The sequence below is a fragment of the Helicoverpa zea genome, chromosome 28 (genome assembly GCF_022581195.2).
Source record: "Helicoverpa zea isolate HzStark_Cry1AcR chromosome 28, ilHelZeax1.1, whole genome shotgun sequence".
NCBI lineage: Eukaryota > Metazoa > Arthropoda > Insecta > Lepidoptera > Noctuidae > Helicoverpa > Helicoverpa zea.
Window position 1 is genome coordinate 163,780 of NC_061479.1, and position 576,716 is coordinate 740,495.

General features: G+C 38.3%; 17 protein-coding genes, 3 long non-coding RNA genes and 1 pseudogene across 30 annotated transcripts; 11 read left to right on the forward strand and 10 right to left on the reverse strand.

Annotated features, from left to right (window-relative positions):
* Nucleotides 1-4,081: 4,081 nt before the first annotated feature.
* Nucleotides 4,082-5,755, forward strand: LOC124643671. The gene has a single exon (XM_047182703.1). The coding sequence runs from the start codon at nucleotides 4,459-4,461 to the stop codon at nucleotides 5,575-5,577; it is 1,119 nt and encodes a 372-aa protein (XP_047038659.1). The 5' UTR covers nucleotides 4,082-4,458; the 3' UTR covers nucleotides 5,578-5,755.
* A 194-nt stretch (nucleotides 5,756-5,949) lies between these two features.
* On the forward strand, nucleotides 5,950-8,458 carry LOC124643629. The gene is made up of 3 exons (XM_047182644.1): nucleotides 5,950-7,527; nucleotides 7,972-8,239; nucleotides 8,382-8,458. The coding sequence occupies exons 1-3, from the start codon at nucleotides 5,950-5,952 to the stop codon at nucleotides 8,456-8,458; spliced, it is 1,923 nt and encodes a 640-aa protein (XP_047038600.1).
* A 9,192-nt stretch (nucleotides 8,459-17,650) lies between these two features.
* On the reverse strand, nucleotides 17,651-37,061 carry LOC124643667. Its single transcript, XM_047182699.1, has 4 exons — nucleotides 36,829-37,061; nucleotides 26,608-26,737; nucleotides 22,071-25,847; nucleotides 17,651-21,844 (listed from the first exon to the last, which is right to left on the reverse strand). Exons 2-4 carry the CDS (start codon nucleotides 26,722-26,724, stop codon nucleotides 20,969-20,971), a joined length of 4,770 nt encoding a protein of 1,589 aa, XP_047038655.1. The 5' UTR covers nucleotides 26,725-26,737; nucleotides 36,829-37,061; the 3' UTR covers nucleotides 17,651-20,968.
* A 16,649-nt stretch (nucleotides 37,062-53,710) lies between these two features.
* Nucleotides 53,711-78,413, reverse strand: LOC124643673 (SID1 transmembrane family member 1-like). 2 transcript variants are annotated; one of them, XM_047182705.1, is made up of 20 exons: nucleotides 78,221-78,413; nucleotides 76,782-76,851; nucleotides 74,389-74,491; nucleotides 74,000-74,101; nucleotides 73,585-73,697; nucleotides 72,953-73,059; nucleotides 72,620-72,707; nucleotides 72,176-72,259; nucleotides 71,576-71,697; nucleotides 70,770-70,897; nucleotides 69,828-69,953; nucleotides 68,831-68,915; nucleotides 66,392-66,467; nucleotides 65,768-65,944; nucleotides 64,951-65,068; nucleotides 64,198-64,320; nucleotides 62,959-63,075; nucleotides 57,569-57,701; nucleotides 56,837-57,041; nucleotides 53,711-56,318 (listed from the first exon to the last, which is right to left on the reverse strand). In XM_047182705.1, the coding sequence occupies exons 1-20, from the start codon at nucleotides 78,316-78,318 to the stop codon at nucleotides 56,142-56,144; spliced, it is 2,352 nt and encodes a 783-aa protein (XP_047038661.1). In that variant the 5' UTR covers nucleotides 78,319-78,413; the 3' UTR covers nucleotides 53,711-56,141. The 2 variants fall into 2 exon arrangements, with proteins under 2 accessions (XP_047038661.1, XP_047038662.1); XM_047182706.1 differs by lacking the exons at nucleotides 53,711-56,318; nucleotides 56,837-57,041 and having other exon boundaries at nucleotides 57,599-60,965.
* Nucleotides 78,414-79,355: 942 nt separating this feature from the next.
* On the forward strand, nucleotides 79,356-158,270 carry LOC124643630 (protein son of sevenless). The gene is made up of 35 exons (XM_047182645.1): nucleotides 79,356-79,705; nucleotides 89,976-90,095; nucleotides 90,672-90,809; nucleotides 92,149-92,325; nucleotides 93,428-93,631; nucleotides 94,087-94,216; nucleotides 94,903-95,006; nucleotides 97,046-97,213; nucleotides 97,790-97,828; nucleotides 98,330-98,368; nucleotides 98,820-98,884; nucleotides 102,174-102,304; nucleotides 104,394-104,494; nucleotides 105,001-105,109; nucleotides 106,525-106,666; nucleotides 107,215-107,362; nucleotides 125,776-125,956; nucleotides 127,271-127,382; nucleotides 127,809-127,965; nucleotides 128,587-128,793; nucleotides 130,963-131,058; nucleotides 131,817-131,999; nucleotides 132,426-132,588; nucleotides 133,391-133,512; nucleotides 138,213-138,329; nucleotides 138,822-138,915; nucleotides 139,675-139,752; nucleotides 140,421-140,559; nucleotides 144,722-144,781; nucleotides 145,293-145,410; nucleotides 145,918-146,002; nucleotides 150,361-150,442; nucleotides 155,201-155,272; nucleotides 155,605-155,678; nucleotides 158,257-158,270. The coding sequence occupies exons 1-35, from the start codon at nucleotides 79,610-79,612 to the stop codon at nucleotides 158,268-158,270; spliced, it is 4,065 nt and encodes a 1,354-aa protein (XP_047038601.1). The 5' UTR covers nucleotides 79,356-79,609.
* LOC124643658 lies at nucleotides 85,492-87,844 on the reverse strand. Its single transcript, XM_047182676.1, has 2 exons — nucleotides 85,973-87,844; nucleotides 85,492-85,875 (listed from the first exon to the last, which is right to left on the reverse strand). The coding sequence occupies exon 1, from the start codon at nucleotides 87,841-87,843 to the stop codon at nucleotides 86,116-86,118; it is 1,728 nt and encodes a 575-aa protein (XP_047038632.1). The 5' UTR covers nucleotide 87,844; the 3' UTR covers nucleotides 85,492-85,875; nucleotides 85,973-86,115.
* Nucleotides 158,271-158,278: 8 nt separating the features above from the next.
* On the forward strand, nucleotides 158,279-164,666 carry LOC124643745. Its single transcript, XR_006985980.1, has 2 exons — nucleotides 158,279-158,432; nucleotides 159,181-164,666. It is a non-coding gene; the product is annotated as an uncharacterized LOC124643745 (long non-coding RNA).
* Nucleotides 164,667-168,524: 3,858 nt separating this feature from the next.
* LOC124643862 lies at nucleotides 168,525-179,970 on the forward strand. Its single transcript, XM_047182984.1, has 7 exons — nucleotides 168,525-168,687; nucleotides 170,883-171,005; nucleotides 171,419-171,598; nucleotides 172,009-172,200; nucleotides 175,896-175,988; nucleotides 179,110-179,231; nucleotides 179,627-179,970. Exons 1-7 carry the CDS (start codon nucleotides 168,609-168,611, stop codon nucleotides 179,741-179,743), a joined length of 906 nt encoding a protein of 301 aa, XP_047038940.1. The 5' UTR covers nucleotides 168,525-168,608; the 3' UTR covers nucleotides 179,744-179,970.
* Nucleotides 179,971-180,933: 963 nt separating this feature from the next.
* Nucleotides 180,934-192,808, reverse strand: LOC124643753 (ribosomal RNA processing protein 1 homolog). Its single transcript, XM_047182818.1, has 12 exons — nucleotides 192,514-192,808; nucleotides 188,115-188,194; nucleotides 187,462-187,611; nucleotides 186,842-186,944; nucleotides 186,555-186,646; nucleotides 185,859-186,038; nucleotides 184,894-185,003; nucleotides 184,298-184,450; nucleotides 183,559-183,713; nucleotides 183,109-183,215; nucleotides 181,679-182,704; nucleotides 180,934-181,449 (listed from the first exon to the last, which is right to left on the reverse strand). Exons 1-11 carry the CDS (start codon nucleotides 192,713-192,715, stop codon nucleotides 181,943-181,945), a joined length of 2,094 nt encoding a protein of 697 aa, XP_047038774.1. The 5' UTR covers nucleotides 192,716-192,808; the 3' UTR covers nucleotides 180,934-181,449; nucleotides 181,679-181,942.
* Nucleotides 192,809-197,471: 4,663 nt separating this feature from the next.
* On the reverse strand, nucleotides 197,472-218,995 carry LOC124643729 (WASH complex subunit 2). The gene is made up of 13 exons (XM_047182785.1): nucleotides 218,853-218,995; nucleotides 216,791-216,907; nucleotides 215,666-215,763; nucleotides 213,474-213,558; nucleotides 210,931-211,070; nucleotides 208,108-208,196; nucleotides 207,444-207,580; nucleotides 203,920-204,033; nucleotides 203,283-203,364; nucleotides 202,506-202,696; nucleotides 201,869-202,015; nucleotides 198,173-201,626; nucleotides 197,472-197,721 (listed from the first exon to the last, which is right to left on the reverse strand). The coding sequence occupies exons 2-13, from the start codon at nucleotides 216,887-216,889 to the stop codon at nucleotides 197,618-197,620; spliced, it is 4,740 nt and encodes a 1,579-aa protein (XP_047038741.1). The 5' UTR covers nucleotides 216,890-216,907; nucleotides 218,853-218,995; the 3' UTR covers nucleotides 197,472-197,617.
* Nucleotides 218,996-231,169: 12,174 nt separating this feature from the next.
* On the forward strand, nucleotides 231,170-440,964 carry LOC124643609 (fasciclin-3). Of its 5 annotated transcripts, none has more exons than XM_047182613.1 (14): nucleotides 231,170-231,406; nucleotides 288,646-288,851; nucleotides 422,453-422,549; nucleotides 423,069-423,150; nucleotides 424,336-424,459; nucleotides 424,988-425,110; nucleotides 425,940-426,131; nucleotides 426,847-427,031; nucleotides 427,221-427,362; nucleotides 429,197-429,310; nucleotides 435,043-435,079; nucleotides 435,739-435,789; nucleotides 436,900-437,038; nucleotides 437,753-440,964. In XM_047182613.1, the coding sequence occupies exons 2-14, from the start codon at nucleotides 288,800-288,802 to the stop codon at nucleotides 437,897-437,899; spliced, it is 1,485 nt and encodes a 494-aa protein (XP_047038569.1). In that variant the 5' UTR covers nucleotides 231,170-231,406; nucleotides 288,646-288,799; the 3' UTR covers nucleotides 437,900-440,964. The 5 variants fall into 5 exon arrangements, with proteins under 5 accessions (XP_047038569.1, XP_047038570.1, XP_047038571.1 ...); XM_047182614.1 differs by having other exon boundaries at nucleotides 436,903-437,038; XM_047182615.1 differs by lacking the exon at nucleotides 435,739-435,789.
* LOC124643611 (general transcription factor II-I repeat domain-containing protein 2B-like) lies at nucleotides 406,693-407,925 on the forward strand. 2 transcript variants are annotated; one of them, XM_047182619.1, is made up of 2 exons: nucleotides 406,693-407,586; nucleotides 407,839-407,925. In XM_047182619.1, exons 1-2 carry the CDS (start codon nucleotides 406,797-406,799, stop codon nucleotides 407,892-407,894), a joined length of 846 nt encoding a protein of 281 aa, XP_047038575.1. In that variant the 5' UTR covers nucleotides 406,693-406,796; the 3' UTR covers nucleotides 407,895-407,925. The 2 variants fall into 2 exon arrangements, with proteins under 2 accessions (XP_047038575.1, XP_047038576.1); XM_047182620.1 differs by lacking the exon at nucleotides 407,839-407,925 and having other exon boundaries at nucleotides 406,693-407,323; nucleotides 407,404-407,819.
* Nucleotides 431,088-431,498, reverse strand: LOC124643612. The gene is made up of 2 exons (XR_006985958.1): nucleotides 431,369-431,498; nucleotides 431,088-431,258 (listed from the first exon to the last, which is right to left on the reverse strand). It is a non-coding gene; the product is annotated as an uncharacterized LOC124643612 (long non-coding RNA).
* A 1,961-nt stretch (nucleotides 440,965-442,925) lies between the features above and the next one.
* Nucleotides 442,926-450,609, forward strand: LOC124643768 (transmembrane protein 183). Of its 3 annotated transcripts, none has more exons than XM_047182847.1 (4): nucleotides 442,926-443,177; nucleotides 444,441-444,529; nucleotides 445,148-445,812; nucleotides 446,623-450,609. In XM_047182847.1, exons 3-4 carry the CDS (start codon nucleotides 445,207-445,209, stop codon nucleotides 446,911-446,913), a joined length of 897 nt encoding a protein of 298 aa, XP_047038803.1. In that variant the 5' UTR covers nucleotides 442,926-443,177; nucleotides 444,441-444,529; nucleotides 445,148-445,206; the 3' UTR covers nucleotides 446,914-450,609. The 3 variants fall into 3 exon arrangements, with proteins under 3 accessions (XP_047038803.1, XP_047038802.1, XP_047038801.1); XM_047182846.1 differs by lacking the exon at nucleotides 444,441-444,529 and having other exon boundaries at nucleotides 446,623-446,758; nucleotides 447,334-450,609; XM_047182845.1 differs by lacking the exon at nucleotides 444,441-444,529.
* Nucleotides 450,610-457,258: 6,649 nt separating this feature from the next.
* LOC124643794 lies at nucleotides 457,259-457,924 on the reverse strand. The gene is made up of 3 exons (XR_006985983.1): nucleotides 457,674-457,924; nucleotides 457,405-457,467; nucleotides 457,259-457,318 (listed from the first exon to the last, which is right to left on the reverse strand). It is a non-coding gene; the product is annotated as an uncharacterized LOC124643794 (long non-coding RNA).
* Nucleotides 457,925-458,365: 441 nt separating this feature from the next.
* LOC124643726 (zinc finger protein 501-like) lies at nucleotides 458,366-485,522 on the reverse strand. 3 transcript variants are annotated; one of them, XR_006985979.1, is made up of 7 exons: nucleotides 485,228-485,517; nucleotides 470,587-470,764; nucleotides 467,257-467,368; nucleotides 466,659-466,746; nucleotides 466,024-466,201; nucleotides 463,065-463,210; nucleotides 460,227-460,789 (listed from the first exon to the last, which is right to left on the reverse strand). XR_006985979.1 is itself a non-coding variant. In XM_047182781.1 (6 exons), the coding sequence occupies exons 1-5, from the start codon at nucleotides 485,377-485,379 to the stop codon at nucleotides 466,027-466,029; spliced, it is 705 nt and encodes a 234-aa protein (XP_047038737.1). In that variant the 5' UTR covers nucleotides 485,380-485,522; the 3' UTR covers nucleotides 462,114-463,210; nucleotides 466,024-466,026. The 3 variants fall into 3 exon arrangements, 2 of the variants coding, with proteins under 2 accessions (XP_047038736.1, XP_047038737.1); XM_047182781.1 differs by lacking the exon at nucleotides 460,227-460,789 and having other exon boundaries at nucleotides 462,114-463,210; nucleotides 485,228-485,522; XM_047182780.1 differs by lacking the exons at nucleotides 463,065-463,210; nucleotides 466,024-466,201; nucleotides 466,659-466,746; nucleotides 467,257-467,368 and adding an exon at nucleotides 458,366-460,174 and having other exon boundaries at nucleotides 460,711-460,789; nucleotides 485,228-485,520.
* LOC124643727 (tetraspanin-9-like) lies at nucleotides 477,188-482,828 on the forward strand. The gene is made up of 5 exons (XM_047182782.1): nucleotides 477,188-477,327; nucleotides 478,265-478,453; nucleotides 480,754-480,912; nucleotides 481,592-481,813; nucleotides 482,726-482,828. The coding sequence occupies exons 1-5, from the start codon at nucleotides 477,265-477,267 to the stop codon at nucleotides 482,789-482,791; spliced, it is 699 nt and encodes a 232-aa protein (XP_047038738.1). The 5' UTR covers nucleotides 477,188-477,264; the 3' UTR covers nucleotides 482,792-482,828.
* Nucleotides 485,523-490,041: 4,519 nt separating the features above from the next.
* LOC124643847 lies at nucleotides 490,042-492,430 on the reverse strand. The gene is made up of 2 exons (XM_047182956.1): nucleotides 492,240-492,430; nucleotides 490,042-491,475 (listed from the first exon to the last, which is right to left on the reverse strand). Exons 1-2 carry the CDS (start codon nucleotides 492,300-492,302, stop codon nucleotides 490,657-490,659), a joined length of 882 nt encoding a protein of 293 aa, XP_047038912.1. The 5' UTR covers nucleotides 492,303-492,430; the 3' UTR covers nucleotides 490,042-490,656.
* A 9,860-nt stretch (nucleotides 492,431-502,290) lies between these two features.
* Nucleotides 502,291-506,216, reverse strand: LOC124643849 (gastrula zinc finger protein XlCGF57.1-like). The gene is made up of 6 exons (XM_047182958.1): nucleotides 505,885-506,216; nucleotides 505,469-505,613; nucleotides 505,098-505,142; nucleotides 504,807-504,863; nucleotides 504,374-504,523; nucleotides 502,291-504,074 (listed from the first exon to the last, which is right to left on the reverse strand). Exons 1-6 carry the CDS (start codon nucleotides 506,020-506,022, stop codon nucleotides 502,852-502,854), a joined length of 1,758 nt encoding a protein of 585 aa, XP_047038914.1. The 5' UTR covers nucleotides 506,023-506,216; the 3' UTR covers nucleotides 502,291-502,851.
* Nucleotides 506,217-506,527: 311 nt separating this feature from the next.
* On the forward strand, nucleotides 506,528-522,451 carry LOC124643809 (codanin-1). Its single transcript, XM_047182909.1, has 15 exons — nucleotides 506,528-506,698; nucleotides 506,774-506,862; nucleotides 507,952-509,177; nucleotides 509,663-509,894; nucleotides 510,558-510,717; nucleotides 512,423-512,520; nucleotides 512,871-512,986; nucleotides 513,869-514,080; nucleotides 514,604-515,116; nucleotides 515,954-516,133; nucleotides 517,731-517,947; nucleotides 518,376-518,539; nucleotides 520,397-520,556; nucleotides 521,257-521,774; nucleotides 522,214-522,451. The coding sequence occupies exons 1-15, from the start codon at nucleotides 506,612-506,614 to the stop codon at nucleotides 522,352-522,354; spliced, it is 4,113 nt and encodes a 1,370-aa protein (XP_047038865.1). The 5' UTR covers nucleotides 506,528-506,611; the 3' UTR covers nucleotides 522,355-522,451.
* Nucleotides 522,452-526,688: 4,237 nt separating this feature from the next.
* On the forward strand, nucleotides 526,689-532,070 carry LOC124643828 (annotated as a pseudogene).
* Nucleotides 532,071-576,716: the final 44,646 nt, after the last annotated feature.

Below are 576,716 nucleotides of genomic sequence, written 5' to 3' on the forward strand. Positions count from 1 at the left end.
TTGATTTGCGTGCTTGATGGAGGCACTGTGTAGAATCACGATATGTGTTGAGATGTTGATGTGTGATTAATGATGGTAGTTTTTTTTTTTTTTTAATTAATGAAATCGTAGATGATGAAAGCTAGGTTCACAGGGTTGACATGTGTGTATGCTTGTGTGTTGCGCTTCAATCACAGGGTTGATTGACTGTTACGTTGGAAGTCACAGAGATGACTGCCGTTGAACACTTGTCACAAGGATGGCTGAAGTGTGTACCTTATGTTTGGTCACAGGGATGACTTGGTTTCTGTTTATCAATTAAAACCTCAAATTAGAATATTTCAGTTTTGCGTCATTTGATTGAATTGTGCATCAGACTATAGATTTTGGTAAGGTGTTACATTCACCTACTCTGTAATTTCGTTGTGTTAAGCTGTACCTATGATGGGTATCGGGGTGACTTGGAAGAGACCCGTTGGCCTGTGTGACGGCATCGGGGTGACCAGGAAGAGACCTGTGTGAATCTGTGGTACAGTTGGTGTCATGTCACTGTGGTTGTGGTTGTGGTCCCTAGGAGGCCAGGATGGGCTGAGAGCTCGGCTAAGGGACACGACGGTTATGTGAAGCCTATCAAGTAGAAGGCGTAGATGTGAATGACAACCGTAGCTGTAATGATTTTGTAATTTACAAGTTGAGTCTGACTAGCAATTCGATCTTTCTTTGATTTCGTGCTTAGCATTTAATGTATCTAGTTTCTTCATTTGAATAGTGATTGCTATTCTTTAAATCTGTAACATGTGTGTAGGTCTTACTATCTTACATAACGAGAAGGTTTGTTGCTGACCCATATGTTGTCAATATTTATCGGTTGCCTAAGCACTTTTTATTTCTAGCTTTACAGATATAATCTAAGGTGAACCGAGCCTGGAGAACAGGACGAGGTCTACTAGTCAAGCGGCGGGCGAGGTGCGCTGCAGTTGCTGTTTGGAGCGTCATCCTCCCCCGGATTTGTCGTGGAGGCCGTATGAGTTGCGACAGGCCAGGACATCGCATGTCATCACACAAGGTGAAAGCATTCTATTTCATTGAAAATGTTTAAATTGACCAGACAAACTTCACGATAACCAATTAAATGTTGTAACTTTGAATTATTGAGCTGGTCCATAGTCGTGACTGATTTTGAGGAATAATTTGTGACTTGTATTCTGTCACTTGTGTTTTAGATTATTAATTATCAATGCTTTCTTATTATTCTTTATTGTACACAAAATAAAATTTGATTCTAATTAAAAATCAATTCGCACTTGATAGGCCGGAAAATCAAAGTATCACTGATGAAATTGAGATGGAACGAAGTAGTTATGATATTGAGGAGTGTTTGAGTTTGCATGATGATCGGACCGTACCAGAGGCTGTCGTGTAGCCGTAGCTCAGTAGAAATCGGCGTCTGCTCAGTGAGTAGTCCGTGAGTACGCGGTAAGCAGTCAGCTCTGGCGGAGGTCGGGTTTCAGTGGAAACCAATGAGTCCAGGGTAGACTCGGCGTTCCTATGTGAGGTTCGCAGTAAAGAGTAAAGAGTAACTGGAGGTTACTGGGCTAAGTGTAGCCATGGTCACATGTAGAGCTTAAATGTTTTGTTTTAATTTATCAGTTTAGAGTTTATTGTCTCTTGTAAGAGGCAGTGATCGGTTTTACTTTGAGTTTCCTAATTTTGATTCTGAATTATTGTAATGAAACGATTATTTTCTTTCTTTTCATTGATCATTTCCCAATTAAATGTAGAGTTTGATTTGTTGCTTGTGAGAGTTTAGTACTCGGTTGCTCTGGGTATAGCTTTTGAGAACTAGTTGTCACCTAGATTTTTTTGTTAAAGACCTAATTGAGGCCATTTGAAGTTTGTTTCATTTCCTTGAGAGAAGTAAGAGCGTAAAACAAAGATCGAGAGTTACTGTTGTGGTCAGGAGTGGCCGAGGCTGTACTGTGCATACTGTGTTGTGTTTGTGTTGTTGCAGATTAACCCACGAGGACGTGGGTCTACGCAGGATGGCCGTGTCGGAGACTGTCAATAGTACGGACACTAAACGTCACGCAAGCGCGCCCTCTGGTGGCGTTTCCGGTGAAACAACATTTTGGCGCGCTTGGCAGAGTGGTGGCGGTCAGCGTGGCGTCCGCGGAGCTCAGTCTTGGTTCAGTCTTGATCGAGTCTTGGTCGAGGCTTCGTCGAGTCTTCGTGGAGTTGTCGCGTTACTGCCTTTCGTTACGTGTAGTGTACCTAGTGTTATTGCCTAGCGTTGTAGTACCTAAACTAATTGTAGTGTCTTATAATTTTTGTATTGTAATGGTTCTTCTAACCTAACAGACAGACATGTGTTGCTGGGGAGTTTGTTCCGCCACTTCTTCTCCCCAAGCCAAAACACATAGGAAGTGGCGAAGGGCGGGCGTTTTGGGGTCTGTCTTTTGTTCTGACTAATTTGAATAAACGTTTGAGTTTTTAGTTTGTTTGAGTTTTGAGTTTCTTTGAGTTATCTCTTTGCTTGATTACCCTAACTGATGTCGGACGATAGTGCCATCCTGATGACGCCTCCGACAAATATATGTTCAGTGATATATTGTCGAATATTCGTGCTTTCATAATTAAAATAAATAGCATCAGTCCGCTAGTGCAGCGATTGTAGGTTATGCTATAACAAAACTATAATAATAAGGTAATAGAACTATTTCACGATGAGTAAAAAATCAATTGCTTTACTATTCCATCGACATAATTATGGAGCATAGCCAGTGTTGGGCAAAATGAAATCTAACTACTGATTACTAACTACAACTACATATTACATTAAATAATCGTAAAAAGTAGTTAAAAAATTTGATTACTAACTACAAATTGTAGTTGCAATCACGATTACGAGATTACTTTTTATAACTACCTACACATTTTAAATAATCAATCGCGCGTTCATGTACTGACTTGTCGTTTGCTAGTTAAGTACAGTTACCGGCACGGAAGTCGAGCCCTGACTTTCACCTGCGCAGAAGTGATTTATTGGGTCCCTTTGGTGGTATGAAGGGAGCGCGGGGGCGGCGGTAAAGCGGTGATTGGCCCGCAGCGCATCGCGTCATAGCCGTCACTCGGGATTGGTTCTTAGCTGCGGTTGACGTACGTCAGGACGACGAAACACTTCGGGCCAATTTAATTGACACCAATTTTTATAAAATATATTTTTCTTTTTTATAAAAACGAGGTAAAAAATGTTAATAAGAAAAGTACCAAGGTACGAAGTAGTTTTTTCTTGTCAAACCAGAAAATTTAACCTATATTTTAAATTAGAAACACTTTTGATTATCTAATTCCATCCCAATTTCCATTTCTCAATTAAATCAATCAATATATTTTTTTCTTTAAATCACTGAGCCAGTATGAAATTACTTAGGGAACTTAGGAAAAAATAAATAAATATATTTAAAAAAAAAAATTGACATAATTGTATTTATGCGTACAAATAAATGTAACTTGATCAGTTCAATTATGATTTCCATTAACCTCCTTCTCTACATCCATACAAAATATCTATCAAACAAATAAAATGAAAATTTTCTTTTGAAAAATGCAACCATTCCATCAGTATTTTCTTATGACGTTGTCACGTTCAACTATCGTCAGTAAACCGACTTTACAGACAACCAATTTTTTTTACATATTAAATGATCTTGATTCATATCTTATTTCCAAAAAATAAACCAGTCTAATAAATTTTATTTGACCTAAAATGCAAAGCCATTTTGACACCATGACACCACATACCAAAGTGGAGTGGAGGAACAAGGAAACATTTTTGAAAATAGAGCGAAAACTGGTTGAGAAAAAAAAACGAAAAAACTGGCCAAGTGCGAGTAGGAATCGCACGAAGGGTTCCGTACCTGGTACCATTATTTAGTAAATGAGCTAAAAATCACGTTTGTTGTATGGGAGCGGAGCCCCCAAAATATTATTCTATAGGTACTAGTTATCAGTATTTGTTGTTATAGCGGCAACAGAAATACATCATCTGTGAAAATTTCAAGTCTCTAACTATCACGGTTCATGAGATAACACTGACAGTTGTGACGTCTATCGGTGTAGATCTGTGTCCATACTTTTAATTCTTAAAAAATAATAAACACTTGTTTCGGCTCAGTGACTTTATTTATAGTGAACACAGTGAAACATACAGTGACATATATTAAAGTGGTTAATAAAAACAGTGCTTAAGGTTCTAAACTATACAAAACAATACTTACAGTGACTTTGCGTAATTGAGTTCTACCCTCTATTTTTAATAAGTGTCGGATATTCTCGTCTCTCTCGATTTGACAGACCGACGGCATAGACAGAGGGCTGATATTCTCGTTATCTGTCAACGATCGACATCGAGTTAACAGCGCCATCTAGCGTGTGAACGGCGAATCACCTCAGACGCAAGTTACCTATTTGCCTACCATCATGCCTGGTGTCAATTGCCACGGTTGCGGTCGCTTTATGGTACCGGCAGAGGGCGCTAAATGTGGTAAATGCAAAATGGCGTACCACAGAGGGTGCGTAGGAGTTGTAGCAAAAGGCGTTGTCCCTGCAGGCTGGCGCTGCCCAGAGTGTAAGAAGAACCTGTTAAGGGACAATAGGGCGGATACTCCAGTCAGAGGTCTTGCGGAAAGCCCTCCCTGTTCTAGCACCAGCCCTGTAGAACATACAAGCGTGGTGCCGAGTTCACCCAACACCAGGACTGTTAGTTGTTCCAGCCCTTTACCTGAGACCGTCGGGCAACAATCTGCGAGTCTATCGTCTGTTCCTCCTGCGCCGCAAGCTGGCTCCGACTTGACTCTAGTGGAGGAGTTGAGGGCGATGCGTGCTGACCTTCTGGAGTTCCGCAGCAAGATGCTGGAGGAGATGATGGATCTTAAATTATCCATGCAGAGCTGCAATACCCGTATTGACGGCCTGGAGGCCAGAATTAATGCACTGGAACAGCGGCGGGAGACCTCCCCTTCCACACATTCATCCGTGGAGGGGATTGTGGAAGAATTAAGGAGGGAACTGAACGACAGGGATCAAGACCTTCTCAGTAATGACATCGAAATCTCAAATATTCCCGAGAGCACAGCTGACAACCCGGTTCACATTGCCAAGGTAATAGGCCTCAAGTTGGGGGTCACGCTGGAGGAACGTGACATCGTCAGTGCGGAGCGGGTGGGCGGTAGGCAGCTCAACGCCACAAGCTCTGCCGGTCCGGCGGTGCCGCGGCCGCGCGCCATAGTGGTACGCCTGGCGCGGCGCGATGTGCGCGACCAGCTGCTGGCGAGTGCGCGCGTGCGCCGGGGCGCGACGACTGCTGACCTGGACATGTCTGGCCCGCCGCAGCGTTTCTTCCTTAACGAGCGCCTCACTAAAACTAATCGCCGGTTGTTTCGGAAGGCGCGAGACGCTGCTAGCCTCTTCAGCTGGAGGTTTGTTTGGACGAAGCGAGGTCGCATACTGGCTAGGAAGGGCCCGGGTGACTCCACCCAAAGAATCCGCACCGACGAGGACATTGCTGCGATTATTGGATCTGTCAATGAAACAACTTGATTACTGTCTGTTTTTATTATTTTTGTCATTGTGTGTGTCTAGCATTCATGAGTGGGGGAATATGCGTCACACTCTTTTCTATCAGGGGGTTATCATATTTTGCTTATATGGTGAGTCAAAATTGTTTCAAATCTATATAACTATATTATATAAACACGTTAAATCTTACACTAACATTTCACAAAAATTATTATTATATACATTATATATAGAAGCTATACACATTATATATCAAAGCTATATACACAAACAATATCTACAAAAACTATATATATTTTATACAATAGCTATATACATTATACACAAAAAACTATATACAGTACAAACAAAATCTATATACATAATTAAATTTACAGTACATAACAAATGCAAATGACTCCAGCTAAATACATCAAGTTTGGTTTGTTAAACGCAGGTTCACTGGGGACTAATCAAGATCAATTTCTGATAGCCATGGGCAACTATTCCGTGGATATAATGGCTATCAACGAAACTTGGTTGCGCAAGGGTGAGGATGGCCGCGCGCCTAGTGTGCCTGGGTATAGACTTAAACACATACCGCGTCCCACGACTGTCCGTGGTGGGCGAGGCGGAGGGGTCGCATTTTACCTTAAAAATGGAATCACTGCGCGCATCAGACCTCATCCTGAGCACAGCAATGTGGAACAGCTCTGGCTGAACCTCAATGTCAATAAAAAAAAACTACTTATTGGCACTGCTTATCGTCCACCATGGCTAGAGTTACATACTTTTCTGGACGCCTTGACTGACAGCATTAGTGGGTTGGCACCTTATGATCATCTGATTCTGTTGGGAGACTTTAACGTTAATATGTTAGATGTTGATAGCACAAAAACGAAAGAACTTACGGAGTTTCTCAATCACTTGAATATTCAACAGCTAGTGCAAACACCCACACACTATGTGGGAGACAGTAGTTCGCTAATTGATGTTGTCTGCACAGATGCTCCTACTCGTAACGTCATTGTGAATCATATTAGTGAGCTTGGCCATCACTCGTTTATCACATGCGAGACAATTTTTAAAAAGCCTACGTTCAAACCCAGGTCGGTTGTATTTCGTCCGCTCAAAAACATACTGGAGGACTACTTCATAATGGATTTGGGGAATATACCATGGTCATCGGTTGGTGACATGAGTAATGTTAATGATATGGTGCAAACATTTAACTTCTTTTTGAATCAGCTTTTTGATCTCCATGCTCCTCTCAAAAGCATGACCTTTAAAACCCGTCCCACTCCGTGGATAACTGATAATGTTAGGCTAATATCGAAGATGAGAGATGAGGCAAGGGCACGGTTTCGCAAAACTAAGTTACCAGGACATAAGCAATATTATCTTCAACTCAAGCATCAAGCTATTACGGCCCTGGCTAGCGAGAAGAAATCATATTTCACAAAGAGCATCAATGACCATATTAAGGACCCTAAACTGTTATGGCGCAACCTAAAGTCTGATGTGCTGCCAGATCACACGCAAAGATTACTACCAGGACATTTCAACAACCCTGATGAAATTAATGCTGCGTTCCTGGATGTGCCGGGCAACTGTCATCTAAATGTGTCACAGCAGTCCTACTTTGAGACGCATAGCTTTGGTGATGCCACATTCAGTCTTACAACGACCAACGCCGAGGCTGTTCTTAAGATAATTAAGAGCCTGGGATCTAATGCACAAGGTATCGACTGTATCAGCCTTGATATGATATCCCTTGCTTTGCCTAATGCCTTGCAAGCCATTACTGATATAATTAACTGCTCTATTACCACGAGTACATTCCCTGAACTATGGCGATGCGCTATCGTCCGACCTATATCCAAAAATAATAATCCAGTCAGTACAAAGGACTTGAGACCTATCAGTATTCTGCCTTGCCTCTCCAAGATTCTAGAACGGGTAGTCTACTCCCAAGTAGTAAATTTTCTGGAGGTAAATAAAATTCTTCCAGATCTGCAATCAGGGTTTAGACAGGGTAGGGGTACTGCAACGGCTTTGGCTGATGTTGTAGGGAATATTCTTGAAGCGCGCGATAGGGGGGAGGGTACAATCCTGGCATTGCTAGATTTTTCCCGCGCTTTTGACGCAATCAACACCACTCTATTGTTGTCCAAATTGGCTTTCTACGGCTTTGACCCTGATGCAGTTGAGTGGTTTAGAAGCTACCTTTCCGATCGATCTCAGTTAGTGGAATTGCACACAGAAGATGGGTCAAGGGTGTCATCCGCCCCCCTCCGCGTGTCGAGGGGCGTTCCTCAAGGCTCGATTTTGGGGCCCCTGTTGTACATACTGTACAGTGCAGATATCACAAAGTCATTCATTCACTGTAATTACCATATGTACGCCGATGATATACAATTGTACATCTCTTTCAAGGCTGATGAAACATCTGTGGCTGTGCAGAAAATCAACGAAGATTTGCAGAGAGTGGTTGAATGGTCTGAAGTGAACTCTCTGGTACTTAACCCCCTTAAATCGAAGTTTATAGTTCTGGGTTCTAGGAACCAAGTGCGTACAATCTTGACCACTAATCCTGCGTTGACAGTCATGGGCGAGAGCATTGAGAGAGTTGAGCTAGTATGCAATCTGGGTTTAACTATGGATCCCGAATTAAGGTTTGAGGCCCATATCAATAATGTTCTGCGTAACTGTTTTTATAGACTGAAGGTTCTGTATGGAATACGAAAGTACCTGTCCATCCCATTGCGCAAACAACTCGTTGACAGTCTTATTCTATCTAGGCTAAACTATTGTGATATAGTGTATGGACCATGCCTTCTTTCTAGGACAGAACACGTTATACAGCGTATTCAAAATGCCTGTGTTCGGTTCTGCACAAACATTCCTCGAAGAAGCCACGTGACTCCGTACATAAATAATCTGGATATATTAAAGATGGCAGCCAGGAGGAGGCTGCACTTGGCCAATTTGCTTTTTGGAGTTATTGATTCAAAAAAACCAGAATACCTATATAGCAAGTTGACCTGGAAACCCATCCGTTCAGATCATGGTCTCCGGTCCGTGGTATGCCCTCTGGTGGTACCAATGCATCGTACCATAGCATTCCGAGGTTGTTTCAAGTTTGCAGCCACACGCTGTTGGAATGATATCCCTCCACCATTGCGACGCCTGAAATCAAAGTTACCATTCAAATACCTACTTAAAAAACATTTATTAAGGGAACAAACTGGCTGATACGCATGGTAACTGTTTGTATTGTCACTTACCTACGGGGTCATGGCGTACATGCGCTGGTGTAGGGATTTCCTGAGGCGTGGGATGCATTGGAGGCACACTTGTAGCAGAAGCGTGGCTCCTGATCGTTGAGCAATCTTGGAGGAGGGGCTGTGTCGGCTCATATTGCTCCAAATATCCTTCATCTGTGTTCTTTGTTATGTCCTCATATATTTTTATGTACCCGTGATATCAATTCATTACGATTTTAATGTTAATTCTAAATTTAATTAAATCATTATTATTCCTTACTTTTTATATTCCCTAATTTAACTAAAATGTTGTTTTTTAATTAAAGTTGAATGCTGCTTACTACGTACTATTCGCAATCCACGTGTAACTTCTACTCACCCACCGTCATGACAAAGCATATTTTATAACACCTCGCACGATCCCAAACTGGGATAAGATAAAACTTAGTCACTCGTTGCTCAAGATACTTATCTCGTATGATACATACACACTATACAATATTTTGTAAAGCATATTACCCTCTTATAATAAAGTACGAAAGCGTCGGTCGCCATTAAAAATACATTTTTATTTTCAGTAGCTGAAATAGTTTTTGACAGATGTTTAAGTTACAGCACTGACCTCTATGGTTTACAGGCATAGATAATTAATGGCGCGACCACATGTATTTTGATCATATGGAGTAAACTAATTATATTCTATTATATTCTTCAAAGAAACACTATTTATTTAATATATATTTAAACACAATTTATTTAACACATATTCGCATAATCACCCGTTGGACGCCATAACGTTAGTTTCGGCTGTCGCTGAAAATCAGCGCTGGGACTTTGTCTCGCACGGGGTCGCAGCATCATGCTGAGCGAGGGCCGTATTGCGTGGTTGTGACGCATACTACCCCCTCATGTTTGTTTTCTTTCTATTTTAGCCCTTTTTTGTTTTATTTATTATATTGATTGTTTATGTAGGTACTTATGTATGCGTCCTCAATTACGTAATTAAATGTATTTTCTTTCTTTCTTCTTTCTTTCTTTCTTCTAGATACAGCCTGGTGACAGATGGACGGACAGACGGACAGAGGAGCGAAAACAATAAGGTCCCGTTTTACCCTTTGGGTACGGAACCCTGAAAACTAAATAGGTACTAATCTAAACAAATTGCGAGTTTCATAAAGTCGCTTTTGTTTAATAGATTCATAGGTCACACGTGCGCCGATCACGTGAATTATAACTCGTTATTATAATATGATTTGTATTATAATCGCGAAAATCAAACTATTGTATAGATAGTTCAACTCAGATTTGCGCGCGGCCCTATGTGTGCGTCGGCTTGTAAATATACAACTTTCGTTCGTGTGACAGTGACGTCGTCCAAGCAGACGTGTTCTTATCGCTTTTTGTTATGGGTACAGTCGTTTACAAAAATGTCTAGTTCTTCACGGAGAAAATGTTTAAGGAGTCAGGTAACGTTTCAAAAAATGAAACAACATTCAAAGCTTTTTATTATTACATTTTACAGTTTTTCATTATTTTCTCATACGTTTTTTCAAATTGACATTGACAGTATCTAAGAAATAAATGAGGTGAAATATCTAAGATGAATTAAATACTCCTTACATATTTTCTAGCTCGGGGTATGAGGACAATAAATAAAAGTGTGGACTAAAAATGCAAAATACATAATAGGTATGATTTTTCAAGTAGCGATTCAGAATCATTAGGTATAAATAAATAAACATTAAATTACGTAATAACTGTTTTTCTTTAAACCGCCGTAACGTACCCCTAAATAACTGTATTTGTATCCGACTGTACCTCTTCTCATGCACACAAAGTCACTGTATATGTAGAGGAACTGCAGCATATTTGGAATACTGCAGGTAACTTGGAATACTTCGATATCTAAATATATATAAACGCCATCTGAGTTTTTATGCCGTAAACATAACGTCAAACGATACACAAAGCCATACAGCATTAAAAACAGGACGCCATCTTGACATTTTGGCAACCAGCCCCCCGCGAACGAGACAACTGATTTGAAAACTTTTTCGGTAAGAATGCAATCAGTGGTATCATTTGCTGTTATACTCTAAATCTTTATTGTAATTATTTTCATTGCGGAGTGACCTTGTTAGTTTAAGATATTACTATGATTTTGTGAATTTTTCTTAGGATTAAAAATTTGACATGCAATTTTAAGTTAGGTTGGTGTGTTGTTAATTTGGAATACCGTGTTTTTTTTGCTTTTCAGTTTTTTTGGGAGTCGGTTTTATTTTTTTGTAAGTTTCTTTTTTTGTAAAGAGCCTATGACTTTAAAAATATTAGAATTCTATTAGTTTCTAAGAAAAAGTGTTAGCAATTTTCAAAGAAAAAAAATGAATATAATTTGGAATACCATATTCCAAATTATCTGCACCCTAAGTCAAATCAAGTTTTTGGAGTATTTTTGGTTTGATAGGCATTTTGATAATATATCTGATATTTTTTATATTTGATTGTTCTCATTATTAAAGTTTAATATTTTGACAATAATTTAATGTATTTTTTATTGAGCTATCCCGTTTCGCCTTCAATTTATTTTCAAAAAACAAACTGGTATTCCAAATATGCTTCACTTCCTCTACAAGGGTTACCCACACATAAGGCCGCGCGCAAGACTGAGTTGAACTTACTATAAACAATAATTGTTTTGTTTTTTTGAGAATAGTGTCTATGGAGTTTCTTGTCCATCGATATATATGTACTACGTACTATAATAGATAGAACGTTCCGAACAAAAAGCTTACCACACTGAACTGCACTGCAGACTATGCAGTGCCCAAAATGGCAAATCAGAGCGATTTTGACACCTGCGTCAGATGGATGTCTATGAAACTACAATTATAAAATAGAAAATACATATCAAGGTATAAACTTACACATATAAACTATTCGAGAGTCAAGTTAGTAAAATTACACGCTGTTCATGCTATTACAACGCTTGTATATCATACTTTTCATTTACAATTCAATTTTACAAATATGCATTAATTTGTTCCCGCCCGCCATCATGAATTATGGATTAAGAAAATCGTGCAGAAACAGATGTGCCATAAAACTAGCAGTAGGTAAAATATCAATGAAAACAGACTTCACTTTGTCATGGTATGTTCTTACTTTCAAGAAAAAATAATTAAATTCGCGAAAATTTGTGATAGCCCTCTTAAGAAAAAAAACATCGTAATTAATATTAAAAACCCTAAAAATAAGTTCCTGGTTTTAATATATTACATGATTTTGCATTCAATTAGATATAAATAAACTTTTTGATATATTACATGATTTTGAATTCACTTAGATATAAACTTTTTGAGTAATGAAAAATGTAGGCAAAATACGAGCGACACTTCTGCAATTAACATCAATGAGGATGACTACATGTCACAATACGTCAACGAAATGTCAACAGACGACATAGCGGGTAAATTATTTGTATGGATGTTCTTGTCTATCGCTAGAATATATGTCAATGTTCTTGTCGGCTCCACTCCATGAGACCAACTTTTTGGAACCACGCATCTAGTTTGACGTTTTGAAAAAGCTTTCATAGGCCTATTAGAAATAAAAAAAAATACTTTTATGTCTAGGTCCCGGCTTTTCGTTGAATTCGGATGATCATCATCTCACGAACCTTTTCCCAACTATGTTGGGGTCGGAACCCGAATGATCACCATCAAAACCAAAATAGCGAATTTCAAAAGAGCGGACGTCATTCTAAATATTTGTCATGCACGTGATCTTGGGAGGCACTATACTTATGGCGATTCAAAAATGAAACAAAAAAGTTTTAATGGCGCGTTTAGAAATATAATAAAACAAGAAATCAAAAAAAATTGAGAGCGTGGGTATTAGGTAGCTGGTAGATCATTAACATATTTGGTATTATTATTTTTTTGAAAATTTTCCTGCTTCATTTGTATTGCTTGCAAGCCAAGCCAACTAAGAGATTTGTTCATAGAATTAAATACCTAATATTACTATTAGTTAATTTCTAAAGTCAAAAATTACCCTAGATAGATCACTTTTATCCGGGTGCCGTGAAATGCAGTCGCAAAGCGGGCAAACGCGCACGAATTCGCTACTTCTATGTATCTGAATATTATACGTATCTACTTTCTTAGACAAAGGCCCGCAAAAGAGACGCAATTTTGCACGTTGTTAGCGTTTTTCAGTTGTTTTATGAATCATCTTATCGGCCAAGCCCTTTCCCAACAATGCTAGGGTCTACTACAGTTGTTTAATGAATCTTGCATAGAACGCAAATAACGCTCCCTGTGGTGTCAGCAATCCTTCATTCGGAGGACGTTCAGGACAATAGTTGCTTAGAGTCAACTAGAGCCTAAACAGATTCCCAAAGCCTGTCGAGGCATCGGGATTATTCGAAAGTTACCGCGGCCCTGGTACATAAAGGGCTGAAGAAGGAATATGATGGGTTTTAGTCAGTAAGAGTCTGACACTCCCTCACGCTACACCCACAGTGGGAGGAGTCATTTGATGATTTCCCATCAATAAAAAAGCCTAACCATTGACACGTCATGAATCACAACGGGAGCAATCGATTGATGACTTCATCATCTGCCGAGCCTTTTCGTCGGCTTCCAGTATAACCGGATGCAGCTGAGTACCAGTGTGCCACAAGGAGCTATTGCATATCTGGCCTCCCCAACCCTGTTACCCGGGCAACCCGATACCCCTTGGTTGGACTGGCGTCAGACTTACAGGCTTCTGACTACCCGTAACGTCTGCCAAGGATGTTCAATGACAGCCAGGACCCCACATAGGCAAACAAGGTTGATAACTTACCACCCCCCAAAAAATACTTCCTGATGAGTATCTACTTACAATATAAGGTATTTAAGGTACTATTCTGAACATTTGTCATAGTTATTATTGTTTATATGAATAGCCGGCTTAGGCTTATTTACTCAATCAATTTTCACACTAGCAGCCTTGTCAGGTGCTAAGCAAAATCATATTTGTACTAATAAAGACATGCGTACTATGTATTACGACTACTTGTAATCATTTGCCTAGTCTTTTCCTATATTTGTTAGGGTATGATGATCTTGCATTGACTGTATGCGGCTACTTACGCTAGAGCTAGGCCTGAAATGTCTTGGACCAGCTGTGTAGTACACAATTCTGTTCCAAAACAAGTACTGCACATACTACCTAACTTCAGACAGTAAGATAGGCAGTCGCTCCTTGTAAAGCACTGGTACTCAGCTGAATCCGGTTAGACTGGAAGCCGACCCCAACATAGTTAGGAAAAAGGCTCGGAAGATGATGATGATACTAACTTCAGGCAGTCTTTAACCCATTTTCCAAAAAAGAGGTTCTCAATTCTAATCCTTGTATTTTTTAGGTTTGTTCGCGCTGAACTCCGTTGATATGAAAAATCATTTTTTAACCCCCGACGCAAAAACGACGGGGTGTTATAAGTTTGACGTGTCTGTGTGTGTGTATGTGGCATCGTAGCTCCCAAACGGATGATCCGATTGTAATGCAGTTTTTTTTGTTTGAAAGGAATGTCATTCGGGAGTGTTCTTAGCTATGTTTGGTGGAAATCGGTTCAGGTCTTCAAGGTCATCAGCTCGTTTGTTAGGTGTGATAGGAATGTTACACGCTCAGTTTACTTGCAAGCATATGTGAGATCAGAAATTTGAAACACTAATGTCTTCTGGAACCACTGAGCTGGTCTGCTGTTAGGACACGAAGATAGGAGACGTAACCCTGAACTGCGTAAGACGTAAACCCATCGAGTTTGGGCTCGTTGAATTTGTCTTGACTAGTTCTCTTCATGTTTCTAATTGACTAGAACCTGATGCTGGAAATAGGGTGTGGCGGATGAAACCCTGGAATGCCGGAATGAAACGGATAAACCGATTTATATCGCTCACCTAGCAGTATAATGGCACATTTACAAAAAAAGCGAAACTGGGTTTTTACGGCCTAAGTGTTTAAAAGTGTATAATTTATAAAGTGGTAAAACGGTACGGCATTAGTTGTTAAAACTATAAAATCTAAGATAAAATATAAAATGAAATCATAACCTCGTTTCAAACGTTTGCAAAATCTTTGACCCTCATTTCTGTAAAATAAGAAAAAAGTAGATGTGTCATTATACTGCTAGGTGAGCGATATGTATTTTTGCTGAAAGTCTAAAATGACCAAAGGTTAATCTTTATTGTTTCTCAATCTGTGCAATTCTCCCAGAGCCAGTTTGTCATGAGGATTGTTAAACAGCTTCCTTTGGCCGAGATCGCATATAACGACCACATCTTTAAATAAAAGAAATTAAATGAAAGAAGGAAAAATTAAGGAGCTCCTTCAAAAAGCATGAAATAAAATTAAATTATAAATTTAAAAAAACCCCCGACCCAAAAAAAAGCACGCAATTATTATGACAAAAGGTTAAAAACGCTAAACCCTATAAAAAGCAAAAAATAACTTTTAACACTACGTAAGTACCAACTAAAGCATGTCAGACTAAACTAAATTTTGACGTGTCGGGAGTCCGCTTTTTACCTTTAAAAATACTACATTAATCAAATAATACCTACTTAATTCATACATTCAACATTCGTATAAAAAACACGTATCTAAACAAAATTATATAAAAAGTTATAAGAAGTATATATAATGTAGTAGTATATAATTACTTCTAACGTTAAGCTAATAAATTAGAGCGGTCCCCCGACACGTCAAAATTTAGTTTAGTCTGACATGCTTTAGTTGGTACTTACGTAGTGTTAAAAGTTATTTTTTGCTTTTTATAGGGTTTAGCGTTTTTAACCTTTTGTCATAATAATTGCGTGCTTTTTTTGGGTCGGGGTTTTTTTTTTAATTTATAATTTATACACTTCCCAAATGATCCTATTGTTATTCAGTCTAGGATCTGATGATGGAAACTGAGAAGTTTTTATCCACTTCCCAAATGATTCTATTGTCACTCAGTCTAAGATCTAATGATGGAAACCTTGAGGAATCGAGGGCAACTCTCGCAAATTGCAGGCAAGCATCAGGTAAAAACTTGAAATTCAGATGTCTGACAATAAACATGACCACTCATGTTTGGGCTTATTTTCCTCGGGAAGAGTGGATCTTTCAACAGTGAAAGAATTTTTCAAATCAGTTCAGTAGTTTCGGAGCCTTTAGGGTACAAACTATCCTCTTTATTATACACCTACGTAAGTACAACGATCTTCTAGAACCGACTTCTAGATGTGAACATAGTTATTTTGCTTATCAATGTTTAGAAGCCGGTTTTATTTTTTTACTATTCATAATAATTATTGAATTAATTGGCCGCCATTTGCATTCAAAGGTCATACATAAAAAGCAGATGCAATTATTGATCACGTTTTATTAATTTATAATCACTCATTCTATATAATTGATATTTTAAATACGAAAGTTTCTACCGATGTATGTACCTTTGTTTGTTAGTTTTTCCAGCTTAAACTGCTGGGTGGATTGTAATGAGATTTAGCAGTAATAATAGCGTGAAAACCGGTCGGCTTCCAGTCCTTACCATGGAGCGACTGCCTATCTGACCTCCTCAACGCAGTTACGTGAGCAACCCGATGACTCTTAGTAAGCCTCTCAGTTTCCGGCTTCTGACTACCCGTAACGACTACCAATGATGTTCAAATGACAGCCGGGACCTACAGCTAAACATACCTTTAGAAACTCGGAAAATTATTATTCTTTCAATAAAATATGCATCATTAAATAAATTCCAAGGAAAATTTGCTGAACCATATTTTTCCTGTTATTTTTCTCAAAAAATATTATTTTATTATTTTTTCGAAAATACTGGTATTGATAACTGGATGGTAATGTCTAAAAGAATTAAATATCTGCGTAGTAGTTTAAAAAAACTCGAGGTCATGTTGATACTTAGATATTTAAACTAACCGGATACGTCATTGCCGTGTTTTCCTCCTCCAAAAGATAGTCAGCTTCAAAAGTGGCTAACATAATAATTTATTGTACCAACCCACTACGCAAATCGTTCTCATGTGGGTATTTAAATATTATAATATTGTATTTTCTCTGTGACTGTAAATGTTTTGAGAAAATATCTAAAACCAAACTGCTAAACAACGCGTCACGTTTTTAAGGTCTTCATATCCTTTTTTCAACTATGTTGGGTTCGGCTTCCAGTCTAAAAGGTTGCATCTCTGAGAATCAGTGTGCGAATGCCTATCTGACCTCCAGTTACCCGGGCAACCCAATACCCCTTGATAAGACGGGTATCAAACTTACTGGCTTCTGACTGCCCGTAACGACTGCCAAGGATGTTCAATGACAGCCGGGACTTATAGTTTAACGTGTCCTCCGAAACACAATCATAGCTACTTTCGAATGGCGGTTCCGGTTGGTTGAATACTCCAAGTTTTGAAAACAACACGTAATGCTAGTGACGTTGAAATATCGCAAATAGGTACTTTTTCCTTTAAAATAAATACTTCAGTAACTGAAGTACTTGTGACGTTATACAACTTTTTACCTATAGTAGTCAATAGTAACTAATATTATAAAGAGGAAAACTGTTTGTAATGGATAAACTCAAAAACTCCTAGCAGGTTTTAAAAATTCTTAAAAATTCTCTTCAAAGTTAACTTTGTATTATTTTTTAGACTGTGAAGTATAAACCTTAATTTGCATGATTATATAACGGTGCATTAAAATAGGTGTTGCGCGCCTGTCCTTAAATATTAACAAATTACTAATTCCAATACAGTCATCCAAAATTTGATAAAAATCTTAAAGAAACGAAAAAAAAAAAAAAAATAAAATAATTTTGTACTACAATGTATATTTCACTGCATTAAATGAAATAAAAAAATACACATACACACATAGTATAATATACATTAATATTTATTTATTTTTAAATGCCGTCTAAAATCCTCTTAGCCTATTTTTACAAAGAAAAAGAAAATAAATAAAAATAAAAAATCTATCTACTTACAGAGAATAAATTATTACTCCTATATTTCTGTTTGTTATCTAATAAAATATTTAATTAATTAAATCTATAAAATATACAACAAATCTGCTTCATTAAGAAAAAATTGTGCGATCCAAGAAAAAGACTAAAAATTATTCTACACACATTTTATTTTATTGATGCTGGCAACATTGTTCATGTTTTTTTGGCAAAACACTTTTTGTCACTGGCAACTTTTCTATTTAAAGCGAACAATAATAGGTCTTCAACTTGTAAAGTATCCGGAAAAGCATTAATTCGTATTTTTTACAGATTCATTTTATATACCTTTTATTTATTCTATTCCACTTTTATAATAAAACATTTCACAATATTGAAAAAATCCTACTTAGTACATTAGTTGCCGTGCAAAAAAAAAATCAACATTACAAAAGCAATGTTGCCAGCTTTCATAGTAATTATTACTTATTCGTCTTTCACACGGGATGACTAACACAAAAACTTAACACTAGGGAAAAACGGGCAATTGTCGGACATCAGAAGACTATCAAATATTAAAAAAAGAAATATTTTGACAAGGAATTCAAAATTTATTAAAAAGTAAGTATTAAGTATTTTTTTAATAAATTTTGAATAAGTCTGTTTTATAATTCAGTTAAAAGTTCTTCTTTAAATCTGACTAAAGCTTTTATGAACTGAATTAACACACTCAGAAATATATTTATTTTAGAAATATATAATTTATTTCATCTCCCTAGGCCTTTCCCAACTATGTTGGGGTTGGCTTCCAGTCTAACCGTATACAGCTGAGTACCAGTGCTTTACAAGGAGCGATTGCCTATCTGACCTCCTCAACCCAGTTACCCCGGCAACCCGATACCCTTTGGTTACACTGGCGTCAGACTTACTGGCTTCTGACTACCCGTAACGACTGCCGTAAACGTTCAATGACAGCCAGATTTAAAAAGTATATTCAAGATATAAAAATGTTTTAAGTTGTCATAATGGCCGACAATCGTCCGTTAGTAAATCTGTCTATTCACAATGTTCTATATATAACACGGTGCGCGAAAACAAATATATTTATTTATATAAAGCTTTAGCTATTTAATAGATCACTTGTGCCTTCGCCTGGCTTTGCTGTAGTTTTGCGGTGATTTCACGATATTTTGTTTAGTAATAATAATGGAATACTTTTCCCGTGTACAGTGACCAAAATAAATATAAATTAGGGACCCTTTATCAAAATAAAAGTATTAAAAGCAATGTCATGATGTTATAGAATTTTTTTTAAATAGTTTGTATTGGCTCAATAGTTTGAAAAATAGAGATAATTTGCAAATATTTTACAGCAACCAAATATCTATCTATCAACAGGCGTTTTTACATTAGTTTTCAAACTCAATCATAACTTAGTAAAAGTCTTTTTGACCGACTCCCCGAAAAGGAAGAGGTTCAGCAGTCACATTTCTTGTATTTTTTAGAAACAATTATAAAATTGGTGTAGTATTGGTATTTTGAATGCAATCTCTTCAACTACTATTGTTGGTTTAGACCATGGAGTAAGGAAAGATGAGCGGCGATGCCATAATGCAGGTAGGTCAGGCGCCTTCTTCTAGCTCAAATACGCGCGGTTGGCATGACAAAAACGATCAGTTACGAGTGAACTAACTCGACATTCAGATTCTTTGAGATATCTGTAAAGGATTTTTGGTCCAAAAAAGGTGTGTAAGGGAGAAGACAGTAACGTTCCTCGTCCCCCGAACACCCGCATGTTGTCGCGCTACTTTCTTAGGAGATTTTCCTTTATGGCATCCCCGCTAGTCATTTTGTTCTCCGTGGTTTAGACAGAGAGATTTTTAGCAAAGGTGTTTAATTGACATAGTGACGTGGGCTTTTATCGCAGAAAATGCTCGGTTCCTGTGCAGGACACAGGAGCGAAGCCGCAGACAAAAGCTAGTTTGCCACTGCATAACAGGTAGTTACATCAAAATATAATGTTATTACTTATTTCATCATCTCCCGAGCCTTTTCTCCAACTATGTTTTGGTCGGCTTCCAGTCTAACCGCATGCAGCTGAGTACCAGCGTGCCACAAGGAGCGACTGCCTATCTGACCTTCTCAACTCAGTTACCCGATATTTTTGACAGTTTAGTCTAGGCTAGGCAGATTATAGTTTTTAGTAAAGTAAAAATATGTGTCAGTATTGTAAAACACATAAAAAAAATAAGTTCTTAAATTAATTTGTCTCTTTTCTCATAAAGATATGAATATTTTGTATATTGATGCAACTACCCATTAAAGAATTGATATTAATTTTAAACACTGTAGTAAAAAGGTTTTACTAGTGCTAAAATTAATTTGAAGAGTTTTTTTTGTTCACTGGTAACATCGGAAACTCTGGAATTATTGTATAGTAAAAGATCAACTTTAATTGCGTTGCTAGAAGGTCCATTTTCTAATGACAGAAAATCTATAGTAATATTATAAAGCTGTGTTTGTTTGATTGAAAGTGCTAATTTCAGGAACTACTGGACCAATTTAAATCAATCTGGCAGAAACTATTTTGATACATCACAAGACTATTTCTAGTTTTAATTAAAATAGAGTCTTGTGTTAATAATGTTAAGTGTCATAATTAGAAGATCATGTTTTTATATTGATTTAAAACAGCTTGGTTGCTTCGTTTTAGTACTTATTAGCATATTGACCATACTAGATACTATTTCCGTGTTTTTATAAATATTTATAGCATTTAATTTATTTGTTGTTACAATGTTACCGATTTTCCATTGTCTTATGTAAATATTGTTTGTACATATCCTGGTATATTTATTGTTTAATATATTAAACATTGAGCGCATTTTTATTGAGCGCATTTTTATTTTGAACCTTATTCTAACAGCCGTAGAGTTTAAAATCAATTGTTTGTCTCTGTAAGTTACATATTCTTACATTGAAATACAATATTTATTTAGGAAACATATATGTAACATTTTTTTTAATTTGTTTTCTTTTGTATTTGACAAATATTCAATTGCATCTTTAATATTTTTTTCTCTTTTATTATAAATTGCAAGTCCTTTTTTGAAGAGAAAATTCAATCATTATTATCACCGCAAAACCACAACAAAACCAGGCCTTAATAAGAACCCTAACACAGCTATAACGGCAAACAGGCCTGCTCGTACAGACACAACACCTTGTGAATCAGTTCGTACTGCTCCGAGTTCTGCACCATCCCGCCTCGGTTCAACCTCATATTACACACTATACCCAGCACATCCACCTTGTGCTCTATAGTAAGTTGCTTGATACCATTCAGGATAGCCAGCAAACACCCCGTCCGGCCAATACCAGCCGAGCAGTGAACTATAGTTGGCGGACTAGCCGTCTCCCTACTAAAATCAAAAGGTGTAGACACATTTACCGTAATCTCACAAGGCGCTGGCTGGTCCAACGGAGGAAACACAAACTTCGAGTCCTGCTTCGGAGTGTCACACTTACACAAGTCATCGTTATAATCTGTTGCACCACTGAAATCGTACACATTGTCTTTTAGAACGTCCAAACTTAGATTTAGTAGTGCGTTCACATCCTTAGGACACTTGTGATCGGCCCAATTATGGAACCAGTAGTGGTACACGGTCACTTCACTGTCACTATCACACTTGTTGTACACAACGGTCAAGTTCCGGATAGTGTACCCGGGTTTCCGGATCATTCCGCTGTTCTTCACCACAAATACATCCATCTCATCGTCCGGATTATCCGGATTGGGGATTATGAATTCCTCGTTTAATTCCAGAGGGAAGTATTTTTCACATTTCTGCCTGTTGTTTTCTATGAAGTTGGTTAGCATGACCACTTTCTGAATAGGTGGGGCGTCTGACCCGTCTGAGGGTGGGTCTGACGGCTGGTCTGAAAGGCGGGCGCTGTGCTCCAGGGTGTTCTGGTAGACCATCAGCCAGAAGTCGTGGATGGTGTTCTGTAGGGGTCCCTGGGTGGCTATGTATGTGTTTTTGGTGTACTCATGCCCCTGAAATGTGGTGAAGTACATTTATTAGACAAAGTTTCATATTTTTTTGAAGAGTTTTTATTTTACAGTTTAAGTTGTGCAACCTAGGATTTAAATATAGACTTAAATGCAAAAGTAATAATATTAGAGAGATATTTATCAGGCTAGAAAACATATCAAAGTCATGAACTACGGTCATGAATGGTTGAACCAGATCTAAAAAAAACATAATTAAAGGAAAGCTCACCTTAATATAATTGGCATTGATATACCCTTCAGTAGACCCAGGGTCAGCTCTTAAAATAAACCTGGAGTGTTCATTCGGCAGGATGGTCTTATACCTATTCTTGGGATGAGACCCGGACACTATGGGCTTCTCCTGGAAGTTCGTGGGCATATCCCAGAACTCTTGGTGAAGGTTCCTCAACAACATCTTCTGGTACTCGGAGCAGGGTTGAGAGGGAACTGGATCTGGGATCACCATTTGAGGGTTGTCTTTAGCAATGTCTTCGACACGGCCTGAGCAGCAGTGCTGGCCTTCACCCAGGCTATGGCACTTGACTTTCGAGTACCCATTTTGGAATACATCGTTCAAATCTCGTAGATTCTGTCTCGATAGCACACTTGACGCGTTTTGCAAATGTTGCATATTCGCTAAATACAGTCGGAAATCTTCGGAAGTACTCTGAGGGCTCAGAGGTTTCGTGGTAATATTTCTCGTGAACCCTTGCTGGAAATTCGGATCGTCCTGTCTCCCAAAAGCGTAAATAATCTCGTTTTCCTGATCCCCACATACATACGTTAAGTTCTGCGGGTATTCTTGCTCTGTAGCGTAAGAAGTAGACCAGAGGTTGTCGTGTGACCCGAAACCTACGCCTTTATCAGTAGACCGTAGTCTCGTGCGGTTTTTATAAGACTTTGGTATCAAATTCTCTGTGCTTAAAGACTTTCTATGCTTGTCCCTGTGTGGCAAGTCTTTTAGGTTCGTATCTATAAGTGTTTCATCAATTTCCAAGTCTCTGGGCTCCTCTCGAGGTTGTATGTTTAGAGTTAGGGAAGTATTTGAGCTCCTTCTTTCTAAAATACCCTTCCGCGGTTCCGTAGGGGGATTGTCAATGCTAATATTACTGTTATACCTGCTTAAATTACATGTGGAGCCATTCAAATTATAGTTTGATACGCTCAAACCTCTGTTGACTGAAAGCTGTGGATTCGATTGGTTAATATTCAAAGTTAGGGAGGTATTAGAACTTCTGCGTTCGAGCAAACCTTTTTTCTGTCCCGGTTTAGCATCTTTATTCAGAGAACTATTGCTAGAATGCCGACTCAAGTTGTTCGACGACAGGATATTCAAAGTCAGACTGTTGTTAGACCCTCGGCGTTGCAGAAGGCAGTTTTTGGACAGTTCTCCGGAAACATTACCGCTTGAAGAGCAAGTGACGCGCGTGGTTGGCGTTAAGTGTTCGGCGTTTGCAAGAGATGTGTTAGAATCCCGCCTGTCTATCGAGAATTTCTTCTGCCTACTGTCAGAATTTAGGCTGAAGTTCGATATGCTAGTTCTGACTGTAGTAAGGTTATGACAGGACGCCCCAGCACTGTTTAAAGAACAGTTAGAGCTCTGTAGACTATGGGTGCTAAGCATTAGACTTTGATTAGAATTCCTTCTGTGAAGCTTTTTGGTAATTTTCTCGTCTTCCGCACTTGGTTCAAAATCGTCAGAAGGCACACCTTCCGGGAGTGTCTTTAAATTAGTGCTGGAAACGCTTAGATTCTGTTTGTAGTTCAACAAGTTTGACCCTAAGGTCTGACCCGTGTCGACATGGTACGTCCTATTGTCAGCACCAGATATGTTAATTTCTGGCGTGTTCTCAAAGTCTGCCATGTTTTCATCGAATGAGCCCATGGTGCGAGACCCCATGCGAGAGGTCCCGGGCTGGTATAACATGAGGGCTGCATGGTTCTCTCGGAGGTATATACCACTGTCTTGGCCCTTCATGTATAAGCGACGTTGTTCAGCATTCGATTGCAAGGAATTGTAGCCTAACTTCGCACCAGCAAAGTCATGTTTGACATTCTTCTGCGCTAATATTCTCTTCAGTTGTCTCTTAGGTGTGTTTGGCATAGACACGGAATTCTGCGGGATTTCTAACGTCTTTTTCTGTGGTAACGACAAGTTCACTGTTTCTGAAGAATCTAGAGAAGTCGCTTTGACTTTCAAAGTCGGTGTCTTAACTTTCTTTTCCTCAGCATCCGTGTATAATTTCTCGAATTCCAAAAGTTCTTTTTCTAAATCGCTGTCTCTTTTAGTGAGATCTATTCGTAAGTTTCGAAGATTCTTTCCTTTTTTCTTTGTTTGCGCTTCGGCGGCTATTGTGGCGCCCTCTTCTGACGTCACTGTTATTTCAAACTCTTTAGGGGAGAACCGTGGCATGTCTAAGAACGACTGTGTATCTGAGCTTTGCCGAAGACTTTTCTTATGTTTGACATCGGGGGATTTCGGTTCCTCCGTCTCAGTACTTTTATCTTTCGTCTCCTCTTCGAATTTGAACATCGGTCTATCAGTCGTCGGTGTCTTCTGCGTGTATCTCTCCATGCTCTCACAAGATGTACTGGTCTCCTGATTCTTGTAAGCCTCATTCATTTGATCCTTCATTTGTTTAGCTATTGGCAGTCCTAAGTTCTGTTCTATAATCTTGGCGTTGTCAGAGTCTAACGATATTGACTTTAGCCTCTGTCGCCTCGCGTGGGCCGTGTTGGAAGGACTCGGCGCTACCTCTGCCTCTTCTATTACTTTAGGTTCAATTTCTAAAGTATCCATCTTGAGGCAACAGTCAGTCACATCTTCACCTAGCTTAGTTTCAGAGTCTTTATTATCTTCCACTTTACTAATATTAAGTTCTATTGTTTTATAGTTAGTTTCACAGCTATGATGGCGTCTGTATTTCCTAACTTCTTTATCAGCTGGAGGAGTGAATCTTTCCTTTTCAATGGAATTCCTTCCACCATATTTTCTGGGTCTTGCACTAACTCTGTCGTCCTCTAAGCAAGACTGTTCGAAGGTGAAGTAGTTCTCTTTGTTGTAGCTGTGAACTTTGGGACTGGGTCTGTTCAGTACTCTTGGTGAGCAAGGCTTCTCCGCCACTCCGTTCCTGTTGAGATGATCTCCCAATGCTCTCGGTGACTGCGGCACCTCGGCATCGCGAGGAGTTTCAGGGAAGAACTTTGGAGAACGTACTGTATCATAATATACTGACTTTGGTGAAGGTTCCGCGAAGAACATGGGAGATACTGTTTCAGGGGGTGTAAAGAATCTCGGAGAAACCATGGTTTCGGCTAATAGTTTTGGAGAGAAGTCGAATTTCGGAGCTGAAGACTTCTCCTTCGCGGAACTGCACTCTACAACTCTCGGAGAGTTCTGCATTTCTAATCTCTCTTGCTGACCCTCTAAATGTGGGCCCTCATTGACACTGCACATGTTTAGCCTAGTGCTGACTGATCGGAACCTCCTCAAGTTGCTGGGAGACGCCTCCTCTCCCTCCGGGGACCTCTCACTCATGTTCTCGTTCAATTTCTCGACGGCTTCCGAATCAAAACCGAATACCTCTTTATCTTTATCCGACGACTTGGCGCTCAGTAGGAACGGGGACTTGTCGTCTTTCTCCAACGAGGGCGATCTCGTCGCGCTGTACTTCTTAGCGCGAGACTCCTGCGACAGATCCGCTCCTAAATCAGCGGCGATCTGCGCGAGGGGGCGGGGGATCGTAGTGTACTTGTAGTCTATTCGTTTGTGCATCCACTGTTCGGGGAGGGGGAGTTTGGGGATGTACTCTGGGTTCGGGGCGGGGCTGGGCGCGTTGTTGACGATGATGATCTGCGGGGGCGGGTCTGGCACGTCGTCGGCGGGGCGGGGCGGCGCCTGCGACAGCGCGGCGCGCGCGCGGCGCGGCACGCCCAGCGCTCGCCCGCACAGCGACACGCGCCGCGGCACCACCAGCCGCGGCACCGGCGCACGGACTATGTGCACCTGGAATTGTTAACATGTAACTTAGCATTATGTTCCTTTATCGAAAAAGGTGTTAAAATAAAATAATCAGTATGGTAAAGGTGACCCAATGTCAATGGATCTTTCAAGGTTAGGTGATCTTCAACCTTTAGCAGTTATCAAAGCACGTAAAGCTATTGATCAGCCAGTCACTATCGACTATACGATCGTTTCAAATTCCGAATTTGGAAGTCCGAATTTGGATGCAAGGCAACATTTAAGTAGGGGCTGCCATCCATCCGGGTTTTCCCGGATTTGTCCCCGTTTGGAGCCCTTCCGGGCGGGGTTTGAAGAAGTGGAAATATACGGGGAAAACCCGGACACTCAAGGTAAAGAAGCACCTATATTTCGGCCAAATGAAAAAATTATATGAAAATTGGGTCTAGTTTTTTTTACATATTATTTACGAAAAAATGCGATTTACGCCAAATGGGAATGAATCTTTATCCGGCTTCGCGAAATTCGAGATGGCAACCCTACCTACAACAGACACACTTTGGGAATTGTACTGCAACGAAGGCACAAGATTGGATTCTTCTCATCTTTGAGATTTGAATAGACCAGTTGACTCACATGACACCAGTCTAACCAAGGGGTATTATTGATTTGTCCGGGTAACTGGGTTGAGGAGGTCAGATAGGGCAGTCGCTCCTTGTGAAGCACTGGTACTTAGCTGCACCCGGTTAGACTGGAAGCCGACACCAACATAGTTGGGAAGGCTCGGAGGATGATGATGACTCACGTGGTGTTCCGTGGGCTGAGGCTTGCGGGTGCGGCGGCAGCGCGCGGCGAGCAGCAGCAACAGCAACGCGGCCGCCGCCAGCGCGCCGCACCACCACCCCGCCGCAGCGCCCCACATGTCCCCCTCACATCTACCACGAGAAAACACCACCAATGTCAACCAAGTACTCATCCGACCCTCTATATGCCCGCTATGCCCATAGGTCTTATCCTATGTGAGTAGAATAGAGCTGAGGGCATAGCGGATTTCAAGTCAAAGTCTAATCGTTCATTTCAGTAGGCCTTTAAAATGACTTATGAAAGTCAAACGAAGTCAAAAGGACTCACTTGTGGAGAAGAACGGACAAGAAACTATAATTTAAGACAGCTTAAAAAATAGGTGTGGTGCTGGATTTCATGTGACTTCAGCGTATAATAGTGACTATTTTCATGACAAAATCTTCGAAAAGCATCAAAAGGTAGTGTAGTGTAAATTTAACTTAGGTAATATTTAGGAATATACCAGTTGCAATTGAAACATTCAGTATTTTCCTTTTGGAAGTCCAGTTAAATATCACAACCTTTAAGAATTGAGCAGAGAGATAAAAATATGATGATGATGATGATGTCCTCCTAGCCGATTATCGGCTACGGCGGCTGTTCTCATGTAAGGAGATTAGCCAACTACGCAGGTCATATTATAGTGCACGAGCATTTGCGCAGACACAGGTGCACTCACTATTCCTTAACTCTCATAGCCCGATGGGACGGTAATCCGACACGACCGGAGAGAGATCAGGCGCAGGACCGACATTTACGTGCTCTCCGATGCACGGGTGTATCAATCACCAGCTTCCAGGCTCCGGGCTGCTTTGTGAAAGTCTTCTAAAACCCACAAGGCGATTTCGGCCCGACTCGGGAATCGAACCCGAGACCTCGTGCTTAGCAGCCGCACTTGCGACAGCTAGACCAACGAGGCAGTTATAAAAATATAAGTTATAAAAATATCAGAAGAGTATGAGAAATTTTAAAAGTGGTAGGTAATCTAAAAGCTGTATGGAAACCGACTGGATTCATCCGAGTTGAGAGGAAGGTGGATAAACGTAGATAGATATAAAGGAGACGACAGAAGAAACGAAGGATGGATTGCGTGAAAGACGGCCACGGCTGGAAAAAATATCACTTGTGAGATGACGTCAGACAGAGAAATTGGAGATTTAAGACGAGAACCAGTAAAATCGCGGGATAAAGATAAAGCTAGTAAATAATAATGAATTGGATTCCACATTGGTACGGCACACGGACGTGCATCAAAGTCCGCAATATTTGAAACACTATAAATAAATTGTAAACAAGACAGTGCATCAATCAGTACGTCAAGGTGTACTCTTAGAGAAGCACTGCCAATTGGGGAGGTAACACGCGCAGAGGAAACTATGACAAAGTAAAACACGTTTATCAAAAACATCGTGAAAGGGAAGGTCGAAGGGAAGGTCGAAGGGAAGGTCGAAACAGGGTAAGGGGTCGTTCAAGGTATAACTACACGAAGCAAATTAAAGAAAAGGTGAAGGTTGTGACATACAAGGAAGTTCAGGAGTTAGATAGGCGTAAATGGAAGGAGCTGCACCTACAAGAGCTGGGCTCTTAAATTAAGAAGAAAATCTAATAGGGTGTTCAAGAGTGTCTGCTTGTAAGGACGCTAGTACTCAGCTGCATCTGGTTAGACTGCCGACTCAAACATGATTGGGAAAAGGCTAAGCAGATTATGATGTTCCAAGAAAAGGATGATGGGCTATTTTGTATGAACCCTGGCCTGATAACCAATAAAGTTCTAATGTATATTAGATTATTGCTTATACCCTACAGTTACTGAAATAAAATAGTTCTTGTCAAGATTCGACCGGAAATAAGTGCAGGCGGGCACAAAAGATTTATACTTTTTGCACCATTTTTTTTGGTTAAAATAAAATCCATAGTAGAAAAATTCATTGTATGATGTATTTTCGTCAACTTATCACTTATTTAAATAAGCCTAGGGTAGACTATCAATTAAAATCGGTCTTAACTAGGCATAATTGTTTTAATAGCAAAACAAAACATAAAAACTTTTACTTCTACCACCGTATATTATTTCCATTATTGGAGATAGCATTTCCTCGTTCTGCGGCACCAGAATAGTCGGCCCTGGGTTGTCGAATTATTAGAAAAGTAGCGACCCACCCCAGCTTCGCACGGGAAAACAGTATTTACTCACTCTTTAACGGATGTTATTACACATACAAACGAGGAAGTCTTCAATCACTCTATCTTTGAATAGAATAATATATTAAAAAACCGCATCAAGATCCGTTGCGTAGTTTGGAAGAGTTAAGCTTTCAAAGGGGCATATGGATATAAGGACTGAAAAAAAGACTTTGTCTTATACTATGTAGTGATACACAAATAGTTGATAACCAAACGGGTGGTCAAGTCCGCAAGGATACATGAGGGGTTTAATCAGTAGAATAAAGTTATTTAAGTTGTTTGTCAGCTTTCACAGAGTTCTCATCATATGGCACATCAGGCTTGTTAGCCAGGACAGTCGAAAGTCATTGGTGATGATAGATTGATGCCAGCACACCTCTAATTCGACATTATATTTCAAAGCAATATGTATTATTCTGGCCATTAGGCGATTCCTGTGCAAGTACTCACGACAAGTATTTGCATTAAATGGGCTACGAACTTGATTGAACTGATTTGAAAAATCTTTCAGTGGTGGAAAAGCTACGTTATTTATAATAAGAAGATAGGTTTTCCTTATATACCATACCTACATGCCAAAGTAGTTTAATTCCATAGGCAGTCGTAGGCTTACAGGACTGATATCTTTTTTTCCCCAGTGGTTAACAACGTTCCAACCATAACAAAAATTGAAGTTTAGGGTATAAGCTATCATTTGATGTGCAAATGGATATTATTGGCTATGCCGGTTAAACTCACTGGAACAGCGGAATAGTTAAACCTAACATTGTGAATACTAACTGTTTTTTTTTATATGGACACCTGCACCTTCTGTGACACGTCCTGACTGATATTGACAATAATAATGCACTTAAACATCCCTCCCATATGCAATGAAGTCAATGAAGTGGTTCAGGTCCATGGGCTATCCTATGCTTTCAGGTGTTATATCTTCGTTCTCCGGTGGTTTACAAGGTTTTGCCCATAACAAAAAATGAACCTTAGGGTATAAGCTATCATTTGATATGCGAATGGTTTTTATTGGATATACCGGCCAATTTTACCCATCATCCTTTGTCGAAATAAAATGTTGAAAGGGAATAGAAGAAGAAACAAATGTCTCACTCAAAATCCGTCAATCCACCTGTACCTGTCTATACAGGGCTGTCCGTGGCCAATTTAGGACGAACAAAATACAAGAAGGGTTTTCAAAAAGTCTTCAGGGAAACCCTGGTACAGTCAATATTGTCAAGAAATTACGATTGCATTTATACTTAGTTTTGTAGTTCTTATTTTTACTTTAGTTTTGTTTAGGTTCTAGAAGAAATTCTCTCATGAATGAGACAGTCATGAAAACTAGATTATTTATTGAAAATAGCGTAGCTGTATAAAAACAGCAATGATCAGGTAAACAAACAGATGATGTCAATAATATTGAATTTATCAATGACGGCATGATATGGCAGTTCTTAATCTTACAGATAATTAGGGGCAGCGCGTCTGACGTCATGGTGGCATCGGCTGCTACTGTATGTGAACTCGCAGCAGTGGCGAGGCGTCCTTATAAGCCGATTCCCATCGGCTTCCCTTTCGAATTTCAAGAAAGAAGCATAGGTATAAGTTATAATATAGGTATAGGTATAATTAATATAATCATTTAAACCACACAATATAAATATGTAGGTATAACAAAACGCCTACCACCGTAAAAAAATTGTCTATAAATTACTTGAAACATTTTGCTCCTACTAAATAAGCCGCGGCTTCCTCCTCCATACAAAACTACGCTTGCGTGACGTCATCCACGCCGCGCCGCGCGATGTTCGCAAAATAAGGGCGAGCGGTAAGCCGGCTCACGGAGCGGGTTCCACCAATCAAAACTCGCGAGTGAACGAGAAAGAACGCGTCAAGAGTAGAGTAGCTATACCTGTCTACCCGCGAGTGACAGCGCTTTCTCAAATATGTAAACAAACAAATCAGACAAATTCACTCTCATTGTTCTTATTTTGTTTTAGATAATACCATTAACAATTTGTTCTTTGTATTACTTAATTGAATTTATTAGTGTGTGTATCATTTGGAAATAACATAGTTCGTGTGTGTGTTTTAGTTACATTATGTCAACATAGATGGCGTTGTGCATTTTTATGCAAATCCTGAATCGCGGTGTTAAGATTCTCCGCGATTTAATGACCCTAGTTGGGAATTTATTTATTTTTATGAATTCACCAAGTATATAATTTTGATAATTTTGATTAAATAGTTGGCAGTATCATTATTACTCCCTACTAATTCCCGCGATCGCACTGTGTGACCTGGTACTCAGTACAAGTACAGTACTACAGTGTGTGTACCTAGTGAAAATAGAGATATCTACTATCTACGTTGAAATGATGTATTTTGATACGTAGACCGTAGACAGTTGGCATCAGGTTTCTTTTTAATGTACCTATAGCATTTATCGCATTAGACTGTTTTCCGATCCGACAGATTGTTTACTTTAGGAAGGAACTTATTTTTCAAGGTTAAGTTAGAATAAAAACGTGTTATAAAACTCGGGCACGCCGCTCGGGTGAATTACCTACCAATATTACGTCTATATTAAAATTACTAACGTCCTGACGGATAAATACCTACGATAAATATCAATGGCTAACAGGCCGTTGTAAATTAAATACTTAAAATGTATTGTTTCTAGTGCCAAGTTTTCTCAGATTCTAGTACCTAGTTAATATACCTAACTAAAGATAATAAAGTTTTATAGATATTAATAATCTGCCGAATTCCTCGAGAAAACATGTTCAAACTATCAGTCTCTCAGTCAGTGCTAAAAGGTGGACTGAGAAATTACCTCCATTACCTCTCCCCCCCATCCCTGAGTACTCCCCCCCCCCCAGTTTTTTTTTGCTGCGGCTTCCCTATTTCATTAAACCACCCTTCGCCACTGACTCGCAGTTCGATTCCCGATACAAGAAAAACCCACGATATAGAAGAAGTTTCCCGTGTGGACAAAGGTAAAAACCGGTCAAGTTCGAGTCCGCCCAAAATATTTATTTTATTTTAGTTTTCGTTATTTGTTGTTTTAGCGGCAATAATAATACATCATCTGCAAAAATGTCAAGTTTAACTATCACAGATGATGAGACACAGGCTACTGAGACGGACAAACAAACGGATAGCAAAGTCTTTATAAAAGTGTCAATTTTTAGCCTTTGGATATGGAACCCAAAAAATACGACACATTAATAGGACCCAACTCTTAAAACCTATCTGCACCTATCTTAACGTTTCAAAAACGCTTTTAAGACCTATTTTAAGATTAAAAAATAAAAAATATTTTGTATTGAAAATAATCTATAACTTACACACAGCAAGGCTTCATAAGTTCCAAGGTCAAGTCCATTTTCAAAATCAATTTTCTTTACGTAGTTACGAATATATGTAGACATGTTTCGTTCACAGTAGTAATATCAATGAGTGTGATAGTAAGATACACTACAATATAAAGAGTAGCGTGAGTGACTGAATGACACATTCTGCTGACTCAGTCAACCCCTTCAGGGGTAAGTTGGGTGAATCATGAACTAATTGCAAAATATGAATCCCTTATTGTTGTCCCCTATCGGAGCAACAATTGTTTATAATGGGTTCCCAAAACTGTTTAGCGAATTACTTGGGTTTTTCCACGTAGTGAGTATAATTATCGGCACGGATATTGAGCTCTCGGCGGAAGAGTGGGGATCGCTTTGCGCACTGTAAACTTAAGGAAATACACCAATAAATCACTTCTGCGCAGGTGCAATAGGTCACAATATCAAGGCTCAATATCCTTGCCGATGATTATACCTAAGAACCTAAACAACTATTGTAAACAATTGTTTTTTTTTTTTTGTAAAGAGTGTTTACGGAGTTTCATGCCGTTTCTTCTCCATGAGACCCAATCTTTGGAACCGTGAAACTAGCTAGACGTTACGAAATACCTGTTATAGGCCTATTTCAAATTTAATAAAAATACTTTGAACTGACAAATGCCGCAGTATGAAATTGACGTAGGAATACAAGCGGTCGATTTTTTCCGTACGCGTGACGCGCGACAGAACTCGCTCGTGTGAAAGCCCTCTTAAAAGCCAGTTACGATTGCTGAGATGTTTTTAGTCGATTTTAAACAGATTCCTAAACAAATGTTGATTATTAGTTCTATTGGTTGCATCTTTAGTTTAAAAAAAACTGAAATGTGCTTATATCGTGTGTGTGACGCTAATCGCTATCTGTTTGTTTGTGTGCGTGTACAAACTTCGAAGCTTTCGAAGTCACTAAGGTTTTGAAATAATTTTACATACATAGAAAAGTTTACATCTAAAATTAAATTCATAAGGTGTATTTACTCATTATTGATTAATTAAAATATATGTACTACATAGGTATAGCCGATGTTGCTAATTTTGTCCCTTTCAATGAAAAGGGGTCATATAAAGGGGTGACTATCTGCTATTTTGGGACCAGACTGCATGTGAGTCTATTAAAAGCTTTTAATCAATATTCTAGTGATAGGTGTCTACTATGCAAAACATTTTGAAAAAAGATTTTTTTAAATCGGTTGGTAAACCACGAAGATATGCGCGAACAAACATTAAAAAAAATAATCCTAATTGAAAACTTCCTCCTTTTTGGGAAGTCGGTTAAAAATGGTGCTTAAGCCAATATAGTGAAGATTTTTAAGGGGAAATAATAGTCCATAACCTACCTTAAAAATTGAAGCATATCTTTATAGTAGCGTCTCATTCGCGTCCCATTGAAATGTTTAATTAATTAATTTTTAATTGAGGTTTTTAATCCGCGCACCCGGATAAAAATCACCCTATAGCCTTACCCAATAAATTGGCTATCTAACACTGAAAGAATTTTCAAAACTGTCCTAAAAACTTTCCGGAATCTTAATGCTTTATAATATTAGTATAATTAACTAATGACTGTGAACCAAAATGGTCAATATTTACAATATAGTAAGCAATTATCTTAATGTGTTTTATGCAAACAATATTACAAAACTGCTGACACAAAGAGCTTGCAATCAGTCAATACTTCTGAGGACTGACTGATTTCAGGGCATTGTGAAATTAGCCTACTAATATTGTAAACATGAGAGTTTGTATGTATGGATCTTGTTTCCTCATTCACACAAAAACGATTGCATGGATTTAGATGAATTTTGGCAGTAATATATCTATTGTATTATTATTTAAGAGGTTGTTTTGTACTCTAAAGGCCTAAATTAAAGACCTTCTATTTCACCACCACCCTAAGTTAGACTGGTAGAGAAAGCCTAAGGCGTTAAGTCCGCCGTTGTATAATGTGCAAAAAGTACTTTCAATAAATAAATAAATAAATAAATTCAATCTTCGAAAACTACACTTTTCCAGAGTAACATCCTACTTATATTATAAATGTGAAAGTTTGTGAGAATGTATGGATGTATGTTTGTTATTCAATCACGCAAAAACGGCTGGACCGATTTTATTGGAATTTGGTATGTAGATAGGTGCTACCCTGGATTAACACATAGGCTACTTTTTATGAACATACTACGCGGGCGAAGCCGCTGGCGGAAGCTAGTAGGCTATATTTTATCCCGGTACGGGCAGTAGTTCCCAGGGGAAGCGGGTGAAACCATGGGAAATTGGCCAATAGCTTATATGAAAATAACATTTGAGTTAGTATTTATACATGTACTGGAAGTAGTTCCCTCGAAGAAGTGAAACCATAGGCAGAAGCTAGTATCTATACGTTGTACGTTATTGAAATATACTGATTATACCATGAGTGTAAATTTTTTCTGCAATAATAAATGTGTGATGACTCGGCAGTTTGTTTTATATTATATGTGAATAGTTTATTTTTGGATGAACTTCAGCTAACCTATGTCTTATCCTCCGAGGCTTTTTCCCAAACTATGTTGGGGTCGGCTTCCAGTCTAACCGGATGTAGCTGTTACTAGTGCTATTCAGCTAACCTATGTGAGGTAGAGATTATTCAGTAGTAGCATAAAGTTAGAAAAAATATGCTTGTCTTGTTGCACTAACTGATAGGTAAAATGAAAACTTTTAGTAGCGTGGGCGAGAGAGTTTCACCAATTTAAGTATCTAATCTACACTTGACTATTACTTAATTTGGATGTAAATACTACATACTGAATAAGCATACAAGATTGAAATAATAGTATAAAATAAAGTAACATAACACAACATATAATTAGATATCATTTTAAGGATTACTTATCCAACAACTGTGTACAGTCAACTTCAGGTCAGTGGTAACAGTTTTATAGGAAAATCGTACTTATTACTATCGAGTTAAAGTGCATGACAGTTACCACTGATGTGCAGTCTATCATACAATATTTGTCAGTCTAGCGAAAATTAAAAAAAAATGTTAACCAAAGACATTTAAACTAAAAATACAAGAATGCTAACATCCCTTCTAGTGAAAGACTGTCAGAGATGACTCAGAGATTCCTGGGAATATTTTTCCGAGGTTTACTACTATCGTCACTGGAGGAAAATCATTGTGGGAAAACTGTGATGTTGCTCATAATATAATGACATTACACATTTGTGAAAATTGCAATGCAATTTCATGGAATTTTGCAATTTTTTTTCTTCTCAGTGTTGTTTTGCGGAGTTGTGTGTTGTCTGCGTTATTTCTATAAAATGTGGTGAAAAATAATGCTAATGAATTTCAAAGTTGTCAGAGTCTTAAGATATTCTTAACTGTCTACTATGCATGCAAGCATGTATGTTGTTTTTTTTTGTTTTTAGAATAACCGAATTTGATGGTACAATGTGGAATAAAATTACCAAAAAATTGTCAACAGCTTTTTTATAGACACTTGTAAAACATCAAAGTTGCCAACATTCAACAACTTAAAAATATAACTCAACAAGTAATATTTTATTACCTTCTAGCTACTTAAACCTTACTTCTGAATAAAATGACAAACAACACGGTTTCGCTATTCTCAAGCATTTGCATAGTTAAGCAACAGGTGAATTTCATAAACCACTTTTATAAGGACACAATAAAAAAGTTGTGATTAAGAATTTTATGTTTAGAAGTTGTAACAAATGGTTACTTATTAGTGAGCCTGTTTTTTTAGCCGACTGCGACAGGGGGTGAGTAGTTTTGCAAGTGTATATGTTTTTTCTTTAACACGCTCGAGAGATCAAATCGCTTGTTAAGTTGCAATTTAGCTTGAAATATTGTTATGTTTGACTTAGCTGTGAGAAAGATAGAGTTTACAAAATAATGCGTATATTTATATGTAGTAAGTACAGACTTATCTCATCGAATGCATTTATGCAATATTGAACTCATGAACTTAGTGAATAAAGTTAAAAAGAACAACTACTAGTGTTGTTATAGTAGTTTTTGAGCATAGATTAGGTATTAAAATAGTTTTACTGCAGTTTTATTCTAGCAAGAATTAGTCTCGCTATTTATAATGATTATTGCGAAATGCTGCAGTATTTGGCATCTGATACAAATAAACTACCCTTTCATAGTACAGATTGCTCAGATAACAACTATCAATATTATTATCAACATAAATTAAACCCTTTTACGTATATTAAAAGCTCTAAACAGCTCGTCGATGACACCGACACTCGTACACATACAAAATATAATCACATTTCTATTTATGGTTCTGACAACTATAATACGACCGAAAAAAACTATGAACATACGAGTGTATAATATTTTATCGCTGTTTTTGCATTCTGACCTCGTTGTATACGTACTATCAAGGCTGGGGCACAGTTCTGACCACGAAACACTTCGTTTCCGGACATCAAAACCTTCAAAATATACATCAGAAAATATTTCAAGCAACGATTTAATGACTCGAGTTTTACTGGAACTTTACGTAGCAATGACTGCAGGGTGACGACTAATGACGTGTAGTAATGCCTATTTGCACGTAATAATAGCATTTTAGTGCTAAACACCACATAAAAATACTTACTGTGCATCTATTTAGCAGGTAGAAACTACACACTAAAATCCGTCACCATAAGATTTTAATCCGAAAATTCACTGTTGAACACTATAATATATGCACTGAAACACGTCACTAACACTGAAATGCACTATTTTCACTATTTTGATGGTATTTTATACGATTTTACTATAATCTCTCGCCCTAAGAGTTTTGACATTACGTGAATCGGCCATTTTTCTTTCTGGGGACAACAAAAGCGGGGAGTGTTGCCAGCATATAAAGTAAAATCTTCCTTCACCTAATTAGTCATCAGATAAAGACTTGTTATTTATACATACTTTGTCATTAACTCCAATGACCATGAATTTTTGCTCTGAAATGATCACGAAATGACTCAAAATATTGCGAACAAAGACGTCATTTTTTCCAGTGCACAACCATCTTTGTAATGACTTAAAACTCCTTTCTGCGTAACCTCTGCACTTTTTCAGTATATAATTTGGGTACACGGAAGTTTACCACATAATCAAGCAACAAGATTGAATATTTTCACGTTGGACTATTGTCATGGAGCGTATTCTGGATTTCCATTCAGCGAGTGTATTGCACATGCGCGTGGAGCGACCCGGCCGCGATTTAGGCCACTGGGGCATCGACTGTCCCTACGAACGCTCCTAGGTCACAACACACAACGCACGCAACTTATCTACTATCTAGGTCGCGGGGGCTCTGAACTAAATTTGGTGAAACACATTAAAATCGTATTTGGTATCAAAGATGAACGTCACAGTCGAGTACTGCGAACATTGAGTAATTATTGTGGGCTTTATTCGTAACTTAGCAACGTGTTAGTCATGTCTACACTTGCAATAATTTATTTAGCGTCGTCTCGCCCCCATGATGCGACTGAGCGACATGTCACAAGGCTGTGGGTGTTGGACACCCACCACACACCTCTGCTTCCCGGGATCATTGACATCATGACTCAATAAGTGTTACGTAGATAATTAAATGTATTTACTTACTGAAACAATTTCTACTAAAGCGTAGTCGTTTCAAGGGCGGATTGTAACACGAGGTCGTAGGTTCATTTTAATTCATTATTCAGTACCTGACTTTTTGAGACCTGTGATTTGGAATTGACTCATGGACATTCATGTTTGGATACTTAGGTTATCAACGCATTAACCTATGCCAAGTAGTGGATCAAATTATCCGTCAAAAGCAACGGCGGATCCAGGGGGTAGGTCACAAGGTCATGACCCCCCCCTGGGCCAGGTTCAGGACCTAAGAGGACTAATAATTGAAATGGTTAAACACGATGTTTTTGTTATAAGTATAAGATAATTTTTATTCCGAGTGAATAGGTAGAGTATTTTTGCTGAAGAATTCGTGCTCGTTACTAAGAATCCGCTGTCCGGGTTGTCTACATTACATGCTGTATCTCATGCAGGGCCGTCTTAACCTATGGTGCAGGGTGACCGAATAACCCGGGCGCCTCGGTCTCAGGGGCGCCGCGGGACGCCCCACCACCAGGAAATTTCGAAGAAATTACACCCGTTCGATAAGGAAGTTCCACAGCTCGCTACGCTCGCGAGTAAATGACTGTCTGTGCTGTATTTCTGATTGTTTATTATTTTTATTGACGCACCGAATCAACGAACACAAATGGCACTCGCTCTAATCACGGTTCCTTTTTATTTGTACGTAATTCCCAGTCTGATTTGTGAGTCTTCAAACAAATAATCTAAAAAAGTTCGCGCTCGCTGCGCTCGCGGCTACTTGTTGCTTTACAATGTACTTAATCAGGTGCTTTTGTGTCGTAGGCTCAAAAAATTTCGCGCTCGCTTCGCTCGCGCAATATGAAGTTATCAAGGCAGGATACATATAATTACCTTGCCTTGATAACTTCATAAGACAAATATAGCAAAAAAAAATATTAATGGAGTCCTCAAAAACAAAACAGTTTGCGCTTCCGACTGCTTGTTACTTTACAGCGGTTTTTAAAACATATAAACTTTTTGTGTCCCAAAATTAAAAAATTTGCGCGCTCGCTTCGCTCGCGCTAATTTTTACAATTACGTTGTCCTATCTCGAATTTCATAACTTAAATCTGGCCAACAGTTTGAGCCTACAATGATTTGGGAACATTTTAACCTACCAAAAAAGTGACTTTCGTTCGAACGTTCTTATTTATATTCCTTGTAAAGTACTTCGATCAATATGTACTACTCATAATCTTTCAATAGATACATAGATGGCGCTTGGGTGATGATTGCACCCAGGCGCTACATGAGCTAGAGACGGCCCTAATCTCATGAACCCTTACCAATAGTAAGACAATTGAAGTTTTCACAGAAAATGTTTTACTGTTGCTGCAATAAAAAACGTACGCGCCCTTTTCTGCGTACACAATACTTTTCAAACGTTAAGTCTTCAACCTGAAAAAAATCTCGCGCTTGCTATGATCGCGCTTTCTTGTATTTGTGCTGTATATTTGTTATACAGCAAGAAAGCATTTTCATTTACTTTTAGTCCTCGAACTGAATAAAAATTTTCGCGCACGCTTTTTTCAATTTCGCATCTGTGATTATGTCCAAGAAATCGCGTTCGCTCAGCTCGGACCATTTTCTAGATAAAAAAACTTTTTTTAAACTTAGTCCTCGACCTGAACACAAAATTTTCGCGCTCGCTTCGCTCGCGCTTTTTTGTTTGGCACCTGTGTGTAGTGTATAAATATGTACGAGAAATTGCGCTCACTCTGCTCGGGCCATTTTCTACATGAAAACACTTTTCTTAACATTCGTAAAAATTTCGAGCTCGCTCCGTACGTATTTACTGTATTTATACTACTACTTTTAATATTAAAAGAAGTATACGCTACAATATAATATTTTTTGTGACTTGACCATGACTGGGTGACCCCCCCCTGGCGCCGAAGCTGGATCCGCCCTTGGTCAAAAGACTTAAGTATAATCATGATGAATTCAGATGAGACTTTTACCAACTTCTTAAACCTCATTTGCGTTAATTTGTACAGCTGTCTGGCTGTCGTCAAATAACTGCCGTTCTCAATCCGAATGGACTCCCGCAAAACCACAGGAGTTAAAAGTTATTTTGCAGCAGGCCCTTTACAAGAAATAATCTATTTTAATCCCTAGTAATATTATAAATGCGAAAGTAACTCTGTCTGTCTGTCTGTCTGTCTGTCTGTTACACTTTCACGGCTAAACCACTGAACTGATTTTAATAAAATTTGGTTCAGAGATAGAGTTTACCTAGAGAAAGAACATAGGATAGTTTTTATTCTTGGAAACGCGATATAACTGAACTCTACGCGGGTGAAGCCGCGGGTGGAAGCTAGTGTAAACATAAATTCCTAACATCCTATCAATACTAGGCAAATGATGATCGCCCTTTACCTAGGCTTAAGACAGATATGTATTTGGTATTTGTCATTATGGAGGTACTAATCGGACCACATACTATTACAAAATATACACGTAAGTAATTGTTATTCTCACCGATAGAAACTAATTCAGTTACATTACCTATTACTACGTATTCTTTTGTTTGCATGAAAAATATATACGACACAATTACAGCAAAAGAATGTGCCGTCACGAACCCTTACTTTGACCTTGGCAGTGGCTATCCAACACAATACCTACGGGGTAATCCCACTAGAAGCCGCGGGCGGAGAGTGGGTGTCACTATTTACTCACGTTTTCCATTTAAAAACAAGTTTAAACTCCCACAGATTAATTTTTGCTTACCTGTGATGAGTAGTGGGATACAACTTCCTTACAAATTAAAATATTTTCGAAATCTATTATGAATTTATGACGTGCCTTTCAGTTTGGTTCACGGTTAAGCAGATGATCCGGTGTTGATGAAATTGTAACTGGATGGATGGATAAAAAAATATAATAGGTAATCATCCGCCTAGTCTTTTCCCAACTATTTTGGGTACAGCGAATCGGATTCAGCGAAGCTCGAAACGACTACCTATTTCACTTTCTCATCCCAGTTAGGACCTCGATGAAGCTGGTTATTGACTTCTGACTCCGCCAAATAAACATGCCTTCCAAAAACATAGGAGCTCTTTCATTCAGGGGTCGACCACACCAAGCGTTGTTTAACCACAGATTACTATAATAGTTACCCCAGGGGCCCGATTCTCCTAAGTTAATAATGTCAAAATCGAATAGAAATCGGATCGCAATATGATCGCAATAGCAGTTTTAACCATATCGGGCATTCTGCTACTAATAAAAGACCAATCGTATTCGATTGACATTTGATTGGTGTGCGATTGGTCTGCTATTTTGGTAATTTTGGTCTATACGGTAGTTTGCTGTACAATCATTTTGCAATCGTAAATCATTTGCAGACAAAATGATTCATTATTGAATGACAGAAAAGAGTAAAAACGTTTATTTCAAAGAAAAAATAGCGGAATGCCACATACGCTTCAATCGTAATCGAGTCGGAATCGGATCTCAGTCGAATCGAGTCGAACTAGAATCGTATGTTGTTTAAGTAAAATTAGGAGAATCGGGCCCCAGCTGTCATTCGAAAGATACAAAAAATATAGGTACCAATCAAATTTTTCGAGTTGTTGAGTTCCTTTACAACACATACAATTAAACCGCAAAATTCGACTCTCGATATTTAAGTAGAAATAAACAAGTATTTACCTAGATATCTAATTAGGTGATTTACTTAAGCATCCATTGACACGATTTCACAATCCATATCAACGGATTGATTGCCTATGAATAATAGCTATGTGCCTCCAAATACTAGATAAGTAGATAAAAAGAATATAGCTAGTACCTAATTATAATGAGTTAAAGATAGCTAATTTTGAGACAAGAATGTCATCATGTAGGATGATAGTTCAGCGTTTAAAACAGGCCAATTAGTGCAGGGTGGAGCTATGCAAAGTGACCTACAAATATATAAATAACTTAGGTCACCGGTCTGCCCCACTTTGTCATGAATAAACGGACTGCAAGCGATCCATACCGAGCCTTTTATATCCATCTCTGTTTTATACAGCCTTCACAATCTAACAATATGCTTACACCTACTGATTAGGCTAAAAATATCTACTTTAGGGAGAATACATGTGTATTCTCCCAAGTATAACTTACGGTTGTGAGACTTGGGCTCTGACTGAAAGCCACAGGAACAAACTTGCCAAGTGCCAGAGAGCTATGGAACGGAGTATTCTAGGGATCAAATTAAAAGACAAAGTTAGAACCATAGATATCAGACTCAAAACCAAACTTACAGACATCCTCTTACGCATCGATCAATTAAAATGGAGATGGACCGGACATATGATCCGATGCAAGAAGGAAAAATGGAGTAAACAGGTAACAGTCTGGTACCCAAGAGACGGGCTTAGGAAGCGAGGTCGCCAAGTGAGAAGATGGGAGGATGAGCTAAGAACGACCCTGGGTCCTCTTTGGATGAGAGTGGCGGAGGATAGAAAACAGTGGAAGGAGTTGGAGGAGGCCTATGTCGAAAGGCACACCGAGCGAAGAGACATACTGTAAATGTTATGAGTGTTGCATGAATAGTTTTAAGTAGAAAGTATTGTATCTTAGTTCGGAATAAAGGGCTTATTATCTTATCTACTTTAGATTTTCAAAATTCTAAACTACTTCAAAAAAAGTTGACTTACCATTGAAAGTGGGTATTTTTTTGCATAGATACTTAGCTAAGTAAAAATCCAAAAATCAGTTTTTTTTCTTTTTAGTAGGTTTTAATTGATTTTTAGCGGGAAAATAATTATATGAATCAAAACAAAGAAATACTTCATTGATTTTGTTTTTGCTAGTCGCCTCTTATGCCCGCCTTTACACTCGTAAGTTTAACTCACGTAGGTAGGTACCTTAATAATAACTTATTGTTCGGGATACCCAGAACGTTAAACCTTTTTTAATGTAAAACACTAAAACCTGTAATGTAGGAACCTCTTTGTGTCTGTATTTTGTTTTATCTTTTTTTTAATTTTCGCTGTCAAAAATAAGCCTTGCGGAATACAACACTTTTATAAATTTTCACGAAGCATTTTTTATTGATTTAATATACAGTCCTATTCATTGGTCCTTCGAGCCGGATAAAATAAGAAGAACTATAAAATAAGAACTAATTACGGCCTACGTGGAAACCTATATAATTTGGAGGAACTGGACGCGGATATGCATACAGTGGTGTTCATTGATAACATTGATAATCTTATTCATTGTAGGCAAAGGTACCCAGTGCTCTAAATATAGGTAAGGTAATAGGTATTTCAGCTAAGTGAAAATTGTTAAGGTTAGTACTACCTATTTATTTATTTAGGCTGTTGTAACCAGATAAATAATTTATCTGCAGTTAACTAGCTTCAGTGCTAAACTAAGCAGAAACTAGGTGTGTTATATACATAGTGATTATTGTAATACATCTTTAAGGGTTATTTTAGGTTTTCTGTTAAGTTTTCACTAATGTAAGTTAGTATCAGGCAGTCTATTAGGTAGGTACTCTTATTTGTATACTTTAACTTGTTGTATTCCCTTATTATTATTTGCAAGTCTTATTTCTAAGTTTGTGAGACATTAAGAATTGGTATTAACTTATTTAACATTACAGTGTAATTAATACCGGTCTCCAAAATGACCGACAAGGAGTCAGTCAGAAAACGCGCGAGTTGCAAGGGTCGGTTGACAGCATTTACCAACTATGTCAACGAGTTGGATGAGTCATTGGATGCGTCACAGGTGTGCGAATTGCAACTACGTTTGGGTAAGATGGAAAGTTTATTTTCACAATTTGACGAGGTTCAGTCAAAATTAGAGTGTTTAGCTGATGATGTTAATAGTCAACTACCGGAGCGTAACGAGTTTGAATCTAAGTATTATAAGATCTTTGCAAAGGCTCAAGACTTACTTACACGTAACTTGAAACCAACTAAGAATGAACCTTTGGAAAGTGATTATAGTTCAGCACAAACGCGTAATCGCAGGCTTGTTAAATTACCTACCATACAACTGCCTAAGTTTAGTGGTTCCTATGAGAAATGGTTGGAATTCCATGACACGTTCTCTAGTAGTGTTGCCCAAATGCAAGAACAAGACGAGACTTAGCCAGTCTTGGTCTTGGTCTTGCGCCAATACACCTGGTCTTGGTCTTGGTCTTGGTCTTGCGCTCCCAGTCTTGGTCTTGGTCTTGGTCTTGCAGCAAGAGTCTTGCAAGTCTTGCAAATACCTATTAGTCTATTACTATTTATTAAAGTTTACTTTAAATCTTAGAAAAACGTATTAGAATTGGAACATTGTGAGCTTGAATTAACATAGCCATAGTAAAGATCAAGCAGATTATTAAATAACTGAAGATTTGATAAGAAATTCGAAAAATCAACTGACCTACATGTCGTTTTCCATGGAAGTAACTGTTTCTTAATAAACATTTATGATTTATAAGCTTACATTTGCTAAAACATGTAAAAAAACAAATTAATTACAATAACTTGACTGTAAGTATTTTAAAGAACAATACTTATCTGTCTAGAAAGAGATTGAACCCTCGACTTATAAGAAATTTAATAAAAGAGTTTTACGATTTATCATTTATTTTTTACATATAAGTGAATGTTTTGGAGTACATCTATACTAATATTATAAAGCTGAAGAGTTCGTTTGTATGTTTGATGACAGAAGTTTTAAAATAAATAAATAAGTCCTGAACGTCACATACCTCCAAAGTTACTATTCCTCGTGGACGAAGTCGCGGGCACAGCTAGGAAATACTTACTCTCATCATCTCTCTCATAGATATTCGGGCTGGTAAGTAATACAAAACTCTTATCGCAGGCTTTTTATTTTATTAGTAGGTAAGTACCTACGCGTTTTATATTATTTTATTAGTTTTGTAGAATTAATTCCAATTAAGAAAAAAAAGAAAACACTTAATTCCAATTCTTCCTTCATACTTTTACGGGCTTAGGACCGTCAGAAACATTTTTCGTAATAAAACCGAAACAAAGTGATGTAAGTTGACAATGACGTATTATCAGGCCTCTGTCACTCTCTGTACTTGCGCGCGATAAATGCCTACCGCTCGCTGGGTTACCGGCAGCCCCACGCGGCTCAGGGCGCACAACAGTCACACGCGCCGCGCGCAACACAATATTTTTATTTCGTGCGGGTTGATCACTCCTCGGTTGCGTAACATTATTAGATTGTTAGGCGCAGCGTACAATCTTCTTGCTACCCTTAAATTGTCACCAGCTATTGCGTACACGCGTACCATTTGTAGGTACTCGATATTCGAGTAGCGACGGTTCCTATCACTCATCATGCAAGACGTTTTAAAACCTATTTTTAAGTAAAAGGCGGCATTTATCAAAGTCCACGTGGACTCTTTGAAAAGTGCCGTCGTCGTCTTTGGCGGTGCCGTCGTGCCGCTCGTGGAATGAATCTCATTGGATGACAGTCCACGTGGACTGTGCTAGATTGGCTTACGATATTTTGTCTCGTAAAAAATGGAGATGGAACGATCACTCGACTCGAGCGCTGGGAAGGTACCTACTTTCTACCGTTTGATACGTACATTATTAACAGAATGTTTCTTATTTCTAATGTATTAATTATTTTTCTTTGCACCTATTATCTTAATTAATGCTGTAAAAATAATAATCGTGCCTAGTGGTATTTTATGTCGGATACATTGAGTGGACCACCTTTGTAAGACGACTAAAAAGTCGCGGTGTATTTAAAAGTGGCTACAATATTTATTAAACGGGTGATATTTGAACACTTTTGCTATTTTTTCTTGTAAAAACTTAAGAAATATAATGACTAAATGTACAATAATAGTACCTAAGTAATTAGTTTAAAACCATATAAGTAATCAATATTATAATATATACTTACTAGAATGAATTAATATGACATCTACTACCTATCCTTACCATTTTATCCTAATCATAATACTACTTGCTTGATCAGTATAATGTATTCATTTTCATTCTAAGCACTCTGAAACTTATTTATTCTTTGGAACACCTGTATGTACTCTACTAGGAAATTATTTTGCATGAGTATACGTATTACGTACGCCCTATGGCGGCAATCAAATAGTGTCAAATGTTATGATTTCGGCGTGGCGGCAACGATTGTTGTAGATTTCAAAAAAAGCCGCCGGCGCGTGTATCATAACCATGTACTTCCGAAAAGCGGCAAATTTCTTTGAGAAGTAAGTACAAAACCTTTGATGCCGCATTATCAAAGTGCCGATGGTTAAAACATAACTAGGCATGCACTCAGTTTGATTTTAATAGATATTTTTTTATTCGCTATGTTTATGGTATTAGTGGTAATGCGCATAGGTCCAGTTTTTCATATTCTTTGATACAGTTTTTAGCGTCTCATAGAATTCCTAAGCGTACCTACCTATACACCGAACTGTTACACCTAACTACTCAGTGAAATAGCGCTAAGTCCTAGCTGCAAGACGCAAGAGTCTTGCAGGCTAAGTCTTGTTCTTGCTCAAGTCTTGCACGGTCAGTCTTGGTCTTGGTCTTGCTAAAAATACGCGGTCTTGTTCTTGGTCTTGGTCTTGCAAAAACGCAAGAACAAGACCAAGACTGCAAGACCAAGACTGAATTTGGGCAACACTATTCTCTAGCTTGATACATTGTAATGATGATATTGATGACGTCAACAAGTTTCATTATCTTAAAGCGTGTCTCGAGGGATCAGCTGCTGTTGTGATCCAATCCATTGAGTTTTCCGCCAACAACTATTCTGTGGCGTGGAAGATATTATGCGATCGCTATGACAACAAGCGGGTTTTAATAAACAACCATGTTGCAGCATTATTCAACCTCGAGACTGTTAAAAAAGAGTCTTCCGTAGCTTTAAAACGTGTCATTGATTATGTGAATAAGAATTTGCGTTCATTGGAATCGTTAGGAGAGCCAACAGATCATTGGGACACACTGTTGATTCACATGGTATCAACCAAATTGGATTCTAAAACCTTTCGAGAATGGGAAGAATTTAAAGGTAGGTTTGTTAAGGACAAGTCAGTTACTTTGAACATATTTTTTGACTTCTTGCGAAGCCGGTCAGATTTGTTAGAGACTATTGAAATGTCACAGATTAGTGCTAATAAGTCATCTCTTACTAACATTAAACATAAAAGCATGGTGTCTGTAACCAGTGCGCCAGATAAGCAGTCTAATTCATTAAATCATTGCCCGAAGTGTAGCGGTGAACATAATCTTAATAACTGTTCACAATTTTTAGATCTTAGTAATGAACAGAGGTTGAAGTTACTACCACAATACAAGATATGTTTTAACTGTTTCCGTTCGGGTCATTATGCAAATCGGTGCAAAGCAAGAGGCTGCAAAGTGTGTAAGCGCAAGCACAACACTCTTGTTCATATTACTGATGGTAATGCTAACCCGTCAATTGAACCATCAACCTCTATCGGTAACGGCAATAACAGCAGTGAAGTTGCGAAGCCATTGCCCAATAACAACGTAACATTGTCGGCACAAGTCACGGCGGATGTACGAAATAAAGGAGAAGTTCTTTTGGCCACTTCTTTGTTAAAACTTTATGATAGCAGTAACCGCGAACATCTTGGTCGTGCTGTTCTTGACAGTGGTAGTACGTGCTGCCTTATCACAGAGAAATTCTGTAATTCATTAAGTTTGCCGACTATTAAGGTAAGCGAGACATTAATTGGCATTAATAATTCCAACTCACTAATAAGTAAAATGTGTTGCGTTCCGATAAAATCATTGAATGAAAACTTTTCTGTAAATATTAATTGTTACATCTTACCTTCTATCACTGAAGAAGTGCCTTGTCGTCAACTTAATCTTAATGACATAAATATTCCGAGTGATTTATGTCTAGCTGATCCTCATTTCTATGCACCATCCTCCGTGGACTTAATTATAGGTGCAGATGTTTTCTGGGACATCTTGGGTACAGAAAAGATAAACCTCGGTATAGGTAAACCGGTACTATTTGAGACTAGACTAGGTTGGATAGTTTCAGGCCCTATGGTTAATAGTGGTCAAGTGTCGCGTTCACCCTCATTAATTTGTAATTTTACGAATATTCATCATTCTGAAGCTAATGTTTTACAGAATGACTCAAGTACCGATGACATCCAAAACCGTTTAATGCGTTTTAGGCAGCTTGAGGAAGTTAGCCATCAGTCATCAGTACATTCTCTAGAAGAAAAAATGTGTGAAGAGCACCTTATTAGAAACACTACGTGTCTGAAAGATGGCCATTTTTGTGTTAGATTAACGTTAAAACAATCACATTATAACTTAGGTCACTCTGAACATAAATCTAAGCTGTGTTTGCTTTCATTAGAGCGTAGCGTTCAGAGTCAGACATCATTTAGCATTCGTTATTGTGATTTTATGAAAGAGTATTTAGAGTTTAACCATATGTCTTTATGTGCACCTGATTCACAGAAGGTTGCATATTTAATAGCTCATCATGGCCTTGTCTGTGAAAGTACTTTAACTACTGAAGGAACCGTTGAGCTGAATTCAACTGAAATACCATTACATAGATGGAAATCAAATATTCCTCAAGTATTACCCGATCATATAGGCCATTCTTCATTTAGTTTGAATATTGGTTCAATAGAACCTTGTAAAATGTTAGGTTTGAGCTGGCTTACTGAGACTGACGTCTTAGTATTTTCATTGAATCCCGATATTAATAAAGTCATGACAAAGCGTGGGACATTTTTTACAATTGCTCAAATTTTTGATTCTCTGGGTCTATTAGCTCCTTGCATTATTGTCATAAAAACCCTCATGCAAAAGCTTTGGGTATTTAAATTGGGATGGGACGATGAGCTGCCGTCTGAAATATCCAGAATTTGGTCCAAGATCTTACGCGACTTACCATTATTAAATGCATTGAGAGTTCCACGGATCGTACTATGTGACTTTTGGACTGACTCAACGATTGTTTTAGGTTGGATTAAAATGTTGCCAATAAAGTTACAACCTTTTGTACGTAACCGTGTCGCTGAGATATTGGACAAATCTGCGGTTTGTTCTTGGAGGCATGTTCCCACAGACTTAAATCCAGCTGACCATATTATATCATGTGGAACAGATGTAACTTCTTTACAATCCTTAGATTCATGGTGGTCAAGCCCTGAATTTTTACGATATGATGTCTCTAAATGGCCTGATGATCCAACAGTTGCAACGAAAAAACTTCCCGAAATTGGGTCCGAAGTTTCTCTACTCGTTACAAATAAAAATTCTCGACCATTTTTTATAGACTTTGATAGATTTTCAAACTTCACTACACTCAAACGATCGGTTGCATACGTATTGAGATTTATAAGTCGTTGTAAAAAAGAGGAGTTATCTAAACATCTATTTCTTACCACTCATGAGTTAAAACAGGCTCTACGTGTTATTATACGAATTTCACAAAAGGAATCATTCCCCGAATACGCACTGTTTTTGAATAAAAAGGAACTACCCAAAAAGAGTCCCTTAAATAAGTTTAATGTGTTTATAGACGACCAAAATTTAATTCGTGTTGGAGGTCGTCTTGATAATTCTCACTTTGCTTTCGATAAAAAGCATCCATTATTATTACAGTCCACTCATGTCGTTACACGATTATTATTTGAATTTATGCACAAAAAACTTATGCATGCTGGACCGCAGCTCTTACTCGCGTCCATAAGAGAGAATTTCTGGCCAATTGGTGGTAGACGATTAGCTAAATCAATTTATAAGAAATGTATAGCTTGCTGTCGTGCAAAGGGACAGGTAATTGCTCCTCTGATGGGTAACTTGCCACAAAAGCGCTTGATTCCGGGAGGTTACCCCTTTGAAACAGTAGGCGTAGATTATGCTGGACCTATTATGTCAGCCACTAGGCAGGGACGTGGATGTCGTCTTACGAAAGTGTACATTGTTCTTTTCGTGTGCTTTACGACTAAGGCTATACACATAGAGTTGGCAGGTGATTTAACAAGCAGCAATTTTTTATCAGCTTTGCGTAGGTTTGTTTCGCGAAGGGGAAAACCTAAACATATATACTCTGATAATGGGACCTCGTTTGTTGGTGCTTATCATGAACGTGGTAAGTTTTTAAAGGGTAGTTGCGATTCGTTATCCGGTGAGTTATCAAATGAAGACATTAACTTTCATTTTATCCCTCCTTATTCTCAGCACTTTGGAGGTCTTTGGGAGGCCGGTATAAAATCTGTTAAGTATCATTTAAAAAGAGTACTGGGCAATTGTAATCTAACATATGAGGAGTTGAACACTGTATTAGTCCAGATCGAAGCTATACTAAACTCTCGCCCACTCACACCACTCTCTTCGAACCCTAACGACTTGTCGCCGCTTACGCCTGGACATTTTTTAATTGGACGACCGCTGACATCACTTCCATCTTCAAACCTCGAGGACCGATCGTTGACTCAGTTACCCCGATATCAGCGTATAGAGCAACTTCGTCAGCACTTCTGGTCACGATGGTGTAAGGAATATGTGTCGGAGCTCCAGCAACGAACGAAATGGCGATCCTGCACAAAGCCATTAGATAAAGGCACTCTTGTGCTCATTAAGGAGGACAGGGTACCTCCTTTAAAGTGGCGCCTGGGCCGAGTCACAGAGGTGTTCCCTGGACATGATGGCATCAGTCGTGTCGCGGACATCATGATTTCAAGCGGTGATGTGGTTCGTCGGGCTTTCAGCAAGATATGCCCCTTACCTATAGCTCACTCGGAAGATTCTGGTTGAGAGTCGAGCTCTCAACGCCCGGGGGGATGTTCGGGATACCCAGAACGTTAAACCTTTTTTAATGTAAAACACTAAAACCTGTAATGTAGGAACCTCTTTGTGTCTGTATTTTGTTTTATCTTTTTTTAAATTTTCGCTGTCAAAAATAAGCCTTGCGGAATACAACACTTTTATAAATTTTCACGAAGCATTTTTTATTGATTTAATATACAGTCCTATTCACTTATGAATTTGCAAATGTAAGGTCCTATGCCTATATGGTATACTTTGGTAAACCCCTTCTTTAAGCCGTTTATGGCACTTTATGGTAATATCTTAGTGTGGGTCCACACTGCGAGCCTAGCGCGGTTGCGACGACGGGCGCGAAGTATCAAACATATGAAACTCGCCTTTGCGTCCATATTGAAGTGACTAAGGCGGAAGCCTAGTGCGATGGGACTGAGCGAGTCAGCGCGCGTAAGTTTCAAACGCTTCTATCTTCGCGATCTGGCCACACTACGGGCCTAGTCATCGAGCGACCCAATGCGCGGGCGGCGGGGGTAACAAACCAGTTCGATCTTGTCGTTCGGCGTATGTGCGTTTATATTCGTTTGTCTAAAAAATGGCGGTAAATACTGAATCGTTCATAAGTGCAATTCAATCTAAACCACCGATCTGGCAAAGCAAACATCCACACCACAATAATCGCACAATAACAAGACAGTTATGGAGTGAAATAAAAGAACAACTTCCTGGAAGTGAAGGTGTTGCACTCCTGATGTATAGATAGTTCAACTCAGATTTGCGCGCGGCCCTATGTGTGCGTCGGCTTGTAAATATACAACTTTCATTCGTGTGACAGTGACGTCGTCCGAGCATGACGTGTTCTTATCGCTTTTTGTTATGGGTACAGTCGTTTACGAAAATGTCTAGTTCTTCACGGAGAAAATGTTTAAGGAGTCAGGTAGCGTTTCAAAAAATGAAACAACATTCAAAGCTTTTTATTATTACATTTTACAGTTTTTCATTATTTTCTCATAAGTTTTTTCAAATTGACGTTGACAGTATCTAAGAAATAAATGAGGTGAAATATCTAAGATGAATTAAATACTCCTTACATATTTTCTAGATCTCGGGGTACGCGGACAATAAATAAAAGTGTGGACTAAGAATGTAAAAAGACGTATAATATAATCTAGTATAATAATGTAAACAAAATGTGTGGGGAATTTTAAAAAATAATATTGCTTCGCATAATGTCGACCAAAATAAGACGGAAATAATGAAACTCATAAATGAACGTTTAAGTCATGTTGATGAAGGGATGTTGGGTAATACTTGTCGACATGTACAAAAGAAAAAAGAAAAATACTATAGACATTTTGACATGGAGTCAAAATTTATAATTTACCTCGGTGAGAGTAGCGAATCCGAAAATTCATCATTTGATTTTTCAAGTAGCGATTCAGAATCATTATAAATAAATAAACATTAAATTACGTAATAACTGTTTTTCTTTAAACAGCCGTAACCCCTAAATAACTGTATTTGTACCCGACTGTACCTCTTGTCACGCACACAAAGTCACTGTGTATGTACAAGGGTTACCCACACATAAGGCCGCGCGCAAAACTGAGTTGAACTTACTATACGTCAAACCGCTACAAGCGCTCGCGCCTTCACTGTGGCCACCCGACGCCGCCCCGCTCGCCGCGCCCGCCTAGGCTCCAGTCGCCGCGCTTGCAGTGTGCACCCACACTTAAGAGTTAGAACCAACTTCTTACAACTTAGAGTTAGAACCAACTTCTTACAACTTAGAATTTACTTACGTTACGAATTTTTTACTGAACCGACTTTTTACTGAACATTTTTTTGTGGGTTCGAGTTAAGATGCAGTTTACAAACAAATAGGTAAGTAAACAATACCGTCTTTAGTGTTTGTTGTCGTAGGTTAAACTTTCCTACAAAAATAAGTAAGTCGTAACTTGTACATACCTAAACAATGTGCATCGAACCCACCGGCGTCCACGGCTTCTACGCGTTCCATTCTTTGGCCGAAGCTTTCTTCTTTCTGCTGGGTTCCTAAACGCCATAGCGTGATGATATTCAATTTCTCTCCACATTTTTGTCTGTTTCCCAAAAGATACGATCCATTTTGATTCCAACTTTCTAATCAGTCATTACTTTTGCGTCCCAGCGTTTTGTTATGTTTTAAAGCAAACACAATATTGTCTATAATGTCAGTTTTTATCCGTGTTTATCTGATGATGACGTAATGGTGACGTTATTTCGTACTATCATTTACCTGCTAGTCACAGGGGTAAGCAGTAGTCACTTATTTCACCACATCAGTAAATTCGCAATGAATAATCATATTTTTATTTAGCGTTCTCCACAATGGAATTTCAACTTTAAGACTCTAGTTATAAGGCATAAAATGTTTTGTTTTATTTATCTGTTTATAACAATGATCGTTTCGATTTGTTTAATGATAATATTGTTTCCCAAATACGTAGTGTTTTGTCGTCTAATGCTTACTTCCAGTCTAGATACAAATGGAACTCAAATTATCGATGTACGATAATATTACATGTTATCTAGTAGGTACCTATAGGCACACGTGGAGTTAAGATAAACGAGTGCACTACACTGCGGACATACCTACAAAATACGGGTGTACCTAATACAGAACCTCCTGTTGTTAACGTCGCTCGGACAAAAAATACTTCTATTAAGACTCAAGGAAGCATCGGAAATGAATTGAAATTACCGTTTTTTGACGTGGGAAAATCTTCATGGAAACTAGTACAGTCGGCTAGTAGGTATAGTTTTCGCCTAATTTGCAATCTTTGTTTTCGCACATACCCTACGTCATGCATGTTAAATCTATACCTCTCGCGCACCTCTCCCAACCCTCACACCTATAAATGGTTTCTCACGACTCACGCTATATTCCATGACGAAAAAAAGTTTGGCGAGGACTATTCTCTGCCTAGAAAAATGCTCGTACCTACTCAGGAAGGTAGGTACTTTGGTATATTCCACGAAAACCCGTGATAGAGGTACCTATTATACAAGGTATTGCAGGACGTTTTGAAATAAAAAAATACACATAATAAATGTTTTTATTACCTAAATAAAATATTCATACGCACATTACTGCAGGTCTTGAGAAATCTTATCAACTATAAGAAGTTTAAACGAAAGATATACATAATATACATACATAAGAAACTTTAAATATAACTTGAAAGTATTACGCGGTTTTTTTTAAACAACCAATAGAATTTCTCCCGTGCTGAAATGTCGGTCCTGCTTGTGATCTCTCTCCGGTGGTGTCGGATTGTCGTCGCATCGCGCTATGAGAGTGAAGGAATAGTGAGTGCACCTGTGTCCAAGCAAATGCTCGTGCACTATAACATCGTCACGTCCTGCGCAGCTGGCTGATCTCCTTATAAGAGAACAGCCGCCGTGGCCGATGATCGGGCTAGGAGGACATCAGAATTTCTCCACTCAGGGTTACTACTGAGAGGGCGGAGACGGCGGTTGAATAACGAAACTCTATTAGTTGTTTAAAAATTATATAGGTAAAATTTCAGAGTTAATTTTAGAGAGATAAAACTTCCTATATTGATATTTATAAGTTAAAAAGGCTTTTTACCTACTTAACGATTAATTCATAGATTTCAATTGTAGTATCTCAGCAATTTATTGCGGGTTGCTATAACCGATGGGTCGATGATGACGGATAGGTTATAAGAATCCACCGTTAGTAGAGAAGATGAAATAACTTGTAAATCACAGCCTCTTACTTATTCCACAAACATTCAATTTGCAAAAGCTTAAAAATACACTCGGTTGCAAAAAAAATACCATTTAAGTAGTTTTTTTTTTGCAATTTAGCGTATTTTTCTTTATTTACATCAATTCTTAATAACTAAGTTTAAAACATAAATTTAAATTATAATACTAGAATTGTCTTTGAACAAGCTATACATATTATTTTATATACTTTATGCGCCTTTTCAAATATCATAAGCTTCTATTCGGCCCATGCAGTTTCACACTAAAATACTATTTTTTACAAGTGCATCAGAATAGCTGTCACTTTTCCTATTATCCCTCGAAATACATAACATAGAGTTGCTACCTAATTGCTACCAGCTGTCATTAGTTGCTACCAATCACTTCCAGCAGTTTCTTCTCACTGGATAAAGTGACAGAGATCATGGTATTAGTATCGCTGTGATCTTAAGCTTAGCTTTAGCACTTTCAAAACCATGAAGATAGTAATTGGTAGCAACTAGTGGCAGCTAGTAGTAACTAGGTAGCAACTCGTATTTCGACGAATATTATAGGAGTGATGATCACACCTTTTTACCACTCTAGTAAGCTAATAACTAACGATATTCATCCCTTTTACTTTTGGCTGTAAATCAGTCAATATATTCGACATTTCCCAAATATTAAAATACTGTTTCATACATACGCATCTTTTAACATTAGACAACATAAAAACCTATTTCATAAGTTTTTGACTCTTCATATACATTACAAATTGGTACAAAAACGTTAAAACTACAGGTAACTTATTATCTAATAGCGATATTTTTTGTTCATAGTCTTGTCATTATGAAAAGTCATTTCTTGATATTGTTTGTCTACTTTGTTATGAATTGTAGAGACCCTTTTTAACCGACTTCCCTAAAAGGAAGAGGTTCTCAATTCGTCGGGATCTTTTTTTTATTATTATTTATGTTCTCAGATTCACCCGATCGGCCTAGAAGTTACTATTTGCAGATTCAAAAGCCGATTTATGAATTTATGAAACACTTTAGATTGAGGTGAAAATGCGATTCTTTATATCTTCGTTTATCTTTAGTTAAGTCATTTAACGGATCGGTAAGACTGCAAGACCCCCAATACAATAAGAAAACGGTTCGGCAGATAAGGATCATTTTGAATCATGAATTCTCTAGTTTAGACAAGCTTATTTTATCATCGACGGAGCCTTTCCCCAACTATGTTGGGGTCGCCTAGCTGTCTTACTGGGGCCCCAGTCTGCTAAGTTAATAATGTGAAAAAGGAATAACAATTGAATCGCAATAGCAGTTTTAACCTTAGCGGGCATTCTGCTACTAGTAGAAGACCAATCGTATTCCAATGACATTCGATTGGTTTGTCATTGGTCTTCCATTTGGTTTACAGGGTAGTCTGCTTTACAATCATGTTGCAATCGTAAATCATTTGCAGACAATATGATTCATGATTAAATCACAGAAACGGATAAAAACGGATTTATTTAAAAGAAAAAATAGCGGAATGCCACATACGCGTCAATCGTAATTGAGTCCTGATTGGATCTCAGTCGGATGTCACTGTAGTAAAATTAGCAGAATCGCGCCCCTGGATGCAATTGCGTGGGCCAACATGGAGCAACTGCCTGACTTTCTCAACATTACATACACGGTCGAATTGAGAACCTGCATTTCGGAAAGCCGCTTAAAACAGTGAAAGGTGTCTTGTTTTCCCTAAAGAGTCCCTAAAATGTGTGCAGCTGTTCCCTGGGCGTGGCCGCCACGTGGTCGTCAACGGTGAGCAGCATGTTGAAGGAGAGGAACATGGCGGCCGCCGACGCCAGGTGCCACGCGTCGTGCGAGTCGAACAGCTGCAGCACGGAACACTGCGCGTTGTGCGAGCGGGACATGGCCGCCGGCAGCTAACGAGGGGGTGTAAACGATGGTTGAGTAACTAGATGTTCCCTGTATGTCGCTAAACAGTACCTAAAAACACCCTAAACTCCCCTAAAACTCCCCCTAAAAGTCACTAAAGTCCCCTGAAAGTCACTTAACTCCCTAAAACACCCCTAAAATGTCGCCAAAAACACGCCTAAACTCCCCCTAGAAAGTCCCTTAACCCCGCCTAAAAAGGCCCTAAACTCCCCCCAAAAGTCCCTAAACTCCCCCTAACAAAACCCTAAACACCCCCTGAAAAGTCTGTAAGCTCCCCCTCAAAAGTTCTCTAAATTCCCCCTAAAAAGTCCCTAAGTTCCCCTTAAAAGTTACTAAACTTTCCTTAAGTGTCCCTAAACCTTAAGACACAAAAATCCAAAACCCACAAAGCTATTTCGGCCCGAACCGGAAATCGAACCGTAGACCTCGTGCTCACTTCGCCTCGCTTGTGACCACTAGACCAACGAGGCAGTCAAAAAAGGGTAACATTGGTTCCATTACTCACCGACCACTTAGTCTTGGAGTCCAGGAACAGACTGAGCGCGAGGAACCAGGCGACGTGCGCCAGGCCGCAGTAGAACCAGGTGGGGGGGGCGATGGGCTCGCGGTGAAGCAGCTTCATGATGAAGTAGAACAGGGTGTACAGGATCGCGTTGCCGAGGAGGATGGCCAGGAGTTGGCGGGCGAAGTCCTTGTTGTGGATTATCGCGCTGAAATGTGGAGTTTAAATCGTAAGTCATGATCTCCCGAGCCTTTTCCCAACTATGTTGGCGTTGGCTTCCAGTCTAGCAATAATCTGTTCAGTTTTGTAATCTTTTAAATATTAATTAACATATTTTATTATCATTGCTATCTAATATACAAATTAATGTCACTTTTCGGTCGAGCAATTCTTCATTTTTATATATTTTTTTAAACAAAATGGTGGATTTTATATGTAGCACGAACTGCAGGCCATTAGTGTAACTGTAGAATATTTTTCTCAAACACATAGATTGCTATGACAATTCGTAAGGATGCGTCTATACGGTGCGCATGTGCAGGTTACATGCATTTTAAGGTCCAGTGACTCGCGCATATTCACTTGCCCCAGCTACATGCACCCTTAGAAAAGTTGTATTGGTATTTGCCTGACTTGGAAACGACATTTTTATAATCATCGCTAATAAAAATATGAAACAGCCTTTAAAAGAAACAGTTCATGAGTTCATAACATACAAACCGTTAGTACACATACCTATAAATAGCGAAGGCCCAGTTAGCAACATTAGCGGCCGCCAGCAGCGCGGCGCGGGCGCGGTGCGCGGGCGCCAGGGCTCGCCATCCCTGCAGCCGCACTGCCCACACGCCGCGACCTAGCGCCGACCACTCTGTGCACGATATGTATTGTATATAGCGAAGGCCCAGTTAGCGACATTAGCGGCCGCCAGCAGCGCGGCGCGGGCGCCAGGGCTCGCCATCCCTGCAGCCGCACTGCCCACACGCCGCGACCTAGCGCCGACCACTCTGTGCACGATATGTATTGTATATAGCGAAGGCCCAGTTAGCGACATTAGCGGCCGCCAGCAGCGCGGCGCGGGCGCCAGGGCTCGCCATCCCTGCAGCCGCACTGCCCACACGCCGCGACCTAGCGCCGACCACTCTGTGCACGATATGTATTGTATATAGCGAAGGCCCAGTTAGCGACATTAGCGGCCGCCAGCAGCGCGGCGCGGGCGCCAGGGCTCGCCATCCCTGCAGCCGCACTGCCCACACGCCGCGACCTAGCGCCGACCACTCTGTGCACGATATGTATTGTATATAGCGAAGGCCCAGTTAGCGACATTAGCGGCCGCCAGCAGCGCGGCGCGGGCGCCAGGGCTCGCCATCCCTGCAGCCGCACTGCCCACACGCCGCGACCTAGCGCCGACCACTCTGTGCACGATATGTATTGTATATAGCGAAGGCCCAGTTAGCGACATTAGCGGCCGCCAGCAGCGCGGCGCGGGCGCCAGGGCTCGCCATCCCTGCAGCCGCACTGCCCACACGCCGCGACCTAGCGCCGACCACTCTGTGCACGATATGTATTGTATATAGCGAAGGCCCAGTTAGCGACATTAGCGGCCGCCAGCAGCGCGGCGCGGGCGCCAGGGCTCGCCATCCCTGCAGCCGCACTGCCCACACGCCGCGACCTAGCGCCGACCACTCTGTGCACGATATGTATTGTATATAGCGAAGGCCCAGTTAGCGACATTAGCGGCCGCCAGCAGCGCGGCGCGGGCGCCAGGGCTCGCCATCCCTGCAGCCGCACTGCCCACACGCCGCGACCTAGCGCCGACCACTCTGTGCACGATATGTATTGTATATAGCGAAGGCCCAGTTAGCGACATTAGCGGCCGCCAGCAGCGCGGCGCGGGCGCCAGGGCTCGCCATCCCTGCAGCCGCACTGCCCACACGCCGCGACCTAGCGCCGACCACTCTGTGCACGATATGTATTGTATATAGCGAAGGCCCAGTTAGCGACATTAGCGGCCGCCAGCAGCGCGGCGCGGGCGCCAGGGCTCGCCATCCCTGCAGCCGCACTGCCCACACGCCGCGACCTAGCGCCGACCACTCTGTGCACGATATGTATTGTATATAGCGAAGGCCCAGTTAGCGACATTAGCGGCCGCCAGCAGCGCGGCGCGGGCGCCAGGGCTCGCCATCCCTGCAGCCGCACTGCCCACACGCCGCGACCTAGCGCCGACCACTCTGTGCACGATATGTATTGTATATAGCGAAGGCCCAGTTAGCGACATTAGCGGCCGCCAGCAGCGCGGCGCGGGCGCCAGGGCTCGCCATCCCTGCAGCCGCACTGCCCACACGCCGCGACCTAGCGCCGACCACTCTGTGCACGATATGTATTGTATATAGCGAAGGCCCAGTTAGCGACATTAGCGGCCGCCAGCAGCGCGGCGCGGGCGCCAGGGCTCGCCATCCCTGCAGCCGCACTGCCCACACGCCGCGACCTAGCGCCGACCACTCTGTGCACGATATGTATTGTATATAGCGAAGGCCCAGTTAGCGACATTAGCGGCCGCCAGCAGCGCGGCGCGGGCGCCAGGGCTCGCCATCCCTGCAGCCGCACTGCCCACACGCCGCGACCTAGCGCCGACCACTCTGTGCACGATATGTATTGTATATAGCGAAGGCCCAGTTAGCGACATTAGCGGCCGCCAGCAGCGCGGCGCGGGCGCCAGGGCTCGCCATCCCTGCAGCCGCACTGCCCACACGCCGCGACCTAGCGCCGACCACTCTGTGCACGATATGTATTGTATATAGCGAAGGCCCAGTTAGCGACATTAGCGGCCGCCAGCAGCGCGGCGCGGGCGCCAGGGCTCGCCATCCCTGCAGCCGCACTGCCCACACGCCGCGACCTAGCGCCGACCACTCTGTGCACGATATGTATTGTATATAGCGAAGGCCCAGTTAGCGACATTAGCGGCCGCCAGCAGCGCGGCGCGGGCGCCAGGGCTCGCCATCCCTGCAGCCGCACTGCCCACACGCCGCGACCTAGCGCCGACCACTCTGTGCACGATATGTATTGTATATAGCGAAGGCCCAGTTAGCGACATTAGCGGCCGCCAGCAGCGCGGCGCGGGCGCCAGGGCTCGCCATCCCTGCAGCCGCACTGCCCACACGCCGCGACCTAGCGCCGACCACTCTGTGCACGATATGTATTGTATATAGCGAAGGCCCAGTTAGCGACATTAGCGGCCGCCAGCAGCGCGGCGCGGGCGCCAGGGCTCGCCATCCCTGCAGCCGCACTGCCCACACGCCGCGACCTAGCGCCGACCACTCTGTGCACGATATGTATTGTATATAGCGAAGGCCCAGTTAGCGACATTAGCGGCCGCCAGCAGCGCGGCGCGGGCGCCAGGGCTCGCCATCCCTGCAGCCGCACTGCCCACACGCCGCGACCTAGCGCCGACCACTCTGTGCACGATATGTATTGTATATAGCGAAGGCCCAGTTAGCGACATTAGCGGCCGCCAGCAGCGCGGCGCGGGCGCCAGGGCTCGCCATCCCTGCAGCCGCACTGCCCACACGCCGCGACCTAGCGCCGACCACTCTGTGCACGATATGTATTGTATATAGCGAAGGCCCAGTTAGCGACATTAGCGGCCGCCAGCAGCGCGGCGCGGGCGCCAGGGCTCGCCATCCCTGCAGCCGCACTGCCCACACGCCGCGACCTAGCGCCGACCACTCTGTGCACGATATGTATTGTATATAGCGAAGGCCCAGTTAGCGACATTAGCGGCCGCCAGCAGCGCGGCGCGGGCGCCAGGGCTCGCCATCCCTGCAGCCGCACTGCCCACACGCCGCGACCTAGCGCCGACCACTCTGTGCACGATATGTATTGTATATAGCGAAGGCCCAGTTAGCGACATTAGCGGCCGCCAGCAGCGCGGCGCGGGCGCCAGGGCTCGCCATCCCTGCAGCCGCACTGCCCACACGCCGCGACCTAGCGCCGACCACTCTGTGCACGATATGTATTGTATATAGCGAAGGCCCAGTTAGCGACATTAGCGGCCGCCAGCAGCGCGGCGCGGGCGCCAGGGCTCGCCATCCCTGCAGCCGCACTGCCCACACGCCGCGACCTAGCGCCGACCACTCTGTGCACGACATGTAGCTATGTATTATATACATGTCGGATAGGCGGCGAAACATCAAGGATGGCACTATCGTCCGACATCAGTTAGGGTAATCAAGCAAAGAGATAACTCAAAGAAACTCAAAACTCAAACAAACTCAAAACTCAAACGTTTATTCAAATTAGTCAGAACAAAAGACAACCCCCAAAACGCCCGCCCTTCGCCACTTCCTATGCTTCCTATGTATTTTGGCTGGGGAGAAGAAGTGGCGGAACAAACTCCCCAGCAACACATGTCTGTCTGTTAGGTTAGAAGAACCATTACAAAACAAAAATCACAAGACACTTTACAATAAGTTTAGGTTAACAACGCTAGGCAATAGGTACACTACACGTAACGAAAGGCAGTAACGAAGCCTCGACCAAGACTGAGCTCCGCCGACGCCACGCTGACCACCACGACTCTGCCAAGCGCGCCAAAATGTTGTTTCACCGGAAACGCCACCAGAGGGTGCGCTTGCGTGACGTTTAGTGTCCGTACTATACTTCGGCCGTTCAGAGAATGCGTTCCTGACACCTATCAGTTAGTCACGACTAGTGATGGGCACAACATAACACTGAGTTCGTTACCGTTCCTTCAAAATGAACCGCCGCATTATTTTAAGATTATTTTCGTTTTAAATTGGCGGAATCATTTGTTTTATATTTTAGTTATTTAAGTGGAAACCAAAAAAAGGTAATATTCATATAATAAAATTGTTTTATTTATTCTTTGTTACAAGTACATTGAATTGAATGTGCGAACAGAATATTAATCAGACTCCGATTTGCTTGAGGAGGTGGTGTCTTCATCATCATCTTCGCCTACATGTATAATTATATTATTATCAATAACAGAATCAATCCTGATATCTCGGTCTAACAAAAGCCGGGTAATCAAATAAAAACAGATCGAAAACACTTGAAAAACGTGGTCTATGCGCACGAAACGACAACGGACGACTGTTTTAGCGTCACAAAATGGCGGCCCATAACGCCATTTGGGGTTACCATTTTTAATCTAAGTATAAAAATGCGGTTTGGTCATAGTTTTATTTTTATATTTCATAAACGTTATAATTAAGTCTTATAGTCCATTATTTTCCAATTCTTAAAAAGAAAATCAAAACGTATTATTTTATATTATAACTGTATAAGAACAGATTACGATACTTGCCTGTTATTTTTAGCACAGCACTACAAAATATAAACCGCTGACATAACCTTGTAATAGCGCAGTATAGATTTAGAAAAATATTGTTTACCAAGTTATTTGACACTCAGTTTGGCACAAAATTATAACATTCATTGATTATTGATATAATAATGTTGTTTTAATGCTCCTCAATTGTTAAAACGGTAAACAACCAGCAAAAATATTTTTATCGTAACTGCAACGCCATTGCAAAGTTACGTCGTCAGTTCAATCGCGACGTGTCAGGAACGCATTCTCTGAATGGCCGAACTATAATGACAGTCTCCGACATACAGATAATACTGTCCGACAAGGTGAGGTGTTGTTGGGTGTCGATGTCTGACCCTATTGGTAATAATAAATATAAAGAAATCTGAAATCAATTATTTAAATTAGAATATTAATAAATTTCCTGTCTCATGAGTCATATGTGATACGCATCGATTTGTTTACTACGGTGTCTGTATCGTGGACAGTGAAATAGTTAGTGAAATATTCACAGTTAGGGAGACTATGGCATCGAACACTTCAGTCATACAAAAAAGTTAAGCCATAAATTTCGGTTTCAATCCATGGCCATGGATTGAAAGCTATATGATGAAGCTATTATGTGAAAACACCTAAAAAGTATATAAATTAGAGTTATTTGTAAAAAATATATAAGTTAGAGTTGATTTAAAAACTGAATACAAAAAACCTATAGTTTTACTTTACTCCCTTATTTATTGACACCGAAAATCATTAACTGTTAAAAGCATATAAATAAAATATAATTACATACCTAAATTAAACTTGCCCGCGTAGTATATCTTGAGCGTGAGTATGAGACAGGTCGCGATGTGCAGTATCGTGAACAGCACCGAGAACGCCACGCTCGGGAACAGGATGCCGAACAGACCTGCGGAACATAACAACATAATAGGTAAAATAAAGCAAAATGGGTGAAATTAAGTCAATATTTTAAGACTAAGGGTCCGTTCGGATAGACCGAGTCGGAGAGCATTGGCTCGCATTTTTCTTTTCACACAAACCGGAGCCGATCGGCTGCGCGAGCATTAAAGAGCATGCAAACTGAGCCAAACGTCAAGAAAAAATACACGATCGGAGCCGGTCGGCTCCTCCTATTATTTCACACCGAGCGCATTCGAGCATTCTCAATGACAAAAGCAGTGCGCATGCAAAAATAAACCTTACTTCAAATACTAAGTACTCAATTTTCAACGTGTTAAGAATTTGCTCTGCTCTCCGACCCGGTCTATCTGAACGGACCCTATCTTTCATCTGCGGCCCATGGGAACCACCCGTCATCATCATCATCATCCTCCAGCCCTTATCCCAATTTTATTTGAAGTCGCCGCAGCATATTTTCTCTATGCATACTTTTATTTATTTATTTATTTAAACATACACACTATCATTACAGCTTAACATAAGCAATACGACAGTGGTGTCCACAGTTAGGAATTATCTATACAATAACTATATGTACATGTACATACAAAATGAAATTTTTTAACTTAAATCTAACTCTTCTATCTGCCGTCATCTCACAAGTAACATTCTTACCATATCTACTTTTACACAATCCGTCCATATCGTTTCTTTGGTCTTCTTCTTGGAAACCACTCCGTTCACCCAGATAAAAGGAAAAAGGTGAGGCCTACGTACAAAATACAGTTTTAAAACGAGCCGAATTTGTTTTATGCATTGTTTTATGCACTTTCGTGAAATCCATGATATAACCACTGATAGATTACGTAGCATTTTATTAATTCGCTAGAAATACGTATAATTAGTAAAGATTCAGTCGTTTTATTGAAAACCCCTTCGTAAGAAATAACTATGATTATCATCGCAAAAAATCGATAAAAACTCTCATCATCTGCCTAGCCTTTTCCCAACTACATAAGGGGAGCCCTTATGTCTAACCTGATGCAGCTGGGTATTAGTGTTTTACAAGCGAAATGCCTATCTGACCTCCTCAACCCAGTTACCCGGGCAACCCGAAACTGTGACTCACCTAAAGTCATAATAACAGCAAGCACGATGAATGTCGTGTGTGCACTCGGTATGATGTCAGAATGTCGGTTCTGATACAACTTGATCATCACCAGCACCGCGATCACGTACATGAACGACGAGTCTGCAAATACATTCAATTGTTGAATGAACTAATGAACATTGAACGATAATTGTAACTATTGTAAGATTCATGAATGATAAAATATAACTTACAGCAGTTTATAGGAGAACACGTAAGGGAGTACATTGGAGTATTCATAAGGAGTACAAGGAAAGTACATAACGAAGTACCTACATAAAGAGAGTACATAAGGAAAGTACATAAGGAGAGTACATAACGGAGTACATTGAGGCAGTTCATAACGCAGTGCATAAAGGGAGTACTTAACGGAGTTCTTTAAGGATGTACATAAGGACAGTACATAACGGCGTACATAAGGTGAGTTCATAACGGAGTACATAATGGCGTATTTGAAGGAAGTACATAAGGCAGTATGTAAGAGGGTACAAAGGGAGTTCATAGAGGATTACATTAAAAGTAAGAATGACGAATGACTTATGTACTCACTCTCTACATAGAGGGAGAAAAAATTTAGTACTCAAAAAGCAGTAAGTGTGACGTCACAAATAAATTAGGATTCTGAGCATGACCAGGATGTTCACTACGGTAGATCCACCTCTTCATCCCAACTACTAGTTTGGAATCTCTACTCGTCAGGTTAACATCCTCATGATGATGTAGAAGACATACCGAACTGGAAGTTCATCTTGTTGGGACAGAGGTGGTAGCATGCAGACAGCACGCCTTCCATCACCAACGCCAGCCCCATGGAGTACAGCAGCCCGTAGTGCTGCGGGATGCCTAGGTCCTAGAACAGAGGAGTTACAGTCATTTGTCTAGCCTTTTCTAATCTTGGGCTTGGTTTTGAGCGTTTAGTTTAGTTTATTCTTTACTAGCTTCTGCCCGCGGTTTCACCCACGTCCCGTATGGTGACAAAAACTATCCTATGTCCTGCCCCTGGGTCTAAACTACCTCCCCGCCAATTTTCAGCAAAATCGGTTTAGCCGTTCTTGAGTTATAAGTGGAGTAAGTAACACGACTTTCTTTTATATATATATAATACCTCTAGATTACACACATAAACACATTTTGACACACATATAACAGAGAGATTATGCACAACGGCGAGCTTAACCCAACTTTGGGATCTCTTACAGCCAACCTTAGAGTGAAAGAGTGAGTGTTCTGAGTGGGTGTATGAGTATGTAAGTGAGTTGTTGTTGGGAGAGTAAATAGTGTTGGGCAGTGTGTGTGAATGAGCGGGTGGGTGAGTAGTGTAGTGCTTGTGCGTGAATTAGTGAGTGTGTAAGTGGGTTATATGAGTATGTGAGCATATTGAGTATAGTGAGTATGTGAGCGGGTATTTGAGTGGGTGTGTATATAAGTGGGTCAGCGTATGTAATGTGTAGATGATTGCGACTGTGTCCAGCCGAGCAGCACGTAGGCCACGTTGGAGTACACAGAGTGGGTGAGTGAGTGAGTGAGTGAGTGGGTGAGTTAGTATCACCTGCGGTCTGCCGCTTGTGGTGCGCTGGCGGCGCCGCACCTGCGCCATGAACACGAGGCCGAGCAGCACGTAGGCCACGTTGGAGTACACGTGGTTGAAGTCCGACAGGAAGCCCAGTGGGTGGGCGCAGAGGAAATTGTAGTAGCACAGGTCCTGGTTGCCTGTCTGGTATACCATCTGAAGAGGATACGAGTTTGAGAAATCAGCAATAACATAGCTAGGTATAGACGGAGTGGACGAAAAGGAAACCCCGTTCAGCCAGGTCTAATTGAGACGTGGCGGAATGTGTCGAAATGTATACAATGTTATCTAACGCTCGGTTTCGCAAACGGATGCTAGTTTATCGACACAAGTCTCAGAGTAAACCTCAAACCAATTTGATCATCGATTGTCTTGATTCACTCATAGAGAGAGCATGTTTTTACTCGCTCTTTACAACTCTGCGATTTCAGTGACTAGGTACAGTGAACCAATTTCAGTTTTTCTGTTTTGAAACATACTAAATTAGAATTGTGTAACATCAACAGCTGATCAAATGTAACATAAACAATACTTTTAAAAAAGATATTGGGTGTTATGTAGAATCATAATAAAATCGATGAAGCATGATGAAGCATGACTCACCCTCTGATATGTGAAGAGTAGTTGTACGACCGGCAGCGAGTACACAACTGCTACGGTCAGGGCTCCCCAGAAGTATCTGATTGTAACACAATATTATTTTAACCTAAAAACTTAGATTACTGGAAAAAATGTGAGTATGTGTAAAAAGTGAGTTTTATACGCAGTCAAAATCAAAGTCAGAGCAGTGGCGTCGCGTGGGGGGGGGCGAGGGGGGGCAAATTCCCCGGGCGGCAGCTTTTAGGGTGCGGCAAAATTTACCCGATTAAAAAAAATAATTGTTCCCAACTAGTATCTGCGCCGCTACATAAAACTGTCTAACAATAACAAAACATTAAACAAGAAAGTTGAAACTTTTTAAACTTAAAATTAATTATTGTTAAAAGGTACTTAAAACACACGTGACACTACATCTTACGTAATTTTGGTTTTGAGTCTTAAATAAAAAATAATTACAATTTCGCGCTCGCGTCGCTCGCGTATACAGAAACGGTATGCGCTTAATTTTGCATTTGTCAACAAACAAAAAGTTAAGTACGTTTGGGCTAAATTTTACGTAATTTTTGTTTTAAGTCCGATAAAAATTTCGCGCTCGCTTCGCTCGCGTATTCAAAAACGATATGCCCTTATTTTTGCATCTGTCAACAAACAAAAAGTTAAGTACGTTTGGGCTACATTTTACGTAATATTTGATTTAAGTCCGATAAAAATTTCGCGCTCGCTTCGCTCGCGCATTTGGAATCTACATAGGTAAGTTTTTCTTTATTTGCATTTGCTTACCTACACAACTGCCGACATGCGTTTAGTAGAGTGCTAATAGGGTATTTTAGTCTAGATGAGAAAAAAATTAAAAGTGTATTACAATGATTGTTTAGAGGAAAAGCAATCGGGAAATGTTAGTTTCACTTCGTAAGGTACATAAATATATTTTTTATTGCAGTTTAAAGTTTTTAGGTTTTTTTATCTGTCTTTGAACACTACGAAATGTCGCCGCCATGCTAATGACGTCATTACGGTAGTAAACAAAAGTGTATAACCTCTAAATATTATCCACATTTCCCAAAGTATTGATTCTTGAAGTAGTTAACCTATCATTAAAGAGTATATTTCATTAGATAGGTAATGTTAATACAGTTACTTACATCAAAGTGATCTTCACAAAAGTATAAACGAGATTTATCTGATAACAGTCCGGGATCACGTCTCGCAACTTTTAACCAAGTGTTTCTCATATTTATATCCACTGGTACTTGAATCCATAATTTGTCTGGTGTTTTTACACTAGTGTTCTCACATTCAGAAACAACACACCAACGATACGGAGCATAATTACTCATTATTAAAATTTTCAATACATATCAAAATATGTATTACTGACAGCTGTAGTTTGTTTACTAACGTAATGACGTCATGACCAAAAAACAATCATGGCGTCCGTTGTGTGCCGCGTTTTCGCGAAATACGCGCGAAATTTGAAATTATGATAAAACAATTAATTTATATTCGTACATAACGTGAGAAAAAAAAATATTTTTATTTTTTTAGAGATATATTAAGACTAAAGAATTTATTTAAGATATATTTCAAAAATGCATGTAATACCCTATTTAGGTAAACCGATGAGGTGGTCCCCGGCAAGACAAACTTTAGTTAAAGTGGTTCCTCATGACTAAAAGGTTAAGAACCACTGGTTTAGATAAACTTGAATGCTATAAGCAATACCTACCTAGATACAAGCCAAATTTCACGCTTAAATTAAATTTATTTGTTAAACAGTTTAAAGTAGCCCCGCTTTTTTAATTATTTCAATTTCATATATACTCATAGGTACCTACTTCGCTAGCCTGCGTACCTTAAAAAAAATTTAAAACCTTCAAGAAATCAAGTAACAAAGATATAAAAGAAAAGTCTACTTGAGAACCTCCCCCTTCTGCCGGGGCTGCGGGTTGTTCGAAAGAGTTACCGCGGCTCTGGAACATAAAAGGCCTTCGACGGAACACGACGGTGTTTAGTCAGTAAGAGTCCGACACTCCCTCACCGTTGCTAACCCACAGCGGGAAGGGTCATTTGATGATTTTTAACGTCGTTACAAAAAAAAACCCTTTTCTTGAAGTCGGTTAAAAATGACAAACGGCCAGTAACGCTTGTTCAAAAAAAATACACGGGAAGGGGCGGCAAAATCGACAACTGCCCCGGGCGGCAGATACCCACGCTACGCCACTGAGTCAGAGTATTTATTAGTGTGCTTTTTGGAAATTTCAAATTGAGAACCTTTTTCTTTTTGGTAAGTTGGTCAAAACACAAATTGCACTTGATTCAATCAGTCATTTACGCGAAGTAACGAGCAAGAGGGTTTATCTACATGTAATGACGAGGAAAATAGAAACTTCTTTATAAAATATGGATCCTAGAAAAAGTGAAACTGCTGGAGTAGGCTGTTACCTGTCTGATCTCCTGGCGAAGGTCTCCGGAGGAGCTCGGGTCAGCTTATGTACGGTGAGGGGGTGTGAGCGGGACCACTGTTCCTCTGCAATATACGTTATATATACATACATAGCTGGTCCATAAGGGGAAGTATGTAGGGGGAGTACATAAGGGAGTGTGTAGGGGGAGTACATAAGAGTGTAGGGGGAGTACATAAGAGTGTAGGGTGAGTACATAAGGGAGTGTGTAGGGTAGTACATAAGGGAGTGTGTAGGGTAGTACATAATGGAGTGTGTAGGGTGAGTACATAAGGGAGTGTCTAGGTTGAGTACATAAGGGAGTGTGTAGGGTGAGTACATAAGGGAGTGTGTAGGGTAGTACATAAGGGAGTGTGTAGGGTAGTACATAAGGGAGTGTGTAGGGTGAGTACATAAGGGAGTGTCTAGGTTGAGTACATAAGGGAGTGTGTAGGGTGAGTACATAAGGGAGTGTGTAGGGTAGTACATAAGGGAGTGTGTAGGGTGAGTACATAAGGGAGTGTGTAGGGTGAGTACATAAGGGAGTGTGTAGGGTAGTACATAAGGGAGTGTGTAGGGTGAGTACATAAGGGAGTGTGTAGGGTAGTACATAAGGGAGTGTGTAGGGTAGTACATAAGGGAGTGTGTAGGGTGAGTACATAAGGGAGTGTCTAGGTTGAGTACATAAGGGAGTGTGTAGGGTGAGTACATAAGGGAGTGTGTAGGGTAGTACATAAGGGAGTGTGTAGGGTGAGTACATAAGGGAGTGTGTAGGTTGAGTACATAAGGGAGTGTGTAGGGTGAGTACATAAGGGAGTGTGTAGGGTAGTACATAAGGGAGTGTGTAGGTTGAGTACATAAGGGAGTGTGAAGGGGGAGTACATAAGGGAGTGTGAAGGGGGAGTACATAAGGGAAGTTTTTATTTTAAATCGGCTTTTTAAACATTTTTCCTTCTCTTAAAGCAGTGTAAATAAAGCTATAGATATATTATTCCTACCTTCCGGCTCATCATCGTCATCCCGCAGTAGCGGCGCCTCCCCCTCCCCCTCCCCGGCGGTGGCCGCGCTCGCGCTTGACGTGGACGCCTGCACTATGGGCTCCGACTCTATGATCGTTACTGTTTCTGTACAACATAAGGTTAAGTCAACATTTGATGGTCTGAAGTTACCCTAAGCCTGCCCGATAATCGGTGACCGATTCTTTGTAGGAGAAAAATATAAAAATAAGCTAACCTAATATAATGCTACGAGTCAATGACAAACCCAGTGACCCAAGCGAAGCATTTTTAAATGATTACTTGCTGGTGGACTTCCTGGTTTCTAAGGGCAGTTCATTCCATAGAAAAATAGCTTGAATGCGAAAAGAAGAGTGGACAGTGTCAGAATTATGAGAGGGACAAACAAGAACATTGTGAGAAAAGCGGAGATTTTTGGAATGACCGGAGCAACGGTATTGAAAATGAGAAATCAGATACGGGGGGGAGTGGGAGAGTTAAGGAAAGAGTAAAGAGTCGTCAAGGCACGCAGCGATCTCCTAAAGTCTAAGTTTGTATGTACTTTCTAAGTATATCTTGGACACCAATGACGGTGTTTCGGATGGCACGTAAAACTGTAGGTCCCGGTTGTCATTGAACATCTTTAGCAGTCTTTACGGGTAGTCAGAAGCCAGTAAGTTTAACACCAGTCTTACCTAGGTCTATTGGCTTGCCTGGGTAACTGCGTTGAGGATGCTATATAGGCAATCACTCCATGTGGCACAGTGCTACTCAGCTGCATCTGGTTAGACTGGAAACCGACCCCAACATAGTTGGGAAAAAGCTCGGGAGATGATAATGATCGACGACCTCGATGGCGCAATGGTCATCATGCCGGACTGTCGATCCTGCGGTCTCGGGTTCGATTCCCGGTATAATGAGTAAGGGAAGGTCAGCTATACTGACCGGAACAGCGACAGGAGCAGGCGACGGTGGCCAGCGTGACGAGCAGAGCGACTGCGGCCACCAGCGCCAGCGTCACCAGAGCACCCACCACGTACTCGCGGTACGAGATCGTCGCTATCACGCGGAACCTGGGACATTACATGGTATATTTGTCACCGGAAAATAACAAGATCCGTAAGTTTATCAATTTACTAAGAAGTTTATAAACTTTCGTAAGATTCTGAACGGGAGATAAATTGTAATATTTTACGTCCACATTTTCGTAAATTTATCAATTTCCGACGTCATACGGTAAATTTATAATCTAACGAATATCTATTCTAAAGATTTTATATGGATCTTTGAAATACGTAAAATAACACACTGCTCTCTGATTGGTCAATGTTCATAGTGGCAATGCTTAGGAAGGAGAAGTGACACGTGACAGCCAACCAATCAGATCGCGCGTAGCGTTTGGTTACTGCTTACTTATTATTTTACGAGTGAGTTCAGTAAGTTTATCAATTTACGAAAATGTGGACGTAAAATATTGCAATTTATCTCCCGTTTAGAATCTTACGAAAGTTTATAAACTTCCTAGTAAATTGATAAACTTACGGATCTTGTTATTTTCCATTATTTATTAGCGAAGTCAAGTCGTTTTTGGATGTAAAAAAAAATAATTTAAAAAGTCGGTTTACGGACGTGACAACGTCAAACAACGCCAAACAATACATGAATTCAAAAAAAGAAAAAATTGAGAAAGTGTGAACAGTGACAAGACACGTGACAAGTCCAGCGACCCAATGACAAGTCTGGCTACTGACCTGAAGCTCTTCATCCGGTTGTCTCGCCAGTATGATGCAGGGGAGTCGCTGGCGCCCGTGCACTCCTCATCGTTCTCCTTCACTATGAACACTATGTAGAAACCCGTAGGGAACATCGATTGCTGGAACAAAATGTCATGATTTATAACTGAGTAGCTTCTAATTTGGATGGCATTATACAATAATTTAGAGGAGCTCTTAGATATGTAGTCAAAAGTTAAGCTGTTTCTTGGATCCATAATATTTACTAGAAAGAACTAAGCGGGTTGGAATGGGTTTTAGGGGGTGCAGGCCAATGTCATAATTGACTGTAAAAAGAATTAGTCAGGGTTTAAAACCGCTTTTGAAGTCATTTCAGTAGGTCGGCCAAAGATGGTGGTTAGCCGTCTATCTGATAATAAATTCCACCGGCTTTCGGAAGGCGCGTTCATATATTTGTTAGTATTCATCTCCCGAGCCTTTCCCCAACCACGTTGGTGTCGGGAAAGTCTAAACAAGTCATTGGTCAAGGGAAAAGAAGCTCCACTTCTTTTCCACTTTTGGTGTTGTGTACAGTATATAAGTCAAGATTTGGCAGTGGGTGTATGAATGTAAACTCACGGTGAGCGTGATGCCTCCCTTGCTCATCATGGTGAGATGGTAGCCCTTGTACAGCGCCTCCTTCTCGCTGTCGAACACCGGACACTGGAAAACACATTACTCATTTACTATTCTGATAACATTGAAAAAACATAATACTTCTTGGCAGTCGGGTTAAAAACAGTCTTGAATTCTTGCTAATATTATTAATAGAAAAGAACCTCTGTCTGTCTACCGTGCTTTCACCCAATAAATCTTTTGAAACGAACCTAAGATGTTCCAGCGTACTTTTTATCCGGTCGGAGATCTTTGTTAATTTATCCGAGCGTATTCGGAAGATATTACTCTCTCCCACTTCAGTTCTGCATTTAGGCACAATTATAAAGTACATATACTTAGTTAAATGTTTCCTTACGCATGATTACTGAAATAAAAAATGCCCCAAAATGAGTATGTTTGTCTTACAGAGTTGTTTTGTATGGAGACAGTAGCACATATGTCGTCATCCGAATCTATGATAAGAATCACGCTTTTAGGAATTGTGTAGTTGAACCTGCAACCAAAAACGTACGATAATTAAAAAATTAAGCAGCCTATACTGAAAGATTTTTCGAGAAAAGATCCGTAAACAAAAGAAACAAATTCTTTAGCTACTTATATAATGTTGGAATGAAAACAAACCCAAAAAAAGCGAATCAGGCTTATAAATATTTGAAAAAGTGGCAGAACAAATTCCACAGTAACTGTAATATGGTGATGTTGATATCAATGTAAATGGTGATGATGATGATGACATACCTGGAGCCCATCTCAACAGGTCCAGTCGCGGTGATGTTCCACGGATGCTGGTCGAACGAGAAGAAGAAGTACTTCGGAGTGCTCGGCGTCGCGTTTAGTTGGAGCTCCTGAAATGTTACAATTTAAGACTAAATCTGAACAATTTGACATTTATTGTATTATCTTAACCAGAGTGTTAGAGTTTGTATGACTTTATGGTTGGCAAATACATTTCGGAAATTCTAACAACAGTACTTACGGTGGAATAATGAAACGCTACACAATTACAGCTTTAAAGTAAGAAGACGAAACGCTACAAAATAAGTAAGGTGAGCAAACCAGAACAAACGCATACAACAAAAATGCAAAAGTGAACCCAAAGCAAATAGCAATAAGGACCATATTCCCTTGTTCATAATTTACAATAGTTCTATAACTGTCAACTGTACCTTACTACATTCTCCACAACATAAAAATTTAAACCAAAACCACACAGCAATAAGGATCACATTCCCTTATTCACAAGTTACAATACTTCCGAAGCTATATACCTTACTACACTACCCACTACATGTAAATTTGAACCAAAAACACACAGTAACAAGGATCATATTCCCTCATCTACACATAACACAACAGTTTTGAAGTCGTACCTTGTTAACATCAACATAGAAGTCGGTGACTCTCTTGAGTTTGATGTCCACGGACACGTTCTTGGGATTGGAAGTCGTGATCTGTATTGTGGGACGGTTCTCCGTTTTTATGTCTGCAACAGAGGATCTTGACTTATTTTTAAGTTTGAAATGTTTACATACCATTGTAAGCCGTACAGCCATAGCGTAAGATCCAGACAAATAAAACAAGAACAATCAATAGAATTTCATTATTGTCATCTTTTATCCGAACTCAAAACTTGGTTCTTTAAAAAAACGCTCTGCTCTGGTGGGCTCTCCTCTGAAGTTTAATCCAACTAAGCAAATGCTTATTTTTTATTACATTGATTTTGGAATGCCTATCGTCGGTTAACGTTAGAAGAATTTGATAAGGAAAGAAAGCTAGAATACAGACCTGGTCCAGCATCATGAGGGCACAGCGTCCGCGCCATGTCGGAGAACAGTAACGCGCCACCCGCAGTCTGCACCAGCAGTGGTAGTTCCCAAGACGATATACCTACATATTTCAGAAATAATATAGTAAAAAAAAGTTTCCCTAAAGACCATTTTAAAGTATGGGGAAATAACTACAAAAATGCTTTAGATTAAGATAATCATTTTTATCAATCTGTCTCAAGCTTTGATTGACTTAACTAGCACTATGCTGTAGTTTAAATGTCGGAACATATTGACAACGTAAGATTCACGTTTTAAAAGTTATATCAGAAAATTTTTTCATAGTTTTTGATGATTAAAATGTGTTTTATTATATCTATAGATTTCAGTATTATGTTACTTCCTTACCCTTCTGCTGCGTGGCGGTCACGAAGATAGGGTTGTCAGTGCTAAGAGATTCATTCGTCGACACATGGACGCGGGTAGGGTAGCCGTGCCATAACTCTGAATCCTGAAACAACCAGTTGTTCCTGAGATTAGTGTGTTCAAGAAAATAAAGTCTTTAGCTTTATTAAGTACTAGCTGTTTTACCGCGGTTTCACCCTGGTCGTGAGGGAACGGGATTTCTGTCCATAAAGGGATAAAGTATTAGCCTATATATTCGGGAATAGAGAGCTTTCCAACAAAGAAAGGATTTACAAATCGATTCAGTAGTAGTAAGAAACAAAAATATGTTTCCTCTTTATAATATTAATAAAGATAGAAGTATAAATAGATATTATTTTTTGTTCGCTTTTATAATAGATTTTATAAAAGCGAACAAAAAGGGCACTAATACTCTCCCGTCCAGTATGTCATTTGAAGGTTGTTGCTATAAAACAAATGATGAAATTAGTGATGCTTTCGCTGCGTACTTTCAGTCCAATTTCCTTCCTACTTCAACCCAAAATTCTGCTCCCCACAGTTCCTTTTCTCCTACCGACTCAGCACTAAACATAGGCGAGATTGAAATAAATTCTGACCATCTGCTTACTCTTTTAGAATCTTTGGATCTCACTAAAGGCGCGGGTCCCGACAACATACCACCGCTATTTATTGTCAAGTGTGCCAAAGGTTTAGTTAAGCCTCTAAAGATTATTTTCACGCGTTCTGTTACGGAGGGAATTTTTCCCAGTATATGGAAGTACTCCTACATTACACCGGTTCACAAAAGTGGAATTAAGAGTGCCATCGATAATTATAGACCCATTTCCAAATTATGCCTGTTTGGTAAAATTCTTGAACGAATCATCTACAAGCAAGTTTATAGCACTTTTTCTTCGACATTTATTCCCCAACAACACGGCTTTCTTAAAAATCGCTCGACTAGTACTAACCTTCTGTCCTTTGTCGACTTCGTTACTACAAGTATGGACGATGGGGGGCAGGTGGATTGTATTTTTACCGATTATAGTAAATGTTTCGATCGTATTGACCATACTATCCTTTTGCAAAAAATTTTTCATGCAGGCATTCATGGTAACTTATACCGGTGGATAACATCCTACATAAAGAATCGTTCCCAAGCTGTTGTAGTCAATGGAGTTGTGTCTAAGCGGTATGTAGTCCCCTCAGGAGTTCCCCAGGGATCACTTCTTGGGCCCTTATTATTTAATATCTTCATAAACGACATCCATACGTGCTTTCGAAATTCATTATTTCTACTTTACGCAGACGATATGAAGATCTTTAAATGCATAAACAACCTCGGAGACTGCTATTGCTTGCAGCAAGATCTCGATAGGCTTGAAAATTATTGTCGGTCCAATAATTTAGAACTCAACGTGTCAAAATGTTACTCAATGACATTTACTCGCAAGCCCAACTTCATATCCTACACATATACGCTAAAGAACGACCAGCTAAAGCGAGTAGATTCCATACGGGATTTAGGTGTGATACATGATTCCAAACTTACCTATGAGAAGCACGTAGATCATATAGTAAGTAAAGCTAACAAAGCCATGGGATTCTTAAAAAGGTCTTGTTCCCAGTTTACGGATCTCAAAATAATTAAAATCTTATACTGTTCCTTCGTTCGTAGTTCACTTGAGTACTGTTCGCAGGTCTGGAATCCTATGTATGACATCTATATCTCAAGACTGGAATCTGTTCAGCGAAACTTTACGCGATTCCTGCAGTATAAGTGTAAAACACGCGATCATAATTATGAATTGAGATGCAAAAGATACCATCTACTTCCACTCAAGGCGAGAAGGAATATATCGGATATCTCTTTTCTCGTTAAGTTAACACAATCCTATATCGATGCCCCGCAACTTCTTTCCAAGATTAACTTACGCGTTCCCACTAGATCTTCTAGAACACCCTTCCTTCTTCTTAACGTTCCCCGTTGTTATACTAATTACAGACAGAATTCGTTCTTTATAAGATGCGCAAAGTTCTACAACAGTCTGGTCGACTTTTCTGAACTTGACTTATTCGTTACTAAACCACATGTATTGAATAGATTACTGACTAAACATTGGTTCGATAGCTGTTCTATCTAGTACCAACACTTATTATTGTTACAGTGTAGTAATGTAGTTTTGTCTAAGTTAAGTTTTTTCCTTTTTTTTTTTACATTATTCCTAATTTTGTTTCCTTTTCTCTCTCAAGCATGCTCTTCATAAAAACCTAAATGCGAAAACATGTTATTGGTTAATAGATGCATAATTAGTTATTTTTGTTACCTAGTTGTTAATACTGTATGTTTTCCGATTACAATAAAATAAAATAAAATAAAATAAAATATGTCTTACCTCGTAGAAATCCAAGAACTGTTCTGTAGTATCATTGACAAATACTGTAACTCTTGTGTCATACTTGTATCTGAAAAATTCATTACAATACAGTTTTAGTGATAACAGTTCAGCACTCGGTAACATAACAGTAGAGCTCATGGTTAAGTCAAAGCCGCACAACAGCTCCCTAGATGGGTGACCATCTAGTCATAACAAGTTCTTCTGTGTTTCGGTAAGCATGATAAACTGTATGTTCCGGCTGTCATTTAAACATCTTCCAGTTCCAGCCAGACAGTCTGAAAACCAGTCCTAGCAAGGGGCAATGGGTTGCCCGGGTGACTGGGTTGAGAAGGTCAAATAGGCAGTCACTCCTTGTAAAACTGTACTCGTACTCAGTTGCATCCGTTTAGACTGGAAGTCAACCTCAGCATATTTGAAAAAGTATATTTAATTAAAAATCTTTAATCACTTAGTACACTATTAAGACTACAATAAACATAACTTTGTTTCGCCGTATGATTCATACTTAATAATAAAAATGTGAAGAACATTAAGATAACAGCTATCTTTGTTGTCTGGTGGTCATTCCCTATATTCTAACTATATTTTTATTTGCTCACTACAGATAGAATTTAGACATTAGCTTTAGCCTGGGCGCATACATTCGGTTTCCTAATCAGGAATTCAGATTCCGAAACTGAAATGCTCTTTTTTCATACAAAATGTTTACAAGAGCGCACACGTTCTTACTTTTTCGTTTCGAATCTTCTCTGTGCGTTCAGATAGTCAGAACCGGAACGTGTGCACTAGTTTAAAGGAATCCCGATCAAGAAACTGAATCCAGAAACCGAATGTGTGCATCCAGGTTTCTACAAGTAATGTGATATTCCTATCTCTAGTTAACCATTCAACAGATAGAATATTGGAAGGGGGGTAAAACAATCTATACTAATATTATAAATAGGAAAACTTTGTTTGTTTGTTTGGTTGTAATGAATAGGCTCAAAAACAACTGGACAGTTTTTAAAAACCATAGTTTAATTTGTATTGCTGTAAAAAGTCCTATCAAGATTGTTTGCTTATAGACCTTTAATACTTCACAAAAGATCTACTCAAATGAAGTATAAGAAACTATTATTTCAAAACAACTTTTGGGCATACATACAAAAAAGAACAAAGACAGCAATAAAAGAAGCATTTTATATTATCGCACTGAGTAACTGGGGGAACTCCCGAAATATCGAGATAAAAAGATAATAGAATGCTATTCTTACTATGTAGGAACTTATGTGCAAAAAAATAACAATAAAACAACGTAATGGAATATGTATGATCTATCTATTGCCGGTAGGTACCTACTACACGATAGAAAACCTTATGAAATAGTATTTCCAATACCTTTTATTCTATTTTTAAAACGTAAACACTACATAATATTCTAGTTAGAATCTACTCACGTGTTATAGATGAAGATTCTATTAGAAATTCCGCTTTTATTCTTAGTAGCACCAACCACTGTTATTAAGAACAGAGCACTGAATATTATTCTAAACATTTTAATTAATTATGTTTTAGTTTTTACGTAAATAACTACACATTTCAGCAACATCAACAGACTGTGTTGTGTTGGTGTTGTGAACAGTTGTATGAAGTTGGAAGTTTTTTATGAGTCGCGATCAGTCTGTGCTGTATATTTATAACAAATTATAAAGATGTATAAAATAAATCGACAAAACTTCATACAAATGAGAGGATTATTAATTTTAAATTAAAATAGGCATTCTAATTGAAAAAAATCATGAAATACAAAAAAATAATTGTTTTTTACAAAATATATATTGTTTTTGAAATTCGTGCCACTAAAAAACCTTTTTACGTCAAAGGTTAAACGTCAATCAATAAGACATATGGTGACTAAAGACAATTAAACATACGTTTAGAAATATATCGTAACTCAAACTAAAAAAAAAATTTTTTCTCATTTATCGGGATAAAGGTTCTTAGCATATTATGTATTTTTCTTTATGTACCTTACGGTATAGCAACGTATAATTACGATCGATGGTAAAAGCTAACAGTTTCACAGTATTTATACAATATTGTTACGCTATTGCTTGAGTGATGATCGAAATGAAATATCATGGTATGATATTAACCTTTGATCATGTCCATCCACTTTTAGGAGGTTGTGACTGGACAGAAACAAAACAAGAAATTGTATCTCAGCTTCGACTTCAAGACATCCTAAGCCTGTAACTTTATTTAACTTATCCATATGCCGGCTTAAACATAAGCATACGAAGTAATATAACAGTTACAAAAAATATATTTTCCCTCACAAAAATACATATTATCGTCTTTATTTGCGCACCTGCTGCTTGTCAACAAACTTGATCGAGAAATTATTCAACGCAGACAGGGTCCGTGAAATTCTTTTAAAAAAAGGAACTTCTAACATTTCTTTCATCAATTTTCATTTTTCCAGTTCCCACGCCTACAGCGATCAATTTCTGCTTTGGTAAAATCGGAATAATTGTCTATGGATTGCTGTCGAACAATGAGAATGGACCAATGATAAATCTGTGATGATAAATAAATTGAAAATGGCGTCGTTTAGCCGACCAAATGAATCAAAGAATATATTTTTCAATTAATTCAATTTAACAATTCTATATTTTACAAGAAAACATTTAATAATCAAACAATTTTATTGATTTGCGTGTGTTTTACGATTATTAAACGCGTGTGGAAGCTAAGTTGAAGTGAAACCAGAAATGGTGCTATATGTTTTGTCAGAGTGATAACATTAATGTTTACATGAGTTCGGCGCGGGATATATTGGTAAAATGTTACCGACCGTGGAGGAGACGCGAGGGTACGACTTCCAAGACCCTGACAATGTGGAAAAGTGGCGCGGTGTGTTCATAAATCCCCTTCGAAAGGTAAGCGCGACAATGTTTGGTAACATGCCCTATTGTTTGCCAATTATCGACGAACCTCTTGAATAAGCTCCTATTAGGCTGTATTAGAGTGTTAAAATATCTTAGAAGTTCGTTCTATAGGATATTGGAGCATAATATTTGGTCCAGATGTTGATAAACCAGTGTTTTGAGGTAGCATTCACGGTAGCAGTTTTCAAGGTTTCTGATAGCTTATCAGACGGAATCAGTTGTAATGCTGATCGTAAAAGATCGCAGTCTCATCGTAACATCGATTAAACGCGCGGGATTGCACGTAAATACCTGAAATAGTAAATATTTGTAGAAAAAAATATATTCTTGATGTTAACTTTTGCACTTTAGTGTTTAGTAATAATAATTTCAAAAGAAATTGTAATTAGAAATTATTTTAACTATGTATTAAAATTGAAATACAATAATTTTTGTTGTTATTTCTGTGTATATTTTAATTTTTGTCATAATTTTAAATATAAATTACTGAAGGCTACCTATATTCTATTCTATAAAAATCATTACATAGAATAAATGTCTACAATTATAGCAATTCGCTGTTTGTCTAGAGCTAAGGTTTAAAATCAACACCTAAGCTAGATTTCTACTAAACTATCACAATTATCTCATCATCTGCCTAGCCTCGTCTCAACTATGTTGGGGTCAACTTCCAGTCTAACCGGATACCGCTGAGTGGCAGTGTGCATCAAGGAGCAACTGCCTATCTGACCTCCTCAACCCAGTTACCCAGGCAACCCCCAATACCCCTCGGTATGACTCGGTTGTCACACACATCCATCCTTACCATAACTATTTGCTAAGATATAAGAAAACACCAATCTTAATTATAGCAATACCTCTAGAGTAAGTCAATACTTATCATAAGAAACAGGTGTTTAAAATGCTTTTTTTACACCAAAGTTAAACTTAGGGCAGCTTTAAATCCTCAGGAAAAGCTCAAACTCAAAAAGTTTTATTCTAATTGGGCTGATAAATCAGCAATTTAATCAAAAGACAGCACCTAAAGCAACTGCCCTTCACCACATCATGACATTTCACTAGAACGTCCAGGATTTATTAAAATTGTTAGGAGGTACACTGTGATCGTTAAAATGAAAACAATTTTACTAATAATTTTACTATTCTACAAAGCCTACTAATATCTTAAATGCAAAAGTTTGTATCTACAGATGTTTGTTCCTCTTTCATGCAAAAATTACATGATGGATTTTGATGAAACTTTACAGCAATATAGCTTTTACATCAGAATAACAATTACGCCACTTTTGGTGGGTTAAGCGATAGAAACCCCTGAAGAAGTATATACATAAGATTTTTTGTTTGTTTATACCGTAAAGGCTCAGAAATTACAGACCTGATTTGATAAATTCTTTCATAGTTGGAAAGCTTTACTCTTCCCGAGTAACATAGGCTATATTTTATCCTGGTACCGGCATTAGTTCCCTAGGAGGTCACGGGTAAAACTGCCTGAAAACAGCTAGAAAAATGACAGGCAAATATAACAATAGTAAAATTAGTGGTACATTAGTCATGTTTGTAACATGATTGAATTAAATTGGGGTGATCACATCTAGCTGTACTAGGCTAGCTAATAATTAACCTCCAGTTCCAGTTTCTGTCTAAATTCCTATATATTAGGAGTAGGCATCAAATCAAATGCACTGAAATCAAGTGAATTATTAAAAACAGATTAAATGATAATTACACCATTCTATGATAGTAGTAAGTGTATGAAAACAATAATAAAGATCTGCACTTCTTTTTCAAAAGATTAGAAATTCAAATAGCTTTCTGACCCGGTATGGGCCTGTGCAGTGATTCAATGTTAAGTTTTATACTGTTCTCACTAATTAAGTACAACAGGCACAACACATTTAACTCTTGAAATAAAAATATCTACTTACAGCAATTGTAAGAGTTAAAGTTTATCTATACTAATATTATAAAGAGGAAAACTTTGTTTGTTTGGTTGTAATGGATAAACTCAAAAACGACTGGACCAATTTTAAATATTCTTTCACCATTAGAAAGCTATATTATCTGCGAGTAACATAGGCTATATTAAATCCTGGTGTGGGCAGTAGTTCCCACGGGACGCGGGTGAAACCGCGGGAAAACAGCTAGTGTATAATATTAGTAGGACAGCTATGTAATCCAATGTCTACTGTACTTCCTTATACCATGATATCTCTGTCCAGTATAAATATAATAATGGCATTCTAGTTGTATATGTACTGCCGAAGCAAGTGTGGTCTAGTGGGTAGAGAACCAACCTCTCGAGTATGAGGGTGTGGTGTGGGTTTGCCAGGTCAGGCAAGTACCAATGCAAATTTTCTAAGTGTGTATGTACTTTCTAAGTATATCTTGGACACCAATGGCTGATAAAAAGGTCAAGGAAAACATCTTGAGGAAACCTGGACTATAGTCTGAAATCACCAACCCGCATTGAGCAAGAGCGGTGATTAATGCTCAATCCTTCTCCTTGTGAGAGGAGGCCTGTGCCCAGCAGTGGGACGATAAAAAGGCTGTTACAAAATGATAAACTCCATTCTATGATAGTCTTCTTCAAAATATTACCCACATAACATCTCTTGCGGGTCGTCTTAGCTCGGCCGCCTATGCTATTAGAAAGATGAGGCAGCTAGCGGACGTAGAAACAGCTAGACTGGTATATTTTAGTTACTTCCACAGCATCATAGATTAGATTAGATTAGATTACTCGGGCTGGTTTCCGCAACTCCACGACAAAGCGCGTATTTTGCGTGTGAGGGTGATAATGGGTGTTTATTCACTCGATCCACCCCAACTCCTCGAGAAAAGCCAGCAGAGGTTTAATTCTGCTGACTATCTCTTGGATAGTACCTGGGTTACCGAAGTACTTAGCCCTGTATATGGCGGTTTCAGGGCAGTCTAGTAGCACGTGTGCCGCTGTTTCTTCTTCCCCCATGCAGGCTCTGCATAAGGGACTGTCTGTAACTCCTATAACATAGAGGTGTTTATTGAAGGAGCCGTGTCCAGTTAGAACTGCCGTAAACTTACGTAAATTCTGCTTTGATAGGCCCATCAGCTGTTTAGTGAGGCGATCGTTGATGGTCGGGAGGGCCATCTTCGCCTGCCTGCACGCGCTGTGGTTAGTCCAGAGGTGGTTGTGTTTGTGCCTAGTACGCTGTCTTACCAGTGTTCGTAGGTGGCCGAAGGGGAGTGGCAGTATGGGTTCTGGTCCTACTGCTGTTTGGTCTGATCCCCTTCTCGCCAGCTCATCCGCTGCATCGTTGCCTCGGGAGCCACTGTGTCCTTTTATCCATTGAATGGTTATGTTATTTAAACTGCCTACCTTGTTTAACCGTTGGTGGCACTCGTGTATAAGGCCGGAGTTTGCGCAGTGTTTGCTTAGGGCCTGTATTACTGCCATGCTATCTGAGAGTATTCGGATAGAGTGACCGGTTACTTCCCGCTTTATGACTGCTTCGGCCGCTAGGGAGATGCCTATACATTCAGCTTGGAATACTGTATTATGTACTCCTAGGGGTGTGAATATGTGTATGTTTAGGTCTTCTGAGAAGATGCCTGAACCTGTGCCGGTGCTTGTTTTGGATCCGTCGGTGAAAATTCTTAGTTCTTTGGGATTATGTCCCTCGTAACGATGATCCTCAAAAAGTTGGATCCTGTATTTCTTATCGAATATAAAGACTTTGGGTATGCGGTCGTTTATAGCCTGCATAATGGGAAAGTCTGCATAAAGATTGTTTAGTATAGTTGTGTGTTTTGTAGGCAACTTGCTCCAGAGATTAAGGGTTTTGAGTCTTAGAGCCGTCATTGCTGCTTCTTGCTGTGCAAAGAGGTTCAGCGGCGGCAGACCTAGCATGGCTTCCAACGCTGCCGTTGGTGTTGTCCTCATGCCACCTGTGGCTGCCATGCAGGCTTGTCTTTGGACTCGCGCCAGTTTATTTGCGACTGTAGTTTGGTCAGTTTTGGGCCACCAGACTAAGGCGCCGTAAGTGATCATGGGGCGGATCACTGTTTTGTATAGCCATAGTATTATCTTAGGGGATAAGCCCCATTTCTTCCCTATCATTTTCTTACATTGCCAAAAGGTAATGCTGGCTCTGTTTACTTTATTGTCTATATGATTACTCCATTTCAGCTTACTGTCCAGAGTGACGCCAAGGTATTTGACTTCGTTGGATAGTTTGAGTTCTGTATTGAAGAGTTTAGGTAGTTTGTACGGTCCCAACGTTCGTTTGTTTGTGAACATGACTAACTCAGTCTTGGTGGGGTTTACTGAAAGGTCAAATTCCCTGCACCACTGTTCTACGATTCGTAGGGCCTGTTGAGTAAGGTTGCAGATAGTGTCAGTTACCTTGCCTGAGATGAGGATGGCAAGGTCATCCGCATAACCTATTGTGTAGTCGTGGTTTGCGTTTAGTTTTGTGATGAGATCATTAATCACTAGATTCCACAGGAGCGGGGACAGTACCCCTCCCTGTGGACATCCTCTGGCTATTAGTGCTGATTTGTCATCATCTTCAAAGCGTACCACGCGTTTGCTGAGCATGTTTGTGATCCAATCAGTTAGCATCGGGTTAACTCTGTGTCTGAGTAAGCTCGTTGTTATGCTAACGAAGTTTGTTTTATCAAAGGCTCCCTCAATGTCTATAAAGGTGCCAAGGCAGATGCCTTTTTGTTCTATTGCCTCCTCTATCCGGCTTACTACCAGATGAAGCGCTGATTCTGTTGATTTCCCCGAGCTATATGCGTGCTGATTCGGATGCAGGGGGTTGTTTCTTAGCGCACCGTCCCTCAGCTCTCGCTCACATAACCTTTCCAGGGTTTTTAGAGCAAAGGATGTCAGGCTGATTGGTCTGTAAGATTTTGCGCTTGTGTAGTCTCCTTTACCTGGCTTTGGGATAAAGACTACTTTGACCTCCCTCCATTTTTTGGGGACATATCGAAAAGCCAGGCATGCTCTCATTAGTCTTAATAGTCTATATGAGATGTATGGTCCTCCCCATTGCAGGAGCGCTGGGAAGATTCCGTCCGGACCTGCTGCTTTGTATGGGTGGAAGCTTTGAATTGCCCAATGGAGTTTTTCCATTGTGACGATTTTTTGTGCGTATGACCAATCTTCTTCAGTTGGTGTTTGTGTTACCTCATGCCATTCTACATTTTGCGTGAAAACGCATCCTGGGAAGTGGGTCTCAATTAGGACGCGCTTCGTTTCTTCCGGCGATGTGGTATGTGTGTTGTCTGGTTTTCGGAGAGTGCCCAGACCAGGTGTGTTTTGTTGTGCTAGGATTTTCCTTACCCTGTTTGCTTGAAGACAGGACTCGATGTTACCACAGAACTTGCGCCATCCCCTGGTACTTCGGAATCTGATGCATTTCTTGTACCTTGATTTGGCCGCCTTATAGTCGTCCCAATCCTCGTCGGCACATGTATTCATTGCTCTGTTTAGAGTTTTTCTCACTTGTTTACGCCTGCGTTCTAGTTCCGCACCCCACCATGGTTGTTTCCCTGGTGTTTTCTGGTATGCAGTTTCGGGGCAGGCTGTTTGATAGCTGTCTATCATTGACTGTGTGAGGTAGCTTACCTGTTCGTCAATTTGTTCTGTGTCCACGTAATTTGTAGGGTCCCCGAGTTGCGCAAGTTTGGTGCTGAGCGTACGGGTGTACGTCGCGCGGTCCGTATTGCGTGGGTTCCGTTTCGGTGGTGTTTCTTGTATACAGACCTGTAGGTCAAAGCGGATCCATCTGTGGTCTGAGCAAGATGCCTCCTTAGAGACATGCCATCCTGTGATTAGCTCCGCTACGCTCTCTGATGCGAGAGTCAGGTCTATAATTGTTTGACTTCGTCTAGTGACGAAAGTTGGTTCTGATCCAGTGTTTATTAGTGATAGGTTGGTTGTGAATAAGTAATCAAATAAGGTCTTACCCCTATCGTTGTGTGTATCCATTCCCCACAAAGGGTGGTGTGCGTTGGAGTCAGTACCGATAATCACTTCCTTCCCTTCTCTCTCGCAGTGATTCACCAGGCGGGCGAGGTCGTAGGGAGGAGGCTCCTCTGCTTCGGGCATGTATACCGAGGCGAGGGTGATCTCCATGTTTAAAGCAGGTTGCTGTATTGAGATGGCAGATTGGTCTCTGCAACAGAAATCTGATAAAAACTGTGTTTTTATGTTTTTTGTTGTATAGATGCACGCCCTGGGATGGTCGTGATGTATGTCTACGTGAATCTTACCTCCAAGATTGGAGAGTCCTCTGATTTGGCCGGCCCTGACCCACGGCTCCTGGATTAGGGCAATGGCCGTGTGTTGAACCTCCAACCATTTGCGCAGCTGAGCCGTCGCGGTTTGGCTGTGGTGGAGGTTTGCTTGGAGGATTTTAATTGTCGACGAAGAAGGGGACGCCATCGCAGATTGCGCCCTCCTCGTCTCCTCCAAGCTGTAGCCCGGCCAGCAGGTCCCCGGACTCGACTTCGTCCCCCTCCAGGTCTGAACCCGTCAGAAGGGCTTCTTCCGGGTCGTCGTCCTGTGAGGGGACGGTTGCGGGTACGGGCACCGCAGGGCCCTCGGTGGGGCCAGCGCCCTCGCTGGTCGTGGTACTTGTGCCAGGCTGTTTCTGGATGGTGAAAGTGGCGGGGTCCCATCCCGGCGGAGTATCGGCAAACTTGCCGTTGTGACCCTGGAATTTCACGTACACCGCACCCAGCCCGAAGGCGAGGCGGCGCCCGGACTTCATCAGGGTCGCGATTTGTTCCTCCGGGATTCCCACCACCACAAAGCTGGCGCCTTGCTGCTTCTCCTGTCTTTGGAGCACCCACCTGTCGACCGCGATCTGCGGGTTCTGGTATGCCAGAATCCGCCCGATGTCTCGCGAGTCGGTGATGGCCCCCTGTTCATTAGGGATCAGGATGCCACACCTGATCCTTCGTGTAATTTCCGACTGGCTCTTGATGATCAGCTGGTGGCCGGTTGAAAGGGCCAAGTCGGCGATGGTTTTTTGAAGCCATGTCAAAGTGTGGTCGTTGGAGCACCACAGCTTCAGGACGCCTTCTGTGTAAACCGGCTTACCACTAAAAGCTGGCCCCGGTTGTTTGTTGTTCGGGGACCATGCCTCCTTTAGGATGGTCTTCTGTATCCCCGTCAGTATCGTGTCCGCTACGTCCTTTGTTAGGATCCCGGTGTGGCCGCATGTAACTGCGATGCACAGGGACTCCTTGGTTGCTTGAGCGTAGCTTACCCGAGGAGTGGCCCGCTTGGACGGGTCCAGGCACTGTCGTTTGCGCTTCCCACGGGGCGAAAGTGTCTCGTTCAGAGCGCGTTTGGCAGCTGTCTGTACCTCACCTGCAGGGCTTATTGTTTCGTCCCCTTCCTTCACCGGCCTGCCGGCCCCCGCGCCCGGCGGACGACCACTCGGTCCAGGTCGGCTTTCGCCTGCCTGGGCCTGTGTACGCCCACCGGCACAGAAGCATGGCTGGCCGGAGGTTGGGGCAGCGGGTAGAGCTGGTGTGTCGGGCGCGGCGTTCGCGTTCATGCGCGCTCGCCTGCGCTGGCGTGGGTTGATCTTCCTCTTCTTGGAGCTCACGCCATGTTGGTTTTGGTTAGGGCGTTGGGGTTGTGGAGTTTGTTTCCCCTTGCCCTTGCGTTTTTGCACCTGCCATGCGGAGGAGAAGTAGTCCTCAGTCCGGGTTACCGTATCCGCGTTGACGGAGGCAGATGGCCCGGAGGTGCCGGCATGTGGAGCAATTTGCTCGGTGTGCTGTGTTATGTGAGGACCGCCGAGGGGGTGAGCCGCCGACGGAACCGTCACGGGGGTGCTTGGGTCGGTACTGGTTTTACCCGTACCTATAACCCTCGCCCTGTTTGTGGAGTCGGTACCAGCTTTACCTGGTCCCTTCCTCCTGCTTTGACGTTTGGTCTTCGGCACGGTTCTCGCCATGCCTGGACCTTTGTCGCATTTGCCCACGGGGGCAGAATGCGCGGTGTTCGCGCAGGTCGTAGGAGTGTCGTCGGCTTTCGCTGACTCCACCCTTACGCCGGTAAAATTTATTTTATTGTTATCCATATTTTTGATTATTTTAGTTTCATCTACCGAGCTCCCACCCTCCATGGAGCCCGCAACTGGGAGCGCCCTACTGAAGGTAGGCACGCTAGGACTACCCGGTAGATATAGGAACGCGAGGCTGGCTTACAGTGCGACATCGGGCACTCGATCAGGCTGGAGTCTGGAGCAGAAAGTCCCGACTTCCAACCTTCACTTGCACCGTCAGCATGACCTTCACCACCGCTACGGCCGCCCAAGGACGGCTTTCGCGGACCCCACGTCCCTCGCCTGTGGCCCTCTGACGGGACACGATTGGCCATTTCCCTAACCCATGGCTCTAAGGTAGGGCAACCGTTTCGCGTGAAATCCAGACCAAAGGGGGCGTGTTGCCGCACGGACGCATTACCGCCAGCGCCGCTTGGCTCAACCCCCCAGGATTCCTTCATCCCCACTTACGGCGCTCGACTGCGCAGGTCCTAGCGCAGGTGACTGTTTACTCCTACCCGCCATCATCAGAGAATAAGTGATGGACGGGCCCGCAACCACTTAGTCACAAGGATCACGGTAAGGAGTGGAGTTGGATTGTGGAGGGGTTGGGGGAAAAACTGGGAAAGGGTTAGGAGTTTGACTGGGGTTGGAAGTGACTGTATGTGCGAGGGATGGGTATGTGCGCTGTGCACACGACAGGACTTTGAAGGGGTGGGATGGGGGAGAAGCAGCTCTTAGCATAGGCAGGAGGGCGAGACCGAAGTCTTCCCTGCGACCTAAGGTCCCGGGTGACGCCGGTGTTACAGGCTCGAACTGTACCACGCACTTGGAGGCGGCTGGGGAGAACGTCACCCACCACAGCATCATGTCGTACGGCATTCTGCTGTGGGGACGAGCTGCTGACATTGAATGCATATTTATCTTACAAAAGCGAGCTGTCAGAGCTATGTACAACTTACGTGGTCATGAATCTCTTAGGGAACTGTTTAAAAACATTAATATTATGGCCGTGCCTTGCCAATTTATATATGAAAATATCATGTATGTTAGGAAAAACCTACATTTGTTTGATAAAATATGTGATAGACATAATTATAACACTCGAAATAAAAATAAAATAGCCATCCCGCAGTTTAGACTATCTAAAGTACATACATCTTTCATGGGATATTGTGTCAAATGTTATAATAAAATACCAGACAACATTCTGGAACTAAATGACATGCGGTTTAAAACTCATATAAAAGCCACACTTTGTAAAAACGCTTATTATAAATTAGAAGATTATATTCAAGATAAAAATGCTTGGAAACATGCTGGTCCTGCTCCATAGGACGCACTGACAGTATCAAATTATTGCGAATTTAAAATTACACCCGCTAGTAAGATTGTGTTATTCTTTTGATTGTTTGTTTGTAACTTTGTACAAAAATATAAACTGATTTGTAAATGTGAACACCATGTAGCATTTTAACCTTTTTTTATTATTATTTATTCTCATATTCTTTGTCTATTGTGATTCTACATGATCTTCGCATGTTATTATAGTATGTATCAATACATACAAACTGTAATACCTATTATTTTTAAAAAGAGTAACCATGGAGTTTCTTGCCCGTTCTTCTCCATAGGAAGCTACTTTTGGAATGGGCAACTAGAATCAACTTTATTTATATTTTTTGACGTTCATAAGTGCTTGTGAAAGCCTAAGTGAAATAAATGATTTGACTTTGACTTTGACTTTGACTTTATTATAAATTCATATAGTTTAAGACCAGGTATACACCTGTGCAGTGATTCAATGTTCTCGCTAATTACAACAGGCACAACACATTTCACTCCTGAAATATGCATGATGAATATAAACATCTGCATATGCAACAATGCTGTAAAAGTTATGCTTGGAGAGGACAGTGATATAATCTGATGTCTACTATACTTCCCCATACCATGATATCCCAGTTTAAATCTACCACTCATTTTATAATGGCATCCTAGTTGATTACCGGCTACAGTGGCTGTTCTCATACAATAAGTTCAGCTGACATGACATACCTATAGTGCATAGGCATTTGCTTGGACACAGGTACACTCACTATTCCTTCACTCTCATAGCGCGATGCGACGACAATCCAACACCGCATGGGAGACTACTTCTTCCTTAGATGTCCACAGACTTCTTGTTTGTTAAATATACCTTTCATCCACAGGTGTTAGACCACGAGCACCCGACGCTGTCGGCCGAGGAGAGCGCGCTGCAGTACGTGGAGTCGCTCTGTCTGCGGCTCCTGGCTCTACTATGTGCCGCGCCGTCGCCGCTCACCGTGCAGGTAACATACCTTACATCCACGAGTGCCTACCATGTATGCGTCGCATGTAGAGGACGCTCAGCTCTGGTCAACGTCATCCTCATCGGCCGAAGGTGCAGTGTGCTGTGCCAAGGTCGGTCGATGAGGATGACGTTGACCAGGGATGAGCTTCCCAGCCGCCACGGAAACTAGCCTCTATTTCCTCTATAGACAGCATTGCCGTAGACTCACTGCGAATTCTGCGGCAGTTAACTGGCAAAACCACTCATTCCGAACTCCGGAGGGGAGTGACACATTCTCTGCACCGCCATTTACATGCGACAGGGGAAGTACTAGCAAGTCAATCCTGTATCGTATAAGCAGTTCTATCCACGACCTAAGGGTACATATGAAAACGGACACCTAATTCCATTTTATTGTAGGAAATTGTCTACCCCTTGCCATTGGGTATGCTTTACTCTCTGTTCTTCATACCCCTAAGTCCTTTAAAGAGTGATTCCCATGACCATGAAAATGAAGTATTATGCCGGATGTGCGGTCCAGCGTAATACTTAACCTTTCTATTAAGCAGTTCTGATATATTTTCTCACTTTGCAGGATGTGGAAGAGCGCGTCAGTCGGACATTCGCGTCCCCCATCGACATGTGGTGCATCACGGAGGCGCGAGACCTCGTCACCATCAAGCGCCGCAAGCCCATGATACCGCACGATAAGCTTCACCACCTGCTGCAGAAGGTATTCACACACACACACACGTGGTGCATCACATATACAGTGCCACTAAACACGCATACAGACACACACGTCACTACAGTCAATCCTTACTAATATTATAAATCGGAAAGTGAGTTTGTTTGTTTGTTCCGCTTTCACGCCGTAACTACTGAACCGATTGCTTTGAAATTTTGCAGACGTAAAGTTAGAAGTCCGGATTAAATAATAGGGTACTTTTTATCCCGAAAAAAATAGATATTCCCGAGGGAAAACAAAAATATTGTTTGCTTGATGGATGGATTGTAGATGGCGCTGTGTGTCGTTTAAAACAAGGTAATATATTGCAAACGAATATAAACATGTAAATTTACAAGCTAAATGATACGATAATGAATCCCCGAAAATGAGGAATTCCCGAGGGATGATGTACAATTTGTTTAATCGTCTAAACTGTTTTTTTTTACATCTACTTATATATTGCAAACGAATATGAACATATAAATTTAGAAGCTAAATGATACGATAATGAATCCTCGAAAATGAGGAATTCCCGAGGGATGACGTACAATTTGTTTTATCGTCTTAACTGTTTTTTTTACATCTACTTATCCTGAAATAACTCTAATTCAACGAATTACTAATTGGTATAAGTATTAGTTAAGTTATTTAGTTCTTGAGGTATGCGATAGATGGCGCTGGGTGTTTTTAAAACGTGGTAACGATGTGTTTTTAAAATACGTAAGAAGTGGAATGATAGCTTTTTAAAACGTGGTGACGTTGTTTTTTTTAAGATACGTAAGAATTGCAATGATATCTCGCGCTTTAACCTGTAGCTCATCGTATCCAGCGTTACATCGCGCTTCTTAGATTTTTCCGTGGGAATGAGAAGTTTTCTTATAGTTGTGATTTATACCGCAATATAACCGAATTCCACGCGGGTGAAGCCGCGGGCGGAAAGCTAGTATTGACTAAAACCAATCATCCTTCTTAAGCCCTTTATGTACCAGGGCCGCGGGAACTTATGCGAACAATCCTGCAGCCACATGGAGCCACCTTAAGATATACTAAAGCAAAGTTTTGTCCTATGGAGAACAAAATGACTAACGGAGGTGCCATAACGGAAAATCTCCTAAGCACCTAAATGCGGGTGTCCGGGGGACGAGGAACGTTACTGTTTTCGCCTATTATACGCCTTCTTTGGACGCGACCATTTTTTTATGTCACATCCCGTTAGTTCTTAGTTTAAAACTGATCGTTTTGGTCATTTAAACCGTGCTTATTTGACCTAGTAAGACCTCAATTACCTGCATTACGGCATCTCCGCTCATCTTTGTCCTCACTCGAGCTATGTTTGTTCCAGGAGGTGCTTCTGTACAAGATAGACGTGACCGTCTCCCAGTTCATAGCGGGAGTCCTCGAGTTCATGAGCGCCGACATCCTCCGCCTCGCCGGCAACTACGTGAAGAAGATCTCGCAGAAGTCGGGCTACGATACCATCACGTGCAGCGACATCAAGACTGCCATGTGTGCTGATAAAGTGAGTGCTCATACCATCTGCCTAGCCTCTTCCTATGGAGTCGGCTTCCGGTATCAGTGACCAGTGTATCAATGTAGCAATCCCCTCTTGATAAGAGTCTCTCACTTTGGCTGTCTGATTGTCTGGTTTTTGACTACCTGTAGCAACCGCTTAAGAGGTTTAAATGACAGTCGGGACCCACGAGTTTAACGTGCCTTCTCAAACACGGATTTACCACTTCTTCGTAACAAAATGGTCACCCATCCACGGATCGACCTCGAAAAGCGTTGCATAACTTAATGATTGTTTTCCTAATAGAAAGCTACGTATTTAACTAGGGCATATATTTTATCCTGTTACGCGATATGGGTGAAACTGTCCAAAATAGCTTTCTTGTTATGAATCGATAATTAAGTGCGAAATTTTATTTGTTATTCTTTTGCGGCCGGTCCCAATATTCTATCTTACTGTTGATATACTTACTAGAGATAGAGTTATGAAATTAGCCTCATACAAGTAATGTTACTTTCAAATGACTACCTCTAGTAAGGAAAAGAATACATAGAGAATTTGCAATGGCCTTTAGTGTACGGCTACTCCGATTGAATTTTTTGGTATGTTAGAGGTATGGGAATTTCATGGAAAACGGTAAACCGCTCATATTATTCTAGTAAGGTATATTGTGAATATACGGAAAATATCACAATATTAATTTTGCAGACAGATGTGTGTTGCTGTGCAGTTAGTTGCGTCCAATTCTGTCTAGTAATAACTGGTAACGTACGAAAGTGGAAATGAGTAGGCGTGTGTCTTTTGTAAAATATAATGTTGTTAAAATGGGTATTTAATGTTAGGGTTCCTAACGGAAACAAATGGGACCCTATTCTTACTAAGACTTCGCTGTCTATCTGCCATCAAGCAATTTTCACAGATGCGTTTCTGTTGTCGCGAAAACAAAAAGTATTGAAATCTAGAATAAATAAAGGAAATATTTTAGGGAGCCCTCATATGATCGTCTTATCCTCGTTTTATAAATACTGTTACCAAAACCCGTCTCTTCCTGTCTCTTCTCAGTAAATTTTATTTATCTCAACTTATTAAAACTCCATATCTCCCTTCTCAGGTACTGATGGACATATTCTACCAAGAGTCGTCTCTAGTGGAAGCGGAAGGTAGCGCGGAGAAGCGAGGCCGCCGAGGGTCGCTCTCCTACTCCGAGCTGGTGAGAGATCTCCTGACTGATGAGAAGAACTTCCTCAGGGATCTGAACCTCATCATCAGGGTGTTCAAGGAGGAGCTTGAGAAGATACTCGATAAGGATAGTAGGGTGAGTTGGTACAGGGGGTCGGTTGAAACAGTGGGTTGGTTGAAACATTGTAATGCAAGGGTTTACTTATTGAGCATCACGTATCTATTAAGGAGAATGGAAAGGCAAAATCAATAAACATTATTTATTTACAGTGCGCGGACTTTGCAAATCAGAAGTTAGCCATTCGTCTCGTTACGAATTTCTTCGGAAAGCTTAGAATGTTCGCCAAGTATGCTAACCTCCAAAAATGCAAAATTATTTGACGAAAGCTGTCTTATTTTGTCTTTGGCATTCTTTTTTGGTTTCTTTTCAAATGGTTTCATTGTCATTCGGCCAAGGATTTAGGTGCATCGGTCTTGAAGTCGGTGGCGAAATAAACAGCTATATCCACAAGACACGGACTTCTAAACCGAAACATCTTAAAATATATTATTTTGCTTATTTTATAACCAGTTATTTACTTCCTTTTGCAGATGATCTCCCTTATTTTCGGCAATATAGTGGACATATACGAGCTGACAGTGACCCTGCTCGGCAACCTTGAAGATGCCATGGAGATGTCACAGGACTCCCCCACGCCGTACATCGGCAGCTGCTTCGAAGGTCAGTTTTTATTTGCCTAGCCGGTTTGTTGAAACCGGTGTTGAATTTAGATTGGTTTATGTTTATGAAGCTGTAAATTTTTGTCTATTTGTTACTTACTAAATAGGTGTTAGGTATATGTATAGTCAAAGTACTTTCTTTCATAGTAAAGTTCAATTCTAAATACCGATTGTTGATCTTGTTTTTTTGCATATCTGTGAGGTACTTACCAAAGAAACGATGGATGAATCGTGTGAAAGTTGACATGGCTAGAAAGAACGTTACTTGTGAGATGACGGCAGACAGAAGAGTATGGAAGAAGAAAACATGCTGTGCCGACCACAAATAAATTGGGATAAGGACAGGAGGATGATGATGAGGTCTTTTATATTATAATAGTGTCCCTGAGAGCACTCAAACTAGCGGTCCTTGCACTAGGTTTGACGCGCGACAAAGCACGGCTAGTTCAGTCGTTATCGCGCGTATACGCTCGACAAGAAACAATTGACAATGTCGCCCCAAAGATGATCCATTGACCCATATTTTTGTATGGATCTTTGTACGCATGATTTGAACTGATTTTGATGCGGTTTTCAGCAAAGTATTTGTCGGACTTAGGAGAAAAAATTTCGAGTTTTTTTTCTGTAAAAAATTTGAGCTTATGGTTTCCAAAAAATATGACAGCATAAATGTATATTGTTTAACAGAACTGGCGGAGGTGGAGGAATTCCGCGCGTACGTGCGGTACGCGAACATCGTGACGCGCAAGGAGTCGCGCGACGCGCTGCAGAACATCGTCGACGATCCCACGGTACTATATAAATATTACTTTATAGTAGAACCAAGAGGTATTGGGTTGGCCGGGTAACTGGGTTGAGGAGGTCAGATAGGCAGTAAAGCACTGGTACTCAGCTGCATCTGGTTAGACTGGAAGCCGACCACAACATAGTTGGGAAAAGGCTCGGGAGATGATTATAGTAGAGTCCGACCGAAACCAAAACTTATGTAATCAAGTATAAAACAACTTAAAAACTAACATTTGGGCCGTTTTCCCATTATTTTGCATTTATTAGCACTCACTAAGTTATGATGCTCCAAAACTATCGCACTAACGTAGATTTGAGCAATTTAGCTGGCCAAAAGTCTTTTTTTTTTAAATAAAGGTTATCATCAAATTGTGGGTAAAATGGAAAGAGGAATACCCCAGCAATAAGAATTTACCACATCTACCTACCAAACATGCGATATGCGCTTGCACCAGGAGTTGGAACTTGACCTTAGTGCAAATTTTACGTTATACGTTTTTAGAGATCTCGGTAGACGGTATTAAAGAAAAATTATTTTTGTGCTATCTAATTGATATTAAGCAACTTTTATGATGGATTCGAGTTGTGTAGGTAACAGTTATTATATTTTAATATATTTTAAGTGTGATCACTTAATTTTTTATAGTATTATTTCAATTTTAAAAGAGGGTGTGTAAGCAAAATATTTTTTTAGTAATTTTCTTGTTTAAACACAATTTTGTTATATTATCGCGTTCGACCGCGTAACATTTTTTTTAGTTTTAGATATTTGACATATTAAACTAGCTTACGACATATTTTTTGGCTGCGGATAGCTGCGGATGTCCGACTTACAGGCTTTTTAAGATTTGAAGCTCATACAAAAATAAAATACTTTTTTCTTTAAAATGTCACAAAGTGCATTTTTTTTTGTTTTGAGTACCTCTGGCGTAAAAATAGTGACCCTACGTTATATTTACAATAAAATACAATAGCAAGATCTGACTAATTTGGAAGAAAAACTAAATTACCTAGGAAACTAACTTTTGACCTATTAGGGTGACACACCTGATAATATAAGCAGTTTTAAACAAAGATTTGCATATTTTAAAATAGCTACGAAAGTAAGAAACTGAAACTGTAAAAAAAATCCTTAAAACTAATGAGAATTGGTTAAGCAGAACATTTGAACGCCCGACAAGTGTTGGAAATCGACCGGGGCGGCCATCTAAATCACTTAAAGATTGTAGTGAGAGGACTAAACGAAGGAAAACTAAAGAAATACGAAACTGAAGAAATGTGACCAACAAAAAAAAAACATCAAAACAAGATTATTTTGCCCTGAAACAATAAAATATGCTACTACCAGCTGAATCAAACACAGAGTCTGATATATCAGAGGCAGAAAGTGAGGAATAAAAAAATTTTTTTTTTTTTTTACTACATTACATATTATTTTGAAATAGATATAATAAAAAATATCATAACTACTTTTAAAATGAAAATATATGATACTCTACATTAAAAAAAAAAATATTTACGGTTTTTTTCAATAAAACATGCTTATTATCAAAATACAATGCTTAAATAAAATAAATAATAAAATAATGATAAAATAAAGATAGAAAAAACGAAATACATTGTAAAATATTTTTGGCCGCCTAAATTGGTCAAATCTACGTATGTGTATCGGAATCTACGATAGCTCTTACATGGCCGCCAGAGTTTGCCAACGCGTTGCCGCGGGAAACTTGCGAAATTAGCCTCGATGTCGACAAAAGTTTCGCCCAATTTTGGCCGAAATGAATTCGTGCTTATTTTACTTTTACGGGAAAAAAAAGTAAGACATATTCTAAAAATGCTGAAAGAATGGCCTGTCTGAACCATAACTTTCTTCAATTCTATTCTGATTTCGCAAAGGTATAGAAAGAAATTATTAATCAATTACAATTGGTGATTATGATTTACCTCCGGCTATCAATAAAAAAATGGCATAAACTCGATTTTTAATCAACATTTCGATCACAATTTTTTTTTTTATAAACACCCCTTTCTCGTATTCCAGCTCTCCGAACGCCTAGACACAGCCGGTCACGGGTTCCGTCTAGCCGTCAAGTACTACCTGCCGAAGCTCCTCATGGCACCAGTAGCTCATGTCTTCCTGTACCACAACTATGTGCTGGCGCTACTGCAGATAGCACCTGCCTCCGAGGATCGGGAGAGCTTTAAGCAGGTCAGTTGCGGTCTGTTGTCAGATGGGGTTTGAGGCCAAGTGGGGTCTGTGGTCAGATGGAATCTTTGGCCGGATGGGGTCTTAGGCCTGTGTGAGTCATTTTGAACTGTGTTGATTGTATGCTTAATAAATTATTTCATAATTATTTTTTGTTATTTCAGTTTGTATTAATTTGTTTTCAATGATTAATCTTATTTTACTAACATAATTTTAATTTTCTAACAAGTTATTGGATTCATATGGACTACGTGGGCTTGACTCAATACTGGGCTATTTCAGTATGGGATGCATAAAAATTGGGATTTTAAAGACATAATTAGACTTATTCGGTCATTCGAAACTATTATTTTATCTGGCAAAAGAAGAAAAAAAAATGCCATAGAAATGTAATTACGTTCTAGTTTTAAAACATCAACTACGACAACAAACCACTCAGTGAGTAATTGTTTTGAAGCCATTATTGAAACAGATAAGTTGTCTGGAGTCCAATGAATCGAAACCAACTAACACACAAACATACTAACACGAGGCTTGTATATCTCCCACCAGAGACTAAATCACACAAACTCATTACAGATGTCACCCGCTACTGAAGACAGAGAGAGCTTTAAACAGGTCAGTTGGGGTCATTATAAGGTCACCTGGAAGTCAGATGGGGTCTATGTATATCATCAAAAATTAAGGGTCGTTGTGAAATGTGCCCCCACCCTTCCCCCTTTTATTAATGTTTTGTCTCATTGTTTGGGGGTCTAATAAATAATTGTACAACCCCGGTCTTTTAAAACAGATGTGAATAAGTAATGCTACTAACATATTTGAACAAGTTTAAAATCTAGCGAAGTTGTTTTAAATAACCTCTTCTTACATACACTACTATTTGTAACAAAAGTTTACATTACAATAATAATGCCTTTTTAATAATAAATTGCCTTAATTGAAATTATTTGAAACAAAAAATGACTATGAAGTTGCTTTCCGTCAATCAGATATGGACTATTATAAAACGAACTATCGAAAACTTCAAATAAACTGAGATTTATCTAAAAAACTAACATCCAATACTTACTAACACAAATGAAGTGACTTGACATAAAGTACCGACACATATCATTACAGATAACACCCGCTTCTGAAGACAGAGAGAGCTTTAAACAGGTCAGTTGGGGTCATTATGGGGTCTCCTGGAAGTCATAAGGGGTCAAAAAAATATTAAACACTGACACCAGTCTTACCAAGGGGTATTGGGTTGCCCGGGTAACTGGGTTGAGGAGGTCAGATAGGCAGTCGCTGCTTAACACTGGTACTCAGCTTCTGATAGACTGGAAGCCGACCCCAACATAGTTGGGAAAAGGCTCGGGAGATAAAACCTAATGAACATTTATAATGTCTTCTATAATATTATTTAACCTAGTATTGTGTCAATCTCAAATCCATTTTAGTATCACCTTAAACATTATTGTTAAATCATTTCTTATTTTTTATTCAGATTTTTTTTCTGTATACATTTATAATTTATACTTTTAAATAAAAACTTAAAATAAATATAATTAATTGTTGCAATATATGTTTCTACAATTATTATAGTTGTAATATTTGTTCTCTGCAGGTGGAATGCAATCTGCATCCTATCAAGAAGTTATTGATCAAAGCACTGGGAAACGGACCTAAATTGTGAGTATACTTGTATTTATTTACTATTAGTTCACACAAATAATGGACCAGTTATTCAAAAAATTGTTTGAAAACGTCAAAAAAATTCTCTTTACGGCACATGAACTATTCTTTTAAATACTAAGCTTAGTTTGCTTGTAATTGTATCATAGATACATGCAATATTAAACTTTGTCATCACGACACTATATAATATTTTAGGTTAAGCATCAATACTCTTATTTTTGAATTTCTCAGTAACAAATGGCGTTTATTTTCAAGATCATGTTCCAAACTTTTTCGATTATAAAATATCACAAAGCCAACGTGTTTCTTCGAATCGATGATAGAATGATATCGACTGCTGCATATTCTTTCCTCTATTTCCTACTGTAACTGAAGCCAGACTATGGTAATCACTACATAGTATAATACAAAGTCGCTTTCTCTGTACCTATATCCAAACTAATATTATAAATGCGAAAGTAACTCTGTCTGTCTGTCTGTCTTTCTGTCTGTCTGTCTGTCTTTTCTTCACGCCTAAATTACTGAACCGATTTGTGTGAAATTTGGTACAGACATAGTTTGAAACTTAAGAAAGGACATAGGATAGTTTTTATTACAAAAAATAAAAATAAAAAATAAAATTTATTACGGACATACAGTGCCATCTATTGGTCAAATGTCGAGCTGTTCCTATGCTCCGTAGATAGATGGCGTTAATCGCGCAATGGTGTCATTACACGTGTTCGGTTCATGTTATTGTTTTAATTCATCGGAAAATCCATCAGAAAAATGTAAATAAACAGTAAAAAGTAGTAAAAAAATTAATATTAATATAATAAAAGTTTTACTACAAAGAAAATGCTCTAACGGAGTATAGATAATTCTATTAGTACTACGCGCCTAAACTACTGAACCGATTTGGATGAAATTTGGTACAGACATAGTTTGGAACTCGAGAAAGGACATAGGATAGTTTTTATCCCAAAAATCCTGCGGGACCGGGAACTTCTCAAAAATCCCGCGAGATCGGGAACTATGTGGGTAAAACCAAAAATCTGCCGGAAGTCACTATTCCACGCGAACGAAGTCGCGGGCAAAAGCTAGTCTGTATATATAAAAAAAGCAAGTTTTAAAGATACATAGTCGTATCTTTAAAACTTGCTTTTTTTAAATGACAGTGTGTTTGAACAGGAAAGTGTATAATTGTATATGTTTAGAAGCATCCATTGAATAGTGGAGAAATACTGTTATCCGTGTGAAGCTGGGCGGGTACAATATAAACGTCTGTTTTTTTATGAAAACAACTTGTTAGCAGTTGTGAAAATTCATAGCAAACACTTATTTTAAGAGAACTGACGTTTATGTAGTGGGCGAACTTGGGCTCGGTCTTTAATAGCTCCCGCACACGGGCCACAACCACATAAGAATAAGAATAGTTTATTTGTATGAAACACGGGGTACACAGATGTTATATTATGTTCTGTATGTTTCGCCGTAGCATCGGCATACAAATATAAACAAATACAAAACGCCGCCACTTTCATATTTCTTGTCGTTTTCATACATTTTGTATGGACTCGGCGCACACGGTTGATGCTGGTAGCGGCCACACGCCACACGCTGCAGCTTGATTCTAGTGGCCCGCAACGGCCACTAAACGTAGCCACACGCCACTAGCGCGATTCCACACCCTTCTCTCTTTTACTATACCTGTTGGAGCCTACCTAATCCTCTTTACCTCAGTTAACCTGTAAGAGCCGACAGTAACGCCTTAAACCTTCTTCGTCCGAGTCCATTATGATACTGTATGCTTGGGTTAAAGAAAGTAGCGACCACCGACTGCAAGTGTCGACCACAGACCACAAGTGGCTGTCGCGCGTTCAGCCACTTTAGTGGCTGCTTCTAGCTTCTTGTGCATTGATATATAAAAAAACCCAAGATGCACACTGAACGTCTCAAAAACGTCCGCACCAAATGAGCGCAACATTCAAAATTGTGCGCTCATTTTCTTTGTCCTAGCCGACCACTTCGGTCGTAAAATTTTATTGCTTTAACTACAGTGCGTTGTAGTAACGACTTTAAGCAATAGGCATGATGACAGTAATAAAAAATCATTAAAATAATATATTTATTAAATTAAACTTGAAGCTTGGAATATAAAACGCGCATTGTTTTCTTTATTAATAATGTGATTAATATGTATTTTTATAAAATAAAATTACGAAATAAGGCAATCCGCCATGATATCTTGAACACCAATCAGAGCTCGTGACGTCATCTCTGAAAACAACTCGCGCGAAAGCGCGCGAACGTCACATTTCGTTATTGTGAACTTCCACTGCGATCTTTGTTTTTAATTAATTAATTGTGTATAACACGAGTTATGGAGCCCGGATTTATCAAGGCAAACAGCGCTAATTTGCCTAGAATTGATATCATAATGCTGGGAAAGTTTTTGGCATCAAATAAAGATTTTTGTTCAGCTGAATTTAGAAATGTTAAAACTTCCATGTAAGTATACTAGTTTAATTAAAAAACAATGAGAGATGAAACCTAACCTCGAAATAGTTATTTACATTATAAACTATGCTAGAATCTAGAGAACTATGTAATAACTTACATCAAAGTGATCTTCACAAAAATAAAGTTGTACCCTGGGCAATATTGCTTTTGAATCTCGCCTTGCAAGTTTAAGCCACTTGTTTCGTATTTTTTTATTGTGAGGAACGTACACAAATAACTTATCAGGAGTTGTTTTGAGATGTGTTCTTACACTGGGGGACCCCACAACACCTATGCACTTTCGAATTCATTTTTAATAACACAAAAAACTTAATTATTGCACGAGCGTTGTTTACTTGCGTCTTGTAATTTCAGTCGTGACGTCACAAGTGACGACATGACACTGACAAGCGTTTTCGCGCCGGATTCAAAGTGGACAGAGAAAAATGCAATTATTTGATAAAAAAACTTCGCATTTTCTTAAAATTAATAATTTTTCATATAAAATAGACGTATACCTACATCATACAAAGGAATTTAAAAATTTGTCATCATGCCTATTCGCGTAAAGTTAAACTTGCAATAACGTATGCTTTTACCATATAGAAAGAGACAGAATTAGTGTTCGGGGACACTTTCGAGCGTTAGTTTTATTCGAGACTGTGCATCTTTTGTTTTTGTATATCAATGTTCTTGTGGCGGCGTTTGTGGCTGTCGCATGTGGCCTGTGTGCGGCGACGTTAAGTGGTATAACGATTTTATAAACGTTCAGATAATAACAGAGCTTTGGTTGTTTTTCTAGGGATGCTACATTACGCATGGCGAGTCGCGTGCGGCGGCAGATCGCGATCGAGAAGTGCAACGAGCTCGCGCGCATCGTCGACAACTGGGACGTGCGGGACATCGGCCAGTGCTGCAACGAGTTCATTAGAGGTATCCACATCATCGTCTCTAGCGGCAGATCGTCGACAACTGGGACGTGCGGGACATCGGCCAGTGCTGCAACGAGTTCATTAGAGGTATCCACATCATCGTCTCTAGCGGCAGATCGTCGACAACTGGGACGTGCGGGACATCGGCCAGTGCTGCAACGAGTTCATTAGAGGTATCCACATCATCGTCTCTAGCGGCAGATCGTCGACAACTGGGACGTGCGGGACATCGGCCAGTGCTGCAACGAGTTCATTAGAGGTATCCACATCATCGTCTCTAGCGGCAGATCGTCGACAACTGGGACGTGCGGGACATCGGCCAGTGCTGCAACGAGTTCATTAGAGGTATCCACATCATCGTCTCTAGCGGCAGATCGTCGACAACTGGGACGTGCGGGACATCGGCCAGTGCTGCAACGAGTTCATTAGAGGTATCCACATCATCGTCTCTAGCGGCAGATCGTCGACAACTGGGACGTGCGGGACATCGGCCAGTGCTGCAACGAGTTCATTAGAGGTATCCACATCATCGTCTCTAGCGGCAGATCGTCGACAACTGGGACGTGCGGGACATCGGCCAGTGCTGCAACGAGTTCATTAGAGGTATCCACATCATCGTCTCTAGCGGCAGATCGTCGACAACTGGGACGTGCGGGACATCGGCCAGTGCTGCAACGAGTTCATTAGAGGTATCCACATCATCGTCTCTAGCGGCAGATCGTCGACAACTGGGACGTGCGGGACATCGGCCAGTGCTGCAACGAGTTCATTAGAGGTATCCACATCATCGTCTCTAGCGGCAGATCGTCGACAACTGGGACGTGCGGGACATCGGCCAGTGCTGCAACGAGTTCATTAGAGGTATCCACATCATCGTCTCTAGCGGCAGATCGTCGACAACTGGGACGTGCGGGACATCGGCCAGTGCTGCAACGAGTTCATTAGAGGTATCCACATCATCGTCTCTTCATCCTCCGAGCCTTCTGCCAACTTCATCTCTGTCTGGAATCTTCTGTCTGGAAGCCGACCCCAAAGAGTCGGCTTCCAGTTTATAGTTTACTGGATGCAGCTAAGTACCGGTGTGCCACAAAAAGCGACTAACTATCTTACCCGGGCAACCCAATAACCCCAATAAACCCAATAACTCGAACGTCTGCAGAATTTATGCATCCGCTTCATTTTCGGCCTCCGAAAGTACGATCATGTGTCGGAATTTCGGAACCAGTTGAAGTGGCTGCCTATTCGGCGGCGTAGAGATGCTCACGTTCTTTCTTTTCTTTACTCTGTTCTTCACAATCCTCTCGCTCCAAGTTACCTTCGTGAACGCTTTGAGTTCCTCGTTCCCAGAGGCAAACCTTGTCGCTCTTCCTCATCTCTTCTGCTTCGTATCCCATCCCACACTTCAAGTCGCTATGATGGATCATTCACTGTTCGTGCTGTTAGGCTGTGGAATACCCTTCCGCATTCTATACGCGAGAGCTCATCATTGGATATGTTTAAGAGACGAGTTAAGGAACATTATTTATCAACATGACCTTTGTATATTTGTGTATATATTTGTATATATTGTATTGTATATATTTCATGTAATTATAAAAGGTATATATATAATTTATTATAAGGAATTATTCATATAGATTCTTTTTATTAGTATAAAGTTGCACATTTGCCCTACCCCATCAAATCACTCTTTCACTCTAAGGTTGGCTGGAAGAGAACCCAACACTGGGTTAAGCTCGCCATTGTACATTATCTCTCTATATTCAGTGTGTCTCTCTGTATTTATGTGTGCAATAAAGAATAATAATAACCCCTGTAAGACTGGTGCAGACGTACTGACTTCTGACTACCCGTAACGACTGCCAAGGATGTTCAATGACAGCCGGGACCTACAGTTTAACGTGCGAAACACAATCATTGGTATCTAAAATATACTTAGAAAGTACATACAATCTTAGAAAAGTTGCGTTGGTACTTGCCAGACTTGGAATCAAGCCCACCCACTCATACTTGAGAGGTGAACGTGCAAGAAGGTGTTGAACGTAGTTTACTCCAGAATTAAGTAATAATCTATTTGTTTTGAATTACAGAGGACACACTATCTAAGATCGGTCCCGGCAAGCGTATCGCGGAACGCCGCGCCTTCCTGTTCGACGGACTGCTGCTGCTCTGCAAGCCCATCACTAGCATTGTGAGTTGTATCGATACTTTTGTCGACTAATATGTTTAACGATAGTATGTGGAATTGGTAGTGAGGTAGAATTTCTTGCAGGACTTTGGATAGGTGCAGGAGTTTCCGGGTTGCCTCTGTTCTATATTATTTTAATTTCCTTGCTCCACTTCGCTTTATTATCGTCATTGCCGATTACGTTATTCTATATTATGTTATATAAAAGATTACTATTTCAATTCAAAATGATTGTGAATTGTAAGATTTCTTTTATTTGGAATCAGCCATACTTTTAGACCAGCAACATACTTCACGCATATTTTGGTAAAATATAATATGTGTGTATAACACATGCACAATTCTTACTACAAAATGCTTGAGATGTATACAGCCTTATGTTCACTAGAACCGATAAATGTAAAATGTATGTCCAAAAATGGTACATAATCGCTCCTACAATAGGCATATGTGATTCCGTCCTGAAACGCGTGAAACAAGCAATTTAACCGAGTATATTTATACCTCAGGTGGTGAACAGCAGTGCAAGCGGCGCCGGCGCAGGTGCTCAACAGCTGAAGCTGAAAGAGAAGCTGCACGTCAGGAAACTGGAACTCATCGACAGGCCTGACACTGAAGGTACGTACATACATCATTATACTCTATAGTTTATTGGCATACACATAGGTGTCATATTTTATAAAATAGGCACAGTATGAACTCGTTAGGACCCAGCTTAAGGATGACGGAGAGTCAGTAGTTAGGTAGCGTCTACGTGGTACATGCAAGGGACACGAGCACGCGGGTGAGTAGCTTGCTGCTGCATGCGCACACGTGGCCACATGTACCAGCCGCGGTTGCTCTGCTGCACGCGCACACGTGGCCACATGTACCAGCCGCGGTTGCTCTGCTGCACGCGCACACGTGGCCACATGTACCAGCCGCGGTTGCTCTGCTGCACGCGCACACGTGGCCACATGTACCAGCCGCGGTTGCTCTGCTGCACGCGCACACGTGGCCACATGTACCAGCCGCGGTTGCTCTGCTGCACGCGCACACGTGGCCACATGTACCAGCCGCGGTTGCTCTGCTGCACGCGCACACGTGGCCACATGTACCAGCCGCGGTTGCTCTGCTGCACGCGCACACGTGGCCACATGTACCAGCCGCGGTTGCTCTGCTGCACGCGCACACGTGGCCACATGTACCAGCCGCGGTTGCTCTGCTGCACGCGCACACGTGGCCACATGTACCAGCCGCGGTTGCTCTGCTGCACGCGCACACGTGGCCACATGTACCAGCCGCGGTTGCTCTGCTGCACGCGCACACGTGGCCACATGTACCAGCCGCGGTTGCTCTGCTGCACGCGCACACGTGGCCACATGTACCAGCCGCGGTTGCTCTGCTGCACGCGCACACGTGGCCACATGTACCAGCCGCGGTTGCTCTGCTGCACGCGCACACGTGGCCACATGTACCAGCCGCGGTTGCTCTGCTGCACGCGCACACGTGGCCACATGTACCAGCCGCGGTTGCTCTGCTGCACGCGCACACGTGGCCACATGTACCAGCCGCGGTTGCTCTGCTGCACGCGCACACGTGGCCACATGTACCAGCCGCGGTTGCTCTGCTGCACGCGCACACGTGGCCACATGTACCAGCCGCGGTTGCTCTGCTGCACGCGCACACGTGGCCACATGTACCAGCCGCGGTTGCTCTGCTGCACGCGCACACGTGGCCACATGTACCAGCCGCGGTTGCTCTGCTGCACGCGCACACGTGGCCACATGTACCAGCCGCGGTTGGCTGTGAACATCACATACTGTCTCTCTTTCTACTATGTTAGAACATGTCGGTGTCTGACACCGCGTCATAGGACCGCGTAGGTGTTCGCGCTTACGCTATTGGGACGGTTGATGATATTGCCTTGCGAGGCAAATGGCACGACTGCCGCGCAGTTTAAACATACCTTGTCTTTTTTAACGATCCATAATTTATGTACCTTGAAAATTAAGGCTTCCAATTACTAATAAATCCTTCTATTCTTCCCACAGAGGGCCGCAACCTAATAGAACTATGTCCCCGAGTGGGCCCGGCCGTGGTGCTGGCCTGCGCCTCCTGCGCCGAGAAGCGCAACTGGATGTGCGACCTCGTCATGCTCAACACCAAGCCCATGCTCGACCGCTTCCTCGACAGGTAACACTTGTACACCACACACATAGGGACCAGACACACAGGCACCAGACACCAGACAAACACACATACATATCAGACAGCCACACAGACACCAGACAGATACACATACACCAGACAGACACATATACACCAGACAGACACATATACACCAGACAGACACGCAGACACGAGACTGACTGACAGCCACCAGACACACTCTGACGCCGGCCGTGGTGTGTCACATGGCCGTGTCACATCTGTTGCCATTAGAAATCGGGCTACTATGCAAGACATATACATAAAAGGCAGGTGCGTATGACACATAGATCGTACACGAATAACTCCTAGTCTGGACGGTCCCAGGTTCCTAGACCTACTCGCAGTAACTCGTCGTGTCGTGTCAGTAAGGTAATTTTATTTATTTATTTAAATCAGTATCAATAATCATTATTAACATTTTTATTCTATGTTCCTGTCAAAGTCGAAAAGTTTTATTTCAAATCGGCCTTTTGCTCTTATGAAAACTCAAAACTTGCACAATTTTAAATTTCCCAACTATATGTACACAGCATCCTGCTAGACCTGGAACGGCGGCATCCTCTCAAGCTTCCTCCGGCATCGCTGTACCGGTTCGCGGTGGCCGACTCGCCCGACAACATCGTGCTCGAGGACGTCACCGCGAGGCACCACGCCAACGCGCCTGTGCCGCTTATTAAGGTGCGTCTAGTCACTCAGACACTCATTTGTACACTCAGTTGTACACTCGGTTATACAGTTGTTGGGACACTCAGACACTCAGTTGTACACTCATTTATACACTCGGTAACACTCTCGCTCGTACAAAGAACACGTAATTGCTTATCAATTACGGTCTGTTCCTATAATTAAGGTAAGTCTAACATACACTGGGTCAGTTACACTACATACAATTTTGGTAGCCCTTTGAATGTCAATCTTTGTGAATGTTTAAAGACTACTTTCTTGAATTTTTTCTAACTTACTCTGATTGTCGGAACATTGTGGGACGTTTAAGGGGCTAGACTATTTACTTGTTTAATATAAAACTATTTATTTTATGACACTGAATTGATTACTTTTTAGCATTTTTGAATCAAATGACTATTCACAATAAATTACTTTAAATAATTATTTGATAACTCGATTATTGGATTTACGCTTTATCCCGGTACGGCCAATAGTTCCCACGGGACGCGGGTGAAACCGCAGGAAAACGGCTAGTGCTAGATAAATCTTTTAGGTACCAACTTCTCTTTATATTTTTTTACTGAATTGGCATTTTTATCCGCGGATGTTGACTTTGAGTTTTAAAAAATCGGTTCTTCGTAAAAAAAAAACATTTATTTTCCGTGTGTGATCGGCAGTTTTTATATCAAGAAGGATTTGAAGAATTGCGTCACGAATTATATTATATCAATTGGCTATAATTATTGTGAAAACTTTTGTCAAAATTTGTGCGTCGTTTTGTATAAATTATTAATGTCATTTCATGTGTTGTTACATGGACAATGAAGTGGGCCATATTTTATTGATAATTATAATAAATGATAAATAATAATAATGAAAATATTTGAGTATCTTAATAAAATTCGATTTGTAAATATATTTTGGTAAATGAAACTCAATTCTAAATGTTCATGTAACTGCGCTTCTCATGGCTAATATTAGACTTTTTATTTTATTTATTTTAATTAACTCTAGCTATGCGATTTGTTTGAAAAATCGTGACCAATATTTTATTTTATTTTTCCAAAATGCTAGCGATACCTAGTTTTAATTAACCGCACTGGCGACATTATACAACATATATTGAATTATATGAGTACTAGAAATGAATTATTTAACACTACATACAATACTTGTAATTCGGTTGATTGCATGCTTTGTACAGGTTTTATTTATTACTATTATTTTTTAAATATTTTACGTGACGGGCGTGAGGCGTGTTCAAACCAAAAATGTACCTATTTTTAAGCCTTCTGTTAGTCAAAACAAAATTATTAACGTCGCTATAAGTACGTTATACTTATATTAAACAAGCGTTTTAAAATTGAAGTTTTGTAAAGTTAATCAAATTATATTACACTTCAATATTTACTTAAAGTACTTACCTAACTAAATATAATGTTTACAACAGTATTTGACTACTAAATCAGGTGTTTTAGTCTCTGGGCAGTTGAGAGCAAATAATAAGTAACAGTGATATCTAAATATTTTCCAACTTATTCCATTTTATGTAAAGAAATTACTTCTATTAAGACCTTGTTCAATTGTCTTAGTTCCGTATTACAGAAAGAAGTCTGAAACCCTTTGTATAGGATTCAAACAATAATAGTTTTTAAATCGACAATGACAAGGTCTACCTTTCTGTAATATGGACTTATGTCTTTATTTCAAATCTTATTCAATATTATGCCATTCGCTTAAGGAATTTGCTTTATCCCTTTCTGACAAATGAAAGAGAAAAAGGTGTTATAAGATAAGTTCATTAAACAAATGGTAATACAATGATTATGACTGGTTCCTATAAACAAGAAAAAAAAGCACTTCTACACACTAGTTTTTTGAATCAATATTAAAAATCTTGTCCATAAGTCAAACGATTTCTTGTTTTTATGACTACAATAGTAAAGTTAGCATGTAAGGCATGTGATGTTTGTGAATATTGTGCTGATCACGGTCATTTGTATTGATGTATTGGACGCACTGGTACAACTTATTTAACCAATCTTAACATACAGCAAACACATTGGTTACCCACACTGAAATTAAATGTTCGCCAAATCAAATTGGGATGTTTACGACGTGTATATGCATCAGCCTATCGCAGTCCACTGCTGGACATCCTCTCCAAGTGCACGACGTGTACTGATTGAATATTCTGTTGATAGGTTACACATACACATTTATCAAGCTTTCATACAGAGCTAGAAAATACTTAAAAGAAACAATATAATCTGCTGTATTTTAGATTACTTTCCATATAGGTTCACATAGTAGGTCAGTAATTGGCATAGGGAATTTTTGTACAGATGATGTTATTTCACGCAAGCATTTGATCCGTGTTAACATACGCATTGTCTTTGTGTGCGTGAACTCGTAAATATGTACATGTAAACTTACACATACAGTACTATGGCTCAGTCTTTCTGCACACACACACACTCACATAGTTCGTCCAAGCCATCGACACACAACCGTGGTTCACAACAAATAATCTGCAACTAGCGTCGGATCTAGACCAGTCTAGATCTAGGACTGTCTGGTCTCCAGGAGCGCGCAGCCACGTCATGCTGCCCCCTCCCCAACTGCCTCCGAGCTCCAGACCCTGAGGAATCACCTGGAACCAGTTTTAAACGCGGCGGAGGACGATCAAGCGTCTAAGTATAGTGTGACAGGTGACAGTTGCTGTCAGTATCAAAGTCGCTATTTTCCCGTGATGACAGCTGTCAACTGCGCAAAATATTCGGTAACTGTGTACGGGAGTATTTTGGCATGTACCTGATATTTTGAAGAGTTGTTTTGTCAATTTTGCACACATGGTTAACGCAGTGCTGTTTTGCAGCCAAGTTTGAATAAATGACTTTTGATTTTGATTTTGCAGGGAAGATTTTTTTTTAACAGTCAGATTATTATCGACTTTATTGTCTTTCGAATAAAATCTGAAAATGACCGTTAGTATATGGGGTTAAATTTTTAGTATTTCTAGTTTTTGATACGTGCCGAAATATTCTTGTTAACACTCAAATTATAATAGTACTATTTCACTCGCATTCTAAACAGAAATATTAATCAAATTTTGTACTTGCAAGTAGTATTATACGGTTCATTTTGAAAAAACGGATTAGATGAAACTTTTTGATATGAATTGGAGCATGAAAAGTATTTTTGATGTGTATTAGTTTGTGTATTAAAGATACATAGTGTGTTCAAATGAACCGTGTAATATTGTCAATAATTGAAATTGGAATTTGACTTGACCGTGTTTTGAAGGACAATTCTCTATGCAAAAGTTTTTTTTTTACTACAAATAGGCCTAAATATGTAGGTACTTCTGTTGCGAGTGTCAATAATTGCTTACCATCAGGTGATCCGTATGCTCTATACCCCCGCTATCATGTCGATTAAAGCATCAGCTTTTTCAAATAAAAGTGTGTAGGTTCGATGCCAGGCAAGTACCAAAGTAACTTTTCTAAGTTATGTATCCTTTCTAAGTTAATCTTGGACACCAATTACTAGATAAATGTGATACGAAAACATCTTGAAGAAAACTGGACTTAAAGTCTGAAATTACCTTCCCTTGAGTAGGTCGCAGCTCGTAGTGGGACAGTAAAAATACAGAAAATGATTTCACGTCAGACTATTATGATACATATTGAATATTTTTTTACTTCTTTATTGCAATAGTAGATGAGATTTTAAGAGAGAATTGTCCTTCACTCGAATCGACTCGTGTATTTTTTTAGGTGTTACTTGAATATTTTCCGATTTAAACAATGCAAATTAAGTTTTTACCTCAGAATGAATGTCTGAGAGATGCAAAAGTAAAAAAATACATGCATGTACATATGCGTATGTCTAAAATAGCTCTAAAATCTCTGTTTATTCGGAAAATACTCAGTTAATATCGTAAATATATAAAAAAGTAAATGTATTGTCCCGGCTATTTTCGGTCTTGACCGACTGAGCACGAAAAAGGAGGAATATGTTTTGAAGATTTTGGTGGAGTCCGAAAATAGTGGTGATCTCGATGTAAGTAATTTTTAATGTATACTACAGATCAGGAAATTTTATTGTACTACTTAATGATATTAACACTATGATTTTTACTAACCGTCTTCAAAAGATGGAGGTTCTCAATTCGAATGCATATTATGATTTTCACAAGATCCAAATGTTTCTCTGGGTTCGACTCCCGGCTAAAGTTCTCTTATTCAAGGGCTATGTGAGGCGAGATTTCACCGGTGTGTGACACTGACGATTACTGTACACATTATTTCATGAAAATTGAAAATGCAACAAATTAGATGATGGTAAAGCAAATTTATTAATAGAAAAAGAACTACATAAGTGGTACAATAAATTTTCTGATTAACTAATTAAATAATATTCGTCGTCTGTCTGTTTAAATGTCAATCTGTTTGTACTTCAGTCGCATGCAAAAATATGAACATTGTTGTAGAAGACAAAAATAGTTATCAAACTGACGGAGATTGGTTCCTCGTGAAAACAAAAGACAAAAATTCTTCTTACTGGCCCATTAAATAGCCCATGTTATTTTTTTTAAGGCAAGATTTGATTCATATATGTATTTGATCATTTATAAAAGCTAATCGGCAACTAAAGTTCATTTCAAAAAAATACTTAAAAATCAAAATGAAATTCTCCAATTTATAGTAACATTCAAAGTAGTATAGAATTTATTCGTAGTAGACTTTGTATTGTAATACTCGTTAAATCAAATTGAAAACCTATCTACATTTGTAGAGATATCTACAGCTATATTATAAACAACTTAAAAATGAAGTTTTTAAGTTCACGGCAGGTTTGTGCTAAGGAGAATCGATTGTCTCGACTCTTATCATTTTGAATGTGTACATCTTTTTGCAGATGGCTGTACTTACTAAGATTTCTAGTCTTGCATGTGTGTTTTACATATAGCAACACTGAAAATCTGGCAACACTAAAGAAATTACATCTCATTCAGACAAATCATTTACGTAGATTCTAGAAATAACATACAAATTGGTAAAGGGCGTCATATAAACATACCTGTAAGACAAGAAATCCAATTTTAATCAGTATTACTAATGAACGGTACCTAGTTAAATATTAAGATCTGTGTTTTACTAAATGTTGTATACCTAACTGTCGTGTCATAGATTATAATAAAGAAAGCTTTAGTAGACAGTCGACTTAATAAATAACCAGAAAAAAAAACTTTTATAATCAACAACAATTATACACAACAGTAATTATAACTAAATTACATAAACGTAATAATTAGTTGTGTTGCTGGGAAGTTTGTTCTTCACCACTTCTGCCATACCACTAGGAAGTGGTGAAAAGGGGGGGCAATTTTTTTTGTTTCTGTTCTTTTGTAAATATGTGTGAATTTGCACTTCGCTAATCTAATTAGTTCTTGTATTTAAAATTTGAAATATTACGTTTATAAATCGACTGTCTACAAAAGCTCTGAAGTCTGAAGCACACTAGAAATAGATCACAAAGTGAATTAATCTTCAATTTACTATACACAGCAAAAATAATATCATTAAAATATGGACTTTCAAAATATAAACAGCCAGACAGCTCTCTGTCAGACGGTCATGTTGCCAGTGTAAACTACATCTTAAGCACAATACTTAAAGACCATATTTGGATAACATTATTTTCGTCGTGTGGAAAGGCAATATGTAAGTCAAGTCCGTAGGTAAACTTTGTGTCTATATAATAGTGTGCTTAGACTATACTTGTATGTGATCTCGTATCGAATGTGATATTTTTGAACGTCTTTCCAAAGTATATCTATGTATAGAGAACCTGTAGTATCGGTGTTGTCATATATCTATTGATTATATGTTAGTATTTAGATTTCTGATTACTTGACTTTTATCATCATTTTTCATATTTATATTGTGAAGTTTTTTCTCAAGAACTGAATGAAATTACTTTTTGTAATTTGATACATAAATATTGGAAAAGTAATTTTGGCTGGCTGAAAAATGACAGTCTTTTTGAATTTTTGTTATGAAGAATATAGATATTTGACAAATCAAGAATTTAAAATGATTATCATACACAAATACCACCGAATTTTAACAATGTATACAAAATAACACATACGTGAAGTAATTATAGTTCGGCCATTCAGAGAATGCGTTCCTGACACGTCGCGATTGAACTGACGACGTAACTACATTCATTGATTATTGATATAATAATGTTGTTTTAATGCTCCTCAATTGTTAAAACGGTAAACAACCAGCAAAAATATTTTTATCGTAACTGCAACGCCATTGCAAAGTTACGTCGTCAGTTCAATCGCGACGTGTCAGGAACGCATTCTCTGAATGGCCGAACTATAGAAACCTAAATACTCTATATTTTACTAAATTTCTAAGAGCTCAATGTACGAAGGAGTAAAGAGAGGCGAAACCGTGAGACTAAGAAGTATATGTATTTGTACATATTTGTACTGAAAAGATGGTGATAAGGTGCCTAACATATATTATTGACAAAATTGTCCAAAAATTTAAAATCGTATAACGATATTTTAAAATTTTCAAAATATGAATTAAATTCATATTTTAATGTCCTATATTGGATATTCATATATGGGGTAAATATTCCTTCAGAATAACCCATAATATCAAAATTGCTAGGAAATTATTGAAAATGTATAATCTTAAACATTAGACAAGTGATTGTAAATTAAAATGAATTTATTAATGAAATTGATAAATTTTGGTGCGAAATTAATAATAATTGGCTTTTGCGAATTGTAATTTTAATTAATAGGCTACCGGACAAACGTTGGAAATTATAAAATAACGTCACTTGAACAAATAATAAAATTATGAAACAGAAACCAGAATTGTATGGCATTTCTGAGCATTTCGTTCCCAATTTGAAACATAAGGCGATTGCTACATACCGCGCGCCGGAGGACGTTAACGACAAAACAAAAGCGACAATATAAATAGCTAATTATTTATTTCTCATCACCAATTACTTTTATATTGTAATCATAATGTAAAAAACTGGGATCTCAGAAGACCAATAAAACATGAACCTCTACGGTATGTGGTATGGTGTGCAAATAGCCTTATATAACTTACATAATCACATATAATGTGATGCTAATTGAAAAATATGTAAAATTTTGCAAGGATAATAAAAGAAGTCCGGTAGCCTCATACGTAACTGACTAGTAGGCACCTTTAGGTCGAAGCAAATTGAACTGAAAACGATCGCTTTAACGTTCTAGTCTATAACTATATATTATCGTTAATTCGAAACTCGGGGGACTCTTAAAATATTACGAATTATCGAGTTTTTGAAATATTAAATGGTTCGAAATTTGTGAGAAAAAATAAATAAAACTTCGAATTATTAAGTGTTGATCAATTATTATTTGTTAACTGCTATTTTATAACAATGTCAAAATTTTAAAGACACATTTGTGTGCATACACATGTATTCATAATGTGAATTAATTAATCTTTCGAAACAGCTCCGTCATACTGCTTCAAAACAGATTGCTGCTACTCTGACTTATGTACAATCTTTCCGCCTCTTTCTCTCTGCAACTTTGTATTCTCGAGTATTGGACAACTAAGAATTCGAATTAACGCGTCGTTTTGTTATATAGCAACGCTTTTTTCGTTCGAATTACCAAGTGCATAAAAAAGTATTGATTTAGTTCGAAATATAAAGAGATTTTGTAGGGAACTCGTGATAACTTTGAATTAACGAGAGGTTCGAAATATCGCAGGTTTGAATTAACAAGAGTCGACTGTATCTATATGTAGTACTTAAGATATTCTTGTTTTTATGTCCGTCTAGTCATGTGCCAAAAATATTTTTGAAGAATCTCCATCGAAATTCAGTTGTATTTACTGGTCCTCTCACATAAATCTGCCGTTCTGAAGTTGGCCGCTAACTACTCTACAACCTACCTCAATATATGTCTTCAATGGATTTTCTTTCCCACCTCAGAGAGTAACACACAATAGAATCCACAATAATATTTATTTAGGAGAAAATTATAAATACATTTTCATGAAAGCACAATGACATGACACTTCACAGACAACACATTTTTATATATGCTTCTTTTTAAGTACCTACTCCAAATTCAAATTGGTTAATAGGCCAGTAGGCCGACAAGTAGTAATAATTGAAACTTTAACACGCCCCCTCAATTTTACTATACTAGCCCCAAGCCTGAAGTACACTTATAGTGTTTAATCGCGGGTAAAGCTTTAGTTAATACATCGGCTAACATCAAATCTGTCGGCAGATGCTTCAACTCTACAACATCACCCTTCAATACATCCCTAATAAAATGATACCTTATATCTATATGTTTGCTACGGGCATGGTAGCCGGTATCGTTTGCAATATATATCGCCCCCTGGTTGTCAGCATACATCGTAGTTTTTGATAAGTTTAACAGACCTATTTCTTTCAACAAACTACTGAGGTAAAGAACCTCTTTCATAGCTTCGCTAAGACTTATATACTCAGCCTCGGTTGAGGATGTAGCCACTGATCTTTGCTTTTGCGATCGCCATGAAATTGTAGCTCCTCCTAATATAAAAGCGTAACCAGAGTATGATTTCCGATCAATTAATGAGTTACCCCAATCAGCGTCTGAGTAACCCGTTAACGACTTTCCTGTTTTTCTAAATGTTAATCGGTAGTCAATAGTCTTCTTTAGATATCGAAGAACTCGTTTAGCGGAAATCCAATGAGTATGATTTGGACAAGTTGCCAATTGAGCTAACTTTGAAACTGTATTCGCAATGTCAGGCCTTGTGGCAACACTCAAATACATCAATGTTCCTAAAAGTTCGCGATATGGCCACGGTTCCTTTTCCTTGTATTCTTCGTGACGCTTTGGAGCTGCAAAATTTAGTCCCACCTCAAAAGGTGTCGATACGGTTTTGCAGTCCGTCATTCCAAACTTCTTTAATGTGTCTTGGATATATTTACGCTGTGATAGACTTATTATACCGTCTTCCTTCACTATCTCTATACCCAAACAATATTTGGCTGGTCCAAAATCCTTTAACTCAAAATCATCAGCTAATTTCTTCTTAAATTCTTGTATCAAAGTAAGATCATCACAAGCAACTAAAATGTCATCAACATATATAACAACTATCAAAACTGTTCCATCCTTCCTCCGCTGATAATATAGACACGGTTCGTTTTTGCTTGGTTTCAGATTCATTCGACGAAGTGTTTCATCTAATCTAATATACCACTGTCGTCCCGCTTGCTTTAAACCATACAATGAACGCTTTAAGAGACAGGCATCTCCTCCAGCTTGAAGATCCACTAACATTTTATTAGCACGCTTTCCAATTTCTGAGCCCTCTCCCTCTCTCTGAATCAGCGTATGAAGGTTTTCTTCTAACATCTTCGGTATCTGCATATATACCTTTTCGTCGATTTTGCCGTTTAAATAAGCAGTATTGATATCTAGTTGATGGACTTCTAAATTCAATTCTACCGCTAGTGCCATTAAAAGTCTGATAGTTTCAAGTCTCGCTACTGGGGCATAAGTTTGGTGATAATCTACACCATAACGTTGACTATAACCCCTTGCTACTAGACGAGCTTTCTTCTTTGTTGACATATCGACATTCAGTTTAGTTGTCAAGATATAGCGACAGCCCACAATCTCTCGATCTTTTGGTTTCTTAACAATATCCCAGGTTTCGTTCTTCACTAAACTTTTGATCTCAGATAAAATTGCTTCTTGCCATTTTTCACTCTCATCGCTTGATAAAGCCTGTTCAAGTGATATTTCAGCCATCGCTGAGAAAAACTCTTCATCATCTACATTTTGATTAATATCACCCTGTATACCTTCTACAGGTTCCATTGAGTCCGGGTGCATTTCTTCATGCTGTTCAGTTTCTTGTTCTTGAACTTCTACCATATTATATACTTTTCTTGGGCGACCACGTTCTCCCTTTACAAGTTTCGGTCTTCCAGCGGCTCTTTTCAGGATAACTTGTTGCGTATTATTTCCCTCATTAGCTGGCTCGACCTCTGAATGTACATCACCAGGACAACTATCTCCATTGCCGTGACAATCAATCTCAGGGGCACAACGTACAACATCCGTATGAATTCTTTCATTGGATTGATCACCAGCGCCTGTCAATGTCTCATGCGTGGCAGGTAAATAAGTATAGAATTCAGTAGTAACTGGACTTTTCGCATTTGAATGTGTATCTTCAACTTCCAGTTCAACCTTCTGATGAAACTGTTTTGGTTCCTCTTTGGGAACAAATTTAACATCACGAGCTTCAACGACTTTATGTTCACCTGGTATCCAAATTCGGTATCCTTTCGTACATCTCGGATACCCGACAAAAACTCCCTCCTTAGCACGAGCATCGAATTTGTCTTTCGTTGGTGTCTTGTCTAAAATATAGGCTTTTGCTCCAAAACTTCTTATGTTGGATAAGTCGACTTTAATTCCAGTCCATTTTTCAAATGGAATACCACCATTTAGACTACTCGTTGGACAACGATTGCGTATGTAGCACGCAGTCAAAACAGCATCCGCCCAAAATCCTACGGACAAACCAGAAGATAATAACATGCATCTAGCCATTTCAAGTAAAGTTCTGTTCATTCGTTCACTGACTCCGTTCATTTGAGGTGATCGCGAAATACTCAGCCTTCTTTGAATGCCTTCTTGATTTAAAAATTCATCAAATTCACGACTGCAGTATTCACCGCCGTTGTCAGATTGAAGGAATTTAATTTTCTTTCCTGTGAGTCTTTCAGCATGACTTTTGTATAGCTTAAATGCGCTAAACACTGCACTTTTCTTTCCAAGTAAATATACTTCACACCAACGGGTACTGTCGTCAATAAAAGTTACAAAATATTTCGCTCCGCCAATTGACTGTGTTTTTAAAGGACCTACTATATCGGAATGAACAATACGTAATAATTCATTACATGGACCACCCGATCTCGAAAAAGGTAACGAACTCATTTTTCCCTTAGCACAAACATCACAATTCGATATTTTACGTAAATCTGCCTCCTTAGTATTATATCCGCAATGGTTCAACAACTTTAAGAGATCTTTACCATTTAAGTGACCTATGCGACTATGCCACTCTACTATGTCGATTGGATCAGCAATAAAATATGCTTGTTCATCCAATCTCTTAAAAACGTAAAGATTTCCTACACGTTCGGCTGTCATTACAGTATTTCCGTTTGACGAATTAATACAGGCCCTATCTTTATGAAATTGAACTTCATACCCATTGTCTGCAATCCTCGCTACAGATAATAAATTACTACGAAGATCTGGTACATACAGGGTATTCTTCAAAATAAGCCTCCTGCCTGATGCTGACAACCTTACGTCACCTTTGCCCTTTACATCCGTCGACAGATTTGATGCTAAGTTCAGTTTATCCTGTAAAATACAAAAATTATCTGTAAATTTATATAAATCGTTACATAAATGCGATGTACAGCCACTATCAAGGATCCAGTCATTCTTTTTAATTTGTAAATTATTAGAAAAGTTGGTATAATTAAAAAGAATATCAAAAATACTGTCCTCCTTGTTGTATTCTGTTGCACATCTCGCGTCATCATTCTTTTGATTCATTTTACATTCTGAATATTTATGTCCAACTCCATGACACTTATAACATTTATATATAAGTTTACTCTTTGTATTTTGTTCTTTACAGTTCGAGTTCTTTTTAAATCCTTTATTCTTCGCATACATTGCTCCTTCAATACTTTTCATTTCAGTACAAGTCGAGCTATATGCCTTCTCCAAGATCTTAATCTTTAGTACCTCTATGTTTGGTAGTTCGTCTCTGCTCTCCATAGAACATCTAAAATTTTCGTAACTCTCTGGCAAGCTATACAGTAATAAGATAGACATCAAGTCTTCGTGTATTTCTACACCCATATCACTTAACATATTCGCAGCTTCGAAGAAATTATTCAGGTGACTCTGTACGTCATCTCCTTCCTTCATGCGGCTCAACGTTAACTTCTTTAACAGACTTGCCTTTCTTACGGGACCTTTAGATGCATACGTTTTCTCCAATTTTCTCCATATCTCGTGCGACGTTTCACACCCTCTTATGTGTTTAAGCTCACTTGGACACATTGCCATTATCAAATCAGCCTTTGCCATATCGTCTTTATCAGACCATGCGCACGACTCCACTGCTGAGTCCGGCTTAGGTATAGTTCCATTTACGTATTTCCATACCTGATTTCTCGTGAGCAACGCCTGCACTTGAACCTTCCAGGTTTCATAATTTGTACCATTCAAATTCTCAATTTTCGATGTAAACGTCGTCTGGGCCATAACCTATTGGTGGGAGCTTCTTCCCACCTCAGAGAGTAACACACAATAGAATCCACAATAATATTTATTTAGGAGAAAATTATAAATACATTTTCATGAAAGCACAATGACATGACACTTCACAGACAACACATTTTTATATATGCTTCTTTTTAAGTACTCCAAATTCAAATTGGTTAATAGGCCAGTAGGCCGACAAGTAGTAATAATTGAAACTTTAACATTTTCAACCTTATCACAATAGTTCGATTGGTAAAATTTTACAGATTAGTGTAGGTTGACCTACTGGCGTTTGTACAAACACACTATTGCGCATGTGTAAGGCGTTAAATGGCTAAACTTCAGATGGCAAAGTTCTTTGACAGGAACTGTACTACCTTTGGGAAATTTGTGACGAGAACTGTACTACTTTTAAGAAATAAATCTTTATGTTTTAATGGAGTCTAACGGCCTAGTTTATCATCTTATGAATTCGTATCAGTTTTTGTCTGTCAGATGTTTTTATTCAAGAATATAATAATACTATAACCCGTATAAGAGTATGGATTATATTATCTAGTACATTAATAACGTATAAATTATATTAAATGTCCTCTAAAATCTGGCAGATATTTTTAATTAATATCCGCAAGTTATTCTTTAAGATATGTAGTCACCTACGTGTACCTTTATGTGAAATTATGAATTTATTATATTTCTCATATGTCACAGTAATAGTAACACTGATTGGAAATAATACGACACCACTTATAAGGTCCTATTAAAAATGGTTATTTGTAATAGTTAGAAAACTGACAATAAAATGTATAACTAATGGCTGGTTTTTTAGTGCATATATATATTAACGATTATCTATTTAATTGTCTTATAAATGAAGCAATAGATTATTAGGTAACAAAGTATTAGTATTATTAGCATTAAGTACATATAATGGCAAACATACTAATTCCTAACCAGACAACAAATATTGAAAAGCAGTGTGATATTATTTCCGTTCAGTGTTAAAATATAATTATATTAATAAATGTCATATCTCAATGTTTATTTACATAGAAATGTTATTTAAAATAAATGTATGTGTGTTGTGTACATAGCGTGTTTTTTAGCCTCACACTGCCCCAGAGACACTGTTATAAATTAATAAGCTTTATTTGTTTTGTTACTAACACAGTGGATCTCCGATATCTTACTGAATGAATGAATTTGAATTTATTTTGATTGGGAAAAGGTTCATTTTTGGAAAGCTCGTGTGAAATTAATCCAGTTCATTTTTTTTTTTGGATATCATTTTGTATATTTGAAGTAGGCTAAATAGTCTTCGCTAAATAACCGATTTTTTAACACAACGCCGGAATTGTTCGTTTAGCGTAAGTATACCTACATATTCACAGGTCTTACATAAATATAACCATCAACTTGATTAAATACAGCAATTTTATAGAATTTTCATGCAGACCTGTGATGAGTATGTGCACATCACAGGTCTGCATGAAAATACACACACACATATATCTTTCACTCTATAAGGTTGCTCAATCATCAATGTTCATACAATCATGACCTCTGCTTCTGCGAATGTAAACAAATGTTGAAAACAACTGAGATTTGAGTCATGCATATAGTGTTTAAAATTCAAATTTATATTTTTAGGGTTGATGTCTCATGGAAATAGTACCTAGTTTTTATAGGATAACTTTTTTGTTTATCTGTCTGTTTAAATCTATTTTTTAAAGGATAGAGTAGAGGTATACAGTTGAAGCTTATAGCAAATATTGAAGTCTGCAGTCCCTAGTCTACACAGTTCAAAGATATGGCTGTCTATCTCATTATAATTCTCAAAAGGGTTGAAAATTTATAGAGTACTTTAAATAAATATAATATTAGTAGACACTGTGGATAAGTTAAAGGCGCTCTTATACTGAATCAAAATCAAAATCAAAATCAAAAGTCATTTATTCAAAGTAGGCTGAAAATCAGCACTTTTCGAACGTCAAAAGACAGCCCCCAAAACGCCCGCCCTTCACCACTTCCTATGTGTTTTTGCTGGGAAGAAGAAGTGGTGGAACAAACTCCCCAGCAACACAATTCTGTCTGTATGGTTTGAAGAACCGTATACAAATATTTAAATATCACTATACAACATTGTGTACATAAATTTGTATATAAAATCAATTCAAATAGTTAATCATGTTGGCTAGTACACACCTTACCCATACCTATTACTCAAGCAGTTACAAAATAAATCTATTAAGACCGCACCGCGGATTTTTTGATTTTAGATAGCTCCGCCCACTACACTTCCGCGTCTATCGCGTCGCGCAAGCTATACTCTTCACTCAATGTGTAAAATTTGAATTTCGCGCCAATCGCACACGCCGAGGTCAGCGCGGGGTCAGGAGAACCGAACAGGGAAGATAGGGAGCCGCAACTTACCTAAGTTTTTTATTTTTTGATCGGATTTTTTTTTTGTTGTACTTACAAAAATTATTTGTAATGAAAACTTTTTATGAAGAGTAATATGATAATTTGGACGCGTATGGTTGTGTGTATGTATGTGTGGTGTGTCGTGTATGTGTGTTTGTATATCCAGAACGGATGAATCGATATGTATTTAGGTTTTTTTGTTTGAAATGAAATTAATCGGGAGTGTTCCTAGCTTTATTTGGTGAATATCGGCCCAAGATGGCCGCCGCCACAAAATGGCGAATAACATATTTTTTTTACAATTATCAGTATTGATATCAAATGAAAGGGCTTGATTAGTATGTAGAATCATGTATAATATTATTTAAAGTCCAAGATAGCCACCGCCAGAAAATGCTGAATTGCATTGTTTTTTTATAGTTCTCTCAATATGGGTATCAAATGAAAGCGTTTGACCAGTGTTAAATAATTTATACTAATGTTATAAAGAGGGAAGATTTGATTGTTTGTTTCTGTGGATTGTATAAGCTCTGAAACTGCTTAACTGATTTGATTTGCTTTCACAATTAGAGATTTACACTATCCCCAGTGAATGTAGGCCATATTTTATCCGGGCACAGGAAGAAGTTCCCCGGGAATGCGGCTAAAATCGCGTTAAACAGCTATATAGTAAAAATTAAGTGGTTAAGGAATAAAAGCGTCGCAGATCTTGTGTGTTATGTATGCTATAAATGTATGTAGTGAAGCTGTAAGGTATCAAAGAAGTAATGAAGCTAAGTAATAATTTTTAAACATATTTATTAAAACTGAAATATAAATAATAATATAATGTAAAAAAAAAAGAATTTATAGTATAACACGGTCTCCATAGATTTTTTGTTCTCAGAGTGCTTATAGTAAGTTCAACTCAGTCTTGCGCGCGGTTATGTGTGGGTAACCCTTGTACATATACAGTGACTTTGTGTGCGTGACAAGAGGTACAGTCGGGTACAAATACAGTTATTTAGGGGTTACGGCTGTTTAAGGAAAAACAGTTATTACGTAATTTAATGTTTATTTATCTGTGTAAATATCTATTGAAATTATTAAGTTAGTTTTTGATTTGTTTAATACCTAATAAAAATATTTATTTATTTATAATGATTCTGAATCGCTACTTGAAAAATCAAGTCCACACTTTTATTTATTGTCCTCGTACCCCGAGCTAGAAAATATGTAAGGAGTATTTAATTCATCTTAGATATTTCACCTCATTTATTTCTTAGATACTGTCAATGTCAATTTGAAAAAGCTTATGAGAAAATAATAAAAAACTGTAAGATGTAATAATAAAAAGCTTTGGATGTTGTTTCATTTTTTGAAACGCTACCTGACTCCTTAAACATTTTCTTCGTGAACAACTAGACATTTTTGTAAACGACTGTACCCATAACAAAAAGCGATAAGAACACGTCATACTCGGACGACGTCACTGTCACACGAGCGAAAGTTGTATATTTACAAGCCGACGCACACATAGGGCCGCGCGCAAATCTGAGTTATCGTCACAAATTATTATACCTACGGCCGGAGCGACAACATGCGCAGGTCCGACCTCGACGAGGGCTATCGCCGGACTGGCTCGTCTCCGTACACATTGTGTATCAATCGCTAGAGCACGGACATAAGGTTCAGAATTGCGTAGCGTCTATCATGATCGCTGCCGCTCAAAAAATCCAATATCTTAAAACTTTAATTAAAAATGTTTGGTAATAGTTATGGAAAAATGACTTTGACAGAACGTTAATATTGATGTTAAGAATATATTAGAGTAATTTTGAAACATAAAGATAGTGTAACTTCCTTGTAATTTCAAAAATAGTACTTTTTTAGACGTGTTTTCGGAATTAATTATGATCGAGTAAAATTATCAGTATCGTGTTTTCGTTCTGGCAGAATCTAGATAAAGATATCAATTTACCTATATCAAAATTTCAGATCCATTGGTAAGCGGGTAGTCCTATAATTTGGCATGGCAAACGGCTATCAAAATCACGGTGGCGTCTTAAAAAAAGAGTGAAAAATATAAAAAAAATATAAAGCCTCCATTCAGTGAAGATAGATATAGTTTAGGGTGCACCCACCGACATGTCAAAGAGTTTTTATGAAAAAATAAAATAACAACATAAACAATGAAAACGGTGAACTAGGACTACCGTTCAAACCAAAATCATATACATTAGGTATATTACGGGTGTACAAATATGTAGTCAGCAAGACGACCTGGTACCATAAGCAGCACCCGTTCACGAGCATAACGCGAGGATCAGCCATCGCTCCCCTCGCACATTTTTGAGGGAGGGAGGCAACCCGACCACCGACGCTACCGCAAGCAATACCGTCAAAGGGAGCATGACGACTTGCAGCTACACTACAAGAAAACAGTTAATACTAATAGATTCGCAGTCGCTAGTAGACCATTTACAAAATTAAGGAACAACTCATCGTAAAAACAGAACGATGATGGTAATTAGTCAGTATACATAAAATAAAAAAATGTCACGTATAAAATAATATAAATCACATCAACTCATAATGATAACTTTTGAAGCTGTCCAGTGTTTAACATGAGGACCAACTATTTTTATCGTTTATGTAGTCATTAACTGTATAATAAGCTTTCTTCGACAGGATAGATTTGATCTGCACTTTAAATTTATCAAAAGGCAATTCTAAAAACGACTGAGGAAGTTTATTATAAAATCGAATACCAAGCCCCATAAATGTTCCATGTACCTTGTGAAGCCTGTGAATGGGTACGCACAGTTTATGCTTGTTCCTAGTGTTGATACTGTGGACATCACTTTTCTTGGTGTAGTGATGAATATTCTGCCTAATGTATAATATGTTAGCAAGGATGAATTGCGATGCCACAGTAAGGATACCTATTTCTTTAAAAAGTTCCCTTAAGGAATGCTTGCTACCTAACTTATATATTGCACGAACAGCTCGTTTCTGTAATACGAAAATGTTTTCTATATCTGCAGCTTTGCCCCACAGTAGAATACCGTAGGACATAACGCAATGAAAATAACTAAAATAGACTAGTCGAGCTGTGTCTACGTCAGTGAATTGTCTTACTTTTCTGACGGCGTAGGCAGCAGAACTAAGTCTACCCGCGAGGCTAGATATATGTGAGCCCCACTGTAGCTTTGCATCAACGGTTATTCCCAGAAACACTGTTGACTTCACAGTTTCAAGAACTTCATTATTTAGGATAATCTTAGGTCCTAAGTGTTTTACATTAGGCAAGGTGAACTTAACACATTTGGTTTTTTTAGCATTAAGAACTAAATTATTTGCTGTAAACCAGTGCGTAACTAAGGAGAGTGCATTGTTCACGTCATCAAATTGCTGTCTATTCCTATCAACTTTGAAAATGAGAGATGTATCATCTGCAAATAATACTACATCACATATATTTTTCAAATGGAATGGTAAATCATTTATATACACTAAGAATAAGAAAGGACCTAGAATAGCTGAGCTGTTAAAATTATGATTAGCTTTATTTTTGTTAATTTATACCTATTTTTCTCCCTCTCAGGGCGCAACCCTCCTCAAGTTAGTGGAACGGCTGACCTACCACGTGTACTCCGACCTGAACCTAGTGAGGACGTTCCTCACGACGTACCGCTCCTTCTGCTCTCCCGGGGAACTCCTCGAGCTGCTCATAGAGAGGTTCAGGATACCGGAGCCAAGCGAGGTCTATGATACGCCGAGGACTGGTGAGTTGACCCATATTTGCTTGAAATTACTGACATTTAACATAAAGTAACTTTACTGTGTTAATAGGGGATGAATATGGAAAAATGCTGAAAAAAGTACTGGCTATAAAATATTCATGCAAAATGCCGTTTTACATGAATGACAGTAGGCTACTACGGGATAAATTCATAATTAATGTATGCTTAGGTGGTATATTATTATTAAATTCATTTTGTACTTCGCGGGCTCTACTAGGGAATAGAAGTTCATAAACAGAAAAATGTGGATAATCTATCCAGATCAGCATTAGGCTAGATGAATAGTACCTGAACCTGGTTTTCAACTGGATCTAGACGGGTTGCGAGTGTCAAATAAATTGATTACTAAATTAAAGTGTTATAAAATATATAAAGCAATTAGCAATAAGTATGTGGTATATTTGCGCACGCTAGTCCCAAGGATCAAGACGCCCAAGAAGGACGTCAGTCCCAACTCCTCGCTACTGGAGATCGATTTAGGTAACGTATATTCTACAAACCCAGTCCCACCCGAGTTTTATTATGTACACCTATCTTATATTCCATTCGAATAGGTAATTATATGTAGATAAACAATCATGATATAACTTTTTATATATCCATATTGATTCTAGACTGTAAAATGTACCACCTGTATAACATACGAAATGCTAGTAAAGAATTGAGTATTTAAACTCAGGTTGAAAATATAATGCGGCTAAAAAATAAAATAATAATTACGATAATTAATTGAATCGTTATTTTATTTGTTTGAAATGTATTTATGTGAAAAGTCTTACCAAGATTGTTTACCACTAGTTAACTGCCTACTTAAATGGAATATAGCCATAATGATTACTTGCGGTCATGAAGGCTGCTGTATTTAAAACACAATTGCCATTTCGGTGAAATGTATTGTATATTTTGTGCTATAAGATGCAGACTCAACACCTAAGGTGTTATTACATGTTGTAACGTAGTTTATGAAACATACTGTTTATTTATTTTTACTTATTCCTTTACATCAGGCAACTAAGGCCTATAGAAGATACGATTTTACCTCCCCATCCAGGAATTATGATGTACTAACTTCCGCCAGCGGCTTCGCCCGCGTGGTGTGTTGATAAAAAGTAGCCTATGTGTTAATCCAGGGTATCACCTATCTACATACCAAATTTCAATCAAATCGGTCCAGCCGTTTTTGCGTGATTGAATAACAAACATACATCCATACATTCTCACAAACTTTCACATTTATAATATAAGTAGGATTTCTATAATAATACTTTTTAATAGAAATTATGTTACTTTGAATAGCGGAGAGCATAGAAAGCGTGGCGAGCAGCGACGCGGAGAAGCTAAGTAAGAACACGGCGCGAGAAGACTGGAAGAGGTATCGGAAAGAATTCCAGCAGCCCGTCAAGTTTAGGTGAGTTCTTGTGTGCCACTTCATGTGTTTATGTATCTGTGTGTTAGCTAGTTATTTTTAAGGGTAGTTATAGAATAATTAATAATTTTAAAAGTTTGTGTTCCGTTCGAGTTAAAGGTAATCTCATTTTGCTATCAATAAAGAATGTTTTAAATCGTAATTTCTGCGGTCTTCCTAAGAGGCCTAAAAATGCATTTCACGCTCAAATACACTTTCTAGTTTCGATAGTTATCAGAAAAGACGTTCTTAAGCAGAATAAAATAGGCCACTAAAACTCCACAGAACAGCCAATTTTTTTTCCACACGCGGTTTGAAGCGTCATAAGAACTGGCAGTCATCAGTTAAACGCAGTTGTCATGTATAAAACCTTAGCAAAAAATTGAAATAAAAGCGCTGTAACCTAGTTCCTCCTCGTCTTCTCTGCAGGGTAATCAACGTCCTCCGTCACTGGGTGGACCAGCACTTCTACGACTTCGAGCGCGAGCCGGCGCTGTTGGACAAGCTGCGGGAGTTCCTCGAGTCCGTCGACGGCAAGCCCATGAAGAAGTGGGTGCAGAGTGTGCTCAAGACGCTGCAGAGGAAGGTACGTAGACCTAGAAAACTTATTCGGTGATGATCAGGACTTGTTTAGCCTATGTATGTTCTTAGTACAATTAGTTACGGCATGTCGGTATTTAAAGACTTGCTACCCTTATTTTTTGACAATAAGGTCTTATTCTAGGATATATAGTTTGTCAAATAATGAATGTTGAAAACGTTGCAGAAGAAGGTATTTTTATTTTATTTTTTATTCATCATGGAACAATAAACAGCTTCAATGATGATGAAGGTACGATGATATTTCAGGAGTTGGAAGCCAATATTACGGCGATAATAAGTTTTCATTCTGCTCTATATAGTTTGCTAAATAGGTTAATAGGCTAAATGACACCTATGAAAGAAATGGAAGTATTCTAAAGTAGCTTCCAAAAAAGAAGCAGACCCAAATGATTGCTTTGTAGATGTCCAAGGAGGTCTTATTTTAGGTTGTGGTCTTTTATGGCGGTCTTGGTCTTTCACTGATATCTTAGAGAAGCAAACGAGGACATTATGTGATCCTAAATGGTCTTAGAGTTCTAAATTTTTTTAGCATATGACTTAAAAATTGCCGTGCAATTTGTCCCCCTTCCTCGCAAGTAACATGACTTGAACTATCCCCTTGCAGAGCCAGCCATCAGACACGGACTCTATAGCGTCGGGCGCTGTGGGCCCCCTGGGCCTGGCGCCCGTCTCGCACGTGTTCGACCGCCTCCCCCCCGCGCCGCTGCGCCACGTCGCCGACCCCGAGCGCTGCGCCTGGCACCCGCTGGCACTGCACCCGCTCGAGCTCGCCCGCCAGCTCACGCTGCTCGAGTTCCATCTCTATAGACAGGTATAGTGTGTTCCCACAGGTCGCCACGTCGCCGACCCCGAGCGCTGCGCCTGGCACCCGCTGGCACTGCACCCGCTCGAGCTCGCCCGCCAGCTCACGCTGCTCGAGTTCCATCTCTATAGACAGGTATAGTGTGTTCCCACAGGTCGCCACGTCGCCGACCCCGAGCGCTGCGCCTGGCACCCGCTGGCACTGCACCCGCTCGAGCTCGCCCGCCAGCTCACGCTGCTCGAGTTCCATCTCTATAGACAGGTATAGTGTGTTCCCACAGGTCGCCACGTCGCCGACCCCGAGCGCTGCGCCTGGCACCCGCTGGCACTGCACCCGCTCGAGCTCGCCCGCCAGCTCACGCTGCTCGAGTTCCATCTCTATAGACAGGTATAGTGTGTTCCCACAGGTCGCCACGTCGCCGACCCCGAGCGCTGCGCCTGGCACCCGCTGGCACTGCACCCGCTCGAGCTCGCCCGCCAGCTCACGCTGCTCGAGTTCCATCTCTATAGACAGGTATAGTGTGTTCCCACAGGTCGCCACGTCGCCGACCCCGAGCGCTGCGCCTGGCACCCGCTGGCACTGCACCCGCTCGAGCTCGCCCGCCAGCTCACGCTGCTCGAGTTCCATCTCTATAGACAGGTATAGTGTGTTCCCACAGGTCGCCACGTCGCCGACCCCGAGCGCTGCGCCTGGCACCCGCTGGCACTGCACCCGCTCGAGCTCGCCCGCCAGCTCACGCTGCTCGAGTTCCATCTCTATAGACAGGTATAGTGTGTTCCCACAGGTCGCCACGTCGCCGACCCCGAGCGCTGCGCCTGGCACCCGCTGGCACTGCACCCGCTCGAGCTCGCCCGCCAGCTCACGCTGCTCGAGTTCCATCTCTATAGACAGGTATAGTGTGTTCCCACAGGTCGCCACGTCGCCGACCCCGAGCGCTGCGCCTGGCACCCGCTGGCACTGCACCCGCTCGAGCTCGCCCGCCAGCTCACGCTGCTCGAGTTCCATCTCTATAGACAGGTATAGTGTGTTCCCACAGGTCGCCACGTCGCCGACCCCGAGCGCTGCGCCTGGCACCCGCTGGCACTGCACCCGCTCGAGCTCGCCCGCCAGCTCACGCTGCTCGAGTTCCATCTCTATAGACAGGTATAGTGTGTTCCCACAGGTCGCCACGTCGCCGACCCCGAGCGCTGCGCCTGGCACCCGCTGGCACTGCACCCGCTCGAGCTCGCCCGCCAGCTCACGCTGCTCGAGTTCCATCTCTATAGACAGGTATAGTGTGTTCCCACAGGTCGCCACGTCGCCGACCCCGAGCGCTGCGCCTGGCACCCGCTGGCACTGCACCCGCTCGAGCTCGCCCGCCAGCTCACGCTGCTCGAGTTCCATCTCTATAGACAGGTATAGTGTGTTCCCACAGGTCGCCACGTCGCCGACCCCGAGCGCTGCGCCTGGCACCCGCTGGCACTGCACCCGCTCGAGCTCGCCCGCCAGCTCACGCTGCTCGAGTTCCATCTCTATAGACAGGTATAGTGTGTTCCCACAGGTCGCCACGTCGCCGACCCCGAGCGCTGCGCCTGGCACCCGCTGGCACTGCACCCGCTCGAGCTCGCCCGCCAGCTCACGCTGCTCGAGTTCCATCTCTATAGACAGGTATAGTGTGTTCCCACAGGTCGCCACGTCGCCGACCCCGAGCGCTGCGCCTGGCACCCGCTGGCACTGCACCCGCTCGAGCTCGCCCGCCAGCTCACGCTGCTCGAGTTCCATCTCTATAGACAGGTATAGTGTGTTCCCACAGGTCGCCACGTCGCCGACCCCGAGCGCTGCGCCTGGCACCCGCTGGCACTGCACCCGCTCGAGCTCGCCCGCCAGCTCACGCTGCTCGAGTTCCATCTCTATAGACAGGTATAGTGTGTTCCCACAGGACCCGTGTATAACTGGGTAAAGGATCCAGAAAGAACATAGATTTAATCAGCAAACGTCTAACACTTCTCCTGAACATGCAGTGGATAATCATTTGATTATTTCCCACAACAGAAAAGGTACAAAGATACATTTCAAATGTAAAAGTGACCATGTTAAAATCATAATCTCTTCGTCACCCTACCCGAATCAGTCAAATATTATTTACCAATACTATTTTTTCTACTGAGTTCATAACAATATAATAATTGTGTTTTACAGGTAAAACCTTCGGAATTAGTGGGTGCCGTGTGGACCAAGAAAGACAAGGAGAAGACTAGCCCCAATCTACTTAGGATAATTAAACATACCACTAATGTAAGTACTATATAATATCAACCATGTTTTCACAGGATGTTCGTCTGAGAGCGGATGCTTGTGATCTCTTTGTTTTGTACCTAAAAGTTTCCTATGTAGCACATTGAAGTTCTCAAAAATACATGTCAAATATTTTTTGCCAATCTAAAAGGACCTATATGTTTGTATTTGCTTATGATTTTCAATTTTACATTTTCACAAAATCTAGCTTCAAAGGCCGTCGCGTTACAACCACTGTTATCAATATTTGTGACGTAACACTAGGGGCTCATACACAAAATTGCGAATCGTCATCGTAATACGAGAGCTCGTGACGCATCGCAAGATCTCGAGAATTGATCCCTAATAGGCAATTCTTCGATGTTAATTCGTAATTTTCGAAAATCTTTTGTATCTTTCTTATCGTCCGACCAAATAAAATCACCAATCCATCTAGAAAAATCTTTGACAGATTGGTTTTGATTTGACAAGGAATCCCAACCCCTTGTAAGATTTACTAATGGACGCCTTCCTTTCGTTACTTGAGCTACAGGAAGGCGCCTGATCTACTTTCTTTATGACATTTCCGCTTTCTTTCTTCTTGTAGTTTGAAGTACAGTCACCACTCGCCAGAATATCAAGCTACTACAAACTGTCAAATTTCTTTAATTCAATTTGAACTTTATCTCTAAAGCATAACGTTTAATGTTGTTTGGCAAGTTGTAGTAGCTTTATATACATCCGATCATAATTTACATGTACAATATGATGTACTCCAGTTCACCCGCTGGATGGAGAAGTGGATAGTGGAGAGTGAGAACCTAGAAGAGCGCGTGGGCGTGGTGTGCCGCCTGCTGGACGTGTGCGTGGCGCTGCGACACCTCAACAACTTCAACGGCGTCCTCGCCGTCGTGGCGGCCTGCGGCTCAGCCTCCGTGCACCGCCTCCGGGCCACCTTCCAGGTACCAGGAGTTACACATACACCTCATGTACAGACAACAGCACATCAGCCGAAAGATGTCCATTGCTGGACTGCTGCGTCCCCAAGGTGCTCGATATTAGCAACCCGCATCCACTGCTCCCGAACACCTTGGTCAGGTAGCGTCTCCTGGGCATCAGACGACACCACATCAAGCTTCTCCAATATATCAAATCCCAATCAACATTGAACCTGTGGGCGTTTGTACAGATTTGACTATGTGACAGCCGGCTTATTTTTGACCAAGAGTGTCCTTGGAGTTTTTGCCAATTTATTTCAGTTTTTACACATGAGCTTTCTAATCTATACGGAAGGAAAATTGTTGATGAACTAAGAAGACTCAAATCATTTTACACTAGTAACTTTAGAAAACTCAATCTATTAATATTTAACGTCTTGTACCCCGCAGATGGTCCCGATCCGCCTCATCCGAGCTCTAGAAGAGTTCCGCGAGCTGAACTCGGACCACTTCCGTCGCTACCAGGAGCGACTGCGCAGCATCAACCCGCCCTGCGTGCCCTTCTTCGGCATGTACCTCACCAACATCCTGCACATCGAGGAGGGGAACCTCGGTCAGTATACTGCGGCACCAGGGTCGAGGGGACCAGCTGACAGCGGTGCTGGCTACAGTTGATGTCCTCCTAGCCGATTACTGGCTACGACGACTGTTCTGGAGATCAGCCAGCTGCGCAGGACATATTATAGTGCACGCACATTTGCTTGGACACAGGTGCACTCACTATTCCTTCACTCTCATAGCGCGATGCGACGACATTTACGTGTTCTCCGATGCATGGGTGTATCAATCAACAACTTTCACCAACGAGGCAGTTCAGTATACTGCAGCACCAAACGCCATGTCACCACCCAGCACTGTGTTTATCCGAGTGCTGGAGGAACTGCACTCGGACCAGTGTTTCACATACCAGAGCAACTGCCTATCTGACCACCACAACCCAGTTACCCGAATAACTCCTTGAAAACCTGGCTTTCAGACTTACTTGCTTTTGAGGGTAGTAACAGTTGACTAAGATGTTCAAATGACAGCCGGTGCCCACCACTTGATTGTGCCTTCCGAAACACTGAAGAACTCGTCATGACAAGAAGGTCACTCATCCACAGACCGACCGCGCCAAGCGTTGCTTAACCTTATGATTGATCGACCCGCACGGCTTGACTTAGCTACGACCTCATCAGTCTACTAAGATATTGTGTTTCTTGATCGGAGATCATCAAATGACCCCTCCCGTTGTGGGTGCAGCGCTCGGGAGTGTCAGACTCACCCCACCATGTTCCTTCTTAAGCCCTTTATGTACCAGCGCCGCGGTAACTCGCGCGAACAATCTACTAACAATATGAATGTATGTATTGCAGACTACCTCCCGGACTCGGAGCTGATCAACTTCTCGAAGCGGCGCAAGGTGGCGGAGATCACGGGCGAGATCCAGCAGTACCAGAACCAGCCCTACTGCCTCACGCTAGAGCCCAAGACCAGGGTGGGTATTCACTGCATCATGATTTACTCATCATCATCATTCTGCCCTTATCAAAATTGTATTTGTGGTCGGCGCAACATGTCATCTTCTTCCATACTCTTCTACTTGCCGTCATCTCACAAGTAACATTTTGTCTGACCATAACGATTTTCACACAATCCAAAATAATAATATTCTATCTTCATCGCTCTACAGTGGATAAAGTCCTATTTGAGTAATAGGAAATAATGCGTTACAATCAATAGAATTAACAAAAATAGAGACATGACACCTTACTATTCAGAGTATAGACATAATAAATACGGCGTACCGCAAGGAAGTGTGCTTGGTCCAGTATTATTCCTTATATATATAAATGACATTACAGAAATAACAAAACATAAAAGCGTCCTATTTGCTGATGATATATCCATTGTAGTAGCAACTGATAAAAAACAAAATACCATTGGAGATCATGAATGTGAAATTAATAATACTATCAATAAATGAATACATTGGCTTGAAACTAACCATTTAAAGATAAACCTAAACAAATCCGTCTATATACAATTCAACCATGCAAATAATAATAAAAATAACATTAAACTTAATATAAATCAACTCAACGAAGTAACACATACAAAGTTCCTAGGTATAATAATAGATAAAGATATTAATTGGAAATTACATGTAGATAATGTTAGCACTAGAATTAATAAATTCGTATACGCACAAAAAATGTTACTAATATAAAAACTGCTCTTATATCATATCACGCCTATGTTGAATCGATATTACGATATGGTGTAATAATGTGGGGCAATAGCACTGATATGAATAGAGCATTCGTTGCTCAAAAAAAGTGCATAAGGTCAATTTGTGGACTAAAACCCGAAGAGTCATGTCGACCAATGTTTAAGAAACTTGGCTTGCTACCGCTCCCATGCATTTACATTTACGAAATATGCGTATTTGTAGTTAAGCACATACATCTGTTTAAAACTGCAAATGAAATATGTTCACGGATCAGACGAGATCCTTTTAGATTAGTACAGAGTGATCCACCAAGACTGACCAAATATAATAAAAATTGTCTTGCAACATGTGTGCGGATATATAATAAGATGCCAAGTCATTTTAAAGTATCTAGACACACGGCAGTGTGTCCGCCAAGTTCGAGCAAAAAAAGCGACACACCGGCCGTGGGTTATATTACACGAACCATTTCGGGCCAAATTCGACCCCCCTATAACTCAAAATCTATTTTATTTACATATTTCAAATTTCTAGTATCTGTTGAGACCCCCTCACTTATCTAAAATACAAAATTTCATTAATATACCTATTGTAGGTCTTGAGATATTGACGTCAGAAAATCGCTATTTTTACTATACACTCACTGACTGATTCACTGATTCACTGACTCACTCATCAAAAACCTAGACCACTTCCAATGGTCGTATCGACTTGAAATTTGGCATGGAGGTAGGTCTTTATGTCAAGGTAAAGGGAAAAATCTGAAAATGGCCAAGTGTGAGTCGGTTTCAAAATAATGAAGGTGTAAAATACCCAGTGTAAATTTATACCCCTAAGGAACTAAAACGAACTAAATTTATCTATATTTATATAATATATCTTCGAATGGTCGTACCGATCTGAAATTCGTTACAAAGGTTTGTATTTAGTCAAAGTAAAAATCTGAAAACGGCCAAGTGTGAGTCACTTTCGAAAATAACGAATGTGTAACTTTGATCCACGAACATAATATATGATGACATGTCATGTCAGTCAGTTGGTAAATCTAGTCCATTTAGTTAATCTAGTTCATTTCTTTGTAAGAAGCATAGTGCATATTCAAAAATCTGAAAGATAGTATAAATGAGACATTTCCTTAACTAACTTAATCATAAGAAAAAAATAAAATAAACAATGATGATTACTTGGCAAGTTTTAATAGAAAATTAAATACTTGATTCATTGCGTTTAGTAGGTTTATAAGAAGGTGTGTGAAAACTTGCCAAGTAACATCATTAAAAAGTAACTATTTTTAACTGAGGTATGTGTATGGAACTTGGTACTTATTCAGATCTCACTTCTTTTATAGGCGAAGGATTTCCATATTATCGAACTTGGCAGCCTTTCACATTTTTGTTTTGGGTGGGATTAAATATAAGACTGTTGAAGATTGCATTATATAAATGGTTGAATGAATATAATTTTTATAGTTTAAAAGAATTTATGGATTACAAATGTTAATGCCTTAAATAGTTTAGTTTAGTTTACCTAAAATTTTTGCGTGCTATGTTCATCTTAGCTAAACATGCTTGTACCTATATTATTATTATAGTTCGGCCATTCAGAGAATGCGTTCCTGACACGTCGCGATTGAACTGACGACGTAACTTTGCAATGGCGTTGCAGTTACGATAAAAATATTTTTGCTGGTTGTTTACCGTTTTAACAATTGAGGAGCATTAAAACAACATTATTATATCAATAATCAATGAATGTTATAATTTTGTGCCAAACTGAGTGTCAAATAACTTGGTAAACAATATTTTTCTAAATCTATACTGCGCTATTACAAGGTTATGTCAGCGGTTTATATTTTGTAGTGCTGTGCTAAAAATAACAGGCAAGTATCGTAATCTGTTCTTATACAGTTATAATATAAAATAATACGTTTTGATTTTCTTTTTAAGAATTGGAAAATAATGGACTATAAGACTTAATTATAACGTTTATGAAATATAAAAATAAAACTATGACCAAACCGCATTTTTATACTTAGATTAAAAATGGTAACCCCAAATGGCGTTATGGGCCGCCATTTTGTGACGCTAAAACAGTCGTCCGTTGTCGTTTCGTGCGCATAGACCACGTTTTTCAAGTGTTTTCGATCTGTTTTTATTTGATTACCCGGCTTTTGTTAGACCGAGATATCAGGATTGATTCTGTTATTGATAATAATATAATTATACATGTAGGCGAAGATGATGATGAAGACACCACCTCCTCAAGCAAATCGGAGTCTGATTAATATTCTGTTCGCACATTCAATTCAATGTACTTGTAACAAAGAATAAATAAAACAATTTTATTATATGAATATTACCTTTTTTTGGTTTCCACTTAAATAACTAAAATATAAAACAAATGATTCCGCCAATTTAAAACGAAAATAATCTTAAAATAATGCGGCGGTTCATTTTGAAGGAACGGTAACGAACTCAGTGTTATGTTGTGCCCATCACTAGTCGTGACTAACTGATAGGTGTCAGGAACGCATTCTCTGAACGGCCGAAGTATAACACCTTTGTATACCATGTTTAATGCAAATAAACGATTTATTATTATTATTTTATTATGTATGTCTCTACCAGACCTCGGGACTACAGAGTCCCGGATTTTTGGGAGGCGAACGTGGGGCCGAAGCCAACACGCTGAAGCCCTTTTGAGACAACTTTAATGAAATGGTGACACAAAACCGACGATTATCCCTGTATACACTATAGAAAAGTACCTAAGGACAATCCCCGGTTCTGTGCTAAACTATTGCTAACTATGGATGAAAACTACTTGGGCTATTGTGATGGGATGTTAGTGGACTAGGAATGGGAAGACTATGGGAACTATGGCACCTGCCGATAACAATGTTTGCACACGTAAAAATGGCAGGTGGAGACTCGCCAACTCACTTACTGGGCCCCCGGGAATCAGTCGCTAAATCGCAACAAGGGGGCAACAGGTACATGAGCGGCTGAAGGGTGAGGATACCTCGGCGGACTTTAAACGCAGATCACGCGCTCCCTGTGGGTCCAGCATCACCGGCCCACTCGCCACTTACCACGAGGCACCTACCCTCCGAGCGGGCTGCTAACCCTACTCTAGCGACTCCACTCTGACCGGCCGGTGAAGGCAAGCCAAGAGGCGGGAGACCTATCCCCCGTCATGCTTCACTCCGGCAAGCCGGAGGTGGGGGACAGTATACTCTCCCTGGAGCACTCGGATATATAGCCCCGAGGGGTCGCTACTCCCCGTCATCCGCCTCAGATGCCCTGCGGGGCTTTATTATTATTATTATTCAATAAAAAATAAACTATAGAAAAGAAGGCAGATTATTTTTACGAAATAAATTAACAACACTGGATATCATAACACACAAAGATTATATAATTTAATCCAGCATTGTATAGTGGGTGGTACTTCAGAAAACATCAAATTTAAGAAAACTGACATTCATCATGTTCTCTGATGCACGGGTGTATTAATCACCGACTTCCAAACAACGGGCTGCTTTGTGAAAGTTTCCAAGCCTGTGGGCCGGTTCTGGGAATCGCCTTTTGTCACAACAGTCGCACTATGAAAGAAACATTCAAAGTCAAAGTCAAATCATTTATTTCATTTAGGCCTTTACAAGCACTTATGAACGTCAAAAATATAACTAAGTTTGATTCTAGTTGCCCATTCCAAAAGTAGCTTCCTATGGAGAAGAACGGGCAAGAAACTTCATGGTTACTCTTTTTTAAAAATAATATGGTCTTACAGTTTGTATGTATTGATACATACAGTAACAGCATGCGAAGATCATGTAGAATCGCAAAAGACAAATGAGGATAAAATGACAATTAAAATGGTACATGGTGGCTACTTTTATTGGCATAGAACATAGGTGGTATCAGAATGTGCGAATTATAATTACTATAATGTATATATTGCAGGCGTTCCTGGAGTCCTTGGACCCGTTCCCGGGCAAGGACGACAACGAGATCACGAACTACCTGTACGCCAAGAGCCTCGAGATCGAGCCGCGCCTCGCCAAGCAGATGCCCAAGTTTGTCAGTATATACGCAACTGTTTTATATACATAATAGTTTGTCCGAATGTAGTGATGCCAAGTTACTAGGTTATAAGTGCTAAGTAATCGTGGTGACCTAGTGGGTAAAGAGCCAACCTCTCAAGTACTTGTGCGTGGGTTCGATTCCAAGGCAAGCAAGAAGTACCAATACAATTTTACTAAGTTTATGTGTACTCCGAATTAGGTGCCAGATAAGGTGGGGTGGGGTAGACTATGATTGTGCTCAGCGCGATGTCAATATGAGAACAAAAATATATTTTATTGGTTAATATTTATTTTTGTGATAGTAGTCTTTATATATCCGATGTTATTATATTTTTTAATGTGTTTTTTGATAATTATGTTTTTTTTTTTTCAATATAATAAAATGAAAAATTCTGACAGAAAATCATAAAGTTCGGTGTTGACATGTGGCTTCGTATGTGGTATATATTTAGTGTTTATATAATATAGTAAGATATTGTTTCCGCAGCCGCGTCGCTACCCGGAGCTGTCGCTGAAGCAGGTGAAGGTGTCGCGACGTGCGCACGCGCACGACAACAACTCGCACTGCGACGATACCGCTAGTCAGTATTACTTACTATTTATTACTAGTTATGTCATTTACTTAAATTAATCTCAGTTTTATTTAAAAATTAGTCCCCAACTGCTTGTATACCGCTTATTATAAACAATAGAAATCGAATGTGTACATGTGCACCCCGGTACACGCGGGGTGGCGGCGGGCTGGGCGGCGGGTTGGGCGGCCGCCTCGACGGACACACGCTATGAGCGCGATGTATTCACATTTTAAACTACAAAATATTTCGTACCTTCTTTACCTCTATAATATCACCACGCTCTTTTTTTGTGTTAACTTTTAAATGTGTTTTCAAACTAAAAATTAACGCACTCACTCCATCCAAGCCTTATAATTTTTTGGTTTCATAAATAAACAAATCTCAGCAAAACACATAAACCAAAAAGCAGTTCCTAAACTATGCTCCATCTTTTTCCAAATCGCTTGAATGCAGAATTCTCATATAATGTTCAGAAATTTCCTCAATTCTAGTGGTCTTACTACAAAAACTTAAACATGTGTCAAACATTTGTCTAAAAAAAGTGTGGCTGCAAAATGAACCTTATTTCAACGTCATAATCTGTCATTTTTTTAGACAATTGTTAGACGTTTAAATTTTTTTGTGGTACGACGGTAGTTGTCTTAAAATACATTTCCAAATTAAGAAGTGAGAATTATATTAATACTACCACTTGTCAAAAAAACAACTATGTACACACTAAAGTTATCCAAATACGTGAAGTTAAAGTATAACATGTTTGTCCAGGTATGACGTCACAGATATCTCCGACGAGCATCAGTCAGTGGGACGGCGGCTCCATACAATCACTACCTCTGGACTTGAGTAAGTATAACATTATCATCATTGACCATCCCCTACTAATATTATAAAGAGGAAAACTTTGTTTGGTTGTAATAGATAAACTCAAAAACTACTGGACCGATTTTAAATATTCTTTCACTATTAGAAAGCTATATTATCTGCGAGTAACATAGGCTATATTTTATCCCGGTGAAACCGCGGGAAAACGGCTAGTATGAAATAATTTACTTTGTTTCATTTCGGTACTTGACAGCCAGTCAAATTCAATACTTTTAATGAACCGTCAAAAACATTTACTTTCTATGCAATTTGTATCTGAAATTCGACGTTACAGATTTTTCATATCAAGCTGTGTATTTATTTTTCTTAAAACAACAATAAAAAATAAATATATTTTTCCATTAAAACGATAAATGAGTGGCATTATTTTAAGATGCTTTATCAAATGAATAAATAAAGAATTTTATTTCGGACCTAGTAAAATACCCAATAAATTTATAAAATAAATGCCCATTATTGCTGTTTCGTAAAGGAAGCCGACCCCAACATAGTTGGGAAAAAGGCTCGGGAGATAGAGATGATGATTTTGCACATTTTGTACAGTGCCAGACTTACCTTAGGCGTTTTCTCCCTTTCTCTCCTACTGCATTTATCTTGTATGAAGAGTAAACATGCCTGTTTGTCCGCAGTGTCGAGCAGCAAGCAGGAGCTGACGAGCCCGCGGCTGGAGCGCAGCTCGCTGTCGCAGCTCAGCCAGCTCAGCCAGCTCAGCCTCTTCGACAAGGGACTGGCGCTCTTCGACAAGAACAAGCCGCACCAGAACCACAAGTCAGTATAATTTGTATGAATTTGTTATGCAGGTTGGAGGAGAGATATAAGTAAATAAAGAGACAACAAGATTGGACAAGTGTCAGAATAAACATCCACGTTCCGGGTGTGTTTACGATCGAACATTGAAACGTCACTCAATTTTACGTAAAATCAAATGTTATCCTGCTTTTGTCACACGATAATTCTTAAACCGTAAAATTACTGTGACTGAAAGAAGTTAAGTCAGACTTTGTGCTATGAAAGATGGAGACATCTGATGGTTTACCACTGATATACAGGGTGTGTCGTTCACAATCACATTAAATCCTATCGCATATACTTATATTCTATGGCGAATTGTAAAAAAAATAACCATAATAATCCATTCAGTGGTTTAACCACAGGAGTCATTTTTCGTTTTTATAATAAACAACATCATGTGTAAAGCAGAGATAAAGTTAGGAGTATCGAATGTTTTGATCAGTTGACAGCTGTCAGTTTTCAAGGGAGAATTTCAGTGGTTTTAATGACGGACTCTTAGCCCGGTCGCAGACATTCGGTTTCCTGATCAGGAATTCAGATTCGGAAACCGAAATGCTCTTTTTTCATACAAAATGTTCACAAGAGCGCACACGTTCTTACTTTTTCCGGACGGAAAAAAACCTGACATTCGGTTTAAAATTTTCTCCGTGCGTTCGGGTACTCAGAACGGAATAAAACCTGATGACGTCATTCCGAACGCAGCGCTCGCGAACAATTTGGTTCGACCGCCGCACACATACGGAAAGGACATTGTTCAATTTTGGCCTAAGAACCAATGTGAATATAAATTATGCTATAATTTTCATTTATTTTTATATCGTTTGAAACATATTTTAGTATTCCACGGACACTTCAAATAAATAAATTACAAATAAAAAGTTGGGTCACAATTATTGATGCCTTATAAAATGTTTTCCGTCAGCCAGTGCTGCCAGTTTCGGAAGTTTCCGCGCTTTCGGTAAATGCGGATCGAATAGAAAACCTCCTTTCCGAAGTCGGTTATTAAAATTAGTTGGTAACATTTTATTCATTTAAATACCTAAACTGACTAGCTAAAAAAAAACTAGTATTCTATATTTTTTAAGCGAAATCCCGAATTTCTAGCTTGGTATTCGAGTATTATAGTTTTCGTAATTGGCAACACTGGTGTACTTCAGTCAGTATGCTAGTAGTCAGTTTGATTGCTTTGCGACTATCGTTTCTTTTGTGATTTTCTATGCGTTTCATGGTTTTATTCTAACAACTTTGGCTTGATTACGGACTCCGATTAGATTGCGTACTTGGTAGACTCGGCTGTGTGTAAAGGACTGGATTTTCCTGGCATTTTCGGATATTGCTCTGTCTGTGATCGAATTTAGTTGTATTATAATTACAACAATGGATGTAGAGTATAGTTTATATTGTGTAAATTGTGGATCTGCTGGAGGTTCTTTGGTATTAGAAAACGAAGATATACTTCGTTGCATACAACAATGGACTGCTCCCCGTATGGTAAGTGGTCTACGAAAGTGTTTTTCTAATTTTGATAAGAATGTTACTGCCTACTTATGTTTTCATAAGCACACAATTTCTCGGTTTTCAAATCAATTGCCACAATTGCAAGTTACTTGACATTTACTAATGTTTTATTGTATTTATTTATTGTATTTATTTATTACAGGTTGAAGCTCTAGACCTTATATGTACGACGTGTTGGTCTGAAAGTCGAGCATAATAAGATGCAATGCACTGTTGGACGCAATTGTGTACTTTTTAAGAAGCTCCTACCATCACGCAAACGAAATCATCAAATTATTGCTTTGAGAACTGATAATCGTTGGGCGTAGAACAGTGGGCTGTTGTGCCCACATAATGACTATTATCTGGTACTTAAGCTGGGCGAGATACCAAAATTCAATTGAACCCCCTGCTCAGTTCTTAGATAATAATATTATTGAGAAATATTGATGATTAAAAACCTTTAATTGAATATAAATATTGTTTTTATTGAACATCCTCGAAAACCTCATTCATTGTTATTGGTAAACCTTACTTTAACTGTTAAATTATTTTGTGTGGTAATGACATTTTTAGTATGGTCTGTGCCTTCTTGGTAATAGACCGCGGGTTCGATTCCCGCCTTATGGCATGTAGATAGCTAGGTAACTGTCTAATATAAAAGTAGTATCAATCATTTAAATAAATAATTCTCCATCGTAATAATATCGATATTTTATGAATTGTGGTGAATGGAACTCTTCCATTTTGGATACTTATGCGTTTTATCACAAATCCAAAGTGGATTCACTATATATTAAGAAACGTAACGTTGAAAGCAAAAGCGTTAAGGTAGTTGTTTTTCATAAAAATTGTAAGCATTTATGAAAACTAGCCACACGCCCCGTCTTCGCACGGTGGCAATGTAAAACCTTGGTGTAAACTTTCCTCTTGACCTCTCTATCTATTAAAAAAAATCGCACCTAAATCCATTGCGTAGTTTTAAAGATCTAAGCATTCATAGGGACAGACAGAAAATGCAACTTTGTAAAATGATAATTGTCAAAGAATTATCTTAAACTTGACTATAGTTCGGCCATTCAGAGAATGCGTTCCTGACACGTCGCGATTGAACTGACGACGTAACTACATTCATTGATTATTGATATAATAATGTTGTTTTAATGCTCCTCAATTGTTAAAACGGTAAACAACCAGCAAAAATATTTTTATCGTAACTGCAACGCCATTGCAAAGTTACGTCGTCAGTTCAATCGCGACGTGTCAGGAACGCATTCTCTGAATGGCCGAACTATAGGTACTATCTCTTTTCCTAGTATCTAGTAGAGTAGTCTTTTCCTAGATCTAGAAGAGAACATATAGAGCTGTACATAGTATTGTTGATATTTTGTATAGTGTAGTTTGATAATACTACTCTGATATTTCACGCAAGCTTGGTTATTTTTTATTTATAACCTCAAAATATTAACTTTTTTCGTAATTATTTTAGTTTCCTGAAGTGTCCGTTCGTGAAAACTTATTTCATAGGATTCCATATAATTTTAAGAGTTTATAGAGGTCACTTTCCATTCGAACGGTTCTTAGGCAGAACATGTATGGAGCCGGAACAATGTCCTTTTCATTCTGAATCAAGGTAGCCCTGTTCCGAATGGACGTGTATCAGAGCATTCAGAGCCCGCCTGTGACTGGCTTTTTATATGTTTTTATTTTTGTATTAAATATTATTTTATATTATTTTTAAAAAATCCTGTTTATTTAACAATTAACAAACGTACACATAATTACATAAATAAACACCTAAAAATAATGATTTTTTTTTTGTTTCTCTTGTACCTATGCCTTTATAGTAATAATAATCAATTTTTATTGAGATAATACAATCCATTATTGTTAGTAAAACATTTATGAAGTTCATCAAAGGATTTAATGGACTTTTTATAACACTTAAATAATTCTTCTGGGTATGCTCGTAATTTAGCTGTTTTAACATAGAATTGACTTTCGGATAATCTTTGAGCATTCGACGGGTGTACCCAGTAACGTCGTTTCCTCTTTTTCTTGTTTAGCGCCAGTAAAAGTGCAACAGCAATCAATTCGTCACAGTCCATGATGTCGTGCCTTCAATATGGTTCCTCTTTACGCACTGGCCATGTAAATTCCGAATGAAAAAAACCGAATGTGTGCGCTAGTGTCACGGAATCCCGAATCTGAATTCCTGATCAGGAAACCGTATCCGGAAACTGAATGTCTGCGGCCGGGCTTATATGGTGTTTTTATTATTTTACTTTTTTTAGAATTCTTTCTTTCATCTTTACGTATTTTATTTTTTTTCTTTGTGCTAATCGACAAATGTATATTAATCAGTACATTTACGTATTTAATTTGATTAGGTACGACACACCGGATATAGGGAGGTCTAAAATAAGTGAAAAAAATAAAGGTGTATTTCGGACCCAAGGTCATCAATAACATAAATTTCAATTTTCTTATAACAAGTCTTTAATAATTGTGCAATTTAAGCGCGTGGAGGGAGCATACAGAGAGGAATTATGAAATAGCTAGAATTTTGATCTTAAAATCGATGTTTTCAAAAACCCCATTTATTATGTTTCCGTACCAAATTATTGTATGTGTATTCCAGGAGCAGCACCCGCGACGAGCCGCCGTCGCCGCGGGACCGACACTCGCCGCGACACGACCGGTCAGTACATATTAACTTGTATTACATACACTTCAACATAGCTGTTTGTCAGTTTTATTCATGCGAAGTAGTATTTTATTTGCGTATTTTTTTTATTTTTTTTTAATTTGAGAGAGAGAGAGAAAGTTTTGAGTGCTGTATGAAGTTGTTAAGCATATAATTCGATTAAAAAAGGGGGCTTTAATATAACTTTTTACATAAAAATAGTAGACCATTAGTTAATTGTCTGCGTGGTGTCGCTCTGCTGACATTGAACACCTTTGGCAGTCTTACTTAGAAGTATTGGATTGCCCGGGTAACTGGGCTGAGGAGGTCAGCTGTATACCGCTACTTGAAACAAGGCATTTAAATAGCGGAGAGGCAGGAACATGACTGAAACGCTGAGTGTCCTACTTGCACGCAGCACTCGTGCTACTCACACATCTAAGGATCGCCTAATGTGGGATAGGTCATAGACTCCAAAAGCTGTTTTTCCTAGATTGCTAACAATATATTCTGTATACCCCTACAGACAAACATCAACTTGCTCCAACAAGCCGGCGCTGTCTCCGCGCAACGCCATCGTGGACGCCGAACTGTTCTACTCTAGGACCCTAGACCCCAGGCTCACGCCCAGGAGACAGGAACAGGTATAGTCACACTCAAAAATATATGTATCAAATAAGCCTTTCGAAGACGGAAGACGCTGGATGCAGATCGCCTCCAACAGGTATCTGTGGAGATCAAAGGGGGAGGCCTATGTTCAGCAGTGGACGTCCTATGCCTGAGATAATGATGATGATGAAACGTCAAGCTAGTTGCACGGCTTCAAAGTAGGTCTCATGGAGAAGAACCGGCAAGAAACTCCATAGACATTTTCGGATCAGATTTTTTCAAAATATACGTGTTACAGATTTTGTAGATACTAAAAGTGTTAAAGTATGTGTTACCCTTCTGCAACATTAATCTGTCTTTCTTCTTATTTCAATGATATAATATTTTGCACGGGCTGGCGATTTTTTTAATACTTTTTCAACACGTTGTATAAATATATGTGCAGAAGTATATCAGTACACAGAAGAACACGTAAGAATACCCACGGAAATAGCTATATGTATGTATGTACCTCTATTAATAATATATTGTATGTGATACAGGAGCTAGTGCCCCCGCTCCTGCCGCGCGGCGAGCCGGAGCGTCCGCCCGCGCCGCCGCCACGCCCCGCCTCGCCCGACCACCTCGGTGAGTACACTAGCATGCTATCACACAGAGGGACATGCATACAGGAGCTAGTGCGTCCGCCCGCGCCGCCGCCACGCCCCGCCTCGCCCGACCACCTCGGTGAGTACACTAGCATGCTATCACACAGAGGGACATGCATACAGGAGCTAGTGCGTCCGCCCGCGCCGCCGCCACGCCCCGCCTCGCCCGACCACCTCGGTGAGTACACTAGCATGCTATCACACAGAGGGACATGCATACAGGAGCTAGTGCGTCCGCCCGCGCCGCCGCCACGCCCCGCCTCGCCCGACCACCTCGGTGAGTACACTAGCATGCTATCACACAGAGGGACATGCATACAGGAGCTAGTGCGTCCGCCCGCGCCGCCGCCACGCCCCGCCTCGCCCGACCACCTCGGTGAGTACACTAGCATGCTATCACACAGAGGGACATGCATACAGGAGCTAGTGCGTCCGCCCGCGCCGCCGCCACGCCCCGCCTCGCCCGACCACCTCGGTGAGTACACTAGCATGCTATCACACAGAGGGACATGCATACAGGAGCTAGTGCGTCCGCCCGCGCCGCCGCCACGCCCCGCCTCGCCCGACCACCTCGGTGAGTACACTAGCATGCTATCACACAGAGGGACATGCATACAGGAGCTAGTGCGTCCGCCCGCGCCGCCGCCACGCCCCGCCTCGCCCGACCACCTCGGTGAGTACACTAGCATGCTATCACACAGAGGGACATGCATACAGGAGCTAGTGCGTCCGCCCGCGCCGCCGCCACGCCCCGCCTCGCCCGACCACCTCGGTGAGTACACTAGCATGCTATCACACAGAGGGACATGCATACAGGAGCTAGTGCGTCCGCCCGCGCCGCCGCCACGCCCCGCCTCGCCCGACCACCTCGGTGAGTACACTAGCATGCTATCACACAGAGGGACATGCATACAGGAGCTAGTGCGTCCGCCCGCGCCGCCGCCACGCCCCGCCTCGCCCGACCACCTCGGTGAGTACACTAGCATGCTATCACACAGAGGGACATGCATACAGGAGCTAGTGCGTCCGCCCGCGCCGCCGCCACGCCCCGCCTCGCCCGACCACCTCGGTGAGTACACTAGCATGCTATCACACAGAGGGACATGCATACAGGAGCTAGTGCGTCCGCCCGCGCCGCCGCCACGCCCCGCCTCGCCCGACCACCTCGGTGAGTACACTAGCATGCTATCACACAGAGGGACATGCATACAGGAGCTAGTGCGTCCGCCCGCGCCGCCGCCACGCCCCGCCTCGCCCGACCACCTCGGTGAGTACACTAGCATGCTATCACACAGAGGGACATGCATACAGGAGCTAGTGCGTCCGCCCGCGCCGCCGCCACGCCCCGCCTCGCCCGACCACCTCGGTGAGTACACTAGCATGCTATCACACAGAGGGACATGCATACAGGAGCTAGTGCGTCCGCCCGCGCCGCCGCCACGCCCCGCCTCGCCCGACCACCTCGGTGAGTACACTAGCATGCTATCACACAGAGGGACATGCATACAGGAGCTAGTGCGTCCGCCCGCGCCGCCGCCACGCCCCGCCTCGCCCGACCACCTCGGTGAGTACACTAGCATGCTATCACACAGAGGGACATGCATACAGGAGCTAGTGCGTCCGCCCGCGCCGCCGCCACGCCCCGCCTCGCCCGACCACCTCGGTGAGTACACTAGCATGCTATCACACAGAGGGACATGCATACAGGAGCTAGTGCGTCCGCCCGCGCCGCCGCCACGCCCCGCCTCGCCCGACCACCTCGGTGAGTACACTAGCATGCTATCACACAGAGGGACATGCATACAGGAGCTAGTGCGTCCGCCCGCGCCGCCGCCACGCCCCGCCTCGCCCGACCACCTCGGTGAGTACACTAGCATGCTATCACACAGAGGGACATGCATACAGGAGCTAGTGCGTCCGCCCGCGCCGCCGCCACGCCCCGCCTCGCCCGACCACCTCGGTGAGTACACTAGCATGCTATCACACAGAGGGACATGCATACAGGAGCTAGTGCGTCCGCCCGCGCCGCCGCCACGCCCCGCCTCGCCCGACCACCTCGGTGAGTACACTAGCATGCTATCACACAGAGGGACATGCATACAGGAGCTAGTGCGTCCGCCCGCGCCGCCGCCACGCCCCGCCTCGCCCGACCACCTCGGTGAGTACACTAGCATGCTATCACACAGAGGGACATGCATACAGGAGCTAGTGCGTCCGCCCGCGCCGCCGCCACGCCCCGCCTCGCCCGACCACCTCGGTGAGTACACTAGCATGCTATCACACAGAGGGACATGCATACAGGAGCTAGTGCGTCCGCCCGCGCCGCCGCCACGCCCCGCCTCGCCCGACCACCTCGGTGAGTACACTAGCATGCTATCACACAGAGGGACATGCATACAGGAGCTAGTGCGTCCGCCCGCGCCGCCGCCACGCCCCGCCTCGCCCGACCACCTCGGTGAGTACACTAGCATGCTATCACACAGAGGGACATGCATACAGGAGCTAGTGCGTCCGCCCGCGCCGCCGCCACGCCCCGCCTCGCCCGACCACCTCGGTGAGTACACTAGCATGCTATCACACAGAGGGACATGCATACAGGAGCTAGTGCGTCCGCCCGCGCCGCCGCCACGCCCCGCCTCGCCCGACCACCTCGGTGAGTACACTAGCATGCTATCACACAGAGGGACATGCATACAGGAGCTAGTGCGTCCGCCCGCGCCGCCGCCACGCCCCGCCTCGCCCGACCACCTCGGTGAGTACACTAGCATGCTATCACACAGAGGGACATGCATACAGGAGCTAGTGCGTCCGCCCGCGCCGCCGCCACGCCCCGCCTCGCCCGACCACCTCGGTGAGTACACTAGCATGCTATCACACAGAGGGACATGCATACAGGAGCTAGTGCGTCCGCCCGCGCCGCCGCCACGCCCCGCCTCGCCCGACCACCTCGGTGAGTACACTAGCATGCTATCACACAGAGGGACATGCATACAGGAGCTAGTGCGTCCGCCCGCGCCGCCGCCACGCCCCGCCTCGCCCGACCACCTCGGTGAGTACACTAGCATGCTATCACACAGAGGGACATGCATACAGGAGCTAGTGCGTCCGCCCGCGCCGCCGCCACGCCCCGCCTCGCCCGACCACCTCGGTGAGTACACTAGCATGCTATCACACAGAGGGACATGCATACAGGAGCTAGTGCGTCCGCCCGCGCCGCCGCCACGCCCCGCCTCGCCCGACCACCTCGGTGAGTACACTAGCATGCTATCACACAGAGGGACATGCATACAGGAGCTAGTGCGTCCGCCCGCGCCGCCGCCACGCCCCGCCTCGCCCGACCACCTCGGTGAGTACACTAGCATGCTATCACACAGAGGGACATGCATACAGGAGCTAGTGCGTCCGCCCGCGCCGCCGCCACGCCCCGCCTCGCCCGACCACCTCGGTGAGTACACTAGCATGCTATCACACAGAGGGACATGCATACAGGAGCTAGTGCGTCCGCCCGCGCCGCCGCCACGCCCCGCCTCGCCCGACCACCTCGGTGAGTACACTAGCATGCTATCACACAGAGGGACATGCATACAGGAGCTAGTGCGTCCGCCCGCGCCGCCGCCACGCCCCGCCTCGCCCGACCACCTCGGTGAGTACACTAGCATGCTATCACACAGAGGGACATGCATACAGGAGCTAGTGCGTCCGCCCGCGCCGCCGCCACGCCCCGCCTCGCCCGACCACCTCGGTGAGTACACTAGCATGCTATCACACAGAGGGACATGCATACAGGAGCTAGTGCGTCCGCCCGCGCCGCCGCCACGCCCCGCCTCGCCCGACCACCTCGGTGAGTACACTAGCATGCTATCACACAGAGGGACATGCATACAGGAGCTAGTGCGTCCGCCCGCGCCGCCGCCACGCCCCGCCTCGCCCGACCACCTCGGTGAGTACACTAGCATGCTATTATCACACAGAGGGACATGCATACAAATACCAAAAAACTCCTTTAAATCGTTCTTCAAGCTAACCATGGTCTGAAAATATTTGTATCGGTATTCAACGCCGAAAAATAATAGGGAAGAAAATACGACAAAAAATATAAAAAATGGGAGGAATTTAAAAGATAAAAAATGGTTTATAACGATTTCTGGAAAATCGGATCTTATTGTTACTTACAACTTTGGCATCTAACTTTCTTTATAAGAATGGTAAATTTGCCGGAAATTTTCCGGCCATTTTCAATAGCGTCTGCACTGGCCTTCTTGGCAGCCTTGTCGGTGCAAATCCAGTGTTTTTTTTTCCAGATACAATTTATAATCAATAATGTGGTGTCTGGTACAGGTGCTTCGTCGTCTACGAGCGAAGTGCCGCCGGAGCCGCCCGACCGTCCGCTGCCCAGCCCCAAGCATCACGACCTGTTCAGGTAACACTCATTTCCATCATATTTTCGATACAACTATATCCATCTCATCATCATCATCATCATCATCATCATCTCAGCCATAGGACGTCCACTGCTGAACATAGGCCTCCCCCTTTGATCTCCACAGATACCTGTTGGAAGCGACCTGCATCCAGCGTCTTCCGGCGACCTTTATAAGGTCGTCTGTCCACCTCGTTGGTGGACGTCCTACGCTGCGCTTGCTAGTCCGTGGTCTCCACTCCAGCACTTTTCGGCCCCATCTGCCATCTGCTCTGCGAGCAATATGGCCTGCCCATTGCCACTTCAACTTGCTAATCCGGTGGGCTATATCGGTCACTTTGGTTCGTCTACGGATCTCCTCGTTTCGGATTCGATCACGTATAGAAACACCGAGCATAGCCCTCTCCATAGCTCGTTGAGCGACTTTGAGCTTTGAGATGAGGCCGATAGTGAGAGACCACGTTTCGGTGCCGTAAGTCATCACTGGTAACACACATTGGTTGAAGACTTTCGTCTTGAGGCACTGAGGTATGTCGGACGAAAAGACATTGCGTAGTTTCCCGAACGCTGCCCAGCCGAGTTGGATTCGGCGGTTGACCTCTTTCTCGAAGTTGGACCTACCTTATTGGACTACTTGTCCTAGGTAGATATATGAGTCAACAACTTCGAGTACCGAGCTTCCAACAGAGACTGGGGTGGGCTGAACATGGACATTTGACATAATTTTCGTCTTGTCCATGTTCATTTTCAGGCCCACCCGTTGTGAAACTCGGTCGAGGCCCTCGAGCATCATACTGAGTTCCTCCATCGACTTTGCCATGACTACGATGTCGTCGGCAAACCGAAGGTGAGTGATGTATTCGCCGTTGATGTTGATGCCAAGTCCTTGCCATTCCAGGAGCTTGAAGGCGTCTTCCATTGCGGCAGTAAACAGTTTCGGGGAGATTACGTCCCCCTGTCTTACGCCTCTTCTCAATGGAATCGGCTTCGTGCTATGCTCCTGTACTCGGACCGACATGGTGGCGTTATTATACAAACACTTCAACACCTCGATGTACCGATAGTCAATATGGCATCGTTGGAGTGACTCAAGTACCGCCCATGTTTCCACCGAATCAAAGGCTTTCTCATAGTCCACAAACGCTAAGCATAATGGCAAGTTATACTCCTCGGTCTTCTGTATAACTTGCCGCAGCGTATGGATGTGGTCTATGGTACTAAAGCCTCTTCGGAAACCGGCTTGTTCGGGAGGCTGGAAGTCATCAAGCCTGTGCTCGAGACGGTTCGTGATAACCCTTGAAAACAGCTTATAAACATGGCTTAGAAGTGTGATGGGTCTGTAGTTCTTCAATAGGCTGTTGTCACCTTTTTTGAAGAACAACACCACCACACCCCTGCTCCATGCTTCAGGCGTTTTGCCCTCGGACAGGACGCAGTTAAAGAGCTTCTGGAGGACTTTAAGTGCCGGTGTTCCACCCGCTCTCAGAAGCTCTGAAGTGATTCCGTCCTCACCCGGCGCCTTGTTGTTCTTAAGCTGCTTCAGGGCCATCCTAATCTCGTACAGACTGATGTCCGGGATATCTTCGGTATAATGTCGGGACAGCTTGGCTCTTGGATCTCCTGCCAAGCTGTCAACGGACTTTGCGACCGAAGTGTATAACTGTCCATAGAACCTCTCGATTTCGCCTAAAACCTCTGCCTTGGTCGACGCTATGCTGCCATCCTCCCGTTTCAGCTTAGTCATCTGGCTTTGCCCAATAGACTTGTCCTTTGCGAACACTTTGGAGCCTTGGTTTCGCTGTATGGTCTCTTTCAAGCGTAAATCCATCTCATATCAAGCGTAAATTGAACGAGTGACGTACTGAAAGGGTACAACCAGAACCAATTACTGAGACTTCTCTGTCAGTATTACCAAACTGTCAACATAAACCGCGGTATATGAACAAATACAAGCTGTTGATTTGCATCCGTGCCATATTCAAGGATGTAATTATGCTAATGATTCTCGACCCAAATCAACAAAAAAATTGGTACGTAAATGTACGTATCGGTACGTTCGGAATTCCTTCTATGAGCCGTATTTAAACTTGGCGCGTGTGTTACTGGCCTTAAAACCGTGCGGCGCCCTCACGCAAACGCAAACACATATGTAGCATACGCAACGATCATTCATAAAATTGGGTTACTTCAAATACTTCGACATTACAATGACAAAAAAAGCAGTGCATATTAGCTATTTCCCGTCAACTGTAATCAATCGATTATTTACGTATATCATGTCCTCCTCCTGAAATATGGCACAAATGCAAATCAACACCTTGTATTACTCAATGAGAGCAGAAAATCACATTGGTTGTTTTACGACGAACGTGATTTTTTTATCATTTTATAAATAATGGTCCCGCCGGTGGTAAAGAATGGTCGGAATCCTTCGAACACGAATCAGACTCTCAAATGGCTAGTTTTTCTTTTTCATTATATACTTACTAGCTTCCGCCTGCGGTTTCACCCGCGTCCCCTTATGACTGTTTCCCGTAGCCAGATTGTGACAAAAATCTGTCCTCTAATTTTCAGCTTAAACGGTTCAGCCATTCTTGAGTTATAAAACAGGACTTATAGAGGTATATATAGATTTCACTGTCTTGAAGTAGGTTGTATATTTGACCAATACTTTTCTTAGAAAAGTATCCTTGTGGCGCACTGGTACTCAGCTACATCCGGTTAGACTGGAAGCCGACCCCAACATACCTAGTTTGGGAAAAAGGCTCGGAGGAAGAAGAGACTTTTCTTAGAAAAGTCAACATGGAATTTAAATTTTACTTCGGTCAAAAAAAAAAAATCCACCAAATCATTATCACATATAAAACGATTTCCAATTGTGTTGACCTTCCAAAAATATTGTTGTACAGATATGCCGCCACATTGCTCGGTGTTCGGTTACACGCGCAGTTAACTTATATACTATGTTCGTATTATGTAATGCGATACTGTAGTGCAGGCGTTGACAACTGTTGTTCTAGACTACTATAATAGCACTGGTCAACAAGTTATTGCCACATAAACAGACTTCACTTTTTGGGATGTTTTCAGTGCGCTGAATCCAAATTTGGCTTCAGAATTGTCCTGTTAGCTCGGGATTTTGAGATATTCTAACCTAAAAGTGCGAAAAACACTGTTTTAACCATTTGAAGGCCTATGTAGACCGGCGAGTTTTTTTTAACCTGAAAAAGTATTCAAGGGGTCTCAAAGAACTAGTCTTTTTCTTTCAAATGACGTTGAGCTTGCTCAAATATCAATTTCTTTCACTGAGGTATTACAATTTGAAGTATACAAGTAAAACTCTCATATAATTGGAAATACTCAATATATATGGATAAAAACTTGTTAACTTCAAATCGCAATATCTCAATTCTGAAGCCAAATTTGGATTGAGCGCACTGAAAACATCCTAGAAAGTGAAGTCTCATTTCTGTGGCTGGAAGTTGGTCTAATTTTGTTGACCAGTGTAATAATGCGTTTAGTCCAAGCGGAACAAAGTCGCTCGCAGAGATGTCATGACGCAAAATCTTCTATGAAAATAGCGCGACAACATGTGTGTTCGAGGGACGAGGAACATTACTAGCTTCGCCTTTACACGTCTTCTTTAAAACCCGCAATAAAAACTAAATAATTCTTTTGACAGATTGGTTTTGATAGCTGATCGCGCCTACCATACATGACCTACCTGTCTTATGGCATCTTCGCTCATGTTTCCTTCCTCCTTGCGTAGCCCACTTACAGTAATATTATGAAGGCGAAAGTGATTGGTCAAATGGTTGAAAAGATTTTGATGAAACTTGGCAGCAATAAGCTTTTAGATCTAAGTAACATAATAATATTAGCTACAGAACACCTATGTTTTTGAAGTGATATTCAATATATCAGTTACTTAGATTTTTGACACCGACAGTTTTTTAGTACATTTTAAAATGTTGAGCACCCATTATCTTTACTATAGATAACATTTATACAATGATAGTGTGTCTGTCTATGCGTCTGTCTGTTTATTTGTGTCCTTCGCGCGGTGCGGTGAGTTCTGCACGTACGAGCGATCTTTATATACAGGTGTGTTTTAATATCATATTGTATCGATCAATCTATTCTAATATTAAAAACCTAAAAAGTTTGAACAATTATTCCGGTGAGTTAAAAAAAATATTTGAGTTAATTTATCGAAGAACTATTCAGGTGCGCGGAAAATTTCTCACAGAACGCGTACTAAAGGTAGATAAATATTGTAAGTGGGGAATTGACTCTTTCACTGCAAAACTACTTATCTTTTTCAGACCAATATTGGTAAAGAATCTTGAAGTAACTTTTTTTATCAGCGTATATATAGAATATTAAGAATATCCATTATCTATCACATTTGCGTACTTGTGTGACGAATTTAGTTGCAGACCGCCATTGAGTTAACTGGAAACTTTAAGTACTGAATGGAAAATAAGAATTTTATTCTGGACCATACTGGATACTGCACTGAATACTGGACCAATCCTGTTGCCATCAGCATTTTCAGATCTTTCCCAATCGTGCAGCCTTACTCTCTTACATACAAGGTGTACGTTTAATTTGACCTACACTCAGCACTCAAGAAATGGTTTTCGCAATTATTTTTTTTGGGATGACAAAAAATTTGACGAGTTCTAAAGATAAACATAAAGGTCGTGTATTTGTTCATAACATAATTTTCTATACATAATTGTCTGATTGTTGCAGAATGCCGGCGGTGTCTCCGAAGCGGTCCCCCGCGCCGCAGCCGCCTGCCAGCCCCCGACTGCATGCAGACAGGTACACACACACATTTACTTTTAAAATATTACAACAATTCACATTTGTATTCGATTTTTTCAGTTTTACCAATAGTTGCATAATTTAAAACTCAGGTTTAATCCAGCTATAATCATACCATTAAAAGTTCTTTTCTGAGCCACTCAATATAATAACTTAATTAATTTCAACATTCATGAGCAATTTGCAAGTGTTAGACATCTATTTTTTAATTGAAAAATAGTTCTTATCCCAAATTTGAGGAACGGACAATTAGTCCCAGTACATATCACCATGAAAAATATTTTGGTAAATATTAATAAATACCTATAACATACAATTATATTATACAGAGGCGTGGCGTTCAAGTTCGAGTGGCGGGGGGCGCCGTCCCCCTCCCCGCCCGCGCCGCCCACCCCCCTGCACCGTGAGTATACTACCTGCTTTTTAATATATACCTATTATAAAAATTGGTCTTTAAAAAGTACCGGCTTTTAATACTATGTACATAGATATAAACCCGAAAAATCAAGTGGTGTTTTTTCAATTTTGCTTAGATTCTTTAAAGTGAAGCAGAGAAAATTATTCTCAAATATATGTATAGGTTGTCATAATACCTGTAGCGATGCTGTTTTTAAATAAATCAAAACTTTTCCAGTCAATTCCTAACTGCTTTCCGAATTCGCCTGTAGCTTCTATGATTATTCCAGATTCAAAGAATTCGTCCGATTCGGCCCGCATAAGTGTGCGAGGTTTCTACACATTTCATAAAATACATTTAATCAATTTCGTCGGACAAATTCGGTTTTGATAGATGTGCATTTATCATAAGGCTATATTGTAGTGACATATTCAGCCTTACTTATAAGCGTGAATTAAATATAAGTAATACTTAAGGGCTGTTTAAGAAAATTCTTACTTATTAACGTTGCTTAAGCATGTCTTAACTAACATTTAATCACTACTTAAGACATTAAGTTGTGATTAGTTAAAATGTTGCTTAGAAGGTGATTAGAGATTTTATAAGTAAAGGGGATAATGTATTGTTTATGTAGCGGCTGTGTGCGGCACGCCGCCGCCGCTGCCGCCGCGCCGCCGCCGCGACTCCGCCGCGCCGCCCACGCCGCTGCCGCCCGTGAGTATTCTTTACCGTTTTATATCCATTCTAGTGTGTACTGTTCAAACAGACCGGCTCGGAGAGCATCGGCGCGCATTTTTCTTTTCACACAGACCGGAGCTGATCGGCTGCGCGAGCATTAAAGAGCATGCAATCGAAGCCAAATATCAAGAAAAAATACGCGATCGGAGCCGGTCGGCTCCTCTTATTATTTCACACCGAGCACCTTCGAGCATTCTTAATGACAAAAGCAGTGCACATGCAAAAATAAACCTTACTACAAATACTAAGTACTCGATTTACAACGTGTTAAGAATTTGCTCTTCTCTCTGAGCCGGTCTGTCTGAACGGACCCTAAGTCTGACACTAGTCTACCCCTTGTATTGAGTTGCCCGGGTAACTGGGTCGAGGAGGTCAGATAGCCAGTCGCTTCTTGTAAAACGCTGGTACTCAGCTGCATCCGGTTAGACTGGAAGCCAACCTCACCATAGTTGGGAAGGCTTGGGTGATGATGAGTGTGTACTTTTTCTGCATGAGAAGCTCATGGTTAAGTTGCAACCGGTCAACAAATACCTCAGTAACTGAGTGTGATGGGAGACCATCTTGTCATGACGAGTTTTTCTCAGTGTTTCGGATGGCACCTTAAATAGTTGGGTTCTGGCTGTCATTTGTACGTCTTTGGCAGTCGTTACGGGAGTTAGAAGCCAGAAAGTCTAAAATCTAGTCTATCGAGGTGTATCAGCTTGCCCAAGTCATGTAGCCATGTGGCTTACTGGTACCTACTCAACTGTATCCTATTAGGCCTCATTTACGGAGACGCGGGGCGTCGCGCGTTGCGTTGAGCGGCGCGGCCCGCACTGAATTCAAATATATGGCGTTGTATGAGTGCGTTTACGGAGAAGCGATTTTAGACACGTTTGTTTGAATTAGGGCGTTTTTTGCGGCCGAGCCCGCGGATGGCACCGACGCGTCCCACGCGGCGTTTATCGCGGCGGCGCACGCAGCGGCAATTCTCGATGAAGCTATGGCCGAGGCGGAATCTTCTGTCAGTCTTATTTAGAAATCGCGCAACTTATATAGAAATGCTGCAAGTTGCGACACGCTCCCATCAAAGACTACTTACTATATATTATAATATGGATCCCATCTCTCGCCAACATAAAACCAGTCGATTTGATCAAGACGAGCGTGCGCCGCCGCGTCTCCCGCCGCGTGCTGCGCTACACGCTAGAGGATTCAGGGCACCGCCACGCTTCCCGCCTCGCTTCTCTATGAACATGGTCGTATATTGCTATAAGTTTGTGTTTACGCATGCGATGATGCATGCCGCTTCACGCGCCGCCCAACCGTAAACAGAAAAAACGTCCGACGCGCCACGAGACGCCACGCCACGGCCTTAGAGTGGATCAAAAATAAGGTTTTCAGTTGTGGTTATGTGGGGTAGATAAAGGCGTAAATTGGAAGAGTACATAAAGGAGAACATAAGGGAAGACATGGGGAGTATACTAGGTTCATATGGAACTACGGAATACATAAAAGAGAACGTAAGGAGACGTACATAACGTGAGTCTATCTAGAGCGAAGCAAAGTTGAAGGGTCTATACAGATATTACGGCTAAAGCCCGAAGTGCGGCTACACCCACTTCTAACTAAGCCTAAAGGGATTCACCTAGCTTTAACCGGCTCGAACTAGATATAGATGCACTTCGGGCGTTACCCGTTACAGCTATTCCATTAAAAGCCGGCCCATGACTGTACTGGCATCATCTACGGTAAATCGAAGCGGCTTTCTTGCAAATCGTGGTCCAGTCTTCTGGTTTAATGCGGATAAGTGCGCGAATCTTAGTTCGTGTGGTAAAATGTATAACGTTTTTCGTGTGTGTTGCAGTCGTCGTCATGTAACGCGGGCTCCCCGCCGGTGTACGGCACCGCGCCCCCCGCGCCCCCCGCGCCGCCCCCGCCCGGCGCGCACGCCACCCCGCCGCCCCTCCCGCCGCGCCCCGCCCCGCCCCCCGAGCTGCTGCGCCCCGCCCACTCCACCATCCTGCAGCGCCGACACAACACGTGAGTACTGCCGCCCCGCCCCGCCCCGAGCTGCACTCCACCATCCTGCAGCGCCGACACAACACGTGAGTACTGCCGCCCCGCCCCGAGCTGCACTCCACCATCCTGCAGCGCCGACACAACACGTGAGTACTGCCGCCCCGCCCCGAGCTGCACTCCACCATCCTGCAGCGCCGACACAACACGTGAGTACTGCCGCCCCGCCCCGAGCTGCACTCCACCATCCTGCAGCGCCGACACAACACGTGAGTACTGCCGCCCCGCCCCGAGCTGCACTCCACCATCCTGCAGCGCCGACACAACACGTGAGTACTGCCGCCCCGCCCCGAGCTGCACTCCACCATCCTGCAGCGCCGACACAACACAGCACAGGTTTGTAAAACGAGACCGCCCACCCTATTGGGTGTTAGTAAGAATATTGTTTTACCCAATTATCGAATCTAAAACAGACGCATAAAACCGTGTTCCTCATAGAATTTCCCGAAAACTGTCTGTTATAATTATTTATGTTCCTATTTTTAATGAAGTTTACATAAAAAAGCAATAAAGTTCGTATAGAGAAACTCTGTTTTTGAACGTCAAAAATAACAAAGGACAGTTCCCAGAATGCCCCCCTTCTTATCTTCCTATGCGTTTTTGCTGGGGAGAAGAAGTGGCGCAACTAACTTCTCAACAATAGTTTTTTTAGTTCACAAGTTAAAAAGCTAATGTAATGGAACAAAAACTGACATTATACATACAATTTCAGCGGCGCCCCCCGCCTACCGCCGAAGCCGGCCGCCAACAGCGCGGCGCGGACGTAGCAACGACACAAACACACTGCTACTCTATAGATATACCACACAAACACTATACATAAACAAACAAACTAATATACAAATAAATATTCACACAGAATTCACTGAAGAAATTACTTCAATTTCTGAAGTTTTTACCTTTAACTAGAGTATTTATTTCTTGTATATATTAAGAGGGGAAAATTTTTGGCTATTTTAGCGAAATTTCTCCGTCTAATTGGTGAAATTTCGCCTAAATAAATTAATATTGTCGTCCGATAATCGTTCTAATTGATAACGATTATCGAACGAATCGTCGTCCGATTATCGGCTACGGCGGCTGTTCTCATGTAAGGAGATCAGCCAGCTGCGCAGGACATATTGTTGTTTCGCGGACATTTTAGAAATGTTCGCACGCAATGTGTTACTGTTCGCTAGAGCGAAGTGACATCTCCCCTTAACATATACAGGAATTATCTGGTCAAAGTTAAAAAAAAATACAAAAAATGAATTGTTTTATTTACAGATGGTATATTTTTGACATCCATTCTTTAAAGTGGTATTTTGAGCCGAATGCCACCTCATAACTTAGTAGTTATACTATAATACTATAGTTTTATAAGTCTATTTTATAATGCGGGCAACTTTAGCAACTCCTATGGTGTTGTGTTCATGGGGGTGATAGTCGCCTCCCATGCTCGTTTGCCCCTATAAGATAGAAAAAAATCACGTCAACTATCTACTGTCTGTAAGTTAAACGAGTCATTTCTTGTGTCAATATGGCTACTGTGGAATAAAATGCGGGCTCCACATATACCGAGAATCCCCGTGAATTAAAATGTCGATGGTTTTCGCGGGTGTTCTTGTGTATTCAAGCCCCGGGAGATTTCCATAAGATTCCCGGGAAACCGGCGTCTGGAGCCGCCATAATATATCGGCGGTTTTTAGTCTATATTATAGAAAAAACTTAGCTGTTTTTATCCCTGGTCAAATCTATGCTGTGTGAGTATTTATCGACCTATCTGAATAGGTCTTGCCTATGTAAACATATTGTACATTGTAGACATTCCAAAAAACGACGTATATTTAATAACGGTTAAACTTCAATAATTACTGCGCCCACATTACCCGGCCAATCTTGATACTAGCCTAGAAAGTGTGGCTATTATGAACTTTGCCCGGGCACTGTGGACTTTAACTGTAGACTTTACGTGTCGTTGATAATACATAAATATTATATAAAATGTATGTACTCGCGTGTGGTCGCAGACAGACCCGGGTGCTTCCACTATATTCACGATTAGTCAATGCTTATACAGTGTAAATAAATTATATAAGAAATGGCTTTTATTTTCAAAGAGTAAAAATATACTTCGTAAGAGTAGGCACTTAGTAAGGATACACAATCTTGATATGATTTCTTATTTAAAATTAAAATTCGCCTAAAAACCCTTGTAAATACTATAATAAAAACTGTTTAAACAATTGAATGATTATTATTTTAAGCAGTATTGTGAAATACCTATTTGTGTAAACAGTTATATCAAGGATGTTTACCTTAAGTTATACCTACTCTAATAGAGTATAATAATTTCGCACAAATCTTATATATTTTACAATAGAAATAATGTCTGCGATCACACGATATATATAAAAAACAATAATTTTATATGAAAATACGAAATTATTGCGTGCAGTGCCAACACATAGTGAAAACATAATATTATAGAAAATATTAAATAAGCAAACGAAACAGTTTGCTAAATATATATTATGTATACATACTAGTATAATTTATGTATTGTATTTAATAAAAATATTCCGCTTCACCAGTTGGGTAGGATGCCATTGAAAATGGGCGTGGCTTAACATTAAACAAAAAAAAAATAAAAAAAAAATCATCTTGGTTTGGTAACAAGAAAAAGTTAGTTTTTTTTTTCAAAAATGTTACTGTTTTAATTTTTAATGTAAAAAAATGTTACTTTCTTTTAACCACGCCTAATTTTCTAAGCGTCTTATTCACCTATCTATACTGAAAAAAAAAAAACCTATTTGTAAGCGAAACCTCTCAAATTGTGTTAGAGTAGGCAGCGTGATGTTTCTCAAACATTTATATACATACATGTATATAATACGTGTTTATGAATTAGCTCGCCATATGACGGTACGATAAGTAGACTGCACGCTATCGGTAATTGACGATTCCTTGCAGCTTCCACCACGATCCACGATAAACTGTAGGTACCGGCTGTCATTGAATATCCTTGGCAGTCGTTACGGGTAGTCAGAAGCCGGTAAGTGTGACACTCGTCTTACCAAATGAGGTATTGTGTTGTCCAGGTAACTGGATTGAGGAGGTCAGATAGGCAGTCGCTCCTTGTAAATAGTGGAAACTACTCGGCAAGTGATAGTAGAGGGCTCTTATCACTGCTACAGTAGTTTCTGAAACTAGTTTCTTTAGCTTTATAATATTTCTATGGATTTGTTCATATGGAACACTGGTACTCAGCCGCATCTGGTTAGACTGGAAGCCGACCCCAACATAGTTGGGAAATGGCTCGAGAGATGATGATGTTTTGATGGCTACACGGAAGATGCAAGCAGTCCTCAATTGTCGATTACGTGCGTCTTGAATAACGGGCCTAATTGGCGATACCTTCAATATTGCATACTATTCCCTCTTATTTATAATAAAGTAATTCTCTTAATAAACTTATTCTTAACTCCCTTTCTATCAAGTGAGGAATTTATTTGATAGAAAAGGACAGTGTGTTTATTAAATGAAGGACTTTTTGTATAAGAGGGCTTATATTTAAGCGCAAATACACTGGAGTCGGAATTGTTTTATGTGAAAAGTACAATTTTTGCCTAAAACTTAAATTAATCTGCCTCTATAAAATATATAGACATCCAATTTATTCCCATCGTTTAATTGATAACCTCCTTTTTGGGAAGTCGGTTAAATACCAGTTACTAGGTATATAAAAATACTTTTAAGTGTGGCTATGTAAAATGATTCCATCTCCAGCCAGCACGGAACTGATAACTATGACAACCTTGCATTTATGTGTACATACTAAATATATGCGTCTAGTGATCGTGTGACACGGAACTGCTGCACCAAAGCCGGTGAAACGCAACCCAATGCATAGACCACGAATTCCTTTAAATATTTTTTACATCACCGGGTTCGGTTCAGCAGTTTCTAAATATAATATTAATGACAAATGCTCTTAGGTATAATTATTATTATTATATATTGTTTAAAAAAACTGTTAAATCAACAATAAATTCCTAATGTGTTGCCATAGTAAAATAATATTTGAGAATATTATTATTATACAATGTTATTATTAGTGGATATTATGTGAAATTACCGGTCAATGTACTATACTATTTTACACTTTGACCGGTTAATGTTGTTAAAAACCTTATCTTCAGCAGCAGTGATTAATATAATGAATGAAATATATAAACAGAAACAATTGTATATTTAAAGAGAATGTAAAATAAATGTCAATGTTCTAGCGAAATTGAAATATAAAGTGTACAGTTAGCTTGTAAGAGAGATACAATAAATGTATATTATTATATTATATATATGTAGAACGCAGATTACCCGCTGTGTGGCTAAAGTTGATATTAGCCAATGTATTATGGTGCTTATGTGTCGGAATTAGAACTGTCACCTTGCCGGTAAATATTATTTCTTAAGTCTGACACCAGTCTTTCCTAAGGGCCCTGGGCAAGGCTGGTGTCAGACTTATTGTCAGTCTGTCAACCTAATACGCTTAGGCTAGGGTCGAGGAGGTCAGATAGGTAGTCGCTCCTTGGTACTACCACTAGGTAGTCGGAACTACTCCGCAAGTGATAGTAGAGGGCTCTTATCACTGCTACAGTAGTTCCTAAGATTAGACCGTTCAAAACAAACAAAAAACTATCGATTTCTTCATAATACATAGATTATATATAGAAGTCTAAGTGTCGAATAGAAGACAAAATTATTTATGAAGAAATCTATTTATTCTCGATATATTTTTATTATATTCGGTGACAGTTCAATTTCATACGACTTTCCATCGTAAGCACAAGATAGTCTTGTGCCTCAATAGGGAAGCGAACCCGCACCAATAATACGGCTTGCTACAAAAGCTTGCAGTCCGGACTATTAGTGTATATGTAAGCCCACGTTTACGAACGACTTTCGTTTTTTTTTTTGAAGTTTGAAGTCAAGACTTTCGTTTTTATACGGTATTGGAAATGCATTGATTTTCTGATCTGAAATTTGAAATTACTTAATGAAATCCGAAATGAGAACCTACTCCTTTTTTGGGAAGTCGGTTTAAAATGAGTAGTAGAGAACTATTTTGAATTAAATTCAAAACTAGAGAAGTTTTGAAAGAATCAAAATAGATGAATTTTCTAGTTTCACCCGCGTCCCGTGGGAACTACTTCGCAAGTGATGACAGAGGGCTCTCTATCGCTGGTGCAGTAGTTCCTGAGATTGGTACGTTTGAACAAACAAACAAGCCAAACTCTTCATTCTTTTTGGGAAGTCGGTTGAAAATCAGTAAAATGTTATCCAGCTTAAGCTTCATGTTTTTTCATGGTGCCAATATTAGGTTTTCTTATTTACAATTTTATATACACACTACAGATTATAAAATATTTTCTTAAAGTCGTTCGGGAACGCGTGCCTTTAGTTACAAAAATGTCAAACAAAAAGTGTAAGATAGCTGAAAATTTGTACATAATATACATAAATACATTTATATATAAATATATAGTAAACTAGTAGATCACAAAAGGGGTGGGACTAAGACCACTGATGTAGTACAAAAATATATAAAAACAAAGCAATTTCAACTTTAAATGTATGAAAATAAAGTCCAATTTTAAAACTGCGATATTTTAAAGCGATTTCACTAAAATATGGATTTGAATATAATGACGTAGGTACAAATTATATTTGTGTATAAGATTTCAATGTCTTTTATGCTTAAATATTAACTAAATCGCTTTAGAATAGAGCTTGACATGTGTATGTACGATAAGTAAATACAGGAGTTCAAATATTGTAGCAAAAGCGAAACGCCTACTTATATTATGATTTATTTTCAATAGAGAAACATGTTATATATTACCACTTAAAAAGTTAATAAATACGCAAAAAACTGAGAACCTGCTTTTTTCGACGTCGGTTAAAGATTGAATATATGAAAATAATAATTCGCTTTTGCCACAACTTAAAATATTCACAAAAATAATAACAAACGCCCACCCCAGACCTAAATAAAATATATATATAAATAATAAAAAGTAGAGTTTGTCGTTATCTGGCCTAATCGCTAGGTATATATATAAAGTATGCGTGACGCGCTAGTTCTAAGTGATGACCACCTGTGAATATTATTGTACATATTATATTAAATGAATAGCAATTCATATATACAGTTAATTTGGTGTTTTATTTTAATTTAAACCCTTTTGAAAATAATCTGTAACTTATCGTCTTTCACTGTTAAAGTAAATCAATCAATCAATAATTATAGTCTGTCGGTCAGAAGCCAGTAAGTCTGACGCCAATCTAACCAAGGGGTATTGGGTTGCCCGGGTAACTAGGTTGAGGAGGTCAGATAGGCAGTCGCTCCTTGTGGCACACTGGTACTCAGCTGCATCCGGTTAGACTGGAAGCCGACCTCAACATAGTTGGGAAAAGGCTCGGGAGATGATGCTCTGTAGCCACGACAACGATTATAATATTACAATATTTTTACTTTCATTAACGTACGAATCATCATTATAAATCAACAAAGTACAACAGTAAAAAAGGAAATACGAGAAATAAGTATTCAGACTACCAAAAAGATTTCGAAAAACCATAGCTGTCTTCTTGTTGTCCATCTTTTTCCGTGATTTCAGCTCGCCTTCAGTTCAATATACTCACACTTACGTGTATTGAGTTAGGATACTAAGGGACAAGGGTCCGTTCAGATAGACCAGCTCGGAGAGCATCGGTGTGCATTTTTCTTCTCGAGATGCAATCGGAGCCAAACGTCTGCGTGACCGAGAAAAAGTATACGATCGGCTCCTCTTATTATTTCACACCGAGCGCTCTTAATGTCAAAAGCAGTGCACAAGCAAAAATAAACCTTACTACAAATACTAAGTGCTCGATTTTCGACGTGTTAAGAATTTGCTCTTCTCTCCGAGCCGGTCTGTCTGAACGGGCCCTAACTTGTAAAGGAAAACAAACAATATAGAATAGAATATAGAATAGAATAGAATTTATTTCCTTTTTAAATACAGTATACCAGTACAATATTTCTTATTCTCTAAGTTCTTAATTAAAACGGTGTTTAATTATTAGGTAGGTACATTGAAACGGTAAGAGGTACATTCTTAAACTACCTAAAAAATATTTTGTTACATATTACTTACTCGTAACATAAATGCCACCAGAACTATGCAATTCAATTAGATAATAAAATAATGTCCATTGACGGTATACAAGAAAAGTTCTTTACCTCCCGTGCTAGTTAAAAACTGTGTTACGGCAAGGTAAGATTCTCGTTATAATATGAATTTGCAATCGTAACGTTATGAACATAAGACACTCTTTTCAATGTAGTGGATGCCGATAACGCGTTAATGAGTTTAGCGTAAACAAGTAGTACAAGCAAAATAACTAGACAAACATGTTGCGATTTCCTTTTTTTTTTATACATTTTTTTTTATTTTTTATTTAGTAATAATAAGAAATGGAATTTAGTAATATTAAAAAATAATAATATGTATATTGATAATATATATATATCTTAAACAAATATGTATATATATTTTATTTTTTACTTTTTCTGTGTGTGTACGTGATACTTTTATTTTTCTGACATATATGGTTATAAATTAAATATCATAATATATATTTTATTTACATATTTTAATGAATTGTTCAGTCCGTTCATAATCCAATTTACACAGGAACTCATCCAGGGCCCTCTTACAGATATAACTTGTCATATTTTTTAAGGGTTTTATTTTACTTATACGATTGTACAATAGCGGAGCCAGGAAAAGAGAGAAACTTTGTCCAAATATAGTTTTACGAGCTGGGACAGCGTATACTTCATGTGATCTTCTGGTAGATTTATTAGTTGGTCTTTCACGGTTGTGTTGTCTTAGAACTATATTCTGTATGAACAGTTGTCGAATGTTTAGGACGCCAAATTCTTTGTACAGTGTAGTCGTCGGGTAACGGAATCCCTTAAAATTAATTACTTTCAAAATACATCGGTGCGCCCTTTCTATTTTTATAATGGTACTTTTCCTAGCGCCACCCCAAGCAGCGATACCATAAGAAACTATTGACCGACACAGTGTAAAATAAACAATTTTACTAATGGACTTATCGTGTAAATTTCTGATTTTTTTGAAAATTGGTATTAGTTTGCGTACTCGACTTTTTAAATTGCTAAGATGTTGTTTCCAATTTAAATTTTTATCGATTTCAATGCCAAGATATTTAATACTACTAGTTGGAGATAAAAACAAACAATCACAATTATTAGTATTGTCACAATTAGAACAATGAGCTTTTATTTGGAAATCGGCAGAGGGTTGAGAATTATTTTTAATACTATATAAAAGTTATGTATTTTGTTTTTAAAACGTTCAATGTAAGTAGGTTGTAATCAAGCCATTTAATTATCCTTCGAAGTCCTTGCTCAGCTGAAGACTTTACATCGGACCATGTTGCATGTTGGAATAGGATTACTGTATCATCAGCGAAAGTAGTCACCTTCGCGTCAGCTATTTCAATATTACAAAGATTATTTACGTAGATTAGAAACAATGTAGGTCCAAGCACTGAGCCCTGGGGGACACCAAAATTAACATTTAATTTAGAGCTAAGAATATTCCCAATTTTAACAGTGTGACCTATTTGTTAGATAATCCTGGAAAAGATCAAGTGGTATTCCTCGTATACCTATGGCCTCCAATTTACATACAAGCAGGGCAATATATTGTAACATTGAAAATACGTCTTCCCTATTTACCTGACTACATAAAATCTTCCCTATTTTAGTTATGATATATAAAAATAGAAACTGCTACCATTACCTAATGCAATGGTTACAAATGGGCCTTTTGACAACATTAGACTCTTTTTTTTAACGACGTCAAAAATCATCAAATGACCCCGCTGTAGGTTAGCAGCGGTGAGGGAGTGTCAGACTCTTACTGACTAAACACCGTCGTGTTCCGTCGAAGGCCTTTTATGTTCCAGAGCCGCGACATAACATCAGGCCCCATATATAAATTAGGATAAAGGCAGGGGGATAATGATAACAAATACCTAGTTACAGATATAGGATATAGGGCCTTTTACGACCTGAAATATTATGGAAGGTCATGGAACAAATCAGGTCATAAAATTGACCACATTGGAGTCAGAATGCCAAAACAATTAAATTACAATTAATTATTATGATTAATTAGGTACACCTATATACAGGGAATAAGGATACTTTGACACAAAATGTTACCTCATGACGTGCGACGTTTAGGAATATTAAGTAATCGAAATAAAGCTTTAATCCAGTGGGGGATATAATAAGGTAAGCTATAAAGTAAAGACAGCATTCTTACAGAGTGATTTGCAGGTTTTAATCACCTAACAACCCTACTGTCAGAGATAACGTAATCACTAGCCGTAATATTAGCACCATCTATCATCCTCATCATCTGCCTAGCTTTTTCCGTGCGTTGAGATTAGCTTTCAGTATCACCGGAAGCAGGTGAGAAAGACCAACTAATAAGACACATCAAACGTGGCACAGCCATGTTCGTTGACTCATAAGCAATGTGTTACTTATGTGGGAACAAAACCTGTGACCTCCACCTTGGCAGGTAGATACATTACTCCCTACTACACTATCTTGTCTTTGAAGATGCCAACACGTTGCATCAGATGCATGCCAGGCCAGACAGCGTGAGTTATCGCTGGTACCTACATAAAGGGCTCAATAAGGAACAAGATGGGTTTTAGTCAGTAAGAGTCTGACACTCCCTCACGCTGCACCCACAGCGGAATCCCATAAAAAAGAGGCCAGATATCTGAGGAAATATTGTTATTGACCATGGTACTCAATGAATGAATCCTATCGCAACATATAGCACAGCATTTGTTGTAAAACCAGGTTCATAGAGAGGCTCATTTTTGTCACAGGGAAAACACAGGTCAGGATTATTATTTATACATTTACAGTTACCTGACTATAAGTGTTCAGTTTACATTTAAACCAATATGTATAATATTTATTATTTTGATCATAATACATGTAGGACCTCGTGAAAATTAACACGTTTCACAAAAATAATTTTAGTGAAGTGCGTAAAGATGAAAGTGTATTTTTGTTTTCTATTTGTGTGTCAGGCTATCAATGTAACGGTTTCATTCGGAGATTATATTTATAACAGTAAGTACACCCTTTGTTGTTTAATTTAAAATATACACAATCGTAGGAAATAAATATGGTTTCCATACTACAAACTATCTATGGAAAAATATTTAAGTCATAAGATCTAATAGTCCCATAAAGCGACTGCCGTGCACGTGGTCTCGGGTTCGATTCCCGGGTCGGACCGACTGTCTTTGTGGGTTATAGAAACTATCACAAAGTAACAGCCCCGGATCTAGGGGGGGGGGGGGGCAAGCCGGGGCCTGTGCCCCGGGCGGCAAATTCAGGGGGCGGCAAAATCAGGCGGCTGCCAAATTCACACTTCACAGACCAATGGATAACGTGTTGTAGGTTCAGAGTAGTAGATAGATGGATAACTCATCATTTATTTAACTTTGACCACGGAATAAATAATAGCACAAGTACAGCAATTTCATGGCCATATCAACTTGACCGATACCCTGCACCACTGCACGAACATTTATTATTCACGAGGCGAAGTTTTAGCAAACTAAAACTGATTAAAAATTATTTGCGATCATCTATGAGTCAGGAACGCTTATCGCATATATTTATTTTTATTTTAAATCCTACATCACAGATTACTGTAATGGTTAGGTACCTACAGCGCCATCTTAACTAAGGCGGCCAACTTTCCGAAAACTGAATGCGGGACTTAACCTTTCGTGAAAAAAAGGGGGGGGGGAATTAAAAAATGATCGGACGGAACTGATAAAATAAAAACCGTAAGCAAAAAGCTATAATTTAACCTATCAATATCGTGTCACAGCGTGCACTAATGTCTTATTTTCAAAATCATTAGGCCTCACGAGTTCAGTAGAAATAAAGAGAACGAGATTATATTATAGGTAATCTGTGTTCCTGCACTGTTGAGCGTGCGCGCAGGTGGGTGTTGTGTAGAAGCGTGGTAGAAAAATAGGGATGCGGGACATGCGGGACGCATACAACGTTTTGCGGGACTATTTTACTAATAATTTCAAAACGGGATTTCGTCAAGCATTACGGGACGGTCCCGCAGAATGCGGGACGGTTGGCCGCCTTAATCTTAACCGATGGTGCAGGGTGTGCGCATGACCCGGGCGCCTTGCTCGGTCTCAGGGGCGCCACGGGACGCCCCACCACCAGGAAATTTCGATGAAATTACATTTCGATACTGACAAGCAAAGTTTCTAAAAAAGTCGCCTTCGCTTTGTTTGATTGATCATTTTGATTATTTTTTACTTTTAACTACGCTCGCGGCTACTTGTTGCTTTACAATGTCCTTTATCAGGTGCTTTTGTGTCGCGGGCTAAAAAAATTTCGCGCTCGCTTCGCTCGCGCAATATTATACATGCATTGCCTCAATGACTTCATAAGTCAAGTCCACACTGCCTTAACTTTTATAAGTCAAATCAAATGTAGTAAAAAATATATATTTATGGAGTCCTCAAAAACAAAAAAGTTTGCTTGCTGCTTGTTACAGCGCTTTTTAAAACTAATTAACTTTTTGTGTCCCAAATTAAAAAATTTGCGCGCTCGCTTCGCTCGCGCTGCTTTTAACAATTACATCGTTCTGTCTCGACTTTTATAACTTAGACCGCCAACAGTTTGAGCCTACAATGAATTGGACAAATTTTTTGAAGTCCTTTACCTACCAAATAGTGCACTTCATTCGAACGTTCTTATTTATATTCCTTGTAACTACTCTAAGTACTTCACAATACATAGATGGCGCTTGGGTGATGATAGCAACCAGGCGCTACAAGAGCTAGAGCCGGCCCTGCCTGCCTACATATTGATAGCTACAATTATATGGATGATAAAGGTGAAAATAAACATAAGTAGGTAGGCGGGGCGGCATTTTGCAGATTTTGCCCCGCCTAAAAAAAATTGAAGATCCGGGGCTGCAAAGTAAGCACCTCGGAGCTTTTAAGTTGGTGATTGACACACCCGTGCATCGGAGAGCACGTTGCAGTTGGTCCTGTTTATGATCTCTCTCCGGTGGTGTCGGATTGTCGTCCCATCGCGCTATGAGAGTGAAGGAATAGTGTGCACCTGTGTCCAGGCAAAAGCTCGTGCACTATAATATGTCCTGCGCTAGCTGATGTCCTTAGAGGGAACAGCCGCTGTGGTCGACAATCTGTTTAGACGCCGCAAAAAGATTATCATATAATAGAAGTGCCGTGCGTGCAATTAATAAACATATATTGTAGACGATCCTGAAGCGGCTACCCAAGGGTACAGGTTCTACCACAGCTGGAACGACCGGCTGCTCATGGAGGTCTGGCTGAATAACATGCAGCCAGGAGTCACAGCCGACATCGTCATAGACACAGGTAATATTCAATATCTCACTATGCCCTCTAAATAGACGGACGGGAAGCAGTGAAAAGTGGGGAACCTTGGAAGAGGCAGCAGTCTAGACATGAAGTAATAGATGTCATGATCCTATCATTTGAACATCTTTGGCAGTCGTTATGGGTAGTCAGAAATTCTGACAGTCTTACTAAGGGATATTTTTGGTTGCCCTGGTAACTGATTGAGGAGTTCCATTGCTCCATATAAATAAAACACTGATGCATCAAGTTACACTGGATGCCGACGCCAACGTAGTTGGGTAAGAGCTTGGCAGATGGTCTATTTACTATTACCATAGTCTAGCCACTTTTTTTTCCTAGTTAAAATTTTGAATTGGTCTCCGAACTGTTGACTTTGAACACAAAAATAAACTTAAATTATATTTTTTCAGACACTCCTAAGCAAATATCGGCTCACCGCACAAGCGACCGACAGATATATTTTTTGGTACAAATGCCGTTACTATCCAAAACGACAACATTAATTTACGTGAACATATGCTTAGAGGGCTCCTGTATCCGGAAGAAACTGGCTGAAGGAGTGTTCGTTAAACGGAAGAGTTCAGGGAAAGGTGAGGGGTTCAACTTGTGACAGTTTCATAGTTCCATCAGATCCTCAGGCTCTAGCCATCGCGGGGGACACCGTGACGACACCAGGATCGGGAGTCTCGAGACGATACTCGAGTGCGACACTTTGATGCACACTAATTATTCTTTTGGTCTATTTGCTATTTCAAAGTAACGCAAAAACTTTCAACAGCGTAAATAATTCTACTGGAATCTCGTTATAAGCGGTTGTGACAGTGTCGGACTCAGCATACGTATGTGAAGGAAATTTCGCCCTAAACTATTATATAAAAAAACAATTACTGTACACCTCTAAGTATGTAATGTAGGACTAGCTATTCTTGCAAAATGGTCCGCCACGGAACCAAACTCGACGTGTTATCAACATAAATGATGCTAATGATGTCTGTTTCAGATGTCTGTCTTCGCGACATACCGTGTGAAGTGGAAGTGAATATGACAGACGAGCCCTCAGGCAAACCCAGCAGTATTACAATGCCGGTTCATAGGCAGACCAGCTACCGGCCACGGCAACGACCTGCAAACAATGCCAGGAGTGAAACGCGCAGAACATATACTAGTACTAGTAGTACTTATGGTGCACGAGGTATGCACACTCCCTATTCCTTTACTCTTGAGAGTTAGGTAAGTAAAGTCCCTCAGTTGGAGCAATTCCGACAAGACCGAAAAGAGAGCAGGGGCTCAATTCTGTTTATTCAATAATAGTCCCCAGGCCGGCGAACAAATTTTTTTTTGATACATATACATTTAAGACTTTGTGAGTGCCTTCCTTACGATGAGTCCGACAAACTTTTCGAATGCGCAAATTTTGGTGCCGCTGCGTTTTTTAATGCTTGACTCCTGAAATTGTCGATATGACGTCACTATGGCTCTTCGTACATACACGTTTCATCTTTTGAGATTCATTTAATAAAGTTAACTAGAGAATGGTGGTCAACTTGTCCGATAAAGATCGTGCTGCGTTTGGAGTGTCCACCATCCTGAAAATGTCGATATGACGTCACTATGACTCTTCGTACATACCTGTTTCATTTTTTGAGATTCGTTTAACAAAGTTAACTAGAAAATGGTGGTCAACTTGTCCGATAAAGATCGTGCTGCGTTTGGAGTGTCCACCATCCTGAAAATGTCGGTATGACGTCACTACGACTCTTCGTACATACCTATTTCATTTTTTGAGATTTGTTTAATAAAGTTAACTAGAAAATTGTGGTAAGCTTGTCCGACAAAGATCATGCTGCATATGGAGTGTCCACCGTCCGGAAAATATAGATATATTTTAAGATTTGGTATAAAGTACTGACAATTGGTGTGAAGTATGTTAATAGTAAATGTTGTATTTAGAAAGTCGTTTCGAATGATATATGTATCATTACTACAGGAGGGATTTATTAACTTGAAAACACCTATCGATAAAATAATCTTATATAAGCTCTAGCTTCTGAAATACTAACAATTCGCCGAAGTTTTTTTAATATGAAATGTTGCATTTAAAAAAGTCTTTGGAATGATGTATAACTCATTACTAGAGATGGGATTTATTTGATTGAAAACATCTATCAATAATTATAATTTTAAATAAACTCTAGCTTCTAAACTACTAACAATTTGTCGGAAGTATGTTTAACACGAAATGTTTCATTTGGAAAGGTTTTTCAAATAATATATAATTTGTTACTAAAGAAGTAATGGATTAGCTTGACAGAACCTACCGATAATATAATATTAGAAAAGCTCTAGCTTTTAAAGTACTAATAATTTGTCGGAGTTATGCTAATACAACCTTGCGCTTAAAAAGATCTTTTGATTGAAATATGGCTCATAACTTCAAGTGAGATGTTATTCCTTAACACAATGTAAAGTATCAATAATATGCCTTAGGTTAGTTATGTCTTCCAAAATACTAAGAATCGGTAAGTGGTATGTTAAGACGGAATATAGCGCTTAAAAAGATCTTTCGATTGACATATGGTTCATACCTAGAGGTGGGACATTATTCCCTAACATAGTAAAACCTATCGATAATACGCCTTATTTGGGCTATATCTTCTAAAATACTAAGAATTGATAAGTGGTATGTTGAGACAAAATGTTGCACTTAAAAAGACCTTTTGATTGATATATAGTTCATTAATAGATGTGGGATATTATTCCTTAACATAATATAAACTATCAACAATACGTCTTAGTCAGGCTACTTTTTCTAAAATAGTAATTAAAATTGGTAAGTAGTATGCACGTGAATATTTAAGTCAGAAATTGACAAAAAGAATAAACTTCTTCCAATTGTAATATTTTTTTCTCATTTTCTTGTCGAACTGACTATTTGCCTCACTACATTTGTCGGACAAGTCGATATTTGCAATAAGAATAGTATTATCTATCATTGTTGTTTTTTTTTTATTATTTATTCCTTTATTTCAGGCAACTAGGGCCCATAAAAAATACAAATACACATATATCGTACATTACAATACTTATAAACTAATACATAAAAATTCACCATATCAATATATATATACAATACTATATCTATAAAAACTTAAAACATACTATAAATACATAACAAATATTCTTAAAACTAATGCACACGATGTGTCGGCGTCGTGTTTCGCTGACTGGTGTCACGTAGCCGGCCACGAAACCGGCGGTACAGAACACCCTTCGGCCAAATATCTTCCTTGAGGACCTTCTCGAGACCTTGTGTCGGAACACGCACCACGAACGAGTTAAAATTTGTGTTGTGACGCGGTTCCAACCTCACGACCCTCAAGGTCCAGCTGGTCTTCACGCGCAGATATTCCACGACCTCCTCAACCTTCGTGGAATGGTGCAGCCTGGACACGTACAGCTGCGTCGTCGGAATAGCTGGACGCAGCAGCATATTGGGCCCCGCCAGCGCAGTACCGCACTGGTTCCGACAAGGAGGTTTCTTTTTCTTCCTCTTCTCGACCTTAACGAAACCATCCTTTTCGCACTTGTCGACCTTGGGACCCTGCCTTCTCAAAACCTGGTTTGGTTTCGATCGGCTCTTCTTACCCCCTTTTGTGGTTTCCGCTATTTTAACCTGCGAGTTTTGTGGCTCAACAGGCTTCTTAGCGGCTACAATTGCTGCGTAGGCTCGTTTGGGGGTTGACGAACCTACACGAGTCATCGTCTCTACCGATGTCGAGGCAGGGACGGCGGCGGCACACGTTGCAACGCATGCATTCTCGGCAGTAGGTGACGCATTCGAGCCCGCCGACTCGAAACTGCAGTTTTAGGCATTTTGCGCCCCGCGACGCGTGTTCACATTTCTGTCGCCGTCGGTAGGTGACCTACTTGCAGAAATTGCATTGCGCAATGCTACTAATTCTGCCCGTAGATCACTGATGGTGTTGTTGGACACCTCCAGCTGATGCTGCATCTCGGCCTGGCTTTGCTTCAGGAGTGTAATGTCCTTCAGCAGCCTGGTGACATCTACGTGGTCGAACGTGACGGGAGGAAGCTTGTGCAGGTCCTTCGCCACGAAATCGGGCACGTCGTCCGGGTCGGTCTCCTTCAACAGCGTGACGATGTCTTGGAGACTCTTCTCTGTGCCATCCCTTCGACGAGACGGCATCTGGCTAACTTTGCCAAGCGTCGTGAAAAGCAGCAATTTAGCACTGCTAATTTCATCTTCCTTGAACGAGGTCTTGCAGATCTGCAAGATGCTAACCTCGTCCATGTAGTCGATGGCATGCTTAATAAATGCCAACACTTCGTTGGCTATGAGCGTTTGTGCACTCATAGCGAAAACCGGGCAGCGGCTATAGCCGCGCAATTCGCGAATTTAAAATTCATACAGTGCAGCGCAAACGCGTCCGTACTCGACCGCGTATGGCACTGGACTGAAATTTGACCGACATGTATGTATGGGGAGACACAGTGACGTCATACCGACATTTTCAGGATGGTGGACACTCCAAACGCAGCACGATCTTTATCGGACAAGTTGACCACCATTCTCTAGTTAACTTTATTAAACGAATCTCAAAAAATGAAACGTGTATGTACGAAGAGCCATAGTGACGTCATATCGACAATTTCAGGAGTCAAGCATTTAAAAACGCAGCGGCACCAAAATTTGCGCATTCGAAAAGTTTGTCGGACTCATCGTAAGGAAGACACTCACAAAGTCTTAAATGTATATGTATCAAAAAAAAATTTGTTCGCCGGCCTGGGGACTATAATGTGTCCATTGGATATCTATCGAATCTCAATAGCAGTAATCTTAATAAATGTATGTTGTTCTTGTTGCAGAAACGAAAACCTTTAGACATCCTAAACAGATCAGACCATTAGCTATACCATTAGCACCTAATGACTTGCAAGAAGAATCAAGCTCCAGTAAAGGTAGGTCACTGAATTGAAAACTCTCAATTTTAAATATCCTATTTGTCATTTTTTATCCGGGAGTGCAAAGTACATACTGTTAAGAACCAAGAGTTTAGCGAGTTTAAGCGTATATACCTATAAACAAACTCTGCATTTTTATAATATTGGCATAGATTAAAACAATACTCATTCATTAACATAATAATAATATGCAAAATGTGTTGAGAAAACTTAAAATCTCCATATTTTTTATATGCCTTCTACCAAGTAAATAGCAGGTCAGCCTGGGGTCGGTGGAGGGGGTGTGCCGGACTCTTACCGGCTAAAAACCCACCCAGTGTTGCCTTCTATTACCTATTGTCGAGGGCACGGGTATCGCCAAAGCATTCTGCCACACCCCCGACAGGTATTGGCCCGCCAGAAGTTCAAAGGCGGGCCCCGTCAACCTCTGTGGCCGTCACCCAGCGGCCACAGCAAACTCCACTAAGAGAGGTGCGCGCAACACAACGCCACCTTCTCGAGGCCTGTTTCTGATAGAACGACAGACGCCCCTAGTCTGTCGCCCGCAGGCCGCGCCCTATGGTGGCTGGAGATCAGCCACCCTGCGACGCCCACCACGTCTGCTGCGGGCGGGGAGAGAGGAAGCAGTTTCTCTCTCCCTTTCCGCCGCCTCCTTTAAAACCATCCTCACAAAAGGAGGCGACGGCGTTCCACCCTTCTTCGCTGCCGACCATGCAGGACACGACAGCCGGCAGCGAAAGACTTCCCGCAGCATCTACTGCTGCCGCTAGGTCACGGCGCTGCGTTGCCCATGCTGGGCATTCCACCAATGTGTGCAGCGCCGAGTCCTCGCTGCAGATCCCACAGTGGTGGCATTCGGGCGTGGGCCTATACGACACAGGAACTTTCCGAAACACCCATGTCCGGTAAGAACCTGTGTCAGGCGGAAGCTGAGGGCGCCGTGGCTTCTCTCCAGCCACTCCTTCATAACGGGCCTGACCGCCGCGACAACGGCGTGCCCTGCCGTGGGTCGCGCAAGTCGCTGCTCCCATTCCACCATTAACACCTGGCGGAGCTCTGCCCTGCGCGCCTCAACTTGTCGAGGCACGAGGCACTCGCCCCGCTGCACTGCTTCCTCGCGCCATGTATAGAGTGACGCGAGGACTTTCCCGTCTAGGTCCCATGGTGGGGATCCGGCTAGGAGGCATGCCGCTTCAAAGGAGATTGTACGGTATCCCCTTATGGCCCTGATGGCCATCGCTCGCTGAGGTCTTCGCCGCACTGCAAGATTGCGGGCCGTCAGGGTGTTCGCCCACACTGGCGCGGCGTAGAGTGCCATCGCCCGTACGACCCCCATATAGAGCCTCCGGCAGGAGGTATTGGGTCCCCTAAGGTTGGGCAGCAGGCGTGAGAGCGCAGAAGCTGCGGCCAACAATCGGGGAGCGAGACGTTGGAAATGCGGCCCGAAGTCCCACCGACTGTCGAGAACGAGACCGAGGTATTTCATCGTCTATTCGACAGCGATGGTGACCCCTCCTACTACGATGCTAGACCCCGGAGGCCCCTCGGCCCATGGAAGCAGAGGGCTTCAGACTTGTGCAAGGCCACCTCGAGGCCAAGACGCCGGATCCTACCCACGACCTGCGCGACACTGGCTGTGGCCCGAATGGCCGCCTGTCGGTACGTCTTCCCACGTGCTGTTACTAGCGTGTCGTCAGCGTAGCATATCACCGTGGAGAAACGCACCGCGCAGGACCCAATCGTATCCAATGTTCCACAAGAGAGGGCCGAGAACCGACCCCTGTGGAACACCGCCTGTGGACGACCCCATCCTTCTCGACCCGGGTACACGACAGCTCTTTCGGACAAATAGGCCCCGATTATACGACGGAGGTACCCTGGCACTCCATGATAACGGAGCGCCTCCTTTATGGTATTCCAGGGCAGGGTGTTGAACGCGTTGGCGATGTCGAGCGACACCGCCAAGACCACCTCGCCCCGGGCGACTGCTTCCTCCGCCAGGACCCTCACGCGCATGATCGCGTCAACTGTTGAACGCCCCTTACGGAAACCATACTGGTTATCCACCAGATCCGGCCCCTCTCCGGTCATGTGCTGAATAAGGCGGTCGGCGATGATTCGCTCAAAGATTTTTCCCACCTCATTCAGCAACACAATGGGCCTGTAGGCAGATGGTGAGTCTGCGGGGCGTCCCTCCTTCTTGAGCAGGACCAGCTTTCCGATCTTCCACTGGTGGGGAAACTGACCCTGCTGCAGACATGCGCTCAAGAGTCCTGCAAGTCGGGGCCCGAGAGCCTTTATGGCCAGAGCCCATACTCGGCCTGGAATGCCATCGGGCCCTGGGGCGGTGTTTTTGATACGAGCGACCGCCACTCTCGACTCTACCTGGGTCACTTCGGGCACGTCGTTACGGGTTATGCTCCGGTCTCAGGGGGAATAGAGCGCCAACCACATCATCCAAAAGTTGTGGCTCCAGAGTCTGGGACAGTGGGGGAGCCCACTGGCGCAACTTACGACCCCAAGGGTCACGGTCTAGTGTCGCCAGTAGTTCCCTTTGAGCTTCTGCTTTGGCCTTCCCGATGGCCAGCTGGAGAGCGCTCTTTGCCTCCCTGTAGGCCTCGTAGAGTTCCGCCTCTTCGGCCGTCGCTGTAAAGGGGCGACGGCGTCTTCTTCGGTACCTGACATATTGGCGGCGCACTTCCACACATGTGATGCGCAGCTGTGCAATCTCCTGTGACCACCAGTATACCTGGCGCCTGGATGGTTTCGGATGGACTCGGGGATAGCACTGTCGCAAATCTGCGACATACTCTCCTGTAACCACTCCGCTTCTTCTTCGATGTTAGCAGGCCTGTCTGGATGGTCTAGCCAGGCCTGCACAATAGCGGCTTCCACGAGAGCCTCTCGGCCCGGCCGTTTAAGTGCCCAGCGCGGGCCCTCTCCAGTGCCCACCGGCGCTGCTTGAGCCGGCCCGCTTGAGTCTGGGCAAATGCTCGTTGTCCTGCCGACTGTTCTTCTTATTTGAGAATAGCCGCCATGGCTGAATATCGGCCTTGGACGCCATTAGAAAATTAATTTATACTTACATAAGTTTACTTGACAGATATGAAACTTTCAGATGTAACGACAGTCATATTATCAGTAGTATGCACGGCGGGATTCATCATGTTAGTTGTCGGAATTCGGAAACGATGCAACTGCATCTGTGACGCTGGGTTATACCAACCGAGGATCAATTACGTAAGTCTTTGCTTTTATAAGAAACCCAGTGCTGGATAAACCATATAGCAAGAGTTGCAAACAATTGCTACGAGCCCTGCACCGACGAGGGGCCCTGTCCTCGCTTTCTTTTTGCTTTTGGCTCCGTTGTATTCTTGCCGAGCTTGCTTAATCCGGCACTTGGGTTTCTCAGAAACCACTTTACCTATTACATTTTGAACACATGACTATTATTGTATATCAATGTTTTAATTGCAAACTTCACTGCAGAATAATGTTGTGAAAATAACAAAAATAAACACGATATGAAACTATCAGACACAATTCACCATGATTGATATTGCATTTTTCAGTCTATAAGTATTATGTACATAGAAAGTTTTACATCAATAAAAGTAAGTTATCTTTTGTTTTAGTTAAAGAATAGATTCTACGTGAACATGCTGTTTCGCAAGGAATGTGACGCCGAGATACGGGAAATAGAACAACATAAATACGAGGAAATTGAGCGCCATTACGAGGAAATCAAATAATATGTCTGTCTGCGCCAGATAATTCTCGCCGTGGTCGGATTCACAGGAAAATACACTGAAACGAAACTTTTGTGGAGTCTTCTAAAAACTAATTGCGAAAAATAGCACAAACTTTGTGTTATCCTGACGCGGGAGGTAGTTTCCTCAAGAAACGGGTGAAACCGCTGCCTCAAACTAAGTCTTAAAATAAATACAATATTTAGAAGTGTAGAATTGTAGACATGCAATTATGGGTTTTATTATAAATTTTCCTGCCGCCCTCTGAGTACTCGTGCACCGGGGATGCGGTAATACCAGTAATACTTACTAAGGAAAATGTACGCACCTGGTGCATTGAACGGGCTTTTCCACCATCTTCATCATCCTCCTGCCCTTATCCCAATTTTATTTGTGTTCGGCGTACAATGTTTTCTTCTTCCATACTCTCCTGTCTGCTATCATTTCACGATTTTCACACAACATAACTGCCATTTGGATGGGTGGGGTTAAGCAACATCTGTTGAGGTTGCAATTTAGATGGGTGGGGTTAAGCAACATCTGCCGAGGTTGGAGTTTAGATGGGTGGGGTTAAGCAACATCTGCCAAGGTTACAATTTGGATGGGTGGGGTTAAGCAACATCTGTCGAGGTTCGGATTTGGATGGGTGGGGTTAAGCAACATCTGCCGAGGTTGGAGTTTGGATGGGTGGGGTTAAGCAACACCTTTCGAGGTTGCAATTGGATGGGTGGGGTTAAGCAACATCTGCCGAGGTTGGAGTTTGGATGGGTGGGGTTAAGCAACACCTGTCGAGGTTGCAATTGGATGGGTGGGGTTAAGCAACATCTGTCAAGGTTGCCATTTGGATTCTACATGACATTTGCATGCTGTTTTTGTATGTATCAATACATACAAACTGTGATTCCATAATATTTTTAAAAAGAGTAACCCTTGAGTTTCTTGCGCGTTTTACATAGGAAGCTACTTTGAAATGGGCAAATAGAATCAAACTCATTTATATTTTTGACGTTCATCATCATCATCATCATCAGCCTATCGCAGTCCACTTTTGGACATAGGCCTCTCAAAGTGCACGCCACTGAGATCGATTTTCGGCTTCTCGACGTTCATAAGTGCTTGTGAAGGCCTAAATGAAATATAGCATTTGAGTTTGATTTATCAAGTCAGTCTACTTCAAATAAAAACAAAGTTTATAAACTTCATATTGAATTTATTGAAAAAGTACAATACATTATTATTATTTTCTCACTGATAGAGCGGACTTACAAACAAACAAATTCACTGAGTTTTATACAACGTTAACAGCATTAAACAAATATGTGCTAATTTTAACCTTATCACTTTGTAATAAGAGTTACTGTACTTGCTTTATGAAATAACAACTAATTTACACTAAGCTTGTAATATATGATTTTTCTTATTAACAAAACATTCATGTTTACATAAAATGGTGAAAAATCCCCCATAACACAATTTTATTGGTAACAATTGCCGAAAATGATCATTTAATATGAAATCATTGATAACATTTCTTAAAACACAGTTTACCTCTAAACTAGCTTTTCTAAATGATCCTATATGAACTATGTTTTGCCTAACTGGATTATAATTTGAGTTTTATGTCTTTCGAAGTCACTGGTTCAATTTATGCTGTAATCTGTATCTATTTATTTCAAGATTTTTAAACATAATTTTAAAATACAGTCGTTATAGTTCGGCCATTCAGAGAATGCGTTCCTGACACGTCGCGATTGAACTGACGACGTAACTTTGCAATGGCGTTGCAGTTACGATAAAAATATTTTTGCTGGTTGTTTACCGTTTTAACAATTGAGGAGCATTAAAACAACATTATTATATCAATAATCAATGAATGTTATTACGTCGTCAGTTCAATCGCGACGTGTCAGGAACGCATTCTCTGAATGGCCGAACTATAGTGCGAAGTATACTCTGAACATTTTTTAATTTTGTTGACAAGAACAAACAAACAGTATTTTCCCTTAAAAACTGACAGTTGTCAACTGCACAAAAAATTCGGTACCCCTGTTTCTGTCAGTTAAACCCTCCATTATCCGTGTTAGAATCGATAATTTAAGTATGTTTTATTGTTATCGATAAAATAACTTATACTCCTTCAGACCGCGAGCAAAACCGCGTCAAAACAGTAACTTTTACATTAAATTAAACTAGTATTTTTCATCAATTTTTGAGTCGTAATTTCTTCTTAAAGAAAGGATTAATAGGTGATGGGGTCGATGGCTTTAGATTCGTCTTGCTCGGTTGTTTGGAACTGTCAAACGGTATACTCGGACTTTGCCGAACACTCTTATAATAGTCCACTGGCTGCTGCATCGAGTTATTCTTTAACGCAAATTTCACCTTTTTCGGCGTATCATAATGATTGGATTTCATATTTTCAGTTTTTTTCGTCTGTTTTTGAAATTGTTTCACTTTGCTATTAACTACTAGTGTTGAGCTTTTGTTTTTTGGAGAATTATCGATTTTTGTAGAATTTGTATTTTCTTGTTTTTTGTTTTTGCCGTTCTGTGTTGGTTTTTCAACATTTTTCTGTACTTTCTTATTGTTTTTATCTACTTGACCGTTAGTAGTCTTATTGTCTACAGGTATAATTTTAGTTTTCACTTTATTATTCTGAGCACCATTTTCGATAACTTTTGGTACGTTATCTTTAGGTTTTTTACTACTTTTAGCTTTATTTTTGTCACCGTTTTCTATATTTTTCTTAACTTTAGCATTATCTAACTTATTGGCTACAATTTTATTATCTTTAGGAATATCTTCAACTGTAATACTCTTGTCGGTCGCGTCTCCGTTCGCTTTGGCGTCGACTTTGCGTTTTTTGACTGCGACTGCGACTTTATTGTCGTTGTTGCGTTTCTTGTTTGCTTGTTTGGGTTTCTTGGCTTCCGGTTCCGCTGTTTCTACTTGCCAGCCGTTGCTCTGTCAAAAAGAGGGGTTGGGTCAAAAAGGTAATATTTTCTAGTACATCAGATTTAGGTGAAAAGGGAGAAATTATTGGGTAACAAGAGATTAAATAGGTTTAGTCAATCTTTTCCATTAATACGCGTATGTAAATAAAATGCAGGTTACAAAGGATCAAAACTTAGTGATTCATCTTTAGGCCTAGTACCTATAATCGGTGACCGATTTTTTGTTGGAGAAATATAGTGTACATTGATAACAATAGTGCAAAACACGTCCTCGAACAAGTCGGTCAGAAAGTCCTATAAAAATCGGCCCGATGATCCTTTGGTTAGTCAAAAGTTCACAAAGACGTGACGTGAGCAGCCTTAAGATTTTTTTCAGATTACAGAAGTCTCATTGTTTCTATGTAAAATACTCACAGTGGCTTCAGTAGACAGTTTCTGCTTGACAGCGTCGACTTCCTCCACGATGCTGCTGCCGGCGCGAGTCTTGGCCAGCAGACGCTTGCGGTGCTTGCGAGACAGACCTGCAGATAAATGTTATTCATTAGTTAATGTTATTATCTTAATAAGGGGTATTATGTTGCCCGGGTAACTGGGTTGAGGAGGTCAGATAGGCAGTCGCTGCTTATACAACACTAGTACTCAGCTACATCCGGTCAGATTGAAAGCCGACCCCAACATAGTTGGGGAAAGGCTCGAAGTCAAAGTTAAAGTATCTTTGTTGTGGGCGCATATGTAAGTTACAGATCTTAACAAGATATTCGAGTATCAATCGGGTATTGGCAGGGGAATTAACAATTGGTCAACAATTTTATAAATCATGGATCATGTAGAATGATTATTATTATTACATGTATACAAACGCACCTCGTAACGCGAGTTCATCGCTGGCAGCTAACAACTTCTTCTCGAGCTGTTGCAGTGACTGCGCGGATTTCTTGTGCTTGAGGGGGGGAGCAGACTCCTCTGCGTCGTCAGTCTGCACGCGGAGGGGATACTCGTCGCGAGCTAGCTGCTCGAAACTGGAAGGAAAAACAAATATTATTATTTTTTTTCCTCTTTATAATTCCAATTAATAATTCATTACAAAATTTCTTATTGCAAGTAAATTATATCAAAAAGAGTGAGTTCTCTAATGCTCAAAATCCGTTATGTTCAGTTTGTAACCGTAAAGTAAAGGTTGATCAAAATTAGTTCAGGTGTTGGAGCGTGAATAAGCAACAAACATACACAAACCTGCCTTTATAATATTTGTGTGATATTTGATTAAATTCAATAAATAAATATCCAATAAATAATATAATATAATATATAAATAAATGTACAAAATAATAACCAATGTTCCTTGAGATTAGTGTAGCTTTGCAATAGTAAAAGAATTAAGTATTTTTGTTTTTGCCTTTGGCATAAGCAAACAAACAATGATATAGCACAGAAAATAGAATATAGTTTTATATGATTTCGTTACTCAATTGAAATTAATACTTTATGACGTTCTATCTTTATATTTTATAAGACAGATTGACTTATACATCAAGGAAAGTGATTTAAAAGCATATTCTTGTGACATGAAACATTGTAAAATTAATTTATTCAACCCACATACCGTTGCAAACATATCCTAACTCTCCTGTGCGTGGTAGAGGAGGCAGTAGCCAACAGCTCTCGCAGCAGTGTTGCCAGCTGCGACGCCGGGACGGGCAGTGTTGCCAGCTCCACGTCTACTCGACCCGCGCGGGGGTCTAGGGGTTTTGATGTACTGGGGGGTAGGAAAATAAAAATGGTAATTATTTTATGTGTTATAATAAAGTATGAAAAACAAAATTGAATTCTGAGGCAAAAAAAAATAAAGCAACTTAGCTTATTTATTGTGTGACAAAGCAACAAATCTTATTACAAAAATATTGGCCAGTTTAAAAAGAAGGTACCTAAATATTGTTTTCGTTATCCATCTGTCTGTCAATCACTAGGCAGAATCGCATGAACAATATATGATATGACAATTAAAGTTTTCACTGATGATAGACCTCTATTGCAGAATCAAATAAATAGAAATAAAATGTTTAGGTAGCTCCCATACAATAGGCAATGTTTTTTGGCATTTTAAAGGTATCTAATATGGAATTCGACATGTGTGGGTCTCGTATTTGGCCTGCTACTTACAAAACATTAGTTTTAAAAGGCATATTACGAAGAAGGTACCTTTCATCTTCAGTATCAGTATTCTCATCATCATTCTGTTCCTCATCATCATCATCTTCTGAGTCGGTCACCAGCTCCAGAGCCTCGGGACCACCTTCCGGACACCCCATCTGGCAATACAAATACAATTGTATTAGTCTTATAAACTGTGTTTGTTAGTTTGTTTACCAAAAGATGATAGAGCACAAAGGTAGTGTAGGAAGGGATTTTCACTGATTGGGCTGTTCCTAACCCATTGATATACAAAAACCCAAGATGCACAGTCTCGAATAAAAGTAACGCTCGAAAGTGTCCCCGAACACTAATTCTGTCTCTTTCTATAAGTACGTTATTGCAAGTTCAACTTTACGCGAATTGCTTAAAGTCGTTATTACAACGCACTGTAGTTAAAGCAATAAAATTTTACGAAGTGGTCGGCTAGGACAAAGAAAATGAGCATTTGGTGCGGACATTTTTGAGATGTTGAGTGTGCATCTTGGGTTTTTTGTACATCAATTTTCTAGCCCTATTATTTTTTATAGCCCTTACCCAATAAACCAATTTGGATGTTTTTTCTTAATTTGATAGTTTGGCAGTCATTACGGGTAGTCAGAAATCAGAAAATCTACAACCAGCCTTGTCCAGGAGGATCATGTTTCCCTTGTACCTGGGTTGAAGAGGTCAGATAGGCAGTCGCTCCATATGGTACACTGGTATAGTTATCGGCACGAATCTTGAGCTCTGACCTTCACCTTTAGTGGTATGAAGCGAGGCGCGGGGGCGGGCTAAAGCGGTGATTGGCCCGCAGTGCATCGCGTCATAGCCGTCACTCGGGATTGGTTCTTTGCTAATAAATCACTTCTGCGCAGATGTAGGTCAGAGCTCAAGATTCGTGCCGATAACTATACTCGGCTGCATTTGATTAGCCTGGAAGCCGACCCCAATACAGTTGGGACAGCCGGAAGATAATGAATTTGTAAACCCACCTTCTGCCAAGCCGCAGTGGCATGCTGATACTCCAAGCCCTTAGGGCTCTGCCTGAGCAGCGCAGTGAGCAGCCTCCGCGCGGCCGCGCACAGCAGCGGCGACGCCCCGCCACACATGTACGCGCAGAGTGGCCGCAGGAGCTCTGCCAGGCTCGCTTCGGGGATGTCGCCGGAGGATACCTGTGGGGAGCGTTTGTTAGAAAGAAAAACTTTTGCAAAGGACAACTAAAATCAAACTTATTTTGTATTTTTGACATATATAAGTGCTTGTAAAGGCCTAAGTGAAATAAATTATTTGACTTAGATTCGAAGAAAAAAAGATCATTTATTGATACAAGTTGGACAAAAAATAAGAGAAAAATTATAAACATGAAAGTGCCAAATTATGTTATTTTGCTAACTGTTTCACCTGTTCACAGACAAATAAAATTCAGCATTATATTATCCAATAGCTGTAGTGTTTTCTGAACACACTGATCTCAGTAGCTGGACCAATCTTTCAGAGTTACATAGTCCATTTACCAAGGAAGACTATAGGCTTTCAGTTGGGTTGCTTCTCAGTTTTCTTTCATTTATTATTGGATAGTGAGATTATTTCTGAGTGACATTGGTTATATTTTATCCGGATTACAAGCAGATGTTTCCACATGCTGGTGAAACCAAAAATAAGAAGATTATCGAAGTCATACAACACACCTTGGCAATTTCCTCTAAATAGCAGTCAACGATGTGCAGCAACATGGACATCGCATTGCGCGCGTAGTGCGGCGTCTTCAGCGCGAAAATACCTGAAAACAGAAGTAACGAATCCGTATTTACATGATATTTCAAATTCAAGATGTTAATTCAAATTATTGCAGAAATAGACTTAACTGTGACCGAAATAGAACTTATAATATTTGTTTATTAAACAAACACTCTTTCTACCAAAAACTTCAGTTTCAGTATTCGTCCTTTTACAGTAAGTTAGAAAGCAAGCTCACCGTCACTCTCAGACAGGATTTTGGCGTACATCTGACAACTCTTCAAACTCCACTTGCTGCGCAGTAGACAGCGCAGACTCGCGCGCAGGTAGCGACGGACCAACTGCAATAATATACCAAGGTTTATGTGATGAAATCATCACTACATAGTATCGCTTTTTCTGTCCGTGGTCCCTTACGCTATATTATCTGATATATAGGCTATATTTCATCCCGGTGCGGGCAGTAGCTCTCACGGGACGCGGGTGAAACCGCGGGAGAACGGCTAGTCAATAATATTACAGAGTGTTTGTTTCACTGTCGTGAACACACAAAGCACTCTTTGATAAAGCAGCCCATAGTCTGGAAGCTGGTGATTGGTACACCTGTGCATCGTAGAGCACGTTAATGTCGGTCGTGCTTGTGATCTTTCTCCGGTGGTGTCGGATTGCCGTCCCGTCGCGCTACGAGAGTGAAGGAATAGTGAGTGCACCTGTGTCCAAGCAAATGTTGGTGCACTATAATATGTCATGCGCTGGCTGATCTGCTTATATAAGAACTGCCACCGTGGCCGATAAACGGCTAGGAGGACATCATCATCATCAGAGTCATCATCACAGTCATCATCATTTTTTACATACCATGAGAAACTTGTCAGTGCGGTGTTGGTCGAGGCCATACCACTCGGTGGCCAGCACTCGGAGCCCTGCCTTGTACATGAGGAGCGCATGACGGAGGTGTTCCTCGGGGAAGACGTCCAGAATGGCCGATATGTTCTCACATAGCTCCTCCTGTTGATAAATAGTTATTTATGTTCTAAATGGAAAGGTAATTATTCAACTAGTGACAATTTGTAATCACTCTAATATTATAAAAGCTGAAAGGTTTGTAACGGTGTGTATGTTTATTACTTCTTCATGTGCAAACAGCTGATCATACATACTTGACTTAGGACTTCCCTTCAAGAAGTGGGTAAAACTGCTGATGAAAGCTTCATAAATATAATATCGACGGTTAACCACCAAGAACTCCTAACTCAATATGTCAAAACTTTTCAGTAGAGGCACAAAAAAGCCACCAAAGTCCGCGCTCGTAAAGTTAGTAGATAATTCCATGATTGTAAAAACGCCCGAAATATTAGGAATTATAAATAGAAGATATTTCTATTACATGAGATACAATATTTTTGAATAGAATCCGCGAAAAAACCAATTGGTCAAAATATGTCAGTTAGGAGGTCCTGGTAGTTAACTGTCGATATGCTTATAGTAAAAAACAAATAACAATAGTTTACCTGTACAAGAGGCTTATCTGACATCCAAACTGCATAAAACAAGCCCTTCCATACTCTTACAAAGTCATCTTCTTTGAATTCTGAAAACAAACAACATTTTATTACTAACAAGTGCATAATAAATTAAAACCTTATTAAATAAAAATATTTACGATATCATAACACAGCATGTAAGTGTTTTTTCTTTAATCAAACTTGTTTTTTATTCATTTGGCCTCCATAAACAATTTATTTTTCTACAAATTGCTGTATAGTATCATATAAAAATTGTAATTGACAACTGTGTAAGCCCCTTTACTTGTAACAACCTACTATTTTTGTTAAATTGTACACAGAAGCTGTTGGTATTCCTTTACTAATAAATAACTAAACATAGAATGTCTTGACAAACTTTAGCAACACAAATCAAACCTTCTATGATATACATTTACAGTGTTGGTAAGGTAAACGTACCAATACTCGTCGGATTTCGGAAATCACCGACTTTGAAGCGCTACTGTCTGTTAAATATTCAATATAAAATGAAAATTTTTGCATGACGTGATAGAGTATTTATTCGTTATTCTAAGTAATTAATGTTTTTTTAATCATTTTCATTGGTTTATGTACTTATTAAGGCAAAAGTAAAAAAAGGGCGATTTGTACCAATAGTCGTCTGATTTGTACGGATACTCGTCAAATATTCCCAGTACTCGTCAACTTTTAATGCTAATGTGAACTCTCTGCTCTTGAACATAAAGTTCAAGTTACGTACATTTTTTTGTGCTTGACTTTATTAAGCATACTTGTGCCTTTGAAACATTAGGTAGATAGATAGAAAACCAAATCCCTATTTAGAATAGCAGGTCATAATCTGTTAGAAGAGCAGGTATTCAATAAAACAGATACATAGTTACATTTTAATTTATATTCCTATCTATCAAACGCTTGGAATCACAAAATCAGTCTATAAAATATATGTTATATTTCGTAATCAATCATATAACCATGCAGTCATGTGCATATGTAGCACGAGTAAAATTATTACTATTAAAATATTTAAATTGTAAAACCAATATTGTGTTTTCCCAAAATTTATATACAACCTTCGCTCCTCTCCCTTATGGAAGCAGCCACATCTTTTAGACAGAATTGACCAAATTATCCGTACTATCCTTCATCTCTTTTTAATTTGGCCTTGGACGACCGAGCGTGGCTTCAAGCCACCCTTTTTTTTTTAACGACGTCAAAAATCATCAAATGACCCCTCCCGCTGTGGGTTAGCAGCGGTGAGGGAGTGTCAGACTCTTACTGACTAAAAACCGTCGTGTTCCGTCATAGGCCTCTTATGTACCAGGGCCGTGGTATCTCTTTCGAACAACCCGCAGCCCCCGCTGGGGTTGCTGACATCTCTTTGAGGAGCGCGTGGAACAACGCGCGCCGTCGACATGGGCGCGAAGCCACCCTTCCGATCAGATTCGGTAGCCTCGGCGTCCGCAAAATTTCCAGTTTAAGTCTACCGGCGTTCCTATCCTCGGTCTGCGGCACTAAGGAGTTGACCAGCAAAATTTTAGCCCCTTCACTAGTCGATTCTGAGGTGCATGAACGCCTGGAAAGTAGCTTGCCCAAATACAGCCTTCCCTGACAACCCGGCTTCCCAGAGACAGTGGGACGAGCCGCTCTGTAGATTGACGAGAAATAAACTAATTGAAACATCTGTCAATACTACTGCGTCTGGCTGTGGGAGAGTGGGAGTCAGGCTATGGCTTCACGCACTGCCGTCACCCAGCGTTGGGACCATGCTGGGTGACACAACATTCCGGCTCGCTACATGCCTACGCCTTGGCGCTCCCACTGGGGCTCCGCATCGCTGTCAGTGCGGCGAATCTGTGGACTGCCTTGGGCACCATGTTCTTTCCTGTGGCAAAAGTGCTGGTCGCATGGCACGACACGCCAGCATAAATTACATGAAAATGTGGAGTCCACTCGTGACCAAAAGGCTGGCCTATACTTCGGCCAAAGGATATGCATTGCCATCCAGCGTGGCAATGCAGCCAGCCTTTTGGGCACGATCCCCGCTGACAGCGATGCGGATGAATTTTTTGATACTTAGTTTTAATATTTCCCCCTTTATTATTTTTGTAAATATGAAAGTCTGTGAGACCACCACACTGGTCAATTTTGAGGTGCCATGCCTGACCGAGGCTTTAAATGCTTGGAAAGTCGTGCAGCCGCAGTGCCGGCCGCACACCACGACATGCTAACATCAACGACGTGATCCGTCGCGCTCTTGTTGCCGTCGGCGTACCAGCCGTACTCGAACCAAATGGCTTGGTACGCGACAATGGCAAGAGACCAGACGGCATGTCGCTATTTCCGTGGAAGTTGGGTAGGACTTTAGTGTGGGACGCGACATGCATCGACACTCTTGCGCCATCTCCCGGAACTCTCCCATCCCGGAACTGCATGTTGTGCTGGCTCCGCCGCTGCACAAGCAGAGAACCTCAAGCGGCGCAAATATAGTAACCTTATATTCAAGTACATGTTTGAGCCGTTTGGGGTTGAAACTCTTGGGCCGTGGGGTCCGAGAGCCCGCCTTCTTGCCAAGGATATTTCCCAGCGCCTGGTTGACACTTCACGGGACCCAAAGACTGGCTTTTATTTCGCACAGAGGTTGAGCATTGCCATCCAACGTGGCAATTCTGCCAGCCTTTTGGGTACATTACCCAGTGACAGCGATGAGGAACAATTTTTTGATGCACTGTATTAGTTTTCAGACAGACAGAACTCAAGATTCGTGCCGATAACTATAAGATTATACTCTTTACCCATCAATATCGAATACGACAAGCAAAGCAGTGACAGCGATGGAAGCTATGTCATCTTAGTTTTAAAACTGATTTTAATATTTTTTGCGTCAAAACTAGTTGAATGACATAATTTTTATACAGGCGCTATTAAAGCAAGTTAGAGAGACGCGGTACAATACGCGTGACGACATGCAGTTATTTCAAACAAAAAGCATAGTGTAAGAACAGTCAATTTTTGCTTGCCACAAATTGTAATCCAAGCGTAGTAGAAACAAAGGCTAGTGGTAGTTGTACCCAAAGCGGTAGATATGTATCGCGTGTCCTTAATCGAATGGCGGAGGCCTACAGCGGCCAATATATACCTAAAAAAACACTCGTAGAAAGTGCATACTTATAGGAAACAGGGGATTTAACCATTAAGAAACATATTAATTGAATCGAATAACATGACTGTGTACGTGCATCTAGAACCAGAAGAGTAAAATGTACCCCTAAGAAAAAGCTTTAAAGAAACGCAGTTTTATCAACAAATGTAGTCTAAACCTTAAATATGTTGTTCTAGAGAGATAACAATGTTGTAAAAGTCCCGATATTAGCTATTTATTCGCATTTTGTACTGTAAAACACAAAATATCCTCATTATGACGAGTTTAGGTGCAACTTTTGAGCACGTCCCAGTAGTCGTCATAATAATTCTAAAATTGACGGGTTTTGGGTCAAATAGGAGTTTTAAAGTACCAATAGATGTCACATTAAAAAAATATATCTTCTATGTTAAAAGTATTCCAAATTGCATATTACATCGTTAGCAAATAAACTTAACTATCTAATTAAACAAAGAAACATACCACAGACCCCACTGGAGTTATGTAAATCAAAGCACAAAACCACGTGCTGAGTTTCACTTTTGACAGCTGAACTTCACGAAAAAACTATTTTGTTATGGCACACACTTTTCGAATAACATATCTCAGACGCCATGAATGTTAAAACCCCGTATTGTAATTTCAATTGTGCAATATATTATCAACAATATGTTGACATATAAACCGGGCCATTTTAAGTTCAGTAGAAATAATAAATAAAAGTTTTTAGATTAATTGACGACTATTGGGGCATGACGACTTCACCCGCGTTTACCTTATTTCTTTAAGCAGTTATACAGCTAAAAGTCTGTCTGTCTGTCTAAGTGTCTTTCTAAAAGTCAAAATAGGTTTAAAAACTAGACTTAGAGGCCATAGATTAATGTTTTAACCTCTTGAGACAACGCCCTAAGACCTAGACAGGTGTAATAGCGCGCGAATCAATACACAGACCTTATTGTCTGGCCTTAGTAGATAATTACAAGCATGGTATTTATAATCGCTTATAAATCAATACTTTATAAGTGGAGACCTTAAATGACAGCGAAAAAGAGCAGATAGAGGTTTTATTTCAGTAGTTTATAGGGCTAGACACGAAAAACCAGCGTGTTAGACATATATTTAATACAACGCATATTGTATGTTATACTTTTGAGGTTATGTGCTAACTTTGGTAAAAAAATAGTTTTGTTAGCTGAATTATAGTAAATAAAGTAAAATTAAGTGATAATAGAGTTCTGTACTAACCGTATCCTTTCTCGAAACAGTTCAAAAGCCATTTTTTAAGAGATTTGAGCACTCTGTCGCGGGTTTTCTTTTCGTTACCCGACAATAAACGTGCGAACTTAATCTCTTGAGCTACAACTAAAACATGTTCCTTTTTAGGTTTAACCTTTTCTTTCTTCTTTATTTTGTCTTTCTTAACTTTAGTTTTCTCTGGGCTTTTCATTTTGAGTTTGTGTTTTTATAAAAACAAGCGACCACCATGTGACAATCGCGTTTCAGTTTTTTGACAGCTTTGAAACTGACATTTGACATTTCTAACTCGTTTTTTTTTTTTATTTTAGACGATTGCATGTTATTTAGTCGATTTATAGTTCTATATTTTTCTGTAGGTAGCGTAAAAATCTATGCAACTTAATTCACATAATAAAATTCCATATAATATTAAATCTAGATATTTACATGACGTAAAAAAAAAGCCTTATTTATACATATATACAACTAAAAAATGGCATCAAAAAACTCCTCATCGCTGCCCACCGGGAGTGTACCCAAGAGGCTGGCAGCATTGCCACGTTGGATGGCAATGCTTAATTTTTGACCAAAATAAAAACCAGCCTTTGGGTCACTTGAAGTGTCAGCAAGTCGCTTTGCCAGATCTTTAAAAAGCAGATGAGCACTTGGACCCCACGGCCCGAGGGTTTCAACCCCAAACGGCTCAAAGGTATAGTTACCAACCAGGGTGCTATATTTGCGCCGTTTGAGGTTCTCTGCAGCCGCAGCAGCGGAACCAGCACATCGCGCCGAGCTAGGAAGGTGAGATGGTGCAAGAGTATCGACACAAGTCGCGTCCCATACTAAAGACCTACCCATCTTCCACGGGAACAACGACATACCGTCTGGTCTCTTGCCATCGTCGCGTGCCAGACCACTGGGTTCTAATATGGCTGGAACGCCTACGGCAACAAGAGCACGACGGATTATGTCATTGATATTCGCATGCCGTGCAAATCGTCCCGCGCTGCGGCTGCACGACAAGCCGTGGTGTCCAAGGCTGCTGACAGCTTCACCACAGTGGCAGCGGTGAGGAGAGCAGCACGGAGCACCCAAACGCAAGCAAACAGCAAGCCGGAAAGTGGTGTCGTCAAACAATGTGCCTATGTTTGACGACGGAAGTGCCAGAAGCCATAGACCCGACTCCCATTCGCCCACAGCCAGAAGGCGCGCTCGCTCTGCAGAAGAAATTGACGTATTTAGCAGATTATTCCGTATAACTCTGCAGAGCGGCTCATCCCACTGTCTCTGGGAGGACGGGTTGACGGGTGGATCAGTATTCGGGCAGGTGATTTTCCAAGCCTCTACAGCCTCAGTCAGACATGGTACCTCGCAATTGGCCAGTGTGATAGGAAGAATTTTCCTGGTCAATTGCTCAGTACCATGGACGGAGGATATAAAGGCCGGTAGGCTAATACTTGAAATTTTGCGGACGCCAAGCCCTCCCATGCGAACGGGAAGAGTAGCCTGAATCCAGGCTCCGTCGTCCAAGGCCACATTTAAAATTGATGTTAATGTGTGTCTAATAATTTTGTCAAGTTTTTCCAAAAGATTTGTGTGCTTCCATAGACTGGAAGCACGCAAATAGTACGTTAATTTTGGGCCAAAACAACAATATCTAATGATTGTGATAGCTGAGTGCATGTTAATTTGGAGTAGCCTGTCCGAAATATGATTGAAATTTTGTATTTTATCATGAATAAAATTCGAGAATGAATTTTCAAATATTGGGGAACCGAGGAGACAAAGAGAACTCTTGTCAATTAATTTGATATCCGGGGCTATTGCACAAAATTTGGAAAATATGTCTTGTCTGTCTGTATTGTCCGTTACAAAGAGTTCACATTTGGAATAATTTAGATTTAGTCCTATTGCCTGGAATTTATTTTGAAGAAAGGATAGGTCTTTAAGAACAGTCTACTTTGCCCCCCAAGGTTCCGTCATCAAGGTACCAAACATTGAATTCAGAATTTAGCTGCCGAATTATTGGGTTTATGCAACTTAATTGGTAGGAGTGGTTCTCCCTTTTATCGCTACATCAGTAAAACTCAGTCAGTTTGGTGTCAAGGGATTGAGTTTAACCAATGACGTACCCATTAATTTGATGAAAAGGTAATATCGTAAAGCCATAGGTCAACACTTCGAGGAAACAAGATATTTGAGGTAAGGTTTAAAAAAAAGTCCAAAATAAAAGTATAACATTTATTACATTCCATATAAGAATAATTCCGTAGGCACTTTATTTAGCAAATTGCAGCCAATAACGAAATAACAATACAAACAGCTCTATTTACAATTAATTCATTATTGTAATTAAATCTATCGCAAATAATAACATAATTATGTAAGTAAGTATATTTTAAATTAATCTCCATAATTTCATTCATTTGGGAAGGACGCGCATCTTTAAAATTAAAAAAAAACTAGTCTAGTCAAATAACTTTGCATCCCTGAAGTCAGCCATTTGTCGTTTCACGCATGCGCGGTATTGTATTGTTTTGCTTTTTGACTGTCGTGAAGTTTTGTAGCCAACTTAACAACGGCAAAGTTATAAGACAAGAATAGTAAGTCTATATTTTATAATAAAAAAAAAACATTGCATATTTTAAATTAAAGGTACATTTTAAGTGCTAGGTCATTTAAGACGTACCTTTACACACATGAATTTCGTTTCAGTCAGCCAGATATATAATATTTATTTATGTACTTCTATCACCTAAGAATATTTCTAAATACATACGAATAGGCGAATAAAAGTCGCTGCCATATTAAATAATTCTGAATTCTCCCCAACACAATTATAAACATTTAACAAAATAATAACAAATAAATAATGTTGGAATGTTATGAGCAAAAGCACAAATAGCTCACTTAAATTATATTATATATTAATGCATAATCTAGGCCTATATTTAGCCAGTACACTATTTTAAATTTATATAAATATCATAAAGCTTGAGAGTTTGTTTGTTTGAACGCACTAATCTCAGGAACTACTCGTCCGATTTGAAAAATGCTTTAAGCGTTTAATAGCCTACTTATCAAGGCAGGATATATGCAACTTTTTAACCGGGTGCGGGATGTAGTTCCCACGGGAATTGCCACAAAACGCGGGTGAAACCGCTGGCAGAAGCTGTGTTATCCAATTTTTCCACGTTCAATTACTTTCCTTGTTAATATTATACAAAAATGTCGGCTATTTAGAAAGCGTAAAAACATTATCCGCCGTACCACAAAAACTTTTAAACGTCTGTTGAACACTTGTCTAAAAATGACAGTTTATGACGTTGAAATAAGGTCCGTTTTGCAGCCACATTTAGACAAGTGTTCAACAGGTGTTTCAGTTTTTGTAGTAAGGCTGTAGGTATTTGTCCTATGGGCGCTAGTGTGAATAGATAAATAAAATTAATGTTGGTCTAACATCTACCCCCTTTACGTAACATATATTAAAATAAATTACTTACTCCCTTTTATCCGACTTCGCGGCACAAGAGTGGTAATGTGTTACAAAATGTCTCCTCCTTTATCGAGTGCCTATTACATTTTTAATCATAGAGGTACAAAATCAAAATGCATTATGTAGCTTGCAAATTAACATTAATAAAAGTACTGTTACGACTTAAACTATCAAAGGGCCTTATCATACTAGCGGATTGCGAGCGTCTCCAAAGCGGAGCGGGCGCGCAGCGAATGCGTCGCGAACACGCTGCGGCTGCTCAGCGAAGACGTCGCGGACGTACGGCAAATTCGCAACGTTTTCGTCGCGTGTTTGTAGCAAATTAACGACGTACAATACACTCAGTAACAAAATGGATTCAAACAATAATAATCGAATGGAAGAGAGCGACTACTTTGTGTTTTCTTGCAAACGAATAAAACACTGCTTTTCGCGACGAATTTGTTGCGCGTCCGCAATGAATTCGCTGCGTATGCGCGGCGTGTTCATTGCGCGCCCGTAACGTATTCGTTGCGCGTCCGTTCCGCTTTGAAGACGCTCGCAATCCGCTAGTATGATAAGGCCCTAAAAAGTACACGTTAAGTTGAAAGCTCGTTACTTCACACAGATATTCAAAAGTATGCAAGCACTATGTACTTTAATCGAAGGCCACCATTCATACATAATAATATTATTACCAAATGTTTGCTGCCTACATAATATGCATGTACTTTTACATATGAAAATATGAAAAAATAAGTGAACCACAAAAAAACAAGTATTTAATAAAAACAGCTTATTCTAACAAGCAAATCCACGGAGAAAGGAAAGATAGCGGAGATGTCATAAGGAAGACAGGTCAGGTGCCTTCTTGTAGGTCAAGAAACGTACGATAGGCGTGATCAGTTACTAGAACTAACGAGACGTTCGGGTTCCTTGTCCAATCCCTCAAAGAAAGGTTTTGATTGATTGGTGATTTTATTTTGAAATATAATTAATACTTTTTTAAGAAGAGTGTCGATACAGTTCCTTGCCGGTTCTTCTCCATGAGACCAACTTTTTGGAACCGTGCAACTAGTGTGACGTTTCATAGGAGCCTGCAAAGGCTTATCTATAATATAAAAATGAATCGCAAAATGTGTTGGTAAGCGCATAACTCAACAACGCCTGGACCAATTTGGCTAATTCTTTTTTTGTTGTGTTTGTTATTGTCAGGACTTCTCCTTATGAAAAAAAAGATAGGGTAAAGTAGAGAAGTCAGTTGACGGGAGCGAAGCCGCGGGCAAAAGCTAGTTTGAAATAAAAACATTTGACTTCGACTTTGAAAAAATGGGCGGGTTCCATAGAAGACGTGTAAGGGCGGAGCTAGTAACGTTCCTCGTCCCCCTCGCCCCGCATGTTGTCGCGCTACTTTCTTAGAAGATTTTGCGTTATGACATCTCCGCTATTCTTTTGTTCTGATCCCATTTTCAAGTTTCGGGCATTTACCGTTAGAATTTGTAAATTATACGTTGGTAACACATAAGTAGGCTACTTTTTATCCGGGTTACATTAAGTTGTTCCTTCGAAAAACTTACAGTAATAAATAAGAACAGCTTATTTCCACGCTGTGCTCACTAGCGCCACCTACCGTGTCGGTTAGTCATCATCTCCGAACATTGACAGCGGGTCTTCGAACACGGGCTCCGTGGGTTTGGGAGTTTCTTTGACGGCTGGCTTCGATGTGTGGGCTTTTTGGTCCGCTAGAATAGATAATGTGAAAAATAGAATAAAAATCTTAGCAATATTAGAAATATGAAAGTCTATGTATGGATGTTTGTGCCAATTTCAAGCAAAAAACTATTGGATGAATTCTGACGAAACTTTGCAGTATTATCAGAATAATACGTAACTATTTTATATCTATATGCAGACACAAACCCTCGGGACTAGTACGAATCCGCTTGCGGAAGTTATGCTCTCATCTATCTACCTAGAGTCTACACTTTTCCCATCCATGTTGTGGTCGGCTTTCAGTCTAAACGGATGCAGCTGAGTACCAGTATGCCACAAGAAGCGACTGCCTATCTGACCTCCTCAATCCAGTTACCCGGGCAACTAAACCCCTTGGTAATACAGGTTGTCAGACTTACTGGCCCTACTGGCCTGCCTCTCTAAAGTAAAATTATAAGTGAATACAGAAAGGTTACTTACCAACACTCTTCTTAGTCTTAACACCAAACAGATCATCATCATCATCATCATCACCAAACAGCGATCCCTTCACCACTTCTCTTTTAATTTCTTTCTTTACCTCCACTTTCTGTACAACTGTCTTTCTTTCTTTCTTATTACCAAATAACTCATCTTCACTATCTGAGTCAAATATAGTAGTTTTCTTCACTGTTTTACTTTTACCTTTAAATATTTCTTCATCATCATCATCATTTTCATCACCGAATAGTGATGACTTAATATTTTTTGCTGTCTCATCATTTTTAGTAATTGTACTATCATAGACTTTGCCTAGTGTTGAAATTCCTGTGTTTGAGTCTAGATTTTGAGTTTTTTTACTTGTTTCTGATATTAAATCTTTATTTGTAGATTCTAGTTTATTAATAGGACTAGTATTGAATATATCTTCATCGTTTAAAATGTAAACTACTTTAGATTTCACATCTCTTGGGTATGGTTTATCAATTTCAGTAGTTTCAGACTTTATTGTAGGTCTATCTTTTAGGTCGGGCTGTATTTCAGCCTGTGCTAGTTTAGGTTCAATTTCAGCTTTTTTAATACTTTCAGTCTGTTTATTTTCTTTATCTTTAGTATCTAAGTTAGACTGTTGACTGATTTCAGTCTGTTTCCGAGGTGGATCGTCTATAGAGCTAGAATTATCAGTAGAGTCTTCACCAAAATCGATTCCAGATTTTCTGACGGCTTCTCGCCTAGCTCTTCTAGTAGACGGCCGTCTTTTCACCTGGATTTTAGCCCTTTCTTTAGACAATTTATTATCTAGAATATCAGATTCAGGTTCACCATCAAAACTCACAGATTTTATCATTTTAGAATCTGTGTTTTGACTTTCTGGTATTTTAGGCTCAGATTTTGGACTCTCTGGGTAGACTTTTGTGTCTGGTCTTGGGTCTGAAACGCTTTGAGTCTGACCGTCAGTCTGATCGTTGGGTTTAGCTTTTTTAGGCGAAGCGCCAGGTAGGAGAGCATTTACGTTAATATTTAGACCAACTTTTAGTTTTCCTACTTTCTTTGGTTCAGATTTAACTTCAACAGATGTATCGTCAGGTTTATTTTTAGGTACTTTAAATATATCTTCGTCATGCGTTATTTTTGTATCTTTAAGTATATTCTCTGAAACTACAAGTTTCTCTTTTTTAGCCACGAAAAGTTCATCATCCGAAGATTTAACTGATTCTACATTACTTTCGGTTACTGGAATTTCTTCCTTAGGTTTAGGTAATAAAGTAGGTTTTTCAGTTTTAGTTACTGTTGAAAATATATCTTCGTCATCTGATATTATGTCTAGAGTTGGTTTTAAATTAGGTATTTTAGTTGGACTTTTAAATAGTTCATCATCTGACAAGACCGTTGGTGATTCTTGTTTCATATTCACTGTTTTAGTTAACTTATCTACATTGGACTCATCTTTTTTATTTAAACTTGTATCTTTTAGCAATTCATGTATAGGTTTTTCATCATTAAATATATCATCTTCAGAAGCCTTTTCAGTTTCTAATACTTTACTAACATCAACAGGTAAATTATTTTCAAAATTAACATCAGGTATCGGCGGCAAATTTTCATTCTGCGGTATTTTCGGTTTAGGCACAGTAGAAAACATATTATCATCTATTTCATCACTGATTTTACCAAATTCATCGTCCGGAGGTTCGTCGGTGAAGAGACCAAATATACGATCTTGTGTTGGAGTAAAATCTTGTGGATTTTCTTCGAAAATTGGTTCATTCTTCTTGAAAAATAGACTCTCATCATCAGAATCATCATCGAATAATGCATTAACATTTTTACTCTTTTTAGGTTCTTTCGGTTTTTCGAATTCAGGCGGTTCAGTTAATATATCACTGAATATATCAGCTTCAATATTTTTGGAAATTATTTGTTCGGTTTTATTGTCTTTGTCAGTCTTTTTAATATCTTTGAGTAGAGTTTCAGGAATTTCTGTTTCTGTGTTTTTAAATACTGTTTCTTTATTGTCTACTTTTTGTTCTGGGGACGCGAAAATATCATCTTCTAATGGGGGTGTATCAAAAATATCGTCAATTTTGGTTGTTTTAGGAAAATCGTTAATTTCTTTTTCATTAGTTACATTAGTATTAATAATTGTGTTCTTATGTTCTTTAGGCGGTAGGTCATCAAAATCTTGATCGCTAAAATCATTAGTGTCTGACGAACTTTGTTCAATGTTCTGAATATTCTTATGTATATGGTCTGATATCTTAGTTGCATTAATTTCAACATTTCTATCTAATTGTTCACTTACTGGTAAAGTAGGGTTAGAATCTTCAGATTTTTCAATAGATTCAGTAGCAGTTATATTATTATTTACATTAACTTCAATTGGTTTGCTATCAATATTTAAATTATCATTTTTATCTTTAGTTATTTCATCAGGTTTAACTACTGGAGTGCTAACTATTTCATCATCATCATCATCATTCAAAATATCGTCTGGTATTTTAATTTCATTTTTGATAGAAACTTTTGCAGCATCTTTATTTTTAGATACAGTTATACTTTTATCGATAGATTTTGATGGTTCTGCAAATAGATCACTTTCATCATCATCATCATCAAACAGTGATGGACTTATGAAAACACTCGATGATGGTGGAGCAATATTTTTCGTACTATCTTCAACTCTTTTACTGAAATCTTTAGGTTTTTCTAAGATTACAGGAGTATTATTTTGTACTTTATCAGCGTCGGTATGTTTATCAGTTTTTACATCACTAAATATATCATCTTCATCATCATCATCAAAAATACTTCGAGGGATGTTTTTGGTGATTTTCGGTTCACTTGGTTTTTCTATTACTTTGGGTTTATCAACTACAACAGGTTTGGGCGTTGCTATAGGCTTTTCAACTGGTTTCGGTTTCGTTTCCTCAGCAAATAATTCATCATCACTATCAAATAGACTTTTCTTGTTATTACTACTAGTCGCCACTTCAACTTTCACCGGTTTTGGCGCAGCAATTTCGGAGAAAAGATCATCATCGTCTTCAAATATAGATTTAGTTTTAACATTATCTTTCGCAGGCATTTTCACAACATTCGTAGAAAAGATATCATCAATATCATCAAAAAGATTGTCACTGAACAAATCTACTTTTGGCTTCTCGACCGTTTCAACTTTCTTTTCTTTAACTTCGTTTTTCTTTTGTATTTCTGTTTTTATATCTTTAACGATATCAACTTTAGTGACCTTTTTCCCTTCTGACCTTGCAAATAAGTCATCGAATATATCTTTTTGTGTCTGGTTAATTTGTTGGTTAGTTTGCGACTCTGATCGCGAATCGCTTTCGCTTTCAGCGTCGGATGACGAAGATTTTCGTTGATTTCGTTTCAAGATGGCGGCGCCTATATTTTCTGTGCCTTTGTTGCCGAATAGAGAAATGCCTCCCACGGGTTTCTGAAAAAATAAGTGATACAAAATTAAAGAATAACTTTTATAGATTTTTATTTTTTTAATTTATGGGATTTGACAGTAGCATATCTCCCGCTTTTTCCCCAACTATGTTGGGGTCGGCTTCCAGTCTAACCGGATGCAGCTGAGTACCAGTGTGCCACGAGGAGCGACTGCCTGTCTGACCTCCTCAACCCGGTTACCCCTTGGTAAGACAGTTGGTTGTATCTTATAATAACAATAATTACCTTAACTCTATCAGCATCATGTTGCCTCGCTGTGTCAGCACTAACACTCGTAGTGTGATGAGCATTGTGATGATCACGATGTGTATCACGGTTGTCACGGTTGGGGAACATTGGGGAACTGGCGTTACCAATGGGGTTGTTTGCTGGCTGTGGACAAGAATAACTTAATTATTTACACTAGTTCAAACTCAAACTCGATTTATCTTTATTTCAAATTGGCTTTTTCGAAACGTCAACAAGCTAGTTCCAAAGTTCCGAGGACGGTATTAAATACTTAGTAGCTTTTTCGTGGTTTTAAGTGCGTCTCGGGGGAACTACTTCCCGTTCGTTATAAAATATAGCCTTTGTTTCAAGGAGACAGTGTAGTTTACCAGCAGTGGAAGAATTGTGTAACCGTTTCAGTTTTCAGTACAAAAAACGAACCAAAAAATCCTCTTTACGTTAAAATTAGTATAGATAGATTAACATACTGCTGTTAAAAAAGATACTCTATACCAACCCCAACACAGTGTTCATAAACATTACGACGAATTAAGAACCTCCTTATTGTGAAGTCGGTTAAAAATCCCACCCACATTTTTTATTTTTCCTACGAACAACTACAAGAAACTTACAATTTTCTTAGTAACTTTCTCACCTGTTTAAAATCACTGAATATATCTCCATCATCGCTGTCCTCTCTATGTTTAAAGCCGAACAGTTCGTCTGATACTTGCGCACGCGCATACGGCTGCTGTCGATGTAGGTCCGCGAATATGTCAGACTCCGCGCTGTCTGATTGTTCAGACTCGTCTGATAGCGGCGGCGGCTCGTCGGGGAATACTGTGCCTGGGGAAAGAATAATAGTACTTTGTTAAAAAATGGAAAGTTATCAAATTAATATGTACTAGCTGTTTCCTGCGGCTTCATTCGCATCCCGGGGGAACTTCTTCCCGTGCCCGGACAAAATATAGATTATGACACTCAGAGATAGTATAGTTTCTCAATAGTGAACGAATTATTCAAATCATTTCAGTAGTTCCAGAATTTAACTTTCAAACAAACAAAAAATGTTTCCTCTAATTATATTTTAGTATAGATATATATATTGTCAATCACACAAGTCCCCACCCCAGTCCAGTTAGTCGCAAATAAACAGTCTCCAAGCAAACACGCATTTTAAATCATCAAATTCCTGCTAAGCAATTATCAACCTTAATAGCAGTGACATTAGTTAAGCAAGTTTTCGCAAAAACAAGCATATACAATAAGGTTGAAATTCGGCAAGCACTCTGTGAAGGACGTAAAGTTCGAGCGATTTTTCATGCCAAAGTAAGGGGGACTTATACCCGTTAACTGTTTTAAGAAAATTGGCGTTTATGTTGTGTAAAATTGAACGTTGATCAAGAAAATATAAATAGTAGAAATGACTTACTAGAGACGGGATCCTGTGGTCTGTATATCTTGCGGACTGTTGGTTTCGCTGGCTCATCATAGTCTGGCTCCTTTTCAACCGGCTGCAATGTTTACATTATTATACTAGATTATATGTCTTTTTACATTCTTAGTCCACACTTTTATTTATTGTCCGCGTACCCCGAGCTAGAAAATATGTAAGAAGTATTTAATTCATCTTAGATATTTCACCTCATTTATTTCTTAGATACTGTCAATGTCAATTTGAAAAAACGTATGAGAAAATAATGAAAAACTGTAATATGTAATAATAAAAAGCTTTGAATGTTTCATTTTTTGAAACGCTACCTGACTCCTTAAACATTTTCTCCGTGAAGAACTAGACATTTTCGTAAACGACTGTACCCATAACAAAAAGCGATAAGAACACGTCATGCTCGGACGACGTCACTGTCACACGAACGAAAGTTGTATATTTACAAGCCGACGCACACATAGGGCCGCGCGCAAATCTGAGTTGAACTATCTATAGTAGAAGGTACTACTTCACCGGTACTACAAGGCTGGTGTTTATTATTACTTCCTCTCTTTACACAAAGTCCAAATCTAACGCGGACGAAGTCGCTGGCAGAAGCTAGTAATAAATAAACATCTACCTTAGGCTGTTCGCTAGCGCCGAGCCGCCTGGCTATCTCGCCGGCGACGTCAGCCGGCGTGGGCCGCGCCGCCGAGCCCGGCTCTGACGCCAGAGACGAACTGGTCTCTGATACCTGCAGGGTAATATAGAGAATATTGGCCTAACTACAAAAACTTAAACGTCTGCTTTACACCTGTCTAAAAAAATTGTGGCTGCAAAATGAACCATATGTCAACGTCATAATCTGAAATTTTTTTAGACAAGTCTTAACTGACTGACGTTTAAAAGTGTTTGTGGTAAGACGGTATAAGTTTATTCCTGTCTTCTGTTGTTGAGAAGACGGTTTTTGTATTGTGAGATTGTGAAATGGATTTTTAGGAAATACATAGGAGAGTTCGAAACTGTACATAAGAAAATAAATGGGGCAGTTCATAGAGTGTACATAAAAAGGGTACATAGGGAAATACATGGGCAAGTTCATAGTACATAAGGAAACACATAGGAGAGTACATTGAGTGTACATGGGGAAAGACATAGGGAAGTACATAGAATGTACATAGGGGAGTACATAGAGTGTACATAGGGGAGTACATAGAGTGTACATAGGGGAGTACATAGAGTGTACATAGGAGAGTACATACAAGGTGTTGATTTGCATTTGTGCCATAGTTCAGGAGGAGGACATACAATACGTAAATAATCGATTGGAATTACAGTAGATGGGAAATAGCTAATATTTTTTTTTTCTTAGCCCTTATTGTCCCACTGCTGGGCAAAGGCCTCCCCATTTTGTTTCCACACCTCTCGATCTTTAGAGTTCTCCCACCAGTCAGGGTTGTAAGCGTCCAGATAGCTAATATGCATTGCTTTTTTTGTCATTGTAATGTCGTGGTATTTCCGAAGTAATCCAATTTTATGAATGAAATTTATGAGTGATCGTTGCGTATGCTTTGTGTTTGCGTTTGTGTGAGGGTGCAGCACGGTTTTAACGCCAGTAACATACGCGCAGAGTTTAAATAAGGCTAGATGACATTTACGGAATTCCGAAAAAAAATTAAAGAAAAAAAATTACGTACCAATTTTTTATTGATTTGGGTCGAGAATCATTAGCATAATTACCTCCTTAGTTTTTTTTCCCTAGTTTTAAAAACAAAATACATAACTTTTAGTATTAAAAATAATTCTCAACCCTCTGCCGATTTCCAAATAAAAGCTCATTGTTCTAATTGTGACAATACTAATAATTGTGATTGTTTGTTTTTATCTCCAACTAGTAGTATTAAATATCTTGGCATTGAAATCGATAAAAATTTAAATTGGAAACAACATCTTAGCAATTTAAAAAGTCGAGTACGCAAACTAATACCAATTTTCAAAAAAATCAGAAATTTACACGATAAGTCCATTAGTAAAATTGTTTATTTTACACTGTGTCGGTCAATAGTTTCTTATGGTATCGCTGCTTGGGGTGGCGCTAGGAAAAGTACCATTATAAAAATAGAAAGGGCGCACCGATGTATTTTGACAGTAATTAATTTTAAGGGATTCCGTTACCCGACGACTACACTGTACAAAGAATTTGGCGTCCTAAACATTCGACAACTGTTCATACAGAATATAGTTCTAAGACAACACAACCGTGAAAGACCAACTAATAAATCTACCAGAAGATCACATGAAGTATACGCTGTCCCAGCTCGTAAAACTATATTTGGACAAAGTTTCTCTCTTTTCCTGGCTCCGCTATTGTACAATCGTATAAGTAAAATAAAACCCTTAAAAAATATGACAAGTTATATCTGTAAGAGGGCCCTGGATGAGTTCCTGTGTAAATTGGATTATGAACGGACTGAACAATTCATTAAAATATGTAAATAAAATATATATTATGATATTTAATTTATAACCATATATGTCAGAAAAATAAAAGTATCACGTACACACACAGAAAAAGTAAAAAATAAAATATATATACATATTTGTTTAAGATATATATATATTATCAATATACATATTATTATTTTTTAATATTACTAAATTCCATTTCTTATTATTACTAAATAAAAAATAAAAAAAAATGTATAAAAAAAAAAGGAAATCGCAACATGTTTGTCTAGTTATTTTGCTTGTACTACTTGTTTACGCTAAACTCATTAACGCGTTATCGGCATCCACTACATTGAAAAGAGTGTCTTATGTTCATAACGTTACGATTGCAAATTCATGTTATAACGAGAATCTTACCTTGCCGTAACACAGTTTTTAACTAGCACGGGAGGTAAAGAACTTTTCTTGTATACCGTCAATGGACATTATTTTATTATCTAATTGAATTGCATAGTTGTGGTGGCATTTATGTTACGAGTAAGTAATATGTAACAAAATATTTTTTAGGTAGTTTAAGAATGTACCTCTTACCGTTTCAATGTACCTACCTAATAATTAAACACCGTTTTAATTAAGAACTTAGAGAATAAGAAATATTGTACTGGTATACTGTATTTAAAAAGGAAATAAATTCTATTCTATTCTATTCTATTCTATTCCTTGAATACGGCACGGATGCAAATCAACAGCTTGTAGAGTGTACATAGGGGAGTACATATAGTGTTCATGGGGAAACAGATACGGAAGTACATAGAGTGTACATAGGGGAGTACATAGAGTGTGCATAGGGTGTACATAGGGGAGTACATATAGTGTTCATGGGGAAACAGATACGGAAGTACATAGAGTGTACATAGGGGAGTACATAGAGTGTATATAGGGGAGTACATAGAGTGTACATAGGGGAAACACATAGGGCAGTACATATTGTACATAGGGAAACACATAGGGCAGAAAATAGAGTGTACATGGGGAAACACATAGGGAAGCACTTAGAGTGTACATAGGGGAAACACATAGGGCAGTACATAGAGTGTACATGGGGAAACACATAGGGAAGTACATAGAATGTACATGGGGAAACACATAGGGAAGTACATAGAGTGTACATAGGGGAAACACATAGGGAAGTACATAGTGTACATAGGGGAGTACATAGAGTGTGCATAGGGTGTACATAGGGGAGTACATATAGTGTTCATGGGGAAACAGATACGGAAGTACATAGAGTGTACATAGGGGAGTAGAGTAGAGTTTATTTGTTTGTTTGAACGCGCTAATCTCAGGAACTACTGGTCCGATTTGAAAAATTATTTCAGTCTTAGATAGCCAATTTATCGAAAATTGTACGCGGACGAAGTCGTGAGTGACCGCTAGTACAGAAATAAATTTGAAATTGTATGTTACAAAAAGCAAAACTGTCGTTAGTTTTTGTTTACATTGCAATTTCGACTGTATTACCATACTTTAAAGATATATTTTTACTTTCAATCTAAAAATACCTATAACGTCATCATAGTTTCCAATTTTATACCAATTACATAGAAAGTAATCGTTTTAAACATTTCCAAAAAAATATTGAATTTAACTGGTACCAACTACCGTATTTTTTTAAAAAACCTTCCTCTATAATTATAAAAGATGATGTTTACTCACAGTAGCAACAGTATTATGTTGCGGCGGCGGCCTGGTCCTTGGGGCGGAGTCCTCGGCCTCCGACGCCGAGTACTGGTCGCTGTCCGCCTCCCGAGCCGACCCTGAACTCTCAGAATGGCTGTCTTCTACTACTAGACCTGGAAACAAGGCCAGGGGTTAATGTCTAGTAAAAAGTTTTTTTACTTTTATAAAGAACGATGACATACAGATAAAAAAAACATCAATATAAAAAGGCAAATAAATGCGATTGTTGTTTGGCGCCCCCTAAAATATTAATTTAATTTTAGTTTTTAGTACAATAATACATCATTTGCAAAAATTTCAAGTGTCTAGCTATCACTGTTTATGAAATATAGCCTGACCAGACGGCCGTAGTACGATCATAATTTTCCCTTTACTTTCGAGTACGGAACATTAAAAGCTAAATAATTCCTTAGACAAGTACATGTAAATAGATACACGACTTAACTAGAACTTCAAGAAAATAACCTGAGAAAATATCGCATAGTTATTTTTAACCTTTTCAAAAAACATTACACTTGCGTGCAAAAATATTGGGTCACCATTTTCTTTCCATTAAAATTACTTACAATAATTGTTTTTTTTTTTTTTTTTTTTAATTGATTTTCGATAGTATTCAACATAAAAAGCCAGGTTCACTCACCAGCATGCCACTTGTTCTTCCAGGGTTGAGAGCCGATGATGTACGGGAGCGGCCGCGACGAGTACATGTCTTTCGGTTTTAACACCAATCTGGAAAAAATGGTATTTAATTTATGAATTAAAAAATAGTAAGTTTAAGAAGCAATAAAAATTCTTGGAAGTGTTTCTGTATATTTCGTATTCTGTCAGGCAGTATTTTGACTGCCTCGTTGGTCGAGTGGTCGCAAGCGCGGCTGCTGTGCTCGAGGTCTCGGGTTCGATTCCCGGGTCGGGCCGAAATCGCTTTGTGGTTTTTCTTAAGCTTTCACAAAGCAACCCGTAGTCTGGAAGTTGGTGATTGATTCACCCGTGCATCGGAGAGCACGTAAATGTCGGTCCTGCGCCTGATCTCTTTCCGGTGGTGTCGGATTGCCGTCCCATCGCGCTATGAGAGTGAAGGAATAGTGAGTGCACCTGTGTCCAAACAAATGCTCGTGCACTATAATATGTCCTGCGCAGCTGGCTGGTCTCCTTACATGAGAACAGCCGCCGTGGCCGAAATCGACCGTGGACGCCATTATTATGTCAGCCAATTACTATGATTTTATACAGTCATAACGAGATGTCTTGTCATAAGGAGTTCCTCCGTATTTCAAAAAGTTTCGAAAAACAGGTTACATATATGGTCCTGGCTGTCATTTGTACAGAAAAGCATACGAGTCTCAGCAAGGGGTATTGAGTTGCAGTAACTGGGTTGAGGAGATTAAGGACGCTTTTACATTTCTCACTCGCTCAATTTTAGGTAAACTAGCGGCAACACAACGACATTGCGCTCACACACACATAGAAGCCATTGTTGGCCAGATTTTGTACATCACTCAACGAAATTTGATACTTGCAAGATTTTTTATATTATATTATTTTTTTTCGACTGTAACTAGTTGTAACTTAGTGTTTGTAAAGGGTTTCACGCTTATTGATATGATATTTAAATTTTGTGTGATGTGTTTGTCATCGGATTATATGAGTACTGGGGGATTCAGCACTAAGTAACCCCTCTATACATAAATATTTTGGATGAAAATAAAAACCGTTGCGAGAAATTAAAATGTAAAAAATAAAAACAGTAAACAACCAAAAAAATATAAAAACAAAATGACAAAATTAACATATTTTTAAGAATTATTTTTAACAGTCAATATTTTTCTTGAATGTAAACTATGGTCCCTAAGGCTAGTGTATCGTGGGTCAACCAGTTCTGGAAGTAAACAGGTGTTGTAGAATTTAACTAAATGTCCTTCCATGTTTTCCTTCCAGAACTGGTCGTTTCGTTCCACAAATGCATATTTAATTTTGACATTGCCAGTCCATACGGCAAATACGCATTGGTTTTGACCAGTTACTCGTAACTGGCCCTGAATTTGGTAATACCATTTGCTTTTTTTGTCTATTATAAAACCCTCTGAGGTGCATTTTCAAAAGTCAAAAAATATCAGAATGGCTGTCACCGTAGGATGCTGAATATCTTCAAAACCACGAGGGTAGCAATTGGTAGCAACTAATGGTAGCTGGTAGCAATTAGGTAGCAACTCTCTATATGTATTTCGAGAGGATCGGTGATTTGTGACGGCGGTCCTGATGCAGACTATTAAAAACGGTTGTCGTGTCTCATTTGTCGTGTTTCCATCATTATGATTTTAAAAACATTAATTTATATAACATAAATTATGAACATACACACATACATACATACAAAGCCTGTCAAAATCATAACTCTGGTTTTACTGTAGTTGGGTAAACTCCAACATTTTTTTTGGTCTATATCCAAATTTTTTTGGCCGTGGCATCTGTAAAAAAATTTACTATTTCATAAAAAAAAGTTCGCCATCATGAAATAAATACACATTTTCAAAATCACAACCCCCAAAAATCTTTTAATTGATTACTCATAATATCAAATTATTAAAAAAAATGTGCCCGCCATTTGGAATTAAAAAAAATATTACTGTCATTTTAATAGGTATCTATTATCTATACAATTCTAAAAATAAGTACGTACGTAAGTACGGCCATGATACAACATGATGGCCGTACTTACTTTTGTTTTGATCCGAAAAAGTATCAACGTATTTCAGTCCCAGTACACAAATCGTTACACTCTTTATTTTAGATTTTACGTATTTATTTTTTCCGACAAAGCGATACACCCATGCGTCCATGAGCGCGTCTGAGCGCGGAATGACGGTCCGAGACGTGCGCATAGCGAAAAAATGTATGAAGAAATTTGAGAGTGATTTTATAATTTATTGTAAATTATAAAGTGGTTTATGTATGTCAAAAAAAAATAGCTGAACGTGTAGAAAAATACATTAGCTGTGATTGTTTTATTATTGGAAGTTATAAATAAACTCCACATTAGGGTTACACGTACTTATTCAGACCCCTTTTTTTGTACTTTTTTATGATTCTTCCGGCGGTGAAAACGAAATTGTGTAAAAAAAAAGTATGGGACTGTGTAATTATAATGCATTTAACGTGGAGATGAATAAATTACCTTTCATTTAATACCATAATATTGTGAAAATTGTAACTGCTTATGTGTCAAAATGGTACCTAAAAAACATTGATATTTGCGAGAAACCGAGCAAGCGTCCTTAAATTGACTTTTGTAAATTTTGAGGTTCAAAAAGAACTGTTTTGCAGCCTAATATGAGTAACGGTGTTGAGTTCGCACGATGGATCGACGATTTGAAAAAGGTGCCCACATCCGGGATGGACAGCGTTCCCTGGGGGAGGCCTTTATCCAGCAGTGGAAGGCAACTGTCTGACTTTGAGCAGTAGTCACCTGGCAGGCAGTTCATCATCAGACTGTGTGTCGGTGTCGCTGTCCTGCAGGATGGTGATCAGCTCGTGAGCGCTCTCCAGCACCGCTATACTGCGCTTCAGACCTGACAGCTCATCAGGGACTTCTGGCTTCGGTGGCTCCTGAAATATATAACATATACTTACAATACATTTATTCACGCCGGTTTGACACATAGACAACGCAAAAATTAGAGTAAAAAACTGAAAATAAACGTCACAATAAGAAAATAAAGCGAGAAGAAAGTATACAAGGGGATATATACATCACAGTATCACACCCACGTGAAACGACTCGCTCAATATGATGCTGAGACCCTATACACCGGGGCTGCGGGATTGTTCGCGCGAGTTACCGCGGCCCTGGTACATACGCGGCCTACGACGGAACACGACGGTTTTTAGTCAGTATGAGTCTGACACTCCCTCACCGCTGCTAACCCACAGCGGGAGGGGTCATTTGATGACTTTTACCATCATAAAAAAAAACTCTATACACCTTTCATTTATTTTTTAAAACAAGAGGATTAGTGCAATAATGTATATAACGTAACTGACAGAATATATAAGTGAAATGTGTAGGTATACCTTATTTAAAAATGACTCATTATTTTACTTTTTGATAACTGGCCTATTTCCATTGATCTCAAGTGTAAAAATATAAAAGAACCGTTCCAATTTTTTTGCACTCCAGTGTAGTACATATTAAATAATTTCTACAACTTTCTATATAAACATGTATTTAGTTCACTAACACAAATTATTCCTATATGGTTACAATTTTCTTTGAAGGACCTTAAATAGTGACTCCTATTTTACATTTATTTGGTTATGTATGTCAAATGCCAATCATACATACATTGTAGAACCATATTTATGTTTATATGTCCATGTGTTTTTATAAGTTATTTGGTGTAAATAGTTTTATAAGTTATTTGGTGTAAATAGTTTTATAAGTTATTTGGTGTAAATAGTTTTATAAGTTATTTGGTGTAAATAGTTTTATAAGTTATTTGGTGTAAATAGTTTTATAAGTTATTTGGTGTAAATAGTTTTATAAGTTATTTGGTGTAAATAGTTTTATAAGTTATTTGGTGTAAATAGTTTTATAAGTTATTTGGTGTAAATAGTTTTATAAGTTATTTGGTGTAAATAGTTTTATAAGTTATTTGGTGTAAATAGTTTTATAAGTTATTTGGTGTAAATAGTTTTATAAGTTATTTGGTGTAAATAGTTTTATAAGTTATTTGGTGTAAATAGTTTTATAAGTTATTTGGTGTAAATAGTTTTATAAGTTATTTGGTGTAAATAGTTTTATAAGTTATTTGGTGTAAATAGTTTTATAAGTTATTTGGTGTAAATAGTTTTATAAGTTATTTGGTGTAAATCGTTTTATAAGTTATTTGGTGTAAATAGTTTTATAAGTTATTTGGTGTAAATAGTTTTATAAGTTATTTGGTGTAAATAGTTTTATAAGTTATTTGGTGTAAATAGTTTTATAAGTTATTTGGTGTAAATAGTTTTATAAGTTATTTGGTGTAAATCGTTTTATAAGTTATTTGGTGTAAATAGTTTTATAAGTTATTTGGTGTAAATAGTTTTATAAGTTATTTGGTGTAAATAGTTTTATAAGTTATTTGGTGTAAATAGTTTTATAAGTTATTTGGTGTAAATCGTTTTATAAGTTATTTGGTGTAAATAGTTTTATAAGTTATTTGGTGTAAATAGTTTTATAAGTTATTTGGTGTAAATAGTTTTATAAGTTATTTGGTGTAAATCGTTTTATAAGTTATTTGGTGTAAATAGTTTTATAAGTTATTTGGTGTAAATAGTTTTAACAGACTTCATAGAAAGGAGGAGGTTTTTAATTATAAAGGTAGTTTGTTATTTTTTAAGAACTAACCGTTTTTCCGCTGTTTCACCCGCGTCTCGTGGGAACTACTGCCCATACCGGGATAAAATATAGCCTATGTTACTCGCAAACAATGTAGCTTTCTGATGGTGAAAGATTTTTTTTATCTTTATATCTAATATTAGTATAGACATATTTATGTAAAATCTAGTTAGTACTTAATTATTGATCATAAATTCCAGTATATTCTATGCTGAATATATATGAGCAAAAAATGCGTATAAAACTGCAATCGCGAGGGAATTACCCAGGGTTTATTTTTCATATCTTTATGTTATCTTTTGTCATTTAATTGCACATCCTCTGGCATATATATTTTTTATCATATTGTCATAGATTTAATATGACTATACCTATACCATAAAGTACACAAGATCGATGTACGAGACTTAGAATGTACGCTATATCGAATATATTGAGAATGTTTATGATACCAATGTACGGAATATCGAAAGTTTGTAATGCCGAAGTACTTGATTGCTAATGTTCTGAATAACTATGTTTGGAACTTAGAAAGATTTTGATGTCGAATTACTTAATATCGAAGGGTTTGGGATCATGTTGTCTGCGTTAATTAGGAATAACTACATACTTAGAAAGGTGAGAAATCTTACCTTGACAGGGGCTGCCTCTGTGGGTAACTCATCATCATCATATACTCGACTCTCGATGAACTGTCGATTGCTTAGTGCCATGAATCTGAAAGCAAATTCAATATTATCATTACCTTCTTATCATAAAAAAAACATCCGAATTGAGAATCTCCTCCTTTTTGGAAAATCGGTCGAAAAGCCATTTTCCTATTCCACCGTTGGACAGAGAGGCAAAATCAATTTTATAGTTCAGAAATCATCAGAAGAGCTCGTGTTTTGTATACTAGCTTCCGCCTGCGGCTTCGCCCGCGTACGGAGGGATCTACTTCTCGTACATGGATAAAAAGTAGCTCATATTTTATTCTGATAAGTGCATAAGCTCTATTACTGCCAAGCATCATCAGGATCTTTGACAGCCGTTACAGGTAGTGAAAAGCCAAAAAGTATGACAACCCGTCTTACCAAGGGAGTATAGGGTTACCCGGGTAACTGGATTTAGGAGATCAGATAGGCAGTCGCTCCTTGTGGCACACTGGTACTCAGCTGCATCCAGTTAAACTGGAAGCTTACCCCAACATAGTTGGGAAAAGGCTCGGCATATGATGTCTTCATGGTAGACGACCATATAACTTTCTGCTATACATATGCATACAAATAGTTTTATTTCGTTGTTACATCACATTTTGTAACGCGAGAGTAATTAGTATTAGTTAGTTTCCTGATATGTTGCTTTCATGAGTAAAATGTTTAACTGGTTTCAATGTCGTTCTAGTTATTTTTAGTACTCACTCTTAATGAGTCACGCTCTTATTTTTAGTGAGTTTGAAATCAGTAGCAAAATTGGTCTAGTAGTTGCTGAGATTAGCGCGTTCAAACAAACATACAAACTTTACAGTTTCACATTACATATTATAAAGTAGTTTTTACAATGAAATTATAACAATTTGACTGAGTCAAGTCGACGACAACAAGTCGTGGTGGTCTAGTGGGTACAGAACCAACCTTTCTAAGTATATCTTGCACACCAATGGCTGATAAAAAGGAAGGAAAACATCTTGAGGAAACCTGGACTACATAGTCTGAAATCAGCAACCCGCATTGAGCAAGCGTAGTGATTAATGCTCAATCCTTCTCCGTGTTGGAGGAGACCTGTGCCCACCAGTGGGACGATAAAAAGGCGGTAACAGTAATAGTAAGTCGACGACCAGTTGACCGCAAAGACTGACTAAAATCAAACCCCCTTCACAGCAGTCGAGTAAAAACCATTATCTCTCAGAAACAGGCTTGTGTTCTTGCATAATAATTAGAACAACAATCTAATGAGTTTAGCCATATATCTCGCGTTAATTGCGAAGAGAAACTAGTCTCATTACAATTACTAATTAACCAATTTTGGCGGGAAGCCATCAAACTGTGAAAATACGTGCTCTCTTTTAATATTACCGTTTTATTTTAAAAATCGTGGCAACAAGCTGTAAAAAGTCACGCTAATTGTAGTAGGAGACTCCTTGAATATTTGTTTAGTTACAGTTTGCTCGTCATCATAGGCGATCTGTGAAAATTTCAGCCGTCTAACTATCACGGTTCATGAGATATAGCCTAGTGACAGACGGGTGATGCACGGACAGCAAAGTCCTACCGAGACTACTGCACCATGCATGAACTATATACCTAATAGCTCCCGCCGGCGGGTTCGACCACGGAGAGTTCGGTTATATCGCGTTTCCAAGAGAATTGTTCAAAAGTCCGGGATAAAAACTATCCTATGTTCTTTCTCAAGGTCAACTCTATCTCTGTACCAAATTTTATTAAAATCAGTTCAGTGGTTTAGAAGTAAAAGCGTAACAGACAGGCAGAGTTACTTTCGCATTTATAATATTTAGTAGAGATAGTTTTTCGTCTTCATGGGTGATCTGTGAAAATATCAGCCGTCTAACTATCGCGGTTCATGAGATATAGCCTGGTGACAGACGGATGATGCACGGACAGCAAAGTCCTACCGGGATTATTGTACTTACCTCGAACTATGTATATTTTCAGTTGTCAAATCGCCGATGTGACCAATGGGCGGTAAGCATGTAACCTATGGTTATAGTTAAATGGTGAATGGTCCAACTGGGTCTCAGTAATAGGACCTGTTTTTCTCTATGAACCCCTTAAAATTATGATTATGGGGTTTATGTACTAAGAACGTATATATATTTAATACTTACTGATTATTGACATTCTGTAGACTGATAGAAGCATCGTTTAGCACGTTCGTCATTTGTTCCAACTGGCTGTTAGCTTCCTGACATTTTGATAGCAGCCTCTGAAATATTACATAGAGTCAAAATCTATACCTACAAATATAATATAGAGGAAACATCGTTTTCTTTGCGTCCTACCGGCTTCATAGTCATACATAGTTTAGTAGCTTAAACGATTAGAAAAATTCTATAATGGTAAATGGCGTCCACGGCCGATTTCAGCCACGGCGGCTGTTCTCATTTAAGGAGATCAGCCAGCAGAGCAGGACATATTATAATGCACGAGCTTTAGCTTGGACACAGGTGCACTCACTATTCCTTCACTCTCTGCGAGCGATGGGACGACAATCCGACACCACCGGAGAGAGATCACAAGCAGGACCGACATTTGCGTACTCCCCTATAGGTACTAAGACTAGTAGCCCGGTACGGGTACTTCTATGCTTATATAATGAACAGGAAACATTTTTTGGTTCTTTGTTTGTGTCCTAAGAATGCGGTAGAAATCGCGGGATATGGCTTGAAATAATATAAGCGGAAAACTATAGAATTACATAGGGTAAAAACCTTAGGAATGTCATATTAATTAACCAATGATATGGCACATTACAGAAGTTATAAATAATAAATTTAATCTGAACGGACGAACATTTTTTTATGTGTAAATGTTAATATATTGTAATTCAATCATTGACTTCAAATTATTGAATTAATAGACTATCAAGGACATTTTTTATTAGTTTGGCTCTAGTATTGTGAGAATATTTGAAATCAATATTTAAAATACTTAAGCAGTTTAGCAGGTACAGTATTGGATGGTCAAAGGTTCTTTCTTAGTTATATAGTATAAAAAAATCCTTAAAATACATATTTAACTGAACAAAACCTTACCTATCAATGAAAAATTTAACAGTTTTTGTATGAGTTTAATCATTTTATAACTTACCGCAAATAACTTGGCACAGTAATTTTGAAATACATATTGTGAAATGATAAGGGTGTGTGTATTATCAGAGAATTGTAGATCCCCAACTTTCCGTTTCGTTTTTTAAGTAATATCCAGTAATAATAGTATCAAGGATTTCTTACCTGATGTGTCTTCTGCAGAATAGTCAACAGCTGCTCATCTCCGGCTAGCGTCCAGGCCGGAGCCAGTTTGCGCAATGAGTCCGTGCTGGGATCATCCATCTTGAGGAACTAACTATGCTGCAGAGGAAAATGATGATGAGGAAATGTGGAAAGGCCTCCTTTTGTAAAACTATATGTATTATAGATTATGTTTTAAAAAGAGTAACCATGGAGTTTCTTGCCCGTTCTTCTCCATAAGGAGCTACTTTTGAAATGGGCAACTAGAATCAAATTTTAATAATTTTTGACATTCATAAGTGCTTGTAAAGGCCTAAATGAAATAAAGAATTTGATTTGATTGATATTGCCTTATTTTGGGTTGTTTATTATTTAATGTAAGTCATATATCACTATATAGTGTAAAACAAAGTTGCTTTCACTGTCCCTATATCTCAAGTCTCAAGCTTGAGTCTTCAAAAGTATGCAACAGATTTTTTTGCAGTTTTTTTTAATAGACAGAGTGATAGATGAGGAAGGTGCATATATCAGGTGTGTCCTTCACAATCACATTAAATTAAATGCGTTAATGTACTGGTTAAAATATGACGATTAACACAAAGAAAAAAGAAAAATACGTAAAAATAAAAAAATGAATTTTTCAAACAAAGTAAATACAATAAAAATGTGCGAAAATTAGAACACCATATAAGGCCGCGTCTCCATTGACGCGGAGCGGGGCGGAGAGGAGCTTAGCGGTGCACAAATTGACCATTGACTATGCTTGAAATCTCCGCTCCGCTTCAATGGAAACAGTACGAGCGGGGTGGAGCAGAGCTGAGCGAATATTCATACATCGAGGCGGTGCAGTGCGGAGGACAGCGAGCATTGGGGTGCAGAGCGGAGGACAGCGGGGCGGCACGGAGCGGTGCGTGACTCGCGTGCAGTGTGTCAGTTGTCTTCGTTACGTCACTAGGTGCATTCAAAATCTTCATCGCTCTTCTCCGCCCAGCTGCGCTCCTCTCCGCCCCTCTCCGCCCAGCTCCGCTTCAGTGGAAACACTGACCACTTTTCACCGCTCTTCTCCGCCCCTCTTCGCCCCTCTCCGCCCAGCTCCGCGTCAATGGAAACGCGGCCTAAAAGTCAGTCACTACAAACAACTGAAATTCTCCCTTGAAAACTGACAGCTGTCAACTGATCAAAACATTCGATATTCCTAACTTTATCTCTGTTTTACACATGATGTTGTAAATTATAAAAACGAAAAATGAATCCTGTGGTTAAACCACTGAATGGATTAGGTTATTTTTTTTACAATTCGTCATAGAATATCATAAAGTATATGCGATAGGATTTAATGTGATTGTGAACGACACACCCGATATATAATTAAGTACATTAAATAATGGGGCAAAGATCGTCTATAGAATTTCTATATGAAACTTACAGGAATATTGTACTTTTTGGTAAATTGGACAACACAATAATTAGAAATTGAAAGTTAAATATTAAGTAAGTGATTCTCAGTATCTAAGGTTAGTGTCTAAGGTTAACAAACTGTTTGTTAACTTCTTATTGGGTTTATTGAACTATAATCTTACATGTAAATAACAATCAAAGAAGTACATAGTATTTAGTATTTATTTAGTCTAGACTACAGAATAAATACGGTGATTATGTGAGAATCTGTATTGAAAAAAGTTTATTTAGTATTTTATAATTGATTTCAAGTTTGCTACTGGCTAAAAGCACTTCAACACATTAATAAAAAATCCATACTCTGACTTGATAAACTTATAAAGTACAAATAAAAAAAAATGTGTTGTAACACTAAAATAAAAAGATAATCAATAGCTATGCAATTATTTGCAGTAAGGTCACTCCACAAACAAACATTACTATTAAACTATCAGTGCAGAACTGATTTATTGCCTAAATACCAATAACAGTACGTAGGCGGATTACATTCCGCTCAATTGAGATAAAACTACGAGCGTCCGCGGATCTAGTAACAAATTATCAACATAATTTATTGAATGAATCTACCGACCAGTTTGTATACCACTTTTTACATTAAATAACTTACCGAACCGATTAGTATATCACTCTCACATCACTGTTATACATTAAAGAGGTTTGTATTAAGTTAGAAACTCTCTACAGTTCAAATTATAAAGGTTTTCTTATTTATTTTCAACAGAAATAAGAGTGACGACTGTGATCAACAAAAAATATTATGACAATAGTGAATTGAAATGACAAAATGACACTGTTGACAATTGACAGTGACAGACAGTTTTGTGCAGAGTTGCTAACTTAAGAAAGAAAATCTTCCTCTTATAGTAGAATTTATTTTCCTTGTTGCTAATAATATTTCATTGCGAAAGAGTAAATTATGTACGTTTGTTTATTAAAGTTTGGTTGGATGGTGGTTGGTTAATATGGCAGATACTAGCTGCACGCAGTGTCACACGTCTTCCAAGGGTATGTGTCTCTGTGGTATTCTGATCTAGATCGATCCAGTGATTTTGGCGTAAAAGTGGTATAAATATTCATACACACAAATTTTCCATCAATAATATTATAATAGAATATGGGATGCAGATTACCTTTCTTTGATATCTATCAGCCTATTTCTATCATTTCTGTAATATGTATTTTAATATTATTATATGATAGAAAATGGCATTTTGGCTCATGCTTTCACTTGCTGTGTAGTAGAGTTGCAGTTTGACATAAGTAAAAATAAAAATTCTACACGGCAAAATTAATTTAACTGATATTTAACGACTTGACTGCCATATACAATCATTGTTAACAAAATCAAAAAATTAAATTATAAATTTAAAAAAACCCCCGACCCAAAAAAAGTACGCAATTAGTATGACAAAAGGTTAAAAACGCTGAACCCTATAAAAAGCAAAAAATAACTTTTAACACTACGTAAGTACCAACTAAAGCATGTCAGACTAAACTAAATTTTGTCGTGTCGGGGGACCGCTCTAATTTATTAGCCTAACGTTAGAAGTAATTAAGTATATACTACTTATAACTGTGTATATAATTTTGTTTTATACGAATGTTGTAATTAGGTAGGTATCATTTGATTTATGTAAGTATTTTTGAAGGTAAAAAGCGGTCCCCCGACACGTCAAAATTTAGTTTAGTCTGACATGCTTTAGTTGGTACTTACGTAGTGTTAAAAGTTATTTTTTGCTTTTTATAGGGTTCAGCGTTTTTAACCTTTTGTCATACTAATTGCGTACTTTTTTTGGGTCGGGGGTTTTTTTAAATTTATAATTTAATTTTATTTCATGCTTTTTGAAGGAGCTCCTTAATTTTTTCTTCTTTCAGTTAATTTCTTTTATTTTAAGATGGGGTCGCTCTATGCGATCTCGGACAAAGGATGCTGTTTAACAATCCTCATAACATACTGGCTCTGGGAGAATTGCACAGATTGAGGAAACATAAACCTTTGGTCATTCTAGATTTTCAGCGAAGATATAAATCGGTTTATCCGTTTCATTCCGGCATTCCAGGATTTCATCCGCCACATCCCATTTCCAGTATCAGGTTCTCGTCAATTGAAGAGAACTAGTCAAGACAAATTCAACGAGCCCAAACTCGATGGGTTTACTAAAAGGCAGTTCAGGGTTACGTCTCCTACCTTCGTGCCCTAACAGCAGACCAACTCGGTGGTTCCAGAAGACATTAGTGTTTCAAATTTCAGATCCCACACATGCTTGCAAGTAAACTGAGCGTGTAACATTCTTCTCACACCTAACAAACGAGCTGATGACCTTGAAGACCTGAACCGATTTCCACCAAACATAGCTAAGAACACTCCCGAATGACACTCCTTTTAAACAAAAAAAACCGCATTACAATCGGATCATCCGTTTGGGAGCTACGATGCCACATACACACACACACACACACACACACACACACACAGACACGTCAAACTTATAACACCCCGTCGTTTTTGCGTCGGGGGTTAATAAAAGTATCAACCGTAAAAATACAAACTGGAAACTGCCAATAAACGTCTTTGTAAATTACTATCATAATAATATTTATTAACGCTCGCAACATTGCGATTTACAGTTAAACTTTTTCTACTTTCACGTAAACTCGAGTAGTAATGCATACAGCCAATTATCTTTTATTACTTCCCGATTATTAAAATTCATTAAAACGACAATGTAATGAGCAAATATAATGTTAATTTAGTGGAAAATAAACAGACATATATTTATGACTTAAAAATATCATGGCTTTTTCTCGAAATACATTATTTAGTTAAGTATTTGTTTTATTAATTAATATTAATAATTAATATATTAGTAAAAATGAATGACTTAGTTCATAAAGGTAGTAATTATTTAAGTAACGAAAATGGTTTTTTAAAGCTTCGGTTCCAAATCAGATACAATATTTATTTCCAAATTAGTCAGAGAATCCCATCAAATATACTGGCTACACTGTAGTATTATGCATAAATAACGAAGTTATTTTATTTACATAATTGAGAGCATCAATAGATGATATCGAATATCGATTTGTATGTAAATGTAAATTATAACCACTTCCATGATTAGAATGACTCACAACGTAAATATTACCTACCTAGGCTGTGTAATAGATATTTCCATGGTCACTCATTTTAGCGGGAACCGATGTCAATTTTTTGTTTGGATAAATTAGCCGTTTTCCCTCTGCTTCACTCGTGTCCCGTGGGAACTACTGCCCGTACCGGGATAAAATATAGCCTATGTTACTCGGGAAGAGTGTAGCTTTCCAACAGTGGAAGAATTTTTCAAATCCGTTCAGGGCCCCGATTCTCCTAAGTTAATAATGTCAAAATCTAATAGAAATCGAATCGCAATATGATCGTAATAGCAGTTTTAACAATAAAAGACCAATCGTATTCGATTGACATTTGATTGGTGTGCGATTGGTCTGCTATTTTGATGATTTTGGTCTATACGGTAGTTTGCTGTACAATCATTTTGCAATCGTAAATCATTTGCAGACAAAATGATTCATTATTGAATGACAGAAAAGGATAAAAACGTTTATTTCAAAGAAAAAATAGCGGAATGCCACATACGCTTCAATCGTAATCGAGTCGGGATTGGATCTCAGTCGAATCGAGTCGAACGTCAATCGAATGGCGCTTAAGTAAAATTAGGAGAATCGGGCCCCTGTAGTTTCCTAGCCTTTAGGGTACAAAAAAACCTCTTTATCATATTAGTAACTGCCTTATATACCTATATACTCAGCCTATATAGTACGTAGTTAATTGCTGTGAATTCAACATTACTAAGTAAAGGTACGTACTAAATATCTAGACAAGTTCGTTTTTTATGTTTTGATACACAAATTATTAGTTGATTTTTGAACCAAATTGTTTTTATAGCTACTATAATAGCCGAGTATACCTAAGTACCTACCTACAAAGAGAGTCGAAGCTATAATACCTTCTTACTAGTAAAACCTAGTCTATGGTGACATGGTGACTATTATAACATATTCTAAACTTAGCTCCCGACATCATAGATATAATATTACTAAACAAGATTGCGCACGCTCAAAATATATATTTACGAAAATAAACTCTATTCTAACGCAATAAGGTACTAAATTGGTTGCATAATACACAGAGGCAAATCCGAGCCGAGAGGGATAGTTCGAACGGAGGCTGTTTGTCTCTTTCTAACACCTTGCCAGCATAAAAAAATGTTGTGATCAAAAGTTTTGTCTTCCCAAAAACAATTGAATCACTTATATTTTTATCTTATTTTAACAATTGTAAGTCAACAAATTAATAACAATCGCATTAATTTATTCGTATTTATTATTAAAACATAAACAACATAAATTTTTATTTTGCTTTTTTTTATTTTCTAGCGGTAACCCTGAACATTCTTGGCGCGTAATCAGCATTTAAAATTTTGTTTATATTTTTTTGTATTAAATCAATTTAAACTATTAAAATGGTGAAAAAGTGTTGCGTTTCTACTTGCAAAAGTGAATCCTATGGTGGTTGCAATATATCGTTCCACAGGTTAGCTAATAATAACATTTTCGTAAACCAAACAACTAGGGTGCCCATGAATTCTTGTAACGAGTCAAAATATGGGTGATGGATTTTAAAACTGTTGTACTATTGTTATAGCTTCCCAAAAAATGAAGAAAGGCGACATAAATGGCTCAGCAGTCTATATATGAAGTAGAAATACAAAAAAAACAGTCTTCACTTCGAATCTTCCTGCTTTTATACTGCTAATTTCCGCTAATTATTAAAAGCCTTTATTAGTATCTTAAGGTCACAAACTGCGTAAGTTAAAACTTCAATACTAATCTGTGTTTAATAATCTTAGCAAATTCGGATTTGTCTCACATAGCTTAATCTCATAGTCACCCTATTAGAAAGGGACAGACAGCCTCCGTACTAACTGTTTCACTCGGCTCGTTTTTTGGGTTTATATGCGCAGTCCTGTTTACTAATATTATGTCTATGCCCGACATAAACTTAAAAAAAAAAAAAAAAAAAAAAAAAAAAAAAAAACATTTATTTCAGGTAAGAAACCCATAATAGAAAAAGATTAAGGAAGAGCTTAAGAGAAAAGCTTAAGAGCTATAGTTCGGCCATTCAGAGAATGCGTTCCTGACACGTCGCGATTGAACTGACGACGTAATAACATTCATTGATTATTGATATAATAATGTTGTTTTAATGCTCCTCAATTGTTAAAACGGTAAACAACCAGCAAAAATATTTTTATCGTAACTGCAACGCCATTGCAAAGTTACGTCGTCAGTTCAATCGCGACGTGTCAGGAACGCATTCTCTGAATGGCCGAACTATAAATACTTTCTTTTCTCACGACATGAGCACTAAACTCGTTTTACATTCCTAACTGTAACTACTTTTTGTTTTGCTTCCTTTTAATATGTTCAAAGTTGACACGGAAAATGCCGGTTATAATAGAGATGATAGGAAAATCTGTGTGTTATATTTGTATTAAAAGGAGGCATTTATAAGTAACTTTACCTGTTTATAAGGTCACTTGAAAATGTAGGTACTATATATAAGCAAAACTTAGCAATGCGAATAAAAAGAAAACTGAAAATGGCATTCAGAAATTTTATGTTTATGGCTAATAGTTGTTTTCGCGCGTTCCGTGGGAACTACGGCCTGTACGGGGATAAAATATAGGTAGCCAATGTTAAGTACTCGGAAAGACTAGCTTTCCAACAGCGAAAGAATAAATCGGTCCAATAGTTTTTAAGTTTAACCATTACAAAGAAAAATACAAATTACCTACTGTTTATAAATATCCCTTACAATACTTTATAATAAGTAAGTATCGACAGACACATCGAAAGATTGTTCTTCTGCTTTATGCAGTAATAATTGTTTCGTATGGCTTCGTCTACATCACTCAGCCGCATAAAAATTTGCTATCTAACACTAAAAGATTTTTCAAATCGGATCAGTACGTCGGTAGTTCTCAAGTTAAGCGTGTTTAACAAACAAAAGAAACAAACTCCTCAGCTTCATAACAGAACAGCAAGTTAATAATTATTCTAGAGTATCCGTGAGTAAGTATTTAGTACGTGAGAGTGATCAATAAATGAGGAAGGCAGACTCTCACGGCGCGCCGAAAGTTTGCTCCACAATGCAAAGGTGAACGATTCGCGAGTTACCGTCTGTGATGCAAATTATGAGCGGAGCGGGGAGTTTTTGCAAGCTTTGTGGTTTTTTGAAAGAAGGTCGCCTATACTAATATTGTAAAGCCGTTGTGTGTTTGCTTGAACTTGAACTTTACTGAAGATCCGATTTGAAAAAGTATTTCTGTTAGGTTGTTTTTAACGAGAGGTGTCATAGGTTACATTTCATCTAAGTGCACCTAGTTACCACACGGGAGGAGAGTGAAACCACTGGAGGAGGTAAGAACTATTTGTTATGTCATGGTATAAAAATAGCCTTCCTCGATTGATAGGCTATCTTACAATGAAATATTGCATTTTTGAAATCCAGCCGGTAGTTCCATTTCTTTCAGGTGCAAAATTTTTACTTTATAACTATAGTGCCTACAAATTCTGTCTCAGGTAATAAAAACTTACCTGAAAACGATGAAAACCAACTAAATTAATTATCTCTGTCCATGAACCAATGAAAAGAAAAACCCTAAAGTGCAAGTGACTTTTCTTTCAGAAACGCTCTCGCTTAGTAGGTACAACACGCTTCCGCTTATAAATCGCACCGTCGCTCCCTCTACCGGGTGAAAGTAGTTTTATTTATCGATACTTGCATCAAGTACTCGCCGGATTAGCTCAGATTATGTGGACGAGGCGAAATCGTGCACATTGAGATGTCTACCTCACTCTAACTAAAGTAAGGTTTAACGATACTATCAACGGATTTTTAAAGAGAACACGGTAGAAAGGTTTTTGATATTTTCAGAGTACCTTTAAGTCAATGTATCACAGTCTCGTGGTCTATTCCAGGTCAGGTAAGTACCAAGGAAAATGTAATAAGACATGTTTTATATTTCTAATAGAGCTATGAAAGCTCTTTCGAAACATCAAGCTAGTTCGGTTGCACGGTTCTAAAGAGTGGGTGTCATAGAGAAGAACCGGCAAGAAACTCCATAGAGAGAAGTATAAAGGGACTGTCAGTACTTTCGAATATCAGATAAACCAATGATTGAGACCGTCTCTGGACTCAGTAAAAGTGAAGAAAAACATATTAAAGATCTTGTGGAAACCTGGACTAAAGTCAATCCACCTTGAACAACTATGAGAAGAGGCCACAACCCGCACGTGGGACAATATAAAGGCAGATGTTGATTATAATTTTAGCACATACACAACATTACAACTATATTATACCAACTAAATATATCATGTATGTAGTATTATCAAGCTCAGTCATAATATCTCTGAAGTAACTTTACCTGAAGTGAATTCGTGATAGCTGCAGCGAAAACATTGAGGAAAAGTTATGTTTTTATATTCTTAGGATCTTTTCCTCAATTATTCCTTAAGTTTCACTTGCATCTTCGCTACTTTTATTCTTGTAGCAAGATTTCACCAAAATTTACAAATATGGATGCGTCAGTTGGTGCGAGTAGGTACGTACACACTACCAGGGGCCCGATTCTCATAATTTTACTTAAGCGACATACGATTCACGTTCGACTCGGTTCGACTGAGATTCAATCCCGACTCGATTACGATTGAAGCGTATGTGGCATTCCGCTATTTTTTCTTTGAAATAAACGTTTTTATCCTTTTCTGTCATTCAATAATGAATCATTTTGTCTGCATATGATTTACGATTGCAAAATGATTGTACAGCAAACTACCGTATATAGACCAAAATCACCAAAATAGCAGACCAATCGCAAACCAATCGAATGTCATTGGAATACGACTGGTCTTATATTAGTAGCAGAATGCCCGATAAGGTTAAAACTGCTATTGCGATCAGATTGCGATTCAATTTCTATTCGATTTTGACAATATTTACTTAGGAGAATCGGGCCCCTGTAGCATTCATCTCAATACCGCACCGATGATGAGCAAGATCAAACTAACGACTTAGTCAGCAGTAAACGCCAGTTTTCTTAAAACGACTGTTTATTACTATGTTTTATTTTCAAAATAAACAGCAGTTTAAGAACGGTATACGTATTGCCATTGATCTTATGCCTATGCCTAAACGTTTGCAGTCTCCATATGCAGTACCTAGGTAGGTATCTCTTTTTTATTTCTTGATAGGAAATCATCAAATGACCCCTCTCTCACTATGGGTTAGCAGCGTAAGGGAGTGTCAGACTCTGACTAAACCCCACCATGTTTCTTCTGAAGCCCTTTATGTACCAGCGCCGCGGTAACTCGCGCGAACAATCCCGTAGCCCCGGCAGGCTGCAGGCACCTCTGAGACAAAGATAGACATAATAATATTAGTATAGTTTTCCCATAGTAACTATTATATACCCATAATACAGTAATAATTAGTAATTCTTACAGAAACAGCTGACCACTTTCATATCTTTGGTAATTACCAGTTCACAATGTACCTATGGGCGGTTCGATTCCCATGCTATCACTTTTTCTATAGAACTATGGTATTACTGAGCCATGGGCACCATAGAATACTGTATGAGTATAGATTGACCTTCAATCATTTGTACATTATAGTTGGTTACCTGTTTCTCGCGGTTTCACTTGCGTCTACCCATTTTCAATAGTGCCTACTTGGTCAGCCATTTTGGTTTAACTAAACATACTTTAGAGACAGAGTTTAAAAAATATCATCTATGCTATGAATAAATCTATACTAATCTGTATAGTAGGTATTTTTGTTTGCTGTTAAAAGGCTCCGGAACTACTGAACCGAATTAAAAAAATCTTTTTCTGTTAGGAAGCTATACTATCTGCTCTCAACATGGGCTATGTTTTATATGGGTACTGACAGTAGTTTCCCCGGGTTGCGGGTGAAATTGCGTAGCTCTTTAGCTAGATTATCCTCGAGTTACATAGGCTATATTTTGTCCGGGTGCGGGCAGTAGTTTCCACAGAAACATTAAAATGCTAACCAGATTATCTAATTATCTAGTCCAAAACATTAACACACACGCAAACGCATAAACAGAAGCTTAAATAAGTTATTGTCAAACAACACTACATAAGTAAGTACCCTACAGTACGCCCACGATATTGTAAACTAGTTGGTTTGTATTACCTGGCTGTCTGCCCGCCTACCTATTGTAACTTGAGGGATTGTAATTTACACTTTGAAGTTCAAGGACCTTAGACAAGTAAAAAAATATTTGAGTATTTTTTTATCTAATGTAATCCTGCTGGCTGGTTTGGGGAGGAAGGGAGTGCCAGTCTCGTTACTGACTAAAACCCATCCAGAGTCTCAGTAACTCTTTGGAACAATCGCGAAAGGTCAAAGATATCTTGGCTGTTAATTTTTATGCGAGTTACCGCGGCCTTGGTACACTGCGGGCTCCAGAAGGAACATCGCCAGTAAGAGTCGGGTATTAGTCAGTAAGAGTCTGACACTCCCTTACACTGGACCCCCAGCTTTTGAGATTTCCCACTTTTTGCTATCGCCAAAAGCCACTCCAGCCTAATAAAGTCTACTGAAAAAAAAACAGTAAAATTGCAATCTAACTACACTTTTACCTTTCATCTTCCGAAGCTACAGTGTCACGGTTTGACAAAAAAACGTACACAATATTGTAATTAGGCAACACCATTGCTTTATGCTTTTAGTATTAAAGCTAATTTCAAAATGATTTCACTTTCTTTTGTAAGAACTTCAAGTTATCAAGAGTTTAATAGGTTCGTGATGAAGGCTCACCATTAACGTGCCTAGTCATGGTATTAACTGATATTAGAATAGCTATTCAGAAAGTTTATCTATTATAAGGCAGGTAGGTATGTATACTTACATATTAATTTTACGTATGATCAAAAAATGCGGTTAAAACAACGAATTTCTATGCAAATCTCTGAAGAAATTCCCCAATTAATTTGAACAAACTATGTTTAACTAAAAGAGCTAGTTAACCATCATTTTAAACCAACAAAAACAAAATATATTCATTAAGGAAACAGTCTTACAAAAAAACTATAAAAATAAAACGTTAGATCTACTTAAAATACTGTTTAGAACACATTTCTAGCAGTTTTTGCGGTTAACATCTTGATGACAACGTTTTTTTGACAATTCGAATCCGCCATTTTGTATTTTCAAGGTAGAAAGTTTTGGATGATTGGCCAATTAGAAATTACTATTGCGTTTGATGATTCGAAACATGGAGAACAAAATGACTGGCTAGCGGAGATGTCATAGGTAACGCAAAATCACGTAAGAAATTAGCTAACTCTTCCCGAGTTTCTTAGGCTATATTATATCCCGGCTAAGTTCCCACGGAACGCGAGTGACATCGCGGGAAATCGGCTGGTATCAAAACCTAAGTGCTCATACCTACTTATGTATGAAAATGGTAGTTTTGTCTGTTAATTAATGTTCTTTTTAGATCCTTATGCTAATTAATGTGACCCACATATCATTACTCATCGCATAAACGCGTTAATCTAAATTAATCTAAGCCTAACTATGCTAAAAGGAATTTTAAACTAGTTTATCTTCCATCAAAAAGACGGAAACTACAGATAAAAACATGATTTCTAAGAAAAAAAGACAAAAATATAAAAAAGTTAGTAAGAACCACGCATTTTTGAGGAAATTTAAAAATCGAAGAACTTAAACTTTTTATAAAACCACATGAATGATGGCTTATTTAACCGCATTTTTGTATGACTGATGGCAGTTTACATGAATATCATCGGCCTAGCCTTTTCCCAACTATGTTGGGGTCGGCTTCCAGTCTTAACCGATGCAGTTGAGTACCAGTGTGCCACAAGGAGCGACTGCCTATCTGACCTCCTCAACCCTGTTAGTTAGTAAGTCTGCACGTCTGGTGTCAGACTTACTAGTTTCTGACTACCCGTAACGACTGACAAAGGTATACAAATGACAGCCGGGGCCACATCCTTCATAGTTTGTTGAAACCAGCAGCTTATTTTTCAAATTTCATTTCGTTATCTTCAGCTTAAAGAATTTAACTAACAATTAGTTTATTTTATTGGCTAATTCATAGTCATCTTTCCTCTTAACAATATACTTACCTATTAATAAATATTCCTACAGACGAATAGACATAAGTAGGTAAGTAAACTAAACGTAGGTATTTGCTTACTGACTCACCCGCCCACTCCGGCCGGTCAAACTTAACGACATTGACATAACATAATCATTTAAATGTGCTTATTTAACCTTGGCAATGACAGAATCATCGGCAATTTAGCCCGACTTTATATTAAAACTATTAAATAAAAATTAGGTACCTACTTTTAAAAATATAACACTTTTCAATGGCTGTCGGGTAAATGTTGCATCTAAATTGTTAGCCATGGATAGATATTGGAAGTATTTCTATATTTGAATGTCTAACGTTCCTTAGGTAAACTTAGGTATTATAAGGTACTCAGGAATATGAAAAAAGCAGTACCTACCTAAGTAGATAAATAAGTACGATAGTCTAACTATCTTAATAACATTGTCCTTCGTTAAATTTTGTTATTTTCATCACAATTTGTTTAGTGTACTTACCTATTTTAAATTACATACCTGCCTGTAGGTAGTAACTAGTGCCTACTTCATTATGGTAAGTATCTAAATACATAATTGTATCTAAAAAAAAAGATTTTTAATAAAAATAAGCCATCTAAAAATTAACACGCAAGCCATAATCATTTGATTTTATTCATTCTCTCTCACATTCAATGTTCAAAAAGGTTGAAAAGAATGCGGACGCAACAAAGTTACCTGATCTAAAATCATCTAAAGGAAGAGTTACCTTTTACTAACAAAAAATCATAAAAAATAACTTTTGTTTTCTTTGCTAGACTGACCGTTTGGAGCCGTGAACTGTGGAGCCGAACTTAGCCGGAGTTACACGAACTTGCACGAACGGACGATGAAAGTTGAATTTGTGGGTTGCCAGATTATGATTTTACGTAGGTTTATGGGTAAAAAATTAAATATGTTTAGTATTAGGGTTTAGCCGATATAAAAATGCTATCCTGATTGTAAGTACAAAATTGTCAATAAATTGTCATATGTGATATTATGTTATCATTAAATAACGAATGTAAATGTGCATACCTAGTAAAAGTTATTAGAATGCATTTATTGAATTGATTATATTTTTATTCCAAAGCGGAATAACCTTGCAAACTTGTGCTGCATTAATTTCAAACAAGTAGATAATTGCTATTTTAATTTAAAATATAATAAATATTGCACAGATAATGTAGCGGTAAAATAATAAAAAATCGCATCATCATTATACACTTTTCTATTCTCTTCTTCCTATATTCTTATCTTAACAGTTTAAATTAATTAAAACTTGAAAAACACAAATTACATCACGTATTCATATTATTTATAATTAAAATTATAATTACAAAAGTTTCCATAAGAAAATATATTTATTTCAAATAATACATAATGTGTTTAAGTAAAATATAAAAAAGCACAAACTTTATTTTATTTTAATAATAGCAATCAAACTCAAAAATATTCAACAGCGGTAAAAGTAACATTCTTAAATGCATCGGAACTGGTGCAACAACAGACTAATTAAAGCAAAAACAGTCAAGGTTAAACACAAACAAATAATTACAGCACTCATTTACACTAATTTCAAAAGCTAATGCCTAATTTATTCAAAAAACGTACAATTTCACAAGTGGTAGTTTTCGTCACCAGCGTTGGCAACACTGGTTATCTTTTTTTTCCCGGCCAGTTACTGTGTGTCGCTCGTCGGGAGGCTACGCGTCGTCCCCGTCCGTGATACGTGATACTTTTACGTAGTTCCTTACAAAACCGGTTGGAAAGTGCTCGAGGTGTGGCGTGGGCGAACAGTGCCGCGTTCAACCATAAAATACTCTGGTTACAGTTCCAAAACTACACGTTTTGTGCTTGAAAAATAACTTTTATAGTGTTTTGTGAGTAATCGGATCCCGGCGCTATCAATCGAGGTAATCAAAATACAGATAATACGACTCTTTTGTTATCATTTCGTTTCTTAGTAACGAACCTCTTTTCACCGAATTCGTACAGGCATTATGCCGGTGGGATTTGCTTGATCCACTTTTTAATTTTAAAAAAGTGATCTGTCAACGCAACTGGTTTTATTTTTTGCGATTTTTTAATTGAAAGATTAACTTTTGTGATTGGTGGTGATTATATTAACGTTTATTGGAATTTCTTTGTTCCGCATTCCATTACACATTATTTTAGACCGTGTCTACCAGAAATTAAAGTCAAATCTTCTGTTACCCGAGTAAGATTTATAAGCCAACGCGCAGGTACTTTTAAAACTCGAAAAAGTCGTTTAATACGATTTGAAACCCTCGTCTAACATAGTTTATAGTTAACCAGGAAGATCCTAGTTTATTTCTGAACCGTATAACCGCATCCTTGTCTAATTTGAGACTAATAAAAATACCTTTTGGGTGTGTCATGGCATGACAAAGTCCGTCAGCCCGACCCCACTTTCTTGCTAGCAATGCGTGTTTCTTGGTACTTTAATACATTTTAATTAAAGGTTTTCAGCAAGGGTACAATCGGTGAAAGTCTATAGATAGGAGTTGGCTTGTTTTAGTTCCAATACGGCTTAAAACTTTCTCTATAAAGTACTTACAAAGCTTAGAAGTTGTACCTTATCTTCGGTTTGCGTAGGAATTTTCGTCTAACGTCTTTCTAAGTACGTGTACCTAGGTAGATTGTTAACCAATACTTTTACGGCATTTTCATACGTCTATCTGCCTTATCTTGTACAATTAAAGTTTAAAAACTTGTTTGGGAATGTTCATTGAGTGAAGTTAGACATAGTTACCTTCCTATGTATGTTGTGTACCTACCTACCTACCTAGTTAGCTTTTAAGATTTCGTACCCAAAGGGTAAACGGGCGTAGTTGCTCCCGAGACTCCCGACAACTATGATTTCTTGTCCGTTCATAGACAATCTTACGGAACTTAAACTTCGCTCTTGTCCGGTTTTTGTATGCTGCGTCTTAAGTTTCCTGTCACATACATACATACTTACAAATGGGTTTTATACCTACCTACTCGAGACAGTTATTAAGTAGGTACCTTAGCTTGCAAAACTAAGCAAAAGAAACGTACTTATTTACGACAGACAGCTCGTAACTTAGATTATATTTGTAATCATAGTAAATACCTACCTACATATTCATGTAATTGATTTTGCAATATAACTTGACTGTACCTAACTTTAAATGCATTGTTACGTGCCTATGTAATAATATAGAGTTCGTTCTTTAGAGGTTTTATATCAATACTAGCTTCCGCCAGCGGCTTCGCCCGCGTGATGTGTTGATAAAAAGTAGCCTATGTGTTAATCCAGGGTATCACCTATGTACATACCGAATTTCAATCAAATCGGTCCAGCCGTTTTTGCGTGATTGAATAACAAACATACATCCATACATTCTCACAAACTTACACATATAAGTAGGAAGTAGGGTAGGATGTTTTAATTTAGTTAAATTAATGCTGGTGGCCATTGTTATAATTTGACTGTTAATTCTACAATCGAAGAAAATATAAACTCAAGTTGTAGGTAAGGCTACCTGCCCACGTCAAACTTTTTGTAGGATAGATAGAATTGATAATCGGGCCGATTATTCGCAGGACGTTTTTACCAGGACTTTCTGACCAACTTTTCGTTGGATGTGTACGTTGCACTATTGCTATAGTGCGTTCTATTTTTTCTCCTACAAAAAATCGGTCACCGAATATTCGACGTGAGCCAGAAACACCATACCTACCTAAGGAGTATATTTTTACTCCAGTAAAGTCCCAAGGTCCTAGTGGCGTAGTGTGCTCCGCACTATTATACCTATCTACCTACCTACTAGACTATACCTAGGTATATGCTAGGAGCGGTAGCCACACCTAGCCAATAGTAATTCGCCTAGCTTTGTAGGTAGCTGGGTACCTATATAAATCCCTAAAGAATTTGCTAACACATCAAGTATGGTATGTATGGTCAACCTGAGTTTATATAACCGAGGTTATCACGTTTAGTGCTTAGATTGAATGTTAATTAAGTAGTAAGTAAGTATTGTGAAATTCGTGGAAAAATGTGAGTGTATATCTGTAAGTAACTGCCTACATACCTATTTAGTAACCTGTGTTATTTATTACTTAGGTACAGTCTGACGCTGTTCTGTACCTATTAAAAATAATATTAAAATGGCAAGTAGTGTAGAAGCTACCTAGGTATATTATACAAAGAAAATAAAGCCATTTTCAGTTGTCAAATCCCCGATGTGACCAATGGGCGGCAAGTACCTATACGGCTAGTTATGGCTTGGTTATAGTCAAATGGTGCAACTGAGTCTTAGGAAACAGTTCCAAATAAATGTTTGCCTAAATTCAACGTAAAATCAAAAACTGAAGAAGGTCAAATATCGATCAATTTTCATTCTTCAATAGGCTTTAGTACAGATTTATTCCAATTTACGTCGGATTACCAGTAAATCCATCTGAGACTCAAATAATTGTATTATAGTACGTATATCTAAATAGGACCTACTTAAGTTATATTTAGCCACGTGAAAAGAGGATTTACGCGATTTCTTATAAAGAAAATCGACCTCTCTTTTCATCATCATAATAAATCGTAGTTCTTGGAAAAAACTAGTTGGTGTTAACGATAAGGCTAGACTTTGTACTAGTTAATAGGTTTGGTAGAAAATTAGCCTTAGGTACCTATGTAATTGGAGAAAATTGATGAAAAGGTAAGAGCAATTCAGGTATTTTATTAAGTCTTTGACGACAATACAAAACAAAAAAAAATATACATAAAATAGAAAATCGTTTCAATTCGCTCTAGAATTCAGTATCATCCAAGTATTTGGCTGCAATTTCTTTGCCACCGGAGCTCTGGAAAATAAGCAATTGAAAAATATTTTTATTTGTCACCTTAGTCGTTTAAATTCCCCACTATGTACTTATTGATTTACGAACATACCATACATACTAGATCTGTTTTCCATTTTACAAGGTACCTTTTGAAAACTCTGTAAGTCCTACGTAGATTTTGATAAAAAATAATAACAGCTATCGTCTTACAAATTGCTGTATCCACAAAAATGGCTTGGCCTCATCTTTTTTATATTCAGATACAAAGAGAAAGGTAAAACCCTACCTATTTACCGATATTGTTACAAACTAGTTCCACCGTACTTGTGTATTCAAGGAATATAAGAACTTTTTGGCGGGTAAGGCATATTTTCATCAAGGTTATTTTACTTTTTTTTTTCGTTGCGAAGTTGGCGCGAAATGGAGTTGGTTCTTGTTTCGTCTTGTGATGATATTGCATGTTTTATGAGACCTATGTTATACATATATAAATAACCATCTAAAGGTACTAACATTATAAAGAGGAAAAACTTGTTTGCACTTTTGTGTAATGGAAAACGGCTAGTCTGAAAATAAACTGAAACCGCGCGAAAACATCGGTAAACGCATAGACAACCGCGTTTGAACTGAGAACGTTCTTTTCTAAGATGGCGAGCATTTTTCAAGTGGTCAGTGGTTTTAGTATAGTAACTTTGAAGTTAATGTTATTTCTCGTCTGTGAGGTTAAGCAACTTTTGCCGCGGTCAGAGCATGGATGCATGACTGTGCTTACATAATGCTTGCATAGATGGATTTAACCGGAGTTGTGCTTCGGGGAGCACGTTAAATAGTGTGCTCCCAGTTTTAAAATAAATATGTATGTAGCTACTTTTACATAGTTCTTTCCTTTGTAAGAAAATAAAATATAGTTGTGGCGTCATAACTTCTTTTCTAACTATGTATATTTTTCTGCATTATTTGTTATTAGCAAAGTAGAATAGGTATTATGAAAGAGTTGAAAACTAAACTCAATTATAACTTATTTCTTGTTTTTTTTGTAAACAGTTAATAGTTGAGAAACTGCTTTGTTTCTCCCGGTTATATAAAAACTAAACTTGTATTAAGTAAATAAGGTAAGTACCTACTGAAGTTATTACTTTTTTCTAAGCTTTTTCCGGACCCACCCTCTTTCTCTGTATTCTTCATACTTTTAGTCCGGTATTGGTAGTTTAATTTAAACTATGACAACTTTACATAGCCCAAGTTTTGATTTAAATATTATTTGATTTATGGGCGATTCTCTGTAAGCTCGTAAACGGCTGTCCGGACCGATTTTTTCAATAAATAGTTTAATTCTTATTTAAAAAATCACATTTTATGAAACTTTAACTCTGAAGCTTCATGGGCCCTTTGTTTTTATAACCATAATTACTTTAATTTTTTTTCTAAACGTTATAAAAGCTCTAAAAATACAGTCCCCTGGCTGTCCCTTTCACTGCATTCACACCTAGAAATGCGATTTCCGAAAAACTTAATGAAACTACATTCACTTGGCAGTTAATATCACAAACAAAAATAATGAAATTATATTATTTTCGTAAAACAAGCACTCATTACAACTTTATTCATTTTAATAAGCTCCTGTAAACTTTGTCCTGAGAATTTTAATACAGTCCTCTGCCAAAAATTTAAATCAATATTAAAAAAAAACTATAATATTTTAAAATCGTTTTATTAGTGCAACGAAATGCAATTGTTGTGAAGTTGGCAAACTTGTCAAATGCGGTAACGATACGCCATTTTGTTTAGTGTTAGAGCGTCATTCGTGAGGTGAACAAGCGTTTGGACTGCTACCACACACAGGCCTCTAGTAAATAATTGTATGTAATTTAATTACTTAAATTATCTCTATTTATAGTTAATTGTTACATTATTTGTGCCTTAATTGATCGGTAGGTTCTTAAAAAACTATAAGACATCGGTTTCATAAATATTGTGAAATCTAACTGAAATACACAATCCTCTGGCAACAGTCCTTTGCCAAAAAACGCAGCAGGGGACTGTTTAGCAAAACAGGGGACTGTGTATTTTGCGTATTGCTTTAATAGTTTTCATGAATTATTTGTGTAAATTTATTCGCTAGTCTCTTTTATTAATTTAAGAATCAAACTGTCATTGCATCGCATTATTTTGTCCTTTATGAACTTGAATTATATTACACAGGCTGATCGAACGCACGTGATATGGCTCCTAAAAAGAAGAAGCTATCCGGAGAGGAATTACTACAAAAAAAGAGAGAAGCAGAGCGGCGGGAGCGACTGCCCTATCTGACCTCCACAACCCAGTTACCCGTGCAACCAGCTTTTTTTAACGACGCTAAAAATCATCAAATGACCCCTTCAGCTGCGGGTCAGCAGCGATGAGGGAGTGTCAGACTTTTACTGACTAAAAATCCTTCGTGTGCCGTCGTAGGCCTTTTATGTACCAGGGCCGTGGTAACTCTTTCATACAATCCCGCAGCCCCAGCAGGCCTACGCCCTGCTGGGCCTCGCTAGGGTTGCTGACATCAACTTGAGGAGCGCGTGGAACTACGCACGCCACCGACACGGGCCGGTTGTCTAAAAAGACGCAGGAACGATGAACCATCTGAACTCATCGCCCACAGACCCACGCCTACGTTGGCCGGGAGTCGTCTCGCACAACCCGGCGCCCGTGGTGACTTCCTGGTCCAGCCGGGATGAGAGGTGCGAACTCTCTGTCGTTCCACCGCCTACTTCTCGAGCATGACTGTTTCGCAGAAGGAGTCGACGGCATCCCATTCCTCTCGCCCCGGACCATGGCATGAACCAGGGCCGGACGCCCTCGACGAGGACCCGGCGGTGCCCTTCCCATGCAGGGCACTCCTGGACTGTGAGGTCCACCGTGTCCTCGAAGCTGTCCGCACAGTGGTGACACCAGGGCGTGGCGCCCTGGTGTCACAACCGACCGACCGATTCGATGCAGATACCTCCCAAAACAACCGTGTCCGCTAAGGACCTGCGTCATGCGGTAAATGAAGGCGCCGTGGCTCCTCCCGAGCCACTCCTCAAAGAGGGGACTTACCGCCACTATGGTAGCGTGCCCTAACCCAGTACCCCTTAGTTCGACTGGTGTTAGACTTACTGGCTTCTGATTACCCGTAACAACTGCCAAGGATGTTCAATTTCAGCCGAGACCTACAGTCTAACGTGCCATCCGAAACATAGTCACTGGTGTCTAAGATATTATTAGAAAGTACATACAGAAAAGTTGCATTGGTACTTGCCTGACCTGGAATCGAAGCCGCGCCCTCATAATTGACAGGTTGGTTCTTTACCCACTAGGCCCACCACGACATTTTCGCCGGCGACGTCATTAGTAAGCAATTGAAAGAAATGCGTTGTCAAACCAAACGCTCATAATGGCAATACACGTCTTTATATGGTTCACAGCAACATAGACATGAAGCTCAGCGCTCTTCATACTGCTAACATATTAACTTACAACGATCACCAGGAGTTGCTTGAAGATCTATGTTACGACCGGTATAATGAGGATTGTTGGGCGAGATCGTGTCATGCTTGCGGTAATAAAAACCCGAAATATATGGCTTTTGATAATAGAAAAGTAATAAAATGTGGGTTTCTGTTCACATTCAAAACAGTCCCCTGATGTCTCAAACAGTCCCCTGTCATGATTTTTTGGAAAATCGCTAATAACTCGGAAAATAGGTACAAATTCAGTGGGCCTCCTTGTCTAACTAAATAAATAGTTAGTTTTCTTTGGCATAGGACTAGGTTTTTTGTCAAATTTAAAAAAAAATTGCCAGGACAGAAATTGTATGGAGCTGAACGAGCTTACAGAGAATCGCCCTTATAACATGTTTGGACTTTAAAAGAGACTATGACCCTTGAGTTTGTTTCGGCGTTTCTTCTCAGGGATCAGTCAGTTAGGAAATGCCGACCCCAGCGTTCTTAAAATGACGTGTCAAAGAGATGTAATGTCCAACTTGCAAAATAAACGATTTCATTTCAAACATTGTAAAGGATTTATCAAATACAATCTTTCGCTTAAACATCTTACAAAATGCGACCTAAAAAAGGCAACAGATACATCTGTCTTCTTATAGATAAAATAATACAGATAAAGTATGTATTAAAATGTGGTTATTTCTGTAGCAACGGAAATGAGAACAAACGGAACAGTGTTGTTTGTAATTGTAAAGCAATTGATGCAACCGCCATTTTGTATTGCGATTCGGATGTTAGGTTTATACTGTTTTTTTTTGTATATCGTGTGAATTTTGTGTTGGTAAGCTGGCTGATCTGCTTATGAGAACAGCCGCTGTGGCCGATAATCGGCTAGGAGGAACTCATCATCATATTGCTAACCAAGAAATGACTAACTTTTCATGGAGAAGAGCCAGCAGGCAGCAAGAAACTCTATGGACACTCTTTTTAAGTCAATCAGTAAGAGCTTATCTACGATTGTCTGTTTTGTTAGATATTCATTTACTTGAAAATGTAATAGGTAACTAATGTGAACTTTTTCTCCAATTTGCAATACAATATTAACTTACACACATACTTATTTATCTAAATTATATGCCTGCACAAAACCTCTACAGACACAAAACAGCTATAGAACTCAGTTATGAAAAGCTAAGACCAGTTTATAAACCACTTTACTTCATAATTATGTCGTTAACATCTTTACCTGCTATTATGAGAGTTCAAATGCGATTTCTACATAATTTTATCTCTAATTGTAGTTTAACCTTTTCACTGGTACATTTCTTAAAAGTTTACTGTATCCCGCGGTTTCGCTCGCGTCCCTAAAAGCAACGTATCGAAATCGGAAGGATTTTTTTCTAATTGGAAGCAATGGTCCCGGCTGTCATTTGAACATTTTTGGCAGTACTGGTAGTCCGAAGCCATTAAGTCTGACAACCAGTCTTACCTAAGGCTAACCAGTCGCTCCTTGTAAAACACTGGTACTCAGCTACATGTTGTTAGACTGGAATCCGTATCCAACATATTTGGGAAAAGGCTAGGCAGATGATAAGTTAACATCAACAAATCATTTATTTCCTCGTGCGAAACGAAATAAAGCAAGGATCATAGCCCTATTTCCATAGTAACGCTTCTAATTATACGTTCAGAAAGGAAATCCACATTCGATTCGAAAACATTCGTGCCGAAACCGTATATCCGGTTTATCTATGGTAACGAATAGACTAGAGAGGGTTTTTGTACAAATGGCGGGCTTTTATGCTGGCGTTTAGTTTTTGGGGGAAAAAAATTTTGAGAGAGGAGATTTTTGTAGTAGTGTGTTAAAAAATGCCTATGTGTTACTTAATTAGAATATCTTCTTCATCATCAATGTTACACCAAGCCGTCTTTATAAAACTTTATTTAAATCAATAACCGTATCAATAATTTAAAAAGGTACTGTTTACCAATATTACCTGTACTAATATTATAAAGGTTAAATTACAGGTATTCTAAGGATCTACTAAACGAATTAGGAAAATTGTTTTCCTACCAATAGAAAGCTACTTTCTTTGAGAGTGTCCCTAGGGACGCAGCTGAAAACGACTACAGTAATTTTTAAACTGACTTTATTAAGTAACGTTTTTAATTCGACTTTTACGCGTGTAATATTGTAATATAGCATTATTTCTAGTGCAAAAGCACCAAAGAATCAAACTAAGACAGATACTTATAAATAGAAACATCACTAAGCCAATAAACTACTTAAACGGTCTACCATGAATAGTTCCGTACGAGACAGAGACACACACACACATAGAGCGAGAGGTCCTCCTAGTAAGATTTAAATTTAAAAATAATTCCAGAACCAGTTTTGAACGTTGTCCGAACAAGCTAGCTAGATTATGGCCAGTAATAAGCGCGTGGTGCGCCGTGATTTTGAATTTCGAATTCAACGGTTGGTGTTGTCCATCTATGGAGGTTTTTTTTTTTGTTAGGTTGGTAGAGGATTTTTTGTGATGGTTCCGTACCTGATATCTACGCTAATATTATAAAGAAAGGATTTTTTTATATTTTTGTTTGTAATGGATAAACTCAAAACTACTGAACCGATATAAAAATTCTTACACTATTAAAAAGCTATACTCTTCCCGAGTAACGTAGGCTACATTTTGCCCCGATACGGGCAGTGTTTCCTGAGGTAAGTGGGTGAAACCGCGGGAAATCACGAGGGAGTCATGAGGAAAGTTTTCGTGTAAATAATTTGTTATCGTCACCTAATCCTACTATCCTACTAATATTATAAAGGTGAAAGTTTGTGAGAATGTATGGATGTATGTTTGTTATTCTATCACGCAAAAACGGCTGAACCGATTTGGTTGAAATTTGGTATGTAGATAGGTGATACCCTGGATTAACACATAGGCTATTTTTATCAACACAACACACGGGCAAAGCCGCTGGCGGAAGCTAGTACTTACATAATTGCATGAATTCTCCCAAAGAACATTTAACATCTGTACCGTATTGTGTGTATTTAATTTGATCTGTATGTATGTAATTTTTCACATCGGTCGTGCGAAATTGAGTGTTACGAAACACAATACATACCTATTAGTAATGCTCTATTTGGACACAAAACCCTTCATTCCGCTCAGATGGCTGCCGACATTTCATTGGTTTATATCATGGAGAACAAAATCACTAGCGGAGGTGTCACAACGCAAAATCTAAGAAAGTAGCGCGCCGAGATGCGGGTGTTCGGGGGACGAGGAACGTTACTAGCTCCGCCCTTATATTATACGCTTTCTTTGGACCTGAAAATGTTTTGTAATACCAAAAATCTCTGACAGATGTTCCAAAGCATCCAAACGTCTCGTTAGTTCACTCGTAACTTATTATTTTGGTCATGCCCGTACGTATTTGAGCTAAAAGAAGGCGCCTGACCTACCTGCATTATAGCAACTCCGCTCATCTTTCCTTACTCCATGGTTTGTATCGACAAAACGTCACAATGTCTTGTTCGTGTCAAAACGTCTGGTATATTATTTGTTGCTCGAATATTTATTTAAGTTTTCTTTCACCCTTTATAGATTTTTCTTGGTGAAAAGTAGTCGCGAACATTTCAGCTTTGAGACTTCAACCTTTTCATGTTAAAATCAGATTTTGAAGAAGTATACTTATGTCAATGTTTTAAAGCAATTGTAGATGTGAAAATCCTTAGAAACTTTCGCATTCTTAATATTAGTAGACTTCTGATCTTCTAATTTTCCGTGCATTTTAAAAGAACTTAAGTTACTAAACAGCAATTAGCTTTACTAGACCAACATCCTCAGAAGTCAAAAATGCCTATATTTAAAAAAAAAATCCGTCTAGCATTTTTAACCCTACCTAAATCATGACATACAAACAAAACTGTATTAAGAATGTACCCTCCAGATAGAATAACTCCCAATTACTGTGCGAAACCGTCATAATAAGGTAATAAGCCGAACAAATCCACTCACACACACACACACACGTGGAAATATAAATCATAATACTCACATGACATTACGCAGACATTTACACTTGTTATAACAAAAAAACATTGGCAAAACATAGAATGTGTAACCAACTGGAGATGCCATAAGGAGAAGGTTAGATAGACAGTTGCTGCTTGTGGCACACTGGTACTCAGCTGCATCTGGTTAGACTGGAAGCCGACCCCAACATAGTTGGTACAAGGCTAAGTTAATGATGATGATAGATAGACTGCCATAAGCACAAATATTTATGTGAAAAAGTCAACGCAATGAAATGTTGCTTACACATGCATTTTCTAACAAATATGATAAACGCGAAAGTTTATACATAATGCATATGATTTGTTCCTCTATCACTTAAAAACTTCGGATTGTATTTCGATTACACTTTGCAGTATAACATACATAGCTTATTTCCTAGAATAACAGACATATGTATAGGCTACACTTTTTAATCCAGACGCGGAAAGTAGTTCCTTTAGAAAGCTTTGGAGGAAGCCGGTGTAATGTGAACTTACCGTATATTTTACGAGTATTACATGCCTTTGACACAGAAGAAGGCCACAATAGCGTCTCCTGTTAGTTCACTACTCTAAGCGAAAAACATTAGTAAAGAAAAAAGAGTATATTTCTCTCGTCCCGTCTTATCTGTTGCTACCGGGCGTCCGTAAAAAGTACGTAAAGGACGCTTGAAAAAGAACAAAAAAAGTGGCGCCAAGTGTGTGTTGTTTTCGGTTCAAGGGTTCTGCTTGCTGTAAAACAGTGAGGTTTAATTTTTATCATTTTTTTACAGTTATTAAGCATATATACCTGGTTACTTCGGTTGATAGCTTGGATAGCGCGAAAAGCTGCTAAACAGGCCAAAATTGGACCGTCTTTGGGCCAAGCTTACCTTATCCACTTTTGTACCACATTTCAACCACCGCACCGCCACCGTCCCGAACAAAATCAGTGCACTTAAGCTATTAGTATAGCGGGTACTTCTTAAAACCACGTTTTATAATAAGGTGTAAATAGTTTTCTTGAAACAACTGTTAAATCGAACGTGAAGATTCATAGTAAACCGATATATAAAAACAACACATTGATTTTGTCGATTTTGTTCATAAGTGCGCGAAAATTCCTAAAGAAAATAAAACGATTTGACTTTGACTTTTGACAAAGAAAATAAAATGACTTTATTTTGACTTCGGTGAACTTGAACCATTGGACAGAAATCTTTGATTAGCTCTACCCAACTTGTGCACAACATCAAAGGCGTATTACAGTGAAATCGATTAGCATTTAATCAAAACGCATACCAGCATGATCTGCTTCACGCCTCTATTCTAATTACGAACCATGTTTGGTGGTCGCCGTAATGTGACATGCATATTCACTGGATTAATTATAACTATAGCTTATGGATTACTAGCTGGTCCCAACGGATTTACCCATGTCTTAAGGGAATTTCCTCCAGAGCCTGGGTAAAATAAAGCCTCGGGAAAAGTGTAGCTTTCAAACGGTGAAAGAATTTTTCAAATCGGCTCGAAATTGTTTAACATATTGTTTCTTTTTTGTAGTATTCTCCAGTTTTATAAAGGAAATCGAATAAAAAATTATCTTGTTAGTAATAAGCTACATTAATGCCAAGATACATCAATCCGTTGAGCCATTTTTTTGTAAGGACAGTGATAAGATTGCTTAGTTATATAACAGTTTTTAAATAATTTCATTAGGTGTTTGTTAGGAAAGCGGAATAAAAACTTAACTGTTAAAAAAACAATCCTACAATCCAAAAAACAGCAATAATCTAGTATAATATTTGCATTAATTCTCAAAAGACCTGCATATTAATCGTTTTACCCCCAAAATTCGAGCACACGATAACTAACGTAACTGACGTTTTTATAACTGTATTCCACCCATGTTTTTCTAAGCAATAGAAATAAAACAAAAGTTGGGTCTGTATAAATCATGTTACCAACCGTTTCTTCTCCCCGGAGCATAGTACGGAACCCCAAAAAAAGTTTTGGAACATTAAAAGGCCTACTCGTGCAACAGGTTAAATTATACCACTTTTTCTACCAAGGAGTATTTGCTGCTTTAAAAAAAGTGTTTAGGTGTTCTTAAGTTGGTAGCGCGAGTTCCTTTTTCAAGATTTTGAATGTTTTCGCGGGTAATGTTCTGTGTAATTTGACAACGCCGTAGAGTCTGTTTTTCGTAACCTTTTTATTTATAGAGTATTCTAGGTTTATTCGTAATTTTTGCACTGTGCCTAGAGTTTTGGCAGTTGCTTCGTGTGGTCAGAAGTCAGTCTGACAATCAGTCAACTGCCTAGTTCTTTCCCAAGAGTCGTTTCCAATCGTTTTCCAATCTTATCGGATCCAGCTGATTACCTACCAGTGTACTGCATAGGTAATTCTGAGGAAAGTTAGGACAGCCAGTGTGATTTTAAAATAAACTATTGTGTATCATATCATAACGCAGTTATCAGAAAAGGTCAAACAGAAATTACATAAGCGAGCCAAAACATCACACATTAAAAAAACGTTATAATCTACTTAAACTCATTTAGAACATTCCCAACCTATATAAAAACCTGTAAAACAATAAATACTAATTATAACATAACCTACCTCAACAAATTCCCACACTTTAAGCCATAAAATTAATACAAATTTAAATTTAAAAACACCTCGACGCCATAATTTCAATTCCCGCCAATAAGCAGTGTTGCCACAACAATAAAGTTCTCACGCTGAAGAAAAAGAGTCGCGACATGGAAAGTGAGTGTCTATGGTAAGTAGACGCGTCGTTCCGCCCTATTGTTTAACATGTAACAGAGTTTTATGTAATTATACAATTTTTTTCACGTAATTCTGATCTTATCTCAACGGTTCTTGCTTTTTGAGGTTAAACTAACCTGTTAGTAACTTTAAAAGCGACTCCATGTAGGCAATTTTTTTTAAACAAAATCTTAATGCCAATCAAAGTTGTCAGTCGGTCTCATATCGGCTAAATACCTGATCTTTGTAATGGCCTTACTGCAGAAGCCAGAAGCTTGAATCATCTTTTATAGATGTAAAAAATCCATTGATGACAGAAACCAATAAGTCTGACACTTGTTTTGTTGCCCGGGTAACTGGGTTGAGGAAGTCAGATAGGGCAGTCGCTCCTTGTGGCACACTGGTACTCAGCTGTATCCGGTTAGACTGGAAGCCGACCCCAACATAGTTGAGAAAAGGCTCCGGAGAAGATGATGATGTAATATGCGTAACATTCATCTCCATACTGATTTATGAGCCCAAACAAACAATCGGCCGACTAAAAGTTTGCCGCGTGTAACTGTAGCCTGTTAGCAACTTAGTTTCTTCTTGTACATAATATATTAAGGTTAGACCTCTCTGAGTGGTTTTGATAGAATAATTAATTGATCCTTTTCCCTTTCTTAGGATTTAGGATTATCATGTTTTATAGTTAGTTTCTTATACTTGTTACTTCCCGCGGTTTCTCTCCTGTTCTATGAGAAACCTGGGAGAGCACGTGGCGCCGGCGTCCCCGAATGCTACTCAGCAGCAGTCGTTGTTACAATTCCACGTCAGAGGCCGTCAGGCGGATTTGAGAAAACTCTGACACTAGGGCTTGTTAGGTGATTAAACCTGCAGCTCACTCGATAAGAAGAAGAAGAGAAAAAGTACTCAAATAGTGTAAAAAGTATAATCTTTCTCAGTGCCGGCTTTAACTCTACTAGCGCCCTGGGCGAAATTTCTACGGCGCCCCCAACTGCAATTCAATTCATATGTAGTTACCGATTGCGCGAGCGAAGCAAGCGCGAATTTTATTTTTATAGTTAACAAGTCAAAGCGAAAATTACCTAAAATGTAGCCCAATCGTACATAAGTTATTGCTGGTTGGTGAATGCAAAAACAAGGGAACACAGGTTCTGATTGCGCGAGCGAAGCGAGCGCGAAATTTTTTGTTATATTTTAGAACTCAAAACAAAAATTACTTAAAATGTAGCCCAAACGTAGATAACTCTTTGTTGGTGTTGGCGCCTATGAATTAAAATTTTGGGACTTAAAGTAGTACCATAAATAGAAACTAAAACTTACTTTCTTATTAATAAAAGGACTTAAAAACGACGCCACCTTTTTGCTAGGGTAGACAAAAAAATTTTGAAAAATAAAAACAACTATAAAGTGAAGCAAGCCCGAAAAAACTTTTTTGAGATTTGGATCACTAAAAGTCCTAAACATATATAATAAAAGGCGACTGTGAAGTGAAGAAGCCGCGAGCGAAGGGAGCGCGAATTTTTTTGAGTATTGTGACATTAAATTAAAAGTAGCTGTATGTGAAAAAAAACGTAAGTGCAAAGTAAAGAAACCCCGAGCGAAGCGAGCGCGAAAATTTTTGAGTTTTGGGACATAAAAGTAGTGTATCTTACGCGCCCGGCATTGTATGACAATACATTAATTTAATTGAAATTTCTTGGTCCAGGAGCGTACCGCGGCGCCCCTGAGCCCGCGGCGCCCGGGTTATTCGCACACCCTGCACTATAGGTTAAGGCGGCCCTGATGCTATCCATACATTTGGATACAGTTCTTGTAAGCTGCGATCTTTGATGAAATTTAAAACAAAAATAGGAGTAAAATTCTGATCAAGGATTGGTAGGGGGCGCCTGCGGCGCCCCTTATGTCCGGCGCCCTGGGCCGTCGCCCAACCGCGCCCTACCCTAAAGCCGCTACAGATCTTTCTCTACAAATGGGCTATCTAGCAAGATTAGACCTGAGAGAAGAGAAATAAGACCTGTTATTTTCTAAGACAATTCAAACAAAATCTATAAGATATATCAAATTTATGTATGAGACTTTAGAATTTAAATGGCTATTAATATCCTGTTATTTAATTAGTATGCATTCTAGATCTAAACGAATTAATTATGAGCTTGCATGTAACGGTTGGCTTAATATTTGTAATATTACACCTGTGTTTTTAATTGGATATTTGGCTAAAACGAATCCTAGGCTAATATTTCGGCTTAATTCGATTTAAAATAGTTTCACATCAGTACTAATAATATTAAGGAGGCTCTCGTTGGGCGGCTGGATCAAGGGACTGATTCAGAAGGCAGTACTCCTTGATACGGCACGTATTGTGAGGAGGTTTCTGTCTCTGGGACCCTAACCACCGGTACCTTGGACCCTGTGCCCGATATCGGTGGCAACCTATTTTTTATATTTTTAAATGTTTTTTATTTTTATATTTAATATTTAAAAATGTAAATTATATGCTGGAAAATAAATAAATACCAAAATATTAATAATATTAATTAATATAATAGAGAGGAAACATTGTTTGTACCCTGAAGGCTCCGAAACTACCGAACTTTTTTTGATTTTTTTTCACTCTAGGAAAGCAATACTCTTCCCGAGTAACATAAGCTACATTTTATCCCGATACAGTCAATAGTTCCCACGGGACGGGACTGAAACCGCGGGTGGAAGCCAGTTAGTCATGTATTTACAGTCATCATCTCTCGAGCCGACTCCAATAAGTATAGTTGGGGAAAGCAACTATGTTGGGGTCGGCATTTACAGTATAAACATTCAAATTATTTTAATGTTAAATAGGATTGAACTGTCCACAATAACAGTTTGGTTATATATCACCGAAAACCGTAATTAAATGATGTTATTAAGCCTGTTATTACGCTTCCATTTCAGTCTAGGTTCAATGTTCAGTAATTATGGCTAATAGCTAGATATACGGAGGACCAATACCAACCTATGGTTAACCCATTATAACTATCTCGTTGGTCTAGTTTTCGCATATCACCACTGCTGTGCACCAAGTCTCTGGTTCGATTCTCGGGCCGGGTCGAAACCGCTTTCGGACTTTCACGAAGCAGCCAGGAGCATGGAAGTTGGTGATTGATACACCCGTGCATAAAGATCACGTTAATGTCCTGCTTGTGATCTCTCTCCGGTGGTGTCGGATTGTCGTCGCATCGCGCTATGAGAGTGAAGGAATAGTGAATGCACCTGTGTCCAAGCAAATGTGCGTGCACTATAACGTGTCCTGCACAACTGGCTTTGACTAGGTTTACTATCCAGATTTGTCCCCATTTTCGAAAAGCAACCTGTCATTAAAAGCTGCCTTTACAAATCGATAGCCAATTAATGGGCTTTCTCTGTTTCAGCCGCGTTCCTTTCTGGTTGAAAGAAACTAAAATATTTTTTCAAATACATAGGTACACACAAAACTACACCTCTATGGCAAAAGTATAGATTCGACAGGAAATAGTGGAATTTTCCAATATAATTTGGACTTATACGAGAGTTGTGAGTTATAGAGAGTCGTGATGCCCTAGTGGGTAAAGGACCAACCTCTCAAGTATGAGGGCGCGGGTTCGATCCCAGGTCAGGCAAGTACCAATGCAACTTTTCTAAGTTTGTATGTACTTTCTAAGTATATCTTAGGCACCATTGGCTGTGTTTCGGATGGCACGTTAAACTGTAGGTCCCGGCTGTCATTGAACATCCTTGGCAGTCGTTACGGGTAATCAGAAGAGTAAGTCTGACACCAGTCTAACCAATGGGTATTGGGTTGCCCGGGTAACTGGGTCGAAGGGGTCTGATAGGGCAGTCGGTCCTTGTGGCACACTGGTACTCAGCTACATCCGGTTAGACCGGAAGCCGACCCCAACATAGTTGGGAAAAAGGCTCGGAGGATGGATGAGTATCTACAAATGTCAAATAGAGTATAGTATAAATTCCCCGATCATATTTGAACTCTGATATTTGTTTGTAACACCCATGATAATACCTAAATAATTATCTAACGTTGAAACCCTATATAAGCCTATCTTATATGATCCGTAGTTGAGAATATTTGCACTTGAGACTCCAAACTATGTAGATATTAAGCCAGGGAGAAACCGGTTGGATGGCCCTTGAATAACTTCAAACTTGTATAATAATATAGCTTTACTTAATACCTATAGAATCTATATTACGTTATCTAAATAACTATTATAATACTAATTTGTTTCAGAGTCAAATCATTTATTTCATTTAGGCCTTTACAAGCACTTATGAACGTCAAAAATTATAAATAAGTTTGATTCTAGTTGCCCATTCCAAAAGTAGCTTCCTATGGAGAAGAACGGGCGAGACACTTGGTTTGGTTGGTCAAGCTAATCTCAGGAACTGCTGGTATGATTAAGCTATACTATAACTAGCAGTTTTCCCGCACTTTTATAAAACATATAGTAATCGGGGGTATAATGTAGCTTCAAGCCGAAAATTCATTCTACATATAGGTTCAGTAGTTTCGAAGTGTTTTGTGTGCAAACAAAATAATGGTTTCTCTTAATTGTATTAGTATAGCTATAGAAATATAGATCCATTTATCAAGGAGGGCGCGGACGGAAGTTTGTCCTATAATATTATCTTGGAAGAAATGTATAATTCAGGTGCCTTTATAATGTAAAAGAGAATAATAATATCCATAGAATAATATAATAAAACGTCCTTTTATAGCAAAGCTAAAATATTAACCAGTTGTCATAAAAACGTGAAATTGTTGGGCTGTATAATAAGGTACTATAGGATCTTTTAATGTGGTTTAAAGAACACACAGAATAGTAAAGAATAAAAAACCGGCCAAGTGCGAGTCGGACTCGCGCACGAAGAGTTCCGTACCAGAGCATAAATGAGTAAAAAAAAATCACATGTATGGGAGCCCCCCAAAATATTTATTCAATTCTAGTTTTCAGTATTTGTTGTTATAGCGGCAACAGAAATACATCATCTGTGAAAATTTCAGCTCTCTAACTATCACAGTTCATGAGATACAGCCTGGTGACGGACGGACGGACGGACGGACAGAGGAGCGAAAACAATAGGGTCCCGTTTTAATATTACTGAACTAATTTCATCGTTGACTGAATGAAACTCACACAAAAATAACTCTAATAATAAATCTGTAAATTTCATTCAAATACACAAACTGAATAGCAATCCTTGATTAAAAATCCGTGCAAAAAAAGTTGCCATTTTATTTTTAATTTACCAAAATTGTTGTAATACCGCTATTGAAGCTTGAGCTATGTTTTACACCCGACTTCGCTTGTAAAGGCACCTTGAATATAAACTGTTAAGAACAAAGTTGCCAAGTAATTAGCAACGGGACAGGGTTCGTCCATTTGTAAGTTTTAGGGTTGCCACATGTCATAATACTTAATCTGTAGTTAATACTAGATGTGTTTTCAGGGTTTTAAACTTGACCAGTGGGAAATACTGCTCGTACGGGATAAAGTATAGCCTATGTTATTCGGGAAGAGTGTAGCTTTCTAACAGTGAAAGAATTCTTCAAATTGTTTCTGTAGTTTCGGAGCCTTACAAAATAGTTTCAGCTTCGGATAATAAGTACCTATATAGAAATATAGCCTATAGCCTTCTTTGATAAATGGGCTATCTACCACTGAAATATTTTTTCAAATGGAACCTGTAGTCGTTTTTGAAGCCAGAAATTCTTGTCATACAATGTTATCAGGTTGCCTGGGTAACTGGGTTGAGGAGGTCAGATAGGCAGTCGCTCCATGTGGCACATTTGCCAATTTTGTAGGTAACAATTATTTTAGAATATTACCTAAATAAATGCATAAGCTCATATTGAACTAAAATGCAATAACGGGTCCATTATTTGAAATATAATGAATACAGTTACATCATAATTTGCGCTTTCACTACAAACAATTGCCGACCTATTGTACATTACCTATTATGAATTTATTACTGTTACGTACATTTAAACTCTTATTTAATGTAGCTTTAACAAAATTAAATAGAAAATTAACAATTTGCTGTTTGCCAAAATGGTTTCCAAAAACGATTCGGTATTTTGTTAAAATTTTACTGTGAGGTTGCACAATTTAACAACTGAATTGTAGTAAAATTTAAAAAAATGAAAGTACACACATTTTCCTTAAAATTGAATACCTTAAGGTATACATAAATCACCTAAAAATATTTTTATCGGAGAGCACGTTAATGTCGGTCCTGCTTGTGATCTCTCTCCGGTGGTGTCGGATTGTCGTCATATCGCGTTATGAGGGTGAAGGAATAGTGAGTGCACCTGTGTCCAAGCAAATGTGCCTGCACTATAATATGTGAATAGCTGCCGTTGCCAATAATAAGCAGTTTATCACTCCAGTCTTGTAAAAAAATGGCTCAAGTACGGACCACCAAGCCAATTCAACTGACAAAAAAAAAACATTCAATATTTTTTCAACTCTGCAATATCAAGTGGCAGCCCTTGAAACACGTGCAGCTATGATAAATGACTGTTAGAAACTAGAAAATACGTTTCCCGCGTTTTATTTTGTCCTGTTTACTCTGTGGTTGCTAGTGAGGGGATGATCTGCATAATCGACTAATTACTAAACGATTATTGTTTGTCAAACAGTCTGTTTTGTCGGTTAATCGTTAATGAGGGCTTTTGGAATTAATTTGAGTTATATTAGTTGGTAAATGGTAGTGAAATTATTAATTTTAGTTGTTGTAAGTAAATGTGCATTCTATGCAGACCATGGCTGCTATGCAGACCATGTCTCACCTCATCGCATTTCCACTGTGCCCTGAAACTTGCTCGCGGCAGGACCTCATGAGCGCATCCGGCCGTGCTCTCGCTGTGGCGGCATATTGGGTTGACAAAGTGTAGTCTCGTTATAAGACATGTCATCGACATGAAAGAAGAAGAATGTGCATTCAATTCAAGGGTTTAAAAATCTATTTATATAGAAGTCTATTTGTATAGTGTTTTCGTTCTCTGTATAATACCTAAACTTGCCAAGTAATTATAGTGTATCTGGATTTTTTTATATCTTTTAGTGCTAATTAATGTCAACTTTTTTGCCTTAAAAAATTATCCTGTCTTATCAAACCTTAACCCTTTAAATAAATATATAGGTACAAACATTTAATTCCACAACATTAGGATTCAACAAAAAAGCATTTTCCGTACGCAAATGACATATTACGGGGTTCTGCCTTGAGGGTCATGATACGACAAATAAGGGCTACAATTGGGACCCTTATCAAGGTACCTATATATACATAATGTTATATAATATCATGGAGAACAAAATGACTAGCGGAGATGTCATAACGCAAAATCTCCTAAGAAAGTAGCGCGACAACATGCGGGTGTTCGGGGGACGAGGGACGTTACTAGCTCCGCCCTTACACGCCTTCTATTCCTTTCATTATTTTCAAAATACCACCAATCAATCAAGACCAATCTTTGACAGATTCTTTTTGATTTGACAAGGGACCCGAACTGTCTCGTTAGTTCTAGTAACTGATGACGCCTACCGTACGTTGCTTGAGCTACCAGAAGGCGCCTGACCTACCTTCCTTATGGCAACTCCGCTATCTTTCCTTCCTCCGTTATTAATATACATATGTATAAACAAAAGGTTTTGAATCACAAATGTTACTGCTTTTGTTTTATAAGGTTTACGTAATTTAATGATTTAATACCGTTAAGTATTTAAAATTACAGTCTTAAATGGTGAGGTCAAGGACCTTTTAATAAATGAAAATTACTTAGAATGGAACTTTTCTATTAAATAATAATTAAATTCGTAGAAAAAGGTTTTTACGAACGTGAAAAAAGTATTTTATAAACGGTGAGTAATCGGTGAACATACATAAAAAAAAGAATTCCGAGGAATTGAGAACCTCCTCATAATAATGTTAAGAAATAGTACCTACTTTATTTTTAATGCCTTTGCATTAGAAAATATTTAATTAAATCATAATTATAGCTTAATTTAAATTCTAACCTAACCTTTCACTAATATATTCATCCTCCTTTCTGACACGAGTCTACAACCATAGAGTTTTCAAACAAAAACGTATCTAATTTCTTACATTACGATCGAGACGTTAATAACGAAACAAAGAAAAGTTTCAGAAAAGAAACGAACATTGTAATAGAAAGGAAAAAACGCTGTAATTAAGATAATTGAGGTAGTGTTGGAATTTAAGGGGACTTTCATAGGAGGCTACTGTTTTAGTTGCTGTGTTGTTGCTGGCAATAGTTGCTTTTAGTTGTTTGTGCGTTACGAATTTGTTTTATATAGGAAAAGTTACTATAAAAGTTATAGCAGTTACATAACAAATTAAAATGAACAACGCAATATGAGTCAGTTACTTGAATAAGGATGCTAAAATAAAAACATCCGTGTTTCGAAGGGCGCTATAAACTGTAGGTCCCGGCTGTCATTTGAACATCTGTGGCAGTCGTTACGAAGAAGCTAATGAGTCTGACAACCATTCATACATAGAGGTCAGATAGGCAGTCGCGTCTTGTAAAGCACTGGTACTCAGCTGCATCCGGTTAGACTGGAAGCCGACCCCAACATAGTGGGAAAAGGCTCAGCAAATGATGATTCATTCACTTAGGATGCTGTACCGACAACAATTTTCATTTTGACAATTATAAAAATTCAAATATCCAAATTGAGAATGTTCTCCTTTTTTGAAGTTAGTTGAAAAGTAACAAGAATTTCTATTTTCTAAAAGTGTTTTTTTAACAAAAAGTTGCTGCTTTCTTAGATATTAGTCGCTGTGTGTGCACACCGTCTTCTACTAATTGTATTAGCGTTCCTCCAGTAAAAGTCAAGGTAAGCTCTTTTACCTTATTTTCTTCTAAACTGAATAGAATTAATTAAGATTAGCCGAGTTTCTTAAAACCTTCTTTCTTGTCGATATAACGTTATAAAGATACGTGTTCAGTTTCTGGAAAATTAAGGAAAATATTTAATTAACTTGAGCTTTTAAAATTTGACATTTTTCATGATTTCAGTAGCTACTTCACTTTAGACTGTGGGATTGAAACCAATTTTTTACGTAGGCAGCATTACCCAAGTTCGTCAAATCATCAAAATTAGATTTTGCCAGATAATCATATGATACACAAACATACATACATGTACATCAAACTAAGAACCTCCCTTTTTTGAAGTCGGTTAAAAAGTGAAACCCATCACTACCTACAGATCCTTCTACCCAAGCTGTGACGTCACAGGTATTAATTATATACATATAATATACCAACGTAATTAAGAGAGGGTTGAATAGCGACAGAAATGACGTAGATACTGTTGCTTTTTAACAAAAACACAAAAAATACAAGTTGCGTCCGTCCGGGGTCGCGTTTGTGAAGCGATTTATGAATTAAAAGAGGTGAAGTTTGATTTGGAGTCGTGTAGTAAGGGTTCCGTATATCGTACGTGTATGTTTAAGTAGGAAAGAAAATGACTTTAAAAATACAGTTAAGTACTTACTACTCTTCCTTCTAACTCCTGCCGGCGACTCGCGTCTCTGGAAAACTACTCTCATGGCCCTGATTAAGAAAAGGAGCCTATATCCTTCTCATATCTATCCATATATTATATTTTATCCTTCTCCAGAGTACCATTTATCTCTGTGCCTAGGTTCATCTCTATCGGTTAAGCCATTTTAGTTTGCGGTCAGAACACAGTTTCTTTCATATTCATAAATACAATATGTAAGGATGCGTCATCTTCAGAGTATATTCCCATTCTTTCTGTTCGAGTTACGGAACCCTAAACAATTTTGAATAGAGTTGCCAGAGTTAAAAATAATGAGGTGAGGCGTGGATTGTATTCAGCCAGGACTGTGCACTGAGCAGGTCTGTGCTTGGTAGATAAGAGCTTAGTCTCGTGACCTGCTGTTGTGTTGGATCATGGTTTTATTGCAAGATCGCAACGGTTTTAAAGGTTTTGAAGCTCATTTAAGGTGTTCTTATATTATTATCATTTAACGTTATTAATGATCAACTTATGCCTACTGATTTTACATCACGGGGAGCAAGCTATACCTATTATTGCCAAGTTTCGTTGAATTCCTTCATTAAGTGAAACTTGGGATGATACCATGGAAAAGAACCGCCAAGAAACTCTATGGACACTCTTTACAAAATTATCAGAAAGTTTCGGTTACAATTATAATATCCCTTGAGAAAATGAGATAAAACAATGACAACGTAGATATGTAACTCCCCTTACAAAATAAAGACTCAAGGATTTATGTCTGAAAATAAAGGCTCAAGGATAATCGCAATTGATCCACGTGTATGTATTGCACACAATTTTCCTGAAGACATCCGCAGGATGAGAAAGTAACCTATATATATGTACCATCCAGTATTCATATTTCATAACCCACGGAAGTTAATTAATAACAAAAATAAAAAAGCACAAAACACAGCCTCCATTTGTTAAAACACAACACGCAATAAATCGTTGAATATTTATTACTGGTAACACCGCGAGCGGCCATTTTGAACGCATCTGTCAATGACACGCGGGAAACTCTTAGGGTTCCTTTTTTAAAAATTCCTTCCTGTTCGTTGGCGCGTTCGTCGTCAGCTGCGCGGGAATGTGTAAGCTTCGAGGAGTATTAAAACTGGTGCTTTTTAGTCTTTGGTAATATGAATGAAAAATGAGAATTTTCTAACGTTATTTTCTGAGAATTGAAAGTGTATAAGGTCAAAAGTTTCAAATTAAAATGTCTTTATTGCCAACTTGACTCTGTGTATAGACATAATCGTCATCATCTACCTAGCCTTTTCCCACCTACGAGTATGTTGAGGTAGGCTTTCAGACTAACTGGCTGCACCTGGGTACCAGTGTGCCACAAGGAGCGACTGTCTATCTGACCTCCTCAACCCAGATACATGGGCAACCCAATATCCCTTGCTAACACTGGTTATCAGTCTTACTGGCTTCTGACTACCCGTAACGACTGTCAAAGATGTTAAATGACAGCCCAAATATCTAAAGCAGGACATCAAAAATTCCTTTAATTTCCTCGCCATAATTAGCATGTTCTCAATCAGTTTGGGTCGTGTCCAATCTGATGATCTTCCGAACTCTATGCAATTTATTAGTTCCATCTAACTGCAGAGAGCAACTTGAGAGAACCTTCTTAATTTTACTTAATTATGGCTGATCCAAAATTAAATGTAAGAGGGTAAGAGTATGGATAATCTGTAGAGCGCAAGGTACATATAATAATATTAAATCGAAAGAATATAATGTTCTGTTGCGCTATGTCTACAGAGCAAATTATCTCTGACTGCTCAAAGAAAGTGTAATAGCTGTTTCCCGCGGTTTCATCTGTGTCCTGAGAGAACTTCCCATACCTGGATAAAAAGTAGCCTATGTGTTCGATATAGAGCTATATTACTTTTAAGTTCCTTAAAAATCAACTTTCGCATCGATCTTACCAAGGAGTATCAGTGTGAGGAGGTCAGATAGAGCAGTCGCTCCATGCAAAACACTAGTAGTACTCAGCTGCATCCGGTTAGACTGGAAGCCGACACCAACAAAGTTGGGCTTACAAATTTTCGCATTTATAATATTAGCAGGATGTGATATATTTTTTTAATTGGAATCAACCAAATTTCAATTTTAATAAGCGCTCTACACTTCTCATCACCCCCAGCATCCCAAAAATATCGATTATCAATTACATAGCAGGGGGATGACATCCCCCTCAGCTAATTAACGCGAATTCGTAAAATCATGTTCATTTATTAATTAACATTTTAATGAGACGGTTTTTGATGTTATCAACCGGTATTGACGATGGTTATGAAATATATTACGATTTTAAACGAACTGATTACGTATATTTGGTACTGGTAGCATTTAACTAACGGAGAACTTAATTTCCTCCCTGCCAAAGATTTATCATTCATGCTTGTATTTTGTACTAAGTTACGTATTGAGCCAACGGAGGACTTTTCCCCCCTGGCAAAGATTTACTATTCATACGTATTTGTATTATTTTCCATTCGAGTTTTCACCCGCGTCCTGTGTAAACCATTTGCCGTGCATGGATAAAAAGTAGCCTATGTGCTATTCTGATATATAAGCTACATATATTACTTTCATGCTAAGTTTCATCATCTTTTCGGTAGTTTCTGCGTAAAATTGGTCATCATCTTTCGAGTTAATTGTTACTGTTACAGCCTTTTTATCGTCCCACTGCTGGGTATAGGCTTCCTCTCACACGGAGAAGGATTAATTAAAGAAGGAGTTAATTATATAAATACATATAATAGAGATTTTTTTAATATTGTAGTGTATGTGTACTAATCGAACATGAGTGTCAGACTTTTTAGAATCATTTGAGGTCATTTCGTTTCCTTTTGGTTATATGATCCAAGTTGGAGTACTATAGTTCGGCCATTCAGAGAATGCGTTCCTGACACGTCGCGATTGAACTGACTGAATTATAACATTCATTGATTATTGATATAATAATGTTGTTTTAATGCTCCTCAATTGTTAAAACGGTAAACAACCAGCAAAAATATTTTTATCGTAACTGCAACGCCATTGCAAAGTTACGTCGTCAGTTCAATCGCGACGTGTCAGGAACGCATTCTCTGAATGGCCGAACTATAACTTTAATGGTGGTAACATTGTAATATTAATACTTAGATGTAAATTAAGAATTAATTCGTCTGAGTTATTGTTTCGACAAGTTGTTCTAAAGATTCAGTTGTTTTGTTACTTAGAGACAAATTGTTATTCTAATGTTTTAATGTATGTTTTGTTGAAAGTTCTTAATGAAAACAATTGTTATCTTCAGACAGACATATTTTCTATTGTTAAATAGCTTTCAAATCTTTACTAATATTATAAAGAGTTTGTTTGTTTGAGCACTTTAATTTTAAATGTAAGATACCTGTCATTGAACATCCTTGGCAGTCGTTATGGGTAGTCAGAAGCCAGTTAGTCTGACACCAGTCTAACCTAGGGGTATTAGGTTGCCCGGGTAACTGGGTTGAGGAGGTCAGATATGCAGTCGCTCCTTGTGGCACACTGGTACTCAGCTGCATGCGGTTAGACTGGAAGCCGACTCCAACATAATTGGGATATGGCTCTGGAGATGATGATGATGGTACCTCAGATACCTGATTATTTAAGTAAGGTTTATAGGGCTACTTTGTATCCGGGTGCGGGAAGGAGTTCCTACGGGTTGAAGCCCCTGGCTTAAGCTAGTTATCTTTATATCCAGAAAAATCAAATATATATTTGTAACAAGGCTACTAATTAACCTTTTTCTTTTACTAAACAATATTTCCTCGAAGCATCCGCTCAAAGCGAAATATTAATTTAATATCTTAATTAAAAAAGAATCTATCCTTTGTAATTTCACAAAAAGAAAGTAATATTCTATTTAAATAATGCTCAAAGTATTATAAAGCCATAAATTAGGAGGAGCTACGGTTTCCCGCCAAAAGATACTACGATAGACAAAAGAGTTCTTCTTTTTGAGGTTTTATTTAAAATGAATAGCTGCTTTCCCGCGGTTTCACCCGCGTCCCGTGACAACTACTGCACGTACCGGGATAAAATATAGCCTATGTTACTCGACAAGAGTGTAGCTTTCCAACAGTGAAAGAATTTGTCAAATTGGTTCTGTGGTTTCGGAGCAACATACAAAAAATGTTTCCTCTTTATTATATTAGTCTTTGTATAGATTTATTATTAAAGTCGTGGTGGCCTAGTGGGTAAAGGACCAGCCTCTCAAGTATGAGGGCGCGGGTTCGATCCCAGGTCAGGCAAGTACCAATGCAACTTTTCTAAGTTTGTATGTACTTTCTAAGTATATCTTAGACACCATTGGCTGTGTTTCGGATGGCACGTTAAACTGTAGGTCCCGGCTGTCATTGAACATCCTTGGCAGTCGTTACGGGTAGTCAGAAGCCAGTAAGTCTGACACCAGTCTAACCAAGGAGTATCGGGTTGCCCGGGTAACTGGGTTGAGGAGGTCAGATAGGCAGTCGCTTCTTGTAAAGCACTGGTACTCAGCTGAATCCGGTTAGACTGGAAGCCGACCCCAACATAGTTGGGAATAAGGCTCGGAGGATGATGTATAGATTTATTATTAGGAGGGAGAACTCGAAAAGAAAAATGGCCGATACTCCAAATGTCAGTTTGGAATTTTATTGTAGAACTAGCTTCCGTCCGCGGCTTCGCCCGCATAGTGTTCGGTTATATCGCGTTTCCAAGAGAATTCTTCAAAAGTCCGGGATAAAAATCCTATGTTCTTTCTCAAGGCCAACTCTATGATTACTTAAAATCAGTTCAGTGGTTTAGACGTGAAAGCGTAACAGACAGATAGACAGACAGAATTACTTTCGCATTTATAATATTAGCAGGGATTTTATTGGCAATATTAATGTTGCGTGATTAAAAGGAATGAATTTTCTGGCGTTTTGGCTTCTGATAGAAATTAGGCGTTTTAAAGTTTATGCATTTCATAAACGTTTTTGACAGGTCTTTCTATCACACATTTTCAATACGATCCCTGGTGGTGATCTCTCTCCGGTGGTGTCGGATTGTCGTCCCATCGCGCTATCAGAGTGAAGGAATAGTGAGTGCACCTGTGTCCAAGCAAATGTGCGGCGTGCACTATAATATGTCCTGCGCAGCTGTCTGATCTCCTTATATGAGAACAGCCGTTTTGGTCGATAATCGGCTAGGAAGACATCAGCATCATCTTCAATACAATAAACAAGATTAAACATTTTCTTCTAATCCAGTAAGCTGCAGGTTTAATCACCTAATAAGCCCAGGAGTTTTCTCAAATCCGCCTGACGGCCTCTGGCCTTTGACGTGGAAGTTTAAACAAAGGTTAGGTAATTTAAAAGTAATTAGTGTTGAAAATAGGTTGTAATTATTATAAAATTATGAAAGTCTGTAAACTATGACTCATTTTAGGGTTCCTTGCTCAAAGAGTAAAAGGGAACTCTATCCGTCTGTCACCAGGCTGTATCTTATGAACCGTAATAGTTAGACAGTTGAAATTTCCTCAGATTAAGTATTTGCTAGAGTACAATGAATATTTTAAGCAACTTTTATACAGCAAACGTAATTTTGTAGGTCATTTAATACATAGAACGGAACCCTTCATGCGCGAATCCAACTTGCCTAGTAAAGTTTTTTTTCTATTTTACTCTTAGGCTGTTTTAGCCTTATACTTGAACCTAACATAATCTTCTAAACTCATAGTAAATATTAATAGCTATTACGAACTAAAACCCTTTGACAATCCACTAATGTCAGTGTTGCATGTTTATAAATCATAACTCGCAGTGTTGCCAGCCTATCGCTGGTGACATCTAACCTATTTCTTACAGTTGGCTTGAGTTCGTAATAAATGTATTACAAATTATTGTGGTATATTGTAGTTTGTAGTTTATTCTTAAGAGTTGCGTTTGAATGAACTGAATTACTGACCTGGATTGGATAATTTTAAGTTACTTATTTACTGTTAAGACCGAACTATGGTTCAAGATAAAAGGTACACCAAATAACAACAAATACTTATTGAAAACGAATCCTTCAGAAGTGTATGTTTGCGATAAACTCCAAAACTACTGAACGTTATTTTATGTTGTCTTCATCAAAAGACAGAGTGTTTCGCGAGGAACTTTCAGATTTTTAATTTACAGGTTCTGCCCACAATCCCACCCTCGTCCGTAGGAAACAACTTCCCGAACTTGGATAAACTAGCCTAAATGTTATTCTGATATTTTAAGCTGCAAAATAAAACCTACTACAGTCTACACACATGAAAAAACTACAAAATGCCCACACATGTAGGCCGAGTCGTCACTCACGGCTGACCTTAGGCCATTGTTATCCAACAATAGTAACTACAGTGTGAATCAAGCCTTTTTAACTTTTAATTTTACCTGTATACAAGCGGATATGGTATACTGTAATAGATATTGTCGAAGGTAATATAGGACATCATCATATGGCTAGCCTTTTCCTAACTATGTTGGGGTCGACTTCCAGTCTGACCGGATGCAGCTGAGTACTAGTGTGCCACAAGGAGCGACTGCCTATCTGATCTCCTCAACTCAGTTACCCGGGCAACCCGATACTTCTTAGTAAGACTGGCTGTCAGACTTACTGGCTTCTATGCTGGCTTCTGACTACCCGTAACGACTACCAAGGATGTTCAAATGACAGCCGGGACCTACCAGTTTAACGTACCTTCCGAAATGAGGAACTTTACAAAGTTCTCTTACTTTTGATACATTTATAATTGAAATTTTTGTGTATTTTCTGCGCCTATGTTTTCTCATTTTAGTCAGATTGCTTAGTTTTCACAATGGTCTGACAATGCTTGACAAATTCAATGAAATTGCTGATAACGTTGAAATTAATTGGTATTGCATTACAAGATTCTTAAATTCATGGACAATTCAATTTCTTCATCATCATCATCATCATCAGCCTATAGCAGTCCACTGCTGGACATAGGCCTCTCCAAGTGCACGCCACTGAATCGATTCAATTTCTTTTTTCTACCATTTTTATTATATTAATAAAAAAAAGGTGTTCATTAATACAAATATCTAAGTTTAACAAATACTTTACTGAAATCCGCATCAAAACCGGTTCAGCCAATGGCCAGAGTCAAGCTTAATACCTTCTTTTTGAAGCCGGTTAAAAAAATCTTCCTTGTCACCCCTTTCGGAAAAATACAAAAAGGAAAGTTTTCTGCCATTAAAGACTCAAGTTACTCCACCTAGAACTTTAATTGCAAAGCCAACAAATAAAACAATTAGTAACCGTATCGTACTTTGTTTCATTTGTAAAAAATCTGTGTTAAAAAAAAATATAGGACTTATGCCACTGGCAGCCATTATCGTTTGCGCGGGAAAATAACGGTAGACTCCGTTATAGAGGTCAAAGAACTCGACGGCCATTTTACATTTGCAGCTCCTATAACCTTTATGCTCTAAGCTATAAAGTTCAATTTAGATTGTTTTGTGCAAGTCAATTTTGTTAACCTTTTGTTTGCGAAATTCGCTTTGTAAGTTTTGTAGGTTATGTTCATTTGTTTAAAAAGAAATGTGATATGAATATTTTCATGGTGTACTGAAGTTTTTTGTGTGAGCTTAATTAGAAGCTGTATTTTTCCTTGCTTATGTACAACAACTTCCTAGCCTTTCCCAACTATGTTGGGTGTCGGCTTCCAGTCTAACCGTATGCAGCTGAGTACCAGTGTGCCACAAGGAGCTACTGCCCTATCTGACCTCCTCAACCCAGTTATCCGGGCAACCCAATACCCCTTGTAAGACTGGTTAACGCACTTTCTGGCTTCTGACTACCCTTAACGACTGCCAAAGATGTTCAAATGACAGCCGGGATATGCGTGTATATTTCTCTTGAAAAAACTTGGTACACAAAAGAATAGTTTTAAATCGCAACGATTTACATTGAAAACCATTTGACACCGCGAAATCTTCAGCTTTACATAATTGAATAGTTATTTAGTTTCCCTATCTTTTAAATAAGTCGTCACTGGTCACCTTTTGCCTTGAAAAAATACATGATTCAATTTATATAGACACGCAATTTTTTGTCTAAAACCTACGTGATAGCAATTTCACGGATATTTCAGTATATTATTGCTGATTTCAGACCGATTTACTTCAGTGTCAAATAGATATGTCTGTGACATAGACAAAATTGTCTATGGAACTTTTTGGCTGTATTTTTTTTTGCAGTTTTTTTTTCTTGAAGATGCTTTGATGTGTAAAAAAAGCCATTAAAAGTATGATACAAAAAATGTATGTAAAAAATGAGCAGATTCGTGAAGAAAACTGAATAAAAAAAATCTGATATCGGCATGATGATTAATGTTTCTACCTTCTCTATATGAGAAGAGTTACCATCGCCTATACTTTTCCCAACTCTTTTGGGGTCGATGATGGAAATGTTCTTAAGGCCCAAGTTACTGACTGACAACATAAAAGTCATCATCATCTCCCGAGCCTTTTCCCCAACCATGTTTGGGTCGGCTTCCAGTCTAACCGGATGCAACTGAGTACCAGTGTGCCACAAGGAGCGACTGCCTATCTAACCTCTTCAACCCAGTTACACAGGCAACCCAATACCCCTTGGTTAGACTGTCAGACAACATAAACGTCAGTTTTCTTAAAATAACTGTTTGCTATGAATTTTAACAGTTATTTTCAAAGTCAAAAGGTAAACTAGTTAAGTACCTAGTTGTTTAAATAAAACTAACGTTTATATTGTCAGTTAACTTGGGCCTACTTATTGCAATACTCTTAAACTATTCAAAAAGGTTTACCCAACTGCGCACAGATTGGAAATCCAGCAGATAATTAAAATAACGGTCGTATGACCTTGTATAGTTTTTGTTTCTGGCAACGACTCGTTCAAGTGAATGGCACGTGAATCATACGGCCTTGTGTTGCCATCTTTTAAATGTAACGGTTTTCAAAATGGTTTCAGTTGGAAGTTTAGGTAGCCATATGTAAATAAATGTAGCTGTTGACTTAGCTATAATAGGAATATGGAGTAATAGTTTATGTAAGTAAAATGTCTTGTATCCTGGGGAAACTATTACTGGAAAATAGTCTATGTCCTTCTCCAGAGTACCACCTATCCTGTGACAAATTTCATCTCAATCGTTCTAGCTGTTTTAGCGTGATTGTATAGCACATAGAGTTAACTACGGCCCTGGTACGTAAAGGGCTTAAGAAGGAACAAGATGGGGTTTAGTCAGTAAGAGTCTGATACTCCCTCACGCTGCACCCACAGCGGGACATTTATGCCACTAACAAAATAAAAAAATGATGAAAAAATAGTTTGTGCTAAGCTCTCTATAAAATAATCCGTTCCATCCATTTATTATGAAAACTTTAAAACAAAAGGCTGAAAGGTTAAAAAAACATGAACTGGGGATCCATTAAAAAGCTATTAACGGCATAATCCAAAATCCGATGATTGCCGAAGTAATCCGATGATAGCCGATTACGTGCGAACTACTCCATTCATGCGTGGCTTTTGTGAAAACCATTTGGAATTTAAATTAACTTATAATTAATATTCATATTTTTACTTTGTTCGTCAGAATTTTATGAAATTCAAGAATAAATTGTCCAAAAACTCAAACTTATTTTATTTGACAAATTCGCAGATAAAATATAGCCTATTTTACTCGGGCATGGATTAGCTTCAATCAGTTACAGTTACAGTTACAGTTACAGCCTTTTTATCGTCCCACTGCTGGGCACAGGCCTCCTCTCTCACGGAGAAGGATTGAGCATTAATCACCACGCTTGCTCAATGCGGGTTGGTGATTTCAGACTATATAGTCCAGGTTTCCTCAAGATGTTTTCCTTCACCTTTTTATCAGCCATTGGTGTTTTAGCTTCAATCAAAGCAGTGAAATAATTTTTCAAATCACTGCAGTAGTTTCAGTTCCTTTAAGTTACAAATAAACAAAAAACCTCTTTATAATATTAATTTAGTTAGAATACTACTGCGAAAATCTTCGAAAAAAAGAAAAGAAATTGCTTTTCAATAAAAAGTTGATTTCAGGATTGATGACAGTTTATGTCATAAAAGATACAAACAATCGTATTTACAAAATATTTACATTAATTTTATAAATTAAAAATAAACTTATATATACAACTTAAAACTAATACATTGCATCAAAAAATTGCTCCTCATCGCTGTCACCAGGTAATGTACCCAGAAGGCTGGCAGCATTGCCACGTTGGATGGCAATGCTCAACCTCTGTGCGAAATAAAAGCCAGCCCTTGGGTCACGAGAAGTGTCAACAAGGCGCTTAGAAATTTCCTTCGCAAGCGCGTGAGCACTCGGACCCCACGGCCCGAGAGTTTCAACCCCAAACGGCTCAAACATGTAATTCCCAATAAGGCTACTATATTTGCGCCGTTTGAGGTCCTCTGCTTGTGAAGCGGCGGAGCCAACACAACACGCAGTTCTAGGAAGATGGGATGGCGCAAGAGTGTCGACGCAGGTCGCGTCCCACACTAAAGTCCTACCCATCTTCCACGGAAATAGCGACATGCCGTCTGGTCTCTTGCCATCGTCGCGTGCCAAACCATTTGGTTCAAGTACGGCTGGCACACCGACGGCAACAAGAGCCCGACGGATCACGTCGTTGATATTCGCATGTCGTGGTATGCGGCCCGAACTCCGACTGCACGACAGGCCGTGGTGACCGAGGCTGTTGACAGCTTCCCCGCAGTGGCAGCGGTGAGGAGTGCAGCACGAAGCACCCAGACGCAGGCAGACAGCGAGTCTGAAAGTGGTGTCGTCAAACATGGTGCCTATGTTTGCCGACGGAAATGCGTGAAGCCAAAGACCTGACTCCCATTCACCCACAGCCAGTAGGCGTGCTCGCTCCGCAGAAGTAATTGACGTATCAATGAGATTTTTCCGTATTACTCTGCAGAGCGGCTCATCCCACTGTCTCTGGGAGGATGGGTTGGCGGGTAGATCGTTATTCGGGCATGTGACTTTCCAAGCATTAATAGCCTCCGACAGGCATGGCACCTCAAAATTGATCAGTGTAATAGGTAGTATTTTCCTGATCAATTTGTCAGTGCCATGAACGGAGGAAATAAATGCCGGTAAACTAATACTGGAAATTTTGCGGACGCCAAGCCCTCCCATACGGATGGGAAGTGTAGCTTGAGACCAAGCTTTGTCGTCCAAGGCCACATTTAAAATTGATGAAAGTGTATGTCGAATTATTTTATCAATTTGATAAAAAAGGTTGATGTGCTTCCATAAATGAGAAGCACGCAAGATGTAGGTTAATTTGGGGCCAAAGCAGCAGTATCGTAGGATGGTGATGGCTGAATGTATATTAATTTTGAATAACCTTTCCGAAATATCATTGAAATTTTGAATTTTGTTCTCAATAAAATCCGAAAATGACTCTTCCAGTACTGGTGACCCCAGGAGGCAAAGAGAACTTTTGTCTATTATTTTTATGCCATCGGCTACTGCGTTAAAATTTTGGAGTGTCGTCTGTCTGTCGGTTGTGTCAGATATAAAGAGTTCGCATTTGGAAATGTTTAGGTCAAGGCCAATGTTATGGAGTTTGTCTCTTAGGAAAATGAAATCATTAAGTACGGTATCTCTGTTGCCTCCCAGGGTCCCATCGTCGAGATACCAGACGTTAAATTCAGAATTTAGCTGCCGCATTATTGGGTTAATTGCCAAACTAAAAATCACAGGCCCGAGAGGATCACCTTGTTGACAGCCAACAGCGGATTCTAATAGGTTGTCCCGATAAAGTAATTTGGTTGGATGTCTATAGCACTGCCAGAGGAAACTAAAAATTTGGGGTATTTCTTTTTTGGCTTCTGCCAGCAAGGTGTCCCTGTTCACCGAGTTGAATGCGTTCTTAATGTCAACCTTCAAGATGACATCTCCGTTCCCATAATTTAGGTAGGTCGACAGGGCGTGTACGGCAGCCTCGCAGCCCCCTTTCGAGCCATAACCTAGCTGCAGGGGCTGAAATTTGTTCGAAACGTCCTCACTATAAAATTTACAGCAGATTTTAGCTGCCATACGACGATAAGTGGTCCCCACGGCAATTGGACGAATACCGCCATCCTTCTTGCGCAATGCACAGAGGTTTGCTCCATACAAAACGTCTATGACGGTTTCGTCCACCTTGCCGGAGAGCATAAGGTTGGTCAGGGCCGTAAGCTACTTTAAGAGCGACTCACCTGCTTCCCCGGCGCTTGGGCAGGTGAGATCCTTCAGGTGTTGCGGACTCAAGCCATCGAGGCCGCCTGCGGAGCCGCTCCTGAAGGAGCCTATGGCTGTGACCAGGTGTCGACCTGAAATTGTGAGGGTATGTGCGTCTGAATCAGGAGGGTCGGGAAAAGAGAGGCCATCTGCTGGGGCTGGGTGTTTACTCTCCAGAGCAGAGAGCGTGTCTGGAGAACACGGAGCCACCACATCACTGCTAAAGAGAATTCTAGCAGCCCCCCGAATGTCACCCTCGCCTAGCTTTGATTCCACTAGGCGGGGTATATTAGAAATTCTTTGGGTCGGTAATTTGGTATCGAAATCTTCATGGCCTAAACTTACGCAGTTGTCTTTAATTTGTTTTGTCAAGGACTTTTTGTTTGCCAAATTTTTCTGAACGTGTAAAACTCTATATGGGAAGGTGAGCAATTGCTCCCAAGCACGTTGCGAGTTCTCCCGTGCAGCCAGGCCAACACAACCTGCCAAGTGTTGAGCAACCAGAGGCCTGGCTCCACGGGGAACCCGCTTTAATACCGGAGTTGAGTTTTTTAATTTAGATAATTTTTGCCAGAAAGGATCGGTGGTTGGTGTCGGGTTTGTAGTAGTCGCATTAGCAGAGCGTGCACATTGGGATTTGTGGATCTTCCCAATGTGCACGCTCAAGCCTCGCTTACCTCTGAAGAAACGAGCTTGGGGGCACAGGGGGCATCTCTCTAGGGCATCCAGTGATCCAGAAGATTGACACGCACTATAATCCATATCATTCCCGCTGCGCATCCGTGTGCTGCGGCTCGATTTATTAACACTTATAGGCTAAAAACACTAATATTACAAGAAAAATAAATCCAAAAACACACAAAAAAGTCAAATTGACGGCGTCGCTTTGGCGCTGTCAGGGGCCGCGCCGCCGCACCGCGTACCGGCAGCGGCATCTCGGCACAGGCCTCGCCGGCCAGTAAACACCAGCTTGGAGCTGTCCAGCTCGCCGTGGAGTTTATAAAAAATTTTACACAAATATTGTTAACTTGTAGGAGTAAAGTAAATAAATATTATGAGCACACCACTTTAGCTCTCGGACACGCTCCTAGTCGACAACGATAGGGGATGATGGTTATCACATATAACATTTTATTATATTATGTAAATATTATAATATAATAAAAACTATACTTCCTTAAACAAATTAAAAAAAAAAAACAATCGTATATAATTTTGAGCTTAAAACGAAATCAAAATCACGTTCATTACACTCCCTTTTAGTACTCCTTAATCCAAAATGGCCTCCAAAACTTTCGACAGTCCATAACGTTACGTATGACACACGACGTCCCAAATGACCCCACACTGACGTCATATATCTCAGCCTACATCTAGTAACATTATTCTCTATCAAATAGTCGTGAACTATGATTTAACTGGGTAAGATACGTTTTTAATAGTTTATCCTTTGTTGAGAATGCGGGAGTTAAATGTGTACTACTAATATTATAAATCAGAAAGTTTGTGTGTACGGGTGTTACTTGCTTAAACTGCAGGATGTATTTTGATGAAACGCGGTTCTTAAGTGTTTATTGTGTGTACAATGTACGTACATATATTTAATTTAGTTTTTTTATTGTTTCAGGTATGTATCAAAGAAGGTGGTTTTACACGAAATAAATAACTCTTCTTGGAGTCGGGTAAAAATAGATTAAGGCCTTCAGATAAAGGCTTCAGATAAAGGCTGCTTATAATCTCTGCCAGATATTGATGTCCGAAGTCCGAACCCGTGAAACCAAAAGTTATACTTAATCTGTCAGATAATTTCCTGATAGGCCATCAGAGTCTTCATCAGTAACCAGTGAAAATGAACATAATTATTATTTTTATTGAAGAAGAATTCATGTTGAACGATAATTTTAAGAATGCACTTTACACTAAAACCAGTACAAATGGTTGATTCATTCATGTTCTTATCGCGGCTATCAATAAATGTATTACAAGTGAACACCCATTTCTTATCGATTATCTGTGTTATCGTCAAAAACTCAAGTATATTAATAAACTATTGGAATTTTGCTAGGTTTTGCAAAATTAATACCCGGTTTCTAAGTCTGAATTTATAAAATGGATGAAATTAGTCAGAAACGTACGAAATCTATTTATTTATTTGCAATTTTTCTACACACACATAATACAGATAGATGACAGGAAAGAAAGAATTTAAAAGGTCACGCTTATTTCTAAAGAAGTCTCTTGCAGCATACCATATTCTAAGAAGAAAGATTTTTTTGTCTGTTTGTATTTCACTGTTGGAAAGCTACACTCTTCCCGAGTAACATAGGACATAGGCTGCCTATATTTCATACCTAAGGTAAGGGCAGTAGTTCCCATAAGAAAACGGTTAATTTATTTTTATCTATTCTTAATGGGAAAGAAGGGACAGATACTAATACATACACGTTTTATACCTACTAGTCCTATTTATAGAAAGATCGATAATAAAGTATTTCAATGACTCACACGCCTGAGACTGCCTCGTTGGACTAGTGGTCGCAAGCGCGACTGCTGAGTACGAAGTCTCGGGTTCCTTTCGCTTTGTAGGTGTTAGAAGCTTTCACAAAGCAGCCCGTAGTCTGGAAGTTGTCGGTGTTACACCCCCGTGCCTGAGAGGGCTCGTGTCGCCGGCGTTCGCGAATGCTACTCAGTAGCAGTCGTTGTTACAATTCCACGTCAGAGGCCGCCAGGCGGGTTTGAGAACACTCTGACACTAGGGCTTGTTAGGTGATTAAACCTGCAGCTCACTCGATAAGAAGATGACTCATAGACTTAATTATAATAGTAAATATGACCTAGACATATAAATAGCAGTTGATATAAAATGCTGACTTTCACAAAAATATTATCAAACATAGATAGTTTGACAAGCCGTTTTCCCGCGGTTTCACCCGCGTCCCATGGGAATTACTGCCTGTAACGGGATATAATACAGCCCATGATACGCGGGGAGAGAGACTTTACAAATCAGTTCAGTAGTTTCGGAGGCTTTAAGGTACAAACAAACGACAAATGAATTGTAGAAGTATATTATGACCCAGACATACATAAAATGCTGACTTTCACTATCAACTCTGTCTATTTATTACCTATCCATAATAATATTATCTAACATAGATAGTGATGATTAAAACTTTATCGATATGATATCGAGTGACCTATAGAAATCAAAACGTCATATCTTTGAGTTTGAAGTGGGTGGATCCGCGGGATACCACTAGTATTTGTATGAAACTTGATACATAACTTGAAAGTATTTTTAACCGATTTCAAAAAGGAGGTTGTCAGTTTGACTTGTATGTACAATGTGTGTATGTTTCTGCGCGATTATCTCACGCTTGGCTACACCGATTTTGATGCTGTTTTCAGCATAGTATTTGACAGACTTGGATAAGGTGTCAGGTAAATTATTAAAGACTATTTTTTGAAAGAGTTTTACTTCTGTATCTTATTTTCAATTTATTACGTTATTGTAGCAGTGTACATACAGTTCTGCCTGTAACTGAAAATATTTTTGGTTAATACACTGAATTCTCATCAAAATCTATCATTGTTCTTTAGTCCAAACGTAAAATCGGTTTCTCAATAATGAATAATCTGACATACTTTCCCATACAGCTCATATACTAAGAACTGCTTTATTTCCATGAAAGTTATACGTGCTAATTATAGTAGGAAATATTCGCAATTTCACTAGACAAGCACGTTTTGATAAGGCCATGGAAAGTGGTCTGACTTGACCATTCTTCACAACCTTATATTACCAAGTATTACCTTCAAAAGAGTGTCTATGGAGTTTCTTGCCGGTTCTTCTCCATGAGACCAACTTTTTGGAACCGTGCAACTAGTGTGACGTTTCATAGGAGCCTGCAAAGGCCTAATTGAAATAAAAACATTTGACTTTGACTTAAGTTTAAACAAAAACCCAAAATTAACTTTTCAATAGTTTTCAATGGCGTGAGGCCTAACCTTTCTTAATTATTATACAATAAATACAATATTCATTAAATAAGTTTGTCAGGCTGAAATCCGCTTGTAATGTATGTGAAACAGTCAAAATGTATAAACAAAATACTACTGCGCACGCGTGGTGTATGGAATGCCGTCCTTCAGAGCGTCAATTATTTGACGAAAACAATTAGCGTAATTAATATGACTTTTGTCAATTGGCTGCGTTAAAAAACTAAAAAGACACGCTTTTAGGATGCACTAAATATTTTGGATTAATTGGATTTGTAATGATGTTTCTTAGCTAGTCATGTATTGTCATCAGAACTCAGAGCGCGTGCAAAATTTCAAAACGTGGGTCAAATTAAGATTCCAAGATTTTCTTACATTATATAGTTACAACTTTACAAGTGAAGCCAATATTTATAAGCATGTTAAAAAATTACAACTAACTTCAAACTCACCAACTTAGTTAAAACTTATTAGGAAAAGGCTAGGCAGATGATGAACTCAAAGGATTGACAACAAAAACATTACCCAAAGGTTAGCCATAGACCAGTCCGTCAGTAGGACATCTTGCAATAGACTGCCCTTCGCGAGTGAAAGGCGCGCATCGCTGCTCAGATCGCCAGCTAAGATTGTAGACGTATTTCTATAAGCTATCTATCCTTTGTTTTGTTAAGTGGAGATAGGTATTTGACGTTGAACGGATGGGGCTAAGGGCTCTCCGTGTGAGAGGCGGCCGGTGCTCAGCAGTGGGACGATCAAAAGGCTGTAACAGTAACAGTATGGGGCTAATGTCAACATCTTTGGTACCTAAGCAAATGGATACATCGATAGGATATTGGGACGGATGTTGGTGTTTTGATGGTAGGCTTTTTTGGTCTCATCCTCCATCATCCTCCGAGCCTTTTTCCCAACTATGTTGGGGTCGGCTTCCAGTCTAACCGGATTCAGCTGAGTACCAGTGCTTTACAAGAAGCGACTGCCTATCTGACCTCCTCAACCCAGTTACCCGGGCAACCCGATACCCCTTGGTTAGACTGGTGTCAGACTTACTGGCTTCTGACTACCCGTAACGACTGCCAAGGATGTTCAATGCTTTTTTGGTCTATGTTTAGGATAGTCACTGTTTATTTGACTATTTAAAATGACTAGCTTATAACAGCGATTTTACTCGCGTCTCTTTAGAACAATTCCAATTGTATAGATGGGAGTTAAAAGATCACTTGGTCTCCTGTCATCTATACATATAATAATCTATACATATAATAAATCTGTAAAAAAACTGTGTCTGTACATTGAATATATTTAAAAAATAATTATTGGGTGGGGTTTAGAAACAGTAATGGAGCACAAATCCAAAAAAAAATTCTGTCTGTATGTCTGTATGTCTGTATGTCTGTATGTCTGTATGTCTGTTTGTTTGTACACGCTAATCTTCGGAACTACTGGACGGATTTCAATGATTTTGTCTTTGTTGTATCAGTATTAAGCCTGGTCAACATATAGGCTATAATTTATCTTCGAAACTTGAAGACCTGATGCAGAACACCAACAGATCAACAAAACTATAAGAGATACAAAAATGGTGCCATAGCAAAAATTGTTTCATGTGATGAGCATTTTCAGCTGAGATAATAATTTTTAAGATCTGGAACACCTGATGTGGAACCCCAAGAGCCCAGCTTCTCTGTACCATATACAGGTATGACGTTTTAGCAAAAGTTGTTCAACTTGATAAGCACTTTCTATTGACTTATACAAATTGAAGATCTAAAAACCTGATGTGGAACTCCAGGGGCCCAGCTAGACTATAGCATATAGAGGTGTGACGTTTTAGCAAAAGTTGTTCAATCTGATAAGCACTTTCTGTTGACTTATAAAAATTGAAGATGTAAAACACCTGATGTGGAACCCCAGGAGCCCAGCTAGACTATAGCATATAAAGATATGACGTTTTTGCAAAAGTGGTTCAATCTAATAAGCACTCTCTATTGACGTATATACATCGAAGATCTGGAACACCTGATGTGGAACTTCAAGAGCAATACTACACTTGAAATGTATAGAAACGAATGTTATGAAATAGGTATGGTGACACAAAACCGACGATTATCCCTTTATACACTATAGAAATGAACCCAAGGACAATCCCCGGTGGACGTCGTTAAAAAAAAAGACAATCCCCGGTTCTGTGCTATACCATTGCTAACTGTGGATGAAAACTACTTGGGCTATTGTGATGGGATGCTAATGGACTAGGAATGGGGAAACTACGGGAACTATGGCACCTGCCGATGACAATGTATTAGATACATGTAAAAATTGTAGGTGGAGACTTCGCCAGCTCACTTACTGGGCCGCCGGGAATCAGTCACTGAATAGCAACAAGAGGGCAACAGGGACACATGAGCGGCTGAAGTGTGAGAATACCTCGGCGGATTTTAAACGCAGATTACGCGCTCCCTGTGGGTCACTTACCACGAGGCACCTATCCTCCGAGCAGGGCTACTAACCCTGCTCTAGCGACTCCACTCTGGACGGCCAAGCCAAGCCAGAGGTGTGAGACCTACCCCCGTCATGGTTCACTCCGACCGGCCGGAGATGGGGGACAGTATACTCTCCCTGGAGAACTCAGTAGATATAGCCCCGCGGGGTAGCTACTTCCCGTCATCAGCCTCAGATGTCCTGCGGTGCTTATATCTCATTATTATTGTCGTTATTATCTCAAGAGCCTTTGTCCCAATTATGTTAGAGTCGACTTCCAGTCACGATGCAACTGAGTACCAGTGTTTTACAAGGAGCGAGTGCCTATCTGAGCTCCACAACCCGGTTACCCGCTCAACCCAACACCCCTTGGTAAAACTGGTCAGACTTACTGGCATCTGACTACCCATAACGACTGCCAAGAATGTTCAATGACAGCCGGAACCTACAGTTTAACATCCCCTCCAAATAACGGTCATTGGTATCCAAAATATACGTAGAAAGTACGTACGAACTTAGAAAAGTTGCATTGGCAGGTACTTGCCAGACCTGGAATCAAAGACGTACGCTCATACCTGAGAGATTGGTTCTTTACCCACTAAACCACCACGACTTCCACTAAGTCATCACGACTTTGTCATCTCAGTAACATTTAATGTTTTTTTACGTAATATTTTTGCCACACACAACTTAAATGCGGACTAATTAGAATCACTACTTTTATCCCTATGGTCACGTCTTTTGCGGTTCAGTTCTCAGCGTTTTGTTTAGTCTGCTGTGCTTTTGCCGTTGAAGTACAAAAATTAAATATATGGAACTTTTCTAATGGCTATGCGTATTCCGTTGTTTTCAAGTCAACGGGCCCTTAAAATTCAATATCAGACGGTTCAGATCTTTGATTTTGCTGACCCCGTAGTCGCTGGCATAAGGGACTTTATCCGCGTACGAAGTCGCGGGCAGAAGCTAGTACAAAAATAAAACCGGCATTTTATCAGTGTCCAATTCATACGAAAAATTTTCATCAAAATATTACAACAGTAAGTAACTTTACATCCTCAAAAAGACATAGTAAATAATGGAACTTATAAAAAATTTGAAGCTAGAAAACATCAATAAAATAATCTTAAACACCTATATTCCTACCTAACATCCTGTTTTCCCGCGCAATTAGGCCCAGCGGCCATCTTGCATCAAGAATGTTGCCACAAAAAATATTAACCTCACATCGTAGGCCGCTGACCTCAAGGAGGCTAGTTTCGAATAAGTATTTAATGCATCGCGTAAGTAGCTTTGATGAGCACAAAAAGTTTAGTTGGAGATTTCAAAGTAGGTGTTAGAATGTTATGAATATTATAAGCTTTATTAAGTATTTTGACGTTGTTTTGAAGGATGTATGGCCTCCATCGGATATAGAAAATTTGTAGGTGTCAAGGTAAGGAAAAGCTGCATATCATTCAGACAAAAGTTCCTGGATGTCTATTCATCTTTGGGTCTTTCGTCATCTGTCGATAAATTGTAGAAAAACAGATATGTGCATTACTTAGCAATCCGATTAATATTGAAGATAGAATATCTTCTGTTCAGTTCTGTTACCCTAGTACTTGTGACAAACAATGATTCGATTTCAATAACATTATTTTATTGTAGAACATTATCAAAAGTTGCTGATGCATCTGGCTTCAATGCACTTATGATTTCCTAGTACTTGTGTACTAAGTAGTTTGGGAGTCCAAGTTTGCGTTTGAAGCGTTTGCTAAGCTGACGTTCAGTGGCCGATGATGTTTGTGACACAGAAAATGAATACATTCATTTGTTGACTGTACTTTTTGCTTGAAATCGGGTTAAATTCTAAAACGTGTCGAGTTGGTGAAAAAATAAAAGTGAATAATTTAAGTTTCACTAACTGGACACGCATCAAAATCTTGACGTGTCGAGTTGACGACATTATAAATATTAAAATTTTGAGTTTCACCAAGTGAACACATTCGTGGTGAGTTAAGCGTGTCGAGATGACGAATGACCCTCCTCTTTCACGTAAAAACGACTGAATATTTGGTGAAACTTGGCAGTAATACAGCTTATACATCATAATGACACTTTACATAGAGGCCACTTTTTATCTGGGGGCGGGAAGTAAATCCCTCAGGATGCTACAAACAATGGTATTATGCAGAAGAATGAAGAATGTAAGAAAGTGACAGCTGTCAACTGCAAGTCTATTTTTATCAAAATATGTCTTAGTTAAAAAATACAATTTCAAATTGCCAACAAACAGTGTTACCAACATAAAAAAAAACTAACTAGACCAAGAAAGCATAAAACGTAGGCCTTACTAATCGTGGCCCATATAATCGTAATAAAACCTACGGTTGGACTGACCTACTATTAGCACATATACATACTAACATACATTATATATACATATATTGTTTGTACATTGTTATGCGTACTGCACTTATGTAAGTAGGTCGACCGTTCAGTGATTCGTAGATATGCTTTCTTTGTTTTAGCTTTTTTTTATATGGTAACACTAAACGTCACTAGTTGATGAGGTATATTTTTCATTATGGTTACTCTTTCTGTTCGTGGCATAATAGCTACTAAGAAAACTTTTAGTCTGCCTATACTGTGTTTTGGCTCATAAATCAGTATGAAGATGCATGGTAGTACGCACATTACAAAGATCAGGTATTTTATTAGCCGGTAACAGACCGACTGGAAACTTTAATCACTCGATTGCCAAAAAGGGTATTTTTTCAGTGTTTTATTTACTTAAATTATTTGTTGCAGCTTCAAAATTCTTATAACAACTTACAAATCAACATAATACTCCTTGCTAATTAATATCGAACACATGTCACTTTTTCCTTATAACAAATAAAACAAAAGACACACAGCGTGTCAACACACTGTGTCTTCCTTGAGAACAACCAGACATGTGTCACGGAAATGTGTTGTGACGTCACTGACATATATTAGGGGAAGAAGGGGGTATGTGGAGAACAAAATGACTAGCGGAGATGTCATAACGCAAAATCTTCTAAGAAAGTAGCGCGACAAAATGCGGGTGTGCGGGGGACGAGGAACGTTACTATATCAAATCAAAAATCGTTTATTCTTTGGGTGCAAAACAGCACTTCGAACGTCAGAAATTTGCAAAAGACAGCCCCCAATACGCCCGCCCTTCACCACTTCCTATGTCTTATTGCTGGGAAGAAGAAGTGGTGCAACAATCTCCCCAGCAACACATGTCTGTTTGTAGGTTAGAAGAACCTTTCAACAATGTTTTACGCTATTAAAATCAATAGGTAGTCTTTTGTTTTCAAGGTTATGCAACTTTGAAAGCCAGGAAATCAGACAGCCAGTTGGCAAAGGGTTGACCGGGTAACTGGGTTGAGGACTTCAGATAGGCGGTCGCTCCTTGTAAAATACTGGTATTCAGCTGAAGTTAATTAGGCTGGAAGCCGACCCCAACATAGTTGGGAGAATGATGAAGAGTTTGCTAGTTTAAGCGCGCTAATCTTTGGAACTACTGGACCGATTAGAAAAATAATTTCAGTTTTAGATAGCCCATTTATAGGTTATAGGCTTTTTATCCGTGTATGTTGAGTTGTTCTCACGGGACGCTGTTAACACCTCTGGAGAAAAATAATGTCTTTTGTCATTGATTCAAGTAACAAAAGTCTTACTTAAAACTTATTTTATCTCTCTATAAAACATGGTATTTCATTCACAACTCGACAATAGGACAGTTATGAAGTTAATGTATAGTAAATGACTTGACGACGCGAAATGTTATTATATTCAAACCGTAGAAAATGTTTGGTAAGAGTAACTGCACACTGGAGACTAAACAGTTGGGCGATAGTTGACCAGTTGGTCGTATTGACAAAAATATATGCCGGGGCTGCGGGATTGTTCGCGCGAGTTACCGCGGCCCTGGTACATAAAGGGCTTAAGAAGGAACATGGTGGGTTTTAGTCAATAAAAGTCTGACACGCTGCACCAACAGCTGGGTAATTTGATGATTTCCCATTAAAAAACATCGGTTTGCAGTCGCTCTGATACTGGCTAAATACCTGATCTTTGTAATGTGCGTACTACCATTCATCTTCATACTAATATATGAGTCCAAACATTTTTATTTAAAGAGTGTCTATGGAGTTTCTTGCCGGTCCTTCTCTATGATACCAACTCTTTGAAACCGTGCAACTAGCTTGACGTTTCGAAAGAGCTTTCATTGGCCAATTTGAATTAACAATATTTTACTTTGACGCAACAAACTATCGGCCGACTAAAAGTTTGCAGTGTGCCACTCTGACGGTGTACCGTTACTGGGAAGATGTCATTAGTGAGAATATGGGAAGCTGAATCTACGTAGGTAAATGGTACACGATTTTTATTTTTGTGTTGTGTATCAGTTTCTGTTTTTAATTGTGTATTAATATGAGGTTTTTTTTGGACTATTTTTATTGGTTTTGGAATTTCGTTAATTTAAAGTCACTGTCTGTATGTCACGCCAAAAGTACTGAACCAATTTCAATGTGTTACAAAGATAGTTTAGTTAGATCGTGAGAAAAGGCGTAGGCTGCTTTTATACGGTTTGCGTCTATTTGGTGTGAATAAATGGGTTTTCTTTCTTCTTTCTTTCATTTTCAATACACACTGTATTGGATATTATGTTAATAATCAGAAACTAGTACAAAATCCAGGTTACACCGATAACTCAATTTCTCATACACGATACATACATATACAGGAACTAATAAACATTATCTCGACGCCTAGTTACCAGTACATAACGCACTTTTATACCGTCTACCTATTGTTTAACTTAACCAATTTATGTGCTCATTAATGGTTATAATTAAACTAGCAACCTGATATCGGTTTCACTCGGACAGTAATTCGCGCATCTGGATAAAGGTAGACTATAACTTTCTTCGATAAATAGTTTGTGTAAAACTGAAAGTTTTCAAATCGGACTCCTCCTTGAAAGTTTTCAAATCGGTGTTCCTGAGTGAGATTAGCGCATTCAAACCAACTCTTTAGCCTTATAATTTTACATAAGTATAGATACCTATACTATTTATGAATGTGCCTAGCAGATGAACTATTGCAAGCGACTATCAAGCTCTCTTCTTCTCGCCAATTCCTTGAAAAATCAGGTTCAACTTTGAAAGCATAACCGTCATAATTACTATTACACATTTTAATAGTCGAATGACCATTTTTACCTCACATAATTGATCTAACCCAATAAATACTTACCATACCACAATATAAATATGAAAGCCACCACGGCTTCCAACCCCAGTCGGCCATACCGCCGTGACTGTTGTCACTCAGTTGCTAAGCAGCCATTGATCGAGGCCACTCACCCCATGTGGCTTTGTAATAACCTTAATAGAACAGGTACTGGGTATCGGATAATAGCTGTTCATATAAACTATATGCTTATAGCTATATGCTAAACTAATACACATATTTGTAAACTAGTTTCGGCCAGTGGTTTCGTCCACATCCCGTGGAAACTACTGCCAATACCAGGATAGGCGATTTCTACTCATATTTCTAAACTAGCTTCTGCCAGCGATTTCACCCGCATCCCGTGGAAGCTATTGCCCATATCGGGATAAAAAGTAGCCTATAGCCTGCCTTGATAAATGAGCTATCTAACCTTGAAAGGATTTTCCAAATCGCACCGGTAGTTCCTGATGTTTTCTGACACACAAACTCTTCAGCATTATAATATTAGTATAGGTAATCGGGACTTAAACGTCGCGGGTGGCGTAACGAGTAAAGGAACAACCTCTCAAGTATGAGTGTGGATTCTATTCCAGGTCAGGCAAGTATCAATGCAACTTTTCTAAGTTTGTATGTACTTTCTAAGTACCTATATCTTGGACACCAATGACTGTGTTTCGAAGGACATGTTAAACTGAAGGTCCCGGCTGTCATTGAACATACTTGGCAGTCGTTACGGGTAGTCAAAAGCCAGTAAGTCTGACAACCAGTATTACCAATCCTACTTTAACTACCTAGTTTAAGATCAAAAATGTAAAATTGGTGTACCTAATAAAGAATATCTATCTATCTACCAAGGGGTACTGTGTTGCCCAGGTAACTGGATTGAGGGGGTCAGATAGGCAGTCACACCATATAACACTCTGTTACTCAGCTGCAATAAGGCTGAAAGCCAACCCCAACATAATTGGGAAAAGTCTAGGCAGATGATTTGAATTTCAAACAAAGTCGTTGGCAAATTCTAGTTTTATAATAAAGTTAGCATGATAGTAAAATTTCTAGATAAACTAGTATATCAAGTCTAGTCTATCAAACGTAGTTATTTCAGTATTACCTAAGCATAACAGGTTATGTGAAGTTATTATACCAACTTAGTTTTGCTACGTTTCTAAACGTGTTTTTTGTGAGATTGGTTTTATTCTGGGTTAGATAACCTAGGGAGCAATTCTGCGCACCTAGGTAAAATGAAGTTTATCGTCTTACTAGATGAAAAGGCTACTGAATTATTTATCAAACCAATAGTAACCTGAGATCAGCGCTTTCAACTAAGACAACTGTATGAAAATCAGTTCAGTCGTGTTTGAGGTTATCGCGAACAGACATATTAAAACAGTGTTTTTATATATTTTCAACAAAATAAAGTCTTATTTAAAAGATTATAAAAAAGAGGTATTTACATGGACAATAATTGTGATCTACAAAATTACATTGCTTAAGTGTTTCATGAATATTTACTGTTCTTAGAAAATGTCAAAGTATTAATAATTGATGTTGTACATTTCGTAATTAATTGAGTTTCCATAATTAATTGCTAGATAATGAATTTCGTTTAAGTAGCTTGTGGCTAAGTAAGAACTGCACGGGTAGATTATAAGGTTAAGCGACGCATTGCGCGGTCGGTCCGTGGATGGGAAACCATCTTGTCATGAGTTCCTCTGTGCTTCGGAAGGCATGCTGTACTGTTGGTTGGTGAATGATACATCCGTGCATCGGAGAGCACGTAAATGTCGGTCCTGCGCCTGATCTCTCTCCGGTCTTGTCGGATTGTCGTCCCATCGCGCGCAGAGAGTGAAGGAATAGGGAGTGCACCTGTGTCTGCGCAAATACTTGTGCACTATAATATGTCCTGCGCAGCTGGATAATCTCCTTAAATGAGAAGAGCTGCCGTAGCCGATAATCGGCTAGGAAGACATCATACTATTGGAGTATTTGGTGACCATTCCAAACCTTTTGATTGCGTCTATCATGATACACTTTTAACCAAATTACGCTGTTACGGAGTCCAAAACAGAGCTCTCAACGTAATGGAATCGTATTTACAACATAAATTGCAATGTGTAGATGTAAATGGTGCTAAATCTTCAGGCCTTCCAGTTCAGCTAGGTGTGCCACAAGGATCTATATTAGGTCCCTTCTTATTCTTAGTGTACATTAATGATTTACCTTACCACCTCAAAAAATCTGCGATGTTGTGTTATTTGCAGATGATATGTCATTCATAGTCTAATAACAGATTTCAAGTCATAAAGTATATTATTTACACTATTTCTACTAGTAAAATTCAAGGGTTTTTTTTTACATTTATTTAAGTCTGTAACCCGTTCATGGTAGAAGTAAAAGTCTATCGCAATTTGTGCTCAGTCGAGCGTAGCCGCGGTACCTACCTATGGAAATCTGACGGAGTGTTGAAAATATACGTAGAGATATCTTGAGCGGAAACGCTATCGTTTGAAAGAAAGAAAATATGTATGTTTAATTGCATGTCTACTGATGCAAATACATAATTTTAAAAAATGAAACATCTGGTGGCGCGGCAATAGGCGGCATTATTTTAATTATTTAATAATCAATTCGATAGTTCCATTGCTACAATGTCACGTTTACAGAGTGCCTAGTGCGAGTTTTGCAAGTTATTTTTTTCGATGCGAAGATTATCATACCATTGAATCACATAGCACTTATCATAGAATTGTTTATTTAATAAAGTCTGTCATCGGTACTTGGTTGTATAACACTCCAGCTCACTTTTGCGAGTGTAAGCATTATTAACCGGTAAAATAAATGAACATGTAATATCTAAATCATGTGACGTAGCATACGACTCTTTATTTCAATAGACTTATAATTTCGTATCGAGTTGCGAACGCACACAAAACTCGGAATCAGCACTCTGTAAACAAAGTCTGTTTGTCTGTTCGCGATAAACTCAAACATACACATATAAATTCAGTTTTGTGATTTGAGAGGTTTATTACGAAGAACTGTTATTAAAAATACTTTCATAAATTAATAGATGGCTGCCTAGCTGTAAGGTATGTGCAAGATTTAGCTAGTGTTCACAGCGATGCCGTCCAAATTAACCTCCTTTATGTTTACAAAACTAATCGACACGTAATATTACAAATTGTTCTGTGTAAACAATTCCAATACCCGTTACGCGACTCCAGTTAATTCACGTACTCACCGGCTATTTCGCATAAATACCTACTCTTAAGCCCAAACTGCAAACTTTTAGTCGGCCGATAGTTTGTTTGGGCTCATAAATCAGTATGAAGATGAATGGTAGTACGCACATTACCAAGATCAGATATTTAGTCGGTATCGGACCGACTGACAACTTTGATTGGAATCAAGATTTTCTTTTATTTTTTTTTGTCAACTATCGGCCGACTGTTTAGTCTGCAGTATACTTTTAAACTGTCAATCAGTTTTCTATTTTGACGGTTTTTTTTTTGTTAATTCCAAATCTATGAGTCATTTTGGAAAGTTCTGTATGATGGGGAAAATGGATGTCAATCTTAGCACAAAGTGGTTTAATGATATTTTGATTGGTTGTTTGTTGTGTGACAGATTCTCTGAAACTTACTAATATTATAAATGCGAAATATTTTGTTGTTGTTGTAAGAAATGAAAATTGCATTTGGACCCCATTTTTTGTTGAATGTAACTTACTTATACTTAATTATACTTTCTGAAGATAATTGCACGACCCAATACTTTATATTTAAAAACAGTATCTAAAACTGCCTATTTATCTAAACTCATATTTTTAAGCTAAACAATTTGTTTGAATACGCTAATAGAAGAAGAAGAAATTCATTATTTTATTAGCTATTTTTATGTGAAACCAATAAATAGCTTGTTTTCCGTCTTAAGGAAACATTACTGAAAAAAAAAAACTGACTTCAAAAGTATATCTAAAACCTGACAATAACGACAGATAATCGCTTACAAACACATTATTGGCCACACATTCAGGTCAAACTGAAAACCTCTATCTTTTGAAATCGGCTAAAACAAACAAATAATAATTTAACCAATCGAAATACTATAATCTTTCAATTGAACCCTTCAGTTAAACAAAGTAATACCTATAAATAAAGTTCAATTGCTCTCAGACGTATTTACTCGCGTCTGCGCTTGCGCACGTCAGTTATTTCCGACGCATTTCTCTTATGTTTGGGACAAAGAAGTTATTTTTAACCGGTGCACGCATCCTTGTCTGAGTTCAGTTATTTAAACTGCGTTAAGTTAACTGTTTCTTGCGGTTTAAGTCACATCTCTGTCTAGTCTTAGGACAACTTTGCTGGGGTCAACTTCCAGTGTAATCGGATGAAGCTAAGTTCTGGTATGTCGTATGGAGCGACTGCTCATCTGACCTCCTCAACTTTGTTATCCAGGCAACCCAATACCTCTTGGTAAGACTGGTTGTCAGTCTTTCTAGCTTCTGACCACCTGAAACGACTGCCAAAGATGTACAAGATGGTTTCCGGGACCTACTAATTTAACGTGCCTTCCGAAATACAATTCGTCACGTCAAGAAGGTCACCCATCCACGGACCGACCGCGACAGGCGTTGCTTTACCGTATAATCGTTTCCCAAAATCTCCATGAGTTTTGAAGTTTTACCATCTAACAGTAATAAATAAAGAAATACTCGCATTTATAAGATTTCAACTAAAGAATATTATTTTCAATAATCTATGCATAATTTAATTTGTCACACTACGTATTAGTTTTGCTTTAATAAGTGAACAGCTGTTTATGAGTTCATTTTGTTTTACATATAAAAATACATTAAAGAATTTTATTTACTACACTAGCCTTTTCCCAACTATGTTGGGGTCGGCTTCCAGTCTAACAGGACGCAGCTGAGTACCAGTGTGCCTCTCTCTCTTCTCAACCCAGTTACCCGGGCAACCCAACACCCCTTGGTAAGACTGGTGTCAGACTTACTGGCTTCTGACTACCCGTAACGACTGCCAAAGATGTTCAAACGACAGCATGTAAATATAGACTAATTTATATGTATATTTTCATTGTCATTGACACTGGCAGTTATTTTAGGATAACCGGATGAAGTACGGTTAGTCAAACAGTTGACTGTTTAATGAAATTAACCTTGTTTCGGTCGGGTAATGTTGGTATTGACCAGGAGTGTTTATTGTCATTGATAGTTCAGTTTGATTAGCGTTTATACGGGTTCAAAACTTGGGAAGTATTCGAAATGTGACTTTCAAAGTTATAGTAGGTGTATGTTCGTGACATATACTGAGTATTTGCTTCCACCAACGGTTTCACCCGTTTCTCTTTCAGCGGTTCCGTACCCAAAGGATAAAACGGGAGCCTATTGTTTTCGCTCCTCTGTCCGTCCGTCCGTCTGTCACCGGGCTGTATCTCATGAACCGTGATAGTTAGAGAGTTGAAATTTTCACAGATGTTGTATTTCTGTTGCCGCTATAACAACAAATACTGAAAACTAGAATAGAATAAATATTTCCGGGGGCTCCCATACAACAAACGTGATTTTTTTGTTTTATGCTCGATATCCATAAATATAATATTAGTTTGGATGGTACGGAACCCAAGGTGCGCGACTCCGACTCGCACTTGGCCGGTTTTTTTTTATGAAATATTTCGCCCACCTGGATAACAAGTAGTATAACTTTTTACATATCCTAGTTTGAATTGTTTCTATGGAAGTTTTTTTTAGTGCACGAGCATGTTTGTGGCATGTTGACAGCCTCGATGGCGCAATGGTCATCATGCCGGACCGCCGAACCTGAGGTCCCGGGTTCGATTCCCGGTTGGGTCGACAATTGTGTGATGAGCATGCTTGTTGGCCGTGGTCTGGGTGTTAAAATATGTATTTATAAATATGTATATATGTAGCTATATGTAGTTTATCAGTTGTGTTAGCACCCATAACACAAGTTAATAAATAACTTACCATGGGGCTAACCGACCGTGTGTGAAAAAGGTGTCCCGACATTATTTATTATTTACATTATTTATGTTTCTATGGTGTTACATAATGGAATACTAATGAAGAATTGAGTGTTGAATATCGACAAATACCTCTAAAAATCTAACACTGTAATAATTTCTCAAATACCTAAATGTCGCAACTCGGACCCTCAAGACACAGGCTGTAGGCCTAGTTTGAGGGTCATTGCCAAACTTTTATTGTAATTCTTTTTTAATGAATAAATAATTTTGATTTTTTAATTTTGAATTGGCCTAGAGATTCCTAATTCATAGGTAACTACATAAATTATCATATCCTTTCCTACTTACAAATATAAATCACCAAAAATACACACATCAAGTTTGTGACTCACAATTACTTCGATCCTTCAAAAAAAAATCCAATCTAAACCAAAAACACCTTTTCCCTTTTAAAAACACGTAAACCCGAGTACGGACAGCAAAACAAACAGTGGTTGAAGTTCAATCAGCTTTCAATTTGTTTTGCTATCGGTAGCCGCATGTTCGTGGGAGCGGTGCCGTGAACAAATATACTGGAGTCAATGATCCGCCTTGAATGTTTTATTTATGGTCGGTTTCTATATGCTATCTGGGGTTTGGTTGGTAGAGTAGTTTGACGTTTGTGTGGGGCTAATGTGACAAATCTATCTTTAGTTAGCAAAATAAGAGATAGATACAATATTGGAAGCATCCGTTAAAGAATAAGATAGATATTAATTTATGTATCTCGTTCTTTGTATTTTTGGAAATATTCAAAGAAAGGAATATCTATTAATTGTACCTTAAAATTCACTGTTCAGTTCATTCATCATTTTTGCGTTCCTCACAAGCTATATTAATTATTAGTTTCATTAAACTTTCTCTCGTTTCCGCATATAATAAACTGAAAATCTTTCGCCTTTATAATATTAGAGTTATTGATCATCCAGCTTTGAGTGAATCAATCTATAGTCCATGTAGAGTTTTACCTGTTTTACCGCAGTTCCCTCAGTACCCGGGTAAAACCGCGTGTAAAAGCTATTCTTCTATCGTCCAAAGTACTATTACATTTACAATTCCCTTAGTTAGACCGTCCAAGATGGCGTCTGTAGTACTTTCTTAATTGAATGCCATGCCTGTCACTTTAGCCACGGAGGCAGGATATAGCGGAGATACCATAAGGCAGGTAGGTCAGGCGAATTGTAGGTCAAATAGAAAATGATAAAGTTAAATAGATTTATGTAATGTGTTTGGAAATTAAATAGATCATTATTATATATTATCTATTAAATACATACTAAGTAAAAAAAACACATTATTATTATTTTTAAATACATACTGTAGGCGTGATCAAAACGATCAGTTATTTGTTAACTAACGAGGCGTTCGGGTTCCTTGAGACATTTGTCAAAGATTGGGCTTTTGATTAGTGATTTAGTTTGGTGATTAAGTTTGTTAAAAATAATGGTCGGGTTTCAAAGAAGGTGTGTAAGGGCGGAGCTAGTATCGTTCCTCGTCCCCCTCGAACACACCATGTTGTCGCGCTACTTTCTTAGGAGATTTTCCGTTATGACATCTCCGCTAGTCATATTGTTCTCCATGGTTATATCGTAGATTAAGAGGAAAAGTTTCAGTAATCGCTTTAAAGGAATTCTTCATTAGAATTAAGAGTTTTATTTGATTATGGATCTTTATAATCTTCTCAGATATCTTTTTTCAAAAGACGGATATGATGTGTAATACAGTTCTTTTAAACAAATAATTTAAAGACTATGTTTGTTTGTACCCTAAGGGCTCCGAAACTACTCAACCGATTTGCAAGATTCTTTCACTATTCGAAAGCTAGACTATCCCCGAGTAACATAAGCTATAATTTATCCCTGTACGGGTAATAATTTCCACAGGACGCGAGTGAAACCGCGGGAATACCCAATCTTTTCACATTTCAACATTTTTCCTATCTAAAATATTACATCCTATTGTAACGAAGGAAATATTACACAGAATAAATCCTCGTTATCTAACTTCAAAAAACGTCAAAACTATTTCCCGCCAAATTGATGCGGCCATCTTTCATAGACAACGGTCAGAGGATAGACTACTGCATGGAGGTTTTAATAAAGTGAACTGGGAGCTTTGTGTTTTTATGGTAACTAAAAGGTGCAAACACGATTCTATTATATAAACCAACTTTTTTTTAAGGTTATTAAAAGATAAAAGTAGGACCTAAAAAAATTCCGTTGGTCACTAGACTGTATGTCATGAACCGTGATAGTTAAATAGTTGAAAATTTAATAAGTACATAGATAGACGATGTAGACATTTGCCACTTATTACAACGAACACCTGTTATAAACAGATTTAAAAAATATTAACGAGGTCTTCAGAACTATTCGTGGATTTTTAAAATCAAAACTGTTTTTTTTTTTGTATTTTTCATTAAATAGAACATTATACAGTACCTTAAAAAAGCTTTACCCAAAAGTCATCAAGACAACCAAAGTCAGCAATTTGTCTCCCCAAAAACATACATTACCCAACCAAATAAGAAGACTGACCAAGCCAGCCACATATTAGAAAAACCCCCACAGTAATAAATACAAATAAAAATCCTACACTATAAAAGCAAACTGCAGACTAAATAGTCGGCCGATAGTTGACGCGATCATCTCTTCTCCCGAGCCTTTTCCCAACTATGTTGGGGTCAGCTTCCAGTCTAACCGAATGCAGCTGAGTACCAGTGTGCCACAAGGAGCGACTGTCTATCTGATCTCCTCAACCCAGTTACCCGGGCAACCCCATACATACACTTTGTTATAAGACTGGTGTCAGACTTACTGGCTTCTGAGTACCCATAACGACTGCCAAACATCGATATATATGTACTACGTACTAGATAGAACGTTCCGAACAAAAAGCTTACCACACTGAAATGCACTGCAGACTCTGCATTGCCCAAAATGGCAAATCAGAGCGATTTTGACACCTGCGTCAGATGGATGTCTATGAAACGACAATTATAAAATAGAAAATACATACCAAGGTATAAACTTACACATATAAACTATTCGAGAGTCAAGTTAGTAAAATTATACGCTGTTCATGCTATTACAACGCTTGTATATCATACTTTTCATTTATAATTCAATTTTACAAATATGCATTAATTTGTTCCCGCCCGCCATCTTAAATTATGGATTAAGAAAATCGTTCAGAAACAGATGTGCCATAAAACTGGCAGTAGGTAAAATATCAATGAAAACAGACTTCACTTTGTCATGGTATGTTCTTACTTTCAAGAAAAAATAATTAAATTCGCGAAAATTTGTGATAGCCCTCTTAAGAAAAAAAACATCGTAATTAATATTAAAAAACCCTAAAAATAAGTTCCTGGTTTTAACATATTACATGATTTTGAATTCACTTAGATATAAACTTTTTGAGTAATGAAAAATGTAGGCAAAATACGAGCGAAAATATTATGTCACTTCTGCAATTAACATCAATGAGGATGACTACATGTCACAATACGTCAACAAGATGTCAACAGACAACATAAGCGGGTAAATTATTTGTATGGATGTTCTTGTCTATCGCTAGAATATATGTCAATGCTGCCAAAGATGTTCAATGACACCCGGGACCTACAGTTTAACATGCCCTCCGAAACACAGTTGACCCGATGCTTGGCAATTTTTTTTACAGAAAATCTTTATTCCAATCAATCTGATTCCGGCTAAATAAATACCTGATCTTTGTAATGTGCGTACTACTTCATTTACATACTGATTTACGCGGTGTCCTGCGTGAGCGACGAACGCGACGCGACGCGACGCTGCGAACGCGACGAACGCGATCAACTCAAAGGAATTCCCTACATGCGGCCTATGTGACAGTCTGCGGCGAGACGCGACGTAACGCGTACTTGTTTTGAGGGCGACCAGACGCGACACCGCGAACTATTCAGAAGCGTTGATTGTTGTGGGACAAAAAAAACATAAATATTAAAGAAATCGTTTATTAGTACAAACAAGTTGGAAGATTGTTGCTGTCTGTACTTTAAATATGAACTTTCAAGCAAAATTGTAACACAACTTCTCCATGATTTGAGAAGTAATGACCAAAATCACGTAGGACATCTGTCGCGTATAGCATCGCGTCGCATTACGTCGCGTCGTGTTGCGTCGCGTCGCGTCGCGTTCGTCGCTCACGCAGGACACCGCGTTATAAACCCAAACAAACTATCGGCCGACTAATAGTTTGCCGTGAGCTACTCTAAGCGTTAAATCCTTCGGTCCTGCAGCCTTCCTGCTTACTCAAATTACGTAACATGAAATAATCCTACACCTTGTCTATAAAAAGATAAAAAACTTAACTTACCTTTACCTTTTTGTTACAGTTAAGCAAGACGACGATAGAAGCTAGCTGCGCGTGAGTGCAAGACAAAAGTTCTGGATCAAACCGGTTTCAGTGTCCGTGTAACGCCTAGTATGCTGGTTCGAATTTCGAATCTGAGTGTTTTGTGATTGGCTGTTTAGAAAGTGATTTTCAAGATGGCCGTTGTTCCCGCGCTTTTTGGATTGCTGTTGGCCGCTTTTGTGTCAGGTAAGATTTTAAAGATTTTATTCGAATCAGTACATTTTTTGACCGACTTCAAAAAATGAGTTTACCTTTCGTACATGTATATTTCGTTATTTACACAAGCAGTTTATTATTTCAGCGTAAACGTATCTGTATTTACATTTAAAAAAATAATGAAGGGCGTCGAAAAAATTTTTCATAACCGACTTAAAAAAAGGGAGGTTCTCAGTTTAACCTGCCTTTTTGTATGCTATTATTCCATGTTTAGCTGAACCGATTTTGTTGCGTTTTTCAACACAGAATTTGTCAGAGCTAGGAGAAGGTTTTCGGATATTATTTAAATAGGTAATATTTTTTCCTAAATAAGTTTTTCTGAGCTTCGTATCTTAATAAAAATGGCATTAAACGTGATTCAATTTACAAATATCTTTTCACTTTTTCCTTCCATTACAAATTAGGCAAAATCTCGGAAGATTGAACAAAATTAATTTGTGAAACGCCTTCTAGCTGATATATTAGTACTAAAACATTGGATTTTACGATCCTTCGCACGAAATTAGCCGAAAACAGCCGACTTTACCCGAAGTATACCTATTGCCGACCTCGCTGGCGCAATGGTCACCTTGTCTTGGTGGTTCCGGGTTCGACTGCCTATCTGACCTCCTCAACCCAGTTACCTGGGCAACCCAATACCCCTTGGTAACACTGGCGTCAGACTTACTGGCTTCTGACTACCCGTAATGACTATCAAGGATGTTCAATGACACCGGGACCTACAGTTTAACGTGCCATCCGAAACACAGTAATTGGTGTCTAAGATATACTTAGAAAGTACATAGGTACATACAAACTTAGAAAAGTTTCATTGGTACTTGCCTGATCAGGAATCGAACCTGCACACTCATACTTGAGAGGTTGGTTCTTTACCCACTAGGCAACCACGACTTAAAAAAAATTTGAAACGTTCCTAGCAAATATTTTGTACTAAAACATTTTCGGTTTTACGAGCCCTTTGCACGGAATTAGCCGAGCACAGCCGAGTTTACCCGAAGCATATTGCCGACGGCTTACGACCCGTTTATAAGTCGTAAGACTTTACTTTTACATAAACTGGGAAAAACAAATTGTTTTCTGTGAGAAATATATTTTATATTAATATTTTTAGCTAGCTAGGTTTATTTTTTGGGATATTTACCTTGTTAGATTAAAAAGAGAAGGGATCTCGACGTTCTCATTTTTATAATTTTTTAAACCGACTTCCATAAAAAATGAAAACCTAAAAATAATACACTGAAGAAGTCGGTGGCAAAATAAAGACAGAAATTACTTCTAGATACCGACTTCCAAAGCGACTTTTACCATAGATTAGATTTTCAGTCTTTTAAGAAGACAGTTTTCTTTTTTTCGTAAAAAAAATACAAAAAAACCGGCCAAGTGCGAGTCGGACTCGTGCACGAAGGGTTCCGTAAATTACAGTTAAATCAACCTATCTCAAAAACTATAAGAGATACTTTGATCAAACCAAAAATCGTTGAAAGAGTTAATTAGCATGCATCACCTCTATTTTTTTTAGAATTTTATACCCCGTAGTTATAAAAATAGAGGGGGGGGACATACTTTTTACGACTTTGAGAGCTGATATCTCAAAAACCGTTCACTTTAAGAAAAATGTTTTTTAGAAAACTTTATATCATTTTAAAAGACCTTTCCATTGATACCCCACACGGGTATGTACATCGAAAAAAAAAATTTCATCCCTCAGTTACATGTATGGGGGGCCCCACCCCCAATTCTTTTTTTTACTATTTAGTGTCATATTTTTGTAGCGGTTCATACAACACATATTCCCATCAAATTTCATCACTGTAGTACTTATAGTTTCCGAGTAAATCGGCTGTGACAGACGGACAGACGGACAGACGGACAGACGGACATGACGAAACTATAAGGGTTCCGTTTTTGCCATTTTGGCTACGGAACCCTAAAAAACGATCTTGATAACGGTTTATGATTTATTTCTTTTTTTTACTGCGGTTTCATCCGCATCCCGTTTTAACTACTTCGCGCACTCGGCTAAATAGCTTCCTCGATAAATGTGCTATGCAGATAACAAAGCAAGAATTTTTCAATCGACAAAATTTTCAAGCAAACACAAACTTCAGCTTAATATTAGTAAAGCTATACCGTATGTAAGTGCTATTACAATATTTACTTCCCGCATTGATATTCTACACCCGTAGGCATAAACACACCGCCATTGTAAATTTTCCGAAGAATTGTACCTACTTTACATTTTACTGATATTTCGCGTTTGAGTACCGTCTAGAATATTTTACTGACTGTAATTTAGCTCAGTATTTCCAGTTGTTTTTTAGGGTTCCGTACCCAAAGGGTAAAACGGGACCCTATTGTTTTCGCTCCTCTGTCCGTCCGTCTGTCCGTCTGTCACCAGGCTGTATCCCATGCACCGTGATAGTTAGAGAATTGAAATTTTCACAGATGATGTATTTTTGTTGCCGCTATAACAACAAATATTGAAAACTAGAATTAAATAAGTATTTTGGGGGGCTCCCCGACAACAAACGTGATTTTTTTTATCATTTTTGCTCAATATTCATAAATATATATAGAATATTAGTTTGGATGGTACGGAACCCTTCGTGTGCGATTCCAACTCACACTTGCCCGGTTTTTTTTTACATTTTGTAAACGTTAACAGTGGATGTTAAAGACAGGGTTTTTTTCAGGCAATAAGTTAGGACATGTCTGTTTTGGAAAATGGTAATATTTGGCGGTAATACATGCTAACCCTGAAATACTGAAACGTAACTTCAAGTCTTACTTATAAGTGTTTTTGTCGCAGTAATTTATTTAAGTGTGACAGTTATAGAATGGTGTTTGAGCTGTCTTTAAAATTAAGTGATATTTCAGTGTTTGGTTGTAAAATTACCTATCTCTAGTTCTTTTGACTGGATAAAAATTTTCTAAGTATTTGCACTAACTTAACTTCGAACTTTCCTTGCATAAAAGAGCACGTTGCTGTCGGTCCTGCTTGTGATCTCTCTCCAGTGGTGTCGGATTGCCGTCATCGGGCTATGAGAGTGAAGGAATAGTGAGTGCACCTGTGTCCAAGCAAATGTTCGTGCACTATAATATGTCCTGCGCAGCTGGCTGATCTCCTTATATGTGAACAGCCGCCGTAGCCGATAATCAAAATAGACAGACATGTGTTGCTGGGGAGTTTGTTGCGCCACTTCTTCCCAGCAATAACACATAGGACGTGGTGAAGTGTGGGCGTTTTGGGGACTGTCTTTTGTTTTTAACGTTCAAAAAGTGCTGTTTTATAATCTTTTGAATAATCGATTTTGAGTTTGAGTTTGTAATATCTTGGTCCAACTTACATGTGGTCACTTGACACGACTTGAACTAAAGATTAATTGCTTATGTAACACTTATTTATTATACTAACTGGCCGACTGTTGTGTTAACATACATATTTCTGTCATCGAGACGCACAGACAAACAATCTCTTCCGCCGGTGTGCATAGACAAACGGTGCCCTTTTTTATAACGAATAGGGTTGTCGAAGGCGTCTTATAAAAGAAACATAATTTGAACCTTTTTTCTACTATTTGAGTATTTGATCTCTCGTCAAGTAATTTTGTCGCTTTGAAGTTCGCTAGTAGGGAAAGCGTAACTGTCAAAATGTATGAACACAATCTGCGTTTGCGCAGAGCTCAATTGGCTGAAGTAAGAGAGGCAAAGTTATTTGATGAGAGTTTTTCGCGGGTTTTTGTGTGTTTTGTTCGAATATCTGATTATCGTATATATAAGTCTTTATTAGCTAGCTTCGGAGCGGCAAACTAATTTGACGAGAACTTTACAGGAAGATATAAACTGCAGTCTGATTATCTATCTAATCTATGAGACATAACTAGGTACATAGTTATTACGTACATATTCGCGTCTGTCGGTTAATCGAGGCTCATCATGTCATCACATTTTTGTGCAATGACATCACCTCAAACAAGCTGGCCTAGTCTTAAAATGTATTTATTTAGTATTTGTCATATAGGCATACATGGTTCTTACTTAAATATTAGTATTTACTTAATATTCAGTTGTTTTAGCTATCCTGATTGTTTTAGTCTGTAGTCTAACATTGTACATATTAATAAAAAATAAATTTCAAATGCTTCTATATACAACGTCAATGATTATCCTGACCTAATTTCATTTTTTTATTTGTGTGTCATGTCTTCTTACATACATTCTCTATCTATTATTTTATTAAAACAAAAGTGTTCATCCTCACTAATATTATGAAGAGGAAAACTTTGTTTGTTTGTTTGTTTGGATGTAATGAATAGGCTCAAAAACTACTGGACCGAGTTTAAAAATTCCTTCGCCGTTAGAAAGCTAATCTGCGAGTAACATAGGCTACATTTTATTCCGGTAGGGGCAGCAGTTCCCCCGGGACGCGGGTGAAACAGCGGGAAAACGGCTAGTAATAGATACATAGTACCTACATTTCTGCTTATCACTAAAACTATAATCAAACCCAAGGTAACGGGTCTTTGGCCTACATAAAATGCATCAATTATGCATTCCTGATGCTTCCGATCGCGTCACCAACTATTTCAGCCGGTCTCGATGGAATAGCATCGTATGTGTCATAATCCTGTCATATCTGATTGAAGAAATATTACCTATATTCTTGTTGTTTTTTGAATACTAGCTGTCCCCCTGCGGTTTTAGCCGCGTCCCGAGGGTAACTGCCACTTCTCGCACATGGATATACCTAAAGCAGTTTCGTATATTGAAGCTACGTATTACTGCCAATTTTCATTTCCGATTTATGTTCAATCCATCCGGTAACTTGAACGTGTCTTCAATCCTAAAAACACATACAGTTCTTGCCAAATTCACTGACGGCTCGCAGCTAACTTCAGAGTACAGGCTCGATGCTGCCCATGCATCTCCCTCTCACTGATACCTAAAAGAAATATCGCCATAAACTTTAGCGATATTTGACAAATTGATCTACCAAAGCATCCCTCTTCAATACAACAAGCTTAACAAATTATTCTCTTACTAAACGCAGAAACCTGAATACGTGAATATTTTCCGTTCCGAAGTTGGTGTTTAATCCTATTAGCAGACAGATTAGCGTTCTAACCTTAGAATCAAAGGTGATAACTTGATAATCTTCAAAGAGAAAATTTTACGTTCAAAATCTAATTTGGCTGTTTAAAACGCTTTTACCCGTGATGCCTGGATACTACTTCCAATGCTAAGGATAAAATATGGATAAGAGTCTATTCCTTAAGCGTAAATTAGGGGTTTTTATTGGTAAAAGAATTTTCAAAATCGTTTCAGTAGGTCCAGAGATTATCTCAATAAACTATTAAGATATGTATACCTTTTTGGTCTTGTTTTTTTCTAATTTAACCAATCTATGTACTAATGTTGTATAGTCTTAGCTTCGGCCGCGTTTCGAGGGAACTTCTTCCCGTACATAAATAAAAAATAGAATATACTATCTATGTTATTACGATGTTTAAGCTATCATCATCTCCCGAGCCTTTTCCCAACTATGTCGGGGTCGGCTTCCAGTCTAACCGGATGCAGCTGAGTACCAGTGTGCCACAAGGAGCGACTGCCTATCTGACCTATTCAACCCTTATATTCATAAAAATCCATTCATTCGTTTTTCCTGGAATGAGGAACGAACATAGGCATATTGCGGTTTATGTTTGCGTTTATAATATTAGTAGGATAAATAAATTAATATAATGTTTAAATATTCCGGGAAAATCTTCCTAATTGGATATGATACGACAGTTTTTTGATAGTATTTTAACAAATGGACACCTACAGTTATTTGTAATTATGAAACATAAATTAATTGAATTGATGTTAAAACCACAATATAGGAAAATAGGTTACAAGGTTTATTATTGTGGTTTGTTTACTTCCTGTAATAATCTTACATCATTTGTACATAGTTATTGAATTGGTAATTAAATCACAATGTTTCTAAATAAATACAGCCTTATTATGAGCTTCATCTATATTAACATTTATTTGTTTCTACCCTAAAGGCTCCAAAACTAAAACCACTCAACCGATTCGAAAAATTCTTTCACTGTTGGAAAGCTACACTCTTCTCCAGTTCATTTTTAACCGACTTCCGTAAATGAGGTTTTTAGTTTACCTGTATGTTTTTGCCCAATTATCTTATGTTATGCTGAACCAATTATGAAGCGGTTTGCTTCAAAATATTTATTAACATTTTATTTTGTAAAAAAGTTTTTATTTTATTTTGGACTTTGAATGTTTTAAGTTAGGATACACGTGGCAGCCCTACATTTGTTTTTCTTCAGTAACCGCCGTAGACATCTCAGTCGGTGTGTTTACAAAGTCAGTTTTAACTTATTATGTAAACATTCACAGGGTGAGATACAGGTTGCTCGTAACTTTATTAGTTTCAGTTTTGAATCGTTCTTTTGTTGAATAAGTAAGTTATTGTAATTTATTTTAGACGATGTTTAATAAAGTAGGAAGTTCTCAACAATAACTAGAGTTTAAGTGTGTCTGTCTTACAAGAAATCCAAAAAAACAACACACTTTCGCTTTATTAAATTACTAGCTTCCGCCACTGATTTCATTCGCGTTGAATAAGTATAGCACACACCTGAATTAAAGTAGTCTCCTCGATAAATGGTCTATTTAACAGTGAAAGAATTTTTCAAATCTGACCTTTAGTTCTTGAGATATCGCGTTCAAACCAAAAAAGAACTCTTCTGCTTTTTAACATTAGTGCAAATCAAGGACGCATTTAGAATCAATCTCAATACTATATTTATATACACGACTCATAATACTGCAGTAATTACGTATTTACTACCTGTACAATATAGATCACCCTGTATAACACACGTGCGAGTTGACCGTGACAGTGCGGCAGGTCGGCGTGACGTTAAACAGATGTAACCTGCTTCCTCTCACTAGGTTATAGGGAAATTAACTTATTTTGTATGTCTTAACCTGACTATTGGGGCTGCGGGATTGTTCGCGCGTGGTGCATGTTGATGTTTATGTCCTCCCAGCCGATTATCGGCCACGGCGGCTGTTCTCATATACCTCAGGAGATCAGCCAACTGCGCAGGACATATTATAGTGCACAAGCATTTGGTTGGACGCAGGTGCACTCACTATTCCTTCACTCTCATAGACTCAATGACACCACCGGAGAGAGATCACAAGCAGGACCGACATTTACATGCTCTCCGATGCACGGGCGTATCAATCACTAAATTCCAAACTCCGGGCTGCTTTGTTAAATACCATTAAAAACATAAAGCAATTTACGGGAATCGAACCCAAGACACAGCAGTGAAGCCATGCGACTACTAGACCATCAAGACATTACAAAAAAAAAAATAGAAGTATTCAATTACCCTCGTGTTGTAATTCCGAGTGGTCTAGTCACGTACCTAGTCACCGCTAGGTCACGTACGAGATGACTGTGTGACTCATCCGTACAGCCGAGCAGGTGGATACTGTACACGTAATGAGGTTTACTAACTCGGCAGTGGTCACGTGGGGACTCGGGTTTGAGTCACGGGTGATAGATTTTGAAATTGCTCTCCAACGATCAGTTGCACTATTGACTTCAAAATACAAGCATATATTTATTCCTGCCGGGGCTGCGGGATTGATCGCGCGAGTTACCGCGGCCCCGGTACATAAAAGGCCTACGACGGAACACGACGGTTCTTAGTCAGTAAGAGTCTGACACTCCCTCACCGCTGCTAACCCACAGCGAGAGGGGTCATTTGATGATTTTTGACGTCGTTATAAAAAACATATCTATACTATAATTTTATAATGCTGAATAATTTGTTAGACCGCCCTCATCCCGGCAAATACCTTTCAGTGTTATTACGCGCACCATTTATCGAAGACGGATATAGGCTGCTTTTTATCCAGACCAGCGAAATACTTCCTATGAATATGGCTGAAACCGTCGGCGAAAACTAGTTTTAAACATTATAAAGTTGAATGGTACCATTTACTATAACGATAACCGAACCATTTTCTATTTATATCGGCAAGTACACGGTTGGTACTCGGTTTGGTTGTCATTATAGTTAAATGATACAACTCATCCTAAGTATACCATGCCATTATATTAATACATATTTCCTATAACCTTTAACCCTCTATTACAGTTATAAACAAGGTGACTTAACTTATGTGTCATCTCAAAGCCCTGACTCAGTAGGACTCGGCTGAATCATAGCCTGATCACAGTTAATATCGATAGCCAATATAACTACATTAATTACTGTCATTTGAACATCTTTGGCAGTCGTTACTGGTAGTCAGAAGCCAGTAAGTCTGACAACCAGTCTAACCAAGGTGTATTAGATTGCCTGGGTAACTGGGTTGAGGAGCTTAGATAGGCAGTCGCTCCTTGTGGCACACTGTGAAAGCCGACCCCAACGTAGTTGGGAGAAGGCTCGGTAGATGATGATGACCGCGTTATATGTATATTTTAACATATAACCCCTATTTTTTTAATGACCAATGACCCTTCCCGCTGTGGGTGCAGCGCTCGGGAGTGTCAGACTCTTACTGACTACACCCCATCATGTTCCTTCTTAAGCCCTTCATGTACCAGGGCCGCGGTATCTCTTTCGAATGCACCCGCAGCCCCGGCAGGCCTTGGCCCTAGTAGGCCCCGCTGGGGTTGATCTATAACCCCTATTAAAGTAAACAAGGTATGTGTCATCTCTTTGTAGGCTGTAAGTCCATGACTCATAGGACTCTGAATCACATAGCCTGATTACAGTTAATATCGATAGTCGATATAACTGGTCAATGAGGTTTTATTACAAAGCAGTCAGTTTTAAAAGCCTTTGTTTAGCTTACTTATGAGTTGGACTTGATTAAAAAAAGAAAAAAAAACTAAATTAGATTAAGAGCACACTGCAAACTATTTGTCGGCTGATAGTTTGTTTGGGCTCATAAATCAATAAGAAGATGAATGTTAGTATGACCCTTGAGTTTGTTTCGGCATTTCTTCTCAGGGATCAGTCATTAGGAAATGCCGACCTCAGCGTTGTAAAAGTGATTTAATGTTCAACTTGCAAAATAAACGTTTTCATTTCATTTCATATGCATATTACAAAGATCAGGTATTTTACCATATTAGATCGATCTTTCTGGCTTCTGACTACCCGTAACGACTGTCAAGGATGTTCAATGACAGCCGGGACCTACAGTTTATCGTGCCCTCCAAAACACAGTCATTGGTGTCCAAGATATAACTAAACTAAAAATAATAGGGTTGTTTCCAATTTTCGGAAATCTATTTAGATAGCTTCTAAATAATTTTAAGATCACCCTCTCTTTCATTTTTCGTCTCAAATCTTTTTATTTTTTATGTATTACATGTTTTTCTATTTGTCTTAAAAATTACTCAGAAAACGCTAGATCACGTGACTGTGACGTCAACGTTCTCTGTTCATTCCTTTACATTTTAAAGCACATCTAACGAGAAAAAACTAACATACCAACTAATGGATTTCTTAATTTTAATAATGTATTTTTATAAAATAGCTACAAAAACTATAATATTTTATACATATAGATTATTTTTATACATTTGCACAAAAATAAAATACCTCAAATGTTTTGAGTTGTGTACGCGGAAAAATGAAATGGTGCAAAGAAACGTAAAGTTTGTGTTTATTTATATTGAGGTTATGTTTGTGTCCGCGTTCGAAAAGATTTGATGCTTTTTAAAAAAAATTAAATGAATGTCTACAAGGTTTGTGTTGTGCGAGACTGTGGAAATACGACCATTATATAGTGCTCTAAATAAACTGTTCATCCACGTACCGCTGAATAAAAATCTTGGTTATTGGCAAAGAATTGAGCGACCATAAAAGAGTCTACTTTTGGCAGATTGGAACTATCAGCTTTCATAAATCCTTTCTCCATAATTCTTTAGCAGTTGTATCACTTATAGTTCGGCCATTCAGAGAATGCGTTCCTGACACGTCGCGATTGAACTGACGACGTAACTTTGCAATGGCGTTGCAGTTACGATAAAAATATTTTTGCTGGTTGTTTACCGTTTTAACAATTGAGGAGCATTAAAACAACATTATTATATCAATAATCAATGAATGTAGTTACGTCGTCAGTTCAATCGCGACGTGTCAGGAACGCATTCTCTGAATGGCCGAACTATAAATGCAATTAACACACAGAACTTCACAGAAGCAAATAAACAAAACATTAATTCTGAGGTTATTTCGATATATCTGTCACTGTCAAACACTTGTCATTGTCAAATATAGAAAGGATGACGTCATCGGTCTCTTCTCGTCGTTTTTAATGGCGTGACGTCACAGGCTCAAAATTAAAATTTCATAAATTAATTAAAAAATATATGGTCAGTTATAAATAATATAATATAGCTTATCGTGTTTCTAGTTTTGTGAACTTTCGTTGCATTTATTTAATTTTAACTAAATGAATACTAGGAAACAACCCTATTCTTCAGCTTTATAATCTTATTTGAACCTTAAATAAGAAAACAAAAGGTGCACGATGAGTCAGCAAGCCACGGAACTGACTCACAGATAATTACGTGATTTGAGCCGTTACTGCGGATTGCAGTTGCAACATTGCAGCATTGCGCATTGTCGCAGTCGGGTAAATAATGGAAATTGGATTATAGCTGCGACTGGTTATGTTATAGAAGCTTTGACAGTTTAGTGTCTGGGTCTGTCTGTCTTGAAGGGTATAATAATCCCTACTATATAATATTATAAATGCGAAAGTAACTCTGTCTGTCTGTTACGCTTTCGTCTAAACCACTGAACTGATAATACTTAATAAAATTTGTCAAAGAGATAGAGTTAACCTTAAGAAAAAACATAGGATAGTTTTTATCCCGGACTTGACGAATTCTCTTGGAGACGCGATATAACCGAACTCTACGCGAGCGAAGCTGCGAGCGGAACCTAGTGTATAATATTTAGTTTAGTTCATAGGATAATAATAAATAAATAAATAACTAATGATAATTAAATAATCGCAGTTTGTCACATACTAGCTTCCTAGCTAGGTTTTACCCGTGTCCCGTGGGAACTACTGCCCGTACCGGGATAAAATATAGCCTATGTTACTCGGGAAGAGTGTAGCGCCCCAACAGTGAAAGAATTTTTCAAATCGGTACTTTAGTTTCGGAGTGTTTTCAGGTAAACAACTAAAAAAAAAGTTTCTTTGGTATCACAATTGATTATGATTCATACGATATGGAATTGGTGAACGTTATAAAATATCCGATACATTCCAAATAATAATATCAAAAACTAGTTCAAGTGAAATTATTGTGTAAGAATCAAGTAAACTTTCACTAAGCAACCCGCAGTACGGAAGTTATTATAATTCCACGTCAGAGGCCGTCAGGCGGATTTGAGAGAACTCTGACACTAGGGCTTGTTAGGTGATTAAACCTGCAGCTCACTCGATTAGAAGATTTATCTTAAAACCAGCTTTTAAATTCGTCGTGGCCTAGTGGGTAAATGGCCAGCCTCAAGTATGAGGGCGCGGGTTCGATCCCAGGTCAGGCAAGTACCAATGCATCTTTTCTATGTGCTTTCTAAGTATATCTTGGACACCAATGGCTGATAAAAAGGTGAAGGAAACATCTTGAGAAAACCTGGACTAAAAAGTCTGAAATCACCCACCAACCCGCATTGAGCAAGCGTGGTGATCAATGCTCAATCCTTCTCCGTGTGAGAGGAGGCCGCAGCCCAGCAGTGGGACGATAAAAAGGCTGTAACAGACAAAAGACAGCTTTAAAAATTTAAAAACAAATAACCTTGACAGAACACCAGACAGTTATGAATGCGCATATTTTGTTGCGGTTCTTAAAATATGAGTCACACTTTATTTGCTTCAAGTAGGTATCTCTTTATTCAAGCAATTGTTACCAGATGTGTTTTTAATAACTAACTACTGTATAGCTAGGTCAGTGTGAAGGACATGAGTAGTAAATAAATATATATTCTTAGCCCGATGTAGTATATATGAAACTGAGCCTAATTATCATGGCGTTCAGATTGATTGCGCGGCTGTTCTCATATAAGGAGATCAGCCAGCTGCGCAGGACATATTATAGTGCACAAGCATTTGTGCAGACACAGGTGCACTCACTATTCCTTCACTCTCTGCGCGCGATGCGACGACAATCCGACACCACCGGAGAGAGATCAGGCGCAGGACCGACATTAACGTGCTCTCCGATGCACGGGTGTATCAATCATCAACTTCCAGACTCCGGGCTACCATGTGAAAGTTACTTATTTCCTTGAAAACAGAGAGCTATTTAGTCCTGACCCGAGAATCGAACACGGGACACCGTTCACAATAGGCCCGCTATATAACCCATTATCAACCATTTATCGATATGAAATCAATAGATCACACCTAACCACTGGTCCAGGGTGGAAAGACTAAAAACCAGTCATAAATAACCTTACCCATATTTCTATCATATCAGATATTTTTTATACATTTCATGACGTATCACGCACATAAGTTATATCCGTCGCAGATGGGAAATGACGTCACATTACTTGTGTCAGTAAGAAAGAGAAATAAAAGGTGATGTATGAGAGCTATTGGTTCGTATGGAATTTGTGTTAATTTGTTACTGTTTTTTTTCTTTGAAGCATAAATTATTGAAGTTACTAATGATTAGACAAGCAAACGCTGCGGAGGGCTTTGTTTTACAATGTGAGATAAAATAATGTATAAAATATAACCTATGGCAAAAAGACAGTGTAGCTTCCGAACAGTGGACGAATTTTTCGAATTAGTTCAGTTGTTTCGGAGGATTCAGGGGGTACAAACAAATAACTATAATAAAAATATATGACCACCCCCACATAAACCCCCACCCCACACCCATATAAATGCATTAGTCTAGCTTTTACGAGAACTAGACTGACCTAGGTTCTTACCTAACTACTTAATATTAATTTCAGCCTCAACGAAAAATAGTCCTGAAATTCATTACAGTCGCTATTCACAGATACTTTTACATTGAAATACTGAAAGAGAAAGTATTATTATAATTGAGGACAAGTTATTACTTATTTAGTGAGGAAAAAAACTGGCCAAGCGCGAGTCGGACTCTCGCACGAAGGGTTCCGTAACATTATGTATAAAACGGACAAAAAAATCACGTTTGTTGTATGGGAGCCCTTAAAATATTTATTTTATTCTAGTTTTCAGTATTTGTTGTTATAGCGGCAACAAAAATACATCATCTGTGAAAATTTCAATTCTCTAACTATCACGGTGCATGAGATACAGCCTGGTGACAGACGGACGGACGGACGGACAGAGGAGCGAAAACAATAGGGTCCCGTTTTGCACTTTGGATACAGAACACTAAAAATTAATAAAGCCTGAAATATTATTGAGCAATGATGAGCTGGTTTTTAAACGGTTTTTATATCTATCTTTAGGTATATTCATATAATACAGCTGATGAATTTCTTTGTTTCCTTAAAAACATGAACTACTCATCCGATTAGAAAATTCTTTCAGTGATAGATAGCCCATTTATCGAAGAAGACTCATAGGCTACTCTTATCCGGGTGCAGAAAGTAGCGCCCAGTACTATAAGGCCCTAGATTCGATCCCTGAACCAAGCATTTTTTTTCCTGTCATCATCATCATCATCATCATCATCATCATCTCAGGCATAGGACGTCCACTGCTGAACATAGGCCTCCCCCTTTGATCTCCACAGATACCTGTTGAGATTTTTTCCTGTGAGTGTGTTTTATCCAGGCCTGTTTAGCCAAAAAATAGTCAAATAGGTTTAAGGCCAGCCTTAAGGAAAAAACATAAATAAGCAAAAATAAAATAAATATGTACGCTATCTTCCTGCCTACATAAAATTAAATCTACACACACATAAATAAAAAATATTCCGGGTAAAACTGCTGTATTCCAAAACATGGTAACCCAATAAAACATCGTGTATTTCGTGTTACACTAAAAATATCAAGTTGCTATTCGTTTTTATTCCGAAATTAGCGTTGGAAGCTTCCAGAAGTTTTTTTAAAGGAGAAACAAATGGAAATTGTAGACTTATTGCTTGTGAAAGACTACATTTTCCGAGGAGTTTAATGTATTCAGTGACTGTGCTCGTTGTGTCACAGCGGGTTACCTCGTTTTGTTTTGTAGCAGTGGCGCAATTTCTTTGAGAAGTTACTTTTGAGAGAGATGAATTTGGATCAGTAGTAGCTGTTATGTGAAATCACGAAACATGGCTGAAATTGTAATCGTATGCAAATAATAAATCAGACATGTACAATAGGGGTTTTAGATAATAACAATCTTATAAAACTGTAAAGTATGTAAATTGAAATTAAAACTAAAATATTTATTAATTGTAAGTCATATTTTTTCTACAAATATTCTGCAATACTTCTCACAACTCCATGGAGATTCTTGCCGGTTCTTCTGCATGAGACCAACTTTTTAGAACCGTGCAACTAGCTTGACCATTCAAAAGAGCTTTCATAGGCCTATTCGAAATAAACAAAAAAAATTACTTTTGACTTTAACTTTGAACTATTCTGTTACGTCCGTCAAAAATACTTGCCGCGTGCTTGCTTCACCTGGCACGTCACGTCACAAATTCTCGTATCGTGCCTACAATGGACTGGTGTATCTACGTGCAGCCTCGTCGTCATTACACAGCGGCACTTGTTCATGTACACCTCACTAAATGCTCAGCCGATGGAAGTAACTCGAGTTACTGTACTAATGCCTACGGAGAAGGCTTAAAATGAAGGAAAAAAGGGGTTTGAAGGTTGAGATTCCGATGTTGATAGCGTAAATAATAGTAAGATATTGTTAGCTGAAAATTGTCTCTCAAGTAAGGCTACAAATGTACCTTTGATCTATAATAATGGCGTCCTATCCGATTGTTGGCCACGGCGGCTGTTCTCATATAAGGAGATCAGCCATCTGCGCAGGACATATTATAGTGCACGCACATTTGCTTGAACATAGGTGCACTCATTATTCCTTCACTCTCTGCGAGCGATGGGACGGCAATCCGATACCACCGGAGAGAGATCACAAGCAGGACCGACATTTACGTAGTCTACCTCGATAAATAGGTTAATAAATTATGCCCTAATTATTAAGAAATATCGGTCCTGCGCCTGGTCTCTTGCGGTCGTGTCGGGTTGCCGTCCCATAGGGTTATGAAGGTGAAGGAATAGTGAGTGCACCTGTGTCCAAGCAAATGCTCGTGCACTATAATGTCCTGCGCAGCTGGCTGATCTCCTTAAATGAGAACAGCCGCCGTAGCCAACAATCGGATAGGACGCCATTATTATTAAGAAATTCTTTAGCTTTATAATCACAGTTTAGACAGACAGAAAAAATCAAACATCCGAATCTCGAACCTCCTTTTTGGGAAGTCGGTCTCTGTCATTTGCTTACAAACAGAGTTGCGACACTCTACTAATCATATTTATTTCCGTTTGTCGGTGTGTTGGTAAACATGACGATGTGACCAACCTTATGAACACATAGTGAATCGTTTAGCTATGTAAATTGGACTGGCCACTATGTATATAACACAGAAGATCCATCATTTGTCTTGATTTTCCCAACTATGTTGGGGTCGGCTTCCAGTCTAACTGAATACAGCTGAGTACCAGTGTGGAGCGACTGCCTATTACCCAGTTTTCTGGGGAACTAGCTATTTACTCACTTAATCTATACTAAAAGGCATTACAAGATGAAGAGTTGGTTTGTTTGAGGAAAAACTGTATTGATTAGAAAAAAAAAATGAAAATCAGTCTTAGACGGCCCATTTATCGAGGAAGGCTATTGAGTGCGTTTCATACGGGTTCCTGGAAATATTTCCTTCAGAACGGAGGTAAAGCGACAGGAAAAGGCTAGGAAACTTATAAAGTGCCTGAGACGGCAGTCTATTAATACATATTTTAGGTCTCATATAACTTGCAGTATTTTATCGATAGGATCAACGTCCACCAGCCATTTTACTGTCCTTTATGTGGGCTGCGGCCTCTTCTCATACAGAGAAGGAATGAGCGTTAATCACCACTTCTCAAGTTGGATTGACGGATATTTTGCTTAGCTGTCATTGGTGTCTTTCTATTTTAATAAGACCTCGTAAATAGACCTTCTGGAAGTTAAATACTTAGATATTTTTAGAAAGAAAGAAAGAAAGAAACATTTTTTTTTGCATATAATTGGTTAATAGTCCAGCTCTATTCTGCTTTATTTTTAGGGTTCCGTACCCAAAGGGTAAAACGGGACCCTATTGTTTTCGTTCCTCTGTCCATCCGTCCGTCCGTCTGTCACCAGGCTGTATCTCATGAATCGTGATAGTTAGAGAGCTATTAATTTTCACAGATGATGTATTTCTGTTGCCGCTATAACAACAAATACTGAAAACTAGAATAAAATAAATATTTTCGGGAGCTCCCATACAACAAACGTGATATTTTTGCTCATTTTTGCTCTGGTACGGTACCCTTCGCGCGCGAGTCCGACTCGCAATTGGCTGGTTTTTTTTAATATATGCTATCATGTTTGTTACATGTCGGTGTCTTTCTATTTCAACAGGACCTCAAACCAGTACTGGGATTCTATAAAACTCGATCAACAACTCGCATTTCACTTCGATTCGTAATGTCATTTCATACTTTAGGGGAGGTAGGGGAGGGATGGGCACTTTTTCACAATTTATTGCATAAAAAATCAGATTTTACAGATCATTATCAACTTTTATTGCCATTTCTTATATTCGGCTAGATATAATGAAAGAGCTTTCCTAAAAATTACAATCAGTTTCAACATTACGAGATATTTAAACGGTTTTATTTAGCTCACCCCGTTTGTTTTATTATTTATTCTTGGATCAAATTTAGTAATTCAAATTTCACCCTCTTCCTGTCAACCGATTGGTCTGAAATTTTGTATACACCTTTAATTAAATCCAATATGGCCGCCGGCACAAAATGGCACAGCCCCCTCAATATGGGTATCAAATGAAAGGGCTACACAAGTAGAATACTGTCAGCAACCCCAGCGGGGCGCAACAGGGCCAAGGCCTGCCTGCACGTCGATTCTATAAAATTCGAACAACAACTCGCATTTCACTTCGCTATTCACTCTCACTTCGCATTCGATTCAGAACGACCTTGATTTTGCATTCTGTAAACATCACCTAATCACTTGCGAAGTGAAGTGAGCTCGACATCGACCAATGCTGTGCTAGTGACTTCCCCACTCGACAAAATGTCAACCGAGATTAATCAGTTTTTAATTTTATCAGTTTTGACACAGAATTTTAGCTAAATATGATGTTTTAGTTATAATTTGTTATTGTAAGGAATTTGAGGCAGCTTTTAAGTATAAAATAAACGGAAATCTCTAAATTCGTGCTGTGAATATAATCTATGCTTACCCTACGAAAAAAAATACAGACAGCGCCAATACCATTATTAATCTGTGGACAATATTTTCTTCTCTTCTGTCATAGAGGAAAGTAATATATCGGGTATCTTCTGTCTTCATATTGTGTTTAAGCTTGTTTGTTTTCGCCGGTTTTCGCCGTAATTGTGATAAAATCATGAAGTAATTTTATATTTCTTGTTATAAAGTTAAAAATAATATTAATTAAAGAAGTGTTTATTTTATTAATCCAACAATAATTTCAGTCCAAATGACAGGTCGTCTCACCCTTCGTCGGCTCAGGTTGAAACTCTGGTTGAGTTTATGGAGCAAAACCCTGGCCTGGCGAAGGGTTTCGTGAGAACGCAAAAAAAATGTAATACCTACTTTATCTGGATTTAGTGAAAACAAAATTGAGACCAATTTGGTTATTTTCATGCTTAAGAGAATACCAATATTATAACTGAAGTACAGAGGCTTTTGAAAACATATCAGCTGGCGGGGAAACCACATAAAGGGAATACTCCTTATTAAGAACTAAGTGTTTTTCTTATTATTGTGTGCTTGATTACAATTTTTCAACTATAAACTGTGTCAATACTTACTTTTACACGAGTTGTAAGTCCTTTGCCTCGACGTTTTGTGGGCTTTATCAGGGGCAGTAAATCAGACTCCAGTTGGTCAATTAGCTCCTTTGACAATCTATATATGCTCACATAGTCATCATCGCGAGTTAATAAAGGTAAACTACGAATTCTAGCAGATTGTTGACGCTTTTCTAAATTATCTAAAGCATGAGCTTCTTCTAATAAAGATTTAAGCAAAAACATTCTAGCCATCGTTAAATGTAGGCACTTAATCACTTTAAAACACTTAGAACTTTATTTAAACACTATTTTAAATATAATAGTCTCTAGATCAAGTTGGCAACGGTACCTGAAACAAGATTCTATAAAGGATTTTTCGCGCAGATTTATAACCTCACAAATTTTCACTGACGAAGAAAAGCCTCCCTACCATAGAGAGCATTGGACACTTTTGACTTAGTTTATGAAAAAAAAATCGGTAAAAAAACTTTTAAGTTAAACGGTTTTATCTTATGTGCACTGAAAACTAGAAAATAAAAAATAGTTACTTACCTGTCAACCTACGTAGGTGGTCCCGGTCATATTAGACTAAAATAAAAACGTGGGGCCCATTAACTATTGCTGTAGTACTCTCTTCTAAAGGTATAATAGGTGTGGATTGCATCGACTTACTATAATTGTAACTGGAGATTTTGACAATCAATAATTAATAATAGAAAATACACATACCTTTCATTAGTTTTCTCTTTATAACGATCCGAAACCGCAACAAAATATTTAAGTACTTTTACGAGTGTGTTCTTGACAACTCACAGAAATGACAGATAGTCTATGGATGAACACCGTTACCAGTCGGTAACGTAAACTACCCAATTAAAAAAAAACAAAACTATGATCAGAAATCAGAATAAAAGGACCCCCCTTTTATTCTGATTTGATCATGTCTCCCAACTGCCCATCTCTCCCCTACCTCCCCTATAGATAGACAGATTTTGACAAATCTGTCAAAATCTCGACTTTGATTTAGTTCAACTTGTCAACACGCTCGATAGTGAAGCGCTAGTGTAGTTTGACAATGTCAATCACGAAACTTTAAGGTAGAATTCCGTGGGTCGCGATTGTCGCAGCCGCGCGCGACAAAAGTCAACCTATGAAAATGTATGGCACCGCTGCCGAGGGCTGCGACAGTCGCGCGCGGACGACGAATTTCGTGAGCCGCTCGCGGCCGTACGCTTCTCAACATGGTCTAGCGCTTAATAACATCTATAGAATTTTAGTAAAACCAGAATTAAATTTTTGACAATGCCGCGAGCAGCTTACGAAATTCGTCGGCCGCGCGCGACTGTCACGGGCCTCGACAACGGTGCCATACATTTTCAAAGGTTGACTATTGTCGCGTCCACGGAATTCTACCTTTAGATCGAAGTCGAAGTGAGAGTGATGTCGAAGTGAGTTGTGATATTTTATAGAATCGACATGCTGACCTTCTGGTTCCTAACATAATTGCATACAGCAAACCCAATTTGTTCCAGTGACAATCGCTCGCATAACTTAATAACACAATACACATAATAGACTATGTTATACTTAGTGTATTATGCAGTAACACTGGTAATATCCACTTAATGTAATCCGCTTAGTGTGAGTTACAATAACCGATTTATCGTTGTTTTGCAATTGAAGATTGAATTTTGACTAAATTCATATAAATTCATCATCATCATCATCCTCCGAGCCTTTTCCCAACTACGTTGAGATCGGCTTCCAGTCCAACCGGCTTCAGCTGAGTACCAGCGCTTTACAAGGAGCGACTGCCTATCTGACTTCCTCAACCCAGTTACCCCGGCAACCCAATACCCCTTGGTTAGACTGGTGTCAGATTTACTGGCTTCTGACTACCCGTAACGACTGCCAAGGATGTTCAATGACAGCCGGGACCTACAGTTTATCGTGCCATCCGAAACACAGTCATCGGTGTCTAAGATATACTTAGAAAGTACATACAAACTTAGAAAAGTTGCATTGGTACTTGCCTGACCTGGGATCGAACCCGCGCCCATACTTGAGAGGTTGGTCCTTTACCCACAAGGCCACCACGACTTCTCATTTTTAACCAAGTCCTATTAACTTTGTTAACGAATTCCTTTATATAAACACAGTGGGGAATTAACTTAGAGAGTACGTACATGGGTCAGAAAGTTCATAGATTACTTTCCTCCTGAATATATGAAGTCCCAGGAGAGAGACCTTCGGAGTTCAACTTTCGTTTGGTATCCATCATCATCAGAGTATCGTGTTCTTTGTGGGTGTAGAAATAAATAAAATTGCGAGTCTGTTTGTCTATTTAAATAACCGCTTTTTCTTAGTGCATGATATTTTTAAAATTTTTGACTGTTTCTCTGTTTGTTCGGCCATTCTTTGAAATGGGTGGACCGACTTTAACTGCACTTTCGCCCATGGTTTCACTCCCATCTCCAAAGGACTACTTCTTGCAACCAGAAAAAAGCGGCTTGAATATTATTCCGACGTTGAAATAAGTTTCTTGATCAAGACCTTTCAACAGTTTAGGTATAAAACAGCCACACTTTCCGTTTTTAATATTAGTGTTGTGCGAAGTGTCATATCGGTAATTTCTAACACAACAACAGTACAACACCCTTTTTCTTACTTGTTTTTTACTGTCAAAAAACATTGGTAACCCAATAATTCTTCCTTGTTATTTACTTGGCCAAGCCAATAAATAAATAACCCAGTACATAAAACGAGCATTGATTGAAACTAACTCCTTATCGTGCTAGCCGCGTGACAAAACGCTGAAATTGCCGTAATTTGCTCGATAAACCCTGCGGCTACTAGGATTTTCATCAGAACCATTGTTGGTAGCTAGTGATGTGGACGGTATCGGTGAAAAGTTATCGATAGTTTTAGTTTCATACCGCGTCTTTGGTTACGTGGGTCTGGACTGGATAAATTGCGATCGATAGTTTAAAATGACTTCTTTGAGTTTGTCATTGAACATCCTTGGCAGACGTTATAGGCTGCCAGTAAGTTTCACAACCAGTCTCACCAAAGGATATTGGGTTGCCCGGGTAACTGGGTTGAGGGGGTCAGATAGTGTCTTGTTAAACACTGGTACTCAGGTGCATCCAGTTATACTGAAAGCTCATCCCAACATTGTTGGGAAAAGACTGGGGAGATCATCATCATCCGAGCCTTTTTCCCAACTATGTTGAGCATAACTTGTTTATCTGATGTCTTAAAGTCGACAGGATGCTGACTTAGGTATGCCTTAATTTTTCATCTCCAGTAGGTGTATTGAATTTACAATATTTTTTAATATCTTTGTTAAGTGTACTTTCCTTTGTAGATTTACGAGCGTCTCGTGACGGTCTGACTTTTTAGCGTATCTTTACAATTTTGCAACGTTCTCTTTAATAAAATTTACACATCGGCAAATATCTTCATAACTAACAAAACAAGATATATAAGTAAAATCTTCCGCGTTACTATGATGAATGTGGGACATGAAATCGATTCTGTTCGAGTAACAATGGCGAAGTTTCGCATAATTCGAATAATACGTTAATATGGCGTGACGGCTAGAGCATCGTTTGTTCGAATTGTGAACATTTTTACTTATGTAAGTTTTTAGATGAATAGCATGGTTTACGATCAGTCTATAAAATATATATAAGCTTGTATTTCACGTTTGTAAATGAAATCTTTGTAATATTTTTTTTTGTCAAAGCGACGCGACAATCGTTTGTTGAAACTAGTCTAGTCAGATTAGCACTTTTTCGCGTCAAAATCACAAACGGACAGCACCCCCAAAAGTACGTGAGAGACATGCATAAATAGATAGCAAAATTTTGATATAAGGTACTCCAAAAATAGTGGAAAATATCATTCGATATTTTAGTAAGCAATTTTTACCTTCGAACTTTTTTTTCGATAACACCATATTGTTTCGCATCACTAAAATCCCCCCGTCGTAACACGTAACTAGATTTCCACAATTCCTAACTCCGACTAGTTCGCAGTAAGTTGTGTAATTAATAAAACGCAGTTTACTACTTTATTACATTCTAGTAGGCAACAAGTGTTTGTTTGTATGTACAAAATATGTAAGCTTTTGATGTAGCTACTATTTGGCCAGTCTCATAAAAGATATATAAGTCTCCAAGTTTGTAATAAGTATAAGTTATCTTGTATCATTTAGACAAAGAAATAAACAAATATAGAAGTCGCATATTGATACAAGTTCTCCAAAAACAGCTTGAAGAATCATTCGATGTTTTAAAAAACATTTTTCATCTTAAAACTTATTTATCGATAACTTTATCTCTACATCACTAAAAACTAACTTTATTTCCACAATTCCTAACTCCGACTAGTTCGTAGTGAGTTGTGTAATTAATATAAAACAGTTAACTTTACTGCTTTATTAAATTCTTTTGGTTACTGGCGGCAGTCCAGAATCTAGTAGCAACAAGTGTTTTGTTTGTATGAACATAAATACGGCGGTTTTTGTAGGAACTTAGTAGTTTTGTGTAAAGGTTTTGTTAAGCTAATTTTATTGGCGAGTCTGTTTATGTTTTCGCGATTGAGTCGTGAAGTACTGAATGGATTTTAATGCGTTTTTCTAGAGAGACTAGGTTCGCCCGCGTTGAGTTTGGTTATATCACGTTTCCAAGACAATTCTTCAAAAGTCCGGGATAAAAACTATCCTATGTTCTTTCTCAAGGTCAACTCTATCTCTGTACAGCATACAGTACAACGCCATCTATCATTTTCTTGGGAACTATTTATTTTTAATTATCCAAACGAAAAAAATGCCTCATATTTTCTCTAAAACTACATAAACTTTCAATTGTCATCCGTTTCGCAGTGAGTGCTCGCGTTGAGAGGTAACATTTACCACCATGTTACGTGGTGTCAGTCTACCGTGACGGTGGCTTCACGCTACTGAATGTTAAGGGAAACGGCAGTATTCATAACTATGTATTACTGATCTCTCTCCGGTGGTGTCGGATTGTCGTCCCATCGCGCCATGAGAGTGAAGGAGTAGTGAGTGCACCTGTGTCCAAGCAAATGTGCCTGCACTGTTATATGTCCTGAGCTAAGCTTACACAGGTGCACTATCACAGGTACACCCTAAACTACCCATTTTCAAGGTATTCTCCAGATAAACTCCATCCAAAGGTTGTCTGGAAGAAATCGCTGATTAGCGATAAGACCGCCATTTGTACTATTTTTTGTGAATTGTGATGTGTTTTGTTGTAAATTTTCCTGGTGTACAATAAAGCATAATCTATCTATCTATCTATCTATTCCTTGACTCTCATAACCCGATGAAACGGGATGGACGAGAACCATTTGTAACTTCTTCTTATCGCTACACTGGTGACAAAAGTACTCAAATATAGGAAGGTAGCTTTCAAGTCGTAAAAACTTAATATCCTGCAATACACTCGGAGCATAATAACTGGGTCAGAGAAATGGGTCACAAAACCCATGATATCTTCAAAATTATGGATCTTAAGTGACAGTAAAAATACTTTTTTGTTTGCTTTTGGTCTGCACTTTGAAAAGTCTTATTACAGAAATGGAATATTAAAACTAATGAATTCATTGGAAAAATTGGGCACTAAGATTGAAGAAAAAAAAAAAACGTTTTTTAACCTGGACTTAATCGCCTAATTATGGTATTAATACGCGTACTTAGCTTATCTTTATCTTGACAAAACCACTAAAATGATCTTAATTGTATCAAAGAGGTCAGATAGGCAGTCACTTCAAGTGCAAAAACTACATACAGTTACTCAGCTGCATCTGTTTAGAATAATTACAGTTTTAACAGATGCTAACCTCCTCAACCCAAATACCTGATACCTGGGCAACCCTACATCCCTTGTTAACACTGATCAGACTTTCTGACTTCTAACTACTGAATCCTGACTCCTAGAACCTAGACAGATAGTAACTAACATCAAAAGCCCATACAAAACGTACAAGAAGTTATTAAATTCTTGACCGTTATTTGAAGCTTACTAGTTTGAGATAGGCACCTACGTGTTTTCCGCTTTTATCTCTGTCCTTTTCTACCCCATATCTTGCATCTCTCTCGCACACCGACCAGTTTCACTCCCCACCAGGCAGGAGGCGACGAGTGTTCTCGGCGGCCACAGTTCGTCATTGGCGTCTTGTTTTCCGCCCGAGAAGGTTGGTCTAACCAACCGCTGTAGTATTTCGTTGAAAAATAAACTCAGTGCTCTCGCAGAACACAGGTGAGTTTATAATATTTTATACAATTTGTTAACGGTTTTACCGTTCGATATTCGATTTTGCGAAATCAAGTGTTAATATTTTGTACATCTACCCCTTTTTTTTGTCACGAGTTTCTTCCGTGTACTTTTTTTTTTTCAGTAATTTGTTTTCAGAATGAGTGACTTATAAAGCAAATACGGATGCGGTAAATAATAAAGCTACCACAGCCCGTGCACGTGACTATGGAAAAGAAAGCAAGCCCGAAGTTCCTAAGGCACCTGTGGCCCTAGTTCAATCCTGCAAGGCGTTCAACTTTTTGACAAAAAAGAATGGTGTGAGGTGCGGTCCAACCAGCATCTCCTTAGTTCGGACTGGTCACTACCGCACTTGAAGAGGGCTGGTGGTGTCAAGAAAGCTTTTCGGCCTTGAAAGACTTGGTACGCTCCCCTCGGACTGCCAGGAAGTCTGTTAGCCACCCCCCATGGGGGTCGGCTCATTATCACGGCGTGTGATGGTTTTCGGCCTTGAAAGACTTGGTACGCTCCCCTCGGACTGCCAGTAAGTCTGTTAGCCACCCCCCGTAGGGGTCGGCTCATTATCACGGCGTGTGATGGTTTTCGGCCTTGAAAGACTTGGTACGCTCCCCTCGGACTGCCAGTAAGTCTGTTAGCCACCCCCCGTAGGGGTCGGCTCATTATCACGGCGTGTGATGGTTTTCGGCCTTGAAAGACTTGGTACGCTCCGCCTAGGACTGCCAGTAAGTATACTAGCCACCCCCCGCAGGGGTCGGTTCATTATCACGGACCCGCGCAGGGTACCAATCTTGCATTTTGCGAGTCGCAGCATCATTACAAAGCAGGGACCAGTAAGTATACTAGCCACCCCCCGCAGGGGTCGGTTCATTATCACGGACCCGCGCAGGGTACCAATCTTGCATGTTGCGAGTAGCAGCATCATTACAAAGCAGGGACCAGTAAGTATACTAGCCATCCCCCGCAGGGGTCGGCTCATTATCACGGACCCTCGCAGGGTACCAATCATGCATGTTGCGGGTCGTACCATCATTGCAATCTACCCTCGCAGGGTGGCTTTTTGGATCGACTTTCGAAGAGTCGCCATTATAACCTTCCCTCGAAGGGAAATGGTAATCACACTCACGCTGAATGGCGTGTGACGCAAAACTCTAAAAGCTCCCTTGGGATATCACGAGTAAATTACAATAGGAACCATGTCCAACAGAGGAAACAGAAAGCGTCCAGGACCGCAGGCGGACTTTGATGCGTCCAACAAGGCACGTAAGTTATGACTTTCCAGGCGGGTTGCCTAACATTATATCAGGACCAATGGAAAGAAATGGGAGCTCCGCCTTTCTTGTTAAAAATAATAACTGGGTATCGCATACCATTGGCCAAAAGCCACCTTTGATAGATAATGCCAGATTTGACCAGAGAGTCCAAAGAGATGGATGTCGTCATATCCCAAATGATAAAACAAAAAGTTCTATTGATAGCTGCAAATTCTGCCAGCTTTCTTTCCAATATGTTTCTTGTGCCCAAAAGGCGACGGAAAGAACCGTCCAATACTCAATCTCAAGGTTCTCAACAAGTTCATAATTACGGAACCCTTCAGTTTAATAAATGTTTTTCGGGTGCTAGAGTTTCTTCAGAAAGACGAATGGCTGTGCAAGTGGATCTCGCCCAGGCTTACTTCTACCTTCCGGTAGCCGAAGGTCACAGATATGTTCTTCGACTAGTATACAGAAGAAGACTGCTTCAGATTACGTGCCTACCATTTGGCTTAAGCACGGCACCCAAGACCTTCGCCACAGTGACCAATTTGGGTGGCTCAAACTTTGAAAACTCAAGGGTTACTTATAATTGTGTATCTCGATTTTCTGGTGGCTCACCAAGATATATTTGCCTACTTTGGGATCATTTGCACCATGTTTTGGATGGCAAGTGAATAAATCGCAAGCATTATCAACAAGATAATGACAAAACGCACTACGTGACAAACAGCACGACAAACTTAGAAGACCTGCATAGCTTGATAGGACTTTTAAACTTCGCAAGTTTTCGTTGTTCCATACGGCAGACTGCATTACCGGGCTCTCCTCACTTTCCTCAATGCAGTGTTGAACAGCAATCTATACCTACCCTATTCATGGAACCGTGAGCCAAACGGTGAACAAACCATAAAAAGGGTTCTTATAAGTCACGATTGAAGTAATGATCATATTTTATAAAAATAACTACGAAAGTAATATACTGACAACATTAGAAATGATATTTTAGAACGATGTCTGTGGAACTTATGCAATCTTTTCAAACTTAATTGAAATCAAATATGTATAATAAATGCCGTAAATTATTTTCTTAATTTTAATGAAATATGTAGTAAATCGTTTACATTTAAAATGAACCTAGAAGTCTTGACTGTCATACATAGAACCCTACTTAATTGAAGACCACAGATACTAAGAACATTTTACATAAAAATGTGACGTTTTTGTCATCGGTCGGGTTATACCCACCATTTTGAAAAAGTGTCATTCTTTGGTTACATTGTGGGCTCACGGCTCGGTGAATGGAGTATAGCAATGTTGAACCTACCAGCAGATACCTTAGCAGATCTAAAGTGGTGGCTGGTCAGCTGCCACCAAACCTTGGATATTCATTCGCCACTTCCCTGTCACCTTATAACCACGGACGCCTCCGATGTAGGATGGGGGCACAACTGAACGGAACTCCCGTAATGGGTTCATGGAACGAGAGAGAAAAAGGCTTTCACTGCGATCTGAAAGAGATGCTTGCAGTATTAACTGGAAAATCACGGCAAGTTGCTAAAGAGATCAACAGCCATTTTTCAATGCAGAAATGGGACTGTGGTGTCATATCTAAGAAATCAAGGTGGCACCCGATCAAGGAGCCTACCGAACTTGACGTACAGAGTATTCAGTTATCTTGAGCTGTATCAAATCTATCACGTCGTGAATCATATACCAGCCCTATTCAACAGTCAGGCAGACCATCTCTCCCGACACAAACCTCCACCGGAGTGGCATCTTGTATCAGCAGTGGACCTATTTGCCTCGAAGCGAGCCCAGGGACACATAGTTGTGTACTACGTGCCCCTAGATCTGAAGGACCCGAAAGCGGGGTTCCACGATGCATTTTTCTCAAGTTTTGACTTACCCGCTAGCATGGGTATTACCGCCACCTTACCTTATACCGTAGGTCCTCAGTCATCTCAATTCAGGAACGGGAGTTAATCTCATAGTAGTTCCTTCGGTGGCACCAGGTATTTTGGCGAGCAGATTTGAAGTCCCGATCATTAGCAGTACCCTACACACTGATGAACCTCGAGCAGAAACCGATAGACACAGCAACGGGGATACCCCCTGCCAAGGTCAAGGAAATGGGGGGGGGGGAGGGACAAGGAGTCTCTCCGACTGAAGTCTTCTTCAATCCACACGCAACACTTATCAATCAGCTTGGAGTCGATGGTTAAATTGGGGCGAAAAGTATGAAATTGGATCCTATGAATCCTTGAATCCCTATTTGGACCTATACTTACCCAATTTTTAGCGGACTTACACATAGTAAATAAACTAGCATACAATACTATTTTATTACACAAGTCAGTTATAGCTACACTATGCAATGCAGAAACCACTCTAGAGCTAGGTTCACACGTTCTAGTCGGACACATTTTAAAATCAATAGCGCTGAGCAAACCTGTTCCCCGGGAAGCCGTCCATCTGGAATATTGACCAATTGGTAACCTACTTAAGTGCAGTAAACGTAGACGAGAATAATCCATTTGCAACTTCCAGGCACACTGCTGCTCTTTCTTTTGCTAGCTTGTTTCGGAAAGGCGAGTCCATGATCTTTCCTTGCTTGCAATAGACCCAGAACATTTCAAAAACAACAAAGATAATTTAATCTTATGGCCAGTCTTTGGCTCTAAGACCGACAGTTCTAGTCATAGGCAGTCGGGTTGTTGTTTGATGGATAATCAGGAAAATATAAATCTAAGTCCAGTGTATTGGGTCAGAAAGACTAAAGCCTTGTTAGAAGATAGACGGACATCGGCTAATTCCTTAAATTTATTTATATCCGTTAGAGGCCAACCAAAGGCAGACACCCGAACGATGATGCGGGTGGATTAAGACATTGTTAAAAGAGGCAGGAATAACTACAACCCCAGGAAGCTTCCACTCGGCGGTAGCGTCAAAATCTGTGTTGACAATATACCTTTGGACGATATATTAGCAAAGGGTAATTGGCGATCAGGCAATACATTTGCCCATTTTTACAGAAGGGAAAGATACCCACTAAATAGAAGTAGCAAGTTATCTCGATTATTTAATTAATCCAGCTGATTAATGTCTATATTTTTGTTACTATTGTTATTAAGAAGTATCGCAATGTTTTTGTTAATTACTATTAGAAAATGAAATCAATTTTTGCTTTTGTTCTTGCATCTCTCTTTTAATTTTTATTACTCATCCTTCGAGCCCCTTTCCCAACTATGTTGGGGTCGGCTTCCAGTCTAACAGGATGTAGCTGAGTACCAGTACCAGTTAACTTTGATTACATTAGTATTCCAGGACGCAATACACATACTTACATGTGATTACTCGTGTACCTAAGTACCTATTTACATACACAATTTCATTGTGCTTTTGCTCACATTGGCGTCCACTTCCACCAGGCGATAACAAACACGTCTCAAACTAGTAAGCTTCAAATAACGGTCAAGAATTTAATAGCAGCGTTTTACCTGAAATAAAACGCATATTAAATACTTACCTTATTTGAAGCTTACATTTTAATTTCTGCCTGGTGTTTTCGACTCAATGACGAACTGTGGCCGCCGAGAACACTCGTCGCCTCCTGCCTGGTGGGGAGTGAAACTGGTCGGTGTGCGAGAGAGATGCAAGATATGGGGTAGAAAAGGACAGAGATAAAAGCGGAAAACACGTAGGTGCCTATCTCAAACTAGTAAGCTTCAAATAAGGTAAGTATTTAATATGCGTTTTATTTCAGGTAAAACGCTGCTATTTCAGCACCCTTTTCCTGAACAGTTTATCTATCTTCCTAAAGCTATAACAGCGCGTTTAAGGCCATATCTAGCGTGTTAAGACTACATTAAGTTTCTACATGACGCGTGTCTGGAGTCGGCAAGCTGGTGATTATCGTTTAAGATGTATCTGAGCTTAGCATGTGTTGGTTTTATCGAATTTTATATGGAAATGTTTGTAAAATGTTTACTGGTGTGTTAAGTTTTCTATAAGTACTACTTCACTTGAGTAGGGACTGAACTGAAGGCAAACAAACTTGATGTGATTTTTTACACTGAAACATAAGAACCTACTGCCGAAAATAATGATTCAATTGATTAAATTATTGTTCCTATTAATTACAAACTTTAATATGTACACTATATACTTTACTAAATAAAAATACTATAACAATACTTAAAACAAAATACTATATACGAAACATAAAAACATTTATAAAAGAACATTGATCAGGCGACGAATAATTGTTACTATTTACTAACAATTATTGAAAGAAAGTTCAAATAAACATATATTTGCATTAACAGACATTGTAAATTAATAATTAAACTGTAAGCTGTGTTACTGAGGAGTCGGTTTATCACCGCTTCTTCATTCCAGCCATAACACTATTTAGTGGTAAAAGTGTGGACGTTTCGGCGTCGTTTAATGAAAAGACTAGCTATTTGATTGAACGGCTATTTCAATCAGTTGGTTGCAACAAATGTATTACCTACTTACAAGAAAGTGACAAAAATAAAAAATGTTGAAAATACCTCTCAAATAAACATCAACTCAACTTCATTCTAACACTCTATACAAAATCAATTTACCCCACCACAAGACAAAAATTCCATCCACGTCAGTATTCCTTCAAAACATAGTCAATGTACTAGAAAATAACATAACCTGACAATGCAAGGAAAACATGCAATTCGAGCAATATCAAAGGAGAACAACGTTTATAGAATCACGTCTTGTCTTCTTAAAACAAGAGATGAGACAGGGAAGTTTGGTTTTTTAGGGTTCCGTGTGAATAAGGTTCCTCAAAATGTTCGGGCTACTACATTTTTAAATCTTTTATGTTATGGTTAGGTTTGACAAAAATAAATAGGTAATAAATAATTCTAAAACTTGAACACACAGTGTACATCCTGCCAAAATATGGTGTATCCAAAAAATGGAAATTACTGTCGTAAACTCTATAAAAAAGGGTGTTTACTAACAGGGTGGTTAACAAATGATGGTGTTTTTAACATCTACAGTTCTCACTAAACTCGATGGTGGCGCACAGCTAAATTTTTGAACGCAATAAAAATATTGCATTATTTATTTAATTACACAATTACACGGCCGAAGCTGCCACTGCGTCCGTTTAAATTAACATATTAATCGAAAAAAAAAAAAAAGTATTAAGACGAAAAAAAAGGTGTTTTTTTAAACGCCAGACATTCTCTGTAGGTACATAAAATAGAACTGCACTACGGAACCCATAACCTTCAATCGGACTCTTTCCTACCTAGTTGCATGTAACATTATGAGGAATAAATTCGTGGGGTAGGTAGCGGCGTGACGGGACCACGCCGAATGCTATCTGGAGCGCGACGTGCCACTAACAGAGGTGTAGGGCTGCCACTATGTTTATGAATATATAAGAATGGGAAAAAATGATTGTTTTGAGCTAATTTCTAACGAAAGTAACAGGCCTGTCGTTGACATTTATATTATTTACCGAATACTTCAAATTCCTCGATCACTATTAAATGGGCTATGTAACACTGAAATATTTTTTTTAAATCTGACCATCATTCTCTGAAATTGTTAAGTTTAATTAAACAAAGTTTATAAATTCTAACGCCAATATCAGGAGAAACTGGTCCGATTTGAAAAAAACTTTTTTAGTGTAAGATAGTCCCTGCTACCCTGGGAAGGGTACATGCTTCTTATTACCCGGATACACGATATACTTCCCGCGGAACCCGATTGATATCGCTAGCAGAAGCTAGCGTAAAAATATAACCATGATATTTGTGCCAGCCCTGAATCTCTCGAATCTCTGTGTACATGCAAGCGGCATATCATGTCCCCAACTTCGTGTACGATGAGTAGCAGACATTGTGTTTACTGCTGTAATATTTAATAAACCATACCTACTTACTGCATCATCATCATCATCATCATCATCATCATCATCATCAGCCTATCGCAGTCCACTGCTGGACATAGGCCTCTCCAAGTGCACGCCACTGAGATATACATACTTTACCTTTGATAAATAACGAAATAAGTAGGTTGAACTTCATGTTAAGTTATCTGTACTACCATACTGTTTGTACCCTTAAGGCTCCGAAATTAACGAACCGAATTGAAAAATTCTCTCACTGTTGGAAAGCTACATTCTTTCCGAGTAACATAGGATATATTTTGTCCGGATAAGTGAAAAAGTTAGTTGGGACGCGAGTGAATCCCCGGGAAAAGGACTACTAAATTAAGCTAGTATAATTACGTAAAGCAGTATCTGACTGATTTCCTAACCCAATAATTGCTGTATCGAATTCTATGCGACCAAACTGACAAACAATAACAACCGTTAATCCATTGTTTTGTCTGAACCGGGAACCGAACGTATGACCAATCGGTCAACTCATTCACATTTGGTCACAGTTCGTCACAATCATTGTAATTTCAATGTCATTGTTGAAGGATCGATTTTGACCTTTAATGAAGGTTTAGTTTTACCTGACTGCGTGAGAGGAGGGTTATGTGTTTATCAACCTATGTTCAAATGTCAAAGAATAAGCATTGCCATTGAGCGTGGCAATGCAGCCAGCCTTTTGGGGTAGGTTCATATCTGACAGAACATACGTCGCGTATTTTCGGTCGCGTAACGCCAAAACAGACAAATATACGATAAAACATTCAATCATTCACACCTAACCGATGATGCGTTAGTACGTCAATCATACATTTACGATACGCTCGACGCATTTTCCGTCAGATATGAACCGACCCTTGAGCACGATCCCCGCTGACAGCGATGCGGATGAGTTTTTTGATAACATAGTTTTTTAGGGTTCCGTAGCCAAAATGGCAAAAACGGAACCCTTATAGTTTCGTCATGTCCGTCTGTCCGTCTGTCCGTCTGTCCGTCTGTCACAGCCGATTTACTCGGAAACTATAAGTACTACAGTGATGAAATTTGATGGGAATATGTGTTGTATGAACCGCTACAAAAATATGACACTAAATAGTAAAAAAAAGAATTGGGGGTGGGGCCCCCCATACATGTAACTGAGGGATGAAATTTTTTTTTTCGATGTACATACCCGTGTGGGGTATCAATGGAAAGGTCTTTTAAAATGATATAAAGTTTTCTAAAAAACATTTTTCTTAAAGTGAACGGTTTTTGAGATATCAGCTCTCAAAGTCGTAAAAAGTATGTCCCCCCCCTCTATTTTTATAACTACGGGGTATAAAATTCTAAAAAAAATAGAGGTGATGCATGCTAATTAACTCTTTCAACGATTTTTGGTTTGATCAAAGTATCTCTTATAGTTTTTGAGATAGGTTGATTTAACTGTAATTTACGGAACCCTTCGTGCACGAGTCCGACTCGCACTTGGCCGGTTTTTATATTTCCTTTTTAGTTGTACATATGTAGATTTAATATGTAATGTAAATATAACTTTCATATGTCTATGCTAGTTATTGAAGTTGATAAAACAATCCTTTGTCAATATAAATGCGAAGGTAACTCTGTCTATCTGTCGCTCTTTCACACCAAAACTACTGAACTGATTTGGAATAGAATAGAATAGAAGTTTATTGTTTCCAGTATTACAGTAAACAGAAAAATAAATAAAAAAACTTAACATGGAGGCTATACCGAAAGAAAAAATTTCAATATTTGATACACTTATAGTTAAGAGCCTGGAACAGGACATTAGGCATATATGTTTTGTTTGTTTTACCTTAACATTCCGAAAATATAGAACCAATTTGAAAAAAATCTTTCACTGTTGGGAAGCTATACTAATCCCTAATATCCCTACTAATATTATAAATGCGAAAGTAACTCTGTCTGTCTGTCTGTCCCTTGGAAACGCGATATAACCGAACTCGACGAGGGCGAAGCCGCGGGCGGAAGCTAGTAGGCTTTCTTTTAGAAGCTCATAAAAACACTCGTAAAAATAACGACTAAACCACTAAACACACGATTTGATTGAAAACACTATAAATACCGTGGTTTCTCTCAGTATCGGCAAATCCTAACTAATATTATAAATGAGAAAGTAACTCTGTCTGTCTGTCTGTCTTTTCTTCACGCCTAAACTACTGAATCGATTTGTGTGAAATTTGGTACAGATATAGTTTGAAACTTGAGAAAGGACATAGGATAGTTTTTATTACAAAAAAATATAAAAATAAAATTTATTCCGGACATATAACGCCACCTATTGGTCAAACCAAAAATCTACCTTAAGTTACTATTCCACGCGAAAGAAGTCGCGGGCAAAAGCTAGTATGTAATATAAGTTATAAAAGTATTTCAATAACGTTCGCCCGTTTGGCAAGCGTCCAGTGCTATGTTCCTCTCTATAGACTATAGTTGATGTGTGGAAATGTATGGACTTTGCTAGTAGGCTTTTCTATTAAATCTACACTTCCTACTAATATTATAAAAAGTTTGTATGTAGTTATTGATGTTTATTCATATTTAACTCCCTTAAAGAAAAGAAGATCCATTCAATGGATTTCGATGAAACTTTTCAGTGGCTTATAATTTTTTCAGAATAACATATAGCCTGCTTTTTATCCTGATGCGGGAAGTTGTTCTCTCGGAAAGCTCACTGGTAGATGCAACCCTAATCTGTTGACCACAATTCTTAGATATTAGGGACCGAATCAGTCCACATTTTATCACAGAGATAGTCTAGTAGAGCCATAGAAAGGACGAGACTTTTTACCCAGTTACGAAAAGTGGTATACTCCAGGAACTTCAGTGAAATCGTAGGAAAAAGCTAGCATATACTATAAAATTGAAATAGTTCTACTGTTCTGATAAACTAGCTGGTTTTCGTTGAGAGATTCATTTAACATACTTTGTATTGCACCTGAAACTAAACTATAATTATATTACAACCGTAACCAAAACTAACAAACTACGTACAAACAACCCCACGTACCCCTTTGTTATTGTAACACCTCTCTCACACACATACACATGTATAGAGTATTCACCCTTACAGACCACTAAACGAGGTAACATTACAAGGAATTGCATTTTGTTACGAAATACACACGGAGTATTAGATTGTAGAACAATCATCTCCCGAGCCTTTCCACAACTATGTTGGGGTCGGCTTCCAGTCTAACCGGACGTAGCTAAGTACCAGTCCTTTACAAGAAGCGACTGCCTATCTGACCTCCTCAACCTAGTTACCCGGGCAACCCGATACCCCTGGTTAGACTGGTGTCAGACTTACTTGTTTCTGACTACTAAAGTTGCATTGGTACTTGCCTGACCTGGGATCGAATCAGCGCCCTCATACTTGAGAGGTTGGTCCTTTAACCACTAGGCCACCACGACTAGGCCACCACAAACAGTCTAAAAATCTAGTACAAATTCGCTGGCATGTTTTCAATATGTCTATGGAGTTTCTTGCCGGTTCTTCTCCATGAGACCAACTTTTTGGAACCGTGCCACTAGTGTGACGTTTCATAGGAGCCTGCAAAGGCCTATCTATACTAATATTATAAAGCTGAAGAATTTGTTTGGTTGAACGCGCTAATCTCAGGAACTACTGGTCCGATTTGAAAATTTCTTTCAGTGTTAGATAGCCCATTTATCGAGGAAGGCTATAGGCTACTTTTTATCCCGGTACGGGAAGTAGTTCCCATGGGATGCGGGTGAAACCGCTGGCAGAAGCTAGTTTGAAATAAAATCATTCAACTTTGACTTTGAATGGGTTTGAAATAGGACCAGTATTTGTGTATGAACATTGTACCCATTTTCAACATGGTCCGTCGTGATGGAACTTATATTGTATGAAAGCTCTTGAAGAGCACTGTATTTCATTTTTTGGCGGCCATATTGGATTCTAACGTGAACATGGTGTTTAAGACCATCTAAAGCAAAATTACATATTTGTGCTACAGGGATATGGCCCAAAAATTACACTTTTCAAAGTCTCAAAAATCTTAAAAAAATATTCAAAATAAAAACTCAAACTCAAACTCAAACTCAAATTTTTTTATTTCAAATAGGCCTATTAAAGCTCTTTCGAAACGTCAAAGTTAGGTGCACGGTTCCAAAGAGTTGGTCTCATGGAGAAGAACCGGCAAGAAACTCCATGGACACTCTTTTTAAAAGAAATAAAAATAATTACAAACATACAGTTTTCTATCTAGTCCTGAGAATGTTATACAATACAAATTGAGCTAAAAATGTACTAATAAATTATACAAAATAAATTTAGTGCAATTTTTACTAGAAAAATAATTTATACAATTCCAAGAAAAGATATGTATACTAGGTAAACAAGTTTTCAAACAGATACTTCAATTAGTGGTCCTTTTGGCTGGTCAGGGCGGCGGCAGTCCCGTGCCCGTGGTCGCCGGGGAAGCCACATGTGCAGAGAAAAAGAAAAAACAATATTAATTTAACGCCAGGCATCACTGTCATTAATGTAATCCTGGATTTTATAATACGCCTTTTTAATCAAAATGTTTTTAACTACATTCTTAAACTTTTTATCAGTGAGATCAAGGATACATTTAGGTAGCTTGTTATAAAAACGTACACAATTCCCTAAGAACGACTTATTTGTTTTTGTTAGCCTAAACTTGGGAACCACTAATTTATGTTTGTTACGTGTATTTATCTGGTGAATGTCGCTTTTAACTGTGAAATTATGGAGGTTTTTACGAACAAACATAATATTTTCAAAAATATACAAGGAAGGTAATGTGAGAATATTAATTTCCTTAAAGAATTCTCTTAGAGATTCGCGAGAGCCCATGCCGTAGATCGCTCGGATCGCCCTTTTTTGCAGAACAAAAATTGATTGGACATCAGCCGCTGCCCCCCATAGCAATATGCCATATGACATCACGCAATGGAAATAGGCGAAGTATACAAGCCTGGCCGTAGCTATATCGGTCAGTTGTCTTATTTTTCTGACTGCAAAGGCAGCAGAACCAAGTCGCCCTGATAGGGAGGATATATGGGGACCCCATTGCAATTTACTGTCAACGGTAATGCCCAGAAATACTGTACTGTTAATTAAGTCTAATTTGCTCTTTTCGAGCATTATATTAGTTTCAACCGCGGTGACGTTAGGCAAACAGAACTTAAGACATTTAGTCTTGGAAGCGTTTAATAATAAATTGTTGGCTGCGAACCATTTGGAGAGAATTTCTAGGCTTTCATTAATGTGACTAACATTGGGGTTCTTACGCTTAACTTTAAAAACAAGGGAAGTGTCATCCGCAAACAAAATAACATCCGAAATATCAGACAACACAAATGGAAGGTCATTTATATAAGCTAGGAACAGAAATGGACCCAGTATAGAGCCTTGAGGCACGCCCATTTTTACAACTGTCCCCGAAGATGTTGAGCCGCAGACATCCACTTTTTGCTGTCTGTTGGATAAATAAGACCGGACAAGTTCAAGAGATTTTCCACGAATACCGTAGTGTCTCAGCTTAGAAATGAGTGTATCGTGGTGCACACAATCAAACGCCTTGGAGAGATCACAGAATATACCGACGGCATCCTGCGAACTCTCCCAGGCTTCCAAAATTTGAGTAACTAACCGCGCACTTGCGTCCGTAGTGGACCTACCCTTTGTAAAGCCGAATTGACGGTCGTGCAGTATATCATTTAAGTTGAAATGGTTTAACATCTGATCAAGCATGATCCTTTCGAATATTTTACTTAGAGCCGGGAGAATAGAAATGGGTCTGTAGTTTGACGGATTTTTCTTACAACCTGACTTAAATATTGGAATGACCTTACTGTGTTTCATCAAATCAGGAAAGGTGCCTTCATCTATACATGAGTTAAAGATTTGACTGAGTATTGGTGCAATATTGTCAATCACGGAGCTCAGGGCTTTAACAGAGATGCCCCATAAGTCTTCCGTTTTTTTTAAATTTAGGTTTTTGAAAGCTTTTTTTACTGTATTAAAAGTTATGTGTTGGAATCCGAAATCCGGTACTTCTTTAGTAAAATTTTGTTTTAGTAATGACTCTGCAAGTGTAGAGGACGAGTTAAGTGATTTAGTAACCTCTACTGGTACATTAGAAAAAAAATTGTCAAACGCGTTAGCAACCTGCACATTATCCGACACAGTTGTGTCATTAATCGTTAACGATAGTTCAGTATCCCGGACTTTAATTTGACCCGTTTCCGCATTTATTATTTTCCAAACGGTTTTTATTTTATTCTCCGATTTAGTTATTCTGTTACTGACTGATTTAGACTTTGCAAGAATACATACACTTTTGAATATCTTAGAGTAGTTCCGTACATGCTCATGAAAAGATTTATCAGATGTCATTGATTTTTCTCGATATAGATTATACAATACATCTCTGCTTATCCTAATCCCTTTTGTACACCATTCGTTGAATTTTAATTTATTGTCGATTTTAAGTTTCTTAATAGGACACGATTTATTAAATTCTAGGCAAAGTGTGTTAAATAACTTATTAAATTTAGTATTCGGGTCCTCTGATTTAAAACTACTGCATAATTTATTGACGACATTATTTTTAAAGGTCTCTAAGGTTCTGTCTGTTAATTGTCTGTATTTAATAACTACGTTTGACGGAGTGTTTTTATTAGCAGGAAAGCTAACAAGCTGCCCCAAGTGATCCGATCTCACACCAGCAATAATGGAAGAATGCTGAACCACACAATTTGTAAAAATATTGTCTAAACATGAACTTGAGGAAGCTGTAATTCTAGTGGGTTCATTAAACAAATGCTTTAAATTAAAAGATTGGAATAGAGATAAGAATTGATATTTATCAGATGATTCCGACGATAGATCTATGTTAAAATCACCGCAAATGAAAACTGGTTTATTAGACTTAAAAATCTTCCTAAGTATTTCCTCCATATTTGTAAGAAATAATGAAAAGTTACTTGCTGGTGGTCTATATACACATAAGAATAAATGACTTCCTATTTCTGCACATGCTACCTCGCACAGGCGATCAACAGAGCTCGAAGTAATGTCGCTTCTATCCTTAAATTTTAAATTATTTTTACACAATATCAATGTACCCCCACCCTCTGCAGTTACCCTATTAAATACACTAGCAACCTTGAAATTATTAATATTAAATAACATTTTCTCAGGCTTGAGCCATGTCTCACAAAGACATAATATATCTATAGAAAACTTATCAGTTAAAAGTTCAATATCTAATATTTTGCCAGAAAAACGGTTTACATTCTGATGAAATAGGATGAGGTTGTCGCTACGCTTTTCTATTGTCTTAGAATCTAGTTTAAACAATCAATCACAGTATTGTTAGAATAACTAGTCAATACTGGCTCGTCGCTTATCCTACATTTTGTCATATTGTTGGCTATGACAATGTTAATATTATATGCTATCAATGTAGCTATATTATCTTTATATTTATTAGGGAAAAACATACTTTCCCTACTCAAATGAAATTCACTAACAAACTTGTTAGTGTCAAAGAATAATAGTTTGTCCCTATGACAGCATGTCAATGTGTATATAAAATTGTTCAGAGTATGAACATAACTATTTTGAGTGTCAGAAAAACAGTCAGAATATGGAAGTGCACAAATCATAATGCTTTTTAAATTTAGTTTTAATAAGGTGTTGATACCATTAGCAATGTCACTTTTAATTACATCAAGACTGTTGCCTATCAAAAGAACTAGTGTAGTGTTAGCATCAAACTGTGTATTAACTATCTTGTTTATTATGTTGTTGAAGTGTAGGTTTGGGTAACAGTAACTAGTTACAATATGTTCTTGTGGGAGTGAGTGTTGAATAAATGAGCCTAAACCTTTACCAAATTTATCTGTAAATAAGACTGACTTGTGTTGCTTAGTGTTGTGAATGCTTGGAACAGTATGAGGGGGGTCTAGTAATGTAGTAACAGGCCGGGGTTCAGGGATTGGGATTGGGTGAGCACGGGTACAGGAAAGATTAGTAGTTAGTGACTCATATCTCTCTGCACTGTATTTCACCAGATCCACTAGCTTACCAGCCTGCAACAAGCGCATACTCAGTTCGTGTTGAGATTCCTCATATTTCCTGAAAATATCAGATAGTAAATTTTCTTTCACAATTAATTGTTCATGCAACTGTTTTATGTCTAAGTCATGAGAAACTTGGCAATGTTCTAGCTCAAGAGAACAGGTTTTTAATTGTTGGACTAGCTTTACCCTATCTCTTCTAAGATTAACACAGTTTTTTACCCTGCTTTGTTTTTTTAATGCTAAACGGCACTTCCTAATAATTTTGTTATACTTAATATACTTCTTAAATTTTTTATTACTTAATACTACAGGACATTGTGTGATGGTATCATCACCGGTCAGATCTATAATTGCAGCAGAGCTGCTCACAGCTGTGGTACTTCCTACCAACTTAGTGAAACGATTGAGGGTGTCAGAAGTTTGATCCCTAGCTAAATCAGACTCGTATGAAGATATTTTCTTGTAGGCCTCACTTAGTTCAAGCTCGAGATCAGTTATACGTCTCAAAGTAAGTTCATGTGTTTCACTACATTCCTGAAAAGATGATACAAATGCCTGAAGTTGGTTATGTTGGTCTAGAAGGTCCATATGCTGTATGTGCAGCTCGGCCAGGTCATTTTTTAGGACTGTGTTTTTGTCGACAACATTTTTCACTTCCACCTCGCTGTCCTCCCTCTCCTGCAGTAACTGATTACACAGTGTTCTTGATGCCTCAAGATCCTTTAGAGTGGCCCTTAGCTTGTCCTCCAAGTCTTTGATAGCGGCCCTCCTGGTTGTCATTTTGTAAACTTTGAGTTCAGTTATCTGAAATGTGACAGGAAACAGCTTAGTGGCAGGCAAAATATGTTTCTTAGGACACAATCAGGGAAGAGCAATAGTGAACAGAATGAGAACTAGTAGAAAAAGAAGAAAAAAAAACACATAAAAAAATTTAACTAAAAATAAAAATTAAAGTGGGTAGGGTGAATTAATATTAAAATATTAAAAAATATTTTTTAAACAAGATAAGTGACTACAGTTAAGGAAGATTACATTAAACACAAAAGTTTGACTTTATTTAGAAAAAACAAAAGTGAAACTGACTATGTACAAACAAAGGAATTGGTTTGTAAGTTTGACACAGAACAGAAGTTAATAGAAATACATTGAAGGATTGATCATGGAAAAGTATAGTTATACTTAGTAGTTGTATGAGTGTATATATTAAATAATTGAAGTGTTTGAATGTCTGCGGCGAACGTTAACGTCGTCGATTCTGCTTCCACAATATTGTCAAGCAGAAGGAGACAGTAACTGAGCCGATGTGTGTGGAGGGACGTTGCTCATAACAATGAGCAGTGTACTTAAGTGGTTTGTATAGTGTATAAACACAGAGATACAATAATATTATAAAAGAAAAACAAAAAACTCCCCAGATTTCAAATTGTCCGTTTGACAGCTGGTTCACTCAATTACATTTGCTTTGGATTTTCAATATTTGCGACAAAAACATATTAACAACACTGTTACATACACTTATTAACTATATTACACGATTTTAAACACGATTATCAATAAATAACTATTTTTCTAAACTCATAAACTCATAAACTAACACTTTTCGAACGTCAAAAACAAAAGACAGCCCCCAAAACGCCCACCCTTCACCACTTCCTATATGTTTTGCTGGGAAGAAGTGGCGCAACAAACTCCCCAGCAACACAATAGAATGGGTAACTCTTTGACCACGGGTACGATCCACGCTTTACAAATAAATGGATTATCCAGCTTAGTTCACTGTAGTGGACATAAATACTTCGAAAAAAGGGATTACTTAAGTTACAATAATGTAATGCAGTGGGCTTTCAAAGTGTTCTTCAATGACATTTTCCGACTCATTGAATCTTCCAATGATTGTTAAAGCGACACTGACGGACACAAACGTATCTCGTGGTGTACTCGCTCTAGCAAACAGTAACACATTGCGTGCGAACATTTGTAAAATGTCCGCGAAACTGTAACCGGCGCCATGCGCGAACACATGCTAGCTGTGGACTCGCGACATAGCGTACATATTTTGTGACTGCCTCGTTGGTCTAGTCTTCACATAGTGCGACTGCTGTGCACGAGGTCTCAAGTTCCATTCCTGGGGTTTTAGAAAGTCAGAAGGCAGCCCGAACTCTAGAAGTTGGTGATTGTTACACCCGTGCATCGGAGAGCACGTTGCTGTCGATCCTGCTTGTGATCTCTCTCCAGTGGTGTCAGATTGTCGTTCCATCGCGCTATGAGAGTGAAGGAATAGTGAGTGCAGCTGTGTCCAAGCAAATGCTTGTGCACTATAATATGTCCTGCGCGGCTGGCTGATCTCCTTATATGAGAATATTGCGCGAACAATTTTGCTGCAATATGGTTGTTAAACTTACGTTCTGTGTGTAGTCCGTAATCCACACACATATATAATGTGTTTTATGTACGTACGTGTGTTATGTACTGTATTATAAAGATTTATCTCTACAGAACTTAACTGCGAGTTACTTGCTAGCTGAAATATCTCTAACTTGTAGCTTCTCTAGTACCTAACCACTTTAATGTATTTCGTGTTTCTAATTCTAAATAAGAGCGGAATAATCCTAGTATGTTATTTTTTAATAAATGAATTCTGGTAGCCAGAAGAATCAATTGTAATGTTATAAAGCAAATAAGTTAGTTTGGACGAGCTAATCTCAGAAAATACTGGACACATTTGAAAAATGATTTCAGTGTTACATAGCTCTATTGAGTATTTAGCAAGGCAATAGTTTCCTTTTTATCCAAGTGCGCGGATATGCAGCATGAAACCGCGGGAAACAACCAGTAATAAGGAGTTTGTCACAAAAAAAATATATATTTGACCACTTCAAAAGCTATAATGTAAAATAGTTTATAGTTAACAAATCTGCTAAAATAAAAACGTCCCTTGAAAATCTAAACAAACAATGAAAGTCCAACAAACAACGCATCTATTATACAATATTATCAACCATGAACAGTAAGTTAGAAAACCACCAGCTATTTAATATCAGGCCGGTATGCAGTTAATAAAAATACCTGCCGCTGACTCACCGGGAATTCAAACTGGCGACCCCTGCGCCTTGTTTATTATGTACCAGAGAACAAAATCACTAGCAGAGGTACCATTACGGATAATTTCCCTAAGTAGCGCGCTTGTATGTACTTTCTAAGTATATCTTGGACACCAATGACGTGTTTCGGAGGGCACGTTAAGCTGTAGGTCCAGGCTGTCATTGAACATCCTTGGCAGTCGTTACGGGTAGTGTAAAGCCAGCCAGTAAGTCTGACATCAGTTGCTCCTTGTAGCATACTGGTACTCGGCTGTGTCCGGTTAGACTGGAAGCCGACCCTAACGTAGTTGAAACAAGGCGCTGGAGATGCTGATGAAAGTAGCGCGCCAAAATGCTGGTGTTCGGGGGACGAGGAACGTTACTGTCTCCGCCCTTATACGCCTTCTTTGGACCCGACCATTTTTGTAATACCAAAAATCGTTCACAGATGTCGCAAAGAACCCGAACGCATCGTTAGTTCACTCGTAACTGATCGTTTTGGTCATGCCCACCGTTCGTATTTGAGCTAGAAGGTGCCTGACCTACCTGCATTATGGCATCTCCGTTTATCTTTCTTTACTCCGTGTTATGAACCTAGTCGCATATTTGTGCGTTGACTTGTTACAATGTTGCTTTAGATTCGCTGTCTATTAAGGCGAGGAAGTGGTCAACAATAATTCCATAACCGGCACGCGCATCTAAGGCGCCAAAAGGGGTCGGAGCGTCTGAGCGGGGCGAGGATAACAATACGCGCGCTAGCTTATAACTAAAAGTCGTAAGCGACAAAATGGTTTTGTAATTTTAATATTTAGAAATGATAATTTAATAAAAATTCCTACTACCATTTTAAAGAGTATGTATATACTCAACTACTAAAAAAGTTAAGAGGCTTAAATCGGTCCCGTTTGCCCATAATATGTGAATCTCTTTTTAAAAAGAGGTATGTTTGATATATTTTTCTCTGTTATAAAAGTTACCTAATCATGTTTCTACAACTAACAAAATAAGGCTTATATCATGAACTTTCAGGTAACCAAGTTGTATTTTGATCCGTTTTGTATTTACTGAGAAAAATTGACATCCTTGGCGCCAAAAATTCCAATTCGTCCTCTTAAGAAATAAAGTTGACTGTCTGTCTTGCTTCTACGACAAAAGCAATTGATCCAATTCAAATGAAAATTGGTGTATAGATAGTCTAGAATCTAGACTCTAGAGCCTGAAAAAGGACACGAGGCAATGTCTTTCTCTCTAGACGTGGGTTAAACTAGTCTAGTTTATAAATATTATAAAGCTGAAGAATGTGTTAGTATGTTTGTTTACTTGTACGGGCTACTGGAACTACTGATCTGATTTCAAAAATATTTTCAATATTACATAGCCCGTTTATCGAAGAGGGCTGTAAGGTTACTTATACCCATTTACTGAAAATTTTTCGTCCTCGACGTAGGCAAAACCGCAGTAACACCTAGTCTAGTATAAAAATAAGCTTTTTACCAATACAATTGAATTTAAAATATCTTCAGTCGTTTTGAAGAGCTAAGAGTGCAATGACTGACAGTCCATTCAACCCGAGTTGCAGACAGCTTTATATATACAACTACACATATATACTTGTAGAATATAAAGTATATAATATAAGTCTGAGCGATTCAATGCAGTCGTCTCAAAGAAAACTGTTTGAAAGTAAATAGCTTTTCTCGACGGAATTGCGCCCTTTTTAATTAGTTTTTTTCTTCTCTTGTTTGTAGTCGGAATATATTAGAATGCATTGAAAAGGAGTGTCGTTGAGTTGGGTTGAGGAGATCAGATAGGCAGTCGCTCCTTGTGGCACACTGGTACTCAGCTGCATCTGGTTAGATTGGAAGCCGACCCCAACTGTTACTGTTACAGCCTTTTTATCGTCCCACTGCTGGGCCGTGGCCTCCTCTCACACGGAGAAGGATTGAGCATTGATCACCACGCTTGCTCAATGCGGGCTGCTGATTTCAGACTTTACAGTCCAGGTTTCCTCAAGATGTTTTCCTTCACCTTTTTGTCAGCCGTTGGTGTCCAAGATATACTTAGATAAGTTGCATTGGTACTTGCCTGACCTGGAATCGAACCCACACCCTCATACTCGAGAGGTTGGTTCTTTACCCACTAGGCCACCACGACTTCGCCGGCCCCAAAATAGTTGGGAAAAGGCTAGGCGTACATAATAACACACACGATAAGATTTGTCATCTGCCTAGCTGTTTCCCAACTGCATTCTGCATTCAGATCGGCTTCCAGTCAAACCTGATACAGCTGAGGACCAGTGTGCCACAAGGAGCGACTACCAGCCAGTTACAGTTACAGACTTTCAAGCTTCTGACTACTCGGTTCACAAAAGGCACATGATGGGTTTTAGTCAGTAACCATCGTACCACAAAAACTTTTAAACGTTTGTTGAGCACTTGTTTTAAAAAATTACAAAAAAATAAGTTGAAATAAGGTCCATTTTGCAGCCACATTTTTTGTTCAACAGATGTTTAACTTTTTTTTTAGTAAGATAATTTTACGATTTCCCATAGAAAAGGGTTCAAGATATATTCTTGAAAGACTTTATTTATTCTTTCAGAAACTGTTGATGTACAGTTTTGTAAATATCTTTGCCCGCGGGGAAATCTTCAAGTCGTATTTAATCAATTTATGTCTGAAAAAGTCGAGTACTTTCTTTCTACTTGACTTTTGTATTTAACTTCAAATAAAACGTAGTTACTGACGGCATGATCTTTTTAAAGCAACTAAGTAACTTAAATAAATCCTAACTTTTTAGTAAAACTAAAAATGGTACTAAGTTGCTTCTTTGACTGTAAGAGAAAATTGAAAACTTTTAGTCGGCCGATAGTTTGTTTGGGCTCATAAATCAGTATGAAGATGAATGGTAGTACGCACATTACAAAGATCAGGTATATAGCCGGTATCAGACCGACTGAAAACTTTGATTGGAATCTAGATTTTCTTTAAAAAAATATGCCAATCATCGGGTCAACTGTCTGTTTAGTCTACAGTGTACTCTAAAACTACTGGATTTAACTAGAAATAGGTGAAGTTTTGAAGACGGCATTTAGCAACTTCTACCTGGAAGAAAGTCCCTAGGGTCACAGGTGAAACTGTGGGCCACAGCTAGTCAATAAGTAGTCATTAAAGCACTCATAATGCCATTCAGAGCACCAAACTCTTCAGTTTTCTCTCGAAGCGAGTGCAAGGTTTTGGCTGGCTGCCAATTCGAGAGAATTAAACACTTGAATTCAACAAGTTAAATATATCAAGTTTAAATAAGACTAGTGATCCGCCCTGGCTGCACTCGGGTTCATATTGCCTAGGTTTAACTTATGAATGTATCTATCTTTTGGTGGAAACTGCATGAAAGTCAGATCAGTTATTTTTGAGTTAACAGACAAAAGGCCTCAGTAGAGAACTTTGTTTTGTACAAACTATTCTAATATCATAGCAAAACTATAAAGCTAAACCGTATGTTTGCTTAAACGTGCTAATCTCAGGAAGTACTGGTCCGATTTGGATAATGCTTTCAGTGATAGATAGCCCATTTATCGAGAAAGGCTACCTAGTTACTATTTAAATATGTTTCTACTATTTATCCAGGTATGCGAAGTAACTCCCTCGGATCTAGTACATACAGTGTTAATTGAGTACAACCGAGCGAAAAATGCACTTGGAGAGGCCTATGTCCAGCAGTGGACTGCTATAGGCTGATGATGATGATGATGATGAGCGAAAAATAGTAGTTTAAAAACTCACCGTGGTAAAAAATGATTTTTTATTAAAAAAAGCTACCAAAATAATATTTTATTTTTTAATCAATCAACCAATCTGAATATTCGAATATTACGAAAGACACATGATTATTTCGATATGAATACTGGCAACACGCCAGACCCGTCATATTATATCGGAATTTTTAATTAAAATCCTCCCCGTTTGTATGTACTTTCGTATTTAACTCGTATCACAGCTGGGTTCGTTTGTGGGTCTTTTTAGGGTTCCGTACCCAAAGGATACAACGGAACCCTATTTTTTTCGCTCCTCTGTCCGTCCGTTAGTCACCAGGCTGTATCTCATGAACCGTGATAGTAAGAGAGTTGAAATTTTCACAGATGATGTATTTCTGTTGCCACTGTAACAACAAATACTGAAAACTAGAATAAACGTGATTTTTTTGCTTATTTTTGCTCTGGTACGGAACCCTTCGTGCGCGAGTCCGACTCGCACTTGGACGGTTTTTTTGATCATTCAGAATTAAATTTGATTGAATTTTTTAATCCTGAATTGAGACAAATATTCTCTTGCACGAAATAATCAAGCGGTTAGAGTCCACTCGTGACCAAAGGGCTGGTCTTTACTTCGGCCAAAGGATATGCAGCCAGCCTTATGGGCACGATCCCCGCCTGACAGCGATTCGGATGATTTTTTAATACTTAGTTTTAATTTTACCTTTTTTTTAATAAGTAATAAATGGTTTTAAACTTAATACACATATCTATTCAATTCAATTAAAAATATATACTTTTCATTCCATTCATTTACTATTCATATTCATATTCATATTATTTATTTGCATTCCACAATGTATAAAATAGGTGTAACAATATGGCTTAGAGCTAGGTACAATTGTGGACCCTGTAGGGCACAGCAAAACAAAATTAAAATTAAACTTACAACTAACATAATAATTAATAAATCTATAGAGAGAAAAAAATATATATATAAAAATCCAACAATTGACCTTATTATTATACATAAAAAAATTGTGTAGGAACAAGCATAAGACTAGACTATAAAACTATAGGCTATAAACAATTAAGTAACAGGTATTCACAAAAAATACTAAACAACAAAATACTGCAAGATCGGAAAGTGTGATGTGTTATGTACTGTGTTGTGTGTAGACAATATTGTTATCGTTCATGTATTCGTTTATTGAGTAGTAGGCTTTGTTAGTAAGGATGTTTTTGAGTGCGCGTATGAATTTATTTTGGCTTGTTTCATTTTTTAAAGATTCTGGTAATTTATTGTATATTTTGATAGACATTACATAAGGGCTATTGGTGTGAAGTGTCATGTGTGAAGAGGGAAGCATTAACATGTTTTTGTGTCTGACTGGACGATCGTTGTGTTTATTTCCGCGGGTTATGAAAAAGTTTATATTATTTCTTACAAATTTACATATTTCCAGGATATAAATAGATGGTAGTGTTAATATTCGATACTTAATATAAATAGGTTTACAACTGTCGGTTTGCTCTATATTTTCTATTATTCGGATTAATTTCTTTTGGAGGATGAATAGGGTATTGGTGTCGGTACTGTTTCCCCACATAATAATGCCGTAGCTGAGCCATGAGTATGCGTAGGCGTAGTATGTGGTGATAGCAGTTTGTTTGTCGGTCGTTTTTTTAACTTCTCGTAGTGCGTAGCAGAATTTTGAGATTTTTGAGTGTATATGTTTGATGTGTGGCTTCCAGGAAATGTGTGTATCTATAATGAGACCTAATAAGGAGAAATTGTTAACAACCTCTATATCAGTGCCGTTAGCTGTAAGGTTGATTGTAATCGGAGCTTTTTGACGTGGATGGAAAGTCATTATCTTTGTTTTTTTGTAATTTATTTCCAGGTTGTGCTCGGTTAACCACTTTGTTGTTTTATCTAATATTATTTTAAATTGTTCATTGATATCGTTGACGTTCTGGCTAGTGGTAAGTAAGGATATGTCATCTGCGAATAGCGCACATGGTTCATCTATGATTTTTGGTAAGTCGTTGATATAAATAATGAATAGGAGGCATCCTATGACACTGCCTTGTGGTATTGATGCATTAATGATCTTTTTGTCGGATCTGACATGTGTAATTTGTTTCCGGTCGTGGTCAAAGAAATCTATTTCGACATATTGCTCTCTGTCTTTCAAGTATGATTCAAACCATTTGTGCGTTATTCCGCGAATCCCTATACCGTGTAATTTTTCCAGAAGTATTTTAAATTGCACTTTGTCATATGCTTTGGTCATGTCTAAGAGTATACCTGCTGCGTACTTCTTGTCATTGAGGGCATTTATTATTTCCTGCATATATTTATAGACTGCCAGGGATGTGGATCGTTGTCTACGAAATCCATGTTGAGCTTCGTCAAAAACTTTAAATTTTTCACAGAAATTATAAACGCGGTCACACATGGCTTTTTCATATATTTTAGATGACGTGGGAAGAAGAGCTATTGGTCTGTAGTTGCCAGGATCGGTTTTAGTATTTTTCTTATGTACTGGTTTGATAATACTTTTTTTTAATTGATTTGGAAAAATGCCTTCGTCAAAGGACTGGTTTATACAGACGCAGTAAGGTACCGCGAGTTCCTCAGCACATTGCCTAATTAATGAGGGGGGTAACTCGTCTATACCGTGGCTTTTTTTGTTCTTTAGAGATTTTATAATTCTTTTTGTTTCTCGGATATCTAAAGGACGAAGGAAGAGGGTATTTTCTATACGGTTAAGGACAGGTACACCTTGGGCTTCACTGCTACTAGGACACGAGGATGCTTCACCTATTTTTGCAAAGAAGTTATTGAAGTGGTTAACTATTTCTTTAGGGTTTTCTATTAAAGTGTTATTTATTTCTAATTTTATGTTATTTTTATTCGAACAAGTCTTTTTATTAGTCCGTTCGTTCACTATACTCCACATGGCTTTAACTTTATTTTGTGAAGTTTTTATTTTATTGATATATTGTAATTTTTTGGATTGAGTCACTACTTGCTTCAATAGTTTTTCGTACTTTTTATAGTAGTTTTTTAATACGTCGCTATTTGACTTTAAACATAATATTTTCAGTAACCTTTTATTTGTGCACGAATGCTTAATGCCTTTTGTTAACCAGTATTTTTTATAAAATGTTCTTAATTTTATTTTTATTTTAGGTATGTGTTGGTTAAGGGTGTCAATCAATATTTCGGAGAAGGCGTTGTAGTTCTGGTTTGCGTCCTGTGACTCTATTAAGGCATCTCTCCAATTAATGGATTTTAAGGCAGATTTGAAAGATTGTATATTTGTTTTAGTATATAGGCGTTTCTCTGTGTACCATAGTGTTTGTTTTGGTTGTTGTGGTATATTGAGATCTATAATTGTGCAACAATGATCTGAGAATCCTAGATCCTCTACTGATGAATTTGAATCTTTAGTTGTAAAATTCGTAAATATAAGATCTAAGCATGTCGAGGTAGTTTGTGTTATATGTGTTGGATGTTTGATGTGTTGTGTGTATTTATATTCGGACATAAGATCTATAAACTGGTTGCACTTAGTATCATTTTTTAAAACATCTATATTGAAATCCCCGCCGAGAACTACGTTATGCTTGGAATATTTATTATTTATATAGTTAAGTATAAGATTGAGTTGACTATAAAATTTTGTTTCTTCTCGTCTGTTCCAATACATTACTACGAGCATAAGGTTTTCGTCGGGTACTTCAATTGCACATACCTCTAAGATATATTCAAGAGACATTTTTGATATATCAGTCCTATCAATATAGTTAATGTGGTCTTGAAGCAGTATACAAACGCCGCCACCTCCACGATTCTCTCGACAGAAGGAAGTTGCAACTTTGTAGCCACTGAAATTGATCATGCTTAGTTTATCTCGTGATAGCCATGTTTCAGATATGCATATAGCTTTGTATGTAGGATTTTCATTGATGAATGCTTCTAGTATATGTTGCTTGTTAAACAGGCTTTGAAAGTTTTGAAATATAATCTTAAAACGGTGGTTGTTGTTATCAGTCTCTGTAGGTTTTGTTTGTGTCTCGAAATGTCTGGTTGTTGTATGGTTCTGGATTTCTACTGATATTGTTATCATTCATTTGTGTATTTTGAAAGGTTGTAGATGTACTCTGCGTCGAAGTTTCACTTTCTAAGTGGACAAGTTTCCCTTCTATATATAGCCGGTTATTTCGAATTACTGCATTTTGTCCTTTGTTTCGTGCTACGAGCATTTTATCTCTCAATATTTTTCTTTCACTTCGAGCTTCTTCACTTAAGAATTCTGATACAGTCAATCCTGTTCCATAGAAATATTGCCTGTTTTCTATTATATATTTGGTCATTCTTTTGCTCATTAGCTCAATGACTAAGGGACGATTTCGATGATCGAAGTATCGCCCAATCCGGTTTGTATCCTCGATGTATCCCAGAAGGTCAATACCTAGGATATCCCAGCAGATAGTTCTAATCCTATCGTGCAGCTCTTCATCAGTTTCCTTGTAGATTTCCATCAATCCATATAAAACTATCTTCTTTTTATTTTCTGGTTCATATTGTATAGACTTATTATTGTGTGATAGTAACTTTATTTCTTTTTTTAATGTTTCTGTATCGGTTTTTAGTTTTTCTATTTGAATGTTTAGTTTTTCAATTTCTACCTTACGCTGTTCATTTTGTGAAGATAATTCACTCGTTTCCTGTTTAAAGTCATCTCTTAACTTTGATATTGCCTTGTTAATTTCGGTTTGAATTGTTGTTTTTATTTCTAATATGATACTGGTGTTATTTTCTTTAAGCTTTAAGGATATCATTTCACTGAGGCTGCTTAGTGTTAACTCTGGTTCCATATTTTGTCCTTTATAAAAAGTATCGCCAAATATGCTTACATCTTGTGAACATACAGTTTCGTCGTGCATTTGTTTGCTAGGCTTTCGTCGGAAGGTAACATTTGATCCCGGTGAAATATCAAGGTTGTTATCCATTCGTTGAGATCTTGCAGGTGTATTAGAATTAATATTCTTGGGTTTTTTACACTTGCATTCCTGGCATTCCCATATCGATTTGTTCTCGCAGTTCATACGCAGAAATTGTTCTTCACAGATGTTTGCACATTCCAAGTCATAGCATTTTTTGCAGACAGAACATGCTATATTATTTGTTGTTAATTTTGTATTGCAACCTGCACAGAGCGCCATCTTGCGGGGATGTTTGTGGATTAATGGATTGGTCCTTGCGACTTGCCAATTCACTTTTGAGTTAAGTGGCGTTTAACAACTTGCACTATTTGTCACTAGATGTCGCTGTTACAAAAAATGGACCAACTTTGTTCCGGGATTTAAAAGATAGAAAATTAACGGTTTTAATTTATATCAATTTTGGGAATTCTTATGAAATTGATAAAAGTGTAGCACAGTTTGAGTTTTTGCACAGTATATGTTCACAATAACTGGTTTCACTATTAATTATGTAAGTATTATTGACAATGTTATTGTTTTAAGTCTCTGGGGTAACATTTATAATACAATCGTTTTTTTATCACTTAACTATTAAACTGTCTCGAGATAACACTATCTGGTCTTTTTTATCACTTAACACGTAAGAATTAAGGATTCACTGGTTAAATAACACTTTGAAACTATTTTTTTTTCAATTTTTATAACGGAGCTTATTGTTTACCGTGTCACTAGCGACTGTTATGTGAAAGTTGACACGTAAAAATTACTGAACGAATTTTGATGTTACAGTGCTGTAGTGCAAACTTTACATCACAAGACAAAACAATAAAAAAAAAGATTGAGCTTTTTTTTTAAAGCTTTACTTAATTATTTATTTACATAGTTATGTATTACAACATAAAAAACTATCCTAGTAAAACGATAAACAAAAAAAGAAATGGGTTCTGTCTTATGTACAAAAAACCTACAACTCATACACTTTACCCGGCTAAAAAGATATATGATTTTGACAGTAACAATCATCAAAAGAAAACTAAACACAAAAATACCACCAGATTAACACCCTCCTTTTTTGCAAGTCGGTGTAAAAGAAAGAAAGAAAGACAAAAGTGAGGTGTTTTGAAGGGGTTAAACCTTCTACGTCATTGAGTTGTGACGCACGGAGCTTTTAGTGTCCCACTGTTTGTACTGGTACAGACAATCGTATTTACACCACTATTTGTACTTGTAGAGGGTATTTTTATAGGCTTTTATAAATAACCTATGTTGAAGGTACTATGTATATGCTTGAAATAGTATTATGTCTCGATACATACATATAAAGAGACACAGAAAAAAAGTCGTGGTAGCCTAGTGGGTAAAGAACCAACCTCTCAAGTGTGTGTTCGATTTTAGATCAGGCAAATACCAATGCAACTTTTCTATGTTTGAATATGTACTTTCTAAGCATATCTTAGACACCAATGTTTTGGAGTGCAAGTTAAACTGTAGGCCCTGGCTGTCATTTGGACATCTTTGGCAGTCGTTCCGAGTAGTCAAAAGCCAGTGTTACCAAGACGTATTGGATTGCCCGGGTAACTGGGTTGAGGAGATCAGATAAGCAGTCGCTCCTTGAGGCACACTGGTACTCAGCTGCATCCGTTTACACTGGAAGCCGACCCCAACATAGTTGGGAAAAGGTTAGGCAGATGATGTCTCTCATTATATTTATTTCGACTAGCGGTTAAATTATCCAAAAAATGCCATCGTTATTAAAACCGCGTTCTTCATGGCCATACGCAAAACAATGCAATATGTCTGACTCACGTCAGTTATACGCCGCTCACTGAATGATAATGTAGTTAATAATAATCTAATATAATAAAGACGAAACATTTGTTTGTTTGTACCCTAAAGGCTCCGAAACTACGGAACCGATTTGCATAATTCTTTCACTGTTGGAAAGCTACACTCTTCCCGACTAACATAGGTTATATTTTATCCCGCTACGGGCAGAAGTTCCTCAAGGGATGCGGGTGAAACTGCAGGCAGAAGCTAGTATATTAATTATTATAATGTCATGCGAATTGTTAAGCATATGCAGGTGATTGACACCTTGGCATATTTCTTTGTTCTAAAGTTCTGTGGTTTTATTTGTTTGGAATTGAAATTCAAATTAAAATACGGAAAAATAATCTTCTGTCTGAGAGTCAGCCATACTTTTATGAGTCAAAGTCAAAGTATTTATTATTTGTAGTTTAGGGAAAGATAACTGCTGTAAATTGCAAACCTCCCCCTTTTTTGGAATTCGGTTAAAATGTGTGATAGAAAATAATTACCTAATAGAGTAATTAAAATAGCAATTATACGTCGTGGTGATGGCCTAGTGGTTATAAACCTGCTTCTGAAATACGAGATTGCGGGTACGATTCCAGGTGTATGTTTGTTCATAAGTATAATATTTTTTTCTACTTCAACTTATAATTTCTTACTGCGTTAGTCATATCATTAAAATTACATCCAAATTTAAATTACTTGTTAATTAATACTTGAGTAATTTAAATTTGGATGTAATTTTAATGATATGACTAACGCTACTACTTTCGCTACCTCAGTGGCCGCACATGACCAACGCTTTGCATAAGAATAGCAGGTTTCTAAAAACGTGCGCCATTGTTGTAAAGTACGTACCTGATGTCGGTGACATCGCGAATGTCTGGGTGCGCACTATACGCGGTATTTTGTTCAGTTAGTTTAAAGTTGGTGGTTGACTACCTTAAATAATACTTATTTGAATTTAGTAATCTAATTTCATATTATAATTTAGAAAGCTGATGAGTTTGTTTGCTTGAACGCGCTGATCTCAGGAACTACTGGACTGATTTGGAAAAGTGTTTCTGAGTTATAGAGAACCCGCTGTTTCCCGTGGTTTTACTAGATATTCGGCGCACTAGGATAAAAAGTAGCCTTCCTCGATAAATAGGCTATCTAACACATAAAGGTTTTGTTAAATGTGTTCAGGAATTCCTAAAATTAGCGTATTTCATCATCCTCCGAGCCTTTTCCCAATCATGTTGGGGTCGGCTTCCAGTCTAACCGGATTCAGCTGAGTACCGGTGCTTTACAAGAAGCGACTGCCTATCTGACCTCCTCAACCCAGTTACCCGGGCAACCCGATACCCCTTGGTTAGACTGGTGTCAGACTTACTGGCTTTCTGACTACCCGTAACGACTGCCAAGGATGTTCAATGACAGCCGGGACCTACAGTTTAACGTGCCATCCGAAACACAGTCAATGGTGTCTAAGATATACTTAGAAAATACATACAAACTTTTAGTTGACAAACTTTTACTTTTAGTCAAAAAAGTTGCATTGGTAATTGCCTGACCTGGGATCGAACCCGCACCCTCATACTTGAGAGGTTGGTCTTTTACCCACTAGGCCAAAATTAGCGTATTTAAACTTGACAAATTCCTACTCAGCTCAGCTGTATGATATTAGTATGGAGTTTCAGAAGATTAAAACTTTCCCTTACCTTGACTGGTATATTAATCAAGCCTGCAACTTTATTAACGTACTTAGATTCAATCATAGCTGTAATATGGCATCCTTAAAATACCTATACGTATTCTACTTATTTACTGTGCTTTTAATAAACTGTTATTTATTTATTTACACCACTATCTACCATTTCAGGTTTATCTTAACCTAATGCGATAGACGGGACACAATAAACATATAGATAGCGCCAATGCACAACAACAACAAAACATAAAAATTAAACAATTTTGTACTAATAAATTGTTTTATCTTTTGTTACAGGTAAATACCAACATATTTGTCTTAAGGAACTTTTCCCCGCACCTGGATCGAAAGTAGCATAATATACCTATGTTATTCAGGTGAGTAAGCTTTACTTACTGATAAGTATCATCAAAATCCATTCAGGAGTTCTGGCGTGAAAGAGGAATAAATATTCTTACATATCATTTTCGTGTCTATAATATTACATAGTAAGATTTATGGACAAGCAGTTAATTATCAAAAGAAACTGGATGAGTTTAAGAAATGAGAAACCTTTAAATCATAAAAAATCATAGATCATACTGTTAAGAAATACAATGTTCCTTATTAATTGCCTCTGTCTTTCGGCTTTCAGAAGCACGAAACTCTTGATACGACATTTTTTTTAACTCGCTAATCTCAGGAATTACTCTTTCATTTTGAAACTATTTTCCGCCCGCGGCTTCGCCCGCGTAGGGTTCGGTTATATCGCGTTTCCAAGAGAATTCTTCAAAAGTTCGAGATAAAAACTGTCCTATGTTCTTTCTCAAAGTCAACTCTATCTTTGTACCAAATTTTATTAAAATCAGTTCAGTGGTTTAGACGTGTAAGCGTAACAGACAGACAGAGCTACTTTCGTACTTATAATATTAGTAGGGATTAGTAGGTAAATAATCTATTGATTTCTGACACTTACGCGAATATTAGACATTTAAATAAAACTACTTTTACGGATTTTATCGCGTTATATTAATATTATTTAATCCCGACGTTTCGGATCCTTTACAGCATCCATGGTCACGGGCAGACTAAGGTGTTGGTCGTCTTGATATATTAGTTACAAACAGCTACCCTACATTTTGTTGATTATTATTGACAATCCGATTCACGCAAAACGAGCTCACTGTATCCATAGGTCGAGCAGTTGTAGGCTTGGATTTTGATTTAATAGTTTCTATGATGGGATTCCAAGCAGGTGGTATGCACCAGCCATCTTCTCTATTGAAATTTGGATGTTTTTTAATTTCAATAGCCTCGCGAATCATCCTAGGTAGGAATCGGTTTTCTCTTGCAAGGACTTGTGGTTTATCAAATCTGATGTAATGCTGGGCCTTGTCTAGTGTGTGTTCACAAACTGCTGACTGTCTGGAACGGCGGTGTTTGACATCGGCGATGTGTTCTTTTACGCGGGTCCCTATGCTTCTTTTAGTCACACACACATCACACACACATCATTCACACATCGCCGATGTCAAACACCGCCGTTCCAGACAGTCAGCAGTTTGTGAACACACACTAGACAAGGCCCAGCATTACATCAGATTTGATAAACCACAAGTCCTTGCAAGAGAAAACCGATTCCTACCTAGGATGATTCGCGAGGCTATTGAAATTAAAAAACATCCAAATTTCAATAGAGAAGATGGCTGGTGCATACCACCTGCTTGGAATCCCATCATAGAAACTATTAAATCAAAATCCAAGCCTACAACTGCTCGACCTATGGATACAGTGAGCTCGTTTTGCGTGAATCGGATTGTCAATAATAATCAACAAAATGTAGGGTAGCTGTTTGTAACTAATATATCAAGACGACCAACACCTTAGTCTGCCCGTGACCATGGATGCTGTAAAGGATCCGAAACGTCGGGATTAAATAATATTAATATAACGCGATAAAATCCGTAAAAGTAGTTTTATTTAAAGGTAAATAATCTTTCAACGTTAGAAAATGCATCTATCGAGAAAGGTGTCAGGCTATTTTTTATCCGAGTTTCAATAACTTTGCAAAGTTCACATCCCCATTTATAGAAGCCTAAAGCCTTTTTAACCGAGTACGCGAAATAGGTCCCTAGCGACACAGACGAAACTGCAGACTAAACCTACTCGTACTACTAAGTTAGGAACAAGAAAGGGGACCTTATTGTCCTACTTAGTTGAGAAGTTAAGCTAATTATGCGCAAGAGACTCCGACACCCCCTCCCCTCTTCCTCAGCCCCCCTCGGTGAAGGCTATGAATATTCTAAAAGCATTAGTTCTTGCGCTCTGATTTGCTGCCTTGATTTTTAACTAAGTTTTTTAGAGAAAGAAAGATGTGTTTTTAAAACGGGATATATTTAGGTTTCTATTTTTAACCGACTTCCCGAAATGTAAGAGGTTCTCAATTCGTCGGAATCTTAATACAAGCAGAATTCTAGCAAAATCAGAATTATTATAGTAAACTAGCTTCCGCCCGCGGCTTCGCCCGAGTAGAGTTCGGTTATATTCCAAGAGAATTCTTCAAAAGTCCGGGATAAAAACTATCCTATGTTCTTTCTCAAGGTCAACTCTATCTCTGTACCAAATTTTATTAAAATCAGTTCAGTGGTTTAGACGTGAAAGCGTAGCGTAAGACAGACGGACAGACACTTTCGCAGAGTTACTTTTGCATTTATAATATTAGTAGGGATTAACATAAATATGTACCTACTACAAGGTCCATGATAAGATGGTCACCCATTCAAGGACCGACGTTATAAACTTACCCTCAGGATCACTTAGCTCGTGGCTAAGTGATCCTCAATAAATGAAACAATTTAAATATCATCATCATCATCATCTCAGCCATAGGACGTCCACTGCTGAACATAGGCCTCCCCCTTGGATCTCCACAGATACCTGTTGGAGGCGACCTGCATCCAGCGTCTTCCGGCGACCTTTATAAGGTCGTCTGTCCACTTTGTTGGTGGACGTCCTACGCTGCGCTTGCTAGTCCGTGGTCTCCACTCACGCACTGGTCGACCCCATCGGCCATCCGCTCTGCGAGCAATATGGCCTGCCCATTGCCACTTCAACTTGCTAATCCAGTGGGCTATATCGGTGACTTTAAATCGTCTACGGATCTCCTTATTTCGGATTTAAAAAAATACTCTTCCTATCTTATCTAAATTCCCTTTCAAGAACCACCTGCCAATACGCGATCAATATTTTTTATTTCCCAAACCTAAAATTAAAATTTGATCCATCACAAAAGCCTTCGGGCTCTAGCATTATCAAACACTCTGAATATCGAACAATATAAAACTAAGAAACGTCTATTATAACCATGGAGAACAAAATGACTAGCGGAGATGTCATAACGCAAAATCTAAGAAAGTAGCGCGACAACATGCGGGTGTTCGGGGGACGAGGAACGTTACTAGCTCCGCCTATTTTTTATTACGAGATGTCTCAAAGTACCCGAATACCTCGTTATTTCACTCGTAACTGATCGTTTGGTCACATCTAGTGTACGTCTCTGACCTATAAGAAGGCGCCTGACCTACCTGCCTTATGGGATCTCCGCTAATCTTCCCCTACTCTGTGGGCATAACCGAAAGAAGGCAGCCATATTAAAATTCGTTTTTTTCTCACAAAAAGATTACTCCAGGTAGAGTATTAAAATTCAGAAACAAAATAAGGTAAATTCAACTTTATGAATAGAAGAATAAGATTGATTTTCCTCTGTAGTGAGAAGTTTAACCCACATGCTGCGACAGGTGGTCAAAAAGGCCCTTCTTTTTATTGTAAGAATATATTTTTTTGTTCTTTTTTGTATTTGTCCGCGTATTTGGGTAGGTTTCGGCCGGGGCGTAGGTTCACGTTGGGAATGTCGAAATAACGATGTAGTTACCAACTAGGGAACTTATTATGTATGAGTAAAGTTTTTTAGTTTACCTACCTCCTGAGAGAGTATGTGGGTTACAGTTTATTTACTATATAGTAACATAAATTCGTTCTATGTGTAGCACATTTATGTATTTTGACCTAGCTGTTGTCCCGCGGTTTCACCCGCGTCCTGTAAGAACTACTGCCCTTACTGGGATAAAATATAGCCTATGTTACTCGAGAAGAGTGTGATTTCCAACAGTGAAACAATTTATCAAATCAATACAGTAGTTTCGGAGCCTTCGGGTACAAACAAATTAAAAAAATATTCCTCTATATTTTTTCCAAGAGGTGTCAAAAGTTTGAAAAATTCACTTCGGTCAAACCTCAGGTTAAGTAGCTCTTGAACTCAAAACTAACTTTGAACGGATAGTTTCCTTTTCAATATTAAAACTACACTTTAAGCTGAAAAGTAGATGGGAAAAGCTGACTTTTGTGCTTTGAAAGCACACTGCAAACTTTTAGTCGGCTGATAGTTTTATTTGGGCTCATAAATCAGTATGAAAATGAATGGTAGTACGCACATTACAAAAATCAAGTATCAGATAGACTAAAAGTTTGTTCAGATTCGCGATTCATTATCTCCCTAGGCTTTTCTCAACGAGGGGGTCGACTTTCAGTCTAACCAGATGCAGCTGAGTAACAGTGTTCCACAAGCAGCGACTGCCTATCTGACCTCTTCAACCCAGTTACCCGGACGACCCAATATTCCTTGGTAAGACTGGCTGCCCGACTTACTGGCTTCTAACTACCCGTAACGACTGCCAAAGATATTAAATTTTGATTGGAATAGAACAATATAATTTCTTGCATAAAACATGTTAAACATGGTATCATGGAAAACATGGTAATATAGTTGACGAATATACATGTTTTGCTTCATACATAAGCGATGCATAACGATACAATATTATACGTTGTCTGGAAGTTGGTGTCTGACACACTCGTGCATCGGAGAGCACGTAAATGTCGGTCCTGCGCCTGATCTCTCTCCGGTGGTGTCGGATTGCCGTCCCATCGCGCTATGAGAGTGAATGAATAGGGAGTGCACCTGTGTCCAAGCAAATGCTCGTGCACTATAATATGTCCTGCGCAGTTGGCTAATCTCCTTACATAAGAACAGCTGCCGTAGCCGATAAATCGGCTAGGAGGGCATCATCATCATCATCAAACGATTGTGACGCTGGTTCACGATTATCACCTTTAAAATAAGCTGTTAATAATAATAACCTGTTATCTAACCATCGGGCCAACTGTAGGCCGTCTGTTTGCAGTGTCCTCGCTCTAAAGAAATAATCCTTCGATATTCCGAACCAATTTAAAGTTTTTTACCGACTACAATAACGAAGATGGCACTTGTGTTTTTCTTGTTTGGGATACAGATCTATATTGTTTTGATAATCGTATTTCTTTTTCTGACTTAATAGATACAATTTGGTGTCCTGATATACATATTTAGTAATTGTAAAGGCTTTATTTTTTTTTATATTTATATGAAGATTTTATATCTTGATACGAGACGAATTTCTTTACTTTTATCTGAAGAATATGTTTGATTATAAAGGTCGCCGGAAGACGCTGGATGCAGGTCGCCTCCAACAGGTATCTGTGGAGATCTAAGGGGGAGGCCTATGTTCAGCAGTGGACGTCCTAAGGCTGAGATGATGATGATGAATTTATTTTGACAGCTTTTGTTTAATAGAAAATACATAATATGCCAAACCGCAGTATTTAAGTTTACAGAATATTGAACAATCGTCTATAAGTCAAAGTTCTTAAATTGAGTGTACACACCTAAGATTTTAGATCAAAACTAAAAATTCTCCTTGTAACAAATAGAAAAACACTCTATTACTACCGAATTACCTGCAAAAGGGTACCAAAACGGTCAAGCGTGAGTTGCCACCACCGAACCGTAAAATAGGGCGGGAAATGAGATGGACAGATAACGGCTTTTTTTTACCGTAAAAAAAGTAAAAAGTCGGTTTACCCTAAACTGGGTTCATTTGTTTTGTTCTAGGGTTTAATGTACTCGTTTATTTTAACCTGTAATTGCTTGGGGTACAAAGTACCCCGGAAGGGAAGTTGGTGAAATGAATTATAGTGTGCAGTGGAGGGTTATGTGTTTTTAATTGATGCTAGTGTTAAATCTGATTGACGACATTAATTATTATGCTGTATGTATTTTCATGAATTTGGGAATTAATTTGTTTTGCTTGGTTTGGAAAACTCGGAAACTATAAAATTAATTAATATGCAAATACAACTAACAATTAAGTATATGACTGCCTCGTTGATCTAGTGGTCGCAAGCGCGGCTGCTGTGCTCGAGGTCTCGGGTTCGATTCCCGGGTCGGGCCGAAATCGCTTTGTGGGTTTTCTTAAACTTTCACAAAGCAGACCGTAGTCTGGAAGTTGGTGATTGATTCACCCGTGCATCGGAGAGCACGTAAATGTCGGTCCTGCGCCTGATCTCTTTCCGGTCGTGTCGGATTGCCGTCCCATCGGGTTATGAGAGTGAAGGAATAGGGAGTGCACCTGTGTCTGCGCAAATGCTTGTGCACTATAATATGTCCTGCGCAGCTGGCTGATCTCCTTAAATGAGAACAGCCGCCATGGCCGAAATCGGCCGTGGACGCCATTATAAGTATAATTATTTTGAAAATTGAATTTTAGTTAATTTCAATTTTAAATAGTTCCGAGAATATTAATTTTAGACTATTAAGCTAACGGGCCCATCCAAAATTCAACCTGGCCAAATGTAGCTTAACCTGTAAAGAACAAAATAATGTACTAACACAAAACAACATTTCAGACCCTTCCCATAGTCTGACAGTCAGACCGTGACGGTCGGAAGTGACGTCCGTTATAATCACTACGCACTTCCGGTAAGCCAGACGCGGTCACATAATGCTTTTATAATAACTGCTCCAGTTTATTTTAACCGATCTGTTAAAATAACCCTCGGATTGTATGGAAAAGTATTACAAATACACAAGTAATCTATACTAATATACTAAAGATTTTTTGTATGTTTGTTAAGTGAAAAGGCTCCTAAACTACTGAACCAATTTGAACAATATTTCACTGTTGGAAAGCTACACTCTTCCCGAGTAACATAGGCTATATTTTATCCCGGTACGGGCAGTAGTTCCCACGGGATGCGGGTGAAACCGCGGAAAATCGGCAAGCCACTAATATTCTATGTATTATGGAGACTTGTAAAGTTACATCGTATGTAACAAAAAATCTTACATAATGAATTCCCACATACTTTATTGTCTCATTGTCATAATGTTTAGTATGTAAAGTCTCATATTTGGGACAAGGTAACTCCATATATCATATGCAGACATATCTTTAGGTAAACTGATTGGCAAATACGCCTGAGAAAGTACCTAAAAATCTCATACAGGTTACCTTTTTAAAGTTCCGAACCCCAAGGGTAAAACGGGACCCTATTGTTTTTGCTCCTCTGTCCGTCCGTCCGTGCGTCTGTCACCAGGCGAAATTTCACAGATGATGTATTTCTGTTGCAGCTATAATAACAAATACTGAAAACTAGAATAAAATAAATATTTTGGGGGGCTCTCATACAACAAACGTGATTTTTTTTGCTTATTTTTGCTCTGGTACGGAACCCTCCGTGTGCGAGTCCGACTCGCACTTGGCCGGTTTTATCCATGTGCGGAAAGTAGTACGTACCCAAATCAAATCAATTAAAAAATCATTTATTCAAACTTGGCTGCAAGACAGCACTTTTTGAACTTCAGGAATTTACAAAAGACGCCCCAAAACGCCCACCCTTCACCACTTCCTATGTGTTTTTGCTGGGAAGAAGAAGTGGCGCAACAAACTCCCCAGCAACACATGTCTGTCTGTAGGTTAGAAGAACCTTGAACATTGTTTGATATTTTGTACCAAAAACACCGTATTCAACTTTTTTTTCTATATAAATCAAGTGGGCTTATAGAAACCTTTCCTATATTACATTTCACGCCCTTTCAAGTACGCGTTGGCGGTAAAAATTGTACTCTATACTTAATTTTACACTTGACTGACGTGCGGTGAAGGTGGGATCGTGTGTTTTTTTCACAAAAATAGATGTTTTCAACCGACAAAACCTGTCGGCGTCAGTTACTAAAATAGGTTAGAATTTTGTGATTCTGAAAGCGTTTTATGTAGTTTTTAATGGTTATTAGAAAGACAGGCTTCTATTTTAATGTTGACTGCATAATTTGTACTGCTTTTACAAGGAACGACTGCCTATCAGACCTCCTCAACTCAGTTACTCAACTCAATAAGACTGGTTGATAGATTCGTTCGTTTTATAATCAAATCAGAAGCTTATTTTTTCCAAAAAAACATGAAATCGGTTCATGTCCAAAGCAAAAACAAATGTGCCCTCCATAAACGTCAAATGAAGCGACAAAGCGCGGGAATCGTGACAGCTGTCAACGAAGCAAGATGGCCGCCGCGGACTCATTAACGGCGCAAAGGATTAAACCCATTATGCCTTCGGGACTGGCTTTATGCAAGCAAAGCACGGCGCTCGAAATTTCATGTCGAAATCAACGGATATTTCGCTTTAAAGCCTATTTTCGGGTATTCAGAGGGGAAATACGGTAATAACTAGCCGTATTGAACGAATTACTGGACGAAAAGGGTAATTGTCTCCTATGGGACGAGTTTTAAGTGTTATAGCGCTGAAGTTTTCGGACGAAATCAAATATTTATTTTGTGGTGAAATTGCAAGTTAGGAAGCCACAAATGGGTTGTAATGGCTACTTTCACATAGTTACCGTTATCTTAACGCAGCTTATGTTCAGAGAAAGAAATCATGATTTTTAAGGTTCAAGACTAAGAAAGGTTTTGCACATAAAAGGGACCTACATCTGTCAGGACCGGCAAGGCTGTCATTGAACATCTTTGGCAATCGTTACGGATAGTCAGAAACTAGAAAGTCTTACCTAGGGGTATTGGGTTGCCCGGGTAACTGGGTTGAGGAGGTCAGATAGGCAGTCGCTCCTTGTACTCAGCTGGATCCTGTTAGACTGGAAACCGACCCCAACATACTTGGGAAAAGACTAGCCAGATGATGATGAATCTAAATCTTTCTTTTACTGTCTAACCGACTTGAAACAATAATGCGAAGGGTCATAAGGTCCTATAAAAAGTTACTTACGACTTTAGCAGCTGTCAAAATAAACGTCAAACTGACGTAAGCGCCATTGACGTTACCATCCCTTTCACTTACGTCTGTCAATCAAAGTTTGAACACAGGTTTATAAAACATGTAGAAAGTATCATGAGAAACTAGTGATTGCCTAGTGTATGCAATGATTAAGGTTTTTACTTCTAGTTCTACAGGTGTACTTAAGTTGTCTGGGTTTTTACGTTATGTACCACTATAACTAGTTTATATATAGCAGACTAGCTTCTGCCAGCGGTTTCACCCGCATCCCGTGGGAACCTCTGCACGAACCCGGATAAAAAGTAGCCTATAGCCTTCCTCGATAAATGGGCTATCTAACACTGGAAGAATTGTTCAAATCGGACCAGTTCCTGAGATTAGCGCGTTCAAAAAAACAAACAAACCAACTCTTCAGCTTTATAATATTAGTATAGATTCGCTTGATTTTGAAATCGAAGTTGTAAACTACATAATGTGCCAGAGGACATCAAAATCTGTTGAGTAGTTTTTGTGAAAAGTTACGTTCACATGTTTTTAACCGACTTTCAAAGAAAGGAGGTTCTCATTTAATAGTAGAAGTAAGGCAAAATTAAAAAAAATGCAGTACTTTGCTATAAATATATAAAAATAAAACCAAGAAAAGTCACGAACAAATATCAGAACTTATCAAAACTTTTACAACTACTTTACAAACATTAACTGACTATAAAACACAGTTAAAAGTTACCGCGATACCTTTGAAAACTAGTTAACACGCTTTAATTAAACTACAGATAGATAGCCGCAATAAACTCAACTTTTTAACTGTCCAGTTAAAATAACCCACAGACTGAACACTAAATAGTTGGCCGACAGTTGGCCCGAAATAGTCAAACAATTTTTGAAAAGAAAATCTTGATTCCAATCAAAGTTCTCAGTCGGTCTGATACCGGCTAAATACCTGATCTTTGTAATGTGCGTACTGCCATTCAACTTCATACTGATTTACGAGCCCAAAGAAACACATCATCATCATCTCCCGAGTCTTTTCCCAACTATGTTGGGGTCGGCTTCCAGTCTAACTGGATGCAGCTGAGTACCAGTGTTTTTACAAGGAGCGACTGCCCATCTGACCTCCTCACCTCTCGAACCTTTTCCCGTATATGTTGGGGTAGACTTCCAGTCTAATCAGATGTGCAACTGAGTACCAGTGTGCAACAAGGAGTGACTGCCTATCTGACCTCCTCAACCCAGTCTCTCTCCCTGGTATATAAAGGGCTTAAGAAGGAACATGATGGGTTTTAGTCAGTAAGAGTCCGACACCCTGCTCCCTCACCGCTGCTAACCCACAACGGGAGGGGTCATTTGATGATTTCCTATAAAAAGACAAAGAAATTGTCAGCCGACTAAAAGTTTGCGGTGTGTACTGTAAGTCTAAACTGTTACTAATGATGGACATTTTTAACTTTCCCTGGTAATAAGGGGGAGTTAATGTGTGTCGTTTAAAAAGTGTTGGATCGAGGGGAGATACGATTCTTTTGGACAACTCACCTCGCTAATGGTTTAATGGATGAGAAGTAGGTATTTTACGTGTGACTATTAATATTAACGAATCCCATCCAGCATATATTGATAAATAGGTTATAACTTTAAAAGAGCGGTGTTAGTTTTGGTGAAACATATGCTTTAGGAACCAGTGCTAGAACACTAGCTTTTGTGTCAAAAAATCCGCATGGAAATCGGTTTATCCGTATAAGAGCTAAGTGTTGTTTAGGTGCCAGATAAACACACAGACCTATGCAGCTTTCAAAGTAGCACCCCTCTTTTTGTACAAAAAGTGGCACATAAAAATAGTAAAAAAGGTGGCTAAACCCAAAAAATATTCAACAATTTTTCTCTGGTATTCAACAACAAATGTATAAAGAGTTCTGTTGCGGTCAATTAATCAAAAAATTGGCCATGTCTAATGACAAATTAGACATACGTTTACAAGTAGCTCATAGCAAATGACCTTAATCCAGCTAATTAAACTTATTAACCCAGAAATATGATCTAACCGACCATCACAAGTCTCCTCTTAACGAATCTAACCTAAATATTTTCAGTCTAGACAAACGATTGCTTAGATAAACTCCGATGTTTTCAAAATTCGGGCGGCGATCCGCCATCTTGCGTGCAGCACGCGATGTGGAAAATAATTACGCTGTCTATGGTCGTGAATAAGAACGAATAACGGTGTCTATGGGCTGTTTTGAGTCCTCGGCAAAATAATGCTTGTTTTAAATGTATATTTAGACCTGTTTTTATGATTGTCGGTTGACACGGTAGTTTTTTTGTCGTTAAAGTTAAAAGTACTGTTAGTTTTTCGCTGTTTATTGTTATATGACTTTTATACGACTGCCTCGTTTGTCTAGCTGTCGCAAGCGCGGCTGCTGTGCACGAGATTTCGGGTTCGATTCCCTTGTCGGGCCGAAATCGTTTTGTGGGTTTTAGAAACTTTCACAAAGCAGTCCGTAGTCTGGAAGTTGGAGAGCACGTTAATGTCAGTCCTGCTTGTGATCTCTCTCCGGTGGTGTCGGATTGTCGTCCCAGCGCGGTATGAGAGTGTAGGAATAGTGAGTGCACCTGTGTCCAAGCAAATGCTTGTGCACTATAGTATGTCCTGCGCAGCTGACTGATCTCCTTATATGAGAACAGCCGCCGTGGCCGATAATCGTCTGGGAGGACATCATCATTAGAATCAGAAGAAATCCTTTTGATAAGGTTCTATTTATCTTTTTAAGGTCTTCAATAAATGACCGATGGTGCTAAACACAACCCATCTATGCGTAAGCCTCTCCACGTTAGCTTAAAATTTGCTTTTCCAAATCTAAACAACAAAAAATAAATCTTTGTGTAGCCCTGGATAATACCTACTTCTATTCTATGTATCTTCTGTGTACTTGTATGAAGATTTGTCTAGTAGGACAGTGGGAGTGTGTTTTCATCAGTGACTAATTCATTGAATTGACATTGCTTAATTTGGGAACGTTTTTTTCTCTTACTATTTAGTTTGAAAAGACAGGATTAGCAACAATACAGCATATTTACGAAGTCGGTTGAGCCACAATGTCATATGACAATGCAATAGTTTCCCCTAACTGTTGACGTATGTAAGTAATTACGTTAATAGAAGCAAACACGCTATGTTCCTTCCATGCGGTCTTGTGTCTATACATACGGACATGTGGAGGAAATTGAAAGAATTCTTTTAGCTATTACTAAATGACGTAATAGACGGTTAATATGTAGCTACAATATTCGTAGATGAAGGCCCAAGATCATCTTTGGCAGTCGTTACTGGTAGTCAGAAGCCAGTATGTCTGACAACCAATCTTGCTTAGGGAGGAGGTCAGATAGGCAATCGCTCCATGTGGCACACTGGTACTCAGCTGCATCGAGTTAGACTGGAAGCCGACTCCAACATATTTAACTAACCTACAGACAGACATGTTTTGCTGGGGAGTTTGTTGCGCCACTTCTTCTTCCCAGCAAAAACACTAGGAAGTGGTGAAGGGTGGGCGTTTTGGGGACTGTCTTTTGTAACGTTCGAAAAGTGCTGATTAGCACCCAAGTTTAAATAAATGATTTTGAGGAGTTTTGAGTTGTTAATTGGGAAAAGGGTGGCCAGCTGAATACCCTCACTACACAACTCTTTCTAAATATGATTCACGGTACAATTTGGCGTCGTTATTTACGAGTAAAACCACGTGCAAGTAGTATGCCTCACACATTGCGTGTCGTATGAATTGATTAGTGTATTGAGCGCGGTCGTGAGAAGAGAACAACCCGTGACCCGCTAGTGAGGGGCCGTGTCGATGTTTTGTGACAGGCGGTAGATGTTTTTTGAGGTGTCGATTTTGAAACCGAAATGTGTGAAGATTGATTTTTTTTTTTCAAAATTAAATTCATAATTTAGTTATTATTATCATGTATTTGAACTGCTATTATAATAAAGAGGAAGACTCTTGGGTTATTGTGTTATTAAATGCGCTCATTTTAGAAACACACAATAAGCCATGCAAGAAAGAAAGAAAGAAAAAGCATGAAAGAAGTCTAAAGGCTATATTTTATCTGGGGAAGTGAACGAAGCCTCTAGGGACAGCTAGTACTTTTTACGAAATAATAATTAGGTATTATTCACACTAATATTGAAACCAGGAAAAAAATTGGATGTTTGTTAGAAGGCCCGAAGATCACCGACAACACGAACGGTCAGTTTTCCTAAAGCAAAGTTTACTATGAATTTTCAGACAATCGTTTTAAGAAAACTAACGCCTAAGTTGTCGGTAAACTTGGGCTTAAAAATCCAAACTACCAGTCACATCACTATTGACCGGTTTATCCAACACCTAGAGCTTTCACTACAAGTCTACCTTCTCCATGACTTGTACCATTAATGTACATAGGTTCAAAACATGTAGTACTTGTGTGTTCGAACTTATGTCCTGGGAAGCGTTGAGTGAATTTTATCGATAAACCTGACATATGGACCTAAATGCTCGACTCTCTAATACCAATTACAATGCCGCTTTGAATATGGCTATAAAAATAAAGAATGTACATTCAAAATGTAGTAATGCCTTCTTTTGCTGTGCCTTAAGAGGGTCCATAATACTTATGTACCTAGCTTTAAGCCCCTTGTAACATTATGGTATGCAAATAAATATGAATATAAAAATGTATGATCAAAACACTACGGAAGCAAGGTATCAAATGGTTGATGATGGTTCAGCAATCTGAACTAGTTTCTGCCCGTGGTTTCACTTGTGTCTCGAAGAAACTGCTTCACCTACCCTAATGAGAATAAAAATTGTGCTTTCCTGGGTTCTAAGCTACTTCCCCTCAAATTTTCAACCAAATCGGTATAGCCATGCTTGACTAACACGATTTTAAATATCTTGAAGTCTATAGTAGCCAATTTCGACATGCAAAGATATTTATGTATTTAACGAAAACTGTACTACGGATTTTCTATACCACTTAGCAAGAATATAACATTGATTTAGACAAAACTTCATCTGCCGGGGCTTCGGGATTGTTCGCGCGAGTTACCGCGGCCCTGGTACATAAAAGTCCTACGACGGAACACGACGGTTTTTAAGTTTTTAGTCAGTAAGAGTCTGACACTCCCTCACCGCTGCTGACCCACAGCGGGAGGGGTCATTTGATGATTTTTGACGTCGTTAAAAAAAAAGAAAAAGATAAATCGTTGTGTAAAAACACACCTCTAACCTAAAACGACAGTGACATTTACACATGAGAAGGCAACATATTACCACAATTGAAAATAATTTCCGAACACGCACATTTTAATGGCACATGGCCGTAGCTATAAAAAGTATAAAAAGTTCGCGTGTCCCTATTTATTAGCGTATATTTACGAGAGTGGGTGTGACAGGCAAGCCTACAACCCCGTTGAGCTAAAAACCACCATAGTTCATGGGTTGGGTCACCATTGTAGCTGTAAGCGCCACACTGCGAATTTTTTGTCGGCTTGGATTTCATCTATGATTATAACTTAATCAAATGAAAACCAATAGGAAATTTAATTAAGCCAGCAAGTCTGACATCCAGTCTTACCTAGGGCGTTGGCTTGCCCGGGTAGCTGGGTTGAGGAGGTTAGATAGGCAGTCGCTCCTTGTGGCACACTGGTACTCAGCTGCATCCGGTTAGACTGGAAGCCGACCCCAACATAGTTGGGAAAAGACTTTGGAGATTATAGGCCGGATTTTTACGTGCATTATAAAAGCGTATTTTTCTATATTTTTTTTAATAATATTTTTTTCACTTTCGATACGTATGACTGCGTAAAGGTGAAGGAAAACATCTCGAGGAAACCTGGAATTAAAAGCGAAAGTATGTGAGAAACTTGGCAAGAACATAGCTTTCAAATATAGGCTGCTTAATATCGAGTAGTAGGAATTCGTCCCATCAGGACACTGTCAAAACCGCTTGACACAACTAATTAACAATATTGATCAGTATTCACTTTGCGGGTTCGTCCCATTAATTAATAGTGTATCAGCAGTATTCACAAATGCCACAAACCGCAGTTTAACGAGAATAACGCTTATCACTGACAGACAAAAACACAATTAGTACATATGCAGAAATTTGGTTGATTCTCATGCATTGTGATACTAGCCGTTGTGCCGCGGTTTCACCCGCGACTACTGCCCGTACCGGGATAAAATATAGCCTATGTTAATCGGGAAGAGTGTTGTGTGTTTGCTTTCCAATAGTAATTTGTCAAATAAGTCCAATATTTTTTGAGTTTATCCATTACAAACAAAATACATTTTTTTCCTCTATATAATATCTATTAGTACAAAAACATAATTACTATTATGCAGAAATATATTTGAGTCTGACGCATTGTATGGTACAACTTCGGGGCAGTACACGGTGGAATACGCAGATCATCTGCGTTTAAATTCAGGAATATTTTTAGACTGATGTTTCTATCTTTCTTGCGGAGAAATTCCACCATGATTGTTCAAAACAATTAAACAACAAATGTGTATGCTATCGAGAAAATAATAATTGGTTTCGAAGGAAAATCCTAAATATTTCACTAATGCGGAAGTTTATTTTTCCATACTTTTTACACATCACGTAAAATTCGGTTCCCACAGGACACGTTTACATACGACTTGTGGTAGTAATTTGTAGTACACCAAAAAACTATTTAATTGACCACACCTAGTGAAAAAATTACCTATTCTACTTACTTAACCCAATTTCCCTACTAACTAACATACAAATCGGTCAAATGGGAGTCAAACTCGCTCACGAAAGGTTCAATAAGTTATGGAAGCAAAAATTGCCAAAAAACACATACATATATTATTTATTTATTGTTCTGAATTAACTGATCTCCGCGGTTTCACCCGCGTCCCGTGGGGTATTGCTCGGGATAAAAAATGTAGCCTATGTTACTCGGGAAGAGTGAAGCTTTCAAACTACTTGAAAGTTTCGGAGCCTATTCATGTCAAATAAACAATCAATCTTTCCTCTTTATAATGTTTGTGTGTTTTACCAGGGTCCCGAAGGACCTAAGCCACCCCAGCTCCCAGATAAAAAAGTAGTTGATATGCTCTGGCTAGACTATTCAATAGTTCAAAGTAGCTTTGTCATAAAAGCTTCACAAACAGACAGTAACTTTCGCATTAACAATATTAAGTAAGGATTTAAGTTTTATTTACTCTTTGTTTATGGAACCTTAAAGAAAAAATCAAAAACATTTATTGAAACTAGGCCAGTTAAATTAGCAATTTTTCACACCAAAATAGCTCCCTTTTCACTAGTTACTTGCATAGTAATCGGGACCCACTAATATCCTTTGACCTAAAAATTTACCAATACAAACTACTGAACCTAATTTAAACAAAAAAAAAAGTGTGCCATAACCTACGTATAATATATACCAGCCATAACACAAAATATAGGTACATACCAACATACCTGTACACGCAAGAAATGTCACGTATACCCAAAATAAAGTGACAGTTTTTAATTGGATTAATTAATACAGTAAGCAAACTAATGCCTAGTTAAGTTACTGTCACTCATTAACCTAGTTTGTGAAAGGTGTGTTTTTAGACACGAAATTCGCACCTCTTTTTTCGGGTGTCTCATTTCTATGACACTCCTTTTCGACACGCCTTTTCGTGTCCTATTTTTAAAGTAGAGTAACTTTAGCCAGCGGTTTCACCCGCTTCCTTTGAGAACTACCTAACCTATAGGACAGATTACCTTAATAATTACTTCGATATAGTCTAAGTTAAATATTGCAAACACTTCAGTTCTGTTTTGAAAAGAGCGTCTATGGAGTTTCTTGCCGGTTCTTCTCCGTAAGACCCAGTCCTTGGTACCGTGCATCAGCTATTGACCTACAAAAACCCTTGCACATGTAGGACCAACTAAAGTAACTCTGCTTCCCTGCTCCTCCTCTGCTGTCTTATGGTAATAGAATTTTTGGAAATCGGTTCAGAGGTTTTGGATAATACCTCTTCTTTCTAGTTTACTTGCTATTTCACGCGGTTTCTAACTATTGGGTTAAAATATACTCTAAGTCTGTGTTACTAGAAGATATTATAACTTCTGAACAGTGAAATATTTTTTCAAATCCGTTCATTAGCTTCGGAGCATTCTTCATTTTTCGTAGTATAGATCACAATGGGTACATACGCCACATTCTAATTAATTATGAAACCATTTTAATAAATATTATCTGAAACCTCAATCTTCGTCAGATAGAAGATAAATCATACCCCGTCCTACAAACTACACAAACTATGTTTTTACTATACTATAACTTTCTCCCGCACATTCTAGTCTGCGCAGGCGCACCTTTCAACGAGATACAAGATAAACCTAACGAAGATTTATTAGCACTAACTCAGTTAAATATAACGGTTAAAGTTGCAGACTACAAACCTATAGTCGGCCGACAGTTTGATCGACTGCCATCATCATCATCATCTCAGCCATAGGACGTCCACTGTTGAACATAGGCCTCCCCCTTAGATCTCCACAGATACCTGTTGGAGGCGACCTGCATCCAGAGATAAACAAATTATATCTACTGATATCGAACCCCACACCATATTAAAATCACCCTTATTTCTGATGTCCTCCTAGCCGATTATCGGCTACGGCGGCTGTTCTCATGTAAGGAGATCAGCCGTGCAGGACATTATTATATTGCACTTACATTTGCTTGGACTGCGGTGCACTCACTATTCCTTCACTCTCATAGTGCGATGCGACGACAATCCGACACCACCGGAGAGAGATCAGGCGCAGGACCGACTTTTACGTGCTCTCCGATGCACGGGCGTATCAATCACCAACTTTCAGACTACGGCTGCTTTGTGAAAGTTTCTAAAACCCACAAAGCTTTTTCCCGGGAATTAAACCCGAGATCTCGTGCTCAGTAGCCGCGCTTGCGACGGCTAGACCACCGAGTCAGTTAGTTAGAAAGATCATATCTTATTTAGCCGTTATCAGACCGACTAAAACCTTTGATCGGAAACAAGATTTTTTTATTTTTTTGCAAACCAAAGAGTCAATTGTCGGCCGACTTTTAAGTATTCAGTGTGCTTTTAAGTTAGTGGTGAAAGTTAACTTTAAGTTATAAATATAGTGCTAGACAGTCGGTATGGTTTAACTGTCATAGTTAGACTCGAGTGCAATAATATTGGGATATTTATTAAAAGTTATATTTTTCTTTGAATGATAGACTTTCGCTGTCGATATTTTTTTTATATATGATGCTTTTTATTTTATTTATTTATTTATGCCTTTTGTACAATCATTGAACATTCTTGACTGACGTTACGGGTAATCAGAAGCCAGTAAGTCTGACACCAGTCTATCCAAGGGGTATTGGGTTGCCCGGGTAACTGGGTTGAGGGGGTCTGATAGGGCAGTCGCTCCTTGTAAAGCACTGGTACTCAGCTGCATCCGGTTGGACTGGAAGCCGACCCCAATATAGTTGGGAAAAGGGCTCGAAGGATGATGATGATAATTTTGTACAATGTACAACGACGGGCTTAACATTTTAGGCATTCTCTACCAGTCTACCTTAGGGTGGTAGTGAAATAGAAGTGGTAGGTTCAATATAAATAGTTTGAGATTTAGTGCGAAAAAAGAAACAAAAAATCGATAACCAAATAGATGTTTTTTTTTCGCTTCGCCATATCTAAGAATATCTTTAGTATACATATTTCCGAACGATTTTGGCGACACTATATCATTTTGAAGGGTATGTGTTGTGAGTCATCCCAATCGAGCCATTTTTTTTGTCCTCTTGTGTAGTACCACATGAGTCAGTATTAAATTGGTGTCGTACATTCTTTGCTATAAATTGAGAAACCTAAAAATGGTTTTTAGGGTTTGCAATGACAGGAAACTCAATTTATAACGCACAGGCCCGCCGTAAGCGGGCGTGCAAGGCGTGCACCGCACGCGGGCGGCACGTCCTAGGGGGCGGCAAATCGAGTGACTTATCACGTAATATTAAAAAAATACAATATCTTTTTACCAATTATTTGATTTCAATATTTCCGAACACAGCAATAGCCGCCCTCGCTTTGGTCGTCCCATTTTGACGGGTTCACCCTTTGCATCCCCAAAAAAATTCGCGCTCGCTGCGCTCGCGCCTCCATGTCAGATATCGCAGTTGGTAGCGGTAGGGCGCGGTTGGGCGACGGCCCAGGGCGCCGGATATAAGGGGCACCGCAGGCGCCCCCACCAATCCTTGATCAGAATGTTACTCCTATTTTTGTTTTAAATTTCATCAAAGATTGCAACTTACAAGAACTGTATCCAAATGAATGGATAGCATCAGGGCCATCTTAACTTATGGTGCAGCGTATGCGAATAACCCGGGCGCCGCGGGCTCAGGGGCGCCGAAGCGAATTTGTGTTTAATTCCGCGTTAAATTTGAGAAATTCTCGAACAAACACTACTTTTATGTCCCAAAACTCAAAAATTTTCGCGCTCGCTCCGCTCGCGGTTTCCTTACTTTACGCTTCAATTTTTTATCACATATAGCTACTTTTAATGTCCCAATACTCAAAAAAAATCACGCTCCCTTCGCTCGCGGCTTCTTCACTTCACAGTCGTTTTTAGGGTTCCGTAGCCAAAATGGCAAAAACGGAACCCTTATAGTTTCGTCATGTCCGTCTGTCCGTCTGTCCGTCTGTCCGTCTGTCACAGCCGATTTACTCGGAAACTATAAGTACTACAGTGATGAAATTTGATGGGAATATGTGTTGTATGAACCGCTACAAAAATATGACACTAAATAGTAAAAAAAAGAATTGGGGGTGGGGCCCCCCATACATGTAACTGAGGGATGAAATTTTTTTTTTCGATGTACATACCCGTGTGGGGTATCAATGGAAAGGTCTTTTAAAATGATATAAAGTTTTCTAAAAAACATTTTTCTTAAAGTGAACGGTTTTTGAGATATCAGCTCTCAAAGTCGTAAAAAGTATGTCCCCCCCCCTCTATTTTTATAACTACGGGGTATAAAATTCTAAAAAAAATAGAGGTGATGCATGCTAATTAACTCTTTCAACGATTTTTGGTTTGATCAAAGTATCTCTTATAGTTTTTGAGATAGGTTGATTTAACTGTAATTTACGGAACCCTTCGTGCACGAGTCCGACTCGCACTTGGCCGGTTTTTATTATATATGTTTAGGACTTTTAGTGATCCAAAACTCAAAAATTTTCGGGCTTGCTTCACTTTACAGTTGTTTTATTTTTCAACAATATTTTAGTCTACCCTAGCAAAAAGGTAGCGTCGTTTTTGAGTTCTTTTATTAATAAGAAAGTAACTTCTAGTTTCCATATGAACTTTCTTATTTACGGTACTACTTTAAGTCCCAAAAATATAATACATAGGCGCCAACACCAACAAAGAGTTATGTACGTTTGGGCAAAATTTTAAGTAATTTTTGTTTTGAGTTCTAAAATATAACAAAAAAATTCGCGCTCGCTTCGCTCGCGCAATCAGAAGACATGTTCCGGTGTTTTTGCATTCACCAACCAGCAAAAACTTATGTACGATTGGGCTACATTTTACGTAATTTTTGCTTCGACTTGTTAACTATAAAAAAAATATATTCGCGCTCGCTTCGCTCGCGCAATCGGTAACTACACACACCTCTGTTTTTCGTATGGGTTTGAATTGCAGTTGAAGGGCGCCGTAGAAATCTCGCCCAGGGCGCTGGAGTTAAAACCGGCACTGATCGCAATTTATCTTTGTTTAATTGTTGAGGCATTCTATTCCGAAAAATCATTTTTCGCGCACGTCCGTTATAGCTTTTTGTTCACTTTGGCTTTTTATGATATGTTTACTTCATGAAAACTCTAAGGAAAAAATCGCGCTCGCTTCGCTCGCGGCTTCATGTACATTAGCACTTCATTTCTGTGCATATCTTACTTTTTGACTTTGCTTTGTTAATTTACAGTGGTTTTTATTTGTTTTGTGTCCTTAGACTAAAAAAATCTCGCGCTCGCTTCGCTCGCGCTTCCTTACATATGAAATGTGTCTCATGCGTCGACTTTTTCAACGGGAAACCCACCAAAAACCATTAATAACATATTTTACTGAAATTAAACATTGCTATAGATATTTAATTTCGTTAGTTTAAGTTACCCATAATCTGTTCTAAGCACTTTGATATACATTATGTTGGTACCTACCCATTAATCACAATCTTTCAATACATAGGGGCCACTTGGGTAATGATTGCACTGTATTGATGCCCTAAGCAATTGCTTAGTCTGCTTATGGGCTAACCCAGGACTTCTTAGGTTACTCTAAGACTTAGAGCATTTCAAGTAAATAAAAAGTTATGTGTAATATGTTATGTACCTATTGCAATATTTATGTATCCAAAAGGAAGTGCGTTTTTTGCAATCAGAGCGGTGCATGTACATATTTTTTTCTGTTGGACAAGTAAAATGGATATGAATGGGCGGGGGGGTCCGGTCCCCCTGGACCCCACCCCTTATATATTTTTTGACAAAACCCAGTATAATATGTAGTCGTAGGGCGGCATAATCGGTTTTGCACGCGGGCGAACAAACAGCTAGCGGCGTGCCTGATAACGCACTCTTTTCAGCTAAGTACACATTCGCGTCTGTCAGATATTGAAAACACATTTAATTCTATAACTTTCAAAACACTGTACACTCGCCTTCAAAAGTGTTCACAACAGTACACTCACAACCAGACACCTTTCCCAACCTTTTATTTCAAAAGTACAATCGCGAACAAAAGTGCTGCAAGTTCTAACAAAACGCTCCACAAAACTCCGGTACTCGTTAAATTTTATAACGAGTGTTGTACACGGGAACGCTTTTATACGCGACTGTACAAGATGGCGGAGTTTGTAGTGTGATATATCACTTTTGTTCGCGTGTTTACTTGTCTTGAAGTTCTGAATGGAATAGTTGGTGTTAGAAGGTATGTATTGAAGAAGTTTTGTATTGAATCGTGTCTCATATTGAAGTATGTTCTATCATCATTATTGTCCCACTACAGGTAATAGGCCTGCCTAGCCTTAATTTCCCAACTTGTGGGTGCCTTCCAATCTCACCAGATGCACCAGGGTACCAGGTCAGATCTGAAGTCGCTCCAAGGGCAAGTATCTGACGTCTACTGGCCCCAGTAGGTCGGATTGCATTGCTGAAATGAGGAGGTCAGATAGGCAGTCATTCTGTGTTGCCACATGGAGCGATTGCCTTTCCATGAGAAAGGACATAAGCTAGGCACATTTTATGACTTTTCCTCTTGGCGCGGGTGAAACCACGGCAAACAGCTAGTAATAATTAAGCCTAAGGATCAAAAATTACTGAACAAACACTAGAATGCTTCACTTTATACCAGAAACGTAGTTTAATTTTTTATGAAAACAAACCCCAGTTCTAGAGTTCCGTAAGTTTAACAACAAAACCCTTATAGGACGTAATTGCGAATGTCAATACCTGAGTCCGGCTGGTTTGACAGAACTTTGACACTAGAGTCTTACAGCCTTACTCATAAAAATCTCTAATCATCTTCTAAGCATCATTTTATTCATTCACTAATCAAACAAAGAAAAACTAATCAAACAAAACAAAGCCTTAAGTAGTGATTAAATGTTTGTTAAGACATGCTTAAGCAACGTTTACAACTAAGATTTTTTTTAAACAGCCCTTAAGTATTACTTATTATTTAATTCACGTTTATGAGTAAGGTTGTGAGTGTAAATACGAAGTAGTCTAGTAACCCACACGAAGAGGACTGCACATATGCAAAACTTTCTATTTATCGGTCGAATCCGCATAAGTGCGTTCAGTAGTTTTTTGAGTTTATTGCAAACAGACAGACTCGGTGGAAACTGGTTTAAATACTTTTTCCGCCAGCGATTCACTCAGCGCACTACGATAAAAGTCGCCGAAAGAATTTTTAAAACCATATCGGTTGTTAATAAGATTAGCGCGTTCAAGCAAACCAACAGTCTATAACATCTTCAACTTTATAATAGTAGAACAGATGTAATGATATAGTCATAATTCTTTACAAGCGTCTCTAACAAAGACCAACTCAAAAACTTTTCTCAGATAACTGAACTGTACGGAACCCACTCTAAAACTACCGCTCGCACTTGCCAACTTTTTTAATGAACAGAACAAAAACCCAGAGTTTTTAAAGAGCGAATATTCTTTTAAAAACTGCAGTAAAATATGGGCTTTGTTAATTTTATGAATAATTTAATTCTCTGAAACTACACAGAGTATACAGTTGTACATAATACATAGTTGTGTATTGTGTGTTTTCAGTACATTGTTTGGGTTTGGCTTCATTACGTTTTTTCTGGTTTTAACTAAGATAAGGATTATTGCGTATCTTGTTACAACATATTTTATATTCTTCATAGAAGAAATCCTACTAAAATATGATAAACGCGAAACATGTATGTTTGTTCCTAATTTACTCGAAATCTACCGAATGGATTTTGATCAAACTTGGCAGTATTATAGCTTATTTATCAAAATAACATATAGGCTACTTTTTATCTAGCTGCGGGAAGAACATTCCTCGAAAAGCGGGTGTAACTGCTGGTGGGGATGGGCACTGGTGGTGGGTGGGGCTTTTTCGTACCACAAATTGCCTCATTTGGTTTTGTAGTGTCTAGCGCGACTGCTGTACAAGAGATGTTGGGTTCGTTTCCCGGTTCGAAAATCGCTTTATATAACAATTTTTCAAGGGGTATCAATTATCATGGGTTACCCTGATATTTGGGTGAGGACAGATAGGCAGTCTAAGTACAAACTGAATACCATAAGTTTTAATTAAGCCAAGTTTTTTTATGTAAATAAATACTTATCATTTATTTTTGTGTTGTTTCAGGTAAATGCGAGTTTCACATTCATAGCTGAAGAGTTGAATTCCAAGGAGTTAATGCAAGTTTTACCTAAATTATTGAAGTTGGTTGGTTTGTATTAATGCAGTTTGTAATAAGTCGTGGTGGCCTAGTGGGTAAAGGACCAATCTCTCAAGTATGAGGGCGCGGGTTCGATCCCAGGTCAGGCAAGTACCAATGCAACTTTTCTAAGTCTGTATGTACTTTCTAAGTATATCTTAGACACCATTGGCTGTGTTTCGGATGGCACGTTAAACTGTAGGTCCCGGCTGTCATTGAACATCCTTGGCAGTCGTTACGGGTAGTCAGAAGCCAGTAAGTCTGACACCAGTCTAACCAAGGGGTATCGGGTTGCCCGGGTTGAGGAGGTCAGATAGGCAGTCGCTTCTTGTAAAGCACTGGTACTCAGCTGAATCCGGTTAGACTGGAAGCCGACCCCAACATGATTGGGAAAAAGGCTCGGAGGATGATGATGATGGTTTGTATTAATGCTCCGAAACTTCTGAATCGATTTGAAAAATTCTTTCGCTGTTGGGAAGCTACACTGTCCCCGGGCGGCATAGCCTATGTGTTATCCGGTAGTTCTTCGTGATTTTGTCCCTTATAATAACATCCACAGTACATCCTATTATTAATTAACGCGTAAGTTTTAAGTATGTTTGTTTTAAGTAAAGCTATAGTTTAAAATATTAGTGATATCTATCTAGTGACATGTTTCGGCGTTTCACTCAACGATAGCTCAACTATCCAGCTTAAAGTCTCGAATTAAGCCTATTAAGCGTTCTCATTCAGTAATTGATATACAAGATTGTCCTCAATTACTCGGAGCTACTCACACGAGTTTTTATGTTGTCACCAATTGGTGAAGGCGTTTGTGAGAACGGAGCACGATGACTAGACTGCTGATGAGTTTTTTGGACAAACATATAGGCATAGATAGACATAGATAGGTATAATTATTGTGAATACAAGTCTAGGTTCTAGCTTCAATGACTGTGTTTCGGTTGGCACGTTAAGCTGTAGGTCCCGGCTGTCATAGAACATCCTTGACAGTCGAAACGGGTAGTCAGAAACCAGTAAGTCTGACAACCAGTCTTACCAAGGGGTATTGGGTTGCCCGGGTAACTGAGTCGAGGAGGTCAGATAGACAGTCGCTCCTTGTAAAGCCGAATCCGGATAGACTGGAAGCCCACCCCAACATAAAATTAATAAATAAATAAAAAACATAGTTGGGAAAAGGCTAGGCAAATCAATATAACCATTGAGACGTACAGTAAATACTAAATATTCCTAATAAAATAGCTAAGATTTTTATGAACCGCATCAGATACAATATACCATTAACCCTACCTACCAACCAGTACTGAAGATACCATAAATTAATTCCTAAACAGCGGATGTGAGTCAAAGACAAGTAGAGCGCGACCATAGACAAAGCAACCGGTTTGTGCGACATCAATGAATTGACGAGTTTTATCAATTTTTGTCAATTAAAGTTGAATTACTTGTGTTGTTGCGAAAGGAAGTATGATTGTCACACTAGTACTTACGAATGTCTGAAATATTTAGAGTAAGAACAAACAGAACGGTTGTTTTTTTGAGCAATTTTTAACTGACTTCAAAAAAAGGTGGTTTTTAGTTTGACCTCTATGTATTTTTGTATGTTTTCAAGGAATATTTTGGGAATGGATATGGCTGGAAAGAATGTTACTTGTGAGATGACGCCAGACAGAAGTATGGAAGAAGACAATGTCTTCAACATAAAAACACACAAAACACATAAAAACATGTCTTATATTAAATTGGGATAATTTAATTAATCTATACTAATATTATAAAGCTGAAGAGTTTGTTTGTTTGAACGCGCTAATCTCAGGAACTACTGGTCCGATTTGAAAATTTCTTTCGGTGTTAGATAGCTCATTTATCGAGGAAGGCTATAGGCTACTTTTATCCCGGTACGGGAAGTACTTCCCACGGGATGCGGGTGAAACCGCTGGCAGAAGCTAGTACATAATAATTTACTGGGATTTAATTGCTGGTGTGGTGGTTGATAAAACACAAATTACAGTACAACCAACGTATCATAGCTAAATATTTAAAAAATAGCCAGTACACAACATTTTCAAAAAATCTACTGCACAGCCATAAAGGTAACTCCAGAATCGCCAACCCCGACGTACACTACATTTAAACCCTGTTACGAACCAGTCAATTAAAGTGCATTTTTGTGTATTTCTGCACAAATGTATTTATAATATCGTGTGGTATATCGGTGGCGCCAGAACTGAAGTCATATTACAATTGCTTTAGTGAGTAATGCACTGTGCATGCGGTGTTGCAGTTATACGGAAAAATACGGGAGTTTTTACTGAGCGTGGCCGCTGCGATTTTGTTTGTCTGCAGTGCCAGTTTTGCCAGATGTGACGTTGAATTGAAAGAAATATGTTCAAGTACAATTTTCTTTTAGCGAATTCTGAAATTTTGTGTATTTTGTAGGGAAAATCTCATTAATTTATGTATCCATCATCATCCTCCAAGCCTTTTTCCCAATCATGTTGTTGTTGGCTTCCAGTTTACCCGGATTCAGCTGAGTACCAGTGCTTTACAAGAAGCGACTGCCTATCTGACCTCCTCAACCCAATTACCCGGGTAACCCAATACCCTTTGGTTAGACTGGTGTCAGACTTACTGTCTTCTGACTACCCGTAACGACTGCCAAGGATGTTCAATGACTTCAAATCTACGCTATAAAAATCTAATCTGTGCGCCATTTATCAGTTTTCACAAATAACTACCAATTACCAAAAGCTAGTTACATAATCTCCCAACTCACAATACATAATTCCCGCTCGTATCACCCTCCCGTATGTTTTCACAACAAAAGAAATTCCCCATATATATTCAAAGGGGCGAATTCGCATTACCATCAGGGGTTGAATTATTATGTATTCAGTGGTGGGGCAAGGGTGGGGCGTGGGTGGGGCGAGGGGGGGCACAGACAGATAATTACGTATGTACTAATGTTGAACGTATAAATTGTGAATTATTTCGATTCAATACCGTTTTGTGTTGGAATTTCATGTGGAATGTGTTGGAATGGTATTTTATTACAAAAAGGGCTAAGCAGAAATCACATATATTTCCTCTGTTATTTTCAGAAATGTTCAGTGTCTTTGAATTGTGGGCAAATAAATATTTTTCTTGTAATGGGTACCTTTGAGGTAGACCTTCTCCATAAATGGGTTATCTAACACTGATATAATTTTTGAAATCTGTCCAGTAGTTCCTGTTTATAGTGCGTTCAAGCAAACAAACTCTTCAGTTTTATAAAATCAGCGTAGATTTATTATTTCGTTATAAATCATTACGTCAAATCAATCAATTGGACTTGAAACTGACATAAGCACCAGAAACACTTATATGTAAAAACTAAAAAAATACCCCACCCAGGCATCGAACCAACACACGTATTCAAGTTGGCAAACCACCAGCTCGATAAGACACTCTCAATACCATATTACGAAGCCGTTAAACTTAACTAATCATAAATTATTTTTCAGCCTTTGAAAGGAAACCAGAAATTTTTACAACCAGTCTTCATTCAGCCTTTTCTTGAAGTTTTTCCCGTGTCCCTTGAAAACTGTTTTTTGTACCCGAAAAAACTATAGCCTATGTTACTCGGGAATTTGTAGCTTTAAAACAGTTTAAATTTTTTTCAATGTAGTTCACAAACAAAAAAGGTTTACTCTTTATTCTAACAGTTTAGATGGTATTAAATGAATCCTCCGCCCTTGGCTGGTTTTAACACACACAACACATTATCTGCATCGAAAACTTACATTGAACAGAACATGACACGTATACGAAGAGTTCAGTAGTGAACTACAACTACACATGAACTTGTCTGCACAATATTAAAGTTTACCAACTATTGTCAATGTACTGACGTGCTTGGAGCACAGAGTTTGACATCGAACAAAGATATTAAGTATATCCTGCCGGGGCTGCGGGATTGTTCGCGCGAGTTACCGCGGCGCTGGTACATAAAGGGCTTAAGAAGGAACATGGTGGGAAGGAACATGAAGGAACAGGCTGGAGCTGACCAGTCCCTACAGACGGCACGCATGTATCAGTCGTCGTGTAGCTCAACCATATCTTAGGGAGCTCAACGACCTGTCACACGACGATACCAGATCTGCAGAACATTTGCGTAGGCCATTCAAAAATACTCAAACCCGCCAGACAGTATTTATGTCATAAGAATATATAATGTTGCTCGCATACACGATACTCACATCTCTCAGTCTCAGTCACTCACGATCTCGCAGTCTCACCCTGGTCCCGTAGAAAGGTACTTCCCGTACCGGGATAAAATGTAGCCTATGTTACTCAGGCATAGTCTAGCTTCCCAAAAGTGATGATGATTTTGATGATTTTTTGAATGATTTTTTTAAATGATTTTTTCAAATATGTTCTGTAGTTTCGGACCCTTTAGGGTACAAACAAAATGTATTATAATAGTGATATAGCAAGGATTGCACGAAGATATATCAAATTGAGTAGGAAATTAACAAATCATAAAAACATAGTTCAAAAACCAATGTAACTGAAACAATAACCACAGTTAAGTAACCACGGTTAACTTGCCAAACTACAACATTACTGTACGAACTCGCGCATGACTGCTACAGGAAATTAACTGCGACGCTCCCTAACTTGCAGTTCAAAGTTAAACTTACCGGTTATGGAGTTTAACTGTACTTGTATGATTGAAGTCGCGGTTATGTTAGACGGGGATAAATGTTTCATGTTATGGGGTATTTTTTAATATAATATAAAAATAGAGGAGTCGTGGTGGCCTATTGGATAAAGAACCAACTTCTCAAGTAGGTAAGGCAAGTACCAATGCAAGTTAACTAAGTTTGTATGTACTTCCTAAGTATATTTTGGACACCAATGACTGTGTTTTGGAAGGCACGTTAAACTGTATTTCTCGGTCATTGAACATCTTTGGGTTACACTGGGTTGAGAAGGTCAGTAGGCAGTCGCTCCTTGTAAAACACTGGTACTCAGATGCGTCCGGTGGAAGACTGGAAGCCGATCCCAACATAGTTGGGAAAAGGCTATGCAGTTCAGTCAACTTTTAGATGGTTTCTTAGAAAGACGATATGGCTGGAAAGAATATTACTTGTGAGATGATGGCAGACATTCTTTTGTATGGTTAAAAAAGACATGCATAAACAACAAACACTCATATAACTTGTGTGCACTCCCTCCTGTTTTATTTTGTTTATATCCCCATTGTTTTATCTTTTAATTTTAGTCTCATCTTATTTCTCATCTTTACGTACTTAGCTACCGTAGACTGGAAGAGCGAATCAACCTAATACAAGCATAAATTTGCTTAAAAGGTGATTCCAAGTGTCGTATAGTGTAATATGTATAAGTTGATGAGATAAACCTTTTTTTTTTATAAAATTAGGCCACGGGAGTGACCCAATTATAATATTTGAGTCACATGAATTCAACGTCTCTTAAACAATACCAGAAGTATACATAACATCTTCATTTGTTTTCAATTTAAAGACAAAACAACAACTGTTGCTTCTTTGTAAAAACTTAAACAAAAAACATCTTGCCAAAGAAAAGTACACTCTAGTTTAGTCATAAGGTTGAGATTTCTGTAATTTCAGAGAGACAATCAAATGTGCATGAAAAGCATTATGGTCACGCACGACCGAGTGGACAGTTGCAACATAAGCCACCGTTTGCAAAGTAGGTCAAAAACATTTGTTATCATGGAATGAGTCATGCGTGAGAAAGTTACTTAAACTTAGATTCTGCGAATAACTTGGGTTGTATCATTTTTGCAATGTCTACTTATAATAGAGTACTACCATAAAATTTAACGACAACTATTATCGAAACTAGCTTCTGCCCGCGACTTCGTACGCGGATCCTGTCCCTTATGCCAGCGACTACGGGGTCAGCAAAATAAAAGGTCTGAATCATCTGATATTGAATTTTAAGGGCCCGTTGACTTGAAAACAACGGAATACGCATAGCCATTAGAAACGTTCCATATATTTATTTTTGTACTTCAACGGCAAAAGCACAGCAGACTAAACAAAACGCTGAGAACTGAACCGCAATAGACGTGACCATAGGGATAAAAGTAGTGATTCTAATTAATCCACATTTAAGTTGTGTGTGGCAAAAATATTACACGTATATAATATTGTACGTAAAAAAAAAACATTAAATGTTACTGAGATGACAAAGTCGTGATGACTTAGTGGAAGTCGTAGTGGTTTATTGGGTAGAGAACCAATCTCTCAAGTATGAGCGTGCATCTTTGATTCCAGGTCTGGCAAGTACCTGCCAATAGTGCCAATGCAACTTTTCTCTCTTGAGATAATAACGACAATAATAATGAGATATAAGCACCGCAGGACATCTGAGGCTGATGACGGGGTGTAGCGACCCCGCGGGGCATATATACTGAGTTCTCCAAGGAGAGTATACTGTCCCCCATCTCCGGCCGGTCGGAGTGAACGATGACGGGGGTAGGTCTCACGACTCTGGCTTGGCTTGACCGTCCAGAGTGGAGTCGGTAGGGCAGGGTTAGTAGCCCTGCTCGGAGGATAGGTGCCTCGTGGTAAGTGACAGGGAGCGCGTAATCTGCGTTTTAAATCCGCCGAGGTATCCTCACACTTCAGCCGCTTATGTCCCTGTTGCCCTCTTGTTGCTATTCAGTGACTGATTCCCGGGGGCCCAGTAAGTGAGCTGGCGAGTCTCCACTTGCCATTTTTACATGTATCTAATACATTGTCATCGGCAGGTGCCATAGTTCCCGTAGTTTCCCCATTCCTAGTCCATTAGCATCCCATCACAATAGCCCAAGTAGTATTCATCCACAGTTAGCAATGGTATAGCACAGAACCGGGGATTGTCTTTTTTTTTAACGACGTCCACCGGGGATTGTCCTTGGGTTCATTTCTATAGTGTATAAAGGGATAATCGTCGGTTTTGTGTCACCATTTCATTAAAGTTGTCTCAAAAGGGCTTCAGCGTGTTGGCTTCGGCCTCTCGTTTGCCTCCCGAAAATTCAGAACTCTGTAGTCCCGAGGTCTGGAAGAGACATGCAAAATAATAATGAGATATATATAACGCAACTAATTCGGAGAGTGGGGGCTCGTGACGCCACGTCTAGGTATGTAAAATTTGTACTAAGCAGTGACTTAACACAAAATTCAAGCGTGTTATATCTTCGTTATTATTTGTTTGTGAGAAGGAGAAAAGAAAAAATACGTGTCCATTATTTTAGGGTTATCTAAAAAACGGACTAATTACTTTCTTTGATTCACCATACCTATTTCATAACATTCATTTCTATACATTTCAAGTGTAGTATTGCTCTTGAAGTTCCACATCAGGTGTTCCAGATCTTCGATGTTTATATGTCAATAGAGAGGGCTTACCAGATTGAACCACTTTTGCTAAAACGTCATATCTTCATATGCTTCATATAGTCTAGCAGGGCTCCTGGAGTTCCACATCAGGTGTTTTACATCTTCAATTTTTATAAGTCAACAGAGAGTGCTTACTCGTATCAGATTGAACAACTTTTGCTACAACGTTATACCTCTATATGCTATAGTCTAGCTGGGCCCCTGGAGTTCCACATCAGGTGTTTTAGATCTTCAATTTGTATAAGTCAATAGAAAGTGCTTATCAAATTGAACAACTTTTGCTAAAACGTCATACCTGTATATGGTACAGAAAAGCTGGGCTCTTGGAGTTCCACATCAGGTGTTCCAGATCTTCAAATTTATTATCTCAGCTGAAAATGCTCATCAAATGAAACAATTTTTGCCATGGCACCATTTTTGTATCTCTTATAGTTTTGTTGGTCTGTTGGTGTTCTGCATCAGGTCTTCAAGTTTCGAAGATAAATTATAGCCTATATGTTGACCAGGCTTAATACTGATACAACAAAGAAAAAATCATTGAAATCCGTTCAGTAGTTCGGAAGATTAGCGTGTACAAACAAACAGACATACAGACATACAGACATACAGACATACAGACAGAATTTTTTTTTTGGATTTGTACTCCATTACTGTTTCTAAACCCCACCCAATTATTATTTTTTTAATATATTCAATGTACAGACACAGTTTTTTTACAGATTTATTATATGTATAGATATAGATAACATCACATCTACACTAAAATAATAAAGAGGAAACATTGTTCTGCTGATCTGAAATTAACTGCTAGTAACTGAGCATTAGCCACAATAAATAAACATAACTCTTCTTAGCAGTCGGGTAAAACCACTTCTACTACACTGTTCTAAAGACTAGGTGTTTCCCGCTTCTGCACCGGGATAAAAAGTAGCCTATGTCCTTTGTCAGGCTTTAGTTTAGGCTATCTGAGTACCAAATCGGTTCATTACCTTTGGCGTGAGAGCGGGCCAAATTAAGTTACATTAGCATTTATGACATTAATATCCGCATCCCGCAGTTTCACCCGCGTCTCGGGTAAACTTCTTCCCGAACCTGGACAAAATTATAGCCCATGTCACTCAAGGAAAGTCTAGCTAGCTTACCAACAGTGAAATAATTTTTCAAATCAGTTCAGGACTTTCGCAGCCTTTTAGGGCACAAATATAAATGTGTTCTGTATTATATTCGTAGTATTTTGAACCAGTTGTCTTCAACAGTATGAATGATAGGCGATCAGTAACCTCATCGGTGAGTGATCGCAGTTACTCGTAACACATAGCGCGGTGGACACATGCCGTTATGGCGCGCGTGTCCGTTGTACCACGGGAATGTCGTGACGTATGACGTTTAATATGTTGCCAATAACGTGACATGAAAGTGAAGATTGCAGCGTCTGTCTGTCCAAAACAAAGACTGTGAAACCACATCAAACAGAACAAGATGAAGACTATATGGCTACATACTTTTTTGTCCAAGATATAAGAAAAAAGACGACGATACTTAGGTCATTGATAACATATTCTTTTGTATCCAAAAAGCTTCGAAACTACTGAACTGATTTGAAAAATCCTATCCTCGTTGAGAGGCTACACTATCTCCGGGTTACATAGGCTATATTTTATCCTGGCACAGTAAAAGTTTCCACAGGACTAAGTTTAAACCGCGGAAAACCACTAGAACAAAAGCAAAAAATAAGATTTAAATTTTATCTATGCATCAATATGACAAATCAATTATATTCAGCTTAAGTACTTATTTTTTTCATCCCAATCCAATACAGTTACTTTAACAAACTCAGTAGGTCAATACCCGTTTAAAAACAATGGACACTCACTCATATATTTACGCATGCAAGATCGCACGCCATTGATACCCGTTCTCAGAACAAAAATGTATCGAAACGACATACTATGAGAAATTACTTGGAATTATATACGTCACTTATGTATAAGTAATTTCGGCTGGCGGTTTTGCCCACTTGCCTATACATATAACTCGGGAAGAGTGTAGCTTCCCAGCAGTGAAACATTTTCTAATCGGTTTGGTAGTTTCGGAACCTATGGGGCAAACAAACAAACAAAAAAATGTTTGTATGTACGTATGTAACTGTCAATTTTCCACGGCTGAAATCGCTCTGCTTACATCATAAACTAGCGTCTGCCAGTGGCTTCTCTCGCATCCCGTGCGAACTATTTTGTGCACTCGGATAAAGCCTTAATAAACGGGCTTACCAACACTGACATTTTTGAAATCGGTCTGGTACTTCCAGAGATAAGTGCGTTCACGCAAACAAACTCTTCAGCCTTATAATATTAGCACAGATGAAGTCAGAATAGAACCCTCGTAAAAACAACTTAATTGCAACACTTATCTCTAATATCACAGCTAAAATCTACTAAATCTCTCATCCCGGGAATTGCACCCTACACTAAGCAATCCTATTACCAATACCCGGAAACGAAGATAGCTCCAAAACGCGCAGACCATAAACAATTGCATAGACCAGGAGCTTATGGAGCGAGTATCAACGACTTCCTCTTCCGGTAGCAAGATATTGGATGTTCAGGGGTTCGATTCCCGACTATTGTCATGTTAAGAAGAAGGGTGCAACTGTCTGAGAGCAGTTTTATTTATGTTAATGGTTCAATAGTTTTCGTGGAAGAAATGAGGGGTGATCTTTGTATGATAAGGGGTTCGATTACTGTAGGAATCATTTGACTGCCAACGATGTAAAAAAGTTTACTTTGGCAGTCGTTACGGGTAGTCAGAAGTTAGCTAAGTCAAGTTTGACTACCAGTCTTACTAACGATTGACGGGTTGACCGGGTTGAGATCAGAGAAGTTCTATGTGGTACTTGTTGCAAGAAGCCGACCCTAACATAGATAGGAAATGGCTAGGTGTATAAGTATTGATAATTAAGAGACTAATTTGAACGTATTTACAATTTAATGATCTTCGTATCATTCTTACTAATTTGTTATTGCAAAAGTATCTCCGTTAGTCGCGCTCTTATTCCAAAATTCCGAAACCGATTTAAATGAGTACACCTTGTGAAAAGACAGACTTTTTATCGGGCTGCCAATAATATATCCCTTTGGGCAGCGGATGAAACCCCGGGTCACAGCTAGATCCATGTTCGATATAGAATATAATAATATTTATACTGCTTGATCGTAGGCAGATAAAAGATACAACAAAAAACCCAAATTGACAGACACATCTACAAGATAGGTACTGCTTAACCGTGTCTCAAAAGGTTAAGCCCTACCTACGTAATATCTTGTACCCGCAGAACAATATTTTAGACAAAACGTTTCATTCCCTGTAAGGATACAAATTACAGCCAACAGCCATATTGGCACAAACTCGTGTAAATTAGAATTCATTGAGTCGAGAGATTGTGTTACACCGTAGTGTAATTTGTACTGATATCATAAAGAATATAATAGTCTAGTATAGAAACAGTAGTCGTCTATATTAAATACTTTATCCACACTAATATAATAAATAGGACAGACTCGTTAGTCTGTTCGTACTGAAAAGGCTCCGAAATTACTAAATCGATTTGATAAGTTCTTTCAGTGTTGTGAAGCTACACTTTAAGAAAGTAAATTGGGCTATATTTGTTCCACGAGAAACATCTAGTGATTTTTTTTTAGAAAGAACAATGAAAGAATGCTGTAGTCTCATCATTAGTCTTTTTCCAATTATGTTAGAGTCGGCTTCTAACCGGCAGCTGACCAGTGATACATGGAGCAAACCGAAATCTTTTGGTAAGACTTTCTGGCTTTTTAACTACCCTTGACGATTGCCAAAGTAGTTGAAATGGCAGTCGGGACCCACCAATTCTATGCGCCTTAATAAGTGAGCAGTAGATAGTCATCCTATTGCTCTAAGCGTTGCTTCACCTTATGATCGTTTGTCCGGCTGGGAAGACCTAAGCATACATAGAAATAGACCGATAGACAGCGGAAAGCCACTTTGTTTAAGCAATGGAAGAGATATTGTACACAGTTATTCCATATTCACGTTACACTTCGGTGTGACGGGATCCCGCTACAAAAAATGAACCGCCTCATTTTTCGTTCTCGGCGCCATCTTCTGTAGTGCCTACGTATTTTACTTAACATAAGATATTCTTTTTTCGTCCGACATACCTCAGTGCCTCAAGACGAAAGTCTTCAACCAATGTGTGTTACCAGTGATGACTTACGGCACCGAAACGTGGTCTCTCACTATCGGCCTCATCTCAAAGCTCAAAGTCGCTCAACGAGCTATGGAGAGGGCTATGCTCGGTGTTTCTCTACGTGATCGAATCCGAAACGAGGAGATCCGTAGACGAACCAAAGTGACCGATATAGCCCACCGGATTAGCAAGTTGAAGTGGCAATGGGCAGGCCATATTGCTCGCAGAGCAGATGGCAGATGGGGCCGAAAAGCGCTGGAGTGGAGACCACGGACTAGCAAGCGCAGCGTAGGACGTCCACCAACGAGGTGGACAGACGACCTTATAAAGGTCGCCGGAAGACGCTGGATGCAGGTCGCTTCCAACAGGTATCTGTGGAGATCAAAGGGGGAGGCCTATGTTCAGCAGTGGACGTCCTATGGCTGAGATGATGATGATGAAGATATTCTACAATGATAATAATTGTATATCCTTTGCGGTGAAGATCTCTGTTAATATTGTTCTTATGAAGTTTGACTTTCATTCTTTGACAAATAGTTGCCTACGGGTTTATACAAATGCGTATGTTTTAGAACAAAATATTTTTTTCTCGTCACCCGACACGGATACCTAAGGATGGAGGTGAATCGCACTATATAGGTGATATAGGCTTGGCAGTTAGTTCAGTAGTTTTTAAGTTTACCGCGAATATATTACATAGACACAGCGGATAGTTTTGCTTTTTAAAACCTTTTTTGTATAGTTATTCAATAACATCATTTTCCAAATATTGGGTGACAAGTTTTAGCATACTCATCATCATCATCCTCCTGCCCTCATCCCAATTTTATATGTGGTCGGCGCAGCATGTTTTCTCCTTCCATACTCTTCTATCTGCCGTCATCTCACACGAAACTTTTCAGCACACTATTTTTCATTAATTTCATTATTAAGCTGAATTTTGACCGCGACTAAAACCTTGAAATTTCCCCTAGTGTTTTAATCAAATCTTAATACATACCAACAAAATCCAGCAAAAGTGGTTAAAACCAAGGTTGGGGCTTATTAAATCTAAAATTTCCTTTGAAATCTAACTCGGCTTTTTAACGTTTAACCGTATTATCCGGGTCAGCGTTATAACAAGATTACGGAACCCTTTAGCTCTGAAATCTTTTATGAAAGAGAACCGTCACGCTTGCGGACCCCTAATCCTTTTTTTGTAAAAATAAATATAAGTAGATCAACTTTTTTTTAAATCATTATGACCATATGTGACTGGTTTGCGTGTTTCGGATGGCACGTTAGGCACGGCATTGTAAGTCCCGGCTGTCATTGAACATCATTGGCAGTCGTTACGGGTAGTCAGAAGCCAGAAAGTCTGACACCAGTTTTGCCTAGGGGTAGTGGGTTGACCGGGTAACTGGGTTCAGGAGGTCAGATAGGCAGTCGCTCCTTGTAAAACACTGGTCCATTCATCTTCATACTGATTTATGAGCCCAAACAAACTATCGGCCGACTAAAAGTTTGCAGTGTGCTCTTGCTGTTTTTATTTTTCCGTAGTAAAAAATTGTGCCGTGGTATCAAGTATACCGTTATTTATTTTTACTAGGAAAACTGAAAATATTTTGAAAATATTTTACATGGAAACCTGTAACCATGATATATATTCTTTGGAATTCGGCTCAGATTTTAATTGATGCACGTATATTTTGGTATTTATTTTATTTTATTTTTAAATAAATATAGTTTTCATAAAGAAAATAATTACGGAACTGCAGTATTATAATGCAGGTTAAGTTAGGCAATGCAAGTTCAACTGCCTAACCTGAAAACCGCATCAAAATCGGTTCAGCCAAACTTGCACAAACACACACACACAGGTCAAATTCAAAACCTCCTTTTTTCAAGTCGGTTCAAAACCACAAAAAATCCAATTATATAAAACACATAACTTCTGCCTCAGTAGGTTAAGTAGCGCTAATTTCACACGTCTATACTTCTATTGCTGCCTACCCTCGCCCCTGGTAGTGAGCCGTGAATATACAAGGGCTGTGGGGTAGGTATGTAAAGTATTTTGCAAGTTTTTGGTACAGTACACTTGGGTGCCGTGATTTTGGGACATTTGAATTAATGAATAAAACTTTTTTATATGTATTTAATTAGGTATTTTATTGCATATAAGTTTAATTAGGTATGTTGATGCTACTCCGCGGTACTGGATAAAAAATAGCAAGTCTATAGACCTAGGTAAATGCGCTGTATAACTCTGGAAGAATTTTTCAAATCGGTGTAGTTTGTTTGAACGCGCTAATCTCAGGAACTACTGGTTTGATTAGAAAAATTCATTCAGTGTTAGATAGCCCATTTACCGAAGAAGGCGAGAATTTTTTTATATCCGGGTGCCTGAAGTAATACAATGCTACGAGACTGGCTACAACTAGTTTTAATATTCGTAAAAGATTCAAGAAATATTCACGACACAAAGGAACATTTTCAAAGACAGTTGAACTCAAAACTTAGTACAACTTGGCACTTAAACTTCAAGTTTAATGTAACTATATACCGCAGTTAGTGGAGAGTTCAACGTAATGCTTTGAACTTAATACTTTTGCCGAACTTACTCACAAATTGTTTCGCGGACAGTTTCAGTCTGATTTCTTATAATAAAAGCTGTACTTGATGGACAGTGTTTAAATATTCCTATACAACGTGTTACCGAAGTATTAAAAAAAAAACTATCATCTCATCTCCCAACAATGTTGGGTTCGGCGTCTAGTCTAACCGGATGCAGCTGAGTACCAGTGTGCCACAAGGAGCGACTGCCTGTCTGACCAACTCATCCCAGTTGCCCGGGCCTTCTGATAAGACTGGTATCAGACTTACTGGCTTCTGACTACCCGTAACGACTACCAAGGATGTTAAATGACAGCCAGGACAGCCTACAGTTTAACGTGCCATCCGAAACACAGTTATTGGTGTCAAAGATATACTTAGAAAGTACATACAAACTTAGAAAACTTGCATTGGTACTTGAATCGAACCCACACACAAATACTTGAGAGGTTAGTGTTACTTAACTCACTAGGCCACCACAACGTAACAAAAGAATAAAGCACCAAAAAAAAACTAAATAAAATATCGACTCCAATACACCCATCCCTATTAAGTACACGTATAAAACCAATAGGGCGATCTTAATCTCTCCACAATAAAATCTAATACCATTCACAAATCTCTATATTGACACGCAGATTATAAAAAATATAACGAGATATATAAAAAAACGGCATCTGTCGTCCCTGAGTGGTTATTGTGACAATTTTCAATGAACAACTGCCGGCTTTACTGTGGTTAGGGATGGGTTGTGACGTGATTGAAAAGTATCGATAAATGTTTAGTTAAGTACGGAAAGATTGGTCGTGTGTGATGTATGAAAAAAAATCGTTAGATAATTTTTAAAGATGGAGTGTAAAATTGTTAAGCGAAATTGCATGCTGGTTTCTAAGCGATTTGGGAATTTAGCGTCCAACAAATTATATTAATTAAGTACATAATGACTTTGCTTGTTTTGTGTTTTTGAGTCCAAAGTTTTAGTGAGATCATATTTTATTCCACATGGATAATTTATCGATGATTTTAAACCATTTATTTAGCCACACATAAATAGTTTGGAAACAACAAAATTGAAATTATCCAAAAAAACTAACAGTGTAGTAATTGGCCCATCTCAGTATATGCTGTCCAATTTATTTATCATTGCCAATCAATCCATTATGTAATCTGCATTGCCCCAACACAAAGCAATCTGTAACACATAACACAGACAACCCAAGTATCGAGTAACAGCAACATTATCGACCATCATCTATCGATATCGATACTAATCAATTCTCTATCGATACTCGGCACATGCCTACACAATACTGTCAATTGTTAGGGGTTTGCCCGCCAGTGATATTCGAGATTATAGGCAAAACCGCGGTACAGTGGTTGTATAATATATTTGGAGTATCGGTAGATAATAGGCAGTTTAATGTAAAGGCCTATTTTGATTTTAAGAATAGAAATTTGATAGTGTTAAATATTTTTATTTTCAGAGTTTCAACCGCTCTGGCTCAATACAGGTATTATAAAGCCCGAGAGTATATTTCAATGCGCTTATCTCAAAAACTACTGAACCGATTTGAAAAATTGTTGCAGTGCTAGATAGCCCATTTATCGAGGAAGTTTATAGTACTTTTTATCCTAGTGTGCTGAGTAGTTCACACTTACAGGACTCGAAAAAAAATGAGGACTGATTTAGCTATTTCGTCTATTAGGCTCTTTCAATGACAAATTACTCCACTGACCATTTTAACCACACTAAAAAGAATATTAACATTACACATTATTATTTTCACAGAAGCAATTAATAATAATAAATCTGTCAAACACTTGAACTAGGGTGACCACATCACAGGACAAAGTGCACACAGTCCCCTCGGGATATTTGAATACTGGTAACTAGGGTGTCTTTTGTGGCGAGTTTAATTGGACACGGACGCGTTAAGCCGCGGACAAATACGTATTATTATACAAATATGTATTATTTGCGTGGAATGGAACGGATTATGAGTGGAGTAGCCACACGTGTTGGGAATAGATGGGACAATTTTTTTTTGGGTTTGATTTTTTTATGATTTTAGCTGTTACATTTTGGTGAGTACGATAGCAAAAATGTGTGAGTTTTGTGTGTACATTTTATTATTGTTACTTATTTCTGTGAAGAAAATATATAAAAAAACTGAATAGTGCAAAATAAAAAAAAAAGCTGGCCAAGGGCGAACGGATTCGTGGTCAAAGTGTTCCAAAAATAATAGATTTATTTTATATGGGATTGACATTTATTTTAGACTAGTTTCTAGTACTTTTTTTATGATAGCGGCAACAATAATACATCATTTATGAAAATTACAACTGTCTAGCTGTGATGATTCATACGGAAAGCTAAATTCTATTTTATTTTTTATAATATTGTCTTGTTTTACCGTTTAGGTACGGAACCCTAAATAATAACGTCAGTCACTGTCAATCAGGATTCATGATGGACGATGCACAATCGTTATCAATAACTACATATGTATAGATATATTGTATGCAGTAGTTTAGGGACACATAATCAATGCATGTGCAAGGGTGCATATCTGATTATGTATTATCACTGTATCCCTTAGTTCTTCAGTCTGACAACCCGGCTGTCATTGAACATCCTTGGCAGTCGTTACGGGTAGTCAAAAGCCAGTAAGTCTGACACCAGTCTAACCAAGGGGTATTGGGTTGCCCGGGTAACTGGGTTGAGGAGGTCAGATAGGGCAGTCGCTCCTTGTGGCACACTGGTACTCAGCTGCATCCGGTTAGACTGGAAGCCGACCCCAACATAGCTGGGAAAAGGCTAGGCAGATGATGACTAGCTTAGGGTCACATAATCAATGCATCTGACCGCAGGGGTGCATATCTGATTGGGTATTATCTATGGTAGACCATAGAGTGCCTGAGATTATAGAGGGGGCGTTAGTCTGTGGTTTGTAGAAATATATTTGATGGCATGAATAATATATAGTCTTTGATGTTTTGATTACGATTTGCAAAAAAAAAAAAATATTTATATATTCATCTATTTTAAATTGTTAATGGGTCAAAGTTTGTTTCCATATAAGTAAAGGATATCTTTCATATTATATCTAGTCTATGGTCTAGCCTAATCTCTTGTATATCTAATGTTATTTTGTACCTTTAACGCAGACTTTTAAAATAAATAATAAATAACATGTTTTTTTTATATGAAATATTTAATTTTAAGTGTAATAAATAAATACGAAGCAAAAATAACAAACGTAAAAGAAAATCGTATAATTGCTGTGGTGAAATACGGGGAAACGTAATGAATAGTAAGACTTTTAAGAAACTTCAGTCAGTATAATAATATTTTTAATAGGAAATAAATTTCTGCTTATAAACACTTTCCAAGTAAAATCCCTGATACGATTTACACTAGAACAGTTAACTGTAAAACAATATCTTAATAACAACTATAGCTTCCACCCACAGTTTCAACCGCGTCCCGTGGGAACTACTGCCCGTGCCCTGATAAAATATAGCCTATGTCATAGTTATCGGCACGGATAATGAGCTCTCGGTGGAAGAGTGGGGATCGCTTTGCGCAGGTGAAGGTCAGGGCTCAATATCCTTGCCGATGATTATACTCGGGAAGAGTGTTGTGCTTTCCAACAGTGAAATATTTAACAAATCGGTTTAGTCGTTTTGGAGTCTTTAGGGTACAAAAAAAAATCTCATTATTATATTAGTATAGCATAAATACATTTAACGTTTTACTCTACATACATACATAATTGTATTAAAGAAAAATATATTTCCTGCCCAATCATATCTACAAAAAAAAACATCAAATCTAGTTAGCAAGCACAACCATTTATCAACATTACTACAAAACTTCTAACAAAAGAATCTGTCCTAAAAAAAAACAGAAATGATTGTCACTACCCACATACATACTCTATTGTGTCTCTAGGGTGACAAGCCCTTTGAAAACGTCAGATGATTACCACAGATCTGTCCGGGATAAAATGCGCAATTATATATGCACCCTAATTGGCCTGTACTGTGCACTGTGCACTGTGCAACTTTGTGGTGACCATGCGTTTGTTATAGTGTAGATATTTTTAATTGCTTATAACTTAAAAACGGTTGAACTGATTTGGTTGAAATTTGGTGGGAAGGTAACTTAGAAATACAAGACTGATATGAATACTTTTTAACCCTATCCGGGTATTGGAAGTAGTTCATACGGGACGCGGGTGAAACCGCGATAAAACGTCTAGAATTATTATAAAACGAATGTGTCTAAATACAGTAATATAATTGTTTAATTTAAACTAACAAGATTTATTTATGAAATTATTTTTGTTTGTTTCAGGTAAATAACAGTGACGATACGAGTTTTGATTGCCAGCAATACATAAAATGAAAAAGTGTAAAATTAATTGGCCCAGGAAAGTATTATTTTCTTTGCCTTTAGGCGAAATAAACTATGTATCCTTACTATCCCTACTAATATTATAAATGCGAAAGTAACTCTGTTACGCTTTCACGTCTAAACCACTGTACTGATTTTAATAAAATTTGCTACAGAGATAGAGTTGACCTTGAGGAAGAACATAGGATAGTTTTTATCCCGGACTTTTGAAGAATTCTCTTGGAAACGCGATGTAAATGAACTCTACGCGAGCGAAGCCGCGGGCGTTAGCTAGTAGGATATATTAATAAGACTCCTAAAAGAGAAAGAAATAAACTTACCAGCTTTATAATAATAGTACTTACATGTATTATTACAATAATATTAAAAGTACTACAAATTCTAACACTACAAAACCCAAAATCGCGTAAACCGAGCGGCGACTTCAAAAGCCATCCCCTACATCAAAGGGGCCGCCGGCGGGTAATCAAAAACCCGCAATAACACAAAGGGTGTTCCAAAAGTGATTTTATTAAGTGCGCTATATACAGGGTGGGGTCGATTAGCAATTACGCTTTCGAGACACAGAGGGTGTCTTTTTAATATTTTTTTATTGCTTTTTTCACTGTTTTTTCGTATTGAAGTGGAATTTTATTGTGTTGGTATTTCAATTTTGGATTCGTATGTGTTTTATTGTGAATTGGTTTTCTGTTATTATGATAATTTTATTAGGTTTTTAGTTGATGATTTAGGGACCTCAATTTGTCGTTGAAAATCTTAAAAAAAGCTGTCGTTGTTGCATTATGTAAAAGAAAGATTGCATTTCTAAAATGCGAGCGAATTTGACATTAAATAATGGCAATTAATCAACTTGATGAATATATCTAAAATAATCTTTTATTGAAAACTAGCTGTTTTCCCCTGGTTTCACGTGGTCCCGTGATGACTCGTGTTTTCGCGAAGAGTGTAGTCTTCCAACAGTGAAAGAATTTTTCAAGTCGTTTCAGTAGTTTCAGAGCCATTAGGTATAAAAACGAATGAAAAAATGTTTCCTCTTTATTAGAGGTATGTTAGTATAGATGTGAAAAATATGTGTACGCGTAAACAACCACTCGTACATTGAAACAACTAGTCTGAACGCATAAAAAAATATCTTCCCGGGGACACAAACGCCTATTATTATCTTTCTCAAGCATCTAACAATCCTTTTAAAATGCTTTTTCTCACTTCATAAACACCTACTAGGCTTATTCCAGCTATTTTAGCTAGTTTAAGTAATATTACTACCTATATACAGCTCTCGTTTAAATGTTTTTATGCTTATATACTCGTAAGTGCTAACCAATAAAGGGTAGGGCTATCAAAAGCAGTTTTTTCTTTGTTTTTTCGAATTCATTTAGCATTTTTTTGCCATTGTATGTAGGTAGTAATATTTTCCATTTTTCATATGTAAGCGGTATGCAGGGATATCGTATTTAAATTCACTGGGATTTAAAACAAAAATCTGTTTACTTTATTGCTTAAAATCAAAGATTTTAAACAAAATATTTATGTGTCTACCTTAATACTTAGATCATTGATGTTTTTACCCAACTTTATCAGAAGAAGGGATATGTTTTTACTCCTGCTTCAAAATCTGTTCCAAAATATATTTCTAATAGCATTTTCACTAAAATCATCATTATGGAAGATTTTTTAAATTCGGTGCAGTAGTTTTTGAACACATAAATAATAGTACAGTTATTCACCACAGTCAAACCCTCTGGTAAATAACATGATTAGCCAAAAGCCCTCAGACTAACTTACTTACACTAAGAGGTTGAGTTAAACCGAATAGGGGTGTCCCGTAATCAAATTAACTGCCCATCCCAATATGCGATCTATCTGTGCTATCATAAATAAAAAAAATAAAATTAACTTATATATATCTGTGCTATCTAACTGGAAATAGAAAGATATTACTTGTATAGGGCTAATGTCTAAATTATATCTCATCTGTTGGTCTTTGTTGTCTTAACTATGTTGGGGTCGGCTCCCAGTATAACCGGATGCAGCTGAGTACCAGTGTGCCACAAGGAGCGACTGCCCTATCTGACCTCTTCAACCCAGATACCATGGCAACCCAATACTTGTTAAGACTGTTTGTCAAACTTAATGGCTTCTGAGTACCCGTAACGACTGCCAAGGATGTTCAAATGACAGCCAAGACCCACCAGTTTACCGTGCCTTCCGAATCACGGAAGAACTCGTCATGACAAGATAGTCACCCATTCACGGACCGACTGTTCATCAAGCATTGCTTAACCTTTTGATCAGTCAATTCGCACGGCTTTGACTTAGCCATGAGCTCTTCTCGTAAAAGAGTCATGAGAATTCTATCTCTAGTAAAGAAATCAATAGTGTCGTGGTGGCATAGTTTGTAAAGAACCAATCTCTCGAGTATGAGGGTGTGGGCCCGATTCCAGGTCAGGGAAGGCCAACTTTTCTAAGCTTGTATTACTTTCTTAGTATATCTTGTACACCAATGACTGATTAAAAAAGGTGAAGGAAAACATCTTGAGGAAACCTGGACTATATAGTCTGAAATCAGCAACCCGCATTGAGCAAGCGTGGTGATTAATGCTCAATCCTTCTCCGTGTGAGAGGGGGCCGCAGCCCAGTAGTGGGACGATAAAAAAGGCTGTAACAGATAGAATATCGGGAGCCGGCCCTAAGATATAATGGTCAATGGTGAACCAAGAAGGTATCTCTAGTATAATCAAATCAATAGATGGATACAATTTTGGGAATGGCCTTTACTTAATCAAGTAGGGGTGTCTTGCAATCAAATTAAGAGGTTTCGTATATATGACAAATTGTTTTTATTCACTGTAGTGTCGGTTTTATAGTGTTACAGCCCTTGTAACTGTTTGGGTGGGTAGTTTAATTTTATTTGATGGATTTTCTATGTTATTTCATTCTCCGAAAAACTATCTGGAAATCGGCTGGCATGTGATGTGGAGGAATAATCCTCATATTGGGAGGAACGTGGATGGATATAGAGGAAGGGAACGACCAAAGAAACGATGGATGGATTGTGTGAAAGTAGATATGGTAAGAAAGAATGTTACTTGTGAGATGACGGCAGATAGAAGAGCATGGAAGAAGAAGACATGCTGCGCCGACCACATAAGATTTTGATAAGGACAGGGGGATGATGACCGCTTTCTTGCAACTAGATAAAAGTAGCCTATTTATTATTCAGCTATACTACAGAAGATATCATTAATATCTATGTAGTGTGGAGTGATCTCTTGCGTAGTAGTACATGTGTATTTTGATATTATATTCCTAAATCAAATTCATAGCTCCTACCCAAAAATATCGTCTAACTAATGTTATAAATAAATATAATCCTTTACAAAACCTAATAAACAATAATAACAAAATCTAATTAGACCACAAAACTCGACCTTTTCACAAAACTCAGTTAAATAACATTAAATTTAATAATAACGAAACATACTGTAAATGGCTTTAAACTTTTTAATTTGATTGCAGAGTGTGGCAACCCTGAGGCGTGAAGTTTGTGGCTTGTAGCGGAATTACTGCATAACAAACTCTTTTGTAATATTTGTCTGTATGTGTATGTTAAAATGGTAAACAGATTTCTATATGGTTTCGACCAACTGATAGAGAAAGAAAAGAGTGTTAAAATCCCTACTAATATTATAAATGCGAAAGTAACTCTGCTTGTCTGTCTGTCTGTTATGCTTTCACGTCTAAACCACTGAACTGATTTTAATAAAATTTGGTACAGAGATAGAGTTGATCTTGAGAAAGATAGCAAAGATAGTACAAAGGATAGTTTTTATCCCGAACTTTTGAAGAACTCTCTTGGAAACACGATATAACCGAACTCTAAGCGGGCGAAGCCGCGGGCGGAAGCTTGTGACTAATAAATATGTACACATTGTATATACAAACTTAAATTACTTACTTTAAAAATAAAAATACTATGTACAAACATAAAAACGTATATAAAAGAACATTAATTAGGCGTCCAAGTATTACTCCGCATCACCCATAAATTACTATAGATATATTGATTAAAACCACATGAAAATCTTTTCAGGATTTTTTTACTTTACCGCGAAGGTCTATCATGCATAAATGTAGGGTTTTTTATAAGGTACAGTGATTCTGATTATTGTTGGAATGCAAGTGAATAATTTTATTGTATTAGCAACCCTATTCCTGCCACATAATAAAAACAAATTGCCCGATTTGTGAATGATATTTTACGAATATTGTTGGCAACCCTAGGGATTAGGGTGTACTCTATGGTAGCGAGTAGGGACAAATTATTTAGCTTTTTACGATAGGGTGACCATCAGCGGCGGCCCTAGCCATTGCGAGGCTACGTGCGGCAGGTCTATGCGAGGCCCTTTGTCCTACGTGAAAAGTATGTGTTGCGAAAGTAAGCTGGTGTTTTGATTTAGCTAAACGTCATGTTTGAGGAGAAATGCTCAAGTTAAACAAATTAATAAAATTTAATTTTACTACAGTTTATATTTAAAGAATCACAAAATTAACAAATATTAAAATGATCTGATGCTTGCGACTTTTCTTAAGACTACAATCTTTAATTAAAGCAGAATAATGGAATGTATGTGCAACGTCATTTTCGATCGAAAGAATAGCAAGGGCTAAAAGGCGATCTTGTGTCATCGAATTCCTTAAACATGTTTTAATAATTTTAAGCCACGAAAAACTGCTTTTTCGATATGAATATTTTATTATTCGAATTCTCAAGACTATTTCGGTAGTGGGATAAATTTCAGTTAAATTATTTTCTAATATATATTTCAGCACCGAGATAATATTCAGCTCTTCGTATAACTGATTCAGGGCCGTCTCTAGCTCATGTAGCGTTCGGGTGCAATCATGACAAAAGCGCCCCCTATGTATTGAAAGATTGTGACTTGAGTAGTTCGAACGTCGTAAATAAGAAGGTTCATACGGAAACTAGGAGTTGTTTTCTTGTTAATAAAAGGACTTAAAAGCGGCGCTACCGTCTAGGTTCAGTTAAAAAAGGATCGATGAAAAAATAAATCAAGTAAAATTTTGAACTTTGGGGCACTAAAGCACCTAAACTTGTATAATAAACAACAGTGCAAGGTGAAGTCGCGAGCGTAGCGAGCGCGAAAATTTTGAGGTTTGGGTCACTGAAACACCTAAACTTGTATAACAAACAGCAGCGGAAGGTGAAGTCGCGAGCGTAGCGAGCGCGAAAATTTTGATGTTTGGGTCACTGAAACACCTAAACTTGTACAACAAACAGCAGTGGAAGGTGAAGCCGCGAGCGTAGCGAGCGCGAAAATTTTGAGGTTTGGGTCACTGAAACACCTAAACTTGTATAAGAAACAACAGTGGAAGGTGAAGTCGCGAGCGTAGCGAGCGCGAAAATCGTAGTTTTGGGACATAAAACTACTCTAATCAAGTTAGAAGGAAAGGTACTGCGAAGTGAACAGTCGCGAGCGTAGCGAGCGCGAATTTTTTAAATTGTTTGTTTAAGGACTCTCAAATTAAACTCGGAATTAAGCACAAATAAAAAGAATTCGTGACTGGATCGAGAGCCAGTGGTTTTTGTTACTTTGGTGCCAACTTTTTGTTAAATTGAGGACTCAAAAAGTAAACGCAGAATGAATTAAAAGTAAAGAAAAAATGCACATTTTTTTTCTTGGACAAGATTTATATTTTTTTATAATATTTTTTTTTTATATTAGTGTGGGTTGTAGCGCGAGGCCCCCCCAAGCGCAAGGCCCTGTGCGATGGCACAGTTCGCACACCCCTAGGGCCGCCACTGGTGACCATTATTACTAAGTAATGTTGCTATAAAAAGAATTGATATTAACATTTAGTAGGTACTTTTATAGAAGAATGGGTATCTATTTTATTAATATTCTGTCATTTCCAAAATAGATAAATGGCGGTGGTAAGTTACCTACTTTGTTATACTTTCGCATTATTCTGATAAAATTCTGTAGGGAGAGAAATATGCAATACTCCTTGGTAAGACTGGTTGTCGGACTTTCTGGCTTCTGACTACCAGTAACGACTGCCAAAGATGTTCAAATGACAGCCAAGGATGTTAAATGACCTACAGCTTAACGTACCATCTGAAACACAGTCGTTGGTGTCCAACATATACTTAGAGGTACATACAAACTTAGAAAAGTTGCAATGTTACTTGCCTGACCTGGGATCGAACCCACACACTCGGTTGGTTCTTTATCCACTCGGCCACCACGACTTTTTTAATGTTATTGATAAGATAAGTAAGTTTACTAAATCCTGTTGTCTTAACATTACTCTACTACTTAAAGAGACCTTAATAACACAGTTAACTCTCACAAAACTCGAGAACTACAATTTAACATCACTGCACTATACACCAGTCTACGTACGTATATTTCAGCACATTCAGTGTACAGGAGAAAGCTCTTGCAGTAAGCTTTTAAACCCTATCTGTGGTACACTCACGCATTCGTGCTTAGCCTGAAACATCACGCTTGCTACGGAAAGGGGTGGACAGAGATTGGAACAAATATTTTTGTCTTCACTTGGTATGTTTTTGATGGTTTCGTGGTGTGAAAAGTAGCCTGTTTTGTAGTCTGATGTGTAAGGCACGTCACTGTGAAATTTAAAAAAATCTGTTGTCTAGTTTTTGCGTGAAAGGGTAACAAACATAGATACAAAGTTTTATCTTGATAGTTTATGTAAGAAATAGGTGGCGTAACCCGTTGTGTATCAGTCGGGGATAATATAGCATTCTAATAGTGAAAGAATAATTCAAATTGGTCTAAGTAGTTTTTTGTTTATTCGTAAAGTAAAACACATAATAAATAATAGTTTAAAAAAAAACTAAAAAACACGCTTTTTATAGAAAACCGAACTAAAAAACAGCAAATAAATTTTAATGAATTTAAATTAAGAAAATAGTGTTCAAAATTTCAATGAATATAAATTAATAATAGTGTGAATACAAAAAAAAAATTTAAAAAAGCGTGGGGTGCTTTTTAAGGTCATATCGAAATGAAAATCACTCTACTCATATCTGTCAATAAAATATTTATAACTATTGACACCATGCACCCCACGCTTTTTTAAATATTTTTTTTGTATTCACACTATTATTAATTTATATTCATTGAAATTTTGAACACTATTTTCTTAATTTAAATTCATTAAAATTTATTTGCTGTTTTTTATTTCGGTTTTCTATAAAAAGCGTGTTTTTTAGTTTTTTTTTTTAAAACTATTATTTATTTTCTACTTTTTAGTTTGGATTATTTATAATAGCTTTTTAATTTTAAACTATTGCACGACTCGTGATGCGAAGCATCAGAGAGTGCTTTACGATCGAAAAAATTTTTCGCCTTATTCTGGCAACTATTTTTAGTATTATAGCCTTGTTAGTTAAAGGAATCAAGATATTTTGCATTTTCTGTTTTTTAGTTTGTTTTTTTTTTAAAGTAGATTTAGTTTTTTTTTTTAAACTATTATTTGTTTTGTAGAATTAAAATTCTCTTTAGTATACAAAAAATTGACAATATTAGAGAAAACGGCTAAAGATAATTATTGGAAATAAAAATAACAACGAGTCCTGCCTTATCGACTGTTGTTTCCTAGCTAAGCTACTAGGTGATCTGCTGACCTACTAGTACACAAGATGGAGTGATGATAAATAAAACCTCCTCTGTGCACTGTTCTAAGCTGGTATATTAAAGTCTTACATTTTTTTTTTTTTTTTTTTTTTTTTTTTTTTTTGTTTTTGTGAATGGCATCTCGCAGTTCAGCCTAGGAGGCTGTTTACTGCTTAACCGGACAAATCCCTGTGGATGCCTAGAGCTTAAGGCCTCCAGCCAGGGGCAAAAAAGCTTATAAACTAAGCGACTGCGCTAAGGGCACCCCCTGTGGGGTACGAGCCTCGGCTTAGGGCGTCGCTGACTACAGCAAAGGGACAGGCTGGATCATGATTTAAGGGGCGTTTTAACTTTAACGCTCAGCTACGCGGGCTGGCTAAGCAAGGGTCGGGGGGGGGAGTTTGACTTTCTACGCGTACGCGTACCTCGGCGGCGAGGTTTCGGAAGTTTTCGGATGTGTTTGTGTTTCCTGAGAGTGCTAGTCTCCCTACGGCTCTCTTGGAGCACTGTGATGGGGTCGTCAGGAAGGGTCAGGGTGTGCCTTGGCCGGCGGAGTTTACTCATCCGCGAAGGTTCGTATCGGACGGCCGATACGATCAATGGGTTGCGGTGCTTGACTGCACCGTCGAAGTGACGCTTGGTGAGGCGTTTGAGAAATTGCGCCACGGTAGGCACTCTAAGATCGACGTGTAACATTTCGTTACGAACGTAGAAGGGCGCTCCGGTTATTCTACGGAAAAACTTGTTCTGCAGGGTCTGCATTCTGTGGATGAAGCGGGGCTTTGCGTGGGCAAAAATGGCTCCCGCATACGTCATGATGGGACGGATCACTCCTGTGTAGAGGCGCAGTTTAGCCTTGAGAGCTAATTTGCTTGACGCATTGGTCAGGAAGTAGAGGCGGCTCATAGCGAAGGCGGCTCTGCCGCGGGCCGCTTTGATGTGTGGAGCGAACGTGAGATGTTTATCTAGGATTACTCCTAGATACTTGGCTTGCTCTTTCCAAGGAATAGGCTTGCCGTTCATGGTGACAGGGGGGGGAGTGCCAGGCTTGTGGCGTGGTCTGCTGAACAGCACCGCCTGGCTTTTGTCCGGGTTCACTTCGATTCTCCACTTCCGGAACCAGTCAGCTAAGTTATTGACTGCCTCCTGTAGGGTTCGGGCAATGGTTCTAATGTCACGGCCTGTATAGTATATGGCCGTGTCATCAGCGAAGAGTGCAAGTTTAACTTTTCGGGACTTGGGAATATCGCTCGTGTACAGCGAGAAGGCGAGTGGGGAGATGACAGAGCCCTGAGGGACTCCCGCAGTGATCGGGTGTGGGTCAGACAATGACTTGCCGATGCGGTAACGAAAGGTGCGGTTCGACAGAAAGTCTCGCAGGATGAGTACGAGACGATCCGGCACTCCTAGTTGGTATAGCTTATATATTAAGCCATTGTGCCAGACCTTGTCGAAGGCTTTCGCTATGTCGAAGAAGAGCACCCCCGTCGGGAGTTTGCGTTGGAACCCAACGCTAACGTCCTCGACGATACGGTGCACTTGGTGGACACACGAGTGTTGGTTTCTAAATCCAAACTGCTCGTTAGGTATAAGGCTCTTTCTCTCGACATAATCTTTGAGACGCTTATGAATAAGTCTCTCATAGATTTTGCCGAGAGAGGTGAGGAGGCTGATCGGTCTGTAGCTCGAAGGCTCCGATTTAGGTTTGCCTGGTTTGGGTATGCCGATGACTGTGGCTTCTTTCCAGGCTTGGGGAAAGATGTTATTGTTCAAGGCGCCATTGAAGATGGCTACCAATAGAACAATCATTTGGGCGGGAAGGAGTTTGATGACTCTATTCGTGATTCCGTCCCTGCCGGGAGCTTTCCTCGGCTGTAGGTTTTTGATGATGTCCTCTACCTCGTCTACAGTGACGGGGGGTAGGGGGTCATCTGGGTCATCAATGGGTGGGAGGGCTGCTTTACGTTCGACCTCTGCGTTCACCTTTTCGAGGTGGCGCTGGTCGAAGGGTTGTGAGCTGGGGGAGCATTGGGACTCTAAGCTGTCGGCTAGGCATTCCGCTTTCTCGGCATCTTCAAAGGCGATGCTCTTATCGGGTCTGGTGATGGGAGGAATGTTATTGTCCTCGACTGAACGTAACTTCCTTTGGAGTTGCCAGAAGGCGAGGTGAGTAGGCTCAAGTTCGCTCAGCGTCTTGTCCCAGCGGCTCGAACGTAACTCCGCCATGCGTGTCTTGACAGCACGCTGCAATCTGCGCATGTGGGTTTTGTTCTCCTCGCAGGGAAAGGCGCTGTAGGCACGTGTGGCTGCATTCTTCTCGGTTAGCAATTCACGTACGTCGACGGGCAGTTTCCATCGTTGATCACTCAACTCTGGGACTTCCCGTGAGCAATCCTCAATTATGGATTGCACGTGCTCTGTTAGCGAGTCGATTGCGACCGTCGTGTCTGCGACTGAGCTAATGTGATCGGGGATTTTATCAAGGTGGGGTGACGTGGTAGATTCCAGCTTTTCGCTTACTTTCTTCCAGTCAGTTACCACCCTGGTAGGAGTTGGAGCGTCCGGGTCTAGGCCCGTTCGAGACTCTAGGTGTACTAATACTGGCCTGTGGTCTGAAGTAAGCTCGTGGATGGTTTCGATTTGCTTCAACCTGAGGTTAATGTTCTTGAGTAGAGCTATGTCAAGAACGTCAGATTGCTGCGACGTTTTGTGAGGAAAGTGGGTGTGCTCCATTGGGGCGATCGGGTCAAAGTGAAGAGTACCGCTAAGGTTGAAAATAGTTTTGCCTCTGGATGTAGCCAGTCTGCTGTTCCAGGCTGGGTGTTTGGCGTTGAGGTCCCCTGCTATGATTACAGAGTTGCTCAGGCCGAAGAGAGTGGTGAGGTCTTTTGCGAGAAGGGAGTGATTTTCCGTCTCCCCCTTTCTTGGAGTCATGTACGCAGAGACAATTGTCACTGGCGGGTGATTCGTCATGCCTAGCCGGCATAGAGATACTTCTAGAGTTGACTCTAGGACTGGTGGGTCTAATCGAATGCAGTGCAGAGATTTCTTATAATAGATAAGAGTGCCTCCGCCTGGGCCGCGCGACCGATCATTGCGCACTAAGTTGTAGTTAGCAATTTTGGGGTCGCGGTTGTGGGGTTTGAGAAAGGTTTCCTGGATAAGGAAGACGTCAATTTGGTGATCGCAAAGGAAGTTTGCGATCTCCTCTTTCTTATCATTCATGCTGTTTGCATTGAAGTAAGCCAATTTTAGGGAACGCGGTTTGTGAGACGACGTTGTATGGGACCTATCCATATTCAGTCGTAATTTAGTGCCCCTAGGGCCCGCTCTATGTCTGGGTATCTACCCAGAATCTCAAGTAGCTTTTGGGCATTGTTGCCCGCGGCCTTAACCTCCGCCGCCATGCGATCGGCGGCAGGGGTGAAAAACGCTCTATAGGCGTTGAAGATGATGTCGATTGCCCTTTCCCCGTTGGGGGGGGCAGGGGAATTTCGCACTGGGCCTGGGGCTTGTGCGGTAGGGGTCGGGGCGGGGGTGGTTCTCCGCTCGACCAAGGTTGAAGGAGTTACTGTGGGAGGGACAGTGGTGTCCATTAACCCCGGGATGGATGGGGTTGCAGTGGGACGCAGGGAGGGGAAGGCTCTCTGGTGATTGAGAGCGTTCCATGGAGACGGTCTCTGTGGGCTGAGTCTGGCGGGGGGGGGTTGGGAGGCCTTCACCGAAGGACTCTCCCTCTGTTGCCGCGCGCTGTGGCGTTTGGCCAGCCTCCTTTGGGCTAACTTGGGGGCTTTCGGACAGCCCCTGTAATTGGCGGGGTGACCCGCTTGGCCGCAAAGCACGCAGCTTGGAGGCTCCGTGCATTGCGTGACATCTTTGGGGCGGGGGCAGTCCGCCGTGGAATGGGCCCCTAGGCACTTAACGCACCTGTGAGGGGCGAAACAATTGCCTTGGCTGTGACCATACAGCTGGCACCTATGACATTGTCCTACAATTGAGGACTTGTATGGCTTTTCAACCTTAATGCCCGTGAGCGAGCAGATCGATTTTATCTTGAAAATGGGGTGTGGGCCGGTGGTCTGCTCACAAATGACCAGTACCATGTCGTACTGGTCACCCCCGCGCGCCTTGTGTAGGCGGTGCACTTTTAAGGCCGGGATGTCTTGGGCCTGGAGGTCTTTGAGGATCTCCTCGGTGGAGATCTCCCTAGGGACGCGTCTAATGACTACCCTTACCGGGATATCCTCCGGCAGGGAGTATGTGTGGAAGGCGATTTGCCTACCACGAAGTTCGCGAGATAGATCGCGGAAATCGGTAGTGGTTGGGACCTGAACTCGGATCCCTTGGGCCGTGGATCTGGCCGATGAGTAATTGATTCTGCGCTCCGCGCAGAATTTGGACACTTCGGTCCATTTCGATTTGTCCTGTATGTACAGGGGGGGGGGGGCTTTCAGCTTCCTAGCTGATGACGTAGGCGTGGCCGGTGAGAGGGCCATGGGGCTGTCCGGTCGGCTGCTCGGACCAGCTATAGCCGACGGTTGGATTGGGTGGGCCGCACGAGGGGCCATCGGTGACGAGGGGGGTGAGGGGGAGGCCGGAGAGTCAGCCATTGGACTGGCCGGAGAGTCAGCCATAGGGCTGACCGGCCTAGATGGACGGGGGGAAGGCGGTCTGTAAACCGCTTGAAGTGGCTGAGGGGGGGGAGGGGGAGAGGGGGGAGAGGCCTTAGGGGCTTTTGACCCCTTCGATCTCTTCCCCTTCCTCCTCTTACCCCTCTCTACTAATTGAAACTCGTCCTCGGATGACGAGTTTCCACTCGTGGTGAGTGGGGATCGGGAGCGTGAGCCAGAGCGGGAGCGGGCGCCCGCGTCGGATAGAGCGTTGGCGCACTCGACTGACTCCTGAAGGGAGGCCAGTCTTGCGCCATAACGCCTTTGGAGGTCGGCGTCCTTCGCCACGACCTCCAGGATGTAGTTAATTACGACGTCTTGCGTCATAATTAACTACTTGATACACAGGATGGGGTGGGGGGGGTTGGGGTAGCTAACCTACCTATGCCCCGAGGAGACACGTTAAACGTGAGCTCCTCGAGCGGACACTTCCCCAAAGGCGCCCTCCCTCGTGTTTTTCCTAGCGCTGCGCTAGCGAGAAGAAAAACACAAACAAACTCGCTAGCTGAGCTGACAAGTGTCCTTCGGCCTGAAGGGCCACTAACCTAACTCCCCAGGTGGGATCTCCTGGGGATGTGTACCCTCCCTGACGGGTGTGGTCAGGGAGGTGAGTACCTACTGTGAGCCCTAAGCTTGTAAGCCCGCTGGTAATCTTAATGCCCAGTGGGTCCCTATGGGTCTTGCGACCGAACCGGGCCGTTGGGGTAGAGACACCCAACCGTCCCGGGTGCGGCTGTGGACAAACGGGGGTTAAAGAGCACTGCTGGCGACTAGGGGGCCCCCCAAGGCCGTTTCGCAGGTCCTTCCACCTGACTGCCTAGCCCTGAAGGGGTTCGGCGGGTGCGGTGGGTCTGCACCCTCCCGGGGTCGTTGGCACCGTTAGGTTTCCACCCGGGAACCACGAAACTGTGGATTTACCCTGAGGGGGCTAATCTAATTATTAGACGTCGTATGTTATAAGAAACACTTAGTATCAGTTGCCTTGAAAAAGGCAACTTCAACTAATAAGCCCTTTACTAGACTACGACGTAGCACTACGGTGTAGTGCTACGTGCAGTTCGTAGCAGGGGGCGGGGCGTCGCTCGTAGCTAGCAGCTACGGCGAGATCGGCGCACGCAGAGACGCGGCGCGAGCGGGCGGTGTGCGGGGCGCGGGGCGCGGAGGCAGCAGCGTGGACTCGGAGAGCGTGCGTCGCTGGCGGCGGCCGGGAGCGGAATGAGTAAAGTCTTACAAAAAAAAAAACATTTTGTCTTAGAGTATCGCTTGTAACGAAACCATAGCGCGCATTTAAACGCGACAACGCCATCTATCGAGCGAGTAGGAAGGATTCAAATGTTAGTCGCAAACATACCGCCCACCAAGGACGTTACTGAAGGAACGTCCTTGGTGGGCGAAAATGAACTAAGGATGAACTATACTTAAAAACATTTGAACTACATAATTTGCACTTGTGCTGTATACATTAAATTCGAACAAAATTTACACATTATGACTCATATACAATGAATATATACATAATAAATATAACAATTTGACCTTATACTAACAAAGTTTAAATATGAATAACAATATTATCTTAAAATAATTAACATAGATATGGAAAGACAATTTAACAATATTGTGATTTTGTACATTTGATCTAAAAGTAAAGTAGTAAATATTTGTTGTATACTTACTTGATTTTAAACATATGTAAAGTGTAAATTTCTTCTAAAATAACATGCGTAAAACATAAAGCTTATTCAACTATGGGTAAAATACATATTTTGGATGTTGGTCTCTTGATGGTTGAGGATTTGGTGCGTAACGTGACGACACGGGTGATATTACGAATAGTTGTCACTATCCATACAAGTGGGAAGTTCTCATCAATACCAAGAATATAAGTCCAAACGAGGTATTTACATATTCAGTTTATTTGTTTATTTACTCAGTTGTCGAGTTCCCTCGACTTTCTCTGGTCTCCATCATCAGGTCAGCTCCCAACCTTCACTGTTGCATAGGTTTTGTCAATACAAATAATTTAAGCCCAAACACGAGGTTTACATATTCAGTTGTCGAGTTCCCTGGACCCTCTCTGGTCTCCATCATCAGGTCAGCTCCAAATCTTCACAGTTGAATAGTGCTTTTAGGCGTACACCTGAGTGTCAAGTTTTTACCCTATGTATGCCTACAACTTTCGAAGGTTGCCCTCGATTTCTCAGGGTTTCCATCATCAGATCCTGACCTGATGACTATGGGACCAACTGGCAGCTATTCCGAGTCGAACAAAAAAAGAATCACGTAGATCGGTCTATAAACCTCGGAGTAATCGATGTGTATGTGTAACCTCCTCCTTTTTGGGAAGTCGGTTAAAAATGGAATAATTTTATCAAATTAGTGTATTGTCATCGGTCCTCAATAAATCTACAAAGTTTGAACGAAATCTGGCCGTTTAAAGTGGGTCAAAATCGCGCCCAAAGAAGTCGGTTACAAACCTACAAACATACAAACATACAAACATACAGGTGAAGCTAATAAAAAGCGTGTAAAAAACATTCCCTCACGCAAAATTACTATGAAAGTAAATATAGAAAACTCGATTCCTGCGATTTTCGCAATGTTATAAACGATCCAATAAAATCTCACTTAAAAATCTCTCTAACTATTGATGAAAACCGTTTCAAAATACATTCAGTAGTCTACACGATTGACTTTGATGTAATAGTATACAGTGATATTATTAACGTATATTATACATATCTGCTTACGCCAATAATGTAATATGTAATGAATATTAATTCAATTACGAGACATCGTATAACGAACAAAACCGCGCGATACAACGCAATCAAGTTTATGATGAACAAACATCACGGACTAATAGAGCTATGGAGTCGATAGAAGTAGAAGTTTTTTCTTCCCAGCAATAACACATAGGAAGTGGTGAAGTGCTGGCGTTTTTGGGGTCTGTCTTTTGTTTTTGAAAGTCAAAAAATGCTGTTTTGCAAACAAGTTTCGATAAATAATTTTGAGCTCAAACTGAAACTTTAATTTTTGTAGAATCAAAAGTAAAAACAATGGTTTCGTTTTCCAATTTTCAAATAAAAAGTTTGTATTTGGTCATTGACGTCGAGAAAAAAATCTACTTACGAGTATACCTACTTACTTCCTTTAAATTAAAATTGAACAGTTTTTATTTTGTTTTGATTTTCATAAATATTAAAAGAATAAATTAGCATTAATATCCTAATTTCGAAACGTCAAAGTAATTGTACAACCCCTGCACAAAATAATTGCCTTTAACATATTTCTTACAAATAACAAATTACCATGTCCCTAGCTACAAAAAAACAGTAACAATCAAAATTAAACTGTCAAATAATGAATTGGATTGTCAAAAACTTCCCTTATACGTCTCCTGTGGGCCATTTAGACCCACACAAGTTTTTCATACAGTTGTGTTAAAAAGGTCCCCTGAGGTTAAGATTGGTTGAAATTGGACCCCAGTTCTGTATAGTGGTAATTGTGACAAAGGCTGTGTAAAAGGGTTAAGCTATCTTCACGGCTGCTAGTTGGATGGGTGAGCATATTGGTGAGGATTTTTTATGAAATTGTGTCAAGTTTATGTTTATTACTGGACCTTTTAGTTTTGATAGCTTCTACCCGCGACCTTGTTGGCAATTTGATGCAAATATGTAGTATTTAGTAAATACTCACCTAGCCAGTGGTATCTCGCAATATCACGATATTGGCGTGTTTAACTAACCAAACAAACAGACTCATTACATTATAATATTAAGTTAAGATTTTACAAAGAAAACACTCTCAGCTCTCGTAAAATAACTTTGCTTCTTTGAAAGCAGCCATTTCACAATAGTGTTTTTGTTCATGTCTTATTTATTTTATGTCTACGAAATCACAAAACAAAACAGACGAATATACATAGAACCTCCTCTTTCGGAAAGTCGGTTAAAAAAACGTAATAATTTCCGTCTCCACACGACTCTCTGTCCTGATTTTCGACAACACCAATTGGTTATAACGAAGTCGTAATAATGCGACTCAATCAAATTGTCTGCGATGAAGCCGGCGTCAGATCACACGTGTCTGACATTCTGATATGTGCGGGTAATCAGAGTGTCATTCACTAGTAGTTTATCGTGGCTTCACGCGGGTTTTTTAATGAAATTTTTCATCATCTGCGTAGCCTTTAAAAGTTATGTTGTGGTCGCCTTCTAGTCTAACCGGATGTAGCTGAGTATCAGTGCTTTACAAGGAGCTACTGCCCTATCTGACCCCCTCAACCCAGTTACCCGGGCAATTGATGAATATTATTAATTCGAAAATTTCGGCCCAACCCAGGAATCAAACCCCAGACCTCGTGCACAGCAGTCGCGCTACGCGACATGTAGACCAATTGCTGACAAGTTTCATCGATATCCATCCATTCGTTTTTGCGTAAAAGAAGAACAAACATCCATACATTAAAAAATTAATATCAATAATATAACATGGATTTTACATCTTTTCATTATTTTAGACCTTCACATAATATACTATTATCGACAAACTAACAAATGCACCCTTTTTCACCAATTTTGATCCTTAAATCCCGTAATCGGATTGTGGGCCTCAAATCACAGAGAATAAATGATTTCTATATACCCAAGAAAGCTCCTTTTGAACCTTTTTATTATCTTACTAATATAAAGGTAAAAAAGTCGTGGTGGCCTATTGGATAAAGACACAATCTCTCGAGTATGAGAGCGCGGGTTCGATTCCAGGTCAGGCAAGTACCAATGCAACTTTTCTAAGTTTGTATGTACTTTCTAAGTATATCTTAGATACTTATGACTGTGTTTCGGATGGCACGTTAAACTGTAGGTCCCGGCTGTCATTGAATATCCTTGACAGTCGTTACGGGTAGTCAGAAGCCAGTAAGTCTGACACCAGTCTAACCAAGGGGTATTGGCTTGCCCGGGTAGCTGGGTTGAGGAGATCAGATAGGTAGTCGCTCCTTGTGGCACACTGGTACTCAGCTGCATCCGGTTAGACTCGAAGCCGACACCAACATAGTTGGGAAAAGGCTCGGAGGATGATGATAAAGGTAAACTTGACGACCTCGATGGCGTAATGTCAAAATGAATGCCGAACCTGAGGTCCCGGGTTCGACGCCCGGTTCGGTCGTCATTTGTGTGATGAGCATGCTTGTTGGCCGTGGTCTGGGTGTTATAATATGATGACTAGCCGTTTTCCCGCGGTTTCACCCGTCCCGTGAGAATACTGCCGGTACCGGGATAAAATATAGTCTATGTTACTTGGGAAGAGTGTAGCTTCCCAACAGTGAAAGATTTTATTAAATTGGTTCAGTAGTTTTTGACCTTATCCATTACAAACAAACAAAAATAAAATAAAACTCCTCTTTATAATAGTAGTATACAAGTATGAAAACTAGAGTTTCTTAGTCATAGGAAACGGGTAAACAATAACTAACTTAATCACATAACCCTTCTGATGAAAAGCGAAATTCTTTTCCTGAAAAATAGGAAACATTTCTTGAAGATTATTTACTAGTACTGAAAGTAGTTTTATTACTTGCCCGCGGCTCAACAAAATATTTGTTGGCAAGTTTCACACAGGGGTTGCCTTTTCCCAACTATATTGGGGTCGGCTTCCAGTCTAACCGGATGCAGCTGAGTACCAGTGCTTTACAAGGAGCGACTGCTCTATCTGACCTCCTCAACCCAGTTACCCGGGAAACCCAACACCCCTTGATTAGACTGGTGTCAGACTTACTGGCTTCTGACTACCTGTAACGACTGCCAAAGATGTTCAAATGACAGCTTGGACCTACAGTTTATCGTGCTTTCCGAAACACGGGAGAACTCGTCATGATAAGATGGCCACCCATCCATGGATTGACCTCGAAAACCGTTGCTCGTGGGTAAGTTACCACGAGGTCTTAACTTTTCATAATATATAGGTACTGTTACAGCCTTTTTATTGTCCCACTGCTGGGCTGCGGCCTCCTCTCACACGGAGAAGGATTGAGCATTAATCACCACGCTTGCTCAATGCGGGTTGTGATTTCAGTCTATATCAGGGGTGGCCAACAGGTCGATCGCGATCGACCGGTCGATCGCGACTGTTAGTCCAGTCGATCGTGGCAAGGGAAAAAAATGTAAATACCTACGAAGACCAAACTGCCTATAATTTTTCAATCGCGGTTCCGTCACTGTATTTACGTATCCTCTATTCTACATCTGTAATACGTACGTCTTTTGTTTTCGTTACGCGATGACCAATAATCGGGAAGCGTGTGGGATACGGGGGAGGGGCGGGTGTCAATCCGTTCCGTGTCACGTCTCAGTCTGTCAGTTGTCATTGACGACCGAAACTACCGGGGTTACGAAGTTTCGAGGATTACCGATGTAAATTACGACTAGACTCTGTATCACGCGCACCTTATTGTTGTTTACATACATTATGGATAAGTGGTTGAAAAGAAACGCTGAAGGAACATCAAATGAGGAAAGAAATGCTTCGGAAGGTTCATCAAATAAAGTAAGTTAATATTTTTGATATTGTTACTAGGTATAGCAAACGTTCTCTCAATATGCCTTCTATACTACAAGTAGTACGAAATTTACTTTCAAAATAAGCAAATACAAATAATAAAGCCGATCGTTGGCGAACATTGAGTGATACCTACGTGCCGCGATATGTCATTGACCTCCCAAGCGCTTCACGAAGATTTCGCGCCCATATTTCAAATTTCTTGAAGTGTATTCTAACATTAGGAAATTAATTCTTATTAAATTGGATATTTTTACTTTTGTTATTATACAAATAATGTTCCTAATATTGTAATTTAATTTATTGCAGATTCTTGATAAATGTGCTCCAAAGAAATCAAAAACTTATCACTTTCACCAAGAATGGGAATTGGACTACTTCTTTACTATGGTGAATGGAAACTGTTGCTGCCTAATATGTAATACATCCCTGGCAATACCCAAAAAAGGAAATTTAGAGCGACATTTTAACACAATGCATAGTAAATATCAGACTGATTTTCCACCTAACAGCGAAATAAGAAAGAGCAAATTGCAATCATTAAAATTGCAATTAAAAGTCCAAGAAAACATGTTTTCTGGGCCTATTGAGCAAAGTAAAGCTGCAACTGAAGCTTCTTTCCAAGTAAGCTACAGAATTGCACAAAAGTGCAAACCTTTTTCCGATGGAGAATACATCAAGGAAATCTTCGAAGAAGTCTCAGATTCGCTGTTCGTGAATTTCAAAAATAAAAACGAAATTAAAAAAGCTGTTCATGGTTTACAGCTGTCTCGAAATACTGTGATGCGCCGTATAGAAACAATAAGTAAAAACTTAAACGAACAACTACAAAAAGATATCGACCTCTGTGTTGCTTTTTCGCTTCAATTTGACGAGTCAACAGATGTCACTGATACAGCACAATTACTTGTTTTTATCCGAATGGTCTTCGAAGATTTCTCGACCAAAGAAGAACTGTTAAGCATGATTTCCTTAAAAGAAAAAACTCGTGGTTTTGATATATTCACGGCATTCAAAGCATATATTAGCCAGATTAAGCTACCCTTGTATAAACTCGTATCAATGACAACTGATGGAGCTCCTGCAATGACAGGTATTCATAAAGGTTTTATTGCTCTTTGTCATAAAGACGAAGATTTTCCAGACTTCATTAGCTACCACTGCATAATTCACCAACAAGTACTGGCTAGTAAGAGATTAAATACGAAACATGTGATGGATATTTCTTTTAAAATTGTAAATTCAATTAAGGGAAAATCCCTCCAAAGGCGGCTCTTTAAACAGCAATTACATGAGAAGGAACCAGAATTGGTATTGCACACTGACGTAAGGTGGTTGAGTCGAAGCAAGTTTTTGCAAAGGTTTCGAGATCTATTGGACGAAATAATCAAATTTCTTGATGAAAGGGGTGATGATTATCGGCAACTGCGTGATTTAGACTGGCAATGTGACTTAGCTTTTTTGGCAGATTTTACTGGAAAATTGAGTACATTAAATCTTAATTTACAAGGCAAGAACAAAACATTAACAGAAATGATGAGTTCTATTGCAGCATTTCAAAGTCAAGCAGTGTCTATGATAGTTGACATAGAGAAGAAAAGATTTGAACAATTTGTAAACATTAAGGATCATATGGAAAAACATCCTACCTACAATTTCATTTCTGAAAAGTACACGACAGAAATTAGGGCAGTGGTAGCAGACTTCGAAATTCGCTTTAGTGATTTCAGAAAAATAGAGAAGTTGGTTCTATTTGTCAGTTATCCATTTAATGACTCCATTGATCATAATAATATCTATGAATTGGCTACAAAATTTGCAGATACATTTCAAATGGAGCACAAGATGTTACAAAACGAAATTATTACTCTGCGCTGCGACATAGTTTTAAAAGCAAGGTCAACCTCAGGTCTAGATTTCTGGGCGTTGGTTTCCAACGAAAAATATCCAAATTTGAAGAAATGTGTTGAACAACTTCATTCGTGTTTTGGTTCAACATATTTATGTGAGTCAGCATTTTCCTACTTAAAACAAACTAAAAATAAACATCGTTCACGCTTGACAGACGCTCATACACTAGATTCCTTAAGGTTGGCTATTTCCAACTACAAACCCGATTATGCTAAACTAGTGGAAGATACTCAGTCGCAATGCTCACACTAATATATAGATTTATTTTATCTCATTTAAGTTTTCTCTCTTAATAGAATAAAAAATACTACATGTTTGTGTATTGAACTCTGCTGTTTCATTTAAGGTTTCAAGAAGTATGTAACTGGTAGATCGCACAGGGTTTCATTGGTAGACAAGTGATCTTGGGTCTGATAAAGTTGGCCACCCCTGGTCTATATAGTCCAGGTTTCCTCAAGATGTTTTCCTTCACCTTTTTATCAGCCATTGGTGTCCAAGATATACTTAGAAAGTACATACACACTTAGAAATTTGCATTGGTACTTGCCTGACCTGGAATCGAACCCACACCCTCATACTCAAGAGGTTGGTTCTTTACCCACTTGGCCACTAAGACTCATAATATATGGTGAAAAGCAAAATTTTTCTTCGGGAAAAAAGGAAAAATTTCTCGAGGATTATTTACTAGTACTGAAAGTAGTTTCATTACTCGCCCGCGGCTCAACAAAATATTTGTTGGCAACTTGCGAACAGTTGTGCCCAAAGTTTTATGCTTGTGAATTAAATTTCGAGTAGTTTGTGAAATGCTGAGTGAAAGTTTTTTGAACCTTTTTTGTGTGTAGGGTTTTACTTTTGAATGTGTAAGATTTTTTTGGTTGAGTAAATAGTGTGATAAGGTAATGCCTGTTATTTTTTTATCAATCGGTTAAGTTGTTTTAGCGTTATTAAAGTAAGACAGAGTTACTTGTCATCCACACTAATACTATAAAGGGGAAACATTTGTTTGTTTGTTTGTTTATACCCTAAAAGTTCCGAAACTGCTGAACCGATTTGAAAAATTCTGTCACTGTTGGAAAACTACACTGTTCCCGAGTAATATAGGATATATTTTAACCCGGTGCGGGCAGTAGTTCCCACGGGACGCTTTTGAAACCACAGGAAAACAGCTAATAATACTAGTAAGAATAGCCATCAATAGCCGTACTAAACACAGCATTAAACATTAAACAAAATACAGAATAAATCCAATTTAAAATATAAATAATCATTAAGTCCCCACTTTACCTCGAAAGGGGGAAAAGGGGCTCTAAATTACTCCCCATTAAGTATAACGAGTATCATAAGGCAACTGTAATTGGGAGAACTACGGAATCAGAAGCCTTGGTTATTAAGCTGGGTATTTATGATCAGATCTTCATTGAAATTGTCCACTGTTGGGCTTGTATTTTACAAGAAATCCTTTATTAATATTATGACAAGTACCTACCTTTATCATCTCCCGAGCCTTTTCCCAACTATGTTGGGGTTGGCTTCCAGTCTAACCAGATGCAGCTGAGTACCAGTGTGCCACTAGGAGCGACTGACTATCTAACTTCTTCAACCCTGTTACCCGGGCAACCCAATACCGTTGCTTAACCTTATGATCGATCAGATTTACTATCCGGTTTAAATTATTTTGCTTTTGTCATTAAATAGTCAATATTTTATCAATTGTTTTTTTTCTATCTTAATTAATGAAATACATGCCACATTACATCATATTCACTACTTAAATTCACTATAAACGAAAAAACGAAACAATTTAGTTATAAATACATTTTAGAACGAGTCGTTAAAAGTTTGAGTACAACTGTCCTGCACTACAATATGGCAGTCGCCGCGGGCTTGCATGTATATGTAAGTGTTGCACACACACAGACAGATTTTAATATATCGTATAAGGACAGTTGATGACGTTAAAACATATTTCTAATGTTATTATTGTGTTTGAAAATAACTATAAGCAATTTTTTTTCTGTTCATCTATCTGTCTGGTCTTATGTCGTGTCTATTCTGTTAGGAAGACACGATGTTTTTTTTTTCTGTCGCTAGTAATATGTAGTAGTAATTTTTTGCGGCTTCACCTGCTTCCCTTCCGTAGGAATAACTTCCTGCACCCAGTTAAAATATAACCTATGTCACCCAGTTATAACGTAGCGTATACATACGTATAAACTATATCAAAATCGTTCCAGTAATTTTTGCGTGAAAGAACAAACCATCATACTTATGATGTTAGTAGGATTTCATAGACAGACGTACCAAATTCCTACCATTAATAGTATTCCATTCATAACTATTGCTATGAACAAGCATAAGCTTTACTATGGATTCATCAGAATATAGATTCCAATATTCACAAGAAACTTAATACAGTGAACTGAACTATTGAAATACTTAGTTCAGCGGTTCTAGCTTATAGTACGAGTTTGAACCCCGTATGACACGCCTCTACTACTAAGTTTGAGGCAATTTCTACGAGAGGTTTCTAAACTAAGTCTATTCGGATATGTATATTGATAGACGCGTGTATTTTGATTATTTAAGAGAGAGGTGTTCTTGGCATGATTCTTGACTTTGTTGCACGCTGGATGCAGGTCGCGTCCAACAGGTATCTGTGGAGATCTAAGGGGGAGGCCTATGTTCAGCAGTGGACGTCCTATGGCTGAGATGATGATGATGATGACTCAATTTTCGAAGACGCCTGGACTGACACGCAGTTGGTTCGAGCACCGGGATAAAAAGTAGCCTTCTTTGATAAATGAGCTATCTAGCATTAAAATATTTTATTTTATCGGACTGGTACTTTTTAAGATCACCACCGTAAAAAAGACTCTTCACCTTAATAATATCAGTATAATACATTAACGAGAAAACTATCCAAATGGACAGTTACAATCAAATAAACTCAATATACATCTACAGTTAGTTCCCAACTGATGTAAAAGTTTGAGCGCCGCTGTCTCTCTTACAATTTCCTATACGCCGCGAGCTACGCGGACGCGTTCGGATTTAGTTCGACTGCTGTCTTGTTTGTTTGTACGTTTTATATATTGAATGTGCTTTTCAATACTCGGATTCTACGATAAAATATAATATTTCACACTAGTGGATATTTGCATGTGTTTTTTAAAGTGAATTGTCAATTAAGACGAGGTGTCGCACAAAAACCGAGCGAAAAAGCCGTTAGTGTGGAAGAGTTATTCTTATACGGAATAATACTTCCTGAGATACTAGCATAACAAACGAATATATATACAAACTCTTCAACTTTATAGGTACCTCAATATCAATAAGATTTATGTATTAACGAGATACCTGTCCAAATCCTAACGCAATTGATGTAAAATTTTGAGCGCCGCTGACTCGCATACAATTTCCTATACGCCGCGAGCTACGAGGACGTGTTCAGATTTAGTTCGACTGCTGTCTTGTTTGTTTGTACGTTTTATATATTGAATGTGCTTTTCAATGCTCGGATTCTACGATAAAATATAATATTTCACACTAGTGGATAAAGTTTTCAAATTGTACTTGACAGCGCTTTTACACAAGTCAATTTTTGCATTTATCGATTATTTGCTGTCGCTTATTTACGCGCGTCAACGCCAGTATGATTCGAGACGTTTTACGGAAAACCGAGATTTTTTTTTAAGTGGTCTAATACTGCCTAAGAATATCACGTTTAAGTAAATAAATATACATACTCTTCGGCTTTATACCTGACTAACGTCTGCCAGCGGTTTCACCCGCTCCCGTGGGAACTTCTGCACGAACCCGAAAATTAAGTAGCATCTAACATTGAAAGTGTTTTTCAAATCAGTCCAATCCGTCCAATCAGTTCTTAGCAATAGCTCGTTTAAGCAAACAAACATACAAACACACAAAAAACCCTTCACCTTTATAATATTACTATAGATTTAACGAGAAAACTCTTCAAACGGACACCCAGCTGATGTAAAAGTTTGAGCTCCACTGTCTCGTCTACAATTTCCTATACGCCGCGAGCTACACGAATGGTACATGGAGAACAAAATAACTAGCGGAGATGTCATAACGGAAAATCTCCTAAGAAAGTAGCGCGACAACATGCGGGTGTTCGGGGGACGAGGAACGTTACTAGCTACGCCCTTACACGCTTTTGACACATCATCATCTCCCGAGCCTTTCCCAACTATGTTGGGTTCGGCTTCCAGTCTAACTGGATGCAGCTGAGTACCAGTGTGCCACAAGGAGCGACTGCCCTATCTGACCTCCTCAACCCAGTTACTCGGGCAGTTATACGCTTTTTAAACCCGACCATTTTTTGTAATACCAAAATTCGTTGTCAGAAAGACCCTGCAGGGGGCTGCGGGATTGTTCGCGCGAGTTACCGCGGTTCTGGTACATAAAGGGCTTAAGAAAGAACATGATGGGTTTTAGTCAGTAAGAGTCTCTCCCTCACGTTGCACACACAGAACGGGTCATTTGAAGATTTCCCATCATATAAAAAGGTACCTACCTCAAAGAACCAGAAGACCTCGTTGATTAACTCGTAACTGATCATTTTGGTCATGCCCACTGTAAATATTTGACCTAGTAGAAGGCGCCTGACCTACCTGCCTTATGTTATCTCTGCTCATATTTCCTTACTCCGTGGATAGGATTTAGTTCGACTTCTTTCTTGTTTGTTTGTTCGTTTTATATATTGAATGTGCTTTTTAATGCTGGCTTGAATTTATAGTTTGAATAGTACGATAAAATGTGATATTTTTACTTGAAGAATTTTCAAATTGTTTGTGTATTTACATATGAAGACTAGCAAGCGCAGCAAAGTCAAAAAGTCAAAGTCAAATCATTTATTTCATTTAGGCCTTTACAAGCACTTATGAACGTCAAAATTATAACTAAGTTTGATTCTAGTTGCCCATTCCAAAAGTAGCTTCCTATGGAGAAGAACGGGCAAGAAACTCCATGGTTACTCTTTTTAAAAATAATATAGTATTACAGTTTGTATGTATTGATACATACAGTAAAAGCATGTGAAGATCATGTAGAATCGCAAAGACAAATGAGGATAAAGTGACAATTAAAATGCTACATGGTGTTCACATTTACAAATTGGTTTATATTTTGGTACAAAGTTACAAACAAATTTTAATAATCAAAAGATGAATACAATTTTATTTGCTGGTGTAGTTTTAATTTGTTAATTAATTAGATATTGTCAGTATGTCCTATGGAGCAGGACCAGCATGTTTCCAAGCATTTTTATCTTGAATGTAATCTTCTAATTTATAATATGCTTGCTTACAAAGTGTGGCTTTTATATGAGTTTTAAACCGCAAGTCATTCAATTCCAGAATGTTGTCTGGTATTTTATTATAACATTTGACACAATATCCCATGAAAGATGTATGTACTTTAGATAATCTAAACTGCGGGATAGCTAACTTATTTTTATTTCTAGTGTTATAATTATGTCTATCACATATTTTATCAAACAAATGTAAGTTTTTTCTAACATACATGATATTTTCATAAATAAATTGGCAAGGTACGGTCATGATATTAATTTTTTTAAACAGTTCCCTAAGAGATTCACGACCACGTAAGTTGTACATAGCTCTGACCGCTCGCTTTTGTAAGATAAATATGCATTCAATGTCAGCAGCTCGTCCCCACAGCAGAATGCCGTACGACATGATGCTGTGGAAGTAACTAAAATATACCAGTCTAGCTGTTTCTACGTCCGCTAGCTGCCTCATCTTTCTAATAGCATAGGCGGCCGAGCTAAGACGACCCGCAAGAGATGTTATGTGGGGTCCCCATTGTAGTTTTTTGTCAAGAGTGATTCCCAGGAAAACTGTCTGATTTATAAATTCTAGTTTTTGACTATTGAGTATTATGTCACATTCACTACTTTTTACATTTGGCAATGAAAATCGAATGCATTTTGTTTTTTTTTCATTAAGAGCCAAGTTATTTGCGTTGAACCAATTTTGAACCTGGATAATGGAATTGTTTACGTCGTCTAGGTTACGTCTACGTCGATCAATATTAAAAATAAGAGAGGTATCATCGGCAAACAACACCATCCTAGGTTGATTATCAAATAGATAGGGCAAATCATTAATATAAACTAAAAAGAGGAACGGACCTAATATGGAACCTTGTGGTACGCCCATTGCCATCATTGAGCCTAGTGAATTTACGCCGTTTACTTGAACTTTAAGTTGCCGATCGTTTAGATACGATTTTAATAACTGGAGGGATGTATCTTTGATTCCGTAATGCTCTAGCTTCTGCAAAAGCGTTTCGTGATTTACGCAGTCAAACGCTTTTGAGAGATCGCAGAAAATTCCAATCGAGTCTTCAGCTTCCTCCCAAGCCTTAAAGATGTGCTTGATCAAAGTTACACCAGCATCGGTTGTACAGCGACCTTTGGTGAAACCGTATTGTTCGTTATGAAAAATGAAGTTTTTATTGAAATGGCGCAACATTTGTGCAAGCATCAACTTTTCGAATACCTTGCTGAGAACCGGTAAAACAGAAACGGGTCTATAGTTGTTTGATTCTTTGCTATTTCCCGATTTAAATAAAGGTACTACTTTACTGTGTTTCATTAGATCAGGAAACACGCCTTGGTCTACGCTAACATTAAAGATGTAAGCTAAATAGGGTGCAATAGTTTCAATAATTGACCTACACACCTTGACAGACATACCCCAAAGATCTTCTGTTGATTTTATTTTAAGATCTTTAAAGGCCTTAACAACAGCCTCGGGGCTGGTATGTTGAAATTTAAATACTGAACTGCATGGCTTTACATTTGTTTTGAGTAAATCGATAGATACGGCGGTTGAAGAATTTAATGATTTTGTAGTTTCGAAAGGTATTTTGGTGAAGAATGCTTCAAACTCTTGAGCTACTTCAAGGTTACCGTTGATGAGGCCTTTATGAGTTTCTAGGCTAAAATCAGTTTTGCGAACTTTTCGCCTACCTGTTTCGTTATTAATTACTGTCCAAGTTGTTTTTATTTTATCCTTAGAATTTTTTATTTTATTTCTAATATGAATAGATTTAGCCTGTTTACAAACGTTTTTAAATATTTTCGAATATTTTGAGACGTGGTCACGGAAACTTGGATCGGTGCTATAAGGCTTTAAACCATAAAGTTCAAACAGCTTTTGTCTACTTTTACGAATACCAGGAGTTGCCCAGTCACTAAATAAGAACTTGGACTTAATCATTTTAGTTTTAACTGGAAAAGCTAAGTTGAATTGTTTGTTTAATATAGAGAAAAAATCGGCGTAAATATCACTTGAATTTTTAAGATTTAAGCTATGTGCACACAGTTTATCACCTAAAGTTTGATTGAATTTATCGATTTTTTTTAAAGTATATTCCCTAAATTTTATTTGTGTTTTCTCTGGTGGAGAGTTAGTGCGAAAAGTGACAACTTGTCCGCTGTGATCAGAGGGCAAGTAATTCACTATTTCCTTATGTAGGTACTCACAGCTGCAAAAAACATTATCTATACAAGTAGCAGTAGTTGGTGTTATCCTAGTAGGTTCTTCGAAAACGTTACGCATATTAAATGATTTAAAAAGATTTAAGAAACTCGAACTTACAATATTACTTTCTAAAATATTAATATTGAAATCGCCACATATAATGACTGACTTACTACTGCTACTGACTTTTTTCAAGACATCTTCCATGACAGAATCAAATACACCAAGATTCTGGTGTTGCGGTGGTCTGTAGACACACACTAACACATGCTTATCTAGCTCAACACAGGACAATTCAATATTATGTTCCACTGACATATCAACTATATCTTTTCTTACTTTATATTTAATAGGATTTTTTACTAATATTAAGGAGCCACCATGTATCATGGATTTCCGGCTAAAGTAACTAGCTACAGAATAATTCTCAAAATTAATAGATTCTACTTGATAATCTTTCAGCCAATGTTCTGTAATACAAATTACATCAAACTTGGTTTGTTCTAAAACTAATTCTATTTCAAGAAGTTTAGAAGAGCAACTCTGAATATTTTGGTTGAAAAGTTTTAAAATATGTTGCTCACTCTTATGTTTTTTACAACTAACTAAGTCGCCAGAAGATAACTTGCTACTATCTTTAAAATTATTAAATACTGGAATATCTTCTGTTGTCTTAATAATTAGTTTAAATTATTTATATCAGGAGTGTTCTCCACAAATGATAAAACTTGCATAGAAGAATCTATGTTACCGGTGTGTTCAATATGGTTAGAATGTTCTAACATATTGGTGGTGGTGGTAGTGGTGGTAGATAGTATTTGTGGACCCCCCTTCGTACACGACGTCATCATACAACAATCTATCAGTGTGCTGTTAGTGTAACTATACAGCATACCCTCGTCCCTTACCCTATAGTTTATTATATTAGATATAATATTGTCAATATTATAGGCTATCAACATAGCAATAGTGTGTCTGCAACTACCAGGAACAGATACTGCTCCCTTGATCAATGTGAAATCACTAATAAACTTATTAGTGTCAAAATATAAAAGTTTGTCGCTATGACAACATGTCAACATGTGTAATGTGCAGTTTAAATTAAATATACATTTATTTTGATATTCTGAAAAACTATCAGAATAAGGAAAAGCACATAACATTAATTTTCCCATATTCAAACTAAGTAAGGTGTCAATACCTTTCACAATGTCCTCTTTTGTTGTACCATAACTACTGCCTAACAATAGAACTATTATAGAATTACTATCTAATGTTGTACTGCTAATTTTCTCAACAATTTGGTTAAAAGTTATGTCATGGTAACTGTGATTAGTAAAGTGATGGCTAAGGTAATTGTGTAAAATTTTTCCAAAGCCAGCACCCAATGCATCTGTGAAGAGCAAAGTATTACATTTTTGCATATGAATATTCTCTGTAGCAGTTGTAGGTACAGATATATCAGGCAATGGTATTGAAGGTGATGGTTGGCTTGCACTATCACATGAAAGGCTGTTTGTCAGAGACTCATACCTCTCTGTGTTGGACTTCACCAGGTCCATCAGCTCCACTGCCTCAAATAACCGCTTGCTTAGTTGTTCTTGAGAAGACTCATATTTACTAAAAATATCCTTTAACAAAGACTCCTTGTATTTTAAATCGTTTTGGAGCTGCTGGGTTTCCATCTCATAAATAGATTTATAATATTCTAATTCAGCAGTACAGGAATTCAGTGTCTTAGTTAAGCTAATACGGTCCTTCCTAAGAGAAATGTTTAATTTTAAGAGATGTTGTTTTTTTACATATCTCTTTGACCGTTTAATGAATTTATTGATTTTAATATATTTCTTTAATTTATTATGACTCATCATAACTACAGGACATATTGGAATGGTATCATCACCAGTCAAGTCAATAGTTTCAGCTAACCTACATGGTACCTTATCTGACCTACAGGCAACTAACTCATCAAAAAGGTTGCAAGTATTAGTAACCTGTTCATTAATCTTACTACATTCTAATATAGATAAAGCCTTATGGGCATTACATAACTCCTGTTCTAATTCTGTGATGCGCTGTAAAGCCAATTCATGGGTGTCACTGCACTGATGGAACGAGGACATCTCTTGTTGAAGCTGAGTGTACTGGTCGAGCACATCCATGTACTGTATGTGCAGCTCGGCCAACTCACTCTTGAGGGAAGTGTTTTTGTCGATTATGTTCTTCACTTCGACTTCACTGTCATCCCTCTCTTGGAGTAGCTGCTTGCACAAGGTTTTAGTTGACTCGAGTTCCCTCAGCGCAGCTCTGAGTTTTTCTTCCATGTCTTTGACTGTGGCTCTACGGGTCATCATCTCTAATTGTTGTATTGTTAGTACCTAAAAAGTTAAAGAATAGCTTTAAAGATGTTGATTAATGTGTTAGTGAACAAAGGAAATAGACTGTAAAGGTATAGGGATTTGTGAAATTTGGAAAATATAGAAGTGGACTATAAGATTATATTTTTTATATCAAAATGGAGGGTAAGCTTTTTATTAATTTTTAAATAAAGAAAGGGGAAAGTATATGATATGGAAGGTTCGCAACAATTAGATATTGATTACACAGTTATGCAAAATACTAGGCTAAAGCATAAGTGTGGTAAACAACATTATACAAAGTTGGGATTTTTGTAATAAAGGTCAATCAAATAGTACAATCTTGTAGGTCAGCAATGTCAAGGTTTTACAGCAAAATTTATTGGTGGCAGAGTAATTTGTAATGTTATTGTGTGTAGGCGAACGTTATCGTCGTCAATTCTGTTTTCACAAGTTGAAGGCAGAATGAGACACTAACTGTGCCGGTGTGCACTGCAATGACAGTAGCTCATAACAATGAGCCGTGTATTGCTTTGGGTGTAGTGTATTGTTGGTGTAATGTTGTGTACACGACAATGTTATTAAAATAAAAACACTATACTCCCCGGGTTTGAAGTAATATTCAAACTTTATCCTTTTGACAGCCGGCACATTGAACAGCTGATTATAAACTTGTTTGAAATTGCAAACGTCGTCACGAACACGAGAACAAAACTAAGTTTAACAATAATTTGATAGTTTTATCTATTTTAATTGCACAATTAACTTAAATTAGCACTAGATTTATATTTTTAGAATAAAAATTATCTGCAGAGCCGTTTTTTCACGACCTGCTCATAATGTTGCCACAGCAAAAAAAAAAGCAGCGTAGGACGTCCACCAACAAGGTGGACAGACGACCTTATAAAGGTCGCCGGAAGACGCTGGATGCAGGTCGCCTCCAACAGGTATCTGTGGAGATCTAAGGGGGAGGCCTATGTTCAGCAGTGGACGTCCTATGGCTGAGATGATGATGATGAAAGACGTGATTGCGTGAAACACAGATTAGTTACTTTCGCATATCTACTACATAATATTATAAACGCTAGTAAGATTGAAAGTAAGGATGCTTGATAATCTCTTACTCAAAAACTAATGAAAGGATTTTAAATGTAACTTGGCAGTAGAAGTTAGAAGAGTTAAAAGAGATTCTAATCTATCCCCTATATGACCAACGAGTAAAAAAGACATAGTACAGTAATCTGTGACAGTACCCACATTGAATTTGCACCGAATTCAGTGTAGGTGTACTCTACCTGCAGGCGAGTGTGACACAATATCCTGTCGCCTTCGGGGTACACAGCACATTTCCGTGAAATGTTTCATTACTTCTCTCTACGTGTGTCGGGTAAAGTGTAGGGTAGTTCACGTAGACATGTTGAATTTTTCTATTAATCTATACAAATATGTATAATAAAATAGGTATTTAGCATTACATTTCTTTGTAAATTTGTTTGAACCCTAAAGGCTCCGAAAATATTGAACCGATTTGATTTTAATAGAAAGCTACACTTTCTTTCTTTACTCGGGAATAGTGTAGTTTACCAACCACATTGATAAAACAGTGAATGAATTTTTCAAATTTCGGATTCTTTAGGATACAAACGTACAAAAAAAATGTTTCCTGTCTATTATATTATCAGTATAGAAATACAGATTATTGTTAGATACCAATAAATAATAGCATTTTCAAAAGCTAACCAATTTGAAATGGATTTCCCAAAAATATTTCTACACATTGTAAAAGTTTTTATTTTATTAAAAAAACAAAATGGAAAAACTGTGGTATCACGCTTTTTAAATAAATATTTCATTTCTCTACAAAAAAAAAACTGTTTAATTAAAAATTGGAATTCATTGAATACGTTTGTGTTGAAACAACATCATTTGCAGACTCACCAAATAAATATATCCGACATTTTATTGGCTTGTGTTTAAACACCGCCCAAAAAAGTACCTATTTTACTACCAAAAAAAATCTAAACGGTTACCAAAATGGATAAATGGTCACCAAATAACGTTTCCAAAAATATTATTCAATAAAACCATTTTTTCGTATAATTGACTACTAAAAAAATATATGGACGGCTTTAAAATACACTTTAGACCAAATATTATATATTGTCACTACTTAGATGTTACCAATTATGTAATACCATGACTCCTAATTTGGCCATTTTTGTTAGACTAAAAAAGCTAACGATCGCTAGAATATTTCCCAAATACCAATTAATATACTGGGGTTCCCAAACGTACGTCGCTTATTTATTGTTATATGAATTTGTGTGTAACTCAGTACGTTTAAAAAGTAAGCACGCAACATGCAGCAAGCATGGCTTCTGTCACGGCTCCGGCGCTGCGTGGCTCCGGCGGTCCCATGCGAGCTTATCGTCGCAGATGGTTTTCACGCTCACCACCGCGGCTTCGGATTGCTGGCCGGCGGAGCCGGCCAGCCTCAGCCGCGGCGGCGAGCGCTGAAACTACCTGCGCCTCAGCTCGCAGGCCGTCTCGCCCCTCCGCGCCTACGCGGTTTTGAATTGCACTCTAGGGGTAGGGCAGACAAGACTACGTGGAGTCGGTTTTGCAGCGATTCGTTTTCGTCACTAACTTTGATTTTTGGTAGTAATATTAATCTTTTAGTTGGATAGAATTTGGTGACCATTAATCCATTTTGGGAACCAAAAATAATATTTGTGCGAGATTTGCGATTTTTCTGATGTTATTTTATTTTTTTTGGATCATAATATTATATACTTTAGTGCCCTTTTATTAAAGTCAATTTATTTTTTTTGGAGTTGTTTATTTTATTTGGTGCCTCAGCTTAGATTCTTAAAAATATTTTTGGTGATCGCCTAAATTATACCCCATTTTATTTTCAAAAACATTTAAAAATACGATCCTTTTCTACTGATACTAGCGATCCGCCCCGGCTTCGCACGAGTGCAATGCTCCACTATTTAATGTATGTTATGATGATGATGTCCTCCTAGCCGATTATCGGCTACGGCGACTGTTGTCTTCTCATGTAAGGAGATCAGCCAGCTGCGCAGGACATATTATAGTGCACGCACATTTGCTTGGACACAGGTGCACTTACTATTCCTTCACTCTCATAACGCGATGGGACGGCAATCTGACACCACCGGAGAGAGATCACAAGCAAGACCGACATTAACGTACTCTCCGATGCACGGGTGTGTCAATCACCAACTCCCAGTTACTTCACGGCTTATGACTTTTGTAATCAAATGCATTGCTGTTTAAAGAACTCCAATGAAAACTATTCTACTATACCCAGTTTCAAAATACAGGTCTCAAAACTTTGAATATACCTATGTACAGTCAGCTACAAAAGTCTATGAGCGCAATGATAAAATGCCTGCATACTGAATTGTCTTAAATGTGAAAACTGTGTTTAGCAACTTTTGTTACTCTTTGATAGCTAGATTATTTTGTTATGTAGTTGTGAAAATGACTATCGGGGAGATTTTAATCGTACATTATTTTGTAATGAACCGACTTCTAAAAAAAAGAGGAGATTATCAATTGTATTTTTAACCGACTTCCCAAAAAGGAGGAGGTTCTCAATTCGTCGGGATCTTTTTTTTTCTTCTAGGCTATCTTCTAGACTTCTAGGCCGATGCACCTAAGAATAGTTTTTTTGCTTTTCATTGTTTTTGGGAGTCGGTTTTATTTTTTGCAATCATTATTAAGTATGCTACTAGCTTCCACCAAAAGTTTCACTCATATCCTGTGGAAAGTATTCCGCGACCCCGATTAAAAAATAGCCTATAGCCTTCCTCGATAAATGGGCTATGAAACACTGTAAGATTTTCACAAATACCACTAAGTAGATCCTGAATAATCGTTGAATTTGAACTCTTGTTGCCGACTATACAAACTCGAAGTGAGATTGGATAAACTTGGGCTCTCCCAACTTGGCTGGTCAGAGTACCGGTGTAGTATTCCAATGAAGGTAGGCAGATGTAGTAGTAGGTGCATAATAATGTTATTGTATGCATTCATGTCTATTGATGGAAATATAGTGGTATAGGTCAGTTTTCAACTTTGTTTTTCAGTCTAAATTATCTACTGAAAATTATTAATAGCACTTGCTCGATCGAGACCATCCAATTGTTTCGAAAAATCCATTTCAAAATACGATTGTAACTTAAAGAAGCTACATTAGTTCATAGTAATTTGGAAATATCGACTTATCTATGTCTAGTACACATCGGTATACTAAGTTACTTTCTAATCAGATTGTCATAATAAGTAGGAAGCTATATTTTTTACAGAATGAAGCAAATTATTCCTAAATTATTATTTTCTTGTAAGAGTTCATTTTCTCAAAACTTGGCGAAAAAATCCATTCCACCATGAGAAGTATTGCTTCTAAAACTACATGGCACGCCATTTGCATCGGGCCAGTTTATTCCGGTTCAATCCGCTTCTATCCGGGTATATCCGCTTCTATCCGCTTACTTCCGGTTTGAACTATGCAAAGGACGTTTTTATTTTATGTAGCAATATTATTTTTACTCACCAAGAGCAGTTTGTTTGGTGCGTAGGATTAATCTCAAAAAATATTGAAGCTTTTGAAATACGGCCTAGCTTTTATAAGCTATACATTTTACCTAGTATATTGCTAACGAAATCCTAAAAAATATTCGGTATTCTTTTCATTGAATTAATGATCAATTGACTATCTATGACTCGTCGAGACAGAGATAATGTGTTTCTATATTTACACACACAAGTAAGGCTCACCCGCTTTCGTGACATAAAACAACTGCACAAGCATTGACTGATGAACACAGAAATTATTTACAAAGTACTAGCTGTTCTCCGCAATTTCACCCGCGTTTCGGGAGGTGTTTGCGATGAAAATTGTATCATCGCGTGATCCAGTTGAAATGTGTGCTTAACTTTGTTTTTTCCTGCCTGAACTGTCCCTCTGCTGGGCAAAGGCTTCGAGTCGAGTCCTCGCAACAAGTTATGCTAATAATATATTTTCCATTGTTTCCAGGTCAGAATGTGGAGATCACCCCTCGGGAAGCAGTTAGGAGGATCGGAGACGAGCTCAGCGTGCTGTGCAAGGTGGCGTACCCCATCGACTCTTGCAGGTCAGTTGAGAAGCTTTTGTGTTAAGTTTTGACAAAGATTTGGCAAAAATCTCGGCCATGAATGAATCAAAATTGGTTGAAATGACAGATACATTATTTCTATATACTAGAGCAGGATCTATAAACCATAAGGTTAAGCGACTCTTAGCGCTGTCGGTCCACAGATGACCATCTATGTCATGACGATTTACTCCATAATTCCGAAAGCCACTTTATATATGATGTTCCCGACTGTCATTTGAACATCTCTGGCAGTTGTTACGGGGTCTCAGAAGCCAGTAAATTTGACATCTGTCTGACCAAGGGGTATTGGAATGTCCAGGTAACTGGGTTGAGGTCAGATAGACTGTAACTCCATGTGGCATACTAGTATTCAGCTGCATCTAGTCAGACTGAAAGCCGACCCTCGCATAGTTAGGTCGACTGATGATGATCATAATTGAATGAATGAATACTTCCGAGTGCTTGAGTACTGTAGCTTATGTGTTATTATACTAAATGTTATTTGTTCTGTTTCAGAATGACAGTTGGCGCTACTTCCTACAGATTGATACCTGACAACCTTCAGGGAGATGTCGTCTATGCAGGACAGGGGCTCAAGGTAAACCTCTACTTAATTATAACTAGCCGATCACTACGGTTTCACTGTTTTCTTAAACTTTCACAAAGCAGCCCGTAGTCTGGAAGTTGGTGATTGATTCACCCGTGCATCGGAGAGCACGTAAATGTCGGTCCTGCGCCTGAACTCTTTCCAGTCGTGTCGGATTGCCGTCCCATCGGGTTATGAGAGTGAAGGAATAGGGAGTGCACCTGTGTCTGCGCAAATGCTCGTGCACTATAATATGTCCTGCGCAGCTGGCTGATCTCCTTAAATGAGAACAGCCGCCGTGGCCGAAATCGGCCGTGGACGGTTTCACTAGCGACCCTAGGGCACTTCTTCCCGTACCGGGATAAAATATAGCCTATGTTACTCGGGGATAGTGTAGCTTTCCAACTGTGAAATATTTTTTTAATTATTTTTTTCGGTAGTAGGTAAAGGTACAAATAAACAAAAAGAATTTTCTCTTTATAATATAAGAGTATACTAGCTGTTTACCGTGGTTTCAACCGCGACGGTATAGAACTGCTTCCCTCACCAGGATAAATAAGCTTATATTGGTCAGGTTTACTTTCAGCTACTTAAACTGTTTTTTGTAGACAGACAAAATTTCTTTACATATACATTTACCTTTTTATGTATGTCAAGTTTATTTGCGCAATTAATTAATCGACACCCAATTTGATTACATTCGTTTTTCGTATGCGGGTAATTTGCATTTTACTTTCAGTATTTGTTTCTTGTCTGTATTCCATTTACATAAATTAAAGAAAGTGTTAGTTACACTATATAATTTAAGAACGGCTGACCCGATTTGGCTGAACCAAGCTAGAACTGGGAGACGAACATAGGAGTTCTTATTCTTCGTCTCAAAATCATTCATTCAAACTTGGCTGCTAAACATCACTTTTAGAACTTCAAAACTTACAGAGAAAAGTAGTTCCTTGAAAGTGCTGAGGAAATACTTAAAGGTATTTTAATGACGCGAAGACTTCTTCTACTGCTGAACATATCCTAACCACGACTCTTTTTTTAATACTTTTTGCACACATTTTACAAAAAAAAAAAACAATGTATAAAGGCGGACTTAACGCCTTAGGCATTCTCTACCAGTTAACTTTTAGATAGAGGAGAAATTTCATGGCAGGTGCTCAAGCACTCACTAAATACCCTTCTCTTCTTCTCCAGGCTGGTGAATGTGGTGCCCTGATCAAGAATATCAAGGAGGAGTGGAATGGCAACATCACGTGTGTTCTGCCGCCCCCCTCCGGAAGCATCGAGCTTGTGGGGACCATGAGGCTGCTGGTAGCAAGTATGTATCACCCATAATTACTAACGTTATGTAACAGAGAGAGTGTCCATGGAGTTTTTTGCCGGCTCTTCTCCATGAGACCAACTTTTTGGAACCGTGCAATGAGACACTTTTTCATAAGAGTCTGCAAAAGCTCATTTGAAATAAAAAAATCTCAGAAAAGTTTATGGTAGATCTATTTGAATTTGTCCTATGGAAAAATTTTGTCGTATTTTGGAAGGCATGTTAAACTGGTGGGTCCCAGCTAGCATTTCAACATCTTTGGCAGTCGTTACGGGTAATTAGAAGCCAGAAAGTCTAATAACCACCCCACTATCGGGTGGCTTACAAGAAACTTTCACAAAGCAGTCCGGAGTCTCGAAGTTGGCTATTGATACACCCGTGGGCCGTGCCTTAAAAACCGTGGTAGCTAGATGGTAGAAATTTTCGCAGTTGAACATCAAGAACTGAAAACTATTACTGCAATGGGGGTCCCATACAACAAACCTGACTTTTTGCCATGGTTTTAATGAACTATTTAACCCACAGGAGCGCCAGGAACACCTATCCTGAACTCCCCACAGCAGCCGACCTTCAGAGACGGAGATAAATTCATGGCGCAATGCGTGGTGCCCAATGGAAGACCAGCTGCCAAGATCACGTGGTTCTTAGGTAAGTGAGACTACCGGGGCTGCGGGTTGTTCGAAAGAGATACCGCGGCCCTGGTACATAAAAGGCCTATGACGGAACACAACGGTTTTTAGTCAGTAAGAGTCTGACACTCCCTCACCGCTGCTAACCCACAGCGGGAGGGGTCATTTGATGATTTTTGACGTCGTTAAAAAAGGGAAGTGAGACTATAGGTGATTAGGTTTAAATTCCGTGGTTTTACTGGTATTGTCTTTTAAAAATTGTGGTTATCAAATGGTAAAGTCCCTTTTATATAAATAGTTTATATAGTTTCTGCTCGCGGTTTTACCCGCGTCCCAAGATAACTGCTTCCCGCACATATGTAGGTAAAAAGAAGCCTATAATGTTATATTGCGTAGCTATATTACTGCCAAGTTTCATCGCAATCCATTTAAATGTATTTACGTGGTAAAAGAACAAACATGCAAACATCCAAACTTTCGCAATTATTATTATTCTTTATTGTACACAAAAACACACACAACACAGAGAAGACATGTACAAAGGCGAGCTTAACCCAGAACTGGGTTCTCTAACAGCAAACCTTAGAGCGATAGAGAGATGCGATAGGGAAGAGAAAATTAAAAGTGCACAACATTAACCAAAGCAAAGATAAAACTACATAACATAAAATATATACCTATAAATAAAACATAAAATATAATAACCTTACCAAATAATAAAATTATTGGATAACATTAGAATTCAAAAGAGAAAATTATTGTTTTCTGCAAATGTTTATTTACCTACCAGATATTTGGATTACATACTTCCTATCTAACTCCATAAAAAACAAATTTGCATTTTCCAGGATCCGAGGAACTCCTCCAAGGCGTATACCAGCCAGTCGTGACATCAGAACCAGGGTCTGACCTTCAGACGATCAGTCAGAACGTGAGCAAAACCCTGACTGATGAGGATGACGCCAAGAAGCTGGTCTGCAGAGCTGAACATGAAGCTTTGGAGAAACCCATGGAAGTTACCCGGCAATTGCATGTGCAATGTAAGTAGCATTTTCAAACTTTTTGAGGGGACAACTTCCTGCACCTGGATAAAATATAGTCTATTTTACTTGAGGATAGTATAGCTTTCAAAATGTGAAAGAATTTTTCAAATTAGTTCAGTAGCTTCGGAGCCTTTAGAGTGCAAAACTGACTATTAATATTTCATCATAAGACTAGCTCGTTGGTCTAGCTGTCGCAAGTGTGGCTGCTGAGCACGAGGTCTCGGGTTCGATTCCCGAGTCGGGCCGAAATCGCTTTGTGGGTTTTAGAAGACTTTCACAAAGCAGCCCGAAGCCTGGAAGTTGGTGATTGATTCACCCGTGCATCGGAGAGCACGTAAATGTCGGTCCTGCGCCTGATCTCTTTCCGGTCGTGTCGGATTGCCGTCCCATCGGGCTATGAGAGTGAAGGAATAGGGAGTGCACCTGTGTCCAAGCAAATGCTTGTGCACTATAATATGTCCTGCGCAGTTGGCTAATCTCCTTACATGAGAACAGCCGCCGTAGCCGATAATCGGCTAGGAGGACATCATAAGACTAGCTCCCGCTCTCGGTTTCACCCGCTTTCAAAGTGAACTAACTTCCTGCACCCTGATAAGAAGTAGCGTATATGTTATTATTTTATTATAGCTATATTACTGCCAAGTTCCACCAAAATCCGATCAGCCATTTACTTTAAATTACCTTAATGATATGACTGACGTTTCTTCCACAGACCCCCCAAAACGCCAAGAATCAGGTCTAATCACCATCTTCGGCTTGAAGTTGGGAGCTGAAGGTAGACTGAATGTGACCGTCAGAGCGAACCCCAAGCCGAATGCTGAGTGGTCCATCGGAGACCAGGTGCTGATGGCTCCCAGGCAGGTCGGAGAGATCACCGCGTTGGAACCTCTGCTGCTGGTAAGATCTGAGGGTTCAGCTAATGATGAGATGGTTTTAGGATGTGTTTTGCCATGTTAATATCTCGGTGTATGTATAGGTATGTTAAGCAGTGTACGTCCTATGGCTGAGATGAATGATGAATGAATGAAAATATCTCGGTATTATTTAAGTTTTTTACATGATATTAATATCCTTTTCTACCCCCAGGGTAGCGGCTACTACAACATCACGTTGATCCTGGCTCGCATTACCAAGGAGGATGTGGACAGGACATACTACCTGCGCGTGGACAACGGGCTGGGACGGGAGGAGTTCCCTGTGAGGATCAGCACTATGGATGAACCTGCTGGTGAGTGGATAGTTGAGGATAGGCGGTGGATAGTTAGGGATAGTTGGGGGATGCCTATTTGACGGGAGAATATTCTTCATAAGCTCCTTATAAATAAAACAAAAACTTTTATAAATTAATAAATCACCTGTACCATTACAGAAGTTTAAGTTTTAATGACTTTTAATAGTTGGAGAATGACATAGTCGGAGAAAGCGGACAATTGGGATAGTTAGGATATTCGGGGATTTTCGTAATACAGTATGGAGTTAAAATTCGTCATTTTTTACGGACTTGTAGGCGGTACTAATAGTATCAACAGAATTTTGGGATAGTTAGTTTATGCTGAAGAAACTTGGAGTTATTTACCTGACAATGTTAATGAAATCGGCATTGATATCAGATAAAAATGTTAATTAATGCAATTGAGGAAAAGATATATAGATTTTACATAACTCGGTTGAAATACGTAACTTTAAAGTAAATTGAGAAGTAATAATTCGGCTTCACAACTTCATTGAGGGGTAACTTAAGTTTTAAATGCTAAACAAATATTGATAAAGTCTTGTATTCCCAACAGCACGGAAAGCGAAGTCATCATATTTGGTTTTAGACATTTATGGTAAGATTACATTCAGGAACGAATTGAATGAACGCTTTGGGAATGAACTATATTTTTTTGTATTTGTAAGATTTTTTCGAAATTAGACTTAGGAGATTGGTAAAGTATGTGTTTTATTATAAATATTGAGATTTTGATTTTAGATTTGATTTTTGATATTGCGGTTTTTTTTCTAAATCCTATCTAACTTCTTCTATCTTCTAGAAGCATGAGTCTATGCATAATTCTTTCCTTATTTTATGGAAAAAAATATATAAATAGCTGTCTATTTTTGATGTGTAAATTATACGGCATGAATAGATTTTTTAGCATGACAATATATTTTTGTAAAAATTGATTTGGATTTTTTTTTATCCTAAATTATTGGATTGCATGAAAATGCATTATTTAAAAATATCGGATACCGCGTAGTTGATTGTATAATATAAAGATAGTTTTATTTTGTATACAATGTTACTTACCAAATAGATATCAAGAGATGGAATCGGATTATTACTGAAAGAAATAAAAATCTACTTTAATATTTCTTAGAAACATACTACTTCTTATTTATTTTATTTTTTCTTAAAGTTTCTCCTTGCTTCTTCTAAAGCACTGGTTCTCAGCTGCATCCGGTTAGACTGGAAGCCGACCCCAACATAGTTGGGAAAAAGGCTCGATCGGAAGATGATAATTTTTCTTAAACTCTCTAAAATAATAATACCTATTATTTTTCTTTTCATATAAATGGGATAATCTTAGTCATGTTTTTAAATCATATTGATTTCAAACCATTTCTTTCATTGTGTACAAGCGACAAATCATGGGAAACATTACCTGGATTTTATTTTCATTTTTCCGAACTAGTGTCATTAAAGTTATTGTTGATTTTGATTGTCTTTCTAACCGACTTCAACAAAGAACGTTCTCAGTTTGACCTGTATGTATGTAGGCATGTTTGTGCTTATTCTACGTTTAGCTGGACCGCTTTTACCGTCAATTGCACAAAGGTCCATTAAAGTTAAAGCTTCTTTAAATCTATTGCTGTCTCTTTCTTTGTCAACAAGATAAAAAGTGATAGCAATAGATTTAATGAGGCTTTAATTTTAATGGACCTTTGTGCAACTGACGGGTAATGCAGTATTCAGCGTAGTATTTGTCAGACTTGGAAAAAGTTTTTATTGAAGTCGGTATTTATTTTGTATTTTTTTTTACTATTTTATTTTGTACTGATTATATTTTTATTTCTTATAGGCGTAGAGCTCGACACTGGTGCAATCGTCGGTATCGTGGTAGCAGTATTAATTCTTCTAGTTGCCGTATTTTTGGTCGTTTTCGCCTTCGCCACGGACAGATGGTGTTTCGCCGGTAAGTCATTATTTCTTACATAATTTAGTATATTTCCTGTCGAATTGTTAATATTTTGGAGCATTTTTAACGTAAATTTTTGTGAATGTGTCAAAATTTTCTGATATCTGTTTTGCATGTAAAGCATTGTTTTGCATTTATAATTGAAACATGCATTTTTTTTAATTGTCATCTTATGGTTATTACCAATATTCGATTTGTCTCAAAATTTGCTTACCAGAGATAGGAATTTGGCAGTCGTTACGGGTAGTCAGAAGCCAGTAAGTCTAACACCAGTCTAACTAAGGGGTATCGGGTTGCCTGGGTAACAGGGTTGAGGAGGTCAGATAGGGCAGTGCTTTACAAGGAGCGCCTTGTAAAGCACTGGTACTCAGCTGAATCCGGTTAGACTGGACGCCGACCCCAACATAATTGGGAAAAGGCTCGAAGGATGATTGTATGGGGCTGTCAAAATTCTATCTCTAGTTAGGAAATTAATAGATAGATCGAACATTGGAAACGCTGGTGACGTGACTTGTCAAATCTAAAGTTAGCTGTTTGACTGCGCAGTAGATTTTTTAGTGAAAAAATGGTCTACTGCGCAGCTAGATTCCTAACTTTATAATCATCAAGTTACGTATAGATATAGATGTTTTTTTCTCATTGTGAGATGCAATATCTATACTGTACTTTATTGTAACTCATTAGAATATTTTTTTTAATTAATTTGCTCCATGAATGTTGACGATTCTTAGTTTATTTGTGACGTCATATCTGTTTGTATGTCTAGTCCAGGAGCCTTGAAACAACATATTTCCCTCATTTTTAATATTTTTCGCCAAACTTAGAATTTAAATATCAATAAAAGTTATTTTTTTACTCCTACTATATTTATTATTTGTTCTTTTTATTGATATTTCCATTGCATTGTGATTTTTACCATGCTTTTTACAATCGCTTTTTTGCAAAAACATTAGGCATGCGTAATTCCTTTTTCCCTTTACAAATAAATATATATTAATCTGCAATATCTCTGACAGGCTCACGGGCTGTTGGTCGATAGGTAAAGTTGAAAAAAATAGAAAAAAGTAGTAAAAAATAGAAAAAATCACAATCCACACTAACTGTTTGAGGCTCGCACGGGTTGAAAAAACATCGTTTATCGCCCAAGTTTCTTTTTTTACTAAAAAATATTTTTGTTTTTAATAAAAATGTTTGGCTGTACGTAGTTTTTTAATGAAAATTTAATGAAAAAGTGCAATTTTTGGCAGTGAACCGCTTTATTTTGTAGTGAATATAAGTGTTAAATTAAGTTATGAAGCATATATCAATATTTTGAGCGATCAAGAACGATAAAATTATTAGAAAAAAAAAAAAAATGCATGATTTTTCTGAAATAACCGTTTGCCGCATGTGAATGACTATTTTACTTTGAACTAAAAAAGCATGAATTAAAAGATTTTTTATGCATGATTTTATATAAATTAAACATGTTTTTTTTATGAATTTTCACTATGGTAGCGAGGTCATTAAAAATGGTGGTGGAAGAATTTTTAGTAAAGGTATCCTCACATATTTTCTGTAGTTAGTTATTTTGGGCCTTTGGCTTATTTCTGATTCCTTTTTTAACTTAAAATCGGTATCTTATTGGAGTGTTACATTGAAATTAATACCTTACATGGTTTTTAGGGCGCGTTTTTTTTCTGGGTTCATACGTATCTCTGGTGACTTTAATTTTCAAATTATTTTTTTTTCTGAAAAAAAAAAAACTTATTTTTTTTATCATTACACTGAGACCTTTTACCTAATAGAGTCATTTATTTATCAAAATTCAATACAACATCACACAACACTACAAGAAAAACGTGTGAAGAATGAATAAAAATAAGTAAATTCCTTCTCTGTATAAGAAGAGGTCTGTACCCTGCAGTGGGACACCAAAAAGACTGGTCAGGATTATAGCTGGCACCTGTAATTCACAAAAAACAAAATTAATCCATAACTAACATTTCAACACGCCCAAAAAAAAAACTAAGATCACCATAATAAGCATAAGGCCCAATAACACAACTCACTCACCACACTTTGAAAACGCACACGGCACAGCTTTTAACAAGCAAAAACCGAGCCAAGTTCTTGATCGCTTAATCTATTGACACAGGCCGATCCCACCGCACCGACATCCCTGACGGGGCCGATTCTGAGGCTCCTCTGCCACCCCATGACGACATCAAGGGCTCAGAAAACCCATCACACGACCACGGCGATTACATCAGCAATGGTGATACCAAACATCCCGAAAAAAAACCGGACACCGCTGTTTAAAGCGTAAGTTTAGCTGTCACAAATGTCAATGTCACTTAACGGTGGAACTTGGCGGGTTTTTTTGACAAATGTTTTTTTTTCTTTAGTGTATCTTGCCAAACGTAATATTGTATTTTTTTGTCGTTTTAGTATTTCATAGATGTTTTAAGAATGTACAGTTATCTGAATGTAATATTAACTCGAAATAAAATTCTATTTAAACTTAGTGTAAGTTGTCATTGTTGAAAATCTATGAAATATTTATTTTTTAATTCAAAATACTGAGTTATACATGTAGATTTTTTTAGTTAGAAAGGGCCAAGTTCCACCAATGATAAAAACATCTAGAAAAATCGATCTTTCGAAGTGACAATTAATAATTTTGGACTCAACGTTTAATAATTGTGTCGTTTAGTGCCAGACGTGTTTAACATTGTTACTTATTATTAATAATATTGTATTTAAATTAATATGTACCTACGCAATTTTTGAAAGTAAAATTCTTAAATATTAAAAAGAGATTATTAGGAACGATCTGAGCGCATTCAGAAATAACTTTTTTAAGTTTACTTAAAAGTTTATAACTTATGAAATTGTTGACTTTATAACAGAATAACATTCCGAATAATAATAAATCGACTGACGAATAATTGACTGGAAGAATTTCTTTTTTATACTTAAAATTAACCATAGATTAACAAGTGACTTTTGAATGCGCTCTAAGCAAAGAAAATAGAATAATTGATTTGTAATTTGACGAAAGATTTTACATAGTTAAATGTATACCTGTCTCTCTAATCTAGCAGGATTTTGTCGTTGCAATCGAGAGAAAAAGAAAAAAAATCTTGGAAAAAATGCTGTATGATTTTATATTAATTGTCACCGAAAAGATCAAGAGAAATTTTGGTTTTTCTGATACGAGTAATAAATTATTTCTTTTTCTCTCGATTGCAACACAGCGGTAATAAATAAAAAAAGTTTTTATGTAGTTACATGTACTCATAAGAATCTCAAAAAAGCAAGTTTTTCGAAATGTACTTGTGTAACAACGAAATCCCAACGCGTAACTTTAAGGCATTTTTAAATAAAAATAGTAAAAAATACAAAATTTTTGAGCACGACTGTTTTTTTTGTAAAATTCCAAAATTGAAAATTTTTGAGACTTATTGTAACTTATAGCTTTTTGTGTAGTAAAATAATAATTTTGAAAAATAATGTTTATTTGAAGTAGGTTTTATTTACCTTTCGAATGATTTCATATAGTTTTAAGTTAGGTGGAGTTACCAATTTTCGTCAAGTACTCATAACATATTATAAATCAAAAGACCTGAAGTCTATAAAGAAAAAGATCATTTTTGAAAAAACCTAGACTTGACTCAAAAGTATACTTAATTTATAATTTAATGATTTATTGTACATGGCCGACAATTGGTGTCTCCACTCTATATTTAAGTTTAACATGTGTTCGTACCACCATATTAATATTTTGTATATATTATGTAGTAAAACAAATATTTTCATTAAAATAAGTTTTTAATCCACTTTCAATTAGCTTTATTTTTACAATTGGTACATTTTAAAATCTTTGAATCTAATAAAAACACTTTTTGACATAAAAAAAAAAACTTTACGTTTTAATCTTTTATAGTAAACAAAATCCTTTAAAACTTTGACAAAAATACTGTACAATTGGTACAGTAATAATTTTTAACATTTTTTTCTAAGTTTAGTTGCATAAGTCACCATGATTGTGATTTTTAAGTATTTGTAATTAAATATATAATTAAGAATTTATTTTTGTACCAATTTAGTTTTTATCGTACTTTTAATTAGCGCCCCATTACAGAAATAAGGTCAATTAGTAATAAAATGATTAAAAAAAACATAAGACACTGCCATTTTTGCACTTTTGCCAAAACATTGCGTCTTTTAAATCAATAAGCTCAAATTATTTCTAAGCTTATACCTTCTTTAATATCTGCCGAACTGTTTACTAAAAAAAAAAACATTTGACATGACAAAAAGTATTTTTTTATAATTTTTTACTATTTTTTTTTCTCTTTTTTCAACTTCTTTCTTAATTTTTAAGGAAAATTAAAGATAGAAAAGTATGTTTTTGTCATGTCTTGTGTAATGTTTTTTTATAAAAATTAATAGTTTAGTGTAATCACTATCAATGTCTACGAGTAAACGTTATGACGAAATATTATTGAATATAAAGTATTTATTAAATAAGAATTATATTGTTTTATTTTATCGTTTAAAAGTTCACAAAAAAATAAATAGGTAAAAACTTGGTTTGATAAACTATGGCTGCTAAAACTGACTGACAGTATGCCTTGAACAGCGTCACCTTCACCTGTTTAGAGCAGTGGTAGAAACGCCTGGCTAGCATGTTACTTCTACAGGCTATACTGCGCCTCTGCCGTTCCATATCGTCATCATCCATCAAGTTTTCTGTTACAATATGTCCCAGATATTTAAACTTCGTAACAATTTTAAGCACGGTTCCACATAAGCTTATCGGTAGAAGTACATCAGGGCCTTTTTTATACTTATATAAATATCATGACTTCCGTTTTCTTCACATTATATGTTAGGTGGTGTTGAGTTGCATATTTTTCACATATATTTATTAACAATAACAATAACATCCGATCCGTTTTATTGTGATTGAAGACTGAATTTTTACATTAGCTTCATATAAATTGTCTCAATATCTAATCTAAAAAGAGCAGATGGATCGTTTATAGCAATACACAGTAATTCCAACGCTTCCAATTTATTTTAACATCACTGTAATAGAATTCCGAATCGAAATAAACTTAAGGGTCTATTTTAATTATGTTAAAAAGGTAGGGTCAAAGGAATTACATTACGTTATACGCATGCCAATTTGTGAACGAGCGAAGCGTTTCAATTCGACAATTTCATTAATCAGATTGTCATATATTATCGAATTTGTTGTGTGTTTTTACATGAGAAAAGGCTAAATTTAACTTACGAAAAAACATATTGGAGGAATATTTAGACCTACATATTATTATTTGCTGTCATTTGAACATCTTTGGCAGTCGTTACGGGTAGTCAGATGCCAGTAGGTCTGACAACTAGTCTTACCAAGGGGTATTGGGTTGCCCGAGTAACTGGATTGAGGAGGTCAGATATAGTTGCTCCATGTGGCACACTGGTTCTCAGCTGCATCCGGTTAGACTGGAAGCCGTCCCCAACATGGTAGGGGAAGAGCTAGCCAGATGAATTTAAATAGGCATTGCTTAGTCAGTCACTGATACCCAACTGCATCAGCTGCCGACCCTAATGTAATTGGGAAAATGATAGACAGATAGGTTCTGAATCTTCTAGACAAAAGCGCACTGTGGAATATTATTATCTCCAGAGATGCTTAATAAAGTTGTGAATTGAAATTAATTGTTTTTTTTTAATATTAGGAAGGAGACGAGACAACACGAAAAGCTCGGGAGAATCGTAAGTGTTGCCATTTTTTTATTAATTTATGTATTTATGGGTGAACTTAAATATAACTTTGTAAATGTTCTGTAATATATTCTACTGTAACTTATACATATAATTTTGTATAAATTTTTAAGGCATTGAATTTACGAGATACAAGAAAGGATTTTTATAATCAAAAAATAAAAAATAACCAATAAAAATGTTGTTTCCTTGAAAATGTGACATTTTTCTTGATCCTTTAATAATTAAAATTAAGCAAAAAAATTGAGGGCAATTTTTTTAATTTGTTCAGACTGACTTCATTTTGGTTTTATATGTGTTCTGGTCAATTCAATGTTTGTTGAATATTTTTTTACTTAAACGGGTCTTTTATGTTGTTAATGCATTCGTGAAGTGTTTAATCATATCCCTAATGTTTTAATTATAATATTTCTTGATATATTTTCTCTGTTAAAAATAACAAATTATTTTAATTATAATGTTTAAGTAAACTTTTGTGACGAATGTATTAACACTGTTTTTTTAATAATTTTTCCTTGAAATTATATTAATTTCCATACTCCAGTGTTTATAACCATAACAATATTTTTAGGTTCCTCCTAAAAATAATATGTACTTAAGGGTATTTTTTCCAAATTGTTGCCATATACAATAATATTTTTTCCCGCAAGGACGCCGGCCGGGGATGTGCTTTTAGAATCTGGCAACACGCTTCCTAGAACGTACGTCTAACAGTTGTAACTAGCTTTGCTTGAATACACCACTATATTACGGTATTTTAGTTTAATCTTATAAATATTTAGACTAAGTTTATACAGTGACAAAAAAAAAAGGACACAGCTGCCTGATATTCTTAATTGAATGAACATAAAATATACCTTCATTTGAGTAAGCACTTAGGTATCTAAAGGTAATAATGATAATTTAAAAATAAAATACTGCTAAAATCAGAAATATCACCTTTTACTTATATACCTACCTACTGAAGGTAGAAGGTGTGTTGTGTGGTGTCATTGTCTAAACTTAGCAATAATGAAACATAGAGCAAAAATAAAATCTAGTGGTTATAGGCACCGTAAATTTTCTTAAAAAATCAGCAGAAACAAACGATTTATCACTAAATCACCTTTTTGTTCATAGTAAACGACCATTAGAGATTTCAACACGGAATATTGTAAAAATTTTCGAATTTCTATGAGCTATTTTTGTGAAAAACATTCTAGATCTGTCACGGATTTAGATCAACTTGCTCTATGTTTTTTGTTGTACCTATCTATGCTCAGCTTTTCACTGAATATACATACTTGATGTGTGTTTTTACTAATTATATTTAGGTACTAATATAACATTTGGCTGGTCATGGGTGTATAAAGGAACATATTTATCATTTATTCACTTTTAACCAATAATAATAGTACTATTGGTCATGTATTTGGTGGTAGGTTGCTGGCAACCAACCAAAGTAGAATTTTCGTTCAACAACTGTATTTTCATTATAACTTGATTAGGTATATTTACATATTAGATCCCATCCGTACTCAAAGGCTGCCGGTCATCATTAACTACTCATTAAGTGTAGTTAAAATAAATAAAACACAAAATTCTATCAACAGTAGCAGTTATTAGCAATCATCCACAAATGTAAATCCTAGAAGAAAACCACAATCACATTTCATTCACTCATAGCAAAAGGTTACCGGCAACCATTAACAACCAACTCCACACAAATAGACCATTCAGCAACCATCACTACTATATCGCTCGGTTGCCAGCAACCATCACTGCCGCAGCATTCGGTTACCAGCAACCATTAAACACATGTATTCCGTTAGTAGCGACACAGAGAGCGCGGTGGGTGGACGGGAGCGCTCGCGGCTGGCGGGGCTCAGTGCGCGAGTGAGAGCGGTGCTGCCGAGAGCTAAGGATAAGGTGCAGGCTACTGAGGCGCAGACTGTTGATACTGAGGATAAGGTGAGCTTGAGGAATAACATCTATGATGACTAACTTTCGCCCGCGTTCCAAGAGAAAAAATATATCCCGGACATAGATGGGTAACAGGTTATTCTGAGGAATAAGCTATATTTATTTATTTAATACTTCTTGCACATACAGTACAATGGCGGACATAACGCCTAAGGCGTTCTCTACCAGTCTACCTTTGGGTGGCGGAGAGAAAGTGTTGGTAGGTGCAAACAAATCCGAAAAACTATTAAGAAACATAAACCTACATATATGTACTGAAATACACAAATAAGTTAATAATAAAATATATGTATATTACTGCTATATTACTGCTTAGTTTCATTAACTTAATTTCTGGGGGCTTGTTATTAGCAAAAAGTTTACCCTATAGTTGGTATTTAAATGATGTTATTAGTCTGTAAGCCTTCTTTAGAAATAAATAAAATCCAGCAGTTTTGAGTGTAAGAGGAACAAACATCTATCCATATGTCTAATTTCCGCTAAAATGTAATACCTACTCCAGAAATTTTCAATATTTTGTGCTGTAACAAATACGATCAGTGAAAATTATAAATATTATAACAGTAACACTTGATGACCATTATGGACTTCCCTTAAGACTATTAATATTTTTATTTCTGCAAAATAATTTCACCCTAAGCTTCCATTCTAAAACTGCTTATTGTTGATAGCGTTACTAATCACCATTTTATCTCCTCACAGCCTCTCTCAGACGACAAAAAGGGCGTGGTATACGCAGAACTAGCACTCGGCGAACAAACCTCCACGGAGAAACCACCCCCACCCTCCACGGAGTACGCAGAAATCGTCTACACAGACCAACCTAAGGACAACAAGGACACCAACTAGGTTGCCACAACCACACATAATGGTTGCTACGCTACGCTACCTATGGTTACTACAACTTATGACAGAAAAAAATATGAAGACAAAATATACTAGGATTACTAAGTTACACATACTTTTGTAATGGTTGCTATGCTAACTGTGGTTGCTATGCTACATACGGTTGCTACAACTTATGACAACTAAAATTCATGAAGAAAAATATACTAGGTTACGACGACCACACACTTCTGTAGAAAATGGTTGCTACGCTACCTATGGTTGCTACTATGAACTTATGACAGCTATAAAGGAAAAATCTGGTTACGTTAACCAAAAAATAGTTATGGTAAAAGTAACCGTTTTATTTAATTATAATGATTATTTATGTAATTTGAAAATTGACTATCAGTGGTTAGTAATTTTACAATTTGAGATATTTTTAGTTACCTATATTAAGTTTGGAGTGTCGGCAAGAAAACTGAATAATCTGTAATTCGGAATATTTAAATACACTCTAAATTATTTTCTGCACATATATTTAGAACACACATTTATAATCTTTGGTTATGGCAACCAAAAACTACCCATTTATCCAGTGAGGGTATACTTACGTTTATTATGAAAATAGAAACCATATTTTGAAGAATATTGAAATTGTAATATTTTTTCGTAAAATAACTGCGTCATATTTATTCAGAATTTACCGCAAATGTAAGTTTCGTGAAAAAACATATATCATTGAAATTTATTATAAAAGCTATTTTTAGCTACTTTAAATACACATATTATATTCAAAATTAAAAGAAAACATCACAAAAAATACATATTAATATTCTAGTATTGGAATAATCCACCGAAACAAATTAAAAAGAATATATTTATTACTTTTTCGTTTAAATTGTAAGAAACAAAGTTACTTTTGTAATAGATATTAAGTTGTTTTTAAGTATAGAACTTTTGACTTTATAGTTTAGGAGAAAAACGTATTAGATTCTACCAAATTGTACCGTATTCTACCAAAATGTTTCAATTTTACCATCATTTATATAAAAATACTGGCTTTTATATATACATACGTATAGATTTTGTCGATTTATGCTATATGGTTAGGTACTAATAATTTTTGTAATCTTATATTCCATTTTTACGAACTCCTAAACTATAAAAGTCAATTTATATGGAGTAAAAGTAATCTCGCAAACTATTTAATTAATTACAATAAGGTGTAAACGTGTGTGCTTCAATTGATATTATTATTTTGTATATTTGTTTGTTTATATTTTGGCGCTAAAGTTCTGTCAGATGTCACAAACTAATTACTTAAAAATGAAAGATGAAAAGCTAACAATTTATAATCATAATTACCATCTTTAATATGCCTATGTATAAGAAAGATATAAACATTATTAATTTTAAAAGAACTTTTCGCCAATATATAAAACCAGCGCTTGTGTATACTGCCTTTTGCAGCTATTTTTACGTACAAAATATATTATTAGTGTAAGTTTAATATAATAGATGTTTTTATCAGTGTATCTGTCCAATATATTCTGTGTTATCCATAAACATAACATATTCACTGCCAGAAAAACTGCACAAAACTAACTTTTATAAGTGTTGAGAAACTTTTCAACACCTTTCAACCTTCAACTTATAACGCCATCTAGTAGCAACAATTAGTACATGTAGTTCTGATGCGTGTTACTAGATGGCGTTGTTTGAAATTTTGTATCGTGGCTTCTGTATGTACGTATAATTTACGCATTTTTATTTTCAGTATTTACTAAAAATGTTGATGAAAAAGAACTGCATCTAAATATTATCTCGCAGATACTTTGTTTAAAAGACAGCTCCTTATTTGTACCAATTTACTATAGAAGTGGGCCCTGGTTTCATAATTTCTTCCCTACTATTCGAAGTAAGTTACTGTATTGGTGGATACCTTGGTGTTGTGTGAATTTAATGGCACTAAATATTTGAGAATTCATTATGTACACTATTTCTTCCAATTTCCAATTACAACGTGAATTTTGGGGTCTTATTTCTGGAAATGTTTCAACCATTAAAACCATGGTGTAATAATATGGCATGCTACAGTTATTTAGGGTACAAAAAGAATTTATTTTACCTAGTTTTGTAATAGACAAGTCAAGATGTGCAGAGAAAAAGTGAGGTGGAAATGCTAATATAATATTAAACCTTTTTTAGCTAATATCAAGTCGTGCTCTTTGGAGTCAGAAATAAATAAAACTGCAAGTTTGAGCAAGCAGATTACAAAAACGAAGCTTAAAAAAAACGCTCCCAAATCGGTTCACCCATTTGAGAGCTGCAATGCCATAGAGAGACAAATAGCATTTTTGGGGCCGTTTTAGAAAAAAGGTTTAATCAAGTTTAAACAATGTAATTTCTATTAAGCACGCTGAAGCCCTTTTGAGACAACTTTAATTATGTGGTGAACAAAACCGACGATTATCCCTGTATACACTATGGAAATGTACCCAAGGACAATCCCCGGTTCTGTGCTAAACTATTGCTAACTATTATTATTTACTATTTCCACCTTACAAAGCTTATATAATTTACGATCCGTCCAGATATTAATTTTTAATTAAACAAATATATTTTATTTTTGTAACTAAGTTTAAGTTTTACAGTGCTATAAATAGGTGCTTAGTTTAAACGATTCTCTATGACGCTAGATTTAGTTTTAATTTTGATATGTTTTTGACACTTTTTATGCGTAAAATGAACAAAATAAAAAATTCTAATAGCTTGTATTTTTACAACTAGACCGATCAACCGATTTCATTAAAAATATACCCAGTTCTCAAATTGTCGGTATTTATTTTTAACTGTCTTTTTTAATGTGTAATTATGTATCAAACCGTGCCTTCAAGGTTTTTAAGAAAATACGCATTTCAAAGTGTCAGAAATATAATATAATCTTTTGTAAAATATATGAAAGGCTGCCTCGAGCATCTGCTACACAAAGGAACGTCGAAATATCAAACAATTTGTATTTATTAAAGCTTTTTCGTGTACTTATTACCTTTACCTTGTATTTTTAAATAAAAATGTGTCATTTTTATATTTGTTTTATTTTGCTTAATTTACCTGAGCTAATCTCTTTCAAGTCAAAGTTAGCGGGAAAGTTAATTTTGGTACAAGTTAGTAATTACTTTGTCAATGGCCGTCATTAAAAAAAATTGTACCTTATGTACTCATCGTACTAATAAAAAATCGTAAATCATCTATACTAATATAATAAAGAGGTACTTTTTTATATTTGTTTGTAACCTAAATTGTACTCGGAATAAAAATACTTTCACTGATGGAAAGCTACACTTTTCCCGAGTAACATAGGCTATGCTTCATTCTGGTACAGGCAGTAATTTCCAGGGTACGCGAGTGAAACCGCGGGAATACAGCTAGTTTTAAACAAATATGTTTATACATTAAGTACTCCTGTTACATTGCATCTATTTATACCATTTCCGATTCTGATTACAATAATGATTCACTATATCAGAATAAACAATCGATCAGATATGCCTATTTTTTATTGGCTTATGTTTAACTGATCACCAGATATAGTAACAAACAGCAGACAAAAATAGTAAATGATCACCAAAATGAAACTCGCATTTTAATGTAAAACTATCACCAAAGTTTTAACACTTTGCTATCCTATTTAAGTGAAATTACTCCAAAATAAATCATGCGTAAGCCAAAAATAGTAAATGATCACCAAAATTAAACCACCATTTTAAAGTAAGATTATAACCAAAGTTTTTAAATTCTGCTATCCTATTTAAGCAAAATGAGTCCAAAAAAATCATTGTTATCCCAAAAGTAGTAAATGATCACCAAAAGTAGTAAATGATCATCAAAAAAGTTTTTACATCTTGCTATCCTGTTTAAGTAAACTGACTCCAAAAAATAAGTTCGGCCTGATAAAATAAATGTAATAACATTTTGGGGACCCTTTTCCTGCACTAGCGTGGAAAATTGTCTATTGCATGCCTCTAAACAGTGCGATAAGAGTGTATTGAGAAACACATTCTTCTTCTTCTTTCTCCTGCCCTGTTCCCAATTGTACTTGGCGTCGGCGCAATATGTCATTTTCTTCCATTTTCCCCTGTCACTCGTCATACTGACACTCACGCATGCATTGCAAGCCGGACACATAACTTAATATGGCATCATAATACTTTATTTGGTAATAAGCCTACATTTTATGGCAATCACAGTGACTTATTTAGGCAAAAATAATACATTAATTTGGTCGTCAAGAGTTGGTGATCATTTACTAAATTTGGTGGTCGAATACAATTTAAAGTGAAGTCGTGACTAAAATAGCTGGTACTATTACATTTTTAGACTTTATTTTTCTGGTGTTCAGTAGATATTTCTGGTTGCAAAACTTAGGGTATCAAAGCATTTTATGGTGGTCATTATATTTGTTCCCTTTTTTATTCTCCCCATATATCAGGGAAGACCACAAAATAAGTGTTACTAACATAAAATTATAGGTCCATGGTAGTTTTCCGATATGGTGAATTTTATAAGTTGGAATCTGCTCAGCCTTTTCCCAACTATGTTTGAATGATCAAGTTTGTTAGCCCCGGGTCCCATTTGGATTTATCTCTACCTCTGAAATCTGAAAAAAATTATTACAATAAACGTTTATTCTATTCTACTCTATTCTATTCTATTCATATTCTATTCTATTACTTATTCTTCTTGTAAAATTTTTGAGGAAATACTGTCCGTAACTGGATAAAATATAGCCTATGTCCTATGTTACTCAGGAAAAGTGTAGCTCTCTTTTAGTTGAAGATTTTTTTCAAATCGGTGCGACAGTTTCAGAGCCCTTAACTTTCCTCTTTATTTTATTAGTATAGATTTAATGGAGAAGTAAAGTTCTGTATTTGTTTTAAAGTATCACAGATTTTTATTTAATTTTATGTAAACTCCGAATAATGGTAGAAATATTAATAAGCAATAGCCACCCTATTTTTATCGATCACATTCTGACAGTTTATCTTGTCAAATACAAGAAGGACGATTTCAAAACTTGAGAAATTCGTAAATAATTGATTTTAAAGTCTAAAAATACCAAAAAACACCTAATTATGATCATGATATCATTACAATCGTGATTTGTGAAGTGTTACATAGCAACAGTAATCTAAAAAGGTCATGTGAATTTGAAAAACTAAAGAATTGATTTAGTTTAAAAAAACATTGTTTTTTTTCATCATGTCGAGGAAGAAAGGCAGAAGAAATGTATTACAAGGTAAGTTATATGCTATTTAAATATAATGTAGGATTTTCAGACATCATATTGCTTTTTTTATCGTTTTATTTTTCTTTCTAGAAAAGTATATTTTTGCAGCTTTTTTTAGGTACCTATTCTAGAATTCTCTATAGTTTAAGTAGTCTTTAGTTTAGGCATGATAATTATTTTGTGGGTTGCACAGTTTATGAAGCGACTTCTAAAAAAGGAGGGTCTCACTTTGACCCATACTTATGTATGTTTGTGCTCAATCATCATTCATCATTAAGTTTGGCTGAACTGATTTTGATATTGTTTTTATTTCTAAGGATCTATCTATAAAAGTGATGAATAAATAAAAAACCTAAATAGGTAAACAATGCTCTGAATTTGAACAAGAATATAGACAGTATTGCAGTTAAGTTCCTCATATGTCTATTAGGCTGTTCAAACAAGGTTGAGGGTCATGCACTAGTTAAAGAATTTCTTTCCCTAAATAGTTAGCCATCCCTTGCTCATTCATTCATACAGATATTGTCAAGTTTCAATAACCAATGTTAATTCTTAAACTATTATTTAATTCAATAGTCTTAAATGCATGTATGCATACATCATCATCATCTGCCTATCTTTTTCCATCTATGCTGGTGTCGGCTTCCAGTCTAACCGGATGCATCTGAGTACCAGTGTTTTACAAAGAGCGACTACCTGTCAGACCTCCGCAACCCAGTTACCCGGGCAACCCAATACCACTTAGTAAGACTGGCTTTCAGACTTTCTTGCTTCTAACTACTTGTAACGACTGCCAAAGATGTTCCGAGAAAAAAACCTAATCTTGGTATATGTTTTGTAGAACACATCCATAATGTTAATATTAAAAACACATAAAAATGGAACCTATAAACTGCACATTGCTCTTCAAGAAGTTACACAACAATATTTAAAAAATATTTGTTGCTTATAGCATAAATCACTTGTTATTATTTTGCCTTGAATCAACCACATCATCATCATCATCCTCCTGCCCTTATCCCAATTTTTATTTGTGGTCGGCGCAGCATGTTTTCTCCTTCCATACTCTTCTATCTGCCGTCATCTCACAAGTAACATTATTTCTTACCATATCAACTCACACGATCTATCCATCGTTTCTTCAGTCACCACGTTCATACTCATCACTTTCCGCACAACATGACTTGAATCAACTTACTTTTCAATATAATTTCTGGCATTAAGTTGTGACTCTTAAAAACTACTTTATCAGCTGAGCCTTTTCCCAACTAGGTTGGGGTCAGCTTCCAGTCTAAAGGGAAGACTGAATATTGAAATTACTGCAGACAACAGCCTTCTGACTTCCGCTACCTATTTATAAGGTAAGACCGGTTGTCAGACTTTCAGGCTTGTATGTGTAGAATCATATCATAACTTTGATAAGTAGTTTCCGTTTCTTTTAATTTCTAAAAAATGCTTGATATTTGAAATGGTAACCTACTCACAGCCAAACTGAAGCACATATAGACGGTTAATATAATTAGTGTAGTTCTTTGTAAGCCCTGTTATGTAAATAAACATTCATAAAGGGTGACTGGTAATTAGTGACCGATACTTGAAGACGTGACTGTACCTACTCATGATTACAAACCATTTTCCCAAAGAAACTTTTTTTTTATTGTCATTAGATTAATCACAATAGCATGACAGCTGTCTAAAACTGCTAGCACTCACCTCCCGATTATAATAAAAAATAAGTTAGGTACTTTGGGAATGTTGTTTGTAATCATGAATACAATCACGTGTTCAAATATCGATCACTAATAACCAGTCACTCTCATATACTAATGTAACTATATATTAATACCACTTTTCATTATAATTTTATAACTCAATAAAGGTCTCCAAACCAAATGTTAGCACGTTCGGGACCATTAGTATGTTATGTTAGTAATCAACATTGTACAACAACTAAGTAAAAAAATTCATATCTATTCCAGATTTCACTCTCAACGATTCAGCAAACGCAAGAAAACCAATCCGTGAAGTTCGGAAAGTCATGAATCCCACCATGGAACTATCTTGGGCAGACATCGGCGAAGACACAGATGTACTAACCGAAGAAATAGCAGAAGATGGAACCAAGAAGTTCGTCTACAAGAAGAAAAAGAAACCAGAAGAAACACCCATAGATGACCGACCGGGTATAGAGTACCCTGAAATCTTATTCTACTTAATTTCAAAGTACATTAAACCTGAAAGTATAGGGGCTTTTGCAAGAATTAATAAGTCGGCGTACGCAGTGACAAGAAACAAGGCGTTTTGGATGCTACAGTATAAAAGATATTGTGAAAAAAGTCCGTACCTACCTGAGAAGTTGAGAATGGATAGTTACAAGACCTATGGGCTCCGTCAAACAGTTATAAGGGCCTTATACCATACTCATGACCACTTCATCCGTAAGATCGTCCGTCATGATGTGAAACCACATCAATTGGTCAGCCGTGTTTGTGTGAATGTCTGGTTTTGCAAGGGTTTAACTTACTGGAATGTGTATTTTAAACTGAAGAAGCCACAGTTGCAATTGCCCAGTACGGACAAAGATTTTATTGAAGAGCTGGGACGGATCGATGCTAATCCGGAAGAAGGGACTCAGGTTTTACTGGTATGTATTTTAAAGTTTGTTTTTATAGTAGCCCAAAGGCAATAATTGCGATTTTTTTCAACTTTTTTTAGGGCTGGCGCAGTTAAGAGCATTTTTTCACTAGCGAACTGTCTTGAATGTTGAAATATCTGTATTAGTATTATAAAGCTAAAGAGATGTTTTGTTCGTATGCGATAATTGTAGGAACCAATTAAAATATCTCAGTCTTTATTTATATAGGAAAGCTAAACTTTTTCTCCCATTACGTGGATTTTCCGTGGCACTCGGAGTTTTCATGGCACTCGGGCGAAACCGCTTGCGGCAGCTAGTTATATTTAAAATTATTTAACACAACTGTGACATGGAAACATTGAAATGATTACTAATCCCATTTCAATGAAGACAAACTTGTTATTAGTGTGACAGTAAAAAAAAATATTCCTATGTGCGCATTACATACGGGTCATTTTACTTAAATATTACAATACCTACATAAGCATGCCCTCCATAAAACAGTTTTTAGGGACCCTATTGTTTTCGCTCCTCTGTCTGTCCGTCAGTCTGTCACCAGGCTGTATCTCATGAACCGTGATAGTTATAGAGCTCAAATTTTCACAGATGATGAATTTTTGTTGGCGCTATAACAACAAATACTGAAAACTAGAATTAAATGAATATTTTGGGGGGCTCCCATACAACAAACGTGATTTTTTTCTCCGTTTTATAAATAATTGCACGGAACCCTTCGTGCGCAAGTCCGACTCGCACTTGGCCGGTTTTTTTAAAGTCAGTTAAAACCAGTATCAGTAATCAAGCATCTCAACATTCCAGGTAACCTGCAAGAGTTTCCACGAGGTACCACCACTAATGGGGATGACACTGTCTACAGTCAGCATGGTACTTTCCCAAGGGTACCGTCACCATAGACTCCACTTAGGATTCAACAGTTCAAGGTACACGGTCAAAGGTATAGTACCGGAGAGAGAAGTTATTTTAGATGCAGTTGTGGGGGCCCTGGTCTGTGACTGGTGGCACCCGCAGTACCCACACACTGGTAACTTTGTACCGAGGCAGGAGCCACCGTTGTTGAGAAATAATTTCTTTGATGATGATATTTCTTGAGTGGTGCAAGGAGTATAGGGGATTCATTTTGTGGTTTTAATGATTGTTTAGTTTAAAATAATTGGAATTATAACTCTGTTAACTACATAAAAGTATTTTGAAAAAATGGCGGGATTCTACCAATTTGCTAAGAAAAGTTGCCATTTTGCGGACATTTTAGAAATGTTCGCAAATAATTTTTGGTACCTTTGTTTTCTCCAAAAATTCTTACAATATTATGTAAAATATATATACAAAAAAAACATTTAATTTTTATATTTCCTGCTACCATTTTAATTATTCATTAAGATTAAAGCAATTGAATTAAAACTATTGCAACCGACTTCAAAAAAGAAGGAATTTCTCATCACAGATGTTGCTTACATTTGGTTTCTTTTATTCAAATGTTAATATATAATAGTTCAAGGTACACGATCAAAGGTATAGTACCGGAGAGAGAAGTTATTTTAGATGCAGTTGTGGGGGCCCTGGTCTGTGACTGGTGGCACCCGCAGTACCCACACACTGGTAACTTTGTACCGAGGCAGGAGCCACCGTTGTTGAGAAATAATTTCTTTGATGATGATATTTCTTGAGTGGGTATAAGGAATTAGAGGATTCATTTTTTGGTTTTGTTGGTTAGGATGTTTGAAATAATTGGGATTATGTATGTCGTATTTTAGTTCAATTTTCGTATTACGAGTTATCTCCTAAAAAAATACATCTTCAATGGCAAGATTACAACATCAAAATTATTACAAAAATGTGTACACTACGGAGTTAGTCCACAGCTAGCATGTGTTCACACGGTAGTTGCAGTTTCGCGGACATTTTACAAATGTTCGTACACAATGTGTTACTGTTTGCTAGCTAGAGTACACTACGAGATACATTCGTGTCAGTCACAGTGCTGCACTCTTGTGGGATATTTTTACTGGTAGCAGGAAATTCGTTTTTTTATGTTTTACACAAGTTAAAAGACTTTAAAAAAGAAGGAAGTTACATACAGATGTAGCATTTTTTGTTTATTGTATTCAGATAATTCCAATTATTTTGAACAATCAATCATTTTTGGATTTGGTAGTCTATTTGAGCTTACTATCCAGTATGTATGTATATTTTTCTGTCTGAAGGATATAATATCTAAAAGTCACTTGCTATTGTATGTACATAATATACTTACATATTACTAAAGTACAGTTCCTGCCAATTAACTTTGCAATTTTGACTTTTTGTACATTTGTATATTATCGGGAATCTTTGATTTTCCGAAGTTGGCTACTATTGATTTTACAATGGTTAAAAAATATGAACAAAACACTACTGCACATGCTTGAGGCAAATGGCTAACTTCATAATTGCAAAGTTATTTGGAGCGAATTGCAAAATGTATAATAATACTTTTGGTGTTCAATATAGAAAAAATAAGCATAAATATAATTCAATATTTTTGTGAATGTTAGCACAACTTATTTCTCATAGACAATAGTTACACAAAATCACGTAAAAGTCAGTTATTCTGAATGTGGTAGAAATTGATACTAAGACCTATAATTACACCATTATATTATAGTATACTTGCCGACCATTGGTCACATCGACAATTCGACTACTGAAAATGGTTCCGTTATCGTTCAAGTTAAATGGTGTAACTCACCGTAAATCACGTAAAAGTTAGTAATTCTGAATGTTGTAGGAAAACAAAATACATAAATGTAAAAAAAATAAGATTTCTAATGGTACAGTCGGATTCAAAAGGGGCTAAACAAATCTAAATTTTCAAAACTGCCAAACATTGTGTCATCGATAACTTAACAGAGTATTCATGTACTTTTTTTGAAGTTTATAATGTTAAGTACATTTTGGCGTTTGTGTTTTTAAGAATACCAAGGTATATTAGGTTGCCCGGGTAACTGGGTTGAGAAGGTCAGATAAGCAGTCGCTCCTTGTGGCACACTGGTACTCAGCTGCATCCGGTTAGACTGGAAGTCGACCCCAACATAGTTGGGAAAAAGCTCGGGACATGATGATGAACGTTGTTAGGCACATTTGATGAATGTTGATTTATTCAGCTACTTTTGACGTTGATCGTACATATTTTACTTAATATAAATATGTAGTAATCTGGTCTGATATGAAGTAAACTAAGTCTGATAATATATAATATTCTCTCTAAGTATGTATAAATTGATGTAAAAAATTCAGTCTGACTTGAAGTAAAAGTAAGAATTTGGGGATAAAATATAATGTTCTGATTTGATCAGTCCTTGATAGAAAGGCCTAAAATTATAGGGTGTTTTTTTTTTAAAGTTGGGTAATAGCCTAGTCAATGAAGACATAAAAATAGTGCCCGAATAACATTAATTCGTACATATATGAATTTCGGTGGAGATCTTAGGTTCACCATTGTAAATAAAATATTAAAAGTCCTCGTTGATCCAGAGTGAGTTATCAAGGTTTTAGATTATTAGTTTTTCGTTTTTTCGAAAATGATAAATTTTATCAAGTATGTTGAATACATAATTTGCAGATTATTTATTAAATTATCCGTGAAATAAGCAACATTTTTCATATTCATTTCATATTCGAAAGTTTCCACCAAAACTCAGATCTGTGCCGGTGCGATTATTTTTTTATTTCAAGTATCTAAATTGACTGGGCTATAAATTGAATGGATTTAAATTATTTAGAAAACGTAAGGTGTGTGTTTACAGGAGGTTTACAGATATTGTCATAAATATAACTGTTTTAACACATTTCTGTCCATTTCAAAAGAAGCCTATTCTTTTTATGGCTAGTTTCACAAGTTACTGATAAAGTCTCCGATAGCATATCAGTGACATATCTGACAGTTACTCCTCTATTATTTTATATTTTTCGCATAATGTACATTATGGAATGCAATAAACGATATGATATACTTTAGTTTTGGTAACTTTGGTTTCACGGGTAGCAATATCTGGCAGAAATTATGAGCACCTTTATCTGGCAGATAGCATTAACTATCAGATAACTAATTGACACGTTATCAGTAACCATTGAAACTACCTTAATGTAGATACAGACAGCAACAAAACTAGATTGTGTATTCAAATATATTTTTCTTAAAATAACATTTGATCAAAATATGAGTATTATGTGTGTGTAGAATTCAACATTAAATGTATGTACTCACGAATATTTAAGAAGATAGGGAGTGTAAATACATATAAATAGTTATGATACATATGTATGGAAATAGACAGATTCAAGCTTTTTATTTTTCAAAGAAAATAACTATAAAAAGTTACAAGTGAACTTGTATTTTTTTTACCCGACTGCGCCAAGAACGATTGTTTTTTTTATATTTTTTCGTGTCTAATATTGCTTCTGTTTTATTTTAAGGTCATTTAAAATAACACACTGCATACTAAACAGTCGACCGATAGTTGCCAAATGTTCTTTAAAGAAATCTTGATTCCAATCAAAGTTTTCAGTCGGTCTGATACTGGCTAAATACCTGATCTTTGTAATGTGCGTACTACCATTCATCTTCATACAGATTTGTGAGCCCAAACAAACTATCGGCCGACTAAAAGTTTGCAGTCTGTTGGTACTCAAATCACAAGTTTTACAAAAACGTTTGTAATTTTAGAAACGATCCAAAAACAACTGAATTAATTAATTTATTGTCAAGCGTTATGTGATATGATCATAAATATATATATTTTACTGTTATTTTGTTATTTATCTCATTTTTAAAACCTCTCCCTACTCCGAATTCTAGCTTTTCATATAGGTACGAGATTTTTGCTACTATTCATACAATGGTCAGTAAAGCGACTTCTGTGCAAAGGTATCGGGTTTGACATACCTTTGTGAGTTTTAAGAACTTTCACAAAGTAGCCCAGAGTCTGGAGGTTAGTGATTGATACATCTGTGCATCGGAGAAAATCAAAATCAAAACTCATTTATTCAAACTTGGCCGCAAAACAGCACTTTTCGAACGTCAAAAAAAACTACAAAAGACAGGCCCCAAAACGCCCACCCTTCACCACTTCCTATGTGTTTTTGCTGGGAAGAAGAAGTGGCGCAATAAACTCCCCAGCAACACATGTCTGTCTGTAGGTTAAAAGAACCTTTCAACTAAGTACAGTGACTATATTGCAGTATGCAATACGCAATATTGTCATAAAATATAATTACATTTAAAAATGATTTATAAAATCCACCACATGCTAGCTAGCACTCACCCTACGTAATTTGTCTAACTCAAGCATTGAATAAATTTGATGTGAAAAGAAATTTTAATTTTATAATAGTATATGAGGGAGTGCCCACCTTCATGTGATATTCTATTGCAACCCTGTGTAATGTACAACATGGGTAAGTAATGAATCAAGTAGGTAAATTGGACCGCTAGGCCAGAAAAAAGAAGTATATGAAAAGAGTTTTCAAAATTATATAATACTACTTACATAGTCAGTAAGACGACCTGGCACCACAAGCAGCACCCGTTCACGAGCATAACGCGAGGATCAGCCATCGCCCCCCTCGCACATTTTTGCTCTCTATTTCTGTCAACTTTGAAAATTAGAGATCTGCAAATAATACAACGTCGCAGATATTATTGAGGTGGTAAGGCAGATCATTGATGTATACTAAGAATAAGAATGGACCTAATACAGAGCCTTGTGGCACGCCTAGCTGAACTGGAAGGCCTGATGATTTAGCACCATTTACATCCATACATTGCAATCTATGTTGTAAATACGATTCTATTACGCTGAGAGCTCCGTTTTGGACTCCGTAAAAGCATAATTTGCGTAAAAGTGTATTCTGATGGACGCAATCAAAAGCTTTGGAAAGGTCGCCAAAGATCCAATGGCATTTTGAGAATTTTTCCCATGCGTTATAAATATGTTTCAAAAGTGCAACACCAGCATCTATGGTAGAACGACCTTTGGTAAAGCCAAATTGTTCTGTATGAAGGAGGCTATTTAAATTGAAATATCGTAGCAACTGGGGCCCGATTCTCCTAATTTTACTTAAGCAATATACGATTCATGTTCGACTCGATTCGACTGATATCCAATCCCGACTCGATTACGATTGAAACGTATGTGGCATTCCGCTATTTTTTCTTTGAAATAAACGTTTTTATCCTTTTCTGTTATTCAATAATGAATCATTTTGTCTGCAAATGATTTACGATTGCAAAATGATTGTACAGCAAACTACCGTATTGACCAAAATCACCAAAATAGCAGACCAATCGCACACCAATCAAATGTCAATCGAATACGATTGGTCTTTTATTAGTAGCAGAATGACCGATATGGTTAAAACTGCTATTGCGATCATATTGCGATTCGATTTCTATTCGATTTTGACATTATTAACTTAGGAGAATCGGGCCCCTGCTTGAGTATCAACTTTTCAAAAATTTTACTAAAGGCAGGCAAGATAGAAATAGGTCTAAAATTACTAATGTCTGACTTATTGCCTGATAGGGTCAATTCCCACTGAATGAGCAGCGGCCGTAAGAACAAGTGAGTGCAAGGGCCGCGCTCGAATTCAGTCACTTGCTCTTACGGCCACTACCGGCCGCTGCTCTTTCAGTGGGAATTGACCCTTAAAAACACCAGCGTCAATGTACTTGTTGAATGTGATAGCAAGGTAAGGAGCAATGACGTCAATTATATTACCTAATAGTTTGATGGAAATGTCCCAAAAACCACCCGTATTTTTTAATTTAAGAGTTTTAAATATTAATTACATCCATTGGAGTAACGTGCTCAAAACTAAACAAAGAATTACATTGAGGCACACTAGCACGCATAAGCTGTTCAGCGTCAGTTGAAGATGAATTTAAGGACCGAGTCGTGGTTACAGGTATGTACGCAAAGAACTCATTAAAAGCTTTGGCTACATTAGCCGCATTACTGACAAGTTTGTCGTTCAGTAGAATTTCTAACTTATTTTCATGGTTCACTGATTTGCCCGTTTCATTATTTATAATTCTCCAGGTTGTTTTAAATTTATTTGAGGAGTTTTTAATAGAATCACTTAAAAATGTTGATTTTGCAAAATTGCAGGTGTACGTTCGCGCAGCGGAATGTTGTTGAATTTAAAGATTTTAATTATGCAGATAATTAGTGTAAGACGTCCTATAATTGTGTATGGTAAATAAAAATTTGTGTATGCAGCCATTGTGGAGAAATTCACCAAAAACAGATTCCGCTGGGCGAACGTTGGCGAACGTTGTCCTGGCGGAACTTTTTTTAATCCATAGACTTTAGAAGAAAAGAGATGTGTCCGAAAATTAGTGTGTACCTATTTGTGTATAATTGATTATGTATGAATGAAATCAGTGCATGCATAAACTTCGGAGAAATTCAAGTTTCCGCTACGCGAACGTTTGGCCATTAGCTAGTTTTCATATAAAGCGCTTACATAGAGAGCTGTAGATTTTTACATACGTTGTTTTGAATTTGTTTATATTTGTTTAAAAAACAGATTTAGAAAAAGTCGTAGGGTTTAAAAGATAAAAATATAAACGTAAAATACACTTATTAGGTCTTAGTTCTTAAAGTATGCAGTTTGGGGTCTAGATTTTCACGTTTACACAAACCTTGTAAGTGTCTCCAACATGTTGCCAAGTATCAATGATGTTCCGTTAGTAATTAAAAAGTTATAGGATATTTTACCATGAATAGATCACTGTTTACAAAGCAGTCGAATATCACGACGTTCTAAAGGAATTGCATGGTAAAATGTATGCCAATAATTAGTTTAATCATTCAACTATTCACTTGCAAAATTTCATGTCATTAAATTCAGTAATTAAAGAAAGACAATTATAATACTGACGGAGCATCGAAAACCTACATAATCCGACCAAGTTCGGATAGCTACAAAAAAGCGGCCGTGCCATATGTCTAAGAAACGTTCTTAACTTGGAAGGTTAGTATATTTATTAATATGGTACAGTTGCGTACACAAGCGTTAGGAAAAAATAAAACAATTGCATTTCTTGAATGAAAAATATTTTTTTAATAATAAAGCCACTATCTACGACATTTTAGTTAAAATACGTAACGTTTATTAACGTTATTTTTAATCACGTAGTTAAGTAATTTATGTAAGTAATAATAATAAAAATATTTTTGTACACGGATATTTAAATAGAGAAGTACTTGTTAATTGAAGATTTATTTTTATCGTAGATAGACGTTGTCAGGACAACGTCTCGTCTATCTCGTATATCGTCGACAACGTTCGCCAACGTTCGCCCAGCGGAATCTGTTTTTGGTGAATTTCTCCACAATGGCTGCATACACAAATTTTTATTTACCATACACAATTATAGGACGTCTTACACTAATTATCTGCATAATTAAAATCTTTAAATTCAACAACATTCCGCTGCGCGAACGCACACAAATTGCAGACCTTTTTGAATAATTTGGAATATTGTCTTACATAGTTTACAAAGTTATCGTCAAATTGACAAGTTTTCATACCGTATAACTCATATAGTCTCGCTCGCTCTACTTATATAAATACCTGGAGTGGCCCATTGGTTGAATTTGGCCGAGGGACCTTTAATATTTTAGGTTTTAGTCTTAAATGAAGAATTGAATTCTTTCTGTATAACACCAAATAGAGATCCGTAAATGGCGTTAGGGTCATCGTTATCAAGAACAGAAGGTTCCAGATTTTTGTTACGTTACTTTTAAATCTAACACGACTAACTGAATAGGGTCTGCATTCTATTTTAAGTGGCTTGGTGTGAACTAACATGGGAAAACTAACTTTTTGTCCACAGTGGTCAGACGTAAGATAGTTGATGACTAAGTTGTTGGAGGCCTCGGTGTCACTAAATATGTTATCCAGACAGGTAGAAGTAGTGGCCGTAATTCTGGTTGGTTCAAAGAATATATTTACTAAGTTAAAAGACTTAAATAAGTTTAATAGTCTTATAGTTAAAGGAGAATCTTCCAAAATGTTAACATTAAAATCTCCACATATAATTTTACCCTTGGTACTTGATTTTAATTTATTAAGTAAATCTTCAATGATTGATTCGAAATTGTTAAAGTCACCTAAGGGGGGCCGGTAAACACAAACAATAATATAACGCTCAAGTTCCACGCAAGACAGCTCAATGGTGCGCTCGATAGAAAGACTTAGTTAATGTCGTTCCTGCGCCTGACTTTCTCCGGTGGTGTCGGATTGTCGTCCCATCGCGCTGTGAGAGTGAAGGAATAGAGAGTGCACCTGTGTCCAAGCAAATGTGCCTGCACTATAACATGTCCCGCGCAGCTGGCTGATCACCTTATATGAGAACCGCCGCCGTGGCCGATCATCGGCTAGGACATCATTATCTAGGTACAGAAAGGAGTTCCCGAGGGTTATGAATGAAAAAACAAGTTAATCTGACACGCATTTTAATATTCAATAACTATAATACATATACATTCAATATCTGAGACACATTAACGGTCTTATCGGCGGTTTCCTAAATTCTATCTGTTGATTTTGTTACTGGAGATAGAAATTTGACATTACTTATGTCGTATGGGGCTAATGTCAAATACTTATTTCTAGTAAGGAAATCAACAGTTATACAAGGTGTTGATTTGCATTTGTGCAATATTTCAGAAAGTTGACATAAAATACGTAAATAATCAATTGGAATTACGGTAGACGGGAAATAGCTAATATGCACTGCTATTTTGTCACTGTAGTGAATAAAATTTATGAGTGATCGTTGCGTATGCTTTGTTTGAGACCGCAGCACGGTTTTAAGTTACACACGCACCGAGCGATTTGGGATGAGAATCATTACGTCCTTACGAATAGCATAATTACGTCCTTGAATATTGCATAGATGCAAATCAACAGCTTGTATATACTATTGGAACCGACCGTTAATATAATGTATGTAATGAACTACTTACATAAAACAGTTATTTCATTAACTACACAACGTAGATTTAATTATAATTTTTACACTTAAAAAGACAATTGTAATTTTAAATAATTGTTTTTATGAGATCTTAATCTAGGTTTTTCTTTAATAATTAGTAAATGCTTAAACTTTGAAGACTTAAAATGTCAATAGGTATATGTTTTATTTTTACATAGGGGTGACTGGTAATACTTTTACAATTTATTATTATACTATGTACCTTCTGTCGCGGTTTCACCCGCGTGCCGATAAGATTATCCTATATCCTTTTCCCGGGTCTAAACTCTCTCCCCTCTAATTTTCAGTTTAAACGGTTAAGCCATTCTTGAGTTATAAAATGTGTAACTAATCCGACTTTGTTTTACACATTTGTGTACAGCAACATTTGTATACTTTGTTACAAAGGTGAAATATATAACTTCTTGTAGTATAATTGATACGTATTGAAAGTCCAGAACATAAAGTTGATCTGGTTACGTCGCGATTTAAAGTTATACCCCTCTTAAAGTACATACTGAAAACGCATTTTTTTTTGTGATATATTAAACTAATTTTAATAAAAAAAAGTTTATTTTAGAAAGTGGTTTGTAATCATGAGTATCGGTAACTAATTAACAATCACCCTATATAATATATTTTTGCCTAAATATATTCAACTATTATACCTAACTTGTGCCAAGGGAAGAAATACAGTGCACACTATACTATACTTTTAATATCGATAGTTAATTTTGAAAAATATTAACTATCTTAGAATATAACTTGGCACCACTATACTCGAAATAAACATACTATATTAATGCTAGTTTAGGAACTGTGTACAAAATACTGCGGGCAAATAAATTATTTTAGTAAAAAAATGCCATTTACAAAAACTGGATTGTTAGTTTTTGATATAAAAACAATGAAACATACAAACAAATATTAGTAGGGATTATAAATTTGCCCTAACAAGTAATTTGGCTAATAATATTAGATATTCTATTATATTACACAAACTAAGCAAAATTTTTAAAATTAAAATAATGTACTTCTCTTAGGTAAAAACAGATTTAAAATCTTATAAACGTGTACTTATCAATATTGCTATTTAAGAGCGCTATTACAAAGTCGAATTGCTCAGTTGTAGGTAAATTAGACGATAGCCGGCAGCACTTGCGCATGTGTGCGTCTAGTGAAATACGCAACGCACACCTGCGGACCGCCACGCGGCACAAACAAACTTGAGACTTTGCCACTTTTTTCCGAAATAATTTATTGTTTTTATAGTTTATGAAATATTATTTGTACCGATGAATTTTATAACCTAGAATAGCTCGATTGAGTTACAATAAACAAGTAATCGTTTACAATTTTTAAATTATTTAGTCGACAACCAAACTTTTCACCATGTTTATCAATTATAAGTAATTGATTTATAAAAAAACTAAAATCTATAATTCGTCTTCCATGTATTGTATCTTCATTTTCCTGCAACAATGAAAACTAGGAATGTAGATAGTTTATTAAAACAAATATGTCACGTATACCTTTTGCGGGTGACAAAAAATACTTACCATATTATTTGTACTGGTATTCAATTGAGTCTGATAGTCTGAATTAAATATGCTTTCATTATCCTGCAAGAATCAAAGAAGTCCAATTACATTATTATGCAACAGCGAAACTAACGACGATGACATTTACGTACATATTTCTTTATAACCAACATCAAAAAAAGAGAACCCAATCTATAACATTTTCGAATTAGAATATCATGGCCTAATACTTATGTATATTACATTTCAATCAGATCATTATAACTAAAAAATAAAATAAAACTCACTAGTATCAAAACGTGTTAGATGCGTAGGTTGCGCTATATTTTTCGAACTCCGGCGAGTTTACGCGGCGCAACAGCGAGCGATACGTCCCTCCTCGGTAAGCGCCTGGCGCTGACTAAAGTTGAACACCGCGCGTCACAAGATTTATATTGATTTTTGCATTGCAAACAAAAATTATTTTAAAATATTGTTTTACTTTTAAATAGACCAATTTTTTTTTTCAAGCTTTATAACAATACCACCTTAATTATTAAATGTTTTTTATTTGAATTTGGATTATACTTTCATAGATAAAAAATATAGTTTCGTACGGAAAATTGTCAGTAGCTCTCAGTTTTATAGAATTATTTTTGGTGTAATACTGTATGAATTGTAATAAATTGATTTAAGCACTTCCAAGTACAAGATATAGTTGTATCTTGAACATTTTTATAAATGGTTAAATTGCTATATCCTCGGAGTACCGAAGCATCAAAAGATACCCAAAAGCAACATTTTATGAAACATCCTTTGCAGAGACAAAGATTTTACTGATGTACGTGGACAAATTAAAATATTTATTTAATACACTTTCAAGATAAATGATCAAACTTTCTGAATCTTATTTTTGTTTTTTTATTGTGACTATATCCAAAGCATCAAAACTCGTATAAAACGTTTAAATTCGCGAAAATTTGTGATAGCCCTCTTAAAACTAGATAATTTATTGTTTATATAATACAAAACTTAAAAACAAATTCATTTAAAACGTTAATAAATAAATAATTTTATTATTTCTACCGATAGGTGGCGTACTTTTACGAAAAGCATATACGCCAAGACACCTCAATATAATATAGTTTCTTTGAAAAAAAAACCAACGATAACAGCACACTTATACAATCAATAAAAAAAATGCTACTGGCAATAAAACTAAAGGTGCGTTTATGAAAGCTAACTGCCGACTGCAACTGCCGACCGCATTTGCAGCGACTGCATAAAAATCAGTTGATATCTGGCAGCAACTGGTACTCAGCTGCATCCGGTTAGACTGGAAGCCGACACCAACATAGTTGGGAAAAGGCTCGGGAGATGATCTGAGCGCGTCTGCACGTGCTGCTGCCGCTTCGATACAAAACGGTTTCATGTAAGTACATACAAACCAGTTGTGCAGCTACGGCCGACTTCAAGCAGTCGCGGCATGTGCGGTCGGCAGCTAACATTCAAAATGTACCTTAACAGTATCATTCTCACTAATTAAAAAAAAAAACACAAAAATGCTACTGGCAATGACATTAACTTCATTAAAAATGTCGCAGCCATTAATTTACAAGCAAACTACTAGAGGGCGCTATATTTAACAACGTTCATAATTAAACCAGTTTCTCTTTTCTGAGCCTTTTCGCGTTGGGGAAAAGGCTCAGAGAATGACCTATAAATCAAAAAGTTATAGTTTATCTGCCAGATTCCTGATAGCTCTCAGAGACTTGTGAAACTGGCCATAAGAATTTAACAGCATTAATTACCTAGTTATTTCAACCTAATATTTCCTCTGCCTCTTCCTCACCATATTTACTTTTGAAAGTATCCCAAACCTTCATAGCGACCGAAGCGTCTGTGTCGGTACAAGTATAAGTCTGCCCCGGATGTTTTCTCGTATAATGCCTCAAAACATTCTGTTTATGAGAAAATCTCTTAGGACATACATGACAACGGAAATACTTCTCATTAACATGCGTCTTCATATGATATTTTAATCTACTCTCTCTAGGAAATTTCTTATGACAAATTTCGCAGACTGTGTGTTTGACTTTATCATGGCCGAGCATATGACGTTGCATGTTATGCTTATGAGCGAAATTTTTGTCACAAAGTTGACATGTATAAGGTTTCTCGCCCGTATGCACTCGCATATGAGGCTTTAAAAGACCCGAACTCGTAAAAGTTTTATCACAAACCGGACACGAAAACGGACGAACTCCATTATGTAATTGCATATGTCGTATTAAAGTACTTTTGTGTTTAAAAGTAGTAGGGCATTGTTCGCAAGAAAACGGCCTGTCGTTATCATGTTTCCTCAAGTGAGATTTTAAAAGATATTCCTTTTCGAAAATCTTGTGACAAACATGGCATACAAGGGGCTCATCCGTCTGCACTTTACATCTACTTTTTCCTTGATGTTTTTTCAAATTAGTTTTGAACGAAAAGCTTTTATTACATAGAGGACATTTGTAAGGTTTTTCTGTTAAATGAACCTTTTTATGTTGCATTAAGTTAGAGGAGGATTTAAATGATTTTTGGCAGACATCGCAAGGGTACAGTCGGGCGGTTGGTATGGTGTGTCGGTTGAACTTGTGTCGGTCCAATCGCATTTGGTTGAGAAACTCAGCATCACAAAGATCACATTTAAGAGTTTCTCTCGTGTGTATGAGTAGATGGCGCTGCACGTTGCCTTGGTTTGCGAACGTTTTTTTGCAAATTTGGCAGACGTAGCCCGGTCCGGTTGGCGCGTTAGTGTAGAATTCTGAAAAGAAAAAGTGATTTAGGTTTTAAAGAAAAACTCAGGTAACAGAGACCAATTTTTATGTTAAAAAAGCCTTTTTCTGAAGGCAGAAGAAATTATTGTTGAAGGATACCTTGTGGCCCTTACTGGCCACATACAATAATAATCTGTCACATTGGCTTGTTCAAATTACTGTGTTTGATGTCAAATGTCTGTGACGTTGTGTTGTGTTTGTGCTATATTTTAATATACGTTATTATCGGCACCCTGCAACTCGGGTTCATTTTCCAATTATTTTTAGTCAATCGGAATCTTGCTACTAAAGCATTATGGTAGGACTAGCTTCCTCCAGAGGTTTCGCCCACACCCTGTGCAAACTAATTTCCGCAACCAGATAATAAAATATAGCCTACATATCCTAAGTTTCATCAAAATCCATCCAACCATTTGCGAGTGATAGACACGCCAATATTTAGCCTTCATTTTGTTGTATTTCTTTTTGGCTTTTTGTTTTTTATTTTTTTTATTTCTTTATTAGTATAATGATGAAAATTTACCATTATTTTCGTTCCTCTTGAAGCTCTCGATGTTCAGGTCATCTGAAGGTGGATCCTCGGGGGGCACTTCCTCCGGCAACTGGAAATGTGAATATCTCTATTTTAATGTGACAAGCACTTTAAAACAGAAATAAAAGTCAAAGTGCTTTCCAACTATCGAATTATCCAACTTAAATGCAGACTCCACCAAAGCAAAACGGAGATTTTTCTTAAAGCTACCGCGGTCCTGGTACATAAAAGGCCTACGACGGAACACGACGGTTTTTAGTCAGTAAGAGTCTGACACTCCCTCACCGCTGCTAACCCACAGCGGGAGGGGTCATTTGATGAATTTTGACGTCGTTAAAAAAAAAGATAGCCTAAACGACTGTAAACTACCCGTTTAAGCAATATCATCCAAAATTGCGCATGTATGCAAAACTACTCTTATTAAACAAAATTAAACTAGTCTTATTTTTATTGGGAAATCATCAATAGACCCCTCCCGCTGTGGGTGTCAGACTCTTACCCTCTTATTACAAAACGCAGTACCAAAAAATAATCGGCTTTTGTACTACCTTTAAACCAGCTTTAAGTAGGCTTTAAAACGTTATTACAAAACGCAGTTTATCGCAAGTCCTATTACCATGTCATCAGTGACCTTTTACATCTATAAAAGATGATTTAAGCTGCATCCGTGTCAAGTTGCTTGGTTTTGGCACTTGCGCTGATGACTAACAAGGCCTATGCGAAAGCGACAGCGCCGATCGCAACGTCCACAAACGAACTGTGTTCCCGGTGACGTAGATCGCGTACTATCTATAGTACAAAAGATAAACCATCGAGCCCCTAGTTTAACTGCAGTACTTTGCTATTTATTAAACGTCAAAAAGCTTGAGTATATCTCTTGTTATTTTCGAGGTATTTTCTGTTAATAATGGATATTAACATGTTGGATTTAACCACCTACCTAAGATGTGTTAGATGAAATTGAGAGTTCCCGGGGACCCAACAGAGTTCGTTATCGACGAAACCCGTTCGACTTGCCTGATGACGATTTTCAATATAAATAAATACACAAAAAAAAAAACATTTTTTTTTCATATTTTTCTTGTATTTTGTGTTTTTCTGTTACCAATTCTATATGAAAACAAAGAAAACTCCAAAATAATATAAGTACTTTTTGTTTGACCTCTAATGTGTTAAGGGAGAATTTCTGTTGTTTGTAATGACTGACTTTTATACTTTTATATGTCTGTGCAGTGCTTCATAATGAATTGCATGGCCATTGCCATAGACATGCAAGAAGGTGTATTTCCCGGAGAAGTCAAGAATGAGGAGTCCTGTTGTGAAATACTACCAGCACAGAAGACACAAAATACTGTGAGAGGAAATATTCGGAGGAGGCAGTTTATTGAAAGACATTTTAATTACAATAAGATTTATTAAATCTTTTCTAAATTTTACTTAGGCGGTTATAATTAATAAGATGAGTATTTCACTTTTCCTAACTAGGTTAGGATTGGGTCAACCCAGTTACCCGGGCAACCAATACCTCTTGGTAAGACTGGTTGTCAGACCTTCTGGCCGCTGACTATACCATGAGCCAAAAGGTAAACAAACCATAAAAAGGGTATTTTATAATCACGATTGAAGTTGTGAACATATCTTATAAAAATAACTAACTACGGCAGTAATTCACTGACAACATGAGAAATGATATTTTAGAAAAATGTTTGTAGAACTTATGCAATCCTTTCAAACTTATTTGAAATCAAATATGATAAATGCCGTAAATTATTTTCTTAATTTTAATTAAATATGTATTAAATCGTTTACATGTAAAAGAACCTAAAAGACTTGACTGTCAAACATAGAACCCTACTAAATTGTAGACCACAGACACTGCGAACATTTTACATAAAAATGTGACTTTTCGTCATCGGTCGGGTTTTACCCGCCATCTTGAAAAAGTGTCATTCTTCGTTTACATTTTGGCTTACGGCTCGGTGAATGGAGTATTAACTGTAACAACTGCCAAAGATGTTCAAACGACAGCCGGGACCCACCAATGGGGGCTACCGTTTTTTGTTTCACCAGATGGCGCAACTGTAGCGTGAGGTCATAAACTACGGCATTCAAAGTTCTTTCAAAACTTATATCTGCATTAGGTGATTATATAAGATCATATTTAATACAATAGACCTATATTGTGAACGTACTGGCGATGCCACAGTGTTGCGCAGTGCCGTTTTGCTTGAGAAAGAAAGGCGGACATAAGTTTCCGAAAGATAAAAGTGTGTCAAAGCAGTGACATTTATAGATCCCTAATCTGTATTTGCCATAATTAATCTAAAGTATTGTTAAATACTCACAATATTAATTTAATTAGAAATATAAACCCGCGCGCGTAAAGAAACAGTGACATTTGACGTTTCGATGACCTCACGCAACACGAGCGCCCCTCGCGGCGATTTCATACGCGGTAGCCCTCATTCATCGTGCCTTCGGAAACAAGTACCTGAAAAAAATTGTATATTATTATATTGCCACACTAACAAATATAAAAAGCCAAGTAATATTAATTAATCAATAATTGTAGACATTATTGTCCTTTTGTAATTTAATTATGTCAAAAAATTAAAATTTATTGTTGGTATCAACTGTGATGACCAATATTATAAAAAGGGGGAATTATAAACCGAGCTATTAAAAAAACGCTTTGCGACTGATGATGACATACTGTATTAATAACTTGAGCGGTATGAATTTGAGTAAGCGAAAAATTAACTAAACTAACAACGAATATTGATTAATAATAAAATCCAGAACGAGCTTACAAAAAGTGAATTGTGATAAATTCATTTCATATATTAAAATTTTATCCGAGCGACTACATTACTAAGTGAGCGACTGGAAATACAGAGAGGGCAACTTCAATATTAAGATAGAATCGATTTTTCTAAGTGAGGTTATACATAACGTTATTAATTTAATACTTTACTTTTTTTTAGTTTTTAATTTATTACCGACGTTATAACGTTATTATAACGTCGGTTATGCAAAGTTTTGTAAGCTGCTTTATTAATGATTATTGGTTCCTGATATTCTATTTTAAAATGGCAGAATTTTGAAAACGAATCGCTGCAAAACCGACTCCACGTAGTCTTGGTTGCCCTACTCCTAGAGTGCAATTCAAAACCGCGTAGGCGCGGAGGGGCGAGGCGGCCTGCGAGCTGAGGCGCAGGTAGTTTTAACGTTAAAACCATCTGCGACGATAAGCTCGCATGGGACCGCCGGAGCCCCGCAGCGTCGGAGCCGTGACAGAAGCCATGCTTGCTGCATGTTGCATTGTGCTTCCATGCTGCATGCCTGCATGCATGCTTCGTTTCAATCTCCTTCCCTCGCTCCGCTATCCCCCGCTTACCCCTTGATATCTTATTTTTTATTTTTTTTTTTTTTTTTATTTTATTTTATTTTAAGAAGGCTTACAGACTAATAACATAATATGTAACAAAAATATATTTTCCAGTTGCTAATAACAAGCCTCCACAGATATATAATATTAACGATGAACTATTGTAATGCCTGAATGTGTTTTTTCTTTTTTTTTTTTTTTTTTTTTTTTTTAATTATTAATATTATTTATTTGCTACGTGTGTATTTGAGTACCACCAGACAGTGCTTCATTCTCAAAAAATGATTTAGCTAAAAGTTTCTTTGCTACTTTCGTTTTAGTGCAAAATAAGTCAATATCATGCTCACGAGATAATTCATTAAAGCAACGAGCGCTTCTAATAAGGTAAGCATTACGCCTATAATTAGTGGAGGTGGAAGGCACACTCAGTAATGGCCTCCATCGCAACCCAATAAGGTTAGTTTTAAATTCAAGTTTTGAAACGAGCTCAGAGCAGTCGATCGATCCATTCGCTATCTTCATTAAGAAACATATATCACTGATGAGTCGCCTGTAATCTAGTGGTAAAAAATGGTATTTCTTACATCGTTGCACATAACCTATAGATATTCGGTGCGCTTTGTAATCGAGATATCTAAGGAACTTTTTCTGGATACCCTCAATACGCAGCTTATAGATCTCATATTGAGGGTTCCAGACTTGAGATGCATACTCCAAGTGACTGCGTACGAACGAACAATATAAAACCTTGATTGGTTTCAGAGAACGGAAACAGGTTGAGGCTCTAATTATAAACCCTAATGCTTTCGCAGCTTTTTTTACAATACCCTCAATGTGTTGATCAAATAGTAATCTGCTATCTTGTATAATGCCTAAATCCCTGATACTGTCAACTTTACATAAAGCGTGTTGGTTAAGAGTATAGCTTAATTATACATTTCCGATTAGTATTTAGGAAATGTATAGATTTCCTAGGAAATGTGTCTAATGTAATTTATTTCACACATTTTGTATTCGAAACACTTCATTTAAGATAAAATGCCGCTCTGTATATAAAATACATTTGCCAAATATTGAAAAAAATGCAGGACGTAACGTTGACACTCAAACAAATATTAAGTCGCTCAAATATTATGAAGCTGCTCATTTTGTATTTTTAAGTAACTCAAATTAATGTTTGTAAGATACTATTCTGTTGATTTTTCGTCACTTACAGTCAGCCGCTCACTTAGTAATTACATAACCCAAATTAATTAATTTTGACACTTAAAATTGTAATTTACAGTCACTCGGTTTATTACTACCCTTATAAAAGTATATTAGCTCTATCCCTACTAATATCATAAATGCGAAAGTAACTCTGTCTGTCTGTTACGCTTTAACGTCTAAACCACTGGACTGATTTTAATAAAATTTGGTACAGAGATAGAGTTGACCTTGAGAAAGAACATAAGATAGTATTTACCCCGGACTTTAAAAGAGTTGTCTTGGAAGCTAGTTGTGAATACATTTTTGAAATTGGTTTCATACTTTTTGAGATACGTTGCGGACTTTTGAAAAGTTGTCTTGGAAACGCAAAATAACCGAACTCTACGCGGGCGAAACCGCGGGCGGAAGCTAGATATTACTATAGGCTAGCTAGTATATGATATTGCAATAAGCAACGTTTGCTTATTGCTATACTCTATCCACGGAAGCAAGAGCTAAAAGGTAAACAAAGAATGACACTTTTTCAAGATGGCGGTATAACCCGCCCGATGACAAAACGTCACATTTTTGTGTAAAATGTTCGCAGTATCTGTGATTTTGTCATCGGTCGGGTTATACCGCCATCTTGAAAAAGTGTCATTCTTTGTTTACCTTTTAGCTCTTGCTTCCGTGGATAGAGTATTATATTGTTCTAAAGAGTAACTTACATTTTACATTTTTACATTAAGAGTGCTCCACTCCAACATAGCTATTTCTAATTGGAGCTTTCTAATTTTTAATTTTTGTATTTCTACTTTGTCTGAGTGTTCCGCTTCTAATATCGCCAACTGCCTTTTCTTAAAATCCAAGTTGCTTTTTAAAATAGCTGGGCTCCAAGCTTCATTTCTGTAATTAAATTAATATATATGTTATAACTTGGTGTCGTGGTGGCCTAGTGGGTAAAGAACCAACCTGTCGAGATGTCAGGCAAGTACCAATGCAACTTTTCTAAGTTTGTATATACTTTCTAAGTATATCTTAGACACCAATGACTGTGTTTCGGATGGCACGTTAAACTGTAGGTCCCGGCTGCCATTGAACATCCTTGGCAGTCGTTACGGGTAGTCGATGCCAGTAAGTCTGACACCAGTCTAACCAAGGGGTATTGGGTTGCCTGCAAACTGGGTTGAGGGGGTGATATAGGCAGTCGCTCCTTGTGGCGCACTGGTACTCAGCTGCATCCGATTAGACTGGAAGCCGACCCCAACATAGTTGGGAAGAAAGGCTCGGAGGATGATGTATGTAATAACTTGGCTTATTATTCTTGAGTACTTAATTTCTTTCTACGGTCATCATAGCATACCTAAATTTCCTTTTTTTCTGGGTTTTAGATCCGCAGTCCATGTCTACTCTCTTCCTCTTTGGTTCTAGGGCTTTACTGGTAGAGGTCACTGAAAATAATAAATGCCATTAACATTTGACTGTTGGTGGTGAGCTGCATTGCCTTGTATACACTTGTAAACTTTATAATATCGGGTGTGTCGTACCTAATCACATTAAATTAAATACGTTATTATACTGGTTAATATACATATGTCGAATAGCGCAAAGAAAAAATAAAAAAATGTTTTTTTCAAACAAAGTAAATAGAATAAAAATGTGCGAAAATTAGAACACCATATAAAAGTCAGTCATTACAAACAACTAAAATTCTCCCTTGAAAACTGACAGCTGTCTACTGGTCAAAACATTCGATACTCCTAACTTTATCTCTGCTTTACACTTGATGAACAAAAAAAAATATGAAAACGAAAAATGACTCCTGTGGCTAAACTACTGAATGGATTAGGTTATTTTTTAACAATTCGCCAATTCTATGGCGAATTCCACATCATAAAGTACATGTGATAGGATTTAATGTGATTAGGTACGACACACCCTGTACAATTATTTATATTTACTTGATTCTGCATTCTTATTCTCAATGTCCATAACTATGTTCTCTGCAGATGTTTGACCCACATCCGGACCTTCCTTTGTGTGTTCTTCTACAGTTGATGAGGCGTTTGTTATCTGTTACAGGTACAATATAATGTTAGTTAATAAAATAAATAAATAAAAGAAAAAAGCATTTATTAATTTCTTGCAAAAAAACATAAAACAAGTAAGACTGAACTTAATCCTATATGCATGCTTCTGAAAAAAAAAATGATTTTACTAAGGTTAGTTACCTATTACAATACAAATCCGTCATTAGACCTGTCGTCCTGTATGGATCGGAGTGTTGGGCATTGAAAAAGACGGACGAGAAGAGAGTGCATGTAACAGAAATGAGAATGCTGAGATGGATGTGTGGTGTTACAAGAATGGATAAAGTGAGGAATGATTACATTAGAGGAAGTCTGAAAGTAGCGCCAGTTACAGAAAAGATGAGAAGTAGAAGATTGTCGTGGTATGGACATGTAATGAGGAGGGATGATACGCATGCAACAAAGTGTGTGCTAAGTATGAATGTAGATGGATGGAGAGGAAGAGGAAGACCTAAGAAAAGATGGATGGATTGCCTGAAAGATGATATGAATAGGAAGGGAGTGAGTGTCAGTATGACGAGTGACAGGGGAAAATGGAAGAAAATGACATATTGCGCCGACCCCAAGTAATATTTGGGAACAGGGCAGGAGAAAGAAGAAGTTACCTATTATTTTATTGTTATTATCACGCTATCACATTAATTATTATTGTTATAAATACAAGTGAAAGTATGTGTGTATGTTTGTTAAAACTAGGCAATAATATAGCTTATGTATGAGGATAACATATAAGCTAGTTTTAATCCAGGTGTAGTTTCCCCGCAAAGCAGGTGAAACAGCTGGCAGAAGCTAGTGCTTAATTAAATGAAATTATTACTACTGGGAACGGACGGAACGGATAACGTAGCTACATTATTATCGTCACCCAGCAGTGAAAACCACGTAAATGTTTATAATAAAATTTTACAGGAGGAAGACAAAACTGTCTTCTGACAAAAAAAATATATGAGTGGGAAAAAGCAAAAGGTAATCCTTTGCTTTTTTAGATTTTCATTAAATAAATAAATACATAAAATATTTTTTAATCCGGAATAACGTTATTATCAACCGCACTGGCAAGTTTCTCAGACGAAAATGGCGGATCCTATTTTGCTACAGGTTCACATAGCACGTCATAAATGGCGCTAGGAGTAGTTGATTCGAAAGTTTGTTAGAATAATTTGTGCGTCCCGAGTTTATCAATCCAAAGAAAAAAAAAAGGGAATGAGACATCTGAGATTTTCACTGCTGGGCGACGATGTTATGGTTGTTGCCATGTCATACAGTGTGTAGGTATGTAAAGTTCGACCTGCAGCAATTTATGCTGTCCTGTCTGTCTGGGCGGCACTCAAGCTTATGTTCGAGGGTTTGCCCCGCGATATTTATATTGCATCTTTTAACTCGTCATTAGTCACCATAATGTTCCACCCAAGGTCCTTGGCTGCGAGTGCGGGGCTGCCGTGCAGACCATGTCCCACCTAATCCCATGTCCACTGTGACCTGAAACTTGGTCGCGGGAGGACCTAATGAGCGCATCCGGCCGTGCTCTCGCTGCGGCGGCATATTGGGCTGACATAGTGCAGTCGTCTAGTATAGACACGAAAGAAGAAGAAGAATGTTCCACACAGTGATACACTAACCTTTTCTTCTGTAGTCCAATTTTCACCTCTTTTCTTCTTTTGCGTTTCCATAAATATATAATAAATAATTAAAAAACGTTCACGGTATCACCACAAAACAAAATTTTTAAGGGTGGAAGGTTTGTTGAAAATTTTCAACTCAAGTCAAATTACGCGCGCTGTTGGCAGTTCATTCCGATATATACATATTTCCCTTGCTCAATAGTTTTTCCAAAACGGAATAACAGGTTTGTGTGTATAAATACATACTTAGTATTTAAAATATATAAACACTTTTAAATAAAAAAATAACGTTTTATTTTCAATTTAATAGTTACATTGAAATACACGTATCAACATATTGTAAAAAGGAACGGCACATAGAATGCTGAACGACTGAACGAATATAACGAATATAATACTAAAAATGATTTAAAAGTTTTTGTTTATTATCTGTGGATATTTTTGGAACCACAGACGAATCGCAGCACCATTTTTTTTTTCCGACGTCAAAAATCATCAAATGACCTCTCCCGCTGTGGGTTAGCAGCAGTGAGGGAGTGTCAGACTCTTACTGACTAAAAACCGTCGTGTTCCGTCATAGGCCGTTTATGTACCAGGGCCGCGGTATCTCTTTCGAACAACCCGCAGGAATCGCAGTACCATACAGTCTTCTCTTAGTCTACGTTTTGAAATAAGGATAACAGAACTATCTCAACTATCCTATGGTACATGTAGGGTTGCCAACTATACTGTTTTAAACAGTATTCTACTGTTTTTCACTAAATTATACTTTTTACTGTCTAACAAAAAAAAAGTATACAAAATACTGTTTTCAGCATCAAAATGCAGACACATTATTATGTGTTACATTTAGAAGCTCCAAAAAATAGGTATTTAAAAATAATAAATAAATACTGTTTGTTTTGCTAAAATACTGTTTAATAATCTTCACAGACCTGAATATACTTTATTTCTTGTAAAAAAAAGTTGGCAACCCTAGGTACATAAAAGGCCTAAGACGGAACACGACGGTTTTTAGTCAGTAAGAGTCTGACACTCCCTCACCGCTGCTAACCCACAGCGGGAGGGGTCATTTGATGATTTTTGAAGTCGTTAAAAAAAGTACCGTAACAAACCAAGATGATTTCATTCCGGTTTAAACCACTACTAGCGGCAGTTTTTTTATAATAAGGTGGTTACTGACTAAACCCCATCATGTTCCTTCTTAAGCCCTTTATGTACCAGGGCCGCGGTAACTCGCGCGAACAATCCCGTAGCACTGGCAGGATACGTTTTATCACCTACCTGTACCTACTAGTCTTTTTTTTTTGTATGGGAAATCATCAAATGACCCCTCCCACTGTGGGTGCAGCGTGAGGGAGTGTCAGACTCTTACTGACTAAAACCCACCATGTTCCTTCTTAAGCCTTTTATGTACCAGCGCCGCGGTAACTCGCGTGAATTTTCCTCCTTTGTTCTTTTGTAAATTTGACGTGAAAAACTGCTAAAAACTAGCCTACTTTCAATAAACGTTTCTGGCTTTGACTTTGAACAATACCGCAGCAAAATCAAGTTTAAAAAATGTTTAATCTCAACTTACATCATCAGAATCCACCTCCTCCTTAATAGAGACCTGTATGTACTTCTCAGGCAGGATATTGGTGACTTCTTCAGTAGCTGGGACGGTTGACCCCTCCTGGCATGGCGCGTGCCACGAGGGGTCTGATGGAGAACGAGGGGGAGTGGAGGGTTGAGGGTCGAGTGGCTCTGGTTTTATTCTGGAAGAGATTTGAAACAGTTGTTGTATAATACTATAGTCTATACATATAATAAAATGATAGGAAAGTCAAAACTGTACATTGAATATTTTTTTTAAAGAATACTTGGGGGGTGATTCATAATTGATTCTGAGCCCAAATATGTAGTTTTTAGAATTTTTGTCTGTATGTTTGTCCTGGATAAACTCAAAAAGTACTGCATGGATTTCAATCAAATTTTGCATGATTATTACCTAGGGGCCGGTTCAACACATAGGCTATATATTATCACGCTATCACCTACGGGGGTAGAGCAATGAATGATTAAATAAACGAAATTGGAAATTCTATATTGCTCACGCAGACGAAGTCGCGGGCAACAGCTAGTATGTAATGAAGAGGAACTATTTATTTGGTTCGTTTGTATTGTGCCTTAAGGGTCTCGGTAAAGCTGAGCCGATGTAAATGGTATTAGTAAACACCCTTATTATCGTATCGTTTATTGCATTCCTTAATGTACGTAGGTACATTAGTTGGAGAATATAAAACGATTGTTACAATTATGGACCCTGATGGGCACAGCAAAATATAAATTTACGTGGATGTAAGGACTTTTTTGACCTCAGTTGGCCGATTCCGCGTCGATAAATGTCGAATACTGAACTGATTTAAAAAAATATTTCTCTAAACTATTAAATCAAATCCGGTTAAAATTTTAAACAAAACACTATCTTGTGATAAAAAAATCACCAATAGCCTGTTTACTTTATCGCAATTGGATAAGAACCTAATTTAGATAAATTAACCAGTAAAAATAAGAATACAGGAAATATTTCACATTACGTATATTGGAGATAATCATTAGATAATTTTGTTTAAGGATAGCTAACTCACGTCCGTTTATGAAGGACTAGCTTCCGCCCGCGTAGAGTTCGGTTATATCGCGTTTCCAAGAGAATTCTTCAAAAGTCCAGGATAAAAACTATCCTATGTTCTTTCTCAAGGTCAACTCTATCTCTGTACCAAATTTTATTAAAATGATTTCAGAGGTTTAGACTTGAAAGCGTAACAGACAGACAGACAGAGTTACTTTCGCATTTGTAATATTAGTAGGAATTACGTATATTGGAGATAATCATCAGATAATTTTGTTTAAGGATATAGCTAACTCACGTACGTTTATATAGGATGTTTACAGACGTCATCAGCCTACCTCAATCTATCTTTCTTCAATATATTTTCAACCTTATCACAATAGTGGAAGGTTAATGTTCTATTGGTATATCATCTCCCGAGCCTTTTCCCCACTATGTTGGGGTCGGCTTCCAGTCTAACCGGACACAGGTGAGTACCAGGTGCCACAAGGAGCGACTGTCTTATCTGATCTCCTCAACCCAGTTACCTGGGCAACCAATACCCCTTGGTAAGACTGGTTGTCAGACTTACTGGCTTCTGACTACCCGTAACGACTGTCAAGTATGTTCAATGACAGCCGGGAGCTACAGTTTAACGTGCCATCCGAAACACAGTCGTTGGTGTCCAAGATATACTTAGAAATTACATCCAAACTTAGAAAAGTTGCATTGGTACTTAATCGAACCCACACACTCATAGTTGAGAAGTTGGTTCTTTCGCCTTTATTAAATACCGAGTGATTTTTCTGGCTCTCGACTACCCGTAACGACTGCCAAAGATGTTCAAACAACAGCCGGGACCCACCATTTTAGATAACTTTAGCATACCTACGATTATTTTAAAGCTACATTCTCAATACGGGTCTGAAAAGCAAGCTACTACCTACATTTGCACGGAAAAATCGATAGCAAAAATGGGAACGGAGATAGCGAGTCTCCCATGGGAAACTCCGGGAAAACGGGCGTAATTTACGAGCCGTGTATATGCCCTCGGGACCGGGGTAAAACCAGAGAATAGACCTATACTTATTCGCACTAAAATGTAGTATCTATGTATTATTTTTTTGAGAACAAAGATAAGCATAAAAAAAGGTTTTAGTGAGCTAACTGTAAGAGATAGACATATGCTGTCACGGACATGTTTAGGGTTTCGTACCCAAAAGGTATAAAACAGGAACCTATTGTTTTCGCTCCTCTGTCCGTCCGTCCGTCCGTCCGTCTGTCACCAGGCTGTATCACATGAACCGTGATAGTTAGAGAGTTTAAATTTTCACAGATGATGGATTTCTGTTGCCGCTATAACATCAAATACTGAAAACTAGAATTAATATATTTTGGGGGGCTCCCATACAACAAACGTGATTTTTTTGCTCTGGTACGGAGCCCTTCGTGCGCGAGTCCGACTCGCACTTGGCCGTTTTTTTTAGAACTTTTAAACAATTCTGTCATACATCATTTTTGCAAAACTCTAACTGTTTACGCAGCGCACGCAGCAGAAAGAAGCTCTTGATAGAACAAAAGATCCCCCCATTTCAGAACATTATTCATTACTACTCTGCTCCTATTAGTCTTAGCGTGATGATATATAGCCTATAGCCTTTCTCGATAAATGGGCTATCTAACAATGAAAGAATTTTTCAAATCGGACCAGTATTTCCTGAGATTAGCGCGTTCAAACAGACAAACTCTTCAGCTTTATAATATTAGATAGTATGTATAGGTTTGCAATTTTGTAGCTAAAAATGACTGATCCATTGAAAATGGACTTTGGAACGGATGTAAAACTAGATTTTTCCGCCGATCACGTCTATACGGTCGATCCTTCTCCATACCAAGTTTCATCTTAAACAGCTTAGTCTTTTTAGCACGTTCATTTTATAAACAAACAAAATCTTGCATTTATAACGTACTAGCCGTTTTCCCGCGGTTTCACTCGCGTCCCGTGGCAACTACTGCCCGTACTTGGATAAAATATAGCCTATGGTACTCGGGAAGAGTGAAGCTCTCTAACAGCGAAAGAATTTTTCAAATCGGTTTAGTAGTTACGGAGCCTTAAAAGTACAAACAAACAAACAAAAAAATGTTTGCTCTTTAGTATATTACCTCTTTATTAGTATTAGTAAGTATAGTTTTTCCTCGTACAAAGTTCGCGAAACAATACAATTTATCGACTAATATTTCGGCGAAATCGATAACGGTTATCAATATATGTTTTTATAAGTAATGGTTAGATAACATAGATAGGCCATTGATCATCCTCATCATCATCTGCCTAGCCTTTTCCCAACTATGTTAAGGTAGGCTTCCAGTCTAACCGGATGCAGCTGAGTACCAGTGCTTTACAAAGAGCGCCTGCCTATCTGACCTCCTCAACCCAGTTACCCGGGCAACCCAATACCGCTTGGTTAGACTGCCGTCAGACTTACTGGCCCCTGACTACCCGTAACGACTGCCAAAGATGTTCAATGACAGCCGGGACCTACAGTTTAACGTGCCATCCGAAACACAGTCTTTAGTGTCCAAGATAAGATATACCTAGTTGTACTAGTGACTGACATGACTACTGAGTTACTTTCATATTTACAATATGTATGACTATAGGTAAATAAGTATGTATAAGGATGTAAAATGTAGGTCCAAAAACTAGGTCCCATGGAACACCCGTTAAGACTCTATAGTTACGGTCTGTTGACCGTTACGCTTTCTCGGTATCCGCTAAACCGATTTAGATGTGATTCGGTATGGATATAGATTGTGTCTGGGAAAAACCAAGCGAGGGAATGGAGTAGGTTTCATTTGAAGTTTGCGGAAACTTCATCGCAAGTTTTATCAATTATAACCTAATCTATACACATATTATAAAACAAAGTCCTGAACCGCGTCTGTATGTCTGTTCGCAATAAACTCAAAAACAACTGCACCGATTTGGAATCGGTTTTCATCACTCGACAGCGTAGTATAATGTGTATAATTTGTTAAGTTTTGTAATTAAATATGCGAACGAAGTCACGGGCGACCGCTAATGTAAACAACCCACTAAACTACTGAACCAATTTGAAATATGATTCTTTGTTGGGAACATACTAAGCTACACTATTCCCAAGTATCACGGGACGCGAGTGAAACCACAGGAACCAGTAGTCTATACTAATATTATAAAGAGGAAAACTTTGTTTGTTTGGTTGTAATGGATAAACTCAAAAACTACTGGACCGATTTTAAATATTCTTTCACCATTAGAAAGTTATATTATCTGCGAGTAACATAGGCTATATGTTATTCCGGTGCGGGCAGTAGCTCCCACGGGACGCGGGTGAAGCCGCGGGAAAACGGCTAGTAGTATTACAAAGAGGTAAAGCTTGTGAGTCTATTGGGTGGGGGGTAATCTCAGATTATACTGAATCAGCTAGAATTAATATGTACCTATAAGTAATTTCATTAATAACAACTATATCAATAAGAGCTTAGTTATCTATTAAATAGGCCGTCTGACTCATCGTAATGTGATACTGAATACAAATTTATATAGAAATAATTCCTTTAGATTTTAGATAAAAATAATAAAGTTTCTATAAGTACAATTAAGCTTGTGGCACATTATAGCAGCACGGCAACAGCACGGCTGCAGCACGGCGTCGCCTCGAATTAAGACTACGGCGAGCGGACAGCGCGCCAACCACGCGCTGTCCGCTCGCCGTCCGCGCGCCGGCCGCGAGGTGTAAGCTTGCTGTCACCGCAAACTCAATATTATTTTAAGACGATTATGATTGATGTTATGATTGAACACGACGTAATGACGTTGTTTCGCTGCCGGCTCGGAGTCGGCGGGCAATTAGCACGCCGTCGGCGCGCTGTACGCATGAGGACCGCTCGCTTGCAGCACGCGGGCGGCGAGTCGAGTTGTGTGGAAGCGGCAAGCACGCTGACTGCTCGCCGTTGGCTTTTTCATATTGACATTACGAAATATATTATAATATACACGATTTAATGCTCTAAATTGAATGACAACTTAAATGCTGGTGTGGAGCCGTGCTGTTGCGGTGCTGCTGTAATGTGCCACGTCCTTTATTAAGGAAAACCTAATTTGTAATCCATTCAAGTCTGAGTCATTATTTTTCTTATTATCATATCAGTATTTTAGTGCAAATGTTGTGAAAATATATTATGTACCTATAATGTTATGATTATAATGTAATTTTTTTAATCATACGTTGAACCATTTTAAATATATACTAATAAAATAAAGAGGAAATATTTTTTTGTTTGTACCCTAAAGGCTCCGAAACTACTGAATCGATTTAATAAAAAATTCTTTCCCTGTTGGGGCGCTACACTCTTCCCGAGTAACATAGGCTATATTTTATCCCGGTACGGGCAGTAGTTCCCACGGGACGCGGGTGAAACGACTGAGCTAAAAAAAACGGGCAAAAACACTTGTATCCGGGTGCGTTATACTATATTTGTCTGAATCGAATATAATGTACTTTAATGATTTAATGAAAGGCTAAGCATTTTCCCAACTATGTTGGAGTCGGCTACCAGTCTATCCAGATGCAGCTGAGTTTTACGAGGAGCGACTGCCTATCTGAACTCCGCAACCCAGTTACCCGGGCAACTTGGTACATGGTAAGATTGGTACTGAGACTTTCCGTAAGATACAACGTGAACATTTCACCGCAATTTTTAACCGACTTCCCAAAAAGGATGAGTATATCAATTCGGTATGTTTTCAGAGGTGAATGATGTTATATTGGAAACTAAACATCCATCGCTGAATATGAAAAAACACATATTTACAGCCCAAATAAAGGTTAGATAAGCCATTTAACTGCCATAGCCTCAGAGCATCGAACCAACAAGAACCGAAATTAACACTAATCTCTATTCAAAAAAACTTTTCTTTATAAAAAAAATTACCGACTTCAATAATATACCTAAAAACTTGTCCTAAGTCTGACAAATACTAATAGTCGTATCGTCAAAATTGGTTCAGTGAAGCGTGAGATAATCGCGCACACATAAAGGCACTTTTTAAGTCGGTTCAAAAGTGGGCGCAGGAGTTTCCAGGGTAGTGATGATGTCCTCCTGGCCGATTATCGGCTACGGCGGCTGTTCTCATATGAGGAGATTAGCGAACTGCGCAGGACATATTATAGTGCACAAGCATTAGCGCAGACACAGGTGCACTCACTATTCCTTCACTCTCATAGCGCGATGGGACGACAATCTGACACCACCGGAGAGAGATCACAAGCAGGACCGACATTAACGTGCTCTCTTGCTTTCTGCAAGCTGAACAGTTTGTTTTCTTTCGCGCTTATCTCAGGAACTCCTGAACAGATTTGAAAAACTCTTTCGGTGCTAGATAGCCCACTTTTCAGTTTTTTACCCGGGTGCGCACAGAAGCGGAAGATAGCGTTGATAGAAGATAACTTTGGCAGAAGAGTAATCACGGCATTGGCGTGTCCAGTTGGTTAAGTGATCTAAGTCTTCAGCTTTATCATTTATCTAATCTTAGCATTATAAGCCCAGTATTGATATTTCAGTGAGCACTTGAAATTGTACTGAAATAGTCATTTGTATAGAAAAAATAATAATTTTAGCAAAATGTGTTGTTTCGCCGAGTTTGTAGTGAAATATGTTTTAATTATAGTTAACATTGTATTTTGTGTAAGTAGAAAAAAAAATGTAAATTGCATGTATGATATTATTAATCTTATTTAATTAAAAAAATATATTAATAATGTAAGGACGATCAGAACTCTGAAAAAATCTACAATAATTTAAATATAACTTTAAACTTTAAAATTGATTAGCTTGAAAAAAATTAAAAAGGAGCGCTTTATACTGCAACACAAATATTTTTGTATTTATCTTTAGTTTGAAATATTCATAATATATTAGAGAGTTCTAAAGATTTGAGTTAATTATTTATTTAAGTTATTTATTCTTAAGAAAACCCTACTGAAAGCCCCGTGCAACACGGTCTAATGTTTTTCGCTCCAATATTTTAAGCTCCCATTGACCCCATCATATCATTTCTTTTATAAAAACTTTTCCATAAGTTTACAAATTGTCACGATATATATTTATATTATTTTGGTTTTGAACTAACGTTTTACCATAACGGGTAAAAAATAGGTAAGAATAAGGTCCTAAAAACACCCGGTTTAGTATTTTAAACCTGGTACTTTTAGGACCTTACCGGGCAAAGCCAAAGTGAGACCCTAATATTCGTACTATTATCGGGTTTCGAAAGAACAATGTCAGGTTTCGGCCCACAAAATCAACTTTTAAAACTGAATTCTCACGTAGGTACACAAAGTTCTTTACTACAACAAAAGTAATTATTTTGTTTATCGAGTTCAGGTTTTTCGTTTGAATAATTTGGTTTTGAGAAGTTCAATGCAAAAGTGGAAAACATAGAAAAGCTTCTGACATTAAACTACACAAAAAACTGTAAGAATTTTCACTGTACATGAAATATTTGTATTGAGCCTAAGTTACTATGGACGTCTGACATTGTTCTTTGCTGATTGTTCTGTACTCCATAAAGTTACTATCTTTAGTTGCAAAAATTTTCTAACTATATATTTTTATTTTCCAGCTCGCCGGCCTAGCCATCATAGGGTTAGGCACAGCGGTACACATACAACTGGATCAAATTCACGAGCTGATCCCAGTGAACTTGAGCGCCATATCTATAAGTATTATAGTTCTGGGCAGTTTCGTGTTCATCATATCTTACTGTGCTTGCTGCGGAGCGTTGAGGGAGTCGAGATGTATGCTTATTTTTGTGAGTATATTCTTTTTTTAATAAACTATTTGAGTAGGCACTTATGTTCTGAAGGGGCTGCGGGATTGTTCACGCGAGGTATCGCGGCCCTGATAGGTACATAGAGGGCTTAAGATGGAACAGGATGGTTTTAGAGTTATTCGATGACGAACAACTACAAAAAAATGATTATCTTTTTTTATGGGTAGTCATCAAATGCCTCCTCCCGCTGTGGCTGAGTGCGTGAGTGTTAGATTCTTACTAACTAAAACGTCACACCTTCTTAAGAGGACGAATTGGAATTTTTGGCGCCAAGGATGTCAATTTTTCTCAGTAAATACAAAACGGATCAAAATACAACTTGGTTACCTGAAAGTTCATGATATAAGCCTTATTTTGTTAGACGTAGAAACATGATTAGGTAACTTTTATAACAGAGAAAAATATATCAAACATACCTCTTTTTAAAAAGAGATTCACATATTATGGGCAAACGGGACCGATTTAAGCCTCTTAACTTTTTTAGTAGTTGAGTATATACATACTCTTTAAAATGGTAGTAGGAATTTTTATTAAATTATCATTTCTAAATATTAAAATTACAAAACCATTTTGTCGCTTACGACTTTTAGTTATAAGCTAGCGCGCGTATTGTTATCCTCGCCCCGCTCAGACGCTCCGACCCCTTTTGGCGCCTTAGATGCGCGTGCCGGTTATGGAATTATTGTTGACCACTTCCTCGCCTTAAGCCCTTTATGTACCAGGACCGCGGTAACTCTTTCAAATAATCCCGCAGCTTTCTTGAGGCAGAATTTTAAGGCGGTTTCACCCGCGTCCCGTGGGAACTACTGCCCGTACTGGGATAAAACATAGCCTATGTTACTCGGGAAAAGTATATCTTTCCAATAGGAAAATAATTTTTCAAATCAATTCAGTAGGTTTCGGAGTCTTAGCAAACATTGAAACAAAAATGGCATTACTACAAAAACTTTAACAACTGTTTTACACTTGTCTAAAAAAAATGTGGCTCCAAAATGAACCATATGTCAACGTCATAATTTGAATTTTTTTTAGACAAGTCTTAAACTGACGTTAAAAAGTTTTTGTGGTAGGACGGTAAATGTTTCCTCTTTGTCATATGATTATAAGTACGGATAAATAGGTCAATGGCGTTAAGTACATTCAAACTTTAAAAACAAGATAAAATTTTCCCAATCCTGAATCATGAATCATACAATTTTTGCAGTCATAAAGAGAGAAGGATTGGCTAAATCTTATCGATCCATATCTAGAGATATCACTATCAAAATACAGATAATCTTGAATGTATTCTTATGACTGAATGACTTCAGAATGACAATAATATTTAACCAGAATATGAAAATCTTTGGCGATTAGGACGATCAATTGTTCTTTATAAAACATCATCCTTTTCCCAACTATGTTGGTGTCGGCTTCCAGTCTCACCGGATTCAGCTGAGTACCAGTGCTTTACAAGAAGCGACTGCCTATCTGACCTCCTCAACCCAGCTACCTGGGCAACCCGATACCCCTTGGTTAGACTGGTGTCAGAATACCCGTTACGACTGCCAAGGATGTTCAATGACAGCCGGGACCTACAGTTTAACGTGCCATCCGAAACACAGTCATTGGTGTCTAAGATATACTTAGAAAGTACATACAAACTTAGAAAAGTTGCATTGGTACTTGCCTGACCTGGAATCGAACCCGCGCCTTCATACTTGAGGGATTGGTTCTTTGCCCACTAGGCCACTAGTACTTCCAAGTAGGCTTATTAGATTAGCATTTTTTAACATCAAAATTACAAAAATGACTGCACTCCCTTTCACCACTTCCTAGTGTTATGGCTAGGAAGAAGAAGCGGTGAAGAATAATCTTCCCAGCAATACAGCTGTCTATTGCAATATACTTCGAGTTAATCACTAGCTTTTCACATTTAGAATATTTATAATATGTAAGTTAATAGCGCACGAGGTTGTCTCCATGTGGAATATCGACACGGCTGTTATTGTGCCGATTGTCGTTACGGCCAATGGTCTAATAGCCAAGAGCCTCGACCAACACGGCAACACCTCATGAGGCTCTCGTTAGACGGCTGGATCAAGGGACTGATTCAGAAGGCCTCCTTGATACGGCGCGTATTGTGAGGAGGTTTCTGTCTCTGGGACCCTAACCACCGGTCCCTTGGACCCTGTGCCCGATATCGGTGGCCATCTATTTTTAAAAATGTAAATAAAATGTTGAGAAATAAATAAATGAACTGTAAGTTAAAACTAACAAAAACTCTTATAACATTTCAGTATGCTGTCATCATGGCAATCCTAGCCAGTTTGAAGATCTACATCACAGTGGTGATCTTCCGGTTCTTGGACTCTGCCCTATCAACTGTCTCCGGCTGGCTGAACACGGCTTTCAACAACATGGAGCTTAGACCAGCTTACTATGGAATGGAAAATCTGGTAAGGAGAAATCTACATGCTATGCTATATTCAAGGAGCTACTTCAAACTACATCATCATCATCTTCCGAGCCTTTTCCCAACTATCTTGGGGTCGGCTTCCAGTCTAGCCGGGTGTAGCTGAGTATCAGTGCTTTACACGAAGCGAATGCCCTGCCTGACCTCCTCAACCCAGTTACCCGGGCAACCCAATACCCCTTGGTTAGACTGGTGTCAGACTTACTGGCGTCTGACTACCCGTAACGACTGCCGAAGATGTTCATTTAACATCATCATCATCGATATCATCATCATCTCCATCATCGACATAATCATGCGGCCTTTCACACAGAGATGGATTGAGCGTAATCCCACACTAGGATAGAAAGTAGACTATTTGTCTAGCAAATGCCATTGAGATCGTTTTCGGAACGAAGTTTCTTATCGCGCGTTGCGAAAGGGGGCTAGACGGAAAAAATTCTTACGAAAAGTTGTCACGTCACTTTTTGCTATAGTAAGCTGTGCGGCGTCGCATGTTTCTCTGTCTGTCTCTCTCTCTCTCACTAATTAATCGAAAGGAACTTCGTTCCATCCAGGTGTCCCTTGACACGTCTCAAGTTTTTTTTTTTACTTTGTAATATTAGTAGGTATAGATAAGCGTGTTATTCCAGTGTTTTTAAATCTATCTTTCTCATTTCCAGTTCCGTTGCTGCGGCACAACCGGCCCCAACTCCTACACAGACCGAGGGGAGGTAATCCCACCATCTTGCTGCGGCAACCTGAACAACGTGACTTCGAACCCTGAGAACGTGCAGTGCGCTGCTACTGACGCCTTCTCCGGGTGTACCGAGATGGTTGGAGAATATTTTGAGACCTTCGGAGAAGCTATCGGGGGAGTTCTTATTGTGGTTATCATTATTGAGGTGAGTAATATAAATATACGAATAGTTAAGCCCTTCCTTTTCGGGAAGTTGGTTCAAAAGATGTAACCGGCAAGTCGGACTAGCGCAACTTTTTTTTTTAACGACGTCAATAATCGTCAAATGAATCCCCTCCCGCTGTGGGTTAGCAGCGGTGAGGGAGTGTCAGACTCATACTGACTCAGGCCTCGGCCTCGAATTTTGCGCGCAGCGGGGCGGCAGCGGCGGCGGCGCGGGAGCGGCAGGATCTTACGCGTATAATCAAATGGACCGGCCCTCGAATACAGCGGCGCGGGAGCGGGCAACGAGCGGTGCGCTCCAGTCAAACGGTGACCGCCCGCGCCGCCGCCGCTGCCGCCCCGCTGCCCGCAAAATTCGAGGCCGAGGCCTAAAAACCGTCGTGTTCCGTTGTAGGCCTTTTATGTACCAGGGTTTTATGCACTGTTCCGAACATTCCCGCAGGCCCGGCAGGCCTTGGCCCTGCTGGGGTTTACTTTCAACTGTTTTGCTATAGTGGTTCATGAAATACAGCTTGGCAACAGACAGACGGCCCGACAGACAATAAAGTCTTAGCATTAGTCTCATTTTTAACATTTTGTTACGGAACCCTAAAATCCTCCATCATCAAGTTTAGAATATAGAATGTCTTTGAACATATGAATTGGAGATACATACATATGTGTATCAATCTCATCATCCTCCGAGCCTTTTTCCCAACTATGTTGGGCCGGCTTCCAGTCTAACCGGATTCAGCTGAATACCAGTGCTTTACAAGAAGCGACTGCCTATCTGACCTCCTCAACCCAGTTACCCGGGCAACCCAATACCCCTTGGTTATATGTGTATCAATCTGAAAGTGCTAAGAACGCACATTTTATTTTCAACAATATCTAAAGCTTCCAATTTATTTTTCAGCTCATCTGCGTGATCTTTGGATTGTTCCTGGCATGCCAAATCAGACAGAAAAGATACAGAGCATAAGATCTTAACTTAATTGAATAAAAGTTTTTTTTTTATATTTAATCCTTTTACTGAATTAATTTTCCTGCCTATTTAGGATCCGTTCGTAGTAAGGTTTATTTTCGCATGTGCACTGCTTTTGGCATTAAGAATGCTCGAAGGCGCTCGGTGTGAAATAATAAGAGGAGCCGACCGACATTTAGTGCACTATTTGCAAGCTCACACTTATTAAAGGACCCAAATCCTTGCCAAGTAATTTGCCAGCTACTGTACCCAAAATGATTTATCTTTTTCTGTGTTCAACTAAAGAAACAACACAATCTCTGCATTTCAAAGTGTTTATGTCCCTACAGTACTGAAAACAGAATGATGATGATGTAAATGATGAATGAAGATGTATGGGTTTGGGGTGTTGTTTGTAACTTTTTTGTACAAAAATATAAACTGATTTGTAAATGTGAACACCATGTAGCATTTTAATCTTTTTTTTATTCTCATATTCTTTGTCTATTGTGATTCTACATGATCTTCGCATGTTATTATAGTATGTATCAATACATACATACTGTAACACCTATTATTTTTAAAAGAGTAACCATGGAGTGGCTCAATCCTTCTCCGCGTGAGAGGAGGCCTGTGCCCAGCAGTGGGACGATAAAAAAAAAGGCTGTAACAGTAACCATGGAGTTTCTTGCCCGTTCTTCTCCACAGGAAGCTACTTTTGGAATGGGCAACTAGAATCAACTTTATTTATATTTTTTGACGTTCATAAGTGCTTGTGAAGGCCTAAATGAAATAAATGATTTGGCTTTGACTTTGTGTTTGTCAAGATAATATTTGAGTCAATCTCACAAAAAATTGCACCTTTCAAGATCTAGCCACACTTTGAGACCTGACTTCCACTTGATCTCTGTTTCCCATTTTCTTTGGAACTCTAGACTCTATTGGCCTTACTACAAAAACTTTAACAACTGTTTTACACTTGTCTAAAAAAAATGTGACGTTAAAAAGTTTTTGTGGTAAGACGGCTACCGTCTTACCACAAAATCTTTTTAACGTCAGTTTAAGACTTGTCTAAAAAAATGTCAAATTATGACGTTGACATATGGTTCATTTTGGAGCCACATTTTTTTAAGACAAGTGTAAAACAGTGGTTAAAGTTTTTGTAGTAAGGCCATAGAGGTTTTATATGAATACTATTAACAAATGCTGGTCAAAAGATACAACATAGTCGAGATCAGAAAGCAAACTGTTTTATTTCAAATCACCCTCATTACAAAATATTATTCTTGACATCTCACAAAGTAGGTACAAACATAACACTGGTGATGAAATCAGGTATTTGAATGCTATTCTGACAAAATAAAAATAGGTTTTTGGTATTTTTATATGGAGGGGTCAATTCTGCCCAAGGCCCAAAAGATATACACACAATTTCATGAAGATTTTTAGTTAAATAAACCCCAAGTTTCCAGTATTGTATTGTGACATGCGCTACCTTACTGAGGAAAATTTTCCCAGATCTGTATCTAATTTGTATAAAGTATTGTTGTTTTGTATTAGAATAGAAGCTTAAAGCTTCGTTCTATATTATAATACTAGGAAGGATGCAATTATAAGACTTTTTTAAACATTTGCAATCCATTGTTTCAATGCTTCATTTTAATTTGGTAAGTGTTTCTTATACACTTAAGTGTATCTAATTGACGTTGTGGTATTGAAGTCGTGGTGGCCTAGTGGGCAAAGAACCAACCTCCGAGTATGAGAGCGCGGGTTCGAATCCAGGTCAGGCAAGTACCAATGCAACTTTTCTAAGTTTGTATGTACTTTCTAAGTATATCTTAGACACCAATGGCTGATAAAAAGGTGAAGGAAAACATCTTGAGGAAACCTGGACTATTAGTCTGAAATCACCAACCCGCATCGAGCAAGCGTGGTGATTAATGCTCAATCCTTCTCCGTGTGAGAGGAGGCCTGTGCCCAGCAGTGGGACTATAAAAAGGCTGTAACTGTAACTGTATCTAATTGACATTAGTTAAGGTAGGTACCTACATTAATTTACAAATCTGTATAGGTAGGTAGGTAGCTATTTATTTTCAAGAAAAAAACTTGGCTGTAGTGGTGACCAAAAATATTTTTTTAATATAAGTTTAATATAGAAAACTTTGAAAATAAGTAGGTAATTAATATACGGTCAAAACAGAGAGGAAGTGATATTTTTTATTTGTAAGTAGTTTATTTACAATGGAAAGAAAAATTAACTACAAAAATATTCAATTGCAGGGTAAATAATACTAAAAAGGTTTTTTTTTTAAGTTTTTAAACCTATTTTCAAGAAACTGGGAAATAAAATTACGCCGATGAATTTGTATCGTCCATGAGTAGAAAACTACTCATTAGTTGAATTATACTTATAGTTCGTAGATACTTAATTATATTTTAATTCAGCATATTTACCTTACAGTCGGTGCTTCAACTTCAATTTCTACTTTAATAATATTTTTTTCGGCATCGGCCCCATTTTGACTAGCGGTTTCAGAAGAAACCTCATTATCACCGTCCTCCTTCAAATTCGGCTCTTCTTTCACAATAACGCACTCAAAAGCCATTGTTATGTGAACTTAAAACGAACACTAATAATACATTTTCACAAAAATACGAAGATTTTCACGCGAAATCGCAAAATCGGCAATAAATTCAACTCTTCTTTCATGAAAATGTACTTATTGTACTTTGACAGCGGGCCATAACATAAATGTTGCCACTCCTAATAATTTGCCAACTAAAATTATTAATAGTGATGTACGCATAGAATCGACTATGCAAATCAAGTACCTATAGAGTGTATAGTTCATTTTTATCCAAGACACATGACACTTAAAAGTATACGCAGATCGCACTGTAGACGACCGAACTTTTTTTATGGTTTTTATGTTTTTACCAGCTCCCCAAAAAGGGCACCCCAAAAAAAAATACCTCTCGTATGTAATACGTTCTTATATCCCTCTTGAGTACTATACCTGCAGTGTTACAACCGTCATTATGGCAGGTTTTCATTAAATGAGTATTATTTGCAATACGTTCATCAGTGGATGGCAATTGGTTGAAATAGCGGAATGAAACATACGTTTCAATCGTAATCGAGTCGGGATTGGATCGCAGTCGAACGTGAATCGTACGTTGCTTAAGTAAAATTAGGAGAATCGGGCCCCTGATCTCTTTCCCGTCGTGTCGGATTGCCGTCCCATCGGGTTACAAGAGTGAAGGAATAGTGAGTGCACCTGTGTCCAAGCAAATGCTCGTGCAATATAATATATGTCCTGCGCAGCTGGCTGGTCTCCTTAAAAATGGGAACAGCCGCCGTGGCTGAAATCGGCCGTGGACGCCCTTAATTAATTATTTAATAAAAATAAATAAGTATGATTAATTCTTACCATTGCAACTTTTTAAAGTTTATATGTACGTTCTAAGTATATCTTAGGCACCAATGACTGTTTTGGATGGCACGTTAAACTGGGCCGCGATTCTCCTAATTTTACTTAAGCGTCATACGATTCACGTTCGACTCGATTCGACTGAGATCCGATCCCGACTCGATTACGATTGAAGGGTATGTGGCATTCCGCTATTTTTTTTTAAATACACGTTTTTATCCTTTTCTGTCATTCAATAATGAATCATTTTGTCTGCAAATGATTTACGATTGCAAAATGATTATACAGCAAACTACCGTATGGACCAAAATAGCAGACCAATCGCACACCAATCAAATGTCAATCGAATACGATTGGTCTTTTATTAGTAGCAGAATGCCCGATATGGTTAAAACTGCTATTGCGATTATATTGCGATTCGATTTCTACTCGATTTTGACATTATTAACTTAGGAGAATCGGGCCCCTGTAGGTCCCGGCTGTCTTTGAACATCCTTGTCAGTCATTACGGGTAGTCAGAAGCCAGTAAGTCTGACACAAGTATAACCAAGGGGGGTATTGGTTGCCCAGGTAACTGGGCGAAGCGACATACGCTTAAGTAAAATTAGGAGAATCGGGCCCCAGCTGGGTTGAGGAGGTCAGATAGGCAGTCGCTCCTTGTAAAACATTTGTACTCAGCTGCCGGAAGCCGACCACAAAGTAACTTAATACAACTTAAAACTAATAAATTGCATCAAAAAATTGCTGCTCGCCGCTGTCACTGGGTAATGTACCCAAAAGGCTGGCATGTAGTTGAAATTGATAATATTAATTACTAGCTTCTGCCAGCGGTTTCACCCGCATCCCGTGGGAACTACTTCCCGTACCGGGATAAAAAGTAGCCTATAGCCTTCCTCGATAAATGGGCTATCTAACACTGAAATAAATTTTCAAATCGGACCAGTAGTTCCTGAGATTAGCGCGTTCAAACAAACAAACTCTTCAGCTTTATAATATTAGTATAGATGACTGCAATGACCACAATAATTCATGTAAAATACAACTTGTTGGAAAGCGAATTTCGAATTTCGTTGATGTATTAGAAACTCCAATCAAATCCTTAGTTTTAAATCCAAACTAATATTATAAATGCGAAAATAACTATCTGTCAGTCTTTTCTTCATGCCTATGTTATGTACCAAGTGATAAATTGAGCAGTATACATAATGCCCGGTCATTATGAAAAATGCCCAATATGAGAGCGCAATTTGATAATAATTATTCAAATAATCAAATTGACCGGGCACTATCCATATTGCTCGTGACCTTTTGGGCAAAGTAATACAAGCAAAGTAATAACATATTTATATTCAATTTTTTATTGTTATTGCCATTTAATTTAAAATAAACTAAATATTAAACCACTTAAATAATCAGCCTCATGATTTGGATTAATTATGAAGGACTTCAGCCTTAAAAATCCACTAGTTTTTGCATTTAAAAGTTAAGGAAAGTCATATTTAAAGGGTGCTTATTAAACAGGCTCCTTTTTAATCTAGACACACGGCAGTGTGTCCGCCAAGTTCGAGCAAAAAAAGCGACACACCGGCCGTGGGTTATATTACACGAACCATTTCGGGCCAAATTCGACCCCCCTGTAACTCAAAATCTATTTTATTTACGCATATCAAATTTCTAGTATCTGTTGAGACCCCCTCACTTATCTAAAATACAAAATTTCATTAATATACCTATTGTAGGTCTTGAGATATTGCCGTCAGAAAATCGCTATTTTTACTATACACTCACTGACTGACTGACTCACTCATCAAAAACCTAGACCACTTCCAATGGTCGTATTGACTTGAAATTTGGCATGGAGGTAGGTCCTTATGTCAAGGTAAAGGGAAAAATCTGAAAATGGCCAAGTGTGAGTCGGTTTCAAAATAATGAAGGTGTTTTATACCCGGTGTAAATGTGTACCCCTAAGGAACTAAAACGAACTAAATTTATCTATATTTATATAATATATCTTCGAATGGTCGTACCGATCTGAAATTCGTTACAAAGGATTGTATTTAGTCAAAGTAAAGTAAAAATCTGAAAACGGCCAAGTGTGAATCACTTTCGAAAATAACAAATGTGTAACTTTGATCCACGAACATAATATATGATAACATGTCATGTCAGTCAGTTGGTAAATCTAGTCCATTTAGTTAATCTAGTTCATTTCTTTGTAAGAAACATAGTGCATATAAAAAAATCTGAAAGATAGTATAAATGAGACATTTCTTTAACTAACTTCATCATAAGAAAAAAATAAAATAAACAACCTTACAAAAATAAATGAAATCCCACCCAAAACAAAAATGTGAAAGACTGCCAAGTTCGATAATATGGGAATGCTTCGCCTATAAAAGAAGTGAGATCTGAATAAGTACCAAGTTCCATACACATACCTCAGTTAAAAATAGTTACTTTTTAATGATGTTACTTGGCAAGTTTTAATAGAAAATTAAATACTTGATTCATTGCGTTTAGTAGGTTTATAACAAGGAGTGTGAAAACTTGCCAAGTGACATCATTAAAAAGTAACTATTTTTAACTGAGGTATGTGTATGGAACTTGGTACTTATTCAGATCTCACTTCTTTTATAGGCGAAGCATTCCCATATTATCGAACTTGGCAGTCTTTCACATTTTTGTTTTGGGTGGGATATAATTATTCGCCCCGAATAATGTATGTTGCCTTCTAAATTACTAAGTCAGCCACAATTAACGAGCATCTAAATAATATTATCTCAGCCACTCGTTATCTTCTAAGTAAACCGCTCTAAATACAACTCCGCATGATGGTTATTTTTTAGCATCTAAATTTGTAGCATGCATTCTAACAGTAAACTTCTAAAATACTATTAAATGACATCATAAAATTTATTTATTTAGCTTCTAATTTTTTAACTCAGTACGTTTAAAATGTAAGCAAGCATGGCTTCTGTCACGGCTCCGGTGCTGCGGGGCTCGGGCCTCGCCCCTCCACACTTACGCGGTTTTGAATTGCACTCTAGGGGTAGGACAGACAAGACTACGTGGAGTCGGTTTTGCAGCGATACGTTTTCGTCACATCATCCTCCGAGCCTTTTTACCAAACTATGTTGGGGTCGGCTTTCAGTCTAACCGGATGTAGCTGAGTACCAGTGCTTTACAAGAAGCGACTGCCTATCTGACCTCCTCAACCCAGTTACCCGCGCAACCGTTACGTGGGATACGTTTTCGTCACTAACTTCAATTTTTTGCTTCATTATCAAATTGCCCAACTGTCATGTAGCAATATAATAATGCCCGTGCAATGTGATAAATAATGAAGTTAAGATAGTTATTAATCACTTGGCCCGATAAAGCTAGACATTATTCATAATGCTCGGGCATTATTAATAATGCCCGAATTAATCACATGGTCCATAACACCTACACACTATTGAACCGATTTGTGTGTTTGGTACAGACATAGTTTGAAACTTGAGAAAGGACATAGGATAGTTTTTATTACAAAAAATATTTATTCCGGATTTACAACGCGACCTATTTGTCAAAAGTCGGCATCTATCGGCGGGAACTATGTGGGTAAAACCAAAAATCTGCCGGAAGTCACTATTCCACGCGAAGTCGCGGGCAAAAGCCAGTACAGTCAACTTCAGGTCAGTGGTAACAGTTTTATAGGAAATATTAAATGTAAATTGTTTTCCATTAATCGCGAATTTATTGTATATTTAACACCTTTTGAACACTCATTTTAAATAAGGGTTAGAGAAGAATGAGTGTGTGAGCAGGAGGGGTGTACAACAGAGAAACACATTGTACAAATTCTGAAAATATATTAATAAAACTATTATATAAAGAACAAAATATTTTTTGTTGTCAAAATATACCTCTTTGCTTAACAACTGGCGATGCCAAGAACTGAGTCATTATAAATTGTCCCTCAAGGTATCTTAAACATATAAGATGTTTGTTAAGAAAGATAATCAAAATATAAACTTGTACTTATTATTAAAATTAGATTAAAATCAATTATGTGAAAATCAACAACAACTAAATATTATTAAATCTTAAAAACAAAATTAAGACAGATATTAGGCAATAACACTTTCCTTTTAAGACGTTTCCTAATTATTGATATCCTAACCGATTCTGCCGATTATCGACTACGGCGGCTGTTCTCATGTAAGGAGATTAGCCAACTGCGCATGGCATATTATAGTGCACAAGCATTTGCGCAGACACAAGTTCACTCACTATTTCTTCACTCTCATGGGACAGCAATCCGAGACCACCGGAGAGAGACCAGGCGCCGGATCGACATTCACGTGCTCTCCGATGCACGGGTGTACCTCATGTTCAACAGTCGTGCTTGCGACAGCTAGACCAACGAGGCAGTTATTAACTAACTATTGAAGGGTCATGAAATCAAATCTAACATAAATCCAACTCCTCGTCTTCATCTGTATTCATTTCTTCTTCATTGACGTTATAATCAACAGTATCTGCTTGGGTAGTTTCATCTACATTGTCAAGTCTTGGTGTCTGAATTAAATTGTTAAGCCCATTATCTTCTGTTTTTTTGCTTTTTAGTCTTCTCCTTTGACGAGAAATTCTTAAATTTTTGGAAGTACTCCTTCTTTTTGCGTTCCTAAGAATACTCTTAAGAAATGAATAACACTCTTGCATTGTAAAGTTTTCATCAGACATGTGTACTATTGTAAAGAAGAGGTCAATTGTATTTTGGTAACTTTTAAAACATATTTTCGAGCCTTCAGCACGTGTTCCGCCAGCCCACGAACAAGTGGTCAAAAATTCCCGGCCAAACATAGCATCTAGTAACGCATATGCATTATTAATCGCTCTGCCTTTTCCTTTGCCACAAACAATTGATAATATTTTTTTAAATTCTTGTGTTTTATGCTTACTCTTAAGAGATTCTTCGAAATCATCAAGACATTTCTTATTTGTGATCGGTTTAAATCTATTATCAATATCCCGTTCAGATTTTCCTGTTAATGCTCCTACAGATATCCTTTGCATTAATTCATCAAATTGAGTAGATAAATTTGTTAATTTCTCCAAAATTAATACCTGATTAGAATTCAGTATTGCTTGGTTATCCTGAATAGAAGCTAACTTAGAACTCAAAGCTTCAATGGACTCTGTCAATTTTGTGGGAATAAGTACACCAGCAGGTAGCGAAAGTTTAATTTCAAAATTTTGTTCTGCGTCAATACTTGCGGATTTATTCTGAAAAGAAAATAGGTATTTATTTATTTTATTTATTTTTATTTATTCCTTTATTTCAGGGAACTAGGGCCCATTTAAAAACAATGCAGCGGGGACAACAGTTGATTGGTTGAAAAGTAAGTGTTATGACTGCTTTAGCAGTTTGGAGATTTTTAGAGTTATTCATAAGTTGTGTACGTTACCCAGGCCAGATGTTGTCGAAAATGGTCATTTGAATCTTACAGATAATTAGTTGTGCGGCTTCTGTAATTGTTGCGCACATTTTTAAAGTTCTTCATTTTTAAAGTTCTTTATTTTTAAATAACTTCGCAACCGAAGAAAGAACAAATACAAAATATGGCACAACATTTACTTTATCTAGACAACTAATTTTATAGGTAATATTTATTTAAATATTCCCATTAGAAAGAAAAAGGTCTGGCTGGCGAAACGTTACGCCAGCAAGAATGTTTTTGTGAAATCACTAAAAAACTATAAGCGCAACAAATTTAAATATGTGCGCAACAATTACAGAAGCCGCACAACTAATTATCTGTAAGATTCAAATGACCATTTTCGACAACATCTGGCCTGGGTAACGTACACTCATAAGTTCACTCACTTCTCCTTAGATCTGATTATTAACTCTAGTTAGATATATTCCCTAATATTTTTAGCGGGTGAAACCGCTGGCGGAAACTAGTAATATAATAATGATAGAAATTCTAACTAGGTACTTATGTACAAAGTTATTTACAAGTTTATACAAAAATTAAAATTATCACCTCATTATCACCGTCCTCCTTTAAATTCGGCTCTTCTTTCACAATATTGCACTCAAAAGCCATCGTTATATTAATTTAATACGGCAACTAATACCATATTTTCACAAAAATACGAAGATTTTCACGCGAAATCTGCAATAAATTCAACTCTTTCATGAAAATGTATTTTCGACAGCGGGCCATAACATAAATGTTGCCACTGCTGAGCTATAATTGAAATTAGTGATGTAGGGAAAAAATCGACTATGCAAATCACGTATGGGGTGAATTAGTCGATTTTTATCCAAGACGTGACTTTTACATAGAGCAACACAGGCCACCGGCGGACCGGAGGGGAGTAGCCATACACAGGCGTTCCCCTCTGTCAAAGTACAAGTCCAAATGGTCCTATGCGTACAATAAAACTAGTTGCAACTAAACTATTCGCTAGACTAAATCTAGTTGCGTGAGTGAATCGACGTCGTCGTAAAAAATGCCGAATTGTTCTGTTTTTTGCTGCAAAAAGAGATCTGCCACGTCAAATTTACAAAAAGATGGCGTTACCTTTCATATGTAAGTAATTTTTAATTACGTTATTGCTATTTACTTCTTATAAACTTAAAAACTGCAATATTATCAATCGTGTTGTTTCGGATTTGTTTACCAACTAAGGCCGTGCGTCTTCATACAAAACGCGGATCGGTCGAGCGACAGATCCGAGTCTTTTTCCTAGAATTCGCTGTCACCGAGCGAGTGTTGTTGCCGGTTTGTTTGTAGATAGTTATCGATGAAAATGAGAAAGGTCAAGTCAAATCGGAGAAAGTTTTGAGATTAGGTTTTCTGATTTAAATAAAAATTACTGAGTGAGAACGTCAACTACATATAATGTGTTTTTATTTATATATTGCAGGTTTCCTAAAGATCCAAATTTAAGAAATATATGGAAGACATTTTCTCATAACAGACCAACCTGGATTCCCACAAGAAATAGTGTCATTTGCTCAAATCATTTTAAGACCTCTGACTTTCAAGTGTTGGCGAACAATAGGAGGAGATTAGTCGATGGCGCCAAACCAACCGCCAACTGTATTTGTTCCGTAAGTTTTTATTTTATTCATGTGCAAGGTCATAGATAATATAATACTAGCTTAGGTAAACGAATAGTACATTCCACATGATGTACCTCGTTGACGTTAGTCATAGTGGTGAAATGAAGCCTACATTTTTAAACTTAATCTAATTTTCCAGAATCATCGACAATCATTAAATATACCAGATGAGAGGTTATCATCTAATGGGCCCATTAATGACACTCGGACTATTCCTAATTCATTGACATCACCGTGTAGATCGTCAACTCCTCAAAATGTGAGTTGTTTTTAAATCGTTTATTGTAGAATCGCATATTGATAAATTTGTCATTCCTTCTATTTTACTGTTGAGATTAAGTAAATTATGTAAAGATATGATAAGAGATAATTATTTATTCATTTGTTTTCAGACTCAGTCAAAGGAAACATCTAAAAAATCTGCTTCAATTCCCACTACTGCACTTACACCAAGAAAAAGAAAAATGCAGCAACAATTAGATTGTCAGAAAAAAAAAATTAAAAGGCTACAAGCTAAAAATCTTTTCTTAAAGAAAAAAGTTGCTGGGCTAGAAGAAATTCTTCAGAGTTTAGATGAAAAAGCTTTGATAGATAAAGAGGAAAGGATGGTCCTGGAAAAAATAGGCGTTGAAGAAGCAGAGCTTATTAAGCGTCAATTAAAGAAATGTAAAAGTGGAAAGCTCTCACGAGCCAAGTATTCACCAGAACTGAGGTGTTTTGCTCTAACTCTCAACTTTTATTCCCCCAAAGCTTACAAGTATGTTCGTAAAACGTTTGGGACGTGTTTACCTGCTCCGCGTACTTTAACTAAATGGTATAGTAATATTGATGGACGGCCCGGTTTTACCAAAGAAGCCTTGGCGGCCTTAAAATATAAAGCCGATGCCAATCCACATAGTAAAATTTACTGTACTTTAGTTTTCGATGAAATGAAAATAAAGACACAATCACATGACAATCCAAGTGGTGACAGACGATTCGGATATATTGATTATGGTTTCGATTTAATAACTGATAATACAGATGAAGCTACAGATGTCCTAGTTTTTCTATTAGTAGGCATTAATACTCCATGGAAAGTCCCAATCGGATATTTTTTAGTTAAAGGTACAAGTGCTAAGTTAAAAGCTCAACTTGTAACTAAAGCGTTTGAATTAGTACATGAAACCGGAATAGAAATAAAAGCGTTAACGTGTGACGGCGCAAAAGCAAATTTAGCGATGGCTACGGAACTGGGTTGCTGCTTAGTTGCAAATAAATTGCAAACTACTATATTAGATCCCACAACGGGGCAACGAGTTCACTTTTTTTTAGATCCAAGTCACATGTTAAAATTAATTAGAAACACTTTTTGTGACTACAAATGTTTTTACGATGATAATGAAAATAAAATTCAATGGTTATTTGTGGAAGCATTACATAAAATACAGGAAGAAGAATTATTTTACATGGCTAACAAATTAAAAGCAAATCACATTTATTACAAAACAAAAATAATGAATGTTCGCCTTGCAGCACAATTGTTCAGCGGAAGTGTTGCTGATGCGCTTTTGTTTTGTGAAAAAGAATTACATTTATCGGAGTTTAATGGATCAACTGCAACTGCGAAGTTTATTTCACTGATAAACGACGTTTTTGATATATTGGATTCCCGGTCACGTCAAACTGGTTATAAAAGAGCATTAAACCATGAAAACTTTGAGAAAGCTTTTCGAAAAATGGATGAAGCTCAAAAGCTTTTGTTGAGCTTATCAGCCCATGTAAAGAAACGCAACGGGGAGTCGCATAAAATTAAATTAGTAGATTCTCCTCGATACACGGGTTTTTTAGGATTTTTGATCTGCATTGAGAGTACCAAATCTATCTTTCGAGATTTAATACAAAACCAACAAAATGGCCTCAAATATATGCCACTACATAGGATAAGCCAAGATCACCTCGAACTATTTTTTTCCATAGTAAGGAGTCATGGTGGTTATTGCGATAATCCCTCAAGCTCCCAGTTTGAAGCAATTTATAAAAAAATTCTTGTTAATACAGAATTAACACAAACGGGAAACGGAACGAACTGCATTCCATTGGAAAAAATTACGATACTGAATTGCACATCTGCACTAGAAAAAATTAATGCTTCAACAGTACGACAATACAATAGCAATGACGCTACTGACGAACACAATTTTGATAATTTTACTGACGATTTAATTGATGAGATTGAAGCTCTAACTTTTTTATCCCCTTTTGCGGAAAAAGTTGTGGAGTACATAGCGGGATATGTTATTTTCTCAACAAAAAAAAAAATTAAATGCAATACGTGCATTAAAGGTTTGCTTGGGCCGATTGATGAAAAAAGTTTAATTCACCAGAAAAGCAAAGGAAAGTTACTGTATGCCTCAAAAGAAGTTATACTTTTATGCCGGATTTGTGAAAAAGACATAAGAAGACATTTAAGTGACGACAATAAACCTACACGATCTTGTACCACACATGAAGTTGTGACACGTTCCTTAAAACAATTTATTGGCAAAGACTTGTTTCCCTCAATCAGTTACCATTCACACGAAAACGATTTTACAAATCATAACTTGGAATTAGCAAGATTAATAATGCAAAAATATGCTGATACAAGAATTTCTTTCTTAATGAAAAAAACAAACCCCCAAAAATGTATTCGTCATATTTATAGAAAATTAATCCATTTTAAAAACCAGTGATAGTTCCGTATCAGTATCTTATCAGTAGTTTTTAAAAAGGATTAGTTTTATGTTATTAAAAAAAAATGGTAATTTTATTTGTTATATGTGATTTGATTATACATAATAAATAAAGTCAATAATAATATCTGCCTTTGAATTTAAAGCTAATTTCCCTAACCGAGTTTTTGAATTTATCGATAATGCGTATCGACAGTTGTACAGCTATGGGTGTAAGGACTTGTTAGTGTAGTTGCGTCATATTATTATACTATTATGACACGGATTGTTTAAATGTGTGTGTGAAATTGTTAGTGTATTTTTCAATTGTCAGAGTGTGCGTTTCGTAGTGACATAGAATGTTTTTGTGTGAGAATTTGAGAATGTGTGATTTCCCCCCGCAAAAAATGACAGACAGTTTTGTATCGGTAAAAAACTTTTTTACAAAAAAATTAAACCGACTTCCCAAAACACTAAAAAGCAAAAAAAAACTATTTTTAGGTGCATCGGCCTAGAAGTCGGTGTCTAATGGATGTTACTAAGTTAATTTTGCCACCGACTTCTAGGCCGATGCACCTAAAAATAGTTTTTTTTTGCTTTTTAGTGTTTTGGGAAGTCGGTTTAATTTTTTTGTAAAAAAGTTTTTTATTTAAAGCTTTTCAGTGATACGAATAGTTGTCACTATCCATACAAGTGAGAAGTTCTCATCAATACAAAGAATATAAGTCCAAATACGAGGTATTTTACATATTCAGTTGTCGAGTTCCCTCGACTTACTTTCTCTGGTCTCCATCATCAGGTCAGCTCCAAACCTTCACTGTTGCAAAGGTCTTGTCAATACAAATAATTTAAGCCCAAACACGAGGTAGTTTACATATTCAGTTGTCGAGTTCCCTCGACCCTCTCTGGTCTCCATCATCAGGTCAGCTCCAAATCTTCACAGTTGAATAGTGCTTTTAGGCGTACACCTGAGTGTCAAGTTTTTACCCTATGTATGCCTACAACTTTCGAAGGTTGCCCTCGATTTCTCAGGGTTTCCATCATCAGATCCTGACCTGATGACTATGGGACCACCTCGGGAGTATATCCTATCAAACAAAAAAAGAATCATCAAAATCGATTAATAACTGGCGGAGTAATCGCGTAACAAACATACAAAAAAAAAAAAAAAAAAAAAATACGGTCGAATTGAGAACCTCCTTTTTTGAAGTCGGTTAAAAACGCAATGGCTACTCCCCTCCGTGTTGCTCTATGGACTTTTAAAACTTTAAATAGATGGCATTATAGTCGACCAAGCGTTGTTAATGATTTTAACTGACTTCCAAAAAAAGGAAGAGCACCGCAATAAAATAATAACTCTTTTACACGTCCGCTGCAATGATTTATTTATTTATTTATTTATTCATCTCAAAGTTACTATGCCTTTACAGACTTAATCTAATGCGACATAGTACCTACTTACAATTATTCTTTCCTTAACTATATCTTAACTACACAGTACAAAATAACTACTAATCCTTACATACTACACAGTAAGTGGCCCTGATCAAATGACCCCTCCCGCTGTGGGTTAGCAGCGGTGAGGGAGTGTCAGACTCTTACTGACTGAAAACCGTCGTGTTCCTTCGTAGGCCTTTTATGTACCAGGGCCGCGGTAATTCTTTCGAATCCCGGAGCCCCGGTAGATACCTAAGTACCTCAAAATAGCTTCTACGCTAAGTTATAAGTCAGTCGCGAACTATAAACTGCATCACTGCTACCATCCTTAAAGTAACAGGTTTTCATTAATTTATGACTATCATTTGCTTTCATCAGTGGATGACAGTTGGTTAATATGTAATGATTAATAATAATAATAATAAGCCCCGCAGGGCATCTGAGGCGGATGACGGGGAGTAGCGACCCCGCGGGGCTATATATCCGAGTGCTCCAGGGAGAGTATACTGTCCCCCATCTCCGGCTTGCCGGAGTGAAGCATGACGGGGGATAGGTCTCCCGCCTCTTGGCTTGCCTTCATCGGCCGGTCAGAGTGGAGTCGCTAGAGCAAGGTTAGTCCTGCTCGGAGGGTAGGTGCCTCGTGGTAAGTGGCGAGTGGGCCGGTGATGCTGGACCCACAGGGAGCGCGTGATCTGCGTTTAAAGTCCGCCGAGGTATCCTCACCCTTCTCAGCCGCTCATGTCCCTGTTGCCCTCTTGTTGCTTTTCAGTGACTGATTCCCGGAGGCCCAGTAAGTGAGTTGGCGAGTCTCCACCTGCCATTTTAACATGTATTTAATACATTGTCATCGGCAGGTGCCATAGTTCCCGTAGTTTCCCCATTCCTAGTCCATTAGCATCCCATCACAATAGCCCAAGTAGTTTTCATCCATAGTTAGCAATAGTTTAGCACAGAACCGGGGATTGTCCTTGGGTACATTTCTATAGTGTATACAGGGATAATCGTCGGTTTTGTGTCACCATTTCATTAAAGTTGTCTCAAAAGGGCTTCAGCGTGTTGGCTTCGGCCCCACGATCGCCTCCCAAAAATCCGGGACTCTATAGTCCCGAGGTCTGGTAGAGACATACAAATAATAATAATAATAATTTAGCCCCGCAGGGCATCTGAGGCGGATGACGGGGAGTAGCGACCCCGCGGGGCTATATATCCGAGTGCTCCAGGGAGAGTATACTGTCCCCCACCTCCGGCTTGCCGGAGTGAAGCATGACGGGGGATAGGTCTCCCGCCTCTTGGCTTGCCTTCATCGGCCGGTCAGAGTGGAGTCGCTAGAGCAAGGTTAGTCCTGCTCGGAGGGTAGGTGCCTCGTGGTAAGTGGCGAGTGGGCCGGTGATGCTGGACCCACAGGGAGCGCGTGATCTGCGTTTAAAGTCCGCCGAGGTATCCTCACCCTTCTCAGCCGCTCATGTCCCTGTTGCCCTCTTGTTGCTTTTCAGTGACTGATTCCCGGGGGCCCAGTAAGTGAGTTGGCGAGTCTCCACCTGCCATTTTAACATGTATTTAATACATTGTCATTGGCAGATGCCATAGTTCCCGTAGTTTCCCCATTCCTAGTCCATTAGCATCCCATCACAATAGCCCAAGTAGTTTTCATCCATAGTTAGCAATAGTTTAGCACAGAACCGGGGATTGTCTTTGGGTACATTTCTATAGTGTATACAGGGATAATCGTCGGTTTTGTGTCACCATTTCATTAATGTTGTCTCAAAAGGGCTTCAGCGTGTTGGCTTCGGCCCCACGTTCGCCTCCCAAAAATCCGGGACTCTATAGTCCCGAGGTCTGGTAGAGACATAATAATTTATTTATTTCGAGTAACATAGACTCATATACAAAAATCCATATACACAGTCACATTTTAAACATTCACAAATTACACAATACACCTAATTCAACATTAAAACACAAAATATTAAATTACATTATTATATAGTTTAAATTAAATTATTAGACGTCAAAAAACACAGTTACTGGGTACTGATTGCTCTGCTACAAACCTCCATTGCAAGCTACACGCGGCGGTCAGACCATGGCCAAACTCGTTACATGCCGCTCACAACAGTGATTTACAACAGAGCAATCGAGTCTATCAGCAAGCGTGGCCAGCATGCTGTTAGCGCTCCCCCGCACCCGCCTCACCAACGACGTGCTTCTCTTGCGCATAACAGTGTGGAAGCAATCCACACGAGCAACCGCAAACATACTCGATGCGCTACAGTAGCGTGGAAGCCCCAACAGCATCCTAAACGCGTTATTGAACTGAACACGAAGGGCACTGTACGATTTTTGCGTGTAGTCGGTCCACAGTCCGCAGGCGTACAGCGTGGTACAGTATGCTCTGAAAAGAGTTATCTTAACCTCCGCTGAGCACCGAGCAAACCTACGGATCACCATGTTCGCTCTGACCGACAGCGCCCTTCGCTCCCGTTCCATGTCTGCATCGTCTTTCAGAGTAGATGTTACCAAATGGCCTAAATATTTAAACTGGCTCACTATCAATAAAGACGAGCCATTGAGTCTAATAGGTGGCATCTCTACAACTTTCCTTGGCCCACCCTGAAAAACCATACATTGACTCTTCTTTACATTATAAATTAGCCCATGGTCTGCCGCATAGCCTTCACATATACTTAGCAGTTTTCTGAGTCCACAGACCGAGGCACTCAGCAGCACCATATCGTCCGCGTAACTAATGTTATTAAAACAAACGCCATCTATGTAACATCCGATATGCTGCTTGCTGAGCGCCTCGATCAGTCCATTTATATAAAGATTAAATATAGCTGGAGAGCTCAACCCCCCCTGCCTCACTCCACATTCTAACTTATACGGGTCCGACAATATGCCCGCCCACTTAACGTTATTCACCTGGTTTCCGTACCAATACTTAAATATGTTTACAAGCTCACATGGTATACGAGCTGACCTCATCTTTGCCCACAACTTGTCATATGAGACCAGGTCAAAGGCTTTGGAGAGGTCAAGGAAGCAAGCGTAAACAGGTGTACTTCTCTCAGTATAGTATTTAACAGCACTCTTAAAACACAATATTGCAGTTTCCGTGGACAGTCCGGGACGGAACCCGAACTGATTGTCGTGCAATTTTAGGTATTTGTTTAATTGTGTATTAAGAATGCTGTCAAACACCTTTGCAATTATTGTTGCTAAAGAAATAGGTCTATAATTAGATATATCTGACAAATCTCCAGCTTTGTTTTTTACGACAGGCACTACTATAGTCCTCATCATGTCATCAGGTAGGTATGAGTGTGAAATACAAAAGTTATACAACATCGCCAGCACTCTGCACACATGAGGTCCAGCGTGCTGAAGATGTTCCACAGTTAGTCCATCATGCCCAGGGGATTTGCCAGTAGATATCAATTTAATAGCCACTGACACATCCCTAGCCGTTATTCTGGTACCAACGCATTCCCCACTCACCCCACCCTCTGGCAGTGACGACGACGGTCCTAAAGGAGACCTTACAAGAAAGCTATTTTTAAATTTATCAGCTATACCCTTCAAATCATTCGTACCGTCCACACTCACTGGAAGGCCAGGGCGACTTCCCAAACGGTTGGTATTTTTCCAGAAACCACTGAAGTCTTTCGCGCTATGTTTAGCTGCCAAAAGATCCATTTTTAACTGGTCTTGATGGTTTTGACACCATTTTAATCTAGACTTAAATATTTTTCTAGTTTCACACATCTTAGAAAACATAACGCCAGTAGTAGGGCTACCACATAAAAGCCATTCCCTGAAACTCGCCCTGGCCATCCTATGACTGTCGCTCACAAATTTATTCCATCCAACAATGGTTTTAGGCGGACGATTACTCCGCTCACGCCTTACTCCCGACCCCTCCATCGACGCCTGGGACCCGATTCTCCTAAGTTAATAATGTCAAAATCGAATAGAAATCTAATCGCAATTTGATCGCAATAGCAGTTTTAACCATATCAGGCATTCTGCTACTAATAAAAGACCAATCGTATTCGATTGACATTTGATTGGTGTGCGATTGGTCTGCTATTTTCGTGATTTTGGTCAATACGGTAGTTTGCTGTACAATCATTTTGCAATCGTAAATCATTTGCAGACAAAATGATTCATTATTGAATGACAGAAAAGGATAAAAACGTTTATTTCAAAGAAAAAATAGCGGAATGCCACATACGTTTCAATCGTAATCGAGTCGGGATTGGATATCAGTCGAATCGAGTCGAACGTGAATCGTATGTTGCTTAAGTAAAATTAGGAGAATCGGGCCCCTGGGATAACGCAAGTACAATGTCAGAATATAAGTCATTAATAATTACACTATGAGCAGGGTCATTACAATAGTGATCAGCACATGTTTGGCATTCCATGGGAAAGTCAATAAGAAGGAGTCGTTTATGAAATTCATTGCGATATAGTGCAATTTGGTCCGCAGTTCTCTCACCCCACTTAACATAATTACTATCCAAACTCGTAATAATTTTTAACGGAGTCAAACAGTCCAGTTTACATTCGCAAATTACAGGAAAGATTAGTAGTACAGTTATATAATACCCACTGACTTTCAGTACATAGCTGCAGTGAAACCTTTACATGGAGCGACTGCCTACCTGACCACCTCACCGTGGCTACCCAAGCAACCCAATACCCCTTGGTAAGACTGTTTATCAGAATTTCCACCTTCTCATTTTGCGAAACGATTGTTAAATAGTTCAGAAACATCAACAGGCCTATTTGTAAGTTGAAATAAGAAAATAAAACTGCAATAAATTGTATAAATTAAATAATTTAATTTTATTAAACGAAATTATTCCAAGAATGTGATTAATTATTAACTTAATAAAATAATTTAATATATAAATAAGTATAATTCATTCTTAATTCTATCTTATAAAAATTATTTACTTAGGTACCTACCTACTTATCAAGTCACGTTTAAGTACAATTTACATTCATGTTCTTTACATTTTTTAGTTTAAAGTATAAATTATTATGCACTAAATTCAAGAATAAATAAATATTAAAAATCTCTAGCCGACTTAACTTATGAGTATTAAAATAATACTTTATGATCACTTAGCAAAATGAAAGCTTATATTATGATGAATAAATAATTAAAATGATTTTATTACAAAAAATACCAATAAAAAACATATTTCCTGTAATATAACATCAAATTAGCTACCGAATAAAAATAACTCTCAAAAAACGAATAGTTTTTATGATTCCTAAAAGTTTAAAGATTTCCTTAGCAAAACTATTTACTTACCAATTTGTGAAAAAACTCACTATTTTAGCTCTTTATTATAAAACTATAACGGAAACCAAATTATATCCCTAAGAACTCAAACCATCATTTTTTTCAACATGAGTGCACCTATGACGTTTCAATCCACTGCTCTGAGTGAACTGACTGTTGCATATCTCACACGCAAAAGGTTTCTCTCCAGTATGAATTCTCATATGTAGCTTTAAATTACCATTTATAGAAAATTGCTTACTACATATATTACAACTAAAAGGCCTTTCTTCTGAATGCACCCTCATATGCTTGGATAAATTGCCTATTTGTTTGTTACAAATTTTACAAGTATAAGGCTTAATACCTGTGTGAACTCGCATATGTCTTTTCAACTGACCAGTTTCCCTAAAACATCGTTTACAAACTTCACATGAAAAAGGTTTCTCTCCAGAATGAACGCGCATATGAATTTTTAAATACCCATTATCTGAGAAGGGTTTTTTGCAAACTTTACATGAAAATGGTTTTTCGCCCGTATGTGTTCTTTGGTGGAGTTTAAAACTAGCCATTTGAGCGAATTGCCGATTGCAAAAACTGCAGGTGTAAGGCTTAAAACCTGTGTGAACTCTCATATGGACTTTCAAAGTCGTGTACGCCGTGAAGTCTTTTTTACAAACCTCACAAGAATAAGGTTTTTCTCCCGTATGTTGTCTCTCGTGTATAGCTAAATAACTTTTGCTAGAAAATTGCTTATTACACACACTACAAGTATGAGGTTTTATACCTGTATGTATAATAAATATATGTCGTTTCAAATGCGTTCTCTGAGGAAATCTTCGCCCACAAACGTCACATACATAAGGTTTCTCCCCAGTATGAGTGTACATATGAGATTTCAACGTCTGATTATGACCGAAAGCCTTATTACAAACTGAACAACTATACTTCCGTTCCCCTGTATGTATTTTCATATGTTCTTTCAAACCTTTTTTTCTTTGAAACTCTTTATTACACTCAGTACATTTGAATTTTTCTTCGAAATGGATTTTTATGTGCTTTTTGAGTAGTCTAGCTTTTTCGAATATCTTTTGGCAGATTGTACAAGGATATGCGTTATCAACTATGTGTGCTATAGTTATATGTTTAGTTAATTCTTTGTTGTTTGTGTGTGTAGTACTACAGAGGTGACAAGTGAAAGATTTCTCCCCGTTATGTGCTTTCATATGGACCTCTAAAGAGCCGTTGTAAGAGAATTTCTTTTGGCAGATGTCGCAGGAGTATTTTTTTGTTTTCTGGTTTTTCGGTTTTCGGTCTTCGTCTGTAAGTAAACAAGGACTCTTTGAATATAGGGCATTACATTGGAAATAAACAAGTCAGAAACGTATAGACATTGTTTGATTAAACAGATTGTTAACAATGTTAAATTATAGCTACTGTGCGCTATTTCATTGAAAAAAAAAGAACAAATTTTCGTAGATATAGATTATATACCAGTATGCCATTGTGATAAAATTAAAATGGCTCTCCAACCAAATTCCCAACACTTGAAATTAGATATAATAACTTGTTCTTCTCTAAATTCTACAAGATTCATAAATAACATCCAAAGGGCCTCACCGTCACTCAACTCCGGTGGAGCAGCCCACTCAGCGTCGGGCTCCGCGCTGTTCGGGGACTGCGCCCCTCGGGAGCTGCGCAATACTGACAGTGGCTGATCATCATCTTCAGCTGGCTGGATGAATATGTCTAACTCTTGGAGACTGTCTTCTGTAGTGATAAGTTTACTGGTTATTATGAGAGTATTCAGAAACAGAAGATCATCTCCCAGTTTATTATTGATCATTAAATCCCTTGTTAGATCCCTAGACTGATTAGGTCTAGTCGTTAGTATTTTGATAATTTTGACTATTTCGCAGTATCTAGTAGCTAATATCGAAGTTCTATATGGCTACATCTAGATCTAGCTAATATGGTGTTAATTGTTACCTATAGAATAATCATATGATTATTTCATTAACAGGAATGATTATAATTCGTGTAGATTTCTTACCGTCATACTTGTAGTCCAGGCCAGTCTGCTCATCGTGACTTGATTCTTCTTTAAGTCCTGAAAGAGTAAACATAACATTTGCTGTTAATTGATAAAACCTAAATCAAATAAAAAACAAAACCTGCCCATTTTTAGACTAATTACATAAAAACCATGTTTTAGCTATTTTGACAAAAAACTGTTTAAAAAAAATTAAGTATATTAGATTCTTATAAGTTTTAGTGCAGTATGTACTAAACTTAAAACCTGAACTTAGATTAAGCCATTATTGCAACTCTACTAATTACTTACCATTATCTGTAAATTCATTTTTAAATTCTTTTCCACTCTCTGCATCTGAAAACAGAAAGAATAGTGTTGACACCTGTGAATTATTTTTTTTCTGACGTTAATTTTTTTATTTACTTACGATACTGGACATTTTTCTTCTTTATTTGAATCTATTCATATGATAAAGAGATTAAGCTTGAGATATGTTAAGTGTAACCTCCAGAGAAAATATCTAATTAGCAAACTCAAATAACTAACTTTTTAATAATTTAAATATATGCCAAATTAAAAGCTCTTAGCTTAATTATTTTAGAATTTCTGAGGCTGTATTTAACCCTACTATGTTAAGTAGTCTCTCAAGATGTGAGTAAAATCATTAGCAATATACAAACCTTTAAAACCACAACCAAACAGGTACTGCTTGAACTTATCTTCACACAGCAGCACCTGCTTTTTGAACTGAGCCGCATCTCTCAGTCGCGGCTCACATACAGAGCACAAGGAGTATGTGTCAGTGCTGTTTGGTAGAGGATTTAGCTGAAATTCAATAAAAAAACATTACGTTGAAAATTGAATTTTTTAATCCCATTTTTACATGTTATTTGAAATAACTTGGAGAGTTTCTAGATGGGTGATTGACTGGGCAATAGACTTCAATAGCGTTTAATTAAACAGTGAATGTTATTATTTTAAAGATACAAAAAAGACAAAAAAAACAACATGTTTTTGTTTATTAGGAATTATAATCAGCTGTAATTTCTATAACATTTATGTAGGAGAAAAATAAAATACCTATTTCAATACTCACAACAATATCGAAAGTATCCCGTAACAAAACATGACAATCATCTTCGATTCCTCCGTTGGAAAACACGTTTACACTCGTAAAATTGCCTTCAGCATGACAGCACCGACATAAGCCACTCATATTCCATATTTCCGACATTTTATAAACAATATTTAATTCATTTTCATTTATTAAACGTTCAAAATAAGATGAGCAAAGAAACCGGAACAAAAACACAATAGACGATAAACCACTACTACTAGTTTTCGATTACCACGTATCTCGATGATAATTTAAAATTTTGTAAGGGAAAGTCGAGAGTTTTTATGTTCTGCGAGCTAAATCGAGTATATTATGACTTTATGTACCGTAGTAACTATACTGCTGTCAAAATGTGAAGAGCTTCGTTTTTGACATTTCTACAACTACAGTAGCCATTGCAAAAAATCGATGTAATTATGATCGTCGATTTTGAAAATATAAGAATCAGTTAAGTAATTTTGCATCTACGGGTTCACCCGAGTATTATAGGGTTAAGTAAATATTAACTATTCAGAAAGGTTTTATTTTCAGAACAGTCTTGCTGCAGTTTTTAGTCGATTATTTTTCGGACATCACTATCTTGACGTCTACATGCATTATTTATTCATGGCAATAATAAAAATATGGCTCTCAAGTTTGAGCGCGCAGCTGCCAAAAATCGATATTTTCTCGAAAAAACACTTTAGTTTTATGATAAAACGACAATATGTCAGAAACAATAATAGAAAGTGTCCTTACAGGGAAACTAGAAGCCACTCTTCTTGTTAAATGGCTAAACGATGAGTCTTTGGAGGTGAAATTATAACCTAAAATGGAGTGAAAATTTTCGCATATTTTTGCAATATTTTTATACTATTTATATTTTTAGGATGCTCCTGAAGACTGTATATTGAATTGCTGCAATAAGAACGAGTTTGTGACGTGTTTTTTGTCGTATTTAAGGAGTCAGACTGATAGGTATGTCTATTTAAAATTTTGTAAACAAAGAATTTTAAACCATTACTTAAACAATAAAACCAGTTCTTTAGACTAAAATTAAACTGCAGAGATACCTATTACTCAGTTTAGAACTATCATAATTATCATGCAAGCTAACCAAGTTTAATTAGAAATGTATATTTCATTGTCTTAGTTCAATATGCTAGAATTTGAGTATTGCAAAATCTTAATTATTATTTCAATCATAAATATTCCTTGATACAAACTTATATTTCAGCTGTAAAGCAGGTTTATTCGTAATTATCAAATAATTCACAAGTTATATAGGTTAAAATGGAGGTCAAGAGGTCACTTGTACATGACCCAGACAGGGTCAACAGGGGTCATACATTTTTGGAAATATTTTTGGTGAAATGACACAAAGTGACCAAATTAAAAGGGGTCCTTATGAAAGAAATAAAAAATATGAAAAACTGGCCCTGCTCTAGGGCAAACAATAATAATTTAACACGTTCGCGGACGCTACAAATTGAGATTGTGTACCAAAATGACACAGTAAATGTCCATACAAATTATACGACGTGTATATACGTAGCGTCCCATCGTAGCGTATCGTCCCAAGACATTATGACACAACCGAGCGCGATATGTGCGCGGGACGTGTATACACGTTGCGCGTTAATTTCGAACAATGATGTTTAATCTCGTTCTGTCCATGAACGTGTTAAAAGTAACTTTTTTGTATTATGTGGTAATTTTTGACAACATCCAAAGTTCGTATTAAATATGGTTAGCTATAGTAAAAATGTTAGTTTCAAAGCCCACCCAAAGCAAACCAACACAAAAACAAAAGTCAGTCAATCAGATTACTTTATATTGTGAAAAATATGCATAAGTTTGCCCTTCAATAAGGATGTTGGCAAGAATTTCAAACAAATAGAATCAAACTCATTTATATTTTTTTGACATTCACGAACGCCTGTAAAGGCTTAAATGAAATAAAATGATTTTGACTTTGACTTTGAAACATGTTTTTATCACAGCAAAAAATACTAGAATACTAAAAATTTAACTCTAATTCATTAACTTAAAAAATGTTATTTACAGCATACTCCAAACAAACAGCAATGCAGTTCAAATTCTCCAACACAGTACACCTGAAAAGCTGCTCAGCAGCCGTCGCAAGCATCGGAGGTCCATTAGTGATCCCACCAGCGAGGACCGCACCATGGACAGCCTTTCCGTCAAGACTGAACGTCTCCGCAGCCATGAATCACCTAGCAAAGACCGTAAACGAACCGGCCGGAGGGTAAAAACTAAACTATTCACTGAAGACAAAAGTATGAATAGTACGAACCAATCGGTGTCTTCCGATGAGTCGAGACTAAGTACTGGAGTCGATAGATTGGTCTTGTCGAGTACACCCTTGAAAAATGGTGTTAAGCCATCCGATTATCCGAATTTAGCAAGTCCGGTTACACCAAGGAGCTTCGTTAAAGAGCAGTATGAGAGATGTGATACTCCGAGACTTAGTCACAGGCATTCAAGGTCTCAAGAGAAAAGCTGTTTAGGTGATTACATGGTCAATGTACAGAAAAGTAGCAAGAAAAAAAAGAATAGAAGTTCGACGGATAACGATGACAGTAAGGTTGAAATTGATCTGTCAAACTCTGAAATGTTTCCGGAGATTGGTGCAAGGAAATCAAGTTCGTTAAGATCTGAGAAACGAAGGATAAAGCCGACTAACATTGACAAATCTCAGAAGAGTATATCTCTAACTAGTTTTAATGTCGAATCTATTACAACATCACCTTTAATGGTGGAACAGAATTCAGCTTTTAAACAGCAAAAAATACAAGTCAAAGAAACAAACAGTTTTGAGGCTGAACGAAACATTTTAAAGCAAGAACGTCATAAATTAATGGAGAAATTTAATATTTTGAATACATCATTACCTCAAAAACCTTCTTCGACACCACAAATAAAAATTACACAGAAAAACTCAATAGAAAAATCACACAGCTACATTAAAAGCGATGTTACTAAAGTGACATTCAAAGAAAAAATCGATTTACTAGTAGATATGTACGAGATTTTAATAAAAAACAACTTAATAATGAGTTTGAATACGGAAATATATTTTCTGATTTCCATTTTGATATCGAAACAGTTCGAGGAAGATTTTAATGCAGCCGAGAGTAAGTTAAATGATAGTGACATGAATTATTTGCTGAAAACTATACATAATAGTACATATTTTGCGGTGAAATCGCTCTGGCATCAGCGGATTGTGCTCGAAGTTATTTTAGATAAGAGCTCTTTGAAAACTTTGGGTATGTACTTTTTAATTCATATTTTAAATATTAATTTGTAAGCTGTTCTGTATCTACAAAACGGATTTTGATTTATGTTTTTGCATTTTTATAATAAAGTAGGCCTTTGAAACTATATAAAAGTATGGATGCAAAAAATATGCTTGAGTCAATATTATAAATTCGATAGTTTGTTAAAGTAAACTCAAAATGGATTCAACAGATTGCAAAAATCATTCCTTATATTATAAATGAACTTCTGAACCGTTCTGGTACAGTCAACTTCAGGTCAGTGGTAACAGTTTTATAGGAAAATCGTACTTATTACTATTGAGTTAAGGTGCATGACAGATACCACTGATGTGCAGTATACCGTACATAGATAGTCTGAAAAAAAGGACATAGCCTATCATTTATCTGTTATCTTTCCCTTATGTAAATGTAATGTCAAATTCTTATCTTTGGTAAGCAAAACCATATCCAAAACAACATTCTTATTCTTCTAGGTGAAAACAAAAAAGTTCGCAGTTTCTACCCTGACTTAGCAAAGTTTCTACTAAACTGCTACGGTCTACGGTGTGAGGCAGAAACCAACACAGACCGGACCAAGGCACCTGAGATCCGGTCCAATGGAGTGGTTTGCTTTAACTCGGAGACGGATAATATTGATAACTTTCCTTCGATGCTCAGCTTTCAGAATTTTAAGAAGCAGAGAGATATGTTTTATGAGATTTGGAGGTGAGAAAATATTATATGTTTAGAAACTAGATTTTGCCCGTGGTTCCCCGCGTCCGATAAAAATTAATTCCCGAACCTGGATAAAAGTAGCCTATAGCCTTCCTTGACAAATAGGCTATCTTCTAAATGAAGTTTTCAAATTGGCCCAGTAGTTCCTGGGATCAACACATGCAAATAAATTCTTTAGGTTTATATTGGTATAGATAGAATATGGATAGATTTATTCGAAGAAATGTTAAAACAAAACAACATCTTTATTTATTTAAAGATAAGTTTATATTTTATTAAAAGTTTCGCTTACTTTGGGAACGACATAGTTATTTTGTTTTCCTTTATAAGATACTAGCTTTTGCCCGCGGCTTCGCTCCCGTCAACTGACTTCTCTACTTTACCCTATTTTTTTTTTCATAAGAACCTTCTCCTGACCAAATTGGTCCAGGCGTTGTTGAGTTATGCGCTTACCAACACATTTTGCGATTCATTTTTATATTATAGATAAAGACACAGATGCACCATTTAACTATAACGATAATCATAACTTTCCGCCCATTGGTCACATCGGCGACTTGACAGCTGAAAATTTAATGGTTTGGTTTTATAGTTAAATGGTGCATGTCAGCTTAGGGGCACTTTTAAGTACTAACCACTATTTTAATTTAACAGATGGTACCAAGACAGTCAATCAGGCGGCACGTCCCGCTCGTCGCTGCGCGCTCGCCTCAAAGCCCTGCTCTGCGCCGGCGCCGCGCCCACCAACCTCGCGCATCTGGCTAAACTGTTCACCTCCCACATGTGTCAGCATTGCTTGCCGAGCAGTAAACAGGTGAGATGCAGTTTGCGCAAAAAAAGAAATTGCGCAATTTTTGAGCAAAAGTATTTTTTGATGAAAAAAATTGCGGAATAAAATTATGAAAACCTGCGCAAAAAATAGTATTAGCGCAACTTTTGCGCAAAAAAAACTGGTAAAAAAATTGCGCAAACAATGTTCGTTGGTTCGATTGGCCCTTTTCGCCGTCGGTGGTCATTATATCAGTCAATCGGATGGTACATCCCGCTCGTCGCTCGGCGCTGTGCGCTGGCGCCGCGCCCACCAACCTCGCGCATCTGGCTAAGCTGTTCACCTCGCACATGTGTCAGCATTGCTTGCCCAGTAGTAAACAGGTGAGATGCAGTTTGCTCAATAAAACAAATTTGCGCAAAAGTATTTTTGGATGAAAAAAAAATGCGCAAAAGATTATGAAAATGTTGCGCAAAAAATTAAGAAAATTTGCGCAAAAAAGTAATTGCGCAACTTTTGCGCAAAAAAATTGGTAAACGTGTGGAACTCGGGGACTGCCGCGGTAAAGCTATTGCATAGCATTCTGTATCAACTTATGCAATTATAATTATCTGATTATGTATTCGTCCGATTTCGGAGCAGCTCGTCTCGATTCGGGCGAGTTCCGTAAAGTCGTACAATACGTCTAATCGCACGACACACAGCGCCGTGTCGAAGACTGCCGAACTGACACGACGTTAGACGATGCACGGCCTTCAAGCCACACCTCCGTGCCCGTCGGAGTGGGGAGCGTGAGGTTTTTTCGTTACGGAATTTCTGGATTTGGTCCCCGCGCTCAAGGCCTGCGATAGAAGCTATGCAATAGCTTAAAAACAAAGTATTATGAATAAATATTACAGAAGGTATTTGAAAAGTCTTTTGTCGATAAGTTGAAGAAAAAGTGCATTACTTAGTAATCAGATAGCGAATATCTTCTGGTAAGTTATGTCACCCTAGTACTTGTGACAAAAAATGATTCGATTTCAATACCATTATTTTAGTGTAGAAAATTATTACAAGCTGGTAATGCATCTGGCTTCAATGCACCTATGATTTCTTAGTACTTGTAGTAAGTAGTTTGGGAGTGAGGAGCGTGAGGTTTTTTCGTTACGGAATTTCTGGATTTGGTCCCCGCGCTCAAGGCCTGCGATAGAAGCTATGCTATAGCTTAAAAAACTTGCGCTAACAATTTCGTTGGCTCGATTGGCTCTTTTCGCCGTTGGTGGTCATTATATCAGTCAGTCGGGCGGCACGTCCCGCTCGTCGCTACGCGCTCGTCTCAAAGCCCTGCTGTGCGCCGGCGCCGCTCCGACTAACCTCGCGCATCTGGCTAAGCTGTTCACCTCGCACATGTGTCAGCATTGCTTGTCTAGTAGTAAACAGGTGAGAAAACGTTTGCGCAAAAAAAATTGCGCAATTTTTGCGCAAAAGTAGTTTTGGATGAAAAACATTACGCAACAAAATTATGAAAATGTTGCGCAAAAATTATGAAAAATTGCGCAAAAAATAATATTTGCGCAAAAAGCGCATGAAGTTGTGCAAAAATATCGAATCATAAGAACAATCCGACGCTTTATAACTAATTCATTACGTCGGTTTGGTTACATATTTTACGCAGAAACTTGATAGCCATTTATTGTTATGCCATATCCCAAAAAAAAACTGAATGTAACATATTTTTTCTACACAATGTTTGTTATTCCTCTCCCAGGAATCGAAGCTAAGCAAGTTACAACGTCGTCTGACGTGTCCAAACGCGCCCGAATCGCATCGACTACCGCAGTTCACTACACAGGAAATGTTTTATAAGTAAGTAAACTATAGTGTATCATCATCCTCCTGCCCTTATCCCTATTTTATTTGGGGTCGGCGCAGCATGTTTTCACCTTCCATACTCTTCTGTCTGGCATCATCTTGTAAGTAATATTCTTTCTAGATATCTCGACGTTCACACAATCCTAGTTAACTATAGTGTACGCATACTATATGAAAATAACTCTTGAATTTACCTACACGCTCAATTTTCAAAGTAAACTATTGTTTTAAGAAAAACTGACGTATATGCTGTCGGTGAACTTGGTGCTTAGAATGTTTGGCTTGAAGGTGCTAAAGACAGAATTACTTTCGCATTTATGGTATAAGTAATGATTTTGTTACAGGGAATTTATAATAAATGCAGAAAATGAATCGTTCAGAGTACATTTGAGGGACGCGATCGCTTCCGAAATAACTGTTTTAGACGGAACACATATAGCGTCGGAGGATAGAGCCAATTGTAAGTATATGTGCGGTAGACGGCACATCAGTGGTAGCTGTCATGCACCTTAACTCAATAGTAATAAGTACGATTTTCCTATAAAACTGATACCACTGACCTGAAGTTGACTGTACATAAGAATTAAAATTTTCATCACATTTAATTAATTTTTGACATATCTATAGACCAGGTTTATTTATTTACTTAAATGTTTTATAACTTATATATACATATATAGAAATAAACAAGAAGTTAATGTTAATTTTTAGAGCATCCATTGGGTATACTAATGGTTATAGAATTGGTCCCCGATAAATAAGCTATCTAACACTGTTATTTTTTTTATCGGGTCAAATAAACTCCTCAAAAATTGATAATGAATTGAAATATGCATTAGGCCTCTGCCTCGAATTTTGCGGGCAGCGGGGCGGCGGCGGCGGCGGCGCGGGAGCGGCAGGATCTTACGCGTATAATCAAATGGAACGGCCCTCGAATACAGCGGCGCGGGAGCGGCGCGGCGGCGGGCAACGAGCGGTGCGCTCCAGTCAAGCGGTGACCGCCCGCGTTGGGCGTCTGCATTGTAGGCATAATGTTATACATTTTTTTTGTGACGTATCAAAATGTCTTCGGACGTGCAAGAGCTAATTATTTCGGCCATCTTTGAGAGGACACCCATATGGAACAGCAAACACAACAACAACACTACACTGCTATAGCGCCGCGCGATCTGCCCGCTAGTTTCGAGAACAGGTATGCGTTGCCCGCCCCGCTCCCGCGCCGCCGCCGCTGCCGCCCCGCTGCCCGCAAAATTCGAGGCAGAGGCCTTAGAAATTGATTACAAAAAGTGTTGATCACGTCTTTTACATTTCTAAAAATATTGAACAGGTTTTTTCCTTTCAGCAAATCCAGACATAACAGCAGAATATCTAAATTTATCCAAAAAGCTAGCTCTTTTAGCTAAATTCCTAGGCTTATTAGCATCGCTACCGTACACACAAATAGTATCAGATTTAAGTACAAAATCTACTATAACTAAAGTTGTACAGAAAGAAATGAGCTATTCTACGCCTAAGGAGAAAGTTCTAGAAAATGATCTAGCTTTAAGGAATTATGTAAGTATTGATTTTTGTGTTTTTTTTGTCTTGTATAGTTTGCGCAATTATAATTTTGCGCAAAATCTTGCGCATTTTTTTTTGAGCGCTTTTGTAGTTGTATGTTATAAATTGCGTTTTTAGTGTTAGGGCAGTAAATATTGCGGATAAAAAATCTTGCGCTAAATTTATATGCGTTAATCATGGTTGTATGTCATAAATTGCGTTATTGACGTTTGCGCATAAAATTATTTGCGCAAAATAATACATTGAAATTGACTGTTTAAACAGAAATCATATTGAATCAGCATTGGTTAATTTCAATTTCTTATTTCTTCTTTCTCCTGCCCTGTTCCCAAATATTACTTGGGGTCGGCGCAATATGTCATTTTCTTCCATTTTCCCCTGTCACTCGTCATACTGACACTCACTCCCTTCCTATCTTTTCTTAGGTCTTCCTCTTCCTCTCCATTCATCTACATCAATTTCTTATTTGTTACAACTTTAATAAATTAATATGTTTGTTTATATATTTATCTTACAGAGTCAACCAACTATAGATTTACAAGGAATTTTAACAAATGCTCAAGAAAATGGCCGACTCTCAATAACAATTCCATGGCTAGTCCACTATTTATCAATGCTAGACTACACATCATTACGCATAAACTACTACCAGAAACTACTAAAAATCCTATTCGATATCTACTCGAATCGACTAAAAATCGAAAGCACAACACTAAAGAAGAATACAGCTATATATTTAAAATCGATTCTCGGCTGGTTATTCGATTTACCGCACTTTCCTCAAGAACTATTCTACGAGAATCGACTAAATATAACTGTATCGAGTGATTTGAATGTCGATTCTTGCGATTTAGTCGATGAATCGATTATTATAGAGTTGTGCCCGCATTTGAGAGATTTAAACGTGTTGTTATCGACATGTAGAGTTGCCCAAGATCAGAAAGATGTGGCTAGTTATCGACATATAACGCCGGTTAGTTTAACTTTGAACCCTGAGGATCGGATTAAGAATAAAGAGAAGGAATTACAGGTGAGTTGTAAATAATTATTTATACTTCTACTAGCTTCCGCCCGAGGCTTCGCCCGCGTAGAGTCCGGTTATATCGCGTTTCCAAGAGTATTCTTCAAAAATCCGGGATAAAAACTATCCTATGTTCTTTCTCAAGGTCAACTCTATCTCTGTACCAAATTTTATTATAATCAGGTCAGTGGTTTAGATGTGAAAGCGTTACAGATAGCATACAGAGTTACTTTCGCATTTATAATATTAGTAGGGATATAATTCACATTTACTATGTGAATATTGGTGTCCCAAGATATGCTTTCCAAGTTTATAAATGACCAAGTTTATGTAGGCACGATAAACTGTACGTCCCAACTGTAATTTGAACATCTTTGGCAGTCGTTAGGAGTAGTCAGAAGCTAGTAAGTCTGACAACCAGTCTTACTTAAGGCTATCAAGTTACCCGGGTAACTGGGTTGAGGAGATCAGATAGGCAGTCGCTACTTGTGGCACACTGGTACTCAGCTGCATCCGGTTAGACTGGAAGCCGACCCCAACATAGTTGGGTTAGGCTCGGGAGATGATGATGCCATACTTTTTCAAGTCATTGTATTCAATGGCGGTAATCATAGATTTCCTTCATATTTTACTTTCGTTTAAGTTTCTATGCGTCATTTATTTACTTAAATCAACTTTGTTTTGGACAAACGATCTTATAAAGGTCACCGGAAGACGCTCGATGCAGGTCGCCTCCAACAGGTATCTGTGGAGACCTAAGGGGGAGGCCTATGTCCAGCAGTGGACGTCCTATGGCTGAGACGATGATGATGATGATGATGAACTTTCTTTTCTTTCGTTTTCAAGGCTCGTTTAGAAGAAGAACTACTCAAAAGCCAGCCATCATCCACCCGTCGGGTCCTAGAGCTAGTAATAGAGCGGGTGACTGCGGCCTCCGTGCGGTCTCTGAGCGCGGCCGCGTTAGAGCCAGCACGGGCTCGTGCTACACGGCATGCTGCCAGGCTCGTCGCTGTCTGTCATCATCAGGTAAATATATACCGTCTTACCCCTTCTTTCTCCTGCCCTGTTCCCAAATTTTACTTGGGGTCGGCGCAATATGTCATCCTCTTCCATTTTCCCCTGTCACTCGTCATACTGACACTCACTCCCTTCCTATTCATGTCATCTTTCAGGCAATCCATCCATCTTTTCTTAGGTCTTCCTCTTCCTCTCCATCCATCTACATTCATATTTACCGTCTTACCACAAAAAATTTTAAATGTCAGTTTAACACTTAAAACTGTCAGATTATGACGTTGAAATAAGATCCATTTAGCAGCCACACTTTTTTAGTGTTTGACACGTGTTTAAGATTTTGTATTTTGTTGTTGTGTGTAAAATGAGAGTGTTTTCTGGAAGCCGCTGTCGCAATCGAGACACCGACTTCCAGAAGTCGAAGATGGGAGTTGATGACTAAATTGTGTTGTTCTAGCCGCTAGCTTAATTGCGATGCCGACTTCTAGAAGTCGGTGACCAAATTAAGACACCGACTTCCGGAAGTCGCTGACTTCAAAAGTCTATTTTCCCGCAGCCGTCGCTCCTACAGTCAGTGCAGCGAGTATACTCTGAGGAGCTGGCAGCACTGCGGGCTTCGGCGCTGGAGAGTGGGCGCGTGGCCATCCAGGGTCGAGCTCAGGCGGCCGTGTCGGCATTGCTGGCCACGGCGCCGCCGCCCCTTGTAGCGAGCGTCGTTAGAGCGGCTGTTAGATACAGTCTCGTTGTCATAACATGTCTTGATCTTAATTGATAGGGTTCTTTAACATTGCCTAGGGAAACTTGGTGTGTCATATTTACAGTGTCCTTTAAAAGCGACTTCTGGAAGTCGTTGTCTAAATTTGTAACGACTTCTAGAAGTCGGTGTCTAAATTTGTAATAGCGACTTATGAAAGTCAGTGGTTTAATTTAGTCAAGGAATTTTGGAAGTCGCTGGCGTAATTGAGATGCCGACCTCTGGAAGTCGATGGCTAAATTGAGATAGTGTCTTCTGGAAGCCGCTGGCTTAATTGCGACCCCGACTTCTAAAAGTCGCTGATCAAATTAAAACACCGACTTTCGAAAGTCGCTGACTTCGAAAGTGTTTTCTGTCGCAGCCGTCGCTCCTGCAGTCAGTGCAGCGAGTATACTCTGAGGAGCTGTCAGCACTGCGGGCTTCGGCGCTGGAGAGTGGGCGCGTGGCCATCCAGGGTCGAGCTCAGGCAGCCGTGTCGGCATTGCTGGCCACGGCGCCGCCGCCCTTTGTGACTCTCATCGTGAGAGCGGGTGTTACATACTGTCTGTTTTTAATTGATAGGGTTTTTTTGGATAGGAAAACTGTTGCTGTTTGGACGTCATATTTTCAGCGTCTATTAAAAGCGACTTCTAGAAGTCGGTGTATAAATTTGTAACGACGACTTCTAGAAGATGGTACCTAGCTTAATTGAGACAGCGACTTCCAGAAGTCGAAAGTGAAAGTCGGTGACAAAATTGAGACATTGTCTTCAATAAGCAGCTGGCTTAATTGCGACGCCGACTTCTAGAAGTCGATGACCAAATTAAGACACCGACTTCCGAAAGTCGCTGACTTCAAAAGTGTTTTCTGTCGCAGCCGTCGCTCCTGCAGTCAGTGCAGCGAGTATACTCTGAGGAGCTGTCAGCACTGCGGGCTTCGGCGCTGGAGAGTGGGCGCGTGGCCATCCAGGGTCGAGCTCAGGCGGCCGTGTCGGCATTGCTGGCCACGGCGCCGCCGCCCCTTGTGACTCTCGTAGTCCGAGCTGCTGTGACGAGGCTGCAGAAGTGGATCAATGATAATTGGAATACTACTGGTGAGTTATTTTGACTTATATTAGCTTACTTGTAACTATGTATGTAAAAAAATCTTGGAATCTCAATTTGACCCACTTCCCGGTCTTCGATCAGGATAAAATTTTGCACACGCTCTGAGTTCCGATGACAATACATGACTAGCTAAGATTCCGGTATAAAAAGTATATTATGTTTATGTAGTGTTATCCGTATAATATATACCATAAAACTTTGCACCTACTACGGCTTCACCACCCAAAGGTAGACTGGGAGAAAACTCCTAAGGCGTTCAGTCCGCCATTGTACAAAATTGTGCATCATCATTAATTTAAGAGCTCTTGTCGGTGCAGCTCCTTCCATTTACGCCTATCTAGCGCCAACTCCTGAACTTCCTTATACGTCACAACCTTCACCTATAAAGTATTAAATAAATAAATATTGTCCCTAGCCGTCCTCTGCAAAGACATAGAGGCAGAAGTTCGAGCGCTACAGAGCATCGGCGAGTTAACGCCGGCGTGTCACAAGAGTGCCTCTGACGTGACCGCCGTGACGTCACCGCCTGCCGTGTTCGCGCAACACGTCAGTCCCGCCGCCAGTGTTATTCACTTGAAGGTAGGAGTTATCTATTAGAACCGAAGTCGCTCTGTAGGGCTTAGGAAACTTTCACATAGCAGTCCGGAGTCTGGAAGTTGAAGATGTGTGTTTGTGAGTGCATCCGTGTATCGTAGAGCACGTAAGGCCGTATACAGAAAGAAAGCTCTAAACTTATAAGCGCTTATCGGCGCAGGAAAATATATGGACACGCGCCGATAAGCGCTTATAAGTTTCTAGCTTTTGTCGGCGCCGGTCAGCGTTAGTAAAGAGAAGAGATTGGGTTGCCAGGGTAACTGGGTTGAGGAGGTCAGATAGGCAGTCGCTCCTTGCAAACCACTGGAAGCCGACCCCAAAATAGTTGGGAAAAAGGCTGTGGAGATGATGATTTGCAAACAGCGTTGCCAGATATCCCTGTGCTCCGAAAATATTGAAACTATTAAGAGCGCTATTACAAAATCGAATCGCTCAGGTTTAGGTAAATTAGACGATAGCCGGCAGCACTTGCACTCGTGTGCGTCTAGTGAAATACGCAACGCACACCTGCGGACCGCTACGCGGCACAAACAAACTTGAGACTTTGCCACTTTTTTCCAGTGCCAGTTTATTGTTTTTATAGTTTATGAAATATTATTTGTACCGATGAATTTTATAACCTAGAATAGCTCGATTGAGTTACAATAAACAAATAATCGTTTACAATTTTTAAATTATTTAATCGACAACCAAACTTTTCACCATGTTTATCAATTAGGTATAAGTAATTGATTTATAAAAAAACTAAAATCTATAATTCGTCTTCCATGTATTGTATCGTCATTTTCCTGCAACAATGAAAACTAGGAATGTAAATAGTTTATTAAAACAAATATGTCTGTTGCGAGTGACAAAAAATACTTACCATATTATTTGTACTGGTATCCGATTGAGTCTGATAATCTGAATTAAATATGCTTTCATTATCCTGCAAGAATCAAAGATATCCAATTATATTATTATGCAACAGCGAAACTAACGACGATGACATTTACGTACATATTTCTTTATAACCAACATCAAAAAAAGAGAACCCTATCTATAACATTTTCGCATTAGAATATCATGGGCTAATACTTATGTATATTACATTTCAATCAGATCATTATAACTAATAAATAAAACAAAAACTCACTTGTATCAAAACGTGTTAGATGCGTAGGTTGCGCTATATTTTTCGAACTCCGGCGAGTTTACGCGGCGCAACAGCGAGCGATACGTCCTTCCTCGGTAAGCGCTTGGCGCTGACTAAAGTTGAACACCGCGCGTCACAAGATTTATATTGATTCTTTGCATTGCAAACAAAAATTATTTTAAAATATTGTTTTACTTTTAAATAGGCCTATTTTTTTTTTTCAAGCTTTATAACAATGCCACCTTAATTATTAAATATTTTTTATTTGAATTTGGATTATACTTTCATAGATAAAAAATATAGTTTTGTACGGAAAATTGTCAGTAACTCTCAGTTTTATAGAATTATTTTTGGTGTATTACTGTATGAATTGTAATAAATTGGTTTAAGCATTCACAAGTACAAGATATAGTTGTATCTTGAACATTTTTATAAATGGTTAAATTGCTATATCCTCGTAGTACTGAAGCATCAAAAGATACCCAAAAGCAACATTTTATGAAACATCCTTTGCAGAGACAAAGATTTTACTGATGTACGTGGACAAATTAAAATATTTATTTAAAACACTCTCAAGATAAATGACCAAACTTTCTTAATCTTATTTTTGTTTTTTTTTTTTGTGACTATATCCAAAGCATAATGACGGGTCAAAACTCGTATAAAACTCGAAAATTTGTGATTATTAATATAAAAATCTCTTCCAGGAACAAGTATGCCTCCTATTAGACGGCGTGGCCCCCGGCAACAGTCTGACTCGCGTGCTATCGAGCTGCGCCCTCGCGTGCTCGCCACACAACGTGTTCATACGCGCCGCCACCAGGCGAGCGATACTGCAGCTCAGCGTCGACCTGTGTGTCGTGTTCGGTGAGTGACGAGTTGTGACGAATAGTGGGTGAAGTGTGACGAATTGTGACGAGTGTTGGGTGAATTGTGACGAATTGTATGTGAGGTGTGACGAATGTTGAGTGAAGTGTAATGAATGTTGGTTGGAGTGTGACAAACTCTGGGTGATATGTGGCGAAGTGTGACGAAAGACCAATACTGGACAAAGTGTGACGAATGTATGATGTCATGAGATGAATATTGAGTGACACGTTAAGTATGATGGGGAAAAAGTCGTGGTGGCCTAGTGGGTAAAGGACCAACCTCTCAAGTATGAGGGCGCGGGTTAGATCCCAAGTGAGGCAAGTACCAATGCAACTTTTCTAAGTTTGTATGTACTTTCTAAGTATATCTTAGACATCATTGGCTGTGTTTCGGAAGGCACGTTAAACTGTAGGTCCCGGCTGTCACTGAACATCCTTGGCAGTCGTTACGGGTAGTCAGAAGCCAGTATATCTGACACCAGTCTAACCAGGGGTATCGGGTTGCCCGGGTAACTGGGTTGAGGAGGTCAGATAGGCAGTCGCTTCTTGTAAAGCACTGGTACTCAGCTGAATCCGGTTAAACTGGAAGCCGACCCCAACATGATTGAAAAAGGCTCGGAGGATGACGTTAAGTATGATGGGGGTGTGACTAATTATTGAGGAGTAAACATGTCTTAAAAACCACTTTTTGTTCGCAGTAAGTCGCCGCCCAAAAGAAGTGAACGAATCGTTCCTATCCAAACTCCACGGTATCTGGGACACTTGTTGTCCCGACAGAAAACGTTCACCCCCACAAGAACTCACTCTTCCCGAACGAAGAACGGAACTATCACCACAGTTCAGAAATTTCGAAGACGAAGAAAGAGCCCCAACACCAAACAGCGACGAAGAAATACCTACAAAAGTTGTTATACTACCACAGAATAACGAAGCAGTAGAGAGTCAGCCAGTAGAAAGTCAACCAGTAGAAAAAAGTCAACCGGTAGACTCTACTGATAAAAGTCTACCAATAGAAGGCGATGATAGTGTAGTGAATTTGGAGTTTTTTGACCGTATTCTGTGCCCGAGGAATATAATGTTGTTGAGTGAGAATAAGAGTGTGGACGTCTGGGAGTCAATGGCTACTGTGCTGGTTTTTCTGTTAACTAATGATTATTTGAGTGAAGATTCTTTGACGGAACAGTGTTTGGCTGTTTATAGACAGGATTGGCCTCAGGTATGTATTTGGGCTTATTTTTATTATTAACATAAAATTATATAATCAGATTTAGGTAATATGAAAACTAGCTCCAGCCAGCGGTTTCACCCGCGTCCCGTGCGAACTACTATGTGGATAAAATGTAGCCTGTAGCCTTCCTCAATAATGAGCTACCTAAAACTGAAATGTTTTTTTCCAATCAGGCCTTTAGTTCTTGAAAATCAGAACAGACATGATAAAGGTCAGAGTATTGGACTGATCTGGTACACATAAATAACATTCACCAAAAAAGAAATAGGTAAAATATATTTAAAATAAAACATTACTTTTTAACTCAATATTACATAATAAATGTATATTTGAAACATTTAACTGAAGAAACGAGCAGCAAATAATTCGACCTTTAATTAATATCTACTTATAAGCTAAACTTAAATAACCTTTCTTTCTTCCACAGAACATACTAGAAAGTCTATCGACCTGCATGAAGTCGGTGTCAGCGCGCTGGTCTAGATCATCCACAGGCAAGTTCACGTTGTTCCTAGACTTTCTAGCCGAATACTGCGGCGATATGGACTATGAACCGCTGGAAGATTAATCACCATTTGACTTTCACTAACCAGAAAGAAAGAAAATAAGTTTTATTGCACATATCGGGTGAATTTTTCACTATCACATTAAATGAAATGCGTTAAGACACTGGTTAATATATGTCAGTCAGTCATTACAAACAACTGAAATTCTCCCTTGAAAACTGACAGCTGTCAACTGATCAAAACATTCGATACTCCTAACTTTATCTCTGCTTTACACATGATGTTGTATATTATAAAAACGAAAAATGACTCCTGTGGTTAAACCACTGAATGGATTAGGTTATTTTTATTTTTACAATTCGCCATAGAATATCATAAAGTATATGCGATAGGATTTAATGTGATTGTGAACGACACACCCTGTATAAAGACGCATATACACATGGACAATAGAAAAAGAATTGAGTGGCAAAATATGCGTCTTAAAACGCGCAATACGACCCTGGATCAGTATAATGCCCGAAAGATTAATCACCACTGGATTTTCATTAATCAACGAGTGACTTGGTGATGTTTTCTGAATTGAAATACTGTATAATGTAGGATGTAAGTCACTGGAATAACAATCACCAATTGATTATCATTAATCACCGAGTGACTTTGTATAGAGCGTCGTGGTCACAAAAAAAATCGAAAGTTTGCTATCATAATGTGATTTTTTGATGCATGCATTAATTGACATTGAGTCATAAGAAAAAATTCACCGATTGGCGTTTTAAATATTGGTGAAAGTGAATAAATACTACTGTATAATAAACTGAATATTTTAGCAATTTTATTGGGTCATTATTAATCACCGTTACGACTTACCATCACCATGTGACTGCAACCATATTGGGAATTAATTAATGTTTCAGTGGTATTTATATGAAAGAGAATAAATATATTGTGGCTTGTAGAATTTTGGCTGTGAATGCGAAAGATTGACTGATATCGCGAATTTGTTATAAAAGTAGCTTTTATGTGGCTAAAATATTAGAAATCCCTACTAATATTATAAATGCGAAAGTAACTCTGTCTGTCTGTCTGTTACGCTTTCACGTCTAAACTACTGAACTGATTTAAATAAAATTTGGTACAGAGATAGAGTTGATCTTGAGAAAGAACATAGGAAAGTTTTTATCCCCGACTTTTGAAGTATTCTCTTGGAAACTCGATATAACCGAACACTACGCGGGCGAAGCCGCGGGCGGAAGCTAGTATCCCATGAAACTGATAAAATCTGGAAGCCAAAAGAGCATAATTCTGACTTTTTAAATATTTTAGTCGAATTTTTGACGTTTAAAATAAATTATTGAACAACACTAGTTTAGTCGAGTAGATTAGTTAGGTTTTAAATAATCGACTAAAATATTTACATAGTTCGAACAACAATGTATGCATAGTGTAGGTATTTGGTATTCTAAGTTACCGTTTTTAAAGTGGATTATAAAGACGAACTTTCATATTTCTATTACATCAACAAAATGCTGTTTAGTGAAAAAATGCATGACAAATAAAATTAAATTGATAAGCTACTTATATAAAATGTATAAGTACTTATAAAAAAATCGCATTTAGCCAAAAAGAGTAAAAATATGAATAATATATTGGTTGTATGTCCCAACGAATCTCAGTAACTGCTGTTGTAACATCGATGGTGTATTCAAAGATATTAATGAAACACAACGATTGATGTGAATTGATTCTTTGATAATATTTAGAAATAGATCTTAAACCCTTACCTCTGAAAACCTTAACAATGGGAAAGAATCAAAACCATTAGAATCCTCGATACAATCATAATTATTCCCAAATAACTGATTAACAACACATTTCAATTACGTACTGCAACTATTTAGGAAATATTTACCAAATAAAATGTATGTATTTGATTCGGTTAGAAATCAAATTTGTTACTAAAATACAATAAATAAGTTGGGAAAAGGCAGAGGATGTCTTCATCGATATTTAAAAACAAAATACTGTCTCCTATTTGAGACGAGAGCCAAAAATTAAAACAAGGCATGTCTTATGACTTTCAATTCTTCTATACAAATTAAACATAACACCATTTTATTAGTAGTTAATATACATTAGTAGAAATAATGTAGTTGCCTTTTAATTGGGTTGAGGAGGTCAGGTAGTCGCTCCTTGGGGCACGCTGGTACTCAGCTGCATCCGGTTAGACTGGAAGCCGATCCAACATAGTTGGGGAAAGGCTAGACAGAAAAAATTAAAGAGCGCTGACATTTTACCTACTTCTTTTTTGAAATTGATGTCGAAACGGAAAATATTCCTAGATTGAATTTAGAGGGATTACACACGTTTTTAATCCATTTCACGGTCCTTGAGCGGCCGTTTGAAATCTTAACTTTGTGCTAGGATCAAGCATTTGAAAAATCCCGAATTTCTTTCATTTCAATTGCAACCGACCACATGTAAATATAAAACTGCCAAAATTAAATGTAAATAGTGTATAGAATTATGTTTTTAGTTAAGTATTTTACGGTAATGTTATATTCTGTCAACGTAAGTACAATAATTTGTGTATTATAGGGAGTGTTGGCTTTTTACGTAGCGCATTATTTTGACGTTATATTGATAAATAAGACACTAATGTTTGTTAATCAAAAAATATAGTAAGTCATCTATACTAATATAATAAAGTTTATACCCTAAAGGCTCTGAAACTGCTAAACCGATTTGAAAAAATATTTCACTGTTTGAAGGCTACACTATTTGAGTTAATATAGACTATATGTTATCCCGGTATGAGCAGTAGCTCCCACCGGACGCGGGTGAAACCGCGGGAAAACGGCTAGTTCGAAATAATATTCTAAATCAGGAATTGAGTTTCTCTACTAATATTGTACTTATAGAATAAGTCAATCCATATAAAAAATTGTGGTAAAGCCAACACTCTCGAATATGCCTTTATTTACAATTATATAATCTGTAATTATAAATAGCTGCGGTAGGTACGACAGCTGAATTTCAAGCAAATAAATTGCATTTATATATAAAGGTACATTTTGAATGCTAGCTGCCGACTGCAACTGCTGACCGCTCATACCGCGACTGCATGAAGTCAGACGCAGCTGCACTACTAGTTTGTATGTATTTACACGAAACATTTTTGGAACGCTGTCAGATATAATATCTTTTTTTTTATATAATTTTTAATGGCATGGCCCTCTAGCCTTTGTGCCAAAGATATAATATCTGAACATACAAACCAGTAGTGCAGCGCAGAATGTGCGGTCGGCAGTTGCAGTCGGCAGCAAGAATTTAAAACGTACCTTAAGGCGTAAGTCTTTATGTGTAGTATTTAGTGCATTAGCTTAGTTTTTCTCTCTTAATTGTATAAAATTATTTAATTAATTACATATTTATATTTAAAAGTGCTTCTGAAGCTGTAAAGTGTATTCGTTATTTTAAGAATCGACTAAACTTTCTTAATAATCGGTTATGATCGGATTTTATGTAAACATTTTTGTCTAAAATGTATTTAAATTATTGTGCCACTGAATACTACATTGTAAAACGAAGTCCATAGCAGAATGTATATCGCTTTTGCGAATAGTTAAACGTAATAAAACAAATTTTGAACAAATTATTGTTTCATTTCATCTCGACTCCCTTTTATTATAAATCTTTAACTGCCTAGCTGTCGTATAGCGTACGATGTTTCGGGTTCGATTTCCGGGTCGGACCGAGATTGCTTCGTGGGTTTTGGAAACTAAGGCTAATCTTCTTATACTTATGAGAACAGCCGCCGAGGCCGTAAATTTATCGGCTCATCATCACTCATCACTATAAATCCAACGGAACATCCTCGTGTGACTGACTGGGACTTATTAGGTGATATAAACCTGCAACTCCCTCGACAAGAAGACTAAAATTCTAAGCACCTTTGCAAGTCATGTTGTCGTAAACTGGAGATAAAATATCAATCAATCTTCTAAAAGATAATGACAACTCAATTTCACACAGAAGTTTCAGCTTCTGTGGTTTCATCAAATCAAATTGTTTTTATTTCAAATAGGCCTTTGCAGGCCCTTATGAAACGTCAAAGTTGCTGTTTTATTTACTAGAAGGTAGAGCTGTATGGAAGAATTTGGGCTAGGGCTTATATTGACGGTAAAATGGTATCAGTTCTTTTGTCTTGGAATTTAAAAATCGATTCGTGAATCGACTAATAACCATATAATCGCCTAACAGCTAAGAGAAACTTATCACATTCCTATCCGTCAATGTCAAAATAATATCTGTCAAAAAGTCTATCAAAAGCATTATCTCAATTATCTGATTATCAAAAGTGGAGAATACTTCGAAAAATAGAGAAATATTGCTAAAAATCAATAAATAAATGAATGAACCCAATGAATTATTAAATAAAAATGACTGAAATATTCAATTTGAGTACGTTGTGTCGTTGTTGTCACGCTGATGGCCATTTCAAGAGCTTGCAAGTGCCATACGAAGAAGAACATGATGTGGAAATCTATAATATTATGCTGCGTGAAACTTTAGGAATATCTGTAAGTATTGGAATTGATATAAAGAGTAACTCCGCCCATAAGCCTGGGGAGTTTGTTGCGTCACTTCTTCTTACCAGCAAAAACACATAGGAAGTGGTGAAGGGCGGGCGTTTTGGGGGCTGTCTTTTGTTTTTGACGTTTTAAGTGCTGATTTATCAGCCTAATAATAAACGTTACGTTTTAAAGCCTATAAGAATAAATGTTTTTGAGTTTGAGATGATCCACTGACCAAGTAGGCTGAAAGACGACCTACTGACCAAAATCAGTAGTTGGGTCAGTGGGTCGTCTTTTTTTGAAGGTCAAGTTTACAAAAGTCAGCCTCCAAGAACACAATTCTGTCTGTATTGTAATATTAAAAACATTATTGTACAAGGAGATAAAATTCATCATATAATACAAGTAGTACAAATTCAATTAAATATTTAACCACTTTGGGAACTACACTTTATTGTGCCCTCCAAAACACACTCATTGGTGTCCAAAATATACTTAGAAAGTACTTAAAAACTTAGAAAAGTTGCATTCATACTCGCCTGACCTGGAATTGAACACACTCATACTTGAGAGGTTGCTTCTTTATAGGCCACCACAACTTTTTTCAATATTAGTAAAGAAAGAAAATATATTTTACTGGCATAGTTTAAAAACTAATTAAAATTAAAACAAAAAAGGATACAGACAATAAAATAAATAAGCAACATAATAAAATAGCAGAATAAAATAAAGTAATATAAATATTTCACATAATAATTTCAGATTTCAACCCCGCCATTGGAAGCAAGTTACACTATCTGTGACAATTGTATCCTGAGGCTGCGGGACGCTACCAACTTCAAGCATCAAGTGTTAATATGTGAGCAAAAGTTTAGTGTTTACTGTCAAAGTAAGTATAATCTATATAAATAAATTTTTTTGCCACTTTTTGTTGTAATTTTATAACTCAAGAATGTTCTCACCTATCTGAACCAAATGTTTAGGCTTTGTTCAGACTATTTAGTAGAATGTTTATGTGAACTTAGCACTCAATCAGTGGAGAGATTCTTTATTTATCACATTTTATGTAACAAAATGGTGGATTTTATACGTAGCGAAGCCCTTACTGCGGACCTTTGTATAAATAAAACACAAATATATTACGAAAAAATCTTCATAGCCTACTTATCTATATACTCAACTGCCTCGTTGGTCTAGCTGTCGCAAGTGCGGCTGCTAAGCACGAGGTCTCGGGTTCGATTCCCGAGTCGGGCCGAAATCGCTTTGTGGGTTTTAGAAGACTTTCACAAAGCAGCCCGGAGCCTGGAAGCTGGTGATTGATACACCCGTGCATCGGAGAGCACGTAAATGTCGGTCCTGCGCCTGATCTCTTTCCGGTGGTGTCGGATTACCGTCCCATCGGGCTACGAGAGTTAAGGAATAGTGAGTGCACCTGTGTCTGCGCAAATGCTCGTGCACTATAATATGTCCTGCGTAGTTGGCTAATCTCCTTACATGAGAACAGCCGCCGTAGCCGATAATCGGCTAGGAGGAAATCTATATACTACATAGTAGTAACTTTACTCCCTTTGAGTAGACACTAATCAAAGGTAAACAATTTTAACTATGTTAGATAGTTGGGAAAAAGCTAAGCAGATGGTAACTAATGATTTTTCATATTATTATTTCCAGATGAACAATTTATCGCAACACAAAACGTGAAAATAGAAGAAAATGATGATTCCCATAATGAATGTAAGACCTTTTGATTTTATACATTACTAGCTTCTGCTCGCGGTTTCACCCGTGTTTTCCCACCGCGCTATCAGAGTGAAGGAATAGTGAGTGCACCTGTGTCCAAGCAAATGTGCCTGCACTATAATATGTCCTGCGCAGCTGGCTGATCTCCTTATACAGCCCCCTTGGCCGACAATCGGCTAGGAGGACATCATCATACAAGATTTCTTTTATTATGATTCCGAAGGATCTCCTTCCCACGGCTTGATAAAATATAGCCTGTTACTGGAGAAGACTGTAGCTTACCAAAAGTGAAAGAATTTTTCAAATCGGCCCAGTAATTTTGGTGCTAGAGAGGAAAAAAAAATTTTCCTCTTTATTATAATATAGTATAGTTTTACTTTATCTCTTTTCAGATGATGACATAGAAATGGATTCGGATGAAAATAAAAGTTTTGATGTGGACGTCAAAAAAGGTAAGATCTAACTATATTTTTTAAAGGACTGACTTAAAAATTTCTATTTATTTTAATAGTAGCCGATTTTCTGCGGTTTTACCCGAGTCTCGTGGGAACTACTGCCCGTATCGGAATAAAAATATAGCCTACTAGCTTTTGCCCGCGACTTCGTTCGCGTGGAATAGTGACTTCCGGCAGATTTTTGGTTTTACCCACATAGTTCCCGATCTCGCGGGATTTTTGAGAAGTTCCCGCTCCCGCAGGATGAATTAAAACAATAACATGAACCGAACACGTGTAATGACACCATTGCGCGATTAACGCCATCTATCTACGGAGCATAGGAACAGCTCGACATTTGACCAATAGATGGCACTGTATGTCCGTAATAAATTTTATTTTTTATTTTTATTTTTTGTAATAAAAACTATCCTATGTCCTTTCTCAAGTTTCAAACTATGTCTGTACCAAATTTCACACAAATCGGTTCAGTAGCTTAGGCGTGAAGAAAAGACAGACAGACAGACATAGTTACTTTCGCATTTATAATATTAGTTTGGATGTTATAAAAATATGCATGTGGATAGAAATATACTTGGGGAGAGTGTAGCTTACCAACAGTAAAAGAATTTATCAAATCGGTTCAGTAGTTTCGGTGCCTTTGGAGCACAAACGAACGAACAAAAATGTTTTCTCTTTACTATGTATATTAGTATAGATTATTTTTTCTTTCAGAATATTCAATAGAAGTTGATATTGGACATCCAGTCGAGGAATTGAAAGATGGTTCGTATTTTACTAACAAAACATATTTACGCGACTTCAAAAAAAGAAGGTTCTCAGTTTGACCTGCATATGTTTGTGTGTGCGCGGTAATCTCACGTTTGGCTGAACCGATTTTTATGCGATTTTCGGCATAGTATTTGTCTTAGAAGTTTTTTTAGTATTATTATTGAAGTTGGTTTAGTTTTATTATTTATATATATTTCTTTGCATAATTTAACGCATTTTATTATTATATTTTTCAGAGAAACCGGTCGAAGTTTCGTACGAAGAGACTGAATATTCGGATGCGGATGAAAAGGCTTCAATTGAACCAGTAACAACAGTTAACAAAGATAGTGAAAAAGGTTTGTATTTATCATTTTTAAAAATTATAAATTCTATATATGTAACATTATTTTTATATAGAAATTCATCATCATCACCCAAGCGTTTTCCCAACTATGTTGGGGATCGGCTCCCAGTCTAACCCGATGCAGCTGAGTAGCAGTGTGCCACAAGGAGCGACTGCCTATTTGACCTCCTCAACTACCAGATGTTCAAATGACAGCCGGGACCTACAGTTTATCGTGCTTTCCGAAACACCGCAAACACAAGACCGTGCTTAGCGTTGCTTAACTTTATGATGGAGCGATCTTGTCTTGGACAGACGACCTTATGTCGGTCGCCGTCGACGCTGGATGCAGGTCGCCTCCAACAGGTGTCTGTGGAGATCTAAGGGGGAGGCCTATGTTCAGCAGTGGACGTCCTATGGCTGAGATGATGATGATGATTTTGTTTTTCTTGAACACATCGATTTGGACGCCACATTTATCCATGTGCACAAAGTTGTTCCTTCAGCAAGCTGGTGAAACTGAGGTCTAAACTTAGTTTTATACATAACCCTTTTCTGTTACAGACTCGCTGCCCACCAAACAAAACTCAAGCTCATTAATAATACAAGTAAAAACTGAAGACGGTGACCAATACTCCTGCAAGACCTGCGGTGGAGTATACCCAAACAAAAAAGAAATTAAAAAACATATGCTCTTAAAACACACAGTATTTTATAAATGTGAACACTGCCATCAACAATTAAAAACATTCAAAGTGTACAAAAAACACTTAGTAATGCACTCGAGTGAAAAACTTCAATGTCCGCACTGTAACAAAAAATTTTCAAATAATATCACTTTAAGTGACCATATTATTAATAAACATACAAAAACGAATATATACACATGTGATTTTTGTAATAACCAATTTAAAGCCAGAAACTCGATTCTAAAACATTTAAAAATCCACTACGGTACAAATAAAAAAATATTATGTGATCTCTGTGGGAATTCTTTTAATGACCAATCGAACTTATATAGTCATATAAGAACAGTACATGAAAAATTAAGACCTTATAAATGTTCAGAATGTGGTAAAAATTATTCTACTAAGAGACATCTAAGGGACCATTTGAAAACTCATGATAGTGAAAGAACAGACATTAATTTCCATACGTGTGATATTTGTGGTTATAAATTAGTAAAAGCTCGACAAATGCTTATACATAGAATGAAACATGACGGTAAATATATGTGTAAAGTATGTAACGCAGTTTTCGACAGTTTTCTCACAAGACAGGAGCATTTAAACACTTTTCATCACACATATTATCCCTGTAATATATGTGGGAAAGTTTTAGTTTGCAAATATTCTTTGAATAGACACATAAATGAACATAAAGGTATAAAAAAATTTGCCTGCGATATCTGTGGTATGAAATTTTCTCAAAAATCTGGGTTAAAAAGGCATGTTTTTAGAAAACATAATCCGGATGCTGGTTTTGAGGAAAATAAAACACAATGTGATATTTGTAAGAAAAGATTTAAAAATATCGCTGTACATGTAGATAAGCATCATAATAATAGATTTTCCTGTGACCAATGTGGTAATACTTATGCGGATAATAGTGCTTTAAATAGGCATAAGGCTCAGAAACATTATGGCAGGACATTTGACTGTGAAGTTTGCGGTAAAAAGTATTTGCAAAGAACTAAGTTGAATACACATCGGCTGAAAGTTCATAAAATTAAAAATGAAGTCAATAATTCTGAAAGTTTTACGGAAAATCAGACTTCAGTGTGACGGAATAAGGTTCATTTTACAATGTAAATTAAATTACTGTTTATTTGTTAAATATAATATTTCATTTTATTATTTGTATAGAAAACTGTAAAAAGAATTAAATATATTATATTAGAATTCTGAAAACGTATGTCGTTTAATTTTTGTTATTTTTCAAATCATCGTCTGCCTAGCCTTTTTTCCCAACCATGTTGTGGTCGGCTCCCAGTCTAACCAGATGCAGCTGAGTACCAGTGTGCTACAAGGAGCGACTGCCCTATCTAACCTCCTCAACACAGTTACCCGGGCAACCCAATACCCCTTGGTAAGATCGGTTGTCAAACTTACTGGCTTCTGACTACCCGTAACGACTGCCAAAGATGTTCAAACCTACAGTTTATCGTGCCCTTGGAAACACTGCCTATGGTGTCCAATATACTTGAAAGTAGGTACATACAAACTTAGAAAAGTTGCATTGGTACTTGCCTGTCCTGGAATCGAACCCATACTTGAGAGGTTGGTTCTTTACCCACTAAGGCAACCCCACCTTTCTAATTTTATGTGAGTGAACATGTTGATTTCTGACACTTACATGAATTTAGACATTGAATTAAAACTACTTTTATCGACTTTATCGCGGTTTTATTTTTATTATTGAATCCCGACATTTCAGCATTAGTTTGGACCATGACCCGTGATCATGGATGGTGTAAAGGAACCGAAACGTCGGGACTAAATAATATTAAATTAACAGTGACAAAATCCGTAAAAATAGTTTTATTTAAATGTCTTATGTGTGAATTTAAACACAACACAGTGGCCTGTCAGTTCCCACAACGCTAGTCACTCGCCCTTGAGGCGCGGGTCATTGCACATATTGTGCAAGCGATCACCTGCACTCGTATAATGTGCCAGATATATGTGCACTTTTGTAACTAACTAGTTTATTAGCCGACTCGACTTCAAAATAAAACCGGCCAAGTGCGAGTCGGAATCGCACACGAAGGGTTTCGTACCATTATTTAGAAAATGAGGAAAAAAATCACGTTGGTTGTATGGGGGCCCCCCAAAATATTTATTTTATTCTAATTTTCAGTATTTGTTGTTATAGCGGCAACAGAAATACATCATCTTTGAAAATTTCAGCTCTCTAACTATCATGGTTCATGAGATACAGCCTGGTGACAGACGGACAGACGGACGGAAAGAGGAGCGAAAATAATAGGGTTCCGTTTTACCCTTTGGGTACGGAACCCTAAAAAAGGAGGTTCACAGTTTCATCTAAATAGACTTTTCCCAACTACAACCCGTCTTACCAGGTTGTATTGGTTTGCTCGGATAACTGGGTTGAGGAGTTCAGATAGGCAGTCGCTCCATCTGGTGAGACTGGAAGCCGACTTCAACATAGTTGGGAAGAGGCTCGGGAGATGATGATATCTGTCAAAGTCAAAGCTCTTTATTCTGTGTTCGTTGGTTACAGAACACATAATAATAGTAAGTAGGTAGTCTCCTAGTTCTAAACTACCTTTCTACCAATTCGCTTGAGCTGGTCCAGACTTATCTAGACACACGGCAGTGTGTCCGCCAAGTTCGAGCAAAAAAGGCGACACACCGGCCGTGGGTTATATTACACGAACCATTTCGGGCCAAATTCGACCCCCCTGTAACTCAAAATCTATTTTATTTACGCATATCAAATTTCTAGTATCTGTTGAGACCCCCTCACTTATCTAAAATACAAAATTTCATTAATATACCTATTGTAGGTCTTGAGATATTGACGTCAGAAAATCGCTATTTTTACTATACACTCACTGACTGATTCACTTATTCACTTATTCACTGATTCACTGACTCACTCATCAAAAACCTAGACCACTTCCAATGGTCGTATTGACTTGAAATTTGGCATGGAGGTAGGTCTTTATGTCAAGGTAAAGGGAAAAATCTGAAAATGGCCAAGTGTGAGTCGGTTTCAAAATAATGAAGGTGTTTTATACCCGGTGTAAATTTATACCCCTAAGGAACTAAAACGAACTAAATTTATCTATATTTATATAATATATCTTCGAATGGTACAAAGGTTTGTATTTAGTCAAAGTAAAGTAAAAATCTGATAACGGCCAAGTGTGAATCACTTTCGAAAATAACGAATGTGTAACTTTGATCCACGAACATAATATATGATAACATGTCATGTCAGTCAGTTGGTAAATCTAGTCATAGTTAATCTAGTTCATTTCTTTGTAAGAAACATAGTGCATATTAAAAAATCTAAAAGATAGTATAAATGAGACATTTCTTTAACTAAACTCATCATAAGAAAAAAATAAAATAAACAACCTTACAAAAATAAATGAAATCCCACCCAAAACAAAAATGTGAAAGACTGCCAAGTTCGATAATATGGGAATGCTTCGCCTATAAAAGAAGTGAGATCTGAATAAGTACCAAGTTCCATACACATACCTCAGTTAAAAATAGTTACTTTTTAATGACGATTACTTGGCAAGTTTTAATAGAAAATTAAATACTTGATTCATTGCGTTTAGTAGGTTTATAACAAGGTGTATGAAAACTTGCCAAGTAACATCATTAAAAAGTAACTATTTTTAACTGAGGTATGTGTATGGAACTTGGTACTTATTCAGATCTCACTTCTTTTATAGGCGAAGCATTCCCATATTATCGAACTTGGCAGTCTTTCACATTTTTGTTTTGGGTGGGATAAGTAGTTTAACAAAACAATGATATAAAACTTATATAGAAAGAGTTGATTGTTAGATAATCGATTCTAACAGGAATCGGAGCTACTGAACTGATTTCAATAATTCTTTCACAGTTAGGAGGCAGGCCCGCCGCTAGCTGTTTGTTCGCCCGCGTGCAAAACTGATTATGCCGCCCTACGACTACATACGTTTTGACAAAAAATATATAAGGGGGGGGGATCCAGGGGGTCCGGACCCCCCCGCCCATTCATATCCATTTTACTTGTCCAACAGAAAAAAATATGTACATGCACCGCTCTGGTTGCAGAAAACCCACCTACTTTTGGATAAATAACTATTACAATACATAACATACATTACACATAACTTTTTATTTACTTGAAATGTTCAGAGTAACCTAAGCAGTCCTGGGTTAGCCCATAAGCAAACTTAGCAATTGCTTAGGGCATCAATGCAGTGCAATCATTACCCAAGTGGCCCCTATGTATTGAAGGATTGTGATTAACTTAAACTAACGCACTTAAATATCTATAACAATGTTTAAAGTCAGTAAAATATGTTATTTGGTGGGTTTTCCGTTGAAAACTTATAAGGCACATGTCATATGTAAGGAAGCGCGAGCGGAGCGAGCGCGAAAATTTTTTAGTCTAAGGACACAAAACAAATAAAAACCACTTTAAATTAACAAAGCAAAGTCAAAAAGTAAGATATGCACGGAAGTGAAGTGCAAAAGCCGCGAGCGAAGCGAGCGCGATTTTTTTTCCTTAGAGTTTTCATGAAGTAAACATATTATCATAAAAAGCCATAACGGACGTGCGCGAAAAATGTTTTTTTCCGGAATTGAATGCCTCAACAATTAAACAAAGATAAAATGCGACATCTGACATGGAGCCGCGAGCGCAGCGAGCGCGAATTTTTTTGGGGATGCAAAGGGTGAAACAGTCAAAATTAATAGGAGACGACCAAAGCTAGGGCGGCTTTTTCTGAAATTTTATTGGTTTAATTTTGCCTACGCCACTGGTTGATCTTAAATCGTTTTTAAGAACCTTTAATTTTGAAAATGTCCTTTCAACAGATGTACCTAACTGAAACCGGCAGTGTAAGTAATATTCTTAGCGCTATTGCTGTGTTCGGAAATATTGAAATCAAATCATTAGTAAAAAGATATTGTATTTTTTAAATATTACGTGATAACTCGCTAGATTTGCCGCCCCCTAGGACGTGCCGCCCGCGTGCTGTGCACGCGCTGCACGCCCGCTTACGGCGGGCCTGTTAGGAGGCTACACTATCTGCGCTGAACATGGGCACATGGGACATATGTTTTATCCAGATTCGGGAATCGGGAAGTTTCGACCGTGCCAAGCGTTGCTTAACCTAATGACCGATCGACTGGCGCGGCTTATTCTTAGCCTTTGGGTACTTATAATCATCTGCATAGTATTAAGTCATCTGCCTCCTAGCCTTTTCTCAACGATGTTTGGTCGTGTTCCGTTCTAAGATGATGCAGCTGAGAATTAATGTTTTATATGGAGCAAGGCACAGGCCTTCTCTCACACGGAGAAGGAGTATGAGGGGGCCTGTGCCCAGCAGTGGGACGATAAAAAGGCTGTAACAGTACAGTATGGAGCAAGGTTCTGCCTGACCTATTGTTACTTTGTTTTTGGTGAAATTCGGGATAGATTAATAAATCATGCTCCCACACACTGCAAACTTTTCAACTGTCGGCCGCATTTTTTTTATTGGAAGAGTATAGGTATATAGTTTGTTTGTTTGCTTGAACGCGCTAATCACAGGAACTAGGTACTGGTCCGTTTTGTAATATTCTTTCAGTGTTTTATAGGTTTACCGAGAAAGGCCCTAGGCTACTTTATTTCTGGGCTCATGGAGAAGTTCCCAATAGACGCGGGTGACACCGCTGGCAGAAGCCAGTCTCTGTATCTTCTTCTTCCTCCTGCCCTGTACCCAATTTTATTTGGGGTCGGCGCAATATGTCTTCCGCTTCCGTTCTTCCACTCGTCGTACTGTCACTCACTCCCTTCTTATTCATGTCATGTCATCTTTCAGGCAATCCATCCATCTTTTCTTAGGTCTTCCTCTTCCTCTTCATCCATCTACATTCATACTTAGCACACACTTTGTTGCATGCGTATCATCCCTCTTATTACATGCCCATACCATGACAATCTTCTACTTCTCATCTTTTCCTCTAATGTTATCATTCCTTACTTTATCCATGCCAGTCGCTGTATATTCCTTTAAAAGTTATGGGCACCTATTGGTGTTACTAAGACAAGGTTGATTGCAAATCGTAAGGGAATACAAACTCTTATATCATAGTAAAGTTCACATAATTCCACATGAAAATAACTGTGTTAACGATGCCACCACAAACATTTACGGATGTACTACCTACATTTGTTATTAAACCAAAATCCACCTTAACTACATCCCCACAAAGTCGTTTTTTAAATACACCAAGTAACTTGTTATTAAAACCATACAATGTTAAATTAACAACTAAGAAGTGACAATAACATGCGATCTTAGACTTTAGGTACAAGAAATAAGGCAGGGAAAGTATTTTAGTGACTGTATACAAACTTTGTAGCACATTGCAGCGTAAGATTCGAAAGTGGACATAAGAGTTTAGTCCGGTAACTTGGCCGAGCGAGCAAGACGCGTCAACGCCGAAACGACAAGAAAAAAAAACATTTTAAAAAAACAAAGCGCAGTGATGTTTGACAGGTGTCAAAATCGTGTATGCCTCTCGTGAAACTGTGAGGAAAAAAAAACGTAAAATTATTGGAAAATTAACCGTGTTAGTTCAATAGTTCTTGGAGTTTTATTTAATTGTTTCGTCGCCGGATTGTGGAGGTAAGTTCTGACTATATATTTGCGTACACACGTCTTGGTGAACATGAATATTTTTGCTTGTACGGTTAATATAAGCTATGAGACCGGTTTTGCTTGCGTTTCGAATGAATAGGCCTAGCACCTAAGTGTAAATTTCTTTTCTGTTAGTTTTTCTTATGCCTAGGTTTGATATTGCAATATTTTTAGAAGGAAGAATACTTGCTTTTTTGTCTGTAAGTTACCTACTTTTTAAGTGTGTAGGTAGGTAGTCTTATTTTTTTTACTTCAAAGTTATTTATTTCAATACTTACAGGAATTATAGCATTCATAGTTATTCAAGTATACAATATTTATTTATTTAAATTTAATTTTTATGTGTCTACCTGCATTCTTCTTGAAAATAGTAAACCCTCATAAAAATGTGGGTATTTCAAACTAATCGCGGAACGAACATAGAAATATCGCAAGGGTAAAAGAATATGCGTTTAAATTATTTATTTTATTTAAGTACATAACTATGAATAATTAAAATACACATTAAAATTATACTAGTAAAAAACTATAGGTACTTAAAAAGCGGAAAAAAATCGTCCCCATCGCTGTCAACTGGGAGCGTGCCCAAGAGACTGGCAGCATTACCTTGTTGGATCGCCATGCTAATCCTTTGTTTGTATGCCTTTATGAAAAATTTTATTAACGTGTGAAAAACTACACTAATATTATAAAGAAGAAAATTTTGAATTTTGGTATGTTTGTTTGTAATCCGTAATCGATCGATTAAAAAAACATTTTCACCATTAGAAAGCTACATTATCTGCGAGTAAAATAGGCTATATTTTATCCCGGTACGGGCACTAGTTCCCACGGGACGCGGGTGAAACCGCGGGAGAACGGCTAGTTAAGGTGGAAGTGTGAAGCTTGGTTAAGTTACCTAAGTCGTAATATTATAGCAATAGGTAACACTTTTTACAACGTTTACACATTCGTAACCATGTTGGTTATAAAAAAAAACTATTTACCTAGGCACTTACGTGTTTTTTCTTGGTACGTACGTGGTTCAACAATAGATATAATAACTTGAACATTCTTACTATATTCCTATAAAGAATACTACCTTTTTACTACTACTATACCTACCATTTTTGTTGGGAAATCATCAAATGACTCCTCCCGCTGTGGGTGCAGCGTGAGGGAGTGTCAGACTCTTACTGACTAAAACCCACCATGTTCCTTCTTAAGCCCTTTATGTACCAGGGCCGTGGTAACTCGCGCGAACAATCCCTAGAAAATACCAACGAACATTTCTAAAATGTCCGCGAAATTGCAACCTTTGTGCGCGAACACATGATAGTTGTAGTTATGGGCTCGTGCCTACACATTTACTGCTCGCGAGCGAACGTGCGCGAATAATTTTGGTGAAATTTCGCCATGTTTCCTCTTTAGGAAACATTTTTTGGCCAAGGGCTCCGAAACTATGGAACCGATTTAAAAATTCTTTAACTGTTGGGGCGCTACACTCTTCCCGAGTAACATAGGCTATATTTTATCCCGGTACGGGCTTTAGTTCCCACGGGACGCGGGTGAAACTGCTGTAAATAGGCTAGTTTTAAACTAAGAAGAAGAGCAACATATTGATATTACCTAGATAGTTAAGTAAGAATATCAATTTCGCAATTCACGTAACGCAACTTATAAAAATCTAGCGATGAATGATTTACTACATCACTTCCTGTCGTTACTGACACGAATGTATTTGCTATGCTGAACTAGTGTTTTCTCGCGGTTTCACTTGCATTTTAAATTAGACTACGTATTACAGGACTTCACTTGCATTTTGAAGGAAAGTGCTAACTTTCACAGACCGTAAAACTGAAACAGAAGGAATAATGCAATTGAATACATAGGTATCTATTAAATTAAATAAGCTTTCACCAGCGGTTTCACCTTCTTACCGAGGGTAAAACATGGCACACCCGGGTAAAATTATCCACATGATTTCACGATATAAGTTTAGGCTGTCTAGAACTGGTATATTTTTCCAAATCGGACGAGTGGTCCCTCAAATTATAGCGTTCAAGCTAATAAACAAACAAAGTCTTCAGCTATGTAATATTAGTATGATACTTACTTACTTCTATTCCCATGAGAAAGCATACCAAACACAACTTTTTGTATGATATAAGTGAATCGAAATATGATTTGAATGCTTTAGTCGATTAACTTATTATTCCATAATACATTCGTCAGTCTGTCTTTAGAACATCTTTGGCAGTCGTTACGGGTAGTCAGAAGCCGGTAAGTTGGACAACCTGTCTTATCAAGGGTATCGAATTGCCCGGGTAACTTGGCTGAGGGAGCCAGATAGGCAGTCGCTCCTTGTGGCACACTGGTACTCAGCTGCATCCGGTTAAACTGGAAGCCGACCCCAACGTGGCTGGGAAAAGGCTGAGAGATGAATACACTCGTTTTAACAATATGAAATGTTTTAATGTCTTCAATGAAGATATATCATAACATACTTATGTAATGTTTTACAGAGCCGTTTCAATAATATTTTGCAGTAACATAAAAGGCGTTTGGTTCATCCATTGTATCTGAAACTAGCATCCATCAGCGGTTTCACCCGCGTCCCGTGGGAACTACTGCCCGTACCGGCATAAAATATAGCCTATGTTACTCGGGGAGAGTGTAGCGCCCCAACAGTGAAAGAATTTTTCAAATCGGTTCAGTAGTTTCGGAGCCTTTAGAGTTCAAACAAACAGACATACAAAAAAATGTTTTCTTTAGTATATGTAGAGTATAACTAGATTCTGAATGATATTTTTGCGAAAATTCGCACAATGCTCAATTGTAGCCGTTTCTCTCGTCTGTCCTTTCCATTCTTGCAAACAATGATATTATATAAAAACATTGAAACTTTTACCCAAATGTAGTTCACATGATTTTGTTTTTAGGGTTCCGTGCCCAAAGGGTAAAACGGGACCCTATTGTTTTCGCTCCTCTGTCCGTCTGTCCGTCCATCTGTCACCAGGCTGTATCTCATGAACCGTGATAGTTAGAGATGATGTATTTCTATTGCCGCTATAACAACAAATACTGAAAACTAGAATAAAATCGATATTTCGGGGGGCTCCCATACAACAAACGTGATTTTTTTGCTAATTTTTGCTCGATAAATATATATAGAATATTAGTTTGGATGGTACGGAACCCTACGTGCGCACTTGGGCAGTTTTTTCAAAGTCACCTTGGAGCTATGGAGAGTGGTATAAATTGTTTTAGCTTGGAGTTTTAAATTGTGTCTTTTAATTGTTATTGCTCAGACTATGGACTATGATTATAATGTTGTCTTGACCCATAATACTTGTCATAGGAGACTGAAGAATATTGCGACATATTAAGTTAAAGTTAGTCTGACTATCTTATCTTATATAGGTAAATAAAAATGAATTGTTGTTTGTTAGTCTGATTAAAACTCGAGAACGGCTGGGCCGATTGAGCTGATTTTGGTTTTAAAATGTTTGTCATAGTCCAGGGTAGGTCTAAACGGTGAGCAAATAAGGAAAAGGCGGTACGAGGTTCGCCGGGTCAGCTAGTTAGAAATAAATACAAAAATTACTTATACTTTAGATTTTGAGGTGGTTTTCACTTTGACGAGGACTTAGAAATATTAAAACGTGGGTTTCAATTCATCTCCTTACCAAATCACATCAAGGTATACAGCTATTTCACTGTAAAAGCTAATGGGTACACAAGCGCCATTACCATTCTTCTTTGTAATAAAAACATTTAGAAGAGTACCTATATTTGTTAATTTGTTACACTTTAACTCTTAAACCGCTGAATCGATTGAGATGATATTTTCCCTTTAGACGGACTAAGGCTACCTTTTATCCAGATGCAGGAAACAAGTACATAAGTAGTTTCTTCAAGACGTGGCTGAACCTATTTTACAATATATACTAAAATGCAAAGTTACTGGACAATTTATAACACACATGCTTATATATATACATTATATTATGTAGGAGTACATATAAAAGGTTGTTGCAACCCGCTAGTCTCGAAGCTAAAAATAACCATCATTTGTAGTGCAATAACCTCACATAGCTATGAACTACACCTGATTGAAATTCAATAGTGTTGCTGTTCTGAAGTGATAATCTCGAAGTCAAAGTCAAGGGTTTTTATTTTACAACAATTTTTGCATTCGAATGAAGAGTAGCCTAAACTGTTCCTTGTTAAATCTGCTAGGGTCAAAAACTCGACTCTTGCATGTGGTTTCAACCATCTTTAAGTTATTTCTTGTTATATCATTAGGTCTAGCTAGAGGAGTCCAGTCAAAATCAGTCTAGCCATTTCAGAGTAATCCCGGAACAACCAGGCAGAAAAACATGCTGTTTTCGTGTTGGGTGTCCATACAAATCTATGTAAATATTACAAATCTTAAGAGTGTTCGTTCCACTGGATCGATTTCAAAATTTTGTTCAGTATTTGATAGCCTAGGCTTGTAAAACTAGTAGTAGTGTAAAACTTGTAAACTTAGGATTGTTAAAACGAGTGCCCTAATGACCATTTGAGTGTCAAGGCGACTTCTATGGGTTTAATGAAATAGCTCGTTATTCGAAATAGTTGAACTTTATCGGTCTATGTAAATGAGCTGGTTGCCAAGATAATTTGGTGTCAAGGACCGCAGGTTCCGTCAATGTCACTCAGTTGAATACCTGTTTAAAATCATGGTATTTTTAATTATTTCTCTTAATTTTTTTATCGGTTGTAGCTCAACAGGAATGCTTGTTCTGGGTTCATTAAATTCTTTTAAAATACTAGTTCTTTCGCAGTGTTTTAACCGCATCCGGATAAAAAGTAGCCTGTTTAATTCTTCTTTGATGAATGGGCTATCTAACAGTGAGGAATTATTAAAATTGTACCCGTAGTTCCTAAGATTAGCACGTTAAACAAATTCTTTAGATTTACAATATCAACCTTTAATAGGGCATGGCTAAACTGTGGGGGCCTTACTACAAAAACTTTAAACCCTGTTTTACACTTGTCTAATAAAATTTTGGCTGCAAAATGAACCATATGTCAACGTCATAATTTGACATTTTTTTAGACAAGGCATAAACTGACGTTTAAAAGTTTTTGTGGTAAGACGGTGGATGTTTGCCAAAAGTTTCTATTATATTATATTCTATTCTATATAGGGAATACCTGGGAAATTATTTCATATGTGAAATGTGAAATTCAATGTGGGTATTATGTTCCTGTTCGCCGTATTAAGGGCTAACATTAACGATTAATAAGAGGATTGTCTGATACTGAATTAAAAAATCATCAACCAATTGACAATATTTTTCCTCAAGACGCTACATGCCACTAGTGATGTAAACCTACTAGTGTTGCGACACGCGTAACGTAACGTAACCATCGCGTAATCACGTTTAACTGTGGCTGTCCTCCTTCGCTTTCCTGTTTAACTCGTACAGTGGATTAACACGTTGGGTTTTGAATATTTGCCTTTCTTTCGTCGTGTTGCTAGGGTAAACTGGGATAAAGATAGGCAGGTCTGGCAAATACCAATGCAATTTTTCTAACTTTGTATGTACTTTCTAAGTATATCTTGGACACCATGGCTGATAAAAAGGTGAAGGAAAACATCTCGAGGAAACCTGGACTATAGGTATAGTCTGAAATCATCACCAACCCGCATTGAGTAAGCGTGGTGATTAATGCTAAATCCTTCTCCGTGTGAGAGGAGGCCGCAGCCCAGCAGTGGGACGATAAAAAGGCTGTAACAGTAACAGTTGTAGGTAGTTGAGGTCGTGGTGGCCTAGTGGGTAAAGAACCAACCTCTCACGTATGTAGGTATGTGTGTTTTCTATTCCATGTCAGGCAAGCACCAATGCAACTTTTCTAAGTTTGTATGTACAAACTTACTAAGTATATCTTGGACACCAATGACCGTGTTTCGGAGGGCACGTTAAACTGTAGGTCCCGGCTGTCATTTGAACATCTTTGGTAGTCGTTACGGGTAGACAGAAGCCAAAAAGTCTCACAACCAGTCTTATGTAGTGGTATTGGGTTGGATTATGTTTGTTTCGTTGAACTTACTTTCAGAAATAATTGGTCTGATTCAGATGGCCCATTTATCAAGGAAGGTAGGCTTATATAAGCTACGTTTTATCCAAATGCTCGGATTAGTTTCTAAGATACAAGGGTTGAAATAGAAACACGTGTAACAACAAATATTTTATATGCATTTTTTGATCATGACTTTCAAAGAGTTGCAACACGACAAACGCTATTATATCTAAGTAAATTGTTTTCCTTGAATTGGATGCGTGCTGATAATTGGCAGTTAGAGGTACGTTGCGTTATGCACTGTCGTTTATGTTTTATTATATCTAGCTGTTTCTGCGTGATCTTTGACTGTTAAACTTTGTCCTGTGGCTTTGTTAAATACTAGCGTATTCTCCCGCGTTATAAAATAAACCTAGCCTTATATTCTTCCCTGATAAATTGTATATCTAACTAGCCATTTTCACCCGTGTCCCGTGTGAACTACTGCCCGTACCGGGATAAAATGTAGACTATGTTACTCGCAGAAAATGCAGCTTTCCAATGGTGGTAGAATTTTTTTTAAATCGTTCCAGAAGTTTTAGATTTTTTCCATTACAAACAAAAATATATTTTTGCCCCTTTTTTTAATATTGGTATAAATAGACAACGAAAATAGTTTCCGATTTCGACCAGTAATTACTGAGATTTCTGCGTTCAATTTTAAAATAGAAGTATAGATAAAAAGTTTGTTACAAATGATGGTAACCATAGACCGCAAATAAGAATTTCACTTGACCCTGAATCCGTCATTACTTGCGTAATCTTAAAGAATTTGTAAGTAGTAACACAAAAACTGTGCAGCCCATGGTTTTGTTATTATCCACTTTAGAAATATTTCTCCATCTTCGGTTAAAAACCAGTTTACAAAAGGTTTTTAAAGAACTTACTTGAAGGTTAGAGTTATGAATGGCGAAGTTGCTCGGGAATTTGTTGCGCCACTTCTTATCCATCTCCCGAGCCTTTTCCCAACTATGTTGGGGTCGGATTTCCAGTCAAACCGGATGCAGCTGAGTACCAGTGTGCCACAAGGAGCGACTGCCTATCTGACCTCTTCAACCCAGTTACCAAGGCAACCCAATAGATAAGACTGGTTGCCCCACTTCTTCCCAGCAATAACACATAGGAAGTGGTGAAGGGTGAGCGTTTTGGGGCCTGTCTTTTGTTTTTGATGTTCGAAAAGTGCTGTTTTATCAGCCTTTCCTAATTGAATAAATGTTTTTAAGTTGTGGACTTAATAACACGTTCTCATTAGTACTAGGTTTTCTTTTGTTTCACCCACTGTCTCGGAATAACTAGTCTATACATATAATAAATCTGTAAAAAAACTGTGTCTGTACATTGAATATATTAAAAAAATAATAATTGGGTGGGGTTTAGAAACAGTAATGGAGCACAAATCCAAAAAAAAAATTCTGTCTGTATGTCTGTATGTCTGCATGTCTGTATGTCTGTATGTCTGTATGTCTGTTTGTTTGTACACGCTAATCTTCGGAACTACTGGACGGATTTCAATGATTTTTTCTTTGTTGTATCAGTATTAAGCCTGGTCAACATATAGGCTATAATTTATCTTCGAAACTTGAAGACCTGGTGCAGAACACCAACAGACCAACAAAACTATAAGAGATACCAAAATGGTGCCATAGCAAAAATTGTTTCATGTGATAAGCATTTTCAGCTGAGATAATAAATTTTAAGATCTGGAACACCTGATGTGGAACCCCAAGAGCCCAGCTTCTCTGTACCATATACAGGTATGACGTTTTAGCAAAAGTTGTTCAACTTGATAAGCACTTTCTATTGACTTATAAAAATTGAAGATGTAAAACACCTGATGTGGAACCCCAGGAGCCCAGCTAGACTATAGCATATAAAGATATGACGTTTTTGCAAAAGTGGTTCAATCTAATAAGCACTCTTTATTGACGTATATACATCGAAGATCTGGAACACCTGATGTGGAACTTCAAGAGCAATACTACACTTAAAATGTATAGAAACGAATGTTATGAAATAGGTATGGTGACACAAAACCGACGATTATCCCTTTATACACTATAGAAATATGAACTCAAGGACAATCCCCGGTGGACGTCGTTAAAAAAAAGACAATCCCTATACCATACCGCTAACTGTGGATGAAAATTACTTGGGCTATTGTGATGGGATGCTAATGGACTAGGAATGGGGAAACTACGGGAACTATGGCACCTGCCGATGACAATGTATTAGATACATGTAAAAATTGCTGGTGGAGACTTCGCCAGCTCACTTACTGGGCCCCCGGGAATCAGTCACTGAATAGCAACAAGAGGACAACAGGGACATGAGCGGCTGAAGTGTGAGAATACCTCGGCGGATTTTAAACGCAGATTACGCGCTCCCTGTGGGTCACTTACCACGAGGCATCCTCCGAGCAGGGCTACTAACCCTGCTCTAGCGACTCTACTCTGGACGGCCAAGCCAAGCCAGAGGCTTGAGACCTACCCCCGTCATGGTTCACTCTGACCTGCCGGAGATGGGGGCAGTATACTTTCCCTGGAGAACTCAGTATATACAGCCCCGCGGGGTAGCTACTCCCCGTCATCAGCCTCAGATGTCCTGCGGTGCTTATATCTCATTATTATTGTCGTTATTATCTCAAGAGCCTTTGTCCCAATTATGTTAGAGTCGACTTCCAGTCACGATGCAACTGAGTACCAGTGTTTTACAAGGAGCGACTGCCTATCTGACCTCCACAACCCGGTTACCCGCTCAACCCAACACCCCTTGGTAAAACTGGTCAGACTTACTGGTCTGACTACCCATAACGACTGCCAAGAATGTTCAATGACAGCCGGAACCTACAGTTTAAGCCTTCCAAATAACGGTCATTGGTATCCAAAATATACGTAGAAAGTACCTACATACGAACTTAGAAAAGTTGCATTGGCAGGTACTTGCCAGACCTGGAATCAAAGACGCACGTTCATACTTGAGAGATTGGTTCTCTACCCACTAAACCACCACGACTTCCACTAAGTCACCACAACTTTGTCATCTATTTAACGTTTTTTACGTAATACGTGTAATATTTTTGCCACACACAACTTAAATGCGGACTAATTAGAATCACTACATTTATCCCTATGGTCGCGTCTATTGCGGTTCAGTTCTCAGCGTTTTGTTTAGTCTGCTGTGCTTTTGCCGTTGAAGTACAAAAATTAAATATATGGAACGTTTCTAATGCGTATCCCGTTGTTTTCAAGTCAACGGGCTCTTAAAATTCAATATCAGACGATTAAGATCTTTGATTTTGCTGACCCCGTAGTCGCTGGCATAAGGGACAGGATCCGCGTACGAAGTCGCGGGCAGAAGCTAGTTCCCAATAAATGCTTAACCTTTTGTAAATATCATATGAATACTGGCTGTTCCTTGTGGTCCCACCTGCTTCCCGGGGAATATAGAGCTATTTTCCGCAGCCTATGTCCTTTGTCAGTCTCCAGACTATCTGTGTACCGAATACCATTTTAATACGGCCCAATAGTTTCACCATGAAAGCGCGACATTTACTTTCGCATTTACCCCACAACTCAGGATTCCTAAGCTCCGGCTTAACAAATAATGATGTCTACCAATCAAACGGCCGTCGTATGCGCAAGTCACACTATCGCTTCAAATACATGCGCACACGCAAGTCCATTATACCAGTTATTAGAGCGGGACTAGGCATTTCCATTTGCGACGCGTTAAATTTCCTTTATTGGTCTTCTGGTATGGGTGCTTTGTTTCTAGTGGAAGGGTCTAGAATTTTTGAAATATTTCCTCTACGATAAAAGCCACCTATTTATTCTGGCAATATTGCTACATCTGACTAGGCTTTTCCCAACTATGTTGGGGTCGGCTTCCAGTCTAACCGGATGCAGCTGAGTACTAGTATTTTACAAGGAGCTGCCTATCTGACCTCCTTAACCCAGTTACCCGGGCAACCCCTTGGTAAGACTGGTTGTCAGTCTTTCTCTCTGGTCTTTCGACTGCCTAAGATATTCAATGACAGCCGGGACCTACAGTTTAACGTGCCTTCCGAAACACAGTCATTGGTGTCTAACATATACTTAGAAAGTACATACAAACTTAGAAAAGTTGTATTGGTACTTGCCTGGAATCGGACACACATACTTGAGAGGTTGGTTCTTTACCCACTAGGCCACCACGAGCTCCTCACAGTAAAATGTTGAAATGTACGTCCCTTTTGGCTCCTTGAAGCCTTGGCTACATTGCGACATACCTTCGTAAGGAGCTAGAAAGGTCACATTGCGTTACCTCCACTATAATACTTTGTGATTTGAATAATATATTAACTACAGCAGGAAAATTACGATAGAATTGCTTTTAGTACGTGGACCGATAATTAGGTAAAATAGGTCTCCGTTAATTGGTCAAGGGTAAGTAATTGGGAATTGGATGGGTGGTCATCTATACTAAAATGATAGAGGACACATTAGTTTCTTTGTACCCAAAACACTTCGAAACTACTGAGCCGATTTGAAAAATTCTTTCACTGTTTGGGCGCTACACTCTTCCCGAGTAACATAGGCTATATTTTATCCCGGTACGAGCAGTAGTTCCCATGGGATGCGGGTGAAACTAAGAGAAAACAGTTAGTTTAATTACAATGAGGAGATAGAAAATACGTTAAGTATCTATCCCGGGCTGTGTTTTGAAGATTTTAAGTAGTTTTTGCCCGATAAATTTGCCGAAGTTAGCTACGTATGTAGTAGCTTCACGATAGTCAAAACGAATAAACAAAACACTACTACGCATGCGCGAGGCATCAATGGCTAACTTCAGACCGGTACAAATATGAGAGCTGTTAAGAATATGACTACTACATTTTATATGGATGGTCAAAAGCAGGAAAGTGATCGTGTTACTTGGAAATTGGATTAAAAGGAGGTCAGATAGGTGGTCGATCCAAGTGTGGATCCGGTTTAAGCATACGCTAGACACAATAGTGTAAGGAAAAATATAGGCAAACAATACATTTAGAACTGACTGACTATATTAAGCTTGAAATGGTCTCCCATCCAAAAATACTGTTTCCAAACAGAATTATTCTGAGAAATCAGTAGTCCAGCTATTATTTAATTGTTTTTCTAAAGATTCTGTTTAGCAGTATGTTGAATTAATATTCTTAAAGCGTGTCCACATTCATAGTAATTTGTGAGTCATTTCGAAACTATTTGCACTCCGGCTTTATAGTGAAAAATACGTATACAAGGTGAGGAACAAAATATATAAAACTAAAAAGCATGTTTCTTGCTTTTTCGTCACCAGATCTTGCAAATATTTATGCTTAAGTCATCATCGTCTGCCTAGTCTTTTCCCAACTATGTTGGGGTTGGCTTCCAGTCTAACCAGATGCAGCTGAGTACCACAAGGAGCCACAAGGAGCGGCTTCCTATCTGAACTTCTCAAGCCAGTTACCCAGACAACCCAATACTCTTTGGTAAGACTAGTGTCAGACTTGCTGGCTTCTTACTACCCGTAACGACTGTCAAAGATGTTCAAACGACAGTCAGGACTTTTTCCAGTGCCTTCCTATTCACTAAAGCCCTATGCCTTAGTCTATATAGTTCTAGGAGTACCTATTACGAGCCCTTGACCGATTATAAGTTGACTTCACAATAGACCAAGTGATTCGACCGTCAAGCATCGAACTGTCACGACTTGGCACTATTACAAAACTCCGAGTTGTGTGCTAACTAATAGTATTAATTAACTAACGATTACACGAGCACATATCAATACTATTTGATATATGCTAATTGATAGTAGTCGTTCAGCTTTATAATATTAGTATAGATATATAGGGAACAGGGCTGTCATTGAACATCCTTGGCAGTTGTTACGGGTAGTCAGAGGCCAGTAAGTCTGACACCAGTCTAACCAAGAGGTATTGGGTTGCCCGGGTAACTGGGTTGAGGGGGTCAGATACAGCTGTCGCTTCTTGTAATGCACTGGTACTCAGCTGCATCCGGTTAGACTGGAAGCTGACCCCAACATAGTTGGGAAAAAAGGCTCAGAAGATGATGTACGAGCAACTATAGGTTATATATATAACATAAGGTTAAGCAAAGCTTGGCGCGATCACTCCGTGAATGGTGACCATCTTGTAATGACGAGTTCCTCCGTGTTTGAAAAGCAACGTTAAATTGATGGATCCTGGCTGTTATTTAAGCATCTTTGGCAGTCGTTATTGGTAGTTAGAAGCCAGAAAGTCTGATGAACAGTCTTCACAAGGGATATCCAGTTGCAATGGCAGAGGAAGCCAGATAAGCAGTCGCTCCATGTAGCACACTGGTAGGTACTCAGCTGCATGCTGTTAGACTAGAAGCCGATCCCTACATATTGGGATATAGATAGGACTTCCTGATGAGTCGCGGTTTTTCCCGATTGCAGTTACTATAAAAAGAAGGAATAACCTTTACGCCGGCTCCACACGTTGGCCCCAACGCTCGTTCCAACGCTATTCGTCCAACGTGTGGATCTAGAAAATGGCATTGGTCCCAACGTTGGGGCGAGCGTTGGTAGTTGGCCGTCTCGTGTCGGTTTTATCAAAGGAATCTGCGCGCTAACGTTGGCGTTCTGTCCACACGTTGGCGCTTTGCTCAGTTCTGATACAACACGCAGCGAGTGCGTACGTCGAGTGACAATGGCTTCCTCATCCAGCAAATCGCCACCGGCATGGACAAATGAATAGTTATACAATGTATCGAACTATATCAAGCACACCCCATAATATGGGACGCAACTCGAAAGTTTTTTTGTTTTTTTTTTTTTCAGTAACAAATATAAATCTGCACTCATCACTACAAAAGCGCTCGGAGCAGTTTCGATTTCTGTATCGGACGTCTTCACATTGGCCCTGACGGGACAGAACTAGTTTATGGGCCAACGTGTGTACGCCTCACCGAGTTTGCAGTCCAACGTTGGAACGAGCGTTGGTACCAACGTGTGGAGCCGGCCTTACTTATCACGTGCGCTTAAAAAGGACTCAATTTTATACTTTTTAAGTCCAGGTTTCCTCAAGATGTTTTCCTTCACCATTACTCAGTGTCGAAGACTATCTCAGTGACCATAGTCTTTTATGGGAAACACAAGTATAGGAAACAATAGTAACAGAGGCAGATTTTTGGTTTTACCCACATAGTTCCCGATCTCGCGGGATAGATGGCGCTGTATGTCCGGAATAATTTTATTGTTTGTATAATTTTTTGTAATAAAAACTATCCTATGTCCTTTCTCAAGTTCCAAATCATGTCTGTACCAAATTTCACACAAATCGGTTCAGTAGTTTAGGCGTGAAGAAAAGACAGACAGACAGACAGAGTTACTTTCGCATTTATAATATTAGTTTGGATTTTTTTTGTTTACTTGTACTTAAAAGGCTCCAAAAATACCGAACCGATTCGATTTTTTTTTTTCACTGTTAGCAAGCTACATTATCTCACCCACTAATAGACCAATACAATGAGTGAACCAGACTCAATTAGATTTAAAAGTAAATTAAAATTATATTATTTATAATTATTACAAGTTAAATAGAATATTTATAGACTCATTGCTGGGGAGTTTGTTCCACCACTTCTTCTTCCCAGCAAAAACATAGGAAGTGGTGAAGGGCGGGCGTTTTGGGGGCTGTCTTTTGTAGATTTGACGTTCAAAAAGTGCTGATTTTCAGCCTACTTTGAATAAATGACTTTTTGATTTTTGATTTTTGATTGACCCCAGTCAAACCATAACAACGGTTTTTAGACTTACCTTCCTTATAGGTAATAAATAAATAATTTTATTTATAAGAGGTAGCTTCACAGCTGACAGTAAGTTACATTGAATCATCATACCAAACATTACGCCATTATGAAGTACACAAATATAACAATTAGGATAATAATAAAATGACATTTACCTTCCTTATGATAAATAAATATGTAATATTAAAATAACATAGCTGTTACGGGCAGTAGTTCCCACGGGTCATGAATGGAAATCACAGGAAAACAGTTTCCAAAATATACCTATTTCCTCTTCTTTTTCCTCCTGCCCTGTTACCTATATATATTCTATTATTATATCATCGCCCTCCAAGCCTTTTTCTCAACTATGTTGGGGTCGGCTTCCAGTCTAACCGGATGCAGCTGAGTACCAGTGCTTTACAAGAAGCGACTGTCTATCGGACCTCCTCAACCCAGTTACCCGGGCAACCCAATACCCCTTGGTTAGACTCACGGAGGACTAAAGACTAGCGGAGGTGCCCTAACGTAAAATCTCCTAACAAAGCAGCGCGCCAAAATTCGGGTGAGCGGGGGACGAGGAACGTTACTGTCTCCACCCGTGCTCCACCCTTATACGCCTTTTATGGGAAGCCGCCCATTTTTTGTAAATCCATCTAGCGTGGAATAGGATAATTAAAATCTAACCCTAAACTAACATCGACCACTAGTGACATACTAAAAAGTAAAGTAAATACTCAAACTTATTAATTCTTTAAAAATAGTAATTGAATTGGAAAGTTTGAACAAGCATTCATTTGAAATGAACGAAGAAAAAGAGAGAGATAAAAAAGATAGAAAAATTGTACTTATATAAGTATTATTTTTCGAAAAAATTGCCCCACAACAATTTCTGTACACCCTCAAAAATGAAATAGGTAGGTATAATTCTACTAGGAATCAATAAATGGAGACTCGATTAAAAATCATTTTTATTCACCACCGGTCTAAAATACCCCCATTGTGTAATTTAAGTATCAACTTATGTCATTGTGTTAGTTCGTCTACTAGCCACTACGGCGTCACAAGCACGAAAATTTGTTCTATTTGTTCTAGAACCGTGCTGATGATGACTGTTGTTATTTTCAATGTTGCCATGTTATGAAATTCACCAAGAAAAATGGGAATTAAAATTATAGGGTCAGTGTTTATCAGAGTTTTCACAACTATATCATAACGGCGCATCCACTAAATAGCAGACTTTATGTGTGTAGCATGTTGCTCTGAGTAAAGGTACATTCAAAAAGTATGTACGGGAAGAGAGATATACCTATGTAAAACATTGCTGATGATGAATATAAATAAATCTACACCAATTTTCGTCTCATCTTATATAACACAGTACCTACCTATAATTTTTAACTGAAAAATATTCCTTCTACATAGACAGGAAAATCCTTGTTCATCCACCCTAACATAGAAATTCATATTCACATATATCGAGAAATCTTCTTACAAAAGTACTTTTTACCTTTATGTTTTTTTTTAGATAAAACAAAAAAAATACATAGAGGTATGATTTTAAATACGACCTTTTAAAAGAATGGGTGAGTGAATTTTCTATGCCTGGTAGCATTTAATTTTGTAACGGGTCTCTTTGTCTTGATGAACACAATTTTACTTCAAATATTAAGTCGACTACTTACCGAAAGATGGTGTTTTTATAATTTTAAATTTTCATGGTATCATATATTTTGGTTTGTAAATAAAAAAGCTTGTACGATGCAAGGAAAAATTAAGCTATTTTTAAGGCAAAAAATTGATACCAATAATATACATTGATAAAAGATTGATACGAAAATAATACAAATTCACTTAGAAGTTCTAGAAATGCAGCTATTCGACGACAGATGTCTCTAGCAAAAAATATGTTTTAAAGCTAAAATATTACCTACACGTGAAATGTTATCCTATCGGTATGATTGACTTTGGATCCTGAGCAATTTCTACAATTAATGATAGCGCATTTAATCGTTTTAATCGAGTAACAAATAAAATCTGTTGAAATTGTTGTAATAATACAACTATGACAAGATGTCAGTTTGATGTGAAGGACGGTATATGGGCGGTGTCCAGCCACGCCTGCCGTGACGTAGTCGTGACGTATTTGACCTACCTGAAGGCGCGTGACCTACCTGCTTTAGGGCATCTCCGCTAGTCTTTTGTCCTCCGTGGTTAGACTGGTGTCAGACTTACTGGCCTCTGACTACCCGTAACAGCTGCCAAGGATGTTCAATGACAGCCCTGTTCCCTATATATTCTATGTATATTCTAAAATATATTTCCTCAATACTAATTAATGGATGAGCAATGAAAGAATGATTAAATGCTGAATCATAGTAGTTACAATGCATGATGTGTACAACAGATGACAAAAGTATGTTTAAAATATTGTCCTCTGAAGATATTTTTGATGTGAATCATAATTGTTTATTGTTCGTACGTACTGTGGAACAAAGCAAAAGCAAATGTATTCTAATATTATAAAGAGGAAACTACTGAACCAATTAGGAAAATTATTTTAATTTTAGGATGCTACACTATTCCCGAGTAACATAGGTATAATTGGATACGAATTTAGGTAAGTACGCGGGTGGAAACTAGCAGTCTTTCCATGGGAACTACCTTCACGCACCCGGATAAAAACCCTTATACCTTTCTCGATAAGTGGGCTAACTAACACTGAAATAATCGTTCAAATCGGTGCATTAGTTCCTGACATTCAAGCAAACAACTGCTCGCTTTTTATAATATTAGTAGAGATGTCAATAAGATAGGTTTTTTCCTCGTCTTTTAAGGTAAAATTCACGAATGTAGAACAGTAGTGTGGACTCGACATGATTACTAAATATTTATCAGAAAGTGATGCTCCGACAGATACACAACTATCGGAGAAAGCTGTTTTATGTGTGGTACAAGTTATAAAAGAAATAATATAAAATATTGAGTGTGAAATGGTATGACTAATCGGGTATTATAACAGTATTCCACCCACTTTGAAAACCAGGATAAGAAATAGCCTACGACACTCCCAAATAATGTAGTTTTCTTTTGGCGAAAAAAAAAACAAAATCGGGATAATCTAGATCAGATAAAAATACAAAATTAAATTCATTTAGTTAAAGTTAGCTGAAAAAAGCACTTTTTGAATATTATTATTTGTATATAATAAAATTTAGGCTATATTGTTCGTCGATACATGGGCTAATGTAATACTGAAAGAATTGAAATCGTTTCAGCATTCTGGGAGATAAGCGCGTACCAGCAAAGTTTTCATTTTTAAAATGTTAGCTAATTAATTGATAAGGTTACCATAAGGAAGCATTAAGGTTTAGTAACAATGCAACAGAAACCGAAGGCTATTGTGTAACATTGACATAAATATTCAACTAATTGAGATTAATGTTATTCCTAATTCTGGGCTTATTCCAAACGATTTGTTATGCAGATTCGATGATAAGTCAACGGCTTACGACAGATGCTCGTGGAAAATAAGTCACAAATATATATATATATATATATATATTATTTTAATAAAAAACAGTCTGACTTCAAAAACATTGGAATGGATAAAATTTGCTCCGGAAGTCGTTGTCTGCTGGTTGCTGTTGACTTCTAAAGCCATGACAACTGTTTTATTTTTTAGTTTCAGTGGATTTTGATGTAGATTTTCACTTTTTCGCTCGATTAAAGAACCTCATACAAAGATATCAAAGATCGCTGAAAATCAGCACTTTTTGGAGATCATATTTACAAAAGACAACCCCCAAAAACGCTCGCTCTTCGCCACTTTCTATGTGTTTTTGCGTGGAAGCTTATTTTTGGGAAGGAGTTAAATATACTGAAAAATCCCTTTTTCGATGTATCTAACGAATTTTTCAAATTGGAGCAGTATTTGCTGAGATTTTACCCCATTCTAAACTAAGTAAAAAAAACGATCATATCGCATTATTATATTCTGTTTTCCGCTACCGCTTATAACTCGGGCAACACACCACCTGTTGCTAACTATTCTGTTATTCTACCCGCGTCTGACTTGAACTTAAACTAGTTGTCTGTGGTCTACATTTTAGCTTTATTTCTAAAACATTTGTTCGTTTGTTTGCTACTATGGCAACGTAAAATTTTTTGCACTTATTTTATCTTTTTTGGATTAGGTACTACTAAATATTTGGTCGTCTTATTGGTGGTTTATTGAAAATAGTATATTTGTTGCGCTGCTGACTTTATTCTTATCAAAATATGTTCTAGGTACCAGCTTGTTGTACTAGCTTTTGTCGTCGGTTTCATTCGCTTTCTAATGTTTACCGACTTCCCGAGGGAATTACTTTCCAGACTCGTATAAAAAGTAACCTGTGTTATTCTGATCCTATTACTGCTAAGTTTTAGTAAAATCCTAGCGGTAGTTTTTGCGTGAAAGAGGAACAAAATTATATATCTATCTATCCATAAAAACTTTCGCGTTTATGATATTAATAGTAGGATGTTTTATTTGTTTATTTATTCAATTTTATCTTACAAGCTAACAGATGGATCCTAATCCAAAACTCTTATAAGATTAACAGTTTGGTACACCCTTATCATTTTGTTTAATAATATATAATTTCATATAGGTAACAGAAAATGTTGGTTTTTCTTGAAGAAATAATTCATACGAGAGTAGGCCTTTCACCTATAATTATATTACGACTATAAACTTATGTCCATCAATGGGAATCTCAAACAACTTATTATAGAAAGTGCGATCAATGACCTTTGCCCACCCGTTGCACAGTGACACCGTGAAACAATGCTAGTTGATCGAATTAGCGATCAATTTCATAATCAGTTTAAATATTCACTACTTTAAGATGACCCAACGAATTTGCGGCTCCATTGTGAAATTTAATGGTACGTTATGGGCAGGCCATATTGCTCGCAGAGCAGATGGCCGATGGGGCCGAAGAGTTCTGGAGTGGAGACCACGGACTAGCAAGCGCAGCGTAGGACGTCAACAAGGTGGACAGACGACCTTATAAAGGTCGCCGGAAGACGCTGGATGCAGGTCGCCTCCAACAGATATCTGTGGAGATCTAAGGGGGAGGCCTATGTTCAGCAGTGGACGTCCTATGGCTGAGATGATGATGATGATGATGATGATGGTACGTTTTAGAAGCAAGATGGCGATTGCACGTGCTGCTGACGCTTCGATCCAAAACGATTTTATTTTATTTAAATACATTAAAACCATGTAAAGTCGTGGTGGCCAAGTGGGTAAAGAACCAAGCTCTCACGTATGAATGTGGGTCCGATTTCAGGACAGGCAAGTATCAATGCAACTTTTCTAAGTTTGTACCTATGTAATTTCTAAGTAAGTATATCTTGAACACCAATGACCGTAATTCGGAAAGCACGATAAACTGTAGGTCCTGGCTGTCATTTGAACATCTTTGGCAGTCGTTACGGGTAGTCAGAAGCCAGTAAGTCTTACCCAGGGCTATTGGGTTGCCCGTGTAACTGGGTTGAGGTGATCAGATCGGCAGTCGCTCTTTGTGGCACACTGGTACTCAGCTGCATGCGGTTAGACTGGAAGCCGACCCCAAAATAGTTGGGAAAAGGCTCGGCACATGATGATAATTATCAGGATAGGGAAATAGATTCCGTGTATAGTTGAATATATTTATTTTCTTTTTGAGTAAGTTTTATAGGATTTCTTAATTGGTCTAAGTTGCTGACTCATCGTGAAATATCATTTGATATGAGATGGCTTTTTTTAGTTGCTATGTGTGGCAGTTTTGTTTTATAACTTGTTAGAAATAAGATGGTAATTTTATTATGTAACGCTACTAGTTGTTACTCGCGGTTTCACCTGTGAGCTGAGTTACTTTTCGCGCACCCGGATAAAAAGGATATTACCGTTTTCAAGGTTGTAACTACTATAGTAATCTTTGGTAGTACCTAGCTCCATGTCAAATTGTATCTCAATCCGTTCAGCAGTTTACCAGGTACATAGGTACAGAATAAACGCAGTTGGCTGAAGCAATAACGATAGTATTCAGTCTGGAGATGGAGACAGTTAAAGGTTCTGTTTTGTTATCCAGTTTTGATATTAGGTTTATGTAGCATATTCATGGAAGGAAAAAATTAGAACTGTCAGCTGAAATCATCTGTGAAATTTTTTTATGTAAAGTATTTCCTAGCAAAATATTTCCAGTTTCAACGTAGGTAGGTACTTTAGTATCTGCAGAATCTTAACCTTCGGCCCATCACGATTTTGCTGACGTCAAAACCCGAAATAAAAACTTAAAATTACAATTATGTTACAACAATAAAACTATTATAAATAACTAGTTATGAGCTACGGTGTAACTTGCAAATATGCGCCGATTTTCTCGGCTGTTTAGAAATAGAGATTGGATTAGCTGTTTTCAGCAGTTTCATGTGTTACATGGGAACAATTTCGCGCAACTGATTCAGCAAGTTCATAAGGTTAGCTCGGCAAGCAAACAAGCAGACTTTCAGCTTTATAATATTTGTATAGATATAACAAGATAGATAGTTTGACCCATCTGTTGGTCAAAAACTTTTCTCATTACAGGATCAACGCTATAGCAAAATATTTATTATTTTCGAAAATATGGTTACAATATTTCATCCCCATTTATCTATTTTCCGCAAAACAAACATACAGACTAACACACACATATAATATTAACTAAAGGTTTATCTTTAAGATCTTAACTGAACCTTCTTAAAGATGAATCTTGGCTATTATTTACTTGCGTGACTAACATGTAGTATTATAAACTTAGAAAATAAATTACTTGTCAACAAGTACTATTAACCATTGAGAACAAAATGACTTACGGAGGTGTCATTATGAACAGGGGCTGCGGGATTGTTCGCGCGCGTTACCGCGGCCCTGGTACATAAAAGGTCTACGACGGAACACGACGGTTTTTAGTCAGTAAGAGTCTGACACTCCCTCTCCGCTGCTAACCCACAGCCGAAGGGGTCATTTGATCATTTTTGGCGTCGTTAAAAAAAAAGGTGCCGTGACGAAAATTCTCCTAAGAAAGAAGTTCGCCAAAATGCGTGAGTTCGAGGGACGAGGAATGTTACTGTCTTCGCCCTTATACGCCTTCTTTGGACCCGATAATATTTTACAAGAAGGCGCAGGTCAGGCGCCTGCATTATGGGATCTCCGTTCATCTTATCTTACTCCGTTAACTTAATTAGACGGAATATTCCTGTATAGTTTATTGTGAAGAGTGCGTGGTTAAGTATTAGCTAAGTAAGGTTAAGTGTCGAGCAAAGGTTAAGCTGCACAAAGCAAGGTCTATCCGTGGATAGGTGACCATTTATGTCTAGATGTTATACTAGCTGCTTTCTAGTGGCTTTACTCTCGTTCCGTGGGAACTACTGCCCGTGCCGGAATAAAATATAGCCTATGTTACTCGGGAAGAGTGTAGCTTTACAACAGTCTTCTTCTTCTTCTTCTTAGCGTTTATCCCGTCTTGTGACGGGGTCCGCTTTCCGTATCTTCTTCTTCCACTTCGCTCTATCCTGTAGCTTTACATACAACAGTGTGAGGATTTTTAAATCGGTTCAGTAGCTTAGAAGCCTTCATGGTACAAACAATGTTTTCTCTTTAATATATTAGTATGTCTAGATAGTTATGTAGATTAGGGAGTTCCTTCATGTTTTCCAAGGAATGCCAAATTCCCGCTGTCATTTGAACATCTTTGACAGTCATTACGGGTAAACTGAAACCAAAAAGTCTGAGAAATAGTCTTACCAAGGATGTCGGGTTGCCCGGGTAACTGGGTTGAGGAGATCAGATAGGCAGTCGCTCCTTGTGGCACACTGATACTCAGCAGTCCAGTTAGACTGGAAGCCGACCTCAACATAGTTGTTAAACCCAGTACCTATCAAGAAAATATTTTGAAATAAATATTTAGGATACTTTACACTAACAAAAAAATCTTCCTGTCTCAGGCTACTATACAAAATACCGTGGGATTGTCTGCCCGACATATATGTAAAACAATAGTAGTTGTAATTAAGAGAACAATATATAGTCACACGGTCATAATCAATTAGTATTATACTGATCTGCAGGTTAAGCAACGTGAGGTTGCGAAGCCGATGGGTGTGCAATGAAAGTCGTGAAGGTCATAATATGAGAGGTGTTATTGGCTATAGATACTTATTTCTGTATATGTTAATTTAAATTCAATGTGTTATGTCGGAAATAAACCAATTGTATATATAAGTCAATCTATCAATGTATACTATTACTTACTGGTCGTTTTTCCGCGGTTTCACTCGCGTCCCGGGATAAAATATAGCCTTTGGTACTAATTTAATAAACTGTTTTTTTTTTTTGGTTTGTTCCTTTATATTGTTAAGGCTTCGAAACTACTGAATCGATTTAAAAAATTCTTTCACAATTGGAAAGCTACACTCTTCCCGAGTAACATAGGCTATATTGTATCCCGGTACGGGCAGTAGATCCCACGGGACGCGGGTCAAACCATGGGCGAATGTTAGTGTGTAATATGATTGGGTAATAATTTCAAAGACAAATCAAAAAGAGAAAAAGAATTATAGAAATATTGTCGTACATGTACCACAAAAGAAACTATATAACATACTAAATGCATATAATATGCAAATTTTATAATAGCTTTCGCCTTGACTCGAACAATGGTAGATATTATTATGGGTACTTTGAGTATGATGCCTACCCATTGTGGTCAGCCATTGTCATGTTACTAACTTCAAGTTTCTTTAAAGAACATAATCATTTTAGTCTTTGAATATTCGTTTATTTTCTTGACAAAGAAACTGTCATTAAACATCTTTGGCAGTCGTTACGGGTAGTCAGAAGCTAGAAAGTTTGACAACCAGTCTTGCCTAGGGGTATTGGGTTGCCCGGGTAACTGGGTTGAGGAGCTCAAATAGGTAGTCGCTCCTTGTGGCACACTGGTACTCAGCTGCATCCTGTTAGACTGGAAGCCGACCGAAACGTAGTCGGGAGAAGGCTCGGGAGATATATACTTAGAAATTACATACGAACTCAGCAAACTTGCATTGGTGCTTGCCTGACTTGGAATCAAACCCACGCTCGTACTAGAGAGGTTGGTTCTTTACCCACTGACTCAGTGAAGTAATTTTTTAAACCTGTTCAGTATTTTTGGAGTCTTTAGGATACAAACAAAAAAATATAGGAATGTAGTTGTAGATGGTACAGAACCCACAAGTATACTACATATATGATGTGTTTGTACCCAACAATACCTTGAACCGATGCTATAAAAATGTCTGGCTCATGTTGCGAACGCGACGATTCGCTCGACCACTCCTGTGAGCGTTACGAGTGTTGTGACCAGTTGTGACGTATGTAGGGCGAGGGGATCGGTTTTATTTATGTGGTTCTGTAGGTAGATTGTTATATGTTTTAACTAGCTTCTACACAAGGCTTTACCTGTGTCTCGTGGGAGCAACTCCAAAAATAAAAAGTCTATAGACTACCTCGATAAGTACACTATCTGACATTGAAAGAATTGTTTAAATTGGTCCTAAGATTTGCGTGTTCAGGAAAACTTAGAAACGGATAAGTAACGGAGTCTTCAGTTTCATAATCAACATTAGATTGATACGTTTATGTAGATTTTAGTTGCTCTTTTACCCCGGTAGTTCTGAAATGCAAAAAGAGCGCAACAAATTCACACTAGTTTACTGTGACATAACTTACCCAACACAAGGTCCAATTTCTAGCAGTGATTTTATGTACTGGCTTATTTATTAGAATACTGTGTTTACTGGTGTTCCGTGTACAACGTCCTTAAATCTCTTGCCATTGGTAGAAAAAGCTAGAGTAGCGAGCTCATGGTTTTCTAAAAATAAAAGCGAGCTTAGCTTAATCTTGCCTTTATCTTGAAGTCATGAAGTAACCAGAAGCTAATTTATAAGTATCAAAATTGTATGACCAGTCAAAGTATTTATTATTTGTAAAACATAGGTCAAAATAAAACCTGAAAAATAAAAATATACCAGAGCTCAGACTTACAAATAAATCAAATCAAAATCAAAGTCATTTATTCAAATTAGGCTGCAAAACAGCACTTTTCGAACGTCAGAAATTTAAAGACAGTCCCCAAAACGCCCACCCTTCACCACTTCCTATGTGTTAAATAAACTATTTAAACATTAGCACAGATTACCAGTCACATATTAGTAGCGCCAAAAACCAACTAATTAATACCCGATGAATATTTAATTATTACATTTCGCCAATCTACTTCAAGTTCCTTACATAAATATCAAGTTTGCAGTTTTGCAAACTCGCAAGTTCGGGATTTCGTAAGTTACGGAGAGCAAAATAAGTAGCGGAGGTGCCATAACGGAAAATCTCCTAAAAAAGTCGTGGTGGCCTAGTGGGTAAAGAACCAAACTGTCAAGTATTAGTGTGTGGGTTCCATTCCAGGTCAGGCAAGTACCAATGCAACTTTTCTAAGTTTGTCTGTACTTTCTAAGTATATCTTAGACACTAATGACTGTGTTTCAGAGAGCACGTTAAACTGCAGGTCCCAGCTATCATTTAACATCCTTGGCTGTCGTCAGTCTTACCAAGGGATATTGGGTTGCCCGGGTAACTGGGTTGAGGAGGTCAGATAGGCAGTCGCTCCTTATAAAACACTGGTACTCTGCTGAATCCGGTTAGACTGGTAGCCGACCCAACATAGTTGGGAAAAGGTTCACTAGATGACGAAAGTAGCGCGCCAAAATGCGAGCGTTCGGGGGACGAGGAACGTTACTGTCTTCGCCCTTATACGCGTTCTTTTGACCCGATCATTTTTTATTGTATAGTTCGGCCATTCAGAGAATGCGTTCCTGACACGTCGCGATTGAACTGACGACGTAACTTTGCAATGGCGTTGCAGTTACGATAAAAATATTTTTGCTGGTTGTTTACCGTTTTAACAATTGAGGAGCATTAAAACAACATTATTATATCAATAATCAATGAATGTTATTACGTCGTCAGTTCAATCGCGACGTGTCAGGAACGCATTCTCTGAATGGCCGAACTATAATACCAAAAATCGTTGACAGATGTCTCAAAGAGCCCGAAAGCCTCGTTTGTTCACTCGTAACTGATCATTTTGGTCATGCCGACCGTACGTATTTGACCTAGCAGAAGGCGCCTGACCTACCTGCATTATGGCATCTCTGCTTCTTTTCTTACTCTGTTACGGTATCCTAAAGCTAATGGACCAATGGCGAGCGTTCCAATTTTGAACGACCAGTCGACCAACTCATGCGCATCTATGAGTACTTATGTATGTATGTGTGTATGTGTGATTGTGTAGGAGTGTTTAAAAAGCTGGTTAAGTAAGGATCGGTCATGAAGTTAAGCAACCCTTAGCGCGGTCGTTCTGTGGATGGGTGACCATTGAAGTTTTTTTTTAGGAATTTTTATCCACATGGATAGGTCAACCATTGTACCTTACACTCTATTTTCTCACAACTATACAAATATGAACATTTATGTTGTAACGAGTTCCTTCGTGTTTTGGGGAGGGTCGTAAAATTTTTGGGTTTCGCCTTTAATTAGAAACCGGAAAGTCTGACTACCAGTCTTATCAAGGGGTATTGGGTTGCCCAGGTAACTGGGTTGAGGTTAGGCAGTCGCTCCATATAAAACACAGGTATCAATCTACATCCGGTTAGACTTAAAAGTCAATATATGTAGTTTAGAAAAGGCTAGGCATACGATATATTTGAACAAGATAAGCAATTGAATTTGCGAGTAAAATTAAGAATGCCAAAAATATTCCTTCCGATAAGAATATTGTGATTCTCAGTATTTCCAATACCTGTCATCCTTTGTTTGTCGACAACAAACAAACTGTCAGTTTTTATTGTTAAGTATTTATTAGTGACTTTTCATTGCCATCGGGTCCAAAGAATAAAGAATGAAGAGCAGAGATGCTATAATGCAGGTAGGTCAGACGCCTATTTGTAGGTCAAATTCGTACGGTACGCATGACCAAAACGATTATAGTTCGGCCATTCAGAGAATGCGTTCCTGACACGTCGCGATTGAACTGACGACGTAACTTTGCAATGGCGTTGCAGTTACGATAAAAATATTTTTGCTGGTTGTTTACCGTTTTAACAATTGAGGAGCATTAAAACAACATTATTATATCAATAATCAATGAATGTAGTTACGTCGTCAGTTCAATCGCGACGTGTCAGGAACGCATTCTCTGAATGGCCGAACTATAGTTACAAGTGAATTACTGAGGCGTTCGGGTTCTTTGAGACATCTGTCAACGATTTTTGGTATAACAAAAAAATCTTTCAAGTAGTTTCAAAAAGCTAAAAAACACGCTTTTTGTAACGTTTGTGCCAGTCATGTATTGTCATCAGAACTCAGAGCGTGTGCAAAATTTCATCCCAATCGAAGACCGGGAAGTGGGTCAAATTAAGATTCCAAGATTTTCTTACATACATAGTTACAAGTGAAGCTCATCCTCCGAGCCTTTTTCCCAATCATGTTGGGGTCGGCTTCCAGTCTAACCGGATTCAGCTGAGTACCAGTGCTTCATCCATGGTGACCATTGCGCCAACAGGGTTGAACTGCCGGTAGTTAACAAAGCTAACAATATCGTATTGTCATATTACAATTAATAATAACTCCTCCATAATGGACTGAAAGGTATTGAACTTCTTCACAAGTTGAACATAAACAATCCTATCGCAGATACACGATATTAATATTGATAAATATAGTCTTTATACACCCTCCCCAGCTTCCGTAAACCCTATTATAAGGTACACTAGTTATTTCCTTGTTCAACTATATCATGAGGTCATTATAGGTTACTATACCCCATTGGTAGGCACTTAACTGTAGACAATACTGATCATCATCAGCCTAGTCATTTCCCAACTATGTTGAGGTCAGCAATACAAATATTTACATGGAGCGACTGCCTATCTGATCTCCTTAACCTGTAGGTCCCGACTGTCATTTAACATCCTTGACAGTCGTTACGGGTAGTCAGAAGCCAGTAAGTCTGACACCAATCTTACCAAGATGTATTGGGATGCCTGAGAACTGGGGTGAGGAGCTCAGATAGGCAGTCACTCCTTGTAAAACACTGGTACTCAGCTGCGTCCTGTTTGACTGGAAGCCGACCCTAACATTTACGTTAATTTCTGCTTATATTTTATGTCTGTCTTTCTACCCACTTTTTGTTTTTGTTTTATTTCTTATTATGTATCTTTGTGGTGTCTTTTTGTTTGTCTAAATAAACTCTTTATCTACCTATCTATCTAACATAGTTGGGAAAAGGCTCAGAAGACGATGAACTTCTAGAAATGGAGCATTTCTAACAAAAACAGGTACTTCAAAACCTTAGTTGATACTCCCAACATCCTGGATTTTCAGCGGCTTTGCGAAACCCAACCTTGTGGCTTCAGGAATAGCGCAACAAGTCAAATATTGCTACATTGTCCATAATTATAGATAATTTGCAGTTCAGTTATCCGGTGTGAGGATGCTTCGCGTTTCCTTGTGATGATGAAATGGGCTATGACGTTTAACTTCGATAGGACTGTATGGAATCTAGACATGTTAAATTGGTGCGCTATCGTTTGAACATCTTTGGAAGTTGTTACGAGTAGTGAGAAGAGTAGTAAGAGGCCAGTTAAGGCCAAAGTTAGATAACAAAACGGTATCAGGTTATCCGTGACTGGGTTGATTAGGTCAGGCGCACTGGTACTCTGCTGCATTCGGTTAGACTGCAAGCCGACCCCAACATAGTTGTGAAAGGCTAGGAAGATGGCGGATGTAACTATTGTGAAGTAAGTAGCCTATTTCATATGTCATCAGCCTTTTCATCGTCCCACTGCTGGGCTGCGGCCTCCTCTCACACAGAGAAGGATTGAGCGTTATAATAATCACCACGCTTGAAATGCGGGTTGGTGATTTCAGACTTCACAGTCTAGGTTTCCCTTCAAGTGGCAAAGATATTTGACAAGTACAACATCGAACTTTAGACTTTCTACATTCATTTATAATTCACAAACGATTGGTGTGAAGTGTGAACACTTTCTACAATTGTGATTCATTTGTTTTGACGTAACGATAGGGCTCATTAAAATATAATGGTTTAGCAATTAAACGAGCAGGAATTCTATGAATAGATTTAGGAACTTATAAATTTTGTATTAGATACTTATTACTACGTTTAAATTTCATCTATGTTGAGTTAGACGTTTCTAAAGCATGAGAGAGTAAAATGTAGACAGACGTTTTGGGTTTCATTTATACAAGCTGTTGATTTGCATCCGTGCCATATTCAAGGACGTAATTATGCTAACGATTGTCGACCCAAATCAACAAAAAAATTGGTACGTAATTTTGTTTTTTAATTTTTTTTTCGGAATTCTGTCATTGTCATCTAGCCGTATTTAAACTTGGTGCGTGTGTTACTGGCCTTAAAACCGTGCTGCGCTCTCACACAAACGCAAACACAAAGCATACGCAACGATTATTCATAAATTTCATTCATAAAATTGGATTACTTCTGAAATACTACGACATTACAATGACAAAAAAAGCAGTGTATATTAGCTATTTCCCGTCTTTTGTAATTCCAATCGATTATTTACGTATTTTATGTCCTCCTCCTGACGTATGGCACAAATGCAAATCAACAACTTGTATATATTACACTAGTTGTTTCATACGGTTTTAATTACATCCCAAGTGAGGTATTTTACGCACCTAGGTTAAAAAATAGGTCATATCGCGGGCAGTCCAGCATTGAAAGAATTTGTCAAATCAGGACCAGTATTGCAAAGGATTCGCGTATTTAAGAAAGCAAACTCACTTTCGTATTTATTACATTAGTCAGCATAAGGATAAAGGTTTACATAATTCAAGACAGGTTATCTGCCAGCGGTTCAGTAGTTTCCTACCTCAAAAAACACACAAACAAACAAGACAAAAACCACTTTTTTAAGCTTTACAAATATAGATTTTAATGAGCGCACTGTATTAATAAAAATACTGCGTCCTACTTTTGATACATAATATGAAAACCTTCTTATGTCATATTACAGCATAACCGATGTGAAAGTTATGTACAAGTATTAACAAACGATTGTCAACTTTATTCCTAAGAAATAAGGGTTATTTTGCCTTGTATTTTGCTGTATCTTTACGCTTTTTAGTTTCTGGGGCTGAGTAGATATAATCGTATGTGTTTTTGCTATTTCGATACGGTTGGCTGTCTGTGCGTTTGTTTCCTAGGATTTTCTTGTTTATGGATTACCGATTTTTATGACAATATTGAACACTGCTTGGCAGTCGCAAGTCGCATGCGGTTAGACCGGAAGCCGACTCCAACATAGTTGGGATAAGGCTAGGGACAATATTGAAAATTGCTTGGAAAATTTACCGATCGCGCTAAGCGTTGCTTAACCTTATGATGGATCGATTCGCGTGGCTTTGTCTTACCCACGATGGTTTCAAAAAAAAAGGAAAAATAGGGATTTTTAATTATTCAGCCCTACTCTAATTAAATGGGCTTAACGACCTAGTATTTTAGAATTTCAAGGGTATGAAAGATGATGGGGCCAGCTTCCAGTCTAACCGGATGCAGCTGAGTACCAGTGTGCCACAAGGAGCGACTGCCTATCTGACCTCCTCAACCCAGTTACCCGGGCAATTTAATACCCCTTGGTTGTCAGACGCTCTGGCTTCTGACTACCCGTAACGACTGTCAATGATGTACAAATGATGTCATTTAGACTATACGTGTACATAATGTAATTATCATTTTGTTTGGCTTCTACTGCTACTGAACTAATTTGAAAAATTCTTTCACTGTTGGGGCGCTACACTCTTCCCGAGTAACATAGGCTATATTTTATCCCGGTACGGGCAGTAGTTCCCACGGGACGCGGGTGAAACCGCGGGTTAAGGCGAGGAATTGGTCAACAATAATTCCATAACCGGCACGCGCATCTAAGGCGCCAAAAGGGGTCGGAGCGTCTGAGCGGGGCGAGGATAACAATACGCGCGCTAGCTTATAACTAAAAGTCGTAAGCGACAAAATGGTTTTGTAATTTTAATATTTAGAAATGATAATTTAATAAAAATTCCTACTACCATTTTAAAGAGTATGTATATACTCAACTACTAAAAAAGTTAAGAGGCTTAAATCGGTCCCGTTTGCCCATAATATGTGAATCTCTTTTTAAAAAGAGGTATGTTTGATATATTTTTCTCTGTTATAAAAGTTACCTAATCATGTTTCTACAACTAACAAAATAAGGCTTATATCATGAACTTTCAGGTAACCAAGTTGTATTTTGATCCGTTTTGTATTTACTGAGAAAAATTGACATCCTTGGCGCCAAAAATTCCAATTCGTCCTCTTAACGTCTAGTCGTTTAAGTTCCTAGAGTATTCGTTGAAGGTCTTATATACACAAGGAAATGCGAATTTTAATAATTATAGAGTGTTCAAAGTTATTTCAAAAGCCAGATTTGATTTGAAGCATTTTAATTTATGACTAAATTAAATTGTGATATTTATCTCAAAATCAAGGTTCCAAGGAAATCAAGTATTGTTAATTAGTTGATATTAGTTTTTTTTTATTGTAAGTTCTGAGTACCGCAGAATATATATATAGGTATGAATGGTAAATAAGATTATGATATTAAAAATATGTAGCTAATAGGTATTTTCTTAAAGCATTTATTTTTGAGCTTATATTACTTATTTACTTTAATACTGAAATAATTTTACATATCACAATAATATGTCTAGAGTATTATATGCTATTTATGAACTGCTTAAAACATGCTCCCCGTGGGAACAACTTCACACAGTTGATAAAAAGTAGCTAATAGCCTTTCTCAGTAAACAGGCTATCTTGAACTGAAAGTTTTGCAATCGGTTTTGTAGTTTCCGAGATTACTGCGTTCAAGCATACAAAGAAACTCTTCAGCTGTATTAATAGTGTAGTATATTTTTGTGAATCAAATATCTCTTCAGATACACAATGATATCTCACCAAAGTATTTTTAGAATGTGTTCAGTAGTTTCAGAGATAACAAGATCAAAACTGATTTATCTCTCAGCTTGTCATCTTAGAACAGTTGTATCTCGGTGAATTATCATCATATTTATGAAATGCAGGCATATTCGTAATACTAAAAATACCTAGTATAAAATAATTATGTGTCTGTGTGTCTATCTGTCGGGCTTTCACACCTAAGCTACTGAACTGATTTATATGAAAATGGCCACACAGATAATTTAGAAAGAACATAGGCGTCTTTTAATCGACTTCCCATAGGAGTTGGATTTTTCTCAGTTGCGAAAACAGGGACGTAAGCGAAACCGCGGGGAAAGACCTAGTGTTATATAAATTAATGACTACTATAACTAATTATTATTAAATTATTTAAATCGAATCGAATGTTGCTAATAATCAGGTTTCTAAACAAAACAGGTCACTAACTGATTATTGTGAGGTAAATGGATTGGTATATCGAAAAAAACTAGATTTGATTTTGATTCTAGCCGTTTTCCCGCGGTTTCACGCGTGTCTCGTGGAAACTACTGCCCGTACCGGGATAAAATATAGCCTATGTTACTCGGGAAGAGTGTAGCGCCCCAACAGTGAATTTTTTTTTGAATCTTTAGGGTACAAACAAACTAAGTTACCTCTGTATTATATTAGTATTGATAACATAATAATTTAAGGTCAAATAATTAAGGGTTTCCTTCTTATTTTGGGGACGAAAACCAGTCTAAACCATCAAAATGCGAGTCGAATTCGCGCAAGGACCTTTCCTTATCATCATGTAAAACAGCCAAAAAATCACGTTTGTTGTAAAGAAACCCCTTAAAACATATATAACTTATTCTGGTTTTCAGTTAACATTTGTTGTTATAGCAACAACAGAAATTCTATTTTATTCTATTTTTTGTTTCTGGCAATCAATGCCGTCGATGTTGATGTCGACGATTCTGCCACTGACAAGTGATATGAGAAGCAAGTAGGTATATATTATTGTAAAATGTAAGAAAGAAATAAAACTTAAGAAGAAAAAAAAGAAATTGCTTTCTCTTCTTGTAGGACTTGTTGAGTTAGTAGGACGGCACTGAAACAAACACATAAATAAAAATTGATAAATTGTTAGAACATAGAAATATAACACACAATATATATATATATATATATATTATATATATTATATATTATATATATTATATATTATATATATATTATATATATATATATATATAAAAAATATATATATATATATATATTTTATATATATATATATATATATATATATATATAAAAAAAATTGCAACAACCACATAGACAATGGCCTAACTAGGCCAAAGTCTACAATTTAATATTATTTTGAAGGATGAAGATCAATAGGCATTATCTGTGAAAATTTCAACTGTCTAACTATCACGGTTCATGAGATACAGCCTGGTGACAGAAGGACATTGAATTTGTTACTAACACCTTGATCTTTGTTGTGTTTTTGAACCTGTTAATAACAGGGTCTCGTTTTTCCCTTTGGAAACCTTAAAAGTAGTGGAAGGTACAATACAAGGAGCAACTGCCTATCTGACCTCCACAACCCAGTTACCCAGAAACACAATACTTAGGCACTATTTGACTTAAAACTCAAAATTAATCAAAAATTAGATTAAAATGCTAGTAATTATATCACTATTAAAACGCAATCAAGGAAAAATAGTCGATAAACGATAATTTATGTTATAACCTTTGTAAATTACGGTAAAAAATCATCAAGACGCCATCTTGAATTCGAGAAAAAAATACAAACTTGTTCTATAGATTGCCTTGATACTTTATAATCGATATATGTTATAAACATTGCAGGTCGATTTTATTTATCTATAACTACTAATATAATTAATAAAGAAAAATCATTTTTTGTATGTCTGTTTGTTTGTACCCTAATAATAATAATAATAAGCCCCGCAGGGCATCTGAGGCGGATGACGGGGAGTAGCGACCCCGCGGGGCTATATATCCGAGTGCTCCAGGGAGAGTATACTGTCCCCCACCTCCGGCTTGCCGGAGTGAAGCATGACGGGGGATAGGTCTCCCGCCTCTTGGCTTGCCTTCATCGGCCGGTCAGAGTGGAGTCGCTAGAGCAAGGTTAGTCCTGCTCGGAGGGTAGGTGCCTCGTGGTAAGTGGCGAGTGGGCCGGTGATGCTGGACCCACAGGGAGCGCGTGATCTGCGTTTAAAGTCCGCCGAGGTATCCTCACCCTTCTCAGCCGCTCATGTCCCTGTTGCCCTCTTGTTGCTTTTCAGTGACTGATTCCCGGGGGCCCAGTAAGTGAGTTGGCGAGTCTCCACCTGCCATTTTAACATGTATTTAATACATTGTCATCGGCAGGTGCCATAGTTCCCGTAGTTTCCCCATTCCTAGTCCATTAGCATCCCATCACAATAGCCTAAGTAGTTTTCATCCATAGTTAGCAATAGTTTAGCACAGAACCGGGGATTGTCCTTGGGTACATTTCTATAGTGTATACAGGGATAATCGTCGGTTTTGTGTTACCATTTCATTAAAGTTGTCTCAAAAGGGCTTCAGCGTGTTGGCTTCGGCCCCACGTTCGCCTTCCAAAAATCCGGGACTCTGTAGTCCCGAGGTCAGAAAGAGACATACAAATAAAATAATAATAATAAGCCCCGCAGGGCATCTGAGGCGGATGACGGGGAGTAGCGACCCCGCGGGGCTATATATCCGAGTGCTCCAGGGAGAGTATACTGTCCCCCACCTCCGGCTTGCTGGAGTGAAGCATGACGGGGGATAGGTCTCCCGCCTCTTGGCTTGCCTTCATCGGCCGGTCAGAATGGAGTCGCTAGAGCAAGGTTAGTCCTGCTCGGAGGGTAGGTGCCTCGTGGTAAGTGGCGAGTGGGCCGGTGATGCTGGACCCACAGGGAGCGCGTGATCTGCGTTTAAAGTCCGCCGAGGTATCCTCACCCTTCTCAGCCGCTCATGTCCCTGTTGCCCTCTTGTTGCTTTTCAGTGACTGATTCCCGGGGGCCCAGTAAGTGAGTTGGCGAGTCTCCACCTGCCATTTTAACATGTATTTAATACATTGTCATCGGCAGGTGCCATAGTTCCCGTAGTTTCCCCATTCCTAGTCCATTAGCATCCCATCACAATAGCCTAAGTAGTTTTCATCCATAGTTAGCAATAGTTTAGCACAGAACCGGGGATTGTCCTTGGGTACATTTCTATAGTGTATACAGGGATAATTTAATCGTCGGTTTTGTGTCACCATTTCATTAAAGTTGTCTCAAAAGGGCTTCAGCGTGTTGGCTTCGGCCCCACGTTCGCCTCCCAAAAATCCGGGACTCTATAGTCCCGAGGTCTGGAAGAGACATACAAATCAATAATAATAATAATATTCATTTATTTGCTCAGAATGTAGGTATTTACAATAAGGTGTTTACAGAAAATGTTGAAGCATCCTAGTACATTCTACCATTTTGGCATGCAAACATTTGATATGATGCAATTCATCATTACACATGCTGAATGTTTATACAACTAAAAAGTGTCAGCTAGAAAGTCAGATACAGAGTAGTAGCATTTATTCAAGAGGAGTCTAGTTAGTTTTTTTTGAAGATTGTTACTGGTTCTTGTTTAATACTATTTGGGATGTGGTTAAAAATAGCTGGTGCCATGCCAAAAGCACTTTTCCCAAACAAAGCAGTCTTATATCCTCCAGTGCGTAATAAATTTTGGTATTGAGAACGTAAAGGACAATGGGCGATTCCGGTCCAAATGTCCACCACGAACGAGACCTATATGGCTAGATAGCCCGTTAAATATAGAACATATTTTGTTATGAAAGTAAAAAAAAATATAATGCCAGAAAAAAGTTATAGCAAAATAAAATAAAACATTTTATAGATTTTTTCAATTTAATTTTTTCAATTACTTTTCGTGATGTTCGATTTTCGTACTTTCTGTAACTTCTGACAAAATAGAATTGTTCATTATTAGAGAGAAGACACCACCAGTTACTTCGAACTATCTTAGATCCAGGCACCGTTGAGTATATTCAAGCCCTTCTGGCACCTCAATTGGTTCGTGATTCGTACATCCATCGGGCAAATAAATATGGGTTTATATGCAAATGTGTCTTACTCATCTTAGTTTTAGATAAAGTGCGGAAATGAAAGTGGAATAAAATAAAAAATAATAATGACAACATACAAAAACTACCGAAAATTAAGAATACATTTTTGGCTATAACTTTTTTTTGGCATTGTTTTTTTTTTACCCGACTGCCAAAGAAGGAGGGTAATGTTTTTCGAGTGTATGTAAGTATGTAAGTATGTATGTATGTCTGTTCCTTTGTGACCTCCTGTAGCCTAAACGGCTTGATGGATTTTGATGTATGAGGTATCGTTAGATTTGTCTTGATTACGGGAGTGTCATAGGATACATTTTATCCTAAAAGTCCCACGGGATATTTTTTCTAAATTTCCCTTTAAAAAAATATGTATGCGGTATCATTAGATTCATTTCAATCACGGGAGTAATAATTAATATAGGATACGTTTTTTCTCAAAATTCCCACGGGAACATGTTAATTCTGCGTCAACGCAAAGCAACTCATGCGTTAGCAAGCAAAAAGATAGGGCGTGGCCTGGCATGCGGCGCGCGGCGCGGTGCGGAGGGGGATATGCTCGAGTATACAGCCCGAATGCGGGCACACGCATAAGGGCACACGTCGTTGACGGTCTTCAGCAGTAATGACTCACCTAATTCTTTTTCTTCTTCACTACCAACAGTCCAGATTGGCGGTAAATTTATGTTGCGGAGTAACATCACTCGTAATCTAAAGCCAAATGTCGTCGAAATAATTTAAAATGGTACTTACATATACATAGTCTTCTACATCTACAACATTTTCGTTAAATAAAAACAGCTAAAAAGTTATAAATAAAAGAATTATTATTAAAAAAACAAAATACCCGACTGCACACTAAAAAAAGAGTAAAACAAGCCCCACAATAATATTTAATTTATAAATATTGATGGAAAGCATCGCAGGCGGGGACCACCTTGACCGCCACCAACGAAAATTCTGCTAAATGGTGCACAACCGAAATGACTATAAATAAGCCTCTGTTGGTCCCCGCCTGCGATGCTTTCCATCAATATTTATAAATTAAATATTATTGTGGGGCTTGTTTTACTCTTTTTTTAGTGTGCAGTCGGGTATTTTGTTTTTTACTTTCTTAGTAAAAGTTACTCTAAATTAAGTGGACTATTTAATTATATAGGTCTCGTTCCTGGTGGACATTTGGACCAAACTTCATACATTCTTGCCCAATCTCCTTTACGTCTCTGTGTCTGCTTTCCGATAAACTTAAAAATAGGCTTCTATTAACTTTAACAAAAAGAGCAATTTCAAAAATGTAAAGGCAAGGAAAGGTCAACAAATTATATTTTTTGAAAAATGGAACACAGCTGTCAGTAACTTTCAAACCAAAAATAGCTCGTATACATCGTTTTTGAGCTTTGAAGATACTTTCCTTTTCGGTACAATTGCCCCAAAATATTATACCAAATCTCAATTTAGAAACAACAAGACCATGGTATGCTAGTAATACTGTTTTGGTATTGACTTTTTTCTTAAGATTATAAAGTCCTAAAGGCTCCGAAAGTAATAAATCGATTTGAAAAATGTCTCACTGTTGGAAAGCTACGCTCTTCCCGAGTAACATGGGCTATGTTTTATCCCGGTACGAGCAGTAGTTATAAAGAAGTCAGGGGTCGGCTTCCAGTCTAACCGGGTGCAGAGGAGTACCAGTGTTTTACAAGGAGCGACTGTCTATCTGACCTCCTCAACTCTCAACCCCGTTACACGGGCCACCCCACACTCCTAGGTAGGACTGGTTGTCAGACTTACTGGCTTCTGACTAAAGTCTGCCACAGATGTTCAAATGACAGCCGGGACCTACAGTTTAACGTGCCATCCGAAACACAGTCATTAGTGTCTAAGATATACTGAGAAAGTACATACAAACTTAGAAAAGTTGCATTGGTACTTGCCTGACCTGGAATCGAACCACATTCATACTAGAGAGGTTGGTTCTTTACCCACAATGAGTAACTGCAAATTATTAGCGAACTCTAGATAATTATATTAGCTTCGGTTAGGATCCTACGTGACTGTGGTCAATGAACTCATTGTATTTTTTTTCAACTGATTTTCTATTTAGACTTTTTCATTGATCTAGTTTTTTTAACTACCGCTGTTTACCACGTGGTTCTAGTTTTTGTACTGAATTAAATTCCTTGGTTTATAGACTATAGAATATTGTGAACTTGGAGCATGGAACGAAAAAATATAGGTAGGTATCTTTCTGATAGTATTATGAACCTAGTCAAAATATCGATAAATGAACGATGTTCACCGAAATTTTGTAAATATCTTTAACAATAATTTTGATTTAAGACGATTATATTGAGAAAGCGAATGAATGTAGGTATTATATATCCCTGGCTATTTTTTTAGAAATTCTAGGAATATTTTTTTTATCAACTGCGGTTGATCAAAAATTTTTATTCCGTTATGTTTAATTATGTAAGTAACTAGTCTAACCAAGGGGTATTGGGTTGCCTGGGTAACTGGGTTGAGGGGATCAGATAGGGCAGTCGCTCCTTGTGGCACACTGGTACTCAGCTGCATCCGGTTAGACTGGAAGCCGACCCCAACATAGTTTGGGAAAAAGGCTCGGAGGAAGGAGGAAGGATTATGTTTAATTATGTCCAGTTGCTCTTTCACAAAAAAACAACAGTTATATTACCTTCAATAAATAACAGATTCCTCATTATCTTTGATCTTAAAGTTTTAATCGAAGGCCCTTCCTCACTCTAAGGGTCAGACAGATGTCAAGGCTCACCCTTTTACTTACACGCAAGCAAAGCCGCGTCACACACATATAACGTGTATTTTTCTCAATAATATCTTGTTTGCAGGCTTTGTATGCGCAAGAGTCGCGACGCTCTGGACTTGAAGAGCGTCAGTCGAGACCCAGAAACCGCGCGGGACAGACGTGCTACGAATTAAAATAATAAATGGATAAAAAAGTGCAGTGAAGTGAAGCAATGCGCGAGTGTTAGTGAGGGAGTGCTAGTGAATTTTTCTCGGAAAAATTTCGCGGTTTTTTTTTGTTTGTTTGTTGTAACAAATTAATTTCGTAAATATGCAAGGTCGTGATAAGTTGTGTGCGAAGCTTACGAGCGCTTTTTTGAGGAAGTGGTGTAAGTATGCTTTGAGCTTTTTTTTTTATAAAACTTGTTTTTAGTACTTATATGATTTTTTTTTGTGTTATAGGTTTTTTTCTGTGAGCAGTTGTGACTTATGGTAATTTTGACTGTATTTCGATACCGATATGCTAATAATATAGCGGTTGAATTAAAAATAACTGCTTAAGCCTGTTAATAACTAGTTTTAAACAACAATTTTGCATAAAAAGGACATCTTTTCAAAACCGACTTAAGTCAGAACGAAATATTTTTTCTACTTCGCAATTTTACCGAAACTAGTCTAGCAGTTTGCGATGTGAACTCGCAAACACACATAAACTTTGGAATTTGTCTCTAGTGACGTTTGTCTTAGTACTTGGTATGTCAACGTTGACATTATGAATAGTTATGTATATGTAGAATTGTAGATACTCGTGCTTGGCATACATACGTACTTATTACTGAACACCTTCGTCGATGGAAGCAGCCATTTTTAATTTTAACTAGCTGACATGAAATGTCAAATGATTGACAGTTAAGGTGTAAAGCTTTCTTAAATCCGCATTTTCGTGTGGTGTAGTATCCTTGCAGTAATGTACTTAATAAAGGGAGGATTAGCGATATCGGTCCTTCCTTTGTATGGGTATAAATTATAAAGACTTTCATCTGAATCAATTTATCTATTGGTGAAAACTGGCCAAAGTTTACCCACAGCAAATGGTCGGTTTTTCTTAGAACAATATTTTTCATAGTAAACAGAAACAGTTTTCATAAAACTGACATTTGAACTTGAGCTTAAAAAAGGGCTTAATCATGAAAATTGATTGTTTAATGCAGTGATAGCAAGCTAGAATACTTATGCCTGTTTACACCAACAATCTCTTAACGTTTCCCTAACTAAGTGTCACTTAGAATAAG

Excerpts from the sequence above, each read along its gene's own strand:
- LOC124643729 (XM_047182785.1), bottom strand. The coding sequence starts at position 216,889 with ATGGATGATCCCAGCACGGACTCATTGCGCAAACTGGCTCCGGCCTGG. Across the intron at positions 211,071-213,473 it reads CAGAGGCAGCCCCTGTCAAG|GAGCCACCGAAGCCAGAAGT; the intron begins GTAAGATTTCTC and ends TATATATTTCAG. Across the intron at positions 208,197-210,930 it reads GATGATGAACTGCCTGCCAG|ATTGGTGTTAAAACCGAAAG; the intron begins GTGACTACTGCT and ends CATTTTTTCCAG.
- LOC124643667 (XM_047182699.1), bottom strand. The coding sequence starts at position 26,724 with ATGTGGGGCGCTGCGGCGGGGTGGTGGTGCGGCGCGCTGGCGGCGGCC. Across the intron at positions 25,848-26,607 it reads CTCAGCCCACGGAACACCAC|GTGCACATAGTCCGTGCGCC; the intron begins GTGAGTCATCAT and ends TAACAATTCCAG. Across the intron at positions 21,845-22,070 it reads TCAATGCCAATTATATTAAG|GGGCATGAGTACACCAAAAA; the intron begins GTGAGCTTTCCT and ends ACCACATTTCAG.
- LOC124643658 (XM_047182676.1), bottom strand. The coding sequence starts at position 87,843 with ATGGAGGGTGGGAGCTCGGTAGATGAAACTAAAATAATCAAAAATATG.
- LOC124643809 (XM_047182909.1), top strand. The coding sequence starts at position 506,612 with ATGTCAGAAACAATAATAGAAAGTGTCCTTACAGGGAAACTAGAAGCC. Across the intron at positions 512,521-512,870 it reads ACACAGGAAATGTTTTATAA|GGAATTTATAATAAATGCAG; the intron begins GTAAGTAAACTA and ends ATTTTGTTACAG. Across the intron at positions 520,557-521,256 it reads CGACCTGTGTGTCGTGTTCG|TAAGTCGCCGCCCAAAAGAA; the intron begins GTGAGTGACGAG and ends TTTTGTTCGCAG.
- LOC124643726 (XM_047182780.1), bottom strand. The coding sequence starts at position 485,379 with ATGGCTTTTGAGTGCGTTATTGTGAAAGAAGAGCCGAATTTGAAGGAG. Across the intron at positions 460,790-470,586 it reads AGGAGGTGGATTCTGATGAT|TTGCCGGAGGAAGTGCCCCC; the intron begins GTAAGTTGAGAT and ends TCACATTTCCAG. Across the intron at positions 460,175-460,710 it reads CAAGAGGAACGAAAATAATG|AATTCTACACTAACGCGCCA; the intron begins GTAAATTTTCAT and ends TTTTCTTTTCAG.
- LOC124643630 (XM_047182645.1), top strand. The coding sequence starts at position 79,610 with ATGTTACCGACCGTGGAGGAGACGCGAGGGTACGACTTCCAAGACCCT. Across the intron at positions 90,810-92,148 it reads TTCACCACCTGCTGCAGAAG|GAGGTGCTTCTGTACAAGAT; the intron begins GTATTCACACAC and ends TGTTTGTTCCAG. Across the intron at positions 139,753-140,420 it reads ATCACTACCTCTGGACTTGA|TGTCGAGCAGCAAGCAGGAG; the intron begins GTAAGTATAACA and ends GTTTGTCCGCAG.
- LOC124643847 (XM_047182956.1), bottom strand. The coding sequence starts at position 492,302 with ATGGCTTTTGAGTGCAATATTGTGAAAGAAGAGCCGAATTTAAAGGAG. Across the intron at positions 491,476-492,239 it reads AGGAGGACGGTGATAATGAG|AATAAATCCGCAAGTATTGA; the intron begins GTGATAATTTTA and ends TTTTCTTTTCAG.
- LOC124643727 (XM_047182782.1), top strand. The coding sequence starts at position 477,265 with ATGTGTTGTTTCGCCGAGTTTGTAGTGAAATATGTTTTAATTATAGTT. Across the intron at positions 477,328-478,264 it reads TAGTTAACATTGTATTTTGT|CTCGCCGGCCTAGCCATCAT; the intron begins GTAAGTAGAAAA and ends TTTATTTTCCAG. Across the intron at positions 481,814-482,725 it reads TTGTGGTTATCATTATTGAG|CTCATCTGCGTGATCTTTGG; the intron begins GTGAGTAATATA and ends TTTATTTTTCAG.
- LOC124643768 (XM_047182845.1), top strand. The coding sequence starts at position 443,141 with ATGTCGAGGAAGAAAGGCAGAAGAAATGTATTACAAG. Across the intron at positions 443,178-445,147 it reads CAGAAGAAATGTATTACAAG|ATTTCACTCTCAACGATTCA; the intron begins GTAAGTTATATG and ends TATCTATTCCAG. Across the intron at positions 445,813-446,622 it reads AAGGGACTCAGGTTTTACTG|GTAACCTGCAAGAGTTTCCA; the intron begins GTATGTATTTTA and ends TCAACATTCCAG.
- LOC124643629 (XM_047182644.1), top strand. The coding sequence starts at position 5,950 with ATGACTCCAGCTAAATACATCAAGTTTGGTTTGTTAAACGCAGGTTCA. Across the intron at positions 7,528-7,971 it reads AAGTAGTAAATTTTCTGGAG|GCTGATGAAACATCTGTGGC; the intron begins GTAAATAAAATT and ends ATCTCTTTCAAG. Across the intron at positions 8,240-8,381 it reads CCATATCAATAATGTTCTGC|GACAGAACACGTTATACAGC; the intron begins GTAACTGTTTTT and ends CCTTCTTTCTAG.
- LOC124643849 (XM_047182958.1), bottom strand. The coding sequence starts at position 506,022 with ATGTCGGAAATATGGAATATGAGTGGCTTATGTCGGTGCTGTCATGCT. Across the intron at positions 505,614-505,884 it reads GGGATACTTTCGATATTGTT|CTAAATCCTCTACCAAACAG; the intron begins GTGAGTATTGAA and ends ATTGAATTTCAG. Across the intron at positions 504,524-504,806 it reads CCTGGACTACAAGTATGACG|AAGACAGTCTCCAAGAGTTA; the intron begins GTAAGAAATCTA and ends TTATCACTACAG.
- LOC124643673 (XM_047182705.1), bottom strand. The coding sequence starts at position 78,318 with ATGTTTAGAATAATATTCAGTGCTCTGTTCTTAATAACAGTGGTTGGT. Across the intron at positions 64,321-64,950 it reads CAAGATGAACTTCCAGTTCG|ACTCGTCGTTCATGTACGTG; the intron begins GTATGTCTTCTA and ends ATGTATTTGCAG. Across the intron at positions 57,702-62,958 it reads CGCGGGCAAGTTTAATTTAG|AGTGGTCGGCGCTAGGTCGC; the intron begins GTATGTAATTAT and ends TATCGTGCACAG.
- LOC124643753 (XM_047182818.1), bottom strand. The coding sequence starts at position 192,715 with ATGAAAAGCCCAGAGAAAACTAAAGTTAAGAAAGACAAAATAAAGAAG. Across the intron at positions 188,195-192,513 it reads CTGTTTCGAGAAAGGATACG|AATTCAAAGAAGATGACTTT; the intron begins GTTAGTACAGAA and ends GTTTGTTTTCAG. Across the intron at positions 183,714-184,297 it reads GTTAGGATATGTTTGCAACG|TTTCGAGCAGCTAGCTCGCG; the intron begins GTATGTGGGTTG and ends TTTTCCTTCCAG.
- LOC124643862 (XM_047182984.1), top strand. The coding sequence starts at position 168,609 with ATGAAAGTGTATTTTTGTTTTCTATTTGTGTGTCAGGCTATCAATGTA. Across the intron at positions 168,688-170,882 it reads CGGAGATTATATTTATAACA|ACGATCCTGAAGCGGCTACC; the intron begins GTAAGTACACCC and ends CATATATTGTAG. Across the intron at positions 179,232-179,626 it reads ACCAACCGAGGATCAATTAC|TTAAAGAATAGATTCTACGT; the intron begins GTAAGTCTTTGC and ends CTTTTGTTTTAG.
- LOC124643611 (XM_047182619.1), top strand. The coding sequence starts at position 406,797 with ATGGATATTTCTTTTAAAATTGTAAATTCAATTAAGGGAAAATCCCTC. Across the intron at positions 407,587-407,838 it reads TTTTGGTTCAACATATTTAT|GTTTCAAGAAGTATGTAACT; the intron begins GTGAGTCAGCAT and ends GTTTCATTTAAG.
- LOC124643609 (XM_047182613.1), top strand. The coding sequence starts at position 288,800 with ATGGCCGTTGTTCCCGCGCTTTTTGGATTGCTGTTGGCCGCTTTTGTG. Across the intron at positions 422,550-423,068 it reads TACCCCATCGACTCTTGCAG|AATGACAGTTGGCGCTACTT; the intron begins GTCAGTTGAGAA and ends GTTCTGTTTCAG. Across the intron at positions 435,080-435,738 it reads ACGAAAAGCTCGGGAGAATC|GACGCCGGCCGGGGATGTGC; the intron begins GTAAGTGTTGCC and ends TTTTCCCGCAAG.
- LOC124643671 (XM_047182703.1), top strand. The coding sequence starts at position 4,459 with ATGCCTGGTGTCAATTGCCACGGTTGCGGTCGCTTTATGGTACCGGCA.